This window comes from Rhinoderma darwinii, chromosome 3, assembly GCF_050947455.1.
Source record: "Rhinoderma darwinii isolate aRhiDar2 chromosome 3, aRhiDar2.hap1, whole genome shotgun sequence".
NCBI lineage: Eukaryota > Metazoa > Chordata > Amphibia > Anura > Rhinodermatidae > Rhinoderma > Rhinoderma darwinii.
Window position 1 is genome coordinate 19,057,831 of NC_134689.1, and position 526,283 is coordinate 19,584,113.

A 526,283-nucleotide genomic window follows, 5' to 3' on the forward strand; every position below is an offset into this window, starting at 1 on the left:
TAATACCTGTCTTGTCTATCAACATTTACAGCACTTGTACTATCATGATCATGAACATTATAATTTCAGGGGACTTTAAGGATCCTCTTACATGGGCCGACAGGAGCCGTGTTAATGAGCGCCGATCAACGACGTTGATCGGCGCTCGCTTGCTCCTTTCACAAGGAGCAATGATTGGTTATGTATGGGGACCAGTGATCGTTACTACGATCGCTTTTCCTCATCCATTTCTATCATGTCGGCAGCACAGGGAGATGTTCTGCCGACAACGATAATATTTATAGCAGCATAAACTACACAATCCACCAATTTACGCTCATTTGCCTGATAATTGGCCTGAGTAAAGGGGCTTTTACACTAGACAGTGGCAATACATCTCATATCAGCTGACCCTTGCCTTCACACTGATAAGAACCTGAGAATGGAAATGTAAAGTAAATCTTATAAAATGAGAATAAATACCTAATACTAGCCATCCATGTGACATCCGGATCAGATTCTAACCTAAAGGGTTTGTCTTATGATGACAACCCCTGTCCATATGACCTATTAGGGCATATGGACGACATAAAGGGGTATCCACCGTTTGGGACACCCCCTATGATAAAAAACATAGATCTGCTCTGTAAGTATGGAAGTTCTGCGCGCCTCATGCTGGGGGTGTTACATAGTTACATAGGTGTTACATAGTTGTTGTTTGACAACAGGCTGCTGTCCACACCTAGCAGGGTACAGTGCACGGACTACAGCCCTGGAAGTAGCAGAGTGCCGCTAGTGCTGGCAAGCACTGAATGAGGAGAGACTCTGAAGCTGGGGAGGGTCAATTGATGGAGGGTAGAGATGCAAAGGAACCCCCCTGCAAATAGAGACTGTTGAGATAGCAGGCATCTTGCAACCCACCTAGCCCTTAGGGTCCATCTTGTCCTTCAAGCAGGGTCGGACTGGAGAACCAGAGAATCCTCTGGTGGGCCCAGGCTCTAACACAATAATGGGCCTTAAAGGTCCAGTGGAAGACAAATCCCATTTGGAGCTCTTTGGAGCCAATCACTTTCCGCTGGGGTCTGTTTCTTATGGGATGATTCATAAATTACCTATTAGATCTTATTCATGATATATTCTGTGTATACAATGATAACAAAAAGGACCGTGATAAAATAAAAAGTAGACATATACATGTTCTATATAGATGGGGGATGGGCCCTTAGAATCATCTCCTCTGGTGGGACCAAGGATCCCCCAGTCCGATGCTGCCTTCAAGTATTCTCCTGTTTACAATGCTAGTACAATTACAATACAATACAACATGCTAGTCAAACAAATTGTCATAGGAGACACTAGGAATATTACTGCAGGATCAAACTGCACAGGATTTGTTGGTAGTCTGCAATAATGGTGACACATAAGTGTGCATAGGAGCTATATACACAAAACGGTAGGACATTTTTAAGCAAGTCTATTTGCAAAGTCGCTTTATTTTTTTTATTTTAGATGCACTGGAGGAATAAAAATGGTTGCAAATGTTTACATATCCTTTTTGGGAAAAAAAAAGTCACATGCTGGTACAAAACTGCCAAGTACTACATACAATTTAGGCACGCAGTAACATATTCAACAGGAAGGTAAGAATTCACTGCTATCATTTAGACCTGCTAACATTAGGCACCACGGGCACATTCCCTGGGTCTTTTCCCTGATATCCTAGATCTCCCGGAGCCAGTGATTGCCACATTCAATTGTATTTGAGTCCTCCCCCTACGCTAGTGCCAGGGTCTACCAACACCCCTTATTTAGACAATAAGGTAGATGAATGTATAGATAGATCGATCGATCAATGGATAAATAGATCGATCGATCAATGGATAGATCGATCGATCAATGGATAAATAGATCGATCGATCAATGGATAGATATATCGATGAATAGATAGATGGATGAATAGATAGATTAGATAGATAGATAGATTGATAGATAGATAGATAGATAGATAGATAGATAGATAGATAGATAGATAGATAGATAGATAGATGGATGGATATATGGATGGATGGATAGTTCGAATTGTAATATTGTTGCATTATTTTCATGATCTATCTCATGTGACATGATTTTAATCGAGATCTAGAATTCCAGACTTTTCATACACAGCAGCTTCCAGTCCATTATCCACCCTCCTCTCACACAGAGCTGACATCGCCTGTTTGCCAGGCTGGGAGCCGCTGATCATTTGCAGGAGTCAGGTTTATACCAATGTTCTCTCTCCTCCTATTTTTTTTTTTTTATGACATCAAGTGTGACAATCTTGGATTGGCCGGCGATCAGAGCTTCCTGGAACAGAGCACTATTTAAATAACAGTGAATTCACAGCAACGAAGATGCTGCGCTGCAAGCAAGGAGTTCACAGGCTGATCTTAGGGATTCTCAAATGCTGTACATAAGGTAAGCAGACAGTTCTGCCTGTATCTCATCATATATTTATTTAACTATACATATACATATATACACACATATACATATACGTAATGCCGGTCAGTTACAATGATTGCATCCTATTATCAGGATTTCCTATTTTTTTTCAATCAGTATCATGCAGTGTCTGATAATATATTCACAGTAGAGTCATTTGTTATGTTGATGCTGCTGTTTCTCATAGCATTGCAATAAACCCGCATAATTGATAGTAATTTCCTTATTATTATGATTATCTATTGGCCATATTTTATATAGCACCGACATATTCTGCAGCACGGTACACAGAGGCTTACAATCTATTTTCGATATCTTATTCACATACTCACACCTGCAGAATAGGGCCAATGAACTTACAACAAGGTGTTTTCAGTATGATCAGAGGAAACTGGAGAACCCTGATGAAACCCACAAGAGCATGTGGAGAACAGACAAACTCCATATAGATGTTAGCCTGGGTCAGATACAAACTCAGGATCCCAGTGCTGCAAGGCAACAAGACTACTTACTCATATAAATGTGGTTGTAATGTGATGCACAGTCGTATATCAGAATAATAATATTCATAATAATAGTGATTTAATATGATATAGGGACTGTCCTTTATATAATGCAATAATATTATTATTAATAATAATTCTAATAAAAAATACACAAAAAATATTGTTCCGCTTGCACTGCTCTACCTATCTATGAAATAAATACAAATGTTTGACGAATAATAATATAGCATAGGAATATATCATTTATTTAAAATAAATGTATAATATATAATTAAATGATGTATGTGTAATTTATGTATAATAATAAAAATATATACTGTATAGTAATATCATAACAATAATAGCAGTTGCACTGTCTACATAATGCAATAACAATATTAATACTACTAATAATCATATAATAAAATAAATAATAATGTAATTCTTGCACTTTCTCCTTATATATCTATATAATAAAATGTTAATACTAATAATAATATAATATACTCATGATAATAATAATAATAATAATAATAATAATAATAATATAATAACAATATTAAAATAAATAATAGTAATAATAAATAATAATGTGATGCTTGCACTTTCTCCAATTTTTCTATATAATACAATCTTAATTCTAATAATAATATTATTATAATAATAATAATATAATAATAATATAATAAATAATAATGTAATGCTCTCCTATGTAGCTATATAATACAATGTTAAAGAGGTTTTCCACCTTCTGACAACTAATGACCTATCCACCAGATATGTCATCAGTATATCATCGGTACGGGTCCGACATCCGGACGCCGCACAGTTAAGCTTCTCCGGTGGCCTCCGGGCACTGGATGTTACGGCACATAGTGCTATGTACGGAGCCGGAAGCAGTTGGCTTAGCGGCCGTGCTGCAGAACTGCAGGTCTGCTCCTATTCACTTGAATAGGAGCAACGCTGCAGTACTGCAGCTCGGCCGCTATTCCGTGGCCGGAGCCAACTGTTTCCGGCTTGTACGTCCGGTGCACGGAGGCACCGGACCAGCTGATCAGTGCGGGGTCCGAGTGTCGGACCCCCACAGATCATGTACTGATGACCTACCGGTGGATAGATCATCCGTTGTCAGAAGCTGGAAAACCCCTTTAATAATAATATAATAAATAATAATGTGATGCTTGCACTGACTCCTATGTAGCTATATAATACAATGTTAATTCTAATAATAATATAATATTATAATAAATAATAATCTGATGCTTGCACTGACTCCTATGTAGCTTTGTAATAGAAAAATATTGTTGTTATTAATGATAATATATTGACTGATTCCTATGCTGCCCTTGTTTTCTGATATACTCTCAACCAATCATACCTTTACATAACAAATAGAATATAACATACACTTTCTTATATTTCTTTCCATAAGATTTGTTGATTGGCTGCACAATAACATAAATGGCAGGGGTCTCCGTGCTGACAATTCTGGACTGTTCCGGAGAACCTGCCAAGAAATCGTTTGCATAAATTCACACACGTGAGGTTTTTTTCCGCTAAGTCATTAGTAGCTCCTGCAGGCACGAGTGATACACACAGATGAACTGAAATCTGTTAATAATTGTGACATAGAAATATTCTAGTATATAAAATCTTATATAAAAATGTATTGAGTGTGATCATTCATTTAAATTTAATCTACAACACAATTTGTGTGAGGATATATATTATTATTGCCAATAGCTATCCCAACTAGGGGTTAACTATATGGTATTCAGAGGGCCCTAGGAGCCTAAGGGGGCCCAAAAGGCCCTTCTGCCACATATGAGGAGACAATATATAACATGTGGTAGGTGGGTGCCCTGTTACAGGTTTTGCAACGGGGCCTAGGAGCTTCTAGCTGGATCTTGATGTCAGCGCTGAACAGACTTTTATTAGACATTCAGCCAATTCTGAGATCGGTGGGGGAGTCATGGCAACGGATATCGCTGTGACTTTCAGACTACCGCATCCCTCCAGTGTCAATATCGGTTAAGTAGTAATTTGATGTTAACCTATAATTAGATGTCAACAGTTAGTGGGAATGGAGCAGGTGGGCACAGCTGGTGACATCACTTACCAGGGTTTGCCCGCCCACTTCATTCTGAAACAGTGGCCAAAAGAGGCACCACAGAGAACAGGCTAGATGAGTGTTACTTTTTTTAATAACCCACCAACGATACACCCACCTTATAGGGCACCCGGAATGGCTTAAGAGTCCAGTGGGTGGTTCTACTCAGTGATTGACAGCAGGGAAAGCTGTCAATCATTTAATGAGACCTCCCACTGGACTCATAAAAGGAGAGTTTGCAGGGATTTAAAACTATAAATGATACATTATTCTTTTCCTATAAAACTATATATCAATCTTCTCATGTCCGTCCACTCTATAACATGCTGCCCACAGGTCAGACAGTATGTTCAACATGACATGTTCCTTTAAATCCGAACATGGCGATATCTGCTTGGAATTTTTATCGACCACCAATGCTTGGATAGGTTTCCATAACACTCTTTGGCTTTCTCTCACTCTCCAAAAACATAGTCTAAGGCTCATTGTCTTCCTATAAAAATGGCTTTAGAGTATTTGCATGACATAGGGAAACTAGATTGTGGATCTCACTGGCGGCATGGACTAATGTTAGTAAATGTATGGTTTGTATGGCACTGTAGGATATGAACAAGAAATATATAACACACACACAATGCTGTAATACAGTACATTTCTGCCAATATCACCATAGGGTGTAAGTATAGAGCCCTCATTCTTAGGAACTACATAAATAATCTCTGAAGTTTACAGCAGATATTTTATTTCTTACTTCTGGTTTATGTATCATTGTTGAGTCCAGTACGTCTCTTTTTCTGTAATAAGGTTAGATAACTTTACAGGGGTGAGGTCTGAGTTAATAGATGGGGGATCCACCAATCAGCACCCTTATGTATTAGCCAGAACAGAGATCAACTACAAAGAGGCGCCGTGTCTTTAAGTAACACCAACAGCCCATTGATTTCAATGAGCACAGCGTAGTGCTTAATGTCCCCTGTGGTGGCGCTGCAGGGTTCCCTCACAGATTACAGTTGATCGCTGGGACACCCTGTGATTAGTTTATCATTGGGTGACCTTTTAACGAAAAGGGATTATTCAAAGCAAACAACCCCTTTAAATGCAATTATGGTGACATCATTCTGCCCCCTTTGGCAGACTTTAGAGTTGCAACAGACATTTGTCTTCACTTCTTAAAGTTGAACTATTTTAGAAATATGAGATTTACACAAAAATATTAACTAATAGGTTTCAAGCGAATGGCTCTCTATTAGGCAGTGAATGAACTGCAATACCAGACACAACCCATAAATAAGTGGTGTTGTTTCTGGGGGGAATAAAAACAGCAGACACTTTTTTTTCAACTCAGACAATCTCTGTAAGTCCACCTTTCCACACAATCTTACATTTAACATATAGACCAAATTTGCATATACAGTTAAGTAACTTTGTGAATGCATTACATTACTTTCCTTATACAGATCCTGAGCTATGGTCTATATAATAGCCCAGAGCTGCAATCACAGTTCTGCAGGCTCCAAATCTCAGAGAATTCCTAAACTAATTGTCTGACTGCCTTATAGAAGCTCAGCTAAACTGCTAGGGAAGTATCTGTCCCCAATAACAACCAGCAGAATTCTGAATGCAGCTCTGGGGTATAGTACAGGCTGCAGCTCAAGACACGTCTTTACAAAATGAAGCAAGCTATCTCAAGTTATATGCATATGAAATAAGTAATTGAGTCACATAAAGGTGAGACTCATTATTTCAATTTTTCAGCAAATCAGTTCATATTCACTCCCTATAGCCCTTTCCATCTGGTCCAAAATATTGTATCTCTGACATTAATTTACAATTGTCGTTAAGTAAAGTGTATTTAAAGCACCACTTATGGATAATTAAAGCCTAAATAACTGCTATAGTAATAAAGTGGAAAATGCTGATGTAAACCAATGGAGGACACACAATGAACATGTGTCAGATATTATGTTGGTCACTCACAATTTAGTATAATGTTTATTTTACAATTTATCCCACTATAATGCAATGCATCCAAAATTCAGTTGGTACTTATAGGGATTGTCTCCCTATTCAGGAGTATGGACATCATAGAGGATGTTCCCCAGCATGGCCCCCTCCCATAAGCCTGAGGGGGGGGGCGGGTGCTAACAAACAGCGGCTCTCGCTCTGGTGGTCTACAAACATGCATTTATTACATGGACAACCTTTCAAATTAATAGCTGCCATGTAATACAACATTTGTAGCAGAAGAAATATATAGGTGACATCGGAAAGCAATACAAGGAGCATCTGTCTCTCTGGAGGACCCAATATCTCTATGTATTACACGAACATCACATTGATATCAGAGGGTAATGCCCCATTTCACCTGTGGTGGCACTGCAGAGGGAGTAAACACTTGCTGCCATGCTCCCGCTACAGATTACAGCTGATTGCTGGTGGTCCCAGCAGTGGAACAACCTGTATTCCTCCATTTATTGGAGCAGCCCTTCTAATTAAATGGAATTGCCTAAAGTAGACAACCCCTTTATGTAAAAACATAAACTGAAAAGTAGTAGTTGTGAAGGAGTTTCCCAGAGGCGCTATCGGGATACACTTGTTGGGGTATTTATATGAGGACTATAAAGATAAAGCAAGGGAAAAAAGACAATGAAAAAATGGTAGAAATTATATATAAGTAAAAGGTTGTAAGTATATTTGATACAATGTATTACCTACTGCACAGCAGATGTAACGAGCACCGCTGAGCAAAGAAAAAGGCGACGGGCTTCTGACACTTTGTTCAGGTGATCAATGGGGGTCTCAGAGGTTGGACTCCACCAATCATAAAGTGATGGCACCTGTTAGTCATCAGGGATACCTGCTTTTCGCTATACCTGCAGTATTGTGAGTTGCATGGGCTATGCTACTATTTCTATAGCCCTAAAGTTCAAAATAATGTAATTATCCTTCAGCCCATTAAATATTATCCTCAGTGGTACAGCGCACTGAATACACAAATTAATAGTAGTGTGTAAAGTGTGGCAAAAAGTACAATAAGTTTTGAGATATGCAATTTTAAAGTATAGATTAAGGCTCCCTTTTTTATGGTTTCATTGTAAAAAAAAAAAGCAAACAACTTGAACATAATATGTGGAGAAAGGTTTTTGCTTGAGGGGAATGAGCAAAGAGAGTCAAGAGCCAGAGCAGAGATTAGCTACAAAGAGTGTCTCTCTCTCTCTCTCTCGGCACGTCATGAACATCTCATTGATTTCAATGGGCACTGTGTAATGCTTAATGTCTCCTGTGGTGCCGCTGCAAGGAATTTGAACGCATTCTGCAAGGTTACCTGTGGATTACTGGGGATCCTATCAGCAGGATGCCCCATGATAAGCTTATCATCGGGGACCCTAACCCTATCCAAAGTGAGCAACCAATTTATGACAGGTCAATAATTTCCCCTCTTGGGGTCAGGGTTATTTACCTATTCCATAATTTTGTGTGGACATGCTTTAGTCATATCCTGAGTATTATTATCTGGATAGCAAATTAAACTGTTATCTGGACAGTATATGGGAACGTTGTTTGAGTATAGTGTAGTGCTGCCATTTGGGTACCAAAAAACATTATTTGAGCAGTTTATGGTGGTATTAGTTAGGCACCATATACCACAGCATAATGGTATTATTTAGGTACTCTATGGCATCATCTACGGCATCATTTTAGGGCCATGGCATTATTGTATGGCTCTGTTGTATGTTCACTGTATGGCTAACTGACCATTATTAAGAATATCGTCATTCAATATAAACAATTGTCACCTTTTACCTCTAGCCTTTTCTGAAATATTCTTCCTTTCGTTCCTTCTAAAAAAAAAAGGAGGGGGGGGGGGTTCCCAAACAATGTTGTGCCCAACACCCACTGCAAACCTTGATCTGACTCTGCAATCATTGCTTGATATTGGCAGCGGGAGCAGATGGATTTATTAGATAGTAATCTTCAGATAGTAAATTATCTTATCATCCGTTATGCTCTTCACTCCCCGCTGCCGGCACCATATTTACTTATCTCCTCCCAGCATCTACTCCCTCCTGGCCGGTGGCGCTCCTCTTCACTGAGGTCAGCTTCTGGTGGCAGCCCTCACCGCCGACGCTCTGCTCTATGTCCTAGTGCGCAAGATATTCCAACTAGATTTCCCTGAGTATAATGGGCCCTACTCTTCCTATGCTCCTTGCCAGAGCAATTTGGTTCATCTAAGTTTCCCTTGTGTACTTCAGCTTTATCATTTATAGGATTTCCTGTGCTTAACCTCTGCCTGTACCTTTGCGCATCCCTGTCTGCCACCTGCCCTGACCTCCTGCTAGTGTCCCATCACGAACCTTAGGCCACCTGCCCTGACCTCTGGCTAGTGACCCATGATGAACCTTGCTGCCTGCCCAGACCTTTTGCTATACCTGACTCTGATTTTATTAGAGCTTACACTTCAACTGTTAAGTTGGCCACCACCAAGGGGGGCTACTCTGGTGGTAGTGACCTGGGGTTGCCCTGCAGTGAAGTCCTGATCCCTGTATAGGGGTTAAAGGGTGAAAACCAGGGGTTCCCTTAGACTCCGCTTACCGGTTTAGCCCTATGTCAAATCCCTTGGTGACAAACAGTGGCGGATTAAGAAGACCATGGGCCCTGGGCTGTTACCCAAACTTGGGCCCCCCTTCTCCACCATCACCCTGCCGCGCCGTAACTATTGCTAACACTACCTAAACACTAGTACACAAAGTAGGCACATTATGCACAAAGTACACACAGTACACAAAGTACGCACATTATGCACAAAGTACGCACATTATGCACAAAGTACGCACATTATGCACAAAGTACGCACATTATGCACAAAGTACACTCAGTACACAAAGTACGCACATTATGCACAAAGTACACACAGTACACAAAGTACGCACATTATGCACAAAGTACACACATTATGCACAAAGTACGCACATTATGCACAAAGTACACACAGTACACAAAGTAGGCACATTATGCACAAAGTACGCACATTATGCACAAAGTAAGGACATTATGCACAAAGTACGCACATTATGCACAAAGTACACTCAGTACACAAAGTACGCACATTATGCACAAAGTACACACAGTACACAAAGTACGCACATTATGCACAAAGTACACACATTATGCACAAAGTACGCACATTATGCACAAAGTACACACAGTACACAAAGTAGGCACATTATGCACAAAGTACGCACATTATGCACAAAGTAAGGACATTATGCACAAAGTACGCACATTATGCACAAAGTAGGCACATTATGCACAAAGTACGCACATTATGCACAAAGTACGCACATTATGCACAAAGTAGGCACATTATGCACAAAGTATGCACAGTACACAAAGTACCACATTATGCACAAAGTACGCACATTATGCACAAAGTACGCACATTATGCACAAAGTACGCACAAAGTACGCACATTATGCACAAAGTACGCACAGTACACAAAGTACACACATTATGCACAAAGTACACAAAGTAGGCACATTATACACAAAGTATGCATAGTACACAAAGTACACACGAGTATGCACATTATACACAAAGTAGGCACATTATACACGAGTATGCACATTATACACAAAGTACACCTTGTAAACACATGAATATGGACATTAACCCCTTAATGACCGCCGATACGTCTTTTTACGGCGGTCATTAGTGGGCTTTATTCTAGAGCGCCGCCAAACTACGTCGCTGCTGTAGAATAAAGTAAACAGAGCAGGGAGCCGTGAAATCTCCCTGCTGTCAGCTGCCAGAAGCAGCTGAGGGCTGGGGGCGTCCCTGCTCTGCCGGGTGAGATCGATATTAGTATCGATCTCACCTGTTTAACCCTTCAGATGCGGTGCACAATAGCGAGCACCGCATCTGAATGGTTTTGGAGAGAGGGAGGGAGCTCCCTCTCATCTTACTGACACCCGGCGATAAAATCGCCGAGTGTCTGTGTCTTCTATGGCAGCCGGGGGTCTAATAAAGACCCCCAGGTCTGCCTGCAGCGAATGCCTGCTAGATCATGCCGCAGGCATGACCTAGCAGATGCCTGTCCGTTTTAAACGGACAGGCAGTAATACACTGCAATACAAAAGTATTGCAGTGTATTTTAATAGCGATCGGAGGATAGGGAAGTCCCCTAGTGGGACTAGTAAAAAAGTAAAAAAAGTTTAATAAAGTTAATTTAAAAAAAAAGTGAAAAAAAAATAATGAAAAACCCAGCTTTTCCCCTTACAAAATGCTTTACTATTAAAAAAAACTACAATAAAGCAAAAAAGTTACACATATTTGGTATCGCCGCGTCCGTAACGACCCCGACTATAAAGCTGTTACATTATTTAACCCGCACTGTGAACGCCGTAAAAAATAAAATAAAAAACAATGGAAAAATTGCTGTTTTCTGTTAATCCTGACTTAAAAAAAATGTGATAGAAAGTGATCAAAAAGTCGCATCTACTCCAAAATGGTACCAATAAAAACTGCAAGTCGTCCCGCAAAAAACAAGACCTTATACAGCTATGCCGACGCAAAAATAAAAAAGTTACAGCTCTTCGAATGTGACAATGGAAAAATCTAAAAAATGGCTTGGACATTAGGGCCCAGAATGCCAGCAGGGGGAAGGGGTTAAACATACATTAACCCCTTAGTGACCAAGCTTGTTTGGACCTTAATGACCAAGCCAAATTTGTCAAATCTGGTATGTGTGACTTTATCAGAGAATAAATCTGTGAAAGTTTTGAATATCCAAGTAATTCTGACATTGTTTTTTCGTCACATGTTGTACTTTATTTTAGTGGTAAAAGTAGACTGATACGATTTGCGGAAATAACTTAAAAAATAGAAAAATTGAAGAAATTTTGTAAAAATTATAATTTTTCCCTATTTTTAACTGCAATATGTCACATATGTACACACATACTGTACAATTTTTTTTATTAAATATATATTTCCATCTCTTTACTCTATTTTGGCAGCACTTTTGAAAAAAAAAATAATTTTTGAGCAATTTAGAGGACTTACAAGTTAAGTAATAATTTTATAAATTTTGTAGTACATTTTGTTTTCCTGCACCAAGCCAGGTTTTCATAGGCTCATAGGTGTCAGAATGGTGGAAACCCCCACAAGTGACCCCATTTTGAAAACTAGACCCCTTAAGGTATTTATTAAGGGGTGTTGTAAGTATTTTGACCCCACAGTTTTTTTGTAAGAATTCATGCAAAGCAGGCATAAAAAAATATAATTTAACTTTTTTCATAAAAGTATCACTTTGAAGACCGATTTCTTTGTAAAGCGACCATGAGAATGAAGAAACACACCCAAAAATCTATCACCCTGTTTCTCCTGTTTTCAAAAATGCCCCCATTGTGACCCTAATGCGTTGCCTGGACACACGACAGGGCCCGAAAGGGAGGGAGCACCCGGAGGCTTTCAGGACTCATATTTTGCTATAAAATGTTTTAGGCCCCACTGTACATTTGGAGAGGTTTTGAACTACCAGAACGATAGAAACTCCCCATAAACGACCCCATTTAGAAAACTAGACCCCTTAAGGTATTTATCTAGGGGTGTAGTGAGTATTTTGACCCCACAGTTTTTTGCTAAATTTAATGCATAGCAGGTGAAAAAAAATAAAAATTCACTTTTGTAATAAAAGTATCACTTTGAAGACCGATTTCTGTGTAAAGCGACTATAAGAATGAAGAAACACACGCCAAAATCTATCACCCTGTTTCTCCTGTTTTTAAAAATGCCCCCATTGTGACCCTAATGCGTTGCCTGGACACACGACAGGGCCCGAAAGGGAGGGAGCACCCAGAGGCTTTCAGGACTCATATTTTGCTTGAAAATGTTTTAGGCCCCACTGTACATTTGGAGAGGTTTTGAACTACCAGAACGATAGAAACTCCCCATAAACGACCCCATTTAGAAAACTAGACCCCTTAAGGTATTTATCTAGGGGTGTAGTGAGTATTTTGACCCCACAGTTTTTTGCTAAATTTAATGCATAGCAGGTGAAAAAAAAATAAAAATTCACTTTTTTCATAAAAGTATCACTTTGAAGACCGATTTCTGTGTAAAGCGACCATAAGAATGAAGAAACACACCCCAAAATCTATCACCCTGTTTCTCCTGTTTTCAAAAATGCCCCCATTGTGACTCTAATGCATTGCCTGGACACACAGCAGGGCTTGAAAGGAAGGGAGCACCCAGAGGCTTTCAGAACTCATATTTTGCTTGAAAATGTTTTAGGCCCCACTGTATATTTGGAGAGGTTTTGAACTACCAGAACGATAGAAACTCCCCATAAACGACCCCATTTAGAAAACTAGACCCCTTAAGGTATTTATCTAGGGGTGTAGTGAGTATTTTGACCCCACAGTGTTTTGCTAAATTTAATGCATAGCAGGTGAAAAAAAATAAAAATTCACTTTTTTAATAAAAGTATCACTTTGAAGACCGATTTCTGTGTAAAGCGACTATAAGAATGAAGAAACACACGCCAAAATCTATCACCCTGTTTCTCCTGTTTTCAAAAATTCCCCCATTGTGACCCTAATGTGTTGCCTGGACACACAGCAGGGCCCGAAAGAAAGGGAGCACCCGGAGGCTTTCAGGACTCCTATTTTGCTTGAAAATGTTTTAGGCCCCACTGTACATTTGGAGAGGTTTTGAACTACCAGAACGATAGAAACTCCCCATAAACGACCCCATTTAGAAAACTAGACCCCTTAAGGTATTTATCTAGGGGTGTAGTGAGTATTTTGACCCCACAGTTTTTTGCTAAATTTAATGCATAGCAGGTGAAAAAAAATAAAAATTCACTTTTTTCATAAAAGTATCACTTTGAAGACCGATTTCTGTGTAAAGCGACCATAAGAATGAAGAAACACACCCCAAAATCTATCACCCTGTTTCTCCTGTTTTCAAAAATGCCCCCATTGTGACTCTAATGCATTGCCTGGACACACAGCAGGGCTTGAAAGGAAGGGAGCACCCAGAGGCTTTCAGGACTCATATTTTGCTTGAAAATGTTTTAGGCCCCACTGTATATTTGGAGAGGTTTTGAACTACCAGAACGATAGAAACTCCCCATAAACGACCCCATTTAGAAAACTAGACCCCTTAAGGTATTTATCTAGGGGTGTAGTGAGTATTTTGACCCCACAGTTTTTTGCTAAATTTAATGCATAGCAGGTGAAAAAAAATAAAAATTCACTTTTTTCATAAAAGTATCACTTTGAAGACCGATTTCTGTGTAAAGCGACCATAAGAATGAAGAAACACACGCCAAAATCTATCACCCTGTTTCTCCTGTTTTCAAAAATGCCCCCATTGTGACCCTAATGTGTTGCCTGGACACACAGCAGGGCCCGAAAGAAAGGGAGCACCCGGTGGCTTTCAGGACTCCTATTTTGCTTGAAATTGTTTTAGGCCCCACTGTACATTTGGAGAGGTTTTGAACTACCAGAACGATAGAAACTCCCCATAAACGACCCCATTTAGAAAACTAGACCCCTTAAGGTATTTATCTAGGGGTGTAGTGAGTATTTTGACCCCACAGTTTTTTGCTAAATTTAATGCATAGCTGGTGAAATAAAATAAAAAAAACACTTTTTATATAAAAGTATCACTTTGAAGACCGATTTCTTTGTAAAGCGAACATGAAAATGAAGAAACACACCCCAAAATCTATCACCCTGTTTCTCCTGTTTTCAAAAATACTCTCATTGTTGCCATAATCTGCTTATTAGACCTGTGGCTGGGCCAAAAAGAGAGGGAGCACCCTTTGGCTTTCAGGGCACAATTGAATAAATTCTAGGCCCCATATCATGCATTTAGAGGCATTGAGCTGCCTGAACAAAAAAAAACCACGCAGAAATGACCCCATTTTAAAAACTAAACCCCTAAAGGTATTCATCTAGTGGTGTAGTGGGCATGCGGACCAAAAATGTTTTAAATGAGGAAATAATGGGTATCATTTCAGACACTATGGGTATATAATGTTTTCTTCAAGCTTTTATTACGTTTCCACATGAAATAGAGGAGACGTGGTAGAAGGTTATTTTGTTAGAAATACGCCACATTAATAAATTTGTGCGGCACAGAATAGAAGTGAAGCCGTGTATTCATAACGGATACATGTTGCTATAGACGTATTTGCCTGTACTTATGACTATGTCTTGCTGAAGAAGCAGTTGGTGCCATTATGATGTCATTGTGGACAGAATTCTGTCCTAATATAAAATCAGTCAGAGAGGAAAAAATAAACTGTACTGGAGTGACGGGCAATATCTTCAAACAAATGGAGGAAAATGTATCCAACTATGTTGCAAACTCGAGTCTGTTCACTAGATAGAAGAACACCTGCAGGGCTGTCATGACAAGGATTTTTTTTTTCAGTGACTGGTTGTACAACGTCTCTTTAGCTCCATCAATCCTTATGAGGGACGAATGTGCCAAGTGACGCGGTACACCATAACAGACCCCTGCCCGGCAAGGTAGGAACCGCTATGTGCACAAAACAACCAATCACCTACAGAATATATAAAAGGACAGTGTCCAAAACCATCTATAGGAACAGTAAAGGATCACTAATCCCCAAAATGATGTCAGTATTTCCAGAAGAACCGTAACAAAGCCCATGGTGTATTGATAAGGAACAGCTCAATTATTAGAGATCCTCCAAATAAAAAAAAAAGATCATGCCCGTATCACGGTACAGAATTAGGAATGTAACAGCTGTATGTGGCAGGACATAGTCATAAGAACAGTCAAAATAAAAAAATTGTGGATGTGGGATTTTGTACTGGACAATTAATTCCAGCACTTGATCACCCACAAATAAATAAAAAAAATCATAAGGGGTAAAATTAGTTTCACGGTCTGAAAAAAATGTGCTCTACAAACCTCTCCCACAAGAAATAATCCCTACTTGGAAAGCCCACGAACTAAAAAGAAAATATAAAGAAATTGACTCCCTAAAAAGGCCCCCAACCCATTATTTTTTTTTGTGTTAAATTCTAGTAATTTGCAACCGTGTGAAAGGTTTCGAAACAGGGATAGTTACAAAGGGCTGGTTTTGATGGACACATGGGGCAATAAAAGCGGGTATCCCTCCTCCTGCCATGCCTGCTACATACCCGACACCTTTTTTGGGGATATTTTTGGGTCTCAGTGGAGGGAATAGGGTGTAAAAAGTGGCGCTCTGAAAGCCTGCGCACATCCTCAGATTCGCAGGATTGTGCCGGTATAGTGGACTCAAAAAGGAGATGCTCAATGACCTTCTCCTGAAATTGAAGGAAAGTGAGCGTTCCTTGGGCTTTTTTGAAAATAACAAAACTGTTATAGGTAGCAACCTGGATGAGGTAGATTGCTACCTTTTTGTACCAGGCCTTATTTTTGCGCTTCACCAGGTAAGGCTGAAGCACCTGGTCGGAAAGGTCTACACCCCCCATAAATTTGTTGTAGTCTGTTACACAGACAGGTTTCTGCTTTGCAGTGGTAGCCCCCCTCTTCGTAATTGCCACAGTGGTGTCCGTGTGTACGGTGGACAGCATGTAGACATCCTTCTTGTCGGCCCACTTCACTGCAAGCAATTCCTGACTTGCAAGGGCCATGGATGTTCCCTTTCCCAAACGCCTGGACACCAACTGTTGTGGGAGTCCCACTCTGTTCTTCCGTACTGTCCCACAGGCCCCTGTATTTGCAGCATGGAGGGCTTTATAAAGGGCAACGCTGGTATAAAAATTGTCTGTATAGACGTGGTACCCCTTGTGCAGAAATGGCTCCATTAGGTTCCACACAATTTTGCCAGAGGTGCCAATAGTTTCTGGGCAGCCTGGGGTATAAATTTGGCAGTCCCTGCCTTCATAGATTTTGAAACCGCAGGTGTAACCCGTTGTACTGTCGCAAACTTTGTACAATTTCACCCCATATCTGGCTCGTTTGGAAGGGATGAATTGACGAAAGGAAAGACGCCCTTTGAAGCTCATGAGCGATTCATCTACTGACAAATTTTTGTCAGGGGTGTACAACTTTAAAAATAAATCATTTAGAAGGGTGATTAATGGCCTTAATTTATTAAGCCGATCATAAGCTGGGTCACTTCTTGGGGGGACTTGGGAATTATCAGTAAAATGCATGAATCGCATTAGGGCCTCATAGCGGTTTCTGGACATCACTGCTGCAAATACAGGGGTAGCGTGGACAGCACTACAAGTCCAGTAGGACCGGACAGAGGGTTTTTTAACCAAACCCATATTGAGGGTAATGCCTAAAAAATTTTTTATTTCTGGGACACTTGTGGGGCTCCACATTCTGGAGTACATAGATGCAGGCTTTTGTAGAACAAACTGCCTAGCATACAGATTAGTCTGCTGGACTATCAAGTCTAGGACCGTATCACATATAAATAAATTAAAAAAATTATAGGGGGTAAAATTTTGGACGTCGACACTAATTCCTGGGGTCGCTTCAAATTGGGGTACTTGGGGGGAAAATGATAGTGCAGGATCCCACATCACGGGAGGGACTGCAACACTCGGCCCTGCACTTGACACCTCTACAGCGACTGACGTATCCACCACCATAGGACTATGGGGTTCAGCGGTGGAATTAGAATCGTCACTGTCACTGTCTGGAACAAATTCTGAAGCGGTGTCTGTTTCGCTTTCAGAAGTGTCGGAACATAGCAAGGCGTAGGCTTGCTCCGCGCTGTACATACGCTGAGACATATTTATAGATGTGTATGTATATATATATATATATATATATATGCCCTATAAGTCCTAACCCTAAAGTAAACCTAAAATCCTAAAAACGACACAAATTATTTTTTTTTTTTAATATATATATTTTTTTTATATTTTTTTATTTTTTATATAACAGACGTAAAATTAATTCTAAACGGCCCTAAACACGAACGCTAAACTAGCCCTAACCCTAAAGTAACGCTAAACTAACGGTAAACTAGCACTAACGCTAAACTAGAACTAACGCTAAACTAGCACTAACGCTAAACTAGCGCTGACGCTAATCTAGCGCTGACGCTAATATAGATTTGATATATTATATATATATATATGTATGTATAAGAACGATGATTTTTTATCACTTTTTTTCTTTCTTCACAGCACAGGACTTAGACTGATTTCTCTCTCCTCTCAGAACAACTACAATGGGAGGAGAGAGAAACACAGCCCATGTCCTGGCTGTGTTTTGAAAATAACTGTCAGTGATCTCTGTGATAGGTTTTATCACAGAGATCACCTGATCAGGGACCAGTCACAACGGTCCCTGATTGTTGCTGTGCCAGATGACGACACAGGTAAGTTATGCAAAGCGCACTCGGGCGCCATTTTGGGGGGGGGGGGGAATCGGACCGTGGGGGGGGGATCGGACGGGGGGGGGGATCGGACCGGGGGGGGGGGATCGGACATGAAGGGGAATCGGACGGGGGGGGGGGCGCACTATTTACCCGTTCTCTCTCCTCTCTAAGGAGTTATTCCATGAGAGGAGAGAGAAATGGCGATTATCCGCCGGTTTAGCGTGAACGCCGTGAAATAGCGATTCACGGCGATCACGTGACCAGAGACCACTCGTTATGGTCTCTGGTCGTTGCCCCGAACTCTCAGCTACCTCCGGTAGCTGAGAGAACGGAGCCCCGATCTTTAATTTCGGCGCTACTTTAGGCTAATGCGATCACGTTAAAAGGCGTCGCATTAGCCTAAAGCCCATTAGTGAGGAACGTAAAAAGGCGTACTGTTGGTCACTAAGGGGTTAATATGGACATTAAACACACATGAATATGGATATTAAACATACATGAATATGGACATTAAACACACATGAATATGGACATTAAACACACATGCACTTACCTTTTATGTCTTCACTGCAGCTCTTCTCCTGCTCACAGCACAGAGCCCGCCGACAGTCTCCCCTCCCCCATGTCCCGACAGCTAGCAGCAGAGGAGAGATGTTTAGAGCAGGGAAGGGGGGCTGGAGGGGGAGCTTCTAAAGCAGCACAGACCACGGCTGCTAAGTAGAAGCAAAGCTCCCCTCGCCTGACAGGTGCGGTCCTGGCACCGGGGCTCCCTCCGGTGCTAGCGACGCCACTGGGCATGAGGGGGTTCGGGCGGTCATAGGCCCCCTGGGAGCCTTGGGCCCCCTGGCAGCCTTGGGCCCCGGGCGACCGCCCGAAACGCCCTAATGATAATCCGCCACTGGTGACAAAGTGTGTTCAGCCCACCCTTTGCTGGCTCCAAGACAGATTATCCCAGGTGCCCTGTGACATCATCATTATTATATCATTGAAAAAAAAACTTTATCTGAACTTTTTCCAAGTGTGCAATTTGGCAGGAATATTTCCAGTCTACATGTCACCGGTTGACCAATTATGGAATCATTTCCAGAACTCTGTTTTAACTGTACTAGACAATGTATTACCATATGAGTAAAATAAGTCTTAAATAATAAGATCTCTTGCTAGTTGCTGTCTTCTGTAATTATAGAATTTTAGAGTCCTATGGTTGTGCACTTTGGAGTTGTTCCACATAGAATGTATCCAAACCTAGCAGAGATGTCATACACACTACAGTATCTGCAAAAGTTGCCGACTGGGATATAGATCAGATAACAACATTTTTCTGTCTTAAGATTCATCTAATAAACTGTCTGCTCATTCTCCCGGTGTACATAGAAGATAGAGACTCTCCTAGCAAAGTGCCAGGTTTAGCCACCAGGGTCAGAAGGGCCTTATGTTTGATACGAGCTGCCACAGCATTCTTCCTGTCCGGCATTTGGGGTGTTTGCCTGTCTGGAGCCCTGTCGTCCCAAAGACAACGGGGCGCCACTACTGTGCTCTGCTTGAGCTGTGCAACTCCAACCATTGAATTGGGACCTGGTGGGGCTTCCCTACTCCTGGATCCTAAAATGTACACCTTTGAGGGGCATTTTTTTAAAATTTATTTTTTATAAACAGGTCAGTCAATGTGTTTGGTGTAACTTTATAATTAGTCTTTATTAAAAATTGTATTAACTTTTTGAGATACAGCTGCTATGTATTCTCTAAACAGAGCAGCTGTATTGTTCGCTGTTACCTGAATCCGTCAGTCCAGCGGACCTGACGGGTTCAGTTTCAGTGGGTCCATGCAGGATCCACCTGTAATCTATCACATCTAAGTTATGAAGTTAGATGTGATAGATTACAGGTGGATCCTGTGTGTCAGAGACACGTAAGACCCGCTGTCACGGAACTCGTCAGTCCCGCTGACCTGATGGGAACAGGATTTACCGCTACATACAACTGTTCTGTATACAGAATACATAGCAGCTGTATCTAATAAAGTAAAAATAATTTTTTAATAAAGACTAATTATAAAGTTACACCAAACACACTGACTGGCCTCTTTTGCAAAAAAAAAAATGCCCAGCAAAGGTTTACATAGCATTTAAAGGGGAACCCAACTAGTGTGTCGTTCTCAACCCTGGTAGTGAGTTTCCTGACGTTTTTCCTCTGTTCGACCTGGCTTTTGTCTTGTCTCCACTTCATCTGACTTACCACTGGACTCACCCTGACCTTTTTCCTGATACTGATTACTGGACCTGACATTGTCGGTCTGTTACCGACCTGGATCTGTTTGGGCGATAAATGATTCACACCCACCATCTGCAGATTGATTCTCTATTGGGAACTATCCTGGGGAAAGCAACCTAGGAATCTTACCAGAACAGTCCATACATCATTGCGAGGGGTTAATATTGAAGAACTTGGGAATCCCTAGACTCTGCACCCCAGGTTAGCCTGCGTAAAGTCAATAATGGTCCCAGACATTCATTGTTACTATCCAACTATGGCACATCATTTATAGTACCAATCTCCTCATATGGGGCAGGGTGTGACCCGCCTCTGCACCAACTATAGTTATGCCCAACATGTCAGAGGAAAATTGACGTGTATTATCACTATATAATCTACAAACATTTTCAAACATATTGTTACAGTATATAAAATAGTGAAGTATATAACCACAGTGTAAAAAGACAAGATGCGGCCAAGGTAATGCTTTGTACTGAGGTTATTAACACCCGAGGTCATTTCCACGTTACTTGCCGTCATAAAATAATTTGACAATATTAACCTGCTGACGTTTCTACACATCAAACCACTCAGACAGATATAGGGGAATTGATTATTAAAATGCCATTTTATAGATGGGATGAAATTATTTGCATGTAAGTGTGAATGGGCAGAGGAGATAGTAAAATGTATTATGAAGGATAAGACTGGATAAAACTGTTTATGATCAAACCAAAACAGATCAATAACTGATCACAATCTGGTTTAATGGGATCAGGTAGAAATAACTCGGCTATGGAGTATGTATAGGATCGGTGATAATTGGCTGATCGCTGGGAACTCCACCAATTATGAGAACGGGGGTCCCGAGCCCCCCGGCTCCAACTCGCTGCTTTACCAGCATGAGGAGGACATTTAATGGAGCGGCAGTTGAGAATGCGCGCTGCCGCTCCATTTAAAACCCCTTCCCGCCGCAGCCCTTTTTCAGATTTTCATTTTCGTTTTTTCCTCCCCACCTTCTAAAAGCCATAACTTTTTTATTTTTCCCTTCGATATAGTCCTATGAAGGCTTGATTTTTGCGGGACGAGTTGTCGTTTTTCGTAGCACCATTTGTTGTGCCATATAATATACTAGGAAACGGCAAAAAAATTATTTGTGGGGTAGAAAATGAAAAAAACTGCAATTCCTCCATTATTTTTTAATGCGTCGTTTTTATGGAATTCACTGTGCAATTAAAATAACATGTTAACTTTATTCTGTAGGTCAATACGATTATGGCGATACCAAATATATAACTTTGTTTCTATATTTTACTACTTTTACAAGTAAAAACCTAAGTATAAAAAAGAAAATTTATTTTGTGTCACTAAATTCCGAGAGCCATAACTTTTTTATTTTTCTGTCGATCAAGTGGTATGAGGGCTTATTTTTTGCGGCATAAGCTGTAGTTTTTAATGATACCATTTTGGTGCACATGCAACGTTTTGATCACTTTTTATTTAATTTTTTGTGGGAGCTGAGGTGACCAAAAAATAGAGATTCTGGCGTATTTTTTTACGGCGTTCACTGTGCGGGTTAAATAATGATATATTGTAATAGTTCAGACTTTTACAGACGCGGCGATACCAATTATGTTTATTTATTTATTTATTTACTATGCTCTGGGGGAAATGGGAAAAGGGGAGGTTTTTGAACTTTTAATTTGAAATATTTTTTTTACATAAAATAACCTTTATTTACAAATTTTTACTTTTTTTTATTAGCCCCCCTAGGGGACTTCAACCAGCGATCGTTAGATCGCTTTCACGATATACTGCAATACTAATGTATTGCAGTATATCGTGATTCTGACAGGATTCTATCAAGCCCTGCCTGAGGCAGGGCTTAATAGGTGCACAAAGATGACGGACCTGGGGGCCTTCATTAGGCACCCAGGCAGCCATAGCAACCATTGCCACCCCCGCAAATGCGTTGTCACTCGTTACTCTGAAGTGTCGGCTGTAACATACAGCCGACACCGGCATCGTATGGAGTGGGTTCACTCCGTGAGCCCGTTCCATACTTCCCCTACCCGACTTTGGCGTATGGATACGTCAAATGTCGGGAAGGGGTTAAAGTCTATGGAAAAGACGGAAACGGGTTGTCTTATCTTGCCATATTAGGTGCATATGGACATTGTAGAGGAGGGGGTTAACCCTTGTTTGGGACTATCCATTAACCAGAGCGGAGAGCCACCAATAAAGAGCGTCTCTTGCTCTAGCGGACCTGGTCCATTTATTTAAACACATAAAATCCAATAAAAATCAGCCATGTGTGCACTGGTTCTTCTCTACCTTAGGAATTTTTGCATTTATAGGATATTTTTTATTCTGTATGATTTATGGGATTTTTTTTATGGTAAGTTAGTGCAATTAAAAAATACAAAATTGGTAATTTATTGTAAGCAGAGTATGGCTGATAATATATATGAAATAGTGATGACTACCGTTTACATGGACACCTACATCAGTGCAATTTTCATTCTAAGCAGCTAATTTTTTAAGCCAAAACATGGCCACATGTTCGTTTAAAATCTATGAAAAAATAGGAGAAAGCCTACTAACATAGTGCTTGGGTTTTTGAAATTTTTGTACCATTTTTGGGTAAGGAATATTTTTAAAGTGTAGCTAAACGTTCGACAAACTTCTGACATGTCATAGTCACATGTCAGAAGTTTGTATTGGTGGGGGTCGAGCACGGAGACCCCCACCAATCGCTAGAACGAAGCAGCTGAAGCACTCGTGTGAGCGCTCAGCTGCTTCATTTCTGTTCGGCCTTTTCCGGAAAGCCGATGTATCTTTGTATTTAGTCCGTACACGATACATTTATTTCCGGAAAAAGCCGAACAGAAACGAAGCAGCTGAGCACTCACACGAACGCTTCATCTGCTTCGTTCTAGCGATTGGTGGGGGTCTCCGTGCTCGGACCCCCACCAATACAAACTTTTGACATATCACTATGACATGTCAGAAGTTTGTCGAACATTTAGCTACACTTTAATTAAATTCTTAGAAGGCTCTAGGTATGGCGTTTTTTTACTAAAGACTTCTATACAGAACTTCAAAAACACCACAAAAAAGCAGATGCCCAAAACGACACTGAAATATAAAGGCCACAAAAAACTCATGTACAAAACTCCATAAGAAACACTTGAGACTCATTTCGATCTTTTTACACGCATTTTAATATGCATAAAAAAAAGTGGTGTAAAGGAGACCTTGGGCTAGGGCATATAACATGGGGTTGTCTAAACCAGATAGCCCCTAAATCAGGGGTGCACAATCTCTTCCGCTCCAAAGGTCACCTTGTCAGATTAAACTATTTCCAAGGACCGCAATAAAAATTAAAGGGGTATTCTCATCTGAGACATTAATGGCCTGACAACAGTATGTGTCATAAAGGTCTGATAAATGGGGGTTCAACATCTGGAAATCAGGATAATGGGGATCTCCTGCTCCCCCGTTCGCCCCTCCTGGAGGTGGAGACCATGCATGGCAGACTATGTATCTCCCATAAACTACAATGCATGCAAGGACACCTCTCGTGCCCCCCATAAAAGTGACATCCATATAAAAGTGCCAGTCACACATACAGTGCCTGTCCATAAGATTTCCAGTTACACAGTGCCCCACCATAACAATTCCAACCACCCAGTGCCTTACCCAAACTGGGCCAGCCACACGTTGCCCCACCACAACTGTGCTAGCCACATAGTGCCCTACCATAACTGTGCCAACCACCCAGTGCCTTACCAAAACTCTGCCAGTTATACAGTGCTGAACCAACACACCACTTTGCTGGTCACACTGTGCTCCACCACAACTCTGCCACCCATGCAGTGCCCTACCATAACTGCCATCCAACCATTGCCCCACTACAACTGTGCTAGCCACACAGTGACCCACCACAACTGTGCCAACCACGCAGTGCCTTAACAAAACTGTGCCAGACACACAGTGCCCCACCACCCCATGCTAGCCACACAGTGCCGCACCACAGCTGTGCCAGTCACATAGTGCTCTACTACAATTGTGCTAGCTATGCAGTGGCCTACCACAATTTTGCCAGCCAATCAGTGCCCGACCATAACTGTGCCATCCACACAGTACAACATCATAACTATGTCAGCACAGTATGCCCCCCTTTACTGCCAGCCACACTGCACCATTAGCACTTATCTACCCCTGTTCCCACACTGTGTGGTGCTTCTCATTTCTCCGACATGGAAAATATATGGGTACAAGAAGACCGTGATGAAGTGTCCTTTTATAGATAACATGTCCATATGAAGCATTTTCCTGGTAATTGCACCTTTTACAATGTGAACAACATCAACATCACTTGATACATACAGCTGATAGACCCCATAGACTAAAGATGAGCCATTACATTGGGGAAATGACATCAATTGGATGTTCTAACCATACATAGTAAGCAATTTTTGATATATTTGAGGCAGAAAAATATGTTATTATGTACCAGGTGGGTAAAATAGCCTTTATGGGTTATATCCCTGTAGACCTCCTACCCTGCTCTACACTCTTGTTAGAAGTCGATTAAAGACCTTTATAAACTTGTATGGTGACATTTTAGCTTAAATCCCACAAAATTGCTACTGATGCATCCTGGGATTAAGAATGAGATCACTGAGGAAAAAAACCATTCAAAAACAAAAATATATCTATTAAAAATAATGAATCCCATTAGACCCAGTAGCATTTCTCGGTATGATTAATGCAGTACATGGGTCTTCTATAGATTTTGTCCCAGTTTTGCAACCAAACGACGGAAGTAAATAGTCTCCCGTGTATCTTTAATTGCTCAGTGCTCAGTTTAATGACGCAAGTTCTTTATATATTTGAACTCTTGAGTTTATGGGCAATAAGCAGACAAATCAAGCTGAACTGTGTATTTTTTTTGCTTTGGTCATAACTATTTGAGATTACTTCTAGCATTGTATGTAATTTAACGCTTGGTCTCCCACTCATGATGGATTTGACTGTGGTTAACTGAAAACGAAAAACATTTTGGCTTATACTAGAAACCCTTTTGTAATTTACTACTATGAGGAAAGTATAAGTTAGGATTAATTTATTGTCCTATTGTAACATCCATTGACGCTGACCACGAACTCCTTCCATCCAGTCGACGCCCTTCTCACAAGAGATGTCTGCACATACGGCCGTCCTGCTCCACAGTGACCACCAGGGAGCGCTCACGAGCTCAGTCCATACTTAAGAAACCAGAGCGCACGCATGTTGGTGATTGAGCCAATTGCTCCAGAGCACCCTGGGCTATAAGAAGGTCCCAGCCCCATCCTCCCACGCCTGAGCTTTGTTGTTGTATTCCAAGTCTGTCTTGCACATGGTCCCCTAGTGATTCCTGCTCCCAGTGTCCCCTGTTCCTGTAACCTGTATCCTGATCTAGAGCCGTGCTTAGCTGTAGCTGTGCTGTATACCACGCCTGTCCTGCTTCTCCATGCCTGACGTCAACCTGCTGCCTAGTTCCTGCCAAGCCTGCCTTTCTACTGTCCGAGCTGCCACAGGTACCCTATATAAACTATAGACTCTGACCTGCACCCTGTTGGCCAGCTGCCATACCGCCAAGGCGTTACGGCCCAGTGGGTCCACGAACCCTATGTGACACCTATATAGTATTAATGAATGATAAAAGCTGGTGGAAGACATAAAGAAGCAGGAGCCTCAGTTGGGGCCTCCTACTTGGTGTTGGTTGATGCCACCAACCCTCTCCTTCCATGCTAGAAGGTCCTACTATGTTATACTACTTATCCCAGGAAAGAAGGGCAGGGTATTTCTTAGCCTGGATCCCTATGGCCCTTTTCTTCTTTGGTATAAGGGCCCTTGATAATAGTTAACATTGCTATGAGCTATACCTACTATTTACATTGTTATTAAAGGAATTGTCTGGTTTAGAAAACTAATTTCCATACACCCTATTAGAGAATTCTGAGTGAATAGAGGTTGGTCTCTTTTCAGGATCCTTATCTCTTGGCCAGAGTGAAGGCTTCAATGAGTGTATCTTGCTCTGGAGGACCTGTCCTGCATTACACAGACAACCCATTAATATTAATGGTCACTGTGTAATACTTAGTTTCCCCTGTAGTGGCACTGCAGGGAAATGGAACACTTACTGCCAGGTATCATCACAGAGTACAGCTGATCGCTGTAGGGCCCAGCAGGAGGACAATCTGTGATCAGTTTATTGTAAATGGACCCTTTTAACAAGTAGGGATTGTCCAAACCGGACAACCCCTTTTAGAGTGGTCGTGTACTAACTTCCAAAATTACAAATATACTGTGCAGCACCAATAAAACAATAAATAAACAATTAGAAAAATAAAGCTAAGACTTTAAAACATAATATATATATACTGTATGGGGAGAGAATATTTAGTTATCCAAAATACTTTTAGCGCAAAGGTGCCCATTGGGCTAAAAGGCCCGGGCGGTTATCTATGGATATGGATCTATATTCTCCTATTTTTTCCATTATTTGTAAGTATATAAAGCCATTCACCCCTTGTTGGGACATGGTGAGACTTCCAATCCTTAGGTATAATATTACGTGCTGCAGTAAGCAGAAGCATAACTACATTTTATCAGCGGTGGCATTGATGCATAAAACATTGATAAGGGTCTATTTACAGATGTAGTCATCTTTATCTTGACACTGATAACCTGCTGCAGCATGGTTAAGTTAACACTGTGTATTTAATGTGTTAAAAGTCAAGTTAAAGATGGCTACATCTGTACACGGTGCGGTCAAATCAAGGTTTATTGCCACGATTACTGCAATATTCCAGCAAAAGGCTGCAATTTTTGTAAAATTGATGCAAAACGACAGCATTTTGCTGTGATTGTGCGGGAATCGCAGCAATAAACAGCGATTTGCTTGCACCATTTGAAAAGGCCCTAACCAGATGCAGATTCACACGATTTTATTTATGGTTTCGATGATAAAATACCAGAATGGCGGTATCAGCAGACATGCTAAGGAAATAGCCACCTAGACTCCCACCACGACACCAATACTATGTTCGAGTGTTAAGAAATTTTTTAGCAAAAGATTTTAGAACAAAACGCCATCTAGTAATAATTATAAAATAGTAATATCCTGTGGATATACAAATGTCAAGTTGGGAATAGTCCTTTAAAGGCTATGGACACCTTTTCGAGGGCGATTTTTATTTTTTATTTTTTAATAAATAGATTAGTCAGTGTGTTTAGTGTAACTTTGTAATTAGTTTTTATTCAAAAATCGTTTTACTTTTGGAGATATAGCTGTTCTGTGTTCTCTACAGAGAACAGCTGTATAGTTAGTTTTAAACTGAATCCGTCAGTCCCGCGGACCTGACAGGTTCAGTGTCGACGGGTCCTGTGTGTCTGTGACACGCAGGATACACCTATAATCGATCAAATCTAAGTTCATAATTTAGATGTGATCGGTAACAGCTCGAATCCGGCATATCAGAGACACGCAGGACCCGCCAACACTGAACCCGTCAGGATTCAGTGTAAAACGAGAGATGTAGCTGCTCCGTATACAGAATACAGAGCAGCTCCAAAAGTAAAACTATTTTTTAATAAAGACTAATTATAAAGTTACACTAAACAAGTCGATGTAGCTACTTACCTGCAAATGCTGATGCTGCTGCAGAATCAACTGTAGCCTCTGGTGCCGATGTGTCCTCGCTCGTCTGACACGATGCAGGACCTGTGAGTGACGACACAGCGTGATCTCTCGAGAACACGGCTGTGTCTGCACTGCCAGAAGCTGGGCGTTCTGAAGAGAAGTGGATGATACTTCTCGTCAGAACGCCCAGCTAGTAAAAGTAGTAAACACGCCCCGTTGTACGCACATAATACACGCCCAGTTGTACTTTTACTTTTCAACACGCCCAGTTGTACTTTTGCAAGCCTCATTTGCATAAATATAAAAATGGTCATAACTTGGCCAAAAATGCTCGTTTTTTAAAAATAAAAACGTTACTGTAATCTACATTGCAGCGCCGATCTGCTGCAATAGCAGATAGGGGCTGCAAAATCTGGTGACAGAGCCTCTTTAAATGAGGAAACCCTGACTCCACTTGCATCTATCTGCCTGTTCCATGCTGTGAAGATTGAGAGTGGTGCCGACTTCCCTCTACTGTGCTTGATATATAAGAGGGCATCCATACATTTCCATGGAGAGAGGGGGCTGACTATAGGTTGCTTTACCTCTTCTCTTCCTGAAAGGAAGAGTTATATATGTCTGTAAAAATTGTATTCTGAGGGTATGTGCACACACACTATTTACGTCCGTAATTGACGGACGTATTTCGGCCGCAAGTAGTGGACCGAACACAGTGCAGGGAGCCGGGCTCCTAGCATCATACTTATGTACGATGCTAGGAGTCCCTGCCTCTCTGCAGGACAACTGTCCCGTACTGTAATCATGTTTTCAGTACGGGACAGTAATTCCACGGAGAGGCAGGGACTCCTAGCATCGTACATAACTATAATGCTAGGAGCCCGGCTCCCTGCACTGTGTTCGGTCCGGGACTTCCGGCCGAAATACGTCCGTCCATTACGGACGTTAATGTGGTCGTGTGAACCCAGCCTGATAGTTGTGCAAGTTAATTTTCCAACACAGGACAATAGCATAACATGATCTCTAATTCCAGGTCAGAGATGTCAATCACACTTTAGTCCCACCCACATTAGCAGTTCAGCATTGTAAAGAGTAGGGGCACCACAGCATCGGCCGCTATAGAATAAGCAAGTATTTTTCTTGATATAAATGTCCTTTTTATTATAGTAACCTATCATTTAACATTTTTTCTTGTCTGTTAAACAGTTGGAAAAAAAAAGCTTTAATGTCTATGAGTTAATCTGGCACTAGAACCTAATCTATTTAGCAGAAGTTACTAAGAAAACTGGAAAAAAGCTCTTAAAAGAGTTGAGCTTTAAAGTAAATTATTAAAAGCTGCCAAACTATGGCAAATTACCACCGAGACCATCTGACGGGATTCCATTTGATAGGAAAGTCGAAGGAATGTGGAGGAGACAGATTGTGCACGGTACAAAGTAAATGAAAGAATTTATATTCCATTGTAAATTAGGTTCAATATGTTTATGTAAATCAATGATCAGATCAATGGATTGAGCGTTCTCTTTCAGACATAAATTCTGTAGGTATTTAGCGCCTAAAATTCCCGCAGGAGGGATTGTGGAAGATTAAAAGGCTATAGGAGGGTATTCTTAATTAACTCACATACATATCAAATCGGTTATTTCTCCGAGAATGCTCTAAATTACAGTGAACTTGTAAAGCACATTTTTTTTATCAATTTCTACGCCCCACGGCAGCTGGTCTCTCGAGATGGATGGGAAGAAGCAGCTCGATTGATGGCTTTAATGAACACATCACTGTTTTTACTACATTTTCATTAGAAAGATAACCGGATAACACAGTATCACCTAGTTAATATTATTATTAGGTTATCCACATGGGTCTTTTTAAAAAAATATTATTATTATTATTATTAATAATAATAATATAAAAATAATACAATGCAATATAATATAATATATATATATATATATATATATATATATATATATATATATATATATATATATATATACACACATCATTAACTAGTACCTATTTCCTTCACTATTGTATTCTTTTTATCATCCAAGACCCATTGGAATAGCTGATTATATACAGTGACGGAAATAAGTATTTGATCCCTTGCTGATTTTGTAAGTTTGCCCACTGTCAAAGACATGAACAGTCTAGAATTTTTAGGCTAGGTTAATTTTACCAGTGAGAGATAGATTATATTTAAAAAAAACAAAACAGAAAATCACATAGTCAAAATGATATATATTTATTTGCATTGTGCACAGAGAAATAAGTATTTGATCCCCGACCAACCATTAAGAGTTCAGCCTCCTCCAGACCAGTTACACGCTCCAAATCAACTTGGTGGCTGCATTATAGACAGCTGTCTTACATGGTCACCTGTATAAAAGACTCCTGTCCACAGACTCAATTAATCAGTCTGACTCTAACCTCTACAACATGGGCAAGACCAAAGAGCTTTCTAAGGATGTCAGGGACAAGATCATAGACCTGCACAAGGCTGGAATGGGCTACAAAACCATAAGTAAGACGCTGGGTGAGAAGGAGACAACAGTTGGTGCAATAGTAAGAAAATGGAAGACATACAAAATGACTGTCAATCGACATCGATCTGGGGCTCCATGCAAAATCTCACCTCGTGGGGTATCCTTGATCCTGAGGAAGGTGAGAGCTCAGCTGAAAACTACAGGGGGGGAACTTGTTAATGATCTCAAGGCAGCTGGGACCACAGTCACCAAGAAAACCATTGGTAACACATTACGCCGTAATGGATTAAAATCCTGCAGTGCCCGCAAGGTCCCCCTGCTCAAGAAGGCACATGTACAGGCCCATCTGAAGTTTGCAAATGAACATCTGGTTGATTATGCGAGTGATTGGGAGAAGGTGCTGTGGTCAGATGAGACTAAAATTTAGCTCTTTGGCATTAACTCAACTCGCCGTGTTTGGAGGAAGAGAAATGCTGCCTATGACCCAAAGAACACCGTCCCCACTGTCAAGCATGGAGGTGGAAACATTATGTTTTGGGGGTGTTTCTCTGCTAAGGGCACAGGACTACTTCACCGCATCAGTGGGAGAATGGATGGAGCCATGTACCGTCAAATCCTGAGTGACAACCTCCTTCCCTCCACCAGGACATTAAAAATGGCTCGTGGCTGGGTCTTCCAGCATGACAATGACCCGAAACATACAGCCAAGGCAACAAAGGAGTGGCTCAAAAAGAAGCACATTAAGGTCATGGAGTGGCCTAGCCAGTCTCCAGACCTTAATCCCATCGAAAACTTATGGGAGCTGAAGATCCGAGTTGCCAAGCCTCGATAATCTTAATGATTTACAGATGATCTGCAAAGAGGAGTGGGCCAAAATTCCATCTAACATGTGTGCAAACCTCATCATCAACTACAAAAAACATCTGACTGCTGTGCTTGCCAACAAGGGTTTTGCCACCAAGTATTAAGTCTTGTTTGCCAAAGGGATCAAATACTTATTTCTCTCTGCACAATGCAAATAAATATATATAATTTTGACTATGTGATTTTCTGTTGTTTTTTTTATATAATCTATCTCTCACTGGTAAAATTAACCTAGCCTAAAAATTCTAGACTGTTCATGTCTTTGACAGTGGGCAAACTTACAAAATCAGCAAGGGATCAAATACTTATTTCCTTCACTGTATTCTCAAGGTAAATTGTAACTATAATTTCTGCTGTAACTTATATTATGATATATATAGCACACAAAAAAATGGCGACAGCACACTGCGAACACCAATATCACCTAAGCCGCTAAATATAAATAAATATGCATTACTGCTAAATCTACTTACAATAGGGAGGTTCTTAGCACACATTTTGATCAAATTGTGTGAGCCCACCTGCCACGACAAGGAGTCCTCCACAGGTGGGGACCTACGCTGCACATACCCCCAGAACTGGGACTAAGCCTACATATATTTGGGGATGGTAGGAACCTGCATTAAACTAATTAAAATCACCCAGGGCAAAATGGGAGGAGTGCAAGATCAAATAATGGAGGCAGTCACTAACCCCACATATATGGACCACACAAAAGTTTGAACATCGCATTCCAACAAAATGAAACAAAACGTGTATACAGGTATAAGAACGCCTGTGACCGCAATTATTGTATTCTTTTTATTATCCAAGACCAATTGGAGTAGCTGATTATATTATATTCTCAAGATAGATTGTAACTATAAATTCTGCTATAACTTATATTATGATTGATATATATATATATATATATATATATATATATATATATATATGCTTATACTAGTCCTTCTCAATGAATTAGAATATCATCAAAAAGTTAATTTATTTCAGTTATTCAATTCAAAAAGTGAATCTCCTATATTCTATAGATTCATTACACACAGAGTGATCTATTTCCAGCATTTTTTTTCTTTTAATGTTGATTATGTTAACAGTTCATGAAAACCCAAAATTTAGTGTCTCAGAAAAATTGGAATATTAAATAAGCGCAATTTCAAAAATAATTTTTAATACTGAAATGTTGGCCTACTGGAAAGTATGTCCAGTATATGCCCTCAATACTTGGTCGGTGCTCCTTTTGCAAGAATTACTGCATCAATGCGGCGTGGCATGGAGGCGATCAGTCTGTGGCACTGCTGAGATTTTCTGGAAGCCCAGGTTGCTTTGATAGCGGCCTTCAGCTCATCTGCATTGTTGGGTCTGGTGTCTCATCTTCCTCTTGACAATACCCTATATATTCTCTATGGGGTTTAGGTCAGGCGAGTTTGCTGGCCAATCAAGGGCAGTGATACTGTGGTTATTACACCAGGTATTGGTACTTTTGGCCGTGTGGGCAGGTGCCAAGTCCTGCTGGAAAATGAAATCCGCATCTCCATAAAGCTTGTCAGCAGAGGGAAGCATGAAGTGCTGGGAAATGTCCTGGTAGACACTGCGCTGACTCTGGACTTGATATAACACAGTGACCAACACCAGCAGATGACACGGCCCCCAAACCATCACTGACTGTGGAAACTTCACACTGGACCGCAAGCAGCTTGGATTGAGCCTCTCCACTCTTCCTCCAGACTCCGGGACCGAGATTTCCAAATGAAATGCAAAATTAACTTTCATCTGAGAACAGGACATTGGACACTGAGCAGCAGACTCGTTCTTGTAAAGGCTTAGGAAACCTTTGCAGGTGTTTTGTGTTGATTCGCTGATTAGAGTGTCACACCACGAGGCTACAATCTTCAACTTTTACCCAATATTCAAATTCAAATTTTCTGAGAGACTAAATTTTGGGTTTTCATTAACTGTGAGCCATAATCATCAACATTCAAATAAAAAAAATGCTGGAAATAGATCACTCTGTGTGTAATCAATCTATAGAATATATGAGTTTCACTTTCTGAATTGAATTACTGAAATAAATTAACTTTTTAATGATATTCTAATTCATTGAGAAGGACTAGTATATATATTTACAGGTAGATTTACAATAGGTACAATTATATGTATACAAAATAATTATACAATAATGTATAAGGCTAAGACACCATGGCGACACTTGCAGTAAAATCTTGGCAATTACCATGACTCGCATGTGACTTAAATGTTTCCCTATAGGAAAGGAAGGTGCAAGCAACCTTGTAAAAATTGAAAAAAGATACGACATGGTATCTTGCAACTTTTTTTAAAAAAACATTTGTGTCACTGTGGAGCCCTAGCTTTACACAGAAAGTGACTGCCCAGTTGTGAGATCAACAATGATATGTAAGTGAAGACCTATAGGTGATGCTTACCTGATATTTATTTACCCCAGTACTTGCTGCTTGGCTGCTTTTTAGATCAGACCCATTTGGGCAGAGCTGTGATCTGTGACTAAAGCTTAGCTACAGTGTGTACAGGGAGTGTGAGGTAGTCTGATACACACCTCCTATCTCATCATTGTTCTGCTGGCTGCTCCCCCCTCTCCACCGCTACTCGGCCTCTCCACCGCAACTCGGCCTCTCCCCCCTCTCCACCGCAACTCGGCCTCTCCCCCCTCTCCACCGCAACTCGGCCTCTCCACCGCAACTCGGCTTCTCCCCCCTCTCCACCGCAACTCGGCCTCTCCAGGTCTGGCTGTCCATCACCACCTCAGCAGAAGGTCAGTGCATGAAGAAATTTCTATGACGGCAAGGGCAGCATGTTTATAAAGTATAGCAATAAAAAGAAGATTATAAGGTAATTGCCATATACTGAAGCAAATGAGCCTTACTAAGGGGTGGCCTGCTGATTTGCCTTAAAGCGGTTTTAACACAATGTGGTTTTTAGATTCAACATTCTGTGCTAATTAATTTTTTTAATGTATTTTTATAGCAATATACTGTCCGTAAATACAGATCTGTAGTCATTTATAGTCACCCGTCAATCATCCACATATACGGAACGGTGTCCGTAAATACGGTCCGTAATGCATCCATATTTACGGATCTGCAAAAAACCACGGAGGAGTATTGGGTAATCCCATGGCGTTGCATAGCAACGCTTACGTAATTACGGACAGCTACAGAGGCACATCCGTAGCATCTATAATTACGGAATCGCCCATAGACTTCTATAGGAAGTCCGTGCTGTAATTACGGACAAAAAAAGGACATGTTTTATCATTTCTAAGACACGGGCACTCATTCGTAAAAATACGAAAAGGTGTCCGTAGGCCATAGAAATGAATGGGTCCGTCGATACAGATGAAAACTGCAGTCGTGTGCATGGATCCTCAAATGATAAAATTCTGTCCGCCTGTAGTCCCCACTAGGGGGAGCTTAGGCGTTTAAAGAGTATCTATTAGCTGCAATAGGATACACGTTTTATTTGAAAAAAAACGAATTATCCAATAAAAAAAAATGGTTTCATTGTGAAAAGAGTTGGGTACGAACTTCCGGGTTTGGTGCTCCTGGCCTCCCCTGCATCCTTCAACAACCCCCTCCCCCCCCCCCCAATCGGCTCAGAATGCGAGATCTCGCCAGTTATCGCAAGATTCTGCGTTCTGTCTAAAAGAGCAATATCTAATGTATTGATACAGCAGTTACCGATCGGTAGATTACTTTATATCCATATCTAAGGTACAGCCCAGAAGAGACAAGTGACAACAAACAGATTTGCAGCCTGAAATTAGCCGTGCATAAATACCAAAGCCGACTGCATGGATGTTGTTAGAGTGAATGCAATGGATAAAAAAAATACATTGAAATCAGTATGTGAAAATACTTCCCTGCCTCCCTGCTATGCACACTGCTAAATCCAATAATAACAGGAGAATAGACCCTGCAGCTGATGGAGCCAGCAACAAACTGATACAGCTCCATTGAAAGCTCACCAACCTAATTTACAGATCCATACGAGATGCGGGTGAGAATCGGGGCATGGGGGAGCAGTGCAATGATTGTTAATTCTTTATGTAACAAGGAGAAATTCCCCAAAAATCCTGTCCTGTTAACAATCACTAAAATATGCCACAATACATTTAAAAAAAAGGTGTTCTGATATAGGCAAACCGGGCTCACATTGCAGTATTTCCCAAGGGTTAAAGTTGATTGTGGACAGTTATGTGGCTACGAGGGTCCCTGCAGGTAACTGTTCATGACAGGTGGACCTCAGTGTTTCCAAGGGAAAATAAAGAATTCCAGGCTTCCCATTCATTTCAGAAGATGCCTGCAGTCGCCCCACAGCTGAGAGCTGTGCTAGCTGCTGCTCCTGACTTTAGCTAATAGATCAAGGTTTTGATCTATCCTTACCTGTCACCTCAATATGTCCTTTTAAAATGACTTTTTTAAAGCAGATAACCCAATTCATCTGATTCTCTATAGAATCTGATTCAGTATAGACTTTACCGGTGAGGTCCCCAGGTCGGGACCCAAGAGTAGTCACTAATTAGTGTCAGATGCGCTACTGCCGATGTCAGGGACAGACAAGGTCGTCTGATGCAGATGTAAAGGTCACAAGATGGCCAAAGGTCAGTATCAGGAAGGCGATCATCGTCGTGCCAAATTACCAGGGAAGATCCAAAATGTAACCACGAGACAAAGCAGGGTTCAGTATCAGGAATCAATCAAGGAATGTGATGGAGCGAGGCAGGAGCAAAGGTTGAGTGAGGTCTGCAAGGGAACAGTCGGTTCTTGAAGTTGATGTGCTAGAAAAAGCAAAAATGGGCAAGTGTAACGATCTGAACAACTTTGACAAGAGCCAAATTGTGATGACTAAATAAAGGACAACCTGTGAACCGGTGACAAGGTCATGGATGTTCAAGGCGGTCTAGTTAAATTCTGCAGAAGAGCTTCTGTAGCACAAATTGCGGAAGAAGTTGATGCTGGCTTTGATAGAAAGGTGTCAGAACATGTAGTGTATCTCAGCTTGCTGTATATGGGGCTGCGTAGCCGCAGACTGGTCAGAGTTCCCATTCTGTCCACTTCCAAAAATGCCCACAATGGGCTTGTGAATATCAGAACTGGACGATGGAGCAATGGAAGAAGGTGCTTGGTCTGTTGAATCACGTTTTCTTTTACATCTTGTGTACTGCCGGATGCGTGTACATTGCTTACCCGTGGAGGAGATGGCACAAGGATGCACTATGAGAAGAAGACAAGTCATGTGATGCTCTGAGCAATGTTCTGCTGGGAAACCTTGGCTCCTAGCACTCATGTGGATGTTACTTTGACATGTAGCACCTACCTAAACATTGCTGCAGACCAAGCACACCTCTTCATGACAATGGTATTCCCTAATGGAAGTGGCGTCATTCAGCAGGATAATGCCCTTGCCACACTGAATGGTCTGAGGAACATGACAAAGAGTTTAAGGTGTTGACTTGGCCTCTAAACTCCCCAGATCTCATATTGACCGAGTATCCCTGGTGTGTGTTAGAAAAACTAGTCTGACCCATGGAGGCCGTTTCTCACAACTTACAGGACTTAAAGAGGATCTGTCACTAGTTTAGTAATGTCATATCTCCTAGCTAATCTAATAGGCGCTGTCACACTGATAATGATAGTGAAAATTGTGTCCCAAAATGTTTATTATTTTAAAAGTTATGAGCTTTTTTCTAAATATGCAAATAAGTCTATATTAGACAACTGGGAGGTAACAGTGATTCTCCTGAGGTGGAGCCTCTTCACAGCCTCTGACCCTGTCCTATCAGCATGAAGCTGCTTCACACAGTGTGAGAGACTGAGGCTGGAGGGAAGGGAGATCACTTCAAATAGCCATATCTCAGGCTGTGGACCACCTAGAACAGCGGTTCTGGTGGAATATGAAAGATGAGATAAAATGCTCATAACTTGGTGAATAATAAATGTTTTTGAAAAAAAAAAATACACTGTAGTTATCAGCATCACAGCGCCTATAAGATTAGTTAGGAGATAGGGAATTAATAAGCTAGTGACAGATCCTCTTACAGGAATCTAGCTCTAATGTATTGGTGGCAGATACTATAGGACAGCTTCAAAGGCCTTGTGGAGTCCATGCCTCGATGGGTCAGAGCCATTTTTTGCGGCACAAGTGGGACCTACACAATATTAGGCAGAGCTGAATGGTGTGTGTGTGTGTGTGTGTGTATATATATATATATATATATATACAGTCCAATGGTGGATGAACACAGCACTCCAATGGTTTCCAAAAAATCAGGCCATGTGCTCGTTACCTGGGGGTGAATCAATTCCCCAAAAGAATAGAGAGAAACATAGAACACAGCAACGGCACCAGGACTTCAGAGTAGATGAAAGCAAAAAGTGGATTTATTCACCTCAGTAAAGCAACGTTGCTTTACTGAGGTGAATAAATCCACTTTTTGCTTTCATCTACTCTGAAGTCCTGGTGCCGTTGCTGTGTTCTATGTTTCTATATATATATATATATATATATATATATATATATATATATATACATACATACAGCATAGGGATTGGATAATGCAGGTCTAAGTGATGGCTATTTAACCTGTCTTTCTCCTTCCACTGGCACTCAACATTTATCTAGCAGATGGTAGATACGTCTTTTTCCATTTATGAAGAGTAATGAATGTAATCACTGCGACCATTTGCACCTAATTTGATAAGGTAAGTCTATAGTCGGTATCTCTTATTAACCTTCCTTCAAGTCTCAGATGCAATAAACAGAAAATGCTTTATTTCTCTCTATCTGCTACAGCTCATCCTTTTAGCAGACACTATGAGGACTGTATGGCACCAGAAGACACAAGACGTTCTCTTGATGGAGCTTTTTCTTGTAGATCGCATTTCACAGCACATTTACTAGATAGAAATATATGACTTGAGTAGACTGTACAAATAATGCAGCCTTGATGTAAAATATATTCTGGCTAAAAATGGAATTTTACTTACTGAGATACATAAATGCAAACTGACTTTGAAAATATTTATTTCACATTTGCAAAGAAATTACCTTGAGATCAAAGACCTGTGTCCGTGACTAGACCTGTATCCGTGTCAATTTCTGTATCCGGAGTCCATTGTCCGTCAGGGCGTTAGAGGGGTCAAACTGGGCAATTGCCCAGGGCCCCCGTCCTCTTAGGGCCCCCTGCCCGCAGCTGCTATGGGGCCCTTGTTGGCCCGAGCCATTCGGCCCATAAAATTCATGATCGGTAGTGTCGCTAGCACCGGAGGGGGCCCCGGTGCTAGCGACAGTCACATTAACTTGTATCTGCGTCCTCAGGACGCAGATACAAATGAATACTATAGGCTGCAGGCCACGTTAGGTCTGCAGCCCATAAGATGCTGGGAAGACTTCCTGCGCAGTCCGGAGTGATGACATCACTGAATCATGCTAGTCTGCGCAAGCATCCCGCCCAGAGGCTGTGCAGCGCTCCGTCTGTCGCGGGAATGGGGCAAGGTAAGTACAATTTTTTTTTGGTGGGGGCCGTGTGGCAATATACAAGGGGGCATTGCTGTGTAGCACAATATGCAGGGGGGCTGTGTAGCACTATATGCAAGGGGGCTGTGTAGCACTACATGCAGGGGTGTGTGTGGCACTATATACATGGGAGGGGCACTGTGTGGCACTATATACAAGGGAGGGGGGCTTTGTTGCACTATATACAAGGAAGAAGGGTTGTGTGGGATATATACAAGGGATATATACACGGGATATATACACGGGAGGGATATATGCAAGGGATATATACACGGGAGGGGGGCTGTGTGGTACTATATACAAGGGAGAAGCGCTGTGTGGCACTATATATAAGGGGGTGCTATGTGGCACTATATACAAGGGGGGCTGTGTGGCACTATATACAAGGGAGGGGGCCTGTGTGGCACTATAAACAAGAGGAGGGCATTATGGCACTATATACAAGGGGTTGTGTGGCAATCTATACAAGGGAGGGGCGCTGTGTGGCACTATATACAAGGAAGGGGCACTCTGTGGCACTATATACAAGGGAGGAGGGCTTTGTGGCTCTATATACAAGGGAGAAGGGCTGTGTGGCACTATATACAAGGGATATATACAAGGGAGGGGGGATTTGTGGTACTATATACAAGGGAGAAGCGCTGTGTGGCACTTTATACAAGGGGGGGCTGTGTGGCACTATACACAAGGGAGGGGGCCTGTGTGGCACTATATACAAGAGGAGGGCATTTTGGCACTATATACAAGGGGGTGTGTTGAAATATATACAAGGAGGGCTGTGTGGCACTATATACAGGGGAGCTGTGTGGCACTATATACAAGGGGGGCTGTGTGGCACTACATACAATGGGGTCTGTGTGGTGCTATACGCAAGGGAGGGCTGTGTGGCTTCATACACAAGGGGTAGCTGTCTGGCACTATACAAGGAGGAGCTGTGTGGCACTATATACAAAGTGAGGGAGGACTGTGGCGCTATCTACAGGGGGTTATTATTCAGTAACAGTATGGCGGTATTATTCAGTCACTATGTGGTTATAGTGTGGCAGTATTATTCAGTAACAGTATGGGGGTATTATTCAGTCACTATGTGGTTATGGTATGGCGGGAATTATTCAGTAACAGTATGGCAGTATTATTCAGTCACTATGTGGTTATGGTGTGGTGGTATTATTCAGTAACAGCATGGCGGTATTATTCAGTCACTAAGTGGTTATGGTGTGCCGGTATTATTCAATAACAGTATGGGGGTATTATTCAGTCACTATGTGGTTATGGTGTGGCGGTTTTGTTCAGTCACTATGTGGTTATGGTGTGGCAGTGGTATTATTCAGTAACCTTATGGGGGTATTATTCAGTCACTGTGTGGTTATGGTATGGCGGTATTATTCAGTAACCTTATGGGGGTATTATTCAGTCACTGTGTGGTTATTGTGTGGTGTTATTCAGTAACAGTATGGGCTATTATTCAGTAACAGTATGGGGTATTATTCAGTCACTATGTGGTTATGATATGGGGGTATTATTCAGTAACAGTATGGGGGTATTATTCAGTCATTATATGATTATGGTGTGGCCATATTTTTTGGGCATTATATTGTATTATTATTGGTAATATTGGTCTTATAATAGTGAGTTGTGTTCAGTAACATTATGGGGGTATTATTTCATCTAGTATAGTGGTATGATATAATAACTGTACACGTATATAGATAATTTTTTTGTGTGAGAGGGGGACATATACTTTGGGTCTTGCAACTCTCCTGGACGCGTTAGAAATCAGTGATGCAGTTCTCTGCACACCACCTTCTAAATTGACTGCATTATTCATACAGTAAGGGTATGTTCACATTAGCGTTTGCTTTCCGTTCATGGGTTCCGTCAGGCCTTTCCGTCGGAGGAACCCATCAACGGAATGGCAAACATAAGCCATAGCTTCCGTTTGCATTACCATTGATTTCAATGGTAATGATTCCATTGCATATTATTTCCGTTTGTCCTCATCTTGTAAATTTTCAGGTTTTTTTTTACGGAATCTGGCACAGTCGACTGCACTATTGTTTCCGCCAAAAAATACGGAAACCTTACGGAATGTAGACAAACGGAAACCGTTTGCAATGGAAACATTTGGACCCATTGGGCCGTACCCCCTTGGCGGTATAGCAGCTGGCCAACAGGGAGCAGGTCACAGTCTATAGTTCGTATAGGGTATCTGTGGCAGCTCGGACAGAAGCAAGGCAGGCTCGGCTGGGACTAGGCAGCGGGTAGACGTCAGGCGTGGAGTAGCAGGACAGGCGTGGAATACAGCACAGCAGGACTACAGCGCAGCACGGCACTTGACCAGGATAGCACGGAATACAAGAACAGGGAACACTGGGAACTGGAAAACACTAGGCGACCATTTGCTTAGAGAAACTAGGATACGACAAACAACGCTCAGGCATCGAAGCAAGGGGCTGGGCCCCTCTTGTAGTCCAGGGCACTCATGGGCTGATTACACATTAAAGTCCGGTGCGCGCGCTGCCCCTTTAAGAGCGGGCACCCTACGGGACCCGGCCGAGGTGAGCGGAAGTTAGCGCTGGCATCTCCGGAGGGAGAGACTGGGGCCAGTGCTCGCAGATCCATGGCTGCGGCCGTCAGGAGGAGAGTGAACCTGACAGCCCGCAGCCACGGACATGACACATTACCTTTCAAATCAATGATAATGCAAACAGAAAGCTATGGTTTCCGTTTAGTTTGCGTTCATAGGTTCCCCTTACAGAAAGGTCTGATGAAACCCATCGATGGCACCCTGACGCAGATGTGAACAGGCCCTAATTCAGCATTTGGGGCCCCACTTTTAACTTTGCCCAGGGCCACATTTTGTCTAAAACCGGCTCTGGTGTCTGTGACTAGTCCTACATCCAGTAATCCGGCACCTGCCTACTTCCACTACCTGCAATCTGACTGTGTCCAGCCTGCCACCAAGGTGTCATCTACCAGTGACTGTCCTATATCTGTCTGGTCAGCAGCTACTCGGTTACGGCGGAGTAGCCCGGTGGGTCCACATCCCCAGTGGACGTTACAGTCATAAAGATCTAAAATGGGATACCCCATTATAGAGATTACATTAGTGTAGGCCGAGCAGCTGACTTCAAGAATGTTCCGCACTGGGTAAAGGGATGGACCCCATTGCTACCATTTCTACTAATCAGTCACTATTGGTCACTGGAGCAAAGTACATGCCCCAGCCATGATAACATTTTCAGTCATGCCCAACAATGTATCTGGAGCACCCATTTAAATATCTTACCCTGTATAATCAACTGGGCCCCAATGTAAAATCTATATGCACCCCAAAAATCAAGCTATCAACTGTTTTTAATTCTGGTGTCTTTTATATGGCAAAGGCGCCATTGGGCACAGGTGTGACTGTTATCTTTGCACCCACTATTCCTGCTCCCCTGGATGAACCCACTGGCAAGCATTTTGTCCAGTGATCCCAGTTATTAATAACACTCAATAGCTTGACTATCAGACTTACTGTAATGGGGCCCAGCAGCTGAGTGGGCCTACCTTCAATGCTAAAGGAGCCTTTGAGGCCAGTTAATGGGCAGAATTGGGCCCCATTCCATGTTTAGCTATGGGGCCCAGTGGTTGTTTGTTTTTTCTCTAATGATACTCAATAATAAACAATCATCCCCCTCTTAGAGATGTTGTCTGGAATTAGAAAAAATAATCTGCTTTTTTTTTCCACCAAAAAACAGTGTGACTGTGAATGGGGCTGAGCTGCAATACCAGACACAGTCCCTGGACAAGAGCGGCGCTGTTTCTGGAAAAAAAATAGATACTTTTTATGAATCGTGGACTATCTTTTTAAAGATAGAGTTTAACAAACAAGTACAAACAGACGGTTACTATAATTTATTGATGAATATGTTAATGAGATCATTATGTGTTTTCCATTTGAAGTATCTTGCCTTTGCCTAGTGAACCCCCTCCCTCCCTCAGCTCCATGGACATTTCCCAGCATCATGGGACATATGAGCGTATGTTTCCTTCTTATTGAAGTCATTACAAGAGATGTTTTTTCCTTCCCTGTGTAGTGACGCTGATGTGACAGCTTGTGACACCTCGTACTGGCTTTCTGCCCCTATGAGTAGATGCTGTGCTGTAAAATATACTGTGCATTTACTGATTAGATTCGCTAAAAATATATATACGATAAACAGTCTTATTGATCGACACAGGAAATCAAAGAAGGATATTTCTAGCAGCATGTCGATTCTAATTTTAAGTTGTGACTAATCACTGTTCTAGCGAGTAACTCTCAGGTCATTTAATCAGCGCCTCTGAATCAGTTCTAAATATGGCTGAGTAAATAGCGGAGAAATACTGGCTGCCTAATAAACACATTATGGTCATCGTTAAAGGTATTTTCAGCTTTGGAGATCACTTTTTTTGTTAGAAGGGTCCCTCAAAATAACTAGGTTGTTCTGCTGCTGGAACCCCCAGCAATCAGTGGTATAAATAATAAAAAAAAGTGTTCCATTTCCATGCAGCGCCACCGCAGGGGACAAGCAGTATTACATGGTACCCATTGAAATCAATGGGCTTTCTGTGTAATGCACGGACATGCTGGTTCCTCCAGAGCAATAGATGCTTTTTGCAGCTGCTCTCTGCTCTGGCTAGAGTAGGCTCCTGCATGGGGATACCCCTCATTTGCCTCAATACATCGATATGTTCTGTGGAGGTATAACCATATGTGATATGCAGGTATTATACTTTATAGGGGGGTGATGTGGAAGTACTAAACAGCCTGGACTCCAGGTTTACAGATTTTACCTACATGGACACATTTTAGGAAATCATCCCTTTGGATTTACACCATGTAATACCACATTTCTCCTGCAGTGGCCGCTAAAGGAGAAATGTGCAGCTTTCCTCAGCAATAATTGCTGATCGCTAGCAGGTCCTTATTTAGGGAAAGGGGATATCCAGGCGGAACAACCGCCTTAATTCACAGGCACATTATTAATATTGGCCAAAAGTTAGCCAATTAATTGCAACAGGATAGTTATAAACTGATTATATGATTATTTTGTTCTGTCCCTTCAGCGGTAAGAATAGTGGTCCGTGTTGTTGTTAGCTTAGAAAAGAAACAGATGGCCATGTAGTAATGATGCACCCTCACCGGTGCTCGCAGATGACAGGAATCCCATTGAAGCCCCATCGTCATGCATGTAATTTTGATTAATGAGCTGAGCAGTGGGAAATAAATATCTTACACAGAACCAATCACTGGGGTACTAAAAGGATGTTCAGACTGCAAATTTGGTGTAGTCTGAAACTGAAGTGTAATTGGATTCCACAAAGTAAAAGAAACAAGGAATGTAAATAATATAATCACGTCTGTAAAAGCAATTGGTCTATGTGGACCAAGGTAATTATAACGAAAAAATATTTACAAATAAATGCTAGAGCAAAGAGAGCTAAGACAGGGAATGAATGGTAATGTTTAGGAGGAAAAGTAAGAAAGACAATTTTATGTGTCTTGCGGATGCAATATGAATCGGATCTCAAACCTAGAATTATTGGAAAATTATTAGAATCAAATTAAAGATCTGCAGTACAATCTTATAGCCAATAGATGGCGATAAAAGAAACAAATCATCATTAGTGTAGAAAACAGCACCATCTGCTGGCTGTGATTATGTACTGTATGCTTTTAATTGCCACTTGAAGGGAATGGATCACCTATTTTTTTTTTATATACAAATGTAAAAAAAATAGTGAAACATTATTTTTTTCTAATTGTTTTTATTTTTTGATTGTACAATTTTTTTTTTCTATTTTCTATATATGATTATGGGGGGGGGGGGGGGGCAGCCATCTTCCCTGGGCTGCTGTTAACAGCAATTAGAGATGTGCTTTACATCAACTACCTGGACCATAGGAGACAAAAGTCTGATGCTGACCCATTGGCTTTCTATGGGAGAGTGTTGTGGGCATGCTCTGTGACCTGTACAGAGGTTATTATGCAGGAAGGGATAGAAGGGGAGCTGCTCCCATCATCTTTTGATAATGATGGATCCTGTGTTATCTATATACTGTATAGGTGTTATCTTTTGTTGTAATCCTCCCTGTGATGATAATGAGATGTCTGCTGAGAATTGATCTCTACAGAACAGGAAGGGTCAGTCTATTATGAATGGTGGATCCTGTGTTATCTATATATAGGTGTTACCTGTCAATGTAAAATGTAAAAGGGGAAAAAAGAGGGAGAAGAGGATACGGTGCTCCTCTAAGGAATTATTGTTTTACAACCCTTTGTTGTAGCACATCGTGAGATATTTTCAACTCACCTGATCAGGTTGTGCAAGTGTAGGCACAACACTACTGTTTGGCGTTAATGTCAGTTGCACTGTTTCTCATGAAGCCAGCTGCCACCCGCTGATATCCCTCGGATAGAATCCCTTGTTCCCGGGGAGACTGAATCAGTAGGCGAAGGCAGGAAATTTTTTTTTGCAGCTGCACCGGTCATGGCACCTGGCAAGTAATTATTTCACATAGATGTCTTTTTTCTCTTTGTAAACATTTTATTGCAGGACTACGTGTTTCAGCACCGGACAGGTCCCTTCATCAGGTACATCAAACACACCCGATGAAGGGACCTGCCTGTCCGGTCCTGAAACACGTAGTCCTGCAATAAAACATTTACAAAGATAAAAAAGACATCTATGTGAAATAATTACTTGCCAGGTGCCGTGACCAATAAAGCTGTAAACAAAAAAAATTCCTGCCTTCTCCTAATGACCTGTCAGTGTAATCCTGCCCATGATGATAATGAAATGATTGCTGAGAAGTGATCTCTACAGAACAGGAAGGATCAGTCTTTTATGAATGGTGGATCCTGTGTTATCTATATAGAGGTGTTACCAGTCAGTGTAATCCTGCTTGTGATGATACTGAGATGACTGCTGAGATTTAATCTATACGGAACAGGAAGGATCAGTCAATTGTGAGTCTCATTGGCCAGAGTGAAGACTGCAAGATATTTTTAATAAAGATAATGATATTGAAAATAAAAACAAAAACCATCAAAAGTTCTTAAAAAATATGTTTTTTCGTGTGTTTGTGTTTTTTCACAGGTTCGGTTGTTGTACTACGTCGGAGTCGAGGATTACTTCGATTACGGCTTGTTTTATTCTCATTAAAATGGATAATGAGGGTTGTGTGGGATTTTAATTTCAATAAAATATTTTTTCTATGTCTTTTGTATTTTTTTAAACTTTATTACTACCTCCTTAGTAATGGCGGCTAACTGATTGAATGCGTCCATTATTAAGGCAGGGCTTAATGTTAGGCGATGCAACGGCTAACACTAATCCCCATTATTACCCCGGTACCCACTGCCACCAGGGGTACCGGGTAGAGCTGGGTACGATCTAGTACCTGACCATCTGTAGTGTAGGTCAGGTACTGGGGTGGGCCGCAGGCTGGTATTATTAGACTGGGAAAGGCCAAAAATTGTGGCCCTTCCCACCCTGGTAATGCTACCCTGCTTCTGCTGTGTTGTATCTGGCTAGTTATGAAAAATGGGGGGGGGGGAACCCCACGATGTTTATTCCATTTTTAAAAAAATTAAAAAAAATTATGTAGGGTCCCCCCCATTTTTTTATAACCAGCCAGATACAACACAGCAGCAGCAGCCTAGCATTAGCAGGGTGGGAAGGGCCACTGTTTTTGACCATTCCCAGCTTAATAATACCAGCCTGTGGCAGCCCCAGTGCCCAACTACCAATACAGATGGTCAGGTACTGGATCGTACCCAGCTCTTCCCGATACCCCTGGTGGCGTTGGGTACCAGGGTAATAATGGGGGTTAGTGTTAGCCTCTGCTCCGATTACCACTAAGCCCCGCCTTAGTAATGGACACTGTCAATCAGTCAGCAGCTATTACTAAGGCAGTAGTAATAAAGTTTAAAAGAAAATACAAAGACATAGAAAAAATACATTTTATTGAAATTAAAAAAAAACACACAACCCTCATTAACGATTATATTGAAAATAAAAAAGCTGTCATCGAAGTAGTCCTCGAATCCGACGTAGTCCAACAAACAAGCCTGTACCAAAAAAAAACACATTAGTAACACAGGTGGTTGGCTTAGATACAGGGCCCATGTGTGATACTGTCTGTTGGACCATGTATCTAAGCTTACCACAAGGCAGGTTTAGATACAGGACCCCAGCAAACAGTAATCTTATACTGTATAAGATTACAGTCTGCTGGGGCTCTGTATCTAAGCCCATGTGTGATACGGTCTGTTGGACCCTGTATCTAAGCTTACCACAAGGCAGGCTTAGATACAGGACCCTAGCAGACAGTAATGTTACACTTACCCAGCTCTTCGGTGCAGCAGATGTCCCAACACCATGCAGCGTCGTGACGTCATGACGCGAGAAAACGTCAGGACTTCCACTGCGCTCGGGAAGGAGGGTAAGTATGTGTGGTTACTATAGTAACAGGGGCCCATGTATTTTATGACATAGGCCCCAGTTACTATAGTCAATTTCTGTAGCGATGCGGGTGCCGTGGCCCAATCGCAATCGCGACTGCTGCCCGGTTGCAATCGTGACCGCAGCGACCAATGTAGCGGCAGTCGCCCGGGGACCGAGGGGCACCAAGCCAGAGATCCGGGGCTTGGGCCCCGAAGGTCCGGTGCTAGCGACGCCCCTGGACATCGGTCAGTGAGCTTGAGGTAAGTTCTATCCAGCAACACCATGTGGCTGGTCTGAAAAATTATACCCCCACCCTGCATATAAATAAATAAATATACAGTATACATGGAGTTTATAAAGTCCGCTAAATATACCCCAGGCCTACACATAAATATGTATATGCACATATATACAGTCATACACATTCCCATATGTGTGTTCCAGTCAACACCATGTTGCTAAGTATACCCCATCCCTGTACATTAGGTCTGGAGTCCCCAAAAATTTACCATTAGAAATGATATCATATTACATTGCATTTCACGATTTGATCCTTCACTGTGTAACATCCCTTTTTCCAACGATGATGTTGAATACAATAAAGTACCAAGACGCGCTTGTCCCTGTCAGTCATTTTTTCTGTCTTTTGTTTCCTAGAGAAGCGTACACTCGAAAAAAAACGTATTATTTTGGATTCTAGTGACAAGAGACATCCCCGTCCTATACAATCTGTTAAAGGATCCTATTGATATATTGTTCATAGGAAGATTTTATCACCTGTAATTTGACAGCTTATTCTAGAAATAAAATATGTCACAGGACTACAGAACCAGCGCCGGAACAATAGGATCCTTGCTGAAAGGCAGTCGAGTCGTCTATTCTTTACTTTTCAGTCTTTTCATTGTGGTTGGTATTAATATCCAGGACAAACAAAAGTCTTTCACTGTTCCCGCTCCAGCGGTTTCTCCAGCCGCGGCAATGATAATGCCTGTCCTGTTTGAGGACATCTGGTACGCTTTAAAAGTCTTCACATACGACAGATAATTGTGATTATTAATTAAAATGATGTGAATGTTAATGACCCTTCCTTTCTGATCTGACAAATGGAAATTGTTATTGTACATGCTGATTAATGGTGGGTGTACGGTCCTGTTAAATGGGAATTGTGAAGGAGCGTCATTCGGAAATGTATGTTTTTATAAAAGTCTTATAAGAGATAATTCGGTTCTTCTGTTAGACAGTTATGAAAAATTAGAGCTAGGTACAAATACAATACAAGTACTGTAACAAAGAAACATAAGTATCCAAGCAGGCAGGGCCGGCGCCAGCACCTGGCGAACCCGGGCAAGTGCCGGGGCTCGCCCCACTCCACTTGGGAGGGCCCACTCGGCCATCGGGTGCTGACGCTGCCGTTGTCACGGCATCACTGTCCGTATATGGACAGTGATGTAAGAAGGAGAGGCGTTCCAGGCAGAGCGCTAGCGGCTCTGATCTGGGACCCCGTCTCTGGGAACGCCCCTGACATCACTGTCCATATATGGACAGTGATGTCAGAAAGAATGCAGTGCCCCAGCCTGGCGTAGCTATGGGGGTCGCAACGGTCGCAACTGCGACCGGTCCCCTAAGCCACAGAATAGTGCAGAGGAGGAGAAGGATCCTCCACACGTTTCGGGAACGGGGATAGGTAAGTAATTATGTTATTATTTTTCTATTAGGTACATATGGGGGCATCATACTGTATAGGACAGCTAAGAGGGGCATTATATTCTATGGGGGGCATTATACTGTATGGGACAGCTATGGGGGCATTATACTGTATGGGGCAGCTATGGGAAGCATTATACTGTATGGGGGCATTATACTGTATGTGGCAGCTATGGGGGCATTATACTGTATGGGGCAGCTATGAGGGCCATTATACGGTATGGGGGCATTGTACTGTATGGGGCAGCTATAGGGGCATTATACTGTGTGGGCATTATACTGTATGTGGCAGTTATGGGGGGCATTATACTGTATGGGAGGCATTATATGCAGGGAGATGTGCTGCCGACAACGATAATATTTTACGCATTTAAAACGATACGATCAGCAAATGAACAAGTGTTTGCTCATTCATCGGCTGATCGTTACCCTGTTTACACCGAGCAATTATCAGGAACGAGCGGTCTGTGAACGTTCAATTGTCCTCTTATTGGCCGGTGTAAAAGGGCCTTAATACATACTCCATGGCAAACAACAGACATTTTTACAGGTTAAATGCACAAGGAGCAAGTAAGAGACCCACAGGATCACACTCCGTGACTTGTGGCTCCAGTTCAGCGCCCTTCAATAGGTTCAGGATTAAAGGCTATGTATACCTTTTTTATTTATTTTTTATTTTTATTAAATCAATGTGTTTTGTGTTTTTAGTCTTTTCTAACTGACTTTTATTAAAAAAAAATTTGTACTTTTTACAATACAGCTTCTATGTATAGATAGAAGCTATAACGTTCTATTCCAGCTGATTCCGTCAGTTTAGCTGAACTGACGGCTCGATTGAGAGCAGGTCCTGCAGGTTTATGACACACAGAATCCAGCTAACATCGATCACATTTAAGTTCATACAAAGGTGTACATAGCCTTTACATGTCCTTCATTTTCGTAGACATAGAATATTCAAATACAACTGGGGAAAATTGCAAAAAAAAGGCTCCTAAGGCTCATGCATATGGCTGTATTACAAATCCATCATATAATGCCCATAGTTTGCTCGGGACTCGTTCTGTACCTCTTTATACAGAGGTATACTGAGGTTTTTCTCACAGATTTTGTATGTACCATAAGTAGTGCCATGTTCCAATACAAGCCGTATACAGCACGATACAGCATAGAGTGCCTACGAGTCTGTAATGCAGAGCCATGGGGACTCCACGTGCCGCCATGTCTTGTCATGAAAAGCACATCGTTCATAGGTCTTCTGTCAGGGCGAGTAGAGTGCCGTTCTTCTTCAACTCTTGTGCGGTAAAAGTAAAGTGACGAGACCAGGACAGGAGGGCACCGCAGCAGATTCCCATAGAAATTAAGTCTGGATGACTTCCGGTTCCGGCGCTGGGATGTGAGGACGGAGCTGCATGAGCTCCTGAAGCCCTGATCCCCTAACCCATCTACGCCACACACCCGCAGGATATAAACACCCAGGCATTAGGAGGAGAGGTGGGGGACAAGAACCGGGAGGTTTATGGAGAGATATCTCCTCCGGAGCGGCAGCAGAGAGATCTCCTGTCCGGCCGAGCACAGCACACGAGGTGAGGGGCCATCCAAGATGGCGGCGCCGCTGCAGCCACCACTTTCACAGAGCCGGTCTCAGAGCCCAGAAATTCAGAGGGAAATGCTATCGCCGTCGGTAATGACTGACTCACAGATTGATTATCGGAAGCTGGCAATTGAGGTAGCTACCCAACTGGCCCCCGACATCAGAGAATCCTTAATAGCCACAGTCACAACAACGCTCCAAAAACTCCAAAATGAGGTGACATCTCATGGCAATCGACTAGATGAATTGGAGCAGCGGGTTGGCCTCATGGAGGATGAATCAGCAGGGGCACATACCTGCATTAGAGACCTAATGCGAGATAACACAAAACTCAGAGACCGCTTAGAAGATCTTGAGAATCGGTCCAGAAGAAACAATTTAAGGATAGTGGGACTGCCTGAGCATATTAGACCGCAGCTCCTCCAGGGCATCTGCGAGACGGAGTTACCAGAAGCGCTAGGTCTGACCAGATCTTGCAGAGTGGAAAGGGCACACAGAGTGGGCCCCCCTGGTCCGAGCGCCAACGCCAAAGGAGAGCCGCAAAGCAGACCGCGCCAGGTGATCATGCGGTACTTGGATTACAATGACAAAGAGGAACTTTTGCGCACTTTCAGGAACCGCAATACCCCTTTGCATATAAGGGGGGCAAAAGTCATCCTGTTTGCAGATTATTCGGCAGAAGTCACAAGGCGGCGGAGAGCATTTGGAGGGGTTTGCACCTCCCTCTACAAACGCAAAATTAAATTTCAGCTACAGTATCCGGCCACTTTGAGGATCATGCAGACCGATGGCGCCACCAAGGTATTCCACAATCCTGAGGAGGCGGCATTATATGTAGACAAGATCCCTGGACTTCGGGGCCCTAGACAATCGGGAGAGGAGACGGCGAGTCAAGATACAGGAGGTGAAGGTCCCCGTACACCAGTTTCTTCATCGAGGGACTGTACATGGTCAGATATCGCCCGCAATTCCACTTCCTCACCCAAGCAACAACGGGCAGAATCGTCGAAGATGCCACATCGACAACGCTCAGAAAACCGGCTTGCAACCATCCCGGACTGATAAGTATCGCATAGAGGCTCCATGAGCGCATTTGATTGTGCCTTATATATTAATGTGGCAATTGGTTCTGGTGGGATATTATGCCGACAAAATTCCTGCTATAATAGGCATAAGCACTTGTACCCGTGTTGTATAGGAAGCACAACTTATTTTTTGATACTTTAAAAATTAAAATGTTAAGTTCCAATATATCACGAAAAGATGGCGGGAAGGGGAGGGGGGGAGGGGTCACAGACCAGAAAAAAGTGAAGTTATGTATGCCAATTTAAAGTTTGTCTCACAGGAAATGCTGGTGACATTCCTGGATGGGCATTTTGTTGTTAAAGGTTGTGCCAATTTTCTGGCACCGAATGTAAATGTTGTTATTGTAATGTTGGGAGCAATCTGGAGCAGACGCCGCCGGGCGGCTACCAAGGCAGTAAAGCACGCTTGCCTAGAATTAGATATTTATGACCAGTCAATTGTGAACCTTTTCGGAACGCCCACTTTATGCAGCTGACCTCGTGGAATGTAAAGGGGCTTAGGTCCCCTAACAAGAGAATGATGGTACTCCGTCACTTAAAAAAACTCCATACGGACATCGCTCTTCTTCAGGAGACACATTTGGAGGAGAGCGACTTCCACCGCATGAAAAAGTTGTGGGTGGGCCAAGTATACGGCTCTTCAGCTTGTGGCCGTAAAGCGGGGGTACTTATTTTAATAAATAGAAACCTGGTACACGAGGTAATTCATACTGATGCAGATAAGGAAGGGCGACTGCTCCATATTACTCTAAGCACACCATGTGGGGTATTAAGCATTTATAATGTGTATGGACCTAATAGTGATAATATTGAGTTTTTCAATGGTTTGGAAAGGGCCCTTATGTCAGATAATGTCCAGCACAAAATAGTGGGAGGTGACTTTAATTCAGTTTCTGATCACAAGGAGGATAGACGCACACACAGTTCACAAAGCACGGGATCCATTCCAACAGGGGCTCCCAGAAAACAGGACCGAGTGTTGGGACCTCTGATGGAAAGAATACACTTAATAGATCCCTGGAGAAGGGGTAACCCGGATGCCCGGGAATTTACACATTACTCCCACGCTCAACAGTCCTGGTCCAGGATTGACTACCTCTTAATATCCCCAACACTACAACCGAGGCTGAGAGCCGCTGAGATAGGGGACCTAGTGATCTCAGATCACGCCCCGGTACGAATAGATTTTCAGGAAATATATCCCAGAGGATCAGACTTCATATGGAGATTCCCGGCTCATTTAGCAACTGATGACACCTTTGTGAGACAGCTAAGAGGGTGGTGGTTAGAATACACGTCGACGAATTCAGAACACAGAGATGACCCCTCACTGTACTGGGATACGGCCAAGGCAGTGCTGAGGGGAAGGATAATGGCGTATACTGCCAGCAAAAAACGGGAAATAACACAAAAATTTAATGCTTCTAGTGCTGCACTGAGGGCAACCTATACAGCATATTTGGCACACCCTACATTAGATGCCAGACAGGCCTGGATTCAGGCAAAACACTCTTTTGACGAGTGGGCAGCTCAGAAAGAAACAATATATACTCGAGACTTTGAAGCTACTTTACATAAGTTCGGAAGTAAGGCGGGTAAACTTTTGGCCAATATGGCTCGAGGAAAGCGCTCAGTGCAGCACATAGCGAAATTGAGGGATCATAATGGGCGAGAAACATGCGATCCAATTAGTATTAATTCCATCTTGGCTAAATTTTATGAGGAGCTGTACTCTGATACATCTTCCCTTCCGCTGACAGACACACTGTTAGACAAGGTCACTTTACCGGTCATCTCCGCGGAACAGTTGCAACTTCTAAATGCCAGGGTCACAAGGGGGGAGGTGGATGAGGCAATAAGAAACCTTAAAAATAGTAAGGCGCCTGGTCCAGATGGACTGACCGGCGAATTTTTTAAAGTAATGCGGGAACAGATTACGGAGACTTTGGTCTCCTTGTTTAACAATGCTCTGGGAGAGGAGGGGTTACCACCATCAGCAGACACATCTTATGTGAAATTATTGCTTAAACCTGGAAAGGACCCCCTACTACCAGGATCATACAGACCCATATCGCTCATAAACGTGGACGCTAAACTCCTTTCCAAAATCATAGCTGATAGGTTAGCGAATATAATGCCGTTCCTCATAGCCCCAGAACAAGTAGGTTTTATTAAAGGTAGGTCGGCGGTCACCAACATCAGGACGGTTCTGGCAGTGCTAGATAGAGTACAGCATAACCCATTTCCGGGGGAACATTCGGCTTTACTTTTACTTGACGCGGAGAAAGCTTTTGACAATGTCCGTTGGAATTGGTTGGATGCTGTCCTGGATAAGATGGAAATAACGGGGGCATTCAGGATATTATTACACCACATATACAAAGACCCTAAGGCTAGAATCTCCACACCAGGCTTTCTGTCTAAACCATTCCGTCTATGTAAAGGTACAAGACAGGGGTGCCCGTTATCGCCACTGCTGTTCAATCTGGCTTTGGAGCCGCTGGCACGTTATCTGGCGTCATCCAATTTATATACGGGCATAAGGGTGGGGGAGATGGAGGTCAAGGAAACGTTGTTTGCAGATGACATCTTGTTATTTCTCGCAGACCCCCTTAAAGATGTTCCGCGTATCTTCCAGGCATTGAACGACTTTGGGAGCTACTCAGGGTACAAAGTTAACACGTTAAAATGCCAGTTACTAGATTTGGGAACGCAGGACCCAACATATAGGCGGTCCCTAGCCTCCCTGGATGTTGAGATGGCTAAGTCAAACATTACTTATCTGGGTATTAAAGTGGGTCGGGCACCCAACTCGCTGTATGATCTAAATTATCCCCCCCTTATACAAGATATCCAAGCAGATCTTCTGAGATGGCACAGTCTACCTCTATCACTGATGGGAAGGAGCTGTTTGGTCAAAATGTCAGGATTTGCGAAATTACTCTACCCGCTCCAGACTATCCCACTTCTGGTCAAGCACTCAGATATCAATACACTCAACTCATCATTTACCAAATTCATATGGGGGGGGAAGAAACCAAGAATAGCGCTCACGAAACTCATGATGAGGAAGGCGGAAGGAGGGGTCAATTTCCCTAACATTCGGGGTTATAACCTGGCCTGCTTGAGTAGACATCTGCTAGATTGGAAACACAACACAGAGTTCCACTCCAATACTAGACTGGAGAGACAGCTAGCAAAACCTTGGGATCTCATGGCTCTGGTACACACAACGTTCACTTGTCTCCCAAAGATCGTCAAGAAATCATCTCTGTTACGAGATACCATCATTGCCTGGAAGGTATTGCGCAAACACTATAACCTCTCTTATCGCATTTCAAAACATATGCCCTTATGGCAGCACCCAGAGTTTGCAGCAGGAAGATCTAACAAACTAATGTCAGAATGGAGGGAGAAAGGGGTAGCGACTCTGGGGGATATGTTCCACGCGCAGGATAAGAGGTGGTTAACCTTGCAGGAGCTCCAGAATAAATATGTTTTTGTTCGGCATCAGCACTTACAGTACTTACAAATAGTTGATCACTGTAAAACTAAACTAGCGGATGTAGCGGATGAGGTCCCCCCCAACCTGTTTGATTCATGGTTCACGGACAATCACAGACACTCCATTTCCCAATTATATAGTACACTCAGACCAACACTAGTGAAGATGTCCCCGGGGCAGGCCTTTGGGAGATGGGAAAAACTGTTTAATTTACCAGGCATTGAAAAGCATATTGAAAAAGGGCTGGTGGATTTCAGGGCACACGTGCACAACGAAAACTGGAGGGAAACTCATCTGAAGATCATTCACCAAGCAATATATGCATTTACCCTGGCCCCCTCCGCCTCACAACCAGATAGGAAAACGTCATGCCCTAGATGTAATATCTCAAAGACAGACATGTATCATGGCCTTTGGGCGTGTGCACATATTCAGCCATTCTGGGGGGAGATAACATCCTTATTGCAGCAGGTGGGCAGGTTCCATGGGAATTTAGGGCCAATGGAGGTCTTATTCCATATACAACATGATGGAGAATTAGAAGAGACAGAAACGACACATTTAGCTCCCATGGCCCATGCCACACTGATAGTGGCAAAGAGGTGCATACTCCAAAACTGGCTGGTAGCTGAAGTACCGACTCAGAACATGGTGGTCCAGGGGTTGAGGAAACTGTTTTATCTAGACCGCATTGGTATATTACAGAATAAAGACACGCAGAGCAAAAAATTCTTTGAGAAATGGAAGCTTTTCCTCACAAAATATTTCACCAGTGAAGAACGAAGGGACATCATAGATCCGTTTACGGGAACGTCATGGTACTTGATTGAAGATCTTAAGGGCACTTTAGGGGCACTGAAAATATCACGGGAGTAAAGCATATATATCCACTGGGATTTCTTTATTCTTGCGGACTAGCTGCCTGAGTTGGTGAACTGCTTCACGAAGCTCCAATTGTTATGTATGCTCCAATTTCTTATTTGTTCTGTGTATTGTTTAGTTATGTAAGTTAGGCAGATATGCAAAGTTATGTAACAATGTTTACAGGAATACCCGACAGGTGGGGTTAAAGGAAGGGAAGGATAGAGGAGATAGAGGAGATGAAGGAGGGCTGATAGCCCATGGGGAATAACTTCCAAGATCAAACCTAGTTTGCTGGGAAGCATTCACTATCACATGTTCATTTATACATTTTTTGTAATGTTTATTATTATGGCAATGCATTACTGTATGATTTGTGTTTTTTTTTTGTGTGGTGAAAAAATTCAATAAAAATATGTTTAAAAAAAAAAAAAAAGTAAAGTGACAACTGCTATGGGCATTGTCGTAGTTGTGGGGGTGCAGAGGGTACGATTGTATCTGGGCCTCTATGCCAAAGGGTATTCTGCCTACAAAAAGAAAAGCGGTGCAATAACATCTGATATTAATCGAATAATAATATTATGTGGGGCAGATCTATCTCAATAGACAAATTAACTCTTCTCTTTTTTTAGTGTATAAATCCTACATTGTATATGGCGGCATTTTACAGTACGGCCAAGTTAAACATTTTGCATTAGGACCCAGGAGCTTTAGGTTTTGCCTCGATCTCGGTCTGGGTATCACAAAGTAGGAACTCCGAGTTTGGGTTGGAATCAGCACCAAGTAAACCTGGGAAGTTGCTAGGGCCTACCGGGCTTGGAGGACTCATGGCGATCTGTGAAAACATGTCAAGCCACGGGTCGAGTAGACAGGAGGCCCACATACTCTCGGAGCCGGCCCTGCTCAGAGTAGTAACTTTTTTTTAGCCCCCCCCCCCCTCGCCTGCTCCAGCCACCCTGCAGTCATACAACATTAACTTTTAAGTGGGATTCTATTGTCGTATAACCACATGATTGAGATTTGTGCCATTGTTATTTCTTCCTTTATGGTCAACTTTGTATGTCTTTGTGTTATATAGGAGCCGTGGACCTACAGCTGAAGCGATGTAAATTCTGAATGATGGAGTGTTCATGGAAAGTCCTTGTGCTGATAGTGTTTACATCGCTGGGAATCCAATACACAGCCATTAAGTCCCTCAGGATGACCTTCACATCACCATGCAGGAGCATGGCGGCCGAGAGTCGCTGTGGACACATCAAAGGTGACAAAATCGCTTTCTGTCTTGTACAAATAAACCGTCTTTTTACTATTAAGATATCATTTTGTTGTTTGTGTTAGAGATTTAGTAAAATGATCAGTGTATCTCCCTACCCTGCAGCCCATGGGTTCACTCGTCCCCATAACAAAACTTGGAAAATTGCTCCACAGGGCGCTGAGCATACATCGCTTGGACATAGGGGTCCCCTGTGTAAGAAGAATTCTGGAGGAAATTGCGCCATAGAAGAGGGGTACATCAAATTTATTATGTTGACACTTTTTGCATCTTCCTCGACAGATTTGAAAAGTAGAAAGAAAAAGAAGGGTGACTAAGAGGCATCAGAATATGATCCAAATTTATTAACAGTGTGCTCTTTTTTTGTCGCAAAATATTTGTCTACAGTTTACCAACCAAGAGATGGAGTAAGAAAGAGCAAGCTGTCTAACATGTCTAGCGTGTTGTCTGCCATTTTGATAATTTTGGTGCAATTTGCAACATTTTCACCATTTCATAAAATTATGCATTGTTGGTAAATCTCCCACTTTATGTGTGGCCCATGCTATTCAACAATTTATTTGCAAAGAGGAAGATGGTTATAAAGAGCAGTGTTTCTCAATGTTTTTAATCCAAGTACCCCCTAGCGTGTGCACTGCCTAGAAACATTGTGTGTACCCCTTAGGGCACACTTACCACAAGTTGATAAACCCGTATCTGGCACACCCCAATGGTAATTCTGAGCCATAGGGATCATTAATGTAGTCCATTAGATGTAATAATGCAGACAGTAGAAAGCGCTGTTAAATTCCATGTGTTATGTCTGTCCCTGATAGTGTGTTGAGATTCTAGTGGTTAGAGATGCCGTCAGTGTTCAGTAGTTGGGGGTCAGTGGTGGAGTCTACATTTGGTGGTCACCTTACTCCCATAACTGTGCTTGCTACAGTGCCCATACTATATAATAGAATTACATTCTTCACCCTTACATTACATGTGATCGACCAATCAGCTGCTGCTCGCAGGGCACTTCCTGCCAAAATAAATCTATGACTGATTACTTCTTCTGGAACAGATCATCCTAAGACAGTGCGATCAATCAGGGACTCTCTCACTGACTCCAGGACTCTTACGAGTCATATGCTGGCAGCGCTACAGTTATCTTCCAGTACCTTATGTGGTTTTGTCAACATTTAGTCCCTCGTGATACATTGCGGACATACATTCGGTTACTAGTATTCAGTGGAACTGTCAATATATGGTCCCTGGTCATCATTGACAGTTTGTATTTTAGTCCCGGAAAGTCGGTGATATATTCAGCAATAGATACCTGTAGGTAGGTTGTATATTAAGTGTTAGACACCTTTTGGTCAGTGATATAGTCAGCATTACACTCCTGGTGTTCAGTGGTATATTCAGCATTGCACTCCTGGTGGTCAGTGATATATTCATCATTAGACATCTGGTGGTCCGTGGTATATTCAGCATTAGACACCTGGTGATCAGTGGTATATACATCATTAGACACATGGTGGTCAGTGGTATATTCATCATTAGACACCTGGTGTTCAGTGATATATTCATCATTAAACACCTGGTGTTCAGTGATATATTCAGCATTAGACACCTGGTGGCCAGTGGTATATTCATCATTAGACACATGGTGGTCAGTGGTATATTCATCATTAGAAACCTGGTGGTCAGTGGTATATTCATCATTAGACACTTGGTGGTCAGTGGTATATTCATCGTTAGACACCTGGTGGTCAGTGGTATATTTAGCATTAGACACCTGGTGGTCAGTGGTATATTCAGCATTAGATACCTGGTGGTCAGTGGTATATTCAGCATTAGACACATGGTGGTCAGTGGTATATTCATCATTAGAAACCTGGTGGCCAGTGGTATATTCAGCGTTAGACACCTGGTGGTTAGTGGTCTATAGAGCTTTAGACACCTGGTGGTCAGTGATATATTCATCATTAGACACCTGGTGGTCAGTGGTATATTCATCATTAGACACATGGTGGTCAGTGGTGTATTCAGCATTAGATACCTGGTGGTCAGTGGTATATTCAGCGTTAGACACCTGGTGGTCAGTGGTGTATTCAGCATTAGACACCTGGCGTACAGTGGTATATTCATCATTAGACACCTGGTGGTCAGTGATATATTCAGCATTAGACACTTGGTGGTCAGTGGTATATTCTGCGTTAGACACCTGGTGGTGAGTGGTATATTCACCATTAGACACATGGTGGTCAGTGATCTATTCAGCATTAGACACTTGGTGGTCAGTAGTATATTCAACGTTAGACACCTGGTGGTCAGTGGTATATTCAGCGTTAGACACCTGGTGGTCAGTGGTATATTCAGCATTAGATACCTGGTGGTCAGTGGTATTGTAATGATGGGGGTGGGGAGACAGACAAGTGAGCCCTAATCTACCCACCACTCAGTCCCTGCCTACTTGCAACGACCCGCCCTAGGCGACGGGGTACAACTGGGCGACGGTCCCTACGCTCAATAAGTGCACGACAGACAAACAGACAAGGGTACACAGAGCTAGGGGGAGAAAGGGGCAGTTGCCCACGGCAACACCGTGAGCAATAAGAGAAGTGAACAGGCCGAGTCAAACCAGGAGAGTACGAGGTGCCAAACGCAGAGCAGAAGAGTAGTAAACAAGCCGAGACAAACCAGGAGTGTACGAGGTACCAAACGCAGAGCAGGAGAGTAGTCAGCAAGCCGGGGTCAATATGAAGCAAGGACAATAGTACAAGAAGCTGCAGCAGGGCCAGGAAACCAAACGAGAAGAATCACAAGCAAAGGAGGAACAGGAAAGGCAGGTATAAATAGACAGAGGGCGGGAGCTAGCTCTGTCTGGCCAGGCTGTGATAGGTTCTCCCACTCCTAAGCCTGCCACCCTGAGTGGTGGAAGATGGAGTCAGTCTCACAGGCATAGAAGCAGGTGCAGACTGATTATCTATGGGCGTTAACCCCGAAGCTGTGCCTGGCAGATCCTTTACAGGTATATTCAGCATTAGACACCTGGTGGTCAGCGGTGTATTCAGCATTAGACACCTGGTCGTCAGTGGTATATTCAGCATTAGACACCTGGTGGTCAGTGGTATATTCATCATGAGACACCTGGTGGTCAGTGGTATATTCAGCATTAGACACCTGGTGGTCAGTGGTATATTCATCATTAGACACCTGGTGGTCAGTGGTATATTCATCATTAGACACCTGGTGGTCAGTGATATATTCAGCGTTAGACACCTGGTGGTCAGTGGTATATTCAGCGTTAGACACCTGGTGGTGAGTGGTATATTCACCATTAGACACTCGGTGGTCAGTGATCTATTCAGCATTAGACACTTGGTGGTCAATGGTATATTCAACGTTAGACACCTGGTGGTCAGTGGTATATTCAGCATTAGATACCTGATGGTCAGTGGTATATTCAGCATTAGACACCTGGTGGCCTGTGGTATATTCATCATTAGACACCTGGTGGTCAGTGGTATATTCATCATTAGACACCTGGTGGTCAGTGATATATTCAGCGTTAGACACCTGGTGGTCAGTGGTATATTCAGCGTTAGACACCTGGTGGTGAGTGGTATATTCACCATTAGACACTCGGTGGTCAGTGATCTATTCAGCATTAGACACTTGGTGGTCAATGGTATATTCAACGTTAGACACCTGGTGGTCAGTGGTATATTCAGCATTAGATACCTGATGGTCAGTGGTATATTCAGCATTAGACACCTGGTGGCCTGTGGTATATTCATCATTAGACACCTGGTGGTCAGTGGTATATTCAGCGTTAGACACTTGGTGGTTATTGGTATATTCAGCATTAGACACCTGGTGATCAGTGGTATATACATCATTAGACACATGGTGGTCAGTGGTATATTCATCATTAAACACCAGGTGGTCAGTGATATATTCATCATTAGACATCTGGTGGTCCGTGGTATATTCAGCATTAGACACCTGGTGATCAGTGGTATATACATCATTAGACACCTGGTGGTCAGTGATATATTCATCATTAGACACCTGGTGTTCAGTGATATATTCATCATTAAACACCTGGTGTTCAGTGATATATTCAGCATTAGACACCTGGTGGCCAGTGGTATATTCATCATTAGAAACCTGGTGGTCAGTGGTATATTCATCATTAGACACTTGGTGGTCAGTGGTATATTCAGCATTAGATACCTGGTGGTCAGTGGTATATTCAGCATTAGACACATGGTGGTCAGTGGTATATTCATCATTAGAAACCTGGTGGCCAGTGGTATATTCAGCGTTAGACACCTGGTGGTTAGTGGTCTATAGAGCTTTAGACACCTGGTGGTCAGTGATATATTCATCATTAGACACCTGGTGGTCAGTGGTATATTCATCATTAGACACATGGTGGTCAGTGGTGTATTCAGCATTAGATACCTGGCGGTCAGTGGTATATTCAGCGTTAGACACCTGGTGGTCAGTGGTTTATTCAGCATTAGACACCTGGCGTACAGTGGTATATTCATCATTAGACACCTGGTGGTCAGTGATATATTCAGCATTAGACACTTGGTGGCCAGTGGTATATTCTGCGTTAGACACCTGGTGGTGAGTGGTATATTCACCATTAGACACTCGGTGGTCAGTGATCTATTCAGCATTAGACACTTGGTGGTCAGTAGTATATTCAACGTTAGACACCTGGTGGTCAGTGGTATATTCAGCATTAGATACCTGGTGGTCAGTGGTATTGTAATGATGGGGGTGGGGAGACAGACAAGTGAGCCCTAATCTACCCACCACTCAGTCCCTGCCTACTTGCAACGACCCGCCCTAGGCGACGGGGTACAACTGGGCGACGGTCCCTACGCTCAATAAGTGCACGACAGACAAACAGACAAGGGTACACAGAGCTAGGGGGAGAAAGGGGCAGTTGCCCACGGCAACACCGTGAGCAATAAGAGAAGTGAACAGGCCGAGTCAAACCAGGAGAGTACGAGGTGCCAAACACAGAGCAGAAGAGTAGTAAACAAGCCGAGACAAACCAGGAGTGTACGAGGTACCAAACGCAGAGCAGGAGAGTAGTCAGCAAGCCGGGGTCAATATGAAGCAAGGACAATAGTACAAGAAGCTGCAGCAGGGCCAGGAAACCAAACGAGAAGAATCACAAGCAAAGGAGGAACAGGAAAGGCAGGTATAAATAGACAGAGGGCGGGAGCTAGCTCCGTCTGGCCAGGCTGTGATAGGTTCTCCCACTCCTAAGCCTGCCACCCTGAGTGGTGGAAGATGGAGTCAGTCTCACAGGCATAGAAGCAGGTGCAGACTGATTATCTATGGGCGTTAACCCCGAAGCTGTGCCTGGCAGATCCTTTACAGGTATATTCAGCATTAGACACCTGGTGGTCAGTGGTGTATTCAGCATTAGACACCTGGTCGTCAGTGGTATATTCAGCATTAGACACCTGGTGGTCAGTGGTATATTCATCATGAGACACCTGGTGGTCAGTGGTATATTCAGCATTAGACACCTGGTGGTCAGTGGTATATTCATCATTAGACACCTGGTGGTCAGTGATATATTCAGCGTTAGACACCTGGTGGTCAGTGGTATATTCAGCGTTAGACACCTGGTGGTGAGTGGTATATTCACCATTAGACACTCGGTGGTCAGTGATCTATTCAGCATTAGACACTTGGTGGTCAATGGTATATTCAACGTTAGACACCTGGTGGTCAGTGGTATATTCAGCGTTAGACACCTGGTGGTCAGTGGTATATTCAGCATTAGATACCTGATGGTCAGTGGTATATTCAGCATTAGACACCTGGTGGCCTGTGGTATATTCATCATTAGACACCTGGTGGACAGTGGTATATTCATCGTTAGACACCTGGTGGTCAGTGGTATATTCAGCGTTAGACACTTGGTGGTTATTGGTATATTCAGCATTAGACACCTGGTGATCAGTGGTATATACATCATTAGACACATGGTGGTCAGTGGTATATTCATCATTAAACACCAGGTGGTCAGTGATATATTCATCATTAGACACCTGGTGGCCAGTGGTATATTCAGCGTTAGACACCTGGTGGTTAGTGGTATATAGAGCATTAGACACCTGATGGTCAGTGATATATTCATCATTAGACACCTGGTGGTCAGTGGTATATTCATCATTAGACACATGGTGGTCAGTGGTATATTCATCATTAGACACATGGTGGTCAGTGGTATATTCATCATTAGACACTTGGGGGTCAGTGGTATATTCATCGTTAGACACCTGGTGGTCAGTGGTATATTTAGCATTAGACACCTGGTGGTCAGTGATATATTCAGCATTAGAAACTGGTGGTCAGTGGTATATTCAGCGTTAGACACCTGGTGGTCAGTGGTATATTCAGCGTTAGACACCTGGTGGTCAGTGGTATATAGAGCATTAGACACCTGGAGGTCAGTGATATATTCATCATTAGACACCTGGTGGTCAGTGGTATATTCAGCGTTAGACACCTGGTGGTCAGTGGTATATTCAGCGTTAGACACCTGGTGGTCAGTGGTATATTCATCATTAGACACCTGGTGGTCAGTGGTATATTCATCATTAGACACCTGGTGGTCAGTGGTATATTCATCATTAGACACCTGGTGGTCAGTGGTATATTCATCATTAGACACCTGGTGGTCAGTGGTATATTCATCATTAGACAACAGGTGGTCAGTGGTATATTCATCATTAGACACCTGGTGGTCAGTGGTATATTCATCATTAGACACCTGGTAGTCAGTGGTATATTCATCATTAGACACCTGGTGGTCAGTGGTATATTCATCATTAGACACCTGGTGGTCAGTGGTATATTCAGCGTTAGACACCTGGTGGCACGGTGATACACTGAGAATCCATAACCTGATTGTACCAGATGTTAATTCTATCATTTAAGGTAAAAATTAAGAATTACAAGATAGGAAGAAAAACCTGGAGTTCTCAAGGCAACCATGTCATCGGATGGAGTAGAATGAAGTAGGGCCTGGAAAGATACAAGTGTACAGAAGTGTAGCTACAAGCGGTGCAGAGGTCGCACCCGGCCCCTGATGACTGAAAGGGCCCAAATGCCCCTCTGCCACATAGGAAGATGCCAGTGTTATAAATGACACATGGTTATAGATTTAGCATTGGTGCCCAAGCGCTTCACGTTACACGTCTGTAAGTGTAGTAGTAGTAGTCTCTGGGGAAGGGGGCTCTAACAACATTCTCCTCAGTTCTGGCAATCTCCATACAGCTTACGTCTCAGGATTTCGATGTCTTTTTCTGGGGGTGGGAGTCGTGATTGTGTTTTATTTTCATTGTGTTGCTGCAGAAAAGGAGCTTTCGGCCATTATTCTCCAGCTGTATTCTTAACCTCGCTCATCATTAACATTTTATGTGCTTTAACTCCACAAACATCATTCATGCAGACCATAAATTCGGTCACATAAAGAGTAGTGGGATCCTCATGACACTTCCTATAAATTTCTGTCTGAAGTTTCCTACAGCGTCCTCCCTTTATAGCCATACTATTTATATACTTGATGTATCCATTGCAATCATTGTCAGCGGTTCCCAGGTTATTGTCCCTCTTAAAAAAATTTGCACAAACAAGTGGGACTATAATTGTAAAGGATCTGCCAGGCACTACGTCTGTGGATACTCCCAGGATTAATCAGTCGACACCTGAGGCCGGACCTCTTAGACTGACTCCGGCTCCCACCAATCAGGATGGCAGGCTCAGGAGTGGGAGAGCCTATCGCGGCCTGGTCAGTCGGAGTTAGCTCCGCCCCCTGTCCATTTATACCTGCCGTTTTCTCTTCCTCATTGCTTGTGATTCTTCCTGGTTTCCTGGCCCTGCTACAGCCTTGCTCCAGCCTGCTACTGCCTTGCTTCAGCCTTGCTACAGCTTCCGCTTATCCTGCTTCGCTCTGACCCCGGCTTGCTTCCTGCTCCTTGCTCTGCGTTCGCATACTTCGTGACATCCTGATTCTGACTGGCTCGTTGACCACTCTGGTTTCCTCAAGGTGTTCCCTGTTTGTATTCCCTTGCACTTAGTCAGCGTAGGGACCGCCGCTCAGTTGTACCCCATCGCCTAGGGCAGGTCGTTGCAAGTAGGCAGGGACAGGGCGGTGGGTAGATTAGGGCTCACTTATCCCCTTCCCCTTCTTCCTGCCATAACATAATCACAAGCCCATACCTAGTCTACCCTTTCTCCTACTCTATCATGGACCCCCTTGAGACCCTGACCCAGCAGATGCAGGGCCTCTCCCTACAGGTCCAGGCCCTGGCTCAGAGGGTCAACCAGCCTGATGCTGCCATAGTAGTACCCCTCGCCTCACCTCTAGAACCTAACCTCAAGTTACCTGACCGGTTCTCAGGGGACCGTAAGACTTTTCTCTCCTTTCGGGAGAGTTGCAGACTTTACTTCCGTCTAAAACCTCACTCCTCAGGTTCCGAGAACCAGCGGGTAAGAATCATTATATCCCGACTCCAGGAAGGGCCCCAAGAGTGGGCCTTCTCCTTGGCTCCTGACGCCCCTGAACTTTCCTCCGTTGATCGTTTTTTCTCTGCCCTCTGACTCATTTACGACGAGACTGACAGGACTGCTTTGGCCGAGAGTCAGCTGGTGACCTTACGTCAGGGTAGGAGACCTGTTGAGGAATACTGTTCTGACTTTAGAAAGTGGTGCGTAGCTTCTCGGTGGAATGACCCTGCCCTAAGGTGCCAGTTTAGGTTAGGCTTATCTAACGCCCTGAAGGATCTGCTTGTTAGCTACCCCTCTTCTGACTCCCTAGACCAGGTTATGGCCTTAGCAGTACGACTTGACCGACGTCTCAGGGAACGACAGCTTGAACGTTTCAGTGTTTTCCCCTCTGACTTCCCTGCGATTCCCCCCGAGGTCCCGTCTCCTCGCTCTTCCACGGAAGACTCGGAGGTACCTATGCAACTCGGGGCCTCCGTGTCCCCCCGAAAACGTAGAGAGTTCCGCAGGAAGAATGGTCTCTGCTTCTATTGTGGGGATGACAAGCATCAACTGAACACCTGTCCCAGGCGCAAGAATAAGCAGCCGGAAAACTTCCGCACCTAAGTGATCATCGGGGAGGTCACTTGGGCGCACAGGTATTTCCCTGTTAATATGAAACGCAATAAAATTTTGCTTCCCTTCCAGGTCTCGTTTGGTGGTCGGTCTGCCACCGGCAGTGCCTTCGTGGATTCAGGCTCATCTGCTAATATCATGTCTCTGGAATTTGCTATGTCTCTAAAATGCCTTTTATTGATTTGCCTAATCCTGTCCCGGTAGTGGGTATCGACTCCACTCCTCTTGCTAATGGTTATTTTACTCAGCATACTCCTGTTTTTGAACTCCTTGTTGGCTCCATGCATTTGGAGCAGTGCTCTGTACTGTTGATGCAGGGATTATCGTCCGATCTGGTATTAGGTCTTCCCTGGTTGCAGTTGCATAATCCCACGTTTGATTGGAATACTGGGGATCTCACCAAATGGGGTAGTGAATGCCTGACGTCATGTCTTTCAGTTAACTCTATTTCTCCCCGTGAGGAGGTAAACACGCTACCTGAGTTTGTTCAGGACTTCGCTGATGTTTTCTCTAAGGAGGCCTCCGAGATGTTGCCCCCTCATAGAGATTACGATTGCGCTATCGATTTGGTACCAGGTTCTAAGCTTCCTAAGGGTAGGATATTTAATCTTTCATGTCCTGAACGTGAAGCCATGAGGGAATATATCCAAGAATGCCTGGCCAAGGGTTACATTCGCCCCTCTACTTCTCCTGTAGGTGCTGGCTTCTTCTTCGTGGGGAAGAAGGATGGTGGTCTTAGGCCGTGCATTGACTATCGTAACTTGAATAAGGTCACTGTAAGGAACCAGTATCCCCTTCCTTTGATTCCGGATCTTTTTAATCAGGTTCAGGGGGCCCAATGGTTCTCTAAGTTTGATCTACGGGGGGGCGTATAACCTTATCCGCATCAAAGAGGGGGATGAGTGGAAGACTGCGTTCAACACGCCCGAAGGTCATTTTGAATACCTGGTCATGCCCTTTGGGTTGTGTAATGCCCCTGCTGTCTTCCAGAATTTTATTAATGAAATTCTGAGAGATTACCTGGGAAATTTTCTTGTAGTGTACCTTGATGACATACTGGTGTTTTCCAAGGACTGGTCCTCCCACGTGGAGCATGTCAGGAAGGTGCTCCAGGTCCTCCGGGAAAATAATCTGTTTGCGAAAACCGAAAAATGTGTGTTTGGGGTACAGGAGATACCATTTTTGGGTCAAATCCTCACTCCTCATGAATTCCGCATGGACCCTGCCAAGGTTCAGGCTGTGGCGGAATGGGTCCAACCTGCCTCCCTGAAGGCGCTACAGTGTTTTTTGGGGTTCGCTAACTATTACAGGAGATTTATTGCCAACTTCTCGGTCGTCGCTAAGCCTCTTACGGACCTCACTCGCAAGGGTGCTGATGTCCTCCACTGGCCTCCTGAGGCCGTCCAGGCTTTTGAGACCCTCAAGAAGTGCTTTATCTCGGCCCCTGTGCTGGTTCAGCCCAACCAAAGGGAGCCATTTATCGTGGAGGTTGACGCGTCCGAGGTGGGATTGGGGGCTGCCTTGCCCCAGGGTACCAGGTCCCTCACCCATCTCCGCCCCTGTGCTTACTTCTCCAGGAAGTTTTCGCCCACGGAGAGTAATTATGATATTGGCAACCGCGAACTTTTAGCCATTAAATGGGCTTTTGAAGAGTGGCGTCACTTCCTGGAGGGGGCCAGACACCAGGTAACGGTCCTTACTGACCACAAGAATCTGGTTTTCCTAGAATCTGCCCGGAGGCTTAATCAGAGACAAGCTCGATGGGCGCTATTTTTTACCAGATTTAACTTTTTTACCTATAGGGCTGGGTCCAAAAATATTAAGGCTGATGCACTGTCACGTAGTTTCATGGCCAATCCTCCTTCGGAGAAGGATCCTGCTTGTATTTTACCCCCTGGTATAATCGTTTCTGCCACTGATTCTGATTTAGTCTCTGATATTGCGGCTGATCAAGGTTCAGCTCCCGGGAACCTCCCTGTGGAAAAGCTGTTTGTCCCCTGCAATACCGGCTAAGGGTACTTAGGGAAAACCATGACTCCGCACTATCTGGTCATCCTGGGTACCAAACACCTCATTACCAGAAACTATTGGTGGCCTGGGTTGCCTAAAGACGTTAGGGCTTACGTCGCCACTTGTGAGGTTTGTGCTAGGTCTAAGACCCCTAGGTCCCGACCTGCGGGCTTACTACGTTCTTTGCCCATTCCCCAGAGACCTTGGACCCATATCTCCATGGATTTTATCACCGATTTGCCTCCATCTCAAGGCAAGTCGGTGGTGTGGGTGGTAGTAGACCGCTTCACCAAGATGTGCCACTTTGTGCCCCTTAAGAAATTACCTAACGCCAAGACGTTAGCTTCTTTGGTTGTTAAACACATTCTGCGTCTCCATGGGGTCCCAGTCAATATCGTTTCTGACAGAGGGGTACAATTTGTTTCTTTATTTTGGAGAGCCTTTTGTAAAAAGTTGGAGATTGATCTGTCCTTCTCCTCCGCCTTCCATCCCGAAACTAATGGCCAAACGGAGAGGACTAATCAATCCCTGGAACAATATTTAAGGTGTTTCATCTCTGACTGTCAATTTGATTGGGTCTCATTCCTTCCCCTCGCCGAATTTTCCCTGAATAACCGGGTCAGTAACTCGTCAGGGGTCTCCCCGTTTTTCTGTAATTTCGGGTTTAATCCACGGTTCTCCTCCGTTTCTCCTGGTAGTTCCAATAATCCCGAGGTAGAGGTCGTTCATCGGGAACTGTGCACAGTCTGGGCCCAGGTTCAGAAGAACCTAGAGGCGTCCCAGAGCGTACAAAAAATTCAGGCTGATAGAAGACGTTCTGCTAACCCCCGGTTTGTCGTCGGGGATCTGGTGTGGTTGTCGTCTAGGAACTTGCGCCTTAAGGTCCCGTCCAGGAAGTTTGCTCCCCGATTTATTGGGCCTTATAAGGTCATTGAAGTCCTCAACCCTGTATCCTTCCGTCTGGAGCTGCCTCCATCCTTTCGCATACACGACGTCTTTCATGCCTCCCTCCTTAAACGCTGCTCCCCGTCCTGGTCCCCCTCGAGGAAACCTCCTGTTCCCATTCTCACCCCTGAGGGGGTGGAATTCGAGGTGGCCAAGATTGTGGACAGTAGGATGATCCAGGGCTCCCTCCAGTACCTGGTCCATTGGAGAGGATACGGGCCGGAGGAGAGGACTTGGGCACCTGCTCGAGATGTTCACGCTGGGGTATTGGTCAGGAGGTTCCACCTTCTCTTCCCCACTAAACCAGGTCCTCTTAGTAAGGGTCCTGTGGCCCCTCATAAAAGGGGGGGTACTGTAAAGGATCTGCCAGGCACTACGTCTGTGGATACTCCCAGGATTAATCAATCGACACCTGAGGCCGGACCTCTTAGACTGACTCCGGCTCCCACCAATCAGGGTGGCAGGCTCAGGAGTGGGAGAGCCTATCGCGGCCTGGTCAGTCGGAGTTAGCTCCGCCCCCTGTCCATTTATACCTGCCGTTTTCTCTTCCGCATTGCTTGTGATTCTTCCTGGTTTCCTGGCCCTGCTACAGCCTTGCTCCAGCCTGCTACTGCCTTGCTTCAGCCTTGCTACAGCTTCCGCTTATCCTGCTTCGCTCTGACCCCGGCTTGCTTCCTGCTCCTTGCTCTGCGTTCGCATACTTCGTGACATCCTGATTCTGACTGGCTCGTTGACCACTCTGGTTTCCTCAGGGTGTTCCGTGGGCTACTGCCTCTTCCCTTGCTTGTTCCCTGTTTGTATTCCCTTGCACTTAGTCAGCGTAGGGACCGCCGCCCAGTTGTACCCCGTCGCCTAGGGCGGGTCGTTGCAAGTAGGCAGGGACATGGCGGTGGGTAGATTAGGGCTCACTTATCCCCTTCCCCTTCTTCCTGCCATAACAATAATACAGGAGGAACTAACAATTCTTACAAGAAATTAAAGCGACAAATTATCTTTATGGATGACCGGTGAAATATATGCTTGGCCTTGTATATAAGCTTCATGACCACATATATGTCATCACTTGAAATGAAGATGAAATTATTATTATATCTAAGATATATATGTATTTATTTTTCCTGAGATTGTCATCACTCATATCAGTCCCTGTCCTCAATGAGCTCACAATCTAAATTTCCTATCTCACACGCACACACAGTCACACTGGGGCCAATTTCCGTTCCGGGCCACCACTGGGTCACATGATCTCTATTCTGACTATCCAAATCCTACAGCGTCTCATGTCGGGACCAGAAGTCAGTCTCTCAATGCAAGCCTATGAGAGCCGCGATGTGAGTCTCATAGACTTGCATTGGGAGACTCACCTCCGGTTCCTACAGCAGACACTATACGATTTGGAGAGTCCGAATGAAGATAATGTGACCCAGCGCTGGTCTGGAACGGAGCGGCTACTAGTAAAATAAAGAACCCGGTAAGCGAATACACATCACTATATTGCATTTAGTCACATTTTCAAATGAGGGGGCGGAAAAAAAATTGTGGGAGTGCTTCTTTAAGGCTGCCGCTACACACGCAATCGAGTCGTGGTAAAGTCATGGGGTTACCACATTGCCACCTCCGTTTTTCCCATATAGGAAGCAGGGTAGGGGGCATCCTTGAGTCCATTGCAAGCAGTCCCACCCTGTCGCATACGGAAACATTGAGGTTGCATTCAAAGGTTGCAGTGTAGACCTAGCCATGCTACAAAAAATTGTATGTTATTTTAGCAGCAATATAAACTGGGCCTTAGGCCATATGAACAGTCTCTGTGGGAGCCGTGTGCTTAGTACTAAAAATAGGATCAGAGCATATCAGTGGAAACCTTTCCCCAAGAAAAAAGTTTTCTCTGATGGGATCCAAACCTGTCATAAATCTGTGTGACTAAAGCCTTTGGCCTGGGCCTTGCTAGGGCCTTAAAAGACCAAGACATATGCCCTCCTTCAAAGATGGATGGATGGATGGATGGATGGATAGCGAAGACAACTTTAATAAGAGATAATAGGCTACCAAAAGCAATGGCTCAGAAGTAAACTGTCCCTGGATATTATATTGATGAATTAAAATAATTTCTTTGGTGCCTGAAACATATAGTAGACCTGCACCCAAATAATTTTCCCTGTCATAAAAATGAATCTATGTAAGATAGTAGGCCTCTAAGTAATACGGTCACACAGTTACCATGAAAAAACATTATAGAAGGGCCAAATAACACCGCCACACCATGATCACATATTACCACAACATAGTGACTTAATAATACCCCCATACTGTTACAGAATAATACCTCCACATCATAACCACATAGTGACTGACTAATACCCCCATACTGTTACTGAATAATACCGCCACACCATAACCACATAGTGACTGAATAATACCCCATACTGTTACTGAATAATACCACCACACCATAACCACATAGTGACTTAATAATACCCCCATACTGTTACAGAATAATACCACCACACCATAACCACATAGTGACTGACTAATACCCCCATACTGTTACTGAATAATACCACCACACCATAACCACATAGTGACTGAATAATACCCCCATACTGTTACTGAATAATACCACCACACCATAACCACATAGTGACTGAATAACACCCCCACCCATACTGTTACTGAATAATACCGCCACACCATAACCACATAGGGACTGAATAATACCCCCATACTGTTACTGAATAATACCGCCACACCATAACCACATAGTAACTGAATAACACCCCCATACTGTTACTGAATAATACCACCACACCATAACAACATAGTAACTGAATAATACCCCCATACTGTTACTGAATAATACCGCAACACCATAACCACATAGTGACTGAATAATACCCCCATACTGTTACTGAATAATACCGCCATACCATAACCACATAGTGACAGAATAATACCCCAATACTGTTACTGAATAATATCCCCACACCATAACCACATAGTGACTGTATAGTGGTTTTTATTCAAAGACCAATATTGCCACCATATAGTGACCATATAGTGGTAGATGCCAGTTATACACAGGAGCTCTGCAAACCATATAATATTACCACCATATAGTGACCAAATAGTGGTAGATGCCAGTTATAAACAGGAGCTCTGTAGACCATATAAGTGATTACAGCACATTTATATCCAGTGACTCATAGGTGATGTCTTCTCTGATTAGAGTCGTTCATTTTCCCTTTTTTTCTCCATCCGGTCCAGACCACTGTGACGACTTATTCCAGCCACGACACATCTCTGCAGAATTTGACACACAGACATGTTGGTTTCTCGCCTTTCCAGCATCCACCCCAACTATACCTCATCCTCGAAACAAACTCGTAATCCACAGTGCCCCATATGGTAATAATGATTGCTCAACACAATAAAAGTGCCACCTCAGTATCAATGTCCCCTTTGTGCCCCCACGCAGTAATAATGTCCCTTTGAGCCACAGCGTCCCCTATAGATAGCACCACACACACAGCCCCCCCCCCCCTTGTAGATAGCGCCACACACACAGCCAACCTTGTAGATAGCGCCACACACAGCCCCCCTTGTAGATAGCGCCACACACAGCCCCCCTTGCAGATAGCACCACACACAGCCGGCCCTAGCAGATAGCGACACTCGCAGCGCCCGCTGGCATAGCCTGTGTCATAGTGAAACAGTATAATGTATTAGCGTATAGGAATATGCTAATACATTAATAGTAGGAAATCAAAAGTTATCTCTTCATGTGCTAAAACATTTTTTGTCAAAAATAATAATAATAAAGAAATGTCCACAAGTCATTATTTTGTATAAATATATTTTATTGCCCATACATTACATAAAAACAAACAACCTACCCATATTAGGTATCTACATGACCACAATAACCTGAAGAATCAATTTAACAGGTTATTTAGCATGAAATGTGACCGTTATAAAAAAAACCAAAAAAAAACAACAATTCTATATTCACGCCGCAAAAATAAAGTACATAAATTACAAACTGTGCAGGAAAAAAAAAAATTCCTGCATAAAACAAGGCCTTATACAGCCACGTCATTAAAAATTTTTAAAAAATATGGCTGCTGACAGGCAGAGAGGCAAAATGAAAAAAAATTTAGCTGCTCATTTAGGCCTTTTTAGGCCTGGTCATTAAGGGGTTAATTCTTTATTTCTGTTGCTAACATATCGGCAACATATTCCTCAACACTGTACAGATTTTTGCCGTTTACATCGGTCCCTGTCCCCAAAGGGGCTTACAGTCTAATTTATGGTAATTATAATTTACCTACAAAAAATTCATTTTCCTAAATTCTCTTTCTGTCGTAGACAATGTTACAAGAGCTTTATGTGAAGACGTCAATGGCCAGCAGGGCAGAAAACACATCCTGATTCTCGCCACTGCCAGAAGTGGATCTTCATTTCTCGGCCAACTATTTAACCAAAACTCGGACGTCTTCTATCTTTTTGAGCCCCTTTACCACGTACAGAGCATGTTTACCAATGCGAATGGGCTGCCAACAATAGACAGAAGATCTCTTCTTGGGGCTTATAGAGACCTGCTGCATAACCTATATGACTGTGACTTTTATCTTCTGGAAAACTACATCAAACCGGCACCTAAAGATCACGTTACGTTTTCGTTCTTCAGAAGGGGAGCAAGTAAAGCTTTATGTTCTCCTCCTGTATGCAACCAGTTACAGGGACTCCAGGAAAGCCAATGTTTGAAAACTTGTCGAAAGATAAACTTGACTTTGGCCTCGACAACCTGTCGATCCTATAAAAATATGGCCATAAAAACCATCAGAATTCCTGAAATTAACCATATGAGGACACTTGTGGAGGATCCGAGACTTAACCTTAAAATAATTCACCTTGTCAGGGATCCCAGAGCAGTTCTGGCCTCGAGAATTAGCACTTTTATAGACCAGTATAGATCTTACCAAATTTGGAACTCATCAGGCCGAAAACCTCATAACATCGACCTATTATTGATCCAGAACATGTGTATGGATTACAGTAACTCATTGGACACCGCTTTCAGTAGACCTTCTTGGCTGAAAGGGAAGTATATGCTGGTACGGTATGAAGACCTCGCTAGGGATCCTATCAAGAAGACCAATGAAATATACAACTTTGTAGGCCTTCAATGGAAGGAAGGTCTCTCAGCGTGGATTGAGGAGAACACGAATGCAACCGTTTCTCCCAATTCTAGCAAATTTACTACCATCCGAAAATCATCCAAGACTGTGGATAATTGGAGGCTACACTTACATTTCAATATAGTCCAAACTGTGCAAGATGTATGCAACACCACCCTGTCCCAACTTGGTTATCAAGTGGTAGACTCCTTCCAGCAGCTGAAGAACCTCTCTGAGAGCCTTGTGGAACCAAGAGTATTTCTGCCATTTATCTAATAAAACATGGTGTCAGCTACCATTCCAAACCAACAGAGATTAGTGGGATATCACGCGGAGTCTGAACAGGTTCATAAGGCCGAATTTAGACAACCGTGGTATACGTCCATGTGACGGCCCTTAAAAACAACGGCCATCACACAGAAGCATGTATTTCAATGGGGCCGTTCACACGGCCATTGTTTCAACGGACCGTGTGAAGGGTCCCTTGAAAGATAGACCATGTCCTATTTTGTTCCGTTTTCACGGATCCCTCGATAGACTCATGTCTATGGGGTTTCATGAAGACGGGAACCGCACAGGGGCAACTTGGATGTGAAAAAGAGCCGATTTTTTTTACGTCAGGGTCTCCCCGCGTTAGTCTGAATTTGGTCTATGAGTGAGCAACAAGATGTAAGAAGAAGCCTATGTGTCTCCTGAAAATGTATTCTCAAATGACGTTCTACTCCGGTCAGAAAAAATTCAATCATTTTAGTAAAAGTAGTAAATTACTTTTTTTTAATTAAATTTTATTTCCTATTCCAGTGTAAATGTGTTTTTCTATAATGGATGTACAACATATGAATAGAATGGATTCATTCAGGAATTTATTTGTACCTGCTGTTTATATTTCAACATATTTTACAGCGCCATAAAGAGAGTGCGCTCACACAGGTCTTCTACTCTAAAGGTTTAAAAAAACGGGACGATTTTTCTTCGCCCCAGAAACCGCACCACACTTGTCCATAGGCTGCGTCTGGTATTGCATTCACTTTAAGGCCAGGATCACACAGGCAGTTTTAATGCAAATTTTTTTTTTTGCCAAATACAGGAGTGGACACAAAAGGAAATACATCAGTATTTTCTTTATAGCTTTCCTATTTTCTGGATCCCTTTTTGGGCTGTGGTTTTAAAAAAAAAATGAGCCAAAAACTGCATCATAACTGTCTATACATGATCCTGGTCTAATGGCGCTAACCTGCAATACCAGGCACAGCACATGGACTAGGGTGGCGCTGTTTCTAGAGAGAGAAAAAAACCTAACTTTTGTTCTGATCTGGAACAACCCATTTAATTTAGTGTAATCTATAAAATGATACAACAAAGTGCATGTTGTATTCTAACCAGCACATGTGGCCGATTGGAGGAGATGCATCACATGCCCTACCACACAGTACCGCTATAAGGCTATGTTCACACGGAGTATTTTGGGGGAGGAATATCTGCCTCAAAATTCCGTTTGGAACTTTGAGGCAGATTTTCCTCTCCCTGCACGCCGATTATCGCGCCGTTTTTCGCCCGCGGCCATTGAGCGCCGCGGGCATAAAACAGCGAGAAATACCCTTTCTCCTGCCTCCCATTGAAGTCAATGGGAGGTCAGAGGCGGAAGTGCCCGAAGATAGGGCATGTCGCTTCTTTTTCCCGCGAGGCAGTTTTACTGCTCGCGGGAAAAAGACGCCGACGCCTCCCATTGAAATCAATGGGAGGCGTTCTCGGCCCGTTTTTGCCGAGTTTTGCGACGCGATTTCCGCGTCAAAAAACTCGGCAAAATACCCAGTGTGAACATAGCCTAAGGGTAAGTTCACACATAGCGTAAATACTGTGGATTTTACGCAACGGATTTAGTTGTGGAAAATCCACAGCATAAGGCCGGTTTTACACGAGCCTGTGCGTTTTGCACGCGCAAAAAACCGCGGCTTTTGCGCGCGCAAAAGGTACTTAACAGCTCCGTGTATCATCACCGTATGATGCGCAGCTGCGTGCTTTTTGCGCAACCGCCATCATTATGACACTGTTTTCATTCATACTTTTTACTGCTGCTGCGCGAATCACGCTCGTCCCACGGAAGTGTTTCCGTGTGCTGCGCGTGATTTTCACGCACCCATTGACTTCAATGGGTGCGTGATGCGTGAACAACGCACAAATATAGGACATGTCGTGACTTTTACGCAGCGGACACACGCTGCGTGAAACTCACGGACAGTCTGCACGGCCCCATAGACGAAACATATTGAACATCACGCGCGTTGCACGGACGTATATCACGTTAGTCTAAATAAGCCCTAATACAGTAGCAGTGGAGTTGATGAGATTTGAACAAATCAAAAAATGCTCAGAAATTGACCTGCGGTGCAGATTTTTATTCCGCAGCATTTCAATCGTATTTGCGTAATCTCCGTTTATATGTTGCAGATGTTGCATTTCTTGCAGTGGAAAAGCTGTGATTCCGCAACAAAAAACAACTCAGGAGGCCATAAGTATGCATCTTTTTTTTAGGTGTCGTTTTCTGCAGCGGACATTCCGGTCAAAAAACTGCACCACAATTTGGAGCGGTTCTTCGTCCGGAATTCCCTGCTGCACACAGGGCGGATACACTGTGTGCTTTTATGCACCGTAGCCGTCCTGTGTGAACATAGACTTTGGGCATATCCCGATGTGGAAGATTTGTTGCAGAGCGTTCCATGACCGTCCCACACGTCTGAATGGGGCTTGCAGAAATCCATGCACATACTGCGAAAACAATCGCATTGAGATGTGTGAAATTGATCTTGTTGCAAAAGTTTCTGGAACAGATCTGCCCTATGTGAGCAAAAAGAAAAGTTGTGGAGCGGCCCATTTAATAGCTCTCAACCCATCAGCCGAGACGGATGTGTTGATAAGGGTATGTTCACACGGCCTATTTACGGACGTAATTCGGGCGTTTTTGCCCCGAATTACGTCTGAAAATAGCGCCTCAATAGCGCTGACAAACATCTGCCCATTGAAAGCAATGGGCAGACGTTTGTCTGTTCACACGAGGCGTATATTTACGCGCCGCTGTCAAATGACGGCGCGTAAATAGACGCCCGCGTAGAAGAAGTGACCTGTCACTTCTTTGGCCGTAATTGGAGCCGCTATTCATTGACTCCAATGAATAGCAGCGCTAATTACGGCCGTAATTGACGCGGCGTTCAAGCGCCTGCACATGCCGGTACGGCTGAAATTACGGGGATGTTTTCAGGCTGAAACATCCCCGTAATTTCAGCCGTTACGGACCCCCGCCGTGTGAACATACCCTGAGAGTTCAGTGCACGCTTGCTTACAGCCATTAGCAATACCGCCACCTAGCTAACAGAAACCATAATTTAAAGAGGCCTGTCTCTGATAAACTTGACTTGGAGGCTCAGGCTCCACAGCAATAATATTCACCGATTATTTTTTTTAACATTTTTTTTTTTGCTGTGTGTCCCTATAAAGGGTTTGTAACAAGACTAGAAAAACAATTATTGTTTTCATTTCAAAGAAACAGCGGCACTCTTGTCCTAGAGTTGTGTCAGGTATTGCCATTCAGCCCCATTCAAGTGAATATAAACTAGCTGCAATACCAGGCACAGCCCATGGACATAAGTGGCGCGGTTACTATCTAGTGTATGTAGGCCTCATGCACATGACCATATTACGGATTACTGATACGACGCCCTTAGGCTGGGTTCCCGTGACGTATAAGCTGCGTAAAAATCACAGAGCGTGTCCCACCTGGAACCCGCAGGACATTGTCTGAAAAATCGCACCACATTATGGTGCGATTTTTCAGACAAATTCCGCTGCGGAAGATAGCCGTTCATACTTATCCACGGAGGCAGGAGCGAACGTCAGTGGAGGGTGACGTTGCAGGCCATGTGATGCTTCGGCCTGTGATTGGCTGCAGCGGTCACATGGGTTGCCACATTATCCCAGGAGGCCAGACTGCAGGAAGAAGGACAACGTTCTGAGGAAGTATGATTTATTTATTTTTTTTCGCCGTTGGGATATTTGCGGCACGTTTCAGATTTTGTGCTTGCTGCAGAAATAACGCCATTCAGATAAATGTCGCTGATTTTCAGTTGCAGAAATTTCTGCAACAAAATCTGCAGTGTGTGCAGGAGGCTTAAGGCCGGATTCCTACATAGTGTAAATGCTGCGGAATTTCCGCAACAGAATTCTGTGCGGAAATTCCGCACCATTTACAGTAGCAGCAAAGATGAGATTCAGAAAAAAAAAAAAAACACAAACGTGGACATTAATAAATTGACCTGCGTTGCGGAATTTAATTCTGCAGCATGTCAATTTACGCTGCGTTTTTGTTGATTTGCTGTTGCGGGTTTTCCCTATTACGTCACAAAAATCGCAACTACGGAAAATAAAAAATCAAAGTCATACTTACCCAGAGCGCCCCCCTACTTCCTGCAGTCTGGCCTCCCGGTATGATGTTGCATCCCATGTGACCGCCACTGCAGCCAATCACAGGCTGCAGTGTTCACATGGGCTCCATCGTCATCTAGGGAGGCCGGACCGGGCTGCGATGGAGGGAAGCGTCGCCACAACAACGGCCTATGTAAGTATGAGCGTTTTTTTACCGCTGCTTTCCACAGTGGAAATTCTGTCCGAAAAAACGCACCACAACATGGTGCGGTTTTCAGACAGAATGTACTGCGGCTTCCAGGTCACATACACTGCGTGTTTTTTACGCAGCCTATCCGTCCCGTGGGAACCCGGCCTAAGGCTGGCCATACACATTAGATTACATTATATGTATGGTCCCCTTAGGCTCGGTTCACATTGTGCATTTTTGTTGTGTTTTGAGAAGCAGCCTAAAGAAACACGTCTAAAAAAAACAAAAAAAAAACGAACAAAAAAACACATGCATTTTTGAGAGTTTGAGCTGTAAGCCTATGACCATTAAAGGGGTTGTCCAGCCTAGGGACTGTTTTTCATACAGATGACCTATCCACAGGACAAGACAGGTCATCAGTATGTGATCGTGGGGGTCCGACACCAGGACCCCACAACAATCAGCTGTTCCGCGTATCTTCCAGCACCCAGAACAGTAAGCAGATGGCTCCAACCACTGTATAGCGGCTGTGCTGCAGCTCTGCTTCTATTCAAGTGAATATTAGTAAAGCTGCAGTAACCCAGCACAGCCGCTATACAGTGGTTGGAGCCATCTGCGTCCGACACCTGGAGGCAGTCTGAGTGTCGGACCCCCACTAATCATATACGGATGACCTATCCTGTGGGTAAATCAGTATATTTAAATTTAAAAAAAAAAAAAATCCTCAGAGCGGACAACCCCTTTAAATTCAAAACCACATGACAGATGAAACATTTTTTAAAAATCCATGTGTTTTTCCAGATGTGTTTCTTTAGGCTGCGTTTGAAAACTGCAACAAAAACACAACACAGTCTGCACCGAGTTTATAGGTGTAAATAAGGCCTCATGCACACGACCGTGTTTTTGCGTCCGCAATTCCCCCGCAAATCCACGGGAGAATTGCGGACCCATTCTTTTCTATGGGGCCGTGCACACGACCGTAGTTTTTGCGGTCCGTGCACGGCCCGGGAACCCGGACCGCAGAAAGTACGGACATGTCCTATTATGGTCCGGAGTTGCGGTCCGGGCTCATTGAAAACAATGGCCCGGCCATGTGCATGTGCGGGCGGCTTGCGGCTGACAGTCCGCTGACAGTCCGCAGCCGGCCGACACGAAAATCACGGGCGTGCACACGGCTACGGTCGGGCTACGGTCGTGTGCATGAGGCCTAAGTTAGACCCACAGCAGAACTCCACTGGACCTATAATAAGAATACCAGATCAATCAACAGCAGCTGGTGTATGACAAACCTATCAATCAGCTTCAGTGGCTATTTAAGGGCCTGTTCACATCACCGTTGCCCTTCCGTTGAGGGGTTCCGTTGGGTTAACCCCTCAACAGAAAGGCAAACGGAAACCTCCGCTTCCGTTTCCCACCCCATTGATATCAGTGGTGACAAAAACCTAGCTAATGGTTTCCGTCTGTCACCGTTGTGACAGGGTTCCGTTGTTCCTGCCAGAAACCAATAGCGCGGTCGACAGCGCTATTCAGTCAAAACGACGGAACCCCGTCACAACGGTGACAGACGGAAACTATTAGGGTATGTGCACACAGCCTATTTACGGACGTAATTCGGGCGTTTTTGCCCCGAATTACGTCCGAAAATAGCGCCTCAATAGCACTGACAAACATCTGCCCATTGAAAGCAATGGGCAGACGTTTGTCTGTTCACACGAGGCGTAATCTACGCTCCGCTGTCAAATGACGGCGCGTAAATAGACGCCCGCGTCAAAGAAGTGACCTGTCACTTCTTTGGCCGTAATTGGAGCCGTTATTCATTGACTCCAATGAATAGCAGCGCCAATTACGTCCGTAATGGACCCGGCGTTCAAGCGCCTGCACATGCCGTTATGGCTGAAATTACGGGGATGTTTTCAGGCTGAAACATCCCCGTAATTTCAGACGTTACGGACGCCCTCGTGTGAACATACCCTTAGCTAGGTTTCCATCACCATTGAGTTCAACGGTGAGGGAAACTGAAGCGGAGGTTTCCGTTTGCCTTTCCGCTGAGGGGGTTAACCCGACGAAAACCTGCGACGGAACCCCTCAGCGGAACACACAGTGATATGATGTGAACACAGCCCAACTTATTTAGGCAAGGAATGTACCTGGAGATGATCACTAGTGAAGAGAACATCCGTGCCACTCCATCAGCCAGTGCTCCAAGATTGCCACAGGATTCAAAGGCCAGACTACAATGTATGACGGATCTTAATCTAGTGTCCCTCCCTGTACAGCAGGTTTCATAAAGGGGGTTTTACACTGGGCGATTATCGGGCAGACAAGTGTTCATATAACGCTCGTTTCCGATAATTCCCCTGTGTAAACAGGGCAGCGATCAGATGAACGAGCAAACGCTCGATCATCTGCTGATCTTATAGTTTTAATAAAGTTAAATATTATCGTTGTCGGCCGCACATCTGTGTAAACAGGGAGACGCGCTGCCAACATGATGATAATGTATGGGGACGAGCGATCGGAGTAACAACCGCTCGTCCCCATCCATAGCTCCGTGTAACAGGAGCAAACGAGTGCTGATCATTGATGTCTCATTGCCGATTATCTGCCGGTGTAATAGGGGCTTTACTTCTACATGACAAGAGTGTCAATGAAAACCCCCCACTGAACAGCAAGGCATCTAGATAACCCTTAAATGGCCAATGAACGGGCAAAAGGAGAGTTCGACTGATCGTATTGTTTATGCAGCTGAAAATGTTACCATCATGTCGGCAGACATGTGCTGCCGACAATGATCACGCATGAGGCGAGCGATCTTAACGATTGTTCGTCCCCTTGCGAAAGGAGCAAAATTAGCGCCGATCACTGAACGGTCTGGTTAATCGGCGCTCGTTTTCCTTACCCATATTGGCCGATGTAAGAGTACCCTAAGCACAATACTAAACGCTGAAAAACGCTCAAAGATTTAACCTAAATCAGGCAAACATTGTTCTAGGTAATCGCAAGGCGATTCCCACCTATCACGGCTACCAAGATCAGCAATATCAATCTGCCAATGGCCAGCAGATATCGTGTTATATTAGCTAATGTGTATTTCCTTTGACAAGCAGCATTACAGGATAATTTCACTATTGCAGTCATATTAATAGAAGTTTCCACCTTCAGATGACTGTAACCCAAAAACTATTCCATGTAGAGAGAACAGCAGAGCCGACTCCTGTACCAGAGCCATGAAAATATACAGATCCGTCCGCTAATGTAAATACAAAGCTGAAAAAGAACAGGAGGTTACGGGAAAGACAGATCTGAACACTAACCAAGAGCTGAAAAAGGAGAAGGATTCTAAAGAATGTGCCGAAAGCAAATCAAGTCATTTTGCATTCTTGAATAAATTGCACATTTATCAGCGAATCGTTGCCCCGTTTACGCAGGACAATGATCGTGAAGGAGCGTTCACTTGAGCGCTCGTTTGCCCGATAATTGCCCCGTCTAAAAGGACATTTACTCTTCATTGTTAATCCTTCTGTCTCTACTGGAACGTGCATGGATTTCTCTGAAAGCTTGTGGTGGGCTTGTGTTTATATACAGCAGCCAATCCGGACAGGCAGAGCTGCAGTGTAAAGCACAAGCTGGGCAGGGAGAAGCATAGCATCAGCCTCCGATGTGACTGGTCATCAATTTCTGTCTTACTTCAGATTCCAACAGAAGACAAAGCTAAGCTAGAATATCTTGGATCTTGGCTGTGTAGTAATGGAGCAGAGCCAACACATCACCAAAAATAAGGAAAGCTTCACATGGGAAGTGATGAAAATGTTTAAAGGCTTTGTTCACAGTTGCGTTTAGAGCTTCCGTTGGGGGTTTTACCAGTAAACAGCACTTGCATGTTTTTCCCATGTTTGCGTGGGCGATTTGCCTGTTTTTCCTACACCAAAAACATGCGAACGCTAATTGGCCCTTGTAGGTGTCTGAGATAGGGCAGTTATATTATGACCTAAATCAAAATAATTGATCATGAAACCGATTTCGATTAGCTATTTAAGCCACACCCCTTTTTGCATGTTACGCCATTGAATATTTATCCCTCGAGCCTGCTAATGTATAGAATATAACCCGACACTGCCCCAACAGTATAATGCCCACATAGCTGCCACACACACACACGTCATAATGCCCCTATAACGCCCATTGACTAAGTTTCCATCATAGCTTACACCATAAATGAAAGCCATGACTTCAGTGTGACATCTGCTGTAATATAGAAAAAAAAATTATATATAAACACATACACAATCTCTATTCTATATACACGCGAAACGTAAAGCTCAGAGACAAATGTATTTAGGCACAAAGTTTATTTTTTTTCTCTCACCATAATTCACAGTTTAGGTGGACGACTAAATATCTGAAAGGTAGGTATAGAATACACAGGAGTAGAATAGAAAGAGGAAAAAAAAAAAAAAGGGGGAGAGAAGATTACAGAAAATTGCAGTTAGCGCAGAATTCTTACATTTAGGATCTGCGTGGCAATTATCTCTCCAAAGACATAGCACACAAATATACTCTACATAGAAAATAAGCTTCTTGCAATGTATAAAAATATTTCAACTACCACTTTTGGAATCCTGTTCAAGGGGGAAATTAATCAAAACAAATGCACCTTAAAAAGGGAGTGTCAACCCTGTGCAAACACAGAAGCGACAGATTTAAAACCATAGCTTTATATAATAGACTCTAAAAGTGATGATGGTCGCAGAATCCGCATTTATGTTGTGTACCTGACGGTATTCTATAAGGCACTAAAGAGAAGTGGGAGGAAAAATTAACCTGGAACCTATATGGTGACAACCAATAAATTAAACGGTCTACCCTCATGCGAATGAAGGGAGGGGATACGCACAATGTTGTCACATGTACAACTACCAAAGCACAAAAGAATAATCCAAAATTATTGTGATACAAACACGTTCTTCGGAGGTGGGGGGGGAGGCGGGGGGCTGGGGAAAAAAAAAAAAAAAAAACAGGAACCGGCTGAAATTTTTGGACACAAATTAAAAAAAAACAAAAACATATATACACACACAATAAAAAACAAAGGAATAACAATGTAGCTGAGTTTACTTGAACCTTTCAAGGCCGCCATCAAATGAAAAATTGCATTGATATATTAAAGGTGTGTGGATCTTCAGGTGCATGGCCAGAAGGTAAAATAATAACACTACTATAAGTACCGGGCTGCAAATCTATGTGCTGTGAATTTACATATACCAAAAAAAAAAAAATGGAAACACATGATTTGGTGTAATAAAATGTAACATTTGCACTGCAGTGTCAATGAACCCTTTAGTCCGTGTTCACTGTACGACTGCTGCGATCCCCTTCTGCTTGCTCGATGGACCGCACCGACGCTACAGAAAGGGTCTTACGTGGTGTGCTCTTTGCTCGAGCCGTTCTGCAGCCGACAAATCCCTGCTGGGTCAGTTCTCATAGAAAAGAAAAATATATATAAATATTGGCTCAGTCAGATTTGTCCTTCTTCTTGCCAGACACTTTACTGGAGACAACAGACCCGACGGCGGCAACGCTCCCAGTGACTACCGACACGCCACCTTTCACAATGCCGACCCCTATGCTAGGCACCGACGTGACTGCTGTTTTTGTCACTTCAAAACTCTTGCCTCCGATCCATGCGACTCCACCAATGGTAGCACCGACGGCGCCTTTGGTCATGCTGAAGATGCCTCCCGTTACACGAGAGAACATGCCAGGCTGGGTTTGAGGGTGGTCTTTAACGGTGGCTGAAAAAAATTTAATAAAATCTTTAGTCTCTCTTTATCATGAGCAGTCCCTTATAGCTTGTCTGATCCAAGCTCGAATATAAAACGTTCAAATGCCGACACCCGGATAATATTTATAGGCGATTATATTAAACGGACTGCCAGAACACGTTGGGAGTTATAGTTTCTCTACAGCTGGGGAGCCACAGGTCGGACACCCCTGCTCTACACGATACATATGAAATCGGGCATCTCATTCATTTCTAGATGTCAATTTATTTTCTTCTTACCACGTGATTTCTAGTAAAATAATTCTAAGGCAACATAATGGCATTATGAATAAGAACAACCATTCACATTACAACTTATATTTTCCCATAGCAATTCACTGAATATAAAAAAAAAAAAGTAATAACCAAATTCCATCTGTTAATAGATAAGCGGAGGAGGAGGAGGAGGGCGTCTCTCACCCTGAATTAACAATACACAAATATGACTGTAAAGCCCCCCAGAGAGAGGTACCCTACATTATAGTCTGTTCTGTGAAGACCGTCAGGCATCCCTCCCCAGACCGTGCACTAGGCATAATGTAACCTGGAGGGCTCCCGTAATGATTAGAGAAGGGGAGGGGGCTCATATGTAATGGCAGCGGAGGATTAGACCATAGGACAGTTCAACACCGTTCTAGCTGCTGCTCAGCATTCGAGTCTTTAATATGCATGGATTCCCAGCTCCATGGCTCCTTTCAAAACCCAGTCCCTAGTGAATGGTCCAGTCCCTAAGAAGTCCATTGACACACAAGTGAAGTCTAGGACACCATAGAGCCACGGAACAATTGCAAACATCACGATTACTTTGGACTTGCAATGGTGCACTGGACGAGCAGGTCCACTGGAAAGTACTGACCGTGGCACTTGGATCAACTACTGCAAATCTTTTGTATTGCAATGAAAAACATAATACAAAACTTGCATCACACAACTTAAAGAGTAACTTTCAAAAATGTCATAAAGACATATCAGAAGTTTGATCGGTGGGGGTCTGGGTGCGGAGACCACCAAAGTCGCTGAAACAGAGGTGCAGTGCTCCGCATCTTCAGCTGTGATCGGCGCTCCTTGTACGGGATCATAAACTTTCTATGAGCCGACTTCAGCCTAACAAGGAGCGCCGATCCCAGCCGAAGATGCAGGGACCTCGGCTGCACCTTCATTCAGCGACAGTGGGGGTTTCAGCACTCGGAGCCCACCAGTGAAAAAGTCTGATAAAAAAGTCTCTTAAAAAAAAAAGGGAAGTTACTCTTTAAAGTAAAACTCAGACTATGAATATAATTTCAGTTGTAGGTGCAAATTTAATTACAGATTGATTTAATACTACATCAGTGGGATATATATCCCCTCTGCCTCCCTTCACACAGCCATGAACTATAAAATTCTATCGGCCTGCAGTCACCACCAGGGGGAGCTTACTGAAGACAGACAGACAGACAGACAGACATATATTTTATAATATATCGAAGGTCACCATAAGAAAAACGATGGGAACGTGAAGTACAAAGATAAACATCCAATTCCAGCTCTTCCCTTTACACTCAGTCCCTGCTGTGACTATCACATTTTGCAGATTTCTAAACTCCTGGTAACATCAAAGTGATGTGTAGATGGAGAGCGCCGGCTGCTCCTCTTACTGCGCCAATCTTCCTTAGCTCATCGCTTGTCTCGAGCTCTTCCCACAAACTCATCTTCTGTTCAATCACCACCATCTCAGAACCTGCCTTGCTTAACATCTGTGGGCAGAACGCACCATTCCTCAAAGTAGGTCTGCATCTGTCACATCAATAATACAGACGACACACTGCGCTGATCTGATACGGACCAGGTCTGACAGAAGCCGTCATGTGCATCAGCTCCACCATTAAAAACACAGATGTCAAAAACGGTTTGATTATTGAGAGGTGTAGTACACCGAGACAGCTCTGCTATGCGACATTGTCACTGCATACTAACCTCAATTCCTGGGGAACCTTGCAGTAAAGTAAAAACTGACTTAAAGGGGAAGTCTACTTTAAAAAGGGCCATTCATCCTAGAAAGCTTAGACCTAGATTTCTGTCATATGTAACACGATGTTGTGGAGAGAAGGTCACTAGACTCCATCCATGAAAAGTGGGAGTTGTATCGTAGACGTCCAGTGATATAAACCTCTAATTGCCGCTGAAGAATTTTTGTCTTTCTATAGAAAGCCGGGCTCCTAGCATCATAGTCATCCATGCTGCTGTGAGTCCCTGCCTCCCCGCGGGAATACTGTCCTGTACGGAAAACATCGATTACACTATGGGACAGTATTCCCGCGGGGAGGCAGTGACTCACAGCAGCATGGATGACTGATGCTGGGAGCTCGGCTTTCTGAACTATGTTGGATCTAGGAAAAGCGGGCGACATACGGTCTGTATCTCACGCACCGAACACAGCCATGTGAATTAACCACATCATTTCCCTCACACATTAACCCAATGGTGCCCATTATAGTAAGTGATCCCATCAAGTACCTTGCTCACAGTTGTAATGGGCAACATTGGGTTAATGTGTGAGGTACATGACGGGGTTAATTACCATTAATGTGAGGCATATAGAGGTAGTAAATTCATAACACAAAAGACAGTAGATGTGATCCAGCGCAGGGAGAAATAAGTCCAATTTCCAGGTAAGTTAAAATGGAAACTCGTTCCAATTTTATTGATATGACGTAAAAAACACCAGGAGACTTGGCTCCTGCAGAGGAAAGGTGAATGAATGGAGAAAAGGTAGGTGTGTGGAGCCTACGCGTTTCAGACGATCTCCTCGTCCTTAATCATGGCTGAAGAATAAGTGATTTGACTGTTGGGGTGAGAACTTATATCCGGTTTGATACAGGTGTATTAAATTGCGGTTCAGGAGACTGGAGGTGGAACGCAACCGCGTGACCAGTCTCTCGTCGTGTCCTATCCTCCGTCAAACCCAGATATCTGTGACTCACAGCACCAGGACCCGGGATGAAATCGTGGTAAGTATATATGTGGCTATCTTATATATTTATTAATAGCAATCAGCTACGTCTATTTTGATCTTTGAAAAACGGGAGGGTTACGACGTAAATATAAAAGGAACAAAATTATATGTATGTTTGGACTCGACCGGATATAAGCTCTAGAAGACAAACAGTTGTAATGGGCAACATTGGGTTAATGTGTGAGGTACATGACGGGGTTAATTACCATTAATGTGAGGCATATAGAGGTAGTAAATTCATAACACTGTGCCTCATTAATGATAAGTGACTTCATTTCCCTCCCATAATGGCAGCATTGGGGGGTTAATGTGGGTCACATTAACCCCAATGTTCCTCAAAGCTGGCTGCAAAAAATACTAGTGCCTTTATTTAAGTCTTTTACTCTGCTCTCACACCTGCCTGGGACTGGTCTGTCACTGTACACTGCAGCGCGAGCGACACAGGAACGACATCAGGAAGCCTGTACACGCGCCATGTTCTCTTCATTTATTTCAATACTAAGCTGTGCGGCCACACAGCTTAGTATCGAAATACATACATTGACGGTATTGAACAGTTTCAGGGGTGCACGGTATCGAAATTTCGATGCATTGTGCATCCCTAGTTGGAGCTCACCTAGATTTTATTTTTAATGGAATCCATGAGAAAAACCTGTGTATAATTGGAGGCACGCAGGAGTAGAAAATTTATGCATGGGGCCTTACCTGCCTAGCTATGCATAGGAGAAGCAGCTACTACCTTCCTCCCTTATTGATGCCATTAACTAATAAACTACAAGTCCCAGCATACTCTACAAATAACTAACAAATAAGGAAATAAACGACTAGTAACTCAAAACACACAAAAAACAAAACACCTACAAAACACATATACTGTATGTGTTATAAATTCAGATCCCTGCAAAATGAGAGATGAGGGTTATTATACTGCCAAGAAAAGTTGAGAAAATTCTCTTTGCAAGGCCAAGTGACAGAAAAAGAAGCTCCATGAGAGCCAATATTGCTGTCAGACAGCTACTTCCTGTCCTAGAAACTATAAGTAACAGAAGCTTGGGGTAGAAATAGCTGAGCTGACAAGACAAAGATCTGCCAAGTACTACTTCTCATAGGCAACACAGTAGTACCAACACAATGCACATGTAGGACATTTCAGAGACACCATGGTTGGACTGTACCCCTGGTTGCACCCCAAGTATCCCATGATTGAACCCTGTACAGGCTATTGGGGCTGCAGAAAAAAAACACAGGTTACCGGAAAGCCCCAGCAAGACAAGTTATTTTTGGAATTAAATCAATTATTTATATATTCAATTTGTAATTTCTGACAACGTGATATATTTCTCATCATCTGAATCATCAGGTAACATTGTGCAGTCCACGTACAGGAAAACACCCAGTGATGCAGCCAATGGCACTGCAGAGCACTGGAAATTACAGCGCCCAGAATAGCCCTGTCACCAGGATTGCCATCACACCTGATATTGTATCTGTACAAGCCACAAATGCCGGGGAATGGAATGATTTGCCGCTTCTATAAACACAGATTATTTTCATACACCAGACATGTAACATTAGGTCAGACGGTCAAGTATTTAGTCATAAGACCAGCATGTGGTGGACGCGGTCAGGACAAACAAACAGGTGAGATTTTGCAATGCCCAATGGATAAGCCATGACAGTCCAGGTTAACCCCTACAAAGATAGACTATGAGGACATAATACAAACACTGATCTTGAGGTGTCTATACAGACAGGGGCATGTGAGCAAACACGGTCTCTTTACATTACAAGGTAGGACCACATCTAGCGCTTGCTCCATTTAATCCTAAGGCCTCATGCACACGACCGTAAAAACACCCGCTATTGCGGGTCGTAATTACGACCCGAAATAACGGGCCCATAGACTTCTGTTAGCCACGGGTACCTTCCCGTTTTCTCACGGGAAGGTGCCCGTGCCGTTAAAAAGATAGAACATGTTCTATTTTTTTATTTTACGGGCCGTGATACTATACTTTATAATGGGAGCACGGCTCGGAAAAACGGCCGGCTGCCCCTTGCCTGGTCGTGTGCATGAGGCCTAAACCCTTATTCACATGACAGGGTTTCCCGGCCGGGTGATGGCCGTTCATAAATCTATGAAATCTAAGAAGTCTATGGAGCCGGGTAATACACGGCCATCACCGGAATGTGTCCCGAGCGATGGCCGTCTCTACCATCGCTCGCTCTCCTCCTCACAGCGCAGAGTGCATGTGAGGAGGAGGAGTTTATGCCATTCAGAAGCGTTGTATGCTGGAGGTAACAATGTGGGGGTGCTGTATACAGGGGTACTGTACAGCAGGTGGAAGGGGGCGCTGCGCTGGCTCTCTTCCCCTGCTTGTTTTAAAAGCGCCCTGGCACGGCGAATCAGAAGCCACCTTTCCGCTAGGGCGCTTCTTCAGGCATCGCTACCACTATAGCAGCCATAGCGGCGACATCTCCCATGGCCGATGGCGCCGCTAGCCGCTGCTGCTACAGCGACGTCCCTGCTCTATGTGCTATCCCCACTTTAGCTCCCTGAAGGAGCGGAATCCCAGTGTGTTTGGAGATTCCGCTCCTGGACAGAGCGCTTGATGTCTCCGTCCATATATGGACAGTGACATCAGGGGAAACTCCTGAAGCGGAATCCCTGAACACTCTGACTGGGGACTCCACACCAGGAGAAGCCAGTAACGTTCAGTGTCCATAAATGGACACAGACGACAGGGGCTTTTCCTGAAGTGGAATCACCGGCCACATGGGGATTCCACTTCAAGAGTTGCCCCTGATGTCACTGTCCAGATATTGACAGACATCAAACGCTCTGTCCAGGGGGACATACTAAAGAATGAAGAAAAATAATGAAGTAAAAGAATGAACATTATTACTAATGTGAAGATTATCTAAAAAAAAGGGCATCATGATTTTTTATGCTTGGTATACATGGCATGAACAGATTTCCTTCGGAGGTAATGAGGAAATAAACACAATTCCATATAAACAGACTTTTTGGAAATTTCTGTGCTTGATAAACCTGGAATGAACAGGATCTATGTTTAGTTTAATTAGGCATCTGTTTCTATGGAATATGTGTTCATTCCACTATAAACTACACGTAGATCCTGTTCATTCCAGGTCTATGAAGCACAGGAATTTCCAAAAACGTCTGTGTATATGAAATTTGTGTTTATTTCCTCATTTCCAATTGCTGTCCAAATTGCCGAGAAATCAGCAGCACACGGTTCAACGGTTGTGAGGACATGTTAGCAACTCAAAAACAGTAGGGAAAAAGCCTGAAACCAATGAAATGAAGCTGAGGGATCAGACAAAGCTCTCCATACTCTGTAAGCAAATGAAAAAGGTTGACTGGCAATCATGTGACCTTACTGGGTGTGTTTATAGTGGGTTGACTCAAAAAAAACAATTGACAAATGAAATTCATTAGATTTAAAACCGGATGCAAAACGGGTCAAAAAAAATCGGCCGTTAAAAACGGCAACACGGCCCGGAAAGGGAAGTAAAACGGATCCAAACCGGCCGGGAAAAATCGTCCCAAAACGCCCGATTTTATCGGCCGACACTCTGACCCTGTCCTGTGAATGAGGTGTAAATGTTGAAAGCGGACCAAGTCCGCCTGCATTGGTTATTTTAAATTTCAATGTCCCCGATTCTTTGTACCCATAGGAAATAAGACGCTGCCAGGTGTCTGACGCTGAGGCTTATTCCCCTACCCCATTAGAATAAACATCCACGCTTAAAAAGGGGTTGTCGCACCACAGACAACCACTAAAATATAAGGGTATGTTCACACACGGAGTCAAAAACGTCTGAAAATACAGAGCTGTTATTCAAGGGAAAACAGCTTCTGATTTTCAGATTTTTTTTTAAGCGACTCATGATTTTCACTGCGTTTTTCAATAAAGTCTATGAAAAACCAGCTCCAAAGACATCCCAAGAAGTGTCCTGCACTTTTTCATGGCCGTTTTGTAAAAAAACATTCCATCGGAACAGAAGGCCGTTTTTCCCATTGATTTCAATGGGCAGATGTTTGGAGGCATTCTGCTTACGATTTTTCGGCCGTTTTTTGGGCCGAAAATAGCCCGTGTGAAAATACCCTAAGAGTCACAGCGGAGATCAGCTAATCCATGTGGATACGCCTCATAAGACCCAGGCAATAATCAGCTAAAGTTGCCACTCATTTTCCCGGCAGCGGCCACTGCGGGGGAAATTTAGTACTTCATTTAACACATAGAAGGACGAGGTCGACCAGATCAGCGCCATAAGCTTTGCCTCATGGTGGTCCCGATTAAAGGCCCCCCTCTATCCCCTCTTTCCACATGCAAAGAGGTTGTCAAGGGGAAGACAACTGGGATAAGTGAATGGTCAATTAAAAAGGGTTGTCCCACCACAACAACAGATCACCTATCCACAGGATAGGTATTAAGTGTTTGACCACTAGGGGGGGTCTGGGAGCTGGGAACCCCACCGATCAAGAGAACGGGGTCCAGAGTCCCCAAGGAGCAGCGGTTGTGCATGAGCGCTGTCGCTCTATTCATTCTTTGAGAGAGTGCTGGAGACAGTGAAGTGCAGCGCTCCTCAATCTCCGGCAGCCCGACAGAGAATGAATAGAGCGACAGCGCTCATGCAGGACCGCCGCTCCATTCGTTTAGGGGATACGAGACCCCCGTTCTCTTGATCAGTGAGGGTCCCAGAAATCAAACCCTTGATGGTGGATAACCCCTTTAAGCAATTTCCTCTCATTTGGAGTCATTTTAGACTTCTGGCAATCTAGATGTAAATGAGACACCGGATATCTATCCCGCCCCTCCCCCGTGCAGGGGAGCCGGGATTACTATGGCATCTCGGGAATTCTAGGACAAAGATCCAGTTTATAAAAGAAAGTGGTTTTCCAGGGTAATATACAGCTCTATCTTGAAAACATAACATTTATCTACACTTTGATGGGAAAATGTCAATCCCTTAGAGTAAGAATGTAATTACCCTCTGGCGTCCCCTCCTGTAGATACGCAGGAACGTCGTCTTCTGGCTTTTCGGCGTGGTTCATTGTGCCTAAGAGACAGAACGTGTTTATTATAATTATGCACAAGGATAAATCACCGGGTAAAGTAGATAAAAAAATGAAAATCTGAGCAACATTATGCAAACCCTTTCAAGAAGATGTGACTAGATTGCTGCTTGAGGATCAGTGACCCCCCCCCCCCCCCAGAGACACTTACTCAACACAACCTGTGCAGATAGCAATAGCAGCGACCTGTTCACATTGCGCTTACATGTCACAGAATTTCCATATGAATCCTTGAGCCGTCCTCTTCAGTCAAATTGTTACTGGTCGTCTGCCTCTAAAACCAACATGGTTTCTATTACCACCCCCTGCCCCAGCTTTCCTAGAGTCCTGAATAACCCAACTGTCTGCTTAAGCAGCAATAAAGGAGTTGAGGGATGTATCACTTCATTACCAGATAGATTTAACATGCAGGATTCTGGGAAAGCTGGGTGATAAAATTGGAAAGCTATGTCAGCCAGACTGCCAACCAGCTTTCTCGAAAACAGTTAAGTGTAGACGATGTCATGTTTCTCGGACAGCCGGCTGCCATTAAAGCTTCCAATATGGCCAATATCCCGCTTTCCTACATGGCATCTAGATGCAAAGACCTCCCCTGCGCATGTACTGATATATAACCAGGCAGATATTTTACTCTCAAGTCCACACAAGAGACTATTTTGTGGCCACCCAGCTTTCTCAGATGCAGATATTCAAACGGTTAACAATGCATAGAGTTTGTCTCACTAGATTGGAGGTCTCACTACGTCGCTTCTTCGCTGCGAGGCCCGCCGCATACCATCCCTCATCTGGTCAAGTCAGAACCTGTTTGGTCTCGGCGTCTATTGTTATAACCAACCCCAGCATTGTCTCCCAGTCTCCAGCTCTTGGGAAATCAGGGGAAATGTAGTTCAATAGCAGAACAGGAAGAGCCAAGCAACATGTAGATCTCCACATGATCACGAAGTATAACGCCAGGGGCAGACGGAGGATGCTGGGTGTTTTACTCCCACAACGCGGTCTCACATGATCAGATGTTATTGTGCAGGATCCAAAGTGAATTTAGAACAAGACTTCATAATTATTGCCTTGTGTCATTACAGCAATTATGCAGTTCTGCATGTTGGGAAACTGGTTGTCACCCAGCTTTACTAGTGTCCTGAATGCCAGCCCTGTTCGGTAGCACAGCTATATAAAAACAGGGGCTGCGGAGATGTATTCCCTGATCCTATAGAATGTCATAACGGAGTAGATTTGCCACGCAGGAGTCTGAAAGAGCAAGGTGAAGACATCTGCAGGGGCCTTATTGTTGGTCAGCCAGCTTTCCTAGAGTCCAGAATGGCAGCCCTGCTCAGTAGCCGCGCTATATAGGGATGCAGTGTCGTATTCCCTGATCCCATAGGACGATGTGACTGATTCAGGAGTCTGGGAAAGCAAGATGAACTCCGTTTCCATAATGTAATGAGTAATATTAATATCCTGATATTCCTCTTCCCTAATAATACACCACAGCTTGTTAGTAACCGTTTAAAAATACCTCATCGCCTGCATCTAAGTGATCTAACACGCTATATTACATGGGCAAACCCAGCAAGCCTGGCTGCAGCACCCACAGCTGGCACCGCTCCGCCTCGGGCACTGTACTTTGATATCATGTTTTTAAAAGCCACAGAACAAAAGCCGTGTAGCAGGGAGGAGGCCGGCGCAGGAGGACAGCGAGGCTTTTCTTCACTCCAGTGACGTGGCAGAGACCTGATCCCAGCGCTCGCTCCGCCACACTTTACAGCAGCAACACTTCTATGTCATCTCGGGGGATGGAGAACAATTTACCTCTATCTATAGACACCATGCCAATGTCTGCCTGCCAGAAGCTCCACCCTGCCCCAAGTATTGAGGTGCTGCGGACTTAACCATTTAGTTACTGCACAAGTTTACAAGTCACTTTTCTTAGGGCATCTCAACAATTCACAACACCTGGAAACCAGCCAGATGGGGCCCAGTCCAGCAGCCAAACCGTGCCCGTCATAAAATGTTTAACCCAATACCATCTATTTAAATTGTTCCCAATCAAAGAGTCGCAGCTGATACGCGAAGAACATTTTACCCGAGTGTAAGGCTGCGTGCACACGGCTTATTTTCAGCCGTTAACTCGGGAGCAGAACGCCTCCAAACTTCTGCCCGTTGATTTCAATGGGAAAAACGGTGTTCCGTTCCGACGGGGCGTTTTTTAAGCGGCCGTTTGAAAAAAAAACAAAAAAACAAACTGCGTAAAAGAAGTGCCTGTCACTTTTTTGAGCACTTTTTCATGGACTCTGTAGAAAAACAGCCGTAAAAAACGCGAGTGGCTTAAAAAGCGGCTGAATATCAGGAGCCGTTTTCCCTTGAAAACGGCTCCGTATTTCCAGCCGTTTTTTGCTAAGCCGTGTGAACTTACCCTTAGATGACGACTGTAGCCTCGCAGCCCATAGATATACAGAGACAGACATTGTGAGAAGCAGCGATCACAGGGACAAGTGACCACAGGGCTACGGCAATCTTACACGGCACGACACAGGCCGTGTAAACGAGCGCCGATCGGCGCTTGTTTGCTCCTTTCGCTATGTATGGGGACGAGCGCTCATTACTACGATCGCTCGTCCCCATACATTTCAATGTAAAAGGGAATTTACAATGCGATATAGGGTCACCCACGATTTGCAGTAAAATGGAGGAAGACCTGCGACTCGCTCGCAAACCCAAAATTTCCCTACGAGATAAAAAGTTGCCAAGATTGCCATAATTTCGGCCTGGTCATGTGCCCCCCCTCCCCCCTCATAAGGAAACATTGAGAAATGCCGAAATTTTACAGTGGTTTGCAGACAACCACATACTGCCATGGAGCACTAACCAAAAACAAGCGTGTTGTCCTGGTCATATTAGGCCTTATTCACACCGTGCAATTTTGATGCAGTTTTTGAAGCCATAACCAGGATTGGATCGTAAAGCGAGGGGGATGTATATAGGAAAGATTATACTCGTTGTAGCTTCAAACACTGCACTGTGTGAATATACCCCAACATTGTGCTCTGCAATGATTTAGGGCCTGTTCACATCTGCGTTCGGGTTTCCGTCAGAGGAGCAGAACAAATACCGGAAGCGCAAGTTTCGTTTAACGATGGACACAACCGGAGCCTGACTGTATCCGCAGACTTTAATTCCGTCGGGGGGTCCACGGTTCTACCGGAAAGAATAGCGCATGCTGCACTTACGTTTCCGGCCAGATCTGCAACGGAGGCCCCCAACGCAGACCTGAACAGGCCAGGCCCTTAGACAGTGGCACATTGGTCTGAAATACGTATCAAAAGTCGCACGCAACTTAAAAGCGTATACTGGGTATTCCTATTTTATAAACTAATGGCATATTGTTAGGTCCGACCACCGATCCGGAGAATGAAAGGGCCCTGTTGAAGTGAACAAGGCAGGCTGCATTACCAAGCACAGCCAGGTGGCCGGGAGTGGCGCTGTGCAAATAGACATAAGTTCTCATCCAGTCAGCCCCCCATCAGGTACAACATGGAGTAATTTTGCAGGCAGGCCTAGAAGGGGTTAAGCGTATACGTCATACAAAGTCATGATATGTGTACACACAGCACCAAAAACACATGTGCACAACACAAAGCCACAAAAGGACACGTGGGAGCAGGTACCACACAACGGAATATCACATCATATGTTCTTATTTTTCAAAAATCCTTTTGAAAAAGTCCCTCACGGACTCAGATTTAGAGAAAATCGCTATGACGATATCAGTTACGACTGAAGCCGGCGGTAACGTGGCCGTATTTTAGCATCTGTATTACGGCTGCAAAACCCGGGCCTCCTGCGGTTGTACTGAACCGGACTGACGTGAATCTATGGTGATCCAAGTCCGGTCCAGCAGGACCCTAGTGCGCCATGTTTTACCACGGTTTTGCATCGCAGATATTAACGGCGCAGTTTTTACAGGTGAAACGTTTTTGATGTGTTTTTAACCTGTAAAAACGTTGCAGCCAAAAACAGTGTCACAAAACTACAGCAAATCGCATAGGACTTCACCACACGTGGCCCATACCGCAATGTGTGAACACAGTCCGATCGCAATGTCTGAATCCACGTCACATGACCACCAGTTGTTATGGCGACCAGCTCAGTATTCGGCCGATAATTCACCATCTGGGCAATGCAAACAGAGCGGATATTTACGGGTAAATATCGCCGTCTACATCTAGCGGGTTTCCATTTGTACAATGATCGACGCCAGCGTTATCACACGGTCATTCTGCGGAGATATTTTCAATCTTCCATGGAAAATTGTTGGAACCGTGCGAGATCATTGTACAACGGCCAGGACGGTGGCGATAACTACCAACCAAGCCATAGCGACCGTCTCCTTACCGCTGACACACATAACGGGGCGAATAATCGCCAATCTATAGGGTTAGGGTCAGTTTTACCCTTTAGGACCCACAATATGGGTCTGAAGCTGCTATTGCGAATAGGACCCTACATAGTCCCCTCTGCTGCCCTGAGGGCCAGTCCAGATTTACACCTGGGACACGTCACTGTTCTTGCACTGGTCCCTAACGCCCCAGGCTGTCCTCCATCACACGCGGCACGGCTCCACTCACCGGTAGACATAACGTATCCCGGAGACTCTCCAGCAGCGGCCGTATCACACACCTTCACCTCACGAAACGTGTCTCCCTCCGCCGCTACTCGTTACCTCTCTGCGCTCACACTTTACTCTGTGGCCGCTGCAGACGTGGCGCCTGACGCATCCTTCCGCTTAGCCAATAGGAGCGCTTCAAAGTGTCAACCAATCAGCTCCGAGCTCCTGCAAGTCAGTGACGTGGAACTGCCCAGATGTTTTTTCCAAACAGTTGATGTCTGGTGGCGGTGGTGGGTGAGGGGGGCAGCAGCTGCGGGCTCAGCCTCTCAGGGCAGGGTGTATGTGTGTCAGTGGGCATTTAGGAAGACATATAAAGCCTATATAAAGGTGTAACTTGAAGTTGTTGGGTCCCAATGCAAAATGTGTAACGTTGGCCCCCACCTATCCTGTGCCATATGTAATAATTGTGTGTTCTTATGTGGCAGAGGGGTCTTTGGGCCCCCTAAGACACCAGATCCCAATAGAAATAAACCCTATGGGAAAATGTATCAACTGGTGCAAGGAAAAGTGGTGCAGTTGCCCATAGCAACCAAAAAGTGTGAGCTGGAATCTGATTGGCTGCTATAGGCAATTGATCCACTTGCCCTTGCATTAGGTTTGATAAAGAGAATCTGTCACCTCTCCCGATATGTCTGTTTTAGTAATGTATTCTCTATAAAATCAAAATTCTAGAGCATTTTTCTGGTGCCATTCCTCTATTATTCCTCCTGGAAATTTACTGGGCTTTACAATTTTTCTTGTCAAATAGGGCGTGTCCCTACACAGTCTGGCACTGTCAGCCCTGATTGGATAGTACTAGACTGTGTAGGGACACACCCCCAACTGGTAACACCCAGTGTCAATGTATTCATACATTTCCAGGAGGAATAACAGAGGAACGGCCAACATTCCTAAGAAAAGATGCTCCAGAATTGTTACATTATAGAAAATACAAGTTTTTACTGAAACAGGCATGTCAGGAGAGACGACTGGTCCTCTATGAATCTGCCCCTATGGTATATAAGGGAATTGCAAGTATAATGTGTTTCTATTTTTAGACTCATTCTATATGTGAACCAGGGAGTTCATGTAATAGAGCAGGATAGTTGTCCTTGGAAACCTTCAGCAGAATACTTTGCTGTGCAGGGAAAAACAGTGAAGGGGATGCAGCTAGCGCCAAATCATCTCTGCGGCCCCTTCGTTCTTAGGGTCAGTGGGGGTCCATTTTTGAGCTCTAAATGCATAGACATATGGTAAATTATATCATTCTTTTTTCTGCAGCCACCACTAGAGGGAGCTCACTGCATACTATGTTATTATTGAGTTCAATACATAATCAATATGCAGTAAGCTCCCTCTAGTGGTGGCTGTAGGTAGCCAAAATTGCATGATTTAAATCTATGAGGCAGATTTACTAAGCCAGTCTTAGCTTTCTGCTCCGTAAGATGCGACAGATTTATTAAGAGGCGCATGCCTTTTAATAAATCTGTTGCATCTATTTACTGGCTGTGTGTCACAAATGTGGCGTCGCGGTTGTGGTTGCGCTGGTCGACCCCATCCCTCTTCCCTACCAATCGGACATAAAATAAAAACATTTACTCACTTCACCCCTCCGCTTCTCCCCCCAGATCTTCTCAGGCCGCCACATTAGCGTCACATTAGCAGGCATGCAGCACACAACGTCTAGCGTCGGAGCCGTTATGACCACGCCCCTTTTTTTCAAATGGCATGAGCAGCGCAAACGACTCAAAAGTCGCATCTTTGTGACTTTTGAGTTGTTTGTGACTTTTCTACGCCAGATAAGTGCCGTAGAAAAGCATGGAATTGATATTTTGGGAAAATGAGATGAATGAGATCCATCTACAGCCGCTGTTCCTGTTTATTGTACTTGGATGAAGCAGGCAGGAAAGTTGCAGCGGGGACACCGAGCTCAGAACACGATCCGTGCTTGACAACACTTGAGAACATTTTGTCTGCCGCAAATCAGGCGAAGCACAAAACATAAAAGACTTTATCTAAAGTCTAGTCCAGAGAACAATGAAACCTGGAAATAAATCACATCTGGAGTGTTTTCTTAGCGTTTTGGTTCTTTTTGCCACATCCGTAATACAAGACAGGCAATGAAAGGGTGGATTTCAAAAACAAACAAAAAATTGTTAGATTATAAAAAAAAAAACACTACGAAAGCTAAAAATACCAGGCAAATACGAGTTTCCGCTTGTAGTTATTCAATGGTGGGGTCTTTTAGACCCCGTAACCCAGACATTTTTTTGGGCTCAAGGACCAGGCACATTTTTTTTCACCAGATTTTATTACTTTTTTTTGTGTCGACGCAGCTAAACGAGGCCTTGAATGAGGACAAGTTGTACTTTATATTCATACCACTTTGGGGTACTTATACATTAGGCTGGGTTCACACACCCTATTTATGGACGTAATTCGGGCGTTTTAGCCCCGAATTACGTCCGAAAATACGGCTCCAAAGCGGCAGCAAACATCTGCCCATTCATTTGAATGGGCTTTACGATGTTCTGTGCCGACGGTCATTTTTTATATACGCGCCGCTGTCAAAAGGCGGGGCGTAAGAAAGACGCCCGCGTCAAAGAAGTGCCTGTCACTTCTTGAGACGTAATTGGAGCCGTTTTCCATTGACTCCATGGTAAAACAGCTCCAATTACGTCCGTAATGGACGCAGCGAAAAACGCCTGCACATGCCATTACGGCTGAAATTCCGGAGCTGTTTTCTCCTGAAAACAGCTCCGTGATTTCAGCCGTAACAGACGCTGCCGTGTGAACATACCCTCAGTGTGTAACTTTTATGAATTACATTTCTGGGTTACATGTGGGGGTTATTTTATGTTTTTTGTATTTAAAGAGGCTGTGTCACCAGATTTTGCAGCCCCTATCTGCTATTGTAGCAGATCGGCGCTGCAATGTAGATTACAGTAACGTTTTTATTTTTAAAAAACGAGCATTTTTGGCCAAGTTATGACCATTTTTGTATTTATGCAAATGAGGCTTGCAAAAGTCCAACTGGGCGTGTTTAAAAGTAAAAGTCCAAGTGGGCGTGTATTATGTGCGTACATCGGGGCGTGTTTACTACTTTTACTAGCTGTGCGTTCTGAAGAGAAGTATCATCCACTTCTCTTCAGAACGCCCAGCTTCTGGCAGTGCAGACACAGCGTGTTCTCGAGAGATCACGCTGTGACGTCACTTCCTGCCCCAGGTCCTGCATCGTGTCGGCCACATCGGCACCAGAGGCTACAGTTGATTCTGCAGCAGCATCAGCGTTTGCAGGTAAGTAGCTACATCGATTTACCTGCAAACGCCGATGCTGCTGCAGAATCATCTGTAGCCTCTGGTGCCGATGTGTCCTCGCTCGTCTGACACGATGCAGGACCTGTGAGTGACGTCACAGCGTGATCTGCCAGAAGCTGGGCGTTCTGAAGAGAAGTGGATGATACTTCTCATCAGAACGCCCAGCTAGTAAAAGTAGTAAACACGCCCCGATGTACGCACATAATACACGCCCAGTTGTACTTTTACTTTAAACACGCCCAGTTGTACTTTTGCAAGCCTCATTTGCATAAATACAAAAATGGTCGTAACTTGGCCAAAAATGCTCGTTTTTTAAAAATAAAAACGTTACTGTAATCTACATTGCAGCGCCGATCTGCTGCAATAGCAGATAGGGGCTGCAAAATCTGGTGACAGAGCCTCTTTAATGAACTAAAATATATGTTTATTTTTATTATTTTTAAAAAAGTTTTATTTGTTTTTTAACATTGTAAGGCCTCCTGCCCACTTCAGTTTTTTTCATCAGGGTGCTATCCGTTGTTTTAACTAATAACACTCCTGATAACTTTCCTTTGTTTTTTACGGCAGAAAATGGTGCGGATTTTGCGGCGTTTTTCTCAATGTTGGGAGACGGCGACATCTCCTCTGAAAAACGCAGCAATAAAGTCCACTTTCCGCAGCAGGAATTGACATGCTGCAGTACCAAAAATACGCACCGCATGTCAATTTCTGGTCGGAAAATTTACGCAGCGTGTGGATGAGATTTGTTAAATCTCACCCAATTGCTGCTACTGTATTCTGCTGCGTATTTTCCTTCCACAATTGTGGACGGAAAATACGCAGCAAATTAGTTACGTGTGGACAAGCCCTAAAAGTTACAGAGTGGGATCGACAAGTGCTGAGGCGCATAGTGCATAAAAATCACCACCGCTACTGACTCAATAACTGCAATGTCCAAACCTCCTCTGGCATTAACATCCACACAAAACCTGTGCCCCGGGAGCTTCATGGCATGGCTGAGCAGCTGCATGCCAGCCTTACATCACCAAGCACAATGCCAAGCGTCGGATGGAGTGGTGTAAAGCCGCCGCCACTGGACTCTGGAGCAGTGGAAACGTGTTCCGTGGAGTGATGAATCACGCTTCTCTATCACAGTATGATGGCGGAGTCTGGGTTTGGCGAATGCCAGGAGAACGTTACCTGCCTGACTGCATTGTGCCAACTGTAATGTTTTGTGCAGGAGGGATAATGCTATGGGGTTGTTTTTCAGGGATTGGCCTAGGCGACAGGCGTATCTAGCGGGGGGCAGTGGCCCTGGGGCCACTGAGATGGTGGGACCGAGGGGTGGGCTTGGTTGGTCCCCCAGCGATGGCATGTCCCGGTTTCAACTGTATCTACACCCTCAGGACGCAGATATAGTTAAATTCAATAGTGGAGCAGGGAGCCTTCAGCTCTGTGCTCCAGCATTCACTGTGTACTTCATCACGCCTGTCTGCGCTGAACCACACAGAGCACAGACCGGAGGAGGAGAAGGAGAAGGATATCCTCCACTCGTCGTGGGAATGGAGCTAGGTGAGTATTTATTTTCATTTTTTATTAGGCACTGTGGGGGCAGCTGTGGGGCATTATACTGGCTGTCGGGCAGCTGTGGGGCATTATACTGGCTGTGGGGCATTATACTGGCTATGGGGGCATTGTACTGGATGTGGGGGCAACTTTGAGCGCATTAAACTGTGTGGGGCAGCTATGGGGACATTATACTGTGTGGGGGCACTACAGGGGCATTATACTGTGTGGAGGCACTACAGGGGCATTATAGAGTGGGGGCACTATAGGGGGCATTATACTGTGAGTGGGAGGCACTATAGGGGCATTATACTGTGTGGGGGGAACTATAGGGGCATTATATTGTGTGTGGGGGCCCTATGGGGGCATTATATTATGTGGGGGCCACTAAGGGTCCATTATACTGTGAATGGGTGATACGTGAACAGCGTGGCTGCTATATATGTAAAAACATGTATACTTTTGACATTTTTTAAGGAGGTCCACGGCTACAAATATGTTTGGCACTCCCATTCCTAGAGAAATAAAGAATAGCTTAAAAAAATCAGCTATCCATTACCCAAATAATACCGTCATACAATGTTGAGATAATACTGGAGAGGGTCCTGAGTCAATGACCTTTTCCCCCTCTCTGTGGCTCGATGAACTAGATGCCTATTGTGTGGGATGCACATAGTGAAAATGGTGGTGGAGGCCATGGTGCAATTGCCCCAATTGCCCCTAATATAATACAGAGATATACTTGGGGTAGAGTATCACATTGGGAAATGTCTGAGCTAATCCTTCTGTAAATAGATGACTATGACCTAATGTGAAAATAGACTGAAGTGATCTTATATTGCACAGTAAGCAATGAGATTTATCAAGCCCGAGTTCTTATTTCACAATACAGCCTGGCAGTGATGTGTGAACTTACAGCATCATGTAACAAAGTTCAGCCCTGTGTCATGGAGCATCGAGTCCTATCAGTATGGAATAGAAGCCAACGGAGGAAGATACAAGTTAGGGCTTGTCCACATGTAACGGAATTGCTGCGTATTTTCCGTAAGGAATTGCAGAATTGCAGATCCCGGATGTTGGCTGTATATTACAGCTGTACGTCCATGTACAGGAATGCACCGCTTTAATAGACAGACAATTATATCTATTTGCAGGGGTTAATTCTTCACAAACCTTTCTTGTTTACTTAGGATTGTCTCACAAAGGCAAACCCTTTTTCCAATGAATGGTCCATGTAATGCTTAGACATGCAAGGTCCGCCAAAGAAGCACATTCTAGCACAGAGAGAGGGCCCCCCCCCCTCCGTAATAGGGCATATGGACAGGGGCTGTCACCCAGAATGTGAACAGCCTACCCTAGGAAAATGATTAATCAGCTTTAGGCCTTATTTACACAAGCGCTGCGCATCTCGGACATGATAAACTGCGGTTTTTCACATCCGAGGTGCATCCGTGCTCAGCGCTGCGGGACGCGATGTCACGCATCCCCCATAGTTGAGAGTCTATGGAGGGATGCGTGATGCGCGAAAAGAACGGACATGTCCTATTTTCGCACGGACCCTTCACACGGTCCATTAAAACAACGGCTGTGTGAACGGCCACATTGAATTACATAGGTCCGTGGGATGGCCGCTGTTTCAACGGCCGTCCCACGGACGTTTAACACGCTGGTGTAAATAAGCCCTTAAACTGTACACAGGACAAGTAAACATTGATGGCTTATTCTGTTAGATACAGGATAGAAAACTGGAGGAACCTGCTGGTGGACAATTACTAGTCACAATCTCTGGTTGATGATATGCAATTATCTATGGTTCCCAGTAGACGGGGGAAAAGAAAAGATTGAACATAGAAGCCAGTATTCTCTACTAGGAAAACTGTTTTGGTGTCTCTGGAGAAAATGCATTTGACAGCAGTGCACAATGTCCAGTAGCTGCTGCAACAGCTGTAACAAATACATTTTGTATAAATGTATGTCCTCTTAGGCCCCATGCACACGTAAAATATGAAAAATAGGACATGCTCCATAATACCCAGCACAGTTCTACGGCACGAACACCCATCCGTAGCGATACAGAAAGGTGTCCGCAGCAAATAGAACTGAATGGGTTCGTAAAACCACGGACCATGTTACGGTCCGCGGTTTTACGGTCGTGTGCATGGGGCCTTAATGGGGAAGGGTTCTCATAAACAGACTCAAACTTTGTAATACTATATTCTTTACAGCTAAAAACAGGGCTGAATTATTGGGACATGTGCCCTGGGGCCTCCACCACCTTGAAGACCTGATTTCACCACCCACCCTCCCTGCACAGACCAGTTCTTCCAATCCACCCTGCACTTTTTTCTTCTAGTTATGCCCCTGGCAGTCACTATTTATATTGCTAGTATATACACTGCTTCCCTCTGGGACCCGCAAAAGACAGGAAATGTCGGTGCCCAAATAACTGTTTGTCGATTGCATCTAGCTGAGGAAAAGTGGGGAGGTGGCAACGCATGTATGTGTTTTTCTCTTTTGAAGTATAAGGGTATGTTCACACGCAAACGCAAAATACTTCTGAAATTACGGAGCTGTTTTCAGGCTCGCGTTTTTCGCTGCGTCTTTTACGGACGTAATTGGAGCTATTTTTCATTGGCGTCAATGAAAAACGGCTCCAAAAACGTCCCAAGAAGTGTCCTGCACTTCTTTGATGTGGGCGTATTTTTACGCGCCGTCTTTTGACAGCGACGCGTAAAATTACAGCTCGTCTGAACAGAACATCGTAAAACCCATTGCAAGCAATGGGCAGATGTTTGCAGGCGTAATGGGGCCGTCTTTTCAGGCGTAATCCGAGGAGTAAAACGCTTGAATTACGTCTGAAAATAGGTCGTGTGAACATACCCTAAGGGCAGATTCAGACGAACGTTGCGTTTTTGCGCGCGCAAACCACGCTGCGTTTTGCGCGCGCAAAAACCATTTGACAGCTGCGTGTGTCATCCGTGTCTGATGCGCGGCTACGTGATTTTCGCGCAGCCGCCATCATAGAGATGAGGCTAGTCGACGGCCGTCACTGTCCAAGGTGCTGAAAGTGCTAACTCTTTCAGCACCCTCGACAGTGAATGCCGAACACAATATCGCAAAACCTGTAGAAAAAAAAGAAAAAGTTCGTACTTACCGAGAACTTCCCGGCCGTTGCCTTGGTGACGCGTCCTTGGTGATGCGTCCTTGGTGACGCGCCTCTCTTGACATCGGGCCCCACCTCCCTGGATTACGCGCCAGTCCATGTGACCGCTGCAGCCTGTGCTTGGCCTGTGATTGGCTGGAGCTGTCACTTGGACTGAATTGTCATCCCGGGAGGTCAGACTGGAGGAAGAAGCCGGGAGTTAGCGGTAAGTCAGAACTTTGTTTTTTTTTCTACAGGTTCATGTATATTGGGATCGGAAGTCACGGTCCATGGTGCTGAAACAGTTTAACTCTTTCAGCACCATGGACAGTGACTATCTCCTGACGTCGCGTACCGATAATTTTTTTGCCGGGTTCGGCCAAAACGAGTTTGGCCGAACCCGGTGAAGTTCGGTTCGCTTGTCCGGCTTCGCTCATCGCAAAGACACTCCGTTTGGATGTTCGGAAACAGAAAAGCACGTGGTGCTTTTCTGTTTTCATTCATCCTTTTCACTGCTGTTGCGCGAATCACGCTCGTCCCACGGAAGTGCTTTCGTGTGGTGCGCGTGATTTTCACGCACCCATTGACTTCAATGGGTGCGTGATGCGCGAAATACGCAGAGTTATTGAACCTGTCGCGCTTTTTGCGCAGCAGACAAACGCTGCGCAAAAAGCACAGACTGTCTGTACTGCCCCATAGACTTGTATTGGTCCATGAGTGCCGCGTGAAAACCACGCGGCCCGCACGGACCGAATTCACGCTCGTGTGAATCCCCCCTAAGGGAGTCGCTGGCTCGGCTGTCTCCATAACCCTTATAAACGCCATGGAGAGGGCCATACGCATGTGAAGCCACCTCTCCTATGTATGGCCTGGTCTTTTCTAGATCCCAAAGGTGGGATGGGGAAACCACCAACCTTAATCCAGGCCTGGCTAAAATGGTAAGAAATTAATAAAGGAAAGATTATTTTTTTATCTACATTTGGTTTTAGCTAAAAAAAAAAGGAACTGTCAAAACTGCAGTGTGTGAACCTGGCCTTATGGTGGTCATAATCGGGTATAGCCGGATTCTGTTCAAATCTGTGTGCGGTATATTGTCAGATACAATGGCATGTGTCTGTTATTTCTTACATCGAGATTGCAATTTTATTTTATGGGCTCAGAATGTCTGTGCTCGAAGTTATCGGATGAAACAAAAAAAAACACGTGCAAAATACCTTCTGGATGCCGATCATTATAGATTGCACGTACTGTTTCCTACATTTCTTTCCATATAGTATTGCAGTCAGATATCTGTTTATAGTGCTTCATGCCACATAACACTCCATCGCAATAAATCCTACATTGATTATGGGCATCTATGTGGTACGGCGGTCTCAATGGTGGTCTCTGTGTAGATTTTTACAGAGCGAGCAAAAATCGGAAGGAAGGTAAGCCATGAGATCCTCCCTTTATATATTCGGGAATTGCATTAGTAAATTTATGAGCAATTCGCTAATGAAATCTGTCGCTTTGGGTAACAGCAGTAGATTATATTTATAGTTCTCCTGATGATGTCAGCAGAATATAGGCACCATTTCTGGGAATGAATAGAGCAGAGGGGCTGTCGCAGTGTGCTTACGCCCATTGTCACTGCCCGGACTATTCCCGTAACAGATCCTATTTGTAAGGCCGCGCAAAAGGCACTTGACAGCTCCGTGTGTCAGCAGCGTATGATGCGCGGCTGTGTGATTTTCGCGCAGCCGCCAACATTATGACACTCCGTTTGGATGTTTGTAAACAGAAAAGCACGTGGTGCTTTTCTGTTTTCATTCATCCTTTTCACTGCTGTTGCGCGAATCACGCTGTTCGCACGGAAGTGCTTCCGTGTGACATGCGTGGTTTTCACGCACCCATTGACTTCAATGGGTGCGTGATGCGCGAAAAACGGCCAAGCATAGGACATGTTGTGAGTTTTACGCAGCGGACACACGCTGCGTGAAAATCACGGTCTGTCTGAACGGCCCCATTGACTAACATAGGTCCGTGCAAAGCGCGTGATTTTCACGCGCGTATCACGGACGTTTATTCACGTTTGTGTAAATAAGCCCTTAGACGTCCATATAAACTGACAGAGATACAATATAAGGGAGTCCATTGAGGCAGAACAACCTTTGGTGCTCAAAAACCACTGGAGGAAAAAACCTGTCAATCAGTTTTCCACTCAAGAGCGCCACTGTGAGGCAGAAGAATGATCGACAGCTCCGCTCTGTGACATGTCATGACTGTGAACTGAGCTGTTCCTGCAAGCAATAGACAACCATTATAGGGTTTTTCCCCTCTCAGATATTTATGGCATTTCCACAGGATACCAGCCTCCGGGACCCCAATCTATCAAGTGAACGAGGGTCCCCTAACCACCGTACGACCAGGGGTGGGGTGGTCAGACTGGATGGAGGGGTTGTAGAGCATGTATTTTTTTTCCGAATTCAGTTTTTATTTAGTTTTTGTAAGCATGAAAAAAACAATGGCAACTTTTTTTGTTATATATAAAAAAAGAAAACAAAAAGAGACGTTTATGCTCGCAGGATATATGAAATGGGCATCAAAACAGGTAAAATCCCAACCATGCCTAAGAATTCTGTGGTCATATACAAGGTAATACGCAGAGGAAAAGCTAAAGGCGTAAAGCCAAAGCAGAAAGCAGTACCCAAAGTATCAAACTATATAGAGCCAGCTACTACTAGCGGTATTATGTCGTGGTATTATATCATGAGGGAGATATTTCTCCATAACCCTACTGGGGGTAGTAGAAGAACAGTAGAAGAACATTAGACCATTAAAACATAGTCTTAGGCCCCATGCACACGACCGTCCTTTTCATCCGTAATTACGGACCTTAATGACGGACCCATTTATTTCTATGGGCTACGGACACCTTTCCGTATTTTTACAGATGGGTGTCCGTGCCATATGATAGAACATGTCCTTTTTTTGTCCGTAATTACAGCACGGACTCCCCATAGTCTATAGGTGCTTCTGTAATTACGGACGGCTACGGATGTGCATCCGTAGCTGTCCGTAATTACGGAAGCGTTGCTATGAGACACTAGGGGATTACCCAAGTTTCCTCACTTTTTTAGCAGATCCGTAAATACAGATGCATTACGGATGCAATACAGATTGTATTTACGGACACCCTTCCGTAAATGCGGATAATTTACAGATGACTATAAATGACCACGGATCCGTGTTTACAGCCAGTATTTACGGATGGATGAAAAATATGGTCGTGTGCACGGGTCGCAATTGCGGTCACGGCCGGCCGTGGACAGCCGCCCACATTTTCGGGCAGTGCTGCTAAAGAAAAATATGGGAGCACGGCCCGTAAAGAGAAAAAGATAGGACATGTCCTATCTTTTGCGGTACACTTCTACGCCGATTTTTACGGTCATGTGCATGGGGCCTTAGAGCAAGTCTACACATCAAACTGGAACAATGGTCAGAAGCAAAAGGGTAAAATGTGATTATAATCAAGCATCAACATTTTGGTCCTGATGTCCCCAGCATGGTCTCCCTCTTGGTCCCCATCATGGCTCCCCTGTCATTCCTGGTACCCATTAGGGCTTCACTCTCATTTCTAGTCCCCAGCATGGTTCACCTTTCATTCCTAGTCCCCAGCACAGTACCCCTCTCATTCCTAGTCCCCAGCATGGCTCCCCTCTTATTCCTAGTCCCCAGCATGGCTCCCCTCTTATACTTAGTCCCCAGTATGGATTCTCTCTCGATCCTAGTCCCTAGCATGGGTCCTCTCTCATTGCTAGTCCCTAGCATGGGTCCCCTCTCATTCCTAGTCCCTAGCATGGTATCCTTCTAAATCTGGTTCCCCAGCATGGTTCGCCTCTTGGTCCCCAGCATGGCCCTCCTCTCATTCCTGGTCCCCATTAGGGCTCCACTCTCATTCCTAGTCCTCTGCATGAACTCCCCCTATTCTTAGAAAGTACAATACACCAGCATGGTTCAACACATTCTTAGACCCCAGTCAAACTACACTTTCTATATCCTCGCCTCACAGCTAACCATGACACCTCAGTGGAAGTCTGTAGGCACCCTTGCACAGCAATCATGTGGACAGTTTAGTGCAGGACGTCTGCTGCACCCTCCCCTTCTCTGACAGCCCCCTCCTCTTCCACCTCCTTCCCTATGGCGCTCCGTGGTGCCAGACTCTCTCCCCTGATGTGCCAAGCAAGTTTCCTCCTTCTGATCTCTCCAATACAATGATGGTCCAGATTATTTACAGCACATGTAAGTCTAATTTGTGGTCTTTTGAAAGGGGTTGCCACTGAAAAATTTGGTCGGAATAGGGGGTGGTTTTCTAATAGAGTGCCAACTTCTATGGACTATGATGGTGGGGAAAATCGGTCACAGAAAAATTCGGTATGGATGGGGTGGTGTCAACTGAGGGGTCATCTGGAGAGATGTCAGTGTAATTATGGTAAGACGCATGCACCACTAGGGGGAGCTCACTGCATATAGATTTATACAGCTAGTATTGACTCAATGGTAGCTGTTTAAACCTGTATGCAGTGAGCTCCCCCTAGTGGCAGCTGCAGGCATCCGCTATAGAAATCAGGAAAAGCTGTTGAGTGCCATGTCCATATCAGTTGTGTGCTCTGCCTCTCTGGTAGGTACGTCACTGATTCCCACAAGGCTTTGTCTTATTTCCATTAAATGAAGCAGCACCCCATTCATATTTGTGATATGCATTTAAATAATAAAAATAAAAAATATGAAGTCCATGTAAGTAAATGGACAAGGGCGGATTCGATAATGTGCTCTATAATAAGTATAGCAGTGAATTCATGTGGACATTAGGCACCGCTGTTTCTCGTCTGCTGCCGATACCATCTGTAGTAGTCAGTATTCCGTGGGAAATGTATACACATCATTTGCATTGCAAATAAAACGCTTTCTGCAAAGTTCACTGAAGGAATTGTTCACTGACTGTTTACCGTGTAAATATAACGTGGATCAGATAAAAGTGATGCCTTTATACAGTCGTTTTATAAGTAGCTTATGTGTGATTCACCCGGCTGCACAGCTGGCCATAGATCTGCAATAGCTGCCAGCCCAAAAACACGCACATTCAGCTCAGCCGAGTATACACAGTAGATCCCATCAATAATCTGAGGTATCTAATGTCTATAGCCGTCTGAGCTTTTATCTATGGCCGGGTTTATAGCCAACAGCAGTGGAAAAACTTCCATAGAGGTAAATCACACAACTACTATAGGGCTGGGGCCGAAGGGCTACTTCCTGTCATAGCAGCTATCTGCAACACCACTAGGGGGAGCACACTGCATATAGATTTATGCATCTAGTTCATGGGTCCGAAAACACGCATGCGCCTCCTGAGGCTGTCATCTGCGGCCCGTGGGGCACCGGAGCTTTCTCGGGAGAGGAGAGAACAGGCCAAAGGAGGAGCATGCCTGCGCACCTTCATGACGTCATGAAGGAACGCAGTCCCTTTCCCGGTGGGAGGTGAACAGAGGCCACACAGCCCCCTGTAGATAGTGCAACTCCCCCCCCCCCTGTAGATAGTGCCCCACACCGCCTCGGTGTGGTGCATTTCTTTAATCCGCAGCATGTTAATTTATGCTGCGGAATCACTGCTCTTCTGTTGCAGGTTTTCCCCATTGAATTCAATGGAGAGGTAAAACCGGCAACAACGAGCCATTAGTTGCAACCTTTGCGTTCCACCGCAAAAATCGCAAAATATATATTTTTATTTCAGATAATTAAAAAAAGCTTATACTTACCCCCTGCCGTAGTCATAGCGACGCATCCTTCTGTTCTGAGCATTTCATCCCATGTGACTGCTGCACCCAGCAGTCACATGGACCACAGTGCCATCCCACGAGGCCGGCCTGTACTCAGAGCAGAGGGACACATCGCCATGGCAACGCAGAGTGTAAGTATATATATATATATATATATATATATATATTTAAAATTCCTGCCGCAGCATAGATGCCGCCTGAAAAACTGTATTACAATTTGTTGCGTTTTTTCAGCCGGAATTCCCTGCGGTTTCCAGGACGGATAATCTGTGTATCAGCCTTGCGTGTCTCTACCCAGCTGGTTTTATACTGTGGGTTTGGGTCAGTTCACACATGGCATAAATACCGCAGATTTTCCACAACGGATTTCATTGCGGAAAACCTGCAGCATAATACAGTAGCAGGAGAGTGGATGAGATTTGAACAAGTGTCATCCACACGCTGCGTAAATGATGAGAGGAAAAAAACTCTCCGAAATTGACCTGCGGTGCGTTTTTTTTTAATCCACAGCACGTCAATTGTATTTGCGTAATCGCTGCTTATCTGTTGCGGGTTTTCCACATTAAATTCAATGGGGAGGTAAAACCCGCAACAAATAGCAGATGTTGCGATTTTTGCGGCGGAAAAACTGCAGTTGCCCTGCAAAAATCGCAACTCCAAAAAACCCTAAAAACGTATACTTACCCAGAATTCTGTGCTTCTTGGACCAAGCCGGCTTCCCGGGATGATGTTTCATCTCTGTAGCCAATCACAGGCGTCAGCGGTCACATGGGATGAAACATCATCCCAAGGCTGCAGAACGTCAGTACATCGGAGGGATGCATGGCCATGGTAAGTATATAAAAAAAAATTTTGATCGTTGCAGGATTTCCGCAGCGGACATTCCTTCCAAAAAACTGCACCACAATTCGGCGCAGCTTTTCGGCTGGAATTCCCTACGGCGATCAGGGCGCATACGCTTTGTGCTTTTATGGAGCGTATCCGCCCTGTGTGAACATAGACTTTCTTTCTTTTTTTATTGATGAACTCCTATCAGAGACTAGATGTTTAGCAGCTGATATTGTTAATTAGAAGGGTGGTAATTACTAATAGACGGGCTGTGCAGCTCAGGTGCTGCGTTTCCTATACACCGTGGGGTCTGGTTACTGGCGGATGAGAAGGATCGGCTGGTAAATGCAGAAAAAATAGTTTATTGGATACGCTATAAATAGTGCGCCGATCACCAGACGAACGCCGCAGAATCCTGAGAACTCAACGTGTGGCCTATAGGGGGCGCAGCGCTACTCTTGGAAGCATTGGTGGTATTTTTATTTACTGTTTATCTGTCTGTGAAGCCATTGTATCTGTATTAGGGTGGATTTATACATTCTGTTTTGGTGCAGGTTTTTTAAGCTGAAGCCGGGAGTGGATATAAAAGAGAAGAGACGTATCCGTCTTTCCTCTCTGCTTTTTCCTTTTATATCCACTTGTTACTTGGATTCAAAATTACACGTGTGAATCCAGCCTAGTTTGTGCTTTAGGTTTTGATCAGGGTTTTTTTTAATGCAATTTTTAGACTTAAAACCATGAAGAATGAGAGCAAAAGTAGTATATTTTTTTTAGGCCAGAATCACACACGCAGATTTTGGTTCAGGATTTTTTTTTAGCCAAACACAGAAGTGTGTGTATGTGTGTGTGTGTATATATATATATACTTTTCTTTATACATTCCCTTCCGTTTTGATCCACTTCTGGCTTTGGCTCAAAAAAAGTGAGCCCAAAACTGTGTGTGTGATCCTGGCCTTATACCTCCCCAACCCCCAACCCCCCCCCCCTTTTTTTTTTTTTTTTCTTCTTTCTAGATCCCCTTCTAGTTTTTGTCCTAAAATAACTGCATAAAAAAAATCTGTACAGAACCAGCACGTGTAAATACACCCTTTCTACACATGGCATTTTAATTTTTTTTTTGTGTGTTAATGTGGCTAGATGTTACGTTAAAGTCTATAGTGAAATATAAAATGCACAACACGCAGCTGCGATTTTGTTTGTGCCGTTTTTGAGTCAATTTTGTGGTCCGTGACGGTTGTCTCCAAACATAGCATGCTCTGGTTATAGTGGGTGGGTGGTTTTCAAGCGTGTTTTTTATTTTTATTATTTTTTTTTCTGAATGAGACCTGAACAAAGCCTTGTTGACACTGCAATTTTGGTACAGATTTTTGAAGCCACAACTAGGAATGGACCATAAAGGGAGAGGAAGTATATAGTAAAGATCGTACTTTTCTGCCAGGTCAGTCCTGCTTTGAAAACTTCCTAAAAATGTACGACCCTGTTCACATTCACATCTGCGTTGCAGGCTCCGTTTGGAACAAGTGACTGAAAATCTGTCAGATTTGCTGAGAATAGTGCTGCACGCACCGCTATTTTTCCCGTTGGAACCCAGCTGACCCGTTATGGAAGCTGGAGATATCCATTTGACGGATTCAGCACTACGTTGTGGTTTTCTTTATAAATGGAATCCATGACACAGATGTGAACAGAGCCTTAGTGCGTCAGGAAAAATGGGGTGTTGCGTCACAACTTTCTGTACAAAGTGGCCCTGAACGCCAGCGCCTCTGTTAGGCTGGGTTCCCACAGTGCGGGTTTGCTGAAGGTTTTGCCTGCATTTTGTAAGCCAGAATTGGATCCAGGAGAGCAGAACTAGAAGGCCTTTCTTTATATATTTCTTCTGTTTAGGTTCCGTTCCTGGTTTCGCCGTAAAAATACATGCAAAATCTGCAGCAAACCTTCACTGTAGGAACCCAGCCATAGGCCGAATTTAGACTAACGTAGAGTACGTCCGTGTGACGGCCGTTAAAACAAAGGCCGTCATACGGACACATGTATTTCAATGGGGCCTTTGTACGGCCATTGTTCAACGGCCCGTGTGAAGGGTCCGTTGAAAAATAGAACGCCGTATTTTTTTCCATTTTCACGGATCACTCCATAGACTCAAGTCTATGAGGGATCCGTGAAACCGGAAGCCGCAAGGGGGCATGTTTTTCACGTCCGAGTTTCGCTAAGTTCATGTGAATCTGGCCTTATAGTGATGTATGGGGAGTCACCGGCTCAAACCGCCACTGATGACGTCACGTGTCTCGCAGCCAATCATTGCTGTGGCAGTTACATCATTATGAATAAATAATCACAATGATTCATAATTTAAGGTGTTTTCAGATCTCGAGATGATTAAAATTTGCATTAAAAGAAAAAGCATGCGTTGATACCGCGATTTGTTGTGGTAAATTCAACCGCATAAAAGTGCAGCATTGAATTGTGGTTAAAATACATGCAGTTTTAACCGCACCTCAACCAAAATGTCTATATCCAAAAGGACTCATGCACACGACCGTAAGAGATTTTACTGTCTGCAAATACGGATCCGACGGCTACAGATACACATCCGTAGCTGTCGGCAATTGCGGAAGCGCCCATAGACTTATTGAGTTCGTGCCGCAATTGCGCATAAGAATCTGACACGTTCTATATTTTGCGGATCATTACGGCCTGGACACACATGTGTAAATACATGGAAAGGTGTCCGGGGCCTATAGAAATGAATGGGTCCGCAATTTCATCTGTAATTACGGATGACCATTGCGATTCTGTGCATGGGGCCTATGTTCCTTTTACAAGGTGCTGTATATACGAGATCTTAACATAATATGTTACCTGCACCAGAATACCGAAGGCTAAGTAGCGTCTTCAATGGCATTTTGACAAGGACAGAAAAATCTCTGCCCCTCCCCCAAGGACTAGTTTATCCTGCATATGTGTGAATGATGGCGGCAGCATTTGTAAGGTTTTAGTTTACAATTGTAAAGGCGCCATAAAAACCTACCCCATTAAATGTAAATAAATAGGTATTACAGGACAGCATGCTGCTGCATTTTCGCAGGTAACCAGCAGGTGGCAGCATGGTACTATCTGACCACGTCTGGTCGTGGTGTGGAGGGTGGAGATCCTCATTCTCTAGTATGGGAACTTTTTGGATTTTACAATGGGCCTGATATAGTTTCACAGAACTGTAATACGGCTATGTTTCAGCATCCATACTACACCAGGTACCCGTAGGGTTTCTATTAAACTTACATTACTATATATGGGATACATACCTCCCAACTCTCAGTGATGGGGGAAAGTAGCACGACTTATGCGGCACACAAAGTAGGCTTTTATTCCCCCTTAGGCTGGGTTCACACAACCTATTTTCAGGCGTAACCGAGGCGTATTATGCCTCGTTTTACGCCTGAAAATAGGGCTACAATACGTCGGCAAACATCTGCCCATTCATTTGAATGGGTTTGCCGACGTACTGTGCTGACGACCTGTAATTTACGCGTCGTCGTTTGACAGCTGTCAAACGACGACGCGTAAATTGACTGCCTCGGCAAAGAAGTGCAGGACACTTATATTCATTATATGCAGGACACTTCTTTGCCACGTAATTTGAACCGTTCTTCATTGAACTCAATGAAGAGCAGCTCAAGATATACGAGTGTCACAGACGCCTCGTATATTACGAGGAGGAGCATTTACGGCTGAAACGACGCAGCTGTTTTCTTCTGAAAACAGGCTGTCATTTCAGCCGTAAATGACAGCTAGCATGTGCACATACCCTTACATTAAGGGTATGTGCACATGATAGCAGGCATTTACGTCTGAAAAGACAGACTGTTTTCAGGAGAAAACAGCTGCCTCGTTTCAGTCGTAAATGCTCCTCTTCGCATTTTGCGAGGCTTCTCTGACAGCCGTAAATTTTGAGCTGCTCTTCATTGAGTTCAATGAAGAACGGCTCAAATTACGTCTGAAAGAAGTGTCCGGCAGATGTTTGCCGACGTATTGTAGCCCTATTTTCAGACGTAAAACGAAGCATAATACGCCTCGTTTACGTCTGAAAATAGGTCGTGTGAACCCAGCCTAAGCCTCTAACCCTGCCCAATCCCTGTCTATACACACACCAAGTTCCCTTCATGTCCCCACTCCGTATCAAGCCCCATCACATTATATTTGCCCAATACTGCCTACCCACACTGTATCATGCCCACATAGTGCCCCCATAGAGTATCTTGCCCCATAGTGCCTTCCCACACCGTATCATGCCCACATAGTGCCCCCATACAGTATCTTGCCCCATCACATTATAATGCCCCATAGTGCCTCCCCACACCGTATCATGCAGACATGGTGCCCCCATACAGTATCATGCCCCATCACATTATAGTGTCGCACCCCCCCCCCCCCCCCCATAGAGCCTGCTAAAAAATAAATTTAAAAAAATATACTCACCTAACCCCGTTCCTCTGACAAATGTAGGAGATCCCTTTGCAGGTCTCCTCTGGTCTGTCTTCTTTGTGGCTCGGAGAAGGGCAGTCGTGATGATGTCTGCATAGTACCTGTCTGTGCCAAGCTGCTCACAGCAGAATGGTGGAGCAGGGAGCTGGCGGCTCCATGCTCCACTATTGTACTCAACTGTAGCTGAGTCCTGAGGATGCAGATACAGTTCAAACTGGGACAGCGGGACATTGGCCTGGAACCCGGGACTGTTGTGCTGGATCCGGGATGGTGACTGGAATAATGGTGATCTAAGTTCGGTTCAATAAACACCGGGGTCTGTTTGTTTCAGCCATAATTACATGGGTCACAGTTGCCAAGGTTTGGAGGGGAGGACTCTCTTACATCCATCATGTATGGACACAGGATATATATTAATAGGGTTCTGTATACACATCGCATCCACGTAGATGCAAACATACCCCTCCCCCGGCAGTCAGGGTACCCGAGAAACACTTGGAGAGCAAACCTAGCTTTTGTCCATAAAACTGCGCCACCCTTGTCCTGGCCTGTGTCTTATATTGCAGCTCATCCACATTGGGGAAAATTATATGGTTACGAGTTGCTGCAGATTCTACTTTTTTTTTTTTTTTAACCGTACTTCAGCAACATTATAAAAATCGTTAATTACGTTTTCCACGTTGCAACCACTGCTCCATTCTACAGTGAGGAGGAACAGGGGTCAGGACCCCTGTTCTAGAGATCGGTGGGGTACCAGCAGTGGGGCCTCCAGTGATCATAATATATAACCTATCCCGTGGATCGGTGATCGATGTTAATTGTGGGAAAATGTAAATCCTTTTATATAAAAAAAAAAAAAAAAGAAACTAATACGAACAGAAAACTGACAATCTGCAGCGTGTACAGTGGGGCTTAAACAGGACCTATCGCCTCACCTGAAATGTATATTTTATTAAAAATGGACATGAACTAACCATTTCGGCGCATCTCTTCATAGAACTCTACGATATGCTGTTCCTCTGTTATTCCTCCTAGAAATGTATAAATAAATTAACTGGGTGCTGCCGTTCCGCCTTTAAAATAACCTGATCCTACACACTCACTTTGCACTTATTGGACATGGTCAGTCTATATGGGGACACACCTCCAACTAGTAAAATCCAGTTATCTATTCATAAATTTCTAGGAGGAATAACAGAGAAACATACAACGTAGAGTTCTAAGAAAATATGTTCCAGAATTGTTGTCTTTTTTTAAAGGGGAAAAGGTGAATGGGGCTAAGCTATAATACCAGGCACAGGCCATGGACAAAAGTGGTGCTCTTTCTTGGGGAGGGGGGGCAGGCCATTTTCCGTTTTATGTAAGTTTGTATGTGGATTTTTAGTAAAAAAAAATTTTGGCAGAAGTTTGAGCCAGTTTTGATGCAGTTTTTTTTTTTTTTTCGTTTTTTTTAGAGCCAAACGCAGAAGTGGATGTAGGAATCTCCTCTTTTTGCCCTTTCTTCCTTATGGATCCACTTCTGGCTTTGGCTTAAACTGAGCCAAAAACTGCATCAAAACTGTGTGTGATCCTGGGCAGCACTTCCTGATAAGGATTTTCTTTGAGCTGTTGGGTGGATCCATAGCACCATCCACATCAATGTCCACTTTATACGCCAGCCACTAACTCGTTTCAGTAGTGGTAGTTATGCATTAATGTTCCAATGAGGCTGATCTGCTAGAAAACTACCAGAAGTGTTGTCATAGGAACAACGCAGTAGAGTATCTGCAAGAACTTGAATCGCTGATATTTCCACGCAGAAATAAATTAGTGAATTTTTTTTTTTTTTCTGTTATGTGCACTGAATACTGTAATTAATGTTCTTGACTTCATATTGGATTAAAGGGGTTGTCCCACTAAGATAATCCCTTGAACCAGAGTGGAGAGCCGCTAACAAACCGCAGCTCTGGTGACCCCGGCCTGTCTGTATATTAAAGAGTAACTTTTTGATATGTCACAGAGACCTATTAGAAGTTTTGATCGACGGGGTCCGGGTGTTAAGATCCCCCGACGTCACTGAAACTAGAAGCGCTCAGCTGAACACTCCGCGTCTTTGGCTGTCACTGGCGGTCCTAGTTAGTGCTTGTCCACACGTAACGGAATTGCTGTGGAAAATTTCTGCATCAATTCCGTTGAAAATAGCCGACTCCTACAGAAAATGGTGCGGATTTTGCGGCGTTTTTCTTAATGCTGGGAGATGGCGACATCTCCTCTGAAAAACGCAGCAATTCAGTCCACTTTCCGCGGCAGGAATTGACACGCTGCGGTCCGAAACATGCGCACCGCAGGTCAATTTGTGCTCGAATATTTACACGGCGTGTGGATGAGATTTCTTAAATCTCGCCAATTTGCTGCTACTGTATTCCGCTGTGTATTTTCCATCCGCAATTCCGTTACATGTGGACGAGCCCTTGGGCTGAAGACCGCTCGCATAGAATGTCTGTGAGCCGTCTTATGAGTAGCGCTGTCACAGCCGGAGGTGCAGGGCGGTTTATTTGAAAGTAGTCCTACTTTAAGTGGACGACCCGTTCATACATCATGTCTGGTTGGCTGTAGCTTCTGAAGCCAAACCTGCGGCGTTCAGCTGACTGCCAGGCTCTCTCTTTTTGTGTTTTTTTTTTTTTTTTGTTTTGTTTTGTTTTTTTACATTTTTTTTAAATCAAAAACTTGTTTCATGAGACAACCCCTTCGACATAATCTGTGTTTTTTAGCGTGAAGAGCTACAGCCTTTCTTCACCTCTGACAAGTCCATCGCTGATAAAATGCCGCTAGTAAAACTGTTCGGTCCCCCTCGTCCCCCCCCCCCAGGGAGGACTGTAAACTTGTCCTGCTGTTTATTGCTTGTTTTTGTTCTTTAGTTGTTATATTGATTCTTTTAATTATTGAAATGTGTGGGATTAGACTTGCAATGTAACCATTTCTGAGAAGGGAATTTCAGGTAATATGTAGACATAGCTGTGAATTTTTTATTTTATTTATTATTTAAAAAAAATTGCATTCTAAAAAAATAAAAATCTATATATCCCTTTCCATCCTAGTGATAATCATTCATAATGTCGTGTTCAACGTTACTTAGATGCTCTTGAAAGAAAAGTCACGTGACCTCTATAGGATGCCCTGCTAAAAGGGAGTTAGTGGGTACACCAAAACCACCGTCCCCATTGGGAAAGCATCTCCACGTCTCATGCGAATGAGTTCACGGAGTCTGCTTAGTGTCCGTGGTGGGCTCACGGAGCGCTTTTTCCGGCTGCTCAAACGTACATTTTTTTTTTTTTTTAAATGTTGTGCTCAAGAACCCCCTAAGAGGACTTAATCGGCCTAATTTGCATCCGGTGAATCTGATCTCCCATTTGGTGGGCATGTGGTGCAATTTATCCGTCTTACCATTTCTCTCCCTTACGACACCTCATGACCGGTGTACATTTATACAGCAATATTTGAATCTTTAAAATGAAACAAAAAAAAAAATTGGAAGCGTTTTTGGCTTCTCTTAACACCCTTTTAAAATTTTTTTCAAAATTCAAAAATTTGGCTCATTTTATATACTTTATTTTAGTGTTTTTTGCTTAGTAAATCTCCACCATTGTCTGCCTTTTTTATTTTAATCAGTAGCGGTTTTCTATTTCCAGCTGTATTTGCTGACACACAGTTAAGACCCCCTCTTACCCCCTTCTTTTATATCCGCATCTCCTCCCTCGCCTACATTCCCCCCCCCCCCCTTGAAGGTTATAAAGTATCTACAGCTGTGTCCTTTATTAACATAGCCATTCTCTCCACTACAAGGGGGAAGAGACGAGATATATTACAGTCATTACCTCTGTCAAAAGGTGACCATTTTAAAACCTCTCTGCTTTTCACTGGGAAAAGTCTGTTCACACAAAAGAAGTTTAACTTTTCTTCTGGCGTGCATCCTAAATATAGGTCACTTGGCTCCAGTCGGTGGTGCAGATATAAGAGTTCAAAGTTTAGAACTATTCCTCAAGATATTGCAGCTTAAACGTTCTGTTGTAGTAATTCTATTGTGCGATAAATCTTTCCTAAGAAGAATACAAAACAGAAACACTTCTCCTCATACCTTCTTGGGAATATATTTGGCTTGTTGTTGTATCCGGATTCTTAAAAGGGCCGTCTGGTATTGGGAAATAAGGTCTGCTTTGTTTCCAGAAACGGCGCCACTCTTCTCTATAGGCTGTGTCTGGTATTGCAGGCCATTTAAGTTAATGAAGCAGAGCTGCGATACCGGGCAAAGGCTATGGACAAGAGTGGTGCTGTTTCTCTAAAGTAAGCAGAGCCTTTCTATCTAATTCTGGACGACCTCTTTACAGCGTTTTTCATTGACTATTGAAAAACGGCCATAAAAAAAGTGAGTGGCTATTCTCTCGAAAACCGCTTCGTATTTTCAGACTTTTGATTTTGTGTGTGAACATACCCTAAATAATGATTAATATTACAAAATGTAATGGTCTTTAGTGGCATTTGGTGTAATTTTGTACATGTTTTTTTTTTTATCTGGCATTTTCTGAGCTCCTATAGAAAAAAAAACGCCGTACCCGGAGCATGCTGCGTTTAGAAAATACCACGGACCACAAAAACGCAGCGTATTTAGTGCATTTTATATATATAGACCGTTTAATGTAACATCTGGTCGCACCAAAACAATGCTGCTAACAAAAGGCACCGAATACGCAGCAAAAGGCTGAGGTTGTCCAGAAATAGAAAAATATGGCTGCTTTTTTTTTTTTTCCAGGAACGGCACTCTACCGATCCATCGGTTGTGTCTAGTATTGCAACTCCGATACATTGAAGTGAATGGAGCCGAGCTGCAATACCACACACAACCTGTGGACAGGTGTGGCACTGTTTTTAGGCTAAAGCAGCCATGTTTTTTTCTCTCCTTCTTTTTAAACCCCTTTTTAATGCAAATCTTCAGTTACCTTCCACTGTAGCTGCTCAACTGAAACCTCCGATTGTGTAAGGACAAATCCTTTTCTGGATCAGCCGGATAGGCAAGACTGCAGAACTCTCCACCTTCAGTGTCTCCCCCGGAAGTGATCTTCCTACCTCCGTACTTCTCAATCTGTAGATGAGGAATATCCGACCTGTGACTCTCCAGCTGTTGCCAAACTACAACTCCAAATATACCCATTATACTTGAGTAGCTATAGCTTGGGTTTTGCAGTTCAGCCAACGTTCTTCATAAGTGAAGCTGACGAACAGAGAGACTGCGGGGCTGGCAGGGCGGGCTGTGGGCAGGCAATAAGCTCATGCTGTACCTGTCTTCGCCTCCATGTAAAATTTGATTCAGATTTTTGTTCTCGCAGATTACATGAGAATCCGTGAGGGGAAAAAATGCGACATGCTATGTTACTGAGAACTGGTGGAGAATGCGGGCCAGTGGAGGGACTATACTGTATGTCAACACACAGGGTGGCCAAATACATTGCCGGGTGGATGAGCCCTAAGGATGCCTGTGTTATGGGGTATCTTTGTATAAGATGGAGGGAAGGGGATTGTCAATCTCCTCAGCCCTGCTGTTAACCTGTCCACCACAACCACCACCACCATAGATAACCCCTTCAGTAGGCTATGAGATAGTGTATTTCCCGAAGGGTCGATATCAAAATAAAAGACTTACATTTGCAAACTACCAGACAGACTTAAACAGGCCCTGCCAACCAATGAGTCAAAGGGGCATTTACCAGGCCTCAAAAATACTAATAATCTGAGGTTTTACATTGTTTAAGTGGTTTGAATAGCTTCTCCCGAAACCGAGAACCTCCTGCCTAGACCCTGACTTGTCAGACACATCATAAAATAGAATGAAGGGGGCAAAGGTGATGTCGCCTGACCTATCTTTTGCTTACATGAAAGTATAATCATATGAAATGTATAATTTATTTACTTTTTTTATTTTTTATAGACCAAGCCAGAAACTATGAAACGCGTTACCACCACTCTCACATCTTCAAACGTGGCCACAGAGTGTCTCGATGAATGGAACAAGTCTGAAAAACAAACCTCTGCTGGTTCTTCAACTAGTTCGACCGATCTCCAGACCAAAGGGCAAAAATGTGGAATATCCGAAGCTACAGAAAAACCCAATCAAGACCCAGAGGAACTACTAGTAAAGAATATTAATAGACTCTCTGTGACCGAGACGCAAAGTCATACAAGGTGGGGTAAATAACTTCCAACTTTTCCCAATGGTGTAGGACAGAAAGATGTACCTATCCTAAAGCAGGTTTTCCCAATAAGGGTTCTCAGGAACATGGTCTTCATGGTTCCTCCGTAGACAACCAGAGCAAGAACTGGCCCTTTTGACAGAAGTGTTGGCCCACTGATTTCAGCCTGCCCATAGATGTATGTCATAATGGCAGGCAAAGTAGTCCTCAATTCTCAGCCAGAATATTTAGCCTGCTTTACCAGTGCCCCTTGCCCCATAAATTTTTCAAAGGGTTTCTCTATGATGATATGGCTGTCCCACAGGTTTGTAGTTCTGCATGTTTGCTATTATTATTATTATTATTATTATTATTTAGAAAACATCCGCTGCCAAAGCCACCAATGGGCAAGAAAATTCCCCGCCGCCGAAGTCCACCATTACCCCTAAAATGTTCTGCACTGGCAGATATTGCCGATCTGATTTTGAAGAATTTTTGCCAGAAGATAATCGTTATGGTGGGAGCTGGAATTAGTACAGCAAGTGGAATCCCAGACTTTAGGTAAGTCAACTAACATGATGGCAAAATCAGAATTTTCAATCTGCGGCTGGTCGTGGAGACCGAATAGGTTGTCATTTGTAAGACTACATTATGAAGAATTTCTGAAATAGGAGCGAAGCGCTCGACCGTTTACATAACTCCCATAGAGTTTGTATGGAGCGCCAGCGGCCACCACCCTATACAAAGTTATCCTTACTGCAGTAATGCCGGTGAGGACAAACAGGGGACTCGGGACCCCATACCAACCACTAGTACAGGGGTCCAAACGATCTAACATTTATCACCTATCCGCGGGATGTTTATGGTGAAGAAAACGTTTTGTATAGTATATTGTGAGTAATATTGATCGTTACACTTTTGTTATAGGACTCCAGGCTTCGGACTGTATGACAACCTGGAGACGTACAATGTTCCATACCCAGAAGCCATCTTTGACATCGATTATTTTACCTGCCATCCTGAGCCTTTCTTTGCACTCGCCAAGGAATTATACCCAAGAAAATACAAGCCTAATGTCGCTCACTATTTTCTGAGGCTGCTGCATGAAAAGGGTTTATTACTCCGATGTTACACCCAAAACATTGATGGACTTGAAAGAAGTAAGATCTTATTCATGCTAGAAGAAGAGCTTTTATGTTCTCATTATTTTGCAAATCAGGGGGTGTGTGTGGGGTGTTTTTTTTTTTTTTTTTTTTTTTTTTTTTTTTTTGTTTTGGTCCAAACTTCCATGCTGATTTATTTTCTGAAAATCTTTGAGTTGGAGCTCTGTTTTTCCTAATACAATGTTCCCAATACCCTGCTTCCATTTACATAGCCCATAGAGTTACATGATAACATTTTGACTGCCTGCAGCCACCACTAGGGGCGCTTATGGGCTTACTGAAGACAGATTTATTACTAAGTTCAATGGGAGTTGTGTAATTCTGAATGCTCCAGCTCTTTTATTTATTTTTTTATTACTACAGAGAAGCTATTCCTGCATGGCCGTCTTTATGTTACTAAATTTGCATTTGTCCCTTTCTTGCTTTCAGTGGCTGGGATCCCTCCAGAGAAGCTCGTTGAAGCTCATGGAACTTTCTCCACTGCATCGTGTCATCTGTGTTACACACCTTTCCCTGCAAAAGAAGCATGGGTACTTACCAATGAAGACACCCTAAAAAGCTAACTGAACTTTTAGGCTATGGGAAATTTGCTATATTTTCCAATTTTTTATTTTATTTTATTTTTAAAAGGAAACACATTACATGCAACTGTCTGTTATTGTCAGCAACCCAGCGAACCCGGGCTAGTGCCGGAGCCCACTTCCCTTGGGGGGGGGGGGCACTCTACAACCGGGTGCTGACACTGCCATCAAAGCTCCTTCAGGAGTGGAATCCCCGGCCAGAGTGTTGCTGACGCTCTGCCTGAGGATTCCGCTCCTACAAGGAGGGGGTACTGTGGGGCACTACCTACAGGGAGGGGGGGCTTTGGGGCACTACCGATAGGGAGGGGGGCATTGTGGCACTACCTACAGGGGGCACTAAATATGAGGGCACAAACTGCCGTTTTTTTGCCATTTTTGTACTGCCATGTTTTTCCCTGCAAAGGGGCACACTAAGTCTGTGGCCCAAGGGTGCGCATAAACGTGGAGCCGGCCCTGGTTGTTGTACATCTACTTAAAATTGTTTCTTGGGAGTCAAAAAACCCTTAAAGAGGACCTGTCCGCTTTCCTGCGTTTCCCATAAAAGAAATTTTTGCAAAGCTCATACTGAAAATGTGTGAATAAATTGACAACCGGGTGTAACCTTTCCTTTTTTCAATGGTACATTTGACTGGCCAATCAGCGAGAAGGGACACACTACTGACAAGTGGAATGCGAACACCCAGTAGTCCATTTACGCCAATATTTTTAGAAGGAATAACCGGAACGGCACAACTCAGCTTTGTTGTTCCTTCTAAAAACATATGAGTAAATTGACAACTAGTTTTACCGTTCCACTTGTCAAGTGTGTTCCTTCTTGCTGATTTGTCAGTCAAACGCCCCATTGAAAAAGGAAATTGTTACAGCCAGTTATAAATTTATTCACACATTTCAAGTAGGAGTAACAGAGGAACTCCCCATGAAATAACCATTCTGGAGCAAGTATGTGCTAAAACACAGGTCAGGGAAGCGGACAGTCCTCTTTAAACGAAAAAAAAAAAATAGATGTAAGGCCCCATGCACACGAACTTATTTTTGTGGCCGCAATTCACCTGCAAATCTGCGGGTGAATTGTGGCCCCATTCATTACAATGGGCCCATGCACACGACCGTGGTTTCCATGGTCTGTCCATCACCAAGGAGCAAAAAGATCGGACGTGTCTTATTACGGCCGCATCATGCGGTCCAGGCTCATAGAAATTAAAGCACGCAGCAATGTGCACGGCCCACGATTTTGCCGGCCGTGCACACCACTACAGTCGTGTGCATGAATGTTTGATCAGTGTAATAACACCATTTGGCCTAGAGGTGTCACTAATTTCACTTCAACGGAAAAGAGCGGCGACACAACCTGTGGAAAGCTATAGTAGAGTTTCTGAAACAAAGCAACCATGTCTTTCTAAAGCTCTGTGCACACTGCGTTTTTGTCCTCCGTTTAGTCTCCTGCTGTATACGCTCAACGGAGGCTTTGACTTAGGGCCTGTTCACATCAGCGTTGGGTTTCCGTTACAGGGTTCCGTCTGAGGTGTCCGTCGGGTGAACCCTGCAATGGAGAGTCGAGCTGAAACCACAGGTTCCGTTTCATGGTTTCCGTTCGTCACCATTCCGGCAGGTTTCTGTTTTTCCGACGGAATCAATAGCACAGTCGAGATACATGCTTGGGGCTTCACACACAATCCTGTGCGACCATAAGTCCCTGCTGCTTTTTTTTTTTTCTTCCTGGGGAAGCTACATCTCTGGAGCTTACCTAGGGTGGCAGGGTGACTTAACTGGCCAGTCACCCCACTAGGGCTACCCCAGGGAAGCTTCACGTAGACGTAGCTTTTCCAGGCACAGGTAGCAGTCGGGGATTCCGGCTGCTTTAAAGAGTTTGCGGTCGCGAGAGATGGGGCCACCGTGCGGGTGGGTTTATGTATTGACCACGGGTGTGGACTTCTCTGTGTGAGTCGCACAGAGCAGACATTGCGTTACATCATGGGGAGACAATCCCTCAAGTGAGTGGGCAGGGCGACCCCTCTTGCGTTCCCGACATGTTTAATAAAGGCCAGACCCATAGGCTATTGTGGCATCTGTTTGACGTCTGTTTTTTGACTGGTTGCCTCTGGATAGATTAGCGTAGTCGACTACGCTATTCTATCCAGCAAAAAACAGAATACCGCCTGAAGGGGGCCAAAAGGACACTCTTTTGGCCTCCGTTGCTATGAGAGACTATGGGTGCGTTTGCTGTATGCATCGGGACCTATCATGCTTCAAATTTTCACTTAAAATGCAGTGTGAACATAGCCTTATCCTGTACAATTCCTTCAATACAATGTTTTATACTCTACTCGGTTACACTTCTCTGTCTCTAAACTTTTATTTTTATTTTTTTCTAATCAGGATTGCATTATGGACGGTAATTTTCCTCGCTGTAATGTTTGCTATGGAGTTGTCAAGCCCGATATTGTTTTCTTTGGGGAAGACCTTCCAAAAAGTTTTCACAGCTTTTCAAAGGACTTTCCTAAGGCGGATCTGCTGATTGTGATGGGGACATCTTTAGAGGTAATACGTTAAAAAGTCTTCTTGCATACATTTCTTATACCAGGTATACACAGGCAAATGAGGCAGCCAATGGATGTGTCCTGTATAATTTATCCATGGGCTAACTGAGAAGGACTTAACACGGCGTCAGTCATGTAGTTCACCCCCCCCCCCTCTCCTCCTCCATCCTCCGCAACCAGTAAGCCATTGGGTTAATTGATGTGGGTGGGATATGGGCCAAAGACATGATACATGCTGGTCTTGTTCAGTAATCCCAGGGATGCATGCTGTGTGTTGAGTAGTTGTGTATTATATTGGGTAGCCACTGTTATTTGCACTAGTATTGAATTTTTCGTAGAAAACCATGTGTCCCTAAAGCGACCAGGACGGACAGGCCCATATAAACGTGGGCATCTGTAAGAACTTGGAGATGCAATTGCTCATCCTCGTGGTGACCTGTCTCAATGAGAATCCGAAGCCCAAGCACCAAGAGGACATATATGGCCGGGAACAGCTTCAGCTTTTTTTTAGGGGGTTTCTGTTTTTATTTAGCCTATTCCTGAAGAATGAAAGGACTTTGCAATACATTGTTTAAAACACTTTTTTATTTTTTTTACCTCTTGCACTGGTCACCTCTGCATGTTAACACTGCAACTCCTTTCAAGTCTGTACATGCAAGCATAAGAGGGCTAAATAATAATAATAATAATAATAATAATAATAATAAAAAATCCTAGAGAAACCCTGGAAGGGAATGGCCCATTTACAAGCCAATTAATTTTTTTGATAAATTCCTGCTTTGTACAGCTGCTCTCATCTAGCCAATGTTGGGCAATCCATTTACAAGCTATATATAACATCTTAGCCATCACTAGCTTACCGGACTCCGTAGTCTTGAGATCCTCTACACACCCCAGTACACAAACTGAGTCCTGTCAATAGTGATCTGAATAACCTTGTCAACAATAGGCACTACCCTATGCCAAAAACTACCCAAGTCTGGGCATGACCAAAGCCTATGTAACATGCCAGCTGAATAATTTCTATATCGTGGACAAGACACATCAGGCCGAACACCTATGTCATAGAGAAACTGGGGAGACTTATAGACCCTATATAACCGGTATAATTGGGAGAGCCCATGAGCCCCACTCAAGGTCAACTGTGGTACTGTTTCTAAAAGTTCCTGCCATTGTATTGAGCGCACCAAATCCAGAAGAGCCTGGAGACCACCCCCTGACACATTTTTCATATTTTCTATGGTTTGAACAATTTTCTTCGTTGTCACAACACAACCTGCACCACCAGCATAATCCGTTTTTGAGGGCATGTTGTAGGTATTTATAAAAATCTGAAGAAGGGATAGCATGTGTCCCCTGAATCTGTATGAAGTTACTCAAAACCTTCTCCTATGAGTCAACCTGGTGAGGCCTCCCCCGCTGCCAAGCACTTATACCCTCCAACTGATGCATATTAGGTAACCATGATGTGCCCCATATTGCCGTATACTGGGAGGCTCCTTGTATGGATTGTAGCTCCCTCACCTAAAAAACACATTTTCAGCTACTGGTTTTATGCTTTATTTTGATGTATGATCACATTAGGCTCAAGTTGTAAACTTTTTTTTTTTTTTTTTCTTTTTCTTTTTAAATATCCTTTTTACTTTTTTATATTGGCAGATTGAACCCTTTGCCAATATTGTAAATGCTGTGCGCCAAAATGTTCCACGGCTTCTGATCAACCGGGATCTTGTTGGTCCATTTAGGGAGAATCCATTAAGGAGCACAGATGTGGTGGAACTGGGTGAGCTCTGTGATGTCATCAGAAAGTTTGTGAGTGCCCTGAACTGGCAGATGGACATGGATGAAGTCCTTAAATCTCAAAGTTCTAGGCAAGTACCATTTCAGGCTTTTTTTTTTATTTTTTTTTTCCCCCTGTATGGTCCATTTTGAAGGGCAGTAATACATTTTGGAGTCCGTATTACTTTTGCAACACCTGTACCCCCTCAATTATGCTTATACCAATTTAAATCACCATAGAACCTGGGAATTGCTGTCGTATTATGGCCGTGAGATCAGGGGGGTGTTTTTTTGGGTTTGTTTTTTTTTTTTTGTCAATTACTTGCATGAGGCAGATTTAAGACTGACACCCAGATAATAAGGTTCTCCCAAACTGGACTTCCTCCTTCTTGGACTTCTCTAACCTACGGCAATAGACTGTTATCGCTATGGGTAGCTGCATGTGCCCTCATTCCCCCATCGCAGGGGAAATTTATAATATGGCACTACACCAGGTAAGGCCTTGCGCACACAACCGTAAGGGTTTTTACTGTCCGCAAATACCTATCAGATGGCTACAGATACACAGCTGTAGATCTCTGCAATTATGGAAGCGCCTATAGCATTCTATGGGCGAGTCGGTGCCACAATTGCGGGAAAGAATAGGACATGTTTTATACTTTTTGGATCGTTTCTCCGGCACGGATACACATACGCAAATGTTTTTGGCCAATAGAAATGAATGGGTCTGCAATTTCATCTGTAATAAAGGATGAAAACGATGTTCGTTTACATGGCTCCTTATTTACGGATGTGTCCGTGTCTTAGAAATTATCCGCAAAATATAGAACTTGTCGTGTTCGCAATTGCGGCACGGACTCTCCAATAGAAGTCTATGGGAGCTTCCGCCATTGCGGACGGCAACTGATGTGTAGGTGCCGGATCTGTATTTGCGGGCAGTAAAAACCCTTATGGTTGTATGCGTGAGGCCTTAAATGATCTACAACACCATCAAATGAGTAGATGCCAGGTGTGTGTGTGTGTGTGTGTGTGTGTGTGTGTGTGTGTGTGTGTCTCTGTCTGTCTGTCTGTCTGTCTGTCTTGGCATAACCAGTGAGACAGACATTATTGGGTCTTATGATTGTAACTGATATATACAATTTTTTTTATTTTTTTTTAAATCTATATATTTTTTTCCTTTCAGTGGGGATTCAATCTCCCAAAAACTCCTACTGCGATCTGCTATACAAGATGTCCTATGAACCAGAAGTGATTTACACTAGAACTCTGCAGGGGATGGGTTCCCTCGTGATACTGATGCCCCAATGCACAACTGGGCTTCATCTATCACTTCTACTTATTCTATCTTTTGTGTCCTAAAAATAAGGGAAATCACAAATTATTTTTCTTTAATATAGGAAGAGTTCTACAAATCTATATACGTCATTAAGATATATATATATATATATATATATATATATATATAATAATAATTCTGCACTTAACCTACTGTATAAATTGGTATGTACTTGTGAACGTTCATTTGCGTCAATTGTCTAATTTTTATTCCAGTCGGGATTACTATTTTTGCTTTTTCAGAGATCTAAACTTTTTAATGTTTGTATCGGACTATAAATTTAAACTATTAAGGATTTTCAATAAAAATATTTGCTTCATCAAAGTGTCATGAAGTTTAATATTTTAAAGTTCATGTCCAACTTTTTATCATGTAGTTTTCAGGTGCAAAATTCTGTAGCAATTCCTATATCCGTATAGCTTCATTTTTCTCATACAAAGAGCCAAATCCCCAACTTACATTTCTGAAAGAACATACTGGCAGCCACTAGAGGGAGACAACTACATTCTGTTCAATGCATACACAGTATGCAGTAAGCTCCCTCTGGTGGTGGCTACAAGTAGTCACATCTTTGTTTGTTTATGCAGGGGATTTCGAGCTCCTTTATGAGAAACAGATGTTCTTAAGAATGCGTTACAGAGCAGGTATGGGGAAGGCCCTAACCTCAATTTGGCTACTTCGGTGGGGACAATCCTTAGGCTATGGTCACACGGAGTATTTTGGGGGAGGAATATCTGCCTCAAAATTCCGTTTGGAACTTTGAGGCAGATATTCCTCTCCCTGCACGCCGATTTTCGCGGCAATTATCGCGCCGTTTTTCGCCCACGGCCATTGAGCGCCGCGGGCATAAAACAGCGAGAAATACGCTTTCTCCTGCCTCCCATTGAAGTCAATGGGAGGTCTGAGGCGGAAGCGCCCAAAGATAGGGCATGTCGCTTCTTTTTCCCGCGAGGCAGTTTTACTGCTCGCGGGAAAAAGACGCCGACGCCTCCCATTGAAATCAATGGGAGGCGTTCTCGGGCCGTTTCTGCCGAGTTTTGCGACTCGGTTTCCGCGTCAAAAAACTCGGCAAAATACCCCGTGTGAACATAGCCTTAAAGGAACAGTGTTACCACAAAATTTTTTTTAATATGTTAAAGATGTTAGTGCTTTATTAAAAACGTTTGGATTAGTTTCTGTGTTACTTTTTCTTATTTTTACACTTTTTCTTCCCTATGGGGGCTGCCATTTTTTTTTCCATTTCTGTATGTGTCGATTAACGACACATACAGACATGGAATACGGCAGCTCCAGTCCCATAGGGACTGCGAACGGGGCCCGTTCCATCCACTTCAATGTACGCCGTCTGTGTGGGAACGGCGCATGCGCCGCTCCCACACAGTCCAATTTGAAATGCGCGCCGTCCGGCGCCATTTTCTTGTGGACCGGAAGTCGCGGCCGGACAGTAAGATTACTACTTCTGGTCACGGCTTCCGGACTTGTGCACTTGGACCAGCGGCAGCGGACGGGCCGGAGGGAGCCGCGGCGGCAGGAGCAGGTAAGAGATTTCTATGTATGTTCGTGTTTGTGTGTGTTTACTACTGTATGTAAACCTACTACACTGTGTGTTAGCTCAAAAAATGGCGACACACAGTGTAGGAGGTTAGACTGTTCAATCCCCTCGTTTATCCCGGCACTACCCAGGATAAAGGAGGGGGGGATGCTGAGAGCTCACTAGAGCGAGGGCTTTTTACCCAATTTTGCAGCATAAAGCAATGTGGTTGCTTTACCACATGCAATGCTGCAATTTTGGGAATGGCTCCATCTAGTGACCAGAAATGGTAAAAATTATAAATTAGAATCCAATTTAGAATATTTCCTGACTCGTGAAAAAAAAAAAATAATTTGAACAATGTTTAATCACCCACACACTAATTGTTTAAATAAAAAAGATATATTTTTTTGCTAACAACACATTCCCTTTAATGGCAGCCATTAATGTGAAGGTTCGATTCTAGACCTCTTTACTTTAGCCATGTCATCGGCTGATGTCTAGAGCAGCCACGTGTGTTCTATTGGGGTCTGTGCCTACACAATATCAGACTGTAGGAACATGCCCCATTGGCAAGGAGAATGGTAACAACTAGCAGGAGGAATAATCTTGGAACAGCAGAGTTTTAAGAGTTAATGGAGAATACACATAATTAATAAAGGGTAAGGGTATGTTCACACGCCCTATTTACGGACGTAATTCAGGCGTTTTTCGCCTGGAATTACTGCTGAAAAAACATCTCCAAACTGTCGGCAAACATCTGCCCATTGAATTCAATGGGTCTTACGGTGTTCTGTGCAGACAGGCTTTTTCTTTTACGCGCCGTTGTCAAGACAGCGTGGCGCGTAAAAAGATGGCCGCCTCAAAGAAGTGCATGTCGCATCTTGGGACTTAATTGGAGCAGTTTTTCATTGACTCCTTTGAAAAACAGCTCCAATTACGTTCGTAATGGACGCCGCGAAAAACGCGTGAACTTGCAAAAACGCCTGAAATGCAGGAGCTGTTTTCGCCTGAAAACATCTCCATAATTTCAGACTTATTTTACGTTTGCGTGTGAACATACCCTAAACTTTCAGAAAACTTCTGATTTCATAGTGACATGTCAGAAGTTTTGATCGGTGGGGGTCTGAGCACTGAGACCCCCACTGATCACTAAAACTAAGAGGCAGAAGTGCTCAGGTGAGCGATGAGCCGCTTGTTTTCTGATCGCCTTTTCTTAAAGAGGCTCTGTCACCACAATAAGTGGCCTATCTTGTACATAATGTGATCGGCGCTGTAATGTAGATTGTTAGTGATGACTGATTTTGGCTTTATGCTAATGAGTGCAATGGACAACTGGGCGTGTTTTACTTTTTAACCAAGTGGGCGTTGTGGGGAGAAGTGCGTCATACACTTCTCCCCATTCATTTACACAGCACATAGTGATCTAGTAAGATTAATATGTGCAGCCACATATATATACACACACACACACTCTAGCGTTACGCAAGTGTCCTGACAGTGAATATACATTACCTCCAACCAGGACGTGATGTCTATTCAGAATTCTGACACTTCGCTAACGTTTGTGTGAGATTTACAGCAAGGCAAGCGTAATCTCGTTTTAAATGAGTCTGAATAGACCACGTCCTGGCTGGAGGTAATGTATAATGTCAGGACACTTCAGTAACGTAAGTGTGTGTATGTGACAGCACATGGTAATCTTACTAGATCACTATGTGCGGTTTAAATGAATGGAGAGAAGTATATGATGCTGATTGGTCAGCGTCATACACTTCTCTCCACAACGCCCACTTAATCAAAAAGTAAAACACGCCCAGTTGCCCAAAGTCATCAGCATAAAGCTAAAATAGGTCATAACTCTGTCAAAAATGATCGTTTTTCTAAATAAAAAACACTTATTAGGGCACTTATAATGTGGTGACAGAGCCTCTTTAAAGCCGATGTAACTGTGTACAGACTCAATAGAAAGTCTATGAAGCCCCTACACTAATTGCTTGGCTTTCCGAGAAAAGCGGATCAGAAACTTAAGGCTCAGCCAAGCACTTTTGCAGCTTCGTTTTAGTGATCGGTGGGGTCTCGGTGCTCTGACCCCCACTGATCAAAACTTATGATGGGTCACTATGACATGTCAGAAGTTTTCTGAAAGTTTTTAGTTACCCTTTAAAACTGCAACAGTTTATATATTACTATATATATATATTTTTTAAAACTTATACCACAAACGTTATCCCTGGTTCGACATTAGCGTTATTTTTTTTTTCCCCTACAACCGACCACTTAAGGCTATGTTCACATGCTGTGTTTTCAGGCTTAGGGTATGTGCACACACACTAATTACGTCCGTAATTTACGGACGTATTTCGGCCGCAAGTCCCGGACCGAACACAGTGCAGGGAGCCGGGCTCCTAGCATCATGCTTATGTACAATGCTAAGAGTCCCTGCCTCGCTGCAGGACAACTGTCCCGTACTGTAATCATGTTTTCCTGAAAAAAATTGAAGCAGGATGCCTTCAAACAACTGCCCATTGATTTCAATGGGAAAACCTTTCATTCCGACGGGGTGTCATTTTTAACGCGGCAGTTGTAAAAAAAAAAAAAAAACTGCCCTTTAAAAGAAGTGCATGTCACTTCTTGAGTCGTTTTTCATTGTGGCAATAGAAAAACTGCTGCAAAAAAAAAGTTTGCTGCTTTAAAATATGGCTGGAAATCAGAGGCTGGTTGCCCTTGAAAACTGCTCCCTATTTTACAGCAGTTCTTACTTTAGCGTGTGAACATACCCATATCAGTACTTACATGACTGTCTCTAACGAGACCCGGCAAAAAGGTCTATTATAGGGGTATTAAAATTTATTGCCGATCTACAAAATGGGTGATGTCTGGTTGCTGGGGGCCCCACCGATCATTAGGCCCCATGCACACGACCGTGCCCGCAATCATGGGCACGGCCGGCCGCTGACTGACAGATGCATTTTCGGGCTGTGCTCCCATACAAAGTATGGGAGCATGACCCGCAAAATGCGAAAGAACGGACATGTTCCATAATTCCCGGAACATTTCCACGGCACTGACACCCTTCCGTAGTGCTACGGAAAGGTGTCAGTGTTCAATGAAAGTGAATCTCTCCGTTTTTGCGGACCGCAGTTGCGGTCTGCAAAAACTGAGGTTTTTTTTACAGTCGTGTGCATGGGGCCTAAGAGACAGGTAAGGAAGATGTTACAGTTCTAAGATTAGTATGAGTGACACTAAGGACTGGTTTGAGCACTGTCCCACTTAAAGTGAGGGTTCATTTTTACACCATTTATATTGTCCTTCTATACTTCCATGACCGCAGCACCAGGAGAGATTCCCAACCAAAAAAAAAGACCGGAAGCAGTTTCAATTATCCCCCTTCCTCACCCGTCCCAGTTGTTTCCGGTCCCTTGGGAAACCAGATCTGTGTGGGATAGTCTCTCCCCTGGAGGAACAAGCCGTGTCTCTTCAGGGAGGATCACCAGATGCCTCCTCTGCGGCACCTTGGTGTAAGTCTTGCCTGGTGGTCAGACCAGTCATCCGGTTGGTCTGGAGGGTCAGTGCTAGCCTTGTGGCACTAGACTCAGGACTTTCCCATGGGCAATGAAATCCCTCTTTGCAGATAGTATCAGTCTCTGCCTTTCGGGGCTGGCTAGCACATGTGCAGTGTGGTCCAGCCCCCTTAAAGGTACAGAGGCTAGCTTCAATTTTGGCACCAAAAATCTTAATAAAAACCAGAAGTTTGTTTTTCATCGGTGTTAGTAATTATCAACGTAGTGCTGCTACCTGCTGAAATGTTACAATGAGTTCAACCGAAATGTTCCAGGCAGATTCTGCTGACCCATCTAGAACCTCCAGCCCGGTAATACCGATTCCTATTTGGGCCCCATGCACACAACCGTAGATTTTGTCCATAGTTAGACCAATTCACTTCTATTGACCAGACCCCTTCCCATATATTTGCAGGAAGGCGTCTGAGCCCGTAGAAAGCCTCTGCAAAGGATAGTACATGTCCGATCATTTGCGTTTTATACTGTACACTCATACTTTGTATGGGAACACAGGCCAAAAATGCAGCGGCTTTCCATGCCTGTAATTGCAGACCATGATTACAGGCACGGCGGTGTGTATGAGATCTTAGAACCTGCTTCCTCTATAAACAGCTAGAAAAGTCTTCTATGCATCATTCAGGAAGGTAAAGAGGGAGCGCAAGTGTTCCCTGGCCACAGAAGAATCCAGTCATAATAACTACAGATGTCTGGCGGGGGAGCTCACTCTGGTCAGAACCCTCAGGGATCCTGGAATCCATCAAAAGCCTCCCCAAATCTAAGAACTAACTGCAGTTTGGGAAGCTCAAAGCCCTAGTAGGATTGAAGATATTTGTCTTTTAGACATTTCTACAGTAGCATAGCTGAACGGACCAGGGGGAACAAGAAGCTGTCACCTTTCGTCAGGTATCAGAACCAATTTTCATCGGGGCAGAAAATCTAATCTCTGACACCTATACATCGCCGAAGGTACAGAGAACCAGGTAGAGACTAACTTTAGTCCCAGGAGACTGGTGCTTGAATTTGCAGATATTCAAAGACATTACAAAGAGATGGGGATGCCCAGAAATCAACTTATTTGCAAACAAGAACAGAAAGGTAATAATTCTTCACCCTATCAAGAGACCAACAGGAGTAGATGCCCTCTCAGACTTGGACAGGCAAACTCCTATACGCCTTACCTCCATTTCCACATTCTTATGCCTCATACACACGACCAAGTGTGCCATCCGAGTCCCATCAGTGATCCAAGGAAAGATAGAACAATGTCCTATCTTTCCTCGAATCAGAGACACGGACCGATTTTCACAGACCCGATCCACCTGTCAAAGTGAATGGGTCCGTGAAGACTATCGTGTGCCACTCAGATGCCATCAAAAACGTCCCGAGTGGCACAACAGTCGTGTGCAAGTGGCATTAGTGTCCTGAAGAAAGTGTTGGGCCAACATGGGTCTATAAGCATAATCTTTGCTCCATTGTTACAGGAGGCCTCAGGAAATCCCTTGGCATCTACCTCTGGCAGAATCTACTGTTCCAGGATCCAGTTCTGCACCTGGAGGCAAGTCCACTTTATCTTACAGCCTGGATGCTGAATGGAAATTGAAAAGCAGGAGGAAGAAATTCACTTACAAGATTTACCATAAAGTGTTTACAGCTTTTTTTTTTTTTTTTTTTTAAAGACCTTTATCTATCCAAGTACAAAGAAAATCAAGGATAGTTGGATATCTTGGGTTGAAGTTACTTATCAGGTCTTTATTTAGGCCTGAAGACCAGTACTTTAAGGCTATGTTCACACAGGGTGGATATGCTGCATAGAAGCACACTGTGTACCCACCCTGGGTGCCGCATGGAATTCCGGCTGAAAAACTGCACCAACCACAATGTCCGCTTCAGAAAACTTCACATTTAAAGAGTAAAAAAAAAACAAAACATACTTACCCTCTGATGTCCTACAGACCGGCCTCCTGAGATGATTGTTCATCCCACATGACACTGGAGCTGCACATGGGCTAAACCGTCATCCCAGGAGGCCAGCCTGGACAAAGAAGCACAGAATTCTGGGTAAGTATAAGATATTTTTTGTGTATGGTTATTTACCATCCTTCCAAAAGGCATTATCCAGATTTCACCGTCCACAAGATATCCCTTCTTTCTGTGCCTCCACTGAAAATGTGAAATTCTGCTTAATTTTTTACATTGGATCTAAGAAGATGTAGCCTCACCTATCTGGAAAGAACAAAGACATTCAGATGTCAAGAGCAATTATTGATCCGGTTCCATGGCAGGAACAGGGGACACAGATCTTCGTTTATGTTCCTGGTGGTGCAGTTATGGAGGCGTAGAGGAAAAAAAATTACTACAACTTACTTTTAATTTAATTTCCTTTAAACCTCCACGTCAGCACTGGGATTTTCCCCATCCTATAAAATTTGTTGAGGAATAATACAAATTCTTGACCTGCACATCTTCGGTATCAAGCCCTTAATGACACGCCACATACATGTAGGTCACAGCCGTTAAGGGTATGCATGGAGCGGGGTCACAGGCGGAGCTTGCTCCTTACTTGGCGTCCTCTCTGTGCGATGACCATGACTTCGGGTATGTACTTTATTTCTCAACAGGCACTTGGAACACCTGCTTTTTGATCTGATGGTACCTTGACTTTCAGTTGATGGGCTACACAGGTCTTCGCTCTATATCTTGCACACAAGCCTGTTAGGACGTGACTATGGGATGTGCTACCTGCATCTCTCAGCACTTTATACTTATTATTGCCATTTACATTCATTACCTTGTTGTACTTGTTTATGCAGTTTTATTGTCCCATCTGGACCCCAATTTACATGCGTGATTGAATTTTGATTTTTATGTATGTGCCTGCCCGACATACATGCTCCTATTGGTCTTGAATAAGGTTGACGCCTTCTCATTGTGGGACTCATCTTTTTATCTTGTCGTGTCTATCTGTAATAAAATGTATACTTTTTTTTGTGCTCAAGTTGATCATTTTTTCAGTCTGTAGGTCTCTCTCTGTTCTTTGATCAACGCACCAAGTTACACTTGGTTATTTCTGTGAATTTCTCTTAGTGATATCGATGACTGATTGTCCAACCTTACCACTTTGTGATGTTACGCACCGTATCACCATTTTTTAGAGTAAATTCCCCTCAGCTCCTCTCAGGTATAGTTGGTTTTCTATGCATTACACAGCCATCACCCGCTGACACCTCACTGCAACGGGCAGACGCAAGAAAGCTCCCATTTTCCTAAAGCAATGTTAAAAATACACAACAGATATCACTGCGTCCGTAAAAGTCTGAACTATTACAATATAGCATTATTTAACCACCTCGGTGAATGCCGTAAATGAAACAAACTGCTGGCTTTTGCTCACCTTAGCTCTCCAAAAAGAAAAAAAAAAAAAAAAAAAAGGCTCATGTACCCTAAAATGGTACCTAAAATAAACTATAGCTCACCCTGCAAAAAATAAGCCCACACATCGCTCAAGTGAAGGAAAAAAAATAAATATATATATATATTAAAAAAAAAAAAGTTATGGCTCTCAGAATATGGTGACAATGTTTTTTTTAATAAAAGTAGTAAAACAAAGCCCATAAATTTGGTATCGCCGTAATTGCATCAACCCACAGAATAAAAATGAATATTGTTGTGTTTTTTTTTTTTTACCACCTGCTGGTTACCGTAAAAACCATCAGCCCTCCACTCACAGTAATGAAGTAATGACCATCAGTCGTCCCCCCCACTCACAGTAAAATTAGCATCAGCCCCCCACTCACAGTATAATGACCCCTCAGTAAAGAGACCATCAGCCTCAGCCCCCCAGTAAAGTCACCATCAGCCTCATTCTGTCCCGTCCGCCCCCCCCCCCTCCCCGATAAAATTACCATCTGCCCCTCTAGTAGACCATCACAGAGAGAAAGTGTGCTTACTCCTGGGGAAGGAATAAATAAGGAGGTATAAGAACAACAACTCCCAGCATGTCCAGGCTATTATGTGATATCAATGGACATTACAGGGACGAGATATAAGAGGAGAGAACTCCCAGCATTCCAGGATGTTATGAGATATCAGATTACAGGGAGGAGGTATAAGAGGAGATAACTACAACTCCCAGCATGTCCAGGCTGTTATTATGGGATATCAGAGGACAATACAGAGAGGAGGTATAAGAGGAGAGGACTACAACTCCCAGCATGTCCAGGACGTTATTATGGGATATCAGAGGACATTACAGGGAGGAGGTATAAGAGGAGAGAACTACAACTCCCAGCATATCCAGGCTGTTATGGGATATCAGAGGACATTACAGGGAGGAGGTATAAGAGGAGAGGACTACAACTTCCCGCATTCCCCTGGCTCCATTTCTCACACAACTGCTAACTAAAGAAAATGCGCTTTCACTTTCCGTTGCGGGTTTCACCCGACGGAAACCTCCGACCGAACCCCGGAACGGAAATGAACGGTGATGTGAACAGGCCCTTACCCTGCACAACGTTAATGGCTCCTCCCACTCTGTCAGGCTTCTAGTGGGAAGCGGTGGGCGGTACTAGCAACAGACGTCCGCGCGTCACATCTGCTACGTCGGGGGGGCGGAGCTTGTAGCAAAAAAAAAATTGGTTTTTTTTTAACTTTATTTTTTTTGTTGCAGTGGATGAGCGGATTGCCGCGGCATCCTGGTTGGGAACCACTGCCCTAGGGACACATACAAAGGACTGCATGGTTCTCTGCTGCAGTTTGTGAACATGCCAACTGGATTGCGGACAGGTATGGACATGTGCCAAATATACTGCCCCATGAACAAGAACAGATCTGCACAGGTGTTTACAATACTTCATACTGTAAAGATTTGTGGGTGCCAAAAAACCCTTAATAAAAAGGATAAAAACATACAGACACTGGAAAAGTCATTTTATTGCCAATAATCCAAATCAACCATACAGTCCCTGTAACCAATACATAGGTGTATACATGTAAATATATATACAGACCCCAGTGTGTAGGATATGCATAGAGCTTTTGAGGCTTAGCGGTCCCAGTGTGAGCAGTGACACAAATCCATGAGAACGGAAGATAAATTAATACTGATCGAGAACGTCAAAATACAGTATTATGTCTCAACGTACAGATTGTTTTTGAGTAACGTTACTCCTCCTTTCCAGTCCCATTGATAAGAGGATTCCCTAGTGATTTGGTACAAAGATTGAATCGAACGGAACTTGCAGTCTGATCTGTGGGTAGCATGTCATAGAGGAGGAGGAGTGGAGATTGCTCAATAGTTGTGTGGGCGGTCTCACTCAATTGTCTATACAGGGAATGCCGTCAATCATTATCTAAGGAATGCTGTCAATCACGGAGTCAGACCGCCCACTGGACTCCTAAGCCCAGAACGAGTGGAGATTTAAATGAATAAATTACAAGTTATACTTAATCTTCCACCACAAAACTGTATAGAAATCTGCTCAGCTCCTCCAGCTCTATAACCTGCTGCTTGCAGATCAGATTGAATTTTCAACATGACAAGTTCACTTTAAAAGGGACATTTCTCTCAAAAAAAAAAAAAAAAAAAAAAAAAAAGATCCTTGAGCATCCCCTTTTTATATTTAAGATGTTGCAACAACTTTTCATGTTAGAAGGAACACTCCAGCAAATCAAAATCTGTCCGATGGAAAAAAAAACGACCATGAAATAGACTCTGCCCACAGTAACCAATAACCGTACAAAAAGGGCAGGGTTTTTTAGGTTTAGAAAGTTTTTTAAAATGAAGCCTTATGTTTTGTGCATGACACAGGGACTCTCCTTTGGGCAGGGCATGAGTGGGCAAAACAGATAAGTTTTATACTTTTTGCAGGGCCTGTGTTTTTTCGCTCTGTAGCAGCGGCCATGTTGGTTGTCGCTCAGAGTTCTCCTTTTAATCTCATTTACAGCTTCCGAGGGGGCCGTCACCTGCCTTACCTAGAGTCCTGAATGCCAAATTTGACTAGTTTAGTTGACAAATGTGTCTACATGCAGAGGGTGGATCATTGGATATTGAGAATTGTGCTCTAGCTGGGTGACCACTACAATGGTAGCTGTAACAGTGGCCATATTGGTAGTCACCCAGATTTTCCAGAAACCCAACTATGAAATGCAATAAATCGATTAAAAGGGGTACAATTCAAATAAACCTATACTTACCGGTGTTACTGGTTTTTTTTTTGGGGGGGGGGGGGGATGCGCTTTGAGACAGTGGCAATGTAATAAAATTATAAATTCATATATTTCATTTTTTCCCCCTTAAATTAGGACATATCAAGAGTACAAATCGCAATCTCTCGCTGTAGGAAACAAACAAACAAAACAACCACCAAAAACAGCAGGCAAAAAAAAGTCTAGTCTGAATCTGAACTGGCCGGCTGGGCAATCCGCGCGCGGTGTACGGCTTCTTCCAGCGGAGCCATCGTCCCGTCAGGTCTCACTCCCATTGGTTTAATAATATCTTCTCTGAAAGACAAAAATTTTTTAAAAAGATTCAGCACTAGATAACAGACAATGCTTACTCTATAGACCAGGGCGGCATAAAAACTGCCAGACCTCAATGTTTAGCAAATAAAGGGAGCACAATAACTGGAGGAAGAATGGGCGCTGCTCCGGCAGAGTTGCAGCCGTCCAATTAAAGGCGACGCCGATACTTAATGAGTAGCGGACAAGGTGCAATCCAAGGGCTGTTTATGCAATGTCTTTTGTCTGCAGTCTTTTTGTTTTTGTTTTTTTTTATAAAAATAAATAAAACTGCCCCAGACCTGGCACCAGTTCTACACCAGACTCCGAGCCAATTAAATAGGTGACTTGATACATTTTCAGTGGGTAAGGGTGGGGGTATAGTTCCGAGGAATATTCTGCAGGCACATCCTCTAGTGGTACTTGAAACGTAGTCGTTTCACTAGGAATTAGCCGACCTTTTGTCTGCCCAGGTTTAATTACAGAGCTGACAATCAGTTTAATCCTTTTAAAGTTCCCGACAGCTCTCCAACATTAATCCAATTATATCTGCCCCACAAGGCACGGCTGCATTTTGGAATCATTCAATTTTGGATTTAGAGCTAATAAAGTGCAGTAAATTACATTTTCAACTTTATGGCATTAAAACCTCCAAGATGTGTACGAGACGGTGGGAAGATCCTATATGTACAAGATGAGACTGTAGGGGATATCTGTAAAATAAAAGGTGGTATCTGATAGGTTGCTGTAGGCAACTACTGCACCTTTGAATCAGTTTTGATAGAGGCCCTTTGGAAAGTGAAAGAAGCAACCCGATTGGCTTTCCATGGGCTACTACTCCACCTTTACACCAATCGGGTTGCTTCTTTCATTTTCCATAGGGCCTCTAAGATAAAAGGGGGTATCTGATAGGTTGCTATAGGCAACTACTGCACTTTTGATATAAATATCCTCCTATATTTCTGTGGGGTCTCAGACTTTGCTATTAAAGTCCTTTACTTACATAAAACATAGGGAGGCAATTGCTGCATAGAATTAAATAGTTTTCTGGAAGTGCAGGACTTCAAGGGAATAGTCCTGGCAAAACCGCTACACCGTGGTATACCTGGTGCAGGGAAAGAGGGGGCGGTGCATGACACAGGGATTCAAAAACATCCAAGATGTGTCATGCCCCGCCCCCTCTGTTACTAAACTAGGCATAACAGTATCTTCATTGCGTCCAGAGTTCCTTGAACAATTGAGTGATCGACTGATTTAGTTTCAATAAATTCTTGCAATCGGTGGGGGTTCTTGGAGATCAGACAATCACCACTAATCCTGTGGATAGGGTAATTGTCGATTCTGGGAAAGACCCCTTTAAAAAGGGACCCTTCTAAGAAGTATGGATTATCCAAAGCAGACAAACCCTTTAACGACATAGGGAAGCCACCACATGTTCTGAGCAACTTCTTAATTGGCATCAAACTAGAGGGCACCATTGTACCCCCTAAATAAATGAGTCTTGCCCCAGTGATAGTGCTCAATTTCTACTCTTGGTACAGAAACACCCATGTTACAATACTATAGGCAAGAACTGGCAAAGCCATCTGGTGAGATGTGGGTAGGACCCCAAGCTTTAGCCTATGCAGCAGAGCGGGTTCCCCTGTTGGTGGCATGACTATCAGCAGAGTAGCAGGGGAACGGACTCTCCATAGGCTGTAGATGGTAAGAACAATTTATAAAGACATTAGTAACAAAGGTCTGTCACATTCCTTCACCGGCTTCCAGGTCTCCTTAGAGGAGAAGTCCATTCACCTACAGGTTTAATGAGACGCGTACCTGAAAAATCCCTGAATTCCATCTGTGACCTTTCATCCTGACCGCTACAAAGACACGAACGAGCGCGTCTCCCCCACGCAATTAATGACTGCAGCGAACCAAGAGCCATTCACGAGGCAAAGCTCTCATTTCACAATACCGACCCTTCTTGCCTATTAATATTTTGTGTTAATTGAAGTCTAAATACCAACAAGACTTTCTATTCCCTTTCTATTACATGATTTTGCTTTGTCACCCACTACAAAGAGCGACAACAGCATTGCCTTAACAATTAGCCCGGTAATTATGTCTTTTTAATGAGCAGGCCCGCACCGTCCCCCCGTTCTGTAATATATTCAGTACAGCCGCAAGGATATAAGAGAACTCCGCGATAATTGGACCCGATTCTTCCACTGTAGGATTCCACGTACCAACAAAAGGTTGGCTGGCAGCACGAAACCTTAACTAGAACCTATTGTGATATATAATAGACTGTATAGAACCAGCTTCAGCAATTTCTTAAAGGGACAGTAAGATAGAACAAACATCCAAAGGCCGGAATTGGACCTCCTGTAAAACGATGCAATGCTAGTGAATAGAAGTTTTTAATACATTCCCTTCCACGCATCGCAGTTTTTTCATGCTGCCATTTTGTGGAGGAGTGAATGGGACAAAACTAAATATTGCAAACCACGGCTACAAGTGTGTTACAGTATGAGCAGTGACCGTAATGAAGGGGAAGCAGGGTTCCTCTCAGGATAGCAGATATCTGGTGTGGGGGGGTCCATCATTTATATTAAGACTCATGGATTGGGTACCTCAAGCCATCTCCTTCCAGTTTTTCAGAACTTTTATCCAAACCTCAAAAGGAGAAGGACCTATTATATAGATTTGGTTTAGAGCATTTGTTATGCCCGGAATACCCCTTTAAGTGCAAAGCATATCACTAGGATATGCCTTCACTTGCTGATTGGTGGGTTCGGACCACTAGGACAACCACTAATTGCGAGAATGAAGGCATTAAAATCGAATTTTTAACCTGCACAGCGCCACAGCTTTCCAGGCACTGCAACTGAGTCTCATTCACTTGATTGGCATCAAGTTGCACCTCTCTATACAGTGCCAAGATGGGAGACGCGATGTGCAGAGTAAACACCAAAAGGGCCTTGGCCCCTTCACGCTTGTGATCTGTGGGAATTGGCTCGTTGCAGGGGACCCCCTCTATGATAACCATGTGCCCTAATTTAAGTAACCTCATTTCAGCAAATATCAGTGCATTCGTACGCCTTGTATAACGGAGCCCTGTGTGGTGTCAGTACCTGGAAAGTTTGTCAAACATGTTGACGAGTTTCATTGCCTCATATTCCTTCTGCTCCTCTGTCATTTCATCAATAGGATTTGGCAATGGTTCTTCCACGTGCCCGGTTATTAGATTAATGCTGGAAAAAAAACAAATGGTCATTAGTACCACGGGTCACAATTCCAAATCCAAACAGTGTAAAGCCTCTTAAGGCCTGTCAAATTAGTTAATTTTATATTTTACTTTCAGTAAAGGGGTTTTCCCCATCTCAGACATTTATGGAATATTCACTGGAAATGCCATAGATGCCTGAAAGGTGCAGGTCACAGCTCTGGGACACACACCTACCCCCAACCACGACCCTGCCGGGAATCAAGTTCCACCGTTTCAGTAAAACCAGGATCCTGACCACCTCTCCACTAAGTTACTTGGTTGTCGGAGAGCCTGCAGTAGCTACGCTAGACACACTAAATATTCATCACTGGAGCAGGCAGATACCAGCGAGAGGCACTGTCTTTGCTATCCAGTGTAGAGCCTCTTATGGCCGGCTCCTACCATACGTGCAGATGTACTCAAGGACATTACACCTCAGAGCTCCTCTTCCATCATAAGGGATGTAAATCTCAGCCTGTAGTTGAGCTGGGAACCAACAAAGTCAGCCAAAACTACAGGAGAACCATGTAATAACCTTGTGGTGTAACCTCTGGGTTATCGTGGAGGATCACAGTGCAGTATCGCTGCTGCGAACTTCAGCGTGACATGCACCATATTAAACACAGCACATATATACTGACCTACAGCAGACTGTACCTGGTGCAGAAAAGTGGGGCCCTTTTCTGGAAAATATAGTTTGAAGTGTGCCACCTGTAAGGCACGACCCCCCCCCCCCCTTCTGACACTTGCAATTGTGCCATTTTTCTACATTGTTCAATATCCTCCAGTGTGTCTACCCGGATGCTGCCCCTACGTTTACTGCTACGCCTCAAAAATCTGGAGCTCTATGCCCAATACCAGCTGTAAGGTAAGGGTGCCTCAATTCGTTTTTTAGCCTTTCTAAATTTTAATCTACAAAACCTTGAAAACTAGAAAAACGGTAATGATTTTCAAGAGGTAAAGATTAGACGCAGCTAAGGTTACCCTGTTTACACGATAGATGCTCTTACTTTGGCTTTGCCTTGATATATTCTTCAGTGTCTGTATCCTCATCATCAGAGTACCAGCGATCACCTCTTCCTCCGGCTAAGAGACCTCTAGCAGCAAGAAGCCCAGCAGCATTTCCATAGCCGGTATATTTCAGCAGGTTATCCACTGCCAGGAAAATAACAGTCAGCACAAATATATATACTCCACCCAAAACATTAAGATTTCACAAGGTCAATATCCCACTTCCTGCCAGGTCGTATTAACAGGAAGCAGAGCCCCGGGCTGACGTATGCAGGGTCCTTTTACGGACGTGACATCATATGGAGGAAGTGTCAAAGGAGCCAAAGTAGCACCCAAGAACGACAAAGACCAACATCAATGGACAGAGGAAGATCAGGGAAAAACAAAACAATCCCTTTAAAAAAAAAGGACGCTCCCGCATCAGCAACTTACAAGGTAAAGGAATGCCATAACTCCTTTGCCTCCCAGTGTTGGAATTCTATAGTAGCTAGAGGTCACTTAAAGGGGGTAGTACCAGAATCTACAAATATCACCTATCCACAGGATAGTGATAATGGTCTGACCACCAGGGACCACACACCGATTGTGAGAACAGGGGTCCCAAACCCATTCCACCTCACTGCTTGACCGCAGTCAGGACGCCATTGAATGCCGCTCCATTCAGGCGCCTCCTCATTGTGGGCGGTGCAGTAAGGAGGATATGAGGGTTCATGATTAGTGGGTGTTCCAGCGATCAGACAATCCTCACCTATCCTAGGCGCCATTGAGCTCAGCAGATCATGCATGATACTCTTGGGAGATGTCAAGGAACCATTGGCCAGGCACCATAAATGTATTTACGGCCGAGAAATGTGAAGTCCAAATTCAGCTTTGTAAAAATAAAAATCCCGTTAATCTCAGTACTGGCCAATTACCTCTCTCTTTGCACAGAACAAAAAGAAATTCAGCAGCAATTTGCTTGACCCCTAAATCCACGTGGGTCATCAACCGCACCAATTTGTTTCTTACAGTTGTCCCCACCTCTGGCCGGTTGGATACATCCTTTAGTGGTGGGAGAACCTGCAGGAAAGTAAAAGAAAATAGGTCTTAATAAAATCAGCCAAACCTGAAAATTCTGCAAAACACTATTCACACATGGTGGTCCCATCACCAAGGACCCCTTCTGGCTACAAACAAGAATGCTGAGACTGTTGTGCCACCATCACCCACGATTCCTCAGACACTGAACTCTGTTTGGATTGTGGCATAGCAACAACGGGTGACAAGCCCAGAGCACCTTACCTCTAAGTGACCGGCGTTGTCCTCAGAGGCTCTGGGGGTGCCGATCACTTCCGACCTCAGGATTACAATCTGTCAATGCCCGTCAGGAGTATTTTAGTAAAATTTATAGTCAAGTTAGATTTGGCCTTGTTGCTAGAAACTAAAAGTCATCTACAACATGAAAAACGTAGGAATGCGGTCACACGTCAGTGCTGCAAATAACCCATTAGGTCATGAGAGAGGAGGAAGCAGCAGAATAGGACATCACAGGCCGCGAGTCCCACAATAGACATTTCCTGCACTTTTGATCATACAGTTTAGCGGTTGTATACAGACAAGGTTACCTCGGCTTTGATGTACTTCCGGATGGGTCTGTGCACTCTGGAACATTCTGTGAGTAAGCTGAGGACAGGAGTGAGGCCTTCTCTATAGCTGCATCCCTGAGATAAGACGGAAAGAAAGACGACTAAGAGGGACGGTGTGTAAACAGGAAAGAAACGGACCTAAATCCAGCAATGCAACGATAAACCGCAGCCAGACGCAGGATCCTGGCGACAAGGAAAACCTCAGGCAAGACGACTATAAGCACAGGAGGATTGCTCCATATACTTCAGATTGTGAGCTCTTCAGTATTAGGCCTGGGCTTCATGGGAACAGATCGCATGCGTTTCATCGCAAACTCGTACAAGAACGCAGACTAACGAAACGTGCAATATGCACATAGCGACTATACAACACAAGCTGGGGGAAATCACTTTCATGGTCATGACCCACCTAGACTTACATTAGAGGCGTGATCGCAGAGTTCTACCGTGAACACAATTATCATACGCAATATATAGCCATGGGGCCGTGGTCTTAGAGGGGTTGATCACTTAAATTATGTTAGTTTGCAGCTTCCCCCCCATAACCAGCTGATTGGACCTCCAGAAATCCGTTCTTATTACTGGGATAAGCGGCTGCTACACAACCCCACAGGGAAAACAGCCACCCTTTATTAGCCACAGGGGCGAGCGGCCACAGAATGGGAGCGGCTCGCCACTGTGGCTAATAAAGGGTGGCCCAAATTTGACACCGAGTCCCCTGCATACAAATAAATGTTATATGTACCCCAAAAACGAACCCAAAAAAAACAAAAAACGACAAGTCGTCCCAGAAAAAAAATAAGACTGTTTTTATTGTGCTAAAGTAGTAAAACAAAAACAAAAAAACACCCCACTATATAAATTTGGTATCACCATAGTCATAACCACCCGCAGAATAAAGTTATTATTGTATTTCTACCGCACGCTAAACAGTGTAAATTTAGGACGCAAAAAAAAAATGGCTACATTTCAGGCTTATTATACGCGTTACCATTTTTCAAATACTACATTAGGAAATTCGGAAATTAAAAAAAAGGGGGTAGGACCACATTTCATAACTCTCACCTATTAGCCAGAGCAGAAAGAGGCCACAAAAAGTCTCCAACAACTCTGCATTACAAAGGTGGTCTATTGATTTCAGTGGGAGATGTGATTTTCATACTTGCTGACTGATTCCATCACAGACTACAGCTCATCACTGGGAGCAGAGCATTTAAAACCTTCCAACCAGGAGGCCAATTACTTCAGACTACAGAACTATCCAGATTTACAGCAGTCTGTACCCATAAAAGCAGCTAGAAACTGGCAGTCAGAGGGGGGTAAGGGCAGAGTGCGAAGTTAAAAAATCTTAAACAGACAAGACCAATCATACAGATTTTCCCAATGAGCAACATTGGTAATAAAAGTATTTGAGGGAATTGCTCTGTATGCGATTCCCTAAGAATGTCAATAGATTCCTGTAGACGCAGATGATACCTTGTCGATTCTCTTCTCCATGAAATCTAGAATGCGTTGGACGGCCTCCATATCTGGTTCATTGTTATTCGCAGACACTTCTTTACCGGAGGGGCTTATGAGGACATCCAGGCAACAAACGGGAATATTACTCAGCAGGTTGATTGTATTGCTGGAGAAATATGTAAAAAAATAGAATTACTAAAGATAATAAAAAGGAAACATGGATCTCAAATATATACATTTTTTTTTTTTAATTACATACATACTCTTTATTATATACATTGTCGTACAGTTTCAAGCAAGGAATCTATCTGAGCAGGATGTGAAGCTCTGCATATCTGTGCTCAATGTCCACGACTAGAATGCTATACCAGTAAACACTACAACATAGAGTTAAAAAAAAAAAAAGTGGCATTGAGGGCACGCTGTGGATTTCCAGTTCTGCAGCGTGTCAATTCTGCTGCAGATTGGTCAGAGATTTTTTTTTCTTTGCAATAAGTAGGATGAAATCCATGGCAAAACTGCATAGAACGTGCAAATTTCCCTGCTGATTTGCTATGGATTTGCAGCCAAAGCGGAAAAATTATGAACTGTAGCGAGCTGAGCACTTGTATTATCACCACATGACCCGGACAGCTTTTTTTCCATCCTCTAAAAGTAAACAATGAATGTTCCCATTCAATGACAGCAAGCAGAGCTTAAGCATAAAATGTATTATTTAATCAAACGCCATTAGGATAAGAGTAGTGACATACGCAGACATGGCGCACATTTCTCACGCATAGGTGTGCCATCTTTCAGTCTAGCGTCACCACGCTCCTAATCCTCTGGTTTTCTTAAGCTCGAACCGAAACCCTTCCTCGTCTGACAAGATTGAATTTTCTGCATGGCTGTGCCTGAACAATGGTTTTCTTGGTGTGGGCTCAGATCTTTGTCAGGTCCCTGACAGTTTTATTTGTGGAATAAAAGTGTATAAAATGTTCTTGGTACCAGTGACTTGGGCCGGGAGTATAATAGGACTTGCATTCCTGAGTCGGTATGTATATAATAACATTACTTCTCCTTTCTCTCCCCAGTGGTCATTAATCACTTCGACATGTCCCCCACCCCCTCCTGACACGCCGGGGTCTCACTCAGGGACACGTCCATGTGGGAATGAAGAGGAGTTGACCACCGGATGATCCGCATTTCTGAATATAAAATAGGAGGCAGGAGCTGAATGGAGAAATTACAATTACAGAAATGTTTTTGGCCTCCTGGAATACCAGCGAAAACTTCACGTGAAAGCGTTTTATTAAAATGTAGTTTACAGCAAGCCGTATGGTCGAAACCTTTATCAGAAGCGCTGGAGAATACATTGTTATTTTTTTTTTAACGAATAAAGTTGTTTGAAACTAGCAGAGAAGCTCAACTCTAGTATCGATGTCGACCCCATGCTTTTGGTGGTTTCCATAAAGGACGCTCCCGATTGTCTTTTTCTTCACAGCTTTTGGCCGTTTCAATGGGCAACACTCGAATTGCTATGGCAACATCTCCCTCAGCTCCTATTCATTCTCATGGGCAACATCTCTTCACGGTTGTTGTCCGGTCTGAGGCGTTGCTGTTGGCAACGGTTTCCTTTTGGCTTTATTGGCATCGCTCTTGGCAACATCTCTTCAAGGTTTCATCCATTCTCATGGATATCGTCTGGTCACGACTTTCGTCTGGTCTCATGGGCATCGCTCTTGGCAAGGCCTTTCCCCGCATCCACTAAGTTTTATCTGCATCATCTCCTCACGGCTCCTGTCTATTTTCAATGGCAACACTTCCAATTGACATCTCTTCACATTCGTCGCCATCTTAGGCAGTGTTTACAGCTGCAACGTCTCACCACCACTCTGGTTTCCATTCGGTCTCATGGGCATCGCTCTTGGCATGGTCTCATCACTCCTGTCGCTTGCATCAGTTCTCGTGGGCACCTCTCAGTCATACATCAGTCTAGAGGGACCTCACGACCTCAACACTAATCTTTGTTACCCCTCTAGACAGACCTCCATGATAAATAGATTGGGGCCAAGCAAAGCTTCGGCACGGTGGTTATTCGACAAGAAGTGGCACACATATAGAACTTCGTCCATGGGCAATTGTGCCGACCTGGTGGCTGTAGAGTAAAGACATGAAGACCATCACTTCTGGCCAGACGCTTTTCCTGCAGGCTAAACGTAGCATTAAAATCAAGGCCCATCCATTTAACGTATTGGTCTGTAAGAGCAGCACCTACTCTGGCGGAGTTGCTCTCAGTTATGACTCAGAGGGGACACCTATGCCCTAATAGGTGTAAGGCCAGGGCTCTTCTTCAGACGCAGCAGAGCAATCCGCTGCAGATGGGGTTAAATCCACGTGGATTTGCAATAGATCTGCCATGTCTGAACATGGCCCGAGGGTATATAATATAAGATCATTCATGGAGTTTTCTGCAGGATATGCTATAAATGTTTGGAAGGTGGGGGTTTCATCTTGGCTTTCCAAAACAGGCGTTAGGGGACTCCTGTATCAAACACCTAAAGCAGATCCCTCACACGCTTCACATTTTTTCAAAGTATCTTAATACATTTTAACGTGACTCACAACAATTATTATATTATCTCTGTAGGCATGTACAGAGAATGACGACATTTGGGGGACATTAAAATGAACTATGGGCAGACAGAGAGAGGAATTTGCTGACGCACTAAAGTGGCCACGTGGAGGACGACGGTCAATAAGAGATGTCAGGCACATTGTGATTGATGATAATGGCAGGAAAAGAGCCGTGATATTGCAAAAAACTGGACATAAGATAAATGCTGAAAGTTTTAACAAAGGTCAAATCAAATGCGTACTCGTAGCGTCTAGTCTGTTCAGTTCCTCAAGGAGAAGATCGGATTAGCGGCTCTCTGTTGTGTATATGCGGTAATTACTCTTTGGCCTAGTGATCAACCGTGCAAGAAAGTTCAGTTCCCATTTTAAATACCATGAAGCTTTTAGGTCAAATACACTGAATGGCCACTTTATTAGAGACACTCATCTAGTAGCACGTTGGACCTCCTTTGGCCCTCAGAACCGCAGGAATATTGGCCCACGTGGACGGGATAGATTCTCGCAGTGTCCTTTTGCCATAGGGTAAAGAGCGGCCATGAAGGATGAACGCGGTCGGCCACAGTGATTAGGTAAGCCCTACTGTTCAAATGTCCATCCACAGGTATCAGAGGATGCAGGGTGGGCCAAAACAACGTTCCCCACACCATTACTCCACCTGCCTGAACTGTTGACACCTGACAGGAAGGGTTCGTGGATTCATACTGCTTGCACCAAATTCTGACCCTCCCATCTGCACGGTGTCACAGATCAAAATCTGGACTTATCTGACCAGGCGATGTTTTTACACTGCTCCGTGATCCAATTTTTGCACTCTTTTGCCCACTGGAGTCTTGCTTTTTTGTTTCCCTTAGATAGAACGGATGGGCTATTGCAGCAGTTAAAGTGCCATTGCTAAGGAACGATGCGTTGCGCGTTCGGACACGTTAGTCGGAGCACCAGTGTTGTATCCCGCTGCAGTTTGCTTGATTGTGCACCGCTTGTCCCTCAAAACAATTCTGGACATCCTCCTCTGACCGCAGGATCTGAGGAGAAAGAGAGGGGGCGACAGCTCATCGGCGGCCCCATAGCACGATCGAGGATCACCAATGGATGTCATGGCAGCCTAGGGGCCTAATGATTGCCCCCAGGTATGCCTTCACTCTGCCTCTGCTAAGCCCTGCCTGTGGCAGGGATTAACAGAAGCCTGTAAAAACGACCATATGTATTGCAGTGTATTGTACCAGCGATCGCTGGTTCAAGTCCCCTAGGGGGACTAATAGAATGTGTAAAAAAAAAAAAAAGTGACTTTTTTTTATTAAAAAGTAAAAAAATAAATAAAAATATTTTCAAACAAAGTTGCTATTGCTGCGTCGGTAAAAGTCCGAACTACTAATGCCGTAAAAAGAAAAAATATATATGAAACGCCAGAATCACATTTTTTGTGTCAACTTCGGTGAATTTTTTATTTTTTTTAATTAAAGAGGCTCTGTCACCAGATTTTGCAGCCCCTATCTGCTATAGCAGCAGATCGGCGCTGCAATGTAGATTACAGTAACGTTTTTATTTTTTAAAAACGAGCATTTTTGGCCAAGTTATGACCATTTTCGTATTTATGCAAATGAGGCTTGCAAAAGTACAACTGGGCATGTATTATGTGCGTACATCGGGGCGTGTTTACTACTTTTACTAGCTGGGCGTTCTGATGAGAAGTATCATCCACTTCTCTTCAGAACGCCCAGCTTCTGGCAGTGCAGACACAGCGTGTTCTCCAGAGATTACGCTGTGACGTCACTCACAGGTCCTGCATCGTGTCAGACGAGCCGGCACCAGAGGCTACAGATGATTCTGCAGCAGCATCGGCGTTTGCAGGTAAGTCGATGTAGCTACTTACCTGCAAATGCTGATGCAGAATCAACTGTAGCCTCTGGTGCCGACACGATGCAGGACCTGTGAGTGACGTCACAGATCTGCACTGCCAGAAGCTGGGCGTTCTGAAGAGAAGTGGATGATACTTCTCATCAGAACGCCCAGCTAGTAAAAGAAGTAAACACGCCCCGATGTACGCACATAATACACGCCCAGTTGGACTTTTACTTTTCAACACGCCCACTTGGACTTTTGCAAGCCTCATTTGCATAAATACGAAAATGGTCATAACTTGGCCAAAAATGCTCGTTTTTTAAAAATAAAAACGTTACTGTAATCTACATTGCAGCGCCGATCTGCTGCAATAGCAGATAGGGGTTGCAAAATCTGGTGACAGAGCCTCTTTAAGTGATCAAAAAGTTGTACGTACCAAAAAAATAAAATAAAAAAAAATCGCTCACACTGCTCAATCCACAGAAATTGTTTTAAATATAAAGTTATGGCTTTCAGAATCTGGAAAAACTTTTTTTTTTCTAACAAATCTTTTTCTTTGTAAAAAGAGAACAAAAATAAATAAATGATAATATATAAATATGGTATCGCATTGACCAGCAGAATAGAAGTAAATTTGTAGTTTTTAAATCGCACGGTGAAAGATGTAAAAGAAACTCAAGAATATGGAGGAATTGAAGGTTTTTTCCCCCAATTCCACACCACTAAGATTTTTTTTTCCAGTTTCCCAGTACATTATATGGTACTTTAAACGGTGCCAGCGGAAACTACAACTCCTCCCGAAAAAAAACAAGCCCTCACACCACTCTTTACGAGAAAAAAAAAAAAAAAAAAAGTCATAGCTCATAGAAGGCGGGGAGTGTAAAACGAAAAAGTTAAAAAAATGGCTTGGACACTAAGGGGTTAAACATGGAGTTCAGGTGGGGGGGGTGGGAGTGTTCGAGGGTAGACACTCACTTTAAAGGTGACCATTAACACTAACTAGACCAGTTACTATTGGTTGCAAGAGGCGACCCACAAATGAACCACAGTAACTCATTATAAGGCCGACTGTATCGTAAGGGCCGCATTTCAATGATGATGGGTTCCGATGACCCCAGGATACACGGCTCCACTCAGGTGCATACAGGAGCATCAACTTTGTCCACTTTACTTGGATAGGGAAACTGTTTTTGATCATCCTGTGATCATGGAGTCACTTAAACATATTTTGTATTATAAATAATTTTAGTAACAGGTTGCCCAAAGGTAGACAGTTCCTTTCGAGAGGATATGTTACCTCTCCCGATATGTCTGTTTTAGTAAATGTTTGCATTCATTTTTTATTTTTTTTTATAAACATTGCATTGTGCCGTTCCTCCTGGAAATGTATAAATAAATTGACCACTGGGTGTTAACATTGCCCTTCTTAAAGCGACTATATCCCTACACAATGTCAGCAATGATTGGACAGTGTCAGACTGTGAGGACACTCCCCTTTGACAAGATGAATGGTAGCACTCAGCTGTCAATTTAGGCATACATTTTCAGGAGGAATAACAGAGGTACGTAGATTTTTAAGTAAATGCATTCCTAACTCTGGAACATAAGTATTTACTAAAACAGAAACGTCAGGATTGGTGATAGGTCCTCTTTAATTGAACGCCCTATTAATAGCAGATTAAACAGCAATTCCAGTCATAACTTCATAATCTGTGTGATTGGTGCAACTTCCTAAATACATGGAAATGATTTTTACTTTGAGATACAGCTGCTCTGTAGCCTATATAGGTCTGCAGGACTAATTGTATCAGTGACAGCTGGGCCGGGGTATCGGACACGCAGGATCCACCTGTAAATCGATCACATCTAAGTTATGATCTTAGACGTGAGATAACAGCTCTATCCTGCGTCTCAGACACGCAGGCCCAGCCGTAACTGGACCAGTCAGTGGCGCTAACCTGCCCGGTACAGGATTCAGCTGCTCTGTATACAGGATACAGAGCAGCTGTAGCTCCAAAAGTAAACGTTTTTAATAAAATGTATTTAGGAAGTTGCACCAATCAAAATCACAGAGATGCAATTTTGTTAAAAAAAAAACAAAAAAAACGTACGTAGCCTTTAATAACTAATGAATAATGCAACAGACCTGGCAAAACGGGGCCGCCGTTATCAGAACTAAATAATATATAAAATATGGACCTTACAGGGAACCGGTCACCAGCATTTCACCTATTTTGGCCACTGCCAAAAGTTAAATTGCCAGTATCCCCTTTTCTAAACTCCTCCTCCGACAGTAAATCACGGTCTGCAAACATTTAGCATCTTTTATGGTAATAATCCTGCAGTCTCATTCGTTCCTCTTCTTATGCCCGCCCACCGCCAGTAAGTGGCCCGCCCTGAATGCCAAAATCTCGTTTGAAATAGTGCCCGTCATGTATGGTCCGACACCCTTCCCTGCTTCGTCTGGGTCTCAAATCTAGTTACTGCGCATGCGCCGCTATGGTGTCCCATTGTACACACGCACCAGGACATCGATGCGCAAGCGCAGGATTGTGTGTGCGGGGAGGGGGGGGGGAGGAGGGGGGCGAGGAGCTGTCAATCAAAATTAAGAAGGTGGGTTAACGCAGAAAGGCTTGAGAACTGAAGATATGACTCTTATGCTCATTAACATACAGCGCAGGAACACAAAAAAACGAATACTGAAGGTACAGAGCCGACTTAGAAGATAGTTATAGGATATATAGAAATGATTTCTCACCCACTACCTCCAGGTATTGCTGGTTTAATAGGTGAAATGCTGGTGACAGGTTCCCTTTAACGTGTAGAAGAATTTTCAAAGCAGTTTCTGCAATTTTCATGACCGTTACAAATACGTATTTTCCACTGACCTGTGTAGCTCCTCTGTTTTATCTTCAGAAGGCCCCCGAGAAAGTAAAATATGACGCAAAATAGCAGTTAAAAGGCGGAACTGATGAGCGTCACTCTGCAGCACAAAGAGGGGGGAAGAAAAACAAAAACAAATCAAAAAATAGCAAACACAGAAACAGTGTTCAAAAAAATATATCTATACATCTTTCTTAAACTAAAGTTTGACTGCAGTTATTCCAAAGCCCCCAAACCTATGATACTCAGAGGGGTCCATGAAGCAGAGATGTCGCCTGCTGCAATCAGAGACTTGGCATTGGTGATCTGCAGCACTGACATGGAGAGAACAAGTCGGCCACCACCATAAAGACAGTTTTGACTCCTTGGGGGCATTTCCATCTTATAAACGATGGTCATTTGGCTAGGAGCTAGGAAGCGCCGCTGTTCAGGGAAACATAGAAGGGGGACTAAGAGCTAAACAGTTCTGCACCCTCATGCTCAGGATCCTAGCGATATCCCACCACTTTCTGTAAAATGGGAATAACTCTTTACAGGGGTTTGTCCAGGTGGAAAAACGTATTCTGGCATATATAGAAAAATCACATGACCCGGATATAATCACACAGGAGCATGGCTCGTTACAGAGTAGAGCTCTGATAACTACCGTAACGAGCCATGCTCCCGTATTTAAAGGGGGAGTTCACAGAGTTTCACGAGTTTTTTGACGTGGAAACCGTGCCGCAAAACGCGCCAAAAAGGAAAACCGGCTTGCGGGAAAAAGGGACATGCCCCACCTTCGGGCGTTTACGCCTCTGACCTCCCATTGACATCAATGGGAGGCAGAGAAAGAGTATTTTGCGGCGTTTTATGCCCGCGGCGTGCAGCGGAATTTTGAGGCAGATTTTCCTCCTGCAAAAAACTCTGTGTGAACCCAGCCAAAGGCTGAAAGAGAGTTCTGGTGATGTAAACATGGATCACACACAGTTTAGATGTCGTTTTCGGCTCTGTATTTTAAAGAGGCTCTGTCACCAGATTATAAATGCCCTGTCTCCTACATAATCTGATCGGCGCTGGAATGTAAACAGTGGTTTTATTTTGAAAAACAATCATTGTTGAGATTTATGCTAATTAGTTTCTTAATGCCCAACTTGGCGTTTTTTTAACTTTTGACCAAGTGGGCGTTGTACAGAGAAGTGTATGAGGCTGACCAATCAGCATCATACACTTCTCTCCATTCACGCCCATCTGTACTCACCACAGCGTGATCTCGCGAGATCACGCTGTGCTGTCACATACACCCACATTAACTTTACTGAAGTGTCTTGACCTCCACCTCGAGCCAGGACGTGATGTCTATTCACACTCACGACACTTCGGTGAAGTTTGTGTGGGACTTAATCACAGCATTGCGTGATCTCGCGAGATCACGCTGTGAATGACAGCACAGCTGTGCTGTGTGATTAGGTCCCACACAAAGTTTACGGAAGTGTCAATAGATATTGCCTCCAGCCAGGACGCGATGTCTATTCACTCTCAAGACACTTCAGTAAAGTTAATGTGTATGTATGTGACAGCACAGCGTGATCTCGCGAGATCCCGCTGTGCTCAGTACAAATGGGCATGGAGAGAAGTGTATGACGCTGATTGGTCAGCGTCATACACTTCTCTTTAAAACGCCCACTTGGTCAGAAGTTAAAAAATGCGCAGTTGGGCATTAAGGAACGAATTAGAATAAATTTAAAATTGCTCATAACTTGCTCAAAAATTATCATTTTTCAAAATAAAAACCACTGCCGTTATCTACATTCCAGCACCGATCACATTATGTAGGAGATAGAGCACTTATAATCTGGTGACAGAGCCTCTTTAAACCCCTCCATGGAACGGTTCGGATTGCGCGGCAACCAGCGGTCACCGGACCCCCGGTAGACGAGGGTCCCAGACGTGGGCCTGCACCTCTCAGGCATATAATGTGTAGTCAATGAACTCAAAAATGCGCTACTCGCCCAAACTTTTTGGGTTGCCTTCTATTGATGTTCTTTGCCTAGGCAAACTGGCAACTGGTTTGATCTACCCGTCTGATCTTATTAGTCTACTAATGCTACAACACTAACAAAATATACAATGACTATTAGGACATCAAATCTATCAGCATACCGTCCACAAGGAAACCCATCAATTATGTATTACTATCAACAGGAAATTGTGGAAGTCCATTTGTTTCTTTCATGTTCATTGTGCATTGTGTAATGTTAGGGTAATGTATAAACCAGTTACATTGATTGTTTCCCGGACATCATATCGGATAGAACATCCACAAATATTACCAACGTTCTCCTGTGGGAGATTCAATTATTCAACAATGGAGAGCGGATGGGTGGGGAGTGTGGAGACCCTGTAGATGAACACCACATATTATGCTCTTAACGTAACTTAGGGTATGTTCACACCGCTATTTTTGGCCGTTTTTCAGCCGTAAAATCGGAAACAGAACGCCTCATTGATTTCAATAGGAAAAACTGTGTTCTGTTCCGACGGGGGCGTTTTTTTACACGGCCATTTTGAAAAACGGCCGTGTAATAAAACGCCGGCGAAAAAGTGCATGTCACTTCTTGAGCTGTTTTTTCATGGACTAGAAAAACAGCTCCAAAAGCTGCCATAAAAAAACAGCTTTGTATTTTCAGACGGTTTTTATTAAGCGCGTGAACATACCCTGAGAAGGTACCGATTCTCCCTGCGGTGATCCAGCTGGTGGAGAGTTATGGGCAATGCTCCCTGGGAATAAAATTATGCAAAATAGCTCTCCTCTAGAAAGAAGAAAACCGTCTTTAGTGCTCCCTATACCCTTGTAAGTCAATGTCCAACCCTTTATAAAGAGCTTGTGGGCTCTCAGCAATAGGATCTCCCCTCATCTCAAAACTTAGCCCCTTGAGAACATTTTAAATGAAGGCCCACCCTAGGAGCATGTCACTATGTCCAAAATTCTGTGCTCATTAATTTCGGTCTAAGTTTTTTTATTATGCAGAGCACTGAATCTAGAAGTACAGCCATTACTAGAGGAAGTTTACAGCATACAGTATTATTCAATGTATCGACTGTATACAGTAAGCTCCCTCTAGTGGGAGTTACAGGTAACCAGAATGTTTGAAATTTATGCAGAGGATTTGGAGCGCTCAGAAAAATCAGAGCTCCGACCACTATAAAGATATATCGTGAAGAAGTCGATTAGCACAGAATTTGAGCCTATTAAAATGTAAAGATATGGTGCTCAAGTGTTAGGCCCAATTCAGACGACCGTAGTATATGTCCGTGTGACGGCCGTTAAAACAACGGCCGTCACACGGACGCATGTACTTCAATGGGGCCGTTCACACGGCCGTTGTTTCAACAGACTGGTTGAAGGGACCGTTGAAAAATAGAACGTGACCTATTTTCTTGCGTTTTCACGGATCCCTCGATAGATTCAAGTCTATCGGAATCCGTGAAAATAGGAGCCTCATGGGTTCAAGTCGGACGTGAAAAACTGCAGTTTCACTCGTTCGTGCGAATCTGGCCATGGGCTTCGATTTAATTATAGGCGATTTCAGACAGCAATGATACAGACTCAATTTAACATCAGTATTAGGACCGCAACACAAAAACCTGTCTTAGGAGCCAAGCTTAGATCACCGTAGAACAGTAGGATGATCCAAGATTGGGTCGAAAGAATTCGAAGTCGGTGTTGTGGTGACATTACGGTCGGTTGAAACCTGCCCAAATGTCTATAAAAGAAGGAAATACGCGTACCTCACTATGGATGGTCCAGCTATCCAGCGTCACATTAAAGAGCGCCTTTAAAGCCTCTATGGTGCAGTCTGGCTCTTGCACGGATGGCACAGGGGCATTTACTTCGGAAACAGCCTGATATTTCCCTGTCCATTGAATATTCAGAACACTTTCCAGGGTCTTTAAGAGTAGTGGCAGTCCTTGCAGTTCTTGTTTTAACTGAGACCGAATGTCCGAATGCAAAAGTGTAAGCAAAAACAGCAATCTCAGATCGAAGCAGCGAATGTCGTTGACTGAACGTTCATCCATGCATTTTTCTAATAGGCTGCAGAGCCCGGCAGCGACGTTCAGATCCAGGCTCAGCTTCTGCGCGACGGGGCTATTAAAGACGATATTGCACAAACACTTCAAGGCCTCCACAACGACGGGGAAGCCGGCCACGTCTCCCAGAGTTTTCACTTCCGGGTCCAGCTTTGCCATGTTCATTAGGATTTCCATATTTTTCTTTGTAGTTACTGGAGCCAACACCTTCTTATCTCTGGAGAGGATACGGAGAGCTTCCAAGCATAAAATCTGACAGACCGTGCTGGTTCCTTTATCCAGAACTTCAAAAAGGGCTTCACAAAGAGTCTGCAGAAGACAAAACAGTGTAAAACTATAATAAATCAATGTGGTTTTTATAAAGGTAGGCCCATCCCCATAGTCTCTGCTCGCGCCTAACGCATACATTATTGGTGTGGCACTCCCCTAAAAACTATACAGCACTGCAGGGCCAGGGGGGTGCAGCCTCTACTGAAGGGGGCACCACTGGCTCGGATCACCCAGAGCTTGTACCCACAATACTTTGACGCCCACCTATGGAAAGACAGACGTACAGGATGCAGCTACAGCCTCTAGATTTTTGACTTGGTAGTGTGATTTGGGCACAGATTGTATTATCTATAATGGAAACAGGGAGAGAACCTCCAGCTCACCAGTCTGCGTCTTACTTGCCATGATTAAGAACGCAGATCGCGTTCGAAACGCGTAGGCTCAGGTTCAAATCCTGACTACTTGCATCTTGGGACTGCGTCTCCCTTCCGATTTTACTATTTTTCCAATAAACATGGGACTCATCTCCCTTTTAATACCACCACCAGCGCTGGATCATTTCTTTCTCCTCATTGATGTATTATCTATACCTGGTATGGTATTGTGGGGCAGCCGTGAGAGGTACTGCACAGGGCACTGACCAACCTAAGATCCGTCCTGCAGCAGCTCGGTGCATCGTAGGGTAAACAGGATTTTTTTTACATGTGGCTTATGGGCTAAACACAGAAATGTCCTTATAGTGATGGATACTTGCCTTTCTCTTTTCTTCATTGGCTGGGTCAAACTGAAACATGGTCCGATTCTGTGCGGAGAAAGGGGGGGGGGGGGAGATTAGTCAAACATGAAATATATAAAAGTATGTACGTCGTAGACAAGCATTTATACCGAATGCAAATGACCATGTGCACCACCCGAGGACAGGTCCTATCTTTCCATGGATCGGAGAGTTGTGTCCGTTTTCAAGGACCCGATTTACCCGCTAAAGTGAATGGGTCAGTGAAAACTATCGAGTGCCAATCTGAAGCAGTGAAAAACATCCCAAACGGCACTCTGTGTGCAACTGGCATTAGGCATCATGCACACAGCGGTGTTACACCCATAGAAAACCTGAAAAATAAAATAGGGGCATGGATCATCTGGTGCTGTACATACGGAGATTTGTGTCTCCCTAGAAGCATCGCTAGCGTGCAAAGAAAAAAAACTGTTTACAAAATGGCAGCAGGAACTGGACAGCTTGACATAGGCAGCGACACCGGTTGTATCCAAAATCTTCTATGGCCCAGACGATCTCTTCCCTCTTATTGTATCTGTCATTTTAATGAACCTGCTGTGGTTTTCCTTAAAGGGATGCTCTGGTTTCAGAAAATAAATGCCAATTCTTCGTATAATGAGAAGTTACACATTTTTTTCAATATACTTTGTGTCAATTCTACACAGTTTCCAAGAGCTCTGCTTGCTTTAAAGAGGCTGTCACCACATTAGAAGTGCCCTATCTCCTACATAAGGAGATCGGCGCTGTAATGTAGATGACAGCAGTGGTTTTTATTTAATAAAACGATCTATTTTTACCACTTTATTAAAGATTTTAGCATTATGCTAATTACTTTCTTAATGGACAACTGGGCGTGTTTTACTTTTTCACCAAGTGGGCGTTGTACAGAGGAGTGTATGACGCTGACCAATCAGTGACCAATCAGCGTCATACACTCGTCTCCATTCATTTACTCAGCGCATAGGGATCCTGCTAGATCCTTATGTGCTGTCTTATACTAACACATTAACGACGCTGAAGTGTTTAAACAGTGAATAGACATTCCATGGGATGTCTATTCACAATCCCTGCACTTCGTATTTTGTTTCTATGGTAGTTACAGCAGAGCAAAGCGTAATCCCGCGTAATTACGGGCCCATAGACTTCTATTGGCCACGGGTACCTCCCCGTATGCTTACGGGAAGGTGCCCGTGCTGTTGAAAAATATAGAACATGTCCTATTTCGGGCTGTAATAATGGCACGGGCAGGCCCATAGAAGTCTATGGGGCTCCCGTAATTACGGGTGACTACGTGTGTGCACCTGTAATTACGGGAGCGTTGCTAGGCGATGTCACGGGATAGTCACTGTCCAGGGTGCTGAAAGAGTTAAATGATCGGCAGTAAGGCTATGTTCACACGGAGTTTTTTTACACGAAACCGCGTCCAAAAAACTCGTAAAAAAACGGCCCGAAAATGCCTCCCATTGATTTCAATGGGAGGCGGAGGCGTCTTTTTCCCGCGAGCGGTAAAGCCACTTCGCGTCAATGGGAGGCAGAGAAAGTGTATTTCGCTGTGTTTTATACCCGCGGCTCAATGGCCGCGGGCGAAAAACGCCGCGAAAATCGGCGTGCAGGGAGAGGAAAATCTGCTTCAAACTTCCAAACGGAATTTTGAGGCAGAAATTCCTCCTGCAAAAAACTGTGTGAACATAGCCTAACTGTTTCAGCACCCTGGACAGTGACTACCAATCATAATATAAATCAACGTGTAAAAAAAAATAGAAGTTCATACTTACCCAGAACTCCCTGCTTCTTCCTCCATTCCGGCCTCCCGGGATGAAGTTTCAGCCCATGTGACCGCTGCAGCCAATCACATGCTGCAGCGGTCAAATGGACTGCCGCGTCATCCAGGGAGGTCGGGCTGGGTGTCGAAAGAGGGACGCGTCACCAAGACAACGGCCGGGTAAATATGAATCTTTTAGTTTTACTGTGGAAAGGGCTGCCCCTTCTCTGTGATAGAGAGAAGGGGCTGCCGATTAATGCAGTGCAATTTTGCAGCGAAAACGTGCCCGTAAATACGAGTGGAACACGGGTGACACCGGACCCGTATTTATGGGCACGGGTCCATAAAAACTGGTGCAATACGGGTCGAATACGTGTGCCCAAGGACCCGTATTTGCGGGAGGGGAAAAATATGTTCGTGTGCATGAGGCTGTAGAGCAGTCCCGGTCTATTTGCCCTCTAGCAAAAATATCTTGATTGCTCCCATTGGGGCGAATCCCCTGATATGACAACACGTAGTAACCCCTCATTGTGGTCAGAACAGAAGTGCCTCACGGTTACGGGGCGGAAACTGCACTGAACGCGTTTACCTTCCTACATAAAGTGCAAGACAGACATTTTTCCCCCCAGAGCAGATACTTTTCTTCATTTTCGTCACATACACGCAGCGATTTACTAGTAGGAATGAGAAATATGCAGAAAAACATGGTGATCATTGCTAAAACCAGAAATCCCTAGAAAGAAACTCCCATTTAGAGTAAAGCATTCTGTTCCCGTTACATTTAAACGTATATTTGCAGGGTAAAGCTCCCGGCCCTAAAGCCAAAACATATCCTAAGGCCTCATGCACACGAACGTATTTTTGTTCTCTCGTAAATACGGGTCCTTGGTCACACGTATTCGACCCGTATTGCACCAGTATTTACGGGCACGTTTTCGCTGCAAAATTGCACTGCACTAATCGGCAGCCCTTCTCTCTATCAGTGCAGGATAGAGAGAAGGGACAGCCCTTTCCGTAATAAAATTAAAAGAATTTCATACTTACCGGCCGTTGTCTTGGTGACGCGTCCCTCTCTTGACATCCAGCCCGACCTCCCTGGATGACGCGGCAGTCCATGTGACCGCTGCAGCCTGTGATTGGCCTGTGACTGGCTGCAGCGGTCACATGGGCTGAAACATCATCCCGGGAGGCCAAACTGGAGGAAGAAGCAGGGAGTTCTGGGTAAGTATGAACTTCTATTTTTTTTTACAGGTTGATCTATATTGTGGATGGGTAGTCACTGTCCAGGGTGCTGGAAGAGTTACTGCCGATCGTTTAACTCTTTCAGCACCCTGGACAGTGACTATTTACTGACGTCGCCTAGCAACGCTCCCGTAATTACGGGTGCACACACGTAGTCACCCGTAATTACAGGAGCCCCATAGACTTCTATGGGCCTGCCCGTGCCGTTATTACGGCCAGAAATAGGACATGTTCTATATTTTTCAATAGCACAGGCACCTTCCCGTAAGCAAACGGGAAGGTACCCGTGGCCAATAGAAGTCTATGGGCCCGTAATTACAGGCGTTTTTACGTACGTGTGCATGGGGCCTAGGGCTCCCTTTGATCTGATGAATGCCAAAAGAAAGTCCTTATGGCATCCATTCAAAAAGGGAATCAGTCAACAGGACAGACCTCTGATAGATGGGGGGGGGGAGCGACTACCCGTATTAAAGAACAAACCATCAGAACAGATCTCTCGTTTAAACAATCATTCTGAATACAGGACTGAGATTTTTCCCTCATTAATCTTAATGGAGTTGGTAAGATGAAAAAAAATATATATATATCTTCCGAAACCAAGGTACAGAGATCTGCTACCCTAGAAGCATTGCTTCTAGGGCATAATTATTCTGTAATACGGTACAATACAAAGGGCACCAAACAGGGAGCCTATGGCTAAGGGTACGTTCACTCGCCAAGTTCTCAGATGTATTTCTGGCCGTAAACGTCTCGAAGAACGATCGCTAAATGCCTACAAACATCTGACCAGTAAATTCAATGGGAAATCCAGCGTTTAGTTTAGATGGGGAGGGGTTTTTACACCGCTGTTTAAAAAAAAACAAAAAAAAAACGCTTTGTAAAAAAGGAGCGTGTCACTTCTAGAGAGGTTTCTCCTTGTCAATGGAAAATCAGCTCCGAAAACAACTCCCAAAAAATTTTCGGATTCAAAAACGGCTGGAAATCAGAGGGAGTTTTCTCCGAGAAAAACTCTGTAATTTTCAGACGTTTTTACTTGTACGTGTGAACATATGAAAACTCCCGACACGGAGCTGAATTAACGCCGCGCTTGTGGGGAAAACAGGCATAAGTTTAGAAAGGTCTTGACACAATCTACAGCGTTGGTGCGGCCATATTTGGTGGGATAAATCCTGATGACCAGTTTACTACTAATTTTTTTTATATGGGAGGCTATGGCTCCTAGGTTAAAGGGGCAAAATATTGACTAAAATCGGGAATCCAATTTTCACACATTTCCTGATGGAGCATCCATCTCCCAAAAATAAAAAGGACTGGAACACTTTCTAACAAGGGGAAAAATATTAGGTCTATGGCCAGCGGTAGGTGCACCAGCGTTGTCACACATTTCTTGCCTTTCCGGTTTCTAGGCAACAACCGGGGAAAAAAATAAAATAAAAATAGGCACTGCTAAGCAAACCGTGAATTTTATCTTGCAATCCCACAAAATCAATGTAAAATTCCAGCAACATGATCTAATACCACAATGTATTCAAAACAGGAAAAAAAAATAATTTGCGGACAGTTAAATACAACTTGGCCAAGCCAAAGCCCATCCCAGCGCCAAGTTCTCTCTCATTAAGTGCGAAACTTGTCCCGTTTATTTATTTATACAGAAGAATCCTTCCTGCAGAGTCCATTGTATAGTCCAGTATCATAATACAGCAACGCGTTTCAGTTCCTCCTGAAATATTTATCACCTTTTAATTTGGATTAAACATAATTTTTTTTAACAAGGTAAATGCAGCTAAACGTATAATAAAAGTCATTAATAAATGAACAGATTTAATGGCGGTAGCCAGTCTGTCTCACGCAGCTTCTCAGTTTAGGCTGGGCTCAAAGATCACAAAGTACGTCATTTGCCACAGATCAAACACTTCTCTGCAAAGCAGCCGTGACGTGGATTTCTAATGCTTTCCACGGAGGAAGGAGTTTATTGAAAACTAAAGAAATGAAGAAGCCAAAAGCTGCTGATGTAGCGTGAGCTCAGAACCAACATACTGCGATCATACAATGATCGACTAGTACAGCGGTAAAGTAAAGTATTCTATCACTAACTGTAGGAAGCAGGTGCGACGTAGAGGCCGGCGTACCAAAATAGTCTTACCAGCGAAATGCCTAAAGGAATACTTAACATTGAAATCAGGACATTTAAAAAGATTGTCTGGGGTCAGAAAACAAATGTTATTTTTTGTATAACAAAGTTACACAATTTTTCAATATACTTTTTGTATTTTTTCATTGCGTTTTTTTAAGATCTCTGCTTGTTGTCATTCAATAGGAACATTCATTGTTTACTTCCAGTGGATAAAATTCTGTCCATGGTCATGTGATGGACACATTAGAAGAAAACTGATACATTTACTGTTACAGTATAGAACTGTGCACGTGTGTCCATCACATGACCATGGACTGAGTTCTATCCACTGGAAAAAAAAAATGAATGTTCCTACTGAACAAGCAGAGATCCTCCAACCGGTGAGGAATAAATATTGGAAAATTATATTACTTATTTATACAAACATTAAATTTGCTGAAGCTGGACAACCCTTTTGTGCAATTTTTTTAAATTATTTATTTATTTTGAAAACACCCCTTTTGTTGTATTTTTCACGGGAATGTCCCACCAAAAATCAAGACTGTTGGCAAGTATGCTTAGAGGGGTTGTCCACTCAAGATAACCCCTGCCCGTATACTTTATGAGACCACTGTTATTACAGGGCCGATCAGATTATGTAGGAGATAGGGCGCTTATAATCTGGTGACGGAGCCTCTTTACATGTGTTATTAGCTACGAGGCATTTAAATGCTCAGTCATGGTGAATCCACACTTCATAGGATTCCTGAATTCCCATACGCAAGTATCCATTAAAAGGGGTAGTCTCAAATTGAGAACTCTTATCCATATGCCCTATTAGGGCATATGGACATCAAAGAGGGGGTCCGCTGCTCCAGACCCAATCTACATTGATGTCCAATAATTTGAATGACGGGCCCGCGTCGATCAGCTTCTTCCTAAAAAGGGGTTGTTTTCGTGAATTCCTGCCATTGGCCAATATACGATTCTTGTGCAGCTCAGAATATTCTGTGAATGGGGGGAGAAGAGAGTCTATTACAACGCGCCCGTGGCATTACAACAGCCTCTCTTCACAGAACACAGGCTGCTGTAAAAAAGGCCTATATGCCGCTGACAGTGGTTGGAGGACTGGGAGGTGAATTGGATTTCCCAGCCATAGTCACACAAGCATGTCTGATTTGCAGCCATATAAAACTGACGGCTTTTAACGTATACGAGTATCCATGCGACATCAGTTTCTCATCCGTTTTTCCTCTGCAAGCAGTTCCTGGTTTCACTTTTATTAGCAACTGATCAGTGAAAAACCTGGTTATTATTGGTGTGCTATCCTTTTTTTTTCCCCACGCACCCATTGGCTTTATTGCGCACGTCTGTTCGGCAAATATTGACTTTCTATGAGTTTTGAAACGGACACTACGTGAAAAACAAAAATTAAAAAAAGACAAATAAAAAAAAAAAAAATCGGGTGTGTGAACGGCCCTATTGAATTGTACGGGTCACTGTGGTCCGTTAAGGACAGACGAGAGATACGTTCAAGGCCATAACTGAACTGTTCCAGTTTGAAAAACGAAGCGATTACAGAAACAGGAGTCTGTGTAAAGTTACAGCCTATAGACCCATTGAGTCGCACATTGGGCTTCCTTTATTAAAACTTTCTAACAGGAAAAACTGGTTGTGTTGCCCATAGAAACCAATCACAGGGCAGCTTTCATTTTTCAGAGGAGACTAAAAAATGGAAGCCTCTGATAGGTTGCTATGGGAAACAAGGCCCAGCTTATCAAACCTCTGGCTATCAGCCGTGATCGCTGGAGGTGGCCAGAAATTTCCCCTGCAGCAAGTGAAGCATAATATGACACCCATGTAAATAAGAAGGCGACAATGTTGTTCACGCCAAGTCCACCAGAGTAGGATATCAGTGTGGAGGACCTCCTTAAGTGTCAGATCAGTTTTTTTTATGCTGATTTTGCCGTGGAACCCGAGTCTGAATCAAAACAAAAAGAAAAAAAACAAAAAGCAAACAAACCCTGAAATGGGAGGAAGAGCCACTTTTACCCCTGAGTGGTTTTGGCCACTTCTTTTTTTGCCACGGTTCCCGCCTCTGCCTCCCATTGAGTCAATGGGAGGCAGAAAAACCCAGAGCGCTCGTTTCCGAGCGTTTTTCATGGAGTCTTGCCCACGGTCTTTGCATTAGCTTACGGCTCCCTGCCCTACCATTGGATTCAACTGTATCTGCGTCCTGAAGACGCAGATACAGTTTAAACCAGGAGAAAATAATTGATAAAACCAAACTTCGCAAGACGTCAATTAATTGCGCTGAATTTCGATTAATTGCCCAGCCCTGACCTATCCTCGCATCATATTTGTCCTTCAGGATTTTAGACACTGCTGCGGCAACTGTAAGGCACACAGGATTGAAGCGCTGTGGAATCGCCGTGCAGAAATTCTGCAGCGTTTATGTAAGATAAAAACGACGACATGCTGCCGATTAAGAATGCGCACTGCAGGTCAATTTCCGCAAGTGTTTACTGCGACTTCCTTCTGCGGCGCTTAGATGAGATTTATTCAAATATCCTCCACTTTGCCGCTACTGTATTAGGTTGAGGAATCACTGGATGGAATTCTGCAGCATTTCCGTCCTGTGTGCAGGAGTCCATTCTGGGGGCGAGCGATTAGATTGGGGGGCAGTTGTCCGATCCCTCTTGATTTCCAAAATTTTAATTCAGTTCATTATTCAATTTGTTAGTATTTGATACTTGGTTTTGACCTGTATATGTCAACCCACCCCACCCCCTTTTTTTCGTTTGTGGTTTTTACCTGATTGAAAGGTCATATTTGTGTCAGCTGTGCTTTGGCATGAGCAGGTAATGGTTAATCTTCCCTCTCCCATGAGCCGAAGGCTATATTCAGACCTATTTATTCATGGACCCCTCACACGCCCCGTTGAAGTACATGAGTTTTAACGGCCATCACACACAATACATATACGCTCGTCTGAATGAGCCCTTAGTGACAACAGCTGATTGGTCGGCTTGTCTGAATGGCGGAAAAAATGGGAGTATTTAAACTTTTGTTGTCAGGGCAGTTTAAGAGCCTGAAGACCAGCGGCAGCGCACTCTGTTTTATTCCCGGTTTGTCACGATATTTATTAGACGCGTGTAGTCTCCCTACTGATGGGTGGACTTTTTTTTTTTTTTTTTTATCGGCTATCCTTAATAAACAAACATCGCTGCCAAAAGTATAGCGTTGTGTGTTTATTTATTAGTTCAAGCTGGTAATTAATGTTGGTTTTATTGGGGTACTGGACTACCATGATTATGTTGGGTGCCACCCAACTTAGGTCTCAAGCAAACGACTGGATTGTGTATCCGTGTGTCATCCAGACTCGCCAGTATCGGTGAATCTACAAATCTGTACCGTAAAATTATAGTTTACGGTTCAGATTTGCGGTCCGCAAACTGCGGCTGCAAAAATATGGTTATGAGCATGAGGCCTTTACGCTATATTCACACAGCCATCAGAGCCGGTCAGCAACCCCAGTAAACTTGACAGGAAGAAATCTTTAGGGTAAAACGACAGAAACCCTACCGAAATCTGATGGACCCCGTTGCAAGTTAATGTGGTCTGTAGCGCTCCAGGGGTATCCATCGTACAAGGGATCGGGCAGGGCGTTGTGGCTTATGTTATGAATGGAAGAAATTCTTTATGGAGGAGAAAAAAAAGGTTTCATCAAGAACCCAACGAAAACTTGCTGACAAAAGTGGATGTAGCTGAACTGGTGGGGTAGGACCGGTATATAGTAGTTGTATAGGAAGCTTCCTGGAACGCGGCTATTTGTATACAAGCACAGAGGAGGACATCAAAACATTTGCATGTCTAGGTTTGAAGGAAATGATCCCTCAGAAGAAGAAACACTAAAGAGAAATGCGAGCGATTGATTCAATGAATTCTTCCAATACCACATTAGCTGTGCAGTGAAATTCATCTATGAAAAGAGGAAATTATAACAATTGTAAAAATACGCACCCCTCCACACACAAAAGCTGAAAATATCGGGAAGCCCATTTTCCCCTTTGACCACCAGTTTGTATGTAGTCTACATAAACAGTTGAGCAACTCTGAATACATCCGGGCTACGGAGCTGCGATCACAATTCTGCTGGTTATCATTGGAAACAGTCAACAAGCTTGTAGACAGACACACCCCAGTGTGCAGTGGGACAGTTATTTTCTCCTCTATCATATTACTGTACAGTGCCGGTATAAAGACTACTCTTCCTATTAGAAAATCACATGAGCAAGCTCTGTGTTGACACGGAGTAATGCTGGGAGATTTCACCACTGAAGCATTCAGAATGGTGAATTCAGCTCTGGACTAGAATACAGGTTGGGGTCAGAAGTACCCTTTAAGCTAAGTCATCTGCCCCTTTACCATGTTTAGAGGGCTACAGACCAGATAATATACCAATTACACCTCAGATCCTATTGGCACGAGTAGCTTAGGTCATTTACAGAGGATATCCAACTAGTTAGAGATATCCAGGGCTTCAAGTTTCTTTTAGAAATGCACCTGAATCATGTACGTGTATATTGATACTTTAGCGTAAGTTGGTTTCCTCATAGATATGGGATACGCCACCTCATTAAATATACAAGAACGTAAGAAGATATACCGATCAGGAGAGGACGACTGATGTCAACCTAGTCTGAGTTTTAGGAGAAAAAATATATACACGTAAGATGGTTTTGCCACCATATGAAGTGATGGTATACTGGTAGGATAGGTCCTCGCTATCTGATAAGGAGCTGCGATTAGCCCTATTTAAGAGCAAGAGCAGACGACGTGTTGCCGGACACTTCTAGTAGCAGGATCGAGCATGTTAAAATCCAGCATGCCGATCCCTTTTTCCATCCCTCCCTCTTATTGGCTACGTATCCAACAGTGCTTTGGATCCTTCATCTGGCCAACGGGTCGTCCCCGCCTGAATAGGACAATCCTTACTCGCTCCAGGGACGCGGGTGGGGTTGGTCTGCCGGACTGTCATCTTTATTATATGGCGTCGACTCATGCCCACGTCCTCGACTTCTTCCATAATCAGGACTCTAAACTCTGGGTTCGGTTAGTCCAATAGCTCTGTACCCGTACCCTATCTCCTTTACCATGTACCCTACCTGGAAACAGACCGAGACCTGACTCCTTTTCCATACCCACCGGGCGCTGTGCTCCTCTGGGAGAGGGGGCTCGCTCGTGGACCCACTGGGACCACTCACCCCTATTACTGATAACCCAGCATTTCCTGCTGGGGAGGCATGTCTCTCCTTCCTAGGTAGGTCTTCCATCAATCCCATGTACTTCACTCAGGTCCTATCCGACTCTTCTTTACTCCCATTAACCATTGTCTGCCCTGCTGAAACGCCTTCGCCGCGTTATATTTCAATACTCCCAGTTACAACATTTCTATAGATGCGACTAAGCGTCGGGCTCACCTCCACCGACCGTAGATTTTGAACGATTATGTGTTTCCACCCGGTCCCCTGCACTTGCCATTTCCACACACTATAAATTACTCCTTGCCCAGCGATCCCCTCATCTCCCATCCTTCTGCAAGGCTTGGGAGACAGAATTGAACATGACATTTGCGGACGGACAATGGAGGTGATCTTTCTACCTGTCCCAGAAAGACTTGATAGCGATACGAGCCCAGGAAACTAGCTACAAAATTATCTCTAGGTGGTATTGGGTCCCTTCTGCCCTACATAAGTGGTACCCGTCTGTACCTGACACGTGTTGGCGATGTGGGGCGAGCTATGTCTCATATTTGGTGGAGTTGCCCCTCCTTGCGGAGTTTTTGGGAGGCAGTACTTAAAATAATACTGGAAGTCTCTGGGGTCCCGGACCCTAGTTCTCCCGAGGCGGCCCTTTTGTTTATGTTCCCAATGCCACTACTCAGTTTTTCAAACGCTCCCTGCTTAGACACCTCCTTCAGGCGGCCAAATCGGTTATCCCCCGCAAATGGAAAACGGCAGTTCCCCCACTGTTGGATGAATGGTTTCAGGAGGTTGCCCTGATACAGCGTATGGAACTCCTCCTGGCTCAATCCCCGACTGCCTCTACACGATATACGGACACTTGGTCTCAATGGCTTCTGTTTCTCTCTTCTCCCACATACCGTAGTGCAGTGGCTCGGGACTCAGTACCCATCATTACCCATGAGACTTCATCTGAGAGGGGACTGTGAACAGGTGCGGGGGGGGGGGGGGTTTGCTTGCTCCTCCCAGGTATTTATCAGGAGGTGCATAGCTGCTTTTTCTTATTCTTATTTGCCCATGCTTTTCCGGAACTGGAGTCCAGGTTCACCATGAACTTTCCCTGTCTTTCCCTTGCCTTTGTGTGTCTCTTATTCTATCCACCCTTTTCTTTCTTTCTTGTGTCTACTTTGAGGGGTCATCGCTTCCTGTGTTTGTGCTCACGTGATGTAGCCAGCGCATTTTAGGATGTGTAGGAAGTCGATTAATTATTGTAGGATTCGATTGCTTTACTTTTAAGCAATGTTCCTTCCAGGTAGGATTACTCAGAAGCCTGGTGTACCGTGTGCTCTTCATAGGATGTGATGTCTATCCTTCTGTTGGGGCTGTGCCATATTTGTAATGTTCTTTTTATTATGAGGACACATTTTCTCTGAATGTCTTGATAAATGTTTGTATTAAAATCAATAAAAAAAATTCTGAATTGGAAAAAATCCAGCATGCCATTCTCGTATACAGATTGTTGGCGGATTCCACCAACATAACTTTAATACGAACGGGCAATTAGATGTAAAATCGGCCGCATCCTCCAATTTCGGCAGGGCCAGACGACCATCCAGTTTGTATGGCGGTGCCCCGACGGCTGATGTCAGGGGGAGAAGGATCAGACTGTTGAATTTCCACATGCCCGATCCAGGTTTATTAGTAGAGAAGCTTTCTCCCTACTGAAAATACATGCGTGCTCCGCCAAGCGCACGTGTATGATGCAGCCAGGAGGAATAGCTGTCGGCCATACAAACGTTCAGCTATGTAAAGTGTAGGGCCAGCTTTAGGCCTCCAGCTATCAAAGGGGTTTTCAAGCAAACGGCACAGCCCCTTCATACTGCTGATCACAGGCAATCATGGTGGTTAGACCCTTACCCGTCACACATTGATGTATTACCCTAAGGATAGGCCATCACCCTTAAAAATCTGGAAAATTTCCTTTAGGCGGCCAAGATCAGGGGCTACCCCAATCCCACCAGTTGTTTTTTTTGACTAGCGTTTCATATGCCAGTCTTAATAAACTAATTGTTGGAGTAAGAGAACATATTTTAGAGGCGAACCGCGTCAGACCCTCGTATGAGCAGCGGCACGCTGAAGAAACCAGCGGAACCAGAGGGTAGAAGCAGAGCAACGAGAATATTTTTTATTTATTGTTCGATGGGGAAAGCAGGAGTAGTCGTCTAATCGGAGGAAACATCGAACGGGGCCCAGCACGGACCTCTACCGTGCTACGCCATACAGAGTAAGATCTCCACCAGCCGGCATAGATCTCCACTATAATAATACCTGCCAGTTTTTTGGCCTAAATTATAGTAAATTTGTCAGGCCTTGGTGGCCCCTTCCCCTTTTGTTCAGCAACGCGCCTCTTTTCCAGAAAACTGGTGTAGAAAGGTTGATATATTTCCCCCAGTGTGTACTGCGTCCACACAACGCGGCCCTTTAAAAACCTAGGAAGCAACTAAATTGGTTGATGTAGACCTCTCCTCGGACTAGTTTTGACGTGTACAAGAATGGCGACTATAGCCCCGATGTCCAAAGTCTCAATTATAACCCCCTCCTGACGCCAAGCAGGCGCCGCGCAGGGCAGCACACAGACACGTTACGACGGTCCCTAATTAAAAAAACTTGCACATATAAACTGCACAAGACTTTAGTTGCCCCTTTTCTCCCCCATACAACATTTTGTGAACTTTCACCATGCATAAAAACCACCATTATAATTGCACCTACGAGAACGCCTAACGCTACGGTTTGCTGGCCGGCGTCCGATCACAACGCTGCATCGCAACTAATGATGGTGAATGCAGTTGCATTGCACAACAGTCAGCAGAAATCGAAACCTGCTGGATTTCACCGCATCCACATTCACTACCGGTTGCGATTTTAGCAACATTACGATATTATTTTGCATGGCCACAAGTCGCCGCGTAGCCCTAACCTGGAGGAGACGTAGCAATCGACCAGCCGCAGCCTAACGACGGTCTTTTTCCTACGTACCGTGCTGCAGAATGCGTCAGTGCTACATAACCAGGAAACATTTCAATCAATGTCTGTCTGCTGCATGCAAAGCATGGAGAAATACGTAGTTGCCATAGAAATAAAGCATATTATATTATTACAGGAGTAAAAATCCAAAAAGCAGTAGGCAGCTAGACAATATACAGCCTGATGCTCAGTGACCACATTGCAGCCATGTTCAGTGTACACAATGTAATGATAGAATCGCACACAATGCAGGGTATTGCGTTACCTGGTCATTGTAATTCTTCAGGGCTGATTCGGTCTCCGCATGGTTCCCCAGCCTGACTCTCCCCAGCACCGTGTCCAGGTCCAGGTCCATGTCTGAGCAGAAAGATATAAACTAGACGCAAAACCCTTTTCTTTGCATACTCACAAAGCCACCCTATCTGCGCATGTGCCGTCTCACACTGACCTGCCCGTCACCGTTCTACCTAGCTTGATTCTGTATGGGCGGAGTGCGCAGTCGCAACCAGGATGATCATTCATACGGAGCGCAGCCAACCCTGCTGGACATAACTTGTCTCGCGCTAGTTTGCGATGCTTGAGTGAAGGAAGGATGCGTTAATAAGAATGCGCATGCGCCTTGAACATCAGGAACATAAAGGGTGTTTTGTCGGCATTTACGGAGGCGGCCATGTTTTTGAAGTTCGATTTCCATTGGGTTTATGTAAAAATGGTGCTATCAGTGGCTGTACATAAGTATAAAAGAGCAGTTATTGATTAGTACAAGGTATAAAAAATTTGTCCATAGTTTTTTTTTTCTTCTTCAAACAGATTTTGATAGGGCAGAACCGATCCTACCAGCAACATACCAGACTAAACTCGCCGATCATGTAGTCAGGGCTGGGTTTGCGCAAAGTGGCTAAGCATCGTATTGCCATGCAATTGTATTTTCAGCCGACCACGGACAAAAAAATCTTAACTGACTGATAACATTTTTTGCAGACAGTAGTCTGCCGTCGGCCATCGCGAACTATCGTTCACATATAATTTTCAAACAATGGTCAGCCGAAATGGCCATAATCAACAGTTCGAACTTGGCTATCTCCGGCAGTCCCATAGAGAATGAATGGAGCAGCAGCACACATGCGCGACCGCCGCTCCATTTGTTCAGGGGACTCTGGACCCCCGTTCTGTTGATTGGTGGGGATCCAACCACTGGGGGGACCCCCACCGATCCTTTGCAGTGCCATTCTTGGCCATGCAGCACATTACAGCTGCGTGTACAGGCACCATAAGGCCAAATTTCTGCGATGGATTTCTGTGTGGAAATTCGGCAGCATTTACAGTAGCAGCAAAGTGGATGAGATTTAGAAAGTCTTATGCCCACGCTGCAGGGAAAAAAAAATGCAGCGTGAACGTTAATAAATTGACCTGCGGTGCGGTAAATCTAATTCCGCAGCATGTCAATTCTGCGTTTTTCTTGATTTTCTGTTGCGGGTTTTCCCCATTGAATTCAATGGGGATGCAAAACCCGCAGCAGAAAGCCAAGTGTTGCGATTTTTGCAGCGGAATTGCAGCAATTTACGCCGCAAAAATCACAACTCTGTAAAAAAAAAATTATACTTACCCAGAACGCCCTCCTTCTTCCTGCAGTCCGGCCTCCTGAGATGATGTTTCATCCCATGTGACCGCTGCAGCCAATCACAGACTGTAGTGTCTCATGGCATGCAACGGCTTTGTAGAAGGCCGGACTACGCGCAGAGAAGAGAGAGGGGGTCAGTATGGAGGTTTTAGGCGGGATTCACACGACCGGGTCCCGCCCGAGCCCGAGTGTCGGCCGGTAAAATCGGCCATTTTGCATAAAGTTTTGCATCCGGGCCGGGCAGATCTGGACAGTGACATCAGCGGCAACTCCTGAAGGGGAATCCTCATGTGTTCGGGGATTCCGCTTCAGGAGTTTCCCCTGATGTCACTGCCCAGATATGGACAGAGACATCAAGCGCTCTGTCCAGGAGCGGAATCCCCGAAAACACGGGGATTCCGCTCCTTCAAGGAGCTAAAGTGCGGCTAGCACATAGCAGAGCGGGGAGATACCTCCCTGCTCTGCTATAGTGGCGTCGCTACAGTAGTAGCAGCCGCAACAGCAGCAGCTGCTAGCGGCGCCATGGAAGGTGTCGCCGGGCCAGGGCGCTTTTAACAAGCAGGGGAAGGGAGCCAGCGCAGCGCTCCCTCCACCTGCTGTACACCCCGGCTCTGCCACACAGTGTACAGCGTAGCCATTCGTCCGAATGGCATCAACTCCTCCTCCTCACATGCACTCTGCGCTTTGAGGAGGAGGAGGAGATAGAGCGCAAGCCACGGAAAACCCGGCCATCACTCGGGACACATTCCCGTGATGGCCGTGTATTACCCGGCCCCATAGACTTCTATGGGGGCCGGGTACCCTGCCGAAAATAGAGCATGTCCTATTTTTTGACGGTCGGTTTTCCCGGCCGTCAAAAAATCGGTCGTGTGAATAGCCCCATTAGGGGTCTATTATTCCTAATGCAGCCGGGTGCCGGCCGATTTATGAACGGCCGGCACCCGGACGGGAAACCCTGTCGTGTGAATGAGGCCTTACTTTTTCTCCCAGTTCTGCTTTCCACAGCGGAAATTTTGTTGGAAGGTGCTGCGTAGTTTTTATGCAGCGTATCCGACCTATGGGAACCCGGCCTTAGATCTTGTTCTGAATTTTTAGAGCAAAATCCAGAATTGAATCCTGGAGCGCAGACTTATAAGGACTTGTCCACATGTAACGGAATTGCTGCAGAAAATTGTGTTTTCTCAATGTTGGGGGATGGTGATATCTCCTGAAAAACGCAGCAATTCAGTCCACTTTCCGCATCAGGAATTGACATTCTGCGGTACAAAATATACGCACTGCAGGTGAATTACTGCTCAGAAATTTTACGCAGCACGTGGATGAGATTTGTTGAATCTCACCCACTTTGCTGCTGCTGTATTCTGCTGCGTATTTTCCATCCGCAATCCCGGACTGAAAATATGCAGCAATTCCACTATGTGCGGAAGAGCCCTAAGGCCTTACTTTGTATATTTCTTCTGTTTAGGTTCCGGTCCTGGTTTTGGCATGAAAAAATACATGCAAAATCTGCATCAAATCAAATCTGTAAACAAGGTCAAAGGAAGGCCTTAAAGAGGCTCTGTCACCAGATTTTGCAACCCCTATCTGCTATTGCAGCAGATCGGCGCTGCAATGTAGATTACAGTAACGTTTTTATTTTTAAAAAAACGAGCATTTTTGGCCAAGTTATGACCATTTTTGTAGTTATGCAAATGAGGCTTGCAAAAGTCCAAGTGGGTGTGTTTAAAAGTAAAAGTACAACTAGGCGTGTATTATGTGCGTACATCGGGGCGTGTTTAATACTTTTACTAGCTGGGCGCTCTGATGAGAAGTAACATCCACTTCTCTTCAGAACGCCCAGCTTCTGCCTGATCACGCTGTGTCGTCACTCACAGGTCCTGCATCGTGTCAGACGAGCGAGGACACATCGGCACCAGAGGCTTCAGTTGATTCTGCAGCAGCATCAGCGTTTGCAGGTAAGTAGCTACATTGACTTACCTGCTAACGCCGAGGCTGCTGCAGAATCAACTGAAGCCTCTGGTGCCGATGTGTCCGACACGATGCAGGACCTGTGAGTGACGTCACAGCGTGATCTGGCAGAAGCTGGGCGTTCTGAAGAGAAGTGGATGATACTTCTCGTCAGAGCGCCCAGCTAGTAAAAGTATTAAAAACGCCCCGATGTACGCACATAATACACGCCCACTTGGACTTTTACTTTTAAACACACCCACTTGGACTTTTGCAAGCCTCATTTGCATAAATACAAAAATGGTCATAACTTGGCCAAAAATGCTCGTTTTTAAAAAATAAAAACGTTACTGTAATCTACATTGCAGCGCCGATCTGCTGCAATAGCAGATAGGGGCTGCAAAATCTGGTGACAGAGCCTCTTTAAAGTGTCGCCTCTCTTGGATTCAAATCTGGTTTTGGGTTAAAAAATGCATGCACAATCTGCACTGTCTAAGGGCTTGTCCACACAACGGAATTGCTGTAAAAAATTTCTGCAGCAATTCCGTTGGAAAACGCAGATATTCCGCTGAGGCAAAAACGCACCATTTTCTGCGTTTTTTACAGCAGGAAATGGTGCGTAAATTGCTGCGTTTTTCCCAATGCAAGGAGATGGCGACAAAAACGCAGCAATTCTGTCCACTTTCCGCAGCAGGAATTGACAAGCTGCGGTCTGAAAAATAGGTCAATTTCTGCTCTGCGTTTTTTACGCAGGGTGTGGATGAGATTTGTTAAATCCACCATGATGCTACTGCATTCTGCTGCGTTTTTTTCATTTGAAATTCCAGACGGAAAAAAACGCGGCAATTCCGCGCAGCGTGTGGATGAGCCCTAAGAAATACTTTGCTAATTGGTACTTTAACGATTGACCGGACTGTTTCTCCTTTGAGAGTTAATTGGCACATTGCTCAACTAATGTGTTTGTCCTTCTTCTGGGTCAATGTTATACATTTTATGTAAGGCCCCATGCACATGACCGTGCCCGTAATCACGGTCTGCAAATATGGGTGGCCGTGGAGAGTCGTCCACATTTGCAAATCGTGCTCCCATTATAAAGTATGGGAGCACAGTCCGTAAAATAAAAAAATAAGACATTTCCTATTTTTTACGGAAGGTTTCTACAGCACGGACACCTGCCCCGTAAATATACGCAACGGTGTCCGTCGGCCATAGAAACGAACGGGTCCGTAATTACGGACTAAATCTACAGTCATGTGCGTGGGGCCTAAGGCTTGAGGGGCTTTTACTTTTCTCAACCTCAGTAACTAGTAACAATTAAAAAACGTACACGCAAAACATTAGAACAGTAAAACGTATATTTCCAGTAAAACTGTTTATTGGCGCGGCCACTCGCTTTACAGCTGTACAAATAATATGAATATTTCCATTTGCAGCGTGCACGGTTATTACACTCGCTGCCGGCAATATATTATCTACAAATTGCTGAGACGTTATATAAACCATTTATTAGTGTCTTACCCATAGGGTAATAAGTCCACTTTATTTCCTCAGTGCGTTTCGTAAAATATTTATGTTAATGTATCTACTAGAGAAACAAACTCTACAACGCTACAATTACACACGATACAATCCACGTGCGTACACTAACACAGCATTGCAATTCTCTCAAGGCACTGGTTTTCTTTGCTGATACACATTATATCGTGAAGGTTAGTGTCATATGTCTTCACTATTAAAACCAAATTCGGGAAGTTTTGAAGCGGTATCAAACATAAAAAAAATAACAATTAAAAAGTATCTGTAAGCTTTTCTAACACATCTGTTTTAGTAAATGCTTGCATTCCCCATAAAATAACACTTTTGGAGCATCTTTTCCTCTGTTATTCCTCCTGGAAATGTATGAATAAATTGACAACTGGATGTTACCTTTCCCGTTGTCAATGGGACGTGTCTCTACAAAGTCTCACTCTGTCCAATCAGGGCTGAGAGTGTCATACTGTTCTGAGACACATCCTATTGACAAGGGGAATAGCAACCCCCAGTTGTGAGTTTATTCATACATTTCCAGGAGAAACAACAGAGGAACGACACAATGTAAAGTTCTAAGAAAAGATGCTCCAGAATTGTTACTTTATAGGGAATACAAATATTTTGTAAAACAGGCATGTCAGGAAAGCAAACAGGTTCTTTAAGCACTATAAGTGACCATGAATGGAAAACTTGGGCTATGTGTTCCAGACATGGCAAGTTCACACCCAGGGGAGCGTCTAGCCTTTGAAATGGCACCCCCACATACTTAAATTGAAAGTGCAGGTTTGTATATTGTACATGTGCCAAAATGCTGCCACCCACCTCCATCGCACCCTGTACACACCAGTCAATCATCTTCAGTTACCAAAACTTACTTCGGTATTTTATCATTAGACATTATAGACCTTATGTCTAAAAATACGGCAGACAAAAGTTGGAGCACCTGCAACAACCAATTGAAATACAACTTTAAAGGGGTTTTACCATAATCAATATTTATCACCTATCAACAGGATAGGTGATAAATAGCTGATCGGTGGGGGTTCGACCGCTGAGACCCACACCGATCCCTAGAGCCTCATATAAATTGAGCGGTACTGCGCATGCTCGGCCACCGTTCCATTCATTTCTATGGGGCTGCCAAGAGTTATCTTCGGCTGCCCCTTAGAAATGAATGGAGCGGTGGCTGAGCATGCGCAGTACCGCTCCATTCATATATTGCTCACAGGGACAACAAGGTAAGCTTGTTCACGGGATCGGTGGGGTCCCAGCTGTCGGACCCCCACCGAACAGCTGTTTATGACCTATCCTGTGGTGTCCTACTATGAGTCCACTGTGCTCTTTATTAGGCTCTATTAACCAAACGACCAATATTATTTTGTACCGTTTTGTCCCCATACTATGCTGACCTCACCCAGGGCATTCTGGGAACTTCTGTTTTGCAGTAAATGTATTGATGCTTGTTGACTTGTACATTTATTATTTTTGGAAGGAAGAATCTTATCAGGGTCACTTGTAAATGAATAAAATGACTGATAACACCCGGGAACCTCATTTACTTCACCCATACCTGGAAATGTTGAATTTACCCAACGTAGACCATTACATCTAAGGACCAATTTGATTCCAGAATGAAGATGGGCACACCAACAACTTGATGAACACACCGGTGGTTTGGACGTAAACCGTCAGGTAAACAAAAAAGGATCCACATAAAGTTTAACATATTACGGTGAAGCATTGTTTGCCATTACAAGTTTGTGAAAGTCTGATCCCTTTGGGCATTGGACCCAGTTGTTTAAAACTACAATTCCAAGCAGGGCACAGTATGAAGTCTACTGCCTTAGGCTAGATTCACACGGGCGTTGCGCATGTCGGATGTGAAAAACGACCGTTTTCCACGTCCAAGGTGCATCCGAGGCCTGCGCTGCGAAACGCGACATCACGCATCCCCCATAGACTAGAGTCTATGGCGGGATGCGTGAAGTGTGAAAAAATAGGACATGTCCTATTTTCTCGTGGACCCTTCACGCGGTCTGTTGAAACAACGGTCTTGTGAACGGCCACATTGAATTATATAGGTCCGTGTGACGGCTGTTGTTTCAACGGCCGTCACACGGACGTCTAACACGTTCGTGTGAATAAGGCCTAAGAGTATCAAAAAAAGAATTACTGAATGCATCAAAGAATATTTTGGATTTTAATTTTCCCAATTTTTACTGTGGGGAGGATATTTAATGGGTAGCCACATATAGACAGTAATGACAGGCTGAGGGCATATCCTGGAGAACACTATGGAAATCATTTGAGACATCAGAAGGATGGGTGGGCTCATATTTAATCAAATACTTGTAATTCACCATTGGGATATTTTCCTGGTCACCTTGTTTTTACCGGCCCAAATCATTAGTGCATCTTGAGGTTTTTTTTTTGTTCGATATATAAGCTGGTTATAGAAATTTTGGCAATTATGCTGTTAGTGTCTTTAGCAACAACAACACACAGTAAGACATCAGATCCAGCACAATGAAAGAAAACCAGTCCCAAAAGATTTTTTTAAAGGGATCTTCCCAAAATCATAAACTATCATCCATCCATAGCATAATAGGTGATAAGATTCTAATCGCTGGGACCGCCACCGATTGTGAGAACGGGGGTACCGAACCCTTAGATCCTACTCACTGCACTCCTCACAATGAGGAGGTGCTAGAATGGAGCGGCAGTCGAGCATGCCCCCGTCGCTCCATTCACTGTCTATAAGAATGATGAAACAGTCGAGCGCTGTACTCGACTGTTTCCGTTATGTCCATAGACTTTGAATAGAGCGGCAGCGTGATTGCTTGATCGCCGCTCCATTAAATGTCCTTACTGCGGTCGAGCAGAGTGGAGGCTCTGGGGGTTCAGGACCCCCGTTATCAGCATTGGGGTCCCCAGCGATCAGAAAATTATCACCTATCCTGCGAATAGGTGATAATTTATGATTCTTGGAAAACCCCTTTAATTGATGCTACATGGATTTACAGTGAACTATATAGCAACAGGGGCATAACTGTAGGGGGAGCAGATGTTAAAGATGCACTAATTGTGACCCGAAGTTTATTGCTATCATATCGTATGCTGAATGTGGCGCTTTTATCCTTTTATTTGTTTGTTCCAACAATAGATGCCAATTGATGACAGAGGCAGCCATTTTCTTGAAGCCAACAATATTCACAAGCAGAGGCGTAATTCGGTGCTCCCCAATGCAAGATTTGTCGTGCCAATTCTCCCACAACTATGACATGCTTTTTACAGTGCTACTATCCTCCTAAATGCCCGCAAACAGGGGCCGAGTGTTACTACAACCCCCGCCCTCCCCCCCCTTAGTTATGCCCTTCTCCACATGCAGGCAGCTAGTGCTTCTAACACCTCATGTAGGCTTCATTAGTTCTTATCATGGTGACCCTCAACCTCCAAGACATCACTAGTTTCTAGTTTCATAGTTGCATGGCATACGGAAGGGAATGGGTTACATCCAAAACTCTCTTTGAGTCCAATGCTACATTCTGAAGCCTCCCGGTGGCCATTTGTCACTGATCGTAATAAAAGTGACCCCTGCTCTAGAAGAAATCATACATATATTTGCCTAAGGGGGTGCTAAAAAGCCACTGCCTCCCCCGGGGTAATTAGAAACTGGGCTAGGGGAACAAACTACATTTTTGCAGTGGGTGCAGGCAAAACTATATACGACTGCCTACATATGCCACTGTATAGCAGCATACTGGAATAGCCCATGGAATGGATGTCTCCACCGTCTGTGGACATTGGGTATGTTTTTGTGTATTCTCATAAACAGACTGTTAAACAAATATTTTTTCTGTATATTTTACTGTATTTTTCCAAAATGTTACTGAAAGATGCAGGAACATAGATCTAAACTAGATACAGTTCAGGGTTAAACCATGGTAAATAGTACTATGCTAATAAGGCCGGACATTCATTTCTGGCGTCCTAGGCAAATTATTATAAGTGCCCTCTGATCGCTTTAGTATGGACATATATGAAGATAAAGAGTTAATGACACCAAGGACAGACCCACGTGGATACTGCTCTGCTGTCCTTCATGCTTCCTTAGGCACCTGTCTTGTTTGACCGGCTGCGTCTGAACACAACTGTGGTACTATGTATATTGTAAAATAAATACAAAACAGTGGTTGTCCAATGTTAGAACGGAAAATTACTGTCTGGAACTGGCACCAAACATGGTCAAATAAATGGAAATTATTAACATATAAAAGGCACCAATTGGCCCCACATAGTGCTCTACAGTATCAATAAATTCTCTTTTGCTACAAGAAGTTTTTTTTTTGTCCTCTGTACACGTCCAATGTTTTTGAAAGCTGTGGCAAATTAATCCTTTTCATAGAATCTTGGGGAAAAAAAGTCTTAAAAGTTCAAAAATTTCCAAGCCGGAGTCTTCATTTAGCCCACCCCGTGCTAGCTTCTCCATTTATGTAGGCAAAGCCAGGAAAATGCTGCATGTGTTCATAGTCAGAGTTATGTCTTGTAGCCAGAGATGTGTACATGTCGGTAGAGCTTCCATATCTGGTAGAGTGCATTGTTGGACTAGAATAACAAGAGTTGCTTGATGCTACTTCTTGCCATCGTGGTGTCACCTGGCTTGGATGAAGTCTAGGAGTACTGGTCATGAGGCAAGGATCCATCCGTGTTTGGCTGTTGAATGGATACTACAAAAAATAAAAGAGAAAAATAATTAATATTTGATGTTGTATTAAAAAGGATCAGAATTGGAAAATTAAATTTTCACATGACATGCCTACAGTTCATTGGGAACCTGATAATCTCGATATACAATGTAGACTTTTTTGGCCAATCTAGGTCAATGTAGATTAGAACCGAACCATTGGTAAAAAACCATCATATTTAGGGAAATTCCTTTAGTCTGGTATCTGTGGAATTGGCATGAAGTTCCTAAATTAGTAAATCAAAGCCCTGTTATGGTAGATAAAATTGTATAAAATATTACATCTGGTACCACAACCATTGGCATTTGGACCCTGAAAATTCTAGGTCATCAAATATCTCTGGTGTGGGACTATTTTTAGGTACCTGGATGTATAGAAATTCAGGACCATCATGGGATGGAGTAAAAGTAAAATAATTTTACTAACATGGAGGCCATGTTGTTGGCCACCTCCAACGAGGTGATTTTGGGCAGTAACTTTACTGGGAGCCCCCCAACTAGCCCCAAAATGGATGAAAATGACGGGGTCTGCAGGCCTATTGAAAATGAAATCCTCAATACCATCGGAATGCCTTTCAGTGTCCAAAGCTTCACCTTACCAGGCTCTTGGCTTCAACAAACATTGGGGAACTTGGCTAAAAAGAGATGGCATATGAAAAGGGACTTTCCGAAACCAGCCAATAAATTGACATGTTCCAGGCCGCCCCAACTTTCTTTTCTTTTTATAGAAAATATTGTTCCGGACGACAAGCAAAGTAGGACTCTGCCTGATAATTGTATCTACCTGACCAACGTAACTGACAGTAGAGCAGAATTTTTTGGGGGGTTATTCAGACCCCAAGGTATTGCCCAGTATGACACCCACTAAAACCAGCCCGGCTCACCGAGCATTAATTCATATTGTCCCATCTCATACACTTGCCCCATACTGGGAGTTCACTATATAATTTCTTGCCCTACAGATATTACAGGTCAGCAATAAAATAGAGGAAAAAAACACAAAAAAATTTGTTTTCATACATTTATTTAAAATTAGTTTATATTTGACAGAACGGCTACACTCATTACTAACCAGATCAGGACTCCATACCCTTAACATAAGCTGTGACCATTGTGAATATGTCACTTGTCTTCGGCTTGAGAGCCTTGCTACTAATCTACAATCTGGAGGATTGTGAAAAATAGACAACAGCACAGAGATGTTTTATTTTTCCGTCTTCTCGGCTGCAGCTGTGAATGTCACAAGTTTAAAGGACAAAAAATATATTCTAAAAATAATACAGACTGTCAGTAACTTGTGTTGTATAATAAATTCTATTATGACGGGAAGATGGAAAGTTTTATCATCATGGGTCAGCTAATTGAAAGTGACTCATTACTTTTCTTTTCCTCTCGCTTTAGTGAAGAGACCATTGAAAGACAATGTTTTAAGACCGTGTTGCTGGCATGCGTCTGACCAACTCTCCAATGAACTTTCTATTCAATCCTTACAAACCATGCCATCTGGACAGATGTTGGCATGTTGCTGCCTCTGTCACCTCTCACACTGAGCATCCGGTTTAATGAAGGATATGTCTGATCTGTGACCAGTGATCTTTGTAGATGATGAAGGCGATACTTGTTGTGCTATTCTTGACAGGAAATTACCATTTTTGTGGGGCTATAAGCACTAAGCTAGCAAAGTGTGTTAACCCCTTGCTGCAAGTGGAATTGGGGGGTAAATGTCAACAGGCTTATGGAGTTCATAAGAGGGAATGTATCATCAGAAAATGTTAAATATATTTGTGACTATTCATATCAATTCTAAAATATTGGCCAGTAGAGAACACATATATGCTGACATTTCCTGTTTTCTGATGTTCACTTTATTAGCTTTGCTGTGTAGACTGGGATACAGTCAGCAGGGTCATCTCATTGTCATTAAAGGACAGGGATTTAATTACAAATGATAGCTCTATTATACCTCTGGAGGTCTAGGTAAGGCTGATAGCAACACTATACAGACAGATAAGACTCGGTTTACAGCTCCTTTGTTAGAGAGGCTCTGTCACCAGATTATAAATGCCCTATCTCCTACCTAATCTGATCGGCGCTGTAATGTAGATAACAACAGTGGTTTTTATTTTGAAAAACGATAATTTTTTAGCAAGTTATGAACAATTTTAAATTTATGCAAATTCGTTTGTTAATGCCCAACTGGGCGTTTTTTTACTTTTGACCAAGTGGGCGTTGTAAAGAGAAGCGTATGAGGCTGACCAATCAGCGTCATACGATTCTCTTCATTCATTTCCATCTGTACTCACAGCACAGCATGATCTCACGCTGTACTGTCACATACACCCACAGTAACTTTACCAAAGTGTCTTGACAGTGAATAGACATTGCCTCCAGCCAGGATGTGATGTCTATTCACACTCCCGACACTTCGGTAACGTTTCTGTGGGACTTACTCACAGCACAGCGTCATCTCACGAGATCACGGTGTGAACGACAGCACAGTGTGATCTCGCGAGATCACGCTGTGCTGTGTGAGTAATTCCCACAGAAACGTTACCGTTATGGTGGGCAGTGTGAATAGACATCGTGCCCTGGCTGGAGGCAATATCTATTCACTCTCATGACACTTCGGTAAAGTTACTGTGGGTGTATGTGACAGCACAGCGTGATCTCGCAAGATCACACTGTGCCGTGAGTACAGATGGAAATGAATAAAGAGAAGTGTATGACGCTGATTGGTCAGCGTCATACACTTCTTTTTACAATGCCCACTTGGTCAAAAGTTAAAAAACGCCCAGTTGGGCATTAAGAAACTAATTTGAATAAATCTAAAATTGTTCATAACTTGCTAAAAAATGATCGTTTTTCAAAATAAAAACCACTGTTGTTATCTACATTACAGCGCCGATCAGATTAGGTAGGAGATAGGGCATTTATAATCTGGTGACAGAGCCTCTTTAAAGATTTTGCAACCCCTATCTCCTATTACAGCAGATCGGCGCTGCAATGGAGATAAGAGTAACGTTTTGTTTTTTGAAAAACTAGCATTTTTGGCCAAGTTATGACCATTTTTATATTTATGTAAATGAGGCTTGCAAAAGTACAACTGGGCGTGTTTAAAGTAAAAGTACAACTGGGCGTGTATTATGTGCGTACATCGGGGCGTGTATTGTGTGTAACATCTGGGCGTGTATTGTGTTCGTTACATCGGGGCGTTTTTACTTCTTTTACTAGCTGGGCGTTGTGTATAGAAGTATCAGCCACTTCTCTACACAACGCCCAGCTTCTGGCAGTGCAGACACAGCGTGTTCTCGAGAGATCACGCTGTGACGTCACTCACTTCCTGCCCCAGGTCCTGCATCGTGTCGGCCACATCGGCACCAGAGGCTACAGTTGATTCTGCAGCAGCATCAGCGTTTGCAGGTAAGTAGCTACATCGACTTACCTGCAAACGCTGATGCTGCTGCAGAATCAACTGTAGCCTCTGGTGCCGATGTGTCCTCGCTCGTCCGACACGATGCAGGACCTGGGGCAGGAAGTGAGTGACGTCACAGCGTGATCTCTCGAGAACACGGCTGTGTCTGCACTGCCAGAAGCTGGGCGTTGTGAAGAGAAGTGGATGATACTTCTATACACAACGCCCAGCTAGTAAAATAAGTAAATGTAACGAACACAATACACGCCCAGTTGTACTTTTACTTTAAACACGCCCAGTTGTACTTTAGAAAGCCTCATTTACATAAATATAAAAATGGTCATAACTTGGCCAAAAATGCTCGTTTTAAAAAAACAAAAAACGTTACTCTTATCTACATTGCAGCGCCGATCTGCTGCAATAGGAGATAGGGGTTGCAAAATCTGGTGACAGAGCCTCTTTAAGGTCCTTTTACACTGGCCAATTATCAATTATGTGTAAATAGGGCAGCGATCAGCAGATGAACGAGCAAACGCTCGATCATCTTCTGATCGTATCGTTTAAAAAAAAAATAATATTATCGTTGTTGGCAGCACATCTCCCTGTGTAAATAGGGAGACGCGCTGCCGACATGATGATAATGTATGAGTAACGAGTCCCTATACATAGATCCCTGTGACAGGAGCAAATGAGTGCTGATCAACGACGTCTCGTTGATCGGTGTTCGCTGCACCGGCCGATTGTCGGCCAGTGTAAATCCGTTGATCTGGTAATTGTATCGTTTTATAAGTGCAAAATATTATTGTTGTCGGCAGCACATCTCCCTGAGACGTGCTGCCGACATGACACAAATGTATGGGGACGAGCGATCGGAGTAATGAGCGCTCGTCCCCCTAATATCTTCTTGTGAAAGGAGCAAACGACTGCCAATCAACAAGCTGTCTCGCTAATCGGTGCTCGTTTCACCGGCCAAAATGTGCCGGTGTAAAAGTACCTTTACTCCTAGGTTTCTGGGTGAAGGGCTTGTACTCCATTTTTATGGAAGAAAGTATTAGTCTATTAACTACAACTGCCATAAAAAACACATCCTGCTGCACAGTCTATACCAAGAATGCAGAAAGGATGTGTGGGTTCCAATACTGTAGCCCCCAAAAAGGTTTTCAGAATTCCACCCACTTTAAGGGGTAATCTCTAGACAACCCTTTCTGCTAGGGAACCTGGCAGAAGATGCTTAATGTCCGTGCAGTGCCCATTACAATAACAGGGCTGGTTGTGTAGTGCTTGGACATGATGGGTCCTCCAAGATCCACTTTATTAATTTAGGACATCATGACAGAATATTTTAAAATTCTCTAGGCTGTAAGATACAATGAACACTAGAGCCCAAGTGGTATTGCACCATGCATGGTATTAATACTATATCAAGTGAGTCAACAGGTACCAACCTGGGACGGGCTTCTGTGATACGCTGTATAATGAAGTGGTGTGGTAATCCCAGTTTCATGTGGTAGAGATGTATATTGCGATGCAATTTGATGTGGACTCTGATTGCTGTAGGTTCCATAATTATAACTCCCTGTGTATCTGGGGAAAAAAATAGATTGTAATTCATACAAGAAGAACTTTTAGTACTAGTCTAACTCGTAACTATTAATGAGGACCGGTCGATTCTCCGGACATTTCCGTTTTAGTAAATACTTGTAGTCCCCATGAAATAACAATGCTGGAGCATCTCTTCCTTAGAACTAAGTGTTGTGCCATTCCTCTGTTATTCCTCCAGGAAATGTATGAATAAATTGACAACTGGGAGTACCAATTCCCTTGTCAGTGGGTTGTGTCCAGCACTGATTGGACAGTTTCGGAGTGTGTAGGGAAATGCCTAATTGGTACAAGGATTGGTAAGACCCAGTTGTCAATTTATTAATACTTTTCCAGGAGGAGTAACAGAGGAACAGCACTTCTAGAACAGTCATATCAGGAGAGTTGACAGGTCCTCTTTTTGAGTTGAGCTTTTAGTATTCAGCTAACTAAATATAAATTCTCACTGATAATAATAATAATCTGAAAATTATAGTGATGTTTTTTTTTTTCATTTTCATATTCAGCTTACCCATGCTCCTCTCGGTGTGGATAGACAGGTATTCGATGTGTTACAGATGAGGACATGTGTGGACTTCTCATACAGGGTAACTGCTGGGTATTCTCTCCTGGTCCATTGGCAGCTGTAGTGACAGTATACGTCAGTGACCATGTATATGACTGCATTGCACCTGCAAAAAGGAAAGTAATGGGTGTGTTTTCTCTGGGAACCGTAAGGACTAAGCATGGGCGGGACAAGCTCTTTTGGTGCCCAAGGCAGGGGTTTCAGAATGAGTCCACTTCTCTGGCATTCTGCATGATAGCTTAAAAAATGTATTACACTGTGGCCCTTCCCACCAATCCCTATTATTGCTCTTTATATGGCATCATGTACTCGACCATTTCCGTTTTGCGGAGTGTAAAACACGGATCCTAGTGGCTTCTGTGTGCTGTCCGTTTTTCTTTGCAGACCGATACATTAGAATGGGTAAGACGGACTGTAAACACAGACAGGAATAGGACCTGTTCTATAATTTGTGGAATGGACACACGGATCCGCAAAGAACACGGATGTGTTTATGGCCCCATAAAAATGAATGGTTCAACTTTCTATACGCAAAAAAAAAAAGAAGTATCGGACACTAAAGAAACCAATGGTCGTGTGCGAGCCCTAATATTTACGCTCCATTGCCTTCCACAACTATTCCCTCCACACATGTTCAGTTCCTAATGCAAAGCTGGCCGGCTACCCTACTATGTCCGTCCATTATCTCTGCCTTCGACTCATCCCAGTCCTGGCATGGACTCATTTAATGGACAACAATTGAGTTTTCCTATCACTCTAAAGCTTCGTTCACATCTGCGTCGGGACTCCGTTCATTGGTTCCGTCGGAGCGTTCCATCAGGGGAACCCATGAACGGAATCCAAACTGAAACAAATGGAAGCCATAGGTTCATTTGCATCACCATTGATTTCAATGGTGACGGATCTGATGCAAATGGTTTGCGTTTGTCACCGTTGTGTAAAGGTTCCTGTCATTTTGACGGAATGAATAGCGCAGTAGAGTACGGTATTGATTCTATCAAAACAACGGAACCCTTACACAACGTTGACAAACGCAAACCATTTGCACCGGATCCGTCACCATTGAAATCAATGGTGATGCAAACGGAAACCTATGGATTCCGCTTGTTTCAGTTTGGATTCCGTTCATGGGTTCCACTGACGGAAAGCTCAGACGGAACCCATGAACGGAGTCCCGACGCGATGTCGACGAAGCCTAACAGGAACAGAAATAGCCGCATGTTGCTAGTATGTTGGTACAATATTGCCACCGTGCAGTATATAGATAAAAATCGCCATTCACCTATACATGTGGAATCGGCTAGTATTCAGCCAATAAGTCTATTTACTGGCATGTGTCATATGTGATGAGGTAACGGGATCTTCATGAACCTATAAGTCTGGGACTCCATACTGAATCTGATGTGACATGTTTCAATACGATCTTGCATTGCAAAATTGCATGCAATATTAATTGCATGCAATTTAGGGGTGGAGAAGATTGTATTGCAAAATAAGATGCATTGCAATATCACATACCATCGCGATCACTATTATAAAATACAATGACTATACCCTTAAGGGCAAAGGGGGGGAGAGATTGTATGTCATTTACAATTATTATAATATTATAAATCCAATATTGTTGATTTTTTTGTGATTAGACTATCGCATGAAATTGCATGTATACATTAGACCAAATAATGCGAAATATCGCACAGCAATCCTATGCGGCGGCATTATTGCAGTAAGATAATAGAGAATGGTTCAGCCTTAGAGTCCATGCACATGGTCATGTTTTACAGATCTGTAAAATGACACCTATAGATTGATATGGACCCATATTTGACCTTTGTTTTTTGTAGATCAGGAATATACATTATTTGATTAGAATATCTGCTATTTTTATTGCGGTCATTTTGGTGCTACTTTGTCAGCAACGCGTAAATTTGACTTTGTAGTATCAGGCCCCAGTTGAGCATCGACAGTATTGAGTGAAGTCTATTGTGGTGGTTTTTCCCTGAAGGAAGGATTTTGCTGTGCGGACCACCCAGCTAGTTAGCTCATTAGTATTTACTTATGTAAATGAGTCGGAGAAAAATGTCAAATGCGCCAAACAATGGTGGCAATAAGAGCTATCATTTGCATTCCTTTAAGGACTTCTATATATACAGCCAACCAGAACAGCCAGTGACACCGGTGTGCATGACAGATTTCCAATAAAAACTGGGGAGGGGGTTTGGGTGTTGGTGCAATAATGGTCACAATCACAGCTGGATAAGCCCAAGATCAGACCTACTATGTCCTCCCGGCGTTTATAGAAAGGAATAACAAAATATAAGACTTTAACATAGATATGTGCATATATATTATACAAAAGGACTATAAAATAGTAAAGACATAAACATGTATATACATTGTTACATTAAAGGAAAAACTTCATTTTTTTTTTCTATTTTCTAACATGTGTATTGTATGTTTTTTACATGTTTAAAGTTCCGTTTTTAGGTGGACAGACGGCGGCTAGGAGGAGTTTGAATGGAGCGGAGGCCGGGCATGCGTGGTGCCACTCCATTCAAAGTCTATGGGGCTGATGGAAACAGCTAATCTATCTATCTATCTATCTATCTATCTATCTATCTATCTATCTCGTACGTACGTACGTATCTATCTATCTATCTATCTATCTATCTATCTATCTATCTATCTATCTATCTATCTATCTATCTATCTCTCTCTCTATCTATCTATCTATCTATCTATCTATCTATCTATCTATCTATCTATCTATCTATCTATCTATCTATCTATCTATCTATCTATCTATCTATCTATCTATCTATCTATCCATCTATCTATCTCGTATCTATCTATCTTGTATCTATCTATCTATCTCGTATCCATCTATCTATCTATCTATCTATCTATCTATCTATCTATCTATCTATCTATCTATCTATCTATCTCGTATCTATCTATCTCGTATCTATCTATCTATCTATCTATCTATCTATCTATCTATCTATCTATCCATCTATCTATCTATCTATCTATCTATCTATCTATCTATCTATCTATCTATCTATCTATCTATCTATCTATCTTTGAACACATGTATCTCTGACAGCAGAGTTCTGAAACCCATTGCTCTTCAATTGTAAAAATGACAACTCCCAGCATGCGATTTCTTTTTTTATCTTTCTTAGTGGAGAACGCATCCTGCACAGTAAACATCAATAATGCATGGATATTATTACATTACGTTCAAACCCAAAAATAAATTGTGTATTATTTTTATTATGCTGTTTTGTTAGAAAACATTAATATTACCTGGAAACCACCTAACATTTGTAATAGTACTTCTGCAGGAAATTGTTCCTTAAAAGGGAGGTCTGGTTTATAAAACCCATTTAAAAAAAAAACCTTATTAGAGCAATCAGGACATCCATCAATTAGCTGGCGACAAATAGAGTATCTCTCTCTCTCTCTGGAGGTCTCGGACACAGACAGCCCATTGATTTCAATGAGCATCGTGTAATGCTTTATTTCACCTATGCTGGCGCTGCAGGGAAATTAAATACTTGTTGTGCAATCAATGGATCAGTTAATCCATTATAATAGGTATTCGCAAATAAGAAGTCTTTTCCATGGTATACCACCTTCTGGTGATTATTGTTATAATTACTACTAATGGTCACAGCAGGAAAAGTAGATGGCTTCAAAAAAGGCTTAGAAAATTTCTTATAGCAGAATAATATTAGCGCCAATGTCAATGTATTGAATTCTTGTTTTGAATGCTGATCCAGTCTGATCGCCACATGGGATAGGGAGGAATTTTTTTTTCCCTTTTTAGGGCAGATTGATTCATTCCTTTTGGATTTCTTACTTTTCTCTAGATCAATAGGGGTAAAACAAAGTTCTAAAGTTTATCCATATCCCTTCACTTCATCCACGTCTTCTCCCATCCCTTCGTTAAACTTGATGGACATATGACTTTTTTTTAACTGTACTTACTATGTAACTATACCATTAATTATTATTACTACCATGTGCCATCAAAGGGGTTGTCTCATTGCCCATATGCCACATTAGGGCATATGGAAGTCACAGAAAGAGGTCCCCTCTTTGGACCTCCCTTTAATAGCCAGTCGGAGCTACCAAGTAAAAGCAACTCTCGCTCTGGCAGACCCAGCTCGGTCATGGTCAGCCACGCATTTGAATCGTCATCATGTAATACTACATTTCCCATTTGGCCACCTGGAGCTTCCTCCAGCAGGGGTTCAGAGAACTGCACCCGTGGCTATCCTAGAGAAGGGGTTCACTTTATGGGACACCGCTTTAAAGTGTGAGTTTATTTTTTAATGTTTTTTGCTCAAATAAGTCCAAAAAGTTTCAAAATTTATTTTTAAACTTTTTAAGAGGTTGGACCTCCATTTTTGTCAAAAGGAATTCCATATCCGAATCCCTGATCACACCTGTCTTAGAGCAGAGCTAAATACAAGAATTGCTTTAGGGCTCAAATTTAACGTGAGTTTATATCGTTTTTTATTTATTGTCATTTTTCCTTTCCAAAATATATGATTGTAATTTTTGTACGGACATTTTTATTTCAATCATGTAGATATTTCACATCTAGATTCCTAGATTTTGATCCTGTGCTTTTCAACTTTATTTATATTATTATTTATTGTTGATATTTCGCATCCAGATTCCTAGATTATGGCCCTGCGCGTTTTTAATTTTTTTCTATATTATTTACTGTATTTTGTATATTGCTTCGTCTAGTTTATTTTTAATTTATATACATCTACATCCTTGTACTTTAAACTCTCACAGTGCAAACAACTTTAGTCCTTTTCAAAATCCATTAACGTGCTTAAATACAGATCGTAGCTTGAAAGGTTAAATTTCGTTCTTTCAGGTCAGGCCTGCCTTTATGCAGTGTATTTTATAATGTTTGCACTGTAGGTCACCACTACTGAGTCCTTAAACATTTCACAGGAGGGTAAACTTGCCGAGAGTACCCAAACAAATAGCTCCCAAGTGTGAGAATGGCTCAGTGTTTTAGGCCGTAAAGTAAAGGCTCCATTGGAAGCCAGCAAGATAGATGAGCTGAATAGAAGCTGTGCGCATTTGTAATGTGCAACAATGTGCCATCATAAGTTGTAGGCCGGGCATTGACCAGAAAGGCATACATCACAGCTCTATAAACAGCCAACTTAACAATACAGACATCCGTGGAATGTAAAGCAGAATCCTTTTGCCCAAGGGAAAGTGTCAAGACAATGAACGCAGCCTCGTACTGGTGAATAGGGGTTTACATAGTAGATAGTAAAATGTTAAAACGGCATCTCTTTACCAGAATCTTACCTGTTTTTCTGGGATTTTAGGTTTTGGTAACACAATTTCTCCTTTTTTTTATATGTTTATTATAAATATAAGGGACTGCTGTATTGACCGATCCCATTGATGGGACTTGAGCGGTTTGCATAATGCTCCCTTTGTTATCCACTTGCATTCATTCCTATGGAAAACTTTTCGTTTTTTTTTCTAGGTCTTACAAAAACAACTGTAGGGCAAAGATAGATAGTTATAGATGACGACCAAAGCGAGTCCTGAGGGTTAACTTGAAGCTCCTGGGCCACAATGCAAAACAGTGCACCCAACTACGTTGTGTCGATTATAGTATTGGTCTCCGCAGAGGGAACTTTGAGCCCTCTCAGACGCTACTCTGCACCCTCTGTAGTTAGTTATGCCCCTAACTGTGGCCTAACTTTCTGTGGATGTTATATCATGGGATGGGTGTTAAATCCTCCATTTCACCAATTTTCAAATTGAAACGTCAGGGCTCTGAGGACAGACTGGGCACCATATCTGGGATCTTGGTCCTTCTTCCATTGGTCATACATAGCTTGATGTGCAAGAGATGCCAAGCTCCTTACAACCTGGTCCATGTATTCAGCAGCCAACATAAGGAGAGGACTCATCTGTGTCAGTCCTTACCATGATTCCATTCAGATAGATTGACTAATGCAAGGCTCTTCTTTCTTTTCATTGCCCTTATGTGGAGCAATTTGACTACATTTTCTCCTGGAGCGTTTTTGTAACCTAATTCTTTAGTTACATTGCAATCAATGGAACTATATCCATAGTATCTAGTTTTACCACCATATTACCTTTAATGTAAAAAATGACCATAAAATATTGTAAGCTATATTTATTATAACTTAGTTGTTAACTTTAGACAATCCTAATTTGTTAGAAGGCCCCCTGACAAAAATCTGATCACAGGATGTTCTGCTGCTGGGACTAAAAACGATCAGCTGTAATCTTTGGCGCAATTCTCCTGCAGCACCCCTAGAGGAGAAATTAAATATTACACAGTTCCCATTAAAATGGATGGACTGTCTGTGTAATGAATGAATGTCCAATTCCTCCAGAGAGAGAGGTGCTCTTTGTAGCTTCTAACAGATGAGGGGAAATGGGGAACCCCTTCTATTGACTAAATTCCCTAACAGGAAAGTTAAAAATGTTTTTTTTATAAACAAACAACCCCTTTAAAGGGGTCAGTTCCATTAATGGGAGACTACCAAAGCAGAGCATGGTATACAATGCAATTGGCTGATAAGTGTCCTACCTGTTGTTACCACCAAAGCACTACTTTCTGGAGAATGGTTGCTCGCAGGGGATATTGCTGATGGGAGCTCAACGGAGGTTGAAGATGTATTCGGTGAGAATGGAATTGGAGATGGTGTGGAAATTGCAGGTTCTGCCAGTATAATCTCTTCCGTGTTCTCTGAGCAAAAAAAAAAAAAGAGAAATCATTGTAACAGAATTCCAGATGACTATTCTGGTCTTGGCGGTCTTTGCTCCTTCCATTTTATTTTCCATCCACGTTTCCAGATGTAGTAGGGAAACTAAACAACAACCCCTTTTATAACATCCAGCCAGCCGTCATTTGGCTGAGCGTACCATAAACTTCAGTTCATGGCGGACTACCAAAAAGTCAAACGAGGCAGATCAAAATATCGAAAGATTATGATCAATGGTTCTTTCGAAGGAAAGTATATGGCCAACTAATGATCAAAAATGACACAATAATAGACAAGAAGGGCAAGTATGTACCCAGCTTTAGGTGACCAGCACATCACCCTCTGACATTTGGTTCTGCATCAGTGTAAACAGGGATTGGATAGCAAGGTCAGACTGGCCATGAGAGGACCAGAAGGTCCACTGGTGGGCTAAAGTTCTGACACAATAATGGGTCCTAAAGGTCTGTGTTGGTTATAGATGACGGGTAGGCTTTTATCTATAACAATTTCCTCTGGTGGGTCCAAGGATTCCCAGTTCGACACTGGGCAGATTGAAATTTAACCCTTCAAATGCATTTTTTTTTTTTAGATAAGTGGTGCCAGATATACATAGTGACAAAAGAGGAGGAAGCTATTTTGTTTAAAAGATTCTAAGGTATCAGTGCATTGATAGTTACATCGGCAGGTCACAAGACATTACATGTCAGATTCACACAAGGCTTTCTAGACCTATTTTATATCTTCTCTTGGTAGTCATTGGGCAACCAACTTACCGCTGTGAACTTCTCCTTTCATTGACCTCATAAGCTCGTTGGCTCGTTCCTGGCAGTGTAAAGACTCCAACAAATAAAGGACATAGTCATCAAACATCAAGTGAATGAGGTGAAAGGAACCTGGTAAAAGGAGGGAAATTACATGTTAGTCTTTTACATATCATGAAATAAATCTACCTATGTCACCTTCACACAATGGAGACAGAAATAATGTGTCTGACTGGTATGTCATTAAAGTCAATAGAAAACCCCCTTTAAGGATACCACGAATTGTGTATTTTGACATATATAGTGACTAGATGTATTATCATTGTTTGCCCATATAATAATGATGTAGAATAGACATGGTACTAGTCTGAACCAATACGAGCTTTCAGAGCAGGTACTTTACAATTTGTATAATGAGATATAAGATGTTCCTTTAGGGTTTTTTTAGTACAAATTTTCACTCCATAAACATACCAAAACTTGGGGCGCTATGTAAAGTCATATCCCGAATTACTCTTGTGCCAAAACAAGACCAGATCAAGAGAAACTGCTGTGCCACCCTCTTTAATGATCCCGGTTTTTTAGATGCTACCTAGAATAGAAAGCAAAGATGATTGTATAACAAAGGGGCATATGTACAGCTTTTACTAGTTACATTTTCCATTACCAACTACTGTTTTGGGTATACAGCTACTATAAAGACCTATGTGTCTCCATGGTTTCAGACTAAAACAAATCCTGTGAAGTCTGATCCTGCACGCATACACCCTTCCATTGATAACATACTTTTTGATAACATATATTTGGTAGATTAGGAAGAAGTAGGGGTCAGATAGAAGAGAGTAGAAGTGCAGCCTACTTAGCTTAAAGGGGTTGTACAAGCACGGACAAATTATGGCCTATCTACAGGATAGGTCATCAGTATATGATCGGTGGGGTTCCGACACCAGGAACCCGCACCGATCAGCTGCTCCGGCTACCGAATGTTATGCAGGTTATGCAGTGTTCGGAGCTATACAGCAGCTGTGAATAGGAGCAGAGCTACAGTACGGCAGCTCGGCCGATATTCCGTGACCGGAGCTATCTACTTCCGGCATGGATATTCAGTGCCCAGAGGCAGCCGGAGCAGCTGATCGGTGCAGGGTCTGGGTGTCAGACCCCCACCCATCGTATGCTGATGACCTATCCACAGGTTGCCATGCCTGGACAACGCCTTTAAGCACCATACTTTTAAATCTGTACAAATCGGCCCCATATATCAAAGAAAATCGGTCACAAATGTTTCTGTTTAGTGATCAAACCAAATAGTTCTTCAGCCTAATTTTATAGATTATATAATGGACATTAAAGTAAACTTTATAGGTGACGTGTTAAACTGCCCTATGGGAAAATTGCCTTGTTGTCCATAACAGTCAATCAGATTTCAGTTTTACTTGTCTTAAAGGGAAGGTGTCATGAAATATATATTTTTTTTTTATCATATTGCTTTTAGTATGATAAAAAAAATAAAATGTATTTATTTGTGTTCGTGTGTTCTACTTTTTACTTTTATTTTTTACTTCTCTATGGGGGCTGCCATTTTTTTTTTCATCTCTGTATTGTCGATTTCCGTTCCACTGTATGTGGACCGGAAGCCGGTGCCGGACAGTAAGATGACGACTTCCGGCTGCGGCTTCCGGCCATATGCGAAGGCGCAAGGAATAGGAGCGGAGGCGGCAGCGGCGGCAGGAGCAGGTAATTTATGTTCGTGTATGTGCTGTGTGTATTATGTTTGTGTGTGTTCGTGTTATACTGTCTGCTTAGCACTGTATCTAATCCTGCTACACTGTGCAGTCGCTCAGAAAATGGCGGCACACAGTGTAGGAGGTTTGAAGATTCAACCCCCTCCTTCTCCTGGCACTAGCCAGAATAAGGGAGGGGGGATTGTGTGAGGACACTAGAGAGTGTGTGTCTACCCCAAATTTGCAGCATAAAGCAATGAGGTTGCTTTACCACATTGACCATGCTGCAATTTTGGGAACTGCTCCCTCTAGTGCCCAGCAGATGGAAATGTTATAAATTGGAATCTAATTTATAATATTTCCTGACTTGTGAAAAATGAAAAAAATTAAAACAATGTGTAATCACTCAAATAATAATTGTTTAACTAAAAATGTCTACCGACACATTCCCTTTAAAGGAGCTATCTGAGATTACAAAAATAAAGGTCTACTTTTTCCAGCAACAGCGCACCTTTTGTTCATGGGCTGTGTCCGGAATTGCAGCTGTGTTCCATTCACGTGGATGGGACTAAGCTACAATTCCAGGCACAAGTTATGGCCAAGAGTGGCTGTTTCTTGGGGAAAAAAAGCTGACTTTTTTTTTCATAATCTCAAACAATCCCTCTAACTGTACTTTAGAAATTAAATATGGACTATAACTAGGTATTATGGGCCACAAGGTCACAATTTTCATACGAGGCTCTATATGTCTTCTGCTGTGCTAAACAAGCTGGAATCTTCCTAAATGAGTTGCATAATATATCACCTACATTTTTTTTTAATAATTAAAATAGGCGCTTTTTTTCTAAGTCTATTTTTATTTTCTGATTGTAGATTTTTTTTAAAATATTATCTGTACATGATTTAGGGACAGCCATCTTGCCTGAGCTGCTGTTAACATCATTTAGGGATATGATTTACAGCAGCCATGTGGACCATAGGAAACAGTAGTCTGGAGCTGACCCATTGACTTCTATGGGAGAGCTTTCTAGGCATGCTCTGTGACCTGTGCAGAGGTCATTGTGCAGGGAGGGAGAGGAGGGGAGCTGTGTTCATCACCCATTGCGAATAGTGGATCCTGTGTTATCTATGTATAGGTGATACCTTTCATTGTAATCCTGCCTGTAATGATAATGAGATGACTGTTGAGGAGTGATCTCTACAGAACAGGAAGGGTCAGTTTATTGAGGCTCAGTGGTGAGTGTGAAAACTGCAAGATTTCAGGATATATTTTAAATATAGATAATGACATAAATAATTAAAAAAACTACAAAATCCCCAAAAATTCTTAAAAAATATGTTTAACATAAAAACATGATTTTAAACCATAGGTCATTTTCTGATGACACATTTCCTTTAAGAAAATATGTAAATCATCTTCTAATGGAGAAATAAATTCTGGTTACAGCACACAACCCTAGTAACTCATGGCATTGTATTTTTACCCAGAAGTCTCTCTTTCTCAAGAGTATTATTATAGAAAAAGAAAATGAGTATAGATACTTTATTACTGAGCTGTACAATAAATATACTACATTTAATTACCTTGACAACACATCTGTCCACCATGGAATCCAACCAATCGATGTATGATTCAATTGGAGACTGTTCTTCCAATAAATGGTCAAACTCCTGATACACTGCAGAACCAAAGAGTAATGGTCAACGTTTTACACTTAGTGTCATTTAGGCCTTTTTTCATCATGTATACACTGGTCACATCTCATGGAAACTGGTCACTACGTGGGAGCAAATAGTATGTAGATGATGGGAGTCCCAAAATAAAAGTAGGACCTCCCTCTGTGCACTGCTTTGTTTCTTTAGGATCCCCATCCAATCAACTCAAGCAGTCCTACCAACCGTGTTAAATAGGCCGTGTAAATACTTTAGTGGAACTTTTGTGAGTTCTTTTGTGTTTTTTCTACATTCTAAAACATTGCTGCCGGTTGCCCTTGGAAACAGACTGCAATTGAGCTCCATCTCGCTGTCAGAAAGGTGACATAACAGCTGAGCTCCCACGATGCACTGCTCTCATAACTGGAAACCACCAGAATTATTAATGTCGTTTTACACATTTCCCCGTCCTATGAGCTAGAGTGGGGAGAATGCTCAGAAAGATCGGCTCCTGCTCTGGCGGACTCAACATGTCCATATATTACAAGGTCAGCCAATAATTTGAATGGCTGGTGTATAATACAAATTCTTCCTTATAACGGCCACGAAAAGGGAAATGTCTGGCCAGCAGCAGCTCCTTTTTGTTGTAAAAACCAGTGTCACTCCCTCCTGGTTACTGACTGCGGAAGTAAATTTATTTGGAAACGGGCATCTCGGAGGGAGACCATATAGTGCCAGGCCAGATCTCAATGCCAGGTACTCCACTCAGTAGCAAATGCATTTTAAGGGTAAATTCATGGGGCAGAAATACCTGTGACTTAATATGAGTTCCATTAATCTGAATGGGGTTGTTTCGGCTGCATCACATGGATTTCTGCAAGTTCTATTCAGATGAATGGGACAATTGCAGAAATTTCTGCATCAAAATCTGCTGCATGTGAATCCTTACAATGCGAAAACCCGGATGTCTGCGGTGCTGGTCCCATGTCAAATGTCTTATTACTATATAGTTATGCCATAGAAATCTGAAAATAATGGGAAGAGTTCTAAAATGTACTAAATTTCTTCCACAATTTGAATCAATTTTCGTTTTCCTAATACCCCATTAGGAAGTTACTTCAACATTTAACCCTTTCAGACCAATACTCCATTCACACCATTGCATGCTGTATCTCTTACACTGAATAATGAGTTTTCTGTGTTCATCTCTGGAATCTTCTATCGTATAAAGACTTTGTTTGGTAATACTATTAAGATCAACATTCCTCCAGTCTTCCAGCATCTGAAAAGTGATATCAGCACTGTGTATAACTGTCCGTGAGGCCTGAAAAATACATAAAATACCATGTGAATAATGTAAAAATAATAACACATTTTACAATCTGATTTAATACAGAAATCCCAATATATAGTCGACACCACTTACAATGCGCCACAATTTACCAATTATTCCAAACGTAGGACAACAAATTCTGTAGCAAATACGTGGCAACATTTTTCCACAGATTTACTGCGAATTCAACTTATGCATTGAAAAGGGGAAAATCTACAGAGAAAATAGTCTGACACAAAGTCTCATTGGGGAGGGCAGCTGGGACCCTACCAGTGTAAAGACTAAACAGGTCTCGGCGTTGACTTTAATAGGATAGCTTTCTATGTGTTGCTGATATAAATGGGAATTATGGGACCCTATCCTGAAAAATTCAGTACCGGTACTTTCATTCTTGATATCAGTTGGGGGTCCCAACATCAATATTCTCATTGTTGTGGCTCTGATATCTTTTAAGGAGTTGTCTGGTTTAGTAAAACATATTTTATCTACTTTGTTAGGATATTCCAAATAAATAGAGGTGGAGTCCGTCTTTCAGGACCTTAATCAACTGTGGCTAAAAAGAGTGGCTATTGCTTTGGAGGACCCAACATGTCCGTGCCGTACATGGACATATCATTGATTCAATGAGCACCGTGTAATACTTAATTTCTCCTGTGGTAGCACTGCAGGGAAATTGAACACTTGCTATAGGGCTCACCGGCAGATTACAGCTGATCACTAGGGTCAGAGAGATAATAGTTTATTTTCAGGAGACCCGTTTTAACAAAAAAGGGATTACAAAAAAGCAGACTGCACCTTTAAGTTCCATTGGGAGAAAACCTTTAATTTAACACTAAACAGAGTCTCCTATGCCCCCTGCTGATATGGCCACCTGAGGAAGGGGGACTTTATGTTACAATATATGCTATAGTACATATCAGTCTTAGATTAAAATGAATTAAAGAAGAATACTTACTTGACATAAGTGGTTTAATGATGTCTGTCGTCGAAGAATTTGGGAAAATCTTTTTGAAACTATTAGGAAAAAAACACAGATTAAAATGTTTTATTTGAGATCTAGACCGCATTAGTCCTGTTCAACATGTTCAGCTGAATTTTGCAAGATATGATAGGAATAGAAGCCCTTTTAATATAACAAAAAATATCTATCACCCTATCTATCTATCTATCTATCTATCTATCTATCTATCTATCTATCTATCTATCTGTCTGTCTGTCTGTCTGTCTGTCTGTCTGTCTGTCTATCTATCTATCTATCTATCTATCTATCTATCTATCTATCTATCTATCTATCTATCTATCTATCTATCTAGTATAAAAAGGAAGAGCAGCACATATAAATGCAAAATAAGCGTAGTTGTGTGTGCACAAGCCTTAGGACCTCAGACTCCAGTCCCACATATATATTTCCAAAGAAATAGGCAGCACTACACAAGACTATATCTATCTATCTATCTATCTATCTATCTATCTATCTATCTATCTATCTATCTATCTATCTATCTATCTATCTATCTATCTATCTATCTATCTATCTATCTATCTATCTATCTATCTATCTATCTATCTATCTATCTATCGTTGTTAGAGACAGTGGACAGACAATCACTGGTGTTCTGTATTAGAGCAGGGGTGATGTCACAGGATGAGGCATATAATTGGGTGTCATCAGCGTAGAGATGTTACTGGAAACCAAATCTGATGATAGTTTGTCCAATAGGGGCTGTGTAGAGAGAGAAGAGAAGCAGACCTAGGACTGATCCCTGAGGAACCCCAATAGCAAGTGGAAGAGGAGAAGACGTAGAACCAGCAAATGACACACTGAGCAGTCAGGGAGATAGGAGGAAAACCAAGGGAGAGCAGCGTCCTTAACACCAATAGAGTGGAGAGGAGTTTTTGGTCTACAGTGTCAAAGGCTGCAGAGAGATCCAGAAGAATCAGGAGAGAGGATTTACCGTCCGATTTAGCCGCCAAGAGATCATTTGAGACTTTAGTAAGGGCAGTCTCTGTGGAGTGTAGAGTGCGGAAACCAGATTGTAAGGGGTCTAGAATGGAGTTGGCAGAGAGATAGCGGATAAGGCAAGAGTAGACCGAGTGTTCCAGGAGTTTGGAGATGAAGGGCAGATTAGAGACTGGTCGGTAGTTAGCAGCACTGGATGGGTCAAAAGTTGGTTTTTTCAGTAATGGATTTATAATGGCATGTTTAAAAGAGGAGGGAAAGATTCCAGAAGAAAGAGAGAGGTTAAATATTTTAGTCAGGTGACCAGTGACAGCTGGGGAGAGGGACTGGAGGAGGTGTGAGGGGACAGGATCACTAGGGCAGGTAGTAGGATGAGAATCTATCTATCTATCTATCTGTCTGTCTGTCTGTCTGTTTGTCTATCTATCGACACTTAATGCAGATCTCAGCGGTAAGTAATAGGCAGGGGTCCCGCATACTAGATCTACATCTTACACACACACATCCCCCCTGAGGAAGCAACCGTAGCGAAACGCGCGTTGGGGTCCATGTGAAGGAGCAAATACCAACGATTATCTCTCATTGCTATGATGGGTAAGGTTGCCAGATATAAATGATGACTTAAAGTACTATGATTTTATCCTATTCTTTCCTTTCCCTTCTATCTTTTACTCACTTTTTGACTATACAAATAGGGTATTGGATTAAGAATAGGAAAATTCCCCCTGCTTTTAGGGTTTATATTTAACTTATGCAATTCATTTATATAGCCCTTACACCAGTGTATACTATCTTGCAAGGGTTAATAAAGTGCTCCACTATTTATACTAGAGTCTCGTTCTTATGTAATGTTTTAAATCATATTTGTGATATGTAATATATGTTAATAAAAATGTACGTCTTATATGAATCGGCTTTATGGCTCATTGTTGTTCTTCTGTATATAGCTACATCTCAGGAGCTTGTATACTCTCAACATAGAATTGACTACAGCACCAATAACCATTGAATCAATTATTATCTGGCCCAAGACACTAGTTCCATAGACACAGTCCATTCCATTCAGTCCCAATCAAGAGTCCCCCAACTCTATGTACCTAATATGCCCTATTAGGACATAGGAAAAAGGGTTGTCTGTATCAGACCAACACTTTATTATTTATAATAGAAAATTGCAGAAATATTAAACTCTTTTATATAATATATATATATATATATAAAGGCAAATATTATTTTTGCTATTTGAATATTCCCATATTACGCCATTACTCCTATGGGGGTATTATGCAGCTGATTAAGCCAGGTACGACATCCTCCTCGCTCTTGTTATTGATCGGCAGCTAATCCCTTTTCTTAATTACTAGAAGACGCTGAACAGTTTTGCTAAATGGAGAAAGCGTCTAAGCTTTGAAATTAGAAAGGATTTATGTGCAGGTGATGGACTTCATCCACCGCAGGATCCAGGAACACAGTCAAAAAGATCTGACTACCCCGCTGAGACCAAGTCATCTGATAACGCTCGTCTGTACATAGTATTAATAATCTGCAGCTTTTATTCCTGAGTATAGATTAAGAGCTTTTTAACATAGAGGAAAATTGCATTACTGAATCCACTGAATGGAAGGTGCCATAATGAAGGATACTACACATACACTCATAAAAGCCCTTTAAAAATCTTAATTAAGCCTGCCACCTACCCAAATGTTATAGGAAGATTAAGCACATTCACAATCAGGATTATTTAGGAAGGCAAATAGCAGTAAAGCAGTTCCCAAATTTCTTCAACACTAGAATCTGCATTATGGGGGACCTGTCAGCTCTCCTAGCAAATACGTTGCACGGTTCCTCTGTTATTCCTCCTGGAAATGTATCAATGAATGAATTTAGCAGCTGAACATTACCACCCCCCTTGTCAATGGGGTATATCTATACACTCTGACATTATCCAATTAGTGCTGACTGTCAGACCGTGAATGGACACACCCCATTGCCAAGGGTAATTGTAATAAACATTTGTCAATTCATTCATACATTTCCAGGCAGAATAAGAGAGGAACAGTACAATGCAGAGTTCTAAGAAAAGATGCTCCAGAATTCTTATTGTATGGGGAATACAAGTATTTACTAAAACAGACATGTCAGGAGAGGGGACAGGTCCTTTTTAAAGTTTGAGTCATTAATATTTATCAACATTCCTTGCTTCTTGCCCCAGTCACCCCACATCCGTGGCAGGGAGGAGTTGAATGGATTGGCTGTCAAGAACGTGCGCTGCTGCTCTAAACAATTCTATGGAGGGTACAAAAACTGCTGAGTGAGACCAAGGACATGCTGGTGAGGAAAATAAGACTTGGGTCCCATGTTCTAGCGAATGGCGGGGGTCCTAAAAAATGATAAATGTTAACCATTGGAATACCCCTTTGAATAGCAATATCCCCAAAATTAAAAAAAAACTAAAACCTGCAAATATAAATCCTTGCATTGTTTTTTGTCAAGTTCTTACATTATGTTATTCTAGTTATATTTTCATCTGGGAAAGTTGGGTGATAACCAATATGGCTGCCATTAAGTACTCATAGGGATTGTCACTGTCCTGAATGGCAAATCTGCTTAGCAATTTTGACAGCTATATTTGTTTCCAATATATATATACAAAGAAATGTTAACTTTAATCTGGCATCCAATAATCCAGAAAATCAGATAATCCAGGGATGGTTTCCCGCACAGAACTGCAGTATAAATTGGAATTTCACGAAAACAGAATCAAGAAATAAAGACAAGAGAACCGATTAGGAGATTCCTCTGTATAAAAAAAGACAGGAGTAGATTTTGTGTTATTTGGATTTTCGTCCAGGAGGTTTTCTACTCTTACAAGTGAATTTTATATGAACATCCAATAATCCAAAATATCTGATAATCTGGGGTCCGCTAGGTTTTATTGATGACGAATTAAAGGAAATTAACTATAAATTGAATTTCTAACAAGGAGATGGATTTATGATTTTTACTGGTGATATTTTTTTTATTTTCGGGGGAAAATGTTTACTATACATTATACTCCATTACATCCGCAAGACAAAAGAACACAAATAGAATCAATACCTACGCTCAAATTTGATATTTCGTAAATTTTCGGGAAGGTCGTGAAGAGCAACTTTTAGCCATTCATCCAACTGCTTTGCAAATTTTCGTATCACTTGCGTCAAACTTGAGGATAAAAAAAACATTGTGGTTATTTTTTTGTATATCTCATATAGGGAGAAGTTGCCACAGATCACAAGCTTTTAAACTGTAGGGTGGACTTGAAATAGGTCTTGATTAGGGTGGACTTACCGTAGGGTGGACTTGATTAGGTTCCTTTTACACCGGCCAATTTTGGTTCTAACAACGAGCGCCGATCAATGAGACAGCTCGTTGATCGGCACTCGTTTGCTCTTTACGCTCGTTATCAAGCCTTACCATCATGTCAGAAGCACATCTCCCTGTTTACACAGGGAGATGTGCTGCCGACAACGATCATATTTTCTGTTGCAGAAACAATACGATCAGCCGATGAACGAGTGTCTACCCTGTTTACATAGGACGATCGTTGACCTATTTACTTCGGGCAATGATCAGGAATGAGCGTCGTTTGCTTAATGATTGGCCCGTGTAAAGGGCCCTAATTGTGGACATAGAGAGGCAGACACTTGACACTGATGTTTGATCAAGGATAATATTTGCTTGTTCTCAGATATCCCCCACCATTAAACACCATTTTCTTAAAGGAGATCTGTTGATCTTTGAATTGTGCCTTTATTTCTCCTTATGATCGTTTCCACACATGCTAAAACCTTTCCAAATACTTTCCCATTCTCCAGTTTTTTCCCCCAAAATAAGGAAGACGTCCATGTCTTTCACATAGCCTGGAGTCTGTCCGACAAGATGACTAATACTCTCACAGCGAGAGTTTGTGGGGGTACTCTGTGACCATGGCGGTACTCTGTGGGGACACTTTAACTGTCATGGTAAGAGACCCTTTTAATTTAGAGCACCTCTAACTTAAGGCCCTTTTACACTGGGGGATTATCGGGCAGATAGGCGTTCATATAATGCTTGTTGCTGATAATTGCCCTGTGTAAATAGGGCAGCAATCAGCAGATGAAGGAGCAAACGCTCGATCATCTTCTGATCGTATCGTTTTAAAAAAATAAAATATTATCGTTGTTGGCGGCACATCTCCCTGTGTAAACAGGGAGACGCGCTGCCGACATGATGATAATGTATGGGGACGAGCGATCGGAGTAACGACCGCTTGTCCCAATCCATAGCTCCTTGTGACAGGAGCAAACGAGTGCCAATCATTGACGTCTCGTTGATCGGCGTTCGCTGCACCGGCCGATTCTCGGCCAGTGTAAAAGGCCTTTTACTCTAAGTAAAACATCGCAATGAGTTCTACTACTCTTAAAAGCCTGTATGAATTAAATGTAAATGACAAATGTCTCTTAGTCCGATTGGCTGGGAGGTACCATGTGACTGCATCCACATCACAAGTCTTACAAATAATCTAAAGGCCCTTTTCCATGGGCCAATGATCAGGCAAACGAGCGCTAATATAAAAGCTTGTTCTCGATCATTTGCCTGTGCAAACAGGGCCACGAGCAGCCGATGAACGAGCGGCTGATCTGCTCGTCTATGCGGCCAATATAATGGTCGCTATAATGTGCTGCCTACATTATGGAAATGTATGGGGACGAACGATAATAGCACAATCAAGGATTGCTCCTTGTGAAAGGAGAAAACGAGCGGTGATCAACGAGCTGTCTAATTGATCGGCGCTGTGTAAAAGGGCCCTAAGTTAAAGGGGTCTGTCATCATGACTGATTCCATTTAAGGAGGCACTCTGGTTGGTCACTATCCATAGCAAAATTCTGAGAGTCTCTGTGGGTGCATTCTAGTTGTCAGTGTCTGACTGATCATGGGGATGTAGCCATATAAGTTTGGTCTCTTTCTTCCTGAAAGTTAGAGGCGTGACCATAAGGGGTGCAGAGGTAGTAGTCGTACCCAGAACCGGGTATCTGAAGAAGCCCCTCTACCACATAAGAGGACATCATTATTATAGATGCCACATGGTAGGAGGTGGTCATGTTTAAGATTTTGTATTGGGTCTCAGGAACTTAAAGTTATGCCTCTGCTGAAACTATTTCTTATTACTTTTCCCACAGTTTGTAATGGGAATCTACTAGAGGAATCTGCTGGGGTCCCCGTTCCAAAATTATGTGTGTTCTTCCTCTCTTCTCCCCCTCCCATGATGTCACTGCCTGCCACATGCTCTGTCTTCCCTAAGATAATCACTACCCACCAGATCTCCTGCTGCTGTCATTATTACCACAATTTAATCGATTGGCTACGGGGGCTCTATTTCCGTTTAATCTGTTGTGATCATTCCCATGATTTAATTGATCACTGCATATTCTATTCATGCTGACATCTTAACAGAATATATGACGTCAGATTAGTAACATTACACACCAACCTGTCGGGCAAAGCTTGTAGTACAGTTGGCATCAAGACACCAGAGATTGCTTTATACAGTATGGAATCACACACTCCCACTATGTTCACCACTGTGGACGAGCCCAGGACAGGCAGCATGTGGGGGGGCATGCCTTGCCAAAAGTGCAGAAGGAAACTTTGAACCTGGGTGGAAAAAAAAAGACAATTATGTCACAAGTTAATATAAATATAGTACTTCCATACCTCCCAATATTTTCATCCCTATTCGTAAAAACACTTTTAAAGGGAATGTGTCGCTAGAAATTATTATTTTTTTTTTTAGTTAAACAATTATTATTTAAGTGATTACACACTGTTTTAATTTTTTCACAAGTCAGTTAGATTCTAATTTATAACATTTCCATGTGCTGAGCACTAGAGGGAGCAGTTCCCAAAATTGCAGCATGGTCAATGTGGTAAAGCAACCTCATTAATTTATGCTGCAAATTTGGGGTAGACACACTCTCCTCTAGTGTCCTCACACAATCCCCCCTCCCTTATTCTGGCTAGTGCCAGGAGAAGGAGGGGTTTGAATCTTCAAACCTCCTACACTGTGTGCCGCCGTTTTCTGAGACAGTATCACACGAACATACACGAATATAATACACACATCACGTACACGAACATAAATTACTTTCTTATGCCTCCGCCGCTTCCGCTCCTATTCCTTGCGCCTTCGCTTCCTTGAACATATGGCCGGAAGCCGCGGCCGGAAGTCATTATCTTACTGTCCTGCAGCGGCTTCCGGTCCACATGGAAATGGCGCCGGATTTTGCTCTGCGAATGAGCTTCGTTTTGGTATGTGTGAGAGCGGCGCATGCGCCGTTCCCACACAGACGGCGTACGCTTCTGAGAATGGAACGGCTCCCGTTCGCATTCTCTATGGGGTTGTATGTGCCGTATTCCATCTCTGTATGTGTCGTTAATCAACACATACAGAGATTAAAAAAATATGGCAGCCCCCATAGAGAACTAAAAGTAAGAACAAAGTGAAAAGTAGAACATGAGAACACAAATAAATAAAATTTATGTTAATATCATATTAAAAGCAATATGATAAAAAAAAAAAAATTCATGACACCTTCCCTTTAAACTCGGCCCTCAATCCGCCCACAAAACATCCAATGAATGCCCACTTTTATGCAAATTTACATGAGCTCCTCCCACATTGTGGCCCGTTGGCGGGTAATCCCGAAAAAAATGGGACAATTGGGAGGTGTGGGTACATCGCAACCATGCACATGAACCGCAGTAGAATATCTATATGATATTATTAATTTCCACTGTACCTCGTCAAAGTTGGCTCGTATTACAGTGTCCAGAATCCTTTGACAGTGAGTTCGATACATCATTATAAATGTTGAAATCTGTAGCCCAGGTAAAAGAAATACATTTTTTCCATTAAAATGATTATGTTGCAGTCACAGTGACATACAAAGAAGAAAAGAGGCCTCAAGGCAAAGATCAAAGTAGCCCCCCCCCCCCCACCATTATGGTGCCAGGTTTTGCCACCCAGGACAGAAGGGCCTCATGTTTGTTTCCCCATGCAAACTCTTTCCATGATCCTTGGGCCATTTTCCCATTCCCTTTTTGCTAACAATGCAGTTCCTCTGGTTGGTCCCGCAAAATAGAGAATGGGACCAACCACAACTGGGCCCCGATTCTCTCCAAGGTACCCATAGCAGCCACATGGTCTGCCTCTATGGTAGGTATACCCTTGGTCCTGAGGTTACTATTCTAGGGAGCCTGCTTTGTGGGTTTTTTTTTCTCCCCTCTGGTCATTTCTAGTGATGGATCTAAAGGAATAGATGAGAGACTCCGGGGAACTAATTTGGCTTTTTAGATACCTTTTCTTCTGGGATGCTGGATGGCAGATTTAGATCTTTGACATTTGGGAATTCAGGCAGTAATGTTCCAAGCTTGGATCGCGGTGAATACGCCACTGTCTGTTTGGTGACCTCCTTTTTCCCCGTCTCATTGACCCACGCTGCTCCTTTCTTTGAGTACATAACGTCATAATACTGAGAGCTTTCTTTGACCGCAATACCATAATAATGATATCTGGGGAAGACAATGTCACTGCAGCTAATGAGACTCACGGAGAGGTTTTCCAATACAAGCAGTGTACCATAATAACATAAAAACCTGCATGATATTATTTATAGAAAAAAATATATTTTTCAAAAGGAAAAGGATTGTCTGAGATCAGAAAAACATCTGTTTATTGCAGAAACAGCGCCACTTTTGTCTACAGTCTGTGTCTAGTATTGCAGCTTTGTATCATTAACTTAAATAAGGCTGCGCGTTTTTTGGAATAAAGCAGATGTGTTTTTCTAATCTCAGACAAACTCTAAGGCAGCCTTAAAGTTTCCAGTTGTACATCATTGGTGGTCCCTCAAACCCCCGAATTAATATTTTTTTATGCAATCTATTTGTTAGTGAACTGGACAAGTTTGGCAGTTTCTTAGCAACAAGAGCGGCAGTCAGTGGGTGACATGTGCGGAGCTCATTGCATGTGTGCAGATCAACATTGTCACCCACCGAACTGCAGAAGTGTTGGTGACAAGTATTGTCTGTCAATATGAAACACCATCGTTCCCAAGAATGGAGGGAAAAATAAAAGTATATTGTAATTGTAATTTAAAAAAAAGGGATTTTTTTTAAATATTAACAGTCTATGAAGAGTGGGCTTTTAGTCTCTAAAAAGCTAAACCTGGGTCCCTACCATAACTGGGATGTGCCATAGTATATGAAGACCTCATACTGCATAGGACCTATATACACTATGATGACATATTCAAAGAAGGTGCGTAACTAGGGGAGCTGGCAGGGCATGAGTACTGAGTGCTCAGTGCCAGGAGGGATGCTATAAAGCCAATCAGCCTTTGCCAGGGCATTTAGATATAGGGCTAGTGTAGCAAACTAAATCTTTCCCCCGTGTGAAGGAAATCCTAGTTACAACAATGTTCTGTTATAATTTCAATCTCTGCAACTACTGGCTTTGGGCTACTCCACAGGTCTCTTGGATGCACCAATCTAAATTTCTAGGTTGAGAAAGCCCTTTCGGTAAGTGTAATGGCAGCCACATTGATGCCACAAACAAATATAACCGAAACAAATGAATAGACATTTTGAGACTAAATACTGTATGTTCCTGTATTCAATGCACCATTCAGCAATTTGTCAACAAAAAGAAAAAAAAAGTATAGTAACTAATAATAGTATTCCTTTAAATAACTTTGACCTTTAACTCCAGATCACACACAATGCTGGATTCCATTCTGATCGACTTTTGTACTCACTTTGATTGTCCCCTTGTCCCGAGTCTCCTTGTGGTTAATTGTGGGAACTGCTGTCTAATTATCTGCAAGAAATAAAATATATTACCGTAGGTCACTTATCTTTATGAGAACAGAACGGGTTCAAGGTCACGACCTTGGCTCAATGTGAAACATAAGAAACAGTTTTAATGCAATTTTCTGTTATCTCTGTATAAGACTAGTTTGCAAGATATTGTGAAACAAAAATTGGAGACAACCTAAAATCTGATTTGGATCTAAATTAGTCGATCAAAAATGTTTGAGGAGGAGAATAAAGGCTATGTAAACCCTTGAATGGCATATTTATTTTGTTTGATAAAGAGGTCAGCCAGTGTGATTGGTGCAACTTTATAGTTTTTATTAACAATTATTTTAACTTTTTGAGATACAGCTGTTCTATTTTCCCTATACAGAGCAGCTGTATCTTTTGCTATGACCTAAATCCGTCAGTCCCACGGACCTGACGGGTTCAGTGTCAGTGGGTCCTGCGTGTCTCTGACACACAGGATCAATCTGTAATCTATTACATCTAAGGTATGAACTTAGACGTGATAGATTACAGGAGGATCCTGAGTGTCTGACCCACTTTCACTGAACCCATCAGTCCCGCGGACCTGACGGGAGAAGGATTTAGCGAGCTATACAGCTTCTCTGTATAGAGAATACAGAGCAGCTCTATCTCAAAATGTAAAAATTATTTTTAATAAAACTATTTATAAAGTTGCACCAATCACACTGACTGACCTTTTTATGAAATAAAAAAAAAATCCCATTCAAAGGTGTACATAGCCTTTAAATTAGACAGTAAATAATATAATGTCTGGTTTAGGATTGTATATACCAATTTCATTTCTTCTTGGTACCCCTGGATGGTTTCCAAGGTCTCAGATATTCAGGTCTTTGTCATGGGGGGTATTATCTTGTTTACATAAGACAATATGTGTGCCCTTCTAGGGCTTTTAACTCCTCTTAGGGATACCCCACGGGAGTTGCTGTCTCTTGGCCTCTTTCCCCCTCCCTGCTTGATTCTTTTTTCACTTTTTTTTTGTCCCCCCCCCCCCTTTCTTGTTCTGTCGCCTTTCATAGTTTTGGTTTCTTCATGGTTGGTATATTTGGTTCCAACTTATATTGGAGAGGAGTAATGGTCTTGTGTTGGCTGAGTGTAGCCTTCCTGTCATGTCGACAAGCAGGAAAAAAAAACATGTGACCCCTTTGATCTTTTACATACAAAATCCAGGATGGAATGTGTCATATTAGGATCTGAACTATTCACTACACAACTGACATTTACACTATAGGATGTTCCAGTAAGTGGGCTTATTTTTGTAAATATATATATACACACACATACACGTACTATATACATCCTACACTGGACCGGGTATTTTTTTTAATCTTGATCACATGATTAGCAGGTACTTAAAGGGGTTGTCCACTACTGGACAACTGATGACCTATCCACTGGATGGTCTGTGGGGGTCTGACACCTGGACCCCACACCGTTAGGCCGCTCTGGCTGCCTCCTAACACCAGACATACATGCCGGAAGCAGTTGGGGGGAACCTACATTCACTTTTCAATTACTTCCATAGATTTCATAGTCTAACTAAATGCCCTTTAATCTGGCATTAAATATTTCAAAAAGTTGTAATTTTCTAAAAATTCAAAAGTCAAAAGTAAGAGATTGAGCAAAGATAACCAACTATGAGACTCTTAGTGTTTTTATATTTTGTCCTATCTTCCAGAAGGATTAGTACCTCCATGTAAATTGTATATACTTTTCTATAGCCGTCCAATGAACCAGAATATTTCATAATCTGGCACCCGTCAGGTCCTATAAAAGAATTTTACCAGACTTCTATGAAAATATTTCTATCCCTTAATCATAAAGTTGTCTGTTTTTCCAAAGAACGTCCTCCTTTTGAACATCTTTAAGGAGTCTTAAAAATGTTTTCTATAGAAATAGTTGGCATGAAGATCACTGGTAAAAGGATGTTTTCCTGATTTAGGTCATGTAAGTGTGAATACATAAACCTTACCTAGAAAAAAAACTTTATTACAAAACATTTGTGTATTTGCCAAACAGATGGCCGTGGACGCATTCAGCTGTTAATATCAGCACAAAAAGGAGGTGTAAACTTGATGAATTTCCAAGATGTTTTTCTATCCATTGTATCCGAGGGTTTATTTTTATTAAAAGCCATTCACGGGGAGAATGTATCACCTTAAGATCACACATTTCCAATAGATTTGCCCTTATTTACACATCTGCACTAAGCCTTGGCGTTTCTGAATTCTCCTCATTGGTTTTACTTTTGGAGCAGAACTTCAGCAAACATTAAAAAAAAAAAAGAGAGAGAAACTTTGTGAGGAGGTGCGGGACTCTGATAAATGAGCAGACAGGCTGGGCAGTTGTCTTTCTGCTATTTTTTGTATAGACTCAATGAAGCTTGCCATAAGAACACCCCATGCTGTTCCAGCTACTGATCTAACATTCCTCGACTCAATAGCCAAATTCATTTAACCCTTTCCAAAGGGGATGATGAGCGAAAATCACCATGGGGCGGTGGTCAGTCATGGAGCTCGAGGGTTAAGCCATTAAAGGCAGCACAGAATAGGAAAAGCAAGTGTTTGTAACTTGGAAAGTGAAAGTTTTTGCTTTCTTGGGTGCTACACTTTGCAGTGTGTTAAAAATGAACACAAAAGAAGCTCTGTTTCCTATTGAGGGAACGATGTCCTCGGTCCAACACCTTTGTTATTAGATTATTATACATTGATTTTCGACATATTTTGATTGTTCACCAAACCCTAAAATTTTTGTACAATTTTGTACATTGATCTTCAAATATGTTCCCTGTGGTATAAATGTTGGGTTGACTCAATGAGAAAATATTGTTATGGGCAACAATTATGCAAAAAATTAAGACAAAAGATGATTTCCCACATTAGTGCCATTTTCCCAGATGAAATTAAATTCTAACAAAGGTCTACAACAAAGGGGCTGTGGTGCTCATAAATACGCCCAGGTCCCTTTGGCATACACTATCGTTCAAAAGTTTAGGGTCACTTAGAAATGTCCTTATTTTTTAAAGAAAAGCACAGTTTTTTTCAATGAAGATAACATTAAATTAATCAGAAATACACTCTATGCATTGTTAATGTGCTAAATGACTATTCTAGCTGCAAACGTCTGGTTTTTAATGCAATATCTACATAGGTGTATAGAGGCCCATTTCCAGCAACCATCACTCCAGTGTTCTAATGGTACATTGTGTTTGCTAACTGTGTTAGAAGGCTAATGGATGATTAGAAAACACTTGAAAACCCTTGTGCAATTATGTTAGCACCGCTGTAAACAGTTTTGCTGTTTAGAGGAGCTATAAAACTGACCTTCCTTTGAGCTAGTTGAGAATCTGGAGCATTACATTTGTGGGTTCGATTAAACGCTCCAAATGGCTAGAAAAAGAGAACTTTCATGTGAAACTCGACAGTCTATTCTTGTTCTTAGAAATTAAGGCTATTCCATGCGAGAAATTGCCAAGAAACTGAAGATTTCCTACAACGGTGTGTACTACTCCCTTCAGAGGACAGTACAAACAGGCTCTAACCAGAGTAGAAAGAGAAGTGGGAGGCCCTGCTGCACAACTGAGCAACAAGACAAGTACATTAGAGTCTCTAGTTTGAGAAATAGACGCTTCACAGGTCCTCAACTGGCAGCTTCATTAAATAGTACCCGCAAAACGCCAGTGTCAACGTCTACAGTGAAGAGGCGACTTCGGGATGCTGGCCTTCAGGGCAGAGTGGCAAAGAAAAAGCCATATCTGAGACTGGCTAATATGGGCAAAAGCACACAGACATTGGACAGAGGAAGATTGGAAAAAAGTGTTATGGACAGACGAATCAAAGTTTGAGGTGTTTGGATCACACAGAAGAACATTTGTGAGACGCAGAACAACTGAAAAGATGCTGGAAGAGTGCCTGACTCCATCTGTCAAGCATGGTGGAGGTAATCTGATGGTCTGGGGTTGCTTTGGTGCTGGTAAAGTGGGAGATTTGTACAAGGTAAAAGGGATTTTGAATAAGGAAGGCTATCACTCTATTTTGCAACGCCATGCCATACCCTGTGGAGAGAGCTTGATTGGAGCCAATTTCATCCTACAACAGGACAATGACCCAAAGCACACCTCCAAATGATGCAAGAACTATTTAGGGAAGAAGCCGGCAGCTGGTATTCTATCTGTAATGGAGTGGCCAGCGCAGTCACCAGATCTCAACCCCATAGAGCTGTTGTGGGAGCAGCTTGACCGTATGGTACGCAAGAAGTGCCCATCAAGCCAATCCAACATGTGGGAGGGGCTTCTGGAAGCATGGGGTGAAATTTCTCCCGATTACCTCAGCAAATTAACAGCTAGAATGCCAAAGGTCTGCAATGCTGTAATTGCTTCAAATGGAGTATTCTTTGACGAAAGCAAAGTTTGAAGGAGAAAATTATTATTTCAAATAAAAATCATTATTTCTAACCTTGTCAATGTCTTGACTATATTTTCTAGTCATTTTGCAACTCATTTGATAAATATAAGTGTGAGTTTTCATGGAAAACACAAAATTGTCTGGGTGACCCCAAACTTTTGAACGGTAGTGTACAATGGAGATTTAGGTGACTTGGGATCTAGAATTTTATTGTTTGGTCCCTGCAACATCACCGACTCAATCTTCAAAATATCTCCCAATGACATTTTAGTCGGTAGAAACTGTTAAAATAATCTTGACCAGACACACTCTCTAATTTCTAAAGGCTAAAAACATAAACATACAATTTTTGAAACATTTAAGGGTAATTGCAAAAAGTGTCTTGAGGTTGCCTGATTTAGAGAATTTGTGTTCAAATACCCTATTCTGAATGTGAATAAATAGAGTTGGGTCTCCTATTCATGACCCTCATCTATTAGCCAGAGTTAAGAGAGCTGCTACGAAGAGCATCTCTCGCTCTGGAGGACTCGGCACAACCACGCATTACACAGGCAGCCCATTCATTTAAATGAGAACTGTGTAATGCTTCACTTCCCCTGTGGTCAAGCTGCAGGGAAATTGAACACTTACTGCCCGCTTCCCCCACAGACTAAAGCCGGTTAAAGAAGTGGGGCTCCCTGTGATCAATTTATCACCAGTGGAAATTTCTAACAAGAAGGGATAGTCCCCTTTAAAGACTTTTCTTTAATGAGGGTTCATGTGCTGGAATCCCATGATGCACTGGTTGGAGATGAATGGAAACTGGAGTCTCCAATGTCGCACCAAACATGACCAAGTGGGTAAGCAGGAAAATGAGTTTTTATCAAGACTACTAATGAATAAATATTTGACAAAAGTTTTCTACATGCGAATGATTTCCAAAAAATAATAGGCTAAATTCTCAAAAATATTAATTTTATCTTTTCTCCATCGGATATTCCCTGATTTGTGTCAGAGGCTTGTTGGACGTGTGATAGTGCCCCTGGAAATATGCTGCATGTTTGGTGGGATTGCCCGAGGCTTCGTCCTTTTCGGGGGAAAGTTTTTGACCTTGGAAATAAACTTATGGATACTTCCCTTATTGCCTCTCATTCTGTTGGATTGCTTTCTATGATTCCTGGGTCACTCCCACATCTTAAGAGGGGCATCTTTAGACACTTTCTAACTGCAGCTAGAACTGTGATTCCTCACCATTGGAAGTTCACTACTGCGCCTTCCTTACAGGAATGGGTAAATGAGATGAACAACATCATGAGAATGGAGGACTAGATGGCGGTTGATCGCGGTCAATCCAACGCCTTTGCCTGGAATTGGGCAGTCTGGTCCCTGTTTCGGGATAGTGCTGACCTCGATCGCTGGTTAGATGGCCTTTTCTAGAACGCTTGCTCGCTCGCTGCTCCACCACCCTTTTCTATGTGTATCTGTCTCCCTTTGTTGTCTTTCTTCTTGTGTCCTTCGTCTTATCCTTACCCCTTGTGTCCCTTATATACTATGGTGTATATATACCTTATATGTTCATAGCTCTTATGCCCTTTGATTTGTATTTTGGCAATTAGCTCTGATTGCTTTACTGTAATTATTTTGATGCCTGAAAGGTTCCCCTCTCATCTTTTTTCTATTGCATTTTGTTATTTTTTTCATGTATGGAATTTCTTTTTCCTTGTAACAATTTGAAAGTGCTTCAAAATTTCTAATAAAACTTGTTAATAAAGAAAAAAAAATCTTAATTTAATCCTTCCATATTTTTTTTTATAGATTCCCAGGAAACAGGTGCACTTTAAGAATTTTACTCATATTTAAAAATTGTAATGAACATACCTTGCCAAAACTGGCAGCGTTCACTGGTTGTGTGTCGTTTTTCTCGCAGAAATCCAAGTAATGCATATAGAGGGCACTCCGGGGGATGCAGACACCCTCTGCAATTTCATAGTTTTCTTCCAACCTTCAAATGAATGAAAAATCTACATAAGACCAAATATATTGGGAGCATTATTTCTTAATAGATTTATTGTTTAATTCTTGATGCCAAACCAAAATAACAGGTTTGGCATAAAGTTTAAACAAGATTTACAGAAGATATCCGTACGCCATGTGACACATAAATACATAAAGGCGACTGTACCAATAGAGCCATTAAGGCAGCATCTGGAGCTATTATGGAGACCATGGAGGTCCGATTACCGTTCCCAAAGTGTCACAAGGGATGAGGGGAGAAAAAGTGGCAGTGGTGTTGTGCTATTATTTTTTACTATGATTTTTTATTATTTTTTCTACGTCCCGGATAATTATCACCATTTTTATTCCATGAAAATGAGACCTAATGATAGTCGAATGATAATAAGCATATCTTCTGCCATCCAATAATTTCATGGAGGTTCCTCTTCCTTTCCCATACACTCATTAGGCTGACCACATACAAAACACTATTGTACCTGAATTTTTAATGATGACAAACACACCCCCTACTCTATTCTTTCACTTTTGTCCATGTAAGACAATCAAAGGCCGAATATAATTCACCGTCACAGGCTCTCTGGCTATGTATACGGTGGTTCTATATTTCTGTCATCTGCCTCGGAATAACTTCATTTATTCTTTGAAGACAGGAATTTTAATTGACCTAAACTTTAACAGTTTTTTATATATACTGATGGCTGGTTGCTAAGTGCGGAGGGTTGAATGTGTTTGGTATGTGCGTGTAATTAGATTTAATAGAGAAGAGGAGAAGTGATGTCATAGTTCACAGTTTGGGAGATAATAAAGAGACGGTATTGGTTGGTGAACATCACGACAATGCCAAAAATGTGGGCATCGATCACACAAGAGTTGGCATGGGTGGTGCCTAAATTGACTCTACGGAAAATACAGTCTGATTCGCCTTTGGAAAGGTTTTATTGGGCCTATTCTCATATCATCATATTATTAATAATATATGTGACATTGTAAAACATAGAACTAAAAATGTCTGAGTACCATTGTAGAGTGGCCGGGGTGGAGTGGGGTTTTGATGCCCTGTTTTCCTTTTCTTCATCTGCTAGAAGATGAAAGAGAAACACAATAATGTTAACATTTTAATTTACACCTGTGTTATAATATATAGTTTAAAAAACATTAGTAGTAATTATTATTATTAGTAGTAGATTTTTTTTATGTAAGCCAACTGACCAATACAATTGATAGACTTTTAGTCTATTGATTTTTAGTCCGTATTTCCACCAAGTCCATTTTTCTAGTCACTATTAGGTACAATGTTCTACTAACATAAAAAGAACCAGAACATATCTCAAAATCTGCTCCTGAATCTTCCTGTTCGATTAGTTTGCTAATTGTTAAAGCCCGTTTTTGTAAATTTGGAAAGTTGCAACTATTATCAGTCATTTTGGAGACACTGGGCAGCTGTCTTTGGTCACCCGGTCACTGAACATGCAAACAAGAATATACTTCTTATTCCACTCTCTTTCCCTTCTTTTCTTTTCATGTGTGTCAGTCTCAAATATGTTACGCAAATAGTCCTCCCTTCCTTTAACTTCGATCCCTGCTTTTAGTACACCTACACAACGGTATCAACACCCACATGACAGTCCGCATGCATCCTGGACGCTAGTAATATTAACTCTTTTGGTCATGTTTTCTATTCATTTCAAGAAGAATCTAAGGCAAAAATTTGGTATGACTCACAATTTTTTAATAAGACACACAGTATGGCGTTTTAATAGTGAGGGAGAACTCTGAATATTTCACAACACCAATTCACCTGTAGAGGTCATCCAATCATATAAGTCTTTTTCTAACTATAGAGGGCCCAGAACTGTGGTCCAATGCTAAGGTCGGGGGGGAAAGATAAGTCACACTTCCATTCAGAAGCTTACTGAATGATATGTCACACTATCATGAGGGCCCGTGTCAAAAACAGAATATGGGCCCTTGCTCCCCAGTTACTCATCAAAGATAACCCTCTTATGTCTCAACAATAATCCACTAGTAATTGTTAGCCATAAAATGTATTAGCTCAGGCATTCACAAGCAGAAGAAAGCTAATCTAAGGTTACAGTGGGCACAGGGCATAGGTTGCACCAATGGTATGTCCCCTGCTTCCATTAATCAAATATCTTAGATTGAAAATAAGGATTTCCAACATGTTGAAAAAGTTACATTCAATGAACCCAACGCTTTCCTCAAAGGGTCCACAGGTGTACAGATTTCTCATAGGGCTCTATTACACGTGCCAATTATCGGGCAAACGAGCATTCATCAGCTGCTTGTATCATTTTAGCTGCCTAAAATATTATCATTGTCGGGAGCACAACTCCATGCCGACATGATAGAAATGTATGGGGATGAGCGATCGTAGTAATGAGCGCTCGTCCCCATACATTCCTTGTGAAAGGAGCAAATGAGTGCCGATCAAGTTGTCTCATTGATCGGCGGTCGTTTGCATGGCCCATGTCGGCCGTGTAAGAGGACCTTTACTGTTAAGACATCCGTCTATCTATGGCTGTTCTTCACTGCGATAGCAAATGTGGGCAATAAAACCTTAAGTTCTTCAATGAAAATCCCACCAGAAATACTTACTTTCTTCATTAGAAACATTGCCCAGGGATGTGTGGCTTGAATACCGTTTGTTTTCGCTTTCACTGAGACACCGTTCAATCCAACTTTCTGCAAAAAAATAAAGCATGTATTAAATTTTATGCATTTATTTACGCATTTTTACTTTATTGATGAATTTGAATATTATGAAGGGGGTACTGCATCAGGACTCTGGCCAAATAACGGGCCCATCCTGTTCATGAACATTCATTCATAATATGGATGGACATGAATGCCGTCTCCTCAGTCCATACAGGGGCAGCCATTTACAAGAAAGATGTGTAAGTATAAGTATGTGTATGTTTATTTACCTATATGTGTGCACTTTTTTGAGGGCTTTGTGTGGCAGTATTATTTATCCACTGTATAAGGATATTATTAGGCCACGGTTTGGCAGTATTGTTTCGCCCATATTAATTGGGCACTGCATGGCGGTATTATATGAGCTTTGTATGGCGGTATTATTTTAGGCTCTGTATGGCGGTATTATTTTAGGCTCTGTATGGCGGTATTATTTTAGGCTCTGTATGGCGGTATTGTTTTAGGCTCTGTATGGCGGTATTGTTTTAGGCTCTGTATGGCGGTATTGTTTTAGGCTCTGTATGGCGGTATTATTTTAGGCTCTGCATGGCGGTATTATTTTAGGCTCTGTATGGCGGTATTGTTTCAGTGCTGTAAGATTTAAGCCAAGTGTAAAATTTACCGGTAGCCCTCACTGCGGCGACCAGTCCATTTTGATATTAGTCTACTAGACTGTTCTGCAAGAGTGAAATGCTCATTGGCAAATCATATAGGGAATTTTAAGTTAGTTGTGGATCTCACATGCTCCCTGGCAGAGCTGAGAAGAGGAGCAGCGTGGTCATAAATGAAGGTTACACTAATCCAAGAAAGACATAGGAGAAAGATATAGAGAGACTATACAAAGCCAAATGGGTGAAATTAAGACCGTTAATTCTGAGACCCCATACACACGATCGTGCCCGTAATCACGGACCATAAATACGGGCACGGCCGACCGCAGACAGTCATCCGCATTTGCAGGCCGTAGCACGTTCCGTAAAATAAAAAAATTGGACATGTCCTGCACGGATACTTTCCCGTAAATATATGGGAAGGTGTCCGTCGGCCATACAAATGAATGGGTCCGTAATTATGGACCGTAATTACGGTTCACATTTACAGATGATTTTTATGGTCGTGTTCATGGGGCCTAACTGATGACACTTGCCATCAGAAAAATACAATTGACATCAATAGGACCATTAATGCAATAATTTATTTTGGGGTTTATTACGTAATGTGGTGAAAAAGCATAAGTGTGAACAGAGCCTTATTCCATCCTGATGGCCATATCTTATACTCCATTCACATTCAATAATACAGTCACCATGCTGCTTTTCAATCTGAAGGACATGCAGGCTACAGGCACTGAACCAGCAGGGGCTGCAGGAAGATGCAGTAGCTGAAGATAACGACAAATTAAGTTAGGCAAATTTCTTCTCAAAGCTGGCCAATATTATATCTATAAACTATAAAAATAGACCACAAGCTGTCAGGGCAAACTGAGAGTTGTAGTAGTACAGGTTGAAGACCACTAGACTGTATCAAAAGTATCAAACAGTTAGTAAAATTCATTGCTCTTTTTTTTAATAAAAACTGCGAAAAGAACCAATTTTTGTTACACTGATCGCAACAGGCACTATGCTTGACTTATTACAACCCATAAGGCTTCACTGTGTCAGTCACTCAGTACAAAAGCTGATAATACATAGATTATCTGAGAAAGTATTCTTTGAACTCACTAGGAAATCATGACGTCACTACATTCATTCAGGAATCCATTGAAAATGCCATTACAAAAACTCATACTCCCAATAGTCCCAATTTTCTTGTGCCCATTCTCATTTCCAGTGGCCAAAAAGGTTGAGCACTATGGTAAATACTTAAAGTGCGACTTTAATGAGACAATGGCAATTTAAATTAGGGCTGCTCGATGCCCGGAAAGGGTTAAAACCGCAGTGTATGAACGCTCAGCAACACTGATTGGAGGAGACATTGACTGACAGAGCTCTACCCGAAAGTGCTGACCATACTTCCTTTTCACAAAGACTGTGAAAGAAACAAAAAGTGCCCCTCTGTTCCCAATTCTGACATACTTTATGGGCATCTAACAGTTGCCCCTATTTAAGGGGTTGTCCAGAATTTGAGAAACATGTCTGCTTTCTTACGAAAACAGAGACATGCCTGTCCACAAGTTGTCTGTGGTATTGCAGCTTCGTGCCATTCAATTCGCTCATTTTGGAAGAAAGAAACCATATTTTTTTAATCCTGCACAAACTCTTAAAGCGTCTCTGTCTCATTAAGTTAGCCACAGAAGTTAGAAAACTATTAAAGAGTTTTTACCACAATCAATATTTATCACCTATCCCGAGGATAGGTGTTAAATATTTGATCAGTGGGGGTCCAATCGCTGAGACCCCCACCGATCCTGAGAACGAGCTTAAGGCACTATTACATCGGCCAATTGTGGCCGATGCAGCAAGAGCCGAACAACAAGACAGCTCGTTGATCGGTGCTCGTTTGCTCCTGTCACAAGGAGCTATGTATGGGGACGAGCGGTCGTTACTCTGATCGCTCGTCCCCATACATTATCATCATGTCGGCAGCACGACTCTGTGTTTACACCGGTAGATGAGCTGCCGACAACGATTATATTTAACTTTTTTAAAATGATACAATCAGCAGATGCTCGTTCATCTGCTGATCGTTGCCCTGTTTACACAGGGCAATTTATGGCAACGAGCGTTATATGAACAATCGTTTCCCCGATAATCACCCAGTGCAAAAAACCCCTTTACCTTGACATCTGTAAACAGTTTAACCCCTTAAGCTCTTGTGGGTTTTTGTAGGTATCTTTGACCTCTACTGATTCTGATTGAAAAAATCAGAGGTTCCATGAAGGATGGGATGGAGTAAGAGCCAAGTACCCGAAGCCCGTCAAGTGCCAGGATTCCATTATTCAGCACAGAGGTGGTGGTTACGGGTTGGACATGACATGATGGTAATTTAGGCCAATTTTACCTAAATGCAACAATTCTATTGTCCGCCTTGTAGATACCAGCAGACAAGTAGAGAAACAGGGTCACATTGTGAGATCGCACACAGTTGCATCCTCTTATCTTTCTATAGAAATGAAATTAACACATATTTGATCAACATTGAGTTTTTGTCACTTATTTGTCATGATATTTGGTATCCATGTCACATTCAAACACCAACATCTAGGATAATAGTCAAGAATGATTTATTGAAATTCCCACCTATAAATATGAGCGTACTGTAAGAATGTGTTTAAGTGCAATGTGACTCTGAATTACAGTAGCATTAGTAATTAAAGGGGTTTCCAGTTTAGAGGACCATTTTTCATATAAACTGTGACTGTCTCCGTCCAATATAGCGTAGTAATAATATTTTTGGAATTTCTATGGGTAGACCGGGGAGCGGATTTCGGGGAACCCTCGGCTTTTCATCCTCCAAACCTTGTATAGGGTCTTGTTCTTCAGGGCGAGGAATCCCCTGATCGCTGAACCCCCTGAAATAGTCTTCCGACACAACAGCCAATAAATAACCAACGGAATAGAAGTGAAAAATGACGCACTTACTATTTAGGTGTACAGTCTCGAGTGCGGATCCGTAGCGATAGTTTTAGGCAGTGGTACTGAAGAATAGTAGGGGTCAAGTTCCAGGGTCGGTAGGTAGGAGGCAAACAAGAATAATCGATGATACAGTCCAATAGATCAAAAACAGCAGACACAGAACCAGACTTTTAGGCTATGTTCACACAGAGTATTTTGGGGGAGGAATATCTGCCTCAAAATTCCGTTTTCGCGGCGATTATCGTGCCGTTTTTCGCCCGCGGCCATTGAGCACCGCGGGCATAAAACAGTGAGAAATACCCTTTCTCCTGCCTCCCATTGAAGTCAATGGGAGGTCAGAGGTGGAAGCGCCCGAAGATAGGGCATGTCGCTTCTTTTTCCCGCGAGGCAGTTTTACTGCTCGCGGGAAAAAGACGCCGACGCCTCCCATTGAAATCAATGGGAGGCGTTCTCGGGCCGTTTTTGCCGAGTTTTGCGACGCGGTTATCGCGTCAAAAAACTCGGCAAAATACCCCGTGTGAACATAGCCTAAGAGGGAGCAACCTTATTGCTCTGGCAAAGTCAAACTGAGAATGAAAGCTTTAGGGTATGTGCACACGTAGTGACCAAAAACGTCTGAAAATACGGAGCTGTTTTCAAGGGAAAACAGCCCCTGATTTTCAGATGTTATTTGAGCATCTCACGTTTTTCGCGGCGTTTTTTACGTCCGTTTTTGGAGCTGTTTTCATTGGGGTCTATGAGAAAACGGCTCCAAAAACGTCCAAAGAAGTGTCCTGCACTTCTTTTGCCGAGGCTGTATTTTTACGCGTCGTCGTTTGACAGCTGTCAAACGACGACGCGTAAATTACAGGTCGTCGGCACAGTACGTCGGCAAACCCATTTAAATGAATGGGCAGATGTTTGCCGACGTATTGTAGCCCTATTTTCAGACGTAAAACTAGGCATAATACGCCTTGTTTACGTCTGAAAATAGGTCGTGTGAACCCAGCCTTAGGCTGGGTTCACACGACCTATTTTCAGGCGTAAACGAGGCGTATTATGCCTCGTTTTACGCCTGAAAATAGGGCTACAATACGTCGGCAAACATCTGCCCATTCATTTTAATGGGTTTGCCGACGTATGGTGCAGACGACTTGTAATTTACGCGTCGTCGTTTGACAGCTGTCAAACGACGACGCGTAAATGGACTGCCTCGGCAAAGAAGTGCAGGGCACTTCTTTGCCACGTAATTTGAGCTGTTCTTCATTGAACTCAATGAAGCACAGCTCAAGATTTACGAGCGTCTCAGACGGCTCGCAAAATGCGAGGAGGAGCATTTACGTGTGAAACGAGGCAGCTGTTAACAGGCTGTCTTTTCACACGTAAATTCCTCTCATCGTGTGAACATACCCTTACATAGGAAAGCAACAGGTGCTGAAGGTGACAAAATAGTGCATGCTGCTACTCCAGAGCCAAGGACAGCAGGTGCAGAGAGTTAAGTAACTAGTAGTGTGAGCTGTCCTCAGTAGTACCAGGAATAGTAGATGGAGCAGAGCTGACACTGCATGGACGGAGGCCAGACCGCGAAGAGGTGAGTATGAGTGAAGGAGAGAGAGGTGCGGTGGTGGCCACTACATAAACTATGAGGGAATTCTGAGTTAAAGGGAATGTGTTGCCAGCAAAACATGTTTTTGTTTTTTTTTGTTAAACAATTAGTGTATAGGTGATTAAACATTGTTCTAATTTTTTATTTTTTTTTCACGAGTCAGGAAATATTATAAATTGGATTCAATTGGATTCTAATTTATAATATTTCCCATTGCTGGTCACTAGATGGAGCCATTCCCAAAATTGCAGCATTGCATGTGGTAAAGCAACCACATTGCTTTATGCTGCAAAATTGGGTAAAAAGCCCTCGCTCTAGTGAGCTCTCAGCATCCCCCCCTCCTTTATCCTGGCTAGTGCCGGGATAAACGAGGGGATTGAACGGTCTAACCTCCTACACTGTGTGTCGCCATTTTTTGAGCTAACACACAGTGTAGTAGGTTTACATACAGTAGTAAACACACACAAACACGAACATACATAGAAATCTCTTACCTGCTCCTGCCGCCGCGGCTCCCTCCGGCCCGTCCGCTCCGTCTGCTGCCGCTGGTCCAAGTGCACAAGTCCGGAAGCCGCGACCGGAAGTAGTAATCTTACTGTCCGGCCGCGACTTCCGGTCCACAGGAAAATGGCGCCGGACGGCGCGCATTTCAAATTGGACTGTGTGGGAGCGGCGCATGCGCCGTTCCCACACAGACGGCGTACATTGAAGTGGATGGAACGGGCCCCGTTCGCAGTCCCTATGGGACTGGAGCTGCCGTATTCCATGTCTGTATGTGTCGTTAATCGACACATACAGAAATGGAAAAAAAAATGGCAGCCCCCATAGGGAAGAAAAAGTGTAAAAATAAGAAAAAGTAACACACAAACACACAAATTAATCCAAACGTTTTTAATAAAGCACTAACATCTTTAACATATTAAAAAAAAATTGTGGTGACACTGTTCCTTTAATAGAGGGTGTCCTCTGTTTTTGCTCTGGAGGACCTGTCTTGTCCTGCAATACACTGACCGCCCATTGCTGTGCATTTGTTCTGTGTAATGCTTAATTTTCCCTATGGTGGCGCTGCAGGAAAACAACACTAAGGCCCCATGCACACGAACGTGCTTTTGCGGCCGCAATTCCCCCGAAAATCCACGGGAGAATTGCTGCCCCATTCATTCCTATGGGGCCATGCACACGACCGTGGTTTCCACGGTCCGTGCATGGCCCCGGAGCCCGGACCGCAGAAAGAACGGGTAAGCCTTATTATGGCCGTGTTCTGCGGTCCGGGCTCATTGAAATTAATGGCCGCGGCCATGTGCACAGCCCGCAATTTGCGGGCGGCTCGCGGCTAACACTCCGTGGCCAGCCGACATGAAAATCACGGCCGTGCACATGGCTACGGTCGTGAAATGAGGCCTTACTGCCAAGTTTTCCCACAGATTAACTGATTGCTGTGGGCCCAGCAGAAAGACACTTTTTGATCAGCTTATTCTCAAGAAACCCTTCTAACAAGTAGGTGGAGAACCCCTTCAACATAAGGAATAGATAATGTTGACCTGAGCTTTAACTGGATTGCTACGAAATTTACATAGACAGCAAAAAGGACTTTAACCTATCTGGCCTATTTCAAACCAGTGGAGAATTCAGAAGTGCATTCTGGGATAGTTTCAGCCATGACAGAGCTCATAGGATCTAATCATCAAAACATCATTAGAAATGTTCATAGACGTTTGATGATAAATGATGACGTTCCAACCAATTAAATTTTTTTTTCCCCAATCATCTTTAGGCTCTGCCATATGCACAGAGGCTATACGGCGCCACATAGAGTCCCTACGGCTCTGTATACGGGAGCTGTAGGCACTCCGTGTTCCACCGTATGGTGCATTTATATGGTACCATATAACAGAAGTTTTCTCTCCTAGAAGTAGAACTGTGTTGGCTAAACAATGGAAATGGGCTTAAGATATCCAATTAACTGCCTCCAGAACAGCTGCACATGGGTGTCCTTGCCGAAATCCCCTATATTTTTTCTATAATAGTCAAATATCAAGAGCTACCTTATGTCATATTTGTCCTTATAAACGCTACTTCAAAGTACATTTGTAGATGTAAGAGATTGTAAATCATTTAAACGAACACTCCAGAAAAAACGAATACGCTGTGTTATGTCTATTACAGGGCTTTAAGGGGTGTTGCATGACTTGTATTTAATGGTGTTCTTTGAATTCTTGTGTCATGCTCCGCCCCCTCACTATATATAGTTTGTTACATGGAGTGTTCCTTTAATGCATTTCAAATAACAGCAATAGTAGTAGTGGTAATAATAATAATAATAATAATAATAATAGAAGAGATTGAGGAAAAGGGGTCCTTTATAAAGCGGGTGTTTAAAGAGGACCTGTCACTAGGTCATATAAGTTGAACTGGTTAACAAATCTGAAAAGTGCTGTCTCCCTGATTCCAACGCTGTTTTGTTTTTTTCCTGGACCCCCCTGTTCCAGAGATATGGTCCACCGTTGTGTTGGCTCCCTTTATGCTGATTTGCTGTAGTTAGCCAACAAGGCGTGAACTGCCCTCAAGCTGCCTCGTGCTAATTGGTCAGCATCAGAGGCAGGGAAGCCAGCTCCACCCCATTGGCTAACTACAGCAAATTATCATGTAGAGAGCCAACACAACAGTGGGCCATATCTCTGGAACGGGAGGGGCTAGGAAAAAAAGAAACAGAGCTCTGCAATCAGGGAGAGAGCACTATTCACTTCAGTTAACCAGTTCAACTTATATGACAAGTCCTCTGTGCTGTACTGTGTGGATATCAATGACAAGAATCTTAGTAGGTCCCTAGACACAGACACGGAAAGGAACAGTTTCACCAAAACTAAAAAGGTGAATTAATGGCTCCAAGTAAATGCTAAGAGGTCGTCTACCCAGAGACAATGAACTGAATCTGAAGGTTGAGTGCCAGTTAATGCAATTACTATAGAGAAGAGGTTGATTTAACTGGGGTAATAGGACAACAGAATTACTGGACGGGGAAGGGAACAACATCAAGTGGAACTCGTATATTGTTCAGCAGTGACAAGTGAAAAGAATATAATCGACCTAATGCAAAACACATCCCCATAATTCCAACTTAATTTTAATTTTGGGGGGATTATCACTAGGTTTACCCTTCCCCCAATAAACATATAAAGACTACATGTCATAGAAATATATCAAATATCTCTCAGCTGGGATCTCCACTCATTGTTTATACCATTCCCATGGGAAGTCTATGGGAATGTGAGTTCTTCAGAGCTCTGGGATATCTTCATTCTAGGGATCGATGGGGTTCTAGCTTATGGCTCGCCACCGATGAAAACTTCTGACATATCCGATTACATAAACTATTATATAAATCTCTATACTTTGGTAATCATAAGTTCTTTAAAGATTGTATATAAATAAAGTAAATCAAAAACTAGTAAATAAAATCAGTTGTATTCAACACAGCAACAAGTGTCTCCATGTAGAATCTATCTAACAGGAATGTCTAGGGCAGTAGCCGATGGACTGTGTATGGTCTTACAGACTCACACAATTTTCTGGCGTAGAAAAGTCACAAACGGCCCAAAAGGCACAGAAATTTCTTCCTTTTGGTAGTTTTTGTCGTTCATGCCATTTTTTGTGGGTGGTGCTTAGCAGAAGGGGTGTGGCCATCTGCAGATAGCCAGTGATGTGACGTTATTAAGATGCGTGCGTGCGCAACTTTGTTGCATCTTACTCCTGCTTGTTTTTTTATTAAGGCTGGCATATGAAACGCCAGTATTAATAAATCTCCCCCACTATATGTAACACTCCTAGGTGTCCTAGCGTTGTATTGGAGTACCATAGGCCCTTGTAGTAAATGCTTGAGGGACCATCCTTTGCCTATATAATATAAGACAAGTATATATGTTAATTGCAGTCTTTTTGTGGGCCAGACTGACCCTCAATGGATCCAAGGTATAGTCAGTCAGTGAATGTTCCTTAATACACTATCTTAGTGGCCCATAGACACTGCTAGGTGGTCCAAGGCAAATACAGCTGTTTTGACTTTATTGTGGTCAATAGGTATACTTCATGGTAATTGTAATGCACTATTGGTTTCTGTGTACTCCTTATTACTTATTATTTTATTTCCAGTTATTTATATAGCAGAATGATTCTACTCACATCAGCCCCACAGAAGCTCACAATCTACCGCAATTTCCCTATCTAAGATACAGGGCCAATATCTTAGGAAGCTAATTAACCTATCAGGATGTTTCTGGAGTGTGTGAGGAAACCGGACAACCAGGAGGACACCCACGCAACCACAGGGAGAACAGGCTTCCTAAATGTTGCCCCTGGTTAAATTTAAACCCAGGACCCCTGTGCTGCAACACAACAACGCAACCTCACATTTACACAGGTTTAATCAGACAGAACCACCGCATCAAATTTTGGTTGGTCATGCTCCTTGCTACTGCCTTAAATATGTAAGCCACAGTGGCAACACAGGAAGGAAAATAAAAGTGGCACACAGAAACACCTGATCCCACAGTAAGGGACAAGTGTATGCTACTACAATACAAAGACCTATACATCCAATAATACTGCCATACAGTTATTATATAGTGGTCGCATATAAGTTTTACACAAGCAGTCTGCAGAGTATAATCACGATGCAGACTATAGAAGAGAATCCTGAACTGATTCACATCAGGCAGAATAAACAACAATTACATCCAGTGACTGACCGGTGACGTCTTCTCTGATTGGAGTCGTTCACTTTCCTTTTCATTACAACTTCTCCTGATAACTGCAGAGTTTGCTGGCCAGAAATTTTTGGCCTCTCCCTTCCCTTTATAGCAACACAAATTCAGACCCCAGACCAGACCCCTATATTAATTCTGACCCCCTTAATTAATTTGTAATGCCTGCTGTCACTGCCACCTGCCGTGTTCTTATTTTCCAGCGTCTTTTGTCTCCTGGCTAGCGCCCCCTCCTCTTCAGGAGTTTCTGCTACTGGCGGCCTCCCACGCCACCACCGCTCCCCTCCTGCCTTGTCCACTGCTACTGCTAGAGCATGCGCAAGCTTGCGAGTGCTAACATTCCACCCAGCTTTCCCAGACAATAAAAGTGCTCTGTCCACTCTGCTCCAATGCCTGAGCAATTAGGTTCATCCATTTTAGTGATACCCTGCATTATACTTTCTTGGATTTCCTGTGTTTAACCTTTGACTGTCCTTGCCTGCCGCCTGCCCTGACTTTTTTCTTGCGACCCTTGATGAACCTCTGCCGCCTGCCATGACATTTGCTATACCTGACATTGCATACCGTCTGCTGTTTCTGTACCACACTTGTTTACGTTGGCCGTCACCAAGGGATACTACTCCAGTGGTAGTGACCTAGGTTTCCCGAGTAGCGAAGTCCAAATCCCTGCATAGGGGTTAAAGGGTGAATAGCTGAGGATCCCATTGACTTCGCTCCCTGGTTTAGCCCAACATCAAACACTTGGTGACACAGTAGGTTCACACCATCCTCTGCAAGCCCTCTCACTATCCACGGGTCCCCATGACATAATTCAGACCTCAGTCCAGATTCATAAATAAATTCAGACCTCAGATATGATCCCTAAATACATTTAGACACCAAACCCCTAAATTATTTTCAAACAGACCACTAAATGAATTTACGCCCTAGACCAGACTCCTAAATAAATGTAGACCCGAAAATCATTTAGACCCCAGATCAGATCCAGAAATTAATTCGGACCCCAGGACCAGACCCCTAAATAAATTTAGACCCCAGACCAGATTACTAAAGATATTCAGATATCACACATCCTTAAATCCCCCCTGGTTTTAATCACCATCAAATTTCAGATAATTCTCTGCCAAGAAGATAATTTCTGAACTAAACAAGTTATGCTAAAAGGTCATATCGGGATATTCATTCCAGTCTACATATACCTGTACTAGATTTTCTGCATTGCAGACTTCTATCCACAAGCATTTAATAAAATACCAATACCCATACGGTTTCAATGAGTGCATATAAAATTAACATAAAAAGTAATAAAATGCAGAGCTGAAATCAAAGGAATTCTGGGCAATTACAAGATAACAAAGAAAATACTGAAGGGAGGTAATGGGGGAGGAGATGAACTGCCAACGAAGGGGTCATGCAGAGAAGAGGGTGGTCTGATGGGACTAGAACCTCCGAAATTACCACAATAGACACAGAAACAGCTTCTAACTGTAAAATCGGAACTAAAATGTCAGGTAACAAGAGGCAGAAGGAAATTGCAACAGAAGCCTTCATCAGGTTTTTTGCACTACGTTTAGATTGTATGCCAGGAAAGGTCCCAACATACACAATAAATTATAGCCCGATGGAGGCCAAAAAGTGTCCTGTTGTCAGACTTGTATACATCAGTATACTTTTTTTTTTGAAAGTATGGAATAACCTAGTAGAATGTACTTTACCATACAACGGGATCCCGAAAAAAAAAATGTATACCATGCAGTGTACATTTTTTTTTAACATGGGAGCCTATGGGTGACCTATGCCACAATATGGCATACGTCACAGGTATCCGTTAAACTTATACGTCATGAAAAGGGTCATGAGGTTTCATGATGTATATGTTTAATGAATACCATTATGGTCGGTGGGTGATGGATGCCACTATTAGGTTTCTATCACTGCCTACGTTTAATGTATACGTCCAGAGCATTTACCTGTGTATACGAACAACTTAGGCCAAGAAACGTGATTTGAACATAGCCTAAAACCATACGTCTCATCGTTAAATTCGGCTGTGTTTTCATGTCACGCTCAATTTTAGTTTTTTGCCTAAATTTTCTGAAAATTGCGGCAAAATCACATATTGACTGCAACGTGAAAACACAGCCGTAAAGACACCTACCAATTAGCAAATGCTTAGTTCATTTTGCATGGTGCATACGAGTCCTATACACAAGAAAAACATGGCATCTTCAAGATCATCATGTTCAGGGCTGGGAGAAGTTGGAGGCAAAGGTGGGGGGGGCTAATTTGTGGATTCAATTTCTTTGTACAACTAATTGGACACTGTGACAAAGCTTTTGATAATGTTCTAGGTGCTGGGGTCCTTCCCTTTAGTGCACATGGGGCAATTTAATAAATAATTGTACATTAGATATCATACTGAAATTCACCAACCAAAGGGGGGGGGGGGCATGCTTAAAGCCCCACCTTGGGCACCAAGAGAGCTTATCCCGCCCTTTTTTTTTGTATTACAGATCAGCCTCATTCAAGTGAAAGGGGCTAGGATGGAATACCAGACACAGCCAATAGCAGAGATGATATATATTATACTATTCATTATTACTTTATAAATTATGTTATACATCACAGTGGTGTTTGGACTTCATCTATAATGATGTTTAATGGTGCATGAGACGGGTGCACTGTAAATAGGGACATCTACATATAGTTGAGCGCTAAATCATAGAGTACACTGGGCGATCCTGATTAGAGAGGAGCCCCTGCAATGCCATCTAGCTGTCCAATGCAGCAGTACAATCGAAGCAGGTTTGAGGGACCGTTAGTGTATGTCGCCAGTAAGGTCTATTTCTTATGAGATAATTCACGAATAATCTATTAGACCTTTACATGGCCGGTATTGGCCAGAAATACGAGCACTGATCAATTATACAACGCGTCAATCGGCGCTCATTTAGGTCTATTCACAAGGAGCAACAATCCCTGTTTACACAGGAAGATGTGCTGCCGACTAGCGACCATTTTCATTTTATGGCCGTACAAAATATCTGATCATTTGATAAACGAGCAAATGCTCGCTTGTGGGATGCTTGCTGCCCTGTTTACACATATCAATAATCGGGAACAAGCGTTCGTATGAGCGCTTGTTTGCCTGATTATTGGCCCATGTGAAAAGGCCTTTAGGTGTGTAACAGCAGCGGTCACTGGGGGGTTGGACCTTAACCTGACTTAGAGAACGGGGCCCACCCCAGATCCCCCTCAGGTAGTCACATCATTCCCCGTCAAAGGCCTGTACCAGCATCAGGAAGTTGTATGTGCCCTGGCACAGACCTTTGGCTTGATGTGGCAGCCTGAGGCAGATCTGGGGCTGGCCCTCTGCAGAGAGGAGGAATGGTGAGTAAATATCCATTTTTTTATGTCCAATCTCGAGGAAGCTTTGATCAGGGGGAGGGGGTTACCGGATTTAAGATGTTATGCCCCTGATGATAAAAGAGAAGTTTTCGGTGCAATTAAAAGTCGATGTAAATATATGATCTGTAAAGTGGTGTTTGATCCTATCATTAGTTATACAGCAATCACTCTGAGAAATTGTGAGAAACATATATATATGAAAAAAAAATAATATATATATATATATATATATATATATATATACATATATATATATATATACATTCTTCTATATCTTTCCCACGGGATCTTTACCTCCTTCTCACACACCTCGATTCAGGTCACTGGTCATAATGTCTTTGTAAGGTCTCTGTCTGTAAGGCAACAGCCTGTATCAGTAGACACCCCCCATTTCCTTGTCTGAAATAGGAGTGCAGGTACACTAAGCCCCACCCCTTGGCTAAGCCCCACCCCTAGTCACCAGAAAATTAAGGGGTTCAGGCCCGGGGAATGTGATTGCCTTGTATCTCCCCCCACACACACTATTATCCAGTTGCTATAAATGCAATTCCTTGCTTTATAACAGCATGGTTGCCAACGTTTGTTTTTGTTTTTCCAGGGACACTTAGGGTGTGGCCTCTTTGGTGGGTGTGTTGTATGGGGGCGTGGTTTATCTAGTGGGTGTGGTCAGTGGGCGTGACTTTCCTGCATTTCTGCGTACAAAAAAATGAACAAAATGTCTGCACTAATTTGGCTGACAATTGCTATGGTGGCCGGTATCTCTCTGGTTATCTGGTTGTTTACAGGCAGATGATGTCTCACTTTATCACTAGGCGATATGTGCTGACCACTACTGGTAGCATAAAAAACCAGCATAGATAGTGCCACACTCAGTGCCCCTTGAAGATGGTGCTCCACACTGCTCCCTGTAGATATTGCCACACACTGCTCCCTGTAGATATTGCCACACAATGCTCCCTGTAGATAATACCACACACTGCTCTTTGTAGATAATGCCCCCAGTAGATAGTTCCACATGGCCCCCCTGCAGATAGTGCCACAGTGCCCTCTGTAGATAATACCACAATGCCTTCTGTAGATAGTGCCACGCAGCCCCCTGTAGATGCCACACAGACCCCTGTAAATGATGCCACACAGACCACCCTGTAGATGATGCCACACACACCCCCTGTAGAAGATGCCACATACACCCTGTGTAGATGATGCCACACAGCCCCCCTTTAGATGCCACGCAGACCCCCTGTAGATGATGCCACACACCCCCTGTAGAAGATGCCACATACACCCCGTGTAGATGATGCCACACAGCCCCCCTTTAGATGCCACGCAGACCCCCTGTAGATGATGCCACAGACCCCCTGCAGATTATGCCACACAACCCCCTGTAGTTGATGCCACACACCCCCTGTAGATTATGCCACACGCCCTATAGATTATGCCACACACCACCTGTAGATCATGCCACACACAGCCACCTATAGAGAGTGCCACAGACCTCCCTGTATATAGTGCCACATACTCCCCCTGTAGATAGTGCCACATACTCCCCCTGTATATAGTGCTACATACTCTCCCTGTATATAATGCCACATACTCCGCCTGTATATATTGCCACATACTCCCCCCTGTATATAATGCCACATACTCCGCCTGTATATATTGCCACATACTCCCCCCTGTATATAGTGGCACATACTCCCACTGTAGATAGCCCTCCCTGTAGATAGAGCCATTGTGGCTCCCTCTGTGAACGGAATCCCCGGCAAGGCTTCGGCAATGCTTTGGCCGGGGATTCCGCTGCAGGAGATGCCCCTGACGTCACTGCCCTTATATGGACAGTGAGGTAATGGGCTTACTCTATGAGCAGAATCCCCGGCCCGGCGTCGGCAACGCTTTGGTCGGGGATTCCAGCACTCCAGGAGGAGCCCCTGACTTCATTGTCCATATATGGACAGTGAGGTTGTCAGTGGCTCCCTCTGAGCGGAATCCCTGGCCAGGCGTCGGCAATGATCTGGTTGGTGATTCCGCTGCAGGAGGTGTCCCTGATGTCACTGCCCTTATATAGACAGTGAAGTCAGGGGCTCCTGGAGCGCCGGAATCCCCGGCCAAAGTGTTGCTGACACCCTGGCAGGGAATTCCGCTCATAGAGAGAGCCCTGGCTTCACTGTCCATGTAAGGGCAGTAATGTCAGTGGCACCTCCTTGAAATAGTTCCTTCTGTACTGTATTTCTAGTATAATGAATTATATGAATAGTGATGTTTTGGTTGGAAACATCCATCTCATAGTTGGAACAATTTTGTGCGTCACTTTTGACTAATCATAGTGTAATACAATTGCAATGTATAAATGTAGCTTTGTGGTATGTTTATGTCTTATAATCTCTTATATCTTTCTCCATGTATTACGGTATCTGCACTATTTGGTCTTATCTACTCATGCCACTATTCTTTCGGTGACCATAAATAGACAAATGTCTCGTCAACACTTATGGCACTTGAGACATCTTCCCATCATTGGGCCACTTATACATCACCGGTGAGAGCTCACAGAGGCCATCAGCCACCCGTGAACAAGTTGGATAACCTTACTTTGCAATAGCAAGTGCCTTGTATTGTCTAATGCTCTAGATATGTAGTATTGGGCCAACTAATCAGGCTTTGCATAGCAAGTCTTAGGCTAGGGCTCCACATTGGTCACCTGAGAGTCATGGTAAAATCACGAAATAACTGCTACTCCCATGAAAAATCAATGCCTGTCTATTGGGGAAATCAGTTGTGCGGCAGTAGCAGGTATTTTTTCCTCATGGAGAAACAGTGGGGTTGTAAGTGAATTGCGGTAATGCCACAATTTTATAATGTCACGAGCAATCAAAGGTTGCTGTGGAGTTCTAGTCTTAGGGCCCTTTTACACGGGCAGATATTCTGCCCGGTTAACAAGCACAGATCGACAATACAGCATGTTGATCAGCGCTCCCTTGCTCCATTTACATGGAGCAATGATCGGAATGTATGGTGACAAACGATCATTAATACTATTGTTCGTCCCCATACATTTGCATTTTGTGGGCAGTACATCTCCACACAGGGAGATGTGCTCCTGACAAGCAACCATTTTTCGGGCCGCATAAAAGATCCAATCAGTCAACAAACAAGCGTTTGCTCATTTGTGGGCTCATTGCTGCCCTTTTTACACAGGGCATTGTTCGGGAACGAGCGTTCATACAAGCAATAGTTCGTCCGATCATTGGCCTGTGTAAAATGTCCTTGACTCTTTTTCTTAAAAGTACACCATGTTACCTGAAGAACAGATTTAATATTTTATGTCAAGATAAAGATGGCTACATCTGTATTGTCATGTAAGATTATACCTTTCCATAAAATCTCCATTTGCTGTGCAGTTCAATACAATCTATAGTTCCCTGTTATCAGTCAATTCATACAAATTGTAGTTTTACCAACAGGAAGTCCCCAAAAAATATCTGCACCCATGACCAATACTTGTCTTACTTATATTCGGTTCTGAGAACATGCAGGTACAATGGCACATATATCTGTGAATGTTATTAGCAGCTTTTTAGAAGATTTTCCCATTCCTTGATTAATTAGTCCTTCAGTTGCCTAGCAACCACCTGACTTCCTGCCTGGTTGACCACCATTTCTGTACATATAGCTCACAGGAAGTTCTATCTGCTATACAATGGACTGAATCATCATGAGACACAGGTTTTAGATCTCCCCTTCTCAGACAGCAGGAAACGTGAGAAAATTGCATAGGAAACCATACTATATCAGTAGATAAAATATTGAAGATATGGGAAAATGCTGAAACCACACCAAAAATAATATATGATGTGTACCTAGAGGAAAGCTTGGAAGAGACACTGGGAGGCAACTGTGGTTTTTAGTAAAAATAACAAAAACTTAATTGGTGTTAACGCGCAGAACCTCAAAAAACTGGGTTTCATTACCTACTCTCACTTAAAAGGTCCCCTTAATGGTGACAGCAATCAGAGTATTCCATAAAACCATTCATTTCAATGGAGAGTGTGATCATACATGCACAGCCTTCTCTTCCCACTGAGCACAGACACCAGTACCCCCTTGTTCTAGGGACCAGATGGACACCCAATGATGCCTTTTATGACATGTCTGATGGACAACGTTCAGTCGGCCCAAAAACTTTCAGAATTTATGTATTTTAGCTTCCTACTTGATTACAATAATAATATATTGTTCTTTCAGGTAAGTTTGGGTTATCAATCTTACACATTAGACTTGACTTTTGCACTTTGAAATAAAACTCTTCATAACCCCGGCAGCGTATTTCCTCCCCGACGTCCTGGCCAGCAGGATACCACTGAATACTAGTAATAAAGACTAATGAAATGATCTGTACTACATACCTCCCAACTATTCTCCTTTTGAAGTCCCTTCATCCTTTTCTTTGCCTTAAAGGGGTTATCTAGTCATAAGAAATTGAGGTCCTATACTCAGGATACCAAGAAAAAGGCAGCACATGCAAGAAAACTGGAATTTTATTCACCCACAGGTGCGACGTTTCAGTCCAACAGGACCTTTCTCAAGCTTGAGAAAGGTCCTGTTGGACTGAAACGTCGCACCTGTGGGTGAATAAAATTCCAGTTTTCTTGGATGTGCTGCCTTGCTGCCTTTTTCTTGGATTCCATTTGTGGGACTCTAGATCAGGTCTCTTTGAGGCTTGCACTCACTATATTGCATATTGCTTTGGGTCTCCAGTGCTGTGATATTCTCATTCTGTCTTCCTATACTCAGGATAGGAAATCAATATGTGATCGGTGGGAGTCCAATGCCTGGCACCACTACAGATCAGCTGTTTTGAAGGTGTCACGGCGTCGGTTCACAGTATTACAGCCTTCTCCCATCAAAGTGAATAGGAGAGGGCTGCAATACTGTGAACCGACGCTACAAGTGTGTCGACAATTCACAGTATGAACGAGTATAAAATTAAAGGGAAGCAGCGCTCACAGAGCTACCTAGTCCATTCAAAACAGGGGGTCAAACGGGAGTGCCAGGAGTCAACAGGGGTGCCGGGAGTCAACAGGGGTGCCAGGAGTTGGACCCTTACCGATCAGATATTGATGGCCTATCCATAGGCCATCAATATCTTGTGACTGGAAAACCCCTTTAATTCCCACGAGCATGTTACGTCCGTAATGGACGGAACGTATTTCGGCCGCAAGTCCCGGACCGAACACACTGCAGGGAGCCTGGCTCCTAGCATCATAGTTATGTATGATGCTAGGAGTCCCTGCCTCTCCGTGGAACTACTGTCCCGTACTGAAAACATGATTACAGTACGGGACAGTTGTCCTGCAGCGAGGCAGGGACTCCCAGCGTCGTACATAACTATGATGCTTGGAGGCCGGCTCCCTGCAGTGTGTTCGGTCCGGGACTTGCGGCCGAAATACGTTCCGTCCATTACAAACGTAACATGCTTGTGTGAACCCAGCCTAACTGAACATTTTCAGTAAAACTTCTCTGAAAACAACCTGCTATAGTATTTAGTTTACCAGTGAATTTAAAGGGTCTGTATGGTTTAGAAAATCTTTCATCTACTATCCAGAGCGAAGAACAACTAAAAAGAGTATCTCTCACTCTGGAGGACCTAGCACTTCTATGCAATACACGGACAGCCCATTGATTTCAATAATGACTGTGTAATGCTTCATTTCCCCTGAGGTGGTGCTGCAGAGAAATTGAACACTTGCTGGAAAGGTTTCCTCACAGATTACAGCTGATCGCAGGGGACCCAGCAGCAGAACAACCTGTGATCAGATTGCTACGGGAGCCTTCTAACAAAAAGACATTGTCCAAATTGGACAACCCATGAAATTTGTGTCAACAATTTTTCATTTCTGAAATCTACAACTCGCAATGATTTCTATTAGAGTTTGGTAAGGCAGTGTACATACACACATACGTTGAATGCACCTTGGTGTCTATGGTGTGCCTACCACAGGGATATGCTGTGCAACTTGTATAGGTTTAAGTACCAACAGGTGGGGATCAAAAGGCCAAACTGCAATTATATATATTTTGAAAAGATTCTGTTCTTCAAATTGAGATTCCTTGCTGTATCTAGTAGCATTGTAATCATTGCTGGAGTGCGACCACTATCGTTTTTAGGTAAGGAGAAGGGAATCTACTGACATGGTCAGGATTTGCACCATGGGTATTGCTATTGAACCTAAAAGCTCCTGTGCCATTATCATCAGCAGAAGGAACAGGAGCTCCCGAGTCCCGGGAAGGGGTTAGGGAACATGGCCGTATCTGCCAGGGTAGCAGGCAAGGCAGCTGCTATGGTGCCTAGCCGCCAAGGTTGCCCACTACTGAAGAAGGCTTAGGGGTTAGAGGCAGCAAACAAGATTGGACAGAGTAAAGCCAGTGGTTGGTAGAAATTAGAACAATAAAAACGCTAGGATACATAGGCAATGGTCTTTCCTTTTTTTAAATGCTGGGATCCTGTCACTATGATATGCCATAGCATTATGATCACCAATCCCAAAAACAAAGGGAACTATATACAACACCGCCCCATGTAAGTTCCCTGCACAGCGGGTGGATGGAGCGTCGCCATGCAGGGAAGATCTGTGAAGGAGCCACTGCGGCCCCTTCAGTCTGTAGTTGGTGGGGTCTCATCAGGCTATCCTCCGCCGATCAGGAGACGACATGTCCTAACGCTATATCATCACTGGTGGAAAAACTCTACGTTTGAGTAGTGTTTCAGTACATCAGAGAGGAAAATTATCACAGCCTGTAAACATTAGATTGTACATTAGATCTAGACTAGATTTGATTTAGATTAGACTTGCTTCCAACCTTTGGCTCTCTAGCACTTGTGAAACTACAACTCTCAGCATGCAGCTGTCAGGGAATTTTGGGAGTTGTAATTTTGCATTAGCTGGAGAACCACAGCTTGGAGACGAATAATTTAGGACGTACATCGCCAACATTAGTATTGCCTTATGACTTCTCTATATATCGTCTTAACAGCCAATCGCATGTGTGAAGATGCATGGCAGTACTACTTATACAACTGCGATTCAAATTTTACAAACCTTTACAAAAATTTCATTATTCATACTCTTGATTTACAGGTCTAAAATTATTCAAAATAATTTAAATCCTTTAAAAATACATTAAAATAGACAAAAATATATCAAGCGATTTGGCACCTTAAAAAATTACACAAAAACACTGACTACTTAGAGTCACTCTTTGTGATGTTTTTGTTTTAACTTTCCTTCATTGGTCATTATATTGCATGATGGGGATAGTTGAGGACATAACGTTAGTCTATGGTCTGTGAAGCAGGGCTCTAGTTTAGCTTCCTCAAATATGGATTCTATGAATTTTGGGGGTAGTAAGTAAAGATTTCATTTGTGAGTGCAAAATCAGATAAATATACTAGACTATTATCAGTTTCAGGATTCGGTCAGGCCACTCCGGTGCCAATTTAATTATTTATTTTTATTATCTGGTCATAAGAACTTAGATATCAGTAGAAAAGAATCCAAAAAGTTAGGCGCCAGCAAAAATTGGGTACTTGGCTCCTGGGATAAACACTCTGTGTATATATATATATATATAGAGGTAAAAATGACTGTGATGAACTGAGTTTAGTATGTAATAAAAAAATATGTATTTTACCGTCTCTAAGCTACAATCTTATTACTAATTTAGGGATTGCTGCAGAATGGTTATGAAATAAGTAATAAAATAATTATAATATTAATAAAAAGAAGATTTCATCAGTGATATAGTAGAGTGTGACATTGATCGGTAAAATGATAAATAAATAGAAGAAAGAAAGAGATAGATAGATAGATAGATAGATAGATAGATAGATAGATAGATAGATAGATAGATAGATAGATAGATAGATAGATAGATAGATAGATAGATAGATAGATAGATAGATAGATAGATATGAGATAGATAGATAGATAGATAGATAGATAGATAGATAGATAGATAGATAGATAGATAGATAGATAGATAGATAGATAGATATGAGATAGATAGATAGATAGATAGATAGATAGATAGATAGATAGATAGATAGATAGATAGATAGATAGATAGATAGATAGATAGATAGATAGATAGATATATGAGATAGATAGATAGATAGATAGATAGATAGATAGATAGATAGATAGATAGATAGATAGATAGATAGATAGATAGATAGATAGATAGATAGATAGATAGATATGAGATAGATAGATAGATAGATAGATAGATAGATAGATAGATAGATAGATAGATAGATAGATTAGATAGATAATAGATGTACGTATCTGATGACTGGGGCTCACTAGTTGGTGATTTGTGTTATACAGACTTGTGTTTTATTTGGAGTCGGCAGGAATCCGGCATTATGGGGTGACACGCATGCTCAATTGAATCCCACTGCCTCAACACTGAATCCCTTTTGTTGTTTTTTGATTTCTCAGAGAAGCCGCTCGCTTGGTGTTCCTTCGCACAGAACTGCTCACTCATAATATTTTGCTGTCGCGGATCTCTTTCCTCCTCAGTAGTGTCCATGACAACAGGCCAAGGGACAATTGCCATAGTAACGGGCCCCGGCAAACTTTACCCACTGCTTCCAAAAGTAACTTTTCAGAAATGCCTCCCAACCAACCCCAACATTACCTGGTTAAAAATATAAACACAATGCCATATGACCTATATGAGTCCATTTTTATTTCTTTTAGATTTTTTTTGGGGGTTAACTTTTAATTTTTTTTAACCTCAAGTCAAAAACAATAAATCTAAACATTTGAACTGTATTAAATTTGCAATTTTTGAAAAAAATAAAACCGATTTTTGTTGTGTGTGTTTTCTATTTTGCTATAGAGCCTAAAGTCTTCAGCAAAAAAAAATATACAAAGGATAAAAAATATTTCTCTTCTAAAATGCCCCTTTAAAAATAAATAATAAAAATTGCATTGTAATGTTTTATTTTTTATTACGTTTCAACCAGCTGTATTTGATTTTTTTTAAATATAATGTTTTTCTTTTAATTATCTAAAAAATGAAATATTAAAATGTTTTTGAATTTTTCAAGTGATTCTTAAACATATTTTCAACACATTGGTGGGATGACTTTGTATGAAACTTTTTGTAAGGAGTGAAGTCACTGACTGCAGCTGTGGTATTAACATTCTACTGAATAATTAGATCAGACGGAAAAAGGATGAGCCATACAATGAAATATAGTGATCTAAAGAAAGTCATTAAACAGATTATACTGATGGCCGCCTACTGTGCCCCATTAAAGTAGGGGAATGAGAGCACCTAACACTTGTTGCTTCCAGTATAAGTAAATACTTTATTACAGTGCCCAATAAAGTATTACCCACAAATACTGTTCATATGAAAATGTGAATACGACTGAAAATGATCTGTGAAACGGTAGAATATATAAATACGTGTGTGTGTGTGTGTATGTGTGTGTGTGTGTGTGTGTGTGTGTGTGTGTGTGTGCACTAGACAGATGATACTAAAGTATGCAAATAAAAAAAGATACATTTTATTTATTTAATATATTTATTTAATATATTTATATAATTATTTTTATATATCTATATATGTTAAAAGATCTATATCTATATATATATGTGTGTATATATATATATATATATATATATATACATAGATATATATTTTACATATATATATATATATATATTTATATATATATATATATATATATATATATATAGATATAATATCTATCTATATAGATATATAGATATATATATAGACATAGATATCTATATTTATCTATATATCTATATCTATATATTTATCTATATATATATATCTAGATATAGATAGATAGATAGATAGATAGATAGATAGATAGATAGATAGATAGATAGATAGATAGATAGATAGATAGATAGATAGATAGATAGATAGATAGATAGAAATTTGTTGTTAATTTTTATTCTGGCTCCAGTTTATAATTTAAATTTATTGATTTTGACTTATTTTAGGACCATATGTCACTCGAAGTCATCCGGCCTTTTATATAGAAATATATTATATGTAAGTGTTTAACAAGTTCTACAAGTTCTATTTTAGTTTTAAAGGATTCGTAGCAAAGATAAAAGTAAAAAAAACTTTATCAGAGGCACAAAGATGATACCCTTGTGTTTTCATTATTTTTTTATACGACTTAGTTACTAACTTCAGATGTAATGTTCAGCTGCTTAAGCAATTAATACATCAATCTAGTGGCTCTTTATAGTACAACTAAATAGGACCTCTGTGAGTGTGGGGGTGGCGAATGGTATCCATATTCAGAAGTCTATGGCATCTTTATTGGATCCTTATGAGTATAGATAGGACTGGTTCCTTCAAAAAGTAGCAAAAAGTAAAACATTTTGAAAATCTAAAAATTTTTATAAATTCAAAGATAATGTCCAATATAATCGTATATGTACAACTGTATGGATATCAAACTAGTAGTACAGGGATTATGTCTTAAAAGAAGATACTGTCCTAATAACTGGGGTCTGGGGAGCAACTATTCATATCTTATACACAATATAACATATAGATACTCAATATTATATATTTCACTAGTACAAATACATTAGTAGAAATATAATTTTTATATGTTTATACATATAAAAATATATTTTTGTTACTACATTTGTATCAAATTTTAGCTAACGGATTGATTCCAAGCAACAGGTGTAATAACTTAAAAAAGTTACAGAAGTTACTACTAAACAAAAAAATATAAAAAAATATTGAAATCGTATAAACAATTATCTAAGAAGCTTATAAGCATTACTCTAGAAATGAATTGACATGATTCCCAGGCCATCTCATAGAAAATATGATCTGTCTAGGTGAATGAAGAATTCTGACGTAATGACTGCACAAAACAACAAAAACAAAAATAAATTAATATTAAAAAATATTGTAAAAAAATAATATAGTCACGTGCAGCCCTCGGCGAGATAATTTAGTAGTTAGGTTAATTTGACACGATTATTATATAATTAAAAAACAATATTAAAAAAAAGTTCCCCAAGTCAGGGGACTCTTGGGGAGCCCCAGAAATGAACCGGTTAATGAATGTAGTTGCTTAAGCCAAAACTTGAACTAACCTGTGGAATCCATGTCTGGTTCCTCCAATAACCCACAATGCATGATCTTCCCATGGGCAGAACCAAGACCAAAATCCTAGGGGATGCGAGACCCCCTATCTCAGTGAAGGGAGCAAGGAGTGAAAATGGACACTTGGTAAATCCAGCAGGGCAGAGACAGACCAGTCACAATGTTTGCTGATGTTGCATGGGAAAAAGCATCATTTTATAAGAGCCCTGATGGGAGACATGTCATTGATAGGCCAGGCTGCCTGATGAATGGCTGGTAGTCAGATGGGGATGTGGCAAGACTCTCTGTGAAGCCCATTGTGGTGCTGTTTTGAATAATAAAGACTTTCCTCTAAAAAGGGGGGCTTAAATCTACGCAATCCCAGCACTTCAAGCCCCCTTTCTATTATAAAACCTCTTTTTTTTTTATTACTTATACTTCCACGGGCTTGTCCTCCCTTCCTTACATAAACTGATGTTTGCTCTACACAAATCAACACTCAATTGTACGATGCAAAAACTCTCGCACCGGATCCTGGCTGCCGTTAATTAGACATAACTGTGCTGTTAGATGTAATAATTTACACATGTTGTTGAATATCTGCCCTTCATATGTCATACATTACGTGTGTGGGGAACTAGGGCTGTACAGCAAACGGCAAAATACAAAATAAGAAATAGAATAAAAAAAGTGTAAAACATAAAAAAACAAAAAGTTGCAACTACAAACTTTCGGAAAGTGTTTGGATTTAGGGTCTTTCATCTCTTGGGTCTCAACTGAATTACATTGTGGCAGGTGATAGTCTAACTTTGGCAGATTTTAAAGGTAGCAGAGTTTTAGGAGTTGGAATTAGATGTTAAAAGTGAAAAGCCAGGGCTTTGGGGCGATGATAAAGTGGCTGCTTTTTTTTTTTTTTTTTTTTTTTAAGGAAGGAAAATCTGTGATTAGAATATGAATAGAACTCCAACAGGGAAAGAGAAAAGAGATTACAGATGAATTGCTTTCACCGTGTATACGGGCACTGCTCCCTCCTCCGCAAACAGCAAACTATACCAGCGTTACACAGGAAACAAGGCAGCTCTTACTAAATCACTTTCCCTTACATACAATTTACCAGTCACTATTAATACTAATATTTATATATAGTTCACGGAAACGACTCGTTGGCATTGCCACTTGTTTGCAAGAAAACCTAAAAAGTTGTTTTAATTTGCTTATTTATAATTTTTATTTTGTTCTATCCAAGGCTGAGGCTAGATGGCGAATTGCTATGTAAATCAAAGCGCAAGTCTTCATGTATGTCACATTCTACGGAACTCAATTACATGGGTACTGAATACAGTGCCCTAGACGGCAATGGGCACATACTGTAAGCACACAGAGGGTTTTTTTTTCTGTGAGAAAAAAACGAAATCGGCGTGTGACATCCTGTACTATGTAAGTATTCTAGAATTGCTTCTAGAGGAGAATACGTTGTCTCATGGAGGCACCATACGGTGGCACCCAAGGTACATACAGGTCCATAATATGGCATTGCAGTGTGCATCACATGATGAAACTTGAAGGGGATTTGCAACTTGTCCCCCCTAGCAGAGGCGCAACGTGATGCTCCTGGGACCTCACGCCAAATCTGTAATGGGGCCCCCAAACGTCACATCTCATTTATAGTAGCTGTCTTCTTAAATAGAAGAGGTGCCATCGGGCTCCCGCAGGCACTACGGCTCAGACGCCACCACTGACTACAGTGATCCCCAGTCAATTCTATGGAAGTCATGCCAAATGTTTCTATCAACTGTCATGGTCACTTTAAGTCACACAGATTATGGGATTCAATGTATATCTATTAAGCGCAGTATAATTTTTTGATTATGAGTCTACCATAGACTACAGCTAAAGCTGCCCATACACATTAAGGCTATGTTCACATGGAGTTTTTCTTCGAGTTTTTTTTACGTGGAAACCGCGCCAAAAAAACTAGTCAAAAACGGCCCGAAAATGCCTCCCGTTGATTTCAATGGGAGGCGGGGGCGGTTTTCTCCCGCGAGCGGTAAAACCTTCAATGGGAGGCAGAGAAAGCGTATATATCGCTGCGTTTTATGCCCGCGGCTCTCAATGGCCGTGGGTGAAAAACGCAGCGAAAAACGCTGCAAAAATCAGCGTGCAGTGAGAGGAAAATCTGCCTCAAACTTCCAAACGGAATTTTGAGGCAGAAATTCCGCCTGCAAAAAACTCAGTGTGAACATAGCCTAAATCTGCCCTTATAGATGTTGCCACTTGACAGATGTTGGGGGAAACGAGGTTTGAACATGTTGGATTTCAATATGTCCGATAGTTTGTTCCACCAAGAGCTAAGTCACTGTCAGAAGTGTGTGGCAGCAGCTTGTCTCCATCACCCTACTGAAACAAACATGCATGCTCGGCCAAGTTTAGCATGCTTGCTTATATGGAGGTCAGGGGAGATAGATAATCTGTTCAGCCCACAGCTATCTTAAGGTCCTTTTACACGGGCCAATGATCGGGCAAACGAGTGTTCATACGAACGCTCATTCCCAATTATTGCCCTATATAAATGGCAACAATCAGACGATAAACGATCAAACGCTTGTTCATCGACTAGATCAGTCGATGAACAAGCGTTTGATCGTTTATCGTCTCATTGTTGCCGTTTATATAGGGCAATAATTGTTATTGTTGTTTACGCAGCGAATAAAATAGTCGCTAGTCGGCAGGACATCTCCCAGTGTAAACAGGCAGATGTGCTGCCGACATGATGGAATTGTATGGGGACAAACGATCGTAGTAATGATCGCTCGTCAACTCACCCATAACCGATCATTGCTCCTTGTGAAAGGAGGAAACAAGTGCTGATCAACGAGCTGTCTTGATGATCGGCGCTCGTTTTCACAGCCCATATTGACTGGTGTGAAAGGACCCTTATCTGTATGGCCGGCTGTAGTTAGAATAAGAGATTGATCACAGGTGATTTCAGAAGCTCAGGACAAAGAAACATCAAGATGATCGGTGTCTTAAGAAGTGCAAAAGTCAAGGCAGTAGAGCTCCAGTCCAATTGTTACACGTATGGAGAAATTCTCTGGTAGAACTGTCATTGTTGGATTAGTTCTCTGCACAAGGCCCATATTACAAGGGGATTTGTAGTCACCCGTTGCACATGATGCAGGATCAGTGCCGTACTGGCACCAAAATACCACCCTGCCACTTGGCGGAACAACCCAATAACTGAATTATCTCAGTATTACTGAATGGGCGGCATTGGACTATGTAGAGGAAGACTACGTAGCAGAAGTTACAAAGAGGTGAGGGGCCCCATAGCAAAGATTAGAAAGGGGCCCAATAGCAAAGAAAATAAATTGGGCCACCCTTTGGGGGGCACCCCAGGATAGGAGGACTTGATGATTGTTTGCCCTTATCTCCTTTCCATGATCCTTAGGGTATGTTCACACGCTAGACTAAAAACGTCTAAAAATACGGAGCTGTTTTCATGGGAAAACAGCTCCTGATTTTCAGACGTTTTTTAAGCCACTCACGATTTTCGCTGCGTTTTTCACGACCATTTTTGGAGCTGTTTTCAATAGAGTCTATAAAAAACGGCTCCTAAAACGTCTCAAGAAGTGACCTGCACTTCTTTTTTGCGGCCGTTTTTTTACGCGGCCGTTTTTCAAACGGCCGCGTAAAAAAACGGCCCTTTGGAACTGAACGCCGTTTTTCCATTGCAATCAATGGGCAGATGTTTGGAGGCGTTCTGCTTCCGACTTTTCGGCAGTTTTTTGCCATTTACGGCCCGAAAAATGGCCAAAAAAAGGCTGTGTGAACATATCCTTAGGGTTTAGCTTAATTCTTGACACCCATATTACTTAACGCTGTAGGACCTTTGCACAGGTTCTCACCACCCATTAAAATAAGGAATACTGCCAATCTGTGCTGGCCCCCCTCTTCACAGGGGTCCCGTAGCTGCTACATGATCTGCTTCTTTGGTACGTACTCCCTTGGAGTCACCATGTAGTCTGGACCATTGCATATATGGGTTACAAAACTTGGCAGTAATGATCAATATGTGTTTTAAAAAGACCGTTATACCACGCATACTTCATTTATTATTGAATTGATAAGTGGCCCTTCAGATAACCCAGTGGTGGCATCATGTGGAGGTATAGGCACAACAGGAAGTGTGCCCTCTGTCTATAGCCTCTCTCCAGTCATTACCACTTTCCTACTAATGACGTGGTGTTGGAGTGATGCCACTGTCTAGGGCTCATTAAGATCTCATTAGAGCTGACAGGTGCAGGCGTGGAGCCCGACATCAGACACTCACCAGGCCAGGGGCTCAGCCTTTTCTGTTTCCACATTACTGTAGGTGATGTCCAAACCTTTAAGCCAATTACTGCAGATAAAGCAGAGCTGGTTGGGCTACATCTGACCAGGCCTTTTCTTTACTGGAGTCAATGAATGAATGGAGACCTGTTCCTTTATTATAGTGCAACAAAGAAGCAACTTACAGATAAGAAAAAGAGACAACATATTAGTGGCCATTGTACATGGGGTCAGGGGATGGTTGTAATATATTGATTCATCCAAATAATTATGCAATTATCTGAATCCTTTAGATATGAGTTTCTACTGGGTATTAAGAGTTCAGAATATTTATCTATCTATCTATCTATCTATCTATCTATCTATCTATCTATCTATCTATCTCATATCTATCTATCTATCTCCTATCTATCTATCTATCTCATATCTATCTATCTATCTATCTATCTATCTATCTATCTATCTATCTATCTATCTATCTATCTATCTATCTCATATCTATCTATCTATCTATCTCATATCTATCTATCTATCTATCTATCTATCTATCTATCTATCTATCTATCTATCTATCTATCTCATATCTATCTATCTATCTATCTATCTATTTCATATCTATCTATCTATCTATCTATCTATCTATCTATCTATCTATCTATCTATCTCATATCTATCTATCTATCTATCTATCTCATATCTATCTATCTATCTATCTATCTATCTATCTATCTATCTATCTATCTATCTATCTCATATCTATCTATCTCATATCTATCTATCTATCTATCTATCTATCTATCTATCTATCTATCTCATATCTATCTATCTATCTCATATCTATCTATCTATCTATCTATCTATCTATCTATCTATCTATCTATCTATCTCATATCTATCTATCTATCTATCTATCTATCTATCTATCTATCTATCTATCTATCTATCTATCTATCTATCTATCCATCTCTCTCTCTTTCCTAGCGATCTCTCTTTCCTAGCGATCCCTCTCTTTCCTAGCGATCTCTCTTTCCTAGCAATCGCTCTCTCTTTCCTAGCGATCTCTCTCTCTTTCCTATCTATCTCTCTCCTAGCGATCTCTCTCCTATCTATCTCTCTCCTAGCGATCTCTCTCTCTCCTATCTATCTCTCTCCTAGCGATCTCTCCCTCTCCTATCTATCTCTCTCCTAGCGATCTCTCTCCTATCTATCTCTCTCCTAGCGATCTCTCCCTCTCCTATCTATCTCTCTCCTAGCGATCTCTCTCCTATCTATCTCTCTCATATCTATCTATCTCTCTCCTATCTATCTCTCTCTTTCCTAGCGATCTCTCTCTCTTCTCTCTCTCTCTCTTTCCTAGCGATCTCTCCCTCCCTCTCTCTCTCTCTCTCTTTCCTTGCGATCTCTCCCTTTCCCTCTCTCTCTCTCTATCCTTGCAAAAGTATTCTGTTTTGTTATATTGCAAACTTGAATTAAATTGGATTTTTGGTGGCGTTTGTACGATTTGATTAACACAACATGCCTACTACTTTAAAAGGTGCAAAATATTTTTTACTACAATAATACTACTAATAATAATAAAGACTAAAAACAAATAACTTTATAGTCCATAAGTGTTCACCCCCTGAAAGTCAATACTCTTAGGCTTTGTTCACACTGAGTTTTTTTGCAGGAGGAAAATTCTGCCTCAAAATTCAGTTTTCCGCGATTTTCGCTGCGGTTTTCGCTCGCGCCCATTGAGTGCTACGGGCAAAAAACTCCACTAAATACGCTTTCTCTGACTCCCATTGATGTCAATTGGAGGTCAGAGGCGTAACCGCGTGAATATAGGGCATGTCCCTTCAATGGGAGGCATTTTCGGACGGTTTTTGACGAGTTTTGCGGAGAGGTTTTCCGCGCCAAAAAACTCGTCAAAATACTCTGTGTAAACAGGGCCTTAGTCTCTTGGATATTGTCTCTATTACTTAGCACATCCAGACACTGGAATTTGTGCCCATTATTCCAGGCAAAACTGCTCCAACTCCTTCAAGTTAGCTGGGTTGTGTTTGGTTGTGTTGTGCGTTGTGTTGGGTTGTGGTTGTGTTTGGTTGTGCGTTGTGTTTGGTTGTTTGGGTTGTGGGTTGTGTTGCGTTGTGTTTGTGTTGTGTTGGGTTGTGGGTTGTGTTGGTGCACAGAAGTCTTGCCACAGATTATCAATTGGATTGAGGTCTGGACTTTAACTAGGCCATTCCAAGAAATGTAAAAGTTTCCCCTTAAACCCCTCCAGTGTAGCTTTATTAGTATGTTTATTATTTAGGGTTATTTTCCTGTTGGAAGTTGAACCTTCGTCCCTTTCTCAAATCGCTGCAGACTGAAATAGATTTTCCTCAAGAATTGTCTTGTATTTACACCATCCATTTTTCCTTCATTCCTGACCAATTTTCCAGTCCCTGCCCCCGCAGCATGATGCTGCCACCACCACCGCGCTTCACTGTGTGTGTGTGTGGGGGGGGGGGGGGGGGTTAGAGAAGTGTTGGGTTTGCACCACACAGCATTTCCCATGATGGACAAAAAGTTCAATTTTAGTCTCATCTGACCAGAGGACCTTCTTCCATGTGTTTGGGGCGTCTGCCACATGCTTTTTGACAAACTTAAAACGTAAATTCTTACGTTTTTTTTTTGTTTTTTTTAGCAATGGCTTTTTTTTCTGGCCACTCTTTGATAAAGCCCCACTCTGGGGAGTGTACGACTTATAGCGGTCCTATGGGGAGATACACTGTGGATCTTTGGAGCTCTGTCAGTGTTATCGTTGTTTTTTTTGTTGAATCTGATTAATGCCCTCCTTGCCCGGTCTGTGAGTTTTGGTGGGCGGCCTTCTCTTGGCAGGTTTGTAGTTGTGCCATATTCTTTGCAATTTAAAAAAAAAATGGATTTAATGGTGCTCCGTGAGATGTTCAAAGTTTGGATAACTTTTTATAACCCATCCACGATGTATACTTCTCCATAACTGGGTCTCTGACCTGTTTGGCGAGCTCCTTGGTCTTCATGTTGCTTAGTGGTGTTGCCGACTTATGGGCCTATCAGAACAGGTGTATTTATACTGACGTCTATCTATTTGGAGATAAGTGGAGGTTCCCTGAATGTGCTCTATGTCAAGTTGGAGGATAAATTAAAGGGGTGTTCTGGGGTTAAGGACCACCCCCAAGCCATTATACAGTATATATTTATTGCACAGGTTTAAGCAGACTGCCTGAGCTCCAAGGCAACTGAAAAGTGGACCATTTGGACCATGTGGCCCTGAAGGCCCAAAATACCCTAGAACTGAACCATTTCAAATGTAAAAAGAAAAGATTTTACAATATGAATTTTGAAAACCTTTTGAATTCTGGAGCAAACCAGCGTCTCTGCTCCGCACTGATCCCTGCTGTTTTTTAGTGAGTATGTGGTAACGTCCGTACCTCATCAGGTCCCCTGACCACGTCGGACAATCACAGTCCACCACTTTGATGTTTCGTTCAAAGTGATGTCACATCATATGATGGCAATTGGCCTCTGAGGCGGGTGACACAACATTGCATGAACATCGCATCACCTTTCACTTAGTGGACAACATTTTGCGGTGGGGAGCGTGACCATGGGAACGGCGTGGCTTTAAAATAAAAAAGTGGACCCACATCCTGGAAATCCCCTTTAATGGTGGAATTTCTATTACAGGCACTCTAAAGCCAGAAATGCATGAAAAACCCTGAAAAATCATCTATTAGCCATGAACATCTTATACAAACCCAACATCTGGAGCGCAGGATAGGGCAGGGCTTAGTTAAGAAGGTAGGGATTAGCTTTGCTCCATTAACCCCTTATGGACCAGGCCATTTTTAGATTTCCCTCCCCGCATTCCAAGTGCCTAACTTTTTTATTTTTCCGACAATGGAGCAGTGAGTGGGCTAATGTTTTGTGGGGCGAGCTGTAATGTTTATTGGTATATACTATTTTTTTTTTTTAACCACTTTTTATTCACATTTTTTTTTTTTTTAGACCTAAGAAACACAAAAAAGCAGCACTTCTGAAGTTTGTTTTTTTCACAGCATTTATCCTGCGGATTAAACAATGTTATATTGTAATAGTTCAGACTTTTACAGATGCGGCAGTATCAATTATGTTTGTTTTATTACATTACTTTAGAGGAAGGATGGGAAAAGGTTGTTTTTTTTTTTTAACTATTTTGAAACATTTTGAACTATTTTATCATTTTGTTTAGTCCTCCAGTGGGCTCCAACAAGCGATCATTGGATCGCTGTTACAATACAGTGCAATACAATATTATTGCAGTATATTGTGATTTTTAAAGGCGTCATAGGAGCAGAAAGATGGCAGCCATGGGGGCCTTCATGAACCATCGACACCCCACAAACGCGTCAAAAAGGGGGGGCTGCCCCCTCTAATATCTTAGATGCCTCAGTCGCTATTGCCACTGCATCTAAGTGGTTAAGTGGTTAAAGGGGTTTTCCACCTTCTGACAACTGATGACCTATCCACCGGACCCCGCACAGATCAGCTGGTCCGGTGCCTCCATGCACCGGACATACATGCCGAAAGCAGTTGGCTCCAGCCACAGAATAGAGGCTGAGCAGCAGTACAGCAGCTCTGCTCCCACCCAAGTGAATAGAAGCAGGGCTGCAGTTGGGCAGCATGGCCACTATACCATGTACAGCGCCACCTGCTTCCGGGCTCCTTATCTAGCATTATGTGCCATAACATCCGGTGCCTGCAGGCCACTGGAGCGGCTTAATTGTGTGGGGTCCGGGTGTCAGACCCGCACTGATGACCTATCAGGTGGATAGGTCATCAGTCTTCAGAAGGTGAAAAACCCCTTTAAGCTGCCAGGATCCGAGTTATCTAGGATCCTGGCCGTAAGTGCGAGGTGTCAGCTGTAATACACAGCTGACACCTGCAGAGTATGGAGCAGACTCAGCCCATGAGCCTGCTCCATACTTCACCATGATGTACAGTTTCGTCATGCTGCATCTAGGGGTTAAAGATAGAGCAGCGGGGGAAGATTTTTGCTGCAGCAAGCTGCCTCCCAGCCAGGAATAAAACAGTTTTTAGGCTGTGTACACCTTTGAAGACTTTATTTTTTTTTACTAAAACAGTGTATTTTAGTGTTTAGTTCAACTCGGAAATTTGTTTTTACTAAAAAAAAAAAAGTTATTACAGCTTCTATGTATCCTGGATACACGACTGTATGTTGCTCTGAAACCTGAATCCGTCAGGTCAGCGGGACTGACGTCTTCGGTGACAGCGGGTCCTGTGTGTCTCTGACATGGATCCAACTGTTATCCATCACAACTTACATGTGATCGCTAACCGGTGTATCCTGCGTGTCAGAGACAAGCAGGACCTGCTGTCCGTCCCGCTGACCTGACTGATTCAGGTTCCAGCGCTAGATACAGCTTCTATGTCTCCAAAATGCTGTATCTGAAAAAGTAAAAAAGTTTTTTTTTTTAATAAAAAACAAATTACAAATTTGCACTAAACGCTAATATACAATTTTAGTAAAAAATATGAAAATAAAATAAAAAGTCTTTAAAGGTTTACATAGCCTTTTAGTCCCTTCCCTTTCCCAAATTGTTCTATTTGTATTACAATTTGATACAGTGAATGCTCAGGGATATTATAGTAAATCCTGTTGGTATTTTAGTGTAAGTGAAGCGGTCTTCTAGCACTCAAATAGGGTGCACTTTAAAACGCCATGTGTATATACCATCAAGTCAACTATACGTAATGCCCATTATTTTTGGTTACAGTCCCTTAAATTGTGAACTGCCTGCTGTTAGCCACTGGTGCATCTGGGGGTAGTTGAATTTACTGTAGAGGTTACATAGCCCCACCGAGTATTATGCTGCTTAACCAGACCAGATTGTGCGCACACTGTGAGTCTACACATCCCTGCAGAGATTTTCTCCTGGGCTTTCACAAATAATGTACCATAACTAGGACTGTCACCTCCTTCTCCGAGAGGTCACGCAGACCGCTGGGACATAAACAACACTGCTCAGTATGAGGGATCCCTATATATTACATTGATATTATGCCTTGTAATAGCCCGAAAGTGTAGATTACCTAATCTAATATATTCTCTCTCAGGGATGAGATTACTTCTGTGTTTTAATTTCTTTCTTAAAGCCATGTGGTATTGGTGAACATCATGAATTACCAGTCATGGTATAACTACATAGACACAGTAGGCCGGATAAAGTTTTTAATTTTCTAGTCTTCATTCCCATCTATGGGACCACCCCTCCCTTATTGGGAGAACAGAGGTCCCCGGAGTCCTGTTGAGCGAGTCAAGGTGGCCGCGTACCGGTGGATACCTAATCAATGTGCGCGGCCCTCTCCATGTAAGTCCATAGGAGTGAACAAGCTCCATTTGGACTCCTTCTGTATGTGGCCACCTTGACTTGCTGAATGGGGGTCAGTAGAACTCTGCTCTCCTAAAAGGTGGCTGTCCTCACCTATCAGACATAACAATATAAAGTTCCAGGCGATTAAACCTTGAAAACTGTACAAGTATTAGAGAAACTTTTGCCTGCAGTCCCCAACCTTTTTTTAACCAAGGACCAGATTCATGCAAGACAATTTTTCCACAGACCAGCGGGGATGGGGGGGGGGGGGGGGAGGAAATCGGCATTTCGGGTCAGTTCACACATTGCGTAAATACTGCGGATTTTCCGCAACAGATAAAGTGGATGAGATAGAAAAAATCTCATCCACACGCTGTGTAAACAGTGAGCGGAAAAAACGCTCAAAATTGGCCTGCGGTGCGGAGTTTTATTCCGCATTATATCAATTGTATTTGCGTAAAACGCTGCTTATTTGTTGCGGGTTTTCCCCATTGAATTCAATGGAGATGTAAAACCCACAACAAATAGCAGTTGTTGCTAAAATGCGGCAAAATCGCAGTGATCCCGCCGCAAAAAAACGGAACTTAAAAATAAAAAAAAATCTTATACTTACTCAGAAGTCTGTGTTTCTTTCTCCAGGACGGCCTCCTGTGATAACGATTCATCCCATGTGATCTCTGCAGCCAATCACAGGCTGAGACGCGGTCACTTGGGATGAAACATCATCCGAGGAGGCCGGCCTGTATGAGGTCAGAGGGCTGGCCTCCTGGGAAGACGCTTCATCCCATGTGACCACTGCTGCAGCCAATCAACGTCACCCCAGGAGGTTAGTCTGCTAGCAGGCCGGCTGAATGCTCAGCCGTTTTCTGCAGCGGACATTCCGGGTGAAAAACTGCACCACAATTTGGTGCGTTTTTTCGTCTGGAATTCCTTGCGGTTCTCAGGGAGGATACCAGATACAGCGGCCCGGTATCAAATGGTCCACAGCCCAGTATTGGTCCGCGGCCCGATGTTTGGGGGATCACCGTTTTAAAGCATACAGTATATTCAGACAAAGATAAAAACTTGACTATGATCCTTACATGCAGTATCTGTATGAAATCTCTCTCATAAGATCAGCTGTTAGCGCTCCAGACTTCTAACTTTATATTGTGTGGGAGGAAGGAGCTGTCTGACCGCTCCCACTGTCAGCCATAATTGCACTCATGAAGATGCTTGCTGGCAATTGGTCACCCAAAGTGTCCGCCCCTCCCTCAGCTCTCCCTGGCAGTCAGTCACGGTGAGGCCAGGTTCACACGTAGTGTAAATACTGCGGATTTTCCGCAACGGATTTCATTGCGGAAAAACCTCAGCGCAATACAGTAGCAGCCGAGTGTATGAGATTTGGATAAATCTCTTCCACACGTTGCATAAAAAAATCCTGCTGAAAAAACGTTCATAAAAAGACCTGCACTGCGGTTTTCTAATCTTCCGCATGTCAATTTATGTTGCCGAATCGTTTGCTTTCCGTAGCAGGTCTGGAAAAACCCATAGCAGGTAAAACCCGCAACAAATAGAGGGAATTTTTTTGCAGGGGAAATTTTTTTAAAAATTTGTTTTGTCACTCATCTGGGGCCTGAATGAATAGGGGGTTTGGGGTGTTAATGAATTTTGGGGTGCGGTCTGAATTTCCCATTAACAAATAATAATAAATCATTCTATAAATAGCCCTACCAAGTTTCCAAAATGTTAACAAGATGATACCGTTACGGCTGTTGTCCAGCTAGACCCTTCACTTGACCAGACCCCGGTAGGCGAGGATCCCGGCACTAGAGGATTGGTTGGCTACATCATAACCCCAATGCTGTAGAGGCTGGCACCATCCACTGCGGACCCACTCACAGGGTTATGGGGTCAGAAGCAGCTGTCACAATATTGCAACAAGTCATTGCTGTTAATAGAAAATAGCTCTAGGCCTCTCTTCTGATATCTATCAGGCCGCTATTCATAAAGGAACAGAGATTTACTCCACAGGCGAATCACAGGCCAGGGACTCGCCTCCGACTCCCACTGAGACAATCTAGAAAGTTCAGAGGAATATTCAGAGCATGTTAGGCAAGTGCTGCAGACACGTATGGCCGACTGTGCACCGGTCCTGGGAAAAGTGATCACAGTCACAGGGGAGATTAGAAGACTCCGTACCTATTGTTATACTTTATACACCACATTCAAAGAGCCGGGGGGAACCAAGATATCTCCTGTCCATCACTGAGAACACAATAATGTTATACCTTGTATCTCTCTTATAATCTCCATCTAGAAGGATTATTATGGATGAAGCAAACCTACGACGACAGCTGCGGGAAAAACTATCCCATTTCTGAAGAATTCTAGTCAGCGACCAAAAGTCTTCTGCAAGTAGTGACCTCTGCTGGTTATAAGTAGAAATTGCATTCAATTGTTGATCTTTATTACCATGCTATGGGATAATGAGGATATTATAGATGCTAATATGAGTTACTTTTACCGCTAAAAACACAAATATATTGGGCAGCCCGGCAATGCTGGTAGATTTGTATAGAAAAAAACACTACTAGATCGCGGTGCAATACCATAAGGAACTGGGGAAAGATGTCTAAGGCGCACACAGAAATCATAGGGTCCCATAGCAAAATTCAGGACAGGCCCACCCTCACTGAAAGCGCTGACAAAAAAAATTAAAAATGTTAAATACATTTTAATGCCCACCATCATTTTACAATAGATCTTTAAAGCGGCTCAGTGCTGCTCTTCGCATACATAGAGCTCGAATTCCCGTTTCCCTTTACATAGTTAAAATTGATAAAATATTGGCTCCTTCACCCACCACTAGAGGGAGCTAAATGCATATGGATTTATACAGCTAATATTGAACTCAATGGGAACTGTAAATATGTTGTATGCAGAAAAGCTCCCCCTAGTGTCAGTTGCAGGAAAATACAGTGTGGGGAAATGTATGAGTGGCTTTTAAGACACTGGCTGCACGTGCAGATACAGAAGATTCTGCTGCCTGTATCTGTGCATATGTTGAATGTGTTTAGCCATGGTTCAGCGCCAGCGCATAAGAGCAGGCAGCCGGTTACATGGCCAAATTACCTGACCACTGCCATTTTGGACGGGATAATTGCATCATACATTGTTTACTGAGCCAGGAGTAGCCAGGGACCCTGAAATAAAATGCAGGGGTGAGTGATGGGACTATTTACAGAGCAACCGTTTTAGAGACTTCATTAGAAAGTGGCCAATCCCTTCTATCTAAAGAGCGCTGGAGTAAAATGCGCCGAATTTATTAATTTCTGGCAAATTATAGTTTAGGTAAAATTATAGTCAATTTGTCAGGCTGCTGCATATCACACCCCCTCCAGCTATGACCCACCCACTTTTTTGTTTTGCTAATCTGTTTTATAAAACGCCTCTCAACCCAAATCAATGTCATCTTTGGGCTAGTGCCTTAATGGGGTTGTCCAGGATTAGAAAAAAATGGCAGCTTTCTTCTAGAAACAGCGCCACATCTGTCCATGGGTTGTGTCTTGTATTGCAGGGCAGCTTCATTGAAGTGAATGTGGCTAAGCTGCAAGACCACACGCAACCTGTGAACAGGTGTGGTACGGTCTTTGGAAGAACGCAACCATGTTTTTCTAATTTTGGACAACCCCCTTAATTTTAGGTGGATTTTGCCTATAAACATGCAGGATGCACCTGTTATCCATCACATCTAAGTTCATCTTAGATGTGATGGAGAACAGGTGGATCCTGGGTGTCAGAGACACTCAGGACCCGCTGACACTGAACCCGTCAGGTTTGCGGGACTGACTGATTCAGGTGATATCGAACAATACAGCTGCTCTGCATGCAGAATACAAAGCAGCTGTATCTCAAAAAGTAAAAATAATCTTTAATAAAAACTAATTATAAAGTTACACCAATCACACTAACTGACCTATTTACAAAAACTCAACACCATTCTTTCAAGTAATAATATCAGACATGGTAACATGTAATGTCAAATTAAAAAAACTTTGATAAATTCCAAATACATTTTGCACATTTTAGGACGAGCCATTGTTCCTGGTCATAAAACAAGTTCATATATCGGCATTCTTTGCCGTTTGCTCACACACTCGCACTTTAACGGATCCTAATTAAACTTGAAACACCACAATAAATATCTTTAATGATCGCTGCCTTTCCCAGGAATCTTCCAAACCTCCGAGAGGGACTGTAGCTTTAAATTGGGCAACTGATTTAGGGTTTTCAGAGCCTTGTAAAGTGAATTGTGCGCCACATGTGGTACAACCTGATAAGTCCACTGTTCAGGGGGATAAGGAAGTAATCACGGCTGTAAAGAACTTTCTACAGTTACAAATGTCGTACGGATGCGGCTGAATCCCAGATCCAGGGTCTGCTAAATCCCCCCCTAGGAACGGCGTATTCTTCCATCGCAGCTGTCGCTGGACACCTGGAGACGTTATTTTCCTTTCACTACCAATGTGCATTCACTGTATGATTATTTTGTATCACCGGTTGTAAACAGACTCTCACACCGGACCGGTGTGCGTCACTAAAATTTAGGGTTTGTACACACGTAACGGAATTGTTGCAGAAAATTTCTGCAGTAATTCCATTGAAAGCAGCAGACTTTCCACTCCGGCAAAAACGCACCATTTACTGCGTTTTTGACTACAGGAAATGGTGCGTATTTTGCGGCGTTTTTCAAAATGTTGGGAGATGGCGACATGTCCTCTGAAAAACGCAATTGAGTCCACTTTCCGCAGCAGGAATTGACATGCTGCAGTCCGAAAAATACGCACCTCAGGTGAATATATGGTCGGAAAGTTTACACAGCGCGTGGATGAGATTTGTTAGATCTCACCCACTTTGCTGCTACGGTATTCTGCCGCGTATCTACCATACGCAATTCCGGACGGGAAATATGCAGCAATTTCGCTACATGTGGATGAGCTTGTGCAGATTAATTTTGTAGAACATATTAGGGAATTGCTTAACAAGCAATTCAATGGTATAAACAATAGCATTAGACTATGGTATGTCGGTTTATAGGCTCACACCAGGGCGGGGACAAGGGGCAAACAGAAGAGGCAGCCGCAAAGGGTGCAGGTGCGTCAATGTCCGAAATAACTTGATTAACAGTAGCCAATCATACAGGAGGATACGGCACGGCGAACGGATGGCCAGCTATAGGTTATAGGTCAATGGTCAGGCGATGTGGGTATATAGTGGCACTATGGCTGACAGTACGATCGCACTGGGGACGGCACAATTTGGCACAATTTGGCACATTTGTCTACAGATCAACTCCGATGGGGCCTTCATGGTCAATTACATAACAGTATTAGGGGAAAGTCCAGTGATGGAAATCTCCAAGTGCCAAAAGGAGTTGGATTTATTGAGTGGATGCTTCACAGAACATTGGAGTGCCTTCAGTTTAGGGTCGGGCTTCAGTCGCACGGACCCCGAATTATTCTATCTCCTAATTTTTTTTTACTACTACAGTTTTTAGATTTAATTTGCTGAAAGTTCAAAAGTGACTAAATGCCGTACTCCATGTAAACCTTTGCTTAAAGCAGTAGCAAATTTTTTTTTTTAACTACCATAAAATTTAGGTACGACAACTTGCATATACCGGGTAATCCAAACCAAGTACATGAGATAATTAGATTTACTGGAATATAGGAATGATGTAGATATCAAGAAAAGAGGAACCGCACCGGATGCTAAACTATTGGGTTTTCCAAATGGGGATGAGTTGCGATTACAGACACAGCCCATAAAACATGAGGGGCGCTGCTTCTGGGGGGGGGGGGGGGGCGACGACTTGTTTTTCTAATGCGGGTGATGTAGTTTCACATAATACACTATACATGTGCTCAACACTGCCACCTGGTGGAAACAAAGGGCTGCACAGCAGAAAAGTAAACAACCAGGCAATTTTCAATACAAAAGTAATGAGATAAACTGGTCCACAAGCCCAAACTCAATGTAGATACAGGTAATTTCTTGCTTCTAGTTTATTTAGTCGTGCTTATATAGTGCCGACATATTCTGCAGCGCTGTACAGAGATCGTCTGCACTCACACCATTTATAGATCTTCAACTCCTGTTGCCTGAATCAACTTGCCACCAATTTTAAAAAATAAATGCTACCGTTCAACAGGGCGAGTCTCCCTACATACTCTGACACTGTCCAATCAGTACTGACAATGTCAGAGCGAATGTCTATTGACAAGGAGAATGGTAGCACTTAGTTGTCAATTTATTCATACATTTCCAGGAGGAACAACAGAGGAAAATCTAGGTTATAGGAGTTCTAAGAGATGGTGGGACCATAACCATATACTCAGCATGTCACACATTTCCGTCCATTTATAGGATGCAAAATTTTGAACACCATGACAATGTCATCCAGCTTTATTACAGGTCACAGTCTATGATAGTATAAAAACACATAGACCTTAAAATAGGCCTCGTTACCCATAGCAACCAATCAGAGCTCAGATTTTATTTCTTAAATAGCTCTGGAAAAATGAAAGCTGCACTGTGATTGGTTGCTACGAGTTCTTTGGTTAGAGTTTTGATAATTGAGGCCTAGATAGATTATGATGTCCCGTTAATTGGAAACAAAAGCAACAAGCTTTGAAATGTGTCACATTCATATTTTATTACAATATGGCAGAGACGATGGTCATAAATCATCAACGTAACATCTCCTCACATCAATGGGGTTCAATGTTCTCTGAACATTTTATTATTTTACAAATATAATACACATGAGATTTGCGCCTCGCACATCTTGAAAAACCGATGTCCATCTGCCTGCACCTATGGCATAGAGCCAGTCCTACATACAGCAAGAGGTCCATAAATAAATCAGTGTCTGCCGCACACCGTCTCAGTCCTAATCCTTACTTCTCCCCGTTTGATTCATTTTTAACAAGAAGCCCGAGGTCTGTGGGATAATGGTCACTCATTGTATCTTGACAGCTTAAGCCTGGGTATGATATTCATCGACTGTAGTTCTTGGAACAGGAGTTTGCAGGCGTAAGGGATCCTCAGTGAAGATACGTGGCAGGATGATTTACAGTAATGACACCTAATGAAATATATACAGTGATTAGGAATAACTTCACAAATCGTAGTGGTGATGATATTAACGATGAGAGTGATGATTAAAATGATTGCGGACAGTATTTGTACTCATTACATACTGATGACCCTTGCACTCTTACCAGCATCACTACCTTCACTCACAATGACAAAACACACACTGACGACACTTGGTGGTGAGAATCATAATAGCGAGAGTGATCATGGGGGTGGTGGCGAGAGTGGAGGTGGCGGTGGAGAGAGTGAGGATGGCGGTGGAGAGAGTGAGGATGGCGGTGGAGAGAGTGAGGATGGCGGTGGAGAGAGTGAAGATGGTGGTGGTGAGAGTGAAGATGGTGGTGGAGAGAGTGAAGATGGTGGTGGAGAGAGTGAAGATGGTGGTGGAGAGAGTGAGGATGGCGGTGGAGAGAGTGAAGATGGTGGTGGAGAGAGTGAGGATGGCGGTGGAGAGAGTGAAGATGGCGGTGGAGAGAGTGAAGATGGCGGTGGAGAGAGTGAAGATGGCAGAGGAGAGAGTGAAGATGGCAGAGGAGAGAGTGAAGATGGCGGTGGAGAGAGTGAAGATGGCGGTGGAGAGAGTGAAGATGGCGGTGGAGAGAGTGAAAATGGCGGTGGAGAGAGTGAAAATGGCGGTGGAGAGAGTGAAAATGGTGGTGGAGAGAGTGAAGATGGTGGTGGAGAGAGTGAAGATGGTGGTGGAGAGAGTGAAGATGGTGGTGGAGAGAGTGAAAATGGTGGTGGAGAGAGTGAAAATGGTGGTGGAGAGAGTGAAGATGGTGGTGGTGAGAGTGAAGATGGCGGTGGTGAGAGTGAAGATGGCGGTGGTGAGAGTGATGATGGCGATTGAGTGGTGATGATGATAGTGGTGAGAGGGATATTGAAGGTGGTGGTTGAGAGTGACAATGGTGGTGGTGGTGGCGAGAGCAATGATGGTGTTGGTGATGATGGTGAGAGTGATGATAGCGATTGAGTGTGGTGATGGTGAGGATGATGGTGGTGGTGATGATGAAAGTGATGTTGAAGGTGGTGGTTGAGAGTGATAGTGATGTGATGAAGGCGATGATGGTAGAGAGAGAATGATGATAATGTTGGTAAGCGATTGACATGCCACTCGTGAGGACAAATGCATTCATGATACACTGATCACTATAGTGGGTGAGTGATGAGGATAGTAACAATGGGTAAGAGTGATGATGGCAGTGTTAGTGGGTGAGTGGGATGTGGTGAAAGTGATCACGTTGGTGATAATTATAATAATGTAACAATGATAAGTATAACAATTATGGTGATAATGATAATAATGGTGACAATAATAATACCGAATAGAATGGAAGATATTGGAAATAAATGTGTGATTGTCGGAGAGATTTTCCTTCACACATCAGACATCTATATTCCTGTATTGGCAGGTTAAAGGGTATATGAAGCTTTATCTTTTCACATGTCATTGAGTAGGAGTCAATGTGCTGGGGCTCCCCACTGATCGCTGGAAGGGGCCATCAGACCCCTTCCACTTGCCCCTTCTAGACTTTAATTGCCGGAGTTGCTGTTGAAATCAATGTGATGTTCATGAATGGGACTCAATGCAGTTACACAATAAAACATGAAAGAAGAGTCCATAGCGGTGAATACTTTTACAGGCCCTATAATATGAATTCATACACATTGACTTACCAGCCAGAATAACCAAGTAACCCGCACTGTCCACAAACATCGACCTCAAAGGCATCGCTGGAAATCATCAGTCTCTCCAGTAACAGCATGCTGGCCCCATAACCGATTAAACAGTCGCGTTCCATTTCTCCGAGACGTAACCCGCCATCACGGGATCGTCCTTCAGTGGGCTGCCTGAAGAAAGCGCAGACACGAGTCAAACTATAACTTCATCGAGACATATTAAAGAGATTAAGGAAAAACGTCCCTAAAGTTTTTAAAATGTCTTAAACACAGGAAATGGCCGCCATTACAGTCACTGGGGTGGTCATCGATGTGTCCTGGTACCTGAATAGTAAATGTGACAATAAATCTAGGGGCAGGAAAGGCATCAATCCATGTCAAATTGCCAAGGAGCCTGGAAAAATGGTCCTGCTTACAGAACTGATGAGGGAGAGGAGGAGGGAGAGGAAGAGGAGGAGGGAGAGGAAGAGGGAGAGGAAGAGGAGGAGGGAGAGGAAGAGGAGGAGGGAGAGGAGGAGGGAGAGGAAGAGGAGGAGGGAGAGGAAGAGGAGGAGGGAGAGGAAGAGGAGGAGGGAGAGGAGGAGGGAGAGGGAGAGGAGGAGGGAGAGGAGGAGGGAGAGGAGGAGGGAGAGGAGGAGGGAGAGGAGGAGGGAGAGGAGGAGGGAGAGGAGGAGGGAGAGGAGGAGGGAGAGGAGGAGGGAGAGGAGGAGGGAGAGGAGGAGGGAGAGGGAGAGGGAGAGGAAGAGGGAGAGGAAGAGGAGGTTACACCAAGTGTAATATAGAATATTGTGAGTGTTTGTGTTTTATAAATCTACGTATCTACAAAACTTGCATGACCCTTGCCTGCTCACCGACGCCATTCACATAACTCACATATACAAGGGCATCACTCACAGCATTTATATCTATATAGTCTTGGGCTCACCAACCTCACGATCGCGTAACACACAGTGACGACTCTTGTGAACTTACCAATGTCCCTGTCTATCCCGATCATCACACTTGGTTTGCAGCAATGTTCACGTAGGTGATGTGTGTCAAAGTAACATCCACATGAATGCCAGAACTTCCGGTTTCCCAGCAGAACATTGCCCAGGGCATCACACTGCCACTGCCGACTTGTCTTCTACCCATAGTGCATCCTGGTGCCATCTCTTCCCTAGGTAAGCGATGTACACGCACCCGGCTGTCCACATGATGTAAAAGAAAACATGATTTATCAGACCAGGCACCTTCTTCCATCGCTCCATGGTTCAGTTCTGATGCTCACGTGCCCATTTCAGCTGAATTCGGCAGTGGACAGGGGTCAGCATTGGCACTGTGACTGGTCTGTGTGTTCTGACACCTTTCTATCAGAGCCGGCAGTAACTTTTTCAGCAATTCGTACAGTAGGTCTCCGGTGGGATCGGACCAGACAGGCTAGCCTTCACTCCCCACAGGCGTCATTGAGCTTTGGGCACACGTGACACTGGTGGTGGTTCACTAGTTCTCCTTCTTTGAGCCACTTATCTTAGGTCCTAACCGCTGCATACTGGGAACATCCCACAAGACCTGCCATTTTGGAGATATTCCCACCCAGTCGTCTAGTCATCACAATTTGGCCCTTGTCAGTGTCGCTCAGATCCTTACACTTTCCCATTTTTCCTGCATCCAAAACATCAACTTCAATAACTGACTGACCACTTACTGTCTAATATATTATATATCCCACCCCATGACAGACGCCATTGTCACCAGATGATCAATGTCATGCACTTCATCTGTCAGAGGTTTTAATGTCATGGCTGATCGGTGTATATACACATGTATACATGCTGTGGGTGTGTGTCCTATTGCAGTATGATAGCAACACTCACCAATGCTGCTCACTCCCCTCTGACATCACTCATTTTTATCACGCACCTCTCATACATATATCCTCAGGAAGTGTGATAAATTCCCTGAATGCATACGTGTACAGTAAACTAGATACAGTGACATCAAAATGATAAAACACCACTACTGGAGTCCGCACATTAGTATGGAGTGATAACAAAAAAAAAAAAAAAATGTATAATAATAAATTTAAAAAAAAAAAAAAATATATATATATATATATATATATATATATATATATATATATATATATATATTTTTTTTTTTTTATTTGATCGTATAGAATAGTGAGGAGGGGTCTCCCAAGTCACAGGTGTTTATAGGCAAAGCATAGGATTTTTTTTTTTTTGTGGAGATGTAAGAATGGATAAAGTAAAAAAAAAAACACACCCAGTGCTGGTATTTGCCTTGGAAAGCCTCCACTGCAACAGCTCACAGCAAAACACAGCCCGTTAAATAGACCCGGGAGACGTGGTCACAGCTTTTCCTGACAGCAGCTCCGTCCTGAGCCTTTTCTGAACATGTCTGGAACAGATGCCGTCCGGTCACCTCTCCCCACACGGAGGGCTGTGTAATCACACTCAAAGCAAGTCCCACAGATTGGATTTCAATAAATACTCAAGTCTACTAGAAGGATCCCAAAATAACTTAAAGGGCTATTCCGGTTTCAGCAAATGAAGTCTATTCATTGCATGATGAAAAGTTAGTCCATTATCTAAAGTACTTTGAGGGGAGTTTTAATTAACAGCTTTTTGCCAATTTTCTGGTGTAAAAATTCACTAAATTTGCGCACGCCGTGTTTGCAACTTTTTTCAAGAAAAGTGTGTGGGATTATCTGGGAGTGTGTGCGGCCGCCAGATTTATTATTATAAGTAAATGGCGCTATTAACAGGGATAGACTTCAATTTATGTAGTTAGAATAGCCCAAGATGCACCAAATCGATTAAGTGGTGTGCGCCCCTTGATACATTTGGCGCATCTTACTCCAACACACATCAGTTTGGGACGCCAGTCTGTCTCTTTGTATGTTTAGACTCATTTCAGATCTCTGCTAGCAGTCATTGAATGGGAACCTTGATTATTTAGATAAGAATCTGTCATGTGATGCTCATACAGGTGCGGTACAATTACAGTACAATTAACACAAGCCGTGCACCTGTGCGAGGATCACGTGACCAGAACGGATTTTCCTCCACTGGATGTAACACTAAACGCTCCTATTCACTGACTACAGGCAGAGATCTTGAAAACGGAGAGGAATTGATACACAAAATATATTAAAAAGTTACATCCTGTTTAATTATAGAATGAATAGTCATTATTTGCTGAAACCACATAACCCCTGGTTTGAGGGTTTAGGACATAGTGTGAAAATAGGAGGGTCTCTTCCTTGGGACACTTAGGGGGAGACGTATTAAGACTACGCCAGTCTTTATAAAAAGTAATCTAGTAAGATGCCAAAAATCTATCCAGAGGCACGCGCCTTTTAATAAATTTGTCGCATCTTCGGCTGTCCATACAACACTAAAGGAAATCTACGCCAGCCAGGAGCGGACGTCAACTTCCGCCAGTTTGTGTTAAATGTGTCGGGCCGCAGAGGCCGCACCCTTTAACTACGCGCCGCTAACTTTCTTAAGTGGCAAAAGCAAGGTGAACGACCCAAAAGTCTAAGGGTATGTTCACACGCAAACTCAAAAACGTATGAAAATACGGAGCTGTTTTCAAGCCAAAACAGCTCCTGATTTTCAGATGTTTTTGTAACAACTCGCATTTTTCGAGGAGTATTTTACGGCCGTTATTTGAGCCGTTTTTCAATGGAGTCAATGAAAAAAGCCTCCAAAATCGTCCCAAGAAGTGTCCGGCACTTCTTTTTCGCGGGCGTCTTTTTACGCGCGATATTTTGACAGCGACACATAAGCCTTGTGGGAACAGAACACCGTAAATCCCATTGCAAGCATTGGGCAGATGTTTTGAGGCGTAATGGTGCCGTTTTTTCAGGCGTAATTCGAGGCGTAAACGGCCCGAATTACGTCTGAAACCACTACGCGTGAACATACGCTAACGGTCTTCAACTTTTGGGCTATTTGCCACATTTCTACACCAGAAAACTGCCATAGAAAGGTTGATAACTTTCCCGGATAATATACAAGCACACGAAGAGATACACCCAGTGCCGTGCTTTGTGACAAAAGACAATTACAGAATATATACTGTTACCATGTCGATAAAAGCTAGTCATGGGGGACCCCACAAGTGGGACTTTGTCCTGATCAGCCGTTGACAGGGGAACCCAATAAATAGTGTGTGGAGGGTGCCCAAACCATACAACTCCCTTTGAATAGCGAGAACTTGAAACATGAGACATACACGACCTTTCGTTCCATCAGCTCTCTGTTATCGGTTGTCTCCAACTTGTGGCTCTCCAGCTGTTGCGAAACTACAACTCCTAGGACAGCGGCATGCTGGGAGTTGTAGTTTCGCCACAGCTGTAGACTAATGCTGTAAATGAGAAGATGACTGGTGAGGTTACCTTGTGAGAACCGCTCTGGGTCCTCTTGCTCGGGCATGCATCTTATCCAGCACCATGTGCTTCAACTTCTGGTAGTACACAGGGCCAAAGTATATATAGGCCTCCAGGGGCTCTCTACGAGGGATGACAAATACAGACAGAGGCTCGTTACAATGTGAGGTAGCTCGAAATAATCCCCTTATAAATCAAATGAGGTTTCTCCACTGGGAACACAACAGTTAACGGTCAGCCTGATGTCAGCGGACACTGAAGACCATGTGAGGATTATTAATAAAGTGGAGTGATATCATATTCAGGCTAATCCAACAGACGCATTGTGGTCCAGGAATCAATAATCCTACAGTGCCCAGCCATTTGATGGAAAAGCACACGAGGTTACGTGCAGAGTTATTGCTTCCCTGAATTATCGCTCAGTTTCAGGTCGGCTGCTGTTCCCCAGAAACAGTGCCACTCTGGTCTGTGGGCAGTGTCTGCTATTGCATGGGACAAAGCGGTCATAGCAGATATAGTCCATTGATGAGTGTGGAGTGACTATTCTTCACTTATACAATCTTTTTAAGGTCTTTCCAGTTTTTTCTGGTCATATGCCTGTATGGCAGAGACCAGGGATTACCGTCAAGGAGGAATTGCCCCCCCCCTCCTAGGAGAATTGGCGCAATGATGTGTAAAATGATGCTGGAAACTTTATAAGAACAAATAGAAATACTTCCACTATATACACTTCGAGTGCGGCTTTATAATGAGCTGTGGATCTCTCCCGCCCGCCATCCTCGGATTGACAGCTTCTCTATATCCTCATTCACACATTGCAGATTGGTCAGTATTTTGAAATGAAAACTACAGTGAATCTTAAACACAGGGGAAATATAAAAGGGAAAGATTTATACTTAGTCTCTTCTTTTACATCCACTCCTAATTTGGGCTGCAAAATACTGAACAAATCTGCATTGTGTGAATGAGGCCTAATACAGGGAAGATGTTAATCAGAGGCTGCTGGTCAGAAGACGTTCCACAGCTCGTGAATAAGCGGGACTTAGGACTTGCCCAGCACTGACAGGTCCTCTTTAAAGACATTTTCCCCCAATTAAACTTGAAACTGAAATCAAAATATTGCCCAGCAAAGCAAATGACCATATTGTTTAAGGTTCTGTGAACATCACATTTTTGGCCTACGTTTAAAGTATACACTAGGAAAAGCTCCTGATGTATACGCTGGGCGTGGGCTGTGGCGGATGTTTTAACAGTAGCATCTCTCATCATAGCGTTTAATGATTTAGGTTAAACTTACACGTCTGGAACCCTCAGGACCCGGTTCATGATGTTATACGTTAAACGGATACCATTGTAGTCTTTGGGCGACGGATGCCACTAATGGGCATAAATTTAACACGTACGTCACCGATAGACTATAGTGGTATCTGTTTAACGTATACGTCGTGGAAGGCTATTAAATCATATAACTGGGACGTATATGCCATACAATAGCGTACGTCACCCATAGGCTCCCAGGCTAAAAAAAACAAACCAAAAAACAAGTCTACTGTGCAATATACATTTTTTTGCAGGATTCCTCGGGATTGAAAAGCATAGTCTACTAACCCATTCCATTCTCCGAAAAATAGGCATACCGATGTATACCAGCCAGACAGAGACCAAAAGGACAAACTTTTGGCCTCCCTCGGGTAATGGAGGCCTATAGACACGTTTAGCGTGTACGTCGGGTGCCTTCCCGATGTACACGCTAGACGTAAGGCCAAAATATGAAGTTCACAGTCTAAATAGCACCATTTTTATAAGAGACATTATTGAAGGTTCTTACCCAGTTATTCCAGATGTTACATAATCTTTCCCCAAGTAGTTGTACCCATATCGAATGAGGTCTTCACACACATCCTTTACTTTGCTGCCCCCAAAGGCTGTGCCGTAGTGAAATCTTCCATCCAGGACCCCAGCCTTTCCAGCCAAGAGTTCAATTAACTTCCCAACCTGTGTAGGGACAAGGGGGAAAGGTCATAGTGAATTAAAGATAATTAGATGTGGTGGTAAAAGCTGCGTCCACCTTTGAATCAAACTCAATTTTCATTGCACCAATTCAACTGAAAATATATATTTTTAAAAAATCAAGTCAATTTGCAAATAGTCACGATTAAAAATGTTCTTAAATTTTGTGTCCACAGTTCCTATGCAGAGCTATGCGTTTCCATGTTTACACCACTTCCTTTGCCCCCCCCCCCCCCTCTAAGGGTATGTTCACACAGCAGCGTCCGTAACGGCTGAAATTACGGGGATGTTTTCAGGAGGAAACATCCCCGTAATTTCAGCCGTAACGGCATGTGCAGGCGCTTGAACGCCGCGTCCATTACGGACGTAATTGGCGCTGCTTTTCATTGGAGTCAATGAATAACGGCTCCAATTACGCCCCAAGAAGTGACAGGTCACTTCTTTGACTCGGGCGTCCATTTACGCGCCGTCATTTGACAGCGGAGCGTAAATATACGCCGTGTGAACAGACAAACGTCTTCCCATTGCTTTCAATGGGCAGATGTTTGTCAACGCTATCGAGGCGCATTTTTCGGACGTAATTCGGGACAAAAACGCCCGATTTACGTCCGTAATTAGTGTGTGTGTGTGAACATACCCTAATTGTAAACCTACAGAGTAGAAGAGAGGGCAGATGGAAAAGAGAAACATAACTGCAGGATCAGACGACACACAAGGGTAGTTTGTAGTCTGTTACCATGGACACACATACGGCTGCATAGGAGCTGTATACCAAAAAACAATAGGATATTTTTATAGTAAATACTATTTGCAAAATACTTTTTTCTTATTAGATGCAAAGAAAATAGTTGCAAGCATACACATATATATATATATATATATATATACACACACACACACACACACACACACACACACACATATATAAAGACTGAGGTCTAGACAGTCACATACAGTGGACAGATGCCATTTACTCCTTTATATTAGGGCATTCTATAGATGTCTTATTATATAAGAGTTAACATCACATCCTTGTAATAATGGCATTAAACGACAGTGTTTGAGCTGACAGTTATCTCATAATAATTGCGATCAGGAGACCACCACAATCTTATAAACCGTGACAAAGAACATTGCACCGGATTACTACTCATCTTACAGGGACTTGGATGTCACTCCCTGATTCTAATGTCTCTAAAGTCAGCGCTACAAACAGCTGGAGGTTTATTAGTTTTACATTCATATAAACACCATTAACAGGATTCTGCCCTTTTAAATACAGATTGTCCCGACAAGCCGCCTCATGCTAGGAATTTACCCTCTGCCTGTCAAACTCCGGCAGATCATTCCTGAATAAAACGCGGTGCGTCCCTAAAATTGGGAACATTACGTTTATAGCTCCACGGCCTCACAAACGAACTGGGATACGAGGTTCTCCACCAATTCTGGCGACATCTACATAGTACATATGTTTGGCTTTCGTGGAAAAAACCCTTCCAGGTATTCTGGATTTCTCTGGTCTTATAGTAGGGACAATATTTCAATATATGTTTGGACTGTTGGTGGAGAATTTTTTTTCTATATGGCTTTACTGTAGTATATAGCCTGTGACCCATAGGAAGTTTACAGATGGCATCAGTGAAGAATATGGTTTCTCAGTGACTGCACATAACCATTTTTGAATAGTTCCTGTTTATATCAGAAGTGATAGGATTATAGTCAATATATTAGAAAATGTTACATATCACATACTTTTGCAAAAAATGTAATTAGTAATTTATCTTTATAGTTGTTAGAGCCGTTTTTTCTGATACAGAGCTCAAAACCACGCCTGTTTCCCATAAAACAGCCATAAAGTGAATGATAAAATTCTGCTACCTTAAGCGCTAAGCCCGGAAAAGACCTTGATGTCAATGTCCATATATGGACAGTGATATCAGGGGCTTTCGACTATGAAGTCCCCAGCCAGAGAACCACAAGCGCTCTGGCCGGGGACTACTGTTTTGGGAAAGCCCTTGACGTCACTGTCCATATAAGGATAGTGACGTCAGGGGCTTCACCAGTCACAGAATTCTCAGTCAGAGTGCTACCGATGATCTGGCCGGGGACTCCGTAGTAGAAAGCCCCTGAAATCATTGTCCATACATGAACAGTGACGTCCGGGGCTTCCCCAGGGCCGGAATCCTCTGGCCGAGCGCTACTTGATGCCCTTCTCCGGGATTCCGACAGTGGGAAAGCTCCTAAAGTTATAGATTTAATGTATACCTGTGACGGATGCCATTCAGTGGCATCCATTACACATAGGAAGCTATGTAAAAAAACATATACCGCACAGTTTTTGGTTTTTTTCGGGACACCTCAGGATGGAATAGCATAGTATACTACGTTATTCCAACCTCTCCCCCAAAAAGAAAAATGGTATATCGATGTAAAGAAACCCAACAGAGGCCAAAGGGACACTCCTTTGGACTCCCTCAGGCTAATGGAGCCCTATAGACACGTTTAGAGCGTCTACAGGGTTTTCCCAAAGTGAAGGCTAAATATAGGACCAAAGCGTGATGTGAACAGGCCCTTATATATCTCCCATTTAATTCAATAATAAATCAGTCTTTAGTAAGCTTCGAAAGCTCCCCCTAGTGGTGGTTACGTTTTATCTTTTAACTAGTGCTGTTTGAAGAAAAAGCAAGGGTATGGAACTTGTATATATAAAAAAAAAAAAAAAAGAACAAAAATGGAGCTCCAACCAATACAAAGATATAGTATCAAATTGGGCAGCACAAAACTATAAACTTGTTTAGCTTACCAAAAAGTTATGTTTTTTTGTTATTTTACAGTTTTTTCAAGATAAATACCACAATTGCCGGGTTACAGATAAAGACAGGGACACCCATCACATCTGCTTTTGGAAAAGTAACCTGTATTATCTTGTTACAAAATTTTTTTTATGTATTTGATATAAAACTAAAATAAAAACCAAAATAAAACCTTATCCCTTGTGAATTAAACAAATTTGTTTTACATGACAACCATCAAAATGGGAACACCAACCGTCATACGAGATGGGAAGCCATGAGGATTCATGATAATATCAGGGCAAATCCCTGTATCACAAAACGGCATATCTTCTTGCTGAACAATTAAACCACACACACCTGAAAAGTAAAAAAAAAAAAAAGTTATATTGTATATATTTTTATTTATAAGATGACACAAAATGTAAGAAAAAAAAAATTCTACGCCTTCTCTGGATAAAATTTTGTTGAAATAGCCAACATGTTACTTTATTCAACTCAATTTCTCCTTTGGAGATTTTGTTTTTGAAGATTTTTAAGCAGATCCAAGTAATGTTTGATATTTTGCCTTCTACCATGGAGTTCAAATATTAATAAAAAAAAAAAAGAAAATAAAATCATGGCACTCAGAGAAATAAAAAAAAAACATATATATACACACACACTGTACATAAAACATATAGCATTGTATAAGGGGTATATGCCTGGTAAATGTAGGTCCCATCTCTGGGACCCGCACCCCCGTCCCACCTTGAGAAGCGTCTGCCACATTCAAGAGGAGACAGAATGAAGAAGTGGTCCAAAAATCCTGTTGATGGGTCATAAATGTCTGAGATGGGAATAACCCTTTAATGTTATAGAAATAAAAACAAATCCTGCTATAGAACCCAAGCAAGAGATGGATCTGGTACAAGGATCATTATAGAGATCAATTGGTGACAGAAATCTCTGGAGAAAACGCGTAAACTCCATTAAAATCTCATCGAAACTATTTCGATTACTTATCAATGTCAAAAATTGTTATAAACAAACCGTGAAAAGTTTGGGTTCCCCTATGGAGAATATAACATGGGTATGAGGGCTCAAAATTTTCAGATGAGCTTGAACTTGAAGAGGTTTATGTTTTTTTTTGGTAACCTCCTGGATGAGTTGTCGATGCGCTCTTGGTGAAATTTTGGTAGGCCGTTCACTCCTGGAAAGGTTCACCACCAGTTTTTCTCCATTTGTTTATAATGACTCTGACGGAGGTCCGCTGGAGTCCCAGAGCCTCAGCAATGGCTGTATAACCCTTTCCAGACGGGTAGATTTCAACGTCTTTGGCATCTGTATTTGAATCCCTTTAGGACGTGGCATCACGTGCTGCTTTTTGAGACCTTTTACCCGGCGTCACATTGCCAGACAGGTTCTATGTAAGCGATATTTAGACTCAACAGGTCCGGCAGTAATCATGCCCGGGTGCGGCTAGTAGTTCAGCCCAATTGTCAATTGAAATTGGTTGACTTTGTAGCTAAGGGGGCAATTACTTTTTTTACATAGGGCGAGGTAGGACTAATAAATGAGATCATTTAAAAGTTAAATTTTGTGTTTACTTGGGTTATCTTGGTCTCATATTAAAAGTAGTTGTTTTATGGTCTGAAAAATATACAAAAATAGAAGAAATTTGGAAGGGGGCAAAAAGTTTTTGAAAGCACTGTATATACAAAGTAAATAGAGTTTTCTCCAAAGCCCTACATAGCCCTGTTCAAAGCCGACACTGCTAACCAGAACCTAAGCTCAAGGTAACATCGAATGCGCCAACCCCTGAGAACCCCTTTTATGTGCCAAAGCGGTTCCCATAGCAGACAGTCGCTGTGTTGTTTGTTTTGTGTGAAAGTAAGTGATAAAAGAAGCATGAAATCGACACAGAAAAGCAAAACAGCAGAAAGAAGTGGGGACTCTCCATCATAGCGGCTCCTACCCTCTGCTGACTCGCGTAACAATGGGATCTACACATCCATCCGCAGATCTAACACAGCTGTGCATTTCATTAGATCAAGAGGCCGAGTGACACAAGTAAATAATTAACTTATTCTGCTCTGCTGACTGTGCCTGCAAGACCAGTCATAGCTGACAGATTTTAATACGGGATAACACAAAAGGGCCGTAATGAGCTTAGAATAAGTTATAGTTTGAAAGTAATGAATACTTACAGCGCTAATATTAAAATTAAGAGGTTTTAATGCCGGATACGAGAAGGAACGAGAAATAAAATCTGTTAAAGCGAATCATCAAAACGTTTTTGTTTTTTTAATTTAAAAAATAAATAAATGATTGTATAATTATTAACATGAGTACGGTAAAAATATTTTTTACAATATATGAAAATAAATAATTACAGTGGTAGGAAAATTATGTAAAAATAAATATATATATATGTTCGTTCAAGTTAATAAAATAATTATTAATTAGAACTAATTTTAATTACTTCATTATAATGTTATATATACATAGATGTAAAAAAAAAAAAAAAAAAAAATTAGTAAAATTAAAAAAAAAAAATTATATATATATATATATATAATTTTTTATATATAGCATTATAATGAAAAAGATATATACAGACACAGATTTATATCATTTTTTTTTTACATAATTTTCCTTCCACTATCATTTTTTTCCCCATTAGTGACATCACTATAATTGTAATTAACACATGTATTTAGTTTGGTTTAAGTTCAAATAGCATATTAATAATGTATAACGTATAAGTTCAAAAAGTTGAAAAGGTCATTGTGTTAAAAAAATTCTTATATTTTATATCATTTTTAATGAAAAAAAAAAATCACATCGTATTTAGAGGTCACACCAAAAACTATTCTAAATGTTTGAGAAATGGTTATTCTTAAATGCATTTAAACTAAAGTATCATGTGTAAAATATTTTCAACTGTTTTGTAACCTATAAAATAAAAGTGACAATCTGAATAATATAATAAAAGAATGTTTTTAAAAAAAATAGCAAATTATTATTATTGTGTGTCAATATAAGTGGGCATACCATATCGTCCACCTATGCATTTCAATAATTTTCTGTAAAAGACCAGGGGAAAAAAAAAAAAAAAGAAAAGGGGGTCCAACGACCAAATAACCCAAACCTAACCCATTCTTTTTAGTAAATATTAAACCCGTTCGGTTGTGTCTGCCTTTCCTACGTAAACAAGAGAGTGAAATGATATTAGCGTTCTGCTTAAAACTTGTAAAGAACACAATACATTTGTAACACCGCGTTCCCAGAAGCCCCTGAAAGGCTCAGAGTAAGACATTTGCATAGCGGTAAAGCACACAAAGGAACTGATTAATTGAAAAACCTCACAATGCTCCTGCCCTATTATAAAGCAACCGCAGGAACTCGACAAAACACACACCGCAAAAAAAATATTGGCGTAACAATGTGTGTGCTTAGTGGAGAACTGTCAGAGGACACGACTGTAATTTTATTCTGTGCCATAAACGGGGAGTGAGAGAGTCAGCAGCACTCGCTGAACAATGTGCCGGGGGGTCGGAGGGTCACTCAATGAGGGGGGGGGGGGGCGATCTAAATATTTGCTTACCTTCAAATGAGCATTTAATACGGAATTCATAGCTGGAACTCGGGACATGGACTAAGACCCTAGAGGATGAAAAGGAGCCTCGTTCGCTGCTACTTCTTCTTGGAACTTGCCAATTAGTTGGTCATTTTAAATGGGAATGTATTTACAGAAGGGACGTCTCATTTACGAGAGAGTCCGACCATCACAGTCCGCATTCATGGCCATTGTGCGAGGGAGAGACACTTGTCCAGGGGAAAAACACCAGCGCCGTTGTTTATCTCGCATGTATTTCATTCTTTTATTGCGATCCCGTTAGTGACCTGCAGCTCCGTCAGCTGTACAAGGCGGCACGCTGGGACTTCTAGTCCAACAACAGATCAGGTATTTGTAGATGGGTCCAAATCGGTTTACTTATTTAACCTCTTAAGAACCAAACCATTTTTGGCCTTTTAGACCGTACACATTTTTTTTGATTTTTCACCTACGCATGCTGGAACTAAAAATATATTTTTTAATTTTTTTTTCAGCATCAACGCAACAATATGGCTATCCCAGTATATTCTGCCTGCGCATAGACACCTGTTAAGGTACGCCACTGGAATGCCCTAACTGGCTTGTACAAGAGACAACCCCCTAGCGACATTTACCTGGTCCCTGGCTGTCTCCACAGTGTTGCCAGCCCCTGCCGCTGGGGAGCTTGATCGCGGCACGGAACGGGTTAACTGCCATGAACGCATGGGAAAAGTGGCAGTGCCCATGAGATCAGCTTGACATAGTTGTAAGTCAAGGTTCCTCAACCGCTTAGACATACTATTACATAATGGCGAGTTAAAGTGGTTGTCTAGGATTAGGGAAACATGGCAGCGTTTAAAAAAAAAACAAAAAAACAGTGCCACACCTGTTCACAGGTCGGGTGTGGTATTGCAAGTCAACCCTATTCAATTCAATGGCACTGAGCTGTCAGACCAGACACAACCCATAGACAGATAGGGTGTTGTTCCCAAAAGAAAGATGCCATGTTTTTCTAATACTGGAAACCCCTTTAAGGAGTTGAAGGGATATTACAGTTTCAGCCAATTAAAGTCTATTAATTTTCTTTAAAAATAGTTATACAATTTCTCAATATACTTTCTGTATAAATTCTGCATGGTTTTCAAGATCTCTGCTTGTAGTCATCTAATCGGAACCTTCAAGGGATAAAAATCTGTCCTGTTCACGTGATGGACACACAGGTGCATGGTTCGTTACAATATACAGCTCTAACAACTGTACTGTAACGAGCCCAGCACCTGTGTGTCCAGATTGTTATCCCCTGAAAGTAAATAATGAAGGTTTCGTATTGAATGGCTGACTGACTGCAAACAGAGATCTTGAAAACCCTTATTTATGAGATTCCACGACTCAAGCGATTACATTTTATTACAAAGCATAAGAAATAGACGGGAATTGAAACACAATCAAGCCCGAAGTATTAGCTGAAAGCAAGCAAGGCTTACAACAAAGTATTACGGCAATAACAAAGGGGGTAGGGGGGGGGGCGCCCCATTTAAATCAACACCTCAATAGCTTTTTTGCTTTTCAAAAAGGAGAAATCTACAGACCAACGTGATGAGAAATCTGTTTCCTAAACACTAAAGATTTTGCTCAATATTTCCTCTAACTTGTAGAGCTCGAAGGGAAAAAAAAAAAATTAGAAAGGGGCTGCTGTTACTTTGATGTAAAGAAATCAATATATGACTGGTCCTTAAGAACATTTCTCAGTCTGTCATGTGAAAACGGATTAGCACCTCCAACAAAAAGGGTCTGCAGATCAGAGATCAGAGGACTAAGCAGTGATGCCAGGGAGTATTAGACGGGTGGGGAGGGCTGGGTGCGAGTACAGGACGGCTGCAAGGGAAGATTCTCCAAAAGTTTTAATGGTCACATTATGATGGTGGTATATATATATATATATATATATATATATATATATATACACATACATACATCTACCTATGTGTGAGGATATACTAGTCCTTCTAAATGAATTAGAATATCATCAAAAAGTTAATTTATTTCCGTAATTCAATTCAAAAAGTGAAAGTCATATTCTATAGATTCATTGCACACAGAGTGATCTATTTCCAGCATTTTTTTGCTGTTAATGTTGATGATTATGGCGAACAGTTAATGAAAACCCCAAATTCAGTCTCTCAGAAAATTTGAATATTGGGTAGAAGTTGAAGATTGTCGCCTCCTGGTGTGACACTCTAATCAGCGAATCAACACAAAACACCTGCAAAGGTTTCCTAAGCCTTTACAAGGACGGGTCTGCTGCTCAGTGTCCAAAGTCCTGTTGTCAGATGAAAGTAAATTTTGCATTTCATTTGGAAATCTCGGTCCCATGGTCTGGAGGAAGAGTGGAGAGGCTCAATCCAAGTGTCCTGCGGTCCAGTGTGAAGTTTCCGCAGTCAGTGATGGTTTGGGGGCCGTGTCATCTGCTGGTGTTGGTCACTGTGTTATATCAAGTCCAGAGTCAGCGCAGCGTCTAGCAGGACATTTCCCAGCACTTCATGCTTCCCTCTGCTGACAGCTTTATGGCGATGCGGATTTCATTTTCCAGCAGGACTTGGCACCTGCCCACACTGCCAAAAGTACCAATACCTGGTGTAATAACCACAGTATCACTGCGCTCGATTGACCAGCAGACTCGCCGACCTAAACCCCATAGAGAATCTACCGGGTATTGTCAAGAGGAAGATGAGAGACACCAGACCCAACAATGCAGACGAGCTGAAGGCCGATATCAAAGCAACCTGGGCTTCCATAACACCTCACAGTGCCACAGGCTGATCGCCTCCATGCCACGCCGCATTGATAACACCTCAGCAGTGCCACAGGCTGATCGCCTCCATGCCACGCCGCATTAATAACGCCTCAGCAGTGCCACAGGCTGATCGCCTCCATGCCACGCCGCATTAATAACACCTCAGTAGTGCCACAGGCTGATTGCCTCCATGCCACGCCACATTGGTAACACCTAAGCAGTGCCACAGGCTGATCGCATCCATGCCACGCCGCATTAATAACACCTCAGCAGTGCCAGAGGCTGATCGCCTCCATGCCACGCCGCATTGATAACACCTCAGCAGTGCCACAGGCTGATCGCCTCCATGCCACGCCGCATTGATGCAGTAATTAATGCAGTGTCGGAGACCCAACCAAGTATTGAGGGCAGATACTGTACAGACTTTTCAGTAGGCCAACATTTTGGTATTAAAAATAATTTTGGGTTTTTGGAAATAGATCACTCTGTGTGTAATGAATCGATATAATATATAGTATAGAACATAATATTCTATATTCGCTTTCAGTGATTTATATATGAATATATCTATACAGATCTCTTTATACACAAACATTTATATAAATCGTGCTCTCTCATCTCTCCTATCTATCCTTCCATCTATCGAATATCTATCCATCTATCGAATATCTATCCATCTATCCAATATCCATCTATCTATCCAATATCCATCTATCTAATATCCATCTATCTATCTATCTAATATCCATCTATCTAATATCCATCTATCTAATATCCATCCATCTATCTATCTAATATCCATCCATCTATCTATCTAATATCCATCCATCTATCTATCTAATATCCATCCATCTATCTATCTAATATCCATCTATCTAATATCCATCTATCTAATATCCATCTATCTAATATCCATCTATCTAATATCCATCTATCTAATATCCATCTATCTAATATCCATCTATCTAATATCCATCTATCTAATATCCATCTATCTAATATCCATCTATCTAATATCCATCTATCTAATATCCATCTATCTAATATCCATCTATCTAATATCCATCTATCTAATATCCATCTATCTAATATCCATCTATCTAATATCCATCTATCTATCTAATATCCATCTATCTAATATCCATCCATCTATCTATCTAATATCCATCCATCTATCTAATATCCATCTATCTATCTAATATCCATCTATCTATCTAATATCCATCTATCTAATATCTATCTATCTATCTAATATCCATCTATCTAATATCCATCCATCTATCTATCTAATATCCATCCATCTATCTAATATCCATCTATCTATCTAATATCCATCTATCTATCTAATATCCATCTATCTAATATCCATCTATCTATCTAATATCCATCTATCTAATATCCATCCATCTATCTATCTAATATCCATCCATCTATCTAATATCCATCTATCTATCTAATATCCATCTATCTATCTAATATCCATCTAATATCTATCTATCTATCTATCTAATATCCATCTATCTATCTAATATCCATCTATCTATCTAATATCTATCTATCTATCTAATATCCATCTATCTATCTAATATCCATCTATCTATCTAATATCCATCTATCTATCTAATATCCATCTATCTATCTAATATCCATCTATCTATCTAATATCCATCTATCTATCGAATATCCATCTATCTATCTAATATCCATCTATCTATCTAATATCCATCTATCTATCTAATATCCATCTATCTAATATCCATCTGTCAGTTGAGTAGGGATGAATTGCAGAGTTGTCAGATACAGACCCTGGTGCCTCAGGACGCCCAAAAACTGCACTGCTGCATAAAAGAACAGCACTTCTATAAAAAAAAAAAATACATGATGGGGAGAGGGGCTGGCATCGATTTTGCATTGGTCTCCAGAAGCTTCAAACTAAACTTTTAACTGTTGCGTCAAAAGATACTTATTGCTCAAGTCACAATAAATATATACACATATATAGAAGAAATTGACAGCTGTTTGTTAGATAGACACAGAACCTCATCTATGGAGGCCTCGGGCACACTATTAACTTTGATCGGCCAAGAGAATTATCGTCCATTTTTAGGGCACTGAACGAAGATGTACGAGACTGACCAACCTCCAAAATCTGTCTGGGACTCGATCGGACATGTTGGATTTTTTTGCGGTCATTTGTTGTGAACAGTTGTGCAGACTGTACAGAAATCTTAGTTTCCTGCGGCCGACGATATGAGAAGAGCATGTACCAACAAATAATGTCATGAGATGGGAAGTGTATCTTCGTGCACTTGTTCCTTAGGTGTATTCCAGCCTACAGCATTTTTCACTGATCCACTGGATCGGAGAAAAATGCTAGATCAGTGGGGGTCAGACTGCCGGGACCTCCACTGATTGCCAGAACGTAGAGCACGTCGCTCGGCTTTCTCCATGAGCCCCATAGACTTTGAATGGAGTGGCAGCGCGCATGCCTGGCCTCTACTGTATTCAAACTCCTCCTAGCTGCCATCTTGGCCTTATTCCGGTGCATATGCCTTTTCACGGTGCTTCATCGGAATAAATAAATAGAGCAGGGAGCCGTTAAATCTCCCTGCTCTGGGGGCATCGATCTCGTCAATCTATCCACTCAGATGCGGCACTCAATAGCGAGCGCCGCATCTGAGTGGTTTTGGAGAGAGGGACGAAGCGCTCTCTCTCTCACCCCACCGGCATCCTGCGATAAGATCGCAGGATGTCGGTGGTTTCTTTGGCAGCTGGGGGGGGTGGTCTAACAAAGCCCCCCGGGTCTGCCACTAGTTATGCCTGCTAGGCCACGCCAGACGCATGGCCTAGCAGATGCCTGTCCGTTTTGCAAAAGTATTGCAGTATATTATAAATGCGATCGGAGGATCGCATAGTGAAGTCCCCTGGTGGAACTAGTAGAAAAAGTTTTAAAAAAAGTTTCATAAAGTTATTGGGAAAAAAAAAAATGAAAAGCACATCTTTCCCAATACAAAATGCTTTATTATTTAAAAAAAAGTAAGACAAGTTACACATATTTGGTATCGCCGCATCCGTAACGACCCCAAACATAAAAGTTATTACATTATTTAATCCGCACGGTGAACGCTGTAAAAAGTTAAATAAAAAAACGAAATAAAAATTGCTGTTTTCTATGACTACTGCCTTAAAAAAAAAATGGGATAAAATGTGATCAAAAAATCGCATCTACGCCAAAATGGCACCAATAAAAACTACAAGTCGTCTCGCAAGAAAAAAAAGCCCTCATACAACCGCATCGGCGAAAAAATAAAAAAAGTTATGGCTCTTGAAATATGGACACACAAAAACAAATACTTTTGAAAAAAAAAAAGGGTTTTTACTGTGTAAAAGTAGTAAAATATACAAAATCGATATCAATTTGGTATAGTTGCAATCGTAGCTGAATAAAGTTATGGTGTTATTTATACCACACGTTAAACGGCGTGAATTTAAGATGAAAAAAAGTGTGGTGAAATTGCTGTTTTTTTCTATTCCCCCCCAAAAAAAAAAAAGTTGATAAAAGTTAATCAATAAATTCTATGTACCCCAAAATGGTGCTATTAAAAAATACAACTTGTCCCGCAAAAAACAAGACCTTATACAGCTATGTCGACGCAAAAATAAAAAAAAGTTATAGCTCATTGAATGAGACGATGGAAAAACTTAAAAAACTTAAAAAAAGCACGAACAACCCCTTTAACTTATTCCCTGGCGCTTCCTGATCTCCTACAATACCATCATCATATTCTGATGCAGCTCTATGCTCAATAAGGCTGGCCCATACAAAACCATCTTTAACCCAACAGGGTATGAATTGGGCGGTGTATGGGGGAGACCTTACTGCTGTCAGTGGCAATGCATAGGCTGGGGATACACGACATAAGACCGCAATGTTGGGCTGCTAAAATCGCAACGAATGATGGTGAATGTGGCCGTGTTGAAATCCAGCAGGTCTGGATACCTGCCGACTGTCGTGTTGCTGTAACTTGCGAGATGCAACGCGACCACATACAATATCATTAGTTGCAGTGTAGCGTCATGACATTGTGGTCTTGTGCCGCGAGGCTACGAGTCGCCATGAAGCCGTAGACTTAGGATATCTCGTCACTAGAGCACAGGAGTCCGAGCGGAGGAAAGGAGATGGGTCAGAAGCTGCGATCATCAGTCGTATTTCTTAAATAGTTCTAGTAGACGTCCCTAGAACCTACGAAAAATCTTAAGGTTAATTGGAGTGGTCAACATGGGCCGGGCCGACATAGTGATCTACTAGAATAGCAGACTCAATTATTCGGGAGCAGTCATCAAAAAGGTGGCACTAGCGTTAGAAGACGACCAGCTGACACCCCCAAGATGAGATCAGTCCTATGTAAACGAGTTCACCCAGCGATCCCCCCACAGTGACAGACCGGGACCCACAAGCTGATCTATAGCACCGCACCTTTCTGTCCATGTCGACTGCTGAACTTATCACCAATTTCCGGCCTCCTTGTTTGTCTCAGTAGAATTTTAATGAGAAATGCTTCTTCTGCGTTCGAGGAAATCATGACTTTTTCGATGTAAGACTCGGTGGAGCCTTTGTAGCTGTAAATAAATAAGGAAAACAGAACTTTATAGGCAGAGCTGCTAAAACTGCCACACAAATGTATAAAAGATAAGTATAGAAATACGTGGGGATAGATTTAGTGTAACTTGGAACGCGCACGAGATAGATGGACAGACAGAAATGCTGTAAAATAATCCGATAAATTGGGCAATTTCGGAAGCGCCCAAGTGGTGGATTAAAGGAAACGCCAGATTAATGGACATTTACATAACAATCATTTATACATTCAGATATATGTATATAATATATACACATAGCACCAGCATAATGTAGTGAAAATAGCACAGCAGCAGTGTAAACCCAGGTATGGGGCTACATATGAGAATGCTGGTGATGATGACGTCGCCACCACAGGGGGCAGTATTGCCGCTGCAGTCATTGGCGTTCGTATTATGTAGTAAAAAAAGGCATAAAAGTAATGTATTATAGTCTGCTACGCTATTCCATACTTATGTGGGCGATATACCGACATATACTGGCTCAATGGAGGCCAAAGGGTCACTCTTTTGGCCTCCGTTGGGTCAATGGTGCCCTATGGATATGCTTTGCATGTACGCTCGGAGCTTTTGCCAGCGTACATCACTAAGGTAATGTGAACAGGGCCTTACTAGCTTTGTAACTCTAGCTCAAAAAACTATTAAAAACGCCCCAAAGTCACTTACGTTACTGGTACATCTTTGAACTGCGGCTGCTGCGGCACACTACTGCCCTCTAGAGTTGTTTGGGTGACGGTCGGCATGGACTTGTTGACCAGCACTTGTTTGTTTTCCACTTTTTCCCCTGTTGAAAGCATTTTTCGATTAAAAAAAAAACAGAGTTAAATGTAAAATTCAAACATATCCTAAATGGAACGAATGAAAATGATATATTGTCACAATCTGCAAAATCATTTTTTTTTTTTTGCTTCTATTTAGACTTTGAGATGTGCACTTTTGAAATTAAACATTTACCTAATTTTGCGAAAGTTTTTTTACGAAAACAAAATCAGAAAAATCCAATATAGAGGAGGAGAAAAAAAAAAAAAAGACTTCTACGTGCCAATTGTGCAGATACGGCAGAGGCTGGAGGATGATCTGCACTGACGGCTCTTTTATCTGTCTGCAGTGAAGGGTGCAGTATTTTTTCAGAGACCCTTAGTGGCTTCTGTGGGTAAATTATGGAGGCTGGCTTCGAATGTCTGTGATATTATCAGTAAGTCTACAGAAGGATCTGGACCGGACGCTCTCTATTAGCAGATTTTTCCGACCCAGAGAGTTTTATTTTTTAATTTGAAATAATTTAGTGAAGTTAAACTAAATTATTAAAAAAGGAATTTCCGGTTTAAGTCACGCTAATAATAGGACATATTTTGCAATTTTCTAATATACTTTGTGTTTCAGATTTGACCATTTTGAAAGTACTTGCTTGCTGTCAGTGAATGGAAATATCTTTCTTTAAATCCGGAGGTTGAAAACCCGTATATGCCTAATACCGAGTTTAATTTATAGTTGCATCCAGTCTAGGTAAGCGCATGTGTGTGGGCTCCAGGTTAATAGATTTTATCTACACTGATAGATTGAAGCAAAAGCTCAGCGCAGGATAGAGATTTGTGCTGCTGATGTATATAAAAGTCAGAGAGGATTTGGTAGAATGGTAACCCACTTTTAGCTTTGAAAAGTACTAGGTCAGTACAGGTTTTCAGAATCTGGGTAAAAAAAATAAAAAAATCAATGGCCCCATTCGCTGACAGCAAGCAAAGATCTTGAGAATGGCAAGGAATTGAAACACAAAGTATATTAGAAAGTTGTAGAACTTTTCATTACACGATGATTAAGCTGTATTTGCATTACAACCCCTTTATGGGATGGAAACAGACAGCAGGATAGTTACCTGGTGAACAGATGCCATCGGCGTCTAAGATTTCATGTCTCCAAATTGGCTTGCGTGTGGTGGCATCCAGCATTGCCCCCATCACTTTATCGAACGTCTGGTTGCTGTAGCGCTTCAGAGTGCACTTGGCGTTTTTGTAAACGAGACAACGTCCAAAGCCTAGGAAGAAAGCAGAAGCCGTTTAACCCTTTAAGGACCGAGCCAAGACGTAAGGACCAGAACAACATTTTTTTATTTTTCCACTTTGCATCCCAGCGGTCATAACTTTTTTTTTTTATTCGACGTAGCTGTGTGAGGCTTTATTTTTTTGCATTAAGAGTTGTAAATTATGTAAGTTCCCTTTCTTTGTAATATACATTCACGTTTAATTTGTATTCATTTTTATTTGGACATAAAAGCTGGAAAAAAAAGTTGCGCAACTTTTTTTTTTTAACGCATTCACCGATCATTACTACCGCTATACATTTATTTTGCAGGTTATTATTTGTTCAGGACGATACCAAATATGTGTTTATTATTTTATGTTTTGAGACTTAAATTTAATAAAGTTAAAATTTATTGTAAAAAACAAAACAAAAACGTGCACGTGTGTATTTTTTTTTTAAATGTAAACATCACATTATAGAAATTACATTTTGGGGACTGTTCACATCACTATTAGGGTTCCGTTTAACCTTTCCGTCAAAGGAACCAATCAATAGAAAGCCGAACAGAAACTCTAGCTGCTGTTTGTATTACCATTGATTTCAATGGTAATGCTTCCGTTTCAGTTTGTCTCCATTCCGTAGAGTTTCCGTTTTTTTCCCCACGGAAACAATAGCTTGGAAAACCCCTTTATTAAAACCATGAACAGTGAGCTCCCCCTAGTGGTAGCTACAGATTGCCTGAATTGTATCATTTAACTCTATGGCTACACATGGCGCTTTCCATCAGAAAATGGAGCTACAACTGCTGCAAATACTGCACTGCAACCTCAATATTTCCCTATGGCTGGATTCACACACAGCATTCTGTCGTGTTTTAATGGTGTTTTTTCATTTTTATTTTTTTCCAAATGCAGCGTGCTCTGGGTATGGCGTTTTTTTTCCCATAGGATTTTCTATAGTACCGAATAAAGCCAGAAAAAAAAAGCATGTATATAATAACATAAATGAAAGATGCCAGAAAAACGTTACATTTGAAAACTGCTAGCCTATTTAGAAGCCTTTTTGATGCAGTTTAGAACGCCAGAAATGTTCCGTTTTCTGTGCGCGTGAGGCTTATGTGGGAAAAAGTTGCACATTAAAGCCGCCTTCACGCACGGAAAATTTCTGCCATTTTAAACTGCATCGAAAAAACGTTTCTAGAAACGCTAGCGGTTTTCAAATGTAACATTCATTTTTTTCTGGCGTTTTTGAATTCCTATAGAGAAGTATATGAGAAAAACGCCTGAAGAAAAACGCTGTACCCAGAGCACGCTGCATATGGGAAAAAACGCTACTGACCACAAAGTTGCCTCAAAAACGCAGCAAACCAAAACGCAGTTGTGTGGAGTGCACATTATATTTTACTATAGACTTTAATGTAACATCTGGCCGCACTTAAAACTGCATGAAAAACGCAGCTAAAAACGCCACAAAAATGCAGCAAAGCGTTGTGTGTGAATCCAGCCTTAACCCCTCCCCCCTACTTGCATTCTGGGCCCTAATGACCAAGCAGTTTTTATAGTTTTTCCATCGTCACATTCGAAGAGCTATATCTTTTTTTATTTTTGCGTCGACATAGCTGTATAAGGTCTTGTTTTCTGCGGGACAAGTTGTATTTTTTAATAGCACCATTTTGGAGTAGATGCGACTTTTTGATCACTTTTTATAAAAAAAAATTTAAGTCAGGATTCACAGAAAACAGCAATTTTTCCATGTTTTTTTTATGGCGTTCACCGTGCGGGTTAAATAATGTAATAACTTTATAGTCGGGGTCATTTTTAATAGTAAAGCATTTTGTAAGGGGAAAAAGTGGGTTTTTCTTTTAATTATTATTTTTTTTAACAACTTTATTCAACTTTTTTTTAAAACTTTTTTACTAGTCCTACTAGGGGACTTATAAATGAGATTGGAGGTTCATATATTAAATACACTGAAATACTTCTGTAAAACGGACAGGCATCTGCTAGGACATGCCTCTGGCATATCCTAGCAGGCATTCACTACAGGCAGACCTGGAGGCCTTTATTAGGCCCCCGGCTGCCATCGGAGACACAGACACTCGGCGATCTGATCGCCGGGTGTCAGTGGGATGAGAGGGAGCTCCCTCCCGCTCTCCAAAACCACTCAGATGCGGCGCTCACTATTGAGCGCCGCATCTGAAGGGTTAAACAGGTGAGATCGATACTAATATCAATCTCACCTGTTCGAGCAAAGACGCCCCCAGCCCTCAGCTGAAAGTAGGGAGATTTAACGGCTCTCTGCTATGTTTATTTATTCTGATGCAGCGACGTGAATAGTCTATTGAACCAGAATAAAGCCTATTAGTGGCCGTCGTGAAAAGTCTTATCGGCGGTCATTAAGGGGTTAATCACATAAATTCAGACATGGTAGAAAATCTTGCGATTATCTGCAGTCTGCCAAGTTTTTTTCCCTCCATATAGAGGCATTAGGGCAGTTGCGGTAAAAACGTTGATTTTGCCAGGACGCTGTGGAGCCCTAGCCTTAGGGGCTCATTCAGACGAGCGTAATACTAGTTTGTGTGCTGCGCGTTGAAATAACCGGCAGCACACGGATCTATTCATTTCAATGGGGCTATTCACACACGCGTGAGTTTTCATACAGCGTGTATCCGTTGCGTGAAACGCACTGCATGTCCTATATTGGTGCGACTTAGCGCACCTATTCGCCCATTGAAATATATGGGTGCGTGAAAACTACGGACAGCACATGGACGACATCTGCGTGCTGTCCGTGTTTCACGCATCATACAGAGAACAAAACAAGTGCTTGTACGGATGTGAAAAACATGCTACACGCAAAGCGCACTGATGCCAATACGCAACGCACACGGACATGAAATGTAGTAAAAACGCTGCGTTTTTTACGCGTGCAAATCAGACACGCTCGTCTGGATGTAGACTTATGGTGCGGCCCATAGCAACCAATCAGGTCATGGATTTAATGCCAATTGTAGGTAGTAAGCGAGAAATGAAGATTGGTCCTGTCGTACATCGCTCCAGCACGGGCCATCATTGGAGGGGCTTGAATTAAATTCACGTTAATGGACTGAATGTGCTTGTTAGAGACCCTGAGAGACGACACGCACAGAATACCAAGCTTCAATACTCCCCAACAAAAGAATGGCACCTCCAATTAACATCACTCAATGGACAGACGCCGCAGAGTTATTGTTCCAGAAGGCAAAACCCTGGGTCCCGGAACCAAAATAAAAGGACTATTTTCACTCTCCACACCCCTCTGCTTATTGGCGTGCTCAGTAATGGGCATCAGGGCACCCCCAGTTTGCAACACAGGCTTGATATTACCATGGGGGGGGGGGGCACAGATTATGGAGCAGGCCATTGAATGACGACTCAACTCAACACAATGGATGACAGAAACAAGTTTTTATTTCTTATAAACTCCAAAAAAAAACAACTATTTAGTCCTTCTTGTATTGATACAGGCGCAAAAGAATAAGATAAATGTCTGCGAATCATTTTATAGGAGCCTAGCAACGGGCGCTGGCCATCTTGTCTATTAGAGGGATGAAAAGACTGGCGTGTGTGGTGAGTATATAGGAGGAAAGGTGATCCAAGTCCTTCTGACTGGAAAGACTCATTTATTCCTCACTAATGACCATTTCCCCCCCAAATCTCAGTCCAATTAGCCTGACGGAAAATAAAGAGAAGGAACTGAATTTGTTTTACAAACAGAAGGTAAGAATGAATAGAAGCAGGAATCACACGACTATCCAGACACAAGCAGAAGAAAGGGATGAGCAGTGTCAGGAAAGACGGTCTAAACTAGAGCCTGGGAAATGGGTGATGCTGTGGTGGCACTGCCGCCTTGGCGCCCCAGACAGGAGTCCAAATGAGGCTAAAGCAGCAGATGCATAGACCTGTATGTTCTCCTTGTATGTATGGAAAGCTGCGAATATCCCACCAGGGTCTTGCTTGCTGCACAATCTGCTGTTTTCTATTGAGAAACTTAATTTTTCGAAAATGAAAGGAGTCTGTGGAAATAGCGCCACACTTGTCTATGGGTTGTGTCTGGTATTGCAGCCAAAATTAATAAGGGGAGCTGTAGTACCAAAAGAAGCTCATGGACAAGAGTGATGCTGTCCCCCCTTGTAAAGCTGCGCCAAATCACAAAAACATAGGCCTTATTTATCAAAACTGTTTAACAGAAAAATTGGCCTTGTTGCCCAAAGCAACCACGGAGCAGCTTTCAATTCTCCAGGGCACATTAAGCATAGAAAACGGAGTTCTGATTGGTTGCTATGGGAAAAACAGTCCAGTTTTTCTATTACACAGTTTTTTTTGAAGTGTTTATACTTGAATGCAACTGTTGTGACTGGGTGACAATAGACAGTTCTCTATAGACAACAAAATGGCTGCCTATGGCTGTAATTTCCTGTCCTGATGGGAATTCCACTTTTAGTGTATGGCAGCTTTCGACCACAGGAACATTCAATAGTTTTGATTTTTGGGTGGAGATCAGCAATATAGGAAGCCAAGCACTTTGCTTTCTATAAGGCTCGGTTCACACCAGGGCTTGGCAATTATTCGAAAAAAGCTGAAACCGAAATTCGGCGCAATTTATTGAGGTCATCTTGCGAATTTTTGTTTTAACAATTAGTTTTTCTAGGTTTAGACAATCTGCATCTCCAGGACACAGATACAGTTCTATCCAATGGTAGAGCAGGGGACCATAAGGTCCCTACTCTACCATTCACTATGTATCGCCGGACGAGAGGCAGGGATCTGATCGCGCCTTTCTGCACAGACCAGAGGAGCAGAGGGATCTCCTCTACTCATTGTTGGAACGGGGTTAAGCGAGTATGCATATTTTTTTTATCAGGCAATATTGGGGCTGTGTGAGGGCAGCTACAGGGGCATTATACAGTGTGAGGGCAGCTATACGGCCATTATACAGTGTGAGGGCAGCTATACGGCCATTATACAGCGTGAGGGCAGCTATGGGGGGGGCATCATACTGCGTGGAAGTCAGTTATGGGGCATTATACAGTGTGAGGGCAGCTACAGGGGCATTATACAGTGTGAGGGCAGCTACAGGGGCATTATACAGTGTGAGGGCAGCTATACGGCCATTATACAGTGTGAGGGCAGCTATACGGCCATTATACAGTGTGAGGGCAGCTATACGGCCATTATACAGTGTGAGGGCAGCTACGGGGGGGCATCATACTGCGTGGAAGTCAGTTATGGGGCATTATACTTTGTGGTGGGCAGTTATGGGGGCATTATACTGTGCGGAGGCAGCTATGGGGGCCTTATACTGGGTGGGGGCAGCTATGGGGGCCTTATACTGTGTGGGGCAGCTGTGGGGGCAGCCATGGGGGCATTATACTGTGTGGGGGCAGCTATGGGGGCATTATACTGTGTGGGGGCAGCTATGGGGGCATTATACTGTGTGGGGGCAGCTATGGGGGCATTATTCTGTGTGGGGCAGCTATGGGGGCATTATACTGTGTGGGGGCAGCTATGGGGGCATTATACTGTGTGGGGGCAGCTATGGGGGCATTATACTGTGTGGGGGCAGCTACGGGGGCATTATACTGTGTGGGGGCAGCTATGGGGGCATTATACTGTGTGGGGGCAGCTATGGGGGCATTATACTGTGTGGGGGCAGCTACGGGGGCATTATACTGTGTGGGGGCAGCTATGGGGGCATTATTCTGTGTGGGGGCAGCTATGGGGGCATTATTCTGTGTGGGGGCAGCTATGGGGGCATTATTCTGTGTGGGGGCAGCTATGGGGGCATTATTCTGTGTGGGGGCAGCTATGGGGGCATTATACTATGTGGGGGCAGCTACGGGGGCATTATACTGTGTGGGGGCAGCTACGGGGGCATTATTCTGTGTGGGGGCAGCTATGGGGGCATTATTCTGTGTGGGGCAGCTATGGGGGCATTATTCTGTGTGGGGCAGCTATGGGAGCATTATTCTGTGTGGGGGCAGCTATGGGGGCATTATACTATGTGGGGGCAGCTACGGGGGCATTATACTGTGTGGGGCAGCTATGGGGGCATTATACTGTGTGGGGGCAGCTATGGGGGCATTATACTGTGTGGGGGCAGCTATGGGGGCATTATTCTGTGTGGGGCAGCTATGGGGGCATTATACTGTGTGGGGGCAGCTATGGGGGCATTATACTGTGTGGGGGCAGCTATGGGGGCATTATACTGTGTGGGGGCAGCTACGGGGGCATTATACTGTGTGGGGGCAGCTATGGGGGCATTATTCTGTGTGGGGGCAGCTATGGGGGCATTATTCTGTGTGGGGGCAGCTATGGGGGCATTATTCTGTGTGGGGGCAGCTATGGGGGCATTATACTATGTGGGGGCAGCTACGGGGGCATTATACTGTGTGGGGGCAGCTACGGGGGCATTATTCTGTGTGGGGGCAGCTATGGGGGCATTATTCTGTGTGGGGCAGCTATGGGGGCATTATTCTGTGTGGGGCAGCTATGGGAGCATTATTCTGTGTGGGGGCAGCTATGGGGGCATTATACTATGTGGGGGCAGCTACGGGGGCATTATACTGTGTGGGGGCAGCTACGGGGGCATTATTCAGTGTGGGGGCAGCTATGGGGGCATTATTCTGTGTGGGGCAGCTATGGGGGCATTATTCTGTGTGGGGCAGCTATGGGGGCATTATTCTGTGTGGGGCAGCTATGGGGGCATTATACTGTGTGGGGGCAGCTATGGGGGCATTATACTGTGTGGGGGCAGCTACGGGGGCATTATACTGTGTGGGGGCAGCTACGGGGGCATTATACTGTGTGGGGGCAGCTACGGGGGCATTATACAGTGTGGGGGCAGCTACGGGGGCATTATGATGCGTGGGGAGTGCTATGGGGGCAATATACTGTGTGGGGGCATTTTCATATACAGTAGTATACAGCAGGGATAAATATGAATTCAATGGCGCAGCATGCAAAAGGGGTGCGGTCTAATTAATGGTTCATTAATAGTAATCGAGGTTACATGTTCAATTAATCGTGATTTTGATTTAGGTCATAATCGCCCAGCCCTAGTTCACACTGTGTATTTTTATTGCATCGTTACCATGAATTTCTTTACTTTGGTAGATAAACTCCTATATCTCTCAATGTTGAAAGGATGTCCTGCTTCTATTATAGTGAGCTCCTTTCTAGGAGTTTTCCCCTGCGTGTGCCCATTGGAAGGGTCACCACTGTTTTTGGATTGACCAATGCGAGCCCCATTATATTTTGGACCGTCTTCCCACACTATTATGGACCATCCAATAACTAAGAACCGTTGGTAATCCAGAACATATTACATATCATTAATATCCGGACCTATCCATAAATTTGACTGTACACAAAGGTATTCGCACCTGCATTAATCTCACTTACCTCTATCTAATGAGGCTTTATTTAATACAAGGGCATCCTCAATGTCATAACCGCTATAACTCATCACTGCCACGGTGGCGTTCTGTCCGGCGGGAAGTTTTTCAAAGTCTATGAGTTCAATAGTCCGGGTCTTCACCATCGGCTTTTGTGGATATGCCAGTAAGTACATTAGTGTGTCAATTCTATTCCTCTGGTTGTATCCAATAGTCCCTGAAGACAAAGAAAACAATCAAATAACATAAAATCACATTCACATTTTATTGGTGCAAACTACTAAAAAATCAAAGCAGCCACAGAGAAGTCCATTGCTTTGATAATTCCATTTTGATGCACAGACTTAATTGGACGTATAGGTCCTATTAGACGGCCCGATATGGGCGTTGAAAAGGAGGACTGATCAGCGAGACCGCTCATTGACAGACGCTCGTTTGCAATAATTGGTTACGTGGACGAGCGATAGTAACTCCGATCGCTCGTCCGCATACATTTCCATCATGTCTGTTTACACAGAGGGACGTGCTGCTGACAACCATAATATTTATTGCTGCATAAATCAGTAGATCAGCCGATGATCGAGCCTTTACGGCTGATCATTCACATGAACGATCGTTTTCCCGATCAATGGCTCATGTAAAAAGGGTCTTTACAGTTTCTGGTATATGCAATTTAGAGGGATAGGGTCATTTAAATTATACAATTCCTTTCAATAAATACATTTCCCAGTATGAGCAAAACGTTCTCTAAAAAAATTTAGAGGGTAGTTCCAAATACGATTGCGGCCGACTCTCCCCCCAGAGGTTCCAAAGAGACGACGAGAAGTGCAGCTGGGAAACCAGGCGTCCTAGGAACTGCCCTAATACACATTTAAAAGGTTTTTCCAGTTAGAGGAAAAAAAAAATGGAGTTTTTAAAAACGTATTGATATTTTTACCTTTAGAATTCTCGCTTTCCCTCATTGTCGCTGTTCAGGTCCACTGCTGCAATTTTGATGCGGCTTAGACCCGATCAGTGGCATTAAGGGAAGTATGAAAAAGGTAAATATGTTAAGAATTGTATTATATGGAGTAAATTTGTTTTCTTTTATTCCCAAAACCCCTTTAAAAAGAAGAAATAAAAACTTTATTCAGCCTAAACACATTAGACAAAACTCCCCGATCCCGGCAGGTTTATGGGGTAGTCAGTAGAAACAACGGTCGGCAGAACAAGCACCTGGCCCACAGTTATTTAATACGTATGACCGGCTTTAGTAACATCCGATACTACGGCGGTCATTACCGTTCACACCAGACCTGATAAAGAGCAACGGCTGTGGAAAATTGGTAGATTTTCCGTTCAGGACTCTAGAAAAGCTGGGTAACACCTCTGGTGACAGCTGTAGTGGAAACCATAGTAATTATCACTCTGCTTTAAATAAAAAAATGATTATTTACATTTTTAACAATTGAGAATAGGATGACAAAAACTTATTGTGGCTTTTAGGACAGAAAGACGTTTAAAAAGTTGTATTTTTCATAGCCCCGTTTAATGTACAAAAAAAATGTTTTGTGGGGGTTAAAAGGGAAAAAAACAGCAATTTTACCATTGTTTTTTTGGGATTTGATTCTATAGCGTTCTCCGCGCGGTAAAAACGACATTAACTTTTTTTTTCTGCTGTTCAGAACGATTATGGCGTCACCAAATTTAAAATTAGTTTTTTTCTGTTTTTACTTTTACAAGATATAAACAATTTGTTACAAAATTGTTTTGTGTGACCATATTCTGAGACCCATAACGTCTTTATTTTTTTTATGGGGCAGGATAAGGGCTTGTGTTTTTGCAGGGAGAGCTGTCCTTTTTATGGGTAAACTTTTGATCACTTTCTATTCAATTTGGGAGGCAAGGTGAATAAAAAAACAATAAATCCAGCGTTTATTGTGCGTAATATATAATGTTATATTTTAATAGTCGATCGTTACGGACGCTGCGATACCAAATATGTTGCATTTTTTTTATTGTTTACATTATTTTATGGGAAAAATAGTTGAACTTTTTTTGTTTTGCTTCTTAGCCCTTATTCACACGACAGGGTTTCCCGGCCGGGTGACGGCCGTTCATAAAACGGCCGTCACCCGGCTGCTGTAGGAACAATAGACCCCTAATGGGGCTATTCACACGGCCGATTTTTTGACAGCCCGAGAAACCTGGCCGTCAAAAAATGTGACGCGTCCTATTTTCGGCCGTTTACCCGGCCGTAATACACGGCCATCACCGGAATGTGTCCCAAGTGATGGCCATGTATTCCGTCGCTCGCTCCCTCCTCACAGCACAGAGTGCATGTGAGGAGGAGGAGTTGATGCCATTCGGACGAATGGCTGTACGCTGTACACTGTGTGGCAGGGCCGGGGTGTACAGCAGGTGGCAGGGAGCGCTGCGCTGGCTCCATTCCCCTGCTTGTTTTAAAAGCGCCCTGGCCCGGCGACACCTTCGATGGCGCCGCTAGCAGCTGCTGCTACTACTATTGTAGCGACGCCACTATAGCAGAGCAGGGAGGTATCTCCCCGCTCTGCTATGTGCTAGCCGCACTTTAGCTCCCTGAAGGAGCGGAATCCCTGTGTGTTCGGGGATTCCGCTCCTGGACAGAGCGCTTGATGTCTGTCCATATCTGGACAGTGACATCAGGGGAAACTCCTGAAGCGAAAAAAAAAAAAAAATTCACTGAAGTGACAATAGAGTAAAATCTACCTTTTATTTTATAACTCGCTAAAAACAGGGGTAAACTCACCTCTGTGAAAAAGCCCCACCGTGTGTATTAAAAATGTATTAAACAATAAATAGTGAGTACAGATTCGATTAGTGAAACCTCTGACTCAGTATTTGTATAGATATTGATCCGGAATCAGCATTTAAACATGGGCATAACAATAGTTTAGACCTCAAAACACACCAGAGTCCGTGATAACCGCACCGGAAACTCCTAATGCTAGGTATACAACAATGCTACTGTTCCCTATGCTAAAAATCCCTCATTACGCGTTTCAATACTTATCCTCAGGGGTCTGTATCTTGGTCACTCTGGCCAGAATGCCAGCAATATTTATTCAGCAGCAGGTATTCTGCTGTACATCACGGAAGGATGCTCGCATAGATGTCAGCGGCATGCTTCATTTCGGGACTCTGAGTTACTATAAACACCTAACTCCTCCCCCTGTTCACGGCAGCGCTAACCGAACCAGCCAATCACACTCACCACCCGAATTCGTGACGCCTGTCCATGTGACTCCCGGCCGTCAGCTGACAACCCGGAACCAACATCGACCGCATCAAATACGAACTCGCAGGCGCAGTGGAAGCCACGGACGCTACGCCCATGCTGCCAAAAACCAGCCATCCAGGGAAGGAGTAGAACGATATTGGGATATAGGATATATATTGCGGATCAGTTCCAAACCGCAACTGGACTACCATTAATACAGCACTTTCCCTGTAAGTACATATTGGATAGATAAATGTAGTGTCCATCACATTGTGAAGTATTGTTTAAAAACCTGTTGCAAACGACCTAGCCTGTTAGCCATATCAATCAAAATGCAATTTGCTGAAAAGCCACCTGACAGAACAACCATATTTTTCTGGCTGCCTTGAAAGGATAATGGGCGATATAGATGCATGTTCATATAAAACACGGATAGTTTGTCTGCTCGTTTAAACCCTCTGGTTGTATAGACGCCAATCTGTAAATCCACTGGGCTTCTTTGCGCAGAATGAAGTTGTCCCAGTCGCCTCCCCGTTTAGGAGTCCTTATGAGTTCAATTGCTTGAAACTTTAAACATTCTGCATGACCCTGGTGTTTGGCATGTACGTGTTTAGATATCGGGGTATCTCTAGCATGAACAATATCTCCAACATGCTCTCTTATCCGGCGCCGAAATTGTCGCACCGTTTTACCCACATAGTTCAGGGGGCACGGACATGTAATCAGGTAAACCACCCCTGCTGTTTTGCAATTAACAAAATCACGAATGTCGTACTCCTCTTTTGTAGCGACACTCCTGAATTTGTTTCCCCTTTGGATGAAATCACAGGCCTTACAACTGCCACATCTATGTGTACCTGGTATTTGTCTGTCCAGCCATGTGCCCATGGGGATTCTACTTCAGGAGTTGCCCCTGATGTCACTGTCCAGATTTGCCCGGCCCGGAACGGATGCAAAACTTAATGCACACCGGCCGGGAAAAATGGCCGATTTTATCGGCCGACACTCAGGCTCGGGCGGGACCATGTCGTGTGAATAAGGAATTACTTTTAAAGGTTTCCAGAACTTTATTAAAACATCTTTTACAAAAAATGTTTAACCCCACTTGGGGACTTGAACATCATCAATGCATTTGATCGCTTGTACAATACAGTGCAACAGTTATGTATTGCAGTGTATTGTACATTTTGCTTCTGGGAGGACCAAAATGGCAGACCTGGGGGTCTACATTAGGCCCTCAATTGCCATGGCAGCCCATCAGCCCCACACAATCGCGTTGCCGGGAGCCCTTGGGATGACAGAGGGACCCCTACACTGTTGAACGGCTTAGGTGCTGTTGCTATTGACCGTGGCATCTAAGTTTTGAAGAAACGGCTGGGATCTGAGTGATCTCTGATCCTGGCGCAGTAGAGTGAGGCGCGCAGCCCGCTCCATACATACTCTTCCTGACTATAAGGTACATGCACGCCAAATGTCGGGAAGGGGTTATAGCTTTTTTCCTGAACAGCAGCGCACCGGGCCACTGGTTGTGCAGGGAATTGCAGTTGGTTCCATTCACTGGGGAAATACAGCAAAGGGGCCACAAAATTAAACCATAACAGGATCGGTGGGGGTCCCTTCGAAAGTAATGTCTTAGTGATGGGAATAACAACAATTGAACAATTAGATACGCACATGCAACATGAGGCAGCGCTACCCAGCGCTACTACTCTACCCAGCGCTACTACTCTACCCAGCGCTACTACTCTACCCAGCGCTACTACCCTACCCAGCGCTACTACCCTACCCAGCGCTACTACCCTACCCAGCGCTACTACCCTACACAGCGCTACTACCCTACACAGCGCTACTACCCTACACAGCGCTACTACCCTACACAGCGCTACTACCCTACACAGCGCTACTACCCTACACAGCGCTACTACTCTACACAGCGCAACTACCCTACACAGCGCTACTACCCTACACAGCGCTACTACCCTACACAGCGCTACTACCCTACACAGCGCTACTACCCTACACAGCACTACTACTCTACACAGCACTACTACCCTACACAGCACTACTACCCTACACGACCCCGCTGTATAAACATGTAGACTGAACACCTATATATATATATATATATATATATATATATATATATATATATATATATATATATATATATATATTAAATGTATTCCATATTTTGCATAGTTCAGGGGTGAATACCCAGGGTTTGCCTATAGCTGTAAGTGCCAAGCCCCGGCATACTGATGTAATTAGCCCACCGCAGAACAAAACAACGGGTTTTAGATGATTTCAGATTAGGTTTCAGGTCATAACATGTCAGATGTTTTGTATTGTTAGACTGAAAATCCCTGCAAAACATTTTATAGCTGTGTAAAATTACCGAGATTATTATGCAGGTGATTTCCAAACAACAAAAGGTCCAAGGCACAAAGCACTTTATCCGGAGAAATGAATGCAGCGTTTTCTTGGTTTAATAACACACAAAGAAACAAAGATAAAGGTCGTGTGTAATGAAACCAACATCGAGCCGAAGGAAAAGGCAGATTACATAAGAGGAGTCTACAGACCTAGGGCTCGCCAGATGTTGTGAAACTACAACTCCCAGCATGTACCAACAGCCAAGGGCTAGAAGTTACGGACCCAACACCAAGCATCCAAAAATGCAAGTACACTACAGTAGTCTGCAACCTGCGGCTCTCCTACTCGTGTTCACACACATACAGTGAAATTCCTTTAATTCGGCACTTATTTCCAGCACAAGGGTGCAATATAATGTCAATATTCAGAAGACTACAAACAAAAAGACTGAGCGGAGAAAACCAAGGAGGAAATTGCTCTCATTAAAAAACAAACAACTTCTAGCAAATATGATGTGAACATTTTTTTCAGATTTCCTTCTAAGGCCCCATGCACACGACAGTGCCCGCAATCACGGCCCCCGCAATTGCGGGCACGGCCGGCCGCTGACTGACAGCCGCATTTTCGGGCCGTGCTCCCATACAAAGTATGGGAGCACGGCCCGCAAAATGCGAAAGAACGGACATGTTCCATAATTCCCGGAACATTTCCACGGCACTGACACCCTTCCGTAGTGCTACGGAAAGGTGTCAGTGTTCAATGAAAGTGAATGGCTCCGTTTTTGCGGACCGCAGTTGCGGTCCGCAAAAACAGAGGTTTTTTGCTGTCGTGTGCATGGGGCCTAAGGCCCTGTTCACACAGTTTTTTTACGCTTATTTTGATGCGGAAACCGCGTCTGAAAATGCGCCAAGAAACGGACGAAAACTCCTCCCATTGATTTCAATGGGAGGTTGAGGCGTATTTTTCCCGCGAGTGGAAAAACCGGCTTGCGGGACAAAGAAGCGACATGCTCTATCTTCGTGCGCTTACGTCTCTGACCTCCCATTGACTCCCATTTTGCCCGCAGCGCTCAACGGCCGCGGGCAAAAAACGCAGCGAAAAACGAAGTGCAGACAGATCAAAATCTGTGAACAGGGCCTAAGGATTCTCTACCCTTACAGCAGAGTATGAAATGCTTATCCATGACCAACAAATAATCCAGAATATTTGATAATCTAACACCTGTCAAATCGCATTTATGATGGATTAAAGGAATGTAATAGAATGTATGTAAATGCACGGGTATATTTAAAATTATACTTATCTGTCTATCATGTCTATTTCTCTACACTTATCGCATATCTACAACTATCTATATCTCCCACATCTATCTCTCTGCACCTATCTCATATCTATCTATCTATCTCTCATATCTATCTCATATCTATCTCATATCTATCTCATATCTATCTATCAATCTCATATCTATCAATCTCATATCTATCTATCTATCTCATATCTATCTATCTCATATCTATCTATCTCATATCTATCTATCTCATATCTATCTATCTCATATCTATCTCATATCTATCTATCTATCTCATATCTATCTATCTATCTCATATCTATCTATCTATCTCATATCTATCTATCTATCTCATATCTATCTATCTATCTCATATCTATCTATCTCATATCTATCTATCTCATATCTATCTATCTCATATCTATCTATCTCATATCTATCTATCTCATATCTATCTATCTCATATCTATCTATCTCATATCTATCTATCTCATATCTATCTATCTCATATCTATCTATCTCATATCTATCTATCTCATATCTATCTATCTCATATCTATCTATCTCTCTCTCCCCCATATCTATCTATCTATCTAATATCTTTCTATCTATCCCATATCTATCTATCCCATATCTATCTATCCAATATCTATCTATCCCATATCTATCTATCCCATATCTATCTATCCCATATCTATCTATCCCATATCTATCTATCCCATATCTATCTATCCCATATCTATCTATCTATCCCATATCTATCTATCCCATATCTATCTATCCCATATCTATCTATCCCATATCTATCTATCTATCTATCTATCCCATATCTATCTATCCCATATCTATCTCTATATCGATCATATCTATCTCAATCTCATATCTCTAAGAGAGAGATAGGCCTTATTCACACGAGATTGTTCGATTTACATTCGCAAAAAAAGGATAGTTTTTCATCTATATAAATGTTCGTGTTGTATCTGTATGTCCTTTTTTTTACGTCTGTCATCCGTTTTTACGTAATTCACATAAATGTATTTCTCGTCCATGTGCTGTCCATTTTAACAGTGCACAAAAAACCCATACTAGTTAATGGGACTATTCACATATCCATTTTTTTTTTTTAACGAAGTGTGCGCCCATTGAAGTCTTTGGATGCGTGGAAAAAAAACAAAACAATAAAAGACGGATAACATCTGTGCGTTGTCCGTTTCACACGGATCGGTAGCTAAGCAATGCGTTAAAAAAATAAATTAAAACCAGGATTTAAAAAACGGACGACATACGGACCTAAAAAAACAGACACGCGGACATACATACGGATGAGAAACGGTCTGTTCTTTTTGCGGACGCCAATCAGACACGCTCGTGTGAATAAGGAGAGAGATAGACAGATATTCAAACGTCCAAACGGTGGAGGAGGGTCCCAGACAACAGGCCGTTGCATTTCATCACTGGAGAAGTGGCTGCAAATGCGCGTACGCTGTCCACTGATCCGAAGATGGTGTTACTGAAAATTCAGAGTGTTTTTACTATAGGGTTTTCAAAACTCAGGACAGTTATCAATAATCAGACGATTAAACAATTGACAAGTCACGGGAGAACCCATTTATGGAAATGTCAAAAAGTTCAAAGGACAAAAGTCTCAAAGGGCAAAGTTGTCCCAAATTTAGTAGGGTTAAATACGTCATGAGATTACAAAATTATGGCTGTTTATTTCCAAAACCAGCGCGACTCTGGTCCATGGGCTGCGTCTGGTATTGCAGATATTCAAATTAACGGGTTTGAGCTGCATTACCAGACATAGCCTATAGTCAAGTGTGGCGCTGTTTCCATGTGAAAAAAACCCAAAACAGACTACTACACACATTACAAGAGCTGACATACACAGGAGATAACGGTTTGCCCATATAAACTTAATAGAAACTTTTGCAGTAACTTTCCATTCTAGACGCACCAGTGCTGCTCTGCCTTTACTCCTTTATGACATATTCATACTCGTTGGGCGTCTGGTGCCAATTTTTCCTTTCTTCAATGAGGGTTTTTATCTGCCTCCTTATTCTTTATTCAGGTGTTTCGTAATAACAGAAACAAAGGCTTTTTTTTATTGCTTAAGATATCTTGCAGCCTTTGTATCCTGACCATTTGCAGCAACGTCAGCGCATTGTATCCACGGAGCTAAATGTGCAGGACCCGGGGTCAGAACAGCTGAATACACCAACCTCAGAAAACAGAGACAATGAATTGCAAATGACACTCCAAACAAAAAAGAGAGAGGGAGAAAAAAAAAAAATCTCATTCAGGGGGAAAACGACAAAAGGACTGTGCGAGGCTGAATTGGCTTTCTGTACACACGGATCCTGTCTGACTGTGTGTGGCAAGAAACGAGATGCTTTCCGGGGAAGAAAGGCAAAAGCCAGGAGCGCTCGGTGTTTCTTCTTATGCCGGGAATACTGTATATTAAGCGTTAGTCTGGTCTCCGGCTTTACGAGCGGCGCAGGCTATTATCTTACCGCCGGTTACTGGCAATGTTCCTATCAAAATTGACTTTACTGTAAAATTATTATAACTCAACATTTTTCGATTACACATCCATGAATATTTGTATAAGGGCGGATTTACACGAACGTGTAATACGTCCGTGCAACGCGCGTGCTTTTCACGCGCGTCACACGGACCTATGCTAGTCTATGGTGCAGTGCAGACGGTCAGTGATTTTTGCGCAGCGTGAGTCCGCTGTGTAAAACTCACGACAGGTCCTACATTTCTGCGTTTTTCGCGCATCGCGCGCACCACACGGAAGCACTTCCGTGGGACGGGCGTGATTCGCGCAACAGCAGTCAAAATTATGTTTGCAAACAGAAAAGCACCACGTGCTTTTCTGTTTACAAACATCCAGAGTGTCAATGATGGCGGCTGCGCGAAAATCTCGCAGCCGCACATCCTATGTGATGACACACGGAGCTGTTAAGTGCCTTTTGCGCACGCAAAACGCAGCGTTTTTTGCGTGCGCAAAAAGCACATGCTCGTGTAAATCCGCCCTAAACATCATGTCAATAATACAGAGATAAGCGGTGCTACAAAAACCTTAAAGAGGCTCTGTCACCACATTATAAAAGTGCCCTATCTCCTATATAAGGAGATCGGCGCTGTAATGTAGGGGACAGTAATGCTTTTTATTTAAAAAAACGATCTATTTTTACCACTTTATTTAGCGATTTTAGATTTATGCTAATGAGTTGCTTAATGCCCAACTGGGCGTGTCTTTACTTTAGACCAAGTGGGCGTTGTATAGGGGAGTGTATGACGCTGACCAATCAGCGTCATACACTTCTCTCCATTCATTTACACAGCACACAGCAATATAGCTATATCGCTATGTGCAGCCACATACAAAGACATTAACGTTAATCAAGTGTCCTGATAATGAATATACTTGAGCTTCAGCCTGGACGTCATGTGTATGCAGAATCCTGACACTTCTGAATCTTTTCTGTGAGATTCCAGCAAGCCACACGTAATCTCGCGAGATTACGATCTAAACGAGATTTTGTTTCCCTTGCTGGAATCTCACAGAAAAGATTCAGAAGTGTCAGGATTCTGAATACACATGACGTCCAGGCTGGAGGTCATGTATATTCATTATCAGAACACTTGATTAACGTTAATGTCTGTGTATGTGGCTGCACATGGTGTTCTAGTAAGAACGCGATGCTGCTGTGTAAATGAATGGAGAGGAGTGCATGATGCTGATTGGTCAGCGTCATACACTCCTCTGTACAACGCCCACTTGGTCGAAAGTAAAAACACGCCCACTTGGGCATTAAGAAACTCATTAGCATAAAGCTAAAAATCGCTCATAAAACTGGTTTAAAATAGATCGTTTTTCTAAATAAAAAGCATTACTGTCACCTACATTATAGCGCCGATCTCCTTATGTAGGAGATAGGGCACTTATAATGTGGTGACAGAGCCTCTTTAAAGAGGGTCCTATCAGCTCTCCTGACATGTCTGCTTTAGTACATACTTAGAACGTAGTACTTGGAACTCTGCGTTGTACAGTTCCTCTGTTATTCCTCCTAAAAATTAATGAATAAATTGACAACTGGGTGTTATCAGTTGGAGGTGTGTCTCTACACAGCCTGACACTGTCCAAACAGTGCTCACTGTCTCAGATGGTGTAGGGACACACCCTGTTGACAAGGGAAATGGTGAAACCCAGCTGTAAATTAGTCGTACATTTCAAGGAGGAATAACAGAGGAATGGCACAACGTAAAGTTCTAAGAAAATATGCTCCAGAGTTGTTATTTTTGGGGGGAATACATGTATTTACTAAAACAGACATGTCAGGAGAGGTATCGGATCCTTTTTAACTCTTTCTGCAGCTGTATGTTTTCGCAGGAAGTCCCGCCTCTTGTGTCAACCACTAATTAACTGACATGAACTTCTTCTCTCTTTTTAAAAAGAGGTTCTTCAGCAGGTGCAGTGTATATTATAAAGCATTGTTTCCCTGCTGCTGCAGCACAACTCAGAGACTGTAAACCAAAGGAAGATGGTGTTTCATATCAATCAACGGTGGTTCTGCAGCATCTGAGGTGCGCAGTGTAAGGAATAATGTATCCCCTACTAGAAATTAGAAGAATATAAGACGTCACCTTTGAGTTCTGCGACCTTGTGCTTTTATATAATCTTGGCGAGTCCAAGGTGATTTATAATAGTCTTATCACTCAATTTACAATCAGGTACATTCTGCAATTTGTATTAACTGGTGATTAGCGAGGACACATCGGCACCAGGCGACAGAGGCTACAGTTGATTCTGCCGCAGCATCGGCGTTTGCAGGTAAGTCGATGTGTCCTCGCTCGTCCGACACGATGCAGGACCTGGGGCAGGAAGTGACGTCACAGCGCGATCTCTGGAGAACACGCTGTGTGTCTGTGCACTGCCAGAAGCTGGGCGTTAACGAAGAGAAGTGGATGATGCCGATTCGTCAGCATCATACACTCCCATTCCTAACGCCCAGCTAGTAAAACAAGTAAAAACGCCCAGATGTACACACACAATACACGCCCACCTGTACTTAACTTTAAACACGCCCAGTTATACTTAAGAAAGGCTCATTTGCATAAATATAAAAATGGTCATAACTTGGCCAAAAATGCTTGTTTTTGAAAAAAAAAACGTTACTCTTATCTACATTGCAGCGCCGATCTGCTGCAATACAAGATAGGGGTTTGAAAATCTGGTGACAGAGCCTCTTTAACTCCTAAGTCATCACCCCTATAACCTCAGTTTTATTGCCCCCGGCTTATCTTAATGATGAATCACCTCATGTACTAATTGTCTTTGTGTAACATCTTAATGTTGTGCTTTTTTCTAAGTCATTCATTTGTAAACTGCCTGAAGAAGGAGCCTGTGTGTTCTGAAAGCCGCATATAGAACTTTTATGGTTAGCCAATAAAGGTATCATACCTATTATACTTTTGTCTTTTTTGACACAAAAGTATTTAACATTTCATAATGAAATCCAATGAAAGTGAATTTGGAAAATTTGGGTTATGTTTAATGCTTACAATTTGTAAATTTGGAATATTTTTCTCTATTCCTTTACTTGCATCCTTGGGAAGCTGTGATCTTCTATTTCCTATTGGAAACTTGACAAAGTTAAAGCGTACCTAACTTTTCAGAATAAGCTGCCATATGCGTTTATATGAGGAATAACACTATTTCTGGCAATAATATGACATGTATTCTGCATATTTAGAAGTTTCCCCCTCTGCAGGCTTCAACTCGATTTCTCAGTTGTCCCTGGACTAGTGGGTGGAGCCTAACCGCTATAATGTCCTCTATACACTGCACATATAGATAGAGATGGGAGAGCAGAATTCGCCTCTTTCATCACATATATAGAAGCTGCAGCAGCATTAAGGAAATTATACATCAGTAATGAGCAGTGTAGCTGTGAATCCAGCAGTGGGGTGAGAAATAACACTTACCAGGAAGCTGCAGCACCTGCCTGTGTCTCTCACTTTGCTCCTGTTCCTCCCCTCTCCATAGAATTGTATTGGCAGCTTGTGTGTCTGACTCACTTTCGCTCTGCCCCACCCTCCCCACAATAGACTTGTATAGGCAGGCAGTGAAGAGACACACCTTCTGCAGCCCGACAATTCAGCTCTGTAACTAAGAACGGTCTTTGCCTGACAACAGGGGGTGGACAGCAGATTACAAAGAGACACCTAATCGCAGTAACTTCACACAGAATTTACATGTATAAAACACCTACATTTAAAGTATATTACAAAGTTGATCTATATTAGGCATAGTGTCTGATTAGCATAAGTTGTTTGAAAAGTTAGTGTCCATTTAAAGAAATTATAGTGAAATCCTCAGCAATGATGCAATTAGCTGATGACGGATCACCTTTGACTGACTGAAGTTATCGCTTGATATGAAGTTGTATACGAACATGTAACCCTAGAGAAAGCTTAACAGGATTTTCCAACAGAGGACATTTATCACTCATGCACCAGATAGGTGATAATTGTAGGATTGCTTTCATTGTGTAGCTAGCATCCCATAATGCACTGCTCTCTGGTAACAGGATTGCTGGGAGTTGTAGTCTCAGAACAGTTGGTACACCGCCAGGTTAGAGACCACTGCTATTTCCTCCCAAGGGTCAGAGCAGCTTGCATCACATTCTTGGAGAAAATATATAAATAAAATCATCGTCTTACCCATAGCTTGTTTTCCCATAGCACACTGATAAGTGTTTCTTGGGGACTGATTGTGATGTGGGTACGGGATGAGTCCAGCACAAACCCCAAGCAAAGTAAAGGGCTCAATCTCCAAATGGGTGGTGTGCCTAAATAATCACAAACAACAAACATTACTATCTGTTGTCAAGGATAGGAGCATCACACAAAGACAATACATCGTCCGCCAAGAAGAAAGGTCCTACATAGACTGATCGAGAGGGGGCCCACTGCTGGTCTGTTGGCAGAAGATTGGGAGCTGTTCATTATATAGCATCCAACTCAATGGGCCATCTATGGCTGTGTCCAGGTCTTTGGGGATTATATCAAACTTCAGGTCAACTACTGGCCCCCAAAAAATCCAACATGACAGATCAAGATTTTGGAAGACAGTTATAGGCCGTTTGCATGAAAACATGACCGATAAACGGATGATGATTGGCTGAGCCAGTTATCAATTTCATCTGAATATTATCTCATGTCTATGGCCACTCATAAGGACATTAGTGGACATGCAGCAGACAATATGTTATGGAGGGAAGAGAAATGTCAGCTGCCTGTCTCCTACATGTCGGAAAATGTGCGTTATTTATGATGGACACTAGATTTAATCTCCAGACAAGGCCCGATTCTGAGATCTGGTCACATATGGCCGGCTGTAGAGGGCAAATATACAACCATATAGATTTTTTTTTTTTGTTTAGATTAGGCTTGAATTAAAAAAATCAAAGAAAAACTTTAGTCTCTACGTCTTCTCTGTACTCCTTTAATTCACAGTTATTACAGTATTGATTCTACATCTGTAGCAGCACGTGCCTGACAATTTTTTTCAACTTTAGGTCAATGACCTTTTCCTAGAAAGAAGTTTATTGGCAGGGGCATCTAGTCATGTGACAACTAAGCTCCACCCACGCTAGGAAATTTGTATAAAAGTAGTACCTGAAAAGGACCTAATAAAAAATAAGGGATTTATAGATTTGCATCTTACAGAGCTCCACTAGTATCTTCACTGGTATCATATAGAAGTTTTATCAATGTACAATCATGTATTAAAAAGGACTCTGTTGAAAGTTACATTTTTGTGAAAACTTTTGGAAGAAATAAAAACCATTATAAATAACACCAGCATGAAACAGTAACTTACTTGTTGATGGAGTGTTCATACAAGGATATGTAACAATCATTCTCTTCATTCACATCCAAATATTCCACCAGACTTTCATGCAGAAAATCCTCAAAGCTCCTGCAAATGGTCATTGAAATAATGAGTCCCGCCACTCACATAATGACATCGGTGTAGAAATCCTTAATCCCGTACACTGTCTCCCGGGAACAGTCACCTGCTCAGGTCGTCTGCCAGGCACAAGAAGTCAGACCCGTTCTCAAGAGAATCCTCTTTATTCCTTCTGATCACCTTTTAAGAGCTTTTCTGTACTTAAAGGGAACCTGTCACCAGCATTTCACCTATTAAACCAGCAATACCTGGAGGTAGTGGGTGAAAATTCATTTCTATATAACCTATAATTGTCTTCTTAGTCGGCTCTGTAGCTTTAGTATTCCGTTTTTTAGTGTTCCTGCACCGTATGCTAATGAGCATAAGAGTGTCAAATCTTCATTCCTCGAGTCTTTCCGAGCTTACCCCACCTCCTTACTTTTGATTGACAGCTCCTCGCCTTCCCCCAGCACACACAATCCCGCGCTTGTGCATTGATGTCCACTTCTGGTGTATGCGCACAAAGGGACACCGGATTATTACAATAAAAGGCGCAAAATGTTTGCAGACCGTTATTTACAGTCGGAGGAGGAGTTTAGGAGAGGGGACAATGGTAATGAACTATTTATAGCAGCGGCCAGTGAGGGATAAGTAAAGTTCAATTGGTGAAATGCTGGTGACAGGTTCCCTTTAAGGCTATGTTCACACAGAGTATTTTGCAGGAGGAATATCTGCCACAAAATTCCGTTTGGAAGTTTGAGGCAGATTTTCCTCTCCCTGCACGCCGATTTTCGCGCCGTTTTTCGCCCGCGGCCATTGAGCGCCGTGGGCATAAAACACCGCGAAATACGCTTTCTCTGCCTCCCATTGAAGTCAATGGGAGGTCAGAGGCGTAAACGCCCGAAGATTGGGCATGTCGCTTCTTTTTCCCGCGAGGCAGTTTTACTGCTCGCGAGAAAAAGACGCCGACTCCTCCCATTGAAATCAATGGGAGGCATTTTAGGACCGTTTTTGCCGAGTTTTGCAACGCGTTTTCCGCGTCAAAAAACTCGGCAAAATACTCAGTGTGAACATAGCCTAAGACAGTTTTGGTGATATTTCTCTTCTATTGATACAAATAGGACTGCCCTAAGGGGAACCCCAATCTAGGTATCATCCCTCATTTCATTCTATGTATTCAACAGTCTTTATAATGAGCATTTCCAGTTAGAACAATGAGAACGAGAAATAATCTAATGTAAAGAGTAGTAAAATAATGTACGCAAAGTAGAAAATATTCAATAGGAACGTTACAAATGGTTGTTAGCTATACGAGGACTGTAACGTACAAAACTATAGAAAACCCTTGGGTGTATTGGGGCAATTCATACATGGCGCCCTAGCATAACTTTCCTACCACACATTTAGTTAAAGGGGTTGTCCTTAAGGGCAGCCTCTGTCCACATGTACTCGTATGTCCTAGGGGTGGTCCCATACTCAGAAATCATCTTCTAAAGCCTGAGTAGAGGGGCAAAAGCAGCACATTCGTGTTTTACATGGGTTGCAATTCATTTGAACGGTCGCCATTGACAGCCGTTTGACAGGGGTTTCAGAAGCCGGACCTGTGGCGATCAGCTAATTGACGAACCAGCTTTGTTTTCAGAATGAGACAACCCCTTTAAGGCTTTGTGCATACCGGCATCAAGGCTTCTGTTTTAAAAGGATTCAGGCTGGGTATGACGTTGTAACGGAACCTACTGACCTACAATGGGATCGGTCAGGTTTACATTTTTTTCTTTTTTACGTACATCATTTGTGCCTGACCAGATGTTTTATGCCCAAGCCAGACACAACTGACCACATCTCTGTGCACTGGTCTAGCATCCACAGCCGGACAGAAAAACGCTGCCCAACGCGGGGAGAGGCATCAAAAGTGTATATAGAAGCATGGAGGATCAGCTCTGATATCAGTTTCCATCTGGCATTTCTGTACCATGCTGGAGGGAAACAGAATTGGATCACCGAACTTATGCCAGCGCAGGGTGCTATGGGCATCCCTGCACCATAGCAGGGGTTGATGTCAGGTCTGTCGTGTAGCAGGGAGCTACAGAAGCATTGTGTTAGAGTTGGGAGCATGAAGTGGTCCCGCACATAAGAACCGATCTATAGGTGGACATCTATGATGGCAGTGCATTATGGTCTCCATTCTTCTAAAGCAATACATGCCACTGTTGGGGGTAAAAGGCTGGTATTCACATCAGGACAGGTATGATTTTTACAGTAAAACTCTAGTCTCCAGAGATCTGTTTCAATTATAATAAAGGACATTTGTAATCCACAAGAATTGGTTTTAGCACTAACCTGTAACCTTGAGACAGCTCTAGGATGTGCTTGCTGGTCACCATAGGCCTTTGTTTTTTGACAATAATGTAGGGCCTGTAAGAGATGGATATCAAAGAAGTCGTCAGAACTGGGACAGCGATATTTCATTTTACGCTCCGATATATAGACAACCTTTCTGCTACTATGTAAATCAGGTAAATAATAAAGTTAACAGTATAAAGCATATGTATAATACATGGTCATACTGGTATATTCAGTCCATGTCCAAACAAAAATGGATGCCGAAGCCACCTCCATATGTGGTTGATAAACATCATATCCAAATATATAGGGGCAGTCCACCTTTTGCTGCTATAATGGACTCCACTGGATTGTGGACCATGGCTGTGACCATTTAACCACAAGGTCATTAGTGAGGTCATGTGCTGAAATTGGGTTTAGGGTTAAGGCTTGGCTCGCAGGCATATTAGAAGACATCATAATGTGTCCATTATAGTTCAGGTCTACAGTCAAGTTCTTCCACAATTTCTTACAGGGACCTCACATCGTGCACTGGAGCATTGTCAAGCTGATCGAGGTACGGGCTTTTCCAAAAGTCAGGTCCCAAAGTTGGAAGGAAGTCATTGAAGAGGTAAAATAAGGGCCAAACTATAGAGGTAAAGGGGGTTTGACCACTGAAACCACTAAAATGGAGGACACACATCCCCTAATTCCTCTATTATGGTTGACCGCTAAAGGGGGGAGAAGATTGAAGAGGCGGCCCGTCCACTGTATACAAGATATAGAAACAGCCAAGCACGCTTGTACCTACTACAGACTTGCAGGCATGCTCACCCACCAACCTCATCCATTTTCTCCCATTACTGGATGAGCATATCAGAGAGGATGGAGGATCAGTGTTTGTCCCTGTAGTCAGACCCAGATGACATAACAAAAATTTTATAATAAATTCATGTGGGAATTTTTAGGAAGGGGAGTAGATCTGCTGATCCGGATTCTAGGGTCTTGAGCACTCGTCTATGAACAACAAACCCAATAGGGGCAGAAAGTATTGGCAGGGGTATCACTGAGTACTGGGCATCCTCTGTACTGGACACCAGAGGGGCTCCACAGAATACACATCTCACCTTTAAAGGAAAGCTAAATGTTCAACAAACTTCTGACATGTCAGAAGTTTTGATTGGTGGGGTCCAAGCAATCGCTAAAACGAAGCGGCAGAAAAAAAGCCATACCCAGAACATGCTGCGTTTGGAAAAAAAAAGGCCACGGATCACAAAATTACCTCAAAAACACTGCAAACCGAAACACAATTGTGTGTGGTGGATTTTATGTTATACTAAAGACTTTAATGTAACATCTGGCCACAATAAAAAAACAAAAAACGCCATTAAAAACACTACGAAATATGCACAGAAACGCAGCTAAACGCGGTGTGTGACTCCAGCCTAAGAGGTAAATTTATCAAAACTAAGGCCCTAGTCGCATCTCGTTTTTGCTCCACATTTAGTGTGTACATTGGAAATACTTCCGACACGCACGCTAAACGTGTCCTTTTGGCCTCTGTCGGGCTAGTATATGTCGCTATACTTATTTACTTTTAAAGTAAGAAAAGGCGCAGTCGACTACGCTATTCCATACAACAGGATCCCACAAAGAAAGTATACTGCGCAGTGTATTTTTTTTATAACACGTGTGCCTATAGATGACATATGCCACTGTATGGAACACGTCACAGGCATCTGTTTAACGTATACGTCACTCAATAGCTTTTCATGATGTATATGCTAAACAGATTACATAAGCGTGCCATCCGTCACCCATAGGCTATTATAGCATTCGTTTAACATACACATCAGGAAAAGGTACATGAGAGTCCATGACGTATACCTTTAACGTATACCATCATAGCCTACTGATGCCACAGCCGTCACAGACTACGTTTACTGTAAATGACGGCAGCTTTTCCCAAAGTATATGTAAAAATACGAGATGTGAATGGGGCCTAAGGAAAAAAAAACGTGTCCTTGTCCATAGCAACCAATCACAGTGCAGCTTTCATTTTCCCACAGCAATTTGAAAAATGTAAGTTGGAGCTCTGATTGGTTGCTATGGGCAACAAGGATAATTTTGATTAATTTGTCCCTACATTTTGGATTGAATTTTATAGCTTTACAATATAAAATATTAGAAATTCACTCCGCAGCAACAATAAACATGGAAGACAGAGGTTCTGAATTTGGTTCTGGCAAACAAGGCATGTGAGGCCTTTAGGGATGTCAGGACCAAATAAAGATTGGCAGCTCCTATTCTCTTATGTATAAAGGCAGTTTCTGCCACTGGTACCAGATCCTTTGTGTGGGTGAACTGCCCCGTATGTAGAAAGCTCAGGGGACCTCTGCTGTCATAGACATTATTGGGGCTTGCAGGACAACTGGCAGTAGAGGGTCGGCCATATTGTGAAGCCCTAGCAGATAACATGCATTGTGCGTGTATTTTGGCCCACAGCCTATAACTGCTTCTATTGATATAATACAAGTCTATTAAGCTAAATAGAGACGTATCGCCTGTCAATGGGGCGCACATCATGGTACGTGACTGATAGGCCTCTGCCAGGTGCAAACTGCTGCTATAGGCCCTTTTATTTTCTCAATACAATACCCTTACATTTTCCAGTCGAGTGATTCCTCTGAAAGAACTCGCTGCTCCCAAAGAAATATTAATTAGCGTTAGTATAAGATTAGACCGAATATCGCTGGTAATTAAAAATAACATTAGTTAACTATACCTTTTATCTATCGGCCAATCAACCCAAACCGTGGCGTGTGAACATGGCGCTATTGTAGGAATATTGGTATGAAATAATAATCATCAAGCTTTATTGTAAAATAATGTTCATCCTAAGCTACCTGGTTCATGAATACAATGCCAGAACTACAGTGAAGACTGACACTTACATAGACAGCGCAACAGAAGACAATTATATGTGACTTGGGTATATGTAAGGCAGTGTGACATCATCTATGGGTACTACAATGCCTATCATGAGTGGTAGGTAGTCAACCATTAACTTTTACCTGTGCAAGGTCATTCAGAAATGGATGAACTGCGCTATTCTTTCTGGTAAAACGACGGACACCACTAAAGAAAGACAACGCTTTCAACCCATTAAAGTCAACCGTTGCGTTCACCATTTCCTTGTTCTGTTCCTCTGACGGAGCAGAACAACGCAATGTCCTGTCGCAGATGTGAACAGGGCCTACTAGAGTAATTTATGGCAGCATTTAAAGGGGTTTTCCCACCATAAACATTTATGGGATATCAGCAAGATATACCATAAAGGTTGGTCAGGTGGGTGGGTGACACCGCTTTCATAGGGCCCTCACGTGTAGGGAGAGGGGGGATCCTATGACTCCCGTTTCGCCGCTTGCCGTGCAATGCAGTCAGGTGGAGAGTGAATGGCGATGGCCGCACTGGTTTATTAGCTACCACTGATGTGAATGGCGATAGACGCGAACGTGTGCGGTCACCTCTCCATTCAATCTTCACCAGCATACAGCGGCCAGCTAACCTGGTGGAACGGGGGTCAGGTGATCCCCATTCTCCTTATATTCCCCGATGTAGAACCGACCTTCCATCTTTGAGAAATGTATGTGTAGAATACGAAAACTCCTTTAACAGGTTCCCGACCGCTGGCTGTGCTTTTACAGCCAGAAGTCAGGATCTCTGAAGTCCGCCGTATAGACTAATTACGGCGGCACTTCAAAGAGTGTGCACGCGCGATCGCAGGCACACAGCCTTGTGCCCTGGCTGTTGCCAACAGCCCTGGGCACTGGGCAGAGTGTCAGGGGCCTATCTTTTGGTCCCTGAACATGTGATCGCTGTGACAACCAATCACAGCGATCACATGCATTTCTATGTAGAATATAGTGTCCACGCGGTTACTAACATTTCTGGGCATTGGGTAGAGTATCAGGGACCAATCTGTTGGTCCCTGAACATGTGATCGCTTTGAAAACCTATCGCAGCGATCACATTTGTTTTTATTTTGACATTTCTGGCAGCAAATCTCCTGCCTCTTTTCTTCTCCTCACACATTGTTTCAGTGTGAGGAGAAGAAGAGACAGAGAGAATTGCTGCCAGAATAATAGTAAAAAAAATAAAATTAAAAATACAGTGTTACACATCAATGCATTCTTTGTATAGATAGATTTCCATCTATCTATACAATCTATCCATCTATATTTTGTTCTATCTACCTTTCTATCTTTACTAGAATAGGCAGGTATGGCACATATCATCATAATATATATTAATAGCGGTTTATTTTTTGTTAGCGGTAGTGTAGATAGATAGATAGATAGATAGATAGATATCTACCAGTTAGTTTGTGTGTGTATATATATATAAAATCGGTTATAAAAGAAACAAAAATATATAAAACAAATAAAAATTGTTTAGTTAGTGACATTATGGCGAGGAAGTTAGTTAGCGCGGAGGAGGCATACGCCATGCTGTGGTCAGAGTCTGAGACGGAATCAGAGATGGTGTCAGACGTTGAAACATGACGTAGAAACAGCGGAACATGAAATTGCAGGGACTAGTGGCGCTGTAGCACCGGACAGTCTGGTCCCTCCAGTTCAGGCTCTTGTATGGGCACCTGCTCCATCTTTTGGGCCTAGAATCCACGGATTTACTGCCACTCCTGGCATAACTGTGGACAATACAAATTTTGTCCAAATGGATTACTTCCATTTATTTATTACAGACGACATCCTAAATATCATTGTCCACAAAACTAATTTATAAGCCGCTCAGTTTATAAGGCAGAAACCTTCATCCACCCATGCCAGAGATTGGACGCCCACCAATTTGCAGGAATTGAAAAAAAATAATTTGGGGCTCATCCTAAATATGGGTATTGTAAAAAAGCCCTCCATTAGGTCTTACTGGTCAACAAGACCCGCCCAAGCCACCCCAGTGTATCCTGCAGTAATGCCCAGGCTTTGTTTACGAAACAATAATGAGGTTCCTCCACTTCAATGACAACGCACACCCCCCCCCCCCCCCAAGTATCGATGCCAACCGTGAGCGGTAGTTCAAAATAAGACCACTGATAAATTCCCTGAATAATCTATTTCTGCAACGTTACACCCCTGAGCAGAATGTAAGTGTGGACGAATCCCGCCTCAACTTTCATGGAAGGCTTAGCTTTCGCCAATATCTACCTTCCAAAAGGGCAAGATATGGCGTTAAGCTTTACAAAAATTGTGTGAAAGCGGGTCAGGATTTACCACCGCCTTCAGGATTTATGAAGGGCGGGAGCGCTCAATAATTGTTCCTGGATGCCCCCCTGATGTTTCCACCAGCAGTAAGATCGTGTGGGAGATAATGCAGCCTCTGCTTCACAAGGGGTACCACCTGTACTGTGATAATTTTTATTCCAGTGTGCCCCTGTTTAGGCATTTGCATGCTGCAAGGACTGGGGCATGTGGTACCATGTGCAAAAATTTTATTGGTTATCCGCAGCAATTAGTGGGGAAGCGCATGGTAAAGGGGGACTCCTGTGCTTATGATTCTGAAGAATTGCTGGCGGTCAAGTTCAGGGATCGCAAAGATGTGTATGTGCTAAGCACGATTCATACCGCAGGAACAGTGGCAGTGAGGGAAAGAGGGGCAACATCGGACAAGCACAAACCAGTGAGCGTGTCCGAATATAACAAGTACATGGGGGGGGTGGATTTAAGCGACCAGGTTTTACAGCCGTATTTAGTGAAACGCAAAACAGGAACCTGGTATAAAAAGTGGCCATTTCTCTTCTACAGGTGGCAAATCCACAACTCATTTTTGCTCTATATAAAAAAAACAGAGGCAGAGACACATACCTGGACTCCCAGGAGATTGTTCACCTGCTGGAGAGCTCCATTTGCATAAATCTGCAATTTCTTATTTTAGGAAACCCAAAAAAATAAATTCCCATTATACCCCTAGATGAATATTTTGGGATTTCTGCTTCAAGAGCAGATATTTTGGAAGTGTTATAGAAACTCTGTTGAGTTTTGTAAAACCAGCTTTGAAAAAAGGCGATTTGTGAAATAAGCTTCTTCTATCGTCCGCCCTCCTACATCTCTATGTGATAAATAAGGCACACATATTTGGTATCCCCATGCTCAGGAGGAGTGGCAGAATGTGGAAGATGATGAATTTTGTTCGTGGTCCGAACGGTGTGTGAATAATGCTGGCATAAACTGACGCAATTGCTAAATTCTTGAATTTTTTTCTAATTTTGCCCACTTAAAAGAGAAAAAATAAAAATGATATATACTGACAAATGCCATGAAAACAAAGCCCTATCTGTCCTTTAAAAAAAGAGTGTAAAATTCAAAGATGAACTTTATTCACCTGCAGAGTTATAGTCATCTAAAGAAGCGCATAGCAAAATTTGTGACTTTTTCTCTGGTCATTTAGCTGTAAAACAGCCTAGTCCTTAACCGGTTAAATTTTGAGAGGTTCTCTACCCTTACAAGTAAAATTTACATACGATCATCCAATAATGCAAAATCTGTCCTGTGAATTCCAGATTTCCAATGCACCCTAGTAAGTAGATCACCACAATGATTATATCTCTATATGAGACACAGACCCCTGATCTAGGATATAACAATATTCTGCAGCAGTGACATTTTGTAGCATTGAAGCTCCACCAGATGATGACATAAAAGATGCTGCAGTAACACCGTCTAATAGACACATCTATGAACATAGCGCACGGACCTTTTGAGTCTCACCTCCAAGTGGAAACACAAGCACAATGGATGGCATGCAAGATTTAAAAGTCAAGAGCGCTTGGAAGAAGCAGCCGAGGAGAAAGGAGCAGCGGCCCCTCGCACTCGCTCGTCTGTCAAGTACAAACAATTGTAACAAGCAATCTGCAGTGGTCTCTACTTAGAAAACACATTCTCCAGAGGCCATTATTTAAGACTAATTCTCTCCTGTACAAATAATTACCTGCAGAGCCGGCCTCCATCAGAGGAGATGTACACACATCTGTCCGTCAGATTGGTGGAAATAGAGACAAATTCATTGATATAACCCGCTCGTCTCATTAATCGGAAAGTGTTCACCAGCTTCTGGTGGTCCCGAATAACCCCAAGAATGTTTCCTTAACAAAAGAAAATACATTATAAATTTATAAAGAGATCGACAGGAGAGAGAGAGAGAGAGATCGACAGGAAAGAGAGAGAGAGAGGAGAGAGAGAGAGATCGACAGGAAAGAGAGAGAGAGAGGAGAGAGAGAGAGATCGACAGGAAAGAGAGAGAGAGAGGAGAGAGAGAGAGATCGACAGGAAAGAGAGAGAGAGAGGAGAGAGAGATCGACAGGAAAGAGAGAGAGAGAAAGAGAGAGAGAGAAAGAGAGAGAGAGAGATCGACAGGAAAGAGAGAGAGAGAAAGAGAGAGAGAGAAAGAGAGAGAGAGAGATCGACAGGAAAGAGAGAGAGAAAGAGAGAGAGAGAGAGATCGACAGGAAAGAGAGAGAGAAAGAGAGAGAGAGAGAGAGAGAGAGATCGACAGGAAAGAGAGAGAGAGATCGACAGGAAAAAAAGAGAGAGAGAGAGATCGATAGGAGAGAGAGATCGAGAGGAGAGAGAGATCGAGAGGAGAGAGAGATCGAGAGGAGAGAGAGATCGAGAGGAGAGAGAGATCGAGAGGAGAGAGAGATCGAGAGGAGAGAGAGAGCGAGCAAAAGCCATCGATAGGAAAGAGATAGGAGAGATAGAGAGGAAGAGATCGACAGGAGAGAGAGAGAGCGCGATCGACAGGAAAGAGAGAGAGAGAGCGCGATCGACAGGAAAGAGAGAGAGAGCGCGATCGACAGGAAAGAGAGAGAGAGAGCGATCGACAGGAAAGAGAGAGAGAGAGCGATCGACAGGAAAGAGAGAGAGAGCGATCGACAGGAAAGAGAGAGAGAGCGATCGACAGGAAAGAGAGAGAGAGCGAGCGATCGACAGGAAAGAGAGAGAGAGCGAGCGATCGACAGGAAAGAGAGAGAGAGCGAGCGATCGACAGGAAAGAGAGAGAGAGCGATCGACAGGAAAGAGAGAGAGAGAGCGATCGACAGGAAAGAGAGAGAGAGAGCGATCGACAGGAAAGAGAGAGAGAGAGAGAGAGAGATCGACAGGAAAGAGAGAGAGAGAGAGAGCGATCGACAGGAAAGAGAGAGAGAGAGCGATCGACAGGAAAGAGAGAGAGAGAGCGATCGACAGGAAAGAGAGAGAGAGAGCGCGATCGACAGGAAAGAGAGAGAGAGAGCGATCGACAGGAAAGAGAGAGAGAGAGCGATCGACAGGAAAGAGAGAGAGAGAGAGCGATCGACAGGAAAGAGAGAGAGAGAGAGCGATCGACAGGAAAGAGAGAGAGAGCGAGCGATCGACAGGAAAGAGAGAGAGAGCGAGCGATCGACAGGAAAGAGAGAGAGAGAGAGAGAGAGCGATCGACAGGAAAGAGAGAGAGAGAGAGAGCGATCGACAGGAAAGAGAGAGAGAGAGAGAGCGATCGACAGGAAAGAGAGAGAGAGAGAGAGCGATCGACAGGAAAGAGAGAGAGAGAGAGAGCGATCGACAGGAAAGAGAGAGAGAGAGCGATCGACAGGAAAGAGAGAGAGAGAGAGAGCGATCGACAGGAAAGAGAGAGAGAGAGAGAGCGATCGACAGGAAAGAGAGAGAGAGAGAGAGCGATCGACAGGAAAGAGAGAGAGAGAGAGAGCGATCGACAGGAAAGAGAGAGATCGACAGGAAAGAGAGCGATCGACAGGAAAGAGAGCGATCGACAGGAAAGAGAGCGATCGACAGGAAAGAGAGCGATCGACAGGAAAGAGAGCGATCGACAGGAAAGAGAGCGATCGACAGGAAAGAGAGCGATCGACAGGAAAGAGAGCGATCGACAGGAAAGAGAGCGATCGACAGGAAAGAGAGCGATCGACAGGAAAGAGAGCGATCGACAGGAAAGAGAGCGATCGACAGGAAAGAGAGCGATCGACAGGAAAGAGAGCGATCGACAGGAAAGAGAGCGATCGACAGGAAAGAGAGCGATCGACAGGAAAGAGAGCGATCGACAGGAAAGAGAGCGATCGACAGGAAAGAGAGCGATCGACAGGAAAGAGAGCGATCGACAGGAAAGAGAGCGATCGACAGGAAAGAGAGCGATCGACAGGAAAGAGAGCGATCGACAGGAAAGAGAGCGATCGACAGGAAAGAGAGCGATCGACAGGAAAGAGAGCGATCGACAGGAAAGAGAGCGATCGACAGGAAAGAGAGCGATCGACAGGAAAGAGAGCGATCGACAGGAAAGAGAGCGATCGACAGGAAAGAGAGCGATCGACAGGAAAGAGCGCGATCGACAGGAAAGAGCGCGATCGACAGGAAAGAGATCGATAGGAAAGGGAAATAGAGAGACATCAATAGGAAAGAGAGGGAGATCGATAGGGAAGAGAGAGAGATCAATACGAAATGAGAGCGATATGAAAGATTAAATATCAATATAAATCGCTCCTTCTCTCTTATATTGCTCTCTCTCCATCTCTCTCCCTCTCTGTCTCCCTAGGTCTACTGTCTCTATATCTATTTATCCATCTCATATTTATCGATCTCTCCCTCTCTAATATGCCAAAAATATTCAAATGAAGCAGCACTCGTGTAATAAAGTGGTGGGTGCAAAGCAAATAGCGCTTAATCCACAGCTCAAGATGCCATATGAGAAGCAGGACTCCAGCAATGTCCAGTAAGAAAATCTGTGGTTTAATTTTCCCATGTTTAAAGCTTGGCTTTAAAGAGGCTCTGTCACCAGATTTTCAAACCCCTATCTTGTATTGCAGCAGATCGGCGCTGCAATGTAGATTACAGTAACGTTTTTATTTTTCAAAAACGAGCATTTTTGGCCAAGTTATGAGCATTTTTATATTTATGCAAATGAGCCTTTCTTAAGTACAACTGGGCGTGTTTAAAGTTATGTACAAGTGGGCGTGTATTGTGTATGTACATCTGGGCGTGTATTGTGTGTGTACATCTGGGCGTGTATTGTGTATGTACATCTGGGCGTGTATTGTGTGTGTACATCTGGGCGTGTATTGTGTGTGTACATCTTGGCGTTTTTACTTGTTTTATTAGCTGGGCGTTGTGAATAGAAGTGTATGATGCTGACGAATCAGCATCATCCACTTCTCTTCGTTAACGCCCAGCTTCTGGCAGTGCACAGACACACAGCGTGTTCTCGAGAGATCACGCTGTGACGTCACTTCCTGCATCGTGTCGGACGAGCGAGGACACATCGGCACCAGGCGACAGAGGCTACATCGACTTACGTGCAAACGCCGATGCTGCTGCAGAATTAACTGTAGCCTCTGTCGCCTGGTGCCGATGTGTCCTCGCTTGTCCGACACGATGCAGGACCTGGGGCAGGAAGTGACGTCACAGCGTGATCTCTGGAGAACACGCTGTGTGTCTGTGCACTGCCAGAAGCTGGGTGTTAACGAAGAGAAGTGGATGATGCTGATTCGTCAGCATCATACACTTCTATTCACAACGCCCAGATGTACACACACAATACACGCCCACTTGTACATAACTTTAAACACGCCCAGTTGTACTTAAGAAAGGCTCATTTGCATAAATATAAAAATGCTCATAACTTGGCCAAAAATGCTCGTTTTTGAAAAAAAAAACACGTTACTGTAATCTACATTGCAGCGCCGATCTGCTGCAATACGAGATAGGGGTTGCAAAATCTGGTGACAGAGCCTCTTTAAACATGGGCAAATAAAGAGAGGATATATCGCTCTCTTTCATATTGCTGACCGCCGGGGGAAGGACGGGTAAGTACTGCTTCGTTTCTTAATTTATCTAATTTTCTGCCATTACAAAAAAAAAGAAAAACTTTAACCAGGTCTACGCAGCTGATTTGGAGCTCTGTATCAGAAAAACAAAGCTCTGAACATGAAGGCTACGTCAAGACATTGATTAGCACAACACATTGGACCTAACAAAATGATGCACATTCACTTTATGGGACATTTAAAAAATGTACACCAATTTTTATATAACTTTATTTCAATGTCAATCTTGCAAAACGGAGGCTAAAAACAGGGAATAATTGGGTTTTAAGTCCCATCACTTCAGCCTGCGTGTTCGGTAATAGTACTATAGATTTCAAGGTGGGCTGCTATTTAAGACACTGAACATTTAAAGACCAAAAGTATTAATGAAGGTTTGGCAGTACAGAAATAATTTAATCTGCATTTTTTCCCATTATCTATTTTATAATCCCCTAGAACAGATTTTATTAATCTGCCTTCCTCCTCCTCAAAGGATTTCTCAGTACTAATAGGGAGTTTGCATAAGATTGAGCAGCAGGTGAATAACTGTCTCCACAGGGGGTAAAACTTATAATATTAGTCCTTCACAGCATTGCGAGGCTTGAATATGTACCTTTATGGTGCTATTAGCAAAAATTTTCTGATACAGGGATCCGAGTCCTTTGTATAGCTATAGGGTTAAACAATAAAACTCAGGTTGACTGAACCCACCACTAAAGGGAACATAGGAACAAACTGCATACTGTAGCTCCCTCTAGTGGTGGCTGCAGGCAGCCATAATGTTATCATTTAACCACATTTTTGAAAAACACAAATTTTGGGACTGACAAATTTTGGTTCACAAAGTTTGCTGCTTCAGTGTTTTCAGACCTTTAAGCATTTCATAAGTTCTTAAACTTTTAATGACAACAAATGCATCAAGTTGATGCAAATACTCAATATTTACGGCAATGACCCTTCTTTTTCAAGACTGGCACGCCCTGGCATGCTGGATATCAGCTTCTGGGCCAAATCCTGACTGATGGGAACCCATTCTTGCCTAATCAGTGCTTGGAGTTGATCACAATTTCCGTGTTTTTTTTTTTTTACCACCATCTTTTTGAGGATTGACCACAGGTTCACAATGGGATTGAGATCTGGGGAGTTTCCTGGCCATGGAACCAAAATCGTAATGTTTTGTTCACCGAGCCATTTAGTTATAACTTTTGCCTTGTGACGTGGTGCTCCATCATGCTGGAAAAAAGTATTGTTCATCACCAAATTGCTCCTGGATCATTGGGGAAGTTGGTCTTGGGGGAAGTTGGTCTTGGGGGAAGTTGGTCTTGGGGGAAGTTGGTCTTGGGGGAAGTTGGTCTTGGGGGAGGTTTAGATAGCATTCTTTACTAATGGAAGTGTTCTTATCTAAAATTGTGAGTGATCCCACTCCCTTGGATGAAAAGCAACCCCACACATGAATGGTCTCAGAATACTTTACTGTTGGCATGACACAGGACTCATGGTAGCGCTCATCTGCCTGATGTCCCAAACAGTGTGAAGGTGGCTTCATCAGAGAAAATAACTTTATCCCAGTCCTCTGCAGTCCAATCCCTGTACTTCCTGCAGATTGTCAGTCTGTCCTGGAAGTTTTTCTTGGAGAGAAGTGGCTTCTTTGCTGCCCTTCTTGACAACAGGTCAGCCTCCAAAAGCTTTCGCCTCACTGTACGTGCAGATGCACTGACACCTGTCTGCTGCAATTCCTGAGCAAGCTCTGCACTGGTGTTGTACCTATCCCGTAGCTGAATCCACTCTAGGAGACTATGCCGGCACTTGCTGCACTTTCTTCGGTGTCCTGAAGCCTTCTTCACAGCAATTGAACCTCTTCCCTTGAAGTTCTTGTTGATCCAATAAACGGTTGATTTAGGGGCAATCTGACAAGCAGTAATGTCCTTGCCTGTAAAGCCCTTTTGATGCAAAACAATGATGACTACATGTGTTTCCTTGGAGGTAACCATGGTTAACAGAAGAAGACAATGATTTTAAGCACCATCCCCTTTTAAAAGCAACCAGTCTGCTCTTATAATTCAATCAGGCATGACATGAGTGATATCAGCTGCCTTGTCCGGTTTTTGTGATGAAGTTCATTTTCATGGCAAGTAATGACTTTGCAATGAATGGCAATTCACCTGATCACTCTTCATAACAATCTAGAGTTAATGAAAATTGCCACTATAAAAACTGAAGCAGTAGATTCCTTTATTCCGCAAAGCACCAAATGACTTGTTGCCCAGCACCACCAGGTCACATCTCTGGCTATCGCAGAAACGTTCCTTTGGACAACACATCCCCATGAGGGCCGGTGATTGACTGTCGCGGTAAGAAGATGCGCTGTGGCACTGGACACAACGTCATTGTGCCATGATGATAACACAACATGACTGTTAGGGGACCAGAGTGTTGGCATGGAAATTGTGCCAGTTTAAAAAAATGCAGTTTGATTTTTCACTCATGAATGCACTTTGCTCGTGGCCAATGACTTCTACCCGGCTGGGAATTAAAGGGTAACTAAACTTGTAAAAAACATTTGACGTCATAGTGACATGTCAGAAGATTTAATCGGTGGAGGTCCGTGCACCGAAACCTGCGCCGGTTGCTAAAACGAAGCAGCAGAATTGCTCGGGTGTGCACTGTGCCGCTTCAATTCCGATTGGCTATCCTCGGAGCGGTGTACGGGGCTCAATAGAAAGCCGCACAGTTCGCTTGGCTTTCCGATCAGAAACATAGCAGCACAGCTAGTGCTGTGCCGCTATGATCAGAAACGTAGCGGCACAGCACTCACCCGAGCGTTTCTGCTGCTTTGTTTTAGCGATTGGTGGGAGTCTCAGTGCTCGGACCCCCACGATCCAAAGTTTATTTACACATTAAAGCTTGTCGGTTTGAAGAATTTCACCTATGGATTTTGTGCCAATGAATAAATAGCATGCCTAAATGTAAGGGTACTGAACATGCCGCCCCTGCTACATATGTCAGTAGTGGAAGGGAAGAAGAGTCCATTCTCACTTGAACCTAAGGAGCGCTGATAATAAGAAAGGGTAAGGGAAGAATTACACCATCCAATACTGTAACATTAAGACGTAAATTACCGTTGAGGAAGACAATAAAAATGTTTGCGTAAGCCAGCTCTTCACCACACAGCAGATTGACATCTTCCACTCCAAGATTACCGGCCAATTTTATTATAGGCCCATCTTCCATATCAGTTGTGATATGTGTCATAAGTGCAAGATTTTTCACCAGACCGCAAGCCTAAAACAGAAGATAGAACAAGTCTGAATTGTGCCGATGTCAGAATCCGGTGTTGTCAAAAACAATGGCTCAGAGAATACGGGTCAATGCCGAGTACAACTATTTCACCGCAAGCAAAGGATCAGTACGGTCTTGTAATATAAGTAAAGGTTTACCTCTCCTTCAGGAGTATCGGAAGGGCACAGCATACCCCACTGAGAAGGCTGCAAGGATCGAGGGCCACTAACTTTTCTTGTCTTTTCAAACTGAGACGATATCCTGGTCATCATTCCCAAGGCGGATATGTAAGACAGTCGTGATAACACCTGCGTCACACCTTGACGGTCCATTTTAAATCTCTTCAGTGACCAATTCCCCTGTGTGGATTGAACGAACATTTACAAATCTGTGACAATTCAAAGGAACAAATACGTCCAAGTGCACGGTTTACTTCAGAATGTAGAAGAATATATGGGGCGATCATTTTCTTCATCGTCTTCACGAGTTAAGCTCTTTAATGGTCCTTCTGTAAGCTTTACATTGGAAGACTAGCATCACTTTCACCTACAGCGGACCATTCTATATGTTCATTTTTGAGGATTGCAGGTGAAGAGAACGGAATAGACCATGTGATACATCCGCGACCAGAGTTTGGGGGGTAAGGAGTCATTTTAGTATTTATAATAAGCACCCAGACGTGTAACTTGATGCTCCTGTGCCCCAATGCAATATCTAGATCAAGGCCCCACCACCTACTATGTGCCATTTATAATACTAATGTCTTTATGTGGCAGAGGGGGCCCCCCAGGCACCAGGGCCGGGTGCGACTGCTACCTCGGCACCTCTTATAGCTTCAGTACTATTAGCACCGACAAGATCTACCGTGAGACCTGTTATCTGTGCACTTTTCCAGACCATAGAAAAGTGTTAGCTCTGAATTCTTGGCACTGGTCGGTAGTCCCATACAGATATATGGCGCTCTCAAAAACGTGTAGGTAATGAATTCAAAATTGTAAGTATATATCATGTATTTCTCATGTGCCGGACGCAGCGACATGCATGTAAAAGGTCTAGAGAGAATCTGTAGTATTTATCAGCATTCAGTATATGCAACCGATCTAACAAGAATCCCTTTGTGAGAAGAAATCCCATTTAATTGATTGTACTCGCCCCTTCATAGAGTGTTAGGTCTCAGGTCGGATAAATCCTGATAAAAACGTAAAGCAATCCTCTCCGCTTACCGTAGAGATGGCATTCACCATGCCATTAGTGATCTGGTCTTGACGCATGTGTTTCACAACATCGAACTGAGCAGCTCTTTGCTTAGGAATGACTTGGTCGGCGATCTTCTTCATTTCAGAGTTAAACTTTTTAAACAAGTCTTCAAATAAGAGGGATAGCAGCTGCAATGCAAAAAGACAAGAGAAACCCTCATTACTACTCTCAGTACCGGGTACTCAATATCTCATTTAAGGGTATGTTCACACGGGCTATTTTCAGCTGTTTTTCGGGCTGTAAACGCCCTGAAAAAAAAACGGATAAAAATACGGAGGCTGAACGCCTTCAAACATCTGCCCATTGATTTCAATGGGGAAAAAGGGTGTTCCTTTCCCACGGGGCGTTTACACGGCCAATTTTAAAAACGGCCGCGTAAAAAAAACGCCTTGTAAAAAGAAGTGCAGGTCACTTCTTTAGCTGTTTTTGGAACAGTTTTTTATTGACTCAAAACGGCCGTAAAAAACTCCGCAAAAAACGTAAGTTGCTTAAAGAACGGCTGAAAATCAGAGGCTGTTTTCCCTTGAAAACAGCTCTGTATTTTAAGCCGTTTTTTGTTAAGCGTGTGAACATACCCTAAAGGGGTTGTCCCACTTTGCTAAATGCATTCCTGGGCTTTGATCAGCTGATTTGGTGGTGTAAACTGTAGACACAAAGGTTGGGCTCCATGGCAACATTTGGTCGCCCACAATTTATTACTATGACTGATATGCAAGCTTAGTGTTTCCCTATAAGTGTAAAATGTTGCAGGCCACCACAAAAATTCTGAATTCTTGCGTAACTTTTCCCACCATAAGTAAAAAAATTGGTTTTGTGCAAGTTGCATTAATGTTGCGATTTTGCTGCACTCAATGATCTTAAACCATTTAAATGAATAGGGGACGATGTAATATTTGCTAAAGAAGACCTGTCACCCCTCCTGACATGTCTGTTTTAGCAAATAATTGTATTTCCAATAAAAAAAACAATTCTAGAGCCTCTTTTTCTTAGAACTTCTACGTTGTGCCGTTCCTCCGTTATGCAACTGGGTGTTGTCAATTGGGGGAGGCGTCCCTACACAGACATTGTTTTTTCATGGGAATACAAGTATTTACTAAAACAGACATGTCAGAAGAGGCGACAGGTCCCCTTTCATGCAGATTCCTTCAAAGCAGGAGGCACCGTTCATATAAAAATGCACACACACTTGGTGCGGATGCAAGAGATGTGTGTGTATATATATATATATATATATATATATATATATATATATATATATATATATATATATACACACACACACACACACACAAATATATATACATACATACACATACACACATACACATATATATACATACACACACATATATATATATATATATATATACACACATACACACACACACACACACACATATATATACATACACACACATATATATATATATACATACACATATATACATACACATATATATATACACATACACAAACACAAACACACACATATATATATATATATACATACACACACATACACACACACTGTACTATTTTATGTTTTATTTACAGCGCCCCTTGTGGACGAACCTGTAACAATGGCCAAAACCATATTAACTACAATAAGCATCTAAGTAGTTTACTGAAGCAACAGTGACCTCTCTGGCACTGCACAGGTTAACAATCATCCGGTTTTCCAATTCGCATTAGTCAAAGGCTTTACAGTTTACAAGACACCAACAACAGTACCGGGAGGGAGGAAAGGGGGCAAAAAATATGAAAGAATTTAAGCCGCTGCAACAGTTTCACCAATTAGCTTTATGTCAGAGAATTCTAATTAGGCGCCTTGAGATTGCTATTTAGCGCTAAAGCTTTTAGAGTGCCAAATTCTCCTTTTCACACAAACCGGTTGCAAAATTAAAGACATTAGGCAGCCTTAATTACATTATCAGAACAGCCGGGATTAGGCAATCTCTGAAGTCAATGCGGTATTCTTTTGTCACAAGGCAGAAATCCCTTGCCGTGCAGGGTGGTGGATTTCGAGGCCTGCTCCATATCTCGTCCTCACAAAGCAAGCTGCATTAGACACAGAAAAATACGGCCAAACAAAAGAGACGGGGTAATGCTCCACAAATAATGAACACGTTAAGAAGAGGGAGGCGCAAGGTGAAAAGATTAAGTCTCAAATCGGTAGGTCTTGCTAACACCTCTGCTGGCGAAGGGCCTACCCCAATCCTCTAGTGACAAAAAAAAGTTTAAAAAAAAATTGGTTTGGCTTATGGGTCCACATCTGTTATCTAAAGCCGGAGCCCATTTCATACTTCTTTTTCCCATGGGGTGTGAAATTAGCAGAAAAATCACATCATTTTGTATTCTCTCTTTTCTTTGTGGATACAATACAGTCTTACGCATGGCATTGTTGGCAGAGTCGTCTCTTCCAGTGATCTGAACACATTGAGAACATTTTCCCTTTCTTTGCAACAGTATGTCTTCTGCTGGAACTGAACATTTTACTGGAGACGCAGAAAAAAAAAATTCGTCTCTGAGATCGCTGCCAAGTTTAGATTATACATAGAGAATGGGGAATTCGTACATTATAAAATAAACACGAAAAAAGAAATGAAGAGCGAAAATGGAGCCTCCCGATTCACCAAACTGCCTTCTCATCGAACACAACGGGGCAAAACAACTCAAGGTTTTGCTTCAAATCCCCCCCCCCCCCCCCACAAAGTTGGTTTGCAAACTTGTCTGGTTCATTCAGATATTGGTGGGAGATTTATCAAAAAATTTTGCAAACAGTGAAGAAGTTTCTCATGGCAACCAATCAGAATGCTTCTTTCATTTTCAAAAGGGCCTCTGAAAAATGAGAGCTGGAGTCTGATTGGTTGCTATGGGCAACTACTCCACTTTTCCTTTGCACTAGTTTTAAAAAAAATCTTCGCCAATGTATCCTAATGGGAGGTGAACCTTGAATTGGCAAAGGTCAAAATGAATGGATCAAATTGCACTGGGAGATGAAACTGTAGCTGTTGGCACCTTCCTGGGTTACTGTTTTGGTAGCTCTTGCTCTTACAACTCTGTTTAACCCATGAACCACATACCATAGTGTATATGTATACCCTGTAACATTAAAGGGGTTGTTGCACGAGATTAAAAAACCATGGCTGCTTTCTTCTAGAAACTCTTGTCCATGGCGGTGCCTGGTATTGCAACTTAGACCCATTCACGTGGATAGGGCCAAGCTGCAATACCAGGCCGAGCTTATGAACATGAGTGGCGCCATTTCTTATAAAAGCAGCCATGCTTTACTATTTTTATTCAACCCCTTTAAGGAGGTTTCCCAAGATCAACATTTTTCACCTTTCCATAGGTGATCTGTGGGGGAGGCATTTCTTGGGCTAGACCTATACAGCGTATTGCACCATATAGCACGATGCAATGCCAGTACACAGGGACAGACCTCTATAGATTAGGGCATTAATAAAGCTTTGTCAGATCTGTATTGAAGACTATTAGTAGCCTACATCGCAGATTCAGTCAAAAATCCTGACGGACCCCAAAACAGTCAATGGGATCTGTCTGGCGCCATTGGTGTCCATCATGTGACGGATCCGGCACTGCCATTATTTTCATAGTTCTGCTCCTAGGACGAATCAGAACAATGGAAAAGATCAATGCAGATGTAAACAAGCCAGCGACCTCCAATTTGGGCGGCAACAAGACTGCATCATAAAGCGCCGCCCACTTGGTTGATCTAACAGATGCCCCAATTCAAAGGGGTTCCTAGTGATGTCATTGGGCCTCATATGAAAACTGACGGTGCTGCACATCGCAACAACACATCTGCAAATATCAGTCACACACAGGAATGTAAAAATATTTCAGGAGCATCTCAGATCTGGACATATGTGGGATAAAGTAGTGATAATGATGAACCCTACACAGACAGCTTTTACCTGCAATGGTTAATAACAAGGGATACAACACTGCAATATAACCGCACAGCAAATGGAGATAATTACTTTAGATCACGGTCCCTTGCCATTTTTTTTTCCCTTTCATGCGTTTGAAGCTTTTTATTTAGGCCCGGTTTACATCTGCATTGGGGGCTCCGTTAGGGGTCTCCGTCACCGATCTGGCCGAGATTACAAGACAACAGTACTGGAAAGCCGACGGAACCCATTCAATTCAAAGGGTTCCATCGGTGGTATCCGTGGTGCAACGGAACCGTCGCTTCCGGTTTTCCCTTGTTCGGCTCTTCTGACGGAACAGAATGGAAAACCCCAATGCAGGTGTGAACATAGCCTTACATGCGCTGTGCTTAAGGACCACCATACCTGTCCTGCAAGCTCCAACCTCTTGTTTCCATAATAATCTCGATCATCGACTTTATTTTCTCCTTGAGCCAGGATCACTCTCCGAACCATCACTGCAGTGTAGATGCATTTCGCTCTGAAATTAAATTCTTTCACCTAATGAAGAAAAACTTTATATTTTACAACTTGCCTCCATACACTGAAGCACGAATACACATAAAATGGGTGAAGTTACAAGTTTACAATCCGTACATTCAAATCAACTCCCAGAATTACATCCTCATATTCCCTTTGCTTCCATCTGGCTCGTTACCATAGAGCAGCAGGGACACACTCCGTGTGGTGCCTTTCTATGGTGTCGCATCACAAAGATATTGTCTCCTAGAAATAATGCTTCTAGGGGAGAATACCTGGGTACTACAGCATCCAATGGAAGAGGCCATCATTTATTTCTGATGGAATCCTATGTAATATGAAATCGAGGGGCATACAGAGGTACCTAAAGCCCCATAGACTTATATAGGCTATATTACAGCTCGGAGGTTGTGTGGGGCCGTAATACCGGCACAGTGGCCTAATACTGGTTGCACTGCATATATTAGGAAAACTAGCCACTAGGATAGGCTTCTCTACACCAGTGCGTCTATTGCATGCCCATAAATTGTAGAACTAGTAGTATCTAATAGTGGCTACTAAACTGGCACCTGGAGTGGCACAACACAGCACATCACATATGGCCTATTACTCAAACCAGTATAGTATTCCTGTTTAAGAAGATGTTGTGTATGTGTGACACGCCAGGCCTCCCAGTGCTGCAGAATGGGCCACATGCAGGGTTGTAGCTCTTGGATTGGTCATTTAGAGGCTATTAACTGTGCTTCATTAAAGGGGTTGCCTAACAATTGTAAAATAAAATGTGCTCACCCTTTTTACATACTTTGTTTCAATTCCTTACCATTTTTTCAAGATCTCTGCATGCTGTATGAGAATGGAAATATTCAGGGTAAAGAAAAAAACCATCCAGTTTGCACTGCCTAGCGTCACCTCTTTTTTTTTTTTTCCTTCCATCAGAGGTAAGAGTTGGGAAAAGCCTCAACGTATACCCCCGACAGGAGGCACAGACGTATTCCACCGTACAGGCACACAGTGGGATACGTCTCCCAAAATCACCGGGCACAGCGCTGAGCCTGGGGGAAACCCTTGATATCACTGATCATGCATGGACAGTGATGTCAGGTGCTTTCAACTATGGAGTTCCCGTCCTGAGCAACGCATATGCTCTGGCTGGGTAGCCCTGTCTTGGGGAAGCCCTTGATGTTACTGTCCACATATGGACAGTGACGTTAGGGGCATTGTAATGAGAGAATCCCCGGCCAGAGCGTCGGCAATGCACCAATGTATTTTGATTAAACGTATGTATAACAGCAAGAAATAGAGTAGTGATGGAAAAAGTTCAGTGCAAGTTCAGCTTACACAGGGTTTGTTTGTAATCTGTAACCACGGAGACACATTGGTGTGCATAGTAGCTGTATACATAAAATGGTAGGAAATCTTCAAACAACAAATAATATAATAATCTGGCAGAAATAAAATATCGGGAGTGCCAAACTCAAACTATAGAGATTCAACCCCATCAGTCTCCGCAGTGGTTGGTAACGTACCGGAACATGAGCCAGTATGGTCGATGCCAGGAGCTCACGAGATTCATCCGTTCTTGACTTTTTTTGTCCTCCTCCTCCCCACATCCTCTGCCTTCTAACTTTATTACCAATATACTTTAAAGCCTGTTTTAAAAGAAAAAAACAACATATGTCACTGCAGGTATAAAGTATCTGCCCCCTTCCAAAAAGAAAAAATCTCAAAAGAATGTGCTCTGCTCTATGTGCCTTAAATTGTAACTAAACTTTTAAAAAACTTTTGACATGTCAGTGACACGTGAGAAGTTTTGATCGGTGGGGATCAGAGTCCTGAAACCCCTACCGATCCCCAAACAAAAATCGTCAGATGAGCTCTGTTGAGCGCCGTGCGGCTTCTTTTCTGATCGGCTTTCCTCGGAGCGGTGTATGGGCTCAACAGAAAGTCTCTGAGTCCGTACACCGCTCGCTTGGCTTTTTGAGGAAAGCCGATCAGAAACGAGGACTAATAGTCTGACACTTTTACGTACAGCTATGTGCCCGACTATCAGGCTGTTTGCAATTTCACTGTAAATTTTGCCAAGGCTGTGAAAATGGCATTCAATGCCAAAACTGAATGTCACAAAACAATTGTCTGCACTAACCTCAAAAGGCATAAAGCAATAGTTTGTTGGGGTAACTGAAAACACATGTAGCATTTTGATACTATTCAACCGGGTCACATCAAAAGGGGGAAAAAATAAAAACAATAAAACTTTATTTAGTGTTAAGCCCAACGTTAAAGTCTTGTAATTGAGGTTCTCTCTACCCGGTTATGCTTTGTATTACAGGCTGCATTCCAGAAACATAAAATGAAAGACGTAAATATTTAAAAATAAATAAATATATATAAAATTGAAACAAACAAAAGAACAAAAAAGAAATAAAAAAAAATAAAAATCGGAACTGAGATGTATTGATCCACACTAAAATAAAATCTCACCTGCATCTGGGTGAAGATCTGTGCTTTTTGGCACTCCTCCAAGCTTGGCCCAAAAGCCGCCATCACGTGTTCCTCTGTCCCAATCATCTGTACAATTTCTTGGTCACTTTCAACAGCCATCGCCTATGGGAATGAGAAAAAAAAAAAATAATAATAATTTTTTGGCGGTGTTCACTTTGTGACATTTGCTTATGGTAATGCTGCGCCGCTTGCTAGAATTACTTTCAGGCACTTATTTGACTCGTGTAAAATCCAGCCATCTGGCAAAGTCGACTGCACAATACTAGAACCTGAACGAGCCATTAAAAGTGATTTGATACCAGTTTTAGTGCCGGAGGTTAAACACTATGGCATGTGAACATAAGTGCGGTAGTAAAAGGAACAGAAATAAAATGGCTTTTCGCAGCTCTCCGGAATGCGGCGGACATGTTTGGGGTTTGGGAAAGGTGATTACACTAAACATTATGTTACAATGGTGGGATATAGAAATGAATGATGTGGCCAATATGCTTGGCCGATTATGTGATTCAAGTTGAGGCGCCGTGGTTGTGCACATCCCCCCTTTAACTCCAAGCATTTCAAAAAAACCTACGCACCAAAAGTGCAGCTCCCATTTCAACTCAAACCCGGCATAACATGGTATAATAGGTCTGCCACGTAGGGGATTATCTATGGCCCGTCAGTAGCCATGACAGTGTGAGGATAGATGCGAGAAAGATAGATAGACAGAGACGCGCGATAGACAGAGACGCGCGATAGACAGAGACGCGCGATAGACAGAGACGCGCGATAGACAGAGACGCGCGATAGACAGAGACGCGCGATAGACAGAGACGCGCGATAGACAGAGACGCGCGATAGACAGAGACGCGCGATAGACAGAGACGCGCGATAGACAGAGACGCGCGATAGACAGAGACGCGCGATAGACAGAGACGCGCGATAGACAGAGACGCGATAGACAGACACGCGATAGACAGACACGCGATAGATAGATACTAAACGGAAAAAAAAAAACTTAATAGCGTTAAAAACCACCCTATGATCTCCTTTACTATATTGCTGACTATATGACATTATACAATACTAAGCTACACATAAAACTATAATTTGGGAATGATTTACAAGATGTCGTATTATATAGGTATTCTACCTTAAAAGCAGTGGAGGAAAAACCTCCTAATAGAGCATCGCACAGACAACTAAACGGCAGGACACGGACTGCTCATGACCTATGGAGACCGCCATAAAGCCTTCTACACACAGCAGAGCGGACCACACACAGGCATAAAAAGGTTATATCTATAATCTATATATATATATCTCACCATGCTGGGAAACAAAAGCCTAGGAATGCATCCATTAGGAAACTGATGACAAATACGTGTCTACTTAGCATGGAGCCCTGCTCATATTAATAGATGGAATATCCCTTTACAAATTATTCTATACATCAGGATCAAATCTTATTTAAAGGGATATTACCACATTAATGTTTGTCCTCTAGAATGCCACACATTTGGATACAGCTGTTTGGATGATGTGATTATTTATTTTGTATGGTTTTAAATGGTATTAAGTAGAGAATAAAAATCTAATAAGCTGCATGCTCCCCACGTGCACTGAGAGGAAGAGCTAGCCGTGATCAAAAACATTTCTGAAAGATCAAGAGCGGAGCCTGCGGTCTCTTTAGTGTATGGCATGGACTGATCACAAGAGGGTAGTAGCAGACAAGAAGATTTAAAGCTCCTCTAAGTGTAGGGAGCACGTACAGCTGGCAAGCGCTGCCAGACTTAATACTCCGCAATACTACTCGTCTCAGAAGAATCTTACGCCAAGACCGTTCCCAGGGAGGTCTTCTTTGTAAATTATTTCCCCATGTTAAACTAATTAACTAGAAACCACATTATAAATCGGGGTTGGAGCTCCATTTTTTTTGTTACAGAGCTCCCTTTCCATGGCTTGCTGAATGCATAGATTTCTACATCACATGGTCACCACTAGGGGGCGCGAACTAAATACAGACTCATTGCTATTATAAGGCTTTTCCCATCATAGAAAGCAATGGCCTCTCTCTAGGATATGCCATGACATTCTGATCAGTGGGGGTCCACCACACCAATCCGGAGAATGAAGGGGTGCCCAATCCCATTTATCGTGCTGCCTGCTGAGACCACTGCAGGGAAAAAACGAAGGAGGACCCCCACTGATCAGAACGTTGCAACATATTCTAGCAATAGGTCATAACATTTAATGATGGAAATATATATGGGGATGACAGATCCGTATTTAGTTCTCCCACCCTAATGGTGGTCCCGTGCCAGAGAATTCTAAAATAAGTATAAAATACAGGATTTAACCCCTTCCCGACATGCGCCGTACATGTACGGCGCTGTCGGGAGGTGCTTCCCGCAAAGCGCCGTACATGTACGGCGCAGTGATTGTGCGGGCTCAGAAGCAGAGCCGGCACCATCACCACGGGGTGACAGCTGTATTATACAGCTGGCACCCTCCTGTAACTGCCAGGACCGGAGCTATTCTCCGATCCGGCAGATTAACCCCTCAGATGCTGCGCTCAATAGAGCGCAGCATCTGATAGGTTTTCACCCGATCGGCAACCCAGTGATGCAATCGCTGGGTTGCTGTGGCAATCGGACGCCAGAAAATGGCGTCCGAGTCTGCCTTGTACGGGAGCCGATGAGGACCCGCCTTCGGCGTGTCCTCATAGGCTTGCTGTCAGTGAATAACTGACAGCGCTAATACACTGCACTACGTATGTAGTGCAGTGTATTAGAGTAGCGATCGGGGCATCAGGCCCTCATGTCCCCTAGTGGGACAAGTCAGAAAAGTAAAAAAAAGTTAATAAAAATGTGGTAAAACAATAAAAACACACACATTTCAAATAAAAATAAAGCTAAACTGACTTTTTTCCCATAGTAAGTCTTTTATTATGGGAAAAACCGTAAAAATTAAAAAAACTATACATAATTGGTATCGCCGCGTCCGTAACGACCCAAACTACAAAACTATTATGTAATTTATCCCGCACGGTAAACGCCGTAAAAAAAAACCATGAAAAACAAACGCCAGAATCTTTGTTTTTAGGTCACATCTCCTTCCAAAAAATGCTATAAAAAGTGATCAAAAAGTCACATTTACTCCAAAATTGTACCAATAAAAACGGCAATGCGTCCCGCAAAAAATAATCCCTGACACCGCTTTGTGCACGCAAAAATAATAACGTTATGTGTCTTAGAATATGGCGAGACAGAAAACAAATGATTTTATAAAAAAAGTGATTTTATTGTGCAAAAGCCGCAATACGTAAAAAAAACTATATAAATTTGGTATCGCCGTAATCGTATCGACCCGCAGAATAAAGCTAACATGTAATTTAGGGCGCACTGTGGATGCCGATAAAAAAAAACAATAAAAAACTATTCCAGAATTGCTTGTTTTTGGTAATTTCCTTTACCAAAAAATGAAATAAAAAGTGATCAAAAAGTCGTATGTGTTCTAAAATGGTACCAATAAAATCTACAGCCCGTCTCGCAAAAAACAAGCCCGCACACCGCTCAATCAACTGAAAAATAAAAAAGTTACGGCACTAGTAATGCGGTGATGAAAAAACATCTCAATGCGCAGGCCGGAGGGGAACATTCCTTCAGTTTCAGGGCCCTAGTATTTAGGAACTAGGAAAGGGCAGGGACATAGCACATCCGCTGGAAGCGAGGGCGCCCGTATTATATCAGCGCAAAACTTTCCCAGTAATATTTCCCAAACTACGAAGGAGAAAAAGTCCCCAAAAGGTGCAGAGCGTTACAAAGGAGGGATAAGAAAGAAAACCGTTTATCAATGTGACACCGGCCTGCGCATAACGGATCGCTTCACAGCGTAACACACATCTATGGATAATTGTATTATTTACCCCATTATTATACCCTCTTATTATACCCTGATGTACTCCGCACAGATTACATATACCCCTGATATACTCCGCACAGATTACACATACCCTGATGTACTCCGCCCAGCTTACATATACCCTGATGTACTCCTCACAGATTACATATACCCTGATGTACTCCGCCCAGCTTACATATACCCTGATGTACTCCGCCCAGCTTACATATACCCTGATGTACTCCGCCCATCTTACATATGCCCTGATGTACTCCTCACAGATTACATATACCCTGATGTACTCCGCCCAGCTTACATATACCCTGATGTACTCCGCCCATCTTACATATGCCCTGATGTACTCCTCACAGATTACACATACCCTGATGTACTCCTCACAGATTACATATACCCTGATGTACTCCGCCCAGCTTACATATACCCTGATGTACTCCGCCCATCTTACATATACCCTGATGTACTCCTCACAGATTACACATACCCTGATGTACTCCGCCCAGCTTACATATACCCTGATGTTCTCCGCACAGATTACATATACCCTGATGTACTCCGCACAGATTACATATACCCTGATGTTCTCCGCACAGATTACATATACCCTGATGTACTCCACACAGATTACATATACTCTGATGTACTCCGCACAGATTACATATACCCTGATGTTCTCCGCACAGATTACATATACTCTGATGTACTCCGCACAGATTACATATACTCTGATGTACTCCGCACAGATTACATATACCCTGATGTTCTCCGCACAGATTACATATACTCTGATGTACTCCGCACAGATTACATATACTCTGATGTACTCCTCACAGATTACATATACCCTGATGTACTCCGCACATATTACATATACTCTGATGTACTCCGCACAGATTACATATACCCTGATGTACTCCGCACAGATTACATATACCCTGATGTACTCCGCACAGATTATATATACTCTGATGTACTCCTCACAGATTACATATACCCTGATGTACTCCTCACAGATTACATATACCCTGATGTACTCCGCCCAGCTTACATATACCCTGATGTACTCCGCACAGATTACATATACCCTGATGTACTCCGCACAGATTACATATACCCTGATGTACTCCGCACAGATTACATATACCCTGATGTACTCCGCACAGATTACATATACTCTGATGTACTCCGCACAGATTACATATACCCTGATGTTCTCCGCACAGATTACATATACTCTGATGTACTCCGCACAGATTACATATACTCTGATGTACTCCGCACAGATTACATATACCCCTGATGTACTCCGCACAGCCTACATATGCCACCACATTATAAACGGAAATACCAGCAAAACTCAAACAAAACTACCAAGCAAAATCCATGCTCAAAATGGCGGTCTATTCCTTCTTAGCCCTACAGTGTGCCCAAACAGCAATTTATGGCCACAAGTAAGGCATTACCATACCCGGGAGAACCCGCTTAACAATTTATGGGGTAACATTCTCCAGGGGCACAACATCTTGTGTGGTGAATGGGCAGATCAGTGGAAAAATTGCAATTTTCACTTTGCACCATCCACTGCGTATTCATTTCTGAAAAACACCTGTGGAGTCTAAATTCTCACTACATCCCTTGATAAATGCCTTTAGGGGTGTAGTTTCTAAAACGGGGTCACTTTTGTTTGGTACATCAGGGGTTTTGCAAATGCAACATGGCGTCCGCAAACCATTCCAGCAAAATCTACGCTCCAAAAGATAAATACCGCTCCTTTTCTTCTGAATGCTCACATATATGTAAACTGCTGATTATAACCACATATGGGGTGTTACCGTACTCGGGAGAAATTACTTTACAAATGTTGGGGTGCTTTTTCTTCTCTATTCCTTGTAAAAATGAAAAATGTTGATCTAAAACGACATCTTGTTGGAAAAAAAAATTATTTTTCATTTTCATGGCTTAATTCAGCAAAAAACCTTTGGGATCAAAATTTTCACTATACCCCTAGATGATTCCTCAGGGGGTGCAGTTTCCCAAATGGAGTCAATTTTGGGGTGTTTCCACTGTACTAGTACTACAGGGGCTCAGCAAATGTGACATGGCGCCCAGACACTATCCAAAATCCAAATGGTGCTAGTTCCATTCTGAGCCCTACCGTGTGTCCAAACAGCCGTTTATGACCACATGTGGGGTATTGTTTTACTCGGGAGAAGTTGCTTTACTAATTTTATGGTGCTTTTTCTCCTTCAGTCCTTGTGGAAATGAAAAGAAAATACCTAAACCTACATTTTCTTTGAAAAAATGTAGATTTTCATTTTTACGGCCTACTTCCAATAAGTTCTGTAAAACACCTGTGGGGTCAAACTGCTCACTATACTCCTAGATAATTTCCTCATGGGGTGTAGTTTCCAAAATGGGGTCACTTGTTGGGGGTTTCCACTGTTTTGTCCCCTCAGGGGCTTTGTAAATGCGACATGGCCTCCGCAAACCATTCCTGCTAAATTTGAGTTCCAAAAGCCAAATGGCGCTCTTTCCCTTCTCAGCCTCGCCGTGTGTCCAAACAGCCTTTTATTACGACATGTGGGGTATTGTTTTACTCGGGAGAAATTGCTCTACAAATGTTGTGGTGCTTTTTCTACTTTAGTCCTTGTGGAAATGAAAAAAAATTAGCTAAACCTACATTTTATTTGAAAAAATTTAGATTTTCATTTTCATGGCCTAGTTCCAAACATTTTTGCAAAAAAACTGGCCGGTCAAAATGCTTGCTACACCCCTATATAAATTCCTCGAGGGGTGTAGTTTCCCAAATGGGGTCACTTTTGGGGGGTTTCCACTGTTTTAGTTCCACAAGACCTGTTCAAAGCTGACATGGTGCCTAAAATATATTCTAATAAAAAGGAGACCCAAAATCCACCAGGTGCTCCTTTGCTTCTGAGGCCGGTGCTTCATTCCAGTAGCACGCTACGGCCACATGTGGGATATTTCCTAAAACTGCAGAACCTGGGCAATAAATATTGAGTTGCGTTTCTTGGGTAAAACATTCTGTGGTACAAAAAAAATGGATTCAAAATGAATTTCTGGAAAAAAATAATGAACTTTGTAAATTTCACCTCTACGTTGCCTTAATTCCTGCGCAATGTCTAAAGGGTTAAGAAACTTTCTAAATGCTGTTTTGAATACTTTGAGGGGTGCATTTTTTAAAATGGGGTGACTTATTGGGTTTTTCTAATATCTAAGGACCTCAAACCCACTTCACAACTGAACTGGCCCCTGTAAAAATAGCATTTTGAAATTTTCTTGAAAATGTGAGAAATTGCTGCTAAAGTTCTAAGCCTTGTAACGTCCTTGAAAAATAAAATGATGTTCAAAAAACGATGCAAACATAAAGTAGACATATGGGGGATGTTAGTTAGCAACATTTTTGTGTGGTATAACTGCCTGTCTTACAAGCAGATACATTTAAATTGAGAAAAATGCAAATTTTTGCAATTTTTCGCTGAATTTTGGTGTTTTTCACAATTAAATACTGAATGTATCGGGCAAATTTTGCCAGTAACATAAAGTCCAATGTGTCACGAGAAAACAATCTCAGAATCACTTGGATAGGTAAAAGCATCTCGGAGTTATTACCACATAAAGTGAAACATGTCAGATTTGAAAAATGAGGCTCTGTCAGGAAGGTCAAAAGCGGCCAAAGAGGGAAGGGGTTAATATTTAAATAAAAATGTCAAATTATAGGTACTTGTGATCACTTGGAGGTTTATGTAACTCAAACACTTAACATATACTACACGTATCCTATTAGATAGGTCATTAATGTCTGATTGGACCACCTATGGGGAGAACGGAGATCCCCCCGATACCGGCCAGCAATTAGAGAAATATAAAAACACTTGTCGAGTGCACCCAAAAGCATAAAGTCTCCGAGTGCCTGTGACTACAAATCCGTCTCTCACCAACCTGGAAATCAGACTATGCCAGCATTGTCAATTGGCCACTAGGTGGCAGTAATGCGCTGGTTTTGGCACGGAGCTACTGTATGCTATACACTACCTGCTTGTTTGGGAGGAGGGAGGGGTGCCCTCAGTTTGTAGAATTGATGCCAAAACACATTGTTTAATATGCTCACTCAGCACTTTATAGCGCTGGCCGTCACCATCCGACCATCCAGCCGTTATATTATCACAACTCCAAATAATCATTCAATGGTTTACGGATATAGGACGACTTCAATTCAACCCGAGGGCAGAACACCCAAACCAGACTGTGCCTGTACTCAACAACTAGCGTTAGTATCATTTCATAAATTTTTAGGTCAGTTGGGGACAGAATAGAATTTTTTGTTTGCACTTTATGTCCAAATGACAGCATAAACCCCAGGTGAGGTTTATATCCCACAATGTCCTTCTGCCTGGTCTTAAATGGGTTGCCTGGTGGTCATGGGGCGGTTTTTCATACTGATGACCTATCCACAAGATCATCAATATGTGATCGGTGGGGGTCCGACATCCGGACGCTGCACCGATCATCTGTTTCTGCTGCCTCCGCCACTGTATGTTATGAAGTGGTCGGTGCCGGGAGCAGAAGGCTCCAGTCAATGTATAGCGGCCGTGCTGCAGCTCTTCTAGTGTTCAAGTGAATAGGAACATAGCAGCAGTAACCCAGCACGGCCTTTATACGGTGGTCAGCGCCTTCTGCGTCCGGCACTGAAAATCTACATTACTTACGGTGCCAAGGGCAGCAGGAACAGCTCATCGGTGTGGCATCCAGGTATCAGACCCCCACCGATCATATACTAAAGAACTATCCTATGGATCGATAATCAATATGAAAAACCGCCACCATGGCCAGACAACCCCTTTAATTGTAGTTACTTAAAGGGGCTTTGGCCACTTCTCCCACTCCCATTGACTTTATTAGACAGTGATCCAGCATGCACTACCACCTCAATGTTGAGATCAGAAGACCATGCATTCCTATTCTTGACATTGGTCGAGGCCCCAGCAGTCGTACTTTTACCAATCAGATATCCATACCATAGGTTAGCAATGTGCCATAAATTATTTTTTTTGAGTGTGGTACATATCAGCTCTAGCCTAGGAGTCCAACAAAAATATTAACAGGAAAATACGTTCCTAAAATATTAACATCTTGTTTCGAAACACCAGGCATCAAAAGCAATAACTTTAATAAAAGTCCGTAAGAATTCCAGCCCAGGGATATAGTAAATGAAAAAAATAGCTAATGGCGCCCTCTAGTGGCCAACATTGTAATATCGTTTTCTAAGGCTCTGCATACTAAGTAAAGAGGTTCTCCACCTAAATGTTTTTAACCTGATGTTCACTTCTGCATCAGGAGCCTCCAACACAAATTCCGTCATATTCAAATGGATTTTTTTCCCCATCAAAGCGACGGACACCAGACCAGAACCTATTGTAAGTCAATGGTGTCTGTCAGGCATCGGTAATAATCATCTTACGATGGATCCGGCAGTGCGTTTCGGCTTCCGTTACGAACGGAAGCCACGACGCAAGTGTCAACATAGTCTAAAACACACTAGTTGCTGGGGTTCAAAAGCGTAAAGTATTTATATGGGGTTGGCAGGCAAAATATTTCCTAAAAACGGGTCTGTCTTCATTTACTCAAGGGGATTTTCTGGTTATATGTAAATAAAATCGAGCATAATGAAAATTTCTGCAACTTTCTAATATATGTAACATTTCCTCACCATTTTCAAGATCTCTGCTTGCTGTCAACGAGATGAAAACATACAGAGGCTGAAAACCTGTCCATGTCCAACTGATACAGGTTCAATGTTTGTTACAATCTATGCGTCTCTTTTAATAAGTCTGGTTTGAGTACTATATGCCTCATTGCCTTTCCTAGTTACTGAAAATAAATTATGAAATCTGTTTATAGCAGCCACATCACCTGACGGCACGTTTTCCAGATAGGAGTAGGTCCCAGTGATGGGATGTCTTTGGTGAAAAATAAATTTTTAAAGTAAATCTACTCTGGATTCAACTGGATATAGATCATATATAGCAACCTTGTATTCACTGGTCATTTAAAACAGCAACCAGTGTGAATAAGCAAAGCTGTAGTGTAAAGCATGGGGGAACTACTGCGTAAAAGCCGATGCCTGAGTCCGGAGGTGGATTATAGACATAACATAAGATGTTTGATGATAAATAGCAACCCTGGCATGTTAAGGGTATATACATTTAGACTGTAAGGTCAATTTATTCTATTTCATCATTGTTTCTTATCATTAAGTGACCAGTGGGTACGCTCTGCTACGTTGCGGTCATTTCTACATCTGCTTTGACAAGTTGAACTTGTATCGTGAACGTGATGGTGCTAGAAGCACAATAATGGTAACCAGGCAGTGACTACTGAACCCACCTTGAATATAATGGCGATGGGAATATCTTCTGACAATGTATTGTGCTTCAAATAGAATCTTCCTTGCTTCATAACCAGGTTGGTTCTGCTTTTCTTCTCATGGGTGGAACTGCACAAGACAGACAGGACAAAATCAATCAATGCTTGCCCTTACGGCTATTAAAAAGGATGAAACGTACCACAAAAGGCAGTGAATCTCACAGCCAGGGGCTCATAGAGAAGGAATACTCCAGCTTAGTTTGACCCCTCCACTTTTCTCCACAGTTATTGTGAACCAGAAACCCCCAGTACACACGTACAGAGGTGTTAGTGAACCAGTGAGAAGCAATCTAAGCCTGGACTCCCCTAATCGAGGATGAGGAAGTGCACAAAGAGGTGAAACTGTGTGGCCCCTAACAAAGATTTTGCTATGGCCCCCGTCATTAAAGACGACCTGTTAGCTCTCCGGACATGTCTGGTTTAGTAAATACTAGTATTCCTCATATATTATTTTGGTGCATTTTTTCTTAGAATTCTGCGTTGTGTCATTCCTCTGTTATTCCTCCTGGAAATGTATGAATAAATTGACAACTAGAGTGGCTTTGAGTGTCATATGGTGGATTCGCCAATTGGTCTACCCGGACATAGCATTTCCTGCAGCCGATTGCAACTTCCGGGGGTAGGTGTGATAGAGTGCAACTTCTAAAAAAAAAACTCCCCACAGGCTGTCGGGGAATGCTGGGTGTTGCAATTTTGCAACGGCTGGAAACCCTTGATTTACAGGATATTTTTATGGATTTTTGTGTGATAAAAAGAAGGTGTCCTTTTACAGGGATCAATACAAAGACTAATAATCCTTCAGATGCTAAATATTTTCCCGTCCGGACACAGATCATTTCTCTGCTCACAAGAGGAAATTCAAGAAGATCTTTACAGGTATAGATTTCCAATGACAGCATTTGCGCCAGAAAAGATGAAATTACAAAAGAAAAAAAAGAATACAAGACTCTGCTGCCAAAAATTAATGTGACAGACTCAATGAATTCTCATTCTCTCCCTCTCCACCAGCGCCTCAAATGTAATGCTGGAGACTGGTGATGCCCCGGTTCTCACCGACTAGGTATGTTGTTTTTCTTCATTACGGTACGTCAACTGGGGGAAGCCATATTCATACATTTTTGATCAAAGGGCCGTTGCAGGGAAAGTACAGTTCTATTGTTTGCCTTCCCTTTCCAGAGAATCCATTTAGAACTTGAAGGCCCTACACCAATCCTGCGGCCATATGACTGTTTATGTAATCTTCAATATAGTACATCTGGCTACTATAACGGAGGTGTGTGGTAACTATGTTAAAGGGGTGTCCAAACTGGGCAAACCCATTCCATATGTCCTACTGGAGCATAAGGATATCATACAGGGGCTGGGGTTCCCTGTTCAGGACCCCCCTCTACTATCCAGAACTAAGTACCATTGCACAGAGCTGCTCCTGTTCTTGCGGACGTAGCCCGATCACCAGTTGACATAACAAAATTGTTGATCTATAAACCACCGCATTTGGGTCATTGTGGCTTTTCTTCACCTGAGACTGTTTTTACCTATATGTTTTTTATATTGTTTTGTGTATCATTGTAATAATTGTAGGGTGTTTTTTTTTTGTCCTAGACTATGGACTATTAAAGATTATTTACAAATACTATTTTGGGATATTTGTGTTTTGTATTTTGGGCTCAAGACATCATAGGTTTTGTGTACGGATATTATTATGTCTTGCGCTTTGACTATATGCTCGGTATATATATAGGTTTATCATATACAGTGCACAGGGCCTTCTGCTTCAGACACCAACACTGCATAACATCCGGTGCCCAGAGGCAGCCGAGACGCTGTTCAGTGTGGGATTCAGGTGTCGGACCCCCACCCATCATATACTGATGACCTATCCACAGGATAGGTCATCAGTATTAAAAACCACCCTGTGCCCAGACAACAAAAAATAAAATAATTGACAACTTAATACAACTTCAACCATACCTTGTGACCGAGGCCCCCACGTTTCCCTTCCTGTCCGCCTCCACAATAATTCTGTTTTTGGAAAGCTGTTCCTGAATCAAGATGACTTTTTCTACTCCTTTAACAATGAAGTAACCACCTGCAGGAAGGTAAGGGACATTTATTTTCTTCATAAAAAACAAAAACAAAAAAAAAAACACACACAACATCATGATGATGGAAGCCCTGGGGTTTATCATCATCATACTATGCTCTTCTGCTCAAGGGAAATATATGGGGACAGGTCCGCTCTACTGTTAAACCAACGGGCACAAAATATTTTGTGCCGTTTGGCTAATAGCTGCTTACAAATAACACGTCGGACTCATAGTTAGGAGTCCGCTGCATTCATTAGAATAGCGCTCCCCCATTCCTCTCTTACTAGTGATTGATCGCTGTGATTTGTACACGCAGATACAGAGTGGCCACCAGTCACTGATGGGAGGGGTGGTGTGGAGCGCTCACCTGATGAATACAGCGACCTCATATCATCAATGTTTATGATGGAAAAGCCTATCCTAGAAGAACTACTCTTGCAGCCTATCCTGAAATGTGGACTGTAGTGCATGACATATACGCCTTTTATAAGCTTTATGAAATGTATTTCTACTACACACCTGGGTCCAGGGGGCACTCATTTAACTTGGCGAATTCAGCTGGAGTCTTGCCTGTAAGTACACAGTTAGAACTACGCAACATGATCGGCATTCTGGAAAAAGAAAAGATCCTTGTTAACATTAGGAAAAAGTTATTCCTGCTATACACGGTAAAAAAAATCTTTGCACATGCTTTGCTCAAGATCCTTCCCAAAACACTAAGCAATTCTTAAAAAACGGCTCTGCATTAATTTGAGATTAACATATCGGAGCCCAATACTTTTGGCACAAAGTAAAAACATTAATAAAGTAGTTCGATCACACAAAAGATTACAATTTGAATGTTTTAATAAAATGCTTCTCTGTCCAGATATTGTTATGGCGCCCCCTGGTGTTCTTTTGATTCCCTCTCAGAATGTCCACCTAATGTAACCACTGCCGGTGGACACACATGCCAAATAGCTCAGTCCCACCACATGGATCCTCTTGTACAGAGGCGGCGGTGATTCCTGCTATTATGCTGGGCAGCCAATCACAATCAGCACACTAGAAGCAGCTGCTTCTCACCGGCAGTGGACACATTAAGTAGACGTTGAGATGGGAATAAAAAAAACACACACCAGGGGGCGCCATAACAAAGCATGTAACAGCAATAGCTACACACAGGAGCATTTTTTGAAATTACGTCAATAAAAATTTTGCGTGATCTAACAGAGAAATGTAATATTTAATTGCAGGACATCATATTTTTAAGATGTTAAGGGCTTGTGACTAACGTATATAAATACTATTGCCTGTCCTAAAACAGGTACAAACTCGGCACCAGGTTAAGGTCCTCTTACACCAGCCAATATTGGCCGGTGCAACGAGCGCAAGTCAACAAGACAGCTCGTTGATCGGTGCTCGATTGCTCCTGTCACACGGAGCTATGGATGGGGACAAGCAGTCGTTCTTCCGATCGCTCATCCCCATACATTATTATCATGTCAACAGCGCGTCTCCCTGTTTACACCGGTAGATGAGCTGCCGACAACAATATTTTGGTTTTCTAAAACGATACGACCAGCAGATGATCGAGCATCTGCTGATCGCTGGCCTGTTTACACAGGGCAATTAACGACAACGAGCGTTCTATGAACGTTCGGTTGTCCGATACTTGGCGCTTGTAAAAGGGCCCTTAGATATTAAGATCATACAATACGTTATCTTCTGTTACCTGCCAATGGGTAAGGCATTGCGGATAATCCTTTGGCTGCCTCTTGTGTATTCAATATCAACTGTGATTGGTGCAGAGTAGGTCATATCCCGAAGACGACACTAAAAAAAAAACAAATAAGTTAAATATTTAAACTATCCATTAGTGCTCTGACAGTCAATACCAGACCCTACCACTTGGCAGTCAGGACAGATGGATTGAACCCCACAAATTATGCTCGCTGCAAAAAGCTAAAGTTAATACCTCGTGTGGAGATACCGGTCTGGTCACATTGAAACTCTCTTCAACATCTGGAGCACCCACATAAATATTGAGGTACCTGAAAAACAGTTATTAAAGGGAAAGGTTTGATTTAGCGGAAATTTTTACCTTTAAAAACACATTTGCACAGTTAACTGGCTGCAAGAATTTTTTTAAATTGCTCTATTCTACATTTTCAGGATGATTTCAAGTGGGCATTTCCTTTCAGTGATCCTTACCGCAAACAATCCCCTCCCCCTTGCTGTGTGATCGCAGTCTCATTGTACCAGACACTTTCCACCTTTCCCCCGGCTGCGTGAGATGGGTCTCTCTTACACTGAGGCTGCCACATCTTCCTACCCTTTCACCACTCTAGCCTGAAATATCTCCTAAGTCCTCTCTTTTACCCCTGCTACTGCCAAGATGGTTCTTTTCAGTCCCTGCAGTCTGCTTAGTGACATCTGAGAGGGGATGCAACTGCAGGATCAATCACTAGAGAAAACCGTCGGTGTTCCTGAGGGTAACTGCTATGGATAGAACCTGACTACAGAGGACACGGTTTGTAGTCAGGATCTAAAAGTGAACCACAGAATTCTGTAATGTGTGCCACGCAGTGTGTTGCAGCATTTATATCAGAGTCAGTTGAAACAGTTGTATTTTGCCAGCTTGAATCCCTTCTGTAGGAAGCAGTTCTCCAGGAGTCCAGAGCCAGGATCTAACAATATCTCAGACAAGTGTCAAACCTGTCCACGGACTCTTAGTGATCTGCAATGCTGCTTGCGACACAAACACGGACTCACTTACTTTAAATACCACATGGGGTCTGCATCACTGGTCACCTTTTCATTGGCTTTCATTATTTTCTTAATCTGGAAAAGAAAAATCAATAGAAAAAATATTTAAATGAGTCATAAGACATTTTGAGAAATTATTAGTAAATCTAAATTAAAGTTTTTTTTTTCTATGTAATAACCATTAAGGGATGTACAGCTCCTATTTGCTAGGGTTCATTTTTCATTATGTGGACATCAGAGCCTCCAAATATTTCCAAATAATATTTGCAGGAGTCATTGGCAGAGAGAAGCCCTCACCGCAGAGAGAAGCCCCCCTCTAGTAGCCATGAGCAGCTTTTGGGCCAATCCCATGACAAATAAGTGCCCCTCACTTTTTATTTGAAAAGAAGAAAGCGGAGACAGAACCCATAAATCAGGACTGAAGAATTTCCCTTATTAGGTTCATCCCCATAAATGTTTAGGACAGATCACTGTGACCAGTTATAAAACAATGATCTGTGGGGATCTATATGGTAAATCCCAAATCTATTTACTATTCTTTGTCCATCTATACATGTATGCGCGCATACGTATCAAAGGGGTCTTAAGGTTTCAGGAAAAAAGAATTATCCTTTGTATAACGAAAAGTTAGAAAATATTCCAATATATTTTCAGGATCTCTGCTTGCAGTCATTCAATAGAAACCTTCATTGTTTACTTCTAGATTGACAAGATATTATCACCTCACCAGTAGCATTCAGCATGAGGGGACGACCTACCTCCACATTGACGAAATAGTTGAATGAATCTATGTGCTGCTTCACAAGACCCTTCACCTGACAGACACAAAAACAGCAGATGAGGAACGCAAATAGCCATAATGTTTGACACATGCGCGCAATAATGTGTATAATTTGACTATTTGCCATTTTAGTCAGGGGTGCCAGAAGTCAGACCCCCACCGTTCTGATATCTAAGGATAGAACATCAATATAAAAATCCTAGAGAACCCCATTAAAATCAAAGAACATTTGTTATATCATAGAGATAGATCAGAAGTTTCGATTGGTGGGGTCCAGATGCGGAGACCCCCACCATTGCTAAAAATGAAGGTGCAGAAGCGCTCAGCTATAGATGGGCTCTAAGACGTTCTGCGTGAGCCCTTCTTCAGGCTGATAAGAGAAGCCGATCACAGCTGAAGGTGCAGAGCGTTTCAGCGATAGTGGGGGGGGTTCTCAGTATCTGGACCCCCAATCAAAACTTCTGATATTTCTCCATGACATATGAAAAGTTTTCGGAAAGTACAGTTACTCTTTAATACACCCGTGTACATGAGCTCGAAGAGCTTGCGCCACTGTATCCCACATAAGGAGGGGGAAGAGGGGGATGTGGCTGCAGTATCGCCACCTCACTGTATCTGTGAGAAGGGGGCAGTAGGTGGAGGGGGGCATCTGATTGGCTTAGAGCACTACTCTTACATCATACCAGCAAGCATGGAGAGAAAACGTAGAATAGGCCCAAAATACACAATTTAGGCAATATTTCTGGTGCACGAAATACCCATCTACAGACAGATGTAATAGTATATACAATATACAGAATAAAAGGTAAGAGACAAATCTGACCTGAATATTAACGCAAGTCATAATTACAATAAAAATAAAGCCACGGGGAAAGAAAGCAAGGTGCTGTAGCTAGTCTGCTTGTTGATGGTTTCCATTTACAATTTTGAATGGAATTCTTTGTCATTCAGATATTCTATTTTATTTGCTTGTACAAATAATTACAAAGTATGAACGATTTACCTTTAAGAAAGCCGGCAGTAATTTCCATTTTTCCTGCAATATAGAATATTAATTATAAAAAGTAAGTAACAAAATGTCTAATTACTGATTCTGTGAGAGCTGAAGAGAAGCTTCACCACATAATAATCTCACTCACTGGAAGTCAATGGCGGGGAAGGGAGATCAGAAATAACCACTGACTGTAATGTAGTCTGGGCACTGCCCTCAGCAAAATCAAGAAGGTGGAAAAGAATATGACTTCAGACAACACAGGGCTTGTTTATAGTACGTAACCATGGAGACACATAGATCTGCATAGGAGTAGTATACACAAAACGGTAAGTGATTTGAAATCAGTGATCACTAAATGAGCTGCAAGTGACAGCAGGTAAAAAGATCACCGCGTCACTGTCATCTCTCCCCCATACTCCCGCCAGTGACCCGGGGGGGGGGGGGGGGAGTGCAGGAACTTTTTTTTAATGTTATTACCACTTTAAGAGAATATATTGTCTCTGTCACATTTAGGGGGGGGGGGGTGCTTTGTTTATTTCTAATAAAGGAGCGAGAAGATTATTTATTGACTCCGTGACTCGGATGTGAGAGTTTTGGGGTCTTCAGTTCTGGCGGTAACGCGAACATATGTGCATGTGGACATAAGCGTCACGTATGAACTCTGCACATCTTCAGCTTTTATTTTTGAATCTAAAATTCTGCTTGGGTCGGACTTCTAGCCGCAAACGTGAATATTAATGCATTTTTTTTTTAGAAAACATTACACTTTGATGCAAAATTGCATGAAGGTGCCTGTAAATATAAATATTCCACACATTATATATGCTACGAGCGCAACTATTTCCTTGGATCTGCAACTCATTTTTGTTTAAATTTCTCTAATCATAGATCAAATGTGGGGCGCCTTTGGTTGGCGCACGCAAAATTAACTTTTTGTGGCAGTCACAAAGTGGCACGGGGTTTATGTATTGATTATATATATTAAATGCATATATGCAGTATGTGTGTATATAGATATACACACACATACTCAGACACAACACAGCTTGAATGAGAACACAAAGTCTTCTCCTCCTGCACTGCCCCTGTGACCTCACCTCCACAGTCTCCACAGGAGCTATAAGCTGGTCTTGAGTGAGAGTCCCAAACTCCTCAGCTAGCACATCCATGCCTGCCTCCACTGCAGCCCAAACACATGGGAAGAGGTGAAGTGTGCAACCGGAGAAACCTTCCCACTACCTCAGTCGCCTGTTAACAAACGTTCCGCCTACACCGACACGGCCCTACCCTCAAAAGCTACTGAAGCGGCCATCTTTGTTGAGGGCAGTTCTTAAAAAGAATAGACTAAATGAATAAACGTAAATAAAAATAGAAATAACATTTGCATTGTCGTGCGGACATAATATGTACAAGTATTAGACACGGTCTACTTTCAGGTGACCTGTTATATCAAGTCACTTGGAAAAATGACTATATAAGCTGCTAGTTACTATAGAAACTGTATAGTCTGGCAGGAAACGCAGCGTTCTTGATGAGGAGACACAAAATGCCCGAGAAATCATTTTGCACATCTAGTATATAGCCCTACGGAGCTGCAAACGCAAAGAAAGGAAGTTTGGTTCAAACGTGCCCCCGTAGCCCTCTCATCCCAGCTGCTTAGTGGATGTTGTGCGAATCAGTCTGGCTGCCACATAGACAGGGAGGGATTGCTGCAGTAAAAGCTGGGAGTTGACCAGGGGTTAATAACCAAGACTCCATGCCGCCATTTACTGTATCATAGCAACAAAGTTTTCTTTATTTTTTTTTTACTGCACTCCCTTTGCAAACTTTTAGAAACTTGAAAAACTTTTTTAAAAGTTTGCAGAACTTTAGCCAGCACCTCTATTATCTGCCTATAATGATGCTGTAGGCCTGCTGGTCGTTCTGATGTCACCGTCCTTTTATACAGATATAGTTATTTGCTAGAGGAAATTCCATGATGTCTAGTGAAGCGAAGCAAAGGAAGAAAGGAGGTTCTGCATCCACTAAGGAGTTGAAGGAAGGACAGAAGAATGGCGCAGGATCTGGACCGCGGCCTCAGGATGAGAAGCCGAGGAAGAACAGGGATCACTCTCCAGCGGCTGGTAGCGGATCTTCGTATCTTGATATCCGGACGCTGCTGTGTTCATTATGCCTGGCAGTGTGTGTGGCATTAACGTGGTAAGTGTGGCACGTACTGTAATGATATAACAGACATAATCAATAGCTTCCGTAACATTTCAGGGTGCAAGTATATGCTGGTCAGAAATAAATGCCCCCTTGACCTATATTCCAGTGTATTGATTGTCAATCCTTTATTTAGGATTCATGTATTGGGCATTGCTGTGTGCACTGCACACCGAGTCCACACAGATCTGTATAAGGGTATATTCACACAGTGCAGTTTTTGAAGCCACAACCAGGAATGGATTAAAAAAAAAAATTATAATTGATGTAGAATTCCTATATACATCCCCCTTTTCTTTCCGATCCACTCCTGGTAGTGGCTTTAAAAACTGCGTTTAAAAAAATCCCAAACTGCACTGTGTGAATAAGAACTTAGAGTCGTAGCCACTCAAGGAGGCACCGTATTCTCCAAATATCTCTGTAATGAGATTCCATATGAAAAAAACCTCAAAGTGCTTCAGTATAAAATTATAGGTATAGTATGGGCACTGAAATACGGGTTGTACAACACAGGTCTGTAATACAGGTACAATATGTGCATAAGCCCTAAAAGTGGCCAGAATTACTAAAGCTGTTGTACCAGAATCAAAAATAATCACCTATCCACAGGTCATAATTGTCTCATCGCTGGGACCCCCACTAATCGTGAGAACGGGGATTTTAAAACCCCAAGTCGAGCGCTATACACAACTGTTTCCGCCATTCCCATAGACTGTGAATGAAGTCACGGCGGTCGAGCAGCGAGGATGCGCAGGAGATTCGAGACCCCGTTCTAACGATCAGTGGGAACCCCAGTGATCAGCAAAATATCACCTATTCTGTAGATAGGTGATTATTTTGTATTCTGCTACAACTGCTTTAATTATTATCTCCTTTCCTCAGGTGATGTTTTTCTGATCACTGGTGGCCCCACCTTCATTCTCATAGACATTAATTGGAGCAGCGGGCACATGCTAGACCACTACTCCATTCAAGCTCTGCCTCACTGCAAGGCGTGCAGTTAGGAGAAACCAGGGGTTAGAGATCCCCCGTTCTAGCGATTGGTGGGGCTCCCAGCGATTCGATAAACAAAGTGCTTACTGGTAACCTTATTAAAGTTGATGTGACGACCTATTTAAAATGAGATCTGCTGTGGTGGTCAGACCCACGTCACCCAGATGATTTTACCCCGGCCAGCCAGGCAGTTCCGCAGCCCCTGCAGGGCCACTCAAACACTTCTATTGGAAAAAAATTCTGTCCACGTCATGTAGTACATCAAAAGTCAGAGTCTGCCAGAGCGAAAGCCCCTGCAGTTCACGGCTCTGACTCATAGAGGGGGTCGTGACTCGGGGTCCCCTTTTATAATGTTCATATGCCCTAGTAAGGCACATGGACGGGAGTTCTGATGGTACAACCCTTTAACATGTTAATTATACTCTCCTTAGTGTTATATTAGCATGTTTATGGGTCTGACGTGCTTTATTACTCATCATTAATATTTATTTCCACATTTTAGGATTGTGTTACAGCAGTCACAGAACTTCACTGTCCTGGAGCAGAAGTACCAGTCTCTGCAGTCCGGGTCATCAGCGCTGCAAGAGCTGGAAGAAAAAGTCGGCCAAATCTTTGGAAAGGTAATTTCATTATTTGTTCCAGTCAGTCTTGGTAGAAGGGTTTTATATAATAGGGGACAATAGTGAAATCAAAATGTGCCCCATTCTGATGCTGAGCCCCAGGCCCAATCCTAAAGGTAGGTGACACTGTAGGGGCTCTGTAGCAGGAAGGGGCCCAATCTAGATTTATCTGTCTATCTCATTATCTATCTATCTATCTCATATCTATCTATCTCATATCTATCTATCTCATATCTATCTATCTATCTCATATCTATCTATCTCATATCTATCTATCTATCTATCTATCTCATATCTATCTATCTCATATCTCTATCTATCTCATATCTCTATCTATCTCATATCTATCTATCTATCTCATATCTATCTATCTCATATCTATCTATCTCATATCTATCTATCTCATATCTATCTATCTCATATCTCATATCTATCTCATATCTCATATCTATCTCATATCTCATATCTATCTCATATCTATCTCATATCTCATATCTATCTCATATCTCATATCTATCTCATATCTCATATCTATCTCATATCTCATATCTCTCTCATATCTCATATCTCTCTCATATCTCATATCTATCTATCTCATATCTCATATCTCATATCTATCTATCTCATATCTCATATCTATCTATCTCATATCTATCTATCTCATATCTCATATCTATCTATCTCATATCTCATATCTATCTATCTCTATATCTATCTATGTCTATGTCTATATCTATCTATGTCTATATTCAGATAAAGCACTAGAAGTATATTAGAAAATTATCCTCCTAGGAATAAATGTTATTGTTTTTCTATTTATGATATACACTTAAGGCTACATGGCAACTATAGTCGACTACGAGTTGCGGTGAAAGCCTGGCAACATTGCGACCTAAGTTTGTTTGTTTGTTTCTCTATGGGAAACACAGGCAACCTTCCCACCATTGCAAAATATAGTCACAATGTCATTCAGAACATTCGTTCCCATTGCGGTAATTCCGAGATTTTACCGCAACATTTGTGACCAAATTTCACAATGTAGCCCTAGCCTAAAGCACACTTATTCTAAAAAAAAAATAATTTTTGTGCTTAGATATTCATTAATCTGTATCTAATCTCATTGCTGCAGATTTGCAGTGCGGATTCTGCATCACAAATCTGCAAAAGTTTACAAAACCCCATCCACATGTATCTGAAAAATTCTGCACGGAAATATGAGGAGGCTGCAGATTTTGAAATCCGTGGCATGCTCATTACATTTCGGAGAAACTGTGGATTTTCACCGCAGATTTCACCCTGTTCAGTTCATAGGGTTAAATCCACTGCAAATCTGCAGCAAGTTCTGCATGTAACACACTAAATGTATGTCTTCACAAACCCTAGAAAACCTTAAGGGTATGTTCACACTGAGTTTTTTGCACTCTCTTTGCGGCGTTTTTCGGCCGCGGCCACTAAGAGCCGCAGGCATAAAACGCTGCGAAAAACACTATCTCTGCCTCCCATTGATTTCAATGGGAGGTCAGAGACAGAAACACGGGAATAAAAAGCATGTTTCTTCTTTTTCCCATGAGCATTTTTTTCCGCTCGCTGGGAAAAAACTCCTCCGCCTTCCATTGAAATCAATCAATTTTATGGCGCGGTTTCCGTATCAAAAACAGCGCCAAGAAACTCTGTGAACTAGACCTAAAGGCTTTTGCGGGACTTTGTTATTGATGGCTGCGGCCCCTTCACCAAGTTAGTTTTTGGGGGTGCTAGGAGTCAGACCCCCACTGATCAGCTGAGTGAAGGGGACACGGCTCTCTGGTCCCCTCCATTGCTTAACAGAAACAGCGCTGTACATTTCAGAGCGGCCGTGGCTGGTATTGCAGCTCAGTCCCGTTCATTTGAATAGTACCTAGCAGCAGTACCAGACACAGCCGCTATCAAATGTACAGCGCTGCGCGTAGTAAACAATAAAAGGAAAACCGCGCTGACTAGAGCATTGTGGCCCTTTCACTCAGCTGATAGTTGAGGGTGCGAAGAGAAGGACCCCCACCGATCTGATGTAGAACACCTGTCCTAAGGATAGGCCATCAATACCAAAGCACCGGAAAACTACTTAAACAAAAAAAAAAATTGTTCTCAAGATGCACTCCTGATCTTGGAGAAATCTCATTCATGGTCCTCTGCTATACAGAAAACGCTGATCGATATTTATTTTTTTTTATTTATTTTTTTCCATTTTTTTTTTTTTTTTTTTATAGTTTATAGCATATTAGTTTTTGTTATTGCATTTTTGTTGTTTTTTTTCTTTTCTTTGTTGCATTCCTAGTATTGTACACATGTTCTAAAGCAGGGGTGCCCAAAACTTTTTTGCACCAAAAGGACCAGCTTCATTCAAGAATTCTTTTTCCAGGGACCAGCGGGGGGTTGCGGTTGGGGGGGGGGGGTTATTGTCAGTTCACACGTTGCGTACATACCGCAGATTTTCCATAACAGAATTCGTTGCGGAGAATCCATAGCATAATACAGTAGCAGCAAAGTAGATGAGATCAAATAAATCTCATCTACTCACTTCATAAATAGCGAGTGGAAGAACCGCTCAGAAATTGACCTGCAGAGTTTTATATTCTGCATCATGTCAATTGTATTTGCATAAACGCTTCTTATTTGCTGCGGGTTTTCCCCCGTTGAATTCAATGGGGAGGTAAAACCCACAACAAATAACGGTTGTTGCGTTTATTGCGGTGGAATAAAAAAAAAAACATATACTTACCCAGAAGTCTGTGTTCTTCCTCCTGGGATGACGTTTCATCCCATGTGACAACCGCTGCAACCAATCACAGGCTGCTGCGGTCTCCTGGCATGAAACGTCACTCCAGGAGGCCGGCTAAATGCTCATCCGTTTTCCGCAGTGGACATTCCAGGCGAAAAACTGCACCACGGATTAGTGCGTTTTTTCACCCGGTATTCCCTGCGGCCACCGGGGCGGATAACAGATACCGCGGCCCGGTACCAAATGATCTGCGGCCGGGTGGTTGGGGATGACTGTTCTAAAGTGTTTGTTTTAGCGTTTGACCTCACTAGCAGTCCGTCATAGGAAATAAAACAGAGGTCAGTGTTAATAAGGAGCTTACGTGGATCAGCCTGTTTTTTTGTCTCCTTACTTACTCTTTATAGATTACCTTGTGGTAATACCGATACCATTTGTCCCAAAGAATTGTTTTCTATGACCGTCATTTAGAACTGATGAATCTTTTTATTTCCGTTATCTTTTCCATGCAATAATGTAGCTCGGACTACTTCACTATATATAATGCTCTCCAAATGTGCACCGCCTATTCATCCTGAGCTGCTGTGACCACTTGGGGGAGAACTTGTGCAAATAAGGGGGCAGGAACTTTAAGAGGGGCTAATATATTTAAAGGGGTATTCCCAGAATTCGCATTCCCAGGATAGGTAGTAAGTGTCTGATCGCTGGGGCCCCCACCGCAGGGACACACACTGATTACTAGAACAGGGGTCCCGTGTTCCCTGTTCCTCACTGTACACCACGAAGTGAGGAGGAGCTTGAATGGCGCGACATACAGCTCCATTAAATGTCTATGAGACTGACCGAAACAGCCAAGTGCTGTACTCCGCTGTCTCCGTCAGTCCCGAAGACTCAGAATGGAGTGGCATCCATTCAAAGTTTTAGTGATTGGTGGGGCCCCCAGGGATCAGACACATATCACCTATCCTGTGGATATTCTGGGAGTACCCCTTTAATATAAGGCTTTGTTCACCCTAGCACAGATCCGTCCAATGGATCATAACTGATAATAATTCATCGGTCATATTCGTCATTTATCCTGTAAAAACAGATGTAATGACGCCCAGTGTGAACAGAACCTAATGTAAAAAAAAATGCATGGTTTTATCCTGTCCAATCTTCTAAAATAGTGTTGTATATTTCAGCACTCCAGATGGCGACTAAAATGCAAATAAATTGTAGCGCTTATAGGCTCCCACGTGGTTTTTTCCCCTTAGTTTCTAGCTGCTGCGTAGACATTACAATGAAAACAACATTCTAGCGGTCTATCTCTACGCGGGGGTTTGGAGCTACGACCGATACTAATATATATATTAAGAAATTAATCTACACACAATTTTTAAACTATTTTTGGATTAAAAAAAGATATATATATTTCAAGGACTGGCATTCACTTTAAATAACCATTAATTATTTAATGACTCATTAATATGCACATATTAAACGACCAAAAGGAAGTTATTGCTGTGATTGGTGGGGTGGGGGGGTAAATTTTCTTTGCCATCAGCACTTACCTAGCCTGCGATGGCTCATACGATGTGGCGGCAATTCTACTAATTTACAAAAGGCTTATAAGATAGGTGCCAACGTTGCAAGTCAGCCGTTCAAACCACAGCGCCCCCACGCTGCCTGAGCAGGAATGTTACCTAACTTGGCTGGTCATGATCTTCATGGCGTCACAGAGCCACATTGTATTTCTGCTTGAAGGCCAAGCATAATGATTCATTAATTTTAATTACGGTAAATCGGTGTCAGCGCGTTCCGGGGAATTTCCTGCGCTTCTTCTGTGAGATGGAAAGACTGTGTCCTATTTCTTCACACTGAGACAATTGCAGGAGTCCATTCTTTATAAATCTTACATGAGGCCTTGATTAGGTTTCAAGAGATGTGACATCTCGCAGACGAAGGATTCTGTAGCTCCTGAAATATATATATATAACCGAGTCTTTCTTGAAGACAACAATTTCCTCTCCTTGTTTTATTAGATGGCCCAAGGTATAAAACATTTACGGGTATAGAAGAAAGGTGATTAAAGGAGGCTTCCGGTTTTATGTAAATAAGGCTTAATCCTTGTATAATTCAATGTTCAGATATAGTTTATGTATGAACTCCTCACAATTTTCCAAATCTTTGCTATCTGTCAGTGAATGGAATTGTTTACCTATCCTGATCAGGTCCTGATCACGCAGATTCATGGCTTTCTAGAATGGGGGGCTCTGACACCCAGTAATGAGCCGTACACCCATTTCGAGTGGATGTGAGCAGGACTGGGTGGGGAAGAGTTTACCTCCCAGCTTTACCAAAGTTCAGATTGACTCTACAATGATTAATTCTGGTTTGTGGAAAGCTGGGTGAAGAAGTGCAATAAAAATGTTGGATTTTTTTTTGCAACCCTAAATTGTGGGAGCATGAAACAGCATGTACACGTTCAATTTCGTTACACCACCATAGATTAACATTATAAGCAATAAAACGCCATATTGTACTGCGAGCTACCGTCATCACAAAGTGCGATGATCGCTGTACGTAATTGCTACGGCCTGTAGGGATGACAATTGAATGTCATATCCATTTGTTATACAATTCTTGGTTTACTTGCAATAATAAACATTTTAAAAACGCAATATGCGCCAAAGATTTCAGCGGAGCTTGGTCTCTGGGCCAGACTAACTTAAAAGGATTGTCTCACCACGGTAACCCTTTTTACAAATGAAACTGGCCCAGCGATCAACTGATCTATGTGGATCCGGCTTCTGAATTTGCAGTCACACATTCCTTTTGCAGTGGCCACTACAGGGGAAATGTAGTATTACACGCCGCTTATTCAAATTAATGTGCAACCATGTAATAAATGGCAGGCTAGAGTCTGCTGGATTTTACTCTGTTAGGGGCTCTCCACTCTGGCTATTAGAGAGAGTATCCCAGGCAGGGACCCCCACCTCCTATGATGTTTATATGCCTTAATAGGACATATGGACACGGGTTATCTTCATGAGCCAACACCACTAAAGATATTGACATGGGATTGGTCATTTTTATCACGGTCACAATTTGATCCCGGAGTACGGATGAGTCACAAGGCCAAAAACCTCCTCCTTAACTAGCTGCGAGTTATAGCCATTGGTGTGGACCCCTCCACTGTTGCACGTAACCTCACTTTGCATGCAGCTCTACAACGACATTTCACTTGAAGGTCCAATAACACTCTTAATTGTTAATCTTTTTCTTTCGTTCCTTCGGTCAAGTGTATTAGGTTTTCACATTCTGCACTTTCATGTCTACCCATCCTTGAAGAAGTCATTGTATGTTCATAAACCAATATTGGTGCAAGCTGACTGTGCAGTCTTATTATGAAGGAAATCTCATATAGTCTTTCCTCATGATGACACTTTGTGTTTATGAATTTCTTTCATCCAGTACGTTGTGTTCCACTAAGTACATGGACCTTTTTTTGCAGCTCGTGTCTACTGATGAGGTCCTAGCAGAAGCAACATCATCATCTTCTCTAGTGGGCAACCTACAGCAGCAGTTGACTAGCCTCTATAAAGATATTGACCACATCCAAGCCCGTGAGCGCTCACTCTCTGAAAAGATGCAGATTGTTAACCTGCGGTTCCAAAATGTTACTGATACGTGGAAGAAGAGTCTCGATGAGATGAACTTCGAAACCAACTCGGTCAAGTCCGAAGCCAAGTCTTTCCATAACCAGATGACCTTGAAGGTCAACTCTGCTGACCAAACCCTTAATCAGCTCTCCGAGAAACTTAAAGAGTTTGAATCGGGGACACTTAGAAACTTTAGAACCGTGAAAACACAGGAAGATGATGATCTTCAACGTATTTCTGAGGTTTTAGACTGGGATGACAATGCTATCAAGGAGTTGGAAAAGGAGCAGAGTGATTTGGCCAATATGAACCAAGAGGTACGAGAGAACATGGCTGAATTCCAGCCTAAACTGACGGAATGCATCAAGAATTTGCCAACGATTGACACCGCCATACGTAGTCTTCTTAAGGTGTCAAATGAGATGCAGGACCTGGACAAAAAGGTAAATACATTGACTGAACAGGTGTTCAATACAGAGGACAACTTGCTAAAAATCATCACCGAGACTTTGGAGATCCAGCATGCACTGGAAAGGATGCAGTACGATAACACGATTCTAAAACTGCAAAATGATGTCTCTGTTTTGAAGGAGAAAGCAAAAATTTTGCCAAGAATTGATGACAAATCTCTTTTGGAAGAAAAGGAATCAGATAAGAGTTAAATTTATGTTTTGGGTTTTTTTTTATTAATCATTTTACGTGGCCTGGCATGTATCACACGCCACTGAAAGTTGATGCCCACCCATGGACCCAGCCAGAAAACACCAACCGAACCCTTTCTGCGAGAACATAGCCTTTTTTGCTTCCGTATAAGCGTCACCAACTTTGCACTTCTATATATGTCTCTACTGACGAGTCTCCATTTAAAGGAAGGAACGCATATCAAGCCACTACCAGTGACTACAAGACGCTTTCCTCCAACCGGGATGCCGTACAGAAATTAAGTATTAGGGTATGTTCACATGCTGAGTCAAAAACGTCTGAAAATATGGAGTTGTTTTCAAGGGAAAACGGCTCCTGATTTTCAGACGTTTTTTATGCCACTCGCGATTTTTGCTGCGTTTTTTACGGCCGTTTTTGGAGTTGTTTTCCATAGAGTCAATGAAAAACGGCTCCAAAAACGGCCCGACGGATCAGAACGCCGTTTTTCCCATTGAAATCAATGGGCAGATGTTTGGAGGCGTTCTGCTTCCAATTTTTCAGCCGTTTTTTGGGCGTTTACGGCCCGAAAATCGGCCGTGTGAACATACCCTTATATGAACAATATCGCCAATATTTCAGAATTAAAGTAAATGTCCACCTTTTTAACACCATGTTTTTTTTAGATCCATCACTCTGTGATGGTTAATTTCTTGATATACCTTTATAGCGGTCGTAGCACCAAAACCTCTGAATACTCCTAAAGATAAATGTTACAATTCTTGCTACCTGGACCAACCACTAGGGGGAGCTTATTGCATACTGTTTTTTTTATTATAAACATATAGTATTACGTTACAGAAGTTTGGATCTATTTAGAAACAAGATTATGATCAAGGGTTGACATTCACTTTAAGCTTTTGTGCTGAATTTTGACACTGCTAACTTGTCCTCTTCTACATAGATTTATTTTATTACCTGTTTTTGGCACATTTAAAACTCTCATTCCTTCAGTCACGTTGTATGGCATTACTTCAATATAATATATCTAATCGTTTCTTTTTAGTAGGCCACTTTATGAAATACATGGACATTTCCCTAATTTCTAACTCGGTGTGTGAGGCAGTTATACTTTGCCAAGCCCCATATATTTGACACGAAAGTCCTGATGTTGCACCATTACAGTTATGGTAGTCTGAATCTGGGTTTTTAAAGCAACACTCCAATCAAAACTGATACACTGTGTTATGCCTAGTGCAGGGCTGACGGGGGCGGGGCATGGCACGGATTCAAAGAACACCAAAGATAGAAGTCCTCCTCCGTCCCTCAAGCCCTGCTCTAGGCACAACACAGTTGACCTCAGTTTTGCCAGGTATGTTCCTTTAAGGTTGGGCTCCACTGCAACAGAAAATCACAGTAAATCGTGGTCACGGTTCCACTCCAGTTATTGGGAAAAAAACTGTCTGGAATTAGTTGCATTTTGTAAGAGATTTTCTGTCGCCATGTAGCCCCATCCTAAGGTATATACAGAAAAATATCTCCAACCATTAAATCCGGGCATGTTTTTAAAAGGGTATGTGTTTTCAATGCACGAAAAATAAAAACAGAAGCAACTTTGCAAATAGTCCTTAATTAAAAATATCCTACCGTTTTGTGTATACAGCTCCTCTCTAGTCCTGTGTGTCTCCATGGTAGCAGACTACAAACAAACCTTATATACTCCCTTCCATCTGTCCCTTACTTCTTGCTAACATACATTCAGTAGATATGTAGAAAATAGATGGAAGTATGACTGCAGGATCAGACTACGCAGGGTTTGTTTGTAGTCTGTGACCATGAAGACCTATAGGTCTGCATAGGAGCTGTAGACAAAAAACGATAGATTTTTAATTATGGGCCTGTTCACATCACCGTTCATTTCCGTTCCGGGGTTCCGTCGGAGGGTTCCGTCGGGTGAACCCTGCAACGTAAAGTGAAACTGACAGCACAGCTGAACGGTGATGTGAACAGGCCCTAAGGGTAATTGCAAAGTTGTTTCCTTTTTTTCTTTTTTTTTTTTTTTTTTTAGATGCACTAAACACCTATTTTTCTACATTGCAAATATGTTACATTCCTTTTCATATTCTGTACCATCAGTGCAATAAAATAAGTCAAACATGTTTGCAAGTGTTTATTGTACTTTTTGTTTTATTTGAATAATATTTATTTGGCATAGCTGCATAATTCATCGCAAGACAGCAGGTACGACATCACTGATTCCCCAGTTGTATCTAGTTTTCCGCTAATAGTCCTATGATTTAGCAGGGTGAGATAATCGCGATTTAAAAACTTTGGTTTTTCTGGCACCATTCCAAATTCTCCAAAAAATAGTCCATAAAAATAGCTCAAGGGCAAATGACAGACCAGATGAATTACTAATGAAAACCTCCCATTCTTCTGTAAGGGAAAACAGTCGGGAATGGAGCGCTGAACACTGAGCAGATTGTCACTGGGAGCTGGTGAAACGCCTCAACAACCTGTCAAAATGTCTGTCTAGTTTTGCAAAAAAAAGTTGTCGATAGATAAAAACTGGAGAGATCCACGGCGTCGAAACAGGAAGGATTATTCCACTAATGCAGTACGATACTGCATCTAATGTGTCCCTATATAAAGTTTTATAAAGATGCATATACATGTGCAATTTCGCACAACCACCATATTGCGATTGCAAAAAATGTTGGTATTTCTTCAAATAATTGCAAATTGTATGCAATTTCCCCCCATAGGTTTCTATAAAAATCATATGCAATCCGGATTCTACATAATATTACAATGCAATTTAAATTTTGTCACTTTTAGACAGAAGGTTCCACCGTTTTTATATGAAAGTTTTTATAAAATTAGGATCTTCTTGTGTGACTTTGCTGGGATGCCTCGGTGACTCTCATATTCTTTCTGCATGAGTATACATTCAGTGTACAGGCATTGTCAGATCCATGGACACTGTACGTGGGACTTCCACTGATCTTAAAGGGTAAGTAAACTTTCAACAAACTTCTGACATGTCATAGTGACATGTCAGAAGTTTTGATCGGTGAGGGTCCGAGCACTGAGAGCCGACGGATCGCTAAAACGAAGTGGCAGAAGCGCTCGGGTGAGCACTGAGCTGCTTGGTTTCTGATTGGCTTTTCTCGGAAACTCAATGTAATGGTGTACGGACTCAATAGAAAGTCTATGGGCCTGTATACGTTACATCGGCTTTCTGAGAAAAACCGATCAGGATCGAAGCGGCTCAGCGCTCACACGAGTGCTTCTGCTGCTTTGTTTTAGCGATTGGTGGGGGTCTCCGTGCTCGGTCCCCCACCAATCAAAACATCTGACATGCCAGTAGTTTTTTGAAAGTTTAGTTACCCTTTAAAGGACTTGTCTCATGAAGACAACTCCTTCTCTAAAGATAGCCACCCCGCTGATGATTGCAGTTCTGGTTCCTGGCACCCACGGCGATCAGCTGTTATTGTCAGGGGAAACCGTGGCTTACCATACATTTCCTTTGTGAGACACCCTATTAATAAAAAGCAAGACAAAGACAGGCAGCACATCCAAAACTGAACAATGTATTCACCCGTGCGACGTTTCAGCTCCTCAGAGCCTTTCTCCAGCATAATACAATGCAAAAAGTGACCAGTATTTACAGTGCGTTACACGATTAACAATAGTTAAACAATTAGTATTAAAAGAGTATATAAATATAGTGATATACAGAAATAAAATTCATATATGTTATGTCAACCGCTAATACAAACACCATATACAAAATACACAGTTGTGCAATCGCAACGATTGGTATATTCAATGTGATCTATCAGGTATAGTATAAAATATCAATTAAGTAAAAACGTGTATACATTTAAAGACATTGTTACGATAATATCCTGCACCTCCGACTAACCCCACGAGGAATCCGGCGTTCCTACTTTCCCATTGCGCATGTCTGAAGAACTGAAGCCCAATCAACAGCGAGCGTGCTTTGAGTCGGCATAGATTAAATGCGCATGCGCTGAAGACGTTAGGTGCGCAAGCGCAATCAAGACCAAGGCTCCATATTGGAATAGGTCACCGCCTTATCCAGATTAGCTCCGTAAGATATATGCATACAATGGAAGTACCCTCTCGATGACCGTCACCCTCAATGGAAGCCATCTTATATTAAGGATAAAAAGACATGTAACATTTTCGTTAGTCGCTGCGCAAGGATATGAGAATTTTGCTGTGAGTGGGGTGCTGGTACTATATCGGTTTACAATGTATGACTGAGGGTCTGAATTGTTGCTGTGGAAACTAAAAAAGTAGCTGGTGAGGAATAACCAAAAACTAAGATGGGGACAAGCCCAATAATTATTTGTAAATCCGCTCTGCATGGTTTTTAAAATAGTTTTTTTTACAAAGCAGTGTTGAATCTTTTTTAATCCTTTAAGGACCGAGCTCATTTTGGTCTTCAGGACCAGCCCCATTTTTTCAAATCTGACGTGTCATTTCATGTGGTAATAACTCAGGAATGCTTTTGCTTATCCAAGCGATTCTGAGATTGTTTTCTCGTGACATTTTGTACTTTATGTTAGTGGAAAAATTTGGTCAATAAATTCGTTACTTATTTGTGAAAAACACCAAAATTTAAAGTCAATTTGCAAAAATTATGATTTTTCTAATATTAAATGTATCTGCTTGTAAAACAGATAGTAATACCACACAAAATAGTTACTATTTCACATATTCCATATGTCTACTTTATATTTGCATCGTTTTTGAACATTATTTTATTTTTCTAGGACGTTTCAAGGCTTAGTACTTTACCAGCAATTTCTCACATTTTCAAGAAAATTTCAAAAGGCGATTTTTACAGGGACCAGTTCAGTTCTAAAGCGGCTTTGAGGGCCTTATGTACTAGATAGACCCCATAAATCATCCCATATTAAAAACTGCACCCCATAAAGTATTCAAAACAGCATTCAGAAAGTTTCTTAACCCTTTAGGCATTTCACAGGAAATAAAGCAATGTAGAGGGGAAATTGACAAAAAAATTTTTTTTTGCTGCAATTCATTTGTAATAAAAAAAAATTGTAACACAGAAGGTTTTACCCTAGAAATGCAACTCAATATTTATTGCCCAGATTCTGCAGTTTTTAGAAACATCCCACGTGGCCCTAGTGCGCTAAAGGACTGATACACAGGCCTCAGAAGCAAAGGAGCACCCACTGGATTTTGGGGCCTCCTTTTTTTAGGTTTGAAGAGGTCTTGCAGTGACAACAGTGGCAATCCCCCAAAAGGGACACGGTTTTGGAAACTACACATCTCAAGGAATTTATCTAGGGATATAGTTAGCATCTTGACCCCACAGGTCTTTTGCTATATTTATTGGAGCTTGTCTGTGAAAGTGAAAATCTACTTTTTTTTCTGAAAAAATATTAAAAAAAAAATATTTGCAAGGAATAAATAAAAAGCACCCCAAAATTTGTAAACCTACTTCTCCCGATTACGGCAATACCCTATATGTGGTACTAAACTGCTGTTTGGACTCACGGCAGAGCTCAGAAGGGAAGCAGCGCCATTTGGATTTTGCTTGGCGGCAGTTCTGTTTGGGGTTTTGCTGGTATTTCAGTTTATAATGAGGGGGCATATGTAAGCTGGGCAGAGAACATCAGGGCATAATAAGAGGGTATAATCATGCGGTAAATAAATAATAATTCATAGATATGTGGCCAGTGTCGCACTGATAAATGGCGCCCGATCTTATCCGCTTTTGGACACTCTGCACAATTTCTGTCGCTCCATTCTGAGAGCTTATTTGTTGCGGAACAATCCGTCGTTTTTATTGGGTAGATGTGATATTTTTTTTTAATCACTTTTTATTTCATTTTTTTCGCAAGCTAACTGGCAGAGAAACAAATTCTGGCAATGTTTTTTTACAGTGTTTTTACCGTGCGCAATAAATTACATTTTACTTTATTCCTGCGGGTCGGTACGATTACGGCGATACCATATGTATATAGTTTTTTAATGTTTTGTGGCGTTTGCACAATAAAATAACTTTTCGATAAAATTATTTATTTTTTGTGTCCCCATATTCTGAGAGCCATAACTTCTTTTTTTTTTTTTTCAGTCAAAAAAGCTGTGTAAGGGCTTGTTTTTTTGCGGGACGGGTTTTAGTTTTTATTGGTACTAATTTGGGGTACATGCGACTTTTTGATCACTTTTTATTCTATATTTTGGGAGGGGTGATGACCAAAAAACATTGTTTTTTAATTATTTTTTTGCGGTGTTCATCGTGCAGGAAAAATATTATAGTTTTATAGTTTAGGTCGTTACAAACGTGGTGATACCAAATATGTGTACTTTTTTTTTAACATTTTAATTTTTTCCCTATAATAAAAGTCTTATCATAGGAAAAAAAAAGCATTTTTTGTTTTTGTAACTTATAACTTGTTTTTACACTTTTATAAAACATTTTTATTACTTTTTTTTTTACTTGAAGACCTGCAGCACTGATCGCTGCTATAATATATTACACTACCTAGGTAGTGTAACGTATCATAAACTGTCAGTGTGACGCTGAGAGTCACGCTGACAGGAAGCTTATGAGGACCGGCCTCCGGCTGGTAGTCATAGGCTGCCGTGAATGGCAGACCCGGGGGCTGTTGTATGGCCTCCGGTTTTGCCATGCAACCGACTGCAGCACCCGCAATCGGTCCCCGGGAAAGTTTGTTGTCGCAACAAACTTTCCAGTTTGTTATATTAACCCCTTCCCTCTTTAGCCACTTTTGACCTTCCTGACCGAGCCTCATTTTTCAAATCTGACGTGTCACTTTATGTGGTAATAACTCCGGAATGCTTTCACCTATCCAAGCGATTCTGAGATTGTTTTCTCGTGACACATTGGACTTTATGTTACTGGCAAAATTTGCTCGATATGTTCAGTATTTAATTGTGAAAAACACCAAAATTTAGCGAAAAATTGCAAAAATTAGCATTTTTCTCAATTTAAATGTATCTGCTTGTAAGACAGGCAGTTATACCACCCAAAATTGTTGCTAATTAACATCACCCATATGTCTACTTTAGATTGGCATCGTTTTTTGAACATCCTTTTATTTTTCTATGACCTCACAAGGCTTAGAACTTTAGCAGCAATTTCTCACATTTTCAAGAAAATTTCAAAAGGCCATTTTTACAGGGGCCAGTTCAGTTGTGAAGTGGCTTTGAGGGCCTTATATATTAGAAACCCCCAAAAAGTCACCCCATTTTAAAAACTTCACCCCTCAAAGTATTCAAAACAGCATTTAGAAAATGTCTTAACCCTTTACACATGTCACAGGAATTAAAGCAATGTAGAGGTGAATTTTACAAATTTCATATTTTTTTGCAGAAATAAATTTTTAGTACAATTTTTTTTATAACACAGAAGGTTTTACCAGAGAAATGCAACTCAATATTTGTTGCCCAGTTTCTGCAGTTTTAGGAAATATCCCACATGTGGCCGTAGCGTGCTACTGGACTGAAGCATCGGCCTCAGAAGCAAAGGAGCACCTGGTGGATTTTGGGGCCTTATTTTTGTTAGAATAAATTTTAGGCACCATGTCAGGTTTGAAGGGCTCTTGCGGTGCCAAAACAGTCAAAATCCCCCAAAAGTGACCCCATCTGGGAAACTACACACCTCAAGGAAATTATCTAGGGGTACAGTGAGCATTTTGACCGCACAGCTTTTTTACAGAAATTATTAGAAGTAGGCCGTGAAAATTAAAATCAACATTTCTTCAAAGAAAATGTAGGTTTAGCGATTTTTTTTCTCATTTTCACAAAGACTAAAGGAGAAAAAGCACCGTAAAATTTGTAACGCAATTTCTCCCGAGTAAAACAATACCCCACATGTGGTAATAACCGGTTGTTTGGAGACACGGCGAGGCTGAGAAGGGAAAGAGCGCTATTTGGCTTTTGGAGCTCAAGTTTAGCAGGAATGGTTTGTGGAGGCCATGTCACATTTACAAAGCCCCTGAGGGGACAAAACAGTGGAAACCCCCCACAGGTGACCCCATTTTGGAAACTACGCCCATTGAGGAAATTATCTAGGGGTATAGTGAGCGTTTTGACCCAACAGGTTTTTTGCATAAATTATTGGAAATAGGCCCTGAAAATGACAATCTAAATTTTTTTCAAAGAAAATGTAGGTTTAGCTAATTTTTTCTCATTTCCACAAGGACTGAAGGAGAAAAAGCACCGTAAAATTTGTAAACCAATCTCTCCCGAGTAAAACAATGCCCCACATGTGGTAATAAACGGTTGTTTGGAGACACGGCAGGGCTGAGAAGGGAAAGAGCGCTATTTGGCTTTTGGAGCTCAAGTTTAGCAGGAATGGTTTGCGGAGGCCAGGTCACATTTACGAAGTCCCTGAGGAGACAAAACAGTGGAAACCCCCCACAAGTGACCCCATTTTGGAGACTACACCCATTGAGGAAATTATCTAGGGGTATAGTGAGCTCTTTGACCCCACAGGTTTTTTGCAGAAATTATTGGAAGTAGGCCCTGAAAATAAAAATCAACATTTTTTCAAAGAAAATGTAGGTTTAGCTTATTTTTACTCATTTCCACAAGGACTGAAGGAGAAAAAGCACCACAAAATTTGTAAAGCAATTTCTCCCGAGTAAAACAATGCCCCACATGTGGTAATAAACGGCTGTTTGGAGACACGGCTTGGCTTAGAAGGGAAAGAGCGCTATTTGGCTTTTGGAGATCACATTGAGCAGGAATGGTTTGCGGCGGCCATGTCACATTTGCAAAGCCCCTGAGGGGAAAAAACAATGAAAACGCCCAAAAAGTGACACCATTTAGGAAACTACACCTCTTGAGGAATTCATCTAGGGGCGTAGTGAGCATTTTGACCCCACAGATGTTTCATAGAATTTATTAGAATTGGGCAGTGAAAATAAAAACAATCCTTTTTCTTCAATAAGACGTAGCTTTAGCGCAAATTTTTTCATTTTCGCAACAAATAAAGGAAAAAAAGAACCCAACATTTGTAAAGCAATTTCTACCGAGTACGGCAATACCCCATATGTGGTCATAAACTGCTGTTTGGGCACACGGCAGGGCTCAGAAGGGAAGGACTGCCATTTGGAGTGCAGATGTTTCTGGATTGGTTTCTGGGCGCCTGTGGGCCCAAAACAGTGGAAACCCCCCAGAAGTGACCCCATTTTGGAAACTACACCCCTCAATGCATTTACCTACGGGTGTAGTGAGCATGTTAACCCTGCAGGTGTTTTGTAGAAATTAGTGTGAACTCGATGTTGCAGAGTGAAAATGGGATTTTTTCCACAGATATGTGGACAATATGTGGTGCCCAGCTTGTGCCACCATAACGAGACAGCTCTCTAATTATTATGCGGTGTTTCCTGGTTTTAGAAACACCCTACATGTGGCCCTAATCTCTTGCCTGGACAGTCGACCAGGCTCAGGAGTGAAAGCGTACCATGTAAAATTGAGGCCTAATTTGGCGATTTACAAAGTATTGGTTCACAACTGCAGAGGCTCAGATGTGAAATAATAAAAATAAACCCCTGGGAAGTGACCCCATTATGGAAACTGCACCCCTCAAGGCATTTATTAAGGGGTGTAGTGAGCATTTTCACCCCACAGGTCTTTTCCATAAATGAATGCGCTGTGGATGGTGCAAATTAAAAATTTATATTTTTCCCTAGATATGCCATTCAGTGGCAAATATGTCGTGCCCAGCTTATGCCACTGGAGACACACACCCCAAAAATTGCTAAAAGGGTTCTCCCGGGTATGACGATGCCATATATGTGGAAGGAAACTGCTGTTTGGGCACACTGTAGGGTTCAGATGGGAGGAAATGCCATTTGGCTTTTGGAGCGTGGATTTTGCTTGGTAGTAGTTTTGTTTGGAGTCTTACTGGTGTTTCCGTTTATAATGTAGGGCATATGTAAGCCGGGCGGAGTATATAAAATAATCCATAGATGTGTGTTACGCTGTGAAGCAATCCTTTCCGCACAGGCCGGTGTCGCACTGATAAATGGTGTCATTTCTTATCGCCCTTTTGGTCCACACTCCGCGCCTTTGTAGTTTGGGGAATTTTGCTGGGAAAGTGTTGTCCTGGTATAATACGGGCACAGTCGCTTCCAGCGGATATGTTTGGGCCCTCCCTTTCCTGGTTCCCTAATTTTAGGTCCTTGAAAAATCGCCTCTTCAAACAGAAGAAATGTTCCCCTCGGGCACAACTGCATATTTTTTTATTTCCTGACTTATTGGAGCCATAACTAATTTTATTTTTCATAGACGTAGCGGTATGAGGGCTTGTTTTTTGCGGGACGAGCTATAGTTTTTATAGGTACTATTTTTGGATACGTGCGACTTTTTGATCACTTTTTATTCTAACATTTGTAGGGCAAAGTGACCAAAAAACAGAAACTCTGGTAACGTTTTTTACGGTTTTTTTTACGCTGTTCACCGCGTGCAATAAATAATATAATATTTTGATACCTCCGGTCGTTACGGTCGTGGCGATACCAAATACATATGGTTTATTATTATTTTTCAATAATAAAGGACTTGATAAGAGTAAAAGGGGGATTGTGTTTTATTTGATTACTTGAAACTTTTACTGTTTTCAAACTTTTATTTTGTGCACTTTTTTTTACACTTTTTTATACTTTTTTTACACTTTTTCTCAAGTCCCACTAGGGGACTTGAAGTTCCAACGGTCAGATTTTTTTTTTTCTAATACATTGCACTACCTATGTAGTGCAATGTATTAGATCTGTCAGTCATTCACTGACAGCAAGCCGATTAGGCTTCGCCTCCCGGCGGGGCTTAAATCGGCTTCCGTAATGGCAGAGCAGGAGACCATTGTGTCTCCTGTTGCCATAACAGCAGTCGCCAGTCCCGATTGCCTGTCAGGGCTGGCGATCTGCTAGTAACCGCTACGATGCAGCAATCGCTTTCGATTGCTGCATCGAAGGGGTTAATGGCAGGGATCGGAGCTAGCTCCGGTTCCTGCCGTTACAGGTGGATGTCAGCTGTACAGTACAGCTGACTTCCACCGCTGATGACGCCGGATCAACTCCTGACCCGGCGCCATCTTGCCGGCAGCTACGGAAGCCGATCAGGCTCCGCCGCCGGGCGGATCTTGACCGGCTTCGGTGCTAGGCAGACCGGGAGGCCAGTATTAGGCCTCCGGTTGCCATTGCAGCCACCGGAACCCCGGCAATTTCATTACTGGGGTTCCGATGAGCTGCAAACACCTTAAGTGCAGCGATCGCGTTTGAGCGCTGCACTTAAGGGGTTAATGGCGGGGATCTAAGCTAATTTCGGTCCCCGCCGTTACAGCCGGATGTCAGCTGTAAGATACAGCTGAGATCCGGTGATGATGGCACCGGCTCAGCTTCTGAGCCGGTCCCAAACATTTGGCGTACATGTACGGCAAGATGCGGGAAGTCAGTACTTTCCATGACGTACATGTACGGCAAATGTCGGGAAGGGGTTAACAAACTTTCCAGTTTGTTGCTACAACAAACTTTTCCTGCGATCACGTGATCGGGACCTGAACCTATCAGGTCCCGATCATGTCTCCGGGACCAGAGGCAGGGGTTAACAGCGCGATCCGGGTGTCAGCGCTACTCTGAGACACCCGGATCGCGCTTTTAACACCCACCGTGAATTCACGTTGGCGCTGCACAGAGCTCAGCAAGCTCCGACGTGAATTTACTGTGGCCGGTCGGGAATCAGTTAAGGCCCTTCTCCTTGTGACTGTCATCGCACTGTTTTATTATTGGTGCCTACATCATCTAGATCAGGGGTCTCAAACTCGGCCAGGCATATAGGAAAAATGTGAAGTTGACGGGCCGCATTACTTTCAAATTTGATACAATACAAAATTATTGTTAATCAATTAGTTATTGGAACTACTATAACACTATATTACTATAATAATACTACATTACTATAATATAATATTACATTACCCTCCCCTGTAGATAATGCCACAGTGCCTTCTGTAAATAATGCCACACACACCACTTTGTAGATAGTGCCATACATATCCCCCTATAGATATCTCCATTGGGGCTCCCTCTAGGAGTGGAATCCCCAGCCAAAGCGTTGCCTGTACTTTAGCCGGGGATTCCTCTCCTGGAGGAGCCCCTGACGTCACTGTCCATTTATGGACAGTTACGTCAGAGTCCTCGTCTTATCAGCGTAATCCCCGACCAGATTGCTCTGGCTGGGGATTCCACTCTTAGAGGCAGCCGCAATAAAGCTATCTATAGAGAGGGGGGTGTAGCGTTGTCCACATGGTGTATGTGTGGCGTGGCACTATCTACAGGGGGATGTTTGCGGCGCTCCTTCTTCTGCTTGCTCTCATCTCTCCTGCTGTCAGCAGGCCACAGATGACCGCTTCAGGTGCCACATGCGGGGCACGGGCCAAATGTTTGAGGCCTCTTATCTAGAGGGTGTGACAGTGTTGCAGTGCTTTCTGTACCTGCATCATTTACAGGGAGGCAGTGTTATCTGTCTATATCATCTGCAACTAGAGACAGGGAGATAGTGCTATCTGTGCTTACATAATTTGCAGGAAGGCAGTGCTTTCTGTGCCTACATCGTTTACAGGCAGACAGGGTAGCAGTACTATCTGTACCTACATCAATTACAGGGAGAAAGTTGGACGCAGTGGTACAAGTCATTGGAACAGGGTTAGGTGAATATGTATTTATTTATTTTATTAGCTACTATTGCAGCTGTGTGGGGCCAGCTATGGGGGCATTAGACTTGTGGAGAGCACTACGGGGGCATTATACTATATATATTATATACAGCAGGCTCAGGGGATATATAATAATTCAATGGCGTAGCATGCAAATAGGGGCATGGCATGCAAAAAGGGGTTTGTCCTCAAGACTTGCTTATTATTCATGATCGCGGTTACATGCTCAATTTAAACGTGATTTTGATTTATGTCATAATCGCCCAGCCCTATTGGGAAGGTAGTGCTATCCGTGCCTACATCATATACAGAGAACGAGACAGGTAGGCAGTACTATCTGTACCTACATCATATACAGAGATCGAGACAGGGAGGCAGTACTATCTGTACCTACATCATATACAGAGAACGAGACAGGGAGGCAGTACTATCTGTACCAACCTCATTTACAGAGACAGACAGGAAGGGAAGACTATCCGTACCTACTTTAATTAAAGAAAGAGACAGGAAGGCAGTGCTATCTGTGCTCCATCCATTACAGGAAAGAAGAACTATCTATGCCACAATTTCTGCTCCCTTTAACAATGTGACCAAAATGTTAGGGTATGTTCACACGGCCTATTTTCGTCCGTTTTTCTGGCTGTAAATGCCTGAAAGATGGCCGAAAAATCGGAAGCAGAACGCCTCCAAACATCTGCCCATGGGAAAAACGGTGTTCTGCTCCGACGGGCCGTTTTTTTTATGCGGCCGTTTTTAAAAACGTTCGCGTAAAAAAACGTCCACTAAAAAGAAGTGCCAGTCACTTCCTGGGACGTTTTTGGAGCCGTTTTTCATAGACTCTATAGAAAACGGCTCCAAAAACGGCCGTAAAAAACACTGCAAAAATCGCGAGTGGCTTAAAAAACTTCTGAAAATCAGAAGCGGTTTTCCCTTGCAAGCTCGATATTTTCAGAAGTTTTTGAGTTTGCGTGTGAACATACCCTTACACTGAGGTCGGGATCACACCTTTAGTGCGTTTTTTGGCTGAGTTTTTTTTAAACCAAAGCCAGAAGTGGATCCAAAATTAAGGAAAGTTATATAGAAAAGACTGATGTGTCGCCTTTCTCTTGTGGCCACTTTTGTGTTTGGCTCAAAAAACGGAGCCAAAAACAGCAATCAAAACTGTGTACGTGATCCTGGCCTAAAACCTGCGCACAGAGATGGTAGTCAGTTTGTTATCATGTAGGTTGTTGCAATGCAATCGCCTCCAGTCACTGAAAGAAGTCAACATATCCAGATACATGTGGATTAAAACTAAAAACTTTATTGTTGGAGTTTAAGTAGTGTTTACAAGGAGGAATTTTGAGCTGGATTCCGCCGCAATATTCTGCCTCCCATTCATTTCAATGGGAGTTGGACGTTTTTTCCTGCTATATAATTATTTCAGCTTGCGGGAAAGAGAAGCGTCCTGCTTGATCTTCGGTCGATCCCTCCCTCCCCCCCCCCCAAACCTCCCATTGATGTCAATAGGTGGGAGGAATCTTCTTGCTAACGGCAGGAATAGTTTAGCGGCGGATTTTGCATCGGAACCCGCCACACAAAATCCGTTGTGTGAACTAGCCCTAAGACTTGTTACATTACAGGTTACGCAACCTGCCCCACAATTTTCATCTGGGACATTCAAGATCTGTGGGCACATTGTCCACCTCATGGCAAGCAACCTGGTTTACAAGTGACAACATTTCACTGTGTAGTCTGTGCCTTGTATTGTAGTTTGGTAAAGTCGTTAAAATTAATCTGTGTCCAAAATTATTACACTTTCCTTAAATTTATATTTCAGATGGAAGAAACCACACAGACCGTGGCAAAGCTAAAGGATCTTCAGATCACTCAACGGATGGAACAGTTGCAAAAAGACATTGCCAATATTGAGCAATGGACGAGTCTTCTTTCTGGAAAACGGGACCAGCTGGAAGTCAACCTGACCACCCTTGAACAGGCCATTTCCCAAGTTGAACAGACCACCACAAGTATCTCTAAAGAGGTTTCCGCCAAGATTGCCACTGTAAAGACAGATGTAAGGAGGATATCCGGCATGGAGACGGATGTCATCTTCCTGACGGATTCAGTCAGTGAGTTGGAGAAAAAATTAGACAAAGTTGAGAAGAACACGGTACAGAATATCGGTGATTCTCTGGCCAGAAGCATTGACCGCATCACCTCGTTGAAGAGCTCTGTGTCTACAAATTCGGACAGAATAGATCTCATAAAGATAAGGCTGATGGAGCTCAGGGGCAATTTTACTGACAATTCTAATAAACTCTCCAGTCTAGAGAGCGACAGAATGAACGTCTTACAGGCGGTAAATTTTGCCAACGAACTGAAGCCCAAAGTCATCACGATCAAGAAAGACTTTGCTCATATGGAAGCTTTGGTAAATGATCTGTCTCTAAGGATCGGCCTTTTGGCATCTGATCTACTGAACAGAGAAAAAGATATTAACCTTCTGAGTGATAAAATGTACAACTTAATCGTGATGAAATCTGAAGTCCTAGATCTGAGTAATAAAATTAGCAACGTGTAGGAGGTTAAACAAGCTTCATCGAGACAGGTGCCATGTGTGGGTATGGTGTACCAAAAACATGCAATAATAAAGGGTTGTTTTTTTTTTTTTTTGTTTTCTTTATAATTTTATTGATTTATATGAGTTTTATTTTTAGCAACTTTCATGTTTTCACCTCCCACTCAAGTACACAGAGCGTCTGAATTCAGCCAGTAAAAAAAAAAAATCAGTTGATCATTTCTTAGTGGCTTTTACAAATGCATTGATATGCTTAGGGGTAAAGCAATGCCTGTACGGGGGAACACAAATAGTACATATTACGCAGCTTTAGGCGCGCCATCATAATGGGCCTTTGTGCGATCCTGTATTCTCTTCAGTAATACAGATGATAGAACATGCCTCGGTCACAGGTACGGTAAAGAAAGTCTATCGGCACTATATACATTTCCATACAACAGATGTATAATATGTGGGCATGAGGATACAATCGACTCCTGGACGTTTAGAGAGCACTGGTTTCGACACGTTTAAAGCAGTTGGTGTTGACTCTACTATCTCCATAAACCCTGGTTTGGGAGCATGTACACTGTATCCACTTACACATTGGATTGGTCAGCTGTATGGCAGAGCATGGGACAAATTCTGCCTCCGCTCCCGGCTATTCAGCATTAACATTATTTAGTTGCTTTCCCGCCACTGACGGGTGGTGCAGCGTGAGGAAATCCCCACCTGTGTCCCCACTCTCAGCCGGTCAGCTGTGTAAGTACTGTAAATAGAGGAAATTTATTATTTAAGTTGCACAAATTTTTGGGGCTAAAAAAAAAAGTAAAGTAGAAAACTTTGGTGCATCCTGTTTTGCAAATTTTTTCATTTGTACACATTTTTTTTTAAAAAGTTAGCATGATTGGGGTCACCTGTAGCCAGATAAATGTACTATAATTTACAACAGAAAATGGCATAAGTTATAGTGGAGATTTCAGTTTGTGGCGCATACACAGCCCAAGATGCGCCAAATTTTTTAAGAGGCATATACAGACATGTTTTATGACTGGCATGCAACTCTAAGCACTCCACACAGGATATGACAGAAATGTCTGATAGAAGCGGGTCCCCCTCTGGGACCCGCACGTTACTCAAGAACAGGCGTCCCCCGACCAGTGTCCCATTAGATGAGGTGGCAGCTGGGGACTGCAATCAGGCACAAAATGAATGAATGGAGAGGTGGCCACTTGCTCGCATAGTTGCCAACAGTCCCGAATATTCCTGTACTATCTCGTATTTACAAAGACAGTCCCGGCAAATTACTGTCCCGGCAACTGCCATATTCAATTGTATCTGCTATGCAGATACAATTGAATACTATGGTATAGCAGTAAACTAGCTGCTCCCTGCTCTGCCATTTACTCCTCCTGGAGTGGAATCCCCGGCCCGAATGTTGCCAACCCCCTGGCCGCGGATTCCGCTCATAGAATGAGCCCCTGACATCACTGTCCATATATGGCCAGTGATGTCGGCAGGAGTTCAGGGCAGGGCAGGGCATGAGCTGAGTGCCAGGACTTTGAGGTCATGCGCTTGATAACACGCCGATACACAAACGGAACAGGAAGCAAGCCCCTAGTCGCGCCAGGCTGTGTCGGCATATCTTCAATATTAGGAAGACTGCAGGACTTCTGGCAAAACGTCACCGGGTTTGAACCACCACTTCACCGGGTTTGAACAGCACGATTCAGTACAGAATAAAAAAATGAAAGCACGTTAGTAAGTGACTTCTTTTCACATAAAAATATAAATCCCAAGACATTTTTGGTCCCCGGATAACCCCTTTTTAACTAATAATGTTATGTTCATGTTGTAACTTTAGAAAAAATACACTGTATATAGGAAACATTTAGGTCTGTTCCCTTGCTTTTAGGATATGTTCACATGCATCAGATTTGTTGCAAAGTTTCTGCGACTAAAAAATTATTTCCATACATCTGAATGGGATTTTTTCTGCAGCATAGGCCTGGATTTCTGAAAACCACATTTAGATGAATGAGACCGTCACAGAAATAGCTGCAACAAATCTGCCACGTGTAAATATACCCTTAGTCATACACAATAACGATCAATGAAACTTTGGGTCATACAGGTGTAATAGAGCAAAATTTACCACTGGTACCACTCATCCTAATAGGACTCGACCTACTGCAATATCTTAAATATTTGTCAGCTTTGGATAATGCCTTTTAGTCCGGATGAGTTCACACTGTGTTTTGGTTAAAGAACTCCAATTGAGAGACATAGTAGTTTATCTACCAAAACAAAAAAAACACATGCTATACACGCAACAAGAATGCACTGTGTGAACCTAGCCTGGGAGGGGTCCTCTGACAATTGACTGATCACAGGTTGTCCCTCTACTTGAACCCCAGTGATTAACTGTAATCTGTTGAGGGAACATGGCAGCAAGTTTAGCCATTTCCCTGCAGCGCCACCACAGGGGAAACAAAGAATTACGCAGTTCCTGATGAAATCAATAAGATGTACTGGGTCCTCCAGAGCTAGAGACAATCTTTGTGCTTAATCCCTCTGTCAGAAATCCCCAGTAGGGTATTTGAAAATGGGTTTGCTAAGCCAGACAACCCCTTTAACTCAGTGGGGCAGCTTTACTATCAACGTTTATTAAATGTTTTTGCGCTGCACACAAGGGGGTGTGGCTTAGCAGGAAATCGGCATGGTCTAGCACAAAAGGGGCATGGCTTTATTGCGCCAAATTTTTGGCACAAAAGATTGACGTAAACTAAGCCTTCCAAGAGAGGTGTAAGGAAGAGAAAAGTGTCTAACTAGCTATGCCACATTTATGCCACCATTGTGACAAATTTGGTGCACCTTCTGACTTCAGCCCTGCTATGTCTATAATGTATGATATACATTCAGTAGGATAATCCCATGCTGTTTGCCATCTCCTTACGACATACATATAGATTATGTAACATTCTCATTAGAGTAACAAGATCGTCAGCGGCCTCAGAAATCAATAGGTGAATTATGAAGAACAGCCAGGGATGGCCTGATATCTGCAGGTGACATCACAGCCCAGCTACTCTGTAAAAAGTGAACCTGTGAACGATACTGAACAGTTCTCCACCTGCAGAGTTGTTTATGGCAATGTAATAATTGCAATGCTCTGCTGCAATTGGTATAGCAAACACAATCACACAATAGATCACTTGTCCACACGCTATTTGCTTTATGGTTTTTGCTAAAGATAGAACTGTGGTCATTTATATCACACTCACCTTTGTTGCACTTTAAAGACTGTTTATTGTGCTTTCACCTGTTAAACAGTGGGCTGCAAAGTCAGGCCCCCCCAGTTCCAGGGAAACCACAACTCCCAGCATGTACTGACAGCCAGTGGGGCCTGTGTTCCCTTAGAGTGAGAGGAAGGTGTCTGGAGTTTATAACTTCTGAATACTGTTTTATTAAAAGGGTTGTCTGAGATTAGAAAAGAGGGCCGCGCCGCCGCGCCCCCCCCCCCCTATTATCCAAGCCCCCGTAACAGCACTACTCTTGACCATGGGCTGAATCTCATAGTCAAGATTTGCGACGTTTCTGGGAGGGAAAAAAAAAAACAGACCCCATTTTCTAATCCTGGACCCAAATGTCAATGGAGCTTGGCATTGTACTTCTGTGTAAAACCGTATTTTTAGTTTTGTTTTTTTTTACAGGCAGTATGGCATCGTGCAATGTGTTTTGTTTTTTTATATATAATGTTGTGGTTTTCACTACTATAAAAAAATCCATAAATCCCCCCCCCCCCCAAAAAAAAAAGTTGTGTGTGCGGTTTTTTTTACTACATCGACGCAAATATTTTGCTCTCACAACTTGAAAAATACTAAATGTAGAAAATGTACAAACAAAATAAATCCCGTTAATTCTCTTAATATCTTTTTTTCTTTTTTTATCCTATCCGGTCTCATTGCAATCAAAACTGTGATAAATACAGTAAAAAATGATTCTGTATGTCCAGCAAGATCAGATAACCACCCACCCTGTTCTCACAAACCTGTATCTGGCTGTAAGGCAACTGGCTGCAGCAGTAGACCCTCCCCCTCTAGTCTCCTATATTAGAGAGAGGGCTCCTGCTGCAGCCAGTTGTCTTACAGCCATAGACAGGTCTGATTGGAGGTTTGTGAGAGGGAGGGGGAAATGGTCAATCTCCTGGTAAAATTATTTATATATTTGTCACTGTTTTGAATGCAATAGGAGACAGGATAGGGTTAAAAGGAGTGGAGGACATTTAGGGAGGAATTTCTATTGATCTATTATTATTTTTTTTGTATTATCTATATTTACTGTTTTGTCAATAACAGTTTGATTGGCAGAATTATGTTTAGTCAATCGCTACCTTTTTTTGGGACTCCATAAGAGGAAAACCCACTGTCCATGATCAGGAAAGGAAACCGTACAAAAGCAATAATGCCCTTTGGATATTTTTGTTGATTTTTTTTTTCATCGCCATGGTAGTTAGAAAGAAAATGCAGTGGAACTGGTTCACCAACGTTATTTCAAGGACTTAAATAGAAGACATAATTGTCTTCTGGCATTTATTAACATTTATCCCTATACAAAACACACATACGTGGTCCAAACCGAGGTCCAAAACCGTGGTCACACATTAGCACACAAAAAACTGATGAATTATTATTTATATAGCCATATTCCTTTTTTATATTCTTGACCAAAAAAAGAACTGGATCCTTGGAGGAATTAACCATTTAATTTTAATTACCTTTGTGCATAGTTGCCAACATTTGTCATTTGCCCTGTGACTCTAACTACTGTACTGTATTACTAGTTGCACTGAAGGCAGTAACATGTTTTTATGTAACTGGCCACATGGTTCATTTCTTAAGTAACGACAGTAAAGTCTTGGAACGAGCCAGAGTGGCGAGGCCTTTTTCTTGTAGTTCTGGATGTACTGGACCATGGTTTATAGCCGAGACCAGAATTTAGGCGCTCGCAGATGTAGTGTCACCTTTAACACCTAAGCCTGGTCTCTGCAAATTCCAAAAGATGGGCAAATGTACATCTTATCCAAACTGGGGAATCCTAGTAATTAAAAGGACAATTTAAGAGGGGACTATGGCCATGCCAAAAATCCGAAACTGCTGGATTTTTCGTGACCGTCGTGTCGCAAAGACCTGCGTATCGCAACAAGGCCGCATTGACTTTAATTACCCGTGATGCAGGCGGGGCGACAGCAGTTTTTGGTCGTGTGATATGTGTGGCAGCCAAAGTCGCCCTAACCCTACTATTCAACATTTTTCCCCTTTATCACCTTACAATGCATTCACAAACCCCTCATTTGCCTAATGACTGGTTGGCATCTCCAGAAATCTGAGCCAAGGACTAGGGGTATAAAAATTGGACTTCGACAATAAAAACTAGTCCACATTGTGGGGGTCAGATCTATGCCTGATATGTGCATCCCTTGTTCTCCCTACTCCTAAGGATCCAGAAGTGGATTGCCTCTTTTTGTAAGGTACTGTACTTTTTATATTAAAGCTTAAAACTTTAATTCTTGCATGCTCTAAAGAATCCATAACTTTTCTTTTAGAGAGGATTGACTGTTCTTACAAGAGTGTGTATTGGGTACCGATCGGCCCAGAACGAGGTAGATGGTGGCAGGGAGTTGTGTATTTAAGGTTTGTGAACTGTGTTGGGATGTGATTTATGCTCAACTTGATTAGAAATAGATTAACCCCCTATAGTAACACCCATGTCACACGCTGGGAAGGTTTGTACTAGTATCATAGTCAAGAACAAAATACGTTCATTCTACGCAAGAAAGATGTAACAGTATAAACATCCATCTTATGGTCTTTTGGGCGTTGGCTGTAGCCAATTGGGGTGTGAGAAAATTAAAATTGCTTGATCTATAAAGAAAAAAAGAATTTTTTTAATATCTAAAAGTTTTTCTTCAAATAAAGAAATAAGAACTACAGAAAAAAAACCTTTATTGAGAACACATTTAGAACTAGTTTGAAATCCCTACGTTGGTCTTCTGCACAGACTTGGCTCAGTTACACGCTCTCTTGAATCTGTTCAAATTTAACTAACAGTTTATCAGTACTTTGTCGAAGATCTTCAACAGATTCTTTAACAGATTTCAACTCATGATCATGGGTTTCTATTTTCACAGAATAGGCGACCAAACTATCCACAGCCTCCCTCATCATCTTCAAGTCAGATTCCAGTTTTTTAATTGAGGAACTTAAACCGTCAACGCCTGGTACCTGCTCGGAGGAGCCATCATTACTCTTCAATTGCTCATAGTCATCTTTTAACTCATCAATCTGCTGTTTGTGACCTTCTAAGACGCTAGTGACCTCCACTTGTAATTTCTCAAAATCAGAAGCAGCGTTTGGTAGGACTGCGATGGAAGATCTCAGCTCATCTACATGTTGGGATAATGCCTGCTGGGCTTCTTTGAGTGTTGACAGTGTCTCAGATACTTCTGGGCTTACTTGACCATCAGGAGACAGGAACTTCAATCCAGTGATGGCCTCTTCTACGGCATTCAGTCTTCGGCTATATTCCTCAAAACTGGTCTTCAAAGATTCGCTTTTCAATTCTTCTACTTTACTTTCCAGAGGCTTTAATCTGAGCTCAATGCCATCTCGGTTTGTTTCAATTTCTTTAAGCAACTCATCGTTAGTGGAGATATAATTACCTTCCATCTCTTTAACAGAAGAAGAAATTTGGTCAAATTCCTTAAGGACCTTCTCCAGTTCTTCTTTCAGGCTGGAATCTGCATTCGTCAAAATCTTTTCCATCATGTTCTTTACCTCCACCTTTTGTTCTTCCACCACTCTCTTCAAGTTCTCCTGTTCATACCTGAGAACCTCAATTTCATTACTGTTGGCCATAACGGAGTCCACATTTAGGGCATTGTTCATTAACCAGTCAATAGATTCTTCCTTAGATTTAAATGAGGATTTTAATTGAGTGGCGAGATCTTTTAAGGCCTTCACGTCTTCGTTGATTAAATTTAAATCTCCTAAAGAAGATATTTCAGCCTTCACATTGTTAATCTCTTCCTGGCTTAACTTCTGTACCTCGGTAAGGTCAGATATTTCTTCGTTAATTGAATTATTTAATTCGGTAAACTTTTCCCGTATGGTTTGGTCAAAAAGGTCAAGATCTCGATCACCTTGGTCTTTTACATCTTGCATGACATTCGATAGATCTTTCTGCAGCTTCTTGAGAATGACACCAACAATATCCAGTTCCTTTTCACAATTCTTGATAGAACTATCATGTCTTTGCTGCTTTTCCTGGATGTCTTTTGAGATAAATTCTACTCTTCCGACAGTTTTTTCAAGTAAATCTACCTGAAAAGGAAAATTAGAGAGATTGTAAATAATCTTTAAAGTGTACCGGTCATTTCATCCAAATATGAAATAAATACATATTGTGCTCCCTTACATTCTGCTTATACTTTTTAACCCCTTTAGAACCAGCCTATTTTGGGTCTTTAGGACGAAGATTCTTTTTTCATCGTCGCATTTCGATAACCATAACTTTTTTCATCAATGTAGCCGTATCAGGGCTTGTTTTTTTTACGAGACGAGTCATATTTTTTAATAGAACCATTTTTGTGTACATATAAATTATTGCTTAATTTTTTTAATTTTTTTTTTGGGGGGGGGGGCTGGAGGAAAATAAAGCAATTCCACAATTTTTTACACTCTTCAACGTGTGTTTATTATATGGGTCGTTATGATGGCAATACCATATGTGTGCATTTATTTCTCTTTTTAAAAAATATTGAAAAATTATACTACTTAAAATGGAAAAAAAGATATATTTTTACTATGAACACTTTTCTTAATTAACTTTCTAAATAGTCATATACACATGGCAGGTCTAGGAATCTATGTTAGGCACCCCCAGTTGCCAATGACAACCCGCGATCGCGTTTCTGGAGTGATGATGGATGGAAAAAAAAAAAGTTGCCTCCTACCTCGGTTAAGCTCCTTAGATGCCCAAGTCGCTATTGACCACAGCATCTAAGGGGTTTAACAGCTGTTGCAGCTTAATATCGCCTGTACAGTACAGTCAGCACTCGCTGATGGCAGAAGACTGTACGTGGAGGTGTGGGAAGTTAGTCCTCACCATGTTGTGGTGCATAGTAAGGCTTTACCTTACTAAGGCTTATTTACTTTAGTATATGTTTAGCAATTACCACTAGTATTACAGCTAGAATTGGGAAGAGGATTTAGTAATTAATATTAATAGGATTAACAGCCTGACTGTCCCCAACCTCTGCTGGAAACAAACAAGGAACAAACATATTGCATTTTAACTTGCCCAATTCTCTGTAGCCTTGGAGATAAGAGTGTGCCACCTACCCACTCTACCAATCTTAGAATGCATAGCTATCCAAAGTATATGGTAAGCAAGTATATGGGTAGACCCTCAATAACAGTTTAGGAAACAGGGGAAGCAGTTCAGTGGTAGTAGTAGTAGTCCGCCTTTATGGTAGCTACGCCACTCTTTGGGGGTGGCGATGGGGACTTTAGATCCAACCATCGAGATCTCAACAAAATTCTCAAGTCTACGAACAGACAGGGGTCCTCCTGATCATCGATACTTATGGAAACATTGTTCATGTAAAAGATCTTTCCCAGCTATATAGTCGTTTTAATGTCAGCTAGTAAAGGCATCCATTGTGCGTACTGACGTATTCTGTGAATAACCAAGTCTTTGTCGATATTGATCCCGACCATCAAAAGCTGTGAACTCATCAGGAACGCTGCTAGAAATTTAGTGTAAATCAAGTTTTCTTTCTGCTTAAATAGACTAATAAAAAGATGCTTCGATGCACTTCAGGGTTGCAAATGTGCTGTGCGGACTTAGAAAACATGAAGCTGATCTGAACCGCCTGGAGCATTAGATGCTGGAAAAACAGTATTCATAGAGTGTAATGACAACGCGGCTAGACCCTAAAAGACGTCACGTGGGACATCACTCCTAAAAAATACTGCTCCGACCAGAGGAAGTCTCATGACAATGCTGCAGGAATAACTATGGCCTAAGAAAGAGAGGTTCATCTTAAGCATAGCAGCTTTAGCAGTGGGGGTGTAGAGGTGACCTAACTTTGTGTACCTCCATGTGGAAGACTAAGCACTATATGGTTCCCCAGTCATTTGAAGCAGCTGATCTTCTCAATGATGAAGGAGATGATTTTTTTTTTTTAATTTAACAACCCTTATATATAGCTTAATAATTAAGTAATGCACCACACAGCATTATGGGTAGATGTAATTGATCTTGGAAGGCCAGAAGAGCTCTAGGTTTGCCACGTTGCCACCGAGACAGGACTACCTGCCATTCAGATGTAGACCTCATGCACATGGCACGGAGGGTGTACGATGACTCCCTGTGCTGCCGTTCCATGGTGGGTCGGGCGGCATATGTACAGGGCTATCCTGCCCTAGAGGCAATGCTTCTTTCGAAAAGTTGTTCCATACATATGCATCCAATAGAACATGCCACGACATATGAAATCAGAGGCATAGTCGAGTCCCATGGACCTCAATGGGTGCCCTATTATGGCTCCATACAAAACATATAATACATGAGGCCTTAAAGGGATTGTACAAGATTAGAAATATATGGTTTTTCTTCCAGAAGCAGCACCACACCTGTCCATGGGTTGTGTCTGGTATTGCGTCTCTCAGCTACATTTAAGAGAATGGTGCTGATCTGCAATACGAGACAACCTGTGGAAAGGTGTTGAAGAAAGCAACCATGTTCTTCTAATCCCGAACAACCCCTTTAAGGACTCATGTATTATACGTTTTGTCAGCGCACCACATATGCCAATTGCAAAATCTGCAAGTGTTACATTCAGATTTTGGTGTAGATTTTTCTTTATGCATTGCGAATCGTGAAATCCGGTCTAATCCGCAACTAAATTAAATGGTGCAGATTTGAAAATTCGCAGCTTGCCCTCAATTTCACGCTCATTTTTTCCGCTACATGTGGGCTTTTGGAAACCCAATCCACAAACAATGTACTGTAAATAGCAGCGGATTTTCAGCGTGGAATCTGCAGTGTGTGAATTCACCCAACAAGGGCAGTCCCCAGTCCATGAGCAGCTCACGTGTAACAACTTCTGGCCTACTAGAGTCGTCCTGTTTTATTAATGGGAAAAGCCAATGGTGCAGGGTGTGATCTGGATTATGAAGAGACTATTTACATAAGGCATGGGATACACCCAAGCAAGATATAATATCGGAGCTATGAAACATGAATATACGTATGGGACAAAGTTCAGCATGAACTAGTTGTGTGTCCTCTAGTAAAGGACAAGACCATCTGCTAGGAACATCATTAAGGGGAGTTCAGTCATTCATTCCTAGCATATGTGCCTGTACATAAATACTGTACTCATCCTACTGTTCACTTCACTTATTTACGTAGGACCCAAAAATAAATCTGGAAAAAAAATAAAAAATCAAAGCTAAAAGGTTATATGCAAATGCAGTACGGCCATAAACAAAGTGCTGGCAGATACCAGATCAATATACAGAATAAGGCCCCATGCACACGACCGTAAAAATCGTCCGTAATCGTGGACCGTTCCTTCGGTCCGGGATTACGGACCCATTCACTTCTATTGTCCACGGACACTTTCCCATTTATTTACGGGAAGGTGTCCGGGCCGTAGAAAGCCGCCGCAAAACATGTCCTATCTTTTGCTTTTTTATGGACCGTTCTCCCATACTTTGTATGGGAGCACGGACCGAAAATGCGGGTTCCTCTCCACAGCCATCGGCGGCCGGCCGTGCCCGCAACCACGGGCAGTGATTACGGGCACGGCCGCGTGCATGAGGCCTGAATGGTCATTTTCATTAGATACCTACATTCATGTCCACCCTAACCGGGAAATGTCATGGTAGGGGTTTAGTGTTATTAGGCCTTATTCACCCCAGCGTGTCCACAAAAAAACTGAATTTTTTTCATTCATATGAATGTCTGTGTTGCGTCCGTGTGGTTTCCGTGTGTCATCCGTTTCTCTCCTCTGCAAGTACTTCCTGGTTTAATTTTTTTCGGCATTTCTTTAGCAAATGATCCGTGACATATGGACAGCTGTAAATATCGTCCGTGTGCTGTCCATTCTTTCACACGCCCATTGACTATAATGGGTGAGACTGGCCGCAAGAACAGACCAGAATAGGACAATCTGCGAGTTTCTCGCAACGGACACACGTACTGAAAAAAACGGATGTGTGAATAGCCCCATTTAAATGCTGAAACGGACAGCTCATGCACGAGAAACATGATCATGTGAATGAGGCCTTGATGGCGCCCTCGGCAGGGTAGTGATGTCCGCCCCTCCCCCACTACCTATATAGATCTAGTTTTTTTGGCCTACCAACTACTGTGTCGTGGCGGATTTCAGCCCTGCACATTGCATTAGCATTGCATAGTGGTTTTCACTATGTGGAGGGTATTTCATAATCCCAGACTGAGACAACAGAAACGAGCGAGTTCCCCATCTGCTGTGGCATTTTGCGATCAGTGATGCTGCATTTGTGGGTACAGGAGACCTTAGCTGCTTTAATCCACATGGACATCAGACATGATCATTTAATGGTGTAGTTATAGGGGCTTGCAGAGTTTGCCGTCACATCTAGGGCCTAGTGCCAGCGGGCGCCTAATGCCCCTCTTCTATATGAGAAGACAGCAGTACTGTAAATTGTAGGAAACAGTTGAGGGGGACCGAATACAGAATGCATAACAGGGCCTGTGTCCTTACTGCACTCGTCAATGGGCCACGTTACCTTCATCGGGTACTAGGCAAGTACCTAAAGTGCCACGGGGGGTAAAACCGGTTAAACAAATACCATGGAGATGGTTTATGAGTCACAATTCAAGCCCAGAGGGAGATTTACTAAAACTGGGGCAAAGGAAAAGTAGAGTGGTTGCCCATAGCAACCAATCAGCATGCTTTTTTTCATTTTCAAACGGGCCATTGAAAAACGAGACCCGAATTCTGATTGGTTGCTATAGGCAACTGCTCCACTTTTCCTTTGCACCAGTTTTGATCAATCTCTCCAATAATATACTTTGTGCACATTATTAGTACAGAATACGTTGGAGATATAAAACTAAAGTACACTCCTTAGGCCATGTTCACACCTGCGTCACGGGTTTCCGTTGTTCTGCTCGGTCGGAGGAGCAGAACAAGGGAAAACCAGAAGTGACCGTTCCATTACACTACGGATAGCACTGGCGACCGATGGTACCCATTGACTTTAATGGGTTCGGCCAGCTTTCCATCCGGGTGTCTGTGGTTTTACCGGAAACAATAGCGCAGCATGCTGCACTATGGTTTCCGGTACTCTCAGCTGGATCTGTGACATAGGGCATCCAAAGCAGATGTGAACAAGGCCTTACTGTATACATACATTTACCCAATCATTAAAAATAACCAACTGCAAATACAGGTCCTTGAGTCATCCTCTGCTTAGTTTCTTGGTTATATCGGTTTCTGGGAAAGCTGGGTGAAGCTATATGGTAGCTATTACACCTCACCTGGCTTTCCTAGACTCCTAAATGGCAACTCTTTTTAGCTATGTAGCAACTTACTTTTCCATTAATGCAGAACTAATCAGATTTGCCATTCAGGTCTCCTGGAAAGCTGGGTGATTATTCTGCTTGTTTTTTATACCAGATAATAGACAATATATAATAAACACAAAAAACATATAATACAGTGCAGCAATGAATAAAACCCCATTGGAAGCTCTGCATGGGGTACAGTCGTGCCCGTATAACCCATTTACCTGCTTCTGGAGGGTGTTCACAGTTTCTGCCAGCTCTCCCTTCTGGTCTGATAAGTGGCTCAACTTTCTGTTCATCAATGAGACTTCTTCCAGAATATTATACACCAGCCATCCAGTGCCAGCAGCCACTGCAATCACAACTACATAGAACAGCAAAGTCAATAGCTTGCTGAAGATCCCAGGTCTCCCTGATGATGAGGAGGAGGATGATGAGGAGGAGGAGGATGATGATGATGACCCTTTGTTGGCTTTTGGGGTCTTCTTTGCCACGTCATTGCCAGCTGCAGCCTGGGTGTTGCCCTCTGGGGAGTTGGTTTTATTCCTATGCCTGGCACTAGCCATGGTATGAAGCCAGTGTGAGGGGGCTCTGGTGGCAACTGTTCCTGATGTTCAATCAATAAAGATAGTAATGCAGCTTCCTTGTGGGGGTTAGACCAATGATCTGCAGCACAGAAGTCAATGGGGCTGGACTCCAGTCCTAAAAAGAACTTTCTAACTTGGGTTAGTGCAAAAAAAAGTTTCAGCCCCCTCCTGATCACACCCAGCCTGGCCCCTCCTGCAGGAGGCTGGTGAGACTGCCACGCATACACACTACTCTCCTGGGGAAGCTGTCTGCTTACAATGAAACTAGATGCTTCCTCAGACAAGCTGCATGTTGTAGGTGTGGACTGCTGCGGTGTCATCATGCAGGCAACTTGGCAAAACTAAAACTGCTAGCCTGACAATGTGGAAGAGACTTGCGCTGATTTATAGTTTGTTGTAGAACTAGAAAATCCAGAAAGTTTTCATAAATTCTATCACAAGTCCTAAGACATGAAAGTAAGGCTGGATTCACACTAGCACATTACGTCCATAATTGACGGACGTATTTCGGCCGCAAGTCCCGGACCGAACACAGTGCAGGGAGCCGGGCGCCTAGCATCATAGTTATGTACGATGCTAGGAGTCCCTGCCTCGCTGCCGGACAACTGTCCCGTACTGAAAACATGATTACAGTACGGGACAGTTGTCCTACAGCGAGGCAGGGACTCCTAGCGTCGTACATAACTATGATGCTAGGAGCCCGGCTCCCTGCACTGTGTTCGGTCCGGGACTTGCGGCCGAAATACGTTCCATCCTTTACGGACGTAACATGCTCATGTGAACCCAGCCTGAGGGTATGTTCAGACACACTATTTACGGACGTAATTCGGGCGTTTTAGCCCCGAACTACGTCCGAAAATGCGCCTCAATAGCGTCGGCAAACATCTGCCCATTCATTTGAATGAGTCTTACGATGTTCTGTTCAGACGGTCATTTTTTTACGCCCCGTTGTCAAAAGACGCCCGCGTCAAAGAAGTGTCATGTCACTTCTTGGGGCGTAATTGGAGCCGTTATTCATTGACTCCAATGAAAAGCAGCGCCAATTATGTCCGTAATGGACGCGGCGTTCAAGCGCCTGCACATGCCGTTACGGCTGAAATGACGGGCTGTTTTCTCCTGAAAACATCCCCGTAATTTCGGCCGTTACGGACGCTGTCGTGTGAACATACCCTAAATATACGCCTCGTGTGAACAGACAAACGTCAGCCCATTGCTTTCAATGGGCAGATGTTTGTCAACGCTTTCAAGCCGCATTTTTCGGATCTAATTCGGGGCAAAAACGCCCGAATTATATCCGTAATTAGTGTGTGTGAACATACCCTAACTCTTTACTTTTACTTATTAGGGCATGACCACACATGGCGGAATTCCTCCGCAACTGTCCGCATCGATGCCGCACAGAATCTGCGTTGCAGATTCTGCAGCGGATCTGCACAAAATGTGCAGTACATTGATGCGGACTAGCTGCTGCAGACTGCGGGAAAAGTGCTTCCCTTCTCCCTATCAGTGCAGGATAGAGAGAAGGGACAGCACTTTCCCTAGTGAAAGGAAACGATTTTCATACTTACCGGCCGTTGTCTTGGTGACGCGTCCCTCTTTCGGCATCCAGCCCGACCTCCCTGGATGACGCGCCAGTCCATGTGACCGCTGCAGCCTGTGCTTGGCCTGTGATTGGCTGCAGCCGTCACTTAGAATGAAACGTCATCCTGGGAGGCCGGACTGGAGACAGACGAAGGGAGTTCTCGGTAAGTATGAACTTATATGTTTTTTTACAGATACATGTATATTGGGATCGGTAGTCACTGTCCCGGGTGCAGAAACAGTTACTGCCGATCGCTTAACTCTTTCAGCACCCTGGACAGTGACTATTTACAGACGTCTCCTAGCAACGCTCCCGTCATTACGGGAGCCCCATTGACTTCCTCAGTCTGGCTGTAGACCTAGAAATACATAGGTCCAGCCAGAATGAAGAAATGTCAAGTTAAAAAAGCAAGACGCATCCGCAGCACACATGACATGTGCATGACAGCTGCGGACTTCATTGCGGAACTTAGAATCTCCATTGAAGTCAATGGAGAAATTCCGCCATGAGTCCGCCACTGCTCCGCAACAGACAGAGCATGCTGCGGACACCAAATTCCGCTCCGCAGCCTATGCTCCGCAGCGGAATTGTACGCATCGTGTAAACGAACACTGCTAAATTAAAGTGAAAGTCAATGGAGAAACGGCTCCGCTGCGGATTAACGCTGCGGAGTGTCCGCAGCGGAATTTAAGTGGAATTCCGCCATGTGTGAACCCGCCCTTACTCTTTCAGAGAGACAATAAGGCTGCCATTGTATGCATAGTGGGACTAATGAATGCACATGGACAGGTTGTGGCCTCAATCTCCCGCTCTCCGACGTCCAGACGCAGCGTAAACACTACAGCATTTACGTCCGGATTTTCTGTGCAGAAATATTTTAGCAGATTACAATAGCTGCAAAGTGGATGAGATATGAATAAAAATCTTATTAACACGCTGCAGAAAAAAAACGTACAAAAATTGACCTGCGGTGAGGATTCTCAATATGCAGCATTTAAACTTCTCTTAAAAAAATGCGCCAGAATTCCTACAATTCCGGATGGAAATTCCAAGTGTTAATGCTGTGTGTGGACGTATCCTTATAAGATTCCTTTGTTTACGCTTCACTCCTTTAAAAAAAAACATCAGAAACTGCACCAAAACTGCCCTGTGTGAATAAGGCCATGAAGAAGAATGGATTTTCTCTGTATTAATAGAAACATACTTTAAAGTGTAACTAAACATTTGATAAACTTCTGACATGTCATAAGTTTTGATTGGTGAGGGTCCGAGCACTGAGACCCCCACCAATCTCTCAAACGAAGCGGTACAAGCGCTCGTGTGAGCACTCAGCCGCTTCGTGTCCGTTCAGCTTTCTCCAGAAAGCCGATGTATTGGAGTACGGGCTCATAGACTTTCTCCGATACTCTGATACATTGATTTCACGAAAAAGCCGAACTGACGCAAAGCGACTGAGCGCTCACTCGAGCACTTTTGACGCTTTGTTTGAGTGATTGGTGGGGGTCGCAGTGCTCGGACCCCCACCAATCAAAACTTCTAACAAGTCACTAAGACATGTCAGAAGTTTGTCATACATTTAGTTACCCTTTAAGAAATCTCTCGAAGGCAGAGGAGTGGACTGAGTGGCTAACGTCTTCCAAATCTCCACAGTGTTTATGTGTATGCCAGAAGGTGGCGCTATAGAGCGCAACATGAGATCCTAGAACGCTCCTCTATTGTCAATATAAAGAAATTTTCCAGAATATTTTAAGGTTGATTTTTTTTTTTTACAACTGCACAGGAAAATTAAAAGTATAAAGTAATATAATCTAATGCAACAATCATGGCTCCACCAGCATCCGTGTATTTCTCCACGTTTCTCCACCCAAAAAAATGTAAGGGTTTGTCCAACTTTAAGTACCAATTTACATTGTACATATTAATATAATCTACATTTTAAAACTGAGTAAAGCACTGCACTGATCCTGGGTTACAGCCTGTATTAGATCCTTGGTCTGAGCTCAAAATTCTGCTGGTTGTCATTGGAAACAGTCAACAGACATCTGTACAATGTGCAATGCCTGGTGTAAAAAGGACACTATAATCTGTGCACCCCCTATAACTTCTTCACTGTTTCTCTCAGGGGTTAAAGGGGTTTTCCAGCTTCTGACAACTGATGACCTATCCACAGGACACCCGGGCCCCGCAGAGATCAGGTGGTCTGGAGCTTCCGTGCACCGGACGTACAAGCCAGAAGCAGTTAGCTCCGGCCACGGAATAGCGGCCGAGCTGCAGTATTCAAGTGAATAGGAGCGGACCTGCAGTTCAACAGCACGGCCTCTATGCTATGTATGGAGCCAACTGCTTCCGGTCTCTGTTCATAGCATTATGTGCCACAACATCCGGTGCCCGCAGGCCATTGGAGCAGCTTATAGGTGCGGGTTCCGGGTTTCGGACCCGCATCGATGATATACTGATGACCTATCCGGTGGATAGGTGATCAGTTGTTAGAAGGTGGACAACCCCTTTAAGACTCTTTTACACTGGACAGATATCGGGCAGACAAGCGTTTATAGAGCGCTCGTAAACAGGGCAGCGATCATCAGATGATCGAGCAAACGCTCGTTCATCTGCTGATCGTATTGTTTTAAAATAAATTAAATATTATCGTTGTCGGCAGCACATGTCCCTGTGTAAACAGGGAGACGCGCTGCCGTCATGATAATAATGTATGGGGACGAGTGATCGGAGTAACGAGCGCTCGTCGCCATACATAGCTCCTTGGGACAGGAGGAAACGAGCGCCGATCAACGAGCTGTCTCGTTAAACAGCGCTTGTTGCCCCGGCCAAAATTGGCCGGTGTAATAGGGCTTTTAAGATTGCCATACACTTTAGAGAGCTGTCAGACGAACTACAGCTTTTCCTCCCGACTCCCCTATACACCGAGCTGAGCGTGCATGTACTTTCACTAGGTAGAGGGGAGAAAGCTGCGGCCAGAATCTTCTGGCAGCGACTTATGTACTAACAACCAAAAGCATCAGGCATGTTGAAATTCAACATGACCGACTCTTCTCTTCCCCGACATCTGCTGATGGTGGAGAGTCAGGGTGCCGTCATACACATTAGGTGGTCGGCCAATTCTGCCAAAATTGGCACGTTTGGCTGACATACATCTAATGTGTATGGCAAGCTTTACCCAGAATATGTATTCTGACTGATAGGGCAGACAGAGGCTTTCTGTGATGCCCGACTGGTTGATGTAATGGGTGGGGTATAGGTAATACAAAGAGCTCAAATACCTACCTTTACCCTGCATATTCTGGTTAACTGCCTTGAGTTCCCTTTGTAATTGAACACAGACACTGTACTATTGTATACAATGTTTGGATTTTTGCCTTTTAGGGTATAATTACACATCGCAGTCAACCGCAATATGACTGCAACATGGAAATAGACCCTTATTTGGTTAAAGGGATTGTGCCAAGAATAAAAGTTATCTCATAACCACAGGATAGGTGATAACTTGCTGATCTTTGGGGTTCCGACCACTGGGACCCCCCGATCACGAGAACGGGGGTCCCGTTCCTCCGAATGAATGGAGCAGCAGGTCCTGCATGTGCACTGCTGCTCCAATCACCGTCTATGGGACTGCAGGAGATAGCCGAGTACGGCGCTCGACTATTTCCGGCAGTGACATAGAGAGTGAATGGAGCAGCAGGCGCATGCGCTACCTGCCCCTCCATTCATGTGTAGGAACGGGACCCCTGTTCTCGTGAACGGTGGGGGTCCTATTTAGGAGATAACTTTTAATCTTGGGACAGCCCCTTTAAATATTCTGTACCTTTTACCGGTTTTTGTTTAAAGAGGCTCTGTCACCAGTTTATATCTCCTACCTAATCTAATAGGCGCTTTGATGTAGGTAACTACTGTGTTGTTGTTTTTTAAAAAGTTTATATTTGACCAAGTTATGAACATTTTAAGATTAATGCAAATTTGTTCTTAATACCCACAAGCGTCATACACTTCTCTTCATTCCCCAGCTTGATCCACAGCACAGCGTGATTTCGCGAGATCGCGCTGTGACGTCACTTCCTCCCGCAGGTCCTTTACCGGAGCGACGGAAGAGTGAACAGACATCACCTCCAGCCGTGCCAGGATGTTTATCCGAATCTCCAGCAGCTAGAGGCGATGTCTGTTCAGTCTTCTATCGCTCCGGTGAAGGACCCGCGGAATGAAGTGACGTCACAGCGTGATCTCGCGAGATCACGCTGTGCTGTGGATTAAGCTCGGCTGGAATGAAGAGAAGTGTATGACGCTGATTGGTCAGCATCATACACTTTCTTTACCATGCCCAGTTGGTGAAAAAAAAAGCCCAGTTGGGCATTAAGAACAAATTTGCATAAATTCAAAAATTTTCATAACTTGGTCAATAATAAACGGGTTTTTTAAAAAAACAAAAAAAAAACAGTTATCTACATCAAAGCGCCTATTAGATTAGATAGGAGAAAGGGCAATTATAAACTGGTGACAGAGCTAAAGGGAGAAGCTTGCCTTGGACCTGACCTCATCTGATCAAACGACAGTCACATGACCACTGCCCACGTGGTAACCGGTGACATATCTTAGTTTGTATTGAAAAGGTTCTCTCTTGTTGGTAGAAGGTGTTAAACCCTTAAAGAGGCTCTGTCACCAGATTATAAGTGGCCTATATTGTACATGATGTGATCGGCGCTGTAATGTAGATTACAGCAGTGTTTTTTATTTAGAAAAACTATCATTTTTGACTGCGTTATGACCTATATTAGATTTATGCTAATGAGTTTCCCAATGGACAACTGGGCGTGTTTTACTATATGACCAAGTGGGCGTTGTACAGAGGAGTGTATGACGCTGACCAATCAGTGACCAATCAGCGTCATACACTTCTCTCCATTTATTTACTCTGCAGATAGCGATATAGCTATATCGCTATGTGCAGCCACATACACAAACACTAAGGAGCCCTGTGCACGGCCGTGATTTTCGGGTCGGCCGGCTGTGGACTGTCAGCCGCGAGCCGCCCGCAAATCGCGGGACATGCACATGGCCGCGGCCATTATTTTCAATGAGCCCGGACCGCAGAAGACTGCCGTAATAAGACAGGTCCGTTCTTTCTGCGGTGCGGGCTCCCGGGCCGTGCACGGACCGTAAAAACTACGGTCGTGTGCATGGCCCTATAGAAATGAATGGGGCCGCAATTCTCCGGTGGATTTTCGGGGGAATTGCGGCCGCAAAAGCACGTTCGTGTGCATGGGGCCTAACATTACTGCAGTGTCCTGACAATGAATATAGATTAACCTCAGCCAGGACGTGATGTGTATTCATTCTCCTGACCACTTCTGTAGCGTCTCTGTGATTTACAGCACGACAGTTTACAGCGTAATCTCGCGAGACTACGCCTGCTATGCTGTAACTCACAGAGACGCTTCAGGCCAGGCCCAAAAAGGTCTTAATGACCAGCAAATTTTTTTTAGTTTTTTCCTCTCTGCCTTTCAGCAGCCATAACGTTTTACATTTTTTTCATCGACGTAGCTATATGAGGCCTTGTTTTATGCGAGAGAAATTCTATTATTTTCCCTGCACAGTTTGTAGGTACCAACAAATGACTGTGTAATTTATGTAATTTATTTTTGCAGCTTAATTATAAAAAATATATATTTTCTGTGTTTTTTTTTATTTTTTTAAGCCGGTCACGTTTCACACTATTCGCCTATTAAATTAATTCTTCAGGTTATTACGGTCGTGTAGATACCTAGTATGTGTAGGTTTTTTGGTTTTATGTACTATATGGGCAATAAATTATATTTTATCCTAAATAATGACTTTTTTGTGGGCATTTCTTTATTAATATTTTTTTTGTTACAATTTTTCTATCCCATGAAGGGATAACTTTTTAACAACTTTATTTTATACTTATAATGTATTAGCATACTCTTGAATTCAATATGACACATGCCGCTGTTAGGGGTACACGTAGTGTGTCGTAACAACAGGCCTACAGAACAGACAGCCCTGGAGTCCTTTCTAGGTCCCCATGGCTGACTGCAGAGGGTTCCCCAGTCTTCGATCGCGTCACCGGGTTTCCTGTTACGCGATCGAAGAGGGTATTCCCCTATAATGAGGCTGTGGTCACGGACCACACTGATCAAGGGATTAAACAGCTGGGATCAGAGTTTCCTCCAATCCCAGCTGTATTCAGGAGGCTGCTCTGAGTACAGGAGCTGTTGCTAAAAGCTCATGCTTAGTGCATGACGCTCATTGGAGCGCTCATAAGTCTTTTCTACAGCGACATCAAAATACGTCGCTGTAGACTTGAGACCTGCATTGCCTGCCGTCAAAGGACAGTGGGCGATCGGGATCAGGTTAATAAATCAGTGGCCTGGCCTACTTTCCACCAACTTAGTTGTCAGCATAAGTTGGTTGCCATGTTGTATTTAAATTGTCTAGCAAGGGTTAGGAACAGTTTTTGGATTTTGTGTGAAAGTTGCTGATGGGTGGTTCAAGTCCCCACAGTTAACTATTAGGGTATGTGCACACGACCTATTTTCAGACGTAATGGAGGCGTTTTACGCCTCGAATTACGCCTGAAAAGGCGGCTCCAATACGTCGGCAAACATCTGCCCATTGCTTGCAATGGGTTTTACGATGTTCTGTGCAGACTAGGTGTAATTTTACGCGTCGGTGTCAAAAGACGCCCGCGTAAAAGAAGTGCAGGACACTTCTTGGGACGTATCTGGAGCCGTTTTTCATTGACTCCAATGAAGAACAGCTCCCATTACGTCCGTAAAATACGCCGTGAAAAAATGCGAGTACATGCAAAAACGTCTGAAATTCAGAAGCTGTTTTCTCCTGAAAACAGCTCTTTAATTTCAGACGTATTTTGCGCTGTCGTGTGAACATACCCTAAGGGTATGTTCACATGGCTTATTTTCGGAAATTTTTTGGGCCGTAAACGTCCCGAAAAACGGCAGAAAAATCGGAAGCAGTACGCCTCCAAACATCTGCCCATTGATTTCAATGGAAAAACAGCGTTCTGTTCCGACGGGCCGTTTTGTTTGCAGCCGTTTTTCAAAACGGCCGCGTAAAAAAACGGCCGTAAAAAAGAAGTTCATGTCACTTCTTCAGCCGTTTTTGGAGCCGTTTTTCATAGACTCTATAGAAAAACAGTTCCAAGAACAGCCGTAAAAAATGCAGTGACAAACGCTGCGAAAATCGCAAGTGGCTTAAAAAACGTCTGAAAATCAGGAGCTGTTGAAAACAGCTCCGTATTTGCAGATGTTTTTTGTTAAGCGTGTGAACATACCCTTACATGAACAGGGCTTCATGAGGTGTCACCCATATGCAGGTCTGAATATCTTTAGCAGTAGTATATATATATTTCACTAGTAACAGTGCTGCTGTCACATGCTACTGATCACGAGGCCATGTCACCACTGTAGCCAAATATCTTGTGGCTTCATTGAAATGTTATTGTTCAGAGGAACAATGCTTTCCATAAAAATGTCAATTTAGAATTTTTATTGGCCAATCAGTTATATACGTAGGGACACGTGTTTAGAAAAGGTAGGAGCACGTGTTGGCTGTGTTCCTGCTGGTCAGAATAAGGGCGTTGCGATCTCTAAGGCATCTCTGAAGTTGGTAGCGGAGCATGACAGGGATTTAAAGAACACCATAGAGTGAAGGCCTGTGTCATGCTCCGCCTCCTCAGCCCTGTGTCATGCTCCGCCTCCTCAGCACTACACTAGATATAACACAGTGTATCAGTTTTGCTCTTACAGCGAATGTGTCATCATAAGATGAGCTTTCGTATAAATCAAGTTTTAATTTTAAACATATTTTTTTAAGATATTTTTTTTCTTCTTACATTTAATATATATCCTGACGTCAGTAGCAGGGGCGTAACTAGGTAAGACTGGGCCCCATAGCAAACTCTTGACCGGGGCCCCCTCCAGGTGCCACAAGCAGCCCCCCTTATAAATATTGCCCACTGTAGAATGTGCCACACAGCCCCCCCTGTAGACAGTGATATATTGCCCCGCCTATAGACAGTGTCACACCTCATTTGTAGATAGCGCCCCCACCTCCCCCTTGTAGATAGTGCCATACAGCCCCCTTGTAGATATCACCATAAAACCCCCGCTCTATATAGCGCTATACAGCTCCCACTGTATATATTGCCACACAGCCCCCCCCCTTGTATATAGTGCCACACAGCCCCCCTTAGTAAATCGTGCAGCACAGCCCCCGCTTAGTCGAAAGTGCAACACACAGACCCCTGTAGATTGCGCCACACTCAGCCCCCTGTAGATAGAACCACAGCCCTCCCCCTTGTAAATAGTGCCATACAGTTCCCCAGTTCCCCTTGTGTATAGTGCTACACAGCTCCCCCTTCTGTATAGTGCCACACAGCTCCCCCTTGTGTATAGTGCCACACAGCTCCCCTTGTGTATAGTGCCACACAGCTCCCCCTTGTGTATAGTGCCACACAGCTCCCCCTTGTGTATAGTGCCACACAGCTCCCCTTGTGTATAGTGCCACACAGCTCCCCCTTGCATATAGTGCCACACAGCTCCCCCTTGTGTATAGCGCCACACAGCCCCACCTTCTGTATAATACCACAAGGCAATGGTGCATCCGAGAAAGATGTATCAGCCAGGGAGATGTCACTCAAACATGGAAAGGTGGGTTTGGAGGCAGGACTATGTGACTCTTTAGGATAGCGGCACCGCCCCATGACCCTCTAATGACGTCTCAGATTCTAGTTAATTTCTTCTCCCTCCAGTCCAGACCTCTATGATGGATTTCTTCCGGCCACAGCCCATTTCTGCAGTTTTCCGCTCAGATGTCTTCAGCTTCTCACATTTAAAACATTTCTGCACCTATAAACAAAGTTAAAATTCTCAACACCTCTAAATATAATAAAGCGCCATACACTGCACCTCTAACTATAATAGCGCCATACACTGTTTCCCTGATTATAATAGTACCATACACTTTGTCCCACACATAGCCCCCTGTAGATAGTGACCCCCATAGAGCCTCTGTAAATATCTCCCCTATAGATATTGCTCTACATATAGCTCCCCCTGTATATAGTGGCCCACATATAGACCACCCCTGTATATAGTGGCCCACATATAGACCACCCCTGTATATAGTGGTCCACATATAGTCCCCCCTGTAGATAGTGCTCCACATCCCCACATATAGACCCCCCCTGTATATAGTGGCCCACATATACAGTATGTTGTACAGTGGGATACGTTTCAGCCTTCCATCGGAGATATACAACGGAAGTCCTCCTTACGTATACCTCTGGCAGAAGGCTACAACGCTTTGTGAAGAGGGCCTTATTTAGACTGGTGTCTTATTTGCCAGTCTGAGGGTATGTTCACACGGCCTATTTACGGACGTAATTCGGGCGTTTTTGCCCCGAATTATGTCCGAAAATAGCGCCTCAATAGCGCTGACAAACATCTGCCCATTGAAAGCAATGGGCAGACGTTTGTCTGTTCACACCAGGCGTAATTTACGCGCCGCTGTCAAATGACGGCGCGTAAATAGACGCCCGCGTCAAAGAAGTGACCTGTCACTTCTTTGGCCATAATTGGAGCCGTTATTCATTGACTCCAATGAATAGCAGCGCCAATTACGTCCGTAATTGACGCGGCCTTCAAGCGCCTGCACATGCCGGTACGGCTGAAATTACGGGGATGTTTTCAGGCTGAAACATCCCCGTAATTTCAGCCGTTACGGACGCCCTCGTGTGAACATACCCTGAGTATGAATACCACTACAGTAAGAAGCAATACATTTATTAAGAAGCACATGGCATTATTTACATCAGTTTCTGGCGTAAATTATAACTTCTATATTTGGCCTGGGATGGACCCCTCCCGCTAAGCCCCATACACTTTTTTAAAATGCGTTTGTAAAATAGAATATAAAAAATCTACAATCAGAAAATAGAAACAGATGAGAAAAAACTATTTGTTTCACTGTCTGATTTTAATTAGTAAAAGAAAAATATAGTGGATACATTCCCTTTAATTGTATTGTCTTTTTGACCACCCTGAATAATTATCCAGAGAATCACTGGAGAATAATAATTTTCTACCAATGGAAAATATATCTGTTATGGCAAAACAAAATGTCTACAGGTCCGGTCATCTAAGTTTATTCTGCACTCCGTTATAAAATTGCAAACATAGGCCCTGTTCACACGGCGTGCATTTGTTGCGTTTTTCGTCGCGTTTTACACTCAAAAAAACGCTTGCTTTAAGCTTCCCACTGACATTAAAGGGGAAAGCGTGCCGTTTGTGCATACGACACGTTTTTTTACCCAAGTTTGTTAAAAAAAAACATGTTGCGTAAAAATAAGAAGCTTCAGGTCAATTCTTTGGCCCGTAGAACGCGCCAAAAATGCGCCTAATTCCCATAGTCAATGGGAGTCCTGATTACTCAGCAAAAAAAAACGCGCTGAAAGCACTAACAAAATGCGGCAAAACTGCCTGTAGTTTAAAAAATGCTTTACAAAAAAACGCTAGCGTTTTTGACACGTTACACGTAGTTTTTTTTAGCGCCGTGTGAACAAGGCCTTATATGCACCATGATAAATATGTATGTAATAAATAATGGACAACCTTTTTGGTTGATTGTTGACTGTAATCATGGTGTAATTGTGATGTGTTTCCTGCTGCCTGTTTCTGCGACGTGTTATTATAATGACCACAGTCAGCGAAGCTTTGCCTGCTGCTTACATGGTTTGGAGCTTGCAGTCTGGGATCCAGTGTTCGCCTCTCTGTACACCGCCAGGATTTAAATCTATTTCCAGCTTTAGATCGCCATATTGATGTCTATAGAAAAGATTTGCTGCCTCCTGTGGTAAAAACTGGCAGTGCAAGTGATAAATATAACTGGAATTTGAATGAAGACCACAGTGGAACAAAAGGTTTCTTTTAAAAGTATTGTAATGGTAAAAGCCCGAAGGGCCTATTTTGAACTCTGTTTGCTAGGCAATGACCAAATATGTTTGAGCTGTTGCCTAGCAACACGCATAGCAGGAAATGGGTTACAATGTCAGGTCGGGTCGTCTTGTTCCTGTGGTGCATTGTCACCTTCCAATCCGCAGAGCTGCTCTCGGCGCATATCGATGATGCCTTATCAGCATTTGTGCCATCTCTATTGTGGACAGTTTTCCTTTAATAGAAGCAAAATTGGCGCACGACACGTTATGTGACTGCTGATACTTCCCCTTTAAATCTACAACGTAACTGTTAAGGTATTTTCACACGGCTTATTTTCAGCTGTTTTTCGGCCATAAACGCCCCGAAACACGACTGAAAATACGGGGGCTGAACGCCTCCAAACATCTGCCCATTGAGTTCAATGGGAAAAACTTAGTTTCGTTCCCATGGCCGTTTGTAAAAAAACGCCCTTTAAAAAAGAAGTGCATGTCACTTCTTGAGCCGTTTTTGGAGATGTTTTTCATTGTTTCAATAGAAAAACAGCTCCAAAAACGGCCATAAAAAAAGCATCAAAAGACGCTTGATGCTTAAAAAACGGCTGAAAATCAGAGGCTGTTTTCCCTTGAAAATAGCTCCATATTTTGCGTCCTTTTTTAGTTTAGCGTGTGAACATAACCTTACCAGCAGTCTATCTGGGCATACATCTGCTGCGTGTTACCTCAGAGGTTTGTAAAACTCAATCTCCGGTTCATTATATTATAATACCTGGCAATTTCTTAAAGGGGTATTCCCATCTTAAAGAGGCTCTGTCACCAGATTTTGCAGCCCCTATCTGCTATTGCAGCAGATCGGCGCTGCAATGTAGATTACAGTAACGTTTTTATTTTTTAAAAACGAGCATTTTTGGCCAAGTTATGACCATTTTCGTATTTATGCAAATGAGGCTTGCAAAAGTCCAACTGGGCGTGTTTAAAGTAAAAGTACAACTGGGCTTGTATTATGTGCGTACATCGGGGCGTGTTTACTACTTTTACTAGCTGGGCGTTCTGACGAGAAGTATCATCCACTTCTCTTCACAACGCCCAGCTTCTGGCAGTGCAGAGACACAGCGTGTTCTCGAGAGATCACGCTGTGTCGTCACTCACTTCCTGCCCCAGGTCCTGCATCGTGTCAGACGAGCGAGGACACACCGGCACCAGAGGCTACAGATGATTCTGCAGCAGCATCGGCGTTTGCAGGTAAGTCGATGTAGCTACTTACCTGCAAATGCTGATGCTGCTGCAGAATCAACTGTAGCCTCTGGTGCCGATGTGGCCGACACGATGCAGGACCTGGGGCAGGAAGTGACGTCACAGCGTGATCTCTGGAGAACACGCTGTGTGTCTGTGAACTGCCAGAAGCTGGGTGTTAACGAAGAGAAGTGGATGATGCTGATTCGTCAGCATCATACACTCCCATTCACAACGCCCAGCTAGTAAAATAAGTAAAAACGCCCCGATGTCCGCACATAATACACGCCCAGTTGTACTTTTACTGTAAAGACGCCCAGTTGTACTTTTGCATGCCTCATTTGCATAAATACGAAAATGGTCATAACTTGGCCAAAAATGCTCGCTTTTTAAAAATAAAAACTTTACTGTAATCTACATTGCAGCGCCGATCTGCTGCAATAGCAGATAGGGGTTGCAAAATCTGGTGACAGAGCCTCTTTTAACACTTATAGCATAAATTGCCTGATAGATGTGGTCCCACCTATGGGACCATCATCTGTTGGGATAGCGGGTTATCCGTGACCTCGGCTCAGTGATTCACGGCGGTCGATGTCCCCATAGAATTCAGTGGAGAGGTGACGGCACTTGTTCGAAGACCTCTCCACTGATATCTATGGGGGTTACGGAAAGGGCCACTACATTAAATTCTACGGCAGCCTGTGGATATGTCATAAACGTTTAAGACGGGACATCCCTTTATTGTCGGAATCACTTATAAGGAGAATTGATCTGATAGTGACCCTGCAGACGCTGTTACCTCTACCTCTATAAGGGTATGTTCACACGCAGTGAGCAAAAACGTCTCAAAATACGGAGCTGTTTGCAATGGAAAACTCCTGATTTTCAGAAGTTTTTTAAGCCACTAGCGATTTCCGCGGCGGTTTTTATGGCCATTTTTGGTGCTTTTTCGATAGAGTCAATGAAAAACGGCTCAAGAAGTGACTTGCACTTCTTTTTCGTGGCTGTTTTTTTACGCGTAAAAAAACGCTGTGAAAAACGCTCCGTCGGAACAGAACGCTGTTTTCCCATTGAAATCAATGGGCAGATGTTTGGAGGCGTTCTGCTTCCGATTTCTCCGCCGTTTTTCGGCCGTTTACGACTTACTCCTGCTGCAGATCATACAATATTAAAGTGTAACGCTCTGTGGATTTACTCTTTAACTGCGCGTTTCATTCACATGGCTCCTCCATTGTATAGTATGAATTTTAAAGGTACCATATATACTATTAAGGGCCTCATGATCACAGTGGTATTATGGCCATGGTGTTGCACAGAGTCATAATAGAGCTCCCATATAGGTGCATGGGGCCTCACTGTACCACCGCATGTCTCTGATTTCAAAAGTTTTTTTCTTATGGACTTACAATAAACTGTGCATTTTTGTGCCGGACGCCATTTACGTTTCGTCATTTTTTTGGGTTCATTTTTTGCCATGCTCCAGAAGCGAAGCTACTGTATAACGGGTGTAGAGGTGGCAGTCGCACCCGGGCCTAGTGCTTGAGGGGTCCCAAGGGCCCCTTTGCCACATAAAAAGATGTCAGTATTATTAAGGGTATGTTCACACGACAACGCAAAATACGCCTGAAATTACGGAGCCGTTTTCAGGAGAAAACAGCTCCTGAATTTCAGACGTTATTGTGTTACTCGCGTTTTTCGCGGCGTCTTTTACGGACGTAATTGTAGCTGTTCTTCATTGGAGTCAATGAAAAACGGCTCCAAAAAGTCCCAAGAAGTGTCCTGTACTTCTTTGACGTGGGCGTAATTTTACGCGCCGTCTTTTGACAGCGACGCATAAAATGACAGCTCATCTGCACAGAACATCGTAAGACCCATTCCAAGCAATGGGCAGATGTTTGCCGATGTATTGGAGCCGTCTTTTCAGGGGTAATTCGAGACGTAAAACGCCTGAATTACGTCTGAAAATAGGTCGTGTGCACATACCCTAATAGCATATGGAAGGTAGGGGACCTGTTACAGATTTTACAAATATGGCCCAGGAGCTTCACGTTACACCTCTTGCTTGCTCCATTCTATGCCGTATTACTGAGGTATTACGCTTTTAGGGGAGAATATCTCCAATACACATTACCCGACGGAGCACAGGGGACTCCATGTGACGACACGCGATCTTTAAGGGTATGTTCACACGAGGGCGTCCGTAACGGATGAAATTACGGGGATGTTTCAGCCTGAAAACATCCCCGTAATATCAGCCGTACCGGCATGTGCAGGCGCTTGAACGCCGCGTCCATTACGGGCGTAATTGGCGCTGCTATTCATTGGAGTCAATGAATAACGGCTCCAATTACGGCCAAAGAAGTGACAGGTCACTTCTTTGACGCGGGCGTCTATTTACGCGCCGTCTTTTGATAGCGGCGCGTAAATTACGCCTCGTGTGAACAGACAAACGTCAGCCCATTGCTTTCAATGGGCAGATGTTTGTCAGCGCTATTGAGGCGCTATTTTCGGACGTAATTCGGGGCAAAAACGCCCGAATTACGTCCGTAAATAGGCCGTGTGAACATACCCTAAGAATGTTTCCCAGCATGTTAAAATTTTTAATAGCGCCATCTAATGCTAGTAGACAATTTTGCAGCTGCCAATTGTCCCAATTTGTCTCTGTCTTCAATGGATGATTGTACTCGGTATGCTGCCTGCGGTTTTCACTCAAGGTTTATTTTTTAGCTCTCAGCTATATTTTTGTATATAATGCGTTGTTTATATTTTTTACCTTTGACACATGCTCACATTTGTCTAATAGAAAAACGGAATACTGGCCTTTCTTCCGATAGCAAACCTCAACTGGTGAGGCGACCACTGGCATGTGCGCGTCCCTCTCCAGTCACCTCTATGGGAGATACGTAAACAGTCGAGTAAGTGGTCATCTCTCCAATCATTCACTCTCCCCCTGGATGCGGCGGCCCGCAGTCACCTTACCAGATGAGATTGGGTCGGGGACAAGAAAAACTGAAAAGATGGCCTTTCTGCCCATAGCAACCAATTAGGCCTTGTTTACACAGTGCAGATTTGCTCCAGATTTTGCAGGTATTTTTGTTAGCCAAAATCAGGAACGGTACCTAAATAGAAGAAATATAGGCCTGAATGTGTCTCCTCTCATGAATCCAATTCTGGTTTTGGCTTAAAAAAATGCATACAAAATCTGCAGTAAATCTGCACTGTGTGAACACGACCTTACAGTACAGCTTTAATTTTTTCCAGAGAAGTTTAAAGGGGTATTCCCAACTCAGACATTTAAGGCATATACACAGGATCCCAGTTCTAGGACCCGCACTTATTTAGAGAACAGAGGTCCCCTGACCCCTCACCCAACTAGTGAGGTGGCCACCAGCCACGGCATCCCAGCAGAGAATTGAGGCTCTCTCTATTCACCTCTCCATTCATTCTCTGCCTGGATGCGGCCACCAGCAGCCACCTCATCAGACGGGACGATGGTTGGGGGACTCCTGTTCTTAAAAAAGGTGCTGGTCCCATAGGACACTTTAAGTAATAAAAGCTGAGTTCAGATTGGTTGCTATGGATGGGCAACAAGACCAATTTTTCTGTTAGTTTTGATAAATGAGTCCCAATTGCTCACTCCTGTATTGGCAGCCTTAGGCCCTGTTCACACAGAGTTTTTTGCAGGCGGAAAAATCGGCCTCAAAATTCCTTCAGGAACATATGGGCCGAACGTATCCATAGGCCAACATTCACTCGGCATTTGCCATATGAGTGTCCTTTGGCATACGTTGTGCTGTAGTAGACTACAGACAGATGCAGTAAAAAAATAATAATGTATACCACATAGTATGCGATCTTTGATGTAGGAGCCTATTCGCAACGTATAGCTATGATGTAAGGCTGTAACGTGATGTGAACACAGAGGTGTATGCAGGGGGTTACGATAAGCACGGGCACACACAATACTCTTGTCATCCGGTCCTGGTGGGGGGCCCACGTGCACCTGCGCCCTCTATACCTACTCCCCTGGTCACATCCCATGGCTCAGATGGTTGAGATCACAGCTTGGACTTGCTGTATGGCCCCGGCATTTTGGAAAGAAAATTGAAGTTGCGCAACTTATTGTGACTCATCTTACACAACCTTGTGCCAGATGGCAAGTAGCCAAATAACGTTAGACTAAGATAAACATATTTATCATATATTACTGTTATATATTAACCCTTTGCTGACATTTGACGTAGGGTTACATCATAGTCTGCAAGGGGATTTATGAAGCAGGTCTGCCATCTTATTAAGGCCTCATTTACACGAGCGTATTATACGCGCGTGCGACGCGCGTGCTTTTCACGCGTGTCGTACGCACCTATAATAGTCTATGGGGCTGTTTAGACGATGCGTGAATTTTGCGCAGCGTGAGTGCGTTGCGTAAAACTCACGACATGTTCTATATTCTTGCATTTTTCACGCAACACGCACCCATTGACTTCAATGGGTGCGTGAAAACAACGCATGCCACACTGACGGTCCTGCGTTGCATGCGCGAAAATCACGCAAGAGCTGTCAAAAGGATGAATGTAAACAGAAAAGCACCACGTGCTTTTCTGGTTACAAACATCCAAACGGAGTGTCAAATTAGAGATGAGCGCACCGAACTTCACCGGGTTCGGCCGAACTCGTTTTAACCGAACCCGGCAAAAAATGTTCGGGTACGCGACGTCAGGAGACAGTCACTGCCCACAGTGCTGAAAGACTTAAACTGTTTCAGCACCATGGACAGTGACTTTCGATCACAATATACATATACGTGTAAAAAAAAAAAAGAAGTTCTGACTTACCGATAACTCCCGGCTTCTTCCTCCAGTCCGACCTCCCGGGATGACAATTCAGGCCAAGTGACAGCTGCAGCCAATCACAGGCCAAGCACAGGCTGCAGCCAATCACAGGCCAAGCACAGGCTGCAGCCAATCACAGGCTGCAGCGGTCTCATGGCCTGCCGCGTCATCCTGGGAGGTGGGGCCGGATGACAAGAGAGGGACGCGTCACCAAGGCAACGGCCGGGAGACCGGACTGGAGGAAGCAGGCAGTTCATGGTAAGTGTGAACGTCTTTTTTTATTCACAGGTTGGTGTAGATTGTGATCGGCATTCACTGTCGAGGGTGCTGAAAGAGTTACTGCCGATCAGTTAGCTCTTTCAGCACCTTGGACAGTGACGGGCGTCGACTACCTCATCTCTATGATGGCGGCTGCGCGAAAATCACGCAGCCGCGCATCATACACAGATGACACACGGAGCTGTCAATTGCCTTTTGCGCACGCAAAACGCAGCGTTTTTTTGCGTGCGCAAAACGCACACGCTCGTGTAAATGAGGCCTAAAGGTGTTTTCCCAATTTAGACATTTATAGCATTTCCATAGGATATGGCATAAATGTCTGATAGATGTGGGTCCCAGCTCTGGGACCCGCACGTATATTGAGAACGGGCTTCCCCTGACCCTCACTTAATGGGTTGGACTAATGGAGAGAGGTTTGCGCGTGTGCGTGGCTTTTTCTATTCTGTTTAATGGGAATTCCGTAAACACACGAACAAGGGTTTTTATAACTCCCGTTGAACAGAATGGTTGTTATGGAGCAGCAGTTGCTCGTCTGTTTTTGGAACTCCCATTGAACAGAATGGAGAGAGCCACGTGCACATGCGACCCTCTCTCCGCTAGTCCCTGTTTAGATTCTGCGGCCAGCGGTCGCCGCACCAGGCGAAGCGGAGGTCTGGAAACCCGCATTTATCTGACAATTATGGCATAAAGTTGGGAAACCCCCTTTAAGCCCTGCCGGAGGTGGTAAAAAATAGATAAAAAACTGCAACACATAAGTAGTGCAGTATATAGTGCAAGCGATCCAACGATCACTGGTTTAAGTTTACATGGGGAACTTATAAAAAAAGTAAAAAAAACCTCTTAAATAAAAGGTTTATTTTATACTAAAAAATCTTGAAAGTAAAATAAATAAAAAAATCCCTTTTTCCCACAAAAGCAATGTAAAAAAATAAACATTTTGGATATCACCGCGTCCATAAGAATCTATACATAATATATATCATCTATATATAATATTTCAATATATCACTATTTAACTTGCACGATGAGCAGTAAAAAAATAAATAAAATTAAAATGCCAGAATTGCTGTATTTTGGTCGAGGGGACCAAAAAAATTAAATTAAAAGTGTACCAATAAAAACTACAACTCACGCCAGAAAAAAACAACCCCTCACACCGCTCAATCGGTGGAAAAGTAAAAAAGTTATGGCTCCCAGAATACGGCAACACTATTTTTTTTTTCCAAACAAATTTTTCTATTCACTATATAAATTTTGTATCGCGGTAATCATATTGACCCACAGAATGAAGTTAACATGTCTTTTTTCCTCACGGTGAACGCCGTAAAAACTGAACCCAAAAAACAATGGTGGAATCTCATTTCACCCCACAAAGAATTTTACAGTTTCCCAGTACTTTATATGGTACAACAACTCATCCTGAAAAAAAAAAAAAGCCCTTAGGGCAAAGCCACACGTGGCAGAATTGCTCTTGAATTCCGCTGCGGACACTCCGCAGCGTTAATCCGCAGCGGAGCCGTTTCTCCATTGACTTCCACTTCTATTTAGTAGTGTTCGTTTAGACGATGCGGAAAATTCTGCTGCGGAGCATAGGCTGCGGAGCGGAATTTGGTGTCCGCAGCATGCAATGGATGTTGCGGAGTTGTGGCGGACTGGTTGCGGACTCATAGCGGAATTTCTCCATTGACTTCAATGGAGATTCTAAATTCCGCAATGAAGTCCGCAGCTGTCATGTACATGTTATGCTGCTTTTTTGACATGACATTTCTTCATTCTGGCTGGACCTATGTATTTCTAGGTCTACAGCCAGACTGAGGAAGTCAATGGGGCTCCCGTAATTACGGGAGCGTCGCTAGGAGACGTCAGTAAATAGTCACTGTCCAGGGTGCTGAAAGAGTTAAGCGATCGGCAGTAACTGTTTCTGCACCCTGGACAGTGACTACCGATCCCAATATACAGCAACCTGTAAAAAAAATAGAAGTTCATACTTACCGAGAACTCCCTGCTTCTGTCTCCAGTCCGGCCTCCCAGGATGACGTTTCAGTCTAAGTGACGGCTGCAGCCAATCACAGGCTGCAGCGGTCACATGGACTGCCGCGTCATCCAGGGAGGTCGGGCTGGATGCCGAAAGAGGGACGCGTCACCAAGACAACGGCCGGTAAGTATGAAATTCGTTTACTTTCACTAGGGAAAGTGCTGTCCCTTCTCTCTATCCTGCACTGATAGAGAGAAGGGAAGCACTTTTACCGCAGTCCGCAGCAGCTAGTCCGCATCAATTTACTGCACATTTTGGGCAGATCTGCCACAGAATCTGCAACGCAGATTCTGTGCGGCATTGATGTGGACAGTTGCGGAGGAAATCCGCCACGTGTGGGCATGCCCTTATACAGCTATGTCTACTGAAAAATAAAAAAAATTATGGCTTTTGGAAGGTGGGGAGGAAAAAACTAAAGTGAAAAATCAAAAAATGGCTGCGTCGGCAAGGGGTTAAAAGGGGCTCCCATTACTAATATTTATCATCTGTCCACAGGACAGATGCTAACTCATTGGAGGCTCCACCGCTGGGACCACCATGATCAGTAATAAGGGGTACCCCCAGTACTCCATTCTGCTTGCTGGTGAGGAGACGCGTTGTATGGAGCGGTGGTTGAGCATGCGTGCCGCCGCGCCACACAACTCTATTGTATTCTTATCCCAAATCCAGTTATATGGAGTGGCAACGTGAATGCTCAACCGTTGCTCCAAACAGCTCCCCCCCACCATAGATGTACTGGTGAGAAAGAAATGGGGCCCCTACTAATGAACAGTGGGGGTCCAACCAGTGGGGTCTCCAGCAATCTAACATAGGTAATAGATAGGTAATCAATGTCATTGGCAGAAAAAACAAAACCTCAGGGTACATCCACACACAGCATAAACATCGCAGAATTTCCGTCCATATTTTCTGTTCCGAAAATTCAGCAGCGTTTCCACAAGAGAAATTGACATGCTACCGGTGGAGAATCCGCACTGCAGGTCAATTTCCTCATGTTTTTTTCTGCAGTTTTTTTCTGCAACGTGTAGATGAGATTTGTTGGGATTGCATCCACTTTCCTGGTACTGTAATACGCTGCGGAATTTCAGCACAGAAAATTGCAATGTTTACGCTACATATGGACGTACCCTTGTGTTTAACTATTTAAAGAGATTATCCCACAAAAAACATTTATTATCTATCCACAGGATATTTGATAAACGTATGATCGCTGGGACCACGAAAATCACTAAGCCCTCTAGCACACGACCGAGTTCCACTTGGGCCGTTTTTCACGGCATCCAAGTGGCACCCAAAACTTTTCACTAACCCATTCACTTTAGTGGGTCTCCAATCTGTGGAAAGATAAAACATGTCCTTCTTTCAACGGATCACAGACGGGACTCGGGCGGCACACACGGTCGTGTGCATTAGGGCTAAAATCGGCAGTGAATGGAGAACATGTATGACCACCGCTCCATTAAAACTCTTCCTCACTGTGGCCGTGCAGTGAGGAGAAACAGGGGGCTCGGGACCCTCATTCTAGTAGTTGCGGCGTTCCCAGTAATCACAAATGAATTACCTATCCTGTCAAACCTAGAAAGTCAGATGTGACTGCTTCATAGTGGAGGTCCAGGACGCTGAGATATGTGAGTTGTTTGGTGGTGGCCTTAGGGTATGTTCACACACAAACTCAAAAACGTCTGAAAATACGGAGCTGTTTTCAAGGAAGTTTTTTAAGCCACTCGCGTTTTTCGTGGCTTTTTTTTACGCCCGCTTTTGGAGCTGTTTTCAATAGAGTCTATGAAAAATGGCACCAAAAACGTCCAAAGAAGTGACCTGCACTTCTTTTTCGCGGCCGTTTTTTTACGGGGGCGTTTTTCAAAACGGCCGTGTAAAAAAATGGCCTGTCAAAACAGAACGCAGTTTTTCCTATTGAAATCAATGGGCAGGTGTTTGGAGGCGTTCTGCTTCCGATTTTTCGTCCGTTTACGGCCCGAAAATGTCCAAAAATAGGCTGTGTGAACATATTCTAACACTATAGAACCTGCTTGAGACATGTACAGAACATTGTAAACATTGTAGTCAGCATGAGTCTCTTTCAATGATTAACAAGAAGGTCTATTACTCAGGTAAGGAAAATCACAGACGACTACAATGTTCCCTTTATGCCACGACATGACGGAAGAAAAACAGGACTTCCAGCAAACATCCCCCCATATCTCAGCTTCCCCTCTAAGGCCCTGTGCAGACAGAGTTTTTTTGCAGGCAGAAAAAATCTGCCTCAGAACTCCTTCAGGAATTTTTAGGCAGATTTTGAACTGCCTGGTCTTTTTTTCCATATTGTTTTGCAGCGTTTTTCGCCTGCGGCCATTGAAGCTAATGCAAGGACCGCGGGCAAAAAATGCAGTGAAAAAGGCTCAGAAATTAGCGCCGCAGGTTTTTCTGCCTCCCATTGATTTCAGCGGGAGGTCAGAGGTGAAAACCGCGTCAAGAAAGGCCATGCCTCTTTTTTTCCCTATGAGCGGCCAAAAGCCGCCCGAGAAAAAAAACGCCTTTGACCCCCCATTGAAATTAAATTATTGCGGTTTCTGCGTCAAAATCAGCGACAAAAAACGTAGTGTGAACTGACCCTAAGTGTGACATGAGGGAAGCAGGATGTCAGAGCTAAGGGTGTATTCACACGTGCAGGTTATGTTCAGGTTTGTTTTATGCAGTTCTTGAAGCCAAAACCGGATTTGTATCATAAAGGGAGATAAAGTATGACGGACAGACACCTCTTATTTGAATAGACTTCTGGTTTTGGCTTCAAAAATGGCAAAAGAAAACCTGAACAAAACCACATCAAAACCAGCACGTGTGAATACACCCTTGTTTTCTTCAGTGTCGTATCCGTTTTTTGCGGACAGCATACTGAACCATTCATTTCTATGGGGCAGGCACACATCCGTTTTTTTTTTATAGCAGATCTGTGTGTAATCATTTTTATTTAACAGTAATAACTTATTTTTTTAGTCCCACTAGGGCACTTCACTATTTGATCATTTGATCGCTGCTATAATGCTTCGGCATACTCAGTATACCAAAGCATTACTGCCTGTCAGTGTAAGGGCGGATTCACACGAACGTGAATTGCGTCCGTGCAGGCCGCGTGGTTTTCACGCGGCACGCATGGACCAATAGAAGTCTATGGGGCAGTACAGACAGTCCGTGCTTTTTGCGCAGCGTTTGTCTGCTGCGTAAAAAGCGCGACATGTTCAATATCTCGGCGTTTTTCGCGCATCACGCACCCATTGAAGTCAATGGGTGTGTGAAAACCACGCCGTGCGAACCGACTGAAACAGCGCACCAGCTGTCAAAAGGATGAATGTAAACAGAAAAGCACCACGTGCTTTTCTGTTTACAAACATCCAAATGGCGTGTCATAATGATGGCGGCTGCGCGAAAACCATGCAGCCGCGCATCATATGCTGCTGCCATACGGAGCTGTCAAGTGGCTTTTGCATGCGCAAAAACGCCACGTTCGTCTGAATCAGGCCTAAGGCTGGGTTCACACACACTATTTACGGACGTAATTCGGGCGTTTTATCCCCATTACGTCCGAAAATGCGGCTCAAAAGCGTCGGCAAACATCTGCCCATTCATTTGAATGGGTCTTACGATGTTCTGTGCCGACGGTCATTTTTTTTACGCGCCGGCGCGTAAAAAAGACGCCAGCGTCAAAGAAGTGCAGGACACTTCTTGGGACGTAAATGGAGCCGTTTTCCATGGACTCCACAGAAAAACAGCTCCAATTACATCCGTAATGGACGCAGCGAAAGACGCCTGCACATGCCATTACGGCTGAAATTACGGTGCTGTATTCTCCTGAAAACAGCTCTGAGATTTCAGCCGTTACGGAGGCTGCCGTGTGAACATACACTAATACTCAGGGTATGTTCACACAATTAATAAAATACGTCTGAAAATACGGAGCTGTTTTCAAGGGAAAACAGCTCCTGATTTTCAGACGTTTTTTGAGCAACTCGAACGTTTTTGGAGCTGTTTTCAATAGAGTCTACGAGAAAACGGCTCCAAAAAGTCCCAAGAAGTGTCCTGCACTTCTTTGACGCGGCCGTCATTTTACGCGCTGTATTTCGACAGCGACGCGTAAAATGACAGGTCGTCTGCACAGAACATCGTAAAACCCATTGCAAGTAATGGGCAGATGTTTGCAGACGTATTGGAGCCGTCTTTTCAGACGTAATTCGAGGCGTAAAACGCCTCCATTATGTCTGAAAAGAGGTCGTGTGCACATACCCTAACAGGCAATCCTTTAGGATGTGCCTCTGGCACGGCCCAATAGACATATAGCCGGGGCAAACCTGGGGGCTTTTGTTAGGCCCCCGGCTGCCATGAAACCCCATCGGAGGCCCGCGATTGTATCCGTGTATGTGTGAACTACACAGGTGCATACCTCCCAACTTTCAAGTATCGCAAAAAGGGACAACCGGTGCAGCAAATTCTTCCCTTTTAAGCCACGCCTCTAATCCAGCCCAATCCCCGCCGATACACACCCACTTCATCCCACACAGTATCATGCTCCCATAGTGCCTCCTACACAGTATAATGCCCTCTAGCTGCCACCATACAGTATAATGCCCCCATACAGCATAATACCCATACCTATACAGTATAATGCCCCGATACAGTATAACGCACCCATAGCTGCGCTTATAAAGTATAATGCCCCATAGGTGCCCACATACAGTATAATGCCCCCACAGCTGCCCCATACAGTATAATGCCCCTATATATTCCCCCATACAGTATAAGATGGGCGCCATTTTGTTGAAGAGAGGCAGCCCCTGCAGTCATTGCAGGAGCTACCGTCAATTCAAATGAATTGCCGGGGCCCACCTGCTGTAAATCTAGGACCGCCCAGCAATTCATTTTGAGTTGCCGCTCCCCATCGCCGATCAGATGTTTTGAAGGGGCCGCAGCGCTCATATGAGCGCTGCTACCCCTTTATTTCAACGTGCTGGTACTGTGAATCGCCTTGTAGCAGGGGCTCACAGTGGTGTATTCACACAGTGCGGTTTTGCCGTGTTTTTAACCACGTGGACAAAAAGTGCACCCAAAAAATGCATGCGTTTTTACCGTGATTTGGAAAAGTCGCTGTAAATCACAGTTTAAACACATGCGTTTTTCGGTAGCATGGCAAAAAAAAAAACGTGGCAAAACTGCACCATGTGAATACACCCTTACAGCCTTCTCCCTTCCACTTGGCCTATCTTTGTCCGTCTATGAGGGATCCGTGAAAACGAGCTCCTCACGGGTGCGAATCGAACGTGAAAAACAGCCATTTTTCACGGCCAATTCCGCACATGTCCGTCTGAATAACCCCTAAGGGTATGTTCACACGCTGTGTTTTCAGGCGTATTTCGGGGCGTACGCCTGAAAAAAAAATTGCTAAATGCCTACAAACATCTGCCCATTGAATTCAATGAGAAAAAGTGTTTTGTTCAGAGACATTTTTTTAAGCCGCCGTTTTCAAAAACGGCACGTAAAAAAGAGCGTGTCACTTCTTGAGCCATTTTTTTGAGCCGTTTTTCATTGTGTCAATGGAAAAACAGCTCCAAAAAGTCTAGAAAAACGCCTCAAATAACGTTTTCAGCCTCAAAAACGAATGAAAAACAGAGGCTGGTTTGGTTTCTCTGAAAACAGCTCCATAATTTTCAGCCGTTTTTATCTCCGCGTGTGAACATACCCTTAAGCCAGTAAAGGGCTAGCACTATCCCCCCATTAATACCCCCGTACCCACCACCATCCGGCGTATCGGGAAGATACGATCCAGTACCCGACCATCCGGAGCGATGGTCGGGTACTGGTATTATGAGGCTGGCCCTTCCCACCCTGGTAATCCTAGTCTGCGGCTGCTTTATTGTATCTGGCTGGTTATGAAAAATAGTGGGGACCCCAGGTCGCTGTGTTTTTTTTAAAATCAAATAATTGAACACAACTAAGCAGGGTCCCCCTCATTTCCATAACTAGCCAGATATGTTGTATCATCTTCTCATTCATATACACAGCGCTGGTTCTATTCCTTTAGCTTTTCTTCTGATCTAAACTCAGAATGTTTGCGGTGCTGCCCTCTACTTGGTGCCCCCTCACTGAAGAATACCCATCCCCTCGCCCCCTCCTTCTTCTTATGCAGCAGCCAGGGCATGAAAGGGTTATCCCTCCCCCTCCTATTGTGCAGCCCTCCGCCACTCCCAGGCATGAGTCACTCAGCACCGCCCCCTGCTGCCTGTATCTAGGTAATGCTGCGGCTAACATGGACGCTGTGTGATGGTGGCGTGTGCTCTGCACTCCTGGACCCTGTGTCACTAAGCCCCCCCCCCCCTCTACTGCCTGGCCCTTCTATGTGTTCATGGAGGGACCCCCAGTGTATAGATGAGGAGCCCACATAGGACACCATTACCCCCTTGCTCCTTAGGATCTCCTGCAAACCATGGCTGGGATTATCAAGAAGCAGATCCTGAAACATTTATCCAGGTCAGTGTTTATGTTTCTATTGTAATTGTATGTATACATTGTAACGAACACTGCAGCAGTGTATCTTATGTTATTATAGCCCAGGCTTTCTTGTTTGCTGTCTGGTGCATATTAATAGGGATGCTATAAATAATTTATTTGGACAACACATTATTAAAGGGAGTGTTATCCCTATGGAGAAGAGGTGTGGGAGGGTGAGATTTGTGGTTGGGGGGTGGGGGTGGTTTGTTTTGCAATCAGATCCCTTAAAGGGTTAATAAAGCAGTGATAGTGAATGTTTGGAAATATTGCATTTGGCTCAGCAGGACTTTAACATGGGGGAGGGTAAACATGATGTCATGCAGTGGGATGGAGGGTACAAGGGTGACATCTGTGACTGGTACTGATTGCTCTGTCTGGGACTCTTTAAAGGTCTCTTGCCACCTTCTTAGTGCTGGCTGCAGTGGTGGTTCCCTGACAAAAGTCGTTTCCGTTCTACACCTTTTTGTGGAATTTACTATTACTGTACGCCAAGCACGTTATTAGATGAAGGCGGAGAAATGACGGGCATCCAGATACTAGCCCCTTGTGGATTCTTTAAAGGGAAATTAACTTTAAATAAATGTTTAGATATGTCAACAGGATAACATTGATGTAGGGAGCTGGGACCCGTGTGAAAGAGTCTGCCCGTGTGAAAGAGTCTGCCCGTGTGAAAGAGTCTGCCCGTGTGAAAGAGTCTGCCCGTGTGAAAGAGTCTGCCCGTGTGAAAGAGTCTGCCCGTGTGAAAGAGTCTGCCCGTGTGAAAGAGTCTGTGGGATATGTAATGCCCCTGAGCCCATTTAGTGGCCATCCAATTTCAGTAACTATCCAATAACCGAAAAACTTTTTTGATTTCAATGACAACATATCCAGGCCATAGCTCCTTCAAAGGTGTTTAGGATCATTAACTGGCACTGCTGCCGCTTTTATTTGGAGTATGATCGGGTTATGATCTGACAATTGTGATAATTCAGTACATTGTATTACATGTCCTTGCGGCACTGAAGGGGTTTGTCATTTTTGAGTTGACCTGGTGTTATTATCACCGGCCGTCACTTTCTGCAGTACTTGTGCCAATGACCATATACTCCTGTTGGCATGCCCTGATGATCTTTATTTGGTTTATTGCTCACGGTCTAGGAATCTGGATTTGCCAGTACATCAGTAACATCCCGGTCAGTTTTGGACATTTAACCGTGCGGTAGTCTAAATGTTAAAAATCAGATTTTATTGAGAAGCATCGTGTTGCTTTGTGGCGGCGTGGACTTCTGCCAAATTATCTATTTTTTCCAAGGAATTGCTGAGCTTATTATATTTGGGAAAATTTTGTAAGAAAACTTGCTTTTGGACAATGAGTCTATTTTGTTTTCGGGTTTTCTGTCAAATGAATCAATTGCTGCCTCTGAATGGATGCACTAAAGTTCCAGATTTACCATAAATGTGTAGTTGGCAAACTTACCACTAGAGCGGCAGTGTTGAGGTAGCTATTTCTTCTATAGTAATAGGCATTCTACTGTGTAAGTTGGGTCGTGTGCCAAAGGTATTCAGGCTCATTATCTGACATCTATTGGAATTGATTATTTATCCCTCTGATAATTAATTTCCTCATTCAGATGCCATTTTGGAATAAATTTTATTTAATTGGACCAAAATCATGTTGAGTACCTTTTTAAAATATCCTCGTGGTCCTCAAATTAGACTCTGTTTGCACAGGAAAATTACAATGACCCAGAAATTGTGATGGTTTCACATTCAAAAATATATCTAAAAGCCATTGTAATCAAAGGTGGTACAGAGGTCCACAGTTTTCCATGCCCAAAGGTAGATCTAGAGCAGTGCTTTGCAGGTCCAGGTACTCTCTGCACCGCACCTGCCTGTGTCTTTAATGTGCGCCATTGGAAAAGTATTGGTCATGGTGGGACCCCTGAAGGATGCTCTCCTGTAGTTTGGCATCTCCCAATAATGGTCCTAGGCTAAAACAAAAAATGCTCTACATTTTTGGTACCGGGTTTATTGATGAGCAACTGTTTACGTCACTTCTGTTGGTCTTTTGCTCCCGCCCAAGTATTGTTGATATCTACCATGGCTTCGAAGGAGGTCATGAATCAACAGATCATGAGAGCCTTAGGCCCCGTGCACACGAACATGCTTTTACGGCCGCAATTCCCCCAAAAATCCACTGGAGAATTGCGGCCCCATTCATTCCTATGGGGCCATGCACACGACCGTGGTTTCCACGGTCCGTGCATGGCCCAGGAGCCTGGACCCCAGAAAGAATGGGAAAGTCTTATTACGGCCGTGTTCTGCGGTCCAGGCTCATAGAAAATAGTGGCCATGTGCACGGCCCGCGATTTGTGGGCGGCTTGCGGCTGACACTCCGCCCCTTCCGACCAGAAAATCACGGCCATGCACATGGCTACGGTCGTGTGCATGAGACCTAAATATGTAGATCTGTCCTTGTCATAGCCCACCTTAATTTGGCCATACACTATTCAGACCATTTTCTGCCGACTTTCGGCGCCTTTTCATGACACGACTGAGCGTGAGAGACGCTGACTGAAAACTGATATCTATGGAAAAGTTGCCTTTGGAAAGTCGTATATGACAAATCTGCATCCCAGCAACCGCTCAGACCAGACCACAAATTAAGGCAGATATCGATCGGCGATTTGTCATTTATCTTATGGAGTTGTCGACCAAAACAACAACCTTAAGACAAACCGAGAATGACAAGGTGTTCAGAGAACGGCCGTCATAAATCGCTCATGTATGGCCAGCCCAGCTTTAGGCCCTCCTGCCCAAGCAGCCCTGTAGTTCAGGTAATGGAGGGTTGTCCCTTTTTCGTACTTGGTCGCACCACTGCTTTTTTAAAATGGGGCTGTTCTAAGTTGAAGCACCTTTATCTAAGGATGGCTCCTTTCTCCAGCAAGGAAGTGATTCACGGGGGAAGTTCTTGTCCCATTATTTAGAAGTCACAGGTCCTCAAATAATTGATTTTGCTAAATAGCAGTGGCTAGCGTTCTCGTTGCCTATGGGCCCTTAGGGCCCACTTGTACCAGGGTAATATCTAAAGTAGGCTTTCTCCATCATTCAAATTGAACTTAATACAGTCTGTAGGGGGACAAACCCTCTGTTTAGCCCCCTCTTGAGTTTTTTTTATATATAAAAACATTTACCGCACCCTTGCCGTTTTTACTTGCATGGCACAACGGTTGATCTGGTGGGACACTTCCATGGGTTTTGTTGGTATTTTACATACGTATTAAATAGACACACTGATTTACTTTCCAGCATGCTGCAAGCATGAACAACTAAATGATGCATTAATAATACAGTTATCTCGCCTGATTATTTCGTTTTAATTGTAAATTCCTTTTCGAGTAAAAACATAGGAATGACACCAGACGACATAATTTCCCATAAATTACATTGTAAACTGCGAGCAGTGATGTCTTCTTATCTGGCGGTTTTAATAAATTCAGGATCTTCAATGAGCAATGTTCTGTGGGTAAGGAGTAGAGATGATGTCATATGTGTCATACGCGTCATTAGAGCTCTGTATTTTCAATGGTATGTAAGGATTACATTCTTATAGCTAATTGTACGTCAATTATATTTCATTAGGATACATCAAGATTCTCGGTAATGTTCATATGTAAGCATCTTGGGCAGAATTAGGACAATCTAGTTAACAGTCAGAATATTGGAATGCGACTCTACAGAAGTTGTGAGAACAAGGAAGCAACGACGTTGCGAACGTCATGAGTAAAGATAACCCATTTATTAATAGAAACCAATCAGATTTCAGCTTTCATTTTGCAAGTGGAGGTTATAAAATGTAAGAGAGCTTCTGATTGGTTTATTTGGGCAGTACTATATCCCACATTGCTTTTTTACATTAGTACCAGGCTCCATGTCCATAATATCCGCCACTATTATCGCAGTTAATCGCAGTTCTAGGTAGCGGGTTACTGCCCATGATATTAAAGGAGTTCTCCAGGACTATAATCCCCATCGGTCAAACATGATCATCTATGCTAAGTATAGGCCATCAATGTTATAGTCCCGAAGAATTCCGAGGGGGCACATGAAATTGTAGGTAATTGCAAGTAGACATGTGATTTCATGCGTCCCCTTATAGGGTAACACTGGTGGATATCCCATGGAACCCATCCTAATACTCTATGGTCACTTTGCGTAAAGTTGCCCATAGAAACCAATCACAATGCAGCTTTCATTATTATTTTACTCTGGGAACATGAAAGCTGCATTGTGATTGGTCGCTATGTGCAACTGTGCTCACTCACAATGCAGCTTTAATTTTTCCTGAGTAAAATAATAATGAAAGTTGCACTGTGATTGGTTGCTATGGACAACTAGGACAGTTTTGATTAGTGAGGCCATATGGAGATTTACAGCAGTGCAGTAGTTCATATTGACCAATCAGATTACAGCTCTTATTTTTATGTCACTGTGGAATATGACCGCAGCATCCTTATTGGTTGGGGCCTGTCAACAAGTCCCTTTGGTGGGGTTCACATGCCGCCATTTTGGTGCACCAAACATACAATACAGGTGAATGGGATTTTTCCAAACCTTATTTATATGATGCAATCTGTATGTGTTCCAGTGCATGGAGCGCAGATTAAAATCTACAGAATGCCCTATCCCTTGTGGATTTCACCTGTTATACAGTATAGGTAAAATCTGAATTAAAATATGCAGGTGAATGTGGATTTCACAGCAGATTTTATCTGCAAGGTGTGAACCCGGCCTTACTCTATCTGAACAATACTATAAAGCTATGGACTATCGGAGGTGCAGATATTGTAAAGTAGATGTTATAGATTAGATACAAAACTTACCCATGACCCATATCTCTGATGTTCCACCTGAATGTAGCGGCACTGTCTCACCCGGAGCGTTCTGGACTATGCCCTCTGACCTGCCATTGCCCTGCTCTGGGGCCATTCCTTCCCTGCCCTAAAATTTCTGATATAAGATAATAGAGAGATATTATATATATATAATGTGTACGTACGTATTCGACCTGATGCAGTTCCATTCTTTAACTATTGAGTTGCCTCTAAAGAAAGGGACAAGTAGGACATGTCCTCTGTTCGTCACCGCTGTAGAATCGCCTTTCTCTTATATTTTCTGTTACATTCATCTGCATGTCCGTTCCCCCACAGCGGCGGCATTGTGATCTCTTTATACTGAGGAATGTCAGATACACCGATATACTTTGCATATACTGCAATACCTGACATTGGCCCTGTGCAGGTGTTTTCTAAAAAGTGTACTTTTGTTTTTTCATAATTTTTTATTTTCTACCTGAAAACAGCAGAAACAATGTAAAAATAAGTGACAGATCATTGTCTACAATTGGAATCAAGGGGCCCCTTGTGCTGGTTCATGCCATCATCACCCATTTCATATGCCCTGACCGAGAGAAGGATGGCGTGAAGCAGTTTTTATAGCTAATGTTGTGGGGCATAAGCGGACGGAGAACTGTGTGGTTCATACAACCTATTAGCTACTCTTCCAGGACTTGGGAACTGTCTAAGCCCTAGGGCTTTCAGGATCTTGGCGTCTCCTAAGAAAGTGCCTGGGCTTGCAGGACCTGGGCAATGTCTGAGCCTTATGGCTTTTGGGACCTGGGTGCCATCTAAGCCACTGGACTTACAGGACCTAGGCACCGTCTGAGCCCCATGGCTTTTGGGACGTGGGTGCCCTCTAATCCCCAGGTCTTGTAGGACTTTGATGCCTTCTAAGCTCCTGGGCCTTCGGTACCTGAACGCCATCTCAAACCCTGGGCGCCATCTGAGCGCCTTGGCTTGCGGGACCTGGACGCACCCTGAGCCCCTGGGTTTGCAGGACCTGGGCGCCACCTAAGCCCCTTGGGCGACGTCTATGCCACTAAGTTTCAGGGACAGGGAAGGATTGGAACCTGATTTACTGGGTAGAATCTGGTAAGCCCTCAAAATAGACCATGCAACCAATTTGTGGTGTTTCGTTATGTAATGAGTTTCGACAACCTACAGTATGTTTGTTTTCTTAAGGAAAAGAAAAGTTGTCACTATTATAAGTAGAATAGGAGATGAAGTGCGGACACTGAGTTGCCTAGGAACTGATCTTTAATCTGAAGTGATCAAAATTTAAAATGGATCAATTGTCAAAGTGAATTCAAACCACTTTTTAAAATAAATTGAAGTTTTGGAACTGCTACTGTCATTGCTCTTCTGTCTTTCCTCTGCGTATTATGAAAGCTGCTCTTTCAGTGACATGTACATGTCCGTATACAGTTATGTAAATACAGAATACAATAGAAAGGATTACTTTGGACGTGTTCCTGAATCATAGATCAAATAAGGGAAACATGCTAAAGGAATAAAACTGTAACAAAGACCAAATAAAATCTTATAATATATGTACAGGTATCAGTTCCAGCAAATAAATGCTATTTGTATAATAAAAAATTATACAATTCTCAGATCTCCAGATGCTGGAACTGTATTGACCGGTCTGGGTCCCACTGATTTCAATGGCACAGCTTAAAGAGTGCCACGGGACTCTTTATTGTATATCCGGGTAAATAAAAGGGGTTTTCCATCTTGGACATCTATGGCATATCCACAGAATATGCCTTAAATGTCAGATTGATGCGGGTTCCACCTAAGGACCCCGTGCCTATCTGTGGAACGGGGCCCCCTAGACCCCGTTCTATCTTTCTCTGCCTCCCGGCCACTTCCTGATTGGATGATCGGGAGTTATGAAAACCGCGTTACTCGCTGAGCTGTTTCTGTAACTCCCATAGAAAGGAATGGCAGTTACGGAAGCAGCGTAGCACGCGAGCTACGCTGTTTCCATAATTGCCTTTCACTCCTATGGGAGTTACGGTATTTTCTTAACTCCTGACCACCTAATCCGGTAGTGGAGAAATGTAGACCGGGGTTTAAGGGGCCCTGTTCTACAGATAGGTGCGGGTCCCAGAGGTAGGACCCGCATCTATCTGACATTTATGCCATGTCCTGTGGATATGCCATAGATTTCCAAACCCTCTATGCCCCACATGAACTAAGCAGTTTTGGCAAAAATTGCACTAAAGAACGCAGAGTGGATGTGCAACAAATTTGTGGTAAAATTGGTGACGTTTCTCAGCACTCGTGAAGAGGAGAGTGTGGGTGAGGTCCCCAGGAGATGTAGTTTAATGGTACAGTCCCATGTAGCGGCATCTGGATGCGGTTGAAACCGCGCTCACTGTCGATGGCCAATAGCCACACGATTGTGGCTGGTGTTCCTGCCGAATGCGGTCTGCTACTGTGTGGGACAGTACCCGACATCACATTTATTAAATAAAATCCAGGAAAAAAAAAGCACAAATTTCTAGCACTAATCTACTTCTGCTCTTAACACCAACCGGTACATAGAATTTATTGATTGACTTTTTTTTATTTACATTTGGGGAGGGGTAATGGGGAAACAAAGGTAGATCCACCTCTGGCATGGCCTATTAGGTATCTACCAATGGCGGAGCACGGGCCCTTTGCATGGTAACCTATCAGCAGTCCACGATTGCGTTGCCGGGACGATGATGGCCTGACAGATTATTTATTATTTTACCTAGTGATGAGCAAATGACCTTTGGCTGGGTTACTTGGTGCCATATCCAGTATGGGAAAAGCACTGATTACTTTCCTGTAAAAAAAATAAATCTGTATTTGACAAGGTTTATTTGAACTTTGGAGTTATATAAACTTTGCCACATAGCACAGTGTGAGGTGATACTTAACTAAGGCCTCCGCTATTGTTTCTGGTAAAACTACGGACAACCCGACGGGACCTATTAAAAACAATGGGTTCCGTCAGCCGCCGGTGGTGTGCAACGGAACCGGCGCTTCTGGTATTTCCCTTGTTCTGCTCCTCCGACTGAGCAGAACAACAGAAACACAAATGTAGTTGTAAACCCAATCTAATCTGTGACTTTATAAAGAGAGGACGGTGTGCCGCTGCGTGCTTCGCACATAATGAAAGTCGATGTAACTGCGTTGCGACCCGCAGCTTACTGCTACCCGACAGTTGCAAGAAATCCAGCAGGTTTGGATTTCTTGCGACTGTCGGGTCGCGGTCGTGGCAATCCATGGGTCGCCACACGGCTACATTGACTGACTTTAATTACGTGCAATGCACACATCAATCTTTGGCCTCATGACCTATGCTGTGGCCAAAATCACAGTGTAGCCCTAGCCTAAATAACCAACCTTATGTTTTTATATCATGCTATTATACTATATTGTTATATTAACTCAGGAACCGCAAGACTTTATATATTCACTGTATAGCCAGTTTATATTCGGGTCGGACTGGCCCACCAGAGTACTAGAGAATCCCCCGGTGGGCACAATAAACTCCTGTCTGGCCCCGATCGCCACATACTATATACTGTGTTTACAGACTAAGTAAAATTCTGATAATCTGGACTGTTCTGGATTGCGTAGGTGCTGGATTATTGGAAATTATGAACTGTTGGATGTTACTTGGAGTTACTTTTTTGCCTCTAGCTGGTGCTTATCCACCATCTTGAGGAATATGCTTACGGTGATGATACCATATTTACCGCGATACAACCCATGTGAGGGTGGCACCATATGAGACGTAGCGCTGGCATGGTGGCACCAAGAACTCTGTAGATCTGATATTACTGCTATGACTCTGATCGTGAAACATATAACGAGACCCTGGTGGCAATTTGGTCTCTGACAATTCAACACTGAAGCATATTTTCTGTCACCGACCACAGACTATTAGGATATTTCCCTCCAGGCATAGGATACCAGATCAGATAATTATTTTTGGAACACAAATTATAGTGCAGTGCCTGCAGACACCATCCATACAATATGCCGTAAACAATGCCTGTATTGTGACAACCTTTCTGCTCACTCTGTTACCATAGGTGCAATTGTGTTCTGCTAATGTTCCCGGAAAGGTAGTGGCTAGTTCTTTCATATGAGCAAATCCGATAATAACAAGAAATTACGGAATTGGTAATCATAGCTATACCTTCCAACAGTCCAGAAATGAGGCGGGGCTTATGAAGATTGACGCAAAAGGGGCGTTTCTTTGCTGTTTAGAGGCTACCACGCCCTATGGGAAAAAGTAAGGCCTCAAAAAGCAGCACATGATTCCACGTTCTGAAGAGATTCAATACAGATGCCAAACAAAGTAATTGAAATTTACCAGTCTGGAAAGGGTTTTAAAGCCATTGCCAAGGTTCTGGGACTCCAGTGAAATTCAGTGAGTACCATTATCCACAAAAGGAGAAAACCTAGAACAGTGGTGACCAGAAGTGGCCGGCCTACCAAAATTTCACCAAGAGCGAATCGACAACTTATCCAGGTGGTCACAAAAGAACATCTAAAGAACTGCAGTCCTCACTTGTCTCAGTTAAGGTCAATGAGATTTACACAGCGCAAGCCACTGCCGATCAAAGAGAACACATTTGTCGAAAAAACATCTAGCTGACCCCCAAGACTTTTGAGATAATTTGTGAACTGATGAGTCAAATGTGGAACTTTTTGGAAGACGTTTGAAATCTAGTTGCATCCGGCATACTCCACCATAAGAACATCATACCAACATACATGGTGGTGTTTAGTGTGCTGGTATGAGGCTACTTTGCTTCTGCAGGACCTGGACTTGTCATATTTAATAGAACCATGAATTCTGTTTTCTATCCGGAAATCCTGAAGGATAATGTCTGATCGTCAGATTGTGACCTAAAGCTCGAGCGCAGTTGGGATATGCAGCAGAACAATGATCCAAAGCACACAAGCAAGTGCACCTCTTAACTGCTCAATAGAAACAAAATTAGAGTTTTGGAGTGGCCGAGTCAAAGTCCTAACTGGAATCCCATTGAGATGCTGTGGCAAGACCTTAAACGGAGAGAGAAGAGAGAGACGGAATTCCTCCGACGCGATGTAAAAGACTCATAGCCAGTTATCGGAAACGTTTGATTGCAGCTGTTACTGCCAAGGGTGGCGCAACCAGCTATAGAGGGGGCAATTACTTTTTCACATGGGTGATATAGGTTTTGAATCTTTTTTTCTCAATAAATGGAATGATTATTTAAAAGCTGCATTTTGCGTTTGCTCGTGTTGTCTTTATCTAATATTAAAATTAGTTGGATGAGCAAATACTTTTTCACAGCGCTGTACTTTTTCTTGAGTGATTTAGAAAGTGATAGATTACGTGTACTATAGATACGAAGCTCTGTGCATCGCTAGTTACCTCCCTCTATGTTCTGTACAGTTCTGCTGAATGGTAATAGTGAAATCCTAAAACAGGAAGAGGTTTTTTTTAATAAAAAAATAAAAAGCACAAACAGTGATTCCATCACCGCCACAAGCTCTTGAGTAAAGAATGTCACATCCATTGAATTATATTGAATACAAGTCCTCTTCAGAAGACATTCAATGGACTTCTTAGTTTTTGCCCAAGCTAGAGGTGATCTCCCACCCCACAAAATCTTACTTAGGCCCCATGCACATGAGCGTAGAATTCATCCGTAGTTACGGACTGTAATTATGGACCCATTCACTTCTATTGCCCACGGACACCTTCCCGTATATTTACGGGAAGGCATCCGTGCCGTAGGAAGGCTCCGCAGAAGATAGGACATGTTCTATCTTTTGCTTTTTATGGACTGTGCTCCCATACTTTATATGGGAACATGGCCTGCAAATGGGGGTCGCTGTCCGCAGCCGGCTGTGCCCGTGATCATGGACAGTGATTACGGACTCCGTTTTGTGCAGGGGGCCTTAGACCCGTTAAAAGGAACCTATAAGTAAGATCATACTGCTCCAAACTGCAAGCAGTGTAATGTAGTCATTCTTTTACTCCAAAGCGATGCGATTTTAGAGAAAAAAAAATCACAAGTTCCGTGAGTATTTTCTATTGGAGTCTAAGGCTATGTCTTTTTTTTTTTTTTTCCGCGAGCGGTAAAACCATCTGGGGGGAGAAAGAAGGGACATGCCCTATCTTCGGCGGTTACACCTCTGACCTCCCATTGACATCAATGGGAGGCAGAGAAAGCGTATTTTGCGGCGCTCAATGGCCGCGGGCGAAAAACGGCATGAAAATCGGCGTGCAGGGAGAGGAAAATCTGCCTCAAACTTCCAAATGGAATTTTGAGGCAGAATTTCCGCCTGCAAAAAAACTGTGTGAACATAGCCTAAGGTAGTCTGAAAACTATTCCCCCTCCATGCGTTATCCTGCAGGTCTGTGTGTTCCAATTGACCTCTGTATTCGGAAAAGTCCACCACAAACTTAGGAGGAATTCAGCGAATGGAGGAATGATTTTCAATTCGGCAAGGATAGAATGCTTAAAGGGGGTATCCACTTTGGATAATCCCTTTTTGTTAGAAGGGTTCCCTGACTATAAACTTATGAAATCCATAGGCTATTCATGTAATGCATGGATGTGACGAAAACTATTGAGTCTGGGATCTTTGTAGCCCCGCACTGTCATGGCTAATAGATAAGGGTCCTAAAAGGGAGACTCCCTTCTATTAACTTAGAATTCCCTGATAGGGTATTCAACTATAGGTTTTCTAAGACTGACAACCCCTAAGGCCCTGTTCACACCCAGTTTTTTTGCAGGCGGAAAAAATCTGCCTCAGAATTCCTTCAGGAATTTTGAGGCAGATTTTGAACTGCCTGCACGTTTTTTTCGCCCACGGACTTTGAAGCTAATACAAGGACCGCTGGCAAACACGCAGAAAGAACTGCTCAAACGAGCGGCAAGAGAGGACATAATCGCTTTTTTTTTTTTTTTTGTGGAAAAGAAAAGGCCTCTGCCTTCCATTGAAATCAATAGAGGGTAATTTTGGCAGTGTTTTGGCGCTCATTTAGACGCCGTTCCCGAATCAAAATCAGCGCTAAAATAAACTCTCTGTGAACTGACCCTAAACCTAAGCAGCTAAACCACCAGTGAAAGAAAAAATCTCCTAGTAACTGCTATAGAGCTACCAAGGCAAATAAGAGTTAAAAAGGGGTTATCTGAGATAATTTTTTTTTTTTAGTAGGGGCTGGAAATGAAATATTTATTTCACTTCCAGCCGCTGTTAAAAAAAACAAAACTCCAACAAATCAATACTTACCTATCCTTACCCCCGGCGTTTCAGCGCTGACTCGCTGATGGCACTATTAGTGGCTTAGAGGGCTCAGTGGTGACAAATCATGCCATAAATACACGTGACCGCTGTGCCCTCTGATTGGCTGCAGCGGTCACTTGTAAACCACCATCGGGAGTGCCGCCAGAGCGTCGGCGCTGGATCGCCAGGGGCAAGGAGTATTGCTTTTTTGTTTATTTATTTAATTTCCAGCCCCTACTAAAAAAAAAAAATTGACAACCCCTTTAACGACCAGCCTATTTTAACCCTTTCAAGACTGAGCTCATTTTGGCCTTCAGGACCAGCCCCATTTTTTAAAATCTGACGTGTTACATTATGTGGTAATAACTCCGGAATGCTTTTTGCCTATCCAAGCGATTCTGAGAAGTGACATATTGTACTTTATATTAGTGGGAAAATTTGGTCAATAAATTCATTGCTTATTTGTGAAAAACACCAAAATTTAGAGAAAATTTGCAAAAATTATGATTTTTATCATTTTTAAATGTATCTGCTTGTAAAACAGATAGTAATACCACACAAAATAGTTACTATTTCACATATTCCATATGTCTACTTTATATTTTCATAGTTTTTTTTAACATTATTTTATTTTTCTAGGACGTTACATGGCTTAGAACTTTAGCTGCAATTTCTCACATTTTCAAGAAAATTTCAAAAGGCGATTTTTACAGGGACCAGTTTAGTTCTAAAGCGGCTTTGAGGGTCTTATGTACTAGATAGACCCCATAAATCACCCCATATTAAAAACTGCACCCCTCAAAGTATTCAAAACAGCATTCAGAAAGTTTCTTAACCCTTTAGGCGTTTCACAGGAATTAAAGCAATGTAGAGGGGAAATTTACACATTTTTATTTTTTTTGCTTCAATTCATTTGTAATACATTTTTTTTTCTGTAACACAGAGAGTTACCAGAGAAACGCAACACAATATTTATTGCCCAGATTCTGCAGTTTTTAGAAATATCCCACATGTGGCCCTAGTGTGAAAATGGACTGAAAATTGCATATGTTTTGGTCATGCGAGGCCCTGAGGACCCTATGGGGGAAAATATTGGACCTGATAAAGCAGGTGTATGGTCGGGAATTGGCGGCAGACCCTAAAGTTATGTTGTTGGGAGCGGTGGGAGAATTGGAGAGTGACAGAATGGCAAGCCTGGCAATTGCCAAGATATTATATCAAACGAGGAAATGCATTGCTAAACACTGGCTGGATGCGGAGCCACCATGGATGAGGTAAATTGTAGGAATGTTGAATTATAATATCCTGATGGAGCATAAGATATTTTCTAAAAGGGGCACGGAAATTTTTTTTGAGAAACAATGGAGCAGATGGTTGGCCTGTCCTGAGGTGCTGTCACCTGAACTGAGCAGACTAAGGGCAAGAGTCGTCTGAGGAAATGGGGGTGATAGAGTCTGGAGCAAAGAAGGGGTGGTGGGGAACCTTGATAAGAGAAATGTGCTCTGGCCAGGAATGGTACTAGAAACAAAGGGCGGAGATATAGTGGGGGGCTGTGCGGGGAGGGGGGAAAGGGGGGAAGTTGGGGATTTCCTGATATGCTGTAACGATTGTATACGATGTTGGAAAACTGTAATGTGAATGTTAATGTGTTATTTCATTTCTGTGTTCGTATCAATAAAATTGGATTGATTTAAACAAAAAAAAAGAAAGAAAATGGACTGAAATACCGGCCTCAGAAGCAAAGGAGCACCTAGAGGATTTTTGTGGCCTCCCTTTTTTTTTTTTTTTAGAATATATTTTAGGCACCATGTCGGGTTTGAAGAGGTCTTGTAGTGCCAAAACAGTGGAAATCCCACAAAAGTGACACGGTTTTGGAAACTGCACCCCTCAAGGAATTTTTCTAGGGGAATAGTTTGCATCTTGACCCTACAGGTCTTCTGCTATATTTATTGGAGTTTGCCTGTGAAAGTGAAAATCTACTTTTTTTTCTGAAAAAATAGATATTTGCAAGGAATAAAGAATAAAAAGCACCCCAAAACTTGTAAAGCTACTTCTCCCGATTACAGCAATATCCCATATCTGGTACTAAACTGCTGTTTGGACCCACGGCAGAGCTCAGAAGGGAGGGAGCGCCATTTGGATTTTGAAGCGCAGATTTTGCTGGATTGTTTTTCAGTTCCATGTCGCGTTTGCAACGCCCTCGAGGGAGCAAAACGGTGGAAACCCCCCAAAAGTGACCCCATTTTGTAGACTACACCCCTCAAGGGATGTTTCTAGGGGTATAGTTAGCATTTTAACCCCACAGTTTTTTTGCTGAATCTAGTGGAATTAGGCCGTGAAAATGAAAATCTACTTTTTTCTGAAAAAACATTAGAAATGTTTAATTTCTACAATGAATAAAGGAGAAAAATCACCCAAAAATTTGGAAAGCAATTTGTCCTGATTACAGCAATACGCCATATGTGGTAATAAACTGCTGTTTGGACCCACGGCAAGACTCAGAAGGGAAGGAACAATATTTGGCTTTTGGAGCTCAAATTTAGCTGGAATGGTTTTCGGGTGTCATGTCGCATTTGCAAAGCCCCTGAGGTACCAAAACAGTGGAAACCTCCCAAAAGTCCCTTTAGGGGACTGGAACGAGCGATCATTAGGTTGCTGGTACAATACACTGCAGTACTAATGTATTGCAGTATAATATCATTTTTACAGGCTCCTGTAACAGCGCGATCGCTGTTCCTGTCCATTAGTCCCGGGTGTCAGCTGTAATACACAGCGGACACCTGCAGAATATCAAATTTAACGCACAATATGTTGTGCCCAGTTTGTGCCACTGAAGACAAATACCTCATACAATGTTGAGCGTGTTCTCCCGGATATAAAATATCATATATGTGGACGTAAGCTGGTGTTTGGGCACGCTGTGGGGCTCAGAAGGGAGGGAGCGCCATTTGGCTTTTGGAGCGCAGAGTTTGCTTGGTAACTGTTCTGTTTGGGGTTTTGCTGGTATTTCAGTTTATGATGTGGGAGTATGTGTAAATTGGGCAGAGTACATCAGGACATAATAAGAGGGTATAATAATTCGGTAAATAAATAATAATCCGCAGATATGTGGCCAGTGTCGCACTGATAAATGGCGCCCGATCTTATCCGCTTTTGGACACTGCACTATTTCAGTCGCTATATTCTGAGAGCCAGAACTTTTTTTACTTTTTCTTCACCGGTGCCGTGCGAGGACTTATTTGTTGCGGGACAATCTGTAGTTTTCATTGGTACCATTTTAGGGTATATGTGATATTTTTTTTTTATTAGATTTTTTTGGGCAAGCAAAGTGACCAAAATCAAATTCTGATAATGTTTTACTGTCCTTCTTCTTTTTTTTTTCTTTTTTTTTTTTTACACCTTTCACCGTGCGCTATAAATGACATTTTACTTTATTCTGCGGGTCGATACGATTACAGCGATACCAGATGTATATCTTTTTTTTTAATGTTTTGTGTCGTTTGCGCAATAAAATCACTTTGATAAAATTATTTATTTTTTGTGTCCCCATATTCTGAGAGCCATAACTTTTTTATTTTTCAGTCAAAAAAGCGGTGTAAGGGCTTGTTTTTTGTGGGACGGGTTGTCGTTTTTATTGGTACTACTTTATGGTACATGCGACTTTTTGATCACTTTTTATTCTATATTTTTGGAGGGTTGATGACCAAAAAAATTGTGATTCTGACATAGTTTTTTAATTATTTTTTTTGCGCTGTTCACCGTGCGGGAAAAATAATAATATTATAGTTTTATAGTTTGGGTCGTTACGAATGCGGTGATACAAAAAATGTGTACTTTTTTTTAACATTTTAATTTTTTTCCTATAATAAAAGACTTATTATAGGAAAAAAAACATTTTTTGTTAACTTTTATAACTTGTTTTTACACTTTTATGAAACATTATTATTACTTTATTTTTTACTTGAAGACCTGCAGCACTGATCGCTGCTATAATACATTACACTACCTAGGTAGTGTAACGTATTATAAACTGTCAGTGTGACGCTCAGAGTCACACTGACAGGGAGCTTATTAGGACCGGCCTCCGGCTGGTTCTCCTAGGCTGCCGGGCATGGCAGACCCGGGGGCCGTTGTGTGGCCCCCGGTTCTGCCTTATAACCGACGGCAGCACCCGCAATCGGTCCCCGGGAAAGTTTGTTGTAGCAACAAACTTTCCAGTTTGTTGTAGTAACAAACTTTCCAGTTCGTTGCTACGACAAGCTTTCCCTGCGATCACATGACTGGGACCTGAACCAATTGGGTCCCGGTCATGTCTCTGGGACCAGAGGCAGGGGTTAACAGCGCGATCCGGGTGTCAGCGCTACTCTGAGACACCCGGATCGCGCTTTTAACACCCACAGTGAATTCACGTCGGCGCTGCACAGAGCCCAGCAAGCGCCGACGTGAATATACAGTGGGCGGTCGGGAAGCGGTTAAACCTTAATGACAAAGCTATTTTTTACGTTTTTCCATCGTCTCATTCCAAGAGCCATAACTTTTTTTTATTTTGCGGGAAGACTTAGTTTTTATTGGTACAATTTTAGAGTAGATGCGACTTTTTGATCACTTTTTATCACATTTTTTTTAAGGCAGGGTTCACAGAAAACAGCAATTTTTTCCATTGTATTTTATTATTTTGTTTTTTAATAGTACAACATTTTGTAAGGGGAAAAAGTGGGTTTTTTATTTATTAACTTCTGTCACCTACATTACAGCGCCGATCTCCTTATGTAGGAGATAGGGCACTTATAATGTGGTGACAGAGCCTCTTTAAATATTGGGTGACAAATATAACTGCATCGATATCTAAATAACGGAGGAGGGTAGGAAAAAAAATGTAAAGTGCCCCAGGGTTTGTGCAGCCCTGCCTATTATATGCTGCACATGTATGGGGAGGTGAAAGGTTCTCTTTAAGGAAACACTCAGGGCCAAAATAATACTTTGTGGTATGCACAGTGTGGGCAGTACATAAAAGGAGAATCCCTGTGTCATGCACCGCCCCTTCGAATACTAGACACAATGTATCGGTTTTGCCTGGAGTATTCCTTTAATCCTCATGTGAATGTTGTTCCCTGTACATACACCGCAGTGGTCATAAACAGCCATGTTTCTAGTATTTATACATTTCTTCTATTTTTTTTTATTTTCCTTCATGTATAGCTTCCAGTTGGAGAATTTTTTTGGTGTGGACTTTGGCTGCTCCTGTCTTCTTTTATTAGGCACAATAGAATGTTGTAGCCGTGACTACTTTTCATATTTTAGTTTTTATTGCAAAATGTACTCCTTCTCGTCTGACGTCCCAGAGAACTGAAACTTGTAAATCTAGTTCCCATCTGTACACAGGGTCAGGCCATTGGGGAGAGCACAATAGACATCTACATTTTATTTCCATGTGTGTCACCTTTCTGGAGCCCATAGGCACAAAATACCTGGTGTTAGAGGTGTTGTTTTTGTGCTTATGTACATCTTTTTGTTTTTTTTATAAAAATGTCAGTGTGTTTTATGCAACTTTCTAAATACTTTTTATTAAAAATACTTTTTGATATACAGCTGCTTTGTATACTGAAATCTGTATCCGTCAGGTCAGCGGCACTGACGGGTTTAGTGTCAGTGGGTCAGACACGCAGGATCGAGTTGCTACCGATCACATCTAAGTTCATAACTAACTTAGATGTGATCGATAACAGGTGGATCCTGCGTGTCAGAGACATGCAAGACCCCCTGACACTGAACCTGTCAGTGCCGTTGACCTGACCGATTCAGGTCTCAGCACTCGATACAGCTGCTTTGTATACAGGATACAAAGCAGCTGTATCTCAAAAAGTAAAAATATTTTTTAATAAAAAGTATTTAGAAAGTTGCACAAAACAATAGGTGTTTTTTTTTTTTTTTAAATAAAAAAAAAAGTCTATTTCAAAGGTGTACATAGCCTTTAAGAATTGGAGGGCCCAAAATGAGAATTAAAGGAGTTTTCACACCAATAAAATTCATCACCCAATGAAAGAGTTTGAACCGAGTGGATTAACCCGTTATAAATATTTAGGATATTTCTGAACCGTTCCTAAGGGGGTGAATGACCTTCATAGAGTTCTGTAGCCGCCTTGTCTTGGTAATTGACGGGTCGCAGATCACTCAGCCCTAATGTTGTAAAGTGGATAGGACAGGTGATAAATGTATGATTACTGTGGGTCTGACCTCTGGGACCTCGAGCGATCACAAGAACAAGGCTCTCGTGTCCCCCATTTATTTGCAGCGGTTTCTAATGCGTGCGCACTGCTGCTCCATTCATTTTCTTTAGGAGTGAAGGTATCTTCACATGGCAAACAAAAAACGGCTGTAAAATACGGAACTGTTTTCAAGGGAAAACAGCCTATGATTTTCAGCCATTTTTTAAACCATCAGGCGTTTTTACCATTATTTTTGAGAGTGGACCCAAAAAGTATTCTAACCTTTCCTTTATACTTCTCTTTCGGTTGTAATCCACTCCTGGTTTGCGTAAAAAAATAAATGCAACGTATGAATAGCCTAATAGCTTTTTTTTTTTTATGGCCTGAGCCTGCAGTACCAGTCGTAGCCACATGTGTATGGACATTGCTGTGTTGGGTACTGTACTAAAGGCTGATTTGCTGATTGGAGGTCCTGGTAGTTGGATCCCTACCGCCAATGTAAAACCCCAGTAATGTTCTTATGGGTTTTTTTCAGGTTCCGATATTACCTTGAAGTCCTACTGCGGCTTGACTGTTGTCAGAGAGTAAAAAAATAATTATAAAAAAAAAAAAATATATATATATATATATATATATATATATATATATATATTCGTTTTTTTCCAGACACGGTGGATTTATTTTCCATGTGCTCTGCTCTATCTCCACTCCGTTCAATTGAAGACGGTTCATCTGCAAACCAGACCTAGCCACATGAAGAGTGGTCGTTTTTTTTAACAATTATTTATAACAACTCCTTTTTAAGGACCACTGGTATTATAGAGCCAAGAACCACATCCAGTATAAAAAGTTAACAGCACACTTTTCTCATAGTTTTTCTTCTGATCAAGTAGTTTCCTGCAGCAGGACTGTCCAAGACCAAGTTGACTCAAATGACCTGCAAAATGAAAAATAAGTTGTCAAACTGGACACCCCCTTGTAATTTTTTTGTTTTTCTAGTTACCACAACCTTAATCTGGCTTTGAAAAAATAAAATTAAAAAAAATAAATATATATATATATATATTTTATTTTAAATGAGGAAGGAAGAAATATAATAATCAATAAAAGTTTATATTCTACTTTCAATGTGTCAACAAAAGCCATACATTTCTTTTTGCGGCTTGTAAATGTTTGACCTGCAAACTAGGGAGTGACGGGTTGCAATGACCAAGCAAAACGTATCTAGCAGAGACCTACGTGTTATGCGTAGGCTCATCTATGAGATTAACCCCTTCAGGACTGAGCCTGTTTTGGCCTTGTGGACGCAGGCGATTTTTTTCAAATCTGACGTGTCACTTTATGTGGTAATAACTTGGGAATGCTTTTACCTATCCAAGCGACTTCTGAGATTGTTTTCTCATGACATATTGTACTTTATGTTAGTGGAAAAATTTGATCAATAAATTCAGTATTTGTTTGTGAAAAACACCAAACTTTAGAGAAAATTTGCAAAAATTAGCATTTTTCTAAATTTAAATGTATCTGCTTGTAAAACAGATACCACATAAAATAGTTACTAATTAACATTTCTCATATGTCTACTTTATGTTGGCATCGTTTTTTTGTTTATTTTTTTTTTGTTTTTTTGTAGGACGTTACAAGGCTTAGAACTTTAGCAGCAATTTCTCACGTTTTCAAGAAAATTTCAAAAACCTACTTTTATAGGTACCAGTTCAGCTCTGAAGTGGCTTTGAGGGCCTTATATATTAGAAACCCCCATAAGTCACCCAATTATAAAAAATGCACCCCTCAACATGTTCAAAACAGCATTTAGAAAGTTTCTTAACCCTTTAGGTGTTTTACAGGTATTAAAGCAAAGTAGAGGGGAAATGTACAAATTTTTTCTTTTTTTTGTCAAAAATCTAATTTTTTTTCGGTAACACACAAGGTTTTACCAGAGAAACACAGCTTAATATTTATTGCCCAGATTCTGCCGTTTTTAGAAATATCACACATGGGGCCCTAGTGTGATAATGGACTGAAGAACCGGCCTCAGAAGCAAAGGAGCACCTAGAGGATTTTGGGGCCTCCTTTTTATTAGAATATATTTTAGGCACCATGTCAGGTTTGAAGAGGTCTAGTGGGGCCAAAACAGTGGAAACACCCCCAAAACAACACCATTTGGCAAGCTACACCCCTCAAGGAATTTATCAAGGGGTATAGTGAGCATTTTAACTCCACTGGTTTTTTGCTGAATTTAGTGGAATTAGCCCGTAAAAATTATTTTTTTTCCCCAATAAAATGTAGAAATTATCAATTTTACAAGGACTAAAGAAGAAAAGGCGTCCCAAGATTTGTAAAGCAATTTCTCCTGATTACGGCAATACCCCATTTGTGGTAATAAATGGCTGTTTGGACACACGGTGGGGCTCAGAAGTGAAGGAGCACTATTTTGCTTTAGTAGCTCAAGTTTCCTGGATTGGTTTTCGGATGTCATGTCGTATTTGCAGAGCCCCTGAGGGACCAAATCAGTGGACACCCCCCCCCCCCAGAAGTGACCCCATTTAGGAAACTACAGCCCTAAAAAGAATTTATCTAGGGGTATAGTGAGCATTTTGATCCCATAGGTTTTTTGCTGAATTTAGTGTAATTAGGCCGTTAAAACTTCTATTGTGTTTTTTATTCTTTTTTGAGTTCACCGTGCGATATAAGGGTATGTGCACACGTAGTGACCCAAAACGTCTGAAAATACGGAGCTGTTTTCAAGGGAAAACAGCCCCTGATTTTCAGACGTGTTTTGAGCAACTCGCGTTTTTCGCTGCGTTTTCGCAGCATTTTTTACGTCCGTTTTTGGAGCTGTTTTCATTGGAGTCTATGACAAAACGGCTCCAAAAACGTCCAAAGACGTGTCCTGCACTTCTTTTGACGAGGCTGTATTTTTACGCGTCGTCGTTTGACAGCTGTCAAACGGCGACGCGGAAATGACAGGTCGTCTGCACAGTACGTCGGCAAACCCATTCAAATGAATGGGCAGATGTTTGCCGACGTATTGTAGCCTTATTTTCAGACGTAAAACGAGGCATAATACACCTCGTTTACGTCTGAAAATAGGTCGTGTGAACCCAGCCTAAACGACATATAACTTTTTTTCTGTGGGTCGATGCGATTACGGTGATACCATATGTATATAGGTTTTTTATGTTTTACGGTGATTGCATGATAAAATTACGGTTTAAAAAAAATTATTTTGTTTTTGTGTCGCCATATTCTAAGAGCCACAGCTTTTTTTTTTTTTTTTTTCCATCGATAAAGCTGTGTGAGGGCTTGTTTTTTTGTGGAACAAACTAGTTTTTATTGGTACCATATTTGGGTACAAGCGACTTTTTGATCCCTATTTATTACATTTTTTGGAAGCTGAAGTGACTAAAAATAGCGATTCTGGTATCTGTTTTTAATTTTTCACATTTATATTTTTCACATTTTATATTTTTATTGTTCAGGCCGTTACGGACGCGGTGATAACAATTATGAATAGTTTATTTTATTTTTTTCTAATACTAAGACTTTATAAGGCAAAAAAGGCGATTTTTAATTGTATTATTTTGAACTTGAACTTTTTTAATTGTACATTTTTTGTAACTTTTTGTATTTTTTTTTTTGGGGGATTTACAGAGCCAGTTGTTGGATCGTTGTTAAAATACCCTGCAATACTTATGTAGTGCAGTGTATTATACCTGTCAGTTTCACACTGTTAGGCCTCCGGTTGCCAGAGCAACCATCGGCCCCCTGCTAGTAGCAGCCTATACTGGGAGATGCCGGGCTGCGGAGAATGCCTGTCTGCTCTGTTAGGAGCACACGTAGATTAACGGGCTGCAGACACAAGGACCAGTGCTGCAGCCTGTTAATGTACGTGGGGTGGTCGGGAAGGGGTTAATAAGAGCAACCAAGATATTGAAATTGATTCGTTGTGTAAAACCGCTTTTAGACTACTGTAATACAGGCGCTTTGCCGACTTGTTACTGCCATAATACTGGTTCTCACTTGGTTCTACTGAACCAAACTATAACAATATAGAACCCCATTTGATGTAAGTTCAGTTAAGTCGAACTGCAGGAGGGCAGGTTGTGGCTACTGCAATAAGGATGCTAAAATATATGTCCAAATTATGTCCGTCCGAATGTGGCCTAATACTGTGGTAATTGCCAGAACCTAAGCAGACCACATGCAAAATCAAGTGAAAAAAAGGCAAAAATACCCAATAATTAAAGATTAATTCTAGTCATATATGACAGTCCTCCATATTGTTCAGATTAGTGTTTATTCCCGTATTCCTGTCCATAGGGGGCATAATACAGGCCTCCTCTGTAGACCTACATTGCACGCCATTGAAAAGGAATGGGTTGGAGCTTGCCGAATTACCAATTTTTGAAACCCAAAACTGCATGCAAATTAGCATAACCCTCCTTTTGTGGCCCGGTTCACGGGACAGACTTATCAAATTGGGACTGTTGGCAAATATGGAGCATGACGCTACTTCGGGAGGTATACATTTTATTTTGATAATTTACAATAGTCCACATACATTCTATCCCTGGGTAAACCAGTGGGGCAGAGGACATTTCTATTTTCATGGGCTTATAGAAAATACCTATGAAAATGACTATATTATCTAAATAAATAAAAACACCATAAAAATCTAAGTGGTAGAAAATTATTGGTCATAGCCTTAATTCAAAAATTAGAAAAAAATAATAAGTCAACCTTAATAAATATAATAACCAGTAACGTGTATAAACAACATCAGTCCAGCCATAAGCTCAAACACCCCATTAAGAGGTACTGTCAATAGTCCACCCACCTATTGGGTGACTTTATCAACTTCTAACAAAAAAGGCCGTGATAAAATCTAAGTAGAATTAACCATAAAAAAAGGGGTTGCGGGGTGCGCTAACGTTTTCAAGGGCTGAGTGAGCTGAACAGTCCAGCCAGCCTTTGTACTCAAATTATATACAAAATGCAGGTCACATGGTTTTAGCAAAAACCCAATGACCTGCTGTTGCTGGGGGCAAAGTAACCTTCACCCCCAGCAACAAGAGCAGATAGGTCAGAACTCTGACCAATCAACTTCTCACTCTTCTTCTCCAGATAAAATCTGCCTGGCGATGGCAAGTCAAAACGGCGGGAAAAATTCCCGCCAAAATACCCCTAGAGATCCACAAGGGATGTCCATAATTCAGGATCCCTTCAGATTTGATTTCTGATTATAAATGATTATACTTGAATCCTCTAATGAAGATGATAAACCAGTTCTTGTATCTAATAATAGAAGCATGTACATTTATTTCTGGAAGTAGTGTCCTCCCACCTCTTTCTAATGACATTTCTTTATTGCGAAATTACATAAATCACAATTGGCATATAAGTGATCAGTTCTGCCAAGTTTATTGTAGAGTGACTGGAATTTTTTTCAGAGTCAAGCAAAGTTCAATGTAAATCACTCTGAGATAGTGAATTCCATTCTGACTGTATATCCGTCCATGTTCTAGATCAATACAGCATAAAGTCCATTTCTCCATCGAGATATGATTAAAAGAAACCCACTAGGACAGGCTTCCTTTAGCTTATTATCTGTATGATTCTCCACCAAAGCTTAAAGAGGCTCTGTCACCAGATTGTGCAACCCCTATCTGCTATTGCAGCAGATAGGCGCTGCAATGTAGATTACAGTAACGTTTTTATTTTTTTTAAAACGAGCATTTTTGGCCAAGTTATGACCATTTTTGTATTTATGCAAATGAGGCTTGCAAAAGTCCAAGTGGGCGTGTTTAAAGTAAAAGTCCAACTGGGCGTGTATTATGTGCGTACATCGGGGCGTTTTTACTACTTTTACTAGCTGGGCGTTCTGACGAGAAGTATCATCCACTTCTCTTCACAACGCCCAGCTTCTGGCAGTGCAGAGACACAGCGTGTTCTCGAGAGATCACGCTGTGACGTCACTCACTTCCTGCCCCAGGTCCTGCATCGTGTCGGACGAGCGAGGACACATCGGCACCAGAGGCTACAGTTGATTCTGCAGCAGCATCGGCGTTTGCAGGTAAGTCGATGTAGCTACTTACCTGCAAACGCTGATGCAGAATCAACTGTAGCCTCTGGTGCCGATGTGGCCGACACGATGCAGGACCTGGGGCAGGAAGTGAGTGACGTCCCAGCGTGATCTCTCGAGAACACGCTGTGTGTCTGCACTGCCAGAAGCTGGGCGTTCTGAAGAGAAGTGGATGATACTTCTCGTCAGAACGCCCAGCTAGTAAAAGAAGTAAAAACGCCCCGATGTACGCACATAATACACGCCCAGTTGGACTTTTACTTTAAACACGCCCAGTTGTACTTTTGCAAGCCTCATTTGCATAAATACAAAAATGGTCATAACTTGGCCAAAAATGCTCGTTTTTAAAAAATAAAAACGTTACTGTAATCTACATTGCAGCGCCGATCTGCTGCTATAGCAGATAGGGGTTGCAAAATCTGGTGACAGAGCCTCTTTAAAGAGGCTGTAGAAGGGAGCTCATCCTACAGACAGTCCATCTATTCGCTAGAGCAGAGAGCCGCTAGGAAGAGTCTCTCTCGCGCTCTCTCTCTCTCTTTCACTCTCTCTTTTTCTCTTTCACTCTCTTTCTCTTTCACTCTCTCTTTCTCTTTCACTCTCTTTTTCTCTCTCTCTCTCTTTTTCTCTCCTTTTTTTCTCTTTCACTCTCTCTTTCTCTTTCTTTTTCTTTCTCTGTCTCTTTCACTTTCTCTCACTTCTCTTTCACTCCTTTCTCTTTCTCTCCTTTTCTTTCTGCTGCAGGAGAATTAAACACTAGCTACCCTACAGATTAGAGCTAAATGTGGGAGAACCTGTGATCCGCTTATTTACAGGGGGTCCTTCTAATAAAAACTGATTTTAAATAGTGGACACAATTATGCCCTTTTAAATGACTTGCCAATTAGTGTGCTGTTAAACACATGCCCTGAACCGGTGTCCTACTTGAGGGCTTTAGGTTGTGCTCCATACAGATGCATAGCTTTAAGCTCCTGGGGCCTCAATGTCACAGGACCCACAACAATCACATGCCGTTTACAGTACAGTTGCAATCCTATGTGGTGCAGGTGCCGTACATGGGACTATTCAGACATTAGGTTCAAGGTATGATGTTAACTTTTGCACCCCCAATATTCATGCCCCTTTGTTACATGACCTGCTTACCTTCCAATGTTGGCGTCCAAAATGGTGAAACATTTTAAGACCTGTCCTGGCTCTGCCCAAAACTTCCTAGAAATTTAGACTATTATGCAAATTGTCCTGTGGCTTACCTGGTTTTCCAGGATTAGAAAAAAAAAAAAGTTTGCTTTTACAAAAATAGCGCCACTCTTGTTCATGGGCTGTGTTTTGGTATTGCAGATTTTCAAGTGAGCTGTAATACCAGAGTCAGCCCATGGACCAGGAATGTAGCTATGGAAGGGTTTAGGGGTAGCAGTGGCAGTTGGGGCCAAATGGCCCCTCTACCACTTGAGAAGACACCAGTATTATAAGTGGTACATGGTAGATTGGGGGCCCTGTTACAGATTTTGCACTGGGGCCCAGGAGCTTCAGGTTGAACATCTGCCGGGGACACTTATCGGTTTGTTTCGGGGGGGGGGGGGAGGCCGTTTTTCTAATCCCAGACAACCTCTAAGACAGTATATGCCGAAAATAAGATAAGTCGAAGGTTTAGCTTGGTTAGTATGTACAGTATAAAGTTAAGGTCGTGTGATAATCATGATGATTTTCTACTTTCTCTAGGTTCACAAAGAATCTGTCTCCTGACAAAATCAACCTCAGCACCCTCAAAGGAGAAGGTCAGTTGACTAATCTGGAACTTGATGAAGATGTGCTGCAGAACATGTTGGATTTACCTACCTGGCTCGCCATCAACAAGGTCTTCTGCAACAAAGCTGCTATTCGGGTATGTCCACAATGATTGGTCTTCAGATTAGTCCCATTATTATACATTGCACGTGTGTGCAGCCTTCCCTTTTGGCCTCTACTAAGTGATCATTAGGTTAGATGGGATATGGTTGGGTTCCGGGCAATAGTTTTTGTTATTGGAAATCTCTCGACAAGTGATACGGTGAATATTGTATATTAGGGCGGGGATGTTGTTGTTATTACCCATGGCGGTGCTTCATCAATCCTAGTGGTTAAAGAGCAATGAGCTTATCAAGCCCAAAAAATTGCTCCCAACCTACAATATGCATATCTGGTTAATGTCCGGTATATGCTGGTCAAAAAGTAACACATGAACAAACAAGTGGTCTGTCAAACAAAAGGGAATTTTGGGCACTTACAAGAATGTCACCTCCCCATTTGCACAGTCCTTCCATATGACCCATTAGGCTGTATAGAGCTAATTGATGTAGGTCACCAGCTGGCACCCTTAGCGAATGCTGCTCCATGCACGCCCATTGACTCCAGTAGGGGCTGTATAATTTTTAATTTCCCCTTCTGTGCCACTACAGTAGAGATGACTAGTAAGTACCCTCTTATTGCAAGAGGACCCAGCACCAGTCTCCAATTTAATGTGCACAAATTGCATTATCTGCACGTCCCTATTATTCCTTTATTAAATGAGTCACTCATCTATATGACATTATTAAAATTTAGTTTTTCCTTGTTTTGCAGATACCATGGACTAAGCTGAAGACTCACCCAATTACTCTGGTTAGTTTTCTTGTCTATAATAATAACTTAAAAAGATCCATGTGAAATTCCTAAACCAAAAGTCATAATGGAAAAGTACAGATCTCTAAACGGCTTTTCTTCTTTTGATAACCTCTTTTTGTTGAAAGGGTCCCCCAACAATTAGCTTATCACAGGATCTCCAATTGCTGGGACCCCCATTGTTTAACTGTGAGGCCTAGTTCACATCATATGTTGGCCAATGTTTATGGTGTGCGTCTGGTTATCTCCATGAACTCGACCAAGGCCAAAGAGTGTCCTTTTGGCCTCTGTCAGGCTAGTATCGTATATTTAAATTTTTTTGGGGGGTCTGGAATAGTGTAGTGGACTACTTTCGTTATCACGGAAGCCTATCGGTGACATATGGCACTGGATAGCATACGTTACAGGTACACTTTAAACATATACATCATGGGGTTTTAGGCTGGGTTCACACAGAGTTTTTTTGCTTTTTATGACGTGTACGTTAAACAGATGCCATTATAGTCGATCAGTGATGGATGACACTGTTATGCAGCTGTCACATCCTACGTTTAACGTATACGTAAGGAGCTTTTCTTTGCGTATATGTCAAACGTAGGCAAATAAATGTAATGTGAATGGGAACTAATCTGCGGGAGAACCGGGTGGCACGTATTCAAATCCCCTGCAGCGCCACCACAGGGGATATGAAGCGTTACGCTATGCCCATTAAAGTCAATGAACTGTCCATGTAATATACGGATGAGCTGAGTCCTCCAGAGAGAAAGAGACGCTGTTTTTAGCTGCCATTTGTTTTGACTAATAGTTACATTAACTCAGAATTACCTAAAGCGTGATTGAGGTCAATTGGTTATTTACTGGACAACTGATGGATGTACAAAATACTATCACTTTGCATCAGTTCTTCAATCTGGTTTTAATTAGTTGCTGTAGTTTTTCTTATAATTTAACACTATGTGACACTTAGGCTTCGTTCACATCTGCGCTGGGACTCCGTTCATGGGTTCCGTCGGACCTTTCCGTCAGGGGAACCCATGAACAGAATCCAAACGAAAACCATAGGTTTCCGTTTGCATTACCATTGATTTCAATGGTGAGAAATCCGGTGCAAATGGTTTCTGTTTGACACCGCTGTGTAAGGGTTTCGTCATTTTGACCAAATCAATACCGTGGTGGACTACGCTATTCATTCCGTAAAAACAACGGAACCCTTAACAACAGTGACAAGCGGCGCACCGGATCCGTCACCATTGAAATCAATGGTGATGCAAACGGAAACCTATGGTTTACATTTGTTATGGTATGGATTCCGTTCATGGGTTCTCGACGCAGATGTGAACGAAGCCTTAGTTACGTTATTTGCAAAGTAATTGAATTAAAAGTTCAATATTCTTTATTATTCCCTGATTCATAGCAGATGGTGTCACTAGTTATGAATATTTATGAGCAAATTTAAATTAAATTTTATTTTATGTGTTTCTTCAGTCTCTAGATAAAGTAATAATGGAAATGAGCACCTGTGAGGAGCCACGTGGATGTAACGGACCCTCCCCGCTGGTGACGGCATCCGGACAAAGGTGAGACATTACAATGAATAAATGACACGTGGACATAAAGAAATATACGTTTATATTCTACCAACAGTATCTAGGTACATGGCAGAATATACACTTGGGTCCAGAATTTTTTGTGACAGTGACACAAGTTTTGGTATTTTAGCTGTTTACCAAAACATATTGAATATACAGTTATATAATCAATATGTGCTTAAAGTGCAGACTCGCAGCTTTAATTTGGGGGTATTCACATCCTAATTTGAGGAAGGTTTTAGGAATTACAGCTCTTTAACATGTAGGTGCTTCTTTTTCAAGGGACCAAAGGTAATTGGACAATTATCACAAAACCTATTTAATGGGCTATTCCTTCATTAATCCATCATCAATTAAGCAGGTAAAAGGTCTGGAGTTGATTCCAGGGGTGGCATTTGCATTTGGAAGCTGTTGCTGTGAACCCACAACATGAGGTCAAAGGAGCTCTCAATGCAAGTGAAACAGACCATCGTTAGGCTGAAAAAAAAAATGAAGAAGTCCATCAGAGAGATCGCACAAATGTTAGGAGTGGCCAAATCAATGGTTTGGTACATTCTTGAAAAAAAAAGTGCGCACTCGTGATCTTGTGAGCTTCAAAAGTCCTGGACGTCCACGGAAGACAACAGTGGTGGATGATCGCAGAATCCTTTCCATGGGGAAGAAAAACCCCTTCACAACATCTACCCAAGTGGTGAACACTCTCCTGGAAGTAGGTGGATCCGGTACCAGAATGATGGGAGGAAGAAAGCATGGAGAAGGCTTGGAACGGCCCATGATCCAAAGCACAAAACATCCTCTGTAAAACATGGTGGGGGCAGTGTGATGGCATGGTGGAGGCAGTGTGATGGCATGGGCATGCATGGCTGCCAAAGGCACTGGGTCACTAGTGTTTATTGCCGGATGAATTCTGAAGTGTTCAGGGATTTACTTTCTGCTCAGATTCCACCAAATTCAGCAAGGTTGATTGGACGTCGCTTCACGGAACTGATGGACATTGACCATTGCAGAATATTCCACTTCTTTGCCTTAAAAAAAAACAAACTCCAGGATTGCTTTCGCAGCGCGGGGGTGCAAGCTCTGAGGGACAGACCAAGTGCCAGATACACACAAACCACTCATTAGACCTCCATTTTTCTGATACAGAGCACCAATTTCTTTGCCCAGACCACGTGAAGTGATACAATTCTAGTTACTTGCAGCTGCCACTGGGGGGAGCTTGCTGCAAACTGTTTCATTAATAATTTCAATGTACAGTATGCAGTAAGCTCCTCCGCTCCCTCTAGCGGTGGCTGCAGGAAGCTGTCATTTTATTGTGTATCTCTGTCTATGCAGGGGATTGGGAGCTCTGTAGCAGAAAACCGTGCTCTGACCACTTTAAAGAGGCTCTGTCACCAGATTTTGCAGCCCCTATCTGCTATTGCAGCAGATAGGCGCTGCAATGTAGATTACAGTAACGTTTTTATTTTTAAAAAACGAGCATTTTTGGCCAAGTTATGACCATTTTCGTATTTATGCAAATGAGGCTTGCAAAAGTACAACTGGGCGTGTTGAAAAGTAAAAGTACAACTGGGCGTGTATTATGTGCGTACATCGGGGTGTGTTTACTACTTTTACTAGCTGGGCGTTGTGTATAGAAGTGTCATCCACTTCTCTTCACAACGCCCAGCTTCTGGCAGTGCAGCACTGTGACGTCACTCACAGGTCCTGCATCGTGTCGGCACCAGAGGCTACACTTGATTCTGCAGCAGCATCAGCATTTGCAGGTAAGTAGCTACATCGACTTACCTGCAAACGCCGATGCTGCTGCAGAATCATCTGTAGCCTCTGGTGCCGACACGATGCAGGACCTGTGAGTGACGTCACAGTGCTGCACTGCCAGAAGCTGGGCGTTCTGAAGAGAAGTGGATGACACTTCTATACACAACGCCCAGCTAGTAAAAGTAGTAAACACGCCCCGATGTACGCACCTAATACACGCCCAGTTGTACTTTTACTTTTCAACACGCCCAGTTGTACTTTTGCGAGCCTCATTTGCATAAATACAAAAATGGTCATAACTTGGCCAAAAATGCTCGTTTTTAAAAAATAAAAACGTTACTGTAATCTACATTGCAGCGCCGATCTGCTGCAATAGCAGATAGGGGTTGCAAAATCTGGTGACAGAGCCTCTTTAAAGATATATTAAGGAATTCATCAGAACAGAATTTGGGACCTATTTAGATAAAAAAAAAAAAATGGTGTTTAGGATAGAGGTCATGTTTTCTTCACTACCGTGCTTCACTAAGAAAAAATATATATAGGGACTAAAATGGTACCATTAAAGACAAAATGACTAGAAAAAAGTCCTACAGAGGAAATGTAGCCCATGAAAAACGCTTTTCACATATTGCATCACATTTTCTGGGAGCGGTATAGGTATTTTGCACCACAAATATAGCACATCAATAGTGTGTGTGTGTGTGTGTGTGTGTGTGTGTGTGTGTGTGTGTGTGTGTATGATATATCATTGAGGCACTCGGTTGTATGCTGGAGAATTTAAAGTATTTACTGTGTGTAGTGCAGAGATCCTCCGGTGCTTGCTCATCTATGGTGTTTGACATTCGTAATGCAAATATTTGGTAGGATTATGTAATTCCCAGTGTAACTGACTTGTGTTTAACTTGTGTAAAACAAACGTGACTGCGTCTGTTTATTGTGTTGGCTACGCATACTTTTAGCGGCCAGTTCAATGTCAAACAAAAAATTGTAACATTGTATAGAAGTGTTGTTCAGTTTCTCGGGCACTGGGACATTGATGGCCTATGCTACGGATGTATATATCATTTGCCACAATTATCCCAGAAATGCAACCGCACAACACAAAACTGCAATGTGTGATAACTTGCTACAGTTGTATCCCGCCTAGGCAATACAGATTGATATATTTTGCCTATACAGATACATTGTAGCAAGCTATCGGGACAGAACAATATTGTGCTACTGATGTGTTTTAGCTCACAGAGGATTGTCTAGAGTGAATACAATTGTAGCAAACTCTCAGCTGTGAGAGGTATTAGGTCTATACAGGTTTTCAGCCCGTGCAGTCTGTGTAACTGCTCAGGGACCCAGAGGGGGCCCCAGTCGAACCAAAAGGGGTTTTAAAAAATGTACCCTGCATCTCTCATCCCCCTCCCCCTGCTCACATTCATTATGGGTCTCTCATAGATTACATAGACACTGCACGATCCCAGTCAGCCAATCACAGAGCCTCTATAATGTGTTTGAGATGCTTTGTGATTGGCTGATAGCCGATGGTGCATTATCTGTTGGAGGAGCTAAAGGATAGTGTCATGTAGCCTTCACTACAGGTAATGACCACTTTCCCCTTCACTACACTACTCTAGCCGACCAGGGATGTTTCCATTAACTATTCACTGCCCTAGCCCACAAGGGATGTTATTAAACTCTCCACTTCCCTAGACTACCAAAGATGTTACCATTCACTGCCCTAGCCCACCAGGGATGTTCCCCTTCACTACACTACCCTAGCCCACCAGGGATGTTCTCATTAACCATTCACTGCCCTAGCCCACCAGGGACTGTCCCCGCCGTTGCAGAGTTAATAGGAGAAGCTGTTTTTGCACAGGGGTCCTCAGTTGTCTTCGTCCGTCCCTGGCTTCCATTCAAGATTGAGAAATTGTATTAATTGACACACAAAATATATTCTAAAGTAAAATTTACATAGTGTATTATGGCCAAGAGCTGCGTTTCCAGTTTCACAGGCTTCAGAGCTCAAATCTTCCAGAATTGCTTGCTGGCTTAAGACTCACCGAATGCAAACCAAGCTTGTCAAATGTTTCCAATCGCAAACCACAAAATTGTGTATGCAGCTCTGGGCGATAAGGGTGAGAACACAGGAGGCGGCAGCCGCACGTCACCAAATGGGGGATGTTTTAGGCCGCTTGCGTCTGCTGCCCTGTATGTTCAGAACCTAATACAGGCTGTGACTCAGGATAAGTAATGTACTTACATAATTACTCAACTTTCAATGTAATTATATCAATATATAACCTATGTAGTAATATTTAAAGGTGAACCTACCAACATCTTTGTTCCCCACACATCATCTATGGGCAAGTATATATCAATTCTACTCCCTGTCAGATGTCAGTGTGTTGGCCGGGAGTTGGTACAGATATAATGGAGGCTACAAGTTGCATTGATCTATGTTCGGACTTCGCGGCCCAGATGTGGGTGGTCTGTATTTTTAGTTTGAGAAATGCCTGTATATGAAATGTCTCTGTGGACTGTTGGTTTAGTAGCGCTGTACCAAACATATATAATAAATTTATATATTCCTGTGGAAATGAATGCGTTGGGGGTATCATTTGTTATCCTGTACGACTATACAGAAATCTGGACTATTCATCTGAGCCGGAATCCTATTCTGTTTATGCTATAAAATGTATATTTGTCTTCTGTTCTTGGTTAGTTATAAATTGTATTATTCTTTTTGTCGTGTTTTGAGCCTGATCTGGTAATGTACCTACTAATACAGGGTTCTGGTCCTCTAATATCCGGTTGTTCTCCATGCATGGAAAGATACTAATGTCCATTACATTAACCGTTATCGCTGTTGTCTAATTTTACTTGTGCACTAATGCAAATAGTGGTATTGCAAATTATTGATGAGAGTCCGTACCATACTCAGTTCATATAGTCACCCCTGAGTGCACGATCTGTTAATAAGAAATAGTTTAATGTGAATTTGTATGTAAACCGGGCTGCAATGAGGGGCTCAGCCATAATGAGGACCCATCAGCAATTTTCATTCTAAGGCCCAGTTCACACTGCGTTTCTTGGCACTTATTTTTATGTGAAAACAGTGTTGTAATCAGTGCCAAAAAATGCCTCAAATTTCCCTACGTTGGTTTCAATAGGAGATAGTGGAGTATTCTTTGCTGGGCAATCTTCTTTTTTTTTTTTTTTTTTTACTGCTTCTGGATAAAAAAAAAAAAAAAGAAAGCGTCATGCCTGATCTTGGATCGGTTTCTGCCCCTAAACTTCTTTTAAAAGCAATGGGAGGCAGAAAAAAAAACGCGCCATTTGTTTGAAGCAATTTTTGTACGTGCTTTTTGCATTTGTAAGAAAGTTAAAAAAAAGCATCAAATCGTTTGCATTTTAAAATCTGCCTCAAATTATTTTGATCCATATTTTTTCTTTTTGGCAAAAACCGCTGTGTGCACCTACCGTAAGTGCTGTAGCTAGTGAGTAGGACATTTGGGGTCTGGGCTCTGTTGCCTCTGAACCGGACCATCCAAAACAGCCGCAAAAAAATATTGCTGGATACTGTTAAATAATTGGCGTGGCTGGTAAATGGGTTTATGGTAACGTCCCTGGGTTCTAGGACAGAGCAGGGGTTAATGTTGGCAATTATGGTGATCTAGGGCAGTGAAAAAGTTAATGTCAAAATTCATATTGTTCTAGGGCACAGAAAAGGGTTAATTGTAAATTCCCTGGTGGTATAGGACAGAGAAGGATTATATTTTAAAATCCCTGATGATCTAGGGTAGTGCAGGGGACAATCTTCCATGCCTGGGGTCCAGTGTGTAACTCATCCCTCCGGGCTCTAGCTGTGCACTGATCATAGAGAATGTACAGCCACACAGATCTCTCTATGATCAGGCCGAGTGCTTCGTGATGGCTCTGCACCATCTGAAACGGGAGCGCTTAAAGCGGCTCTGTCACCAGATTATAAGTGCCCTATCTCCTACATAATGTGATCAGCGCTGTAATGTAGATAACAGTGGTTTTTATTTTGAAAAACGATCATTTTTGACCAAGTTATGAACAATTTTAGATTTATGCTAATTCGTTTCTTAATAGACAACTGGGCGTGTTTTTACTTTTTACCAACTGGGCGTTGTACAGAGGAGTGTATGAGGCTGACCAATCAGTGACCAATCTGACCAATCAGCGCCACACACTTCTCATTGTTCCAGTACAGCTTCTTTCACTGCACAGTCACACTGTGCTGTGGATCATTCCTGGATGAGCGCTGAGGCGATGTGCTCTAGGAGTTGCGGCCAGAAGGGTAAACATCGCGATTGAAGCGGAGATCACGCTGTGCAGGGAAGGGGAGAAGCTGATTGGACTTCATCATACAGAGCACAAGCGAGCAGTGTTACCGGCCCTTTGGCTAGTATAGCCTAATTTGCATATATTTTTTAGAAAAGCTCATAGCTTTTAAAAGAATAAACGTTTTGGGACACAATTTTCAGCGGAATGATCAGTGTGTGTGACAGGGCCTATTAGATTAGTTAGGAGATTGGGCATTACTAAACTAGTGACAGATCCTCTTTAAAGGGAACAGTCCCCATCAGGTGAAGTAGCCACACAGCCAGAGTAAAAAAAAAAAGTGAAATTCTGTTTGCAGGCAGAGGTCACTAGGGGGAGCTCTCTGCATAAGGATTTCTACAGCTCCCATTGAGTTTAATTTTAGGAAGAATGTTACAAACTCTGTTCATTCTATTAAGCTGGGCCCTTCAGAAGGGGGAGATGGACAATATCGGCCATCATTGGAGCATTCTGGTTCTCCCGGAGCGTTGTAAATAACCGACAGCAGTTTAAGGGGCACCTCGCGCAGCCGAGATTATAGAGAGGGCCCGACCATTTAACTATATGAGACCCTGAATGTTCTGCATGTAAAAGTATTTTTATAAATAACCTAAAATGTCTTTATCTCTCCAGTGAATATGGATTTGCTGAGAAAGTAGTGGAAGGAATCTCCCTGTCTGTGAACTCCATCGTTATCCGTATTCGGGCAAAGGCGTTCAATGCTTCCTTTGAATTATCCCAACTAAGAATATACAGTGTGAATGCAAACTGGCAGCCCAGCGACCTGCGGTTCACTCGGATACAAGATCCCCAGCGTGGAGAGGTAAAGGGTCAACCCAAAGCAAGTGAATGAGCACTGGGGTCATCGGTTCAAATCCCACTTTTTTTTTTTTTCTCCAAAACAACAGAATGTAACTATATCTTACCCTTAGAGGATGTGAAGACCTACAAATTTATTTTCTGTTGCAGAAAAACCAAAGCAGACAGATTTTACATAATGGTAATTAGATTTTTAAGGCCTTCTCGTGGTATTTGATAGAAACAATTAAAGTAAAATTTCTTATAACTGCTCATTTATAGGATTTCAACTTTTTTAAAGAAGCAAACGAATGAGTAAAGTGAAGGAAACTTGCTCAGTGATTTTGAATTTTCAGAATTTTCTGCATGGTCTTCTAAAAATCTCTGTGTTAAATTTCCCCCTGATGTCTTCCGTTTTTGATGGCAGATGGCTGGGGGGCAGGGCTTTACTACTGGGGTGGGAATAAGTTGGTATGGTGTCCTACTGCAGACAGTGCATTTTGGGAAGGCTCCTTTTGCAGCCAGTTGTCTTACAGCCAGAGACAGGTCTGACTTCAGGTTTGTGAGTAGCAGGGGGGAATGACTGATCTCCTAGGACACATAGCTTGAATAGCAAATGGTTTGTATATTAAGTGGAGTTCCAAAAACCGGAGTTCAAAAGAGGAGTTAAAGCCCAAGTAAGTGCTCTTCTACTTCTTTATCTTTTTGATTAACACCTGTTCGCTGTTTTTTTTGTAACTGGGATAATGGACCGCAAGATTGGAGGTTTTCTTCAGTGCACAGTTTGCCATATGTATGCACGACTGGAGCCGGAGTTCCAGGGTGAATATCTCTGTGGCAGATGTGAGCATATTGTTCACCTGGAAGCTCGTATTAGAGATCTGGAGGAGCAGAATGCAACACTGAGGAGGATAGACAATTTTGAACGGAGCTTGCTGCTCACAGAGCATGCAGTTAGTGGGTTACAACTGGAGGGTGAAGACATGGGTGAGCAGGATCAGGTAAGTAGCTGGGTTAATGTAGTTAGGGGCAGTAGAAAGGGGTCAAAGACAAGGAAGGCCGATCCGGTTTCTGACATTCCAGGCAAAATTGCCAAGTTGGGTGATGATGCGAGGGTGTCAGTCTCAGAAATGGCAGCCCTAGTGGATACTGATCTCCCTAACAGCCGGGAGAACAGCCCAGCTAGTAGTCGGCGGGATGGTAATGCAGGTAAGCCAAGACAATTGATAGTCGTAGGGGATTCTATAATCAGGAAGACGGATAGAATTATTTGTCGCCAAGACCACCTCAACCGAATGGTTTGCTGTCTCCCTGGTGCCAGGGTTCGGCATGTGGTGGAACGGGTGGACAAATTGCTGGGAGGGGCTGGTGATGATCCAGCTGTCGTGGTCCATGTCGGTACCAACGACAGAATAAATGGTAGGTGGAGGAGCCTTAAGAATAATTTTAAAGAACTAGGCTACAAGCTGAAGGGAAGGACCTCCAAGGTTGTATTCTCAGGAATACTGCCTGTGCCATGCGCATCACAGGAAAGACAGCGGGAGCTTAGGGAGTTAAATGCATGGCTGAAGTCTTGGTGTAGAGGAGAAGGATTTGGGTTCCTAGAGCACTGGGCTGACTTTTCATTGGGGTACAAACTGTATTCTGCAGATGATTTGCACCTAAATGGAAGGGGGTCCGCTGTGCTGGGGGAGAGAATTCTAGCTGGGGTGGCGGAGTATTTAAACTAGGGCTGAGGAGGGAGGTCAATGTAGAAAAAAAAGGGGTAGCCAGGTTAGAGAGGGGTCAGACTATATTGGTGGGGGGAGAAACAGAATGTGGGGAGAGGACTAGACAACAAGATAAGGAGATCCTTTCGTTACAAAACATCAGTGTAAATAAAAAGGAACGATTAATGTCAAATCACATTTCTGATAATAAAAGTGAAAAACTGACAGGCAAGTTAAAGTGTATGTTCACAAATGCCAGAAGTCTAGCAAGCAAAATGGGGGAGCTGGAGGCCTTGATACTGGAAGAAAATATAGATATAGTTGGTGTTGCTGAAACATGGCTGGACTCTTCACATGACTGGGCGGTAAATCTACAGGGTTTTACACTTTTTCGTAAAGACAGGACAAATAGGAAAGGTGGTGGTGTATGTCTGTATGTGAGAAGTGATATGAAGGCGAGTGTGAAAGAGACAATAGTGGGTGAAGACTGTGAGGAGGTTGAAACCTTGTGGGTGGAACTAGAAAGGGAGGTAAACACTGAAAAAATTACTTTTGGTGTAATCTATAGACCCCCCAATATAACTGAGGAGATGGAAGTTCAGCTATATAAACAGATGGAGCGGGCTGCACAGGCGGGTACTGTAGTGATAATGGGAGATTTTAATTTCCGGGATATTAATTGGTGTCATGGTTCGGCTTCAACTGCAAAGGGGAGACATTTCCTCAACCTGTTGCAGGAAAATTTTATGGGCCAGTTTGTGGAAGACCCGACTAGAGGTGAAGCTCTGTTGGATCTGGTCATTTCTAATAATGCAGAGCTTGTTGGGAATGTCAATGTTCGTGAAAACCTCGGTAACAGTGATCATAATATAGTTACATTTTACCTATACTGTAAAAAACAAACGCAGGCTGGGAGGGCAAAAACATTTAATTTTAAGAAAGCCAATTTCCCCAGGATGAGGGCTGCAATTCAGGATATAGACTGGGAAGAACTAATGTCAAATAATGGAACAAATGATAAATGGGAGATTTTCAAATCTACTTTGAGTTATTATAGTGCAAAATTTATTCCTACAGGTAACAAGTATAAACGACTCAAATTAAACCCCACATGGCTTACACCTTCTGTGAAAGGGGCAATACATGACAAAAAAAGGGCATTTAAAAAATACAAATCTGAGGGTACATCTGAAGCCTTTGTAAAATATAAAGAGCTTAATAAAATCTGTAAAAATGTAATAAAATTAGCAAAAATACAAAATGAAAGGCAGGTGGCCAAGGATAGTAAAACAAATCCTAAAAAATTCTTCAAGCATATAAATGCAAAAAAGCCAAGGTCTGAACATGTAGGACCCCTAGATAATGGTAATGGGGAGTTGGTCACAGGGGATCAAGAGAAGGCAGAGTTACTAAATGGGTTCTTTAGCTCTGTATATACAACAGAAGAAAGAGCAGCTGATGTAGCCGGTGCCAGTGCTGTTAATATATCGGTTGATATACTGAATTGGATGAATGTAGAGATGGTCCAAGCTAAATTAAATAAAATAAATGTGCACAAGGCTCCGGGACCAGATGGGTTACACCCTAGAATTCTTAAAGAGCTTAGTTCAGTTATTTCTGTCCCCCTTTTCATAATATTCAGAGAATCTCTAGTGACTGGTATAGTGCCAAGGGACTGGCGCAGGGCAAATGTGGTGCCTATTTTCAAAAAGGGCTCTAGGTCTTCCCCGGGTAATTATAGACCAGTAAGCTTAACATCCATCGTGGGGAAAATGTTTGAGGGGCTATTGAGGGACTATATACAGGATTATGTGACAATAAATAGCATTATAAGTGACAGCCAGCACGGTTTTACTAAGGACAGAAGTTGTCAAACTAACCTAATCTGTTTTTATGAAGAGGTGAGCAGAAGTCTAGACAGAGGGGCCGCTGTGGATTTAGTGTTTTTGGACTTTGCAAAGGCATTTGACACTGTCCCCCATAGACGCCTAATGGGTAAATTAAGGACTATAGGTTTAGAAAATATAGTTTGTAATTGGATTGAGAATTGGCTCAAGGACCGTATCCAGAGAGTTGTGGTCAATGATTCCTTCTCTGAATGGTCACCGGTTATAAGTGGTGTACCCCAGGGTTCAGTGCTGGGACCACTATTATTCAACTTATTTATTAATGATATAGAGGAAGGGATTAATAGCACTATTTCTATTTTTGCAGATGACACCAAGCTATGTAATATAGTTCAGACTATGGAAGATGTTCATGAATTACAGGCAGATTTAAACAAACTAAGTGTTTGGGCGTCCACTTGGCAAATGAAGTTTAATGTAGATAAATGTAAAGTTATGCATCTGGGTACCAACAACCTGCATGCATCATATGTCCTAGGGGGCGCTACACTGGCGGATTCACTTGTTGAGAAGGATCTGGGTGTACTTGTAAATCATAAACTCAATAACAGCATGCAGTGTCAATCAGCTGCTTCAAAGGCCAGCAGGATATTGTCGTGTATTAAAAGAGGCATGGACTCGCGGGACAGGGATGTAATATTACCACTTTACAAAGCATTAGTGAGGCCTCATCTAGAATATGCAGTTCAGTTCTGGGCTCCAGTTCATAGAAAGGATGCCCTGGAGTTGGAAAAAATACAAAGAAGAGCAACGAAGCTAATAAGGGGCATGGAGAATTTAAGTTATGAGGAAAGATTGAAAGAATTAAACCTATTTAGCCTTGAAAAAAGACGACTAAGGGGGGACATGATTAACTTATATAAATATATTAATGGCACATACAAAAAATATGGTGATATCCTGTTCCTTGTAAAACCCGCTCAAAAAACAAGGGGGCACTCCCTCCGTCTGGAGAAAAAAAGGTTCAAGCTGCAGAGGCGACAAGGCTTCTTTACAGTGAGAACTGTGAATCTATGGAATAGCCTACCGCAGGAGCTGGTCACTGCAGGGACAGTAGATGGCTTTAAAAAAGGGTTAGATAATTTCCTAGAACAAAAAAGTATTAGCTCCTATGTGTAGAAATTTTTCCTTCCCTTTTCCCTTCCCTTGGTTGAACTTGATGCACATGTGTCTTTTTTCAGCCGTACTAACTATGTAACTATGTAACTATGTAACATATAGAAGAGTTCTTTATATATTTCTCAATTTTGATGGCTGTATCTGACAGGATAGAGTCAAAGGAGGGTACTAAGGAAGGAGTTGCTTTTTGTTATTATTGTCTATTTTATACTTTTAGGCTATGTTCACACAAAGTATTTTGGGGGAGGAATATCTGCCTCAAAATTCCGTTTGGAACTTTGAGGCAGATTTTCCTCTCCCTGCACGCCGATTTTCGCGGCGATTTTCGCGTCGTTTTTCGCCCGCGGCCATTGAGCGCCGCGGGCATAAAACAGCGCAAAATACGCTTTCTCTGCCTCCCATTGAAGTCAATGGGAGGTCAGAGGCGGAAGCGCCCGAAGATAGGGCAAGTCGCTTCTTTTCCCCGCGAGGCAGTTTTACTGCTCGCGGGAAAAAGACGCCGACGCCTCCCATTGAAATCAATGGGAGGCGTTCTCGGGCCGTTTTTGCCGAGTTTTGCGACGCGGTTTCCGCGTCAAAAAACTCGGCAAAATACTCCGTGTGAACATAGCCTTAGTATTCCTTTTAAAGAAGAGTTGTCCAGGATTTTTAAAACTAACAATGTCACACTTGTCCATGGGGTGTGTCTAGTATTGCTGATTGGCTTAATTGGAGTGAATGGTGATGACCTGCAATACCACACACAACCTATGGACAGGTATGAACTAGTAAGGGTATGTTCACACGCTGAGAGGCAGTTACGTGTGAAAAGACAGACTGTTAACAGCTGCCTCGTTTCACACGTAAAAGCTCCTCCTCGTAATTTACGAGGCGTCTGAGACGCTCGTAAACCTTGAGCCGTGCTTCATTGATTTCAATGAAGAACGGCTCAAATTACGTGGCAAAGAAGTGTCCTGCACTTCTTTGCCGAGGCAGTATATTTACGCGTCGTCGTTTGACAGCTGTCAAACGACGACGCGTAAATTACAGGTCGTCTGCACAGTACGTCGGCAAACCCATTCAAATGAATGGGCAGATGTTTGCCGACGTATTGCAGACCTATTTTCAGACGTAAAACGAGGCATTATACGCCTCGTATACGTCTGAAATTTGGCCGTGTGAACATACCCTTAAAAAGAAAAGCAAATGCAAAGAGTGTGCTAACCAGATGCATCTCTTTGAGTGCAGCAGAGGGGAGCTTGCATTGCAGGCTAACAAGAAAAATCCATACATACAAGGAAAGAAGCGGATCTTCCAGCACATCCTTCAAAATGTTTCAATTGAATCTGCAAATATGATTAAAAATTTGAGACCGGTTTAATCTTGACATTTTTAATCATGTTTGCAAAATAAATGTATACCTTTTTTAGGATGTGCTGGAAGAGCCACTTCTTTCCTTGTATACGAGGACAGGTGTGGCACAGACATGTATTACAAATTCTGGACAACCCCTTTAAGGATTTAAAAAAAAAAAAAGCTGCAAAATCGTTTTAATATGTATGTAGGTCATATAAGTTGAACTGGTTTACTGACCTGAATATCTTGGTCTTCCTGATTCCAGCACTGTGTTGTTGTTTTTTTTTTTTTTTTTTTACAATTACAATGTATCAGTTTTATTTTTATTTTTTATTATTATTATACATATTTTTAAAACAAATTTTAGGTACTGACATTCAAAGAGATAAACTGGCAGATGATCCGGATAGAAGCAGATGCCATTCAGAGTTGTGAGCATGAAATTATGAGCGCACCCGTCCGCTTGATCACCAATCAGTCCAAAATTCGAGTCACGCTGAAGAGAAGAGTGAGTGTGAATGTTTCTTTTCTTTCTATGAGCCATGCAGTCTCCATCTCTCTTGCTGCCGCCATCTGTCATCCTGTTCACTTCAAAACTGTTATTCTCTTCCACAATATAATTACTTAGAGGGAAAAAATCAGTCGTAATTTAAAACATGGTGCACAGAAACTGAAATGATTTTTGATATCCTTCTCTTGCCAGTGCATTAATTTGACACCTACTTAAAGGGCATTTCCACTTCCTCCTTTAGGAAACCAAGTACAACCTCACACCATTTAGCTTTCAATTGGGATATATATATATATATATATGGGGAACTTCTTCACGCTCTCTAACCACTGGCTAGCCTAACAGACTCTCTACCAGGGCATTGGTGACCACGCTAGAGCTACATGCTCTTGTGGAGATAATGTGGTCACCTTCTATACTGCAGAAGTACTGGTAGTGCGTAGATCCTGCATTGTACAGGAAAAGATGGCCACCAAACCAAAGTGTTAGTTAAAGAGGACCTGTCACTAGGTCATATAAGTTAAACTGGTTAACTGACCTAAATATCTCTCTCTCCCTGATTTCAGCGCTGTTTTTCTTTTGTTTTTCTTCTAGACCACCATTCCAGAGATATGGCCCACTGTTGTGTTGGCTGACTATATGGTAATTTGCTGCAGTTAGCCAACAAGGGTGGAGCTAGCTTCCCCGCCTCTGAGAAATCAGCGCGAGGCAGCTTGAGGGTAGTTCACGCCCTGTTGGCTAACTACATCAAATTGGCATATAGAGAGCCAACACAACAGTGGGCCAATATCTCCAGAATGGGGGGGGGGGGGGTTAAGGGAAAAAAACCAACGCGCTGGAATTGGGGAGAAAGTGCTATTTGGGTCAATAAACCAGGTCAACTTTTATGACCTAGTGACAGGTCCTATGGGTGCCCTAGTGGCCAGCGTGAAAAATGTTAATTTTTTTCTTTTAAGTATTGCAAACTCCAGCAAAATTATTTTACTAATATGTTATCTCATGAAGATAAATCATTACCAATAACAGCCGACCTTGACTCCAGGACTAGTGATTGGGTTATTCTTGGAAATGTTGTATTCCAGCCAAGGCATTCATTTATTTTACCATTACTTGGCAGCTCCCTGTTTTGGTTCAAAGAGGGGGGTCTCGAACAGGGGACGCCACATTTTTTTAATTTTTTTTTTTTTATATATCTTCCAAATGCCCTAATTAGTCGTATGGAAATGTACTGTCTTGGGGAGACAACTCCTTTAATCCTTTATTATGTGATCTAATGCTTTTTTTGTTTTTCAACAGCTAAAAGATTGTAATGTACTGGCATCAAAACTGGTACTCGTACTGGATGATTTGTTGTGGGTGCTGACTGACTCACAGCTGAAAGCCATGGTTCAGTACGCCAAGTCCCTAAGTGAAGTAATAGAGAAGTCCACAACGCAGAGAAAGAGTATGGCCGCCTCAGCAGAGCCTGCGCAGGTTTGTATTTATCCATTTTACGTTTGTCATCCTGAAACGGCAGCTATATTATCTTATATTATTCCTGTATAGTCCTGCCAATATTTTGCCCCATCAATTTGTGCCAATGTGCTTAGTCTTATAATTATACAGCTGCTTTCTATTCTCCTTCCTTCTCATTTGGTGGACCTCCTGTAGACTAGGATTGGGGTATGATGGGGAGATTGTAAAATCGGTTTTCACTAAATTACTTTTGAGTTTTATTTTAAACTGCACTTTTTGTATTTTTTTTCTAAAATATTTCAAAACCATAGATAAAAATACAGAGTTGAGTTTGTTTATTCATTATATGACCGTGTTGAGAATTCCCCCACATAGCCAGCCAGCTCCACCCTTACTGACACATCAGTGAAATAGGGATTCTGTAGAAAAAGGTTCTTTTCCATATTCACTACTACGGCATTCGGCATTAATGAAGGGTCTCCCTATTAGGACCCCTCCCCCCCTATTAGCCATAGCAGAGCATCTCTGGTGTCGGGGTGATCACTGGCAATTTTTTCTCATTGGACATTCATTGATTTCTGCTATGTAATGCTTAAAGGGGTTGTCCACTTTCATCAAAGTAATGTTATTCTTTGTATAATTAAAAGTTGTAAAATTTTCCAACATATTTTCTGTATTGATTTCTCACGGTTTTCAAGATCTCTGCTTGTTGTTATTCAGTAGGAACATTTATTGTTTACTTCCAGTGGATACAATTCTCTCCATGCTCATGAGATGGACACACATGTGCTGGGTTCAAAATCAGGGTCATGTGATGGACACATGGGTGCATGGCTTGTTACAGGGTCTTGGGATGGACACAGGCGCTGGGTTTGTTACATGGTCTTGCGATGGACACACGTGCTGGATTATAAATCGGGGTCATGGGATGGACACACATGTGCACTGCTCGTTACAGGTTTGTGTGACGGACACACAGGTGCTGGGATCGTTAGAAGACACAGCTCTGATACACGTACTGTAAATGTAACAATCCCAGCACCTGTGTGTCCATCACATGAACGTGGACAGAATTGTATTCACTGGAAGTAAACAATGAATGTTCCTACTGAATAACAGCAAGCAGAGATCCTGAAAACCGTGAGGAATTAATACATAAATTATATTGGAAAATTGTACAATCCTTAATTATACAAAAAAAGTAACATTTATTTGCTGAAACCAGACGGTCCCTTTAGCTTTCCTAGCGCGAGTGCAGCTTGTTTTTGGGGACCTGGTAATCGAATCTTTTTATCATTGGAAAATGATTTCTTTGTACGTTAACTCTTATCATTTTATTAACCTGCTCAGAGTTGGACACCCCCCACCAGCACCCAGCAAGTGAAGACCCAGCAAACCTCCGCCACCGCTGAGCAGAACCAGGCTATTTTAAAGCTGTTCGGAGATTTTGATGTGAAAGAAACCTCCTATCATCTAGTTATTTCCCACCTGGATCTGCACATCTGTGATGACATTCACTCCAATGAAAAAGGTGACAAATCCAAAGGCTTTTCATTCATTTTACATATCTATTCAGACAGGTCTTCATATAGGGAAATGGAGCAACGTTTTATGTAGGTTTGTAATGTAAAAATGTACACACTTGTATATATTCATTATGTTTTATATCGATCTGCTATCAATCTATTTATGTATAGACGTATAAATAGACTGACAGATATCCGTCACCCTCTTCTATCTATCTATCTCATATCTATCTCATATCTATCTATCTCATATCTATCTATCGATCTCATATCTATCTATCTATCTATCTATCTATCTATCTATCTATCTATCTATCTATCTATCTATCTATCTATCTATCTCATATCTATCTATCTCATATCTATCTATCTCATATCTATCTATCTATCTCTATCTATCTATCTATCTATCTCTCATCTATCGATTATACTGTATATGTATCGATTATACTGTATGTGTCGATTATACTGTATATGTCGATTATACTGTATATGTCGATTATACTGTATATGTATCGATTATACTGTATATGTATCGATTATACTGTATATGTATCGATTATACTGTATATGTATCGATTATACTGTATATGTATCTAATCTATCTCATATCTGTCTGTCTATCTATTTATCTCATTAATTTCATATATTATAAATCCACACCATTATTTTACAGTTTTGGAAAGGAGAATTACCGGAGGAGCCATGCAGTTGTCGTTTAGTCATCTGACAGTGGACTATTACCCGTATCACCGGGAAGGTTTGTATGTTCTTAATGTTTTTGCTTTTTTTGTTTTTATTTTTCTTAGTTATACAATTTAAAATACCTAAGGAAGTAACATCAATTTCAGGTAACAAGTCCTTTGTGAATATACACAGTTGCCCGTGGCGTTGGTCTTAAACGGGTTGTACTGGGTTAGAAAAACAAATCTGCTTTCTTCTACAAACCGCGCCTGTCTATAGGCTGTGTCTGGTATTGCAGTTCAGCTCCATTGAAATTAATGGAGCTTCAATACCACATACAACCTGTTGACAAACGTGACACTGTTTTCGGAAGAAAGCAGCCATATTTCTCTAATCCTGACAACACCTTTAATGGCGTACCTACATATGTATAGGTATGTAGTAAAATTTCTTTAATCTATCGTCAATGCGATATGATAGGTGCTCGATTATCGCTATGACCTCCACCTTCCCCTTTTTCAGAAGATATTTTCATCAATAAGCCCCAATATAATATCTCACATTTACATTCTGACGCTCTCAATAAATAGTGATAAAAATTAGATCCGTGTCCGTCAGTCCATACAGTATAAATATTCAGGTGTGACTCGTTTCCAGGTGACAGCTGCAGCCACTGGATGTATTATGGAGACGCCACAAAGACGAGATGTTCTTGGGCACAGGAATTACTTCAGGAGTTCATGTGTAATGCAGATATGTTGAAGCAAGCGGTGAAAGATCATGGTTCTGGGTTGCCTACAAAATCCATGCCCAACATATCCCAGCAGTATGGGCACCCAGGTAAGACTTGCATGCAACGCCTTGTCTTGTGTTTACTTAAAGGGAACTAAACGTTCTATAAACTTCTGACATGTCATAGTGACATGTCAAAAGTTTTGATTGATGGGAGTCCGAGCGTTGAGACCTCTACCGATTGCTAAAACAAAGCGTTAGAATTTATCGTGTGAGCTCTCAGCCGATTCGTTTCTGTTCGGCTTTTTCCGGAAATCAATGTATTGGAGTACGGGCTCAATAGAAAGTCTATGAGCCCGTACTCCGATACATCGGCTTTCTGGAAAAAGCTGAACCGAAACGAAGCGGCTGAGAGCTCACACGAGCACTTCTGCCCCTTCGTTTTAGCGATTGGTGGGGGTCTCAGTGCTCGGACCCCCACCAATCAAAACTTCTGACATGTCAGAAGTTTGTTGAGCGTTTAGTTACCCTTTAAAGGGGTTCTCCGGTTTGGTCTTTCTTTTTTTTGTTAGACGGTTCCCCAAAAATAAGATGATCACAAGATGTCCAACTGCTGCTACCCCCAGCAATCCGCTGTAATTTGCAGAGGAACCTGACAACAAGTGTTCAATTCCCCTGCAGCTCCACCACAGGGCAAATAAGGTATTATATGGTGTTTAAGAGGCTCTGTCACCAGATTTTCAAACCCCTATCTCGTATTGTAGCAGATCGGCGCTGCAATGTAGATAAGAGTAACGTTTTTTTTTTTTCAAAAACGAGCATTTTTGGCCAAGTTATGACCATTTTTATATTTATGCAAATGAGGCATGCAAAAGTACAACTGGGCGTGTTTAAAGTTAAGTACAACTGGGCGTGTATTGTGTATGTACATCTGGGCGTTTTTACTTGTTTTACTAGCTGGGCGTTGTGAATAGAAGTGTATGATGCTGACGAATCAGCATCATCCACTTCTCTTCGTTAACACCCAGCTTCTGGCAGTGCACAGACACACAGCGTGTTCTCGAGAGATCACGCTGTGACGTCACTTCCTGCCCCAGGTCCTGCATCGTGTCGGACGAGCGAGGACACATCGGCACCAGGCGACAGAGGCTACAGTTGATTCTGCAGCAGCATCGGCGTTTGCAGGTAAGTCGATGTAGCCTCTGTCGCCTGGTGCCGATGTGTCCTCGCTCGTCCGACACGATGCAGGACCTGGGGCAGGAAGTGACGTCACAGCGTGATCTCGCGAGGACACGCTGTGTGTCTGTGCACTGCCAGAAGCTGGGTGTTGACGAAGAGAAGTGGATGATGCTGATTCGTCAGCATCATACACTTCTATTCACAACGCCCAGCTAGTAAAACAAGTAAAAACGTCCCGATGTACACACATAATACACGCCCACTTGTACATAACTTTAAACACGCCCAGTTGTACTTAAGAAAGGCTCATTTGCATAAATATAAAAATGGTCATAACTTGGCCAAAAATGCTCGTTTTTGAAAAAAACAAAACGTTACTGTTATCTACATTGCAGCGCCGATCTGCTGCAATACGAGATAGGGGTTTGAAAATCTGGTGACAGAGCCTCTTTAGGGAAACCAAGGGTCTGTCCATGGATGCGCTGGGCCCTCCAGAGAAACTCTTGTAGTTGCTCTCCACTCTCGATAATCCATGGCGGTTATATATGACGGGACCCCCTCTAATGCCGTAATAGGGTATTTCTCATAATAGCCATATACAGTATATAACTAGCCAGACAAAATGCCGAAAGGGGCCAGCAGGAGGTGATGTGGCACAGCACTTTCCTAGTACTGCTACTTTGTTCTAGCGATCAGTGGGGGTCACAGCGGTCAGACCCTTGCTGATCGGTAATTTGTGACATATCTTAGTAATATGCTACCATTATCTGTGATCAGCCAAACCGTTTACATATGGAGCTGTAGATCACATCCTCCGAACGAGATGGGCAGATATTCTTTCATGAAGGAGCGACGAGTGATGATTTAGTAAGATGTTTGCGTTCGAAAGACAGTCTATTACACGTGACAATAATTGCTAAAGATTTTCGCTGTTCAGGTGTTACTGCGATCGTTGGTCATTTGCCCACACCTCATCTCTAAACTGCTAACGACTGGAAGATTTCTGATTAGACGAGGGCATGTGGCAGCGACGAATGATAATCTTTCATTCAGGTAGAAGTGACCGATCCACGGATAACCCAACAATTTTATCTTTTGTCGTTTGATCGTTACACATGGTGATTTATCTCTTACATTCGAACGATCATTCAAAAATTCTTACGATAATCGAATAGTCTAAAACGGCTTTAAGGCTCGGTTCAGATTTCGTTTTTTCCCCCTATATTGGATGTATGTATTAGGAAATGCTCCTGACATATACCCTGATTGGATGGCCCAGGCGTGTGCTACCATACAATTGCATACGTTACTCATTGTCTTGCATTGTAAAAATTGTATACTGCGCTGTGAACGTTTTTAGCGGGATGCCCTTATGTTATAAAGGTATGCCGATATTATTTTAGCATATGTCTAACCCTTATAACCTATAGATACATCCAGTGTATACGTCGGGAGCGTTTCCTGATAAACTAGGTGTGAACATAGCCTAAAATAGAAACTTTCCTATCCCAGAGATTTTATATGATTAATCCTTCTACCATGATGTCTGTTGGTACCAATTGAGACTGGGGTATCAGGGGTCTGCAAGCAGGAAGAAACTTGTGGGGAACCAATTGTTTTATTTAGGGCTCATTTACACGTTATTTTTTTTTTCTTTCCAATCCACGTCATACCTTGTGCCTGCCATTTTGATAGTGTTTTGTCTTCATTGACTTCAAGCCGAGAAAATTGTGTACCACAGTTTTTACTTAGTGTCCTGCAGAATTGTGAATGCAGCTGTGGAGTATATTACAGGCTGCAATTTGGGAACAGCACAAAATAAGTAATTCAATGTATTTACAAAGGTAACCATCAGTTCTCATACTTTTGGTAAATATATTAGTATTTACAGCACTTTTATATCTTTTTTTTTTTTTCGTTACAGGCTCTGAATCCAGTGGTAAAGGATCTTTTCCCACAGAAACGTTAGAACAGCTCAAATCCAAACTAATGTCCAGCTCTTTTGTGGTTAGACTTGCTGATTTTAACATTTATCAAGTAAGTGACATATTACATTGCAGGCATCCAATTTTTGGTATCCTGCTTCTATATTATTCCTGTATTTATATACTTAGGGCCCATTCACACGAACGTGAATCTCGTTAAAACAACGGCCGTCACACGGACCCATGTATTTCAATGGAGTCGTTCACACGACCGTTGTTTCAACGGAGCATGTGAACGGTCCGTTGAAAAATAGGACATTTCAATTTTCCTGCGTGTCATGCATCCCTCCAAAGACTGTAGTCTGTGGGGTATCAGTGACGAAGCGTCCCGCACGGATACCCCACAGTTTTTCACATCCGAGGTGGGCTCTCACTCAGCTGTTACGGTATCTCCCATACAGTTGTATGGAGTGGTAAATCCTGTGCTCTGCTGCTACATACAGCTGCTCTTCACTGCAGTCGCTCTAGTGATTAGGGGGGTCCCTGAGATCTAACATTTATCACCTCTCCTGTCGATAGGATACAATATTTTATATGTACCCCAAAATGGACAGAAAAATGAAAAGGTTTGGGATTTCAAAATGCAGAGATGAAAAAACGAAATAAAATTACCTGCGTCCTTAACCCCTTCTGGACTGAGCCATTTTTTGATTTTTCATTTTTTACTCCCCGCCTTCCAAGAGCCATAAGTTTTTTTTTAGTTTTTCCGTCAAGAGTGGTATGAGGGCTTATTTTTTGCGGGAGGAGTTGTAGTTTCTATTGGTAGACCTTCATTAGGCCCCTGGGTTTTACATGACAAGCGTCGTCACCCCCCGATCTCGTTGCAGGGGGGGGGGGCGATGAGCTGGCGGAGGGCCGCCCCCTCTTTTCAACGCCTCAGATGCTGTTGACAGCAGAATTTGAGGGGTTAAACAGCCAGGGACAGCGCGATCGCTGTTAGTTTTGGGTGTCAGCAGTAAAACACAGCTGACACCCGCTGCATATGGAGCACGCTCCGCGCGTAAGTGCGCTCCAAACATCACCCCCTGCACCCGGACGTAATGGCACGTCCGGGTGCACGAAGGGGTTAAGGCTCAAACTAGGCTGCGTCCTTAAAGGGATTGTTTTAACCTGAGAATAGGCCAACAATTTTTTATAACTGGAAAACCCCTTTAATGGTAATTACAGTAATGGTAGATTTATTTCTTGATATGTTTCTTACAAGTTAGTGCTATTTGAAGACATTTTTAGAATCTCGGACAACCCTTATAACATTAAAAATTTTCATGAGTATATAGTAGCCCTGAGACATAAGCGTTTACGTCGAATGTAAAATCTATAGATGCAATTTTCCGTATCATATCTGCCTCCCAGCATCCATCCTCCTCCAAGAATTTAATTTGCTGCAGATGGTATTTATGGATGGATGTTGTGAGAAGAGTGGGAAAAGCATTTACAAAAAACAGACACAAATCAATTTAAGATTCTGATAGATGATGAGCCTGAAGAGGCAATCGTGTTTTTTTTTTTTTTTTTTTTTTTTTTTTTTTTTTTTTCCAATGGCCTCAGTTCTTCCGTCTTTGGCACATTTAGAATTGTATTCTATATCTATCTATCTATCTATCTATCTATCTATCTGAGTCTAACTCTCTGCACCCCCGCCGAACAGCTTTTTGAAGGGGCCGCCGCTATTCAAGGTATTGCAGCACTGTCCCATTCTATTGAATGGGACTGCGCTGCAATACCTTCCACAGCAGCTACGAATGATAAAGAAGTCCATTGAAACAAATGTATAGGCTGCGGCGCTCGTATGAGCGACGTGGCCCCTCCAAATAGTTGATCTTCGAGGGTGCCGAGAGTCAAACCCCCACCGATCTAATATCCTATATAATATCAATTTTAAAAGCCCATATAATAGCTTTAACTAATCCAATATCTTGCAGGGGAAAAGGGCCTAATTTTAACCCCATCGCAATCCTATGGGGTTAAAATTGATGTCATAATGATTGGACACTTTTTAGCAACTTGGTAGTTTACTGGCCTTGACTTTGCTCATTTACGCTAAAATTAATTATTCCTAATTTGTTTTTGTCATTTTGATACAAGTTATATAGTTTTGGGTGATCAGGTCAAAAGTTGGGTATGGTTTGGGTTGGCTGTGTGTGTGTCTTTTTTGTTTTTTTTCCCCTTTCTTTTTAATGTATTTTTATTTATTTTTGCTAATTTTTTTCATACATATATAATCTAGATTTAGCATAATATCCTGGCAGTTTATGGGTATGGTTTGGATTGGTGGTGGTATTTATAACCTCTCCAAAAGTAGACCTTTTTTGCGAAGACCACCCCTTTATCCAGACCAAATTTCCTGTGGCAGATTTTCAGTTCCATTATATACTATGCATACTCGGACCATTCCTCTAGAAGATCATTTTTCAATGCAATTTTGGGTGGTCAGGTCAGGTTATGGGTTGGCGGTGTATTTATTTTTGTATTTTCTCTTTTTGCATATTTTTTATTTCGCATATGTGTAAATCCTGCAAGAGGTCATGAAAGTTTTCTCTCCGGGGTGTCCGGCTTGATCGTAGGATCGGAGGCTTTAAACCTACACTGTACATTTACAATGGCGCAAGTCGAATGCCCAAGACCGCCTGCCATACATTAACAGCATGTGGTCGTGAACATGTTAATACCGTAACTTTCTATTTATAACCAAATTTTGTTTTTCTAATAAAAGTGTCGGATATGAATGTTATACATTTTTGTCTTCCAGGTGTCCACAGCAGAACAGTGTCGATCTTCCCCTAAAACTCTGATTTCCTGCAATAAGAAGAGCTTGTATCTTCCCCAGGAAATGTCTGCGATTCATATTGAATTTACTGAATATTATTTCCCAGATGGAAAGAATTTCCCCAGTAAGAAAGTTTTTTTTCTCTGAATAATTTCCCCGGAGCCCTGAAGATACATCATTATTGGATTTACCAGTTTTACTCTGTAGACGAGCAATTCTTTTAAAGCTGCAAAAAAATGAGTGTGTGGCCCACAATGAAACAATTGCAAAATGGAATGGGAGAGATTTATTGCAGGATCCAGGTGTTTATATAAGACCCCATGCACACGACCGTACCCGTAATTATGACTCGTAATTACGGGCATGGCCGGGCACGGGCAGCTGGCCGTTTTTCCGAGCTGTGCTCCCATTATAAAGTATAGTAGCACGGCCCGTAAAATAAAAAAATAGAACATGTTCTATCTTTTTCAACGGCACGGGCACCTTCCTGTAAGAAAACGGGAAGGTACCCGTGGCCAATAGAAGTCTATGGGCCTGTTATTTCGGGTCGTAATTACGACCCGTAATAACGGGAGTTTTTACAGTCGTGTGCATGAGGCCTAAGACGGTGAAAACAGCGTAAATTTATCAATACGCCGCACATGGCACGGTAAACTTGGTGCAACTTGCTAGGCAAGTAAGAGACTTTTTCTCACACCACCTTATGGCTGATGTGCATTTACACAAAGGGGTCGATTTACTGAGCCCTCATGCACACGACCGTTGTGCCTCTCTGGCCGTTTTTGACGACATCCGAGTGGCACCCGATAGTCTTCACGGACCCATTCACTTTTAGCGGGTGAATCGGGTCTGTGAAAAATGGTCAGAATCTCCGATCCGAGGAAAGATATGACATTGTTCTATCTTTCCTCGGATCACTGACGGGACTCGCACGGCGCACACGGTCGTGTGCATGAGACCTAAGACTTGAGTTTTATACGCCAGTCTTAATATTGTGAACAGGCGTAAGATGCAGCTAATTGATTTAGGGGCGCACGTCCATGCGCCAGAAAGGGTAATCTATGCTTGTAGCTGGCATAGATTTTCGCTATACTTTCCGCGAGTTTCTGGTGTAAATTATATTAAATATGTTGGACGACGGGTGGCCACATCCCTTCCGCTAAGCCCCACTCAGGTTTTTTCTAAAGTGCCGCAAATTGCAAATTTTGATGTATTTGCGACTTTTCTTACGCCGGAAACATTTGATAAATTCCCCCAAAAACGTTTAAAAAAAATGGAACACGTCATAAATTTGGCACATTTTAAATCTCTTAGCCACGTGTCTTTTTCACAGGGCTTTGTGTTTGTCTAGCAAATCTCCCATAATATGGTATTTTTTGTAATAAGATTAAGCCCCAGGAAAATTCAAGATTTATTTGGGTTTTCTGCTACCAAATCAAATTTGAAATGAGAATGTTCTACAATTTGCAACATTCCTATGTAAAATGTGAAGGAACTTCATAAATACTTAGGAAGAGATTTATCCGAACTAGTGTAAGAGAAAAGCAGAACAGTTACCCATAGCAACCAATCAGATTGCTACTTTTATTTTCCAAAGTACCAAAGAGCTGAAATCTGATTGGTCAACTGCTCCACTTTTCTCTTACACTGGTTTTGATAAATATCTCCTTTAGTTTTATGTAGCTTTTGCTGATTTTTATTTAGATGTTGCTATTTCTCTATTCACATCTGATGCTAAATTCAGAATTCATGTTACCGGGGCCCATTTATAGGCGCTCAAATAATATTTACACTGTTAGAGGAAAGCTTTTAGGTCACATGTCTGACAGTAGGGTTGAAAACTGTTGTCTGTTTCCAAGGGCAACCAAGGGCAATTTTGAAAATCTGCTGGAAAAAAAACAGTTTTGATCCGGTACCTAGGATATCTAGAGAGAAAAAAAATCAACCGGGTGGCACAATTTTACCTATAGCACCCTTTTTACTATGACTTCAGTAAGGGTCGAGGTTCTCCGCTGGACCCGGGACTTTGGGGACTCTAGCAAACATGGGATTGATCCTGTGGATAACGTCATTGGTAGGGGAAGCAGACTACTATAGAGATGTAGGAGATATGATTGCTAAGATAACAGCCAAAAGTCTAATAACATGTACCAGGAATATGCCGCAACAGAGCTAAGCAATTCAGGGTTCCTGATGTAGCAGAGCCGGTAGGAGTACAGAAGCCGTGGTCAGCAGAGTAGTCAAGAAATCCAGGGTTTGGCAACGTTGACGAGGCTGAGTCGTGTATACGGTACAAAGGGGGTGGCCGGGAAAGTAGTCAGGCAATTAAGGTTTCGGTAACAAAGATTGTAGCATAGTCGAGTATGCATTACAAAGGAAAATCCAGGAGAATAGTCAGGAACACAACCTATAGCTGCCAATAAGGCACCTTCCAATAATAAAGCACCTTCCAATCTGGTGGGTAGGACCGCCCTGCGCCGCCCAACATCCCTGTTAGGGTTAGTATGTTACGAAACGTCAAAAACCGTAGTGTCGTTCAAAAATGTATGTCAAACGTACATTAAATACACTGAGTTTGTAATGCTCTAAAGACCCTTTTGTTATTCCATCCTGTAATCTAAATTAACCATAATTTTTTTTTATTTCCCATAGTTCCAAGTCCCAACTTATATGTACAGCTGAATGCACTGCAGGTAACCGTGGATGAGCGGAGCATTCTATGGCTGAACCAATTTATCCTGGACCTGAGGCAAAGCGTCGACCAGTTTATGGCAATGTACATGCTGAACGACAGCTCCAAGTCAGATGAGCACATTGATATCCGGGTAGACTGCCTAATGCTGAAGGTAAAACCAGACTGTTCACCGCACAAACACTGCTGAATAATTCAGCTTGATATTTCACGTGGATCAGCTAATCTACACATAAATGATGGATAAAAGTCATGTATATTTTATAATACTCCACTGGGCCTGCATTTAAAGAGGCTCTGTCACCACATTATAAGTGGCCTATCTTCTACATAATGTGATCGGCGCTGTAATGTAGATCACAGCAGTGTTTTTTATGTAGACAAACGATCATTTTTGACGGAGTTATGACCTATTTTAGCTTTATGCTAATGAGTTTCTTAATGAACAACTGGGTGTGTTTTACTTTTTGACCAAGTGGGCGTTGTACAGAGGAGTGTATGACGCTGACCAATCAGTGACCAATCAGTGTCATACACTTCTCTCCATTCATTTACTCTGCAGATAGCGATATAGCTATATCGCTATGTGCAGCCACATAAACACACTATAACGTTACTGCAGTTTCCTGACAATGAATATACATTACCTCCAGCCAGGACGTGATGTCTATACAGAATCCTGACACTTCTGTAGCGTCTGTGTGATATTTACAGCAAGGCAAGAGTAATCTTGCGAGATTACAATGTAACCTGTAATTTAAAACGAGATTACGCTTGCCTTGCTGTAAATAGAAAATGAACACAGCACTCCAACATACCTATATATTAGGCCGTGTGTATATTAGTAGCTTGAGAAAGGTTCTGTGACGAAGCAAAACGGTATATGTTTTTTTTTTTTAAGGGATCCCGTTGTATGGAATAATGGAGTTTACTACGCTATTCTATACCTCAAATAAAAAAAAGTATACCTGTCCGACGGAGAAAGACACTCTTTTGGGCTCCGTCTGGCTAATGGAGCCTTATGGACACATTTAGTGTGTACATGGAGAGCCTTCCTGGCGTACACGCTAAACGTACATCACATGATGTGAACAGGGCCTAAGACATTCTTGACCATTTTTTGTTTGTTTGCTTATTACTTGTTATACTCAATATTACATATTCCCCCCTTCCTATTCTTTTCTCTACAGTTTATCATACCTTCCCAAACTAAATCAGCTTGTCACCATGACCAGCCCACAGCCATCAGCATCCAGACATCTGAAATGATAGCAAGTAACACCAGGCAATCTCCAAATTGCAGACGTTCAGATCTTGAAGCCATATTTCAGGACTTTAAAGAATACCCTTTCTACTCTAAATCGTTCACCTCCTTCCCCAGGTCAATGGACAGTCTTGACCTCCTGCACCCCATTTTCCAGAGGCACGCTTTTGAACAGGACACGAAGATGCACGATGTATACAAGGGATTCATTACACCAAAGCTGGACACCAATGCACTGAAAACATCTGCTGCTAAGGACATCTGGGCTATACATTTCACACAGTTTTGGGTTGACTATGAAGGGATAAAGAGTGGAAAGGGTAGACCGGTAAGTTTTGTTGATGCTTTTCCATTTTCCATCTGGGTCTGCCAGCCCTCGCGTTTCGCCCAGTCTCAGAAACAGATTGCCTCTAACTGCGATCATCTAGTAAATCTTTCCAAAAGTGAATCCACGGACTTCGCCGGTCGTATTCAACGCAAGCAACTTTTAAAACAATATTACAGCACTGAAATGGATGGCCGGAGCACCCCGTTACAGAAGTCCCAATCCCTAGACAGCAGCCTGTCATCCAGCCCTGCCCATGAGTCACCTCAAGCGGACATCCTGATGCTTGCACACATACAAAAACATGTCAGCTTACAAATCAATCACTATCAGTTTGTTTTCTTAATGCTGCTACAAGAATCCCTAAAGCAAGTCATGGACAATCTACTGAAGGATGTGGAGGATGTGACTGGGAAACCAGCCGAGGAGACCAAGGTGTCCATAGGCGTGCTGCTAAAAAGTGCTGAGGTTTCTTTATTACTGCATCCTTTGCCGGAGGAAAATATGTCCAATTGCCCCCTCTCCCGGGATGGTAGCCCCCTTGTGGACAATAAAGAAACTTTTCCATCAGATGGTACTGAAGATGTAGACGTGGGTAATCCCCCTATCGATTTACTCATGGACTCTGTCAACGGTGACTCTGGAGCAATACTAGAACCCAAAAAGATTGTTTTGCCAGAGACTTTGATAACAAAGTCGCCCAGTGACACTGACATTTTGAAAAGGACGTCAAGTTTGGAAGGTGGTTCTGATAGAGCGTCACTGAAAGCAGAAGATGGAACTTTGTGTCAGGTTATTAATGTTAACGGTCTTAATGATGGCGGCCACTTCAGTAGTGATGACAGCATCTCCAATCCTGTCAAAGATATTGACGAAACCTTCGGTAGCCTTCAGACCTCTGATAATGAGTCTATAATAGATAATCCCCTCCTCAATGCACATTTTTTAGAGACGCAGAAGAAGCACACTGATACCAGGTAAAGAACGAATATGTTTATTTCATATCATGTCCCACACAATGGTTTTATCCTATTTTGTTTTGCACTACCCCATAGGCATGAAGTCCTCATATCGGTTATTGTGCTTTTACCTACAATATCCTCTATATCCTACTCTTTATTTCGGATTTCTGTTGTTGGGTACATCCAAAAAACATCATTGTCTAAAAGTCGATTCATAAAGGAGGGGCAGTGAATAGTGGAAGTGCACCTAAAATCATAGAATCCCTAAATAACCCGATCATATGGTTCTGTATCGCAACCTTAAGCTGACAACACACCGAGGACTCTGTCTTTAGCCAGCTAAAAGAATTCGACCACATACTGTATGTTTCAGGTTATTAGATGCGACTTGGTTATTGTATAGTTTATATCCTCTTCTTAAAGCATAACTCCGGACTTGCCCGTACTGAGGCTCGTTCAGCTCACTATATCTATAGCAATTACCGGAGAGACTTATTTTCCTCACTTGTGGTTTAGTTGATGGTATTTTATAATAATCACCCTTGCTGTAAGGAAGATCGTCTCAGCTTGCGCTGACTTCATGGTGAGCTTTTGCTCATACACAGCAGCCAATCTGAACAAGCAGAGCTGCAGTATAAAGCAGTTAGGGTATGTGCACACACACTAATTACGTCCGTAATTGACGGACGTATTTCGGCCGCAAGTCCCGGACCGAACACAGTGCAGGGAGCCGGGCTCCTAGCATCATACTTATGTACGATGCTAGGAGTCCCTGCCTCGCTACAGGACAACTGTCCCGTACTGTAATCATGTTTTCAGTACGGGACAGTAGTTCCACGGAGAGGCAGGGACTCCTAGCATCGTACATAAGTATGATGCTAGGAGCCCGGCTCCCTGCAGTGTGTTCGGTCCACTACTTGCGGCCGAAATACGTCCGTCAATTACGGACGTAATTAGTGTGTGTGCACATACCCTTAGAGATAGAACAGCAGCCTGAGACTCTGATGAGGCAGGAGGTTTATTTCAGACTTCTTTTGTAGCCTGGACTACCATGTATCTAACCGGCAGTGATTTTAGCTGTGCACTAAAAAAGCAGCCAAACAACCCGCAAAGATAAAAATCATTCATAATGCATAGCCACAAGAGATCACGACCATGTATTGAAAAAATACTAAAGATGCTTTATTCATCTTACATAAACATTAATTAAAAGCAAGAAACAGAAAAACCCTCGCAAGTTAAAAATGGAGTCCAAAGAGGAAAAGTAATGAGTAGACTCAAACAGGGTGTAAGCAATTTATGTGCTCAGGCTAATGGTAAATGGTTGTCAAGATAGGCACATTGCAAATTACTATGATATAACCTGAAACTAAAAATCGACTATAAACCGTAAATGAGCGACCAAGACCGAACACACCACTGCTGACCCGACACGCGTTTCACCGAGGATTCATGTTTATGTGTATTTTTATGCAACCATACTAAAGCATCTTTTGTATTTTTTCAATACATGGTCGTGATCTCTTCTTGGTTGGTTGACTATATATTTACACGAGGACCACGTTACTATATGGGGCTGTTGCTCGGTTTTTCTAATAATGCATAGCAACAGAAACCACATGGGGTAAACGGATGCATACAATCTAAAACAGAAATTCACAACTTCCCCCTCGTTTGTTCTTTTTATTTATTATGCATTTTTGACGTTTTATTATTTTTTGATTTTTGAAACTTCGTTTCCATGTATTTTTGTTAAGTGGAACCCCTAAGGAACGATGCTCGTCCAACCTGCCTACCTTCTCTGTTTCTTACAAGAACATGAAGAGGAGTTCTTCGCAGTTCTCTTTGGACAATATCTCCATCGACAGCAACTTGTTGGATGAACATTTGGGGGAGAGCGATGGGAGTGACCCTCTAGAAGCGGGTAGGAAGGAGACAAATACTTCATGGAGTTACTTGCTGATGTAGAAAAATCTGTATTGACAAGTTAGAATCTGGTGACCTTTTTAAACTCCAACTTGAGTCTTTGTATTGGAGTCCTCCAACTGGAAAAAATTTTTTATATGCCCTAATGAATGTATGGGGGATAGGTCCCCATCAATTAGGAGCCACTGTATAGTGTGACTCTTGTTCTGGAGTGGGGAATATTCTGATATGATTGATTTTTAAAGCAAAACTTTAGTCAATCACATATAGTCCAGTATCGCCTAGGATGGCCACCACTGAGCTGACTAGATGAAAATCCACTCCCCCGTTTATGTGCCAAAACTGCTACTGCTTTGGCAGACCGGCCTGTCCTTGCATTCCAATGATGTGTAATGCTATGTTTCTCCTGCAGTGGCCACTGCAGAGGAAATACTTGGCTTATCGCTGGAGGTGAGGGAAGCCAGCCGATCGCCAGCTTCTTTTTGAGAAGGGGTTGACTTCATGAGACAACCCTTTTAATATTCCTGATGGTTTAGGATGATGAAAGGTTTGAAGTTTTTTTTTTTTTTTTATATATAATGGGTACACCATTCTGGGCTGACAAATTTCATAATAAATCTTAATACGGGATCAGAGCTATGTTTATCTGATACAGAGCTCCAAATCCCCTGCTTCCCCACAATCGGCCATTAAGTTACAAGGGGGAGCTCACTACAGATTTATACAGCTCTCCTTGAACTCAATACTGGTTGTATAAATACAAGTGTATGGAATTGCACCTGGTAAAAGAGAGAAAAGTTTCTAATATAAATAATGTTTGGTTGCTTCTCTAGCTAGAGGGGGGTTCCCAGGGGTGGAAGTGCACCCCTGAAGAAGGAGTTTGGGTGGACAAGGTGTACCCCCCTAAATCTAAAATGCTATGGCAAAAATCCTTATCAAGATACATAACATTCACTGGTTGTCATTTATGGATGCCTATGTGTGCACGACTTAAATTAAATGTCCATCCTCGAATATCACTTTATTTTCAATCTAAATTTTGTCCAAAACTCGGTGGTGATTACTTTCATTATGAATCTTTATGGTGTTCGTAGCTCCGTTTTTCTGATACAGAGCTCCAATTCCTCTGGATAGACGTAGAGTTAAATGATAAAATTCTGGTGGCTGCAGTCACCACTAGAGGGAGCTTAGGAGCTTAATGCATACTGATTATACATTGAACTTCATAATAAAACCGTATGCAGTACTGCTCCCTCTAGTGGTGGCAAAATTGTATCATTTAACTCTGTCACTATATATGTGTGTGTGTGTAGGGTATTTGGAACTCTGTATCACAAAGATAGAGCGCTGACTCCTATAAAGATAGGACATATTGAAAAGGTGGGCATTTACTTTACGCAATTTGTTATTCTTTTTACTTTTTGTTTTGTTTTTGATGTTCCTCCTCCTAGGACTGGAAGACTTCTCCTCTTTGAATTATCAGTCTACAGTGGACACGGCCAGCGTGGAGTTGAGGAACGAGGATTACTCCGCATCATCGCCAGATGCAGTTAGCGCAGTTGATGAAAGTACACAAGACACCAGACAAGACGTGGTAATTATATATAGATGAGCCTATCTAACTGCTGTCATTGCCTTTCCAATTATTTTAGTTCTGTCTTAATTAGACTGAAGAAGATTTATCAAATTGGTTGCTAGTGACTGCTAGAAATATAATCTTCAGAAAAAGCGTGGTGAACAGAAGCACACGTCTCCCAAATCTCAATCAATATGTTATTTTATTGGTCAAACATCCAGTAAAAATTGCAAAATGGTCTTTCTTAACCCTCCACTTGTCACGGGTCGAAACGTTGCCATTTTTTACTAGATGTTTGACCAATAAAAGAACATATTGATTGAAATTTGGGTGACGTGTGCTGCTCTTCAACCACGCTTTTTCTGAAGATTACATTACTTCAAACTGGGTTTGTCTGATTTTACAGCGCGACACCGCTCCTGATATTGGGATTTGCGTTGCTTCAAATACTTTATTTTTTGCTAGAAATGTAATGTCACATTTTGAATCGTTACTGGTTTATTTGTTATGATTGTTTTGTACATGACCAATTTAATGAGACGCTGTGCCCGGAGCGGGTGCCTTTCGATTAGGGGACTTATACCAAGTGCTATTACACACCTGATGCAATCGAAAGAAGAATGAAATAAGAGCCTGTTCACATCAGCGTTGGCTTTCCGTTACGGGGTTCCGTCGTGTGAACCCAGCAATGGAAAGTCAAACTGAAACCACAGCTTCCATTTCAGTCACCATTGATATCAATGGTGACGGAAACATTGCTAATGGTTTCCGTTCGTCACCATTCCGGCAGATTTCCGTTTTTCTGATGGAAACAATAGCGCAGTCGACTCCGCTATTGATTCCGTTGTTAAAACGGAAACCTGCCGGAATGGTAACGAACGGAAACTATTAGCAATGTTTCCGTCACCATTGATATCAATGGTGACTGAAACGGAAGCTGTGGTTTCAGTTTGACTTTCCGTTGCGGGGTTCACCCGACGGAAACCTCCGATGGAACCCCGGAACGGAAAGCCAATGCTGATATGAACAGGCCCTAATGCTGTATATTACATGTGCTGACATCTAGTGGCCAAACAGGGTACACTGCAGACTGGTAAAAAAAAAAATCAGCTCATTTTACAGCCTACAGTAAAATTGCATTTTTTATTTTTTTTTAATTGAATCTTATCACTTCATTATAGTTAGTAGGTAGAGCATTAAAAATGACAAAAATTACATATCTATTATACTTCCTCTGAAAGGACACGAAATTACGTTTAGCAGAGTGACAGGCAGGGTTACCTGGGGAGGGCTGTGGTGTCACGCAATGAGGTTGCAGGGTTATCTGGTAAGGTGGATGATGTCACTGCCCTTTTCAAAATCTAGATTCCATTGACCAATACCCTCTGCCTATTTTTCCTACAGATGTCTGTCGTAGTATTTAAAATCCTTGGTGTTAATGGCGGGATCGACATCAAGGGTGAAGATGTCACTGTTGGTCTTCAGGTTAACCAAGTGATACCAAAACAGCTCGGGAATGTTAGTGTCCGGCAATACCTCAACAGCCGGACCATGAGTAAGTAATATGCGTTTCCCAAAGTCTGTCCCGTGCAATGTTTTACCATGGGGGTTCCCCTGAAAATTTTTTTGTTCTTTACTTCTAGCCAAAAGAAGCCTTTTGTTGGGGCAGGTAAAACACCACATAGTTCTCGGGTATTGCCATGTCTTCTGCTTCCAACAACGTTGCTTGACCACAATCCTGGTTTCTACCAGCATTTCTTTCAGTGTAGTGTTTGCCTCTACGGAAGTCGGCGTGTTTAAAAAATGCCACACAAACAGTGATAATTGAGAGACGGAGGGCATATTGCAGTTTGTACAATCACAGCATTCCCTCCCCAAAATTTTTTTCTTATAGGGTATGTCCCATTTGAAACATTTTTACAATTTACACTGATAATGAATCTACATAAAAAGTTGAATAACCTTGTAAATAAATTGCATTAATTGCTTGTATGAATCCTGAGTTGCAGTGTGTATCATAGACAAGAGCTGCATTCACAATTCCACAAGCTTCAGAGCTGAAATCTCCCAGCATTCCTTGCTGGCTTATTGTCTGCACAGAGCTTGCTTTGATAATTTGCATTCTGTGAATTGTTTACAGCAAGTACTGTACAGTAATCTTATATACAGATGTGAGCACCTTTACTCTTTCTCGAATTGTGTCAACTTATACCATTTGCCATGATACTAATTCCATATTATCTCGCGTAAAAAAAACGTATTCGTTAAACCTGTAAGTTAACATGGGAGTCTGTGAGCGACTGATGGCCGATGGATGCCTCTGATGGATTCCACCGGTTGCCTATGGACTCCCTTGTTAAAAAAAAAAAAAGTAGTATACGCTTAACCTATATGTTTTTTACTGGATGGCTGTGACGTATACGTTTTTAACATGGGAGTCTATGAGTGACAGATGGCAGATGTCTGAGCTATACGTGTGTTGTTTTTTTTTACATGTTTAACATCTCACATCATACATCTTGGGTTATGTTAGATTTAGAATGTAAGAGAGGACATGACATATCTGTAGGAAAAATCTTCTGTGAATGGCTCCTTTTTTCTTAAAAACACAACCCACCTGTCCATGGGTGGTGTCTTGTATTGGAGCTCAGCTTCATTGCAGTAACTACAACTGAGCTGCAATACCACACGCAACCTGTGGACTGGTGTGGCGTAGTTTTTCAAACAAATCAGCCGTGTTTTTCTAATCATGGACAACCCCTTTAAGATCCTGGCTGATTTTAATGGAAACTTAGGAAGTAATGCAGATGGTGGTAATTTAAGGGGGGGAAAGGGGACACACCTCTATTTTTTTCTCAAGCGGGGGCACAATAGGCTGTAGGAGGCATTTTCACAAGGAAAAAGCAGTAAAACATTTTTCCTGAAGGGTAAATCTCTTTATATACATGCATGTGCTTACCAAGCAGTGACACAGTATTGTACAGTAAATCCAGGAGAGAAATCGCACGGGTTTTGAGGAATTATGGCTTTGTAAAATGAATTGCCTTAAATTAATCTGTAAAGAAGGAACGGCCGTCCACACGTATTGAGAGGGATTATGGAGAAAGAACATATTTATAGCCATCTGTCGAGAAAAGCGGAGACCTCCACAATGGCGAGAACGGTTTATCCTAAATATACTTGCACAGTAGCAATCCACCATGATGAACAGGTAACCATAGGGGATTACTCTCCACAGGTGATGGTCTGTTCTGGGTCGTTGCTTATTTCTTGTTGGATATGCAATCCAACAATACTTCAAACCTTTGGCCCACCAGAGAAAATTATCCCAAATTGCCATCCTCTAAAAATAGAAAAATAAAGCAGCTTTGCAAATAGTCTTAATTAAAAATCAACAGTTTTGTGTATACAGCTCCAATGCAGACCTATTAGGCTGTGTTCACACAGAGTTTTTTGCAGGAGGAAAATTCCTCCTGCAAAAACTGCTCCAGTAGGTTTTTGCACAGTGGTTTGACAAAAACTCGTCAAAACACTCGTCGAGGTTTTTTTTTCCTCTTTCTGACTCATTGAAATGGGGTTTTGGAGGCGGAAACCGCCTCAAGATGGGTCATGTTGCTTCTTTTTACCACGACGAGTTTTTTTTACTCGTGGTAAAAAAACTCGTCTGCCTCCCATTGAAATCAATGGGAGGCATTTTCGGGCGGTTTTTGAGGAGTTTTTTGGCGCGGTTTCTGCCCCAAAAAACTCAGTGTGAACAGGGCCTTAGTCTCCATGGTTACAGGTTACATAAACATATGGCCAAAAACGCAATGTGAATGTAGCCTAAAACATAATGAAAAGCAGCAACTTTGCAAATGGTTTTGACTAAAAATCAAAAATTGTGTGTACACAGCTCTAATGCAGACCTATGTGTCTCCATGTTTATATCTCCATACAAATCTTGCATAGTCTGATCCTACAGTCATGTGTTAGGGTATGTTCACACGGCAGCGTCCGTTATGGCTGAAATAACGGGGCTGTTTTCAGGAGAAAACAGCTCCGTAATTTCATGCGTAATGGCATGTTGAGGCGCTTTTTCGCTGCGTCAATTACGGACGTAAATGGAGCTGTTTTTCCATGGAGTCAAGGGAAAACGGCTCCATTTAACGTCTGAAGAAGTGACAGGCACTTTTTTGACGCGGGCGTCTATTTACGCCCCGCCTTTTGACAGCGGGGCGTAAAAAAAATGACCGTTGGAACAGAACATCGTAAGACCCATTCAAATGAATGGGCAGATGTTTGCCGACGCTATCGAGACGCATTTTCGGACGTAAATCGAGGCGGAAAACGCCCGAATTACGTCCGTAAATAAGCCGTGTGAACATACCCTTACTCTTCTCTGAAAGTAGAAGAAAATACAGATGAAAGGGAGTAACACCTGAATTCAGGATCAGACTATACAAGACTTGTATGAAGATATAAACATGGAGACACATAGGTCTGCATTAGAGCTGTATACACACAATTTTTGATTTTTAGTCAAAACTATTTGAAAAGTTGCTGCTTTTTATTATGTTTTAGGCTACATTCACATTGCGTTTTTGGCCATACGTTTAAAGCTCCCAACATATATGTTAAACGGAGGCTGTGACGCATGCCTAACTGTGGCCTCCGTCACCAATAGGCTATTATGGCAACTTTTGAACATATAAGGCATGAAAAATGAATGATGTATACTTAAATGGATGCTGTGACAGTAATATCTGTCACCCATTGGCTCCCATGTTAAAAAAAATAAACCAAAACCAAAAACGGATAGTGTGTGATTAGTTGTTTTTTTTTTTGTTTTTTTTTTACAGGATTTTTTTTTGTATGGACACGTTTCACCTGTACACCAGTAGCTTTCCTGGCATACATGGTAAACTTACATCACAAACGCGCTATGAACAGGGCCCAAGATTTATGGGAGCAATAAGACCCTGTTCAGACAGAGTTTTTTGCAGGCAGAAAATTCTGCCTGGAAAAATCAGCTCCGTTTTTCTTTAGTGGTATTGCATCACACGCGTTTTTTTTTAGCTATCTCTTCAACAGAAAGATGGAATGACCGCGAGCGTCAAAAATCGCAGCAAAAAAAACGTGTCAAAACGCGTTTATTTTCGTCTCCCATTGAGTTCAATTGGGTTTTTGAGGAGGAAAACACCTCAAGATAGGGCATGTCGCTTCTTTTTACCGCAAGCATTTTTTTTGCTCGCGGTAAAAAAAAAACGCCTCCACCTCCCATTGAAATCAATGGGAGTCAATTTCGGCAACCGCGGCGGAAAAACTCAGTGTGAACAGGGCCTTAGAACGGTTTCAATGGTGGAGATACCCTTTTAAGATATGTGTTGTTTTATTTTATTTTTTTTGCTCAATTGCCCAAATAGAGACTTGAATATATATGAGATTACATATTTTTCTTCAGGCTCTATTGGAGGGAAAATGCTTCATATATGAAATACAGACCTAAAAATGTGGGATTGGATGTGTTGGCTAAAGTAGGGTACAAATATAAGTAAAACCGGCATGGAATACGCTCGTGTGAATGAAATGCTGCTTATTGTTCAGTGTATGAGATCATCTGGGCAGTGGCCACTGGGTGGCGATGTTCTATTAGATTGAAATGGGCAAAGCCAGCTGTAGTAATAACTGTAAAATAGAGGATCATTATCCGTATTCGTCTCCGCTTAAGATGCTATAAAAATATTTAGAAAGATTAAAAATAGAAGATAGTTTGTATATTATTAGAATGTTGGGAGACCACGTACGGCAGTAGGTACAGCATTAAACATACATCTGTTTTGCTGATTTTCATGTGGAACATGTGTTAATAGTGTCTCATAGTTCATACATTCAGCATCACATGACACGGAGATGATACCAACAAGTAGAGCGAAATTAATCTAGAGTCAGGGAAGCCATATGTCTGAATGGGTGGTGAGCCATCTGCCTGTCCTCGGACCCCCGCGCACTGAATATCCGCTTTTCTTATAGGATTGTGTGCAAGGAGAGCTTCTGAAATCTTGTGCTTCTTCCTTGTTGACGTATTAATCTATAAAAACGATCTTCAGCTAATACAGAGCTCATAGACTGCTACAGTCCCTTATTATACCTCTGTATGCCTCAGATTTTAGAATAGCCCCTTTTGCGGGACAGTCCCAACAGGAATCTGGGTACAGGCCTTGGACTGTGAATAAGGCCTAACCTTCATTATTATTGTACTTTTTTCCTTTAGGAAAGAATACAAGTCACCACATGAAAAGATAGCAGGAGATTTTCTCACTATTGTCGAAAGTCTGTCTTGTGTACCCTTATGGGGTTCAATGTCACCATATGGACCACCATTACTTTTTGGTGGAGGGAAATCATGACTATGACCACGTAGTGTCCAAATGAAGGAGTTAGAAGCTGCATCATAGAAACAGCTCTACATAGGGTGCTGTCAGACGTAGCGACCATGACCTGGATGAGATGAAGGGGGTTTTTTTGGAAGCGATCTTGCAGTCATTTTGGATTGTGCTGTTTATGGATCCTTGCATATTGCAATGGAGAATATACTGTGAGGTTGAAACCCTAGCTCCACCTCTGAAATCACTCCATAACTTCCATTTTCCTAAGATCCTACAGTCACACACAAACCCTTTTATTAATTCATCTCTTCAGTATTATAGAAATTCTAATATACGGCTACAAATGTAGCCACAACTGAAATGTACCCGATGCTTTTTCATTTTCTGATCTAGCCTTTCGCACTATGCACGCGCATTATTATGACCACCAGCTAATATCCGGAGTAACTGCCGTGTGCAGCACGGACAGCAGCTAGACGGGCGGGCAGTGATCAATAAGGTGCTGGTCGGTGGTCTCTGGTATCTGGGCCATGCTGACTGCAGTGCATCCCACATTTACTGGTGGGTGCGTGGGGGGAGGATCCATAGAGCAAACAAAACGATCCAGGTCCCACAGATGCTCAATTGGGTTCAAGTCTGGCAAATTAGGGGGCCAGGGAAGTACTTGGGAGTCTTGGTTGTTCTCTTCCAACCACTGTCGGACATTTCTAGCCATGTGACATGTCGCATTGTCTTGCTGGAAGATTCCGTCTGCCCCAGATAAGACAAACAACATGTATGGGGGGGACGTGATCGCAACTATGGATTCATACCCAAATGGGTTCAGAGCCTTCCACATGGATGAGTGGCCCAGAGAATGCCATGAAAAAGTTCCCCAGACCATAACACTGCCGCCACCAGCTTGTGTTCTTCCAGCAATGATTGCCGGGTGTTTGGTCTCTGGTATTTCTCTCCTCACACTCCAACGTCCATCCGTTCCATGAAGCAGAAAACGTGACTCATTGGAGAAGGCAACCCTTTGCCAATCATCAGTGGCCCAATTCCGATACTGCCATGCAAACTGAAGCCTTTTTCCCGCTGCACCTTTGTTACATAGGAGCAGTGACCATCCGTCTGCTTCAGAGCCCCATACGTAGTCGGGTTCGCTGAACTGTTGTGTTAGACACATGTCTGGTAGCCCCTGGTTGATTTTCACAGTGCGCTGCTCCACTGTAGCGTGCCGGCGTTCACCACTCACATCAATGGCACGTGGTGCTCCACAGTTTCCACGTCTGTTATTCCCAATGGTGCCATTTGTCCACTCACGATAAACTTTCACCACAGCAGCACGCGAACAGGTCACAAACTGCGCTGTGTGAGAAATACTGTTCCGGTGCTGCTGTGGTAAAGGACATGAAATTCAATAATCATCCCTTTTTGCAATTCTGATAAATCGCCCCTTTTACCCATGGAAACAACGAGTGAATAATAAATCGGCGTGAATGCTATTGATAAAAATAGAAAATTGGATGTATGGAATTTGAGATGCACAATGGGATTACAGAATATGAGAATATGAGAGGAGTTAAGATTCAGTTACTTGTAAAAATAATATTCTGAAATTGAGACGGCTCCACTGATTGCTAAATTTGAACACAGCGGGCGCCTGTTTCCTATGGTAGAGTCCGGTGGCATCTTTGTCGATTTTTTTTATCCCCCCCCCCCCCCCCCCCTGCAGCAATGTGCCCAACCTACTGCAACCTTCTCTCTATTCATTTTGGCATGATGTAATGTGTACAATTTGATCCTTATGAAATATTGATGAGACTCTATACATCTATATGAAATGTGTCCCTAAATAGAATGTTTCCTGCATTACATCTCGACCAGCATATAATTACCCCCCTCCTTTCTTGTTTTTATGCCCTATTCACACTGCAGCGTCCGTCAGAGGTGCACGTAGAAAAATGCTGCTGACCTATACCTCTGACCGAAGCCTCTGACATATACCACTGTATCGGAATACAGTGTCATATGTTGCCTATAGGGTCCCATGTTTTTTTTAAAACAAAAAGGTATATTGCGCAGGTATTGTGGGGCGAGCTGTAGTTTTTATTGGTACCATTTTGGGGTACATACGACATTTTGAATACTTTGTATTCCATTTTTTATGGGCGCTAAGGAGACCAAAAAACAGCCAGAATTCTGGCTGTTTTTGTTTTACGGCGGTAACCCTGCGGGTTAAATAGATTTTGCATTGTAATAGTTCAGACTTTTAGAGAAACCGCAATTTTTATTGTTTTCTTTTTTTTTTTTGTTGTTACATTACTCAACTTTTAAAATAATAGGCCTTAATAGGAGCACCAAGATGGCAGACCTGCCGCCAGGCTGCCACGACACCATAGGTACATACTTACATAGATAGTACAGTTGAAAAAAGACATATGTCCATCACGTTCAACCAAGGGAGGGGAGAAACGGAAGGGATGTGGGTAAACTATAGGACTCTGTTTTACCCCTATTGATCCAGAGAAAGGTAGAAAAAAAAAATAAGGCATAAACCAATCTACACTAAAAAGGAAACATTTCCCTCCTCATACCATGTGGCGAAAGACCCGATCAACATTTAAACCATCTGGAGGGGAGATGGGATTACAGAGGGGACCCCTGTTAGCATGCTACATGCACACATGGCGGAATTTGATGTGGAAAATCCGTGTCAAAACTGCACATAAAAAAACAGGCTATTTCGCAGGTAAAATCTGGAATGCTTATTTCACATTTTGATGCAGAAACAGGTACCGTATATGCTGTGGATTTTGCGCGGATTTAAAAATGTACGTCAGGTCAGTTTAAGTGCTGAAAAATGTGGCAATGTGTAGATAAGATTAGTTGTAATCTCATTTACTTTGCTGGTACTGTATTATACTCGCGGATTGGCTGCAGCAAAATCCACGTGGCAAATCCACACATATAGGGGGTTTTATACTGGGAGAATATCGGGCAGACGTGTTCATAGAACGCTCATTGGCGATAATTTCCCTGTGTAAACAGGGCAGCGATCAGATGAACGAGCAAACGCCCGATCATCTGCTGATCGTATCGTTTTAATAAAGTAAAATATTATCGTTGTCGGCATCTCATCACCCTGTGTAAACAGAGAGACGCGCTGCCGACATGATAACGTATGGGGACGAGCGATCGGAGTAACGATCGCTCGTTCCCATCCATAGCTCCGTGTGACAGGAGCAAACGAGCGCCGATCAACAATGTCTCATTGATCGGCGCTCGCTGCATCAGCCGATTATCTGCCGGTGTAAAAGGGGCTTAATACGCATCGTGTGCAAGTGACCTAAAAGTTTATCTACCTTCCTGTCTGAATGTAAGTGTTGAATTATCTGGAATATTTAGGTTGATGGAAGCCGATTATTGTTAATCTTTCTATGTTCTCAAACAGACTCTGATCAAAAGTCATCAGCGGAGCAGAGAAGTTCATGTCCGGAGATCAGCCTAAAACTGGAGACCGGTCCTGGTGCTAAACGCCATTCTCTACTTGCTGCTGAAAACGGTTTCCTCCAGTGCCAAGTGACAGATTTTAGCTCCGAGTTTCTCACCTCCACTCTTGCGAATATCCACCACTTCATAGACGATGATTCAATTGCAAAAGTTATGCCAATGAAGATAAGAGTTCAGAGGGCAAAGCTTCACTTAAAGGTTCGTATATAGAAGTGCTCCACCCTGTGGATAGATTTACTGAATAATTTGGTAGCTCCCATGGTCTTCGTAAAAACCTTGATATTTCACCAGGCACTCTTAATAGATTCGGACAATATAGGTTTGACTGCTTGTAGCCTCCTGAAAAACTGGGGTCCCTCACTTAAAGAGGCTCTGTCACCAGATTTTGCAACCCCTATCTGCTATTGCAGCAGATCGGCGCTGCAATGGAGATTACAGTAACGTTTTTATTTTTTAAAAACGAGCATTTTTGGCCAAGTTATGACCATTTTCGTATTTATGTAAATGAGGCTTGCAAAAGTACAACTGGGCGTGTTGAAAAGTAAAAGTACAACTGGGCGTGTATTGTGTATGTACATCTGGGCGTGTATTATGTGCGTACATCGGGGCGTGTTTACTACTTTTACTAGCTGGGCTTTCTGATGAGAAGTATCATCCACTTCTCTTCACAACGCCCAGCTTCTGACAGTGCAGCACTGTGACGTCACTCACAGGTCCTGCATCGTGTCGGCACCAGAGGCTACAGATGATTCTGCAGCAGCATCAGCATTTGCAGGTAAGTAGCTACATCGACTTACCTGCAAACGCCGATGCTGCTGCAGAATCATCTGTAGCCTCTGGTGCCGACACGATGCAGGACCTGTGAGTGACGTCACAGATCTGCACTGCCAGAAGCTGGGCGTTCTGAAGAGAAGTGGATGACACGTCTATACACAACGCCCAGCTAGTAAAAGTAGTAAACACGCCCCGATGTACGCACCTAATACACGCCCAGTTGTACTTTTACTTTTCAACACGCCCAGTTGTACTTTTGCAAGCCTCATTTGCATAAATACGAAAATGGTCATAACTTGGCCAAAAATGCTCGTTTTTAAAAAATAAAAACGTTACTGTAATCTACATTGCAGCGCCGATCTGCTGCAATAGCAGATAGGGGTTGCAAAATCTGGTGACAGAGCCTCTTTAAATAATAGGCCAAGCCACAACGTGAGATGGCAAAGAACCCAAATAGCTGCTGAGCTATACTGTAAAAAAGGAAGGAGAGCGAACTTGACCGGTTTGCTCCTGGTCTTCCTCTCTGCCCCATATGGAAATAGCTGAATCTCACCTATTCGTACTAGCGATCGATTTTTGTGGAACTGCCTGTATAACACGGTTCTCCCGAATGTCCATCTAGGCCAGCGTTCGGCTAAAATGACTTTTGCAAAGTGTACGCTACAGGCCATTGTGTTTATTCGAAAGTCGCGTACATATACTGTATAGAAGTACAATACTACGTATTGAACATATTGTCATCTCTGTGTCAAAACATTGTAAGTGCAAAATCTCTGAAATGCGTAATCCTACCACAGAAGCTCTATGCCGTTCATCAGGAGGATAAGCGTGACGTGGGAGGAAGGTGTATTGTGCATCTGTATGTAAACTGTATTCTTACTCCCGCTTCATTCTACCCACTGCATACTCCCTTCAGCATGTCTGTAGAGACTTCTGCAGTTTGGAGCCACCGTCGTCCGTTCTGTCACGCTATTCTTGCTATCAAAAGTATGGAGCTCTGGCGGACCCCGTTACAAGTTGAAGAGGACCGGTCGCCTCTCTTGACATGTCTGTTTCAATAAATAATTGTATTCCCCATGGAATAACAATTCTGGATCATCTTTTCTTAGATCTCGGCATTGTGCCGTTCCTCTGTTATTCCTCCTCGAAATGTATGAATAAGTTGGCAACTGGGTGTTGTGGGAGGTGTCCCTACAGCCTGAGATTGTCAGCACTGATTGGATATTGTCCGTGTGTGCAGAGACACACCCCGAACTGGTATCACCCAGCTGTCAATTTATTCATAAATTTCTAGGAGGGATAACCGAGGAACTGCACAATGCAGAAAAGATGCTCGGGAAATGTTATTTCACGGGGAATACATTTATTTACTGAAACTGACATGCCCGGAGAGATGACAGGTCCTTTTTAATGGGGTCCATTGGGATCCGTAGTAGGACAGACCTCGAGCCATGATGCAGATGTGAACAGAGTCTTAAATGAAGAACAACTTCTGTGCCAAGGCCACTTCGCCTGACGATGAGCTGATCACAGGGGATCTCGGTGCTGGGGCTCCTGGAGATCAGCTGTTCTCGCCAGGGGAGCGGGCTGCTTGCTGTCCAGTTCTTATGAAGATTCTAAGTTTTATAGGTTGTCCCTTGAATTCAATGGGAATCTGCGTATTACCGGGTCTGCTAGACATGGCTTTACTGTAGTCTTACATGATCTTGAGGCAGAAAGTAACATCTCGGTTTATCCTCCTACTCTTGTGAGGATGAAGGATATGTGATAAGAAATGACTTTACAACTTCACCACATGCAGGAACCCATTATCTTACATTGCCCAATATCTATGAAACCCCGGGGATTCCCATTGCTCCCAGTACTGTGTCTGCAGACAATATTCAGAGAGGCTGAACATGAATCACCACTAATAATGGTTTCTTGTAGTAGACTATAAATGTTTATTACATTATAAATTATATATTAAGTGCCGTATAATCCCAGGCTCTGCTTACCACCAGCCCTTCCCTCTAAGCATATGTATCATTAAACATAAAATGTAGATAAATAGGCAAAATAAAGAATAAAATAAAAAACAAAACCTTTTAATGCTCCAGCAGTTTGTACGCATTTGCTTGCATTGTTCATACACGGAGACTTGTGCCTACTGGAACTTCATTTACATTAGTAGCCGTTATTATTATGTGTTATATGCAGCTCCAATGGTGCATTATGGGGGTAGCAGGAGCATCCAAATACCGAATCGTAAGTGCAACCATTGGAAAATATTGGATCCAAGCGAATTAAAACTTGGGAGAAAATCTAGCGAGACTTAGTCAACGTCCATCCTTGAATACCATTTGGTTTTTATTTTAAATAGATTAGAAACTCTGTGTCGAGTAATTTTTTAATATGTCTTTCTAGCAGTCGGTACTTTGTTTTTCTGAAACAGAGTTCCAAATCCTCTACCAGTAGCGTAACAATCGTGGTCGCAGGGTGTGCAACCGCGACTGGGCTCAGACATCAAAGGGGCTGCCCCGGATCCCCTGCCCCTCCGTGCTCCTATTGCCGTGCCTACAGGCCCCGCCACACAAGGTCAGGTTGCATACAATTTACTGATGCTGCCTGCGGCATAGAGCTTGTGTACCGGGCCCTGATGTGGTAGGGCGCCCTTGTGTGCTGGGCCCTGAAGACCAGAGGAGTCAGGAGTGTTGAGTAAATGCTTTTTTTTTTTTAAATGTCTGATCTGGGTCTTATTGGCATAGGGTCCAGCACGCTGTAGTTACACCCCGGCCTCCTACATATAACTAAAGGGAATCTGCCAGCAGTTTTAAGGCCTCAAAACTGCTGACGGAACAACATAAGGGAAGGGCATTGTATGTAAACATACTATGTCTTGGTCATGCAAGTTGCATATTTAATTCTCCTGGTGCGGCGGTCGGAAGTGCCACCCTCTCTAAGTGACCACTCTAGCAGTCAATTAGGAGACTGCTAGAGCTGTCACTCAGCGGAGGGGCGGGGCTGGCAGCCAACATGTTAGATGTCTACAGCCACCACTAGAGGGAGCTTACTGCATACAATTTATTCATTGAACTCAATAATATCACAGTATACATTGAGCTCATACGCCCCCTCTACAATTTGGGGGTCTTGCCGTAGATGTAGTTTCATAATATACAGTGGTAGGAAACCCTTTTACCTCAGACATCCTCTTAATACTGGGTCATTATTACAATGTGTTGGACATGGATACATTCTGATATTAGTCACGTTACATAGAGAGCTACACAGCACAAGCTTGACGGTGCCGGGTTATGTATTGGGACTGTACAAGTGACTTTTTTTTTTCCTTTCATCTGTAGGATGATAGTCCGAGGAATAACAACAGTGACCCAGAGCCGGAGCCCATCATCCTGAATATTGAGAATCTCTTAGTAGAGAGGTATGATGACGGAGCATTCTGCATCAAAGGTAAGCTGCATACTCCTTGTCTAAGTCCTGTAATAAAATGCATTTAATGTATTAAAAGTATTTTCTCCACACACTGTATTCTTCCTGTGGCCTTAATGTTGTCTGTCTCCCTTTTTTTTCCTGTAACAGTGCCACTTTTATCCCAAGGCTGTGTCTGGTATTGCAGCATTCAAGTATATGGAGTTGAGCTGCAATTCCAGATACAGGCCATGGAGAAGAATGACATGGTTTTTTAGAAAAAATACAATTTTTTCTAATCATAGACAACTCATTTAAAGTGGAGTGTAGATACATTGATAGATATTCTCCACTTTTCCTCTGCACTATATTGAACTGAACGAGAACTTATTGTTACACAGAAACTGATCTGTTATTACGCAGTGTATTGTACCGTGGCATGCAGTGATTTTTATTTTATTACATTAAATTAATGCCCTTCCAAATTTAATTTGTGTTTTCTTAAAGGGGTATCCCCAGTATCTACATTTATCACATATCCACAGAATAGGTGATAAGTGTCTGATCGCTGGGCACTCCACTGCTGGCACTCCCTGTTGGCACCACAGTGAGGAGACTTTTGCATGGAGCGGCGAACGAGTATTCGCTGTGCCACTCCATTCCAAATCTCTGGGACTGAAGAAGACAGATGAGTACAGCGATGTTTCACTCGGTCCTATAGACATTGAATAATGCGGCTTGTCTACCACTCCGTTCAAGCTCCTAAGGAAGTCCGGAAGAACGGGCTTGGGGCGCTCATTTTAGTGATCGGTGGGTCCCCCAGCAATCAGACACTTATCACCTATCCTGTGGGTAGGTGATTCTGGGAATACCCCTTTACTAAAAACGACTGCTCATTAATATTTATTAGGGGCTTCACCCAGGTTCAGCCTTCTAGGAATATATAGTTTAATTTCAGCTTCCTCTACATTCTGCTTTTCGATTAGCCCACTTTGAACAATCACTTTTTGTTAGAGGTTTCCCAACTATAGGCTTGTCATTGGGAATCCTACTGCCCAGAGATCAACGGGCCGTAAGTGATCAATTACCCTGCAGCGCCACCACAGGGAAAATGAAGCATTACAAAATGTAATTTGAAGTCAATGAACTGCGTATGTAATGCAAAGAACGTGCTGGGTCGTCCAGAGCGAGATCCACAATTTGTAGCCTCTTTACACTCTGAATAAAAAGATGAAGGTCTTGAAACGGGAACCCCCGCCCCCCTCTAACTCAGAATCCCCTAATAAGGAATTTGAAAATGGGTATTCTAAACCAGACATCCCCTTTAAACGGTTCTGTCCTTTGTGCAGGCTGGCATCATTATCTAACTTTGTTCTTTACATATAATAGTTATATATGGAGAAGGTATTTTTTTAATCTATTGTTTATGTATAGTAAGAAGTATATAATATGTATATGTTTCTTTCATGTAAAGGTAATCCAGACTCAACCACTGACACCAGAACCAATCACAAAGAACTTATTGAGATCTCTTCAATAAACTCTGACAGTACTAAAAGCATACAGCACAGAAGTAACGCTACAAAAAGCACACAGACACTTTGTGACAGCCCCGCACCCCTTGAACAGATGGATGTAAAGAGGAGCCATGGTCGGAAGATGCCAGTGATTACTATGGAGCAGGTACGTTATCTCTACATTGTTGGAAGGGTCGATCTCTGATGTGTTAATCCTAGTCTTAGATATTGACCTTGGAATTGCATTTAAAGGGACACATCTCTGATTATCCAGCTTCTTTGTAATATAAAACACTTCGTTCAATGTGATTAAATCTCTCCCAATTTGGAGATCCCTGGCTGGGTAGAATGGGGAAAGGGTGTGTGCGTGTAATTGTATTTTTAAATTCCCTTTTTCCATTCACACAGTCATAGAGTTCTATGATAATATTCTGGATGCCTGCAGCCACCACTAGGGGGAGCTCAATGCTTTAATGGGAGCTGTATAAAGCTGTAAAGTCAAGGCATGTAGTGAGCTCCATCTAGAAATGTACAATTCACTTCTATGGTGTCGGACAGTCCTGCAGGGTCCTGATGTAGTTATGAACTGAGCTGCAATACCTGGCACAGCGCTCCATTTAGCCTTATTATTCTTTGCAATACAATGTTTGTTAAAAAACCAATCTCCCTCTTGCCCTGCAGCACCCACTGAGATGAGCGCTGCCGCATGTAAACATGGCAGTAAAACTCGAGGTCCTACATGGTCTCCCAGCAGAGACATTTATGACCTATCCATAGGATATGTCAGATAGATGCGGGTCCCACCTCCTGGGACTCGCACCTATCTCTAGAAAGGGGCACCCAGCCACTTCCTGACAATATGGTGGGGAGTTACGAAAACAGCGTAGCTCGCTGAGCTACGCTGTTTCCGTAACTCCCATAGTAGTGAATGGCAGTTACAGAAGCAGCGAGGTATGCGGTTTCCGTAATTACCATTCAGTTCTATGGGACTTACGGAAACCGTGTAGCTCTGCGAGCAACGCTGTTTCCTTCTTCATGGTCGGAAATCACACGAGTCAGCCGGAGCACAGAGCGGTAGAACGGGGTTTAGGGGGCCCCGTTCTGGAAAAATGTGCGGGTCTCAGAGGCGGGACCGGCATCTCTCTGACACTTATGACATATCCTGTGGATATGTCATAAATGTCCCTGATGGGAAAGCCCTTTTAACACTACGTGAGATGTGGCATTCCCCTTTCCCCACCATGACTTCAGGTACGTTCCTCTAATATCCTTCTGGTTTTTCACCCTGTTACTATGTGGTAGGGCGATAGCGAGTTTTTTTTGTCATCTCTTTATTTTCTTGAGTTGGTGTGTGCACCATTAGTTACCAGTGGTTAATTTAATATACTTGTATCCAATTATCTATAACCATTTCGCAATTGTGTATTTTACACCTGCACATTTGTTTGTTTTTTTGTATGTATTAGTGGTGGGGCGATGTATGGGGGTTTTGCTATCTGGGGTGAGTTGATATGCTGTGGATATGCAATAAATGTTGAGGTTGGGAATAAGCCTTTAAAGAGGATCTGTCACCAGATTATAAATGCTCTCTCTCCTACATAATCTGATCGGCACTGTAATGTAGATAACAGCAGTGGTTTTTATTTTGAAAAACGGTCATTTTTGGCCAAGTTATAAACAATTTTAGATTTATGCTAATGAGTTTCTTAGTAAAAACACGCCCAGTTGTCTATTTTTTACCAACTGGGCGTTGTAAAGAGAAGTGTATGAGGCTGACCAATCAGTGACCAATCAGCATCACACACTTCTCATTGTTCCAGCCCAGTTTCTCTCACTGCACAATCACACTATAAGGGCTTATTTACATGAACGTGTAATACGTCCGTGCAACGCGCGTGATTTTCACGTGCCTCGCACGGACCTATGTTAGTCTATGGGGCCGTTCAGACAGCCCTTATTTTCACGCAGCGTATGTCCCCTGTGTGAAACTCACGACATGTCCTATATTTGTGCGTTGTTCGTGCATCACGCACCCATTGAAGTCAATGGGTGTGTGAAAATCACGCGCAGCACACGGAAGCACTTCCGTGTGACGCGCATGATTCGCGCAACAGCAGTGAAAAGTATGTGTGTTTGTAAACAGAAAAGCACGTGGTGCTTCGCTGTTTTCATTCAGTGTCATAATGATGGCGGCTGCGCGAAAATCACGCAGCCACGCATCATACGGGGATGACACACGGAGCTGTTAAGTACCTTTTGCGCGCACAAAACGCACACGCTCGTGTAAATCCGGCCTAACAATGGGCTGAAACAATGAGAAGTGTATGACGCTGATTGGTCACGGCTTGGTCACTGATTGGTCACTGATTGGTCACTGATTGGTCACTGATTGGTCAGCCTCATACACTTCTCTGTACAACGCCCAGTTGGTAAAAAGTAAAAACACGCCCAGTTGTCTATTAAGAAACTAATTAGCATAAATCTAAAATTGCTTATAACTTGGCCAAAAATTATCGTTTTTCAAAATAAAAGCCACTGTTGTTCTCTACATTACAGCGCCGATCACATTATGTAGGAGATAGGACACTTATAATGTGGTGACAGAGACGCTTTAAGCAGTTATTGTCCATCCATGGAAAGAAAAGGTGCAGGAATAGCAAGATACTATTAACTATTCAAAACTTTATAGAAGTAATATAGTTATATTAATACACAGAGCAATCACCAGTTACTCCCATCGTATACCATTACCTAACTTGTTAAGACGCGGAAAGGGGCCCATTCCTTTAGGCTATGGCTTCACGGCGACTTTGGCCATAGATCGTTGTGTCGCTTTGCCTGCATCACAGGTAATAAAAGTTATTGTGGTCGCTTTCTGACCAGCAAGGTTTCGTGGCAATTTTGGATTATGCCAATAGAGGTGCATTTGTTACAATACTGACCCCCTGGATATCCGTAACCTTATTCCAAACCTTCTCCAACATGGCAACAGTCGGACATGGGGGTTGCCCATCCGGACTTCTCCCCGTCTCACAGCAAGTGGTTTTTGTGAGATCCACTGATCCGCTACCCCTAGATTCTCCAGTTGACCCCAGCCCGTGATGTGAATGGCCAGTCCCCCAGAGTCTTGATCTCCCTGTAAATATTCTAATTTAATTCTAGCGTATTGGCTTTTTTCAAAGCAGTGCTCGGGAAGTTCATAAAAATGGTCGGACGGAATCCACACTGGAGCATTATGGATTACCGTATATATAATAACTGGAGCATTATGGATTACCGTGTATATATAATAACTGGAGCATTATGGATTACCGTATATATAATAACTGGAGCATTATGGATTACCGTATATAGAATAACTGGAGCATTATGGATTACCGTATATATAATAAATGGAGCATTATGGATTACCGTATATATAATAACTGGAGCATTATGGATTACCGTATATATAATAAATGGAGCATTATGGATTACCGTATATATAATAAATGGAGCATTATGGATTACCGTATATATAATAAATGGAGCATTATGGATTACCGTATATATAATAAATGGAGCATTATGGATTACCGTATATATAATAACTGGAGCATTATGGATTACCGTATATATAATAACTGGAGCATTATGGATTACCGTATATATAATAACTGGAGCATTATGGATTACCGTATATATAATAACTGGAGCATTATGGATTACCGTATATATAATAACTGAAGCATTAGTATTATTTTTTATTACTTTGTCCCCACCTACTACAGACATTGATTTGGCTTTTAATTATAATTTCTAGATATGCAGTCATATACATTTTTTATATTTTTTTTACATTTCAGATAATATGACTGTGCTTTAGGGAAATCTGTGATAAAAGAGACTAATAGAATTCAGAGTAATTGTAGATCATACAAGAAATTATGATTTACATAAAATAAAAAAAATAGTTTGTCTGCTGGATGAACTCTTTGTCCAAATTAATTATCTCTTAATCACTTATGTCTTTTGAAGTGCGCAGTGTAATCGGAAGATCTGGTTTGCGGCCCAGTTCACCTCTTATGTCTCGGAGGAGATAGAAGTGCGAGTTCTGGATTAATCAGCAGTTAGTGCTGAAATATTAATTGAAATTTGTGATGGCGGCTTTTAACTTAAAGGGGTTGTCCAGTTTAGAAAACCCCTTTCCATACACCTTTTTATGGAATTCAGAGTTAATAAAGGGGGGGGGGGTCTCCTGTTCCTCATCACTTGGATCTATAAAGAGCGCCTCTCGCTCCGGAGGACCTGTCCTGTATCACCCAGCAACCTATTGATTTGAATGGGCACTGTGTAATACCTAATTTCCCCTGTGGTGGCACTGTAGGGAAATTGAAGACTTTCTGCCAGGTTTCCCCACAGATTACAGCTGATCGCTGGGGGTCCCCTTGGGGGGAGGCCTTGTCTGTCTTTTAAACATGTATTTGTTGTTCACATAGTTGGCTTAAAGGGGTATTACGGTTTCAGCAAATAAAGCTTAGTCTTTGTACGATGCAAAGTTATACAGTTTTCCAATATACATTCTGTATCAATTTGCAGTTTTCAAGATCTCTGCTTTCTGTCATTATGAGAACCCTTATTGGTTAAATTCTGTCCATAGTCAAGTGATGGACACACAGGTGCTTGGCTCGTTACAGTATGTGTATCAGAGCTGTGTCTTGTAATGAGCCCTGCACCTGTGTGTCCATCACATGACCAGGACAGATTTTTATACACTGGAAGCAAACAATGAAGGTTCCCATTTAATAACAGGAAGCAGAGATTTTAAAAACGATGAGGAATTGATACAGATATATATTGGAATATTTTATAACTTTTCATTATATATAGCTTATCCAATATGTATTTTATTTAGGAGAATGCAGCCAGTGCATTTATCCAGTAAGAACGAGGTAGGGCCTATCTTGAGTTGAGCGGGTTTGGCGATCCCTCCTACAAGGAAAATTTAGGCATCTATAATGGGTTAATAGGAGGCCAAAAGCATTCCTTGTCTGATACCGGAGTAAAGTCAGTTGATTCAACTATTGACCAGACAGGCTGGGTTGATGCTGTTCCCCAATGGAGATAAGCGTCGCTAAAGGTGTTTGGCAGCCACTTGTCCCCTAGCCAATATTGTGATAAACGTGTGTGCTTTGCTGATCGGAATGTGCAAAGGGTAGAGGTAAATAACGGTCAACCAAGCGGGCATTTATAGAAAAAAAAAATCTAAGGCCTCATGCACACGATCGTAGCTATTTGCACGGCCGTGATTTTCGAGGTTAGCCGGCAGCGGACTGTCAGCCGCGAGCCGCCTGCAAATCGCGGGCAATGCACATGGCCACGGCCATTATTTTCAATGCGGTCCGGGCTCCCGGGCCATGCACGGACCGTAAAAACTACGGTCGTGTGCATGACCCCATAGGAATGAATGGGGCCGCAATTCTCCCGTGGAGTTTCGGGGGAATTGCGGCCGCAAAAGCACGTTCGTATGCATGGGGCCTTAATATGTATATTCTATTGGTTGACATGCTCCCTTTACAAGTGGTAACGATGTGGCTATTTGGGGAGAGCAGATGCTGGGAAATCTACACATGTGCTGTTTATATCACCTCATACCAACGCATGAAGACCGTCTTCTCTTCATCAGCAGAATAGCAGCTCCGTAAATGGCACTGGTATTCTGTTGACTTTGCCAGGCTGAGCGGCCTGGATTCAAACATGAAGTTTTTGATGTAGAACATAAATTCAGATTGCCGTCTCCAGTTCTGTAAGCAGTAAGTTATGATACCTAAATATATTTTCTTTTTGGTCATTTATTTTTCTCCATTTATCTGCAGCTTCTTGACGAAAATGAATGTCTTAAGCATGAATTGGCCAAAACCAAGATGGCTCTTGCCGAGTCGCACATGGAGAAGGACAGCTTACGTCATCAAATAAAGACGATTACACTAAGCAAATAGCGCTGGCTCTTGGATTTTGTACTGGACTATAACCCATTGGATATATTTAGTAGCATTGCTGACTGCGGCTAGATTATCTCCATTGGAAATTCACTAAAATTGTAATTGAAGTCACCAAGACCATTTTTTTGCGTTGAAGGAAATAAAGATGAAGTATGACGACTCAGTGTTTTTTACATGGCCACCTTTACAATGAAATCACACAGCTCCATTGTCTCAAAGGGGTTGTCTGTTAAATTAGAAAATAGGGGCGGCTGTTCAGTTGTTGTTTATTCCAGAAACAGCGCCACTCTGTCCATTGGCTGTTTCTGGTATTGCAGTTTTGTCCCATTGATGAATGCGGAAGAGCTGCAGTACCAGACACAGCCCATGAACAGAGTGGCACTGGTTCTGGGGACAAAAACAAACAAGAAAACTGACCTTTTTTTTGTTTTTTTACTAATCCCGGACGAACCCCCTTTAACTTTGTCTATTCGACTTCAATAGGTGAAGCTCTGACATTTTTCAAAGTATTAAAATAGGTTTTGGAACATTGTTTAATTATTTAAGGAAAGTGTAATATCAAGTAATGTTAATTATCTTTAGACATAATTGGTTTTAATATTGTTTAAGAGTTATTTTTAAATTTTTATTTGCACTATCAATAAAAAATTTGATGCAGGTGCGTTGAGGCGGTTGTTTGACATTTTAATTGCCACAAATACTGAGTCATTTTAAAAACTTGGTGGCAGAGATTTGGACCCCTATAAGAAATGTGAAGAATGGCACCCCATGTAGACAGGAGAGGAACCCAATCTATGAAGAGTAGTCAGGACTAGTATCAATGGTAGAGTGTGATGATTTGCTAGCCACACCATGCACAATGTAGTTGGTTGCAGCACAGTCCAATAGCCTGACTATGTCAATATGTCACGACCCAGATGCCAGTCCAAGAGCATATCGTTAGCATATACCATCACTTGCTGATCAGTGGGGTTCCGACCGCAGGGACCCCCACTGATCACAAGAACGAAGGTGCCTTCAGCATTTTCCCTGCACAGAGGTGCTCCTGTCCAGTTGCCAACTCCAGCTCAGTCTATTTATTTATTTTTTGCAGGACGAGCTGTCGTTTTTAGTCGTTCATTTTGGGTAAATAAGACTTTCTGATTACTTTTCATTCCAATTTTTATTCGATTTTTAAACCCAGTAATTTTGCCATTGTGAGTTGTTTTTTTTTAGGTTTTTTTCCTACGGCGTTCATGCTTTGGGTTTCATAATGATACCAATAATGTTTTATTTTTTTTATTATTGTTTACCTTGTTTAATGTGAAAATTGGGAAAATTATTATTATTTTTTTTACTTATTTGTTTTTAGATAACCTTAAATATTTTATTACACTTTTTTTTCCCATTATTTTTTTAGTCCCCCTATGGGACTTTACCAAGTTTTCGATGGCTCGCTCATGAAGTGCACTGCAATACTTGTAGTATTGCAGTGTATTGCCTTTTTCTGTGCTCTGCTATTAAGGCCAGATTCGCACGAGCGTGTTCGGTCTGTGATATACGGACCGTATGTCGGCTGTATTTCCTGGACCGAACACACTGCAGGGAGCCGGGCTCCTAGAATAATAGTTATCTATGGTGCTAGGTGTCACTGCCTCACTGTGGGAAAACTGTCCCGTGCTTCCACGGAGAGGCAGGGACTCCTAGCGTCATAGATAACTATAATGCTAGGCGCCCGGCTCCCTGCACTGTGTTCGGTCCGGGAAATGACAGACTGAACACGCTCGTGTGAATCCGGCCTTAGTTTTGCCTCTTACAGGGCTTAATAATCATGCACAGTAGGCAAACCAGGCGGCTTTGACTAGGCCTCAGGCTGCCATGGAAGCCACTTAGCACCCTATGATTTCATTGTGGTGGTGGGCTATTGGGGAACAGAGGGAGCCCCCTTCCTCTGAACTGCTCAGATGCCATGGTTGCTATGGACTGCGGCATCTGAGGTGTTTTAACGTCTGGGATCAGAGATATCTCTGATCCCAGTAGTTGCAGGCGTATGTCCACTATATAAAACAGCCAGCACCCGCTGCATTTAGCAGCTCCTGAGCCCATGCCATTCTTTCAAAGCGCACATCTGGCATACATGTACTGCGGATGGCGTTAAGCAGGAAAGGTGCGATCACCACCAGTTAAGGGGGGGGGGGCAGCCAAGTGTGGTAGGCTCTCTGGGTGGGGGGGGGCGACATCTGAGACCGGCACACTGGGAACAAAAATACTATGACAAAAAAAGTTGCTCGTAAATAAGAAAAGTCTGTCCACCTCTAGTATAGGACACTTGAATCTGATGGAACTTCCATACCCAGCCCAGGTTTGCTATTAATATCTGCGGATATTCCATTTTTTTTTATTGTAGCTTTTCGTTCTTTATGTGCAAAAAATAAATAGTAATCACATTTTTTTTTGTATGTAGCAGCATGGCTGCCTGCGCTGAAGTACCAGCATCTCCCCGCAGATAAGTATTTTACACAAAATTAGTGGGGTCCAATAAGGTTATAAATAGACTGACCCAAGACCGCCTATGGCTTCTGATAATAGAACCTCCGTCTTTTCCTGACTTGCAGTTAAATTTGTTTTGTTCTCGGCTGTTGGATTTAATGGTTAAAGGAAAATTCTCACACAATAGAATTTATGGTGAAGCTGCTAAATATAGTCTCCGAAAGCAGGAAATTCTCTAGTGTTACTTAGTGCCCACCTTACTGAACATCACTGGAGCAATTCTGTATTTTGAAATGGATCTTTATCACAAAGTTCTCTTGAAGTGCAGGTTAATTTTTGAAGCCTAATTTTAGATTTACAACTAGAAAAAATAAATGTAAAAAATTCTTTAAGCCTCTGAGCTCGAACCATCCAACATCCCCTGCTAGTTCAGTGTCTGTGCAGAGGTTTCTTAACATTTGAATCACAAATTTTGGGACATTCTAAGGCTTTGCCCCCATAAATACATTGAACGCCCATTTTTATTCAAATTTTCATAATCCTCCCCCCCCCTCGTGCTTCGATTTGCAGGACAGTCCCATGGAAACCGGCACTGTTGATAGATGTGGCATAGCTGATTTCTAGTCTGTATAATTGTAGTCTTTACACCAGTCACTGTAGAGTAATCTCGTATAGAAATGAAGTAATCAACCAAGAATGCAATGCAGCACAGAGCGGGCTGAGCGCCAATTCTTTTAGCAACCAGCAGATTTCTGCATACAGAGCAGGGCCTGAGCTATCTATCTATCTATATCTATCTATCTATCTATCTATCTATCTATCTATCTATCTATCTATCTATCTATCTATCTATCTATCTATCTATCTATCTATCTATCTATCTATCTATCTATCTATCTATCTATCTATCTATCTATCATCTGTCTCACTTTAATAACTGTTCTCATAGAACAATGGTTGTGTCTGTTATATTGGGGTCTTATAAACCCCTCACATTTTGGTATTAAGGAATAAACTAACAATCTCATAGGGGATATGTTTACTTTGGTTGGAGCATTTTGATTTTAGGATAGTTCCTCTGTCCTCAGAAGAGCATCAAGGAGCTTTAATAGCAATACCTTTTTTAAGTGGTAAAAATCATTTCATTTAATTATCCAAAGACCGGAAAGTGAATGATCGCAACGTGCTGTTATAGCCGTTTCAGGGAATAGAAATAAAAATAGAATAGATTTTAGAGTCTTCGTAAATATCAAGTCCCCTGGGTGAGCGGCTTGTTTGTTTAAAACCAATTAAGTCTCACAATTGTTCTAATCTTAGCGCCCGCTAATCCGTAAATCCACAGTAACTAGGCCTCATTTATCAAAAGTGACTGACAAAAAAAAACCTGGCCATGTTGCCCATAGCAACCAATCAGAGGTCAGCTTTCATTTCATTAAAGTGTACCTGTACTTTTTCATTAAACTCATGACATATCCTAGTGACATGTCAGAAGTTTTGATCGGTGGAGGTCCGAGCACTGAGACCCCTTCCGATCGCTGAAATGAAGCTGCAGAATCGCTCAGGTGAGCGCTGAGACGCTTAGTTTCTGATCGGCTCTGCGGACTCTACGCTTTTTACCGATCCCGTACACTGTTCGCTCAACAATGAAAACAATTAGTGTGTTCACACGGCTTATTTTCGGGCCGTAAACAGCCGAAAAATCTGAAGCAGAATGCTTCCAAACATCTGCCATTTTTTTACCACTCCGTTTTGAAAAAAACGGTGCATAAAAAGATGCCCTGTAAAAAGAAGGGCATGTCACTTCTTGAGACATTTTTGGAGACTTTTTTTCATTGACTCTATAGAAAAACGGCTCCAAAAACGGCCGTGAAAAACGCGAGTTGCTTAAAAAATGGCTGAAAATCAGGAGCTGTGATCCCTTGAAAACAGCTCCATATTTTCAGACATTTTTTAGTAAGCGTGTGAACATACCCTCAGTACTTTCTTTGTACTGTCTTGGTTCTTAAGGAGTTAAGGCTCAGTGCAGACTTCAATACCTGTAGTTAACCCCTTCAACGAGAATAAACTCCTTTATTAGACTGCTGTAGACCACCAGGGATGATGATATTAACACCACTACCCTAGACCACCAGAGATGTTCTCATTAACCCCCTTACTGCCCTAGACCACCAGAGATGTTCTCATTAACCCCCTTACTGCCCTAGACCACCAGATATGTTCTCATTAACCCCCTTACTGCCCTAGACCACCAGGGATGTTACCGATTGCTGCACAGGAAACATGGGAAAAGCTAAATTGTAGATAAATTGAGATATAGTAGATATATATATAAATAATTTTTTTTGCTCAGGGCCCCTCAGATCACTGTTTGTAGGTTCGTTTCACACAGCGTTTTCTTTGCAGCGTCATACAACGCGTCAATTCAAAATCCAATTTTGAGGCAGATTTTTTCTGCCTGACAAAAAACGCTGTGTGAACTTTTTTTTTTCCAGCTGTTTTTCACGTCCGAGTTCCATTCGTGTGGGTCCCGTTTTCACGGATCCCCTTAGACTTGAGTCTATCGAGGGATCCATGAAAATGGAAGAAAATAGGACATGTTCTATTTTTCAACGGACCCTTCACACGGTGCGTGTTGTTTTAATGACCGTCACACGGGCGTATTCTACGTTCGTGTGAATAAACCCATAGATTAGGGAAACACAGTCCTTCGTACACATGACAGCCCACATTCCCTCAACAGTAGCAATGCAGAAAATGGCTATAAAATATGGTAACATCTCGGCGACTCCTCTCTACAAGACCTACTGAATGGAAATAGCTCCCTTTTCTACCAGTCAAACATTGCATACCGTAACACCAGTAGGTTTTCTTTATTCTTCATTTGCAGCTATATTAGTGCAGGTGATCAATCTTCTTGGCAAATTCACTTTCTTTGTGCTTCCTGTAGCTAAATCGACTCTCACAACGGTTTCATTGACTTTCCTCCCTAATGCAGTGTTGAAATGTAGATGTGAAATAGGGAGACGGCCATTATTCGTCCGCAGGAGCCGTCTGCTTTTTTTTTTTTTTTTTTACATTCCGCCACTTTATGGATTTATTTTTAAATCTGCATTTTAACAAGATACCGGATTTCCAGCACTGATGTGTCTGCAGCAAAACCGTGAAGGTCACTGTAAATTATACGATGCCATTCTGGGCAAGGTGCATTAAACCGCATTTTATCTTCACCGTATATTTTCCTTTATTGTTCCAAATGGCAAATACCGGCTTGTTCTGATCTCACGGGAAATAACATCTTTGTGTAGACGAAGATATATTCGGTACACAGAGGAATAAACTCAATTTTCAGGCTTATTGCAATGCACCCCTGCTTAGATACACACGTAAGGTGGCCGCTCTTATGGACCGATTTCTGTTGCTGCCTGTTTTTAAGGATTTCTGTTGCTGCTGTCCGGAGGAGATTTGGTTAGGATAATGCTGAAAAATAAGCTTCTGGAGGTGACGGGAGGTCACTGGAGTCCAATATGATTGCACAGAATAATATAAAGTGTACAGACAAGTGGTACAGTGAAATTCCATTAATCCGGCATCTACTAATCCAGCACCTAATTGCAATATATGTGGAATTTTACATGTCCGAGCAATAAAAAAAAGTAATTGTGAAATTTATATTTCTGCAGATAAGGGTATATGTACGATGTAGGCGATGGGGGCCCTAAAGAGAGGGGCCGGTTGGTTTCATCCCCATAATAATGATGGTGTAAAGGATCTGCCAGACACAACTTCTGTGTCGACGCCCATAGGTAATCAGTCTGCACCTGCTTCTATGTCTGAGAGACTGACTCCATCTTCCACCACTCAGGATGGCAGGCTTAGGAGTGGGAGAGCCTATCACTGCCTGGCCAGACGGAGCTAGCTCCCGCCCTCTGTCTATTTATACCTGCCTTTCCTCTTGCTCCTTGCTTGTGATTCTTCTCTGTTGGTTTCCTGGCCCTGCTGCAGCTTCTTGAACTATTTGACCTTGCTTCATACTGACCCCGGCTTACTGACTACTCTCCTGTTCTGCGTTTGGTACCTCGTACACTCCTGGTTTGACTCGGCTTGTTCACTACTCTTGTTGCTCACGGTGTTGCCGTGGGCAACTGCCCCATTTCCCTCTGGTTCTGTGTACCCTTGTCTGTCGTGCACTTATTGAGCGTAGGGACTGTCGTCCAGTTGTACCCCGTCGCCTAGGGCGGGTCGTTGCAAGTAGGCAGGGACTGAGTGGCGGGTAGATTAGGGCTCACTTGTCTGTTTCCCTACCCCCATCATTACAGATGGTTTTATTATTGTGCGGTCCCATTTATCTGGGGTTTGTATTTTTTAGAGGGTGAGGATCTCGCCTCAGGCGGCGGCGCCGCCACTGAAACCAGTCACCGCCAACCCCTCCTGCACTAATTGTACCTGCGTCTATAGGACGCAGGTACAATTACATCTATAAGCGCCTTACAATTACGCTGATTGGCAGGGCAGAATGACTTTCAGCGACTTTCGACGACACGCCTCTTCCGTTGTTGATAGGCACTGATTGTCGGGGCAAGTCATTCTGCCACGCAAATCAGCGCCTTTCAACGATGCTAGCGGCACGATGACATCATCGCGCAGCTACCGTTATTGAAAAGCGCTTATTGGTGGGCTAAGTCATTCTGCCGTGCCAATCACCGCCTTTCAACGATGCAAGCGGCGCGATGACGACATCGTGTCGCTTGCATTGTTCAGCCCCAGCAGACCTGCTCAGAAGAGAGCAGGTCTGCATTGACACAGGACGGCGCGGGAACGCAATCAAGGTGAGCGTGTAAAGTTGTTTTTTTCTTTAAAAAGTGTGCGTCGCATTATCTACAGGAGGGGAGGGCTATATTTTGGGCACAATCTATAGAGGGGGCTATATGTAGAACTATCTACAGTGGGGGCTATATGTAGGGCACTATATACAGGGGTGCTATGTGAGGCTCTATATACAGGAGAGCTATATGTGGGGCACTATATACAGGGGGCCATATGTAGGGCACTATCTACAGGGGGGCTATATGTGGGGCATTAGCTACAGGGGGATCTATGTAGGGCACTATCTACAGGGGGATCTATGTGGGGGAATATACATGGGGCAATATGTGGGCATTATCTACAGAGGATCTATGTAGGGCACTATCTATAGGGGGATCTATGTGGGGCACTATCTACACAGGGCTGTATGGGGGCACGATCTACAGGGAGCACTGTGTATGTGGTACACTGTATGGTGATATAATTAGATGTGCAGTGTATGGCACTATTATATTTATATTTAGGGAGTAGTGTGGGGCATCATGAGAATTTTATCTTCATTTCTAGGTGCAGAAATGTTTGAAAAGTGAGAAGCTGAAGACATCTGAGCGGCAAACAGCAGAAATGGGCTGTGGCTGGGAGTCGTCATAGAGGTCTGAACCGGATGGAGAAGAAAAGAGAAAAAGAACAACTAGAATCTCAGATAGTCACCGGTGAGTCACTTAATATAAATGTTTATTCTGCCTCTAATCAGTAATGTAGTCACTGTATGATCTGCAGCGAGATGATAGTTGGCATGATTTTTTTTGTGAAACAGCAAATACCAGCATATCCTTACCATTGTTCGGGCCATGCTGGGAGCTGTAGTTTTACGCCGTACAAACATTAGTGTTGTATTTCTATACTGAGCTTGGTTCTGATGCTGTATATATCTGTACTGAGCTTGGTTCTTGTGCTGTATATATGTATGAGCCTAGTTCTGATGGTGTATTTATATACTGAGCTTGGTTCTGGTGCTGTATTTATGTACTGAACTTTGTTCTGGTGCTGTATTTATGTACTGAACTTTGTTCTGGGGCTGTATTTATGTATTGAGCTTTGTTCTGGTGCTGTATTTATGCACTGAGCTTGGTTCTGGGGCTGTATATATGTACTGAGCTTGGTTATGGGGCTGTATATATGTACTGAGCGTGGTTCTTGTACTGTAAATATGTAATGAGCATTGTTCTGGAGCTGTATATATGCGCTGAGGTTGGTTCTGGTGCTGTATGTATTTATTGAGCTTGGCTCTCGTGCCATATATACGTATGAGCTTGGTTCTAGAGCTGTAATTATATAGAATATATTTATAATAACAAAATTGTAGGGCAGATGGAATTGTTTTTAATTCATTGTATATTTAATGGGAACCTGTCAGGTAGTTTAAAACCTCTTGAACCGCCACCATGCGGTAATACATGACCTGACAATATTTCCAAACATTCCCTTGTATGTTTTTTTCAGATGCAGCAAAATCGATAAAATCAACTTTTAAAAGGGCGCACACTTTATGCTAATTACTCATTAAAGGGTCCTGAAGAGTCACATAGTCCTGCCTCCAAACCCACCTTTCCATGCTTGATTGACATCCCCCTGGCTGTTCTACATCACTACCAGTCTCCTCCAACTTTCTCGGATGCGCCATTGCCTTGTATTACATGGGCATGCACCGTGCATTCTGCACAGCAGCACCGCACATGTCAGTACAAGGCAACGGCGCATCCGCAAGAGCTGGAGGAGGCTGCTAGTGATGTAGAGCAGCCAGAGGGATGTCTATCAAAATCTGGGGGGGCACCATTTCAATTTTCACCTCAGGCAGCAGAAAAGCTAGAATCGGCCCTGCTCGTGATTATGGCACGGATGGCCGCGGATTGTCTAAAAATCGGGGACCGTGCACACATTGATTTCAATGAGCCCGGACTGCAAATGCGGCCTGTATAATGACTTGCCCTTTTTTTTCCAGTCCGGGCTCCCGGTCAATGCACGGACCGTGGAAACCACGGTCGTGTGCATGGGCCCATAGAAATGCATAAGTCCGCAATTGATCCGCTTTTTTACGGATGAATTGAGGACGAAGAAACAAGTTTGTGTGCATAAGGCGTTAGGGCCTCCTGGAATAACTCCTTAAAGGGACACAACACCTAGAAACGAACATGAAAAGAAAGATTGCAGGCTTATGTCCTACTGGAGGTCTCTGAAACTCTCAGGTCTGAGAGACTGACTGAGACTGCGGGGCATTGTTTACGTGGTCTCCTTTCTACAAAGACTTGTGTGGATGTGGTAAGGTTTCTACTGCAGCAAGCTGCCTCATGGCCAGACACTAATCCCTCCCCAATCTTATTGTTTCACATGCACTAGCACTGCATAGGTGTGGAAAGGGTGCTGGTGACAATATTCACATTTGAAACGATTTTTACAATAGAGATATAGAATTATCCTACGTATAAATTATACTCCAGAGCTGCATTTACAATTCTGCAGGCTTCAGAGCAGAAAACCCCCAACATTCATTACTGGCACAATAGCTGTACAGAACCTTCTCTAATGATTTGCATTCAGTACATTGCATTACATGAGCTCAAGTAAACTCTTAAGCTTTATTTAAACAAACGTATAAATCGTCCATGTGACGGCCATTTTTCTTTTAACGGTCGTCACACGGCTTCATGTATTTCTATGGGGCTATTCACACGGCCGTTGTTTTAACGGACCGTGTGAAGGGCCCATGAAAAAGATAGGACAGGATATTTTTTGTCCGTTTTTTCATGGATCCCACAATAGACTTAAGTCTATGAGGGATCTGTGAAAATGGGTTCAGCACGGGTGCAAATCAGCCGCGAAAAACAGATGTTTTTTACGGCCGATTTCACACACGTTCGTCTGAATAAGGGTTGTGTTTATAGATAATGTTGACAGTTTTCAATGACAACCAGCAGCACACTGAATGCAGCTCTGGAGTATAATGCACGCTGTTATTCATGATCAGTACAAGATAATTAATGCAATGTGTTTACACAGTTATTCTATGTGTTATATATATATAACCTGCAAAAACTGCTCAACCAGTGGTGACTTTCCACGTTCCACAATACCTATATACAATATAAAAATCCAGCATTGATTAATTGTATAGCGAGATACATAGTTCTATATAACATGATGACAGCAGCTTGATAGGACATTTTGCTTCCACACAGATTCCCTTTTATTGCATAGGGCACCTATAGGCCCCGCAGAAGCAGGGGCCCAATTGCAGCTGCTACCTCGGCACCCCCTATAGCTTTGCCCTCGTCTTACTCATGGAGTTATTGTCGCTGACCGCATCCTATAGATTGTCTTCACTTCATTGTCTTCCCTGCAAACTGCTGACTATCCTCCCTCTGACTTAACTGCCTGCCTCCAGCTTATACGATACAACTTCTCCATCTCTTCTGTTAATAATAGACGCCATTAGAGTGTCATTAGGTCTGTTCTAGAATTGCGTTCACTGTTTTTTTGCTCAAAGCTTATTACGATCCTCATTAACTGTTCTTGTCATTTTAATTAACCAAAGCTTTTCTTTTCCATCTAATCTTTAATTTGTGTTTTACACCTTCAGACGGCTTTAGTTCATTGACTTGCACACGGCTTCTTGTTCTTTTTTTCTAAATATATTCCTTTCTTTTTAAAGGGTCATTCGGTCCTTTATTCATATCCTGAATGTGTGTGTGTGTGTGTGTGTGTGTGTGTGTGTATGTGTATATATATATAGATATGTATGTAACTATGTATGTACTAGTCCTTCTCAATGAATTAGAATATCATCAAAAAGTTAATTTATTTCAGTAACTCAATTCTAAAAGTGAAAGTCATATATTCTATAGATTGATTATACACAGAGTGATCTATTTCCAGCATTTTTTTCTTGTTATGTTGAAGATTATGGTAACAGCTCAAGAAAACCCAAAATGTAGTGTCTCTGTCTGAGCATTAGAATATTAAATAAGCCCAGTTTCAAAAATGATTTTTAATACCGAAAAGTCTGTACAGTATCTGCCCTCAATACTTGGTTGGGGCTCCGACTCTGCATGAATTACTGCATCAATGCGACCAGCCTGTGGCACTGCTGAGGTGTTATCAATGCGGCGTGGCATGGAGGTGATCAGCCTGTGGCACTGCTGAGGTGTTATCAATGCGGCGTGGCATGGAGGTGATCAGCCTGTGGCACTGCTGAGGTGTTATCAATGCGGCGTGGCATGGAGGTGATCAGCCTGTGGCACTGCTGAGGTGTTGCCCAGGTTGCTTTGATAGGCGGATTCAGCCCGTTTGCATTGTTGGGTCTGGTGTCTCATCTTCCTCATGACAATACCCTATAGATTCTCTGTGGGGTTTAGGTCGGCGAATTTGCTGGTCAATCAAGCGCAGTGATACTGTGGCTATTACACCAGGTGTTGGTACTTTTGGCCGTGTGGGCAGGTGCCAAGTCCTGCTGGAAAATGAAATCAGCATCTCCATAAAGCAGCAGCAGAGGGAAGCATGAAGTGCTCGAAAACGTCCTGGTAGACGCTGCGCTGACTCTGGACTTGATATAACACAGTGACCAACACCAGCAGATGACACGGCCCCTAAACCATCACTGACTGTGGAAACTTCACACTGGACCGCAAGACACTTGGATTGAGCCTCCACACTCTTCCTCCAGACCCTGGGACCGAGATTTCCAAATTAAATGCAAAATTGACTTTCATCTGAAAACAGACCAGTCCTTTTAACCCCTTAATGACCGGCGTATAGTCTTTTTACGTCGGGTGTTTGAGGTAGTTCTTCTGAATCGCCGCCTTTTCACATCGGCGCTTCAGAAGAGCTTTTGCGGGCATCGCTTGTTCTGCCTCTGAAGCCAAGGCTGTTAGCAACAGCCTAAGGGTATGTTCACATGGAGTGTTTTCGGTCGAAAAATCGGAAGCAGAATGCCTCCAAACATCTTCCTATTGATTTCAATGGGAAAAACGGCGTTCTGTTCCGATGGGGCGTTTTTTAAAAAGAAGTACATGTCACTTCAGCCGTTTTTGGAGCCGTTTTTCACAGACTCTATAGAAAAACGGCAGTGAAAAACGTGACTTTAAATAAAAAACGTCTGAAAATCAGAAGCTGTTTTCCCTTGAAAACAGCTCCGTATTTTCAGACGTTTTTATTTTGTGTGTGCGCATACCCTTAGGCTTCAGAGCACTGATCGGAGACTAATAACTGTGGTCTCCGTTCATGTGATCACTCTGAGAACCATTCACAGTGATCACAAAATGTAAACAAAGTTTTCCTCCTCGCACTTGTTACTTTGTATGAGAAGAGACGGAGAGAGAATTTTACTGTGGATCAATGACACTACGTTACTGAAAATCTAATATATAAACTTTATATCAATTGTATACCTAGGCTAGGGTTATCCTTCGGGTTAGTCTAGGGTTATTTTAGGTTCTATTCTAGGAAGAGTCTAGGATTAGCCAGTTTTTTTTGTGTAGCGTACGTGTGTGACGTCTGTTAATTTTTTGGTGTAAAAAAAAAAAATATATATAAAAAAAAAAGTTAAAAAAGTTTTATAGTCTACGTGTCTGTGCGACATCCGTTTTGTGAAGCATATTTGTGTGACAAAAAATATATATATATAAATCTGTCTTACGTGCATGTGCGTCTGGTTACAGTCTTTAAAGAGACTCTGTCACCACATTATAAGTGTCCTATCTCCTACATAAGGAGATCGGCGCTGTAATGTAGGTGACAGTAATGTTTTTTATTTAGAAAAATTATCTATTTTTACCACTTTATGAGCGATTTTTATCTTTATGCTAATTAGTTTCTTAATACCCAAGTGGGTATGTTTTTTCTTTAGACCAAGTGGGCGTTGTACAGAGGAGTGTATGACGCTGACCAATCAGTGACCAATCAGCGTCATACACTTCTCTCCATTCATTCACTCTGCAGATAGCGATATAGCTATATCGCTATGTGCAGCCACATAAACACACTATAACATTACTGCAGTGTCCTGACAATGAATATACATTGCCTTGCTGGAAATCGCACAGAAAAGATTCAGAAGTGTCAGGATTCTGAATACACATCCCGTCCTGGCTGGAGGTAATGTATATTCATTGTCAGGACACTGCAGTAATGTTATAGTGTGTTTATGTGGCTGCACATAGCGATATAACTATATCGCTATCTGCAGAGTGAATGAATGGAGAGAAGTGTATGACGCTGATTGGTCACTGATTGGTCAGCGTCATACACTCCTCTGTACAACGCCCACTTGGTCTAAAGGAAAAACATGCCCACTTGGGCATTACGAAACTAATTAGCATAAAGCTAAAATCGCTCCTAACGTGGTAAAAATAGATTGTTTTCTAAATAAAAAGCACTGCTGTCACCTACATTATAGCGCCGATCACATTATATAGAAGATAGGGCACTTATAATGTGGTGACAGAGCCTCTTTAATAGAAAGAGATCAGCAGCACATCACAGTCCCAGAGAGCATTCACAGGGAGCATTTAAATATGAAATAAAATCTCTCAATCGGTGCAGGCATTGTCAAGTTGTAGCATCTCCAACTCCAAAGCAGACACAAGAAGAGAGAAAAACCGCAGCACACACGTTATCCAGGTATAAAAAAGAGGTGTCTTTATTTCACCATAAAAAGCGACGTTTCGATCCCAGTGAGGCTTGAAAAAGACCCTCACTGAGGTTCGAAATGTCGCTTTTTATGGTGAAATAAAGACACCTCTTTTTAATACCTGGATAACGTGTGTGCTGCGGTTTTTCTACCTTCTTGTGGTTACAGTCTTTGCCGTATGTTTGTGTAATTAGAATGGCCCATAGGAGGTGGAAGAGGCATACGCCATGTTAGTTTCTGACTCTGATGAAAGTGATACAGAAACCGCGTCTGAGGTAGATATGTTGTCTACCAGTGATAGCGCCGATAGTGATACGCTTTCTGCAAGTGTCACTGCACAGTCTACCCTTGTATATAGTGCCACACAGCCCCCCCTTAGTAGATAGTGCATCACAGCCCCCCCTTAGTAGTCGCACACACAGACCCCTGTAGATTGCGCCACACACAGCCCCCTGTAGATAGAGCCACAGCCCTCCCCCTTGTAAATAGTGTCATACAGTTTCCCCATGTGTATAGTGCCACACAGCTCTCCCATGTGTTTAGTGCCACACAGCTCTCCCTTGTGTATAGGGTCACACAGCTCCCCCATGTGTATAGGGTCACACAGCTCCCCCATGTGTATAGGGTCACACAGCTCCCCCTTGTGTATAGTGCCACACAGCTCCCCCTTGTGTATAGTGCCACACAGCCCCCTTGTGTATAGTGCCACACAGCTCTCCCATGTGTATAGGGTCACACAGCTCCCCCTTGTGTATAGTGCCACACAGCCCCCTTGTGTATAGTGCCACACAGCTCTCCCATGTGTATAGGGTCACACAGCTCCCCCTTGTGTATAGTGCCACACAGCCCCCTTGTGTATAGTGCCACACAGCTCTCCCATGTGTATAGTGCCACACAGCCCCCTTGTGTATAGTGCCACAAGGCAATGGCGCATCCGAGAAAGTTGTATCAGCCAGGGGGATGTCACTCAAACATGGAAAGGTGGGGTTTGGAGGCAAGACTATGTGACTCTTCAGGATAGCGGCACCGCCCAATGACCCTCTAATGAGTAATTAGCATATAGTGTGCGCCGTTTTAAAAGTGGATTTTAAAGATTTTGCTGCATCTGAAAAAAACATACAAGGGAATGTTTGGAAATATTATCAGGTCATGTATTACCGCATGGTGGCGGTTCAAGGGGTTAAAACTACCAGACAGGTTCCCATTAAATAAACAATGAATTGAGAACAATTCCATCTGCCCTGCAATTTTGTTATTAGAAATATATCCTATATAATTACAGATGCAGAACCAAGCTCTGACATATATACAGTACCACAATCAAGCCCATACATATATACAGAACCAGAACCAACCTCAGTACATAAATACATCCCCAGAACCAAGCTCAAGAAGAAATTCAGCAGAACTCCAATTTAAGCAAAAGATAAAGTGCTTTATTCAATCGAATGCAGAGATGCGACGTTTCTGTCCAGCCTTAGGACCTTTCTCTAAGGCTGGATTCACACGAGCATGTTTGGTCCGTAAAGGACGGAACGTATTTCGGCCGCAAGTCCCGGACCGAACACAGTGCAGGGAGCCGGGCTCCTAGCATCATAGTTATGTACGATGCTAGGAGTCCCTGCCTCTCCGTGGAACTACTGTCCCGTACTGAAAACATGATTACAGTACGGGACAGTTTTCCTGCAGCGAGGCAGGGACTCCTACGCTTGTTTCTAAAGGATTCAACACAAAAATTTGATGTCCAACGTAGGGAGGACAGCGTAGAATCCCGTGGCGACAGGCAGAGATCTTAAGGTAACGTAGTAGAAGATAGACCAGTAAAGGGCTATATTATAAGGAGCTCAATCATTATATTAAAGGGGTATTTCACTTTAACCATATAAGGTTCAAAGGAATGTACTATGTACTAATTATTATTATTATTTTATTTTTTAAACATCCATGGGGCGGCCATATTGTAGACGCACACTTTCTTCCTCTTTTGTCTGTATGGATAGCACAGCAGGGTGTTTGTGCTTTATGGCTGCTGCAATGAATGGCAGTTAATGGTCAGAAAAGTCCACACAGAAAGAGATGAAGTTAGGGGTGTAGGTAAAGGAGGGGCAGGGGTATCATTCACACCCATGCCCTTGTGCCTGGGGTGATCCAAGTCTCCTCTGCCACTTGAGAACACACCAGTGCTATAAATGGTGCATGGTAGGTGGTGGGCCCTGTTACATATTTTGCATTAAGGCCCAGCTATGCCTCTGGATGGAGTACAGTCCCTCCCCACCAAAGATCAGGGATTAGCAGAGGAGCTGCATACAGAGCCTTATCTATGTGTTTAGTGTATAGTGTTGCTATCCTGCCTAGGGTCGCTTTCACACAAGTGTACTATGGGTGTTTTTTTTGTACTAGTATTTTGGACGCATCACCCGGACCTCCCTCGATTTATCAGAACCGAATATAGGGCAATATAGGCTTCTAGTATTACCCATATTACGCTCATGTGAAGGCGGTCTTTTAATGCCTCCAGCAGTACAATACAGGTAATGATAATGAGATGAGTCCGCTGACTCTATCCCAGTCTACACAGCGAAGCTGAAAAAGTGAGCTGCAGAATACAGACAATGTCAGCCTATGGTGTGTGCTCCAGTGCCCAGTGTTAAAAATCAGGATGATCTCATAGTTCTTTTTATTTTATTTTTATTGATAGTCACATACAAAATGAAAAATAAATAAATATAGTGATTTAAATAATATGTTGTTTTCTGATGATTCTCTCCCTGGAATGAGTATTAGATGTGCTCGTAATTTGCAAGGTAAACTCATGGTTGCTGGGGGGAGGGCCTGGGGGAGGTGGTGGAGCATCTGGAATTGTTTTGAGAAATAAGAGGACAGTGTGCAGAGAAAATTTGGAGCAGCAGTCCATAACAACCAATCAGATTGCAGCTTTTATTGTTCTAAGGCGAATTATAATACAAAACTAGTGACATGATTGGTTGACATGGGAGATTGCTCCATTTTATGTTTGCACTAGTTTTTATATATCTCCTGAAATAAATAAATATATATGTATAAATATTTCTTTTTTTTACAAACCTGTAGTATATAGTTCTATGTTGCTTTCTACATATGTATCAGGTCCTTATAGCTGTCTTTGCGGAAACACACATATAAACAAGGAATCCCTACCTGAAGACGTGGCCCTTTAAGTAATGCACAACGCACTGGTTCTGAGTGAGACCTGCTCTCCGTTCTGTCCACTACAGGGAGTCCATTATATTATACCCATAATGGGTAATAAGGATAAAGAATGTCTTGCCTGAACAACCTCCTTTAAAATGATTTGCATTGCAATATATCACCACAATGGGTGTTATTTTAGTAGGTGAGTGAATGGAAACCAATCCTAAAAATATATATAGGGCATACAGGAGCACGGCATGCTCCGTATCTCAATGCTCTCTCTTGTAATGAACCCTGTAGATATGTCAGTTGGACATTATTAGAAAAGTTCTCCGCTTCTGGATGCACACAAGAATTTTTCCATTCACTGACGGCAAGAAGAGATCTTGAAAATAGCGAAGAGGTAAAACATAGATGCCCACATCTACTAATACTGTTTTTTTTTTTTACAGGAGGTAGTTGGAGTGACGCATCAAATTTATTAAAAGGCACACAAATCTGGCGCATTTTCACCCGTCAGGAAATAAAATCGACACCTTTCATAAGAAGGCATAGGTTTGTGCCCAAATTGTTGCCATTTCCACCTGCTCTAGTTAATCAATGTGGACTAAAGTGCATCATCTTTGGAGACCTTACCCACTTTTCTTGTCATTTTCCTAATTTGGCGATGACAAAAGTTGCACATTTTGTCACTAAAATGTTGTCCGCTGCCATTTGCAATATTTTAGCGCCACAGTTTTTGTCAAAAACTGCCATAAATTTCTTTATAATTCTGGGCTAAAGTATATTAGAAAGTTGCAGAACTTTCCAATGATTACATTCAATTGCCACAAAACCCGAAAAACCCTTTTAATACCGCACACTTTTCAAGATCTCTGCTACATGTTACATCCAGAGCCTAAAAAAACCTGTACAGACCTAACCCTGTGCTCATCTGAGAAGTGGATACAATTGTATCTAATCCTACATGAGCTACAGCAGCACAAATCTCTCTACTGGTTTGCTACAATGTATCCGTCTGGAGTCCAGGCTGTTTAGCTCACAGAGCATTGTCTAGACTGGATACAATTGTATCCACTTCTCAGGTAAGAGCAGGGCTGGGTCTGTATATCTGTATTTGTAAACACTATTGTTCCTATTCACTGACAGCAAGTAACGTTTTTGAAAATGGTGAGGAATTGAAACAAAGTATATTAGGAAATTGTATAACTTTTCATTTTGGTTTTTCATAGAACTGGGTAAACCTACTGTAAACAGTTTAATGACAAATTCAGCTCTGCTACATCTGTAAATTCATGAGATCTTACAAGTTTTCATTTAAAGAGAGCTTTTAATTATAAAATGAATAATGAACAATGAGGTAAAAGGTGACAACCCCTAGAGTGCAAAAAGTTGTCTCTTAGGGCATGGCCAGACATAGCGGATTTGCTCTGGAATTCCGCTGTGGACACTCCGCAGCGGAAATCCGCAGCGTACCCGTTTCTCCATTGCCTTCCACAGCTTTTTAGTAGGGTTCGTTTGCACTTTGCGGACAATTCCGCTGCGGAGCATAGGCTGCGGTGCGGAATCTGGTGTCCGCAGCATACAATGGCTGTTGCGGACGTGTGGCGGACTGTTTGCGTTCTCATTGCGGAATTTCTCCATTGACTTCAATGGAGATTTTAAGTTCCGCAATGAAGTCCGCAGATGTCATGTAGATGTCATATGTGCTGCGGATGCGTATTGGTTTTTTAACATGACATTTCTTCATTCTGGCTGGACCTATGTATTTCTAGATCTACAGCCAGACTGAGGAAGTCAATGGGGCTCCCGTAATTACGGGTGACTACGTGTGTGCACCCGTAATTATGGGAGCGTTGCTAGGCGACATCAGTAAATAGTCACTGTCCAGGGTGCTGAAAGAGTTAAGTGATCGTCAGTAACTGTTTCAGCACCCTGGACAGTGACTACCGATCACAATATAGATCAACCGGTAAAAAAAATAGAAGTTCATACTTACCGAGAACTCCCTGCTTCTTCCTCCAGTCCGGCCTCCCAGGATGACGTTTCAGTCTAAGTGACGGCTGCAGCCAATCACAGGCCAATCACAGGCTGCAGCGGTCACATGGACTGCCGCGTCATCCAGGGAGGTCGGGCTGGATGCCGAAAGAGGGACGCGTCACCAAGGCAACGGCCGGTAAGTATGAAATTCTTTTACTTTCACTAGGGAAAGTGCTGTCCCTTTTCTCTATCCTGCACAGATAGAGAGAAGGGAAGTACTTTCACCTCAATACGCAGCGGCTAGTCCGCATCAATTTATTGCCCATTTTGGGCAGATCCGTAACAGAATCTGCAACGCAGATTCTGTGCGGCATTGATGCGGACAGTTGCGGAAGAAATCTGCCACGTCTGGGCATGCCCTTAGGCCTGATTCACACGAGCGCTGCGCATCTCGGACATGAAAAACTGCAGTTTTTCACGTACAAGGTGCATCTGTGCTCAGCGCTATGGGAAGCGATGTCACGCATCCCCCATAGTTGAGAGTCCTATTTTCGCACGGACCCTTCACACGGTCCATTGAAACAACGGCTGTGTGAATGGCCACATTGAATTACATAGGTCCGTGGGCCGTCCCACGGACGTTTAACACGCTCATGTACATAAGCCCTTAGGCGTTGACACTTCGTCTCAGTTGACGAGGACTCTCTCGGAGTTGGTAAACATTGAATTTGGTCCTTCGCAGATATAAGGAGCAATCAGTCCCCATGTTTAGTATACGCCTGACATCAGACAGATCAATAGGGGAATATGCTCCTCCATGGTGGTCAATGACAACCAAATACAAAAAATATGCAGGAGACTGAACTAAAAAAAAAAAGGAAAAAAAAATCTGTTTAGCAAATCTCTGTCTGTGAAGATGCCAATCAAGGAGTGTGGGGGAGTAACTTGGTGCCATCATGTGAATCACTGTGGGCTGCACAAAAGATTCCATGTGCTTTCTCTGGTAACCCACTACCCACACTGCAATACTGTGTGACTGACTGCTGGACTGACTGCATCTATTACATAATATACAATATATATCAACATTATAGCTGTACAAGCCCAATAACCTGCATATACCTAGTACAGAATCATATACATCATCTCTCCTGCATTATGCAAATATATCCCTATCGCCTGTATACACACACACAGAATACAGCATCATATACATCATATCACCTGTATACACACACTACAGCATCATATACATCATGTCACCAGTATATACACACTACAGCATCATATACATCATATCACCTGTATATACACACACTACAGCATCATATACATCATGTCACCAGTATATACACACTACAGCATCATATACATCATGTCACCAGTATATACACACTACAGCATCATATACATCATATCACCTGTATATACACACACACTACAGCATCATATACATAATATCACCTGTATATACACACTACAGCATCATATACATCATATCACCAGTATATACACACTACACCATCATATAAAACATATCACCAGTATATACATACTACAGCATCATATACATCATGTCACCAGTATATACACACTACAGCATCATATACATCATATCACCTGTATATACACACACTACAGCATCATATACATCATGTCACCAGTATATACACACTACAGCATCATATACATCATGTCACCTGTATACACACACTACAGCATCATATACATCATGTCACCAGTATATACACACTACAGCATCATATACATCATATCACCTGTATATACACACACTACAGCATCATATACATCATGTCACCAGTATATACACACTACAGCATCATATACATCATATCACCTGTATATACACACACTACAGCATCATATACATAATATCACCTGTATATACACACAATACAGCATCATATACATCATATCACCAGTATATACACACTACAGCATCATATACATCATATCACCTGTATATACACACAATACAGCATCATATACATCATATCACCTGTATATACACACTACAGCATCATATACATCATATCACCAGTATATACACACTACAGCATCATATTCATAATATCACCTGTATATACACACAATACAGCATCATATACATCATGTCACCAGTATATACACACAATACAGCATCATATACATCATGTCACCAGTATATACACACTACAGCATCATATACATAATATCACCTGTATACACATACAATACAGCCTCATATACATCATGTCACCAGTATATACACACTACAGCATCATATATATAATATCACCAGTATATACACACTACAGCATCATATACATCATGTCACCAGTATATACACACTACAGCATCATATACATCATATCACCAGTATATACACACAATACAGAATCATATACATCATATCACCAGTATATATACACACTACACCATCATATAAAACATATCACCAGTATATACACACTACAGCATCATATACATCATATCACTAGTATATACACACACAATACAGCATCATATACATCATGTCACCAGTATATACACACTACAGCATCATATACATCATATCACCAGTATATACACACAATACAGCATCATATACATCATGTCACCAGTATATATACACACTGCACCATCATATACATCATATCACTAGTATATACACACTACAGCATCATATACATCATATCACCTGTATACACACACAATACAGCATGATATACATCATATCACCAGTATATACACACTACACCATCATATAAAACATATCACCAGTATATACATACTACAGCATCATATACATCATATCACCAGTATATACACACTACAGCATCATATACATCATATCACCAGTATATACACACTACAGCATCATATACATCATGTCACCAGTATATACACACTACAGCATCATATCACCAGTATATATACACACTACACCATCATATACATCATATCACTAGTATATACACACTACACCATCATATAAATCATATCACCAGTATATACACACTACAGCATCATATACATCATATCACCAGTATATACACACTACAGCATCATATACATCATATCACCAGTATATACACACTACAGCATCATATACATCATATCACCTGTATATACACACACTACAGCATCATATACATAATATCACCTGTATATACACACTACAGCATCATAAACATCATATCACCAGTATATACACACTACAGCATCATATACATCATATCACCAGTATATACACACTACAGCATCATATACATCATATCACCTGTACATACACACTACAGCATCATATACATCATATCACCAGTATATACACACTACAGCATCATAAACATCATATCACCAGTATATGCACACTACAGCATCATATACATCATATCACCTGTACATACACACTACAGCATCATATACATCATATCACCAGTATATACACACTACAGCATCATATACATCATATCGCCTGTATATACACACTACAGCATCATATACATCATGTCACCTGTATATACACACTACAGCATCATATACATCATATCACCTGTATATACACACTACAGCATCATATACATCATATCGCCTGTATATACACACTACAGCATCATATACATCATATCGCCTGTATATACACACTACAGCATCATATACATCATATCACCTGTATATACACACTACAGCATCATATACATCATATCACCTGTATATACACACTACAGCATCATATACATCATATCACCAGTATATACACACTACAGCATCATATACATCATATCACCAGTATATACACACTACAGCATCATATACATCATATCACCTGTATATACACACTACAGCATCATATACATCATATCACCAGTATATACACACTACAGCATCATATACATAATATCACCAGTATATACACACTACAGCATCATATACATCATATCACCAGTATATACACACAATACAGCATCATATACATCATATCACCAGTATATACACACTACAGCATCATATACATCATGTCACCTGTATGTACACACACACACACACACACACACACACAC

The 526,283-nt window shown here is 42.6% G+C and overlaps 9 protein-coding genes across 12 annotated transcripts; 4 read left to right on the forward strand and 5 right to left on the reverse strand.

The window, feature by feature from the left end:
* The first annotated feature begins 2,194 nt into the window (after positions 1-2,194).
* On the forward strand, positions 2,195-75,993 carry LOC142750885 (carbohydrate sulfotransferase 1-like). The gene is made up of 3 exons (XM_075859863.1): positions 2,195-2,436; positions 57,577-57,759; positions 74,227-75,993. The coding sequence occupies exons 2-3, from the start codon at positions 57,615-57,617 to the stop codon at positions 75,312-75,314; spliced, it is 1,233 nt and encodes a 410-aa protein (XP_075715978.1). The 5' UTR covers positions 2,195-2,436; positions 57,577-57,614; the 3' UTR covers positions 75,315-75,993.
* A 7,983-nt stretch (positions 75,994-83,976) lies between these two features.
* On the reverse strand, positions 83,977-98,327 carry TMEM263 (transmembrane protein 263). 2 transcript variants are annotated; one of them, XM_075859864.1, is made up of 3 exons: positions 98,181-98,327; positions 93,474-93,542; positions 83,977-85,436 (listed from the first exon to the last, which is right to left on the reverse strand). In XM_075859864.1, the coding sequence occupies exons 1-3, from the start codon at positions 98,188-98,190 to the stop codon at positions 85,156-85,158; spliced, it is 360 nt and encodes a 119-aa protein (XP_075715979.1). In that variant the 5' UTR covers positions 98,191-98,327; the 3' UTR covers positions 83,977-85,155. The 2 variants fall into 2 exon arrangements, with proteins under 2 accessions (XP_075715979.1, XP_075715980.1); XM_075859865.1 differs by lacking the exon at positions 98,181-98,327 and adding an exon at positions 98,102-98,176.
* A 24,107-nt stretch (positions 98,328-122,434) lies between these two features.
* LOC142750887 (NAD-dependent protein deacetylase sirtuin-3-like) lies at positions 122,435-131,116 on the forward strand. Its single transcript, XM_075859866.1, has 8 exons — positions 122,435-123,204; positions 123,291-123,544; positions 123,910-124,092; positions 124,459-124,691; positions 125,124-125,224; positions 127,652-127,813; positions 129,472-129,683; positions 130,775-131,116. Exons 1-8 carry the CDS (start codon positions 123,190-123,192, stop codon positions 130,830-130,832), a joined length of 1,218 nt encoding a protein of 405 aa, XP_075715981.1. The 5' UTR covers positions 122,435-123,189; the 3' UTR covers positions 130,833-131,116.
* Positions 131,117-140,930: 9,814 nt separating this feature from the next.
* RIC8B (RIC8 guanine nucleotide exchange factor B) lies at positions 140,931-176,206 on the reverse strand. The gene is made up of 10 exons (XM_075856073.1): positions 175,967-176,206; positions 162,294-162,341; positions 160,970-161,578; positions 157,207-157,301; positions 149,879-150,029; positions 148,382-148,477; positions 147,692-147,836; positions 146,777-146,921; positions 145,633-145,752; positions 140,931-142,519 (listed from the first exon to the last, which is right to left on the reverse strand). The coding sequence occupies exons 1-10, from the start codon at positions 176,054-176,056 to the stop codon at positions 142,408-142,410; spliced, it is 1,611 nt and encodes a 536-aa protein (XP_075712188.1). The 5' UTR covers positions 176,057-176,206; the 3' UTR covers positions 140,931-142,407.
* Positions 176,207-182,009: 5,803 nt separating this feature from the next.
* RFX4 (regulatory factor X4) lies at positions 182,010-248,123 on the reverse strand. Of its 2 annotated transcripts, none has more exons than XM_075856072.1 (18): positions 247,870-248,123; positions 223,272-223,358; positions 221,673-221,733; positions 220,518-220,641; positions 214,173-214,234; positions 212,718-212,931; positions 212,160-212,237; positions 210,851-211,014; positions 208,442-208,542; positions 204,334-204,392; positions 203,225-203,369; positions 201,977-202,071; positions 199,146-199,263; positions 198,684-198,803; positions 197,736-197,894; positions 191,066-191,177; positions 190,401-190,539; positions 182,010-185,526 (listed from the first exon to the last, which is right to left on the reverse strand). In XM_075856072.1, exons 1-18 carry the CDS (start codon positions 247,910-247,912, stop codon positions 185,257-185,259), a joined length of 2,151 nt encoding a protein of 716 aa, XP_075712187.1. In that variant the 5' UTR covers positions 247,913-248,123; the 3' UTR covers positions 182,010-185,256. The 2 variants fall into 2 exon arrangements, with proteins under 2 accessions (XP_075712187.1, XP_075712186.1); XM_075856071.1 differs by having other exon boundaries at positions 191,066-191,225.
* Positions 248,124-265,235: 17,112 nt separating this feature from the next.
* On the reverse strand, positions 265,236-354,752 carry POLR3B (RNA polymerase III subunit B). The gene is made up of 28 exons (XM_075856074.1): positions 354,622-354,752; positions 353,534-353,566; positions 352,508-352,564; positions 351,760-351,824; positions 350,959-351,034; positions 350,716-350,816; positions 349,521-349,612; positions 348,886-349,003; positions 346,876-346,984; positions 336,550-336,672; positions 335,595-335,717; positions 333,955-334,089; positions 329,602-329,763; positions 328,537-328,737; positions 328,219-328,381; positions 321,241-321,394; positions 314,254-314,328; positions 311,845-311,943; positions 310,683-310,810; positions 297,056-297,265; positions 289,468-289,626; positions 288,261-288,378; positions 287,434-287,576; positions 276,839-276,942; positions 273,609-273,775; positions 271,790-271,903; positions 267,382-267,555; positions 265,236-265,693 (listed from the first exon to the last, which is right to left on the reverse strand). Exons 1-28 carry the CDS (start codon positions 354,691-354,693, stop codon positions 265,564-265,566), a joined length of 3,405 nt encoding a protein of 1,134 aa, XP_075712189.1. The 5' UTR covers positions 354,694-354,752; the 3' UTR covers positions 265,236-265,563.
* Positions 354,753-355,027: 275 nt separating this feature from the next.
* Positions 355,028-379,771, forward strand: IKBIP (IKBKB interacting protein). 2 transcript variants are annotated; one of them, XM_075856075.1, is made up of 3 exons: positions 355,028-355,723; positions 357,225-357,342; positions 363,591-366,494. In XM_075856075.1, the coding sequence occupies exons 1-3, from the start codon at positions 355,500-355,502 to the stop codon at positions 364,398-364,400; spliced, it is 1,152 nt and encodes a 383-aa protein (XP_075712190.1). In that variant the 5' UTR covers positions 355,028-355,499; the 3' UTR covers positions 364,401-366,494. The 2 variants fall into 2 exon arrangements, with proteins under 2 accessions (XP_075712190.1, XP_075712191.1); XM_075856076.1 differs by lacking the exon at positions 363,591-366,494 and adding an exon at positions 378,942-379,771 and having other exon boundaries at positions 355,035-355,723.
* Positions 379,772-385,649: 5,878 nt separating this feature from the next.
* On the reverse strand, positions 385,650-393,070 carry CKAP4 (cytoskeleton associated protein 4). Its single transcript, XM_075859867.1, has 2 exons — positions 392,510-393,070; positions 385,650-387,043 (listed from the first exon to the last, which is right to left on the reverse strand). The coding sequence occupies exons 1-2, from the start codon at positions 392,849-392,851 to the stop codon at positions 385,733-385,735; spliced, it is 1,653 nt and encodes a 550-aa protein (XP_075715982.1). The 5' UTR covers positions 392,852-393,070; the 3' UTR covers positions 385,650-385,732.
* Positions 393,071-420,095: 27,025 nt separating this feature from the next.
* BLTP3B (bridge-like lipid transfer protein family member 3B) lies at positions 420,096-503,769 on the forward strand. The gene is made up of 21 exons (XM_075856077.1): positions 420,096-420,333; positions 446,514-446,676; positions 447,393-447,431; positions 448,917-449,008; positions 455,750-455,939; positions 462,352-462,492; positions 463,792-463,968; positions 465,301-465,481; positions 466,153-466,236; positions 466,818-467,000; positions 469,996-470,108; positions 472,806-472,947; positions 475,476-475,669; positions 476,706-478,081; positions 479,824-479,990; positions 481,444-481,586; positions 482,973-483,123; positions 491,370-491,626; positions 495,547-495,655; positions 497,088-497,296; positions 502,986-503,769. The coding sequence occupies exons 1-21, from the start codon at positions 420,290-420,292 to the stop codon at positions 503,106-503,108; spliced, it is 4,278 nt and encodes a 1,425-aa protein (XP_075712192.1). The 5' UTR covers positions 420,096-420,289; the 3' UTR covers positions 503,109-503,769.
* Positions 503,770-526,283: the final 22,514 nt, after the last annotated feature.

Excerpts from the sequence above, each read along its gene's own strand:
- RIC8B (XM_075856073.1), bottom strand. The coding sequence starts at position 176,056 with ATGGACCTGGACCTGGACACGGTGCTGGGGAGAGTCAGGCTGGGGAAC. Across the intron at positions 146,922-147,691 it reads TGTTCTGTGCAAAGAGAGAG|TGGATAACCTGCTGAAATAT; the intron begins GTAATTGGCCAG and ends TTTTCCTGGCAG. Across the intron at positions 145,753-146,776 it reads TATATCAAGGCAAAGCCAAA|CATTAATCTAATAACCGGGC; the intron begins GTAAGAGCATCT and ends TTTTTTTTCCAG.
- POLR3B (XM_075856074.1), bottom strand. The coding sequence starts at position 354,693 with ATGGATGTGCTAGCTGAGGAGTTTGGGACTCTCACTCAAGACCAGCTT. Across the intron at positions 321,395-328,218 it reads TTTTATTGTCTTCCTCAACG|GAAACATTCTTGGGGTTATT; the intron begins GTAATTTACGTC and ends TCTTTTGTTAAG. Across the intron at positions 287,577-288,260 it reads TTCAAAGATGTACCAGTAAC|CTACAAAGGCTCCACCGAGT; the intron begins GTAAGTGACTTT and ends ATTTATTTACAG.
- LOC142750885 (XM_075859863.1), top strand. The coding sequence starts at position 57,615 with ATGATGGAGTGTTCATGGAAAGTCCTTGTGCTGATAGTGTTTACATCG. Across the intron at positions 57,760-74,226 it reads TCGCTGTGGACACATCAAAG|ACAATGTTACAAGAGCTTTA; the intron begins GTGACAAAATCG and ends TTTCTGTCGTAG.
- TMEM263 (XM_075859864.1), bottom strand. Across the intron at positions 85,437-93,473 it reads ACAGGAGGGGACGCCAGAGG|CCACCGTTAAAGACCACCCT; the intron begins GTAATTACATTC and ends AATTTTTTTCAG.
- LOC142750887 (XM_075859866.1), top strand. Across the intron at positions 123,545-123,909 it reads GAGACGCAAAGTCATACAAG|AAAACATCCGCTGCCAAAGC; the intron begins GTGGGGTAAATA and ends ATTATTATTTAG. Across the intron at positions 125,225-127,651 it reads TCCCTGCAAAAGAAGCATGG|GATTGCATTATGGACGGTAA; the intron begins GTACTTACCAAT and ends TTTTCTAATCAG.
- BLTP3B (XM_075856077.1), top strand. The coding sequence starts at position 420,290 with ATGGCTGGGATTATCAAGAAGCAGATCCTGAAACATTTATCCAG. Across the intron at positions 420,334-446,513 it reads ATCCTGAAACATTTATCCAG|GTTCACAAAGAATCTGTCTC; the intron begins GTCAGTGTTTAT and ends TACTTTCTCTAG. Across the intron at positions 462,493-463,791 it reads GAGTCACGCTGAAGAGAAGA|CTAAAAGATTGTAATGTACT; the intron begins GTGAGTGTGAAT and ends GTTTTTCAACAG.
- CKAP4 (XM_075859867.1), bottom strand. The coding sequence starts at position 392,851 with ATGGCTAGTGCCAGGCATAGGAATAAAACCAACTCCCCAGAGGGCAAC. Across the intron at positions 387,044-392,509 it reads TGAACACCCTCCAGAAGCAG|GTAGATTTACTTGAAAAAAC; the intron begins GTAAATGGGTTA and ends TTTCCTTTTCAG.
- RFX4 (XM_075856071.1), bottom strand. The coding sequence starts at position 247,912 with ATGCATTGTGGGTTATTGGAGGAACCAGACATGGATTCCACAG. Across the intron at positions 221,734-223,271 it reads CAATGTTTCTAATGAAGAAA|CAGATGAAGAAAAGGAAAAC; the intron begins GTAAGTATTTCT and ends TTCATCTTCTAG. Across the intron at positions 190,540-191,065 it reads CCACACCGAGAGGAGCATGG|ATACACAGGGAGTTATAATT; the intron begins GTAAGCTGAATA and ends TTTTTTCCCCAG.
- IKBIP (XM_075856075.1), top strand. The coding sequence starts at position 355,500 with ATGATGTCTAGTGAAGCGAAGCAAAGGAAGAAAGGAGGTTCTGCATCC. Across the intron at positions 355,724-357,224 it reads GTGTGTGTGGCATTAACGTG|GATTGTGTTACAGCAGTCAC; the intron begins GTAAGTGTGGCA and ends TCCACATTTTAG. Across the intron at positions 357,343-363,590 it reads TCGGCCAAATCTTTGGAAAG|CTCGTGTCTACTGATGAGGT; the intron begins GTAATTTCATTA and ends CTTTTTTTGCAG.